Source organism: Sturnus vulgaris, chromosome 6, assembly GCF_052056855.1.
Source record: "Sturnus vulgaris isolate bStuVul1 chromosome 6, bStuVul1.hap1, whole genome shotgun sequence".
Taxonomy (NCBI): domain Eukaryota; kingdom Metazoa; phylum Chordata; class Aves; order Passeriformes; family Sturnidae; genus Sturnus; species Sturnus vulgaris.
The window spans coordinates 14,961,449-15,458,116 of NC_142248.1; the positions used below are offsets into that span (position 1 = coordinate 14,961,449).

The following is a 496,668-nucleotide window of genomic DNA, read 5'->3' on the forward strand; positions in this document are numbered from 1 at the left end:
TGGTGTGGCCACAGCCTCAGGTACTGAACATGCTGGGGCTGCACGGGGACCGGGGGAAGGGTGGCTGGTGGGGATGCTGGACATGTCTGTCCAGACTCCCTGAATTTCCCTTCCCCGGCCCCTGTACCGGCTCTGTTCTGCCATTGCCATCCTGGCTCGCTGTCCCTGAGCCGCAGGCCCTGCTGCCAGCCCACCCAGCCACCCACCCCCAAGGTGCCCTGAGAGCCCCCTCCCAGTGCCCACCACTCCCAGCAGCGCCCGCCGGCTGCACGGTTTATTTTGGAGGCCCGCAGCCATTCCCTCCGCCCTGTGCCCCTCCAGTTACAGTATCACAGCTGCTCCCAGCCTGCGATAGCGCAGTGGCCGCCAGGTGACCCTGGCTCAGTGTAAATATTTTGCTTTCACTGGAAGGAAATGTGACATACATTTGGGGTGGAAGTTATCCAGAGGCTGTGGCCTCGGGAGCTGAGCTGCTGGGAAGCCCCAGCCGCAACTCTCAAGGTACCAGCGCTGACAAACACACACGTGGGGACTGTGCAGCAGCGAGGGCCAGACAGGTTTGCTTACAGTGGCACAGCAAGGGCAGCCAGGGGTGAGCAAGGAGTGAGGGTGCCCCGTGTGCACCCCGGCAGTGAGCAGTGAGGGTGGGTGCCCAGGCACAGCGCAGGAAGGCGCAGCATGGCATGTCTGCCCTGCCACTCTGAGCACTGCTGTGGAAGAAGGGCACGGCAGAGAGAAGTGAGCAGAGGCACTTCCCAAACATCCATGTGAGTTTGGAGCAAAGAAGCCATTAAAAAAAAAAATCACTACATGATGATTTGTGTTTCTAAAACCATGTGGTCATGGGTAATGTGGCAGGTCCCAGTCTCCTGCCAATGGGCTTTGTCCTGCACTGAGGACAGTCCAGTTCAAGCCAGGATGGGTTTTAAAGGCTGCTCCAGCTGAGGGGTGTTTGCTGTTGATGACCCTTGAGATCACCTGCCTCAGCCTGACAGTCTGTAGATATGCTTAAAAAGGAATAGTAATGCAATGCTTAAAGGCATATTGTACCAAGTAGCTAGTGTCACATTTTTCATCTGATAAATATTAATTAATGATATTTCAAAGTACAAAAGGTGCTGGGAACTCATGCATTGCCTGGACAGAAATAGATCTCCCATATTTAACCATAAGCTTGCTGAATTATGCATTTGACTTGGCACAGTTAGTTACCCTGGAGTGGTGTCTGCTTGTTTGGCATCCCTCCCTGTCATATGGAGGTGCTGGCTTCCCACAGGACAGCCCAGCAGGCTCCCCAGGGAATCAAAGAGCCAGATTATCCAGAATGGGCAAGCTGCACCAAGTCAAGGGTTTAGTTTTGGTAAGTATCCAGAAATTAAGGCTCTAACTTGTTGAGGTTTTAGGCCTTGCCTAGGCCCCATCCTTATCAACTGCTGTGAGCTTAATTACCAACCTTTGTTTCTCCAGACAGTCAAATTTGTTATGGAGAAAATGCATGTGTGTTCGATTCACTTGTGAAAGGCTTGACAGCAGATAATTTAAAATCAAATTACAGTCTGCCATTAAAACAAGCCCAGAAAGTTCCATTTCACAGGACAATGCTTCTCATGCACTAAAATAAAAGCTGAAACAACTGCATGGCAATGCTCAGCTAGTTCACAAAACCGTAGGGAGGTTCATTGACTTTTTAGGAAGATCCCCAGTGAATATTAAACAGACCCTGACATTCCTAGCACCGCTGCCTGAGATCAGCACTTCACTGCCCACTACGTGCAGAGACATTTAAACAGCTCTTGCAGCAAACACTGACACCATCATACTGAATCCTGCCTGGGACTTTAGAAATGACTCATAGAGAGGAATTTTCCTGTTCCTTAAAACACACTGCAAGTGCATTTGGCAGTGGAGAAGTGGAGAAGGAAGGAAATGAAATAAAAATTTTCAGAATTAGGAATTTCATTGTGTCATTTCATAATTAGAAATGAACACATACATACATGTACACATGTGTGTGTATGCATACAACTACCTATACATGCAGGCCAAAGAAAGCACTAGGAAGCTGTTGCAACCAAAGCATGTGCCACACAATCCTAAGTAGGACGTTCTGTTCATAGCAGAACATAATGTAGTTCATGGAAGCTCAAGGATGAAGCAATAAAAGTTGTGTACTAGCCAGTTCAAGGTTACACAAAAACATTAAGCTCCCTCTTGTTTAGAAGACACTGAAATGTGATACATGAGCAAAAAAGAAGTAATGTCCTTAAATCTTAAAAAAGAATAGCTGTTTTACTCTGTAGGAATCTATGGGATCCTCCACTCTGAGGAAGATATAAGACCTTTTTCCCAACTGGAAGGAGGGATTCATTTTAGGTGGAAGCAGTATGCATGTGATATTCCTCATGTGGTAAATTAAAGGTAGGCTGGCAAGTCTATGGGCTGCTCACCATCTCTATTTAAGAATCAGAGCTGTGCTGTGGCACTGAGCCCTGAGGCTGTGGGACATCATGGGGGCCACATCTTAGTGTGGGTCAGGCTGCTCTTACATCTCTATATTCAGACTGAGAACTGAAAGTCGTGCCAGAGCTCTTGCCTCAGGACTTCAGGTGACCTCCTAGCTCTTAGAAATCACCACCAGCAGCAGGTTAGTCACTGCCAGCAGCCTGCAAGGCACTTCTGTGCCTGTGTGAAGCAGGACAGTCATGGAGAGGGATTTTTGGCTGCCGCAGCCTTCAGGTGTGCTGTGCTATGTAGTGCATGTGCTGTGAGCTGCTGCTTCTACAGAGAGCAGCCAGAAGAAAAGGGTCCTGGCATCACAGGCTGAGAGACAGTCTGTGCCAGGCCAGCAAGGTGCCAGTCCATGAACTCACTGCCACTATGGATATGAAATGCTGGGAAAGGGCAAAGGAGCTCCCAGCCATTGCAGACAGGCTCAGTTCCCTGCCTGGACGATTACAGACCAGTCTCCCATCACAGATTCTGTTTAACAACAGATTAACTGAATTCTTTTGAGCTTTTCTTGTGCTGAAAGGACGTTGCCTAAAGCAGCAGAAAAGACAGCCCACTTACCCAATACTAGCAGCTCTTTTTGATCCACTTTTTCTTTGACATTGCTTGGGGTACCCTCCCCCCACAGTCCTGCAATGTAAATTCACTTTTTAATGCAGTTGGCTTGGATTTGTGAGGAGAGTAAAGTGCATACCCAGCCACCTAAAAAGGCCAGTCAGAAGAATTGCCATCGAAAAGACCAGCTGGCAGAGAAGTGATTTAACCTGGCAAAAAAAAAGGTGTTGAGACTAGTTTGATTATTTTGAGGGTGGAGGATGAGGGGAGGTGGTAGTGTTGGCACAAAGAAAGAGCTCTGGACCCAGCAGAAACAGCTAATTCAGCCAAGCACCAAAACTGGTGCCAGCACTAGATAAACTTGGGTGCTCCTCTTGCAGTTTTTATCAAGACTTGTCCCAGTCAGCACCTGGAACTGCCGACGGGTGCATCTCATCAATAAAAGCAGGCTAGAAGAGACTTGTGATATGTTTCCTGTGTGTTTGCCTTGAACAAGGATGTATCTCACACCCAGAGCCCTACTCAGCTGTGCCAGTTCCAAGAGCTGGCTGGGTATTTACACCATCCTAAATGGGAGCAGGGGCAGCCATCAGCCTGAGCAGCAGGAGGAAACCTCTCCCTTGTTCACAAGTGGTCACATCTGGGGTTTTGACTCATTACAGATGGTGCAGTGAGGTGTGTGGGGTGTGTGGGGTATGTGCTGTCCTGCAAATTGCAGCTCTAGGTGCAGCTTTCAGTGGTCACTGCCACCGCTGTGTAAACACCCGTGATTAAGCACATGGTTCACTTTCCAAGCACGAGGCTGTCCCATAGAGAGATCTGCATTTCAGGAAGAGGAGAAAAGATACATACAGCATGTGTTTCTGAGCTAGAAAACACGAAAAGTTATGCCCAACAAGGAAACACATCTGAGAGGTAACTGGGAGGGCCCTGTCCTTTCAGTTTCTGTCTATCAACAGAAGAGGTGTTTGAAAATTGCACCCATCATTTTCTTTTGCAGAGTAATAAGCAAATAGGTTTTAGCCTGTCGCCTGCAGGGAAATGGTTTTGTAATGGAAGGAGCACTCTGAACTAAATCAACAAACAAGAGAATGGCTGTGTTTGTTTTTCCATGTACTGGAGGTGAGGGCTCAACCATGCAGGGGTTTCTTTCACATCCTCTCCACTTGACACAGGGCAGGGGACAGGCACAGACAAACGAAAGCTGCACATCTACGTGGAGGGAGCACTGGAACAACAAAACTTCTGGTCTCTGCCTTCCCCCCACACATGTGCCATACTCTTCCTATCAGTGGAGTGGGAGATGTGGGTCTCTTGGCATGCCTGGTGCTCTCCCGCTGGCTGTATTTTCATTAATGTTTTAAGCCACCACTTGCCACTGACATGGGAGCTGCCGGTGTGTCTCACTGCCCCTGGCTACTTGCTTCCTCCCCTCAGCTCTTGTGCAATCACACTGGAGTGAATCGGTGAGTGCAGCTGGACCACAACCAATCAAGAACTACAAAAATGATGTACTTTTTAATCCAGTGGCTCCCCACTCCAGTTCACTCTCTTGCACTTGTAATGAACCTCGTGTGCCTCTTTTGGCAGTGACATTCATGGCCCTCTGGCCTGGGGCAAGGGATGACCTGGGTGGGGAGAGCCCTGCTGGCCCCAGGGCATCCCTGCCTGCTCGTGTGGGTGGCAGGAGAAAGCAGCAAGTAAACTGAATTAATCAACCAGAAGCTTCGATACTGGTGGAAGTGTCTAGTTCACATGCATACATATACTCATAGAAATGCACTTTACTACAGCCTATTTCACACAAGACAGGTATTTTTGCTTATTGATTATGATTCCAGAGCCAGCAGTGTAGTCTTTTCCATGCTACGTATGCTTTGTTGGTATGTCTGAAGGATGTGTGCCCAGCACAGGCACAGGCTAAGCATTAAGTTGGGAAAAGAGAGTTACCTAGCCAGACAAAGGCATTTTTTCCTCCTTTCAGCTGCATTCCAAAGACAGACAATTATTTGGAAGTATCTTGTGTGCTTAATCAGTGCACTGGAAGCATTTGCAAAGGCAAGGGCAGCAGTGAGTGTATGCTTTAATCCTGTCTCAGACAGAGCATTCCCTTTATTCAGCTATTCCCAGCATTTGAACTGTTAGCTCAAAGGCAGGCCTACAGCTGGAATGAATAACTTAAGATAGCCCTCTCCATGTCTTGGCCACTGGATGCCTATATGGGCTTATGCTTTTACTGTATATTCCCCGTTGTCCCTCTTTTCTGCTAGCAGAAGGAGAGAGAGGTATTTCTGTGTGCTGTGGTGTCTTGTATGTGCCAGGCCAGGCAGTCCTGTGCCTGTACAAGTGCTTGTAAGCACATGCAGGTATAGATGTGCCCATACAAACCCAGTTGTGCTCAGACAGACCCACATTACCAGTCACGTTTACATCTGTCTATATGCATGCCTACTCTGCCTTGCAATCAACATATACACAAGTTTGTTTAAACAAGCCAATTTTTTTTTCCCTCTCCCGAATTGCCAAATGCTGGAAGCCGCAGGCTAGCTATTGTGGTTACCCTGATTCCCAGGTTTCTCCTGCAGTTGGCAAGTAAGCAGCACTGCAAGTTTCCTAACAACTGGGATGAAGTTTTGTGTAAATCACCTTCTAGGCGTTAGACTTTTCCCAGCAAAAGAGGGGGGTGGGTGTTTGGAGGAGGGAGAATTGCTCTCTTTGATGTGGGGATTAGTTCACATGTCAGCATTATCCCCTTTTTTTTAATATGCTGTGATTTATAGAAGGGCAGCTATGAGAGATAGCCAAGGGGACACCCCACGTGGGACTGACAGACACCACCTCCCAGAAAATACCTACAACTAAAGCAGCTGGCATCAACAGAAAGACTCCAACTGCAAAAAAATGAAAGCATCGTAAAAAAGCCCTATTTTGCCTAACAAATGCTTTTTTAAAATTAGGAGGTACTTTACTGCTTATTGAGCAGAAACTGGCTTTTCCAGCAGCAGAGGGGGAGTCTTTCTGCACATCCACAATAAAGAAATTATAAATGCTTTTTTCCTTTTAAAATTTTTTTGTGTTTTCCCCTTAGAGCACACATCACTAGTGAGAATTGAGTGTGGTTTCAAAAATGATTATGCTCGCTTAAAACATATTTGCTCCAGAGTTTCCACATTCTCCTGTATGAATATTTTATCAGTGCTTTAGAAAAACTTCACTTTTTGGTCAAAAGTTATGTGGTTGTTCTGCAATCCAATCTTATGTCTATTAGTGTTGAAGGAAACTTTCCTGGTGTTTTTCATGGGAACTGGATAAGGCTCTGACTTATTAGGCTAGAAGCCATATTCAGAGTAATTTTGCTTAGCATATCTGAATTATTTGGGCTTACTGCTTTGTGGAGTGTATAACTGAGGGGCTGGCAAAGGAGACAGTGATAGATGCAGTAAGAGATTTAACTAACTTCGTTAACTAGTTGATATCAGTATTTTTTCACATTTCTGTCTGTTTTGCCCTTTTCAGTTCCTAGTCTTTTTATTTTTCCAGTTCTCTTTGAATAAAACTTTGAGACATTCTGGTAAAGCAAACTTTTATTTTGTAATTAAAAAACACAGTTTCATTTCCAGACAGATCAGCTCTTTGAGCTGATTCCCTGTGTGGCTGCTCTTGTGTTGAAGGCAGTGGAAGTGACAAGGCTGTGGCAGCCCAGACTTCAGAGTGAGCTGCTGTAAAACTCTACCCTAAATAAGCAGTTTTATCATGTTTTCACCACAGAGATACCATGGGGGCTTCCTTGGGTGTTTCTTTAAGTCCTCTCCCACTCAAACACCCAAAGCCCTGCATTTATTTACCCTTGATGCTGCTTTGCTCGTGCTCCTTCCAGCACAGCAGAGGCAGCTCGGGGACTGCCTGGGCACCTTACCCTGAGGGACAGACAAAAGCCAAACCACTTCTTTGCTGCTATGTTTCCAATGGTCTCCTGCAATTCCCCCCACTATTCTTTCAAGCATAAAGAGGTTATTGTGTCACCCCCCAGCAACCCATGACTGCCAGTGACAACCCAAGTGTGACGCACGACGGGACGCGCCCCACACAGGCAGGCTTTGTACCCGGGGCGCTGCACTCAAGTGGCCACGTTCAAGTGTGGCCTCACAGTGTGACTTCTCCCACCCCAGCTTGGGCTACACCATGTGCTCTGACCCAAATGCTGATCGAACTGCTTAAACCCGCAGTGAAAGCACAGACAAAAGCTCCTCTGGCATCTCCCCAGGCAGCGCCCTGGCCCAGGGCTGCTGTGTGAAGGTGAGCTGCAGCACCTCACACACGGACCTGGCTCTGCAGAGAACGTGGAGAGAGCTGCAGGTTCGGCTCTCAGGTGCCTGTGCGTGCCCCACCTCGGCTTGCTGCTCCCCCTTTGTGCTACTGTGAAGTCACTGCAATCACAACTCTTCTAAAACATGCACAGAATAATGTGTTATGTGCACATGAACCCCCCCCATGAACAGGTAAGAGCAGAGCAATTCAGAGTAATGCTTCCTTTCAGCCCAGCCCAGTGTGGGGTTGGGGATAGTGTGTGGAGAGAGAAGGGTGACTTGGTGGACTGGAAATGATAACTGTTCCCACAGCCTGGGAAACATGCTGCACATGTTTCTGGCAAACCAGGGTATTTAAGAGACATGGCACATGCTGTGTTACTTATTCTTCTTCACAAATGGCCCACTGGAGCCAAAAATCAAAACCATTTCCTGCTTATTTGTTCAAATTGTCAACATATTTGACTGAATAAATGTCAAGCAGTATCCTGAAGACAATACTTCATAGAAGGAAAGACAATTCGGAGATTGCTGTGTTCTCTTATTTCACTGCACTTTCCAGAAATGGAAAATGCTCCTTGCTGGTCGCCTGGCTGTTGTGTGGTAGGATGGACAATGCCAGCTGATTACAGCCACAGACATCACTGACTCACACTTTTTCTACATATCGTACCAGTTGGGTGCTCAGACCTGTCTCCATTGTCATTGGTAGCTACAATCTCTCCTGAAGGGTTAAATAAGGTTTCCTTTTAAAAAAAGAGACAGCACCAGCTGATTAAACCCTGGTATGTATACATGCATGTATTTTGCTAATGATTTTGAGGGAGAAAAGTAATTCCTATATTATTCAGGCATGCTCTCATCTGGGAGAAGCAAGATTTCTCAACTCCTGTTTGGACTGAGTTGGGAATATACAATTTAAGCAAAGTTTGTTAAATGCCATATATACTAAGAAGTTAGACAAACCTTTTCAGTAGTTATGTTTGAGTGTAACCAAGACTAGAACTCAGATTCTGTGATTTTGATGGCTTACAGTTAAGAATGAAACAATGTAATATAAAGCAGTAATCAAACAGCCAGTCAGCCAAGCAGGACAGGCCTACACTTTTGAATACATGAGAAAGCAGAGATTTTGAAATACACTGTCAGTTTCGGGGCTTTTTTTTGTTTGTTTTTGAAAGTTATGTTGATAATGATAGAGCTTAAATCAGAACAATATAAACAGACTGCAACTTAAAACTTTACCTGGTCTTTTCTCTTAAACTCACAAAAATATAAGTATAGGCTGGAATTGATAACAAGCTGGACCCTTCCCCTTAAAAAAAATGAACGAAAATTGAATTAAATGCTCAGTTTGATTATCCAACTGTTTGCCTCAAAGGTGCAACTGGCTTGTGTTTCTGTGGCCTGTATGAAACCCAGAGGAACATTGGGCCCTGACTGCCAGACACAACTCCCATGCTTCCAAAAGCTGAGCATGAATCGTACACCATGTGTGAATTCCTACATGGAAACATCAGGTGGAGAACAAGAACTTTTCCTGCAGCAGATACCTGCCCTCCCTCACGTAACACTGATAGCAGGAAACGACTGTAACTGCTTATATATCAGAAACAGCCCTTGAATATTTCTGCCTTTCATCCACATTTAATAAAAGATCAGTTCCATTCAAGATTCTCCAAAAGCAGATGTTTTTTCTGATATATCATATATAAGTGACACAAAAATAAATATGTTACCACTTTCACGAGATGTGTGATGAAGGAAATATCTGCATCATCTAGAATTTGGTAATGGAGGGGCCGTATTTTCTTTCTGACTCCCTAGTAACAGATACATTGTCAGTGTCCAGTGAAGGTTAAAAGCCTACAGGATCACAGCTGTGTATCTTATATGCAGGCTTTGAGAAGTGATTTCCATACCTGCTGAAGCAATTAACCATTAGTACAGCAATTAGGATAGAGCAAGTGAGCAAGTGAGGTGACTGAAATGTGCTTTTGGTTAGAAAACAGCTCCAGGTGTAAATGGCAGCCTTGGCAGAAGACATTCACCTGGTTCCACTGCTTGTATTTACAGCTCGGGAGAGAGCTCAAAGACTCGAAATGCTGCAGCTAAATAGGCACCTTCTTAGCACCCTGCTCAGTGCAAAGCTTCCCTGGAACCTGATTAGGAAAACACTGCAGGGGATTCACAGGAACAGGGGCTGGGGTCAGGAGCAAGCATTAAACCTTTGTGTGTAACTTTTCATGTGACCAGGCTGGCGGGCCAGTGACTGTGGGCTCTGTTGGCAGGCAGTGGCTTGCGGAGACCTGGGAATTATTATATAGGATTGGGAGAGAATGCCAGCAATGCACACAGAGCCCAGGGGGGAGGATGAAAGGAAAACACCAAGCAATGAATGAATTCAGAAATATGCATGCAATTTCTGAATGACTTCTTTCCCTTCACTGAACCTCCACACCAGTTTCTACAGCCACCAGGGAAAGCCACATGTCCCATGGTCGGGAAGATCCGTGCCAAACCCTTGGCTGCGCCAGCCCACGCCTGCTCCCCAGCACCTGCTGCTGCATGGGCACAGGCCACCTATGCTGTCAGCAACAAGAAGAGCACGGTGCTGGTGTGCCATAAGTGAAGGTCCTTGCCAGGACACCAGTGAACCCCTAAAGGCAGCTGCCCTTAGGAGGAAAGCAGGCTGTGGCTCTTCTGAATGCCGCAGCTCCCACTGGTGGTGGCAGTGCTATGGGGCCGTGGTGAAACCCATAGCCGAGGGCAAGGGGGAAAAATTCAGTGTTGCTGCTCCAGCACTCTGAACCAAGCAGTGCCAGAACAGCCCACTGGCTGAGGGGCAGAGCTCAGCTGGTGCCACCTCCATTGTCACCATGGTGGTTGGGGACCCACCTGTCTTGTGGCTGGCCTTCCCAGGTGGCTGCAGTCAGATGGGGTGTGAGAGCACCGGCTTTGAAAGCACACTTAGGAACAGTAACTTGCTGCTTCCCCACAGTGTATAATTTTGGAAAGATGGGAGGAGGGCCATCTGGAAAGGGTGTCCCTGCAGCTCCTCACTTGGCATGGTAGAACCATCTTTTATTATCCTTTGGGGCTACAGCTGAAAACAGAAAATGCTTTCATTTCAGTTTGGCAGCAGCTCTGGTTGTGTGTGCTCTGGCTGCTTCCTTAATTACAGTGGTTGTTGACAACTTCTGATAGAGACCCTCTCTTTGAGCAGTCCCCCTACTCCCCCACTTTTTTTGCAGTCTGAACACATAACAAACCAGGACAACGTTCTGTAAAAATAAGCTCACTGTAACTCAGTGATTCTCATGCCACAGTTACACTCTCTTCTGTCCTCTCAGTTTGTGCTGCTGCTGTTTATTTCCTCTTTCTGGCTATAAGACGTTTTATTTATTAGTGCTGGATTTCCTGTTGCCTGCAGCTGCCCGTTCTTTACTCTCCCCTGTGCATTTTGCCACTGGAGGCTGTCTGTAAGTTTGTTGTCCCACTGACTGAGGTACTCTCGTCAAGTTTAGTTGGTGGTTGTATTAAACAACACTTAACAAAGAGGGGGCTTGCATGGCAGCCTGGGCATACAAACACACCCCTTCTCTCCTTCCCCTCCCAAAACAAACCAAAGGCTGGCATGGTAAGCTCTCAGAGGCAGGGGAGGGGTCCCTTTTTTATGACTTAGTGATGCTTTTTCAGATGGCAGGAACACTTCTTGTTTTGCTTGCAGACACTGCACCACACAAGAGAAGTCAGCTCTTTGAATGCACATGCCGGCAGGTCAGACTGACAAGGAGTTAGAGGTTTGCAATTATTTGTATTTCAGACTGTGGGCCACATCATGGTAGAAACATCACGCCGACTTTACACACGTGAGGTTCATGAATGAACGTCCCTTATCTTTTGTGGACATTCAACATCCTTGTAGTAAACAGAAAAATTGCTTATACAGAAAGTGAGATCATGAAGTGGAAAAAATGTTTTGCTGCTTTGAACATTATTTCCCTGCTGGAAGGAAGACGGCAGCAAAAACTCTTCATGCTCTGTGTATTACCAGCAAGGCCAGTTGGAAAACCTTATTCATCAACACTGGAGGGAAGTGCTTCATCTAAATTCTCTGTTGTCCAATAGCTATCTGGTGTTATTTCAAATGGCAGAGAAGTTGAAGCAGCACCTAATGGTAATATTCTCTCTCTTGTGTTTTATGTGCAAAGTGCTGCCTTAATTTTATCATCTTCTCTTTCTGTTTGGAAAGGATTTGAGGCCCAAAAACTGAGTAATGAGTGTTAGGGGTGAAGTGAACCCCAAGGCATGGAGGTGCTTTTTACAGCAGTGCAGCCATGGTCCTGTCGGGATGTGATCCTTTCAGCTGTTGTTCATGGTGGGCAGTTGCTGGCAGAGAAGCTCTGCAGGTGCAGCACCATTTAGACACTTCTTCCTTTGTGTCAGATGTTCAAGAGCTGCCCATGACCATTAAATAGGGAACAGTCCATCTTCCAGGTAGAATGGAAATGGGAGATCCTGAGCATTTGAGTTATGAAAGATCCCAGTGTGTTACCTGCAAGCCAGTGTTTTAACCCCAGTGTCCTGGCCAAATTCCAGGTCTGCTAATTACATCCTGCCTATGTGAAAATTCCCCTACATTTGTACACTGCTTTCTTCCTTGCTTGTTTTCAGCAGCTGTGTCAAGTTGCCAGGTGCGGCAAAGTGCTTGCCATGTTCCACCTCAGGCCTGGCTGCCTTTCAGCAGGGAATGAAATGAGCACTGTGCACAGCATTTGCACTGAGTCTGGATCCTCTGCAGGGAAGAGTGCTAGAGAAGCAGCCAACTCAAGGACCAGTGCTGGAGCCTCGTCACAAAAGGTAGCAGCGTTAAGAGGCCAAAGGTTCTAGTGCTGGGGTACGTCGTAAGGTCACAGGAGAGACAGGAGGACTGATTTCCCTCCCAATATCCATCTACAAGGACTGAAATAGCTGGTACATACTGATCTGGTTTTGGTAGCTGACTGACTTCAGGTTTGTTTGCACAGTTGGAGAAGCTCTCAGTCCTGCTTACACTGATCACTGTCAATATACATCCAGCATTGCATGTCTGGTTATCCATCAGTGTGAACAAGGGAAGCTAAGGGGAAAATAATTTAAGAACTTAAAATCTATAGATTTGTTTCCTTCTCTTCCACTTCATAACTCAGGTGCACATTGGTTTTTGCTTGGCCCTGCTGGGAACAACCCTCTTCAACTGACCATTAATCCCTCTGGTAAAATCTCACTCATACTACGGGAGAACTGGCTGATGGATTATCCCTCTCTTCTGAAGAGGTGAAAGAAATGTCTGCAGCTGTAGTTACAGGATGCTAATAATAAGAAGCAGTAAGAAATGCAGGTCACAAACAGAAGGATAATGAAATTACATATATTCAATACAGGAGTGACTTATTGGCTCATCTGTCCAATTTTCTTGTCAGCCAAGCTCTCTTGTTGATTATGGCATTTTTACCACAGTTCTGCCTGAATATTATATGGAAGTACATACAAACGTCTTTGAGGTTGCTCCCAACAGAACACCAATTCCACTGGCAGCAGTGGAGGCAGAACATGCCCACGGCAGACTGAGCAGTGACTTGATTTTTTTTCCCCCACCTCACATTCCTCTTTGATCTTTTCAACATCTTAATTCCACCGGACAGCAGTTGTGAGCAAGGGGGAAAAGCCAAGGTTGTCTCAAGGTGTGATGCCTGCATGTTTTCACTATATCCTAGGAAGGGAAATAGAGCAAGCCTTGGAAAGGGAGGGAATGTGTGTTGTTCACACATTCCAGAAGAATGACAGAAAGCTGGGACTCAAAGATTCAAGTCGTCTTACCATGCTGCCCCTGTGACTTCAGCAAAGCATAACTATTTTGGTCTCAGTAGCCCTGTCTTTAAACTGTACTTGCTTCACGGGGATAAGAAGAAGGAGATTAAGCTCTAATTCACTAATGTTTGTAAAACATTTTAGAACTTGATGGAAATTTCCCAGGTAGTGCAGAGAGCATTAAAAAGCTTATCTCCCTCTCCAACTGCAAATGGCTCTGCAATATGAGAGAAATGAGTGAAAACAGTGCTTGCATTCTGGTGTTTATAATAACGAAACCCTCTAGCTTCCCCTCTCAATCCTTCCATGTTTTTTTTAAACAGGGAGAGACAGAAATGAGAAATTTTAGTCTAAACAGAGTGCAGTTGCTCCCTGGAGACTTGAATGCAGCTCAGTGGAATTTTCCCTGCCTTTAGTCTTTTGTACTTCTTAAAGGTCCTGGAACCAGGCATGTGACTGTAAGAGCAAAAAACACTTCTCTGTCTGAGTGCTCTACCAAATATTTACAAGATACTCAGATAAAATGGCTACAAGCAAGTTCAGCAGGGTTTGAGTAGCCGGTAGTGCAGCACTGTCAAGAAGAAAATCTAAATCTTAGCTAAACAAAATTAAAATTACATGTTACAAAGGTCTCTTCAAAGCACAAAACTGGTAACACTGAAGCTGGAAAATTGCTCTTCCCCAGGGTGAAATGTATTACTTTTAGAAGCAGCTTATTGAAATGCAGTAGCCTCCTTGTTGTGATGGAAACTTCCTTGTTAAAGGAGAGCCCAAAACTGTGTGAGCAGGCGTGCAAGCAGAGAGCTGCAGAGATGCCCTCTCCATGCCATCCTGTCTGGTGGCTGGGAGTGATGCAACATCAGCTTCCACATCTCTGGCACTGCAGTACTTTTAGTAGGGTCCATGTGCTCCCAGGAACTCTCTCTTCACCCCCAGACTGCCTAGCAAACAGCAGATGGCAACCTGCCTGGCTGCCCGAGGTGGCCCCACTGCATCTCATTTCCTTGCTGGGTTACCTACAGCCATTCGGCAGTACACCAGACCTCTCCTATTTCTGTACAGGTTTCTCTGCTTTTCAGGAGGGTGCTCAGGGAGGCTTTCCCTGTGGTGGCAGAGGACAGGACCAGCCTCTCAGACCAATGGTGATGGTGCAGTGGCAGCTGGCACTAACTGAAGCCATGGCATGTAGGCTTGAGAGCCAGGAACAATCCTGATCACGGCACAGCCAGTGATGCTTTTAGTGGCCTTGAGCAAGTCATACATTCTCTAAGTCTGCAAGGTGAGTAGTTCTGTGGTTTGCAGTCATGTTGTGAATACTTCAAAAGTGCTTTGAAGACAGAGAAGGCTGAGCAGCTGTAATACATCTATCTTCCCACTGTTTAGATTGCTACCTGTTCTCCTAACATTCTGAACAGTCAGAGTCCAGCTATTTGTAACTCTTACAGCATCTCTGATGATTTCCAAGTGAGTTACAGGAATACGTATTTACTGTATTATTGCGTCGTAATCAAGCCACTGAGTGGGCTTATCATTCTCTTAAAAAAAAGAACATTTCACTGTGTTTTGGGCTGTGGACACTCCTGTGCTTGGCCATTGGTTCCTCCAAACTGATGAGGTGGTGAGGTGAATTAAGAAGGCACATGGGGCCTACGCTTCTTCAGTACCATGTATATTGTTCAGAGGCTTTTATTATTAAGTCACTTAAATTAACCTAAACAAAAGACAGTTTTTGCATAAGTTCAGAGTTAAGTATGGCCTCACACATACAAAGAACAGCATTTGGTTTTAAAGTTAATCTTTGAAGGGACAAAAGAAGAAGAATGCTCACTCTGCTCCACCAGACTTTTGAAAACCAATGTCCTCATTCATTCAAGTCTTTGGGGAGGTTTCGTTTGTCCTTTCTATAGATTTGATGCATTTCTTGAAGTCTCACCAGTAGTGCTGGGCAAAGCAGCATCATGTAGAGTATCTTTCAAATCAGTGGTCCTCACTCGTATGGGCTGCAGGGCAGGATTGGTTCCTTCCCAAACTAAATTTGTTTGATCCTTTGGGTCTGAAACACACAATGAAAACAAGACACTTCAATCATAGTATTTCTGAATGAGATTGCAAAGTTGCCATTTCCTCCAGCAAACAACCACTTGGAAACCCATTTAATGCACAAAACAAATCAAGGTAATACGTTCACTATGAACTAATCTTACAGATTTGCTGAAAAGGGATTGACATGCATGTAATGATCCTCTTTTTTCTGCCTGTCTAGTTGTCCTTCTAGTTACCAGTGTCCAAACTCTCCTTCTCATTGTGGCTGGCAGATTTTCTGATGTGCTCTAGAGCCAAACTTTAGACGAGTTGAGGGCCCTTTACCATTTTTTGCCAGAACTCTGCAAAGGCCAGTATGCATTTGCTGAGAATACTGTACTTGCTAGGGTACTTTGCACCACCCTAATTTTCCAATAAAACTGATTTTTGGTAACCAGTACCTATGAACAGAGAATGGGATGTGCAAGAAGATGGACATTCAGCTCATACAGCTCATGTACAACATTTTCTAGAGATAAACAGAGCACAGCTTATAGCAATATATTTTCTAACTAATAGCAAATTGCCTTGGATTCAGAGAAAATATTATGGCTTTATATGCTTTATTAGTATCTAGGCTGAGATCAGAGCCTGCTTCCCAACCAGTATAAGCTGCTCCTCTTCTAGTCTTTGTCCTCTGTCAATGCCAGGCTGTAAAGTGCTTTGGGATGAAGCTCTCTATGTAAATAAAGGATATTATATGACTGTGATTAGACACTTTATGAAGAAAACGGACTGTTTGTGGGAGGAAATATTTAAAACCAAAATGAAAGCCTTCCTGAGCAACCTGCAAGCTGATGAACACAAGCTGAAGAAACACACACAGTTACCAGGACCAAAATATCCAAGGTACTAATCATCAGTCAGATCATGTCATGTCCTCAGGTTTGCTGCTATGAACTGTGTTGCAAGGCATCCCAGGCCTATTCAAATACATATTTCTTTTCCAGTCTCTCCAGCTGACCCACTGAAACTCCATCACAGCACAGAGAGCCCTCAGGTGCCTGAAGGACTCTGCAGAACAGCCAGCTCATACCTGGGCTGATTCCTACTGTGCTGTACCAAAGCTTTGTATAAAGTAGACCTGAAAGGAGGAAAGTGAAAGGAAGGATATTTCACAGTAACAAGCCATGATTAACAGAGAGGATATTGTAGAAGAAACCCAAGGCTTATTACACGGGTGGTCAAAGTAAGCTGTGTCTCAGTTTTCCTCTTCCTCTTCAGCCCTGTTTGGTAACTGTACAAAAAGCAACTACACTAGAAAAGAGTTGCTCATATAGCTGTCCTGGTATAACCATACTGACAATGAGGAGAACTCTCATTTCCCATATTCCTTAAGGGAAATATGCTACACTGACAAAACCACCTCTGAGACTGTTTAAAACAGCTTTGGTATTTACTGCAAGGCACCTACAGTATTACCCAACTGTACTTAATGTTAATATAGAGCTGACTTGACAACCCAAGTGAAGTTGTCTATACTCCATCTAGCTTTGGGAGAGGGCTGTCAGGAAATGTATCTGGGAACTTATTTCAATAAAAAGATGGGAAAGAGTAAGCAAGCAATTCTTTCCAAAGAAACAGTGCATAAAGAGCCTCTGAGAAGTCTATATTCTCATCCTATGCAAACAAACAAACAAACAAATCCCCAAGCCTCACTCTCCAAGCAAGAGAACAGAAAATACCATCTGTCTTCAAGAATCCAGGCATTCCATAGTCATGATGTACTAACTTATGAACATTGTCATTCTCAGTGCATAAAAGATAACAAAAAATAGTTTTGTAGTGTCATATTAGCCAACTACATTTTTGAGCTTTAGATAACCCAGTAAACATGCATTTTCAAGATGCTGTCTCTTTTGGTTACTTGTTTCTGTTAAACCATGATGTTTAAAACAAATCACAGGAATCTTGGGAGACTGTTTAACACCACTGCTTTTTGAACAGCATCACTCAGGAATTCCAGGCCAAATGAGTCTCAGGCTTTGTAAAGTGGATGACCATAGTCTTTAACTACAAAAATACCAGAGCTTTTTTCTAGTCTTCAGTAAGGTCCATTTTCTACCAAACACGGTTTGTATAGGAAGCTATGCATGATACCACCCATCCATAATCACAAAATATAAAACATAACACAGGGTTTTTTCCACACTGTTTTTCTAGAATAACTGCTGGTTACTAACAGGTCTTGAACAGTTCCCATTGATTTTGCATGGAGTAGCAATACCCAGTTGTATCTGCACATGAAGCAGGCCTATGTGCTACATAAAACTGCTTAGATTTCTACACAAGCTCTGATTTGATCTTTTCTTATCTTCTCCAAGTGATTCAACTCAGAGAACTGGCCTGATTATAAGTAAGGATATGTAACCCTTTTGTGGCGCTAGAAGCCATTGCAAAGTTATTTGTACTGTATGTATGCAAATCAGCTTTGGTTTGAGGTAGTCTAGGAGAAGTTTGAGGGGGATTTCCCTGCTTTATGTAATCACTGTTGCTTCTTAGCTTCCTCTATTCACATGGCCAGGAGACATAGGCTTGACACTGCTGGTAGTTTCTAAAACTCAATTTGAAAGCAAAGGTAATGTACTCGGTGACCTACAGCAGTCCTGTGGCTTTCAGTAAATCCTCAGATGATGGTTCAGTGATATCTGGAATGAAGGAGGCCTGAAGGAGCAGTAAGAGAACAGTGTTACAGACTTCACTTGCTGCCATATTTTGACAATGGTCAGCAGCCCCTATCTCTTAGCAGCCCACAGTGCTGCTCAGACCACACTGCTTCTGGCAGCCAGCTAAACCTGCTCAGGGCTTGGCTGAGTATGGCTCCCTACCCACTGGATCATGCTGTACACATTGTGGTGTTATTATTCCAAACTGGAAGATTTATAATTCAGCAACTACCCAGATTCTGAGAAACACACTTACTGAAAACCACTGAGCTAAGGGAAATACAGCAGGTGAAGTAAGCATGGTGGCACTGAGGAGGAAGGAAATCTCCCTGCACTGTGCTGATAAGAGTGTGCTTGATATATACTGTGTTCAATCTGCACAATCCACAACTGGGAAAACACAGGCTAGATGAAGGAAATTCAGCTTGGGGGCCCTAGGGACTGGATTAGTCTGTTAAAATGCTTTGTTAGTTTTATTTATCACTACTTAATTAGGATGCTTGACCAACACACTGGAAAGATAGTAACTGTTAAATATTCAACAAGTTGACCTTTCAGTTACAATATTGCAATTCTGAATAAAGTTCATGGAAAGTTTGTCCTTCCTAGGTACTCCAACAAAGCCAAAGGGAACTAGACTGGGCCAAAAAAATAAAAAAGTGAGAAAAAAGTAGGGCAGTACTGCTTAAAAATCCAAGTCTCGCTACAGGCTCATTGAATGATCTCAGGCAAGTTGTTTCCTGCCCTGTGCCTCAATTTTTCCCATCTGTAAAAAGAGTACAACAATGTTGATCTTCCTTGTAAATCGCTGAGATGAATGGCTAAAAATGCAGTAATATATTATTAATGACTTATTATTATTTCTGAGAAAGAAAAAGCAAAGAAAAGAAGTTATCAATCTTTCAAGGTTTTCTCAATCCTCATAAAAAATAAAAAAGTACAACAGAATGTGAATTTCACACAACTTTTGGCAAATTACCTTTAAGAAGAAACAGTGGGTACACAATTAAAAGAAAGTTTAAAGTGAGCAGACACTCAGGAAAACACTCCAGATGGTGAAATGAGTTAGGCTGCAGAGCAGGCTCCCACAGGAAGCGATGAAACCCCCATTGTTTGAGACATTTGAAACTGAATTCCTCAAAGTGCTGGTATATACAATACAAGGAATCAGTCTACACTGTCCCAAAGTATAGTGGCAGTCTGATGACTTGAGAGAACTACACCTTCCATTACTCCAATTTTAAGAGAGAAATAACTCTGACTATGGAGGGCTGTAGATCTTTCATCAATATAGTACCTGAGGAACATCTGCTGGGGAGTAACTGCACTGTTTTTACAGGAGATGGATTTATCAACCCTTAACAGATCTTTCACAATCCTAATTCTGATGTCTTAACTTTGCATGTCGTAGAGGGGAAAGCCCCCCCATTCTCTGATAATTACAGTATGTATCCTACTATTTATTTCCTTTATTACAATCTAAAGAGAAACTGGGTGGCTTGATTTTTACAGGCAATGGTCTGCAGAAGAAATACCATTATTTTAATGGGAACCAAATGAGCAATCATTACATAAATGGCATTATGAGACACAGAACTAAAATGTTAAATGCTTGGGTGAAACTCATCAAGATGGGAACTGACAGCTGTGTGCTGGAACATTGGGGTTTCTCTACACTCAAGATACTACTGCAAACATTTTCCAGTGCTTTTAATGCTAGTTCAGCTCCTCTGGAGGTAGCTCTGGAGGGCATCTGACTGCTTCTGTTGTTATTGGCTTTAAAACCTTAAGACCATCTCTGAAATCCAAATTTAGAGCTTTGGGCCAGTTTTATTGATAGAACTTGGTTAACTGGTTGGAGTGAGTAGAGCAAGAAAGCTTTTTAAAAGAAGCTGGAATTAAGAGTTTTAATACCTTCATTTCCTCTTGGTCTCATACCTGCTGGTACACAAAAACATGCTATGAGTGGATTCAGTTGGCAGATGAGCACTAGGATCCTGTTATACTCTATTCACCAGGGCAGGGCAGCCATGGAGTGCTCCTGATCCCTTCCCAGCTCCTTAGGCAGGAGATCTGGTGGAAGGAGCAGAGGGATGTGCACCCCAGCATGCCTTGCCTGCTGCCTCTGCCGAGGAGGGCTGGCACTGCCTGCACTTCCCCCGTTCCTGGCCAGAGACTCAGCAATTTCCTCAGGAATGAATCACGAACAAAAAACCAAACAACAGCTATTTAAGAAGGTTTCGTCTCCCTCTGGAACTGTCCTGAGCAGTATCATATTCCTGACAGTTTATTCTTCAAGAATTTAGTCATCTAAGGTTACAGTGACTCATGTAATGAACCTTCTGCCCATTTCCTGGAAAGAGTCTTGCGTGGTCCTCTACACCTCCTGCCATTTTCCTTCAGGGTCTCAGCTCTCACTTCATTTTCATATAGTTCAGCTTTCCTTCGATTTTGGGGTGGAGAAAGAAGGCAAAAATATCTTGAGTGCACCCAAATTTACAGTGTAACCAGAAAGCAGTGTGGTGAAAGAAACATTTGGAAAACAAAGACGGATGCTGAACCAGAGAATCTCTTTTGGAAGCAGTTGCCTCTTGGGCTGAAATCTGGTTAGAAGAAAACGAGCTGCTCTATAAAATGCTGTGTGATCCAATATGATCATGAATTTACCAGGGCTGTACCCTGTAAAATGAAAATGTGAAAGATTTGAGGGCTTTCTCAGATCATTGCTTGAGTAGGTGTGACTCACCCTAGGCAAATGCCACTGATGACAAACACCCTGACACAAAATATTGAATGAATTGTGCTGGATGGGAACCAAAGTAATCATTTTACATACTTGGGCCAATCTGAAAGAGACTTCTGTGCAGAAAAAAACTGTTTCCTTTCCCTGATGCAAGTTCAAAAGCTGCTAACAAACAGCTTGAAGGATACTTCAGCAAACTCTGATCTAAGTGGGGTTGTGCTATGCCTAGAGCAGACAGCTGCCTGGACATCAGCAATGCCCAGACCATCCCTTATAACCCACACAGAAATGATGCTGCTGCATGTTTATATTACAGTTAAAACGGGGAGTGGGGGTTTTGTGTTCTTGTTAAAATATCCAGAAACATGTGAGAGCGTGAGCGCAACAACTTCATTTCCAAAGTGTGAAACAGCTCAGCAGCAGTGCTGGGGCACGCTATACATCAACTCCTTCTGCACCTAAGTTGACAGAGTAAGCATCCTGACTTACACTAACTTGCAGCAGACATAGTTAAGGAATTTTCAGATCTGTCTGACAGGACCAACATGTCCAATGTTCTTACAGGATGATTTCAGTGCTCAGCTATACCAGTGTAACTGGCACATATACTGGTGTGTGTGTGTGTATGTATATGTATGTACATATATATGTATATATATATATACACACACACATCAGTACACATACACTGACATGCATCAGAAGTCTGTTCCCTCTAAAGACCAAAGCTGGCCTGACATTCTTCTTTTTTTAAAAGTAAACTTCTACAAGCCCTGATTCCAACAGAAATGTTTCCATGATTTATTTTAAGAAGAGAACATTCCCCTGCAGTGCTCACCGCAACCCAAACATTGCAGCACTGTGCAAGAGCATGAGAATCAGAGAGGAAACTTAAGAATCTATTTTCACTGCTACAGAAGAGAAATAAAAAGAGTAAACAGGAAAAACACTGACAAATTTTATTTCAGTGGTGGCTGTAGTGTTACCTGCAGTATAGCTAAGGAGAGTAGACTTGAAGAGTGCAGACTTTTCCAGTGATTTCTGCAAGACATGATTAAGTGTGTGATGGGCACTTGTGGGAGCCATCTACACTGTAAGAAAGAGATTTATTTTTCTTTGGTTCACCCTTCCTTCTCACACCTTGCCTTTCACATCCGAGAAACGGAACAGCAGACTAGAAGAAACTGCCTCACTGTTTTCAAATCTAGAAAATAATTTGAAGCATGGGCAAACTATGCAGAGAACAAATTCCTCATTGGTGGGAGAGCACTTAGATATTTGAAAGTAATGGGAAGAGTCCTTCCTCTAAATATCTGGAGCCCTCTGTTCTACAGAAAAACGTACCAGCCCTCAGTGCTGCTGTTTGGCAAAAACCAGCAAGCATTAGAAGGAAAAAAAGGGGCATATGTTAAGAGAAAGAACTAATGAGCAAGCACATAGTTTCCTGACATAACTATTGATTGCAAGCACACACACATGCATGCAGACATGCACACACAGCGCACAGTGCCTCAGTCTGCAAGATCTGTGTACTGAAGACAGAAAAAGAAAGGTGAGTGAAGCCTGCCTGAAAGGGACCATAAAGACTGATCTTGTGGCAGATTAGTGATTTCACCAATTTTTGGAAGCCGTAAACAGGAAATGGTTAAGTAAAAGCAGGTGGAGCATGCTGATTGCAGGAACAATGCAGGAAATTGCTGAGCATCTGAATGGATGCAAAATAACTCTCTGTGCTCTTTTGCTCAGGCATTGGCAGTCACTGTATGCCCACTCCACCTTCTCCTGGTCCTCCCTCACTACCTTTATCTCCCCAAGCTACAGTCTCAAGGTCTGCAAACACCTTTGGCTTGAGTAATCTGCTCTCCTCGAATTTTGGAACCAGTTCATGAGAGTTGGGAGGCTCTGCTTGGAAGGCAAGAAACAAGAGGGACTCACCTAGTTCGACAAGAATGAGTCAGTAGTACCCAGGAGTACCCACTGCCTGCCAGGAGTTTCAGGTCTGAGGAGCCAGAACAGCATCTCTGGCTACTATGCCAAGTGCTGATTTCCCAAGTGTATTTAGCAGAATAGTCAATCAGAGAAACATTACTCCTATGGCCCCTTCCATTCAAGGGAGCTCCCAAATTGCTAAGCTGTAGGGATCATTCTCCATCTCCACTGAATCACAGTCCCTTCTGGGAAAGAGCACTGCAGCTGTTTAATAGCTCACAGCAACAGCACACAAGCAGATGGAAAAGAAAGTGAAATATGCAAGAGGCATTTTTTCCACTTTCCTTCTAACCTTTCCTCTCTCCTCTTGTCCACAGCCATTTGTGCCAATTCCAAACTACTCCAGATGTGTCACCAGTCTGCAGGGCTTGGCTCTGAAGATAGGGAACTGCTTGCCAATGTGCAGCCTTCCCAGTGCTTTCAGATCCAAGGGTCAAGTTCCTGCTGCCACACTCTCATCCCTGGCTGTGCTGCCAGATGTGCTGCAGGATGAAGGGCAGACATGCTGGTAAGGAACAATTCTGCTTTCTTCTAGATGAGTATGGTGTTTATATAAAATTGCTTAACAAGACACTCTTGTGACTACTAAAAGTCGCATTAATGCTGTGAGAAAAGTTAAGAAGGAAGTACATAGATTAGTTTGAATAATTTTGATCTTGTCTACATCTTAAGTATTGGACGGTAAAGCTCTGTTGGCAAACTCTTAGATATTTCTCCTCCTCTCTTACACATACTTTAAAAACAAACCCTGTTTCTTCTTATATTCTGAGCAAAGAATGGCAAATGAGCTACCATGGAGTTACAACTGCACAAACAAAAAGTTTTTTCCAGCAGAGAAATCTTGCAAGGAAATCCTGCTCTTTTTTGACATTGTTATTTTGGCAAAACTTACCAGGTGTTACTGGGAGTTCAAACTTTTACTGCCTTTTCTGTATCTTTTAAAACAGAGAGTTACTATATACAACCTAACACTTTTAAAGTTCAAACTCTTAAATCCTAGTCTAGACAGGGCCTTTGGGAGTAAGGTTTAAACTCACCCTGAGCAATCTCCCATATCCCACACTTCTGCACAAGCCATACCCTCCTGGGAATGTCCTGAGAACAGCTGTGATCAGAGACCAGCTCTCTATACTGCTGCCCCCATGGGAGGAAAGAGGTGGCACTGCCAAGGAAAGGCTGGTATGACACCTTCTGCAAGTGCCACCACACTCGTTTGAGATGCCATGGGATGTAAGTGGACAGAGAGGATGTGTGCTATCAGCTTCAGGTGGATGGCAGGCCAACTTCAGGTAGTTAAACCTTGGCACTGACGTCCAGGAAAAAACAGTCTGTGATTCATACAAATCTAAGAAACAGAGAGAAAATAATTGGAATGAGCTGAACAAAAATAAACAGGTGCCTCTTTCCTGCTCCTTTCACAGTTTCATCTTTCCTGCACCCATACTCACTTTTTTTTTGCACTTAAGTTGTTGAGAAAAACAGCAGGAATGAGGTTCCTAGTGTAATTACAGTTTGCTGAGAAAATCACAGCCCGCAGCAGTGATTCCTTTAGTGCTAGAGACAGATGTTGCTGAAGTCTAATCACAGTCTTCCCACTAACCAGGCCCTGAGTCTAATCTGTCATCAGCTGGGAGGCCGCTGGCTCCTGCCATGCGTGTGAACCCAAGCTGCTCGGTTTGTTCCTCTCCCCTCTTCCAGAGCCAGGCAGTGCCAGAAGGAGGGTATGTTTCCATTCACTCCTTGCCCTCAGTTACAGTGATACCACAACTTCAATGTGCTGCTTATCTCTCCTCCATGCCTAATATCAAAGCCTTGCTGGAAAGGGCTCAAGTGGTTGTTTTCAACTTATGGTGCATAGTGACTGCAGTTCAAAAATACCCTTTGAGATAAGCTGAAGGAGAGGCTTAGTAAGAATGGCCTGTAGCTAAGTCGTCCTTCCAAAAACATGGTATCTTATGCCTCCTAAGAGGACAAGGCTGCACTCAGTGATGGGTCATGTAACCTCCAGATGTTAGTAACAACAAGACTCAAAAGTGGATGAGTGCTGATGAGCACAGATGTAGGAGGAAGAGAGCAAAGCAGAACTGGGCATATTGAAAAGTCAGGAAAGAGCATACATGCAAGAGGGGATTGAACAAATCTCTCCTACATGTTACATGCAGATGACATTGCCACTAAATGTTTTGTATCTGGCATTCAAAGAGCATTGGGTCACTAAGAGTACCAGGTCACATATTTGAACTTCTCTGTTCTGGTGAAAGAATCTTGAAAACCAACAGACTCTGTCAGTACCAAGGTGCCCCTGTGCAGGCAGAAGTCACCATGGTACTGGATTAATGCCTTTAGATTGGATTCTGTTCATGGAAGGAAATGGGCTGAAGGGGTCTATTTCAAAGACACATTACTGCAGCATACAGAACCAGTGAGAAGTGGGAAAGTCCTTAAGCTGGGAAGGACTTTCAGCATTTGTAAATTTAACAAGTGCCCTAAAGTAACAGGGGAGGTGCTAGGTAGGCAGGCATAGATTAAACAGCTGTGTTTTGCATAAGGAGCTCTTAAGCAAGGCATAAAGGAACTGAGCTGGTCATCATTTCTGGTCAGAAGCAAAAGTGTATTAAACGAGCTGACTTTCTGAAGCAGTCTGTGACCAACTCAGTTTCTTTAATTTTTTCTGAATCTGCACATGGTAGCTGGGCACATACTACAATACTCATCAGATCTCTGCAGTAAGGTGTGCAGAGCAGCATTTCAGCCACTTACAGATCAACAGAAACAAAGTGTAGAATGGTGTGCCAGACAGGGGGAAGAAGTGACTCATATGGGAAGAAAAACAAAGCAAAGATGAACATGGACCATAAGAGAAGTGGTAGACTGGTGGCTGCAAATCAGTTTTCTTCCACTCAGAAGGGTGGATATTACAGTGAGAGAAGCTGTACTTGACAGAAATGGAAGTCCAAGGAAGTTTGATTAAGATTAAATGGCAGTCACATGCCAAGACAGAAAAGAGGCATTAAGACTAAAATCAAAGACAGGAAGTGACTAAGTAGGTCAGAAGCTGTGGGTAGCGAGCTGTGTAGATTAAGTGGGACTTGGAGCAACTGAGTTAGCTCTGCTAAGTGATAATACAATGTCACCAAGTTTAACAAATCTGACTCTGAGATCACCTTCAAGGCCTTGATAGCAAATCAGAGATTGCTGAGTCCTAGCTGTATCTACATCAGAGCAGATATTGTATGTGTTTTAACAAGAGATCAGTTTTACAGTCACTTTTTGACCCTGCCAAACTTCCTGTAAATACAGTGCTGTTTTGTCTGAACAGGATTTCTTCTTGAGGAGCTGGGAAAAATGAACTAATAGGAACTCTGACACCGAGAAGGGCTGCTACTGCAGGTTGAAAAGACAGATGCAATGGAGAAACTTCTTTCCACTCTGCAATTCAGCAAGTCTTTGATTCGAGAGCTTTGTTCACATCCAGGGCAGCCGGGAAGAGAACAGTCACCTTGTATTTTTGTACCTGATGAGAAAACTCCAGATTGTATGTGTGCATTGGGACAGTTCAATGTGTGTCTATTCCAACTTCAAAGAGGCTTTCAGTGCTCTTTGAGATGTAGGGTGTGAGGAAGGGTGAGAACTGCTAAAGCTAGCCCCTTCCTCATTAAATCTTTGCCCTCTCTGGAGCAAGCATGCAAGTGGAGAGAATAGACGATATGCATGAGCAACTGAGCATCTGTGATCTCATGACCTTTGACTGTTGTATTATGGGAAATGTATTCTCTGGTTGCTATGCTTTTCTAATTCATTTGTATTTTCCTTCAGTGACTCCCTTGTATTTTCTTTGGTGCTCCTGTGTAATGGTTTCAAGGAACCACAGATATCTCCAAGTTAAGCATGCATACAATAGCTTTAATTAAATGTTTGTGGGTATCCCACAGTAAAGCAAGGGAAAGGGAAAGCAAACAGTTCTGTACTTACTCGTACCTATCCCTTCTGAGGCTTGGGTGGAGGCATCTGCACCACTGCCATGTAAGCCTATTTCTAAGCTACTGTGAAATGAAAGGCAGCAGGTCCTGCTGCTCTGCATGCAAGTACTTCAGGCATTTCAGTCTCATTAAAAAGCTACAGGTCACCTGTAAAAGGTACAATGCTAAGATGTTTTAGACTAGGGTAGAAGAAATAAAAAATAAACTAGAGGAGACACATCTTTACTCCACTTACAAAAATTGAAGACTAAGGTTAAAAATATCCTTAGTAATTTCTTAAAATACACTAAGATGTTATTGGAAGAGTAGCATAAAAGCAAAGATTTTGGTCTTCTTCGATATTCTGATATTAATATTTTTTGTTCTCTATGCCATTGGCACAATCTCACTCTTGATACCACCCTCCAGACTGAAATCATTATTATTATTATTGTCATTGTTATTGTTCTTATTTTATATGGGAATCTTTGCTTCTTTTAGAAGTAGTTAACTACATTTCTATTATGTACAGAATAAAGCCGTAAAGAAATCTGTTTCCATTTCAGGCATTTAAAATAAATATACATGAGGCAAATGAAATTCGGAAGGGGAATTTTCATCATGCAAAGATGGAGGAATAAGAGACAGGATACAAAGGCTATTGGTTCTTTCTTTGAGTCAAATACAACACAGTTTTACAGCACATAACGTGTTTAGAGGAAGAATCTTTCTCTTGTATGATATGGAATAGTTAGTGGTATCTGCAATGATTACTAAGAGGCCTAACACTAAGGATTATTGCTAATATTTAGTACTAGTATAAAGTACTTGTCTTGAGACTTTCAATGATTGACATTACTATTATTTCAGAGTTGATACAAAGTAATTTAAAACCACTTTGGCAGAGCTGTACATATTTTATTGCAAATTCATCCATTACTTTTTAGTGGCTCCCTGAGAAGACACAGATCAGAAAATTCAAGAAAAATTGTAAGGCTAGAAAGGAAAAATTAAGGCCAGTTTGATGGAGAATAAAGAACCCATGCTTCTAACACAGATTTTGGTTATTTCCCCACACTGAGACCAGAGGCAGTGCCAGTTTTTGCAGTCTGACGTCCTGGATGAGACGTTGAGTGGAGCAGGGGCTGGGTTAGGTTTGCTGGAGCTAGAGCTGCAGTGACTTTTTAGGAGGGAACAGAAAGCACGGGTTGTTTCCCTCACGTAGCAAGGCACAACAACAACAGGGTTATCTGAGAAGATTGAGAACTGCTGACATTAGAAACAGGAACTGGCATCTGCAAAGAAGAGTAGGAGTGGGATGAAAGCAGTCCTACAAAGCAAAGGAGGAAATGAGAAGGCCAGGGAAGATCTAAAATTGTGAGCAGCAAACAAATGCTGACAAATACTTTTTTCCTCAAGGGTATGATCCTGAGCACATTCACACCAACTTGAAGATTCTTACCAGAGTTTTTGAGATACTCTTAGTAAAGATTTCTACTCTTTGCCTCTCTCTTAAGCTGTAGGCTGTTTCCACTGCATCTTAAGAAATACAAATGCCTCTCAAAAATACATCTAATTTTGATGATGGCTACAAAAGGTTTATTCTGAAAGTTGTGTGAAGAAAGATCTACACTCCTCCCTCCTGCCATGTATGTCTGCTGCCTGTATTCCAGCCTATCAGTTCGGATGGCCAGTGACTGTAGCAAGGATGAAGGACAGTGGTGCACAGAAGGCACACAGCCTGGCCTTTTTTTGGGTTTCCTATTCTGATAATAGAGGGGGTTGATTTTTGTTGTTTGGTATTCTGAATTACTTACTCAAGCTGTTCTGAGCCCTCTACTCCATGTAAAACAAGACCTGGCAGGTTCTCAGGTTTATTAGCTCCGTTGCTAATAAATCAGCCTAATTTTTATTCATTGACTTAGACTTTTCTGTATGCCACTTATATTTTTGCTTGGAACTGTTTATATATCACCTGTCAGTCTTCACTGTTGCTTCTCTGTTTCCTACTATACTGCAGCTGAGAAACTCTCACATCAAAGCCCAAGTTTCTCTCTTGTTTTCCATCCTATCAGGTACTCCAAGGACTACTTCTGCCCTTCTTCTGTAGGAGTAACAGCTTATTTATACCACCAAGGCTAAGGCCAGGAAAATCAATGCCTGATTTTCTTCCAGGGCTGAGTTTTTATGGACAGCAATTAGTTACTGTTATCACCACACAGGTCCCAAAAATACCCACACTATTTAAGGCCCATAGGGATGCTGGTGCAGTAATCTTGGGCAATCATGAGTACATTTAGTCTTCACTGATTCATCAGGTCCCATTTCCCTTTAGAAAGTTGTATTGACGTTAATTCACCAAATAAGTGAAGAACTTGAAGTTAAAGATCAAAGTTCAGTGTAATTCCTCTACTCTGTGCCCTAAATGGTGCAGTTTACTGACAAATGCTCCCTCAAATTATTAGTGATAAGGAGAGGGAATTGAAAGAGAAGAAAATAGTGATCGGTGATTTCTTTACAACTTATTTTTATTAGCTTGTTCTAAAAGTAGTTTGGTTCCCCCAACACAAAAAAAAAATCCTATCCCTGACATAAAAGCAGCTGCAAATGGTGTAGCAGAGCTACCTGTACACAGTGAATGCAGTGCTCACGCTACCTGTCACCCCATCAACACCCCGAACAGATTGGGAAGGAAGAAGAAAGGTTGTAAAATGAGTATAAATACTCTGCATGGAGCCAGTAAGACAGCAAAGTCACAATGGTGGAAAGGAGAATGTCAAAAGTTAATCCCAGGTGTAATACCTCAGAAGTCAGATGCACGTTGTGAGAGGTGTTATTCAGATAATATTTAAGTTTTGTTTTCACTCTGTGAACTTTAGGGCAGGCCTTAGCCAGTGAAAGCTCTGTAGATGCCTTGCACTACCTGTTGCTGTCTTTCCAAGGTTCTTATTCAATGGCACATTTTTCCCCCTTGTTCTCAAATGCTTGCTGGAGTCTTAAGACATTTTAAACCTAACAATAAAACACCTGCATTTTATTAAGACTTAAGTTCCACCTCCCTCAATTTTACTGAAGTGTTGCCATTAGTCAGGTTAACCCTTTCATAGTCAGTTTTGCTGTCAAAATAAGAAGTTACATGTCCGCTACATATAGCCAAATTCCACACTCCTGTACTGTATTTGGAGGAAAGCAGCCCTGAGGCACACCCAGAGAGCTCCAACCTGTGCTTACTGGCAAAGGGTGCAGAACCTCTAAACCACAGCTGCAGAGGCTATGCTCTCCATAGGAGCACAACAGCCCTGGAACAACATGTCTGCTGGTAAAACTTAAAACTAAAATGTTCTTACCAACCATTTCTATTTCACGAGATTTTTGAGTTGTGTCATAGAAGCTTCATTCAACTAAATGGGAAAACTTAGTATTCTCTGTGTCGCTTCCCTTTTCTTATTCCAATGTCTTAAAGGAGAAACAGAGCAGCACTGTACAGTAATTTTTGTGCCTGTATGTCCAAGAATGTTATTATTCCTATATTAAATTAGAAAAATGGCAGCACATGAAGTAATTGCCCAAATTCATGCAGCCATTTAGTAGAAGGGCTGATAAATTCAATTGTCATTGCACTAAGCAACTGCGTTGTTACCCAATTAATTTAACTTTATGATAAGCAGTTATTTCTAAGTCCACACACATCACAGAAGCACTGCCCTGCAAAGGGCAGCGACTACTGGTTATTTTACCAAATATGATCAGTTCACTGAAGACAAGAGAGAGTAACTTAATGCAACAAGACAGGGACTGAGGATCTGTACATCATTCTGATTCCATTTCTGCTGCTGTTTACGTGTTTATGAGCATATAACTTTAGTTCTTTATGACTCAGCTTCCCATCTATGCAAGAAGGAGAGTAATTCTTCACAGCCAGCAGGTGAATCAAGAGGTCATAGACTCCTGAGATGATTCTGACTCACTCATCTTAGGACTTTAGTGGCACACCTATACAGGGCTAATTGTACTAATAGGCATCAGACCTGCATGGAGATAACAGGTACATCACAGATTCAGAGGTTTGGAGATACTCAAATACCATGGCTACAGAGCCATACAAATTCCTAGGATAACCAGGTAAGTAAAGAGAAAAGTTGCTACCCTGTATATTTACCAGTATAATTAATTTAATTGGTGGTTATTATTTACACCAGCTGAAGTATTAGATACTGTTCTGATTGATACCAATACACCCCTACAATACTGGTATAGGAAATATCATCATATACCTTGACAGTGTTAAAAAGAAAAGTACAAAGTTTATGCTGACCTTGTAAACAAATAATTTCAATTAATTCATACCTACCAGTATACGATTTCAAGTCTGTGTAGGTATCAGTAATTGAAAAGTTGAAAATATCCTTTCTCATCATGGCAGAGATAGTTTTAGGACATAAGTCTATTGAATAGAATGTCATATGATGTGGGGATCCAGTAGATTGGCACATGCAGCAGTGTGACGTGAAAGTGAGTGCAGCAGACAGCCCTATGCTCTCATGCTAGCCTTGGCCACAGACCAGGAGTGTACACTTGTGTTCCCATTGAGGAGCACACCCTGCCTTGCCTGCTATTAGAGAAGACAAAGGCTGAGCATAATTTATAAAGGTAATCTAGACTGGAATTTTTCACATTTGAGTCATGGCTCAGAAGATTTATACTTTTCCATTCAGTGTAAACATACATATATAATCATTCTGAATTGCTTTTAAACATAGAGGTAAACAGCCTTTCAAAGTCTCTCTTAAACCAAATTGGTGTAAATCTCACATTTGTTTGAGTTTACACCCTTTAACTAGCATTAGGAAGCTGTGTAAATCACATCTGCTTATAAGCTGTGGTTTGAAAACATTGCACATCTGTGGTACCAAATGTGTGCAAATTAGAGAATTATATGACATTACCAGTCACTTACATGCAAATGTCAGCAATGTAAGCTTCATTTTTTGTGTAGTATTTGAAGTCATGTTATTACGTAGCACAAATTACAATTATCTACTCACTACTTAGACAGCAATCCAAACAGAAATTTACAATCTCTTTGCAATCATTTTCACAGAGCCATATACTCAGGTACCCCATCAAGAATGTAAGTTACAAACTGTTATGTGCCCTAGAACATGCTTATGGCCCTGCTTTATAGGTGGCCTGGTCACCATACTCATTACTTTTGAGTAAATTAAGGGCAGGGTTTCATATTTTGTAGTTATGCTTGTTGATAAAAGAATCAGCAATCTGGGAAAACAGAGGTTTTTCAGCTTTACTTCTGTTGTGTATCTGTGACTTCTTTTAGAAGTTAGTACCAGATTGACCACAGCCAGCACTTCCTAATCCAAGATCTAGAGGCAGGGGTGGGGAGCTGGCATAATCAATCTCTTTCAACATTGTGAAAGGGGCTGTCCCCTGTGTTGTATTTTTCTTCCTCCGAGTGTCTCAAAAGACAGTGTCAGCAAAATTTTCCTCCTTCTATTTCATAGAACTGCTTCTATTTTCGCCTCTTTTTATGTATGTACTTTCAAAATGTTCTGCTTTAAATTACAAATTTATTTCTTCTCAGTCTTGACTGCATTTTTCTTTAGACAAATACTTCTACAAAACTTTCATCAGAGATCCTAACATCACTTATAAGCACCAATAATGAAGTCCAACAAAACAATTATGCAAAAGCTTTTATAATCTTTATGTTTCATAATAAATGATGGATAAATGAATACATGACTCAATCAAGGTCATACCGTGAATCAATGATAGCAGTTGAAAATGTAGCCCAGGAACTTTGACACCCACACTTCTGCTGAAACTATATGCCCTGAAATCACCAGGACTGTCTCAGACCCATTGTGCCCTACCAACATTTCTCTTATATCACTGAAGACCTTTAGGCTGTGAAAATTAAAGAAAAGGAAAAAGAATGCAAATCAGTGTCTGATAGCTCACTGTTTTCCTCTCTGAAACGAAAAGACTTTTTCTTGGTTTATTTTTTTCTTGCAGTAGATATTGGCAGGCTGAAAGTTGAAATAAAATAGGAAAAAATAACAAGCATATTTTGAGTGATTACTCAACTGGGGTCCTTTGTGACAGGAAATGCAGCTGCGTGACTAATGGGCCTGACTTTCTCTTGGCTTCCTTCCCCCTTCAAAGATCTTGTTTATTGCCCCAGCCAATTTTTTTTTTTTATATTGCTAGAAGCTAGAATTTTCCAGGAAAAAAAAAAAAATCCTTGCAAGAGGCAAAGGCAGTAAATCTTAAAAAGATCAAGGGCTGCAGAGCTCTCCCTCATCTACTCCTTTTAGCCTTCCAGGCTCTTGAGTCACGTCATACCTTCCCCTGTTCTGCTCTGAACATGTGTCTAGCAGATCTTTCTGCTTTGGTGAGGGGAGGGAGCATGCGAATCACATTTATAGCATTTAACCCTGGAATTCATAAAGGAAGGACTAATTCCATTAAGGAAACCAGGGGCCTCCTTAGCCTTTTGCATTTTGTCTTTTTTATTATTTTTCCTTGCTCTCTCCTTAGCAGTTGTGTGCCCATACTCCACAATGACATGGCTGTTAAGTGTGAGCTATTGAGATTTGACACAGCACAGTCCCATTAGGAAGGGGCCATGGAGTTTTAAATGTTGTTTGCATTTGGCCTGCTTTGTAAGTCTGCTTTGTTGAGCTTCCTAGGTAACAGCAGATAGGGCAGGACCTGAACCTCCCCTGAACTGGAACTGTGCATCCAAGCTCCATGGCAGGCCCTTAACCCTGAAACTCAGTGCAAAGCAACCTCGAGCTCCCCCTCAGCACTGGATGGTGTTGGGCATATGGTTGGATCGAGTAGCTCTGGGAGCAGGGTCCTGTCATCCTTTGGAGATGCCTACCCTGCAGAACAGTGGTACTGAGCCCTGTGGGGGGGCACAGTGGGCAAACCGAGCTGTCTGAGCTGTGAAGTGCTCCCAGTGTCTCCATAAAGCAAAATGGCATTTACTGGCCTGAGGGTGGGCACTGGTACAGGAGCCTGTGTGCTGGCAGCTGCAGTGCCAGCACCAGCCCTGCCACAGAGGCAACAGGTAAAACTTCAGAATAGCAAGTGGTGGGTTTATTCCTGCAAGGAGGTTAAAACTCAGCCAGACAGGTAAACAATAGCCTCAAAGAACATGACCCAGAAGAAGTGAGAGCCATTCTTTAGCCTTCTCTAAAGGCCCTTTCCTTTGGAAAGCTGGGGTATCAAGTCATTGAAGGAGAGTTTGAAGGCTGCTCTGCAATCTGCAATGCTGGCATGGTTTCCTGTGCCTGTAGCAGAGGCTAAAAAAGGAGGTGAATATACTCATTACCATGAACTGCACAGAGGAACCATCAGAATGGGTATGCTAAAAAAAGAGATGGAGCCTTTGCTTAAGAACAGACCTAAAAGAATTGAATACATGTGTACAGAGAGATCATTTTCCACTACCTACAAGAGGAAAAATCTCTGGGGAAGTGGATGATGCCAAATATTTTCTTATGCTTCATGTGTCAGCAAGGTCTGGCAGAATCCCTTAAAAAACAGAGCATGCATTTTGTGCAAATTGAGAATCACAATCCTAGCGATTTAGATTGCTTCACCAAACTAGAGACATTTCTCCAAAAATACAGCAGATGTTTGATGATGTACCAAGTTTTCAGCATTTACACAGATCAGATGATGTTAAGATCAGCAGAAAAAACCTAACAGAATAATATACTAAAAGTCTTCAGATCTGTCCTGAAAAATCTTAAAATGGGTTAGACAGAAATAAACAGCTCTAAAATCCTGGCCAAGCTACACAGCAAAGTTACAGAGCAGCTAGACTGGGTGCAGAAGTGGTGGTCACCAGGATTCATTGGAATGGGAGATGTGTGTGTAACCTGCTGCATGACCTGGGAACACCAAGGCACTGCTGCAAAAATACTGGCAGTAGACTTTGACTACAAAGTTTAACAATTCCAGAGACTGAAGAATAAAGGAGATGCAGCCCTGAGGTATCTTAAAACTACATGAGACATGTCCCCAAAATAGATCTAGCCTAATCCTCTTGCAGCTACATGGTCAAAACTGGAGATCACTAATTTCTGTGCAATGAATGATAACAAAAGCTGAGTGTCAGTGCATTCTGATAGAAAAGAAGGATTTGGCACTTTTCCATGAATGTAAAAAGTTTCCTGTCCTCTTATTTTGTCTTTTCTGAGAAGACTGTTTTAGAAAACTGACCATAACCCACTAACTGCAATTGCCAAAATGGCCTGGCAAAGCCCCCTCTCCTCATGAATACATGGATTTATTTGCTTCAGTTATAAATTTATGATTTGCAGATTGGGAGGGATTTGGTAGGTTCAAACCTAATCCCTCAAGCATTTGATGAAAAAGCAATGATGCAAAGTCCAGAGCTAGATTTTGTATGTGATGATTTGCTTAAAATTTTTGCTTGTGATGGTGATAAGACCCAGTGGAAAGTACATGAGCCTGTCATAGAATATTCTCAGCCTTGTTGCTAACTTTGGGTGAAGTATGACTACTGTATCCTGGCTAGGAAAAATTATATAACCTCACTTGGTGCTTATTTGTACTTCCCTGAGGTAATCTTACTACAAGGTAGTATAGCTAAACAGGCAGCAGGACATATCAAGCTTATCACTGCTACACATCCTGTACCTGCTAAGGTAAACAAGATCTGACAATACAGCAGGAATAAGTGTGACATGTCTTTAGTAAAATAAGATTTAGCTCTACCAGTCTATTTCTATTACTCCTCATCAGTGAGATAGTAGGAAGTAGTGCCAAAAAAAAATTGTTATTAATCAAAAGAAAGTGTGGAATTAGGCCGTGATCTGATTTTAGGTCTATTAAATCAACATATCAAGGTGGAACATATGAAGTCAGTCAATCACTGACATTTTGCTTGACAAAAAAAAATCCCAAAACAAAAATGAAAACTATTTTCATTCTTGCAGTCTTTCAGTTCCCTGACATTTTCAAGGGTGTCATCCAAAATCATGGGGATCTTGAAGAAAAGTAAAGAAACATCCAAGGCACAAAAAATTGAGAATAACATAACTGGCCTCTCCGACAACTGTAGCTGTGATATTCCAGAGATGTAAGAACAACTGCCCAGTCCTCAGGATTCACTGAGCACAGTTTATGGGATGTTGGTTGCAACAACTTGCAATTGCATATCAGCACAACTTGCCTGAACTGTCTTGGAAGATTCAGTGACTTTAGGACTTCTGACACTAACATCTGCCCCTTCCAGGCTGAGAATCTGACTGAGGTGCTACAAAGTTCTCATTTTATTATGAACAGCTGGATGAAACCAGATGCATAATAAAGCAAATCCTTCATAGCCAGCCTAAGCAATGTGCAATGATGACAACTGCATTTCAGCCCAGAGGTGGCTGCATTTGAGCCATGGGGATATAATCAATTTATAAACAAACTTCTCAAGCACTTTGAGATGAAAACACTACACAGAATCAATTTAATTCACTCTACTTATGTGACAAACTCATGTTATTCATGTTATTGTTTTCCTGGTGTTGCTACGCCAATCACACTGCAATTCCAAATGTCATCACTCTGTGTTGGAACAGCAGTCTGACACGTTCAAAAAAACTTGCAGAATAAAAAAACTTAGGATGGAAATTGCCCCCCTGTGTGCAGCCTGCTCATGCTCAGAAAGTGTTCATGTTCCATTTCTCTTTGTCTAATCAACAAGTCGCATGAGTATGGTTTTGAATTCTGGGTGTACTTTACCCATTATTAGCCTGCCTAGGCACTGTGCTCTGTAGCATGACAGTTCCCTTGCATTCAGGCTCCCAGCTGCCTTCATTTTCTGCTCTGATGCTCTCCTGACTCTGGAAGATCTCACCTCATCAGCAGACACAACCAAACCATTTCTCAACAATTTCAAATTATGGGACAGTTTGGAGATTTTCTCTCCCCTTGTGTTGAATCCTGCAAAAAACAACTAAAAGGAAATGTGTTAACTAGGAGATCAAAAGGATTGGACTGTCTTTGACCTGGGGAGTATTACTGAAACTAGATGTCAGAGGAAGTCTAAATTAGGCATCTGTTAACTGCATGATGTAGCTTCACCCAAAATGTAACTGTTGTTACCTGCTGGCCACATGGCCGCCTGTGCCTTTGTTTCTTCACCTGTAACATGCAGACAGAAGCACTGAGCCAGTGCATCGAGGAGTGTTTAGAGTTCATTGGCATTCCTGAAGACTTTGGAGACTCTTAGATGAACAGTGCAGTATGAACAGAAACCATGTGATTCTGTATCTTTCTCTTGGTGACACCCCCCTGCTGTTCCTATTGCACTCTGGCATTCCTGAGGTAAACTTGCTTGAGGGATTTGATTTTACTTGGGCTTAAAATCTTCATCTTGTTCCTCAGAGATGATGCCGGAATACACAGTAAAGCACAGCAAATCTCACATGTCCAGAAACTCCACTCTCAAGGCCCCTGCTAATCACTTCCACCTGACCTTCCCCACCTTGTTTAATTTATGCAGGCAAGGTTAGTGAGAACAATGTAATACATGCACGTTTTGGACACCCTGCAACCCTGTTCATTTTAAAGGTCAGAGCATTCTCTGCCACAGCAAACAATTTTGTGTAGATGAGAAGCTTCGCTTCATAGAAAAAGCCCTGTTCCTATATGCCCATGTGTTTGCAGATTTACAAGAAAAAGCAGAATTTCTGAGCTCTTGATAGTGAGGTATCCCAAACCTGGATACACATTTTGCTTCAGAAACTGAGCTCTATATCTATGTTCCTTCAAGAGGCCTTTTAAGTACATCATCTTTGTTTCTCTGTCTCTAAAACTGGGATTATAATTCTCTCCCGTAATAGAGGGGCTTAGAAATGTTAATTTCTAGAAGTTTTAACAGATATTAAATATCAGGTGTTTTGATCCTATTCCATTACAAAGAAGCCCTGCAATCCTTCCATCCTCTCCTGTTAAAAAGATTGTCTTCTCTTGCAGAACAACTGACAATTGCACAGAACAACTCACAATTAAAAAGTATCAGCAGGTGTGAAAAGCAAACCCACACAAGTGTCAGGTCCTCAAGCATACTCCATGTAATTGTTGAATTTCCCTCTTTGCAGCAATGATTCAACTTGGTGATGGCATTGTGAATGGCTCAGGAGAAGAATGACAGTAATAGCAGTATTTGTAGCAGCAGACGATTAATGATGACATGAATAAGCATTTGCATTAAGGTAGCATGTTTCAGGTGCAGTCTGTGGTTTTCCATAAGGGTCTCTGTGCTAGAGCACCTCCTACACAGGGCACAGAGGCTGGAGGACGGGGATATTCCTTATGGAGTGGGGACTTACAATGAGGCCAATGTACATCAGGCAGTGTCCAGGAGCTGAAGGCAGCTGGGAAGCTCCACTGGCTGCAGTAGCAAGAACTGGGGTCTGAGCTTGGCTGCAGGCATGGGCTTGTCCTGCCAGCTCTGTCCTTCATCTGTCCCCTTGAAAGTCACACTCGGCCCACACATTACAGCTACTCAGAGAGACAGCAGCTCCCTTCAACACACATGCTCACACATAGCTAATGGAACTGGAATTATGGCAGCAGTTTGGAAAAGGGAAAATGTATAATGCCAGGCTGGATAAGACATTAAGACACTGTCGACTTGATGTGGGCAGAACTCCTGCCAGATGAAGCATTTGCACCTGGAAATCCATGAGGCAGAAGATTGGTGCTGGAGCATTTGTGCTGCCCTCGGCGAGGCAGCAGCTCACTCACACGTACTCAGACTCCCAGGAGGCTGGGGCTCAGGGCTCCTCAAGGAGGTCAGCTTTTTATATAGTAAAGCAAACAGTTGAGCTAATCAGGAATTTTTTTTCTTTTCTTTTCTGAGGCTCTTGGCATCCAGCCCTGTTACTTGCAATCTTTAATTTGTACTGTGGCTTCCTTTTCCCTGCTGCCTTCTCACTCAGTCTAATTTTCCCACACACTTATTTCCTAACTCTACCGAGGTCTTCATTTAGTTTGGACCCAAATTTATCTTAATCCTACGCAAAGTTGATGTTACTTCACCATTTATTCCTGCAAATGACTGTCATCAGAAATTCATAAGCCTGAAAAGTTTATGAAAAAAAACAAAGCCATTTTCTGTGTTGTTACTTATAAAGTAACTTTACTCATATGCATTGAGAGAAATTGATTGTGGATCAACTTAGATCTTCTTTTTGGTTGTACAGCTACCTGAGTCTTAAAATTGGGGTTTTTAAAGGATCTGTGTATGTCAATTGTAGGGGTGGGCTGAAATTTACACACACTGCTCACAAACTGGCCATGAGAAAGCCTCTTTGAGAGGCCATGAAAAAGCTTCCACTATAAGGGAGCAGATTCTGATGAAACAAAGTCATATTTTGGCAGATTCTTCCTCCCACTTCCATAATACTATGAAAAGAATGAAATAGATAAAGGCATTTTTTTCTGTTTACCACAGCAATACGATCCAGAACATGTTATGACATTTGTGTAGAGAGCTGATGAAGGCAATATCAGTGCAAATAAACATCTCAAGTAAAACCATAGCAAAATCCCAGTAAAAATATACAGCCATCTAGTTCTCAATTGTCAACATGGCAGAGGCTAGCTTGCTCAACAGCTGTTGAGAGATGTAGAAACATGAATAAGAAGTGGCCCACCTGATCACTAGGTTCTACCTCATGAAATCACCTTTGAATGGACTGTTCTAAAAAGCTGCACAGAACCCAAAGTGTTCCTTCAGTCTGCACACACTCTAGGAGCTGCAAAAGATCACCATGCTGTAGCAAAAGCACAGCCTGCACCTCACATGTAGATCCAGCTGATCTCACATAATTTGAGGTACTTCTCCTCCTTCCTTGTGGTCATTTTCAAACCCATTTCTACAGAACTCCTCTGCCTCTGAATGGAGCCAAAGTTGGCAGGACAATACTTTCCAAGTCACGATGCAAGCTGCAAACAGCTAACAAATCCTGATGCACATTGCCCGTATTTTCACTGTGACTGTTCCTCACGGAAGGATGGAACATGGGCATGGAAGGATTTTAATGAATTACAGTGAAGAAAAAACTAAAAGCACTGTGAGACACTGAGCTAGCAGGCAGTGGATGGGCTGTGTGGGATGGGATGTGTGTCCATCTTCTGCATGACAGTGGATCACAGGCCAGGGCCAGCAGGCAGGACACAACAGACATCATTACTCATTGGCATCCCTCACAAAGAAGTCTCCTAGGCTGAGCAGAGCCACACATTAGAAAGCAGATGCTGACAAGTTGTGCACTGTGCACAGGCTGTGAGGCAGTTTGTTCAATGCTTCTCATTAATTTCAGAATCCACTACTGAAGAAAACTCTTTATAAGGTGGGACATGTTTTAAAAGAACAGTTGGTGCAGATTCAACTTGCATAAAGCTGCACAGCTCTATTAAATACCAAGGGGTGTTGCTGATTTATACAAGCTGAGAAGTAGGCCAATATCCTTTTGAAGCCATAGACTCTCCTATTGGTAATTGCCAGTAGAAACACTGGGAAATACAAGAAGAAATGAAAAATGGAGCACATTTATGTGAAAAACCTTCGATGCAAAACAAATGTCTGCTCACTGCACAAAAGCTGAAATAATACAGTTGTTATTGGAACTGTGCTACAATAAAACAAGCTGGATGAGTCAACCAGCAGTGCATCTAATCTCCACTGGCTGCCTTTCGGGTCCCCAAGCTCCCCATCTATTTTTATCTCTGCTTTCCTCAATACGATTTTTGGTTTACAAGCAATAAATCTGCAGCTCTTGGGTCCCCTGTGTGTACTCTTTTCGGCAGGCCACTCAGCATTTAGGATTTTACCCAGACCATTTCAGTTATAAGACCACAGAATATGGAGACTACAATTGAGATTCAAAAGACACCATAGCCCAGAGAGCACAGCAGAGGCATGGGGATCACAAAGTTTTCCGCAGTGAAGGAAGTAGGCACCATGCAGGGCCATCTGAGAAGCTTTGGGTTGGACTTGCTTCCAGACTCGATGAAACACACAGACTGGGGCAGTGCTTTATTCAAGCTCCATGATGCAGCATAGAGCACATACAGAGCATGAGATGTGCTCAATGCAATAGCTATGGGAAGAGCTAACAATAGAATGGCACTGGCAATCAGTGTTTGCTCCTGTGCCTATACAAAGGAAATGTCATTTTCTCTTTTTCCATAGGTGGGTGAAATTTTCAGTGAAGCTGTTTGCTCCTTGTCTACCTTAGGACCTTATGCATTATGGATTACAGAGTGTAATGTTTGGAAGCTGAAAAAAGGATAAACCTGATTTCAGAATCATTGGGCAAGTGATGGGAACTGTATTCATGAAGTGAGACTACTGGTTTTTGTTGGCTGGGTGTGGTAGCCCTTTCTTGAGAAAAGTGTAGGTGAAATTTTGGAATCACAATACTCCTGCTTCATTTTTCTCTGGCAACCACATTAGGATCCTAGAAACAGAGCAATTATTTTTCTAATTTTTCTCTGTTCTCTTAAATGGTTTCATTACAAAGACATACAGCTAGTCACCTTGAGCTCATACATGCTGGGAAACATCTGTTAATTGAATATTAAGATAGCCAGAGTGTAATAATGGATAGAAACTACTGGGATATGATGCTAGCCCAAAGCCTTCCCTTTCATTCCAAGAGTACGTGCTTCAGGGAGCAAGGGAGAAGAGTATATAAATTTAATTTCAGACATTCACGTTTTAGGTGGCCCCCAGGGACGTACCCATTTCCTATATAAGGTTTGGTCTGTTTGCAATTAAGCTCTCTTCTTTGCATATTTCCGGAGAGATTAAAAATAGCAATATCAGCTTATTCTTGGACTTCTGGAGATAAACAAAGCCATTGCTTCCAGGGCCTTTAAAGTACTGATCAGACTCGTAGACCTTGAAGGCCAAATTTGTCTGTGAATTTTTTATGCTGGAAAAACTAGCAATTCCAAAGATAAGAGAAAAGGAAGGAGCACATCTCTAGAACTGGAGACCTTTCAAAACAACTTAACTTTTGCAGCCTTTATTTTTAAACAAATCTTAATGTTGATAAAGACTTAAGTTGAATACTCTTTTTACAGAAAGCCCAAGACTGGTTCAAACTTCTCCCACCACTCTCACAACCAATGGATCAATTCCAGAGCTGAGAGGCTTGCTGAGCTCCGATTACAGTTTTCCTCTTACTCTTTTTCTGTTGGGATTACCATCATCAATCCATTTAATCCAAAATGTAAAGCTGTTTTTTGTGATGCAGTCATCCATTCTCAAGGACTTTTGCAGAAACAACTCATTTATAATGGTGCCTAAATTGCTATCAGATGGGATTGATTCCCATACATCCCTAACAGCCTGAGGTTGGACACATGATAGTGATCTGCAACTGATAATTTCTTGCCTGCTGTTTAGGTTTCTCATTTGCAGAAATTACCTGGAACAGGGGCCATTTTCCAAAGAAGTGCCTGATCACCATGTTGTGAATTTAAGTCTCCTGGCAGTGTTTTTGTGGTTTTGTTTATCATTTTCAGACTGCTTAGAAGTCAGTGGACCCTGATGGAACCATGGACAATGGGATTAAAATCACTAATATAGTGGTTTTGACGTTAGTTATTCACACTCTCGTGGGCTGACAACAAAACGAGGATTCAACCACATACAACCAAAATTATTTGTTAGTTTTCCTAAAGACTAGAAAACACTTAGGACTATATTCAACTCAGTACTGGAAATAATTCCCACTGTCTTTTTAGGAATTATGCTAATTTCTTCTTGATTTTAATTTTACTACCAGACTGAATTAAAAACTCAGATCAGGATTGAACTCTTAATCTTGAAAATTCAATCATACATGCACCTAATAATTATAATCTCTAATTCTGGTTGTGTTTGAGTTTCCTTATCCAAATAATCTGAACACTTCCCTACAATCAAATCTTTAGTGACTTTTAGTGCTTCTTACACTGTGAACACACAAGGGTAAAATCCAGTGAGGTCTGTGATTCTGTAACAGTAGATTCTGACCTAAACCGTGGCTGCATCAACTCTTACCTCTAAAGCTCCTGATCACAGTCCTTCATCTCCTTTCCTGTGCTCCACTGGTGCTCATCCAGCCTTGCAAAAAATTAATCCAGGGGATGGTGAAAACTTACTTTTTGCAGTGTTAACTTTCATCCAGTTTAACTCCCTGAATGATGCTATTCCAGGGTCAGATACAAACCATTGCTTGTATTGAGGAAACACTGGAGCATGGCTGGGCAACAGGTTAGCTAGAATGGATATGAAATTGTACTTTAACTACTCTGTGGGCAGTGTTGTTAAAAACATATGGGGTGACTTAACAAAAAGCTGCTTGCAGCAGTTCAATAAAGATTCGATTTCGAAAGCAGAATTTCCAGACCAGTAGTCAGTACAAGTAATTGTCAAATGCAGGGGATGTTTTTAGAGCATCAGGTAAGGGTCTGACTGATGAAAGACTTGGCAGTGTGACAGGGTAAATTGCATGGAGATTCTGGAGGATATTTAGGCCTAGAAACAAGAACTAGGAGGGTGTGTGGAATGGGTACCAGTTTGATAGAGCACAAAGACTGGACAAACAAGTATACTGCAACCCGGGACCAGGGGACATGAGCAGCAAAGCTGAGAACTCCGGACTGTAAGAGCAAGACTAGCTAAGTCTGAGACAAACTGGTAGAACCACATAGTGCATGCTGCACAGACCCTGTCCATGCAATGCCTGGCTCTTACATGCCTTCTAGGCCCTCATTTTCCAAGTGCTGCATTGCCCCAACAAGAATGAAGAATGATATGGAAACTGATTATGCAGGAAGGAGAGAAGATTACAGTGTCACAATAGCCATGTGAACAAGGAACACATTTACTGTTGAGTAGAACATACTTTGGAAAAATCCACATGACCATTAACAGAGGGAAGGAAATAGACATGATTAAGCAACATACTAATGAAGTGGCCCACACCACCAGGCTGCACTTTGTTCCTCTGCTGTGCCCATTCCATGCCTGCTGTGATGGCAGAAGGGCTCTTCCCTACCACACCTGCATTCTAGGGCTGTACAAGGAGAAGTACTCAATGCTATAATCCTTACAGACACAAGCAGTCTTGAAGAAGTCAACAAGACTATTCACGAGGACTGATTATAAGAGCTCATGTTGCAAAATGAGCCCCTCATTTTGGTAAAGAGAAGCACAGTATTAAGTCCTATTGTTCTAGCAACATAAACACTATTCCCGAGGACCTAATAAAGTTTCTGCTGTATGACAAGAGTCACAAACAGACCTTACAAAATAATATGGACTTCTGTAAAAGCAGGGCAAAATGTGTAAAGTTTTATAAACATATTCTTCAAAATGAAAATGCTCTTGATCCACTTTGGCTCCCAGCAATGTTAAGGACATAAGATCTTTCTGGCACCATGGCCTATAAAGAGTCAAATCCCTGAGCTCCTAAATGTGCTCCTGCATATTTCCAGGACATTTGTTGGAAAAGAAAAAAAAAATCCCAAACAACAGAATAACCTTCTGTCCATCAAGCAAGATTTCACAACAATTACAGTACCAGGCACAGAGAACTCTGCCTGTCTGGCCCACAGCCACACCACGGGCAGCAAACTTTCTAGCTCTCACAAACTAATTAGGCTCAGGTCAGGTATGTGACTGAGAGAACTCCAGGGAGAGTGGAGGGTGAAGCAGGAAGCAGTGCTGATGATTCAACCAGGGATCATCTTGAGAACAATTTTAAAGTTGTTTCTTCAGAAATAAGTTTCGGACGTGAAAAAAAAAGTGATTTTATTTCTACGAGTACAGAAAGGGAAAACTTTCTGGTACAAAAATGAAAGTGAGGACTCTTTTCAGTAAGTAAAGAAGCAATGGATTCATTAGTTAAAAATTGTATGGTAACAATTTATGGTGTCTAACAGTGAAGTGGGACAGGTGACAAGAAGGCAAAACCACTTTCAGTTGCTATTATGAGCTCTCAAGACGATCTTTCTTTCTAATAAGAAACTAGAACTGCAAGGGAAATAATTTTGAAGCAAAGCCTTCTGCACGCATAAAGACAGCACAGAAGTCTAATGTTTGCACATGCAATCAGAGGAATAAAAAAGACTCACTGCTGAGTTTAGTACTAGATGCTGCAAACCTTTAGTAGTAGACATAACCTAGGGCTATGCAGGGCTGCTTTGTACCATTCTACACTGTGAAGAGTGGTTGACATTTAACACCTTTCTCCCAAAACCATAAAATTACAAACTAAGATTCACAGCAGCTACAAGCAATGTGATTACTGTTCCATCCAAACCCTGTATATGCCTCCTCAAAAAGGCTGCTGCCAAGTTAAAGTACTGCAATGCCAAAGTACTCTTATATTCTCTATTTCTTAAAATCTTCAAGTCACAGCTTTGTGGGAATTCCCTAGGTCAAGTACAGGACATTATGTTTAAGGCAAAGTGACTAGAGAAGAGTGTGTGGTAAGCATTATACAGGTTCTGTAGTGGGTCTTTTCAATAATGTAATTCTGCCACCAGTAGATGCAAAAAATGTCCAAGTGAACAACCTGCTATCTGGATAGCACTCATCAGCTTACAGGTGCAGTTTTTAGTTGCATGTTTGCTACATGACATATAGCTGTAATGACTGGCGAAAGCAGCAACAGAAGCAACATGGCAGAGCTGTGGTGGTGAGAGATGGATGTGAACTTCAGAGGATCAGGTATTCCACCTGTGGATCTTACAGATATGTCAGTATAAGCATGGAGAATCTCCTACTGTGTTTGCATTGAGCATCAGAAAAAACCTTTTCACTGGGTGAGCAGTACAGTGCTGGAATGGGTTACTCAGAGAAGTTGTGCAATCCCCATCCTTTCATAGTTTCATGACTTGGCTAGACAAAATCACAGCTGACCTGTTAAGTTCTGGCAACAGTTCTACTTTTATCAGGATGTAGGAATAGACACCTCCAGAGGTCCATCCTTAACCTATATTTCTATGATGCTACATCTCTTGGATCCCAGAGCTGAGCTGACAAACCATGTTTTGAAAGAACCATGTAGGGTGAGAGGCCATGGCTGGTAACATCTACCAAGCTGGAATGGTTGGAATGGTTTATGTGGAGCAAACAAAGTGTCTGAGTGGAGGCCTCCCACACCTACATGTAAAGTCTCCTTTTGAACAGAGACTGAATGGCAGAGATATTGTGAAATACTGCTTCTGAGGTGGCAGTAATTATGGAACAGTGATGCTGCTCAATTTCCTTATGCAACCAAGGCTTCAGCCAAGAAAAGATGTTAAGTCTCCTGCAGTGTTCTTGTGCCACTCTTTTGTAGCAGTGGTGAGAGAGCAATTGTGTTAGTGTTTGTTCACTGGCATGCTGAGGTGCTGCTCAGAGAGGGTAGGTTTATGGCTGAGTTACAGGTTGGCATATGCCTTAAATTTTTTTCCTGCTTTCAAGACAATTATATTTAGCTGCTTCAAGCACTAAAGAGACCAGAAGAGTTTGCACTCTTCCACTACACAGGGGGACAGATCCTAGACTGGACTGGCTGCAGGAACATGCTGGAGTCATTGAAAAGCTGATGATTCAGTGGGGACATTTCTATACAGGCTGGCAGACATAGCAGAAATATGCACAGAACAGACAAAATCCTTTCCACAAAAACACCATTTGCACAATTCTGCCCTGCTTCATTTATCCATAGCTCTTTGCTGGTTTGCTCTTGGCACACACATTTCTTCCTCCCAGCTCAGAACCAGCTCACCCACTGCTACAATACCCTGATCTCTGCCATCCCTTTAATTCCTCTCCTAATCTCTGTACATTCCCTGCTTTTAGCACAGAGATGATGGAACCCAAGAAGTGCATGTACTAGTTGGGCATAGGGAGAGCCAGGAGTATGCTGGCCCCAGGCAAGAGCTTCTCCACTAGCAAACACAAGTTGAGATGTCTCTCAACTAATTATGTTCTCTAAAAACTGCCAGAAGAACAGCTGAACTCACAGTGAACAAATGGAGCTTGATCTAAGAATCACAGCATATTACCTGGAGCTACCAGTGTGCTAAAGAAATTCTTTTCCTTGAAAAAAGCCTTAGCCACAGTTTATGTCAGTGTGACATGTACTGATGTGGACTTCCAAATGACTACAAGTAACATTTCGGAGATTATTTTCTCTTGTATATTAGCTTGAATAAATACTGAGCAGCTGAGAAAGAGTCTGAATCGTAACATGAGGCCTTACACAGGCACAGAAAAATATTTCAAGAATGAGATAATTTTGAAAAATGCTGGGATGTTTTTAACAGGGGCTGTTTCTCAGGAACTTTGGCTGATACAGCCCTAACACCAGGACTATAGTGAGTTCTCCATGAAACACGAACCAACTTCATCCCCTTTTAAGCTAGCAGGATGCTTGAGCGTATTTAGAGCACTAGATCTTGGGATCTGCTAAAAACAATAATTATATTTATCTCCAATACGTTTGATAGTCATAAATATATTCATCTCAGTTTTTTCCATAGAAAAAACCTAAATATATTTAGGAGATCTAAACAATGAAACTATGACGGCAGTTAAATCACAGCCACATAAAACAGCAGGATGTATGCTCAAAAGGCCTCTTCATGCCAAGTCAATAGAGAGCAAAAGCTTCTCACACCCTACAAATACAAATAAAGATCTTTATCTACTTCCTAATAATGACATAGGGATAAACTCTGTTCACTCTTGCATACATATGTGTAAGAAACCTTCTCTCCCTGTAGTTCCTATGCAATGGACTAGCTTCAGTTACAGTCTTTTGCATCCCTGTTCTGCTTCCTCCAAAATTGTCCATTCCATATTAATGCCTGCCTGCCAAATCACATTAATTCCATAGTTGTATCCCTGTCATAAGCCATTAGTTCCACAGTCTTACTACACATAATACATACATTCCACATTCTTTTCCTTAATATGCAAACCATGGTCTCCTTTGTTTTGGTGCATCTCAACCCACCAGAATATGCAGGAGGGCTCACAAACTGATCCTCTGGGATATATTCAAACACAACCAATATGTTCTCTGTGATTCATATGTAACAACAGGAGAAGTTTTCAGGTTCCCTCCCAAGCCTTCAATTGCTTAAGTATTGCCCAGATTCCTGATGCCTTTCATCTGCACCAGGTGGTTTACACTGGTCATTATGAATTTCCTTTCAAGGCTGCTAAGAACTAAATTTGTTTACAGTAAGAAACCTTTCCAGTGGCTCAAAGTAGTATTTTGAGTCAACTGCAAGGCTTAGGTGAACAGCCACATTACTGCCACCATCTCCTGCTGTCAGAATCTCATCAGGACCTTACAGGACTCATGGCTATGCATTGCATTCAATCAGTTAGAAATACTTGTTTTAGGAAGAATATCTCCTTGCTTTCATGCAAGTTGTCAGTCCTAACAAATCTTGCCTTTATTTTGTCCAAATCAATTCCCTTCAAAATCTGCAGCAGGAACCTACTAAACAGTCATCTGAACATCTTAATTGGTCAAAAATAGAGCAGAATAGAAAAAGTGACATTGTGCCCCGACAAAATTCAGGATGCTTCAGCAAATTCTCTCACATGATAAGGTTGTGGTACTCAAGACCTATAGTCTGTTTCATTGACATAGCTGTCATGAACACTTGACACTTGGAGCTGGCAAAGTCCATGATAAAACTCTGAATTTCTGGACAATGCTAACATCACAATTTAAACCCTGGGGTGTGAAGCCAGATTTTGCCATTAATTTGGTATAATGCGCAACAAAATTCTTCCCCCAATTTTTCCTATTCTTCTAGTTGTAATGGCTGGCACCATCTCTCTCTGAGCAAGGAGATGGCAGAGGAACAGCTGAGAACTTGGTCTTACCAGCCAGATTTATCACTATTCTTAATTTGCACACATGCTACGGTGACGTGTGCATTACATATGCTTAGGCTGCATGGCTGAATGCTCATGTTATATCAAGCTGTGGATGATTTTAGAGCTGGCTCTGCTCCTTGAGCAGTGGGAGCAGCTCTTGTGCATTTTTGAAAGGCAAACTACAGCCAAGTGGCTGGAGCTGTAATTCTCCAGCCTGATCTCTCCCATCCCAACTACCGTGACTCCCTCATGCCCCGACATTCTTTGCTGCTTTGTTTATGCTGTAGAAAACATCTGTGAGGGTATACGGCCAAGGTGAAAGATTTTGGCAAACAGTTATTTTTCATAGCTCAGCTTAAAGGGAAAATATGAAGACTGCCCCTCCTTCTCAGAGAAGAGGAAGGGTGGGGATGAAAAATGAGATCCGACTGCAGCCAGGCCAAATAGCAGACTTGCTGTCCCACTAGCCCCTTTAAAGGAAAAGGGAACTGTTTTTTCAGTAGAATGAACTATGCTGCAGAAGAGGAAAGGTTTAACTGAAATAAACTGGATTAACTTTTCGAGTAATCATATAGATAAATGTATCAAGAAAACCTTCAAAATGTTGGGATGTGTTAGGCTATGTATAATATTTCCAGAATATGCATAAATCATGCTGCAGAGGTAGTTTGAAACAGGCTGACATAACAATAAAAATCTGTAGTAGAGAACACCCCCACGCTACTAGGAGATGGACTCAATTACACTGCAAGTCTTTTTCAATGTTTAACTTCTATGACTCCTTATAGATTGGGGCCCTGTAAGGGGAAGGAGAAAAAACGCTGGCTTATTACCTTTGTTGATTAACAGATCAACTTTCTCAAGCATTAAAGTACTTTATAGGCCTACAAAGTATAGACTGTAGGTAGAGAATTACAGATTTCCCTGACAAGGTGTAGCTTATTACTGACATTGTGCAGTAGAGCAGAGATGACAGCACATGCCATTTGCATTTATCTGCCTTTCTCAGGTTGGCTTTGGAAGATTGGGAAGAAGAGATGAAAATTCCTGCTGGGAAGTGAAGAACTTGTGGGATGACAAGGAGATTACAGAGTTGCTTTAAGGACCTGTAAACAGGCAGGCATCACTTCATTACTCCCTGAATTGCAGCCACTTCTAGGTGAAACAGCAAACACAGGGATGCTTAGGTTAGGAGGTGGGGAATGGTTTGTTATTGCTTAAAAGGAAGTTGGAACAAAAAGTCAGGAATCACTCCGAAGCACTGTGTGCAATGATAAATGAAAAGGTCTGCCTGGAACTTAAGTCCTGCACTGTCCCCAGTCACACTCAGGACATTCCCCTCTCTTGTCATGAATCAGTCACTGCTCACATACAAGGAAGCTCAGCTACTGCCAGATACACCCACTGGGACGTAGCAGCTACATAACCTCCAGGACAGAGACAAAGAAAGCTATCTCAGAGCTTGGAGCAGGAAGATGACACAGGCTGAGTACTTGGGATCCATCTATGATCTGTCACGAGCAGTTGCACAGCTGACCAGTGAGAGAGGGCACTGCTAGTGGGGGCATGCAGCCATGCAAGCAATCACTGCCTCCTCCACCCACCTCTCCCTCTGTCTGCCCTTCATCCAGATCTACACAGGCTCCAAACTAATTTTACAACCTGGAATGCTGTTACCACAATCAAATTATGAAAGAAAAGCTCATCTTGAGAGAAGGCAAAAATCAGCTCCCTTCTCTGTCTCACAGCTGTCCTCTCCTCCTCACCATGTGTTCCTGAAACTTGGGGCTGTTCCAAGCACTAAATGCACTGGAAAGCATATCCTTGGGCCAGCTGTGATCTGATCATGGCACATTGGCTGCGGGTGAATCAGAAACCAACTGATAGGCCCAGGAACAATGCAGCCCCTTGTTAGGCTGCGAGAACAGCCATCGTCTTCAGCCTCTCCCATCCCTTCCCCAGTCAGTCTTCAGCAGAGCAGGATGCCAGGACAGCTTCTGTAACATGTCCTGCATGATCCTTTCCCACAAGCCCTGTGCTGAACTGCAGCTATTTTCTGGTTTGAATGACATGGTCCTTGTGTTGTGAGAGACTCTGAGTGGGGACTGTTGCAGCCTCTTTGGAAGTGGGTGCACAGCAAGTGACAGGCTGACACTAAGATTTATGTGCAAGCTGCCATGGGGGAGCCCCAGCAGCAGCACCTGGGACCATGGTTCCTCTGGAATCCCAAGGGCTGGAAACCTCCAGGGAAGCTGCTTCTCATCCCCATAGAGCACTCACTGGATTGCACAGATCCCAGGAGCCAGATTTTATCTGGCCTTACAGCTTTGCCGATGTTTTGTAGGCTCTGTATGTTTATGACATTAAGTAAGCATTATGGAAATGAAGCAATGGCACAGAGCCAGAGCCCTCTGTTTTTCCCAACCCTCCTCACAGCTAGGCTGTTGCAATTCTCAGGAGCAGATGCTGCAGGAAAGGGGTTAGTGGTGGGACAGGGCTCAGTCTTCTCCAAGGCAATATTCTGAGGGGGAACAGAGTGCTGTTTGGAGGGAGAATAAGCATGACCAATTTGAGGCAGTTTACAAAAGATTGCAGAGAAATTTAACCCTGGTGCATTACCAAGTCTCATATCTAACAGTTCTTTGCATTTGTATTGAATTACTGTGCCAAAGCACCAACCGGGATTGCCCAATGTTTGGCAGTACAGCCCCATCTTCAGGGTAAATATGCTTTGCCAATCAATTCCCATTGCAATTTTGATTAGACACAATAATTTCCTTGCTTCCTGCCCTAAACACTTGGCATGTTGTACCACAGCTGCATTTCAATAGAGCATAAAAGATCCAAATACATTGGTTCTAGCAAATTTCAGTGTAAATCTGGACCTGAAATTGGGATCCTTCCAATTAAAAAATACTGCACAATGCAAGACATTATTAATTGTTGGTAAATGAAAAGTACAGATTTGTCCTGTGTCTTTTGCTAGTCCAAACTGCTTTATAAGCTAGGAATACTACATACTCTATATGGGAACTATTTGCCATTACCAAAACAGTCACTTGCCTAGCGGGAAGCTCTTACGAGCACAGTAGCACCAGCTCATGAAAGAAATAGAGCAGAAAGTTAATTTTCCTAAAAATTAGTGTTGACTTAGACAGCTGTAATAAGATTCTAATCACATCCAAATTGATTCTGCAACTGTGGCTTAAATTTGTACATACTTTCCCACCCCACTGACTTTTGTTGGGGAACTTCTGCATTTTGGGCCGAAACACCCTTGAATCTGGTCCTGATATTCCAGTGTACTACAGCTCCATCAGAAGTGAAATTTGCCTGGCTAGATCAGACCTAAATAGTTGAAATGCACAGTGAGATGTGTATAGAGATTCAGTCTTTTACGAAATATGTAAGTCAGCAAGAACCATATATTGAGCCATCACAGCAATTAATATGGGGTACAGCAATTGAGTATAAAGCCAGCAAAAATTTAACATGAGTAAATTTTACTAAAGCTTAATCTGAATCCCAGAAAGAAAACTATCAGGATTTTCTTGATACATTGAACTCAATAAACTTGCTTTGAATAGCTGTCTGTGAGTGTGACAGAGAGAGAATTAGTCTGGAATGTTATAAGGACGTCAGCCAAGCTCCCAGCATCTGGAAAGCAGAAAGCAGAACTATATTTAGTGCACAATGACTTGCAATAATTTGGGGAGGGAGCAGAGAGGAACAAAAAAGAACAAGAGAAAAGAACAAAACTTAAATTGGCAGTTTTGGACAATTAAATTAATTATAAAGAGAAAAGAACAATAAGGCTGGGAGAAGGATAAATGAAACCCTGGGGTATATGTTATTATAAGACATTCTACAAGCAGAAATGTTGTATAGAGTTAGCAGACATATTTATAAACACACTATAGATAATGCATACTTCAGTATAAATACCACCTCTAAGAATTTCTGTCACAGAACAGTTAGGGCACTGACCTCTGCTGTACATTCATTTCCTTTATGTGGCTGAAATGGCCTAAATATATTCCTTAGTTAGGCATGGGAAACTTCTTCCATATGGCAACTGCATCTGCAAGAGTACTCTGCAGTGTAACTGTACTCAGTTATGAATGTGTTATGAACTCTTTGCAAAGCATGTAGAGGTTACTGTGTGTTCCCCTACAACTACTTGTGAACAAAACAAGCACCAAGTAAACGGTTGCTGTACATTCAAAACAAAAATGGTGTAACACTTTCTAAGTTCCTTATTGCTATAATAAAAAAGTAGTGAACAGTCACATTCCCCTTCTATCATTTACATAGCTTTTGTTTTATCCTTCACTTGACTTAAACATTCCATACACTAACTCTTCAGTGCCACTCGTTTTCTGCACTTTCTTAGATGGAGATGCTATGATTCCAGAGCCTCCACCTTTAGCACTTTAAAGGAAATCTCAAATAACAAACATGACCTGTTAAAATCGAGGCACACATCTCAGGCACACTGATGCTGTTTAAAGGATAACTAAGATGAATGCAAACAGTATTACTGACAAAACAGTAAAAAGATGATTCTATTAATAAATGTCAAAGTATTTTTCTGGTGTTCAAACTAATCTAGCTTTCAGCTTCTAAGAAGCTGCCAAAAGATGATGTGTGAGATACAAAAAGTGCTGAGCAGAAGAGAGAGCAGAAAGTGTTACCTGTGCACAGGCAGCCATTCCCTAAGCTTGGTGAAAGACAGCAGAGGTCTGGGGCCTGTGAGCTGGGAGGAGAAGCTGGGTCTTGCCTGCAGTGCCAGGCAAAAAGCAGAATATTGCCTTTGAAGCACAGTCCAGAGCAGCAGACATTTTGAGAAGAAGCAAGGAGTGCTTCTGTGATTTGGCTGCTTTAGCCATCAGTCTGTACTTCACTTGTATTTACAAATAACAGCCAAAAAAAGAAAAAAAAGACTTCTTTCTGAAACTGGCAGCTTGGGAGAAAGTCAAAAACCAACAGCCATTTTCCATCTGGCTTCAAGATCAGTTAACATTTGTAGGGACCTGTATAGCCTCTTATTTGTAAACTTCAAGTTGTGTCTCTCTCTACATTAGTGGTCTCATGTGACTTGTGTACAGGTACAGGGTGCTTTGAGAAATACTCCTGCTGGCTCTCCATGTATTAGACAGCTGTATTACTTACTTGTATGTCCTACTGTTCTGTCCCAAAGGATAAAAGGAGGGACCTTGTTCCTTGTTGTACTAAATACAACAGTAGTTTCTAGACTAGACTCTGCTAATTAATGTTCCAGCATTTGTGATATATGTGCATATGAACTGGGGCTAAACCAAACCTACCCACAGGAACTGCAGGGGTGTAACTGAGGTACCCATTCTGCAGTCTCAGATGCTCTTGACCAGTTATACAATATACACACATAATTTAAAACAATGAACAATTTTTCAGTACAGTACAAGGGATGACACCAGCATTGTATCTCTTTTTAGACCCACAGATACCCAGCAACAGAAAGGATGGGGAGTAAGTACTTTTACTGCTGCAGAAGCAGAGTGGAAACAGGATAATATAAGAGATATATGCAATATAAGAGATTCACAAAACAAGGAGACAAGGATGTCGAATAAAAAGAGGTGAGGATTGAGATAACTACAGAGAAACTGTAGCAATGCCCATAATACCATCTGCAAGGGCAATGTTAGAAACAGTCATGTAAATCAGTCCTTCAGTTGATATAGGAATTGGGGAAATAAGGACACTTAACTGGACAATGCAGAGACTGGAGCACAACTCTGTGATGGAATCTGACTTGTCCTACTAGGTGAGATCACAGTGCCTAAGGAAAAAGACAAGAAAGCACTGCTGCTCTCATCCGACATGGCATGGAGCTTTCTTTTCCTCACACTCCTCTCAAGCAGGGCACTCACACATCCTGTTTTCAAGGAAAAACATATGTTTGGAATATTCTAAATGAAAGCTGCTAAAGAAAACTGCTATTACGAATGAGTAGATTTTGATACATGTTTTACATTCTTTGGGGTCTGAGATCCCATTTGAAGCAGAACTGCTGTCTGCAAATACCCTGCTGAAGTCAGCAGAAGATGAGGATTTACTGTAATCACTACAGCACTGAGCAGTGAGCTAGGCTCATTCCTGAACAGTTTCCTAAGAGATGTTAACAGCCTCAGCTGGGTGCTCTTTGTAGCTCTGGCAGAGGTCAGCTCTGTCTCTAAGCACAAATCAGAAAAGTAAATCTAGTCTAAACAATTCTCTGTACTGTTCCAGAAGCAATTAAAGGCACTTTGCTTTGTGTATTTCCCCTAGGTGTGAGCAGACACTTCCCACAGACAGCTTGCACAGCAAAAGCTCAAAAAGCATAAACTCTTTGCAGAGAAAAAGGCAAAAAACCCTCCTGCTTTACGCATGTAAGTCTGAACTGGACAAAACAGTGCAGGATTAGCTTATCCAGGCACTGCCTATGACCTGTACCTGGAGAAAAGTAATGGTAAAACAATTCCAGTTCAACTCTTCCAACTCCATTAGGATCTTTATTAGCAAGGTTAATACCAACAGATTAGGTATTCACTTCTCAGTTTGGTATTATTTAGCTAGGAATGAAAATGTAATGTGCTCCATCAACATGTCACCTACATTCATGACAGATACTAGCACACATGGAGCTAAAAACATCTCTTGTCCATGAGTTTTATAAAACCAGCAATGATATGAAAAGTGTAGAAACAAGTGAGTACAAAGTTAACTCTCACACATTTTGAAATTACTATTATAAATACTTAAATTATTATATAACACTTTGTTAAAGTGCATTTGGCTGTTTCTTTGTTCATGATTCTCCAAAAACAGAACAATAAATACAATTACTAATAAGTATTCATATAATATTACGTATACTCACTATACCTAAAAACTCCCACTGCTAAAAGCTAGGATCAGCAGTCCCAGGAATTCAACACACTGTCTATGAATCTCCTGTGTATTATCACTGGCGTACTGTTATTTTTTCAAAACAGAAATCTACCCATATAACTGGCATCATGATAGAAGGGATGAAACATGAGTAGCTCATGGAGTCAATATTTTTACATTTATTCTTTTATATTCCTTTTAAAAAAATCATAATTTACACATTCACACATGATGTACTTCTCCAGACTTGACGCAGCACAACTCCCTACATCGCTTTTATTCATGATTGTGGCAGTGAAGAAAAGAAACAAACTAATTTATGTAACCTGAAATCCTGGCCTTAGCCTGCGGATACAAACTTTATTTCTGCTTATATTGCCATAGCACCTTCTAACTGCAGAACAGTCCCTGAAACAAACTCCCAAAGCACGTACTCATATACTGACAGTGACTGGCAGAAAGCAGGAGTGGAGTGCCCTTACTCTGGCATAGCTGACACTGTCTGCAGGCCAGGGAGCAAACCTGCTATTGTTAGGGGATGCCAGTAGCATGTGCTGGCACCAGACAGGATTTTGCTGTAGCCTTGCAGATTTCTGCTTCTGGTTTCTAAGCAGTGCCAAACACTGCTTGTCCCAGTCTGCCCCTGAATGGAAAACCTTTTCACCGGTGGCTCATCTACACCCATTGCTAATTTTCACCAGCAGCAGCCAGAGAGTTTCCTAATATGCAGAAGGTGCAGAAGCATAAAAAGAGGACAGTACTTTTATACTTGCAGAGATAACATATTTTTTTACTGCTATTTGACACTGCTGATCACTACCAGCCCCAAAAAGTCCAACTTCATGGAGGAGTACATAACAACTGGCAGCAGAAAGGAGAAACACCTGTTGTACCAAGAGGTTTGCATTAATCACTTCAACTTCTCAGTAAATTCTAAAATAAAAATCTATCTCAGTGGTTTTGCATAGGAAGAAGCAAGACACAGCTAGGGGCCTGGACTTGGTTATATATGTAAGTTGTATTCAGAGAGCTCAAGATACCAATCTAGAATACTTTTAAAAAGCAAAGCAAAACTTTTTTCCTCTATCAGTGTCCCCTAGAACACCAGGCAACTCTCACCTCCATTGTCAGGCAGGTGATTTTACCATTTACCATTAGATTATCTTTATTTAGCATGGGAAACTAAGTGCACCCATTTAATTTTATGCAAACAATCTGCTCTGGGCCGTCTGGAACCTGAAAGAAAGGTGTCACCCTTTCTTTATAGGGTGCTAAAAAAGGAATTTTTGGCACATGAATCCAGACAGTATTCAGATTCTATAAAACAATCCATGCTGCAGCCCAAATTCCTCCCTGTGGATTATACCAGTGAAGAAGAGGGTCCCTAGACTTCTATGACAGCATAATGTCAGATTCTGGATCTATGTGGAACTGGCATGAGCTCTGTAATAACAGAAATTATTCAAATGTTTTTGCTACAGTAAAAATGCCTTCTCCACTCTCTGACAGTGGGCTAGAGGAGAATCTAGGACACACAAGACAATCTATTTGCAGATATTTGCCCCTGAGGTGCCAAGCTATCCTTCATAACATGACTACTGCAAAGTATTAATCCAGCAGAAGACAAAGCATGCCTAGATTTATTTCAAATTGTTTTCTTACATACAACTACAAGGGAGGGAATGGACAGCTGTCTGTTCTCATCAATGAAACCCTAAGCAGGAAGAATTCTTTACTGAGTAGCTGACTGTCCTAAGGCCATTTTATACTTTCACATGGCTTAATAGACCTGAGAATTAGAATTGTTGGGGTTTATTCAGCTAACAAATACTAAGTATTTTGGTTTCATTAACAGTATCCTTTTGAAGCTGTGAAAAGTCATTTACGTATTTATGTATTGATTTCTGTCCAGAATCCCAGCTGAAATGAAAGTCATGAAGGATCATGTTTGCCTTCAGCTGCTATCATAAAATCATTGCAGAACACTGTTTAATTAAGACTGATTTTCAATAGCATTTTAAAACACATTCTGGCCTCACCTCTCTTGACTAAACTTGAGGTGATCCAGCAGTGCTATGTGGGATTACACACTAAAATTATCCAAATGTGTGCAGGCAGACTGAAGGTGCTTTGGTTATGAGATTCAGGACCAAAAGCACAGGCAGGAGCTGCACCTTTGTTGTGAAACAGCAGGAGCAGAGCTGTGAGGAAAAGTTTGCAGTGTACCTGGGAGTGTTACAGCTGCCTGGAGCTGGCACTCCCAGTGTTTCGCTTTTCTGCCCACCAGACATGTCTAAATATCTTGAGAAAACAAGAAACAAAACAATAGGTGACTGTAGTGTGAATTATAAAAGCCTGGCTTCCCTGTTGGAACCTGACTGCTGCTCCTAAACTGCCCCAGCTGTGCTTTCACAGTCCAGGATGTCAGCACAACTCCTCCAGTGAATCACTGCCTTGTGTTCCCTCACGGGCCATCCACAGCACCCTTTTCTAGGCTGTATTGTAAGACTGGGGCAGGTTTCTGAGCCAGAAGGTCAGCACTACTGCCTCTCTGCTCCAGAAAGTTAGGTTCACTATGATACTGTACCAGCAACAGCAAAAAAAACCAACAAACCAACCCAAGATGAAAATAATGCAGCATATGGAATGCACTGAGTTCTCAGTAGTGTAGTGTTTTGTTCCTAGCAGGAACAGGTAGAGCAGACATTTGAACTATTCACTGACAGATCCTGAGGGATTCGCTGGCAGAGCAAAAAGTTTTCTAAATATATGATAGACCGTGTGACTCTACGAGCTGACACAGGGGCAAGGGCCAAATTAGTCCTGGCTGAAATTACATGGATATCAGGCAGCTCCCTAAAATGAATGTGTCCCTACAATGAATGCAGTTTTTCTTTCACTACCAGGAGCCCTCATCTGTCTAAATAATTCCAAGTTAATATTGGACTTCACTTACTGTGTGTTTTGATTTTTTGAGAAAATGAAGAGATACCATGCAACCATCTTAAGTAGTTTCTTTTGTAACTGCAGTCAGTTCTTCAAATGCTGATGTACTGTCCTGTTGCCAACTACAACAGCATAACCTTTCCTCCCCTCCTCTTGTTTCCAGTGACAGAAGAGCAAATCATAAGCCAGGTCTGCTCCAGGCTGTGTCTCAGTAGGTATCGGCTATGTGAAAATGCATGCCCTTCCCTTCGTGTCAGTGCAGTGTCCCCCTGGTTACTACTCATCTTGGTTTTGGAACAGAAGAGTGAAATCACTCCAGTACTTTTCATCAAATCTATTTAAAAATAGATACAAAAGGAAAAAGAAAATATATATTCTTTGTTGATTTATCTATGAGCACTGGAGAGCAGTTGTATCACTGATGTTTTGGAGAAGGATCAGACACCTTCATAGTCAAATAGCACCATCCAACATATGGCAGTAGATGAAGGCTGCATTTTGCCTCTCATATTCACTCTGAATCCTTCTAAATCACCCCTGCCAATACAATACAGTCCTTGAAGATCATTAACAATCGTCAGAAGAGCAAATTCTCATTTATGTAATAGGTTAGGTTGCACCAAACAGCAGGTATGAAAAGTTCCCTGGGGGAAGACACCTGCAGAGTCTGTTCCTTGACCTTCAGCTCCACTTCTCCTACAGATGAATGATGTTTGATTCAGCACTGCATTAGCAGTACATATGCAAAGTATGTCTCAGGAACGAGACATCAGCTCTTCTGAAAAAGATCAGTCTTATAGTTTCATTTGTCGGGTGATGCTTCCTTCCAATTTTGATCAAATGGAAAGCACTCCTGGTTAAAGTAAGAAACAATTGAATACATTCTCCAACTCATTCTCTTTGTGAAAATACACATCTTGGAGAGCAAAACATTTAAACACAGATTGTTGTTGGAAGAATTTTTCTGTAAGAGGTCCTCAAACATTAAAAACACATAAAATATTCTATTAATGAGCTGAGGTCCCCTTAGCAGGGTCTGGAGCACACTGTCTGTAACTCAGATGTCACTGGTAAAACTCTTATTTTTTCTGACAGCAGTATATATTTCAGGTAAATGTAAACAGAATCAATGTAAAACTTACACCTAAATTTCTCTCTAATTTCCCAAGCAAACAAAAATGGGACTTCCCAAGGGAATATATATATATGGACTTTCCCACAAGCACAGAAAGATATTTAGAAGTTTTTTAAAGAGAAATATGAAGGAAGGAGCAGATGAGGAATTTCTAGTCTATGTCAGGTAAAATGCTTGCCTGCTATGGAAGGAAAAAGTATGTTATTGATCCCAGTATAGTAGCTTTCCTCACATCCTTCAAGGCCCATCTGCTCAGTGCATCAGGCACTCCTGTTATCCTTGGAGATACAGGGGCTGACTTGCCAACAAAGTGGAGAAAAGCCACTTGAAATCTTCTTCTTCCTCAGTGCAGTACAGTCATACTGTCAAAGAAAACAAATCTTCACACAGTACATCTCCCAAGTATGCATTTTACACTGGAAAGAAGCTAAAGATCTTTTAACTTTAAATAATGCAGTGAAATTTTTCTTCTGCAGGCTCTTTGTTGGGATGTACTTTGTTGGATCACTGAGGTGCTATTTCATTACATGTACATATTAGGAATTTTTAATTCATTTGCTCTTCTTCCAATCAGTTCATTTTTAACCAGTTCATAAAAGATCTGCTCTTGGTATTTGGAGAAAAGACAAGAGAGAGCCTGGCTGTGCTCACACTATGCACTGACTGATTTAAGGGGGAACTCATGGGACTGAAGGATTTGGCCCAAATATCCAGTAGCTTACAAGAAAATCCAAGATGTTAGGTGCCAGAAGATTTGGAATGTGAGATGTGTAGTTACTAGAGCATCTGCTGCTGTGGCAGGTGAAGTCTGAAAGCAAAGAGGGAGGAAGTTTGGAAGGAAGCAGATGACACAACATTATCAGTACAAGACCAGACAGATACAGCTGGATTTCATCAGGATTGCATCTTTCTACGAATGGCAACAAGAAGCTGTTTACAGACACAGCCACATCAGACAGGGAAGCAAAACCCACATTATATTCAACTGGCCTGAGAGTAAATGGGACCTGTACTCTTGCTGTGGGAAAGCAGAGTTCTCTAGGACTCTTCTACATGTAGTGATAACCCCTTGCTCAGCTCAAATCATCTTGAGTCAAGAATCCCTCTTGACCTTCCTGGTTGCTCTGCCTCTGCATTCATTGCTGAACTCATTACTCTTGAGTTAAGGCCCAAATGTATTTTGTGAGTGAGCACATATATTTAATCTCTCCCAAATGTTCCATCTCAAAGTAATGGCATAATACCTGGCTCATTCTTTCAGCTCCACCAAACAATAACTGCCAGGAAAACAGCTTACTTCAGCCATTTCTAACAAAATACAGTTAGGTCTTTAACACACAGCCTTCTTTTTACTTGGGCTGCTGCTTTTTTGGTGCAGTTCTTTGTAGATTCCCTTAGTTAATGCCAGCTCCATTCCTCCTCCAGAGAGCAACTTGCTTCTTGTAGAAACAAATACATTTACATTTGGAGAATTTTACAGCTGGAGCATTTCCTGTCCTTCCACTTCTGACATTACCTTTTTTCCTGACAGCCTGCACAGGCAGCACCTGAAGGCATGGTACCGGTCTTAGCTTTGTCTCTCAAAACTTTGACTTTTTGTGATCTCTTCCAGTGAATGTTAAAGTTGGAAAAGCCATATAACTCTCCCTGTGGTAAAATGGTGAAAGTTGCCATACAAGCACACTTAAAATGGATTTAGAAACCAAATGACAGTAAATTACAGAGTTTGTACCTCCCTGCCAGATGCGCTAGAGCACCACTATGGAAACAGCCCAGTGGGCACTATGTACATGCAAGGGCTTTGAAGCAGGAGGCTGAGGAGAAGCAGTTAGTGACATGTAGAGATGTGGAAAGAGGGAGGAAAAGGTCTGAAAAATCCTGAAAAAAGAAATCTAGTGCACAAAGGAGAAGATTTCTCTAGTGCCAATCCCTCTTGGACCTTTTGCTCATTCAGCTGTGGTGAACTGACCAAGACCCAGTGGATGGCTACACACTGCCCAAGGACTATCTCTGCAATGTGACAGCAGATAGGCCACAGCAAGGAAAGGAAGCAGGAATCCCTTGGAGGTATCATAAAAGGCTAACTGATTCCCCTTCATATACTAGTTTCCACCAGACATATTCGTTCCTGTTTGTACTCAACCCTGTGCTAGTGAAGCAAACATGGCAAAGACAAGAATGTCTGCACCTGCACAGCCTCAGCAGACATCGCAAGTCCCCTGAAGAATTCTGATATGCAGCCCATTATACAATTATGCAATTGCTTTAGTGGCAAATACAGCCTTGCAAGGCTTCTGCAGGGTTGCAAACCTTACTTTCAATGATCTTAGCTTTCATAGATTTTAAGTGATTAATAAAAGTGTTATAATGCACCTTCAAGTGGCCCTTAATAAATAGGTTTTGCTTTAGAAAGGGTTTCTTACTGAGTCTACCATGAAATATTTGCATGTGAAATTAAGAAATTTGAATTAAAACAGGTTTGTTTATTTTAGAACACACTAGAGCCACCCACTGCACAGCTGAGTTTCCAGCACACCACTGCTGGATGCCAAGGAGCTTCAGGGAAACAAGTAACAGAATGGGAAACTGAGCAGCTTAGCTTCTTTTCACATTGCCAAAAGTGGGCAGCACCACTGAAATAATATTGTATAAAATATCATCTTAACTCAAGAAACTTACTGTTTATGTCCTATCCAGTGTCTATGCATAGAAAACCCAAAATATTGGTAACACTAACACTAATTGCTAACATTGCTAACACAGGAAACAATAATAACTTTACATTTATCCAGCAAACCAGGGGTATTCTTCATGAAAAGAATTGGTAGGTTTAGGATCAAGAAGAAGATGCATATTATTATTGTACATCTTCATGTACTCAAGAAACATTTTTTCTTGGAAAGAAAAAGCAGCTCTTGAACAGCATGAGCATCGATATAGCAGTTAATACCATGTATATGTCTTGTACGGAAAGCTAGAACATCACCTTTTTACCTAAAATATAAGTAAAAGTCTTATGAAAAGCATCCTTAACAAGCATGAGGAGAGGAGGCCCTGGCTTAACACATCATCTGATGCAAGAGGCTGAGATGTGTGCTGCTGTGTTAACATCCTTCCAGGGAAGTGCTTTAATTCCAAATCAAGAAGGAACAGCACCATCTCTTGAGTCATCAGCATCACTTCCTGCCTTTCTGTGTGCATGTTCATAGGAAATCTTTCATCTAATTTTTTTCAAAGCCAAATCCCACTTGGCTAGCAAGCTCAGGCAAGATCCAGCCAAAAACAGTATAGGCACAACAAGTTTCAACAAAAATATTTGTTGCAAGAACACTCTTTGATTCATTTGCTCTTCCTTGGCTGAACCTCGACTACACCCATCCTGATGCACATTTGCGGAGTGCCGCTGCCATGTCAGAAGATCCAAGTTCAATTTCTGCATACCCTAGTGATTTCTTCTGGCTTTGAACACTATCCAGGTGGCTGCACAAGGGGCTACAGAAATTACAGGGAGACTGCAGAGTTGGTGAGAGTACTTGCCTAAGAAGCAAAGAAAGGGGAGATACCCACATTCTACCAGCCTGTCCCCATCCAATCTGCCCACAATATGCTGCTATAAAGAGTTTGCAGTGAAGCTGGGGATTTGGCACTAACATGGTGTGGAATAGTCATCAGATATTTAAAACAGAGCTGAGAGAACAAAGAAGGGCTTTGTAATGCAAGGCAGCACTGAAAACCCTGAACCTCTGCCAGCCGGCTTGCATGGAGTGTTTGCTAATGTACACAGTGGAATGCATTCCTCGCATTTGATTACATGACAGTTTTATATACCAGGTATATGCAGAGGGTTTTTCTTAACTCTTTAAGTTCTCCCTCATTTATAAATCCTAAAGGGACTCACAGTTGTTTTACTTCTGCTGTATTGTGCAGGCACGCAACTGTAGTCCTGAAAGGCTGAGCATGTGCTGTGGGCAACTGCTTGTCAATGTGTAACTACACTTAGTTCTGTTGCTATAAAGAGTAGAAGTTATTAAGCATGAAAGAATTAGAAAACTCATTCTCTCCTTACTCATGCTATAGTCTTCTGCATCTCTCTTGATTTAAGCAGTAAGTATAAGGGTGCTTGCTTAAAGGACCATTACCATTGCCTGTCCATATGGTAAAATGGAGGATGCAGGAACTGCTATTAAAGCTCCCCCTTGTTAGACCAGGGAGAAGGGAGCCAGGAACCCCTGGCTGGCTAATGCTACATTCCACTATATACTGTATTACACGGTGTCTACCATACAACGAGGATCATTGTATGTGCTCTTCTTGGTGAAGTTCTTCGAGAGCTCTGGCTAAAATGTGTTGCCTGTAACCAGGCAATGTTCCATGCATTCAGGCAAAAGATCCTCTCATTCATATGATGTGAGGAATGCAGATAGAGTAAAGGACCAAGGCCTAAATGCAAGCTTGGATGCTTTATTGCCAAGTGGTTGAGAAGGGCAAAGTATTCTTACTTTCCTGTTCTGCTAATGCACAAAGTAAATTTTTTGTAATTTTAATAATACACAATTGTATTTTCAGAAGATCCATCGTGGTGTCTTTCATAAACACTAAGCTGTAGAACTATTAAGCTATAAAGTTAGAACATTAACGTCTCTTAATTAAGTTAAAAGAAAAAGAAAGGTACTGAAAGAGATATTTGTGGTTAAACTTTCCAGCACCCATACTGTTGCCTGTATTTTTAATGTTAGTAGCTCATAGATCAACATCTAATTAAACCCACATTTAACCAGAAATTATTTTTTCTGCTTAGTCACCTAGGGAAATAATCAAGAGACAAAGCACCTTGACCAATATTGGGGTGTCAGGCTTATTACTCATGAAATTCCTACTCCCATACTCCAACTACTTAAAAAAGCAGAATTTGCCTTGTAGGTAGAGAGAAAGTGCTTGGTGTCTGGAATTAGATGGGCAGAGAGAAAGGAAAGTAAAAGAAGGTGAAGGTTATTGCAATGGTGGGGAAAGTGTACACAATGGCAGATAAGGCTGGGACAAGATGAGGGAGAATTAGGCCAGAATAAAGGCAAACTAAGCCACAGACCTAAGTCTCCATAAGTCATTTAAAGATTCTTACCATAGTGAGAGTGATTCCAAAATAGATCCCAAAACAGATGGGTGTAAATAAAGGACTCAGGAGAACAGCAATGGGAGTACTGCATTTTGTACACATGAGCAGGCAGACTCTTGCTGGAAAATTTGTATGTGCTTGAATTTGTAAAGAAGAGGGAGAATCATTTCCCAAAACAAAAATTGCATGATTAGATGCCACAAGCACAGAGACGCAGGCAAGGTATCCTGTTTCCAAGCTACAGAATTCACTAAAGAATTACAGTAAAATTGCCACATTGGCAGAACTAGCTTACAAAAAAGCACTTTTTGAAGTTTCCACTTAAAAACTGATAGGTTTTTAAAATTATTATTAGCTGTGAGATCCTCCTTTGGACAGCAGAAGAAAATGTTACATTTTTAAGGGTAAAAGGGAACTGGAAATATCACAGAGGTTCTTACGGGAAAGTCAATGTTTCATAAAGTATTCTGCAGATGATACATTCAGACAAATATCTGCATCCTATTTCTGAAACAGGACTGTTTCTGTGTCATTCATAATTACTCTTTCCTACTGTTAGATTGTGCAACTTGGAATAAATGTGACACTTCTGAAAGAGAAATATTTTTTAATATGGAAATTTATTTTTTACTATGAGGAAAGGGGTGGAAAGCACCCAGATAATAGCATTTCTCAGCAATCCTTAGCTGTAATGATCACAAAATGCTGCTGCCTCTCTTTAACACTTAGCTGCATGTGAATGTAAAAGACCAAGACTCATCTCACATTCCTTCTCCTCCCAAAGGGTCATGATACACTAACATACTTCTGCAACCACAGAGGCCCACATGGCTCAATTATCTTTCCCATACCATGAGACATGTATAAATGTGTGAGAGATGGCACCATTGGATGCCAGGAGAGTATTCATGACACCTAACTACATATTGCCTTCATTTTACAACAGATAGCACCATATCCCAGACATCTGAATTCCTCAGCTCAGAAAAAAAAGAGTCAAAGAAAAACCCTGCTGCTTAGTCAACCACGGAAAAAGAGAGGTGATGCTGCTAGAAGAGGTGAAATTTAGCCACACCAGCAATTATCATGCTGTGCCCAAAGAATAGACTTCTGTTACATGGCACAGAGCATCAAGATCTCATGATACAGGATATGGAAACAACCATGACAGTCAAAAAAAGCTGGTCAACACAGTGACTTAAGAAACGTGGCCCCATTCTAGTCAAGACTGTTGACACGTGAGTGTACAACGCTGAGGACTGGAATCACAGTGTGATGGGCACTTTTATAGCCTCAAGCTTTACTTGCAGTAGGTACTGCACTTGGGATGATGTGAAGAGTTTTGATTTCACTTACTATGCAGCATCTTGGTTAGTTAATCACAAGCCACCTCTCTTGGCACAAGCGACCTGTTCAGCTAAAGGCCTTCAGATTTTTTCAGGGAGATAAATGTAACAAATTTGACACATAAAAGGGATGAATCTTCAAAACTCCCTCAGGAAAAGAGCTAACAGTGGCCATAAATTTCAGTAGTTTCAGGAAACTCCTTTGCAATCCTCTACAATGCTTTTTAAACAATAATAATGCAGAAAATACAGAGCTGTACCATTATCTCAAGGGAGAAAGAAGAAATTTGAATGAAAAATCAAGATGATTATTAAAAAGTGTGCTTTATATTGAGTCCAGAAAGAGAGACAGAACAGAGAAAATGACCCTTGTGTAACATAATATTACTTTGTCAAGTTCACAGAGAATTAATAAGGGAATATAATGATTTCTCATACATAGTCTACAGTTAAATATTAAACCTCCCATGCACAGACCCATCCCGTGCATGGCTGCAATTAACATACACAGCCTTCCTATATAATAGCTTTCCTCTAATGTAACATGTGGCTTACACAACACTGAATCCTGCCAAAACATCCCTGGTTAAGCATCAATAAAGTCATGAATGCACAACTCTGGGAATGGTGTTGGTTATGTTCTACATGAGAATCAGTAGAGGGAACAAATAACACTGTGGCTTTTTGAGTTCCACGAAATAATGGAAATGGCATCTTTTTTTCCTTCTCTCAGTGGAGTAATGGAACAGTAGATAAACTGTGGAAAACCACAGCTAAATATTTAGAACCCACAAGGAGAAAGTCCTTTGAACAAATCAAGCTATTTCACTTACAGACTGGGAAGGAAAAGAGAGAGAGAAGGTTTGTTATTGTTATTTCTGTTTTTAAATATGTATGAGATGTTCAGATACTACTATTTTGATAAGGGCTACATAAGCACCGAAAGAAAGAAGGAGAAGATTTTTTCCATGATGTTCTTATATTTTTACAGTGGTGATCCAAGCTTCAGCCTTTAGCAGCACCTTTTCTAATCAAGACATCTGGAAACGTCTCAAAACCATTTCAAAAATCAGTGGAAATGCTGCAATATAAAACACGACCTTCAGGCCATTTGGAGTTATGACGGGTACTTGGAATTTCCAGGGATTTCCTCCAAAAGGACTAAGTTCACTATCTGCGCCTTGCCCACAATCACACAGTTGATGTTCTTCATTTAAAGAATGCTCAAAGGCTGACAAGAAAAGTTTCTTAGACGTTTTGAAGCATGTTTGAGTTAATTATTTCTTTTTTAATATTCTGTACCTCACTTTTCCCACCTTGAGAAGATTCTACTGTTAAAAGACATCTACTTATCTAAGAGGATTATTAAGAAGCTAATGAGTATTTAAAAATATTTAGAGAAGGCTAAAGAAAAGCATGGAAAATTTGTGATTTGAAACAAAGAATAAAAAGGACAATGAGAAACGTACAGGAAAGGAGTTGAAGGTTATCTCTATATAACAGGACAGAAACTGGCAACATAGTATATACACAAATCCTGGATCCTATTCTTCATTATGCTTTGAAGTAAAACCCCCACAGATGAAGTGCACCTATAGTGAGAATGAGTACTTTCAATTAAGAGTGTTGCTCTTGATTTCATACTGATCAAGCCACTTGTGTAAGAAATTTAGTGTCCCTCTCCTACGAAGAAAAAACTGTTTCTCAGAGTTCCCAGGAGTTAAAGTGATAATCTAAACCATATTAAAAAAAAAAGCATCTTTAAAAACCCTGAGAAAGAAAGCAAAGATAATCAAGTCAGACATAAATGAAGATAAATCCCCTCAGTTCAGTGCCTGTGAGGACTAGACAGGTTGTCTTCATGCCTCAATGACAAGTCTATTAACTAGTGAGCATATAATCAGGTTTGCAGCTGAAAAATAATAAAATATTTCCTAAATATTAATTAATTTACATGTCACAGTCCACCAATAAGATTTAATCAGTACATTCTCCAGAAAAACTTGCATTGCTGACTTCCTCCAGTCAGACCTCACTACAAATGCTTCAGTAGTGAGACAAGACACCTTGAAGTCTTCATCTGTTTTGGATCCAACCAACTGTCTAGAAGATAAGTTAAATTTCTGTAAAACATGAGGAAGATGAATAAAAAAATAAAGAGACATTTTAAAGATACTCGCTCCTGCATCTGGAAGCAGCTTTGCTCAGAAATGAGATTTGAGTCCCACCACTTTGTTTTTAAGTATCTTTCACTATGAGGTCTTTTTTACTTCCTTAGCTAACTGAGCTTTTAAACAACACTTGGGATTGTATCACTGATCCTGTTTCATGCCCAGATATGTTCAGACAGAATGTACAATGAGTTAGCTGATTTTTTGGGGTTTATATAAAAAACCACAGAGCTGTGCTGGGATGAGGATTCAGGAGCCCTGCCTCCCACCCTGGCACCACTGTGTGCACCACTAGCCAGCCACCATTCAGGGCTCCGGTGCTAGCTTAGCTTGTCTGGCCCAGTAATAATGAAAGGAAGAAAGGATTTTTCACTAGGAATTTGGAGTATTTTCTCATTATAACCAACCAGCATGACCAGAAAAAAGACTCCTGATGCAATCCGTGGGCCTAGTTCTCACTCCCCCGCTGGCAGGGCCTAAAAGACTGCTGGGGCCACAAGCCCCACTCCTCCAGGAGAGGGGAGGGAGAATGGGCTAAAACCAGATCCTGTCCATCAGGTCTTGTATCCTGCCTTCAGCACTACCCAGAGCTTCACGGTTCAGGGAAAAGCAAACAAACAAACAAAAAATCCCCCCTGCTTGCCCCTTCCAGCACCGTGGCCTGTGGTGCAGTAACCAAGGAAGCGGCTCGTCCCATTACTGGCAGCCTGCCCTTCGAGAGATGAGGACTGGGCAAGAATAAACTCCAGCTAAAATCTCAATTCCAGTCTTGTTCTTCAGACCAAAACTAGAAAACAGGGCAGGATGGTCAGAATTTGGTATCATAAGGGTCCTCGTGGCTGGAAAGAAGGGCGGCTGAGCATGCTCTGGGGATAAAATAGTGGCCTGGGGAGGACAGTGCACAGAGGGATAACAGTGCTTTTCCAATGGCACTTCAGCAGGGTGCCCAGGGTGTTGATTTCTGCCCACTACAACAGCAAGTCATTGGAGGGGGATTTTCTTCTTTCCTCTCCCACAGTCACCCTCGACACTACAGCAGCAGCTGAGGGGCTTTCTCCTGGAGAAGGCACAGCAGGAATAATCCCACAGGTCGAGAGGCAAGGGCAGAGGCCGGAGGGCAGAGAAGGTCAGCACTAGGCAGGCACGATGTGGAGCTGCCGAAGCAGGCAGCAGGTCTGTTTCTGGGTCCTCCAAGCCCGGCTGCTAGAAACTTAAGATGCACTTTGGGAGAGCCAGGGCCAAGGCTCTTGGTAACCAGCAGTAACAGACAGCTGATGGCGTCTGTCCTGGGAGCGAGAGCAGGAGCAGGGGGAGGAAAGGGCTCTGCATTTTGTCCTTGCTGGTGTGACTGTGCATTGTCCTGTTTGCAGCAGTGCAGCCTCAACGCGCTTGAGGTTTCTCATGCAATGAGAATGTGTGCCCAGAGAGAGCGAGAGGAGGTGCCAGCTGACACAGTGCAAGGGAGGTCAGAACACTGCAAAGCATGGCTGCACCTTTTTCAATACAAATGAAAGAAACAATGCAATGCCACAAGACGAATTTGCACCAGGCCATTGGAAGTCCTCAGCTGTGTGCTCTGCTCTGCTATGGACCTCCTTGGCTTAACACCTCTTTCACACACAGTCACAAATCAGAGTGAATCTTTTGCTGTTGATGGAGTCACAGCCCTGTACAATAGTCACAAGAGACAACCAGACCCACAGTGTGACTCTGAGTCTCAGGTCTTGCTATTCCTGTAACAGGAATAAAGACCACCATGCTTGTCCACTCAGGCTGAAGGTGCACTTCTGGCACTCCTTGAGGGTTGCTGTACCCTGACAAGGTGCTGGAGGAACTAGTGGGGTCTGAGTGGTTTGTACCACCCCATACACAAACCGAGGCCTCAGACAGAAATCATCTATATACTGCTTTCTACTCCAGTCCAACATATGGAAACTTTCTCGTCTCTGTCACCAGATTTTCTCTTTCCTTTTCACTGAAACACAAATAACTGGAATTTAATTTTCCCACATAGAATTTTGTGATTACATGAGGTGCTGCAGAATAAGCACAGAGTAGATCACTCCCTCTCCTCTGCTACCTATTCCTTCCATTCTTTGGCCTTGTCATCATCCTGTCATACAATCGGCTTTTCACAATCTTGTGAGACTTTGGTCACAGTGAGACTCGAGGCCTTCCTAACAGCTCCTACACAAGCCCATCATTGCTAGTAACTGAGCACAAGACAGTGGAGGCAGGCAGCATTTTTGCTGAAAGCCATGTAGGATCCGCCCAGTAAGAGAGGCCAGGCAGACAATAACACAGGCTTCTTGTACCAGATCATGCCAGTAGCCTGTTTCCTCCAAAAGTCAACTCATTCAGAAGGAAACAAAATAAGTTAGTGTACCTAGCCAGTTGCAAAGCAGAGTGGAAAGAAATATTCCCTTCTTTCCTTCCCTGGCAGGGCAGCCAAAGAAACATTGTTACATTGAGAATTTTTCTGCCTCCTTTTTCCCCCCATATGATTTCATTTAGCTCACCATGGTTTCTGGCTAGTAGCAGAAACAAGAATTTAATTTAAATATGTTTGAATCTGGAACCAAACTTTCGTAAAAACCAGAAATGTTTTGGTGTGTGTGCTTTGATTTAATCCATTATTTTGCTGCATTAATCCAATTAGAAATCTGAATGCGTCTGACACTCCCAAAAGTCAAAGCTCTGAATCTGTTGCTTCATCTTTAGTAGAAAGAAAAACAGAAACAAAATAAAAATAAGGATATGGGAATTAAAATGAAATTGACAAAACACTTTTCATAGGGCAACTGCTAAATTTCACAAAAATGTGCTACTGCAGATTTGGAATATCACCTTTCCGCTTGAGATACTACAGGTCCTGATTGCCAGAGTGCTAATTTTCAGGATGCAAAGCAGGGACTTAAAAACTTCATTCCAAATATTGCCAAGCACACTGGGATTTGGCCTTATAATTTTTATCATCCAAAGAGAGAAAAATTCTCCTTCTTCCTGAAATTAACTCTTTGCCTCTCTCAAGGAAGTCCAAAGAAGCAAGTTGGCTATAGAGGACTCAGAGGCTGCACAGACTGAAAGAAAAAACCATGAAGCATTATCTTTTACTCCAAATGGACACAGGCACTGCTTTTTTGGGGCATGGCTGACTTAAGATTGGAAGCTATTTGCTTGCATGTATTTAATCACCATGGTTTTTACTAATTTCTCTGCATAATGGATGAGGGTTTTTTGTTGAAATGAGGTCACTATGTTTTACCTTTTCCTCCCATGCTGGCACTTTTTGCTGTGTCAATTCACGTAGATTAGAAAAATAGATGCACATCCTCTGAGCTGCATCCTGGCACCATAAAGCAAAGCCAGTTTTGGCTTCCTTCACTTGGCAGTAGTGAAAGCTGGGAGCCCTTGGGTGCACAGACTGCCCTCCACTGTGCATGCAACTCTCCCAGGTCACAGGGGACACTGGACAACTTTGGCCTTGAAAGTATGGGGTAATCATGTGCCTCACCAGAACTGACCTCTCAGATAGCCATCCCTCACTGGGGAGTAAGAAGGAGCCTGGGCTCATCTCTCCTGTGCAATTTCAGGGAGAGGCTCTGCCCTCGGCCTCTTATCAGCACCTCATGAAAAACCCACTGCTCTTGTCATTTCTGTCATTCCTGCCAACCTCCATGGAGGAGTTCTGCATGTGTGCTCAAAGCTGCACTTATTGACCTCCTCTTTCTTTCCAGTTCTCCTCATCCTCTGCACAAATAACTCTACTGTTTCAACAGCAGTTCAAGTAAAACTAAGAATTTCAAGAGAGGGTGGACACCGTTGATATGCACCCAGCCCAAAACATATCTGCCAAACTCTAGAGCCATGAGCCAGATGGCCTGGGCAGGGTGGAGAGGGAAGGAGTCCTATGCCAGTACACTGCCCAAATTTGATTCAGGAGAAAAAAGCCTTTAGTGTGACAACACACACAGGGCACCACTTCCCACTTGCACACATCCAATGTCCCTAGACAGCTTTGATCCATACGCCATCTGGAATGTGTAAGGTTCAGTATACAGTGACTTCAGTCACAGCCTACCAAGTCAGCCATGGAAGAAAAGGAGAAAACAAATACAGCCATTTGCTTTCCCCAATTTGAACTTGCAACAATTTATGGCCTTCCCCAAAGATGGGCTGCTCTTTTGTCCCTGACCTTTGCTGTAAACTCTAGTATTGTCATTACCTCTATTAGAGCCTTCTGAGTCTGTTCTATTGCCCTCTGAGCCTGGCACTGGCTAAGGACACATCAGACAGCACTCTGTTTACATGCAGGCTCTGTTCACATGGCAGGGACCCAACAACTCATCAACCTCCTTAAAAGCCATGAGAAGATATGGGAAGCAAGCAGAACAGTGTTTATTCTGACCCCTAACCACTCTGGCTCCACAACAGCAACATGGTGAAGACATTTGATAAAAAAGTGGACTTCAGTAAAGTAACTCATGTCCTTGCCAAACACTAAGCTCAGTCCCTTTGGAAGGCTCTCCCTGGAGTCCATAGTCATACCAGGACAAGTTGGGTGTTCCACAGCTGAGTATTCTCTGTGCCTTGTCCTTGTGTTCCCTGCTTTTTGGGAATTAGAGCCTGGGGAGATCAGAAGCCTCAATCACATCAAATGAAGCTGTGGCAGACAGCCCTAAATTATTAATGTCTTTAAATACTAAGTGCACTTGGGAACCAATTCAGCCTCCAGCACACAGGCTGTGCACCAGCATGGCCCCAAAGGGGTCAGAGAAAAAAAACTCACTAAGGATTGTGAAGCAGCAGTTCTGTTTGCATTGAGACATTTGTCTCTCCCCTGGACAGAAGATAACACAGTCATGAATCACTCCATTTGTACCGATGTCCACTCTTCTCTTGCTATTTCAGCCACTTCTTGTCCCTGGGAGACACACAGCAGTCCTAACCAAAGCACCATTTTATTTACATCCAAGAAGGTAGTCTTGCAAGCTGCCATATAGCTGTTATATAGCAAGAGAATCATACCTCCACATCTACAGTTTTACTTGATTCTGTCACTGGAAAGACAGCAAGTCATTAACAAATCTCTGCTATGCACAGTTTGATATTTCTCTTTAACCATATCCCTTTAAAACTAACCTTATTGACAATTTACTTCTGTAAATTTCCATTTTGTTTTTGATTTAGCTTAATCCCCTTATGACATCCTACCTCTGACTACTCACTACTATCACAACTGGCCTGCAGATAACTCTGACTTGGATGTTGTATTTTATTAACAGTTTGCTGTTTTCATGCAACTTTAATTGTGTTTCAAGAGGAACTGATGCTGATTTTTGCTCCTGTTTCAACATTTGGTAAATGCATGAAATTCTGCATGTTGTAGGAAACGGGAAGAAAGCTTTAACTTCAACTCTTTAGAATGTACATGCACAAACAACACAATCAAAGTACATGCTCCTCCTGTTTACCTCCTCCACACCTCAATATTTCTCTTCTCTTTCTCAGCCCTTCTGGGAATGTATCTCTTTCACTTCTGCTCATCTCTCTCCCACACCCACAGGCATGCACTGATTTGTTATTGCTAGGTCACTTGTGATTAAAGCTCTGGATACACAAGTTTATTGCAGGGCTGTCCCTGGCTTCACAGGCTGTTTGCTGTTTTGTTATTATAGTGCTGAAGCCTCATTCTTTCAGTTTGCTGCCTTTCACACACACACACTCCCCACCACCACAACTTACTTAGTCTGAAATGGCCAGTGCAAAAATTGATTCGGGGTTTGCAAGCAATTTGAAAGGAAATGAGGGAAAAGGGGGTTACAGATTCTGGAAATGCAGCCTCCCTGCCCCGCCTGGCTCCTCTGAGTGTTTGCCATTTTTTTTCTGTGGTACTGGAATAAAAAGCTTCAAGTGCCACAAAAGCTGCATGACTGTTTGCTTTGCTTGGCTGCAGAAACTCAGGCACAGCATATTCATCTGGGAAGCTGCTAGTTGGGGTTGGGGAAAATCGCTGGCCCTTTTGGCTATACAGACTTTGACAATAGCTTTAACAAGTTGGATTTGGCTTCCTGAGCAACAGGCAACAAACACAAAGAACTGTAAACCCCTAAAAAATATTATGGGTGTATTTACACTTATCAAATATTTGACCAAGCCTCAACTCCTGAAATGCATTTCAGGTCCCTTTGAAAACATTAAGAGGGATTTCAAAAGCAAAGCTCACAGCAGACAGAATCGCCATTCTGTTTTGAAAAGTCCTGGGTATACCCCTACTACATTCCTCTTCTTCCACCTCCCACCAAAAAAAAAAAAAAAAAAAAAAAAAGAAAGGCAAACTTCTGGGCATAGCTTAAAAGCCACAAAACCTCCTCCATGTGTGTATTCTCCAGCTCCACTGCAGATACTTGGAGTTACATAAAACTCGGCAGTTAGTGATTCTGGCAGCTGAAAAATTACAAAGTTCAGGGGCTGAGGAGGGCGTGGGCCAAGCTGAAGTTTTCCAGAGAGCTGTACCAGTTGGAGCAGAGAAAAAATACTTCTCTTTTGACTCAGGAAGGTAGAGTTTAAAGCTCTGAGCCTTAAACAAATTTCAGGGAAATTCTCCAATCCCTGTTCCCTATGAACACTAGTATTGGTAGTGCTGGTTATCAAGGACGATTTGGACCTTAAAAAGCAATGAATGCCTTTCTGCATGTGGCAATGCAATGCCTGTACAGTGACACAGCAGAGAATGATGTGCTCCAGTTACCCCTGTTAGCCAGAGCTGTGCAAGCCTTCTCCCTTATGAACCAGCAGCATGTTTCCAACTGGATGGTTGATGCATAAAGATGAAATTGAAGTACATCAAGTAATAAACTGGACTAGCTACCTAATGGGTTCCAAGTCAGCACATATATACTAGAATATGGTTTTATTTTAGAATATATGTTTACTGGGATGACGCTAAATTTAACTTTTATATTTAAATTATAATAACTCCTCAGATTTGGACTCAAAACTGTCCAGGTAGGAAGAGTCACACTTCTTATCTAAGTGCTAAATAGTGTGTTAGTTAGCACATGTTGTAAGATGTTGGAATTTCTCAGTGTAAGTAGTCCCAACTGTGTTTTAAAACAGCCTGGTTAGTCAGGCTTAATATTCTACCTCTGGATACGGTTTTAAAATATGCTTTCAAGTGTGACCAGCTGTGATCACACTAAGGGCAAAATAGCCTTTAACCGTGTGTTAGTCAACAAAGACTGGGATATTGTGTCCAGCTCACTGCATACACTGCAAGAAAGACATTTGCAAGCTGGAGTCCAGTGGGAGAACCCTAAAATGGTTAGGGGCTGGCAGATAAGAAAGGCTGGAAGAGCTCAAATTCTTCATTCAAGAGAGGGCTAAGGCAAGAGAGTTTGTATAAGAAAATAGAGTATTTGAACTTTATTATTTTAATGAAAATGATGATTAAGAAGCAAAATTCAGATGCTTTTCAGAAGACAATTTGTCCACTAGGATCTGGAATAACTCACTGCATATTGAATGAAAATCAGTCATTTGATTTTTGCTTCTTTTTTCTTATACAGAAACCAGCTCTGGTTTCCGTATTAGAAAATGACCTGGAGAGGAGATGCTGTATGTAACACATCACCAACTACTACAAGGAGCTGGTTCATATAGTATTAACAATGGAAATTTGTTTTAAAGACTGAATTTTCTGCTTGGTGTCATCAGTTCTCAGTGAAATAGGTATGGCAAGGTCGATTCTGTTTACCTATTAACTATGAACTCAAAAGACAAACTTCTCTAACTCAGCATGGAATCAGTCAGCTAACTAAATAAAGTAACTGCTTATGTGCAATGTGGTCTTGGTCAAGTCACTCAAAAGCTTACCACTGGAGATTATGGTTCTGCTGCAGTCGAAATTAAAATAGCAGTTGGCTTATGTGGTACAGCTCTGGCTATGCATTCCCATTCTTCCCTTACACCCAACACTACACCTTTTACCAAGCTGTTGCCCCTGATCTAGTTCAACCTAAAGCTCAGCTAACAAAAATTAGCATGGTCTTTGGTACTAAACAGGATCATAATAATAGCTAAATCTATAGGCAAGAAATAATACTTAATTTCAATTTCCCATTTTATTTTAGATAGCTGCAATTTTCCTCAGATTTGAGAGTTGGAGGGATTGTGACGTTTTGGAAGATTCAATAAAGTGATCATTCTTATATGCAAAAGAAAATTTCAACTTGCTTTCTCTGTTACTGCCAGTTCACATTCCTTAGAAAAAGCTGAAGTGAAAATTAATGCAATTCAGTGAATGTTTGCTGGAAAATGTTTTCTTTATAATGAAAATATAGGCATGCCATAACGATACTTAGAATGGAATACAGAAAGCATTTCAGCTATTTTTTATAGTCTTAGAGAACATTATGTAATTTGTTACTTAGATGCCATTAAGCTAAAAGAAGAAAAAAAAAATACTAGACATACCAAATAAAAATTATTAAAAAGCCCCTTCCCCCCGCCCCCCGCCGCCTTGTAGGATCCAGGGCTCTGACCCTGCTAAGACCCTCAGTCTGGCAAGTAACTATTTCAAGTTCCAGCTGCATCAAAGCTCTCTCCCTCTATGCTGGAGTCCCCTTGCGGGCTACAGAGATCTGCACAAGCCAATTTTTTCCTCTCTGTCTTGGATTTGGCAATGGCCCCCTGCAACTTCACTGCTCTCGCCACCAGCCTTTTCTCCAGGCTGTGTGTTGACCTGGCAAATGCTTCTAGCTGTAAGGAGATGAAAAGAAGGTAAGGAAAAAATGGGAAAAAAAGTGCAAGCCCTGCAGATGAAAGTCTGAGGCAGTGTTTTCCTTTCCAAAGTGCTGCTACATTCCCATAAGCTTGTGGTTTCCTGCATTCTGTTAGAGGGCTTTTTTTCTTTTTCTTTTTCCTTTTTTTCAAATCCTTCTGGTGATATCTGAAGAGGGAAAATGTCCAGCACTAACAGGAGGCCTTTTGTTCTATTCGTTTCTAAGTGGACTTTAACCCAGTTACTACAGACTGAGTCACTGTAGAAACAAATAAAATAAAAGCTCTCTGTTTTGTCCCTCTGGACAGGTCAGGGACATGTTAAGTTCTGTTCTCCCTTTCCTACTTTTTGGAAGCAGTACTAGACCTGGCATTGCACTGCAATAATAATGAACATAGTTTATGGCTGCTCTTTTTTATATGTCCTGGCAACCCCTACAGAGCTGATATTCCAATAAAGCTAGCATTCCATTAACATAAACGCACAAGGGGCATATCTTTGGGTAATGAGATGAAATTAAACAAGAGAAAGGCTGGCTACCAGGAACTGGTAAGATATGAATAAGTGTGACACATATAGGTGCATATCTGAGCGATTTCGGTACCTTGTCAGATCTCAAATTTTTAATGACTCACAGCAAATAACTGCTTGTTTCTGAGTATGACTGTAAGATTCACTTACTCTCAGGCTAAATTTCAGGCAGAATCTGAGGGTTGAATTTCAGTCATTTGTTGCATTTCTGATTGCTATGACAAGTTATATCCTGTCACCATACATCAGTTTTAGGGTAAATCATTATCTATTTAGATTACAACCACCTAAATTAAAACATCTAAAAGAAAAGCATCCTGGGGCTTACTGATCTCTGGAGGCTCTGGAAAATCTGTGCACAAGAGGATTGCTCCTCCTCTTTTCCCCTTCTCTCATCAGCTGGCTTTCCCTGAAAATCTTTTTAACTCTTTAGTATCCTCTTATTTATGAGCTCTCAGCTCTGGCAAAACTCCTGCCTGCTGTGGCTGGCAAGTGCAGAAGCTGGGTATAAGCTTGCTTTCACCCCTCCTTTGTGCCCTTGCTACAGCTGGTTACACAGTTGCTTATCTAAAACCACTGTTTTTTTCCAACAGCCCTCTTCCTGGTCCAGTTTCTTTTTAAGGTAGTTTTATGCTGGGGAGAAGTCAGTAGGAGGAAGAAGTACTAGTAGGAAGTACTTAGTAGCAGTGGAAATATGTTTTTCAGATGGGCAATGGGTTGTTATGCAAAGCTAGGACAGAGAGAAACTGCAGCACTTAAGAGAGAGGATTTTGTACAAGAACATGATCATGCAGTGCTGCATGGAGAACCAAACACAGGTAAAACCAAGACAGTTCTGGGCCAGGGGTGTGAGTCAGTAGTTTCACATGTGGCTGGTATTGTACTGGGCATGGGAGGACAGGGAGGACATCCAGAGGACTGTACTGATGTCAGAGCTAGGGTGCAGAGTCAGGACTGAGCTCAATACCATGCCAGGCTTCCTGCTGTCCCCTTTTCTCTCTTTTATTTCCCAGCAAAACTGTCACCTTACAGTCACAGAACTCTACCTGGCACAAATGGCATCTGTTCCCACACCTGCTCAGACCTGTGTGGAAATACTGCCCTAGGTGCTGAGGTTTGCTGGAGACATACTTTGGTCATGCCTCTTTCTCCTGGTTTGATTTCTTGTGCCAGTTTTGATGTTCCTCAACTCTGAAACACTCCAGAAATGGTTGGCGAACCTCTTATGCTGTGCCAGAAGAGAGCTTCTTTTAACTTTTCACTCTTATTAAAAGAGTAAAATACACAGCAAACGAAAATTGAATTATGAAATGTTATGCTATTGACTTCTTAACACACTGCATTCTGTCTGCAGGAACTTATGAGTCTACATAAGCCACAGCAAGAGCTCAGCAAAGGCTCCATGATCATGGTGCTACTTAATATCATTATTCTTACCTAACTTACTTTTTGGTATAATTTTCAATAGCCATAAGAGACCAGAATATGGTCCAGGTTTAGTATAATTTGGGAGTGTAGGTTGCTGCATTAGTCTTTCCTTGTTAGAGTAAGAGCAAGGGAAACACAGACAGACTCTTCCTTTACCTTTTTTCTTCCTACTACACTATCAGCGTTTCACTGGGATGGTCCTCACATCACTTGGGCCGATATTAAAAATGCAGAAGAGATTCCAACCCAACTACAGATCTGGATGGGTTTCAGAGCTTGTCAAGAGCAAGTAGAGCAGCAAAACATTCTAAAGTTCACATAGCAGATTCTTTGGAATAGTTTCCAAGCAAATTTATGTTCATTTCTTGGCTAAATACTCCTTGAAACAGAACTTAGAATGGTGAACATGGGAAGAAATTTGTGATCAGCAGAAGTGAAACATCTGTTTTACCGGAGACAACTGAGCTCCAGATGTTGTCAAAATCACATAATTCTAGAAGTACCAATCTCTTTGTGGGTTGCTCTGAGAAAGGTCATGTCACTGAACTCTTGGTGACTGAATGGCTTTTGTCCTGGAAAATTCACTCCCAGATGTGCAGTGGATGCTGGAGTTTGATGCAATTTGCTTTGTTAACTTAGGCAGAGGGAAGAAAGATATCACAAAGAGATACTCTATGAAAGCAAGCTAGTCTCATAGATCCTGCATGACTTGTGCTTGTTTTCATTCCTGTTGAAACCTGTTGGACATGCTCACTGCTATAGGATGTTGCCTCAAGTGTCAGTAAGATAATCAAACACCTTTACCTCAGCCTGGTAGGTTCACAGGAATGGCACTCTTCAATATAGGTCCAGGTTAGAAAGCAGGGTAAATGCTGACACTGTCTTTATGTTCCTCTGGAGGACATCATGCTGAGAGAAGTACTGACCTAGGTTGGTGTTAGAGCATTATTCCTTGCCAGCAAATAGCATAGACAGATGGAAAACATTTGAATCTCTTTTCAGTACAGAGTTCTTTCCCAGTTCTGGGCAGGAACAACGAGGCTCCTCAGTCATTCTATTGCCTCAACCTTTGAGTCCCTGACACCAATAAAATGCTGACCATCAGTGTTAGAAGCACTGTAATGCTCTCATCACGTGTCTTCTGTTTCCCTTCCTTCTCTGTTTCACACATAGAGTCTGTAGGCCGTGTTTGTGCATGTGACAGAGGGAGGAGAAATAAATGACACATGATCCAGGGGTTACAGTGAGTTACTACGTGCATCTGCTTTGGGACACAACAGCATGGCACAAACGAGTGCAGTGTGCTTGTATGACATGAAGGCACACGACTGTGCATACCACCAGGCAGCTCTGTGAAGATATCAGTGGAACTGATTTTCTTCTCTAAGAGCTGTTCTCCCTGACATCTTCTTCTTTTTGGTCACAACTTTACTATTACTTTAAAACATGATAGAGAGTGAAATCTCAGTGAAATCTCTTGTATTGACACTATAGATACTAGGAAAGCCTAAGAATTTTCTGATGCAGAGTCAAAATGCACAGCAGTGACATGCAGCACATTATATATAAATTGATTAGAAAATGTGTTTAAGCAATAGAATAATATAACTTGCATCCATCTGTCATTCAAGAAGGGATGCACAAAAGAGTCTGTCACTTAATTCAGTAGGGTGATCAGTGGGTCTGCCTGGGAACTACCTATTTACAAAAGGACACATTATGGCTTTAGAACTTGCTGGAGTGAAGCAGGCTTAAATGTGAGTGTGCATATGAATTGTTCTATTTTATAACTTGTAAATTCCTCTTTCTGATGTACTCCACCCTCCAGTGACCTTTTGCTCAGAAATTAACCTAATCCTCACAGAAACTGAGCTTCCCTGATTCATCGCTATCAAAACAGCTGTTTCTACTTATGTGTCCTGAGCATAAAACTTCGTTTACCCTTTTATTTTTATAACTACTGAAGTCAGTTTATGATGAGTTTTACCACTTGCTTACAGCAGGATGCACTGCTTACATTTAGTAGGTAGTATGGTCAGCAATGAAGTCTAAAAAAATTTTGCATCGACCAACAAAATAATAAAAAAGTACAGAGAGCAATTTGAGCAGAAGACTGAATTTCTGCTAAGACCTTTGACAGTAGATTCATTGGTTTCCAGCTGATAAGACAGACTTTCAGCTCCTTGCTGGCTTTATTCTCGCGTGATCTGAAGGCATTTGGATAGTACATTTGAAACCAATTGGTTGTTTTCTCAGAGTCCACACAGAGGTCGGGGAGAAAGGAGAGTATCTTTCTTGCTAATGTTAGCCAGACAATGGCAGCTTAACTGTAAAGCCCCCTAAAAGAGAATAAGCCTATTGTGTCCCCAGTGTGTTTCCCACATTTCAAAGGCCACTAAGTAGCACCAGCATCTTTGCCTCTGGGTTACTGAGAAGACAGACTCCTATGCTTATTAAATGATGTCTTTCCCTAATGATTTGAAACAAAAAAGGCACACACATACAAAACCAGAGATGTGCACATTTAAGGCTTCTCCGGCCATAAGGTCAAACACATGAAAAGACACAAAAAAGAGTTTGGCCCCAAGATATCAGAGTAGATCCACTTGCCCATTTCTCCCACACTGGCCCTTACTCTATTTTCTGCTGAGAGAGCCCCCAATTCCTGCACAATTAAGCGCGGCACCAATGGCATTTCTGCTGCTGCTCCTTCCACTTGGCTTCACTGCTGAGAAAGGAGCTTGTTCGGCGGGGAGGCGGGCACTGCTGCCTGAATAGTCTCTGATGCATTCATTATCTCCTGCCTAATTACATGGCCGGCATAGTGGTGGTGTTGTGGGAACATTGCATCACATTAATCAGCAAGGGGATGTGCCAAGATGAAAGGGTCCCCTTGTGTCTGCTCTCTGCTGTGGAAAATGGGCAGGAGGGTGGGGGAAGGAGCGGGGTATTTATCAAGTGGCAAGTAGGGAAGGCACAGCGGGTGCACCCCAGCTTGGCCTGACCGAGCCGCCATCTTCCCAGGTCAGTGCTTTTGTAGCAAATACACCTTTTGTGTTCATGTATGTTGATGGATCAATAGCCCCAGAAGCTAAAATCGTTCACCACAGCACAAGTATGAGCAAGAGCTGTAAGGCAACACACCACTTAGTTGCTCCAGGAGGGAGAGAGAGCTGATCCTCCATAGCCTGTCCTGCCCTTAGCTCACTCTGATTAAAATTGGATCACCTGTTTGAACAAGCTCAGATTCAGCTGCGCTCTGGCCACAAGGCTTCACAGAAAGTCACTGTTCCTCAAAACACTCTCCAAATGCATTCGTCTCCAACAGTCTCCAAATCAAATTTTAAATAGTAGCTGTGATGGGGCTCCTGAATTAAAGTCAAGCTGGTACACAAAAGCAAAAATTTCGTTTCCCAAAGCCTGCTGGTGAGAACCCCAGTTTACCCACATAGTATAAAATTTAAATGGACTCTTGAAATCTGAGAAGAGATCTCATTTCCTCCTATCTTTGTCCCACTTGCAGGACATTTGAAAGGCTTTGTAAGGCTTTGCATAGATGCTCCTCTGTGTGTTGGGACTAGGGGGGAGGGTTGAGGCATCCACACTGTGGTTGTTTGGCACCCTGCAAAATACTGGGTCAGACTAGAATACAAAATGACAATCCTTGGCTGAGCTGCTTATTGCTGTGAGATGGAATAGCAGCGCTCTAAAGAGAATAAGGAAAGGTAATGGAAAAATGAAGACATTACAAATGCAGTTCTTTGCATTCGTTAACCTCTCTCATTCACTTTTGATTCGATCAGTTCAACCCTCTTTAAAATCCTCCAAGGACAGGCAGCGGTTCATGCTCTACTCTCTTCCCATTTGGCTTCCTGCAGGCCTTCTGTCCATCACAGCTTTTCTGCACTTGAACTGTGCTTCAGGTTGAATTCAATTGCTTGGAATGGAAGTGACTTGCCACCAAACACCATTGTTTTTGCAATGCATCTGGCTTATTAGCACAGGCTATTAAAGCCACTTTGGAAGCAGATTTACTGAGATGCAGATAAGTTTATCTGCCACAAAGTAGGTGTGAATGCCAGCTACTCCTGCAGTGACTGTTGCCAAGTCCTCCCACTGGTATCCCATGCTGTTTTGTGGACAATTGGGGCAGCCTGCTTATCTGTGTGCCACCTGTTGTGCTGGAGTCACCCTGACCCAGTGCCACCTTTCTATTCAAATACTATTGCCTAGTCAGGTGGTGTTCTTGGGTTTCAGCACACAGGGGGCATCGCTTATGTAATGCCAGACAGACCTATACCAACAGATTTGACTTCATTGCCCTCTGGTGAGAGGAGTATATACAACAGGGCCTATCAAATTTTTTGGAAAAGTTTTTTTTTTAAAAGGAGAACAAATGGGACCTGCCTTGGTTACAAGTGACAATCAAACTGAGGGAAGGGAAACTTCTCGTTATCTTGTCACATCAGCTGAGTTTATGGAGCAGGAGGGAACAATTAATATAGCTCAGATCCAGGTATCATCTCTCCGTCTTGGCCTTTTAATAATTACAGCATTGTTCTAGTTTCCCTCTGCTTCTTGATCTTTGGGCACAAGAAGAAAACAATGTCCACTGTGATACTTTAAATCCAGCATGGGGACTCCATGATCAAGGAACACTTAGTCTCAGTGCCACAATTCCTGTTTCACTCTGGTTTCAGTGCTGGAGATCCGCAGTAGCTAAGAGCATCTCAGCATAGTTTTTTACATTTGCTAGGTTTGAACAGAATCCTTCCTCTGCCATTTGGGCACAACATTCTTTAAACAAATTAAATTAGTGTATATCGACTTTATAGCTTCTCTGCTCTGTTAAGTCTTTGTTTGACCACCCTGCTTTGAACACAAGACTCTTGATACTTAATCTTTCCCTCAATCACCAGGACAGTTGTGCTCTAGCCATCTCCTTCCCAACAGAGACACAGAAATTCCATAAAATGGAGAACATTTTTCCAGGCCCATACTCATTAAAGATTGATAAAAACCATGGCACTGGAATTCCAACCTCAAGACAAAGCACAGTTTTACCCCCAAGGGTATTAAGGTTACTATCTGAACAACAACTAGCCATCCCTTTCATCTCACATTTGCCTGACAAAAGTGAGATACTAAACTTTGATCACTGCAATGTATCCTGCACTAAAACTGGCCAGTTTACATTGGAGGAAAAAGCTTGAGAGATAACATAGTGAAAAACTCTGGTCTCTAATCCAACAGACAGATAAAAAGACAGAGGCAGGGGAAGAAATCCTATGACATGATACAAGGGAGATAATGACAGAGAAATGTGTCAGACTTTATAATTACTGTTAATGAGGTTAATCTAAGGGCAACTAATCCTGTGGGAGAATATGGTGGCTTTGTGATCAAGGCCTTTTCTGAAATACAAGAGTCTTCTGCAGTCCTCAATCCTAATGCCTTTCCCCTTCTGGGACATCCACTGTCCCCCAGCACAGAAACGTCTCCTTTTCTCATGGAATCACCCCAGCAGTGTGCAGTTGTCATGCCTACCCACAAAGGCAGCAGTTTATCACTGGTAACTTGCACCCCAAGCAAGGAACAGGTTTGTCTCCTGCTTGCATTAGCTCCTGACTGCACAGGCACGAGCTTGTGTGTGCACTGCAGTTTCATTTGAAAAGTGCCTTTTGACTCGTGTTTTACCACCACTGCCAGTTATTCCAGGACTTGAGTCAAACCACAGGGAAGACCAAATGCAGATGCAGCAGGTGAAGAGCTCTAGAAGAGGCCTAGAGTAAAAGCCAATTCAGTTTCCATCTCCTCCTCTTTTTCATGTGCCCCACTCACTGCCATATTTATGTTGGCTATGCAGGACATTCCTACAGCAACTTCCGTGTAGTAAACACTGTGCAAATCAAGTGTTTCTACCACTTTTGGGAATGTAACTTTGAAACCACTCCTTTTTCTAGAGGCAGCAGAAAGTTGACGGTACAAAACAACCTTTGACATAAAATTTCATTGCTTCTGAAGAGGAAAGTTAACATCACAACCATTCCCCCTTCCACCACAGCGAAGAAAAATGGGGCAAGTGGCTGCTCCACACAAAGCTGTGCAGCCCTGAAATGTAAGTCTGTCCAAAGGTCTACAGGCCACTGGGGCATATCTGCAAAGCCACAACAAATTCCAACACAGTTAAGTTCTGTTTCACGGTTTTACATCCACTCTTCACGTGACAGCTCTCTTTACAATTCCACAGTACCTCTTTCTCACCTGCAAATATCATCTCTGGCTGTTGGTTTTCCTTGTCTTGGTGTCTGGTTTCCAATGGACTATTAACTGAGAACCTCTTTTCTCCCTTGTATCTATGTTCCTTGTATCTATGTTAACCCTGCTTTGCATATTCTATGACAAAAAATAAAATCCAACTTCAACTGCATGAAAAAAGGACTCAAGCAATTTGATGGTCACTGCAGCATTCGTGCCTATCTCTCACTGGTGCCAAAGGTGATTCAAATTTTAGTAATTCAATAGAAAGATAAGATATGTGAGGTTATTTTATTAAGTATTTGGCTGTACCATGTCTCTAAAATACTCTGCAGCTAAAAAATGTAAAGATCACATAATATGTTTCTTTAGGGTAAATGAAACAACTTCTTCCAAAGTAACATGCTCATTGCAGGTGTAATTATCGTATTTTTTGCTGTAAGTTCCATTTAAAGGAAGCTCCTATCCAACAGCTCTGCGGTGATTTTTAAGTAATTCTCCTCCCTCCACATGCCCACACTAATACCAACAGGGCTTACAAGGAAATCCCAACAGGCAGACTGTTATTCAGTGTATTTCTGCATTTCTAAGGTTCATCGACCTTTCTTTTGTCAGATAAAAGCTTCCCATCTCTTTAAGCCCTTCATTCTTGCAATAGTCCCACAGAAAAGTTGACATCCTTGGCAAGGAGAGTGAAAAGCAGATTGTCCGCCCTCCCCAATAGGCCAGGCTGGAGTTGTTTTAGCCTGTTTAAATCTCTCCCCTATTTATATGCTAATGGTCTGGTATCAGCAGAAAGTATAAACAGTGTTGTTTACAGTTCCCTATAGCCTGTGAGCTGCCAGGAGAATACTGTGTACTGGGCAAAGAGATATATTTGTTGAAATTAAAATGGTCACTTCTAAGACCATGAGAAATAAAACTGTAAAAATGCAGCGTCAGCCAACAATATAACATACAAAACAGGACTGGCAAAAAGCCATTAGCCAGGGGGTTGGCCATAGGCTCTGGGGAGCTAAAAGATTTCATATTTAACAGGGAGAGATCTGAGGAGAACTTCAGCACAGAGACCTCTGAGAAAAGAGAGCATCAAGTTCCTTGGCAAGGCAGCTTACATGCTCCATTTGCTATTACTGCAGATTTTTGTTAGTGGATAATGGCTCAAAGTTTGGCTCATAGGTCTCCTAGATCCTGAAGTGAATTAAACACTCCGAAGGAAAACAGCATGGTCTAAAGGAGCAAGCACAGGAATTCTTGAGTTTAGATCTTTTCTCTTCAGTTTGTGGTGACTCTTCACCAGTAGAGCCCTAGGTATTAACAGTAACAGCAAAACCAGGCAGCAGTAAGGATGTATAACAAAGATATTTGTGCAATGTCAAGCTGTCTGAACATTAGTGCACAGAGCTTTTGTCTTACTTACATTAGTCAACAAAATGTTGACAATTGCAATGGCACTCCCTGTTAAAATCCAGGGAAATACCTGCTCCCATTAGCAATTCTTTATCTTCCATTAAATAAATACTTGAATGCTTTAAAAAAAATCCTTGTTTCCCATAATGCCTGCTATATGCAATTCTCACACAAATGCAGTTACTGAAAAAAAGACGCCAAACTGGTTGACTTCACAGTCCTTATTGTATGGTTCTCTACTGAAAGTCAGAAAAAGATGGAGCAATTTAATTCACATTCTCCTGTATACATTTCAGTTCTCACCATGTGAGATTCAGCACTCTACCTTCAGCAGGAAAAATGCAGGGTACTTCAGTGAGGGCTTTTGTGAGCCCAGGGCACATGGGCCAGCTGAGGCACATCCAGTGTGTGCTCTCTTTAGAGCGGGACTCCAGTGGCTGCACAACCAGTCCTCCTTGTCTCCATGACCCAAAGCCATATCACATCCACCAGTACCACTGACTCTCTTGCTGGGCCATCTCTGACAAGGTACCAAGACATGACTGAGTCTTTTTTTAGCCCTCACAGTCCTGGAAAACCAGTGCAGAGGCACTTGGGTAGGACAACATGTAACTGCTTGGCTGTTACTCGAGAACTATACATATACTGCAAATAAAAGGGTAAAATGCCAAGAGCACCACTCGCAATGGCATTGTGCCTTGTCAGAGCAGCATCATCACAGAAAGAGTTTGAGGTGGTGAACAATGAGAGTATTACACTGGAAAAGATGTGCTTTTCTTCCAGTGGGAATTCAGTTGCTAAGTGCATCAAGAGGATTTACAGCAACTCTTTGCTGTAATAACTAAACATAGGCCTGTATGAAAATCCCACATTTGGCTGTGGCACACTGGCTAAACTACTCTGTCTCCTTCTAGTTGTGTGTTCCCAAAGAAGGAAAGAGTTCATTTCTGCTACTATAGTACATCTGAAATTAAGTAGTAGTCTGCCAAATTTTCCAATGCAGAAAATTTCTGTCTTCTGAGTTAAAGTAATCTCCATGTGGTCTTGCACATATTACTTACATCATCTTTTAAAGAAACTTAATCTAGCCAGTTTTGAGCTTTGAAGTTTTGCTGTACAATGGTAAAGGGTTAAGACTACCCAGACTGCATCAGTTGCCCTGCACACAATTACATCATGAATTTTGCAGGATTGCAAGTGCTTATCAACAGTGCAAGTAACCAGCTCAGTGCTTTTATTCTACTCAAGACTGTCTGAAATGTGTTCATTCCTAATAACCAAGAGCTAAACCACTAAACCAAGTAGGATGATGCTTGTTGGAGCCATTTTGAGCTCCAGCAGCAGTTTCTAAATTTCCTTCCATTACTCATTATTAATTACTGTTCATTAAGTACCAGCAGTAAGAGTCAAATACAGGCAGCTCCATTGCAAGGGGTTAACTTTTAACTAAAAGGAATACTGATTAAAACCACAGTATGAACAGTGAGAGACGAATTAAATCGGAAGCCACAAGCTGGGATTGTATTTTTGGCATCTGTGTCTGAAAGATGACGAAAAGGCACATAAGTGTTTTTAAGAGTAGCTGGGTGTTTCGGTCAAAGAAAAAGCTGACACATCTAAAATTAGGTAGAAAGAACTGTAAATGTACTTCTTAGAGATGCATCTACAGAAATAATAATAAAGAAGAGGCTAGAACGTAGTCTTACATAATTCATTGCTGCTTGGACATGGGCCGGGAGGGAAGAATGGAAAAAACAGTCCATAAAGATGCCAATAGTTTCTAAGCAGAAACATCTGTTGAGCTCTTAAAAACGGTCAGGCCTGCAGCAAGCTCAGCAACAGGAAAGTCTGCAGTTGATCACTCCTACCCTCATCAGTCCCATGAGCTCCCACCCCTGGGACTGGATCGGAGCTTGGAAGATAGCTGACACCATGAATCAAACACAGCTCCTTTCTTCAAGGGGAAAAGGGGAGGAACAGAGAACCAGGATGGGCATCTGGGGAAAACAAATTATTATTTGGAATGAAGAGTTACAAAAGAGTAAGTGAACGTGCAAAGGGAGACCCAGTGGCTTATCTACTCTGTCCCATGGGGTGCTCATACACTGAATTTCCATTGCTCTGTTCAGTCTAATTTTAAATGTCTCAAGCAAAAGGCCTTGCTCCCCTTGGGAGGTTATTGCAAAATCTCACAAATCATCTTTGCCTTTTACATGACTGCCTCTTCCTTTGTATAGTTCATTTAACTTTGTTTTCTCTTGATATTCAACAGTGCCTCTAGACATACCAGTTACAAATGGCAATTTCTTCCTGAAAGCATTTGTTCCCCTTCGCAGTCTTCTCTCAAGAAAGAAGTTATCTTAAAAGTATCTGTGGAGACTGTATTTTGTTCATTTCTGTAGGATCAGGATCTGCATCTGCCAACAGGAAGGGAGCATGGTTCTGCTGGATCTTACAAGGATCAATAATTAGGGCCCTCAATATTACAGGAGATGTATACATTGGCAAAAGTTCTTATAAAGCAGGGTTTGGAGCATTCTCTTTCCCATCTCTAATAATTTCAGGTGTCAATTTTGACTAATTGTTCATGTTAAAGCTTCTTACAGAATGTGAACATTTTTTGACCAAAAAGGCCAAACTTCAATCAATGACAATACAAGTTTTAACTGCTGGTCCTTAGGTGGAGGTTCCATTTCTGCTGCAAATGCAAAAAACCCAGCAGCCTACCATATCCATGGAAGTGAGCAGTAACCTAGCAGTGAATTTCTGAGTTTGCAAAGGATTCTACTTCAGAGTTAGTGGTGACTGAAATACCATGTATTCTATACTTCATTTCTCAAAAAAGAGCAGTATTTGAGTGCTTAGTACTTTGGAAGTATTTACCCTGCACTTTTGAAAATCTAAGCAAAATCCTTTTGCCCCCTTAAACAAATCTCTAACATTTTCCTAGCAATAGCCGTTGTATATAAATTTAGACTGAAGGATCAACATATGGCTTACACTGGAACTCTTGCTGTGAAATTACCCATGCAGTCCACAACCAGCACCTCCATAACAATAACAGAAATGAGCAGAGTAGTGGTTGAAGTGTTCAGACGTTCAAAAACAAACTCTGCAGTTCTCAGTATTCATCACTTTTCAGATTTTGACCTGCTCTAGACCTGCACTCCAAAATGGCACAGTGTGATTTGTTTCCCGGTGCAAAAGTTCCCAAGTTCTCACCACTGAACATCAAAAAAAGCTTGCTGCTCAAGGAATCTCTTCCAGCCTACCTGGCTCCCTGCTCTTTTTTCCCACCTTTTGCTTTTTTTTCCATTAGATTAGCAGCTTTGAACAAGAAACTATGGCACTATCTAAAGCTCCAAGGATCCATTTATCAGTCCATAACATATTCTCCACCTTCATACTTGCTTTCTGGCTATGTAAATAAACATTGTATCAGGGGAGGACTTAGCGAACTCAGTCATATTTCTAGTTGTGAAGTCAGCTGGATAACTTATGTTAATGGTGGGACAAATAACATGACTAGAAGTGGTGGTATTACAGTTTTTCATGTCATGCAGCTCAAAATTACTGATCAAAACACCTTATCAGTAGCTTGGCTTTCCTTTCAGGTGTGGAGCAAAGTTGTCACACTGCATGTGAGGCACTGGATGACTTTGAAGACTGTGAGAAACAAAAAGGCTTAGAAAGCGTCTTGCATCCCGCTATTGCTCCTGCAGATTTCTAACCAGTCTCAACCAGCTGCCTACATCCAATCTGGTCTCATGAAGCCCCAGTTCCCTGCAGGTCCTCTGGCAGCACACAAGAAGGGAATGGTCTCCAACAATGCAGGAGTAAAGGGAACTTTTAACTCAATGTTAAGCCTCTTAAAAAATGAGCTGAGGTTCTTCTGAGATTTTATTAAATCTGCCAGCCTGTGAAATACTGCCCATTGGATCAAAGACACAATACACCCTTTCTTAGCTTGTGTTGAGCTCTTCATGGATCTCCAAAGGGCAGTAGGGCTGTAATGTCTCGTTAGGTCAGTCATTAAATACAAGGAACTGAAAAATTCACCAGAGACCAAGAGTCAGGATGGGACTCTGCCATCCCTTCAGGAGCACAACGTCTGACCCTTTTAATTCATCTTCCCTCCCTTCTCCCCCAGTACACTGGGAACTTCTCACTGTTGCTGATGTATAAAACCCTGCCACGACAACTACTGAAAAGGGCAGCTCCATGCTGGCATTGATCCTGCCTTCATCTCACTGCATTCTTTGTCTAAGAGAACAGAGGCAGGATTAGAAGGCGGTTTAGAGTGCAACCAGGCAGTAAGATTAATAACTGCTCTTAGTTTCATTCATGATCAATTGAGTGTATGTGAATCTGCAGAGGACCTTCTCCAAACAATCAGTAGGGATGGTAGTGGCAGTCATAGACCAGAAATCCAAAGCAAATTTCGGTGACATAGCATTTCTTTAGAGAATAATTTTTTGCTGTCTCTCGATCAGCAAACACTACTCTGCTTGTGTAGGTCTGCTGGTACTTACCCTCAAATCTGTTATGCACCCTATCTTACTTCCAAGAAAGTCCACTGACTCCAGTGGGCATACAGGCAAGTCTTCTGTGAGGGAAAGTTTGCTATCAGGAGTGCTTTCAGCCACACATTTGAAATCTGTCAGCTACTCTTTAAACAAATCAAACACCTTGAAGCCTAAAGGATAAAACGTTTGACCTGATTTATCACAACTTGATCTCCCACAAGTAATGCAGATAAATCACATGGTCTGGTTCCTTTTTCTTGAAGGGGTTAACACTTTCTTTATTAATATGTGAATAAAAAATATAGCATGCACAGTGGTCAGAGAGGTGACCATCAAATGTGTTCCTTAATGGCCAACATGTGGTCAAAATTCATAGTTACTAGTATAAAAGTAAAAAATAAAGTCATGTGTGACTGAAAGGTGGCCATCTTTTACATCTATTATGTAATTCCATTAACATTAATAAACAAAGTATTTTTGTAGCACTTTGATCACTTGCTAAGACATGCAGTATATGGAGTGACTCCAGACAGTGTGTGCATGCAAGGCACCGTGTGTGCTCCCACCACTCTGGTGGGAGCAAAACCCTGTGGGAAAGGCACATGCAGCAGTTTGATTTCAGAGTACAGAACAACAGATAATTCTTTTTTTTTTTCAGAGATGCCCCTATTTTCAATCTGTATATTACTTTTTAATCAAGAAAATATCAAAGTAGAGAGGACCAAGCTACACAAAGGAATGCCTATATCCACAACTGAAATGGAGCTGGGGGCAGCAGTTAGCCACATGGACAGCACTACACAACAGCTTAGGAAAAACATGAAAGTAAGTTTGCCTTTCTAATGGCCAACAATACCTTGCAGGCATGTCTGCACAGACTTGGAATGCCTGGAGCCAGGTGTCAAAAATGCAGTACTGTCTAGGCATTTTGCTTGGCCTGACAAAGGAAAGGAAGGAGAGTACATGGTAGTTTTGCTCTTACTACACTTCCTAACATATCCTATAACATGTCCTGCAGGGCCAAAATTCTTACTTCAAATAATGGAGAGTTACCTGAATAGTCATCCCACAGTCTGCACACAACAGCTGGCTGTATTCCCAAGCATTTAGAAATTTGCCATCCTTATTTAATTGAAACAGCGGGAGAATTTATGGAAGCAGAATTGAATTCCCCTAACTGATAACTGAAAGATTAACTTCTGGAGGTAGTGCCTTGAGATTTTCAATGACCACATCTGATTAGGACATTGGCTTAATATATCATCTATCCACACTGTATTGACTGAAACAGGGTTGTGGTAGAAAAAAAGAAGAAAATGGAAATGAAAGAACATATAGGCTGCTGCCATCTGAAATACTGCATAAAGAGGTCACTGCAGCAGCCCCATAAAATCTGTCTGCCCAAGGAATTTCTTATTGATTAACAGTTCATACTGGAATCACTGAGAAAGAGTCCAGGCAAAACAAAGCTGCTCCAGCGTGTTTTAACACAAAACAAAACAAAAAAATTCCACATCCCCCCCAAAGGCCCTTGTTTTCACTAGGCTAAGTGCCACTGACTTCTGTAGACCTCAACCAAGATCATTAACTGTCAAACTTGGACTATATGGGACCACCATATGAGCCTTGTATTCACTCTGCACAGGAATTTTAAATTTTGTTTCTGATTCACGCTAACCTCTTACCTCCCCAGAAGCATTCATGAAAAATAAACACTGGCATTGAAGAGAGACTTTACATCCAATGTGATATACTGCAACAGGGGATGGGTGACATCTCAAAATGGGCAGCATAGTGAGGCTCTGCCTCTGCAGGTTCCACTGCCCAATCTACAGGCCTAAGATAGCTCAGTAACTTTGAAATGTTGCTTTTTCATGACAGGACTATATTACTCCATTGGATTATTTACTCACTTAAAAAAAACAGTTGGGAGAGACAGATGGTAAGATATCTAAGAACGCTGATACTTCTGAGAAGGGGAGCAAGACATGGGTCATTTGTAAAAATAGCAGAAACCCTGTCTGTAACTTCAGCAACGTTCAGTTTCTGTATTTAAAAGAGTCCTCTGAGGCTGCAGCTTTCACGCACATACCCCGGCTTTCACAGGGAGCATGGGAAAATAAGCTCATTGTGTCAGAAGGCCTTGAAAGGGAAAGGAGGCTTTCAGCAGGATGGGAGGAGGGGAAGAGCTAGGGCACAGCTTGAAAACGCATGGAGAGAAATCAAAAACAAACATGTACCTACCCCCAACACGCACACACATGCAAGCCCTAAACTCTGACTGAACTCTGAAATCGGAGACCGAGCTGCTTTGCAAGCCACTGCTAACTTTTCTTCTCTCCTTTTTTTCGTTTGCTTTATTTTTGGGTTTGGTTTGGGGGTGGGGTTTTGTTTTTTTACCTTTCTAAGTAGGAAAAGAAAATCAGCAAAAGAAAATCAGCAAATATGTGTGTGTGTGTCCTGGGTAGCTCAGGAAGAGCGAGTTGTCAAAAGCCCAGTTCAGCATCTATCTTTCTTGTTCCTGGTGAGGGTTTCATAAATATTTGGGAGGTTGCATGGGGCGGGGGGGATAGCTGGGGGGAGTGGAGGCTGCAGGAGGGAGGCTAGATAACTTTTGGGCCCACACGGCACAGAAGTTTTGAAAGCCTGCTTTTCATTAGCATTGCCTAGCAACCAACTCATCTGCTGCAAATCTCATCACGCCCCTGCAAAGCATCCACGGCATGCTAATCTTTTCATTTAATAGAAAAGCTGCTGTAATCTTTCTTCCTTTTCCTTTCTAAAAAAGCAGACAATAATAAAAAAAATAATAATAATGATAAAAAAAGATTCTGTCCCTGGTCCTCCTGCTGCCCTGCACCCCCACCAGGGCTCTTGTTGATCTAACACTTTGCTGAGTTCCCATGGATGACCTACATGTGTGTGTTCTGGCTGATAAGTCCCAGCTGCAGAGGCAAGCTTGGGTCGGTTTTTGCTTTCTGTGCTGTGTGTGCTGGAAGGGGAGGGCGGCGAGGGGGAGGATTTTTTCTGGCTGGAAGCTGAGAGAGGAAGGAGGCAGGCAAGGCTACAGCACTCAAGAGTCCGAACGGGTCCAAATGGCTTAAATGAAATCTCTGGCTTCAGATACTGTAACTGAAGCCTCCCCAGCAGACAGGGAAGAACTGGTTTGTTCTGGTGTGTGCGTGCACAAATCCAAGTTCTCCTCATATCCGCAGGAGAAGAGCGAGTCTTGCTTTGTTGCTGATGAATTCCATGTCCAGCCAGCTGCAAACAAGCCATGCTCTGGAATCTCCCTGGGCTTTGCCTGTCCTTTCACTCTGAAAATATCGCGCCTAAGGGTAGGGGAAGTGGTTTGGACAAAACAAGACTTGACCTGAGCATCTGCCCAGAACTGAAACCAAACGTCTGTCTCCCTGAATTTTTGGCTTTTCATAAATCTCAGATAATTTCTCTTGCCACCTGCCCATCTTCAAGCATGTCTGCACTTTATGGTTCCACACGGAAACACTAATCTATGATGAAACAGGCCATGCATGCAGCTTCTGAGCTGGTGAGAAGCAGGAACCTGAAAACCTGCAGACCAGCACATTCTCAAATACCCAGCCCTATCTTTACTGACACATACCCCCATGAGCAAGATGTGTGCTACCTTTCTGTTTGCTCTTTCCGCAGTCTCCTTCCCATCTTTCTAACTCTGTATTTCCTCTACCTTATTTTTACTTTTAAGTGCTCCTGAGGATGTCTTGTCCTCCCCACTCAAGAAGTAGTCAACTCCTCCAGGATGCAACCCTGGGGTCATTTCACATTCTGCTTAACAACTTATCCTCTTTCCTGGTCCTCTAACCTGTGAACCTTGAACATGATACACCTCACTTCTACCCACATGTGATGACTGAGAGCAGACTCCTTTACAAAGATGTTTCCTCTTCTCCTCTATACATCCTGCTGGAAGCTGCTGGGGAAATGCTATAAAGAGACTGCAAGATCACAAGGCCCTAAAGCAAGTTAAGTCACTCTAGCTAATAACATTATAGTACCTAAGGAAATGACAGTGTGGCCATTGTGCAATGGATCAGGTAGTGATAAGATACTATGAATTTCCTAAGAAATCCATGCTAAAACTAGAGCAATATGGGGCCTGGAAAGCAGTAAATCTTACGTAAAGTTGGAAAGGATACCATGATTGTGGAAGACATTTGAATGCCACACTGCTTTGCATTTTTAAGCAATACATGGTGAATAATCATCTTCAGACCTACCCTTGCTAAGTCCTAAAGGTTAGATAGGCCCAGTAACAAAACTTTACAGTGTACCTGAAGGAATGGCTGTAAGGCCAGTGATCACGACAGCAAGAAAGTTCAACCAATCTCAGCCTCAACCTCTGGTCACCATTTCAAAGGGTTTCATGGAGCAGAGTGTCCACAAACTGCACTTGACTGGGAAGAATTTCCAGCTTTTGAAAAACACATCCATCTCCTCTCTCTTATCTTCTAAACAACTCCAGTGCTACCAGCTTCAGCACTCTGTGCTGCAAGCACTTCCAGAGTCATCAATCAGGTGAAAACCCTTTCCCCTATGCACACACTGGGCTTGAAACCATTATGGGCTGGCTCCGCTCCCACAGCCAGCTGGAGACAGAGGTGCTTCAAATGCATTCGACAGGAAAGGAAATAAAACCGCCACCTTTGCTGGCTTTTAATTAAAAAAAAATCTCAAGCTTCATTGGTTCTCAGGAAAACATAGAGTTGGCTCATGTTTAAAGTGATAGCATGGAAATAAAATTAGTATTTTAACAAATTCCATTCCCTATGTTAACGAGACCTTTAACAAAAAGGCTGTTCAGGCTGTTCAAGACCTTTAAGCAAAAAGGCTGACCATAAAAATCAGACTTTTTGGTCACTGGAAGGCAGGTACTTTAGACTCAAAGGAAGACTACCGAAAGAAGCTACAAATTGCCTCCTCTTTGGAATTTATACTTGTCTTTTCACAGACCTGCATTTCTTTGAAATCAATTCTAGGCCATTCCAGGGATGGTGAGCTCTGTTAGGCTGGATGAGAAGTAACAGATAGCAAAGCAATATCACCAGATGGCAGAAGGAAGCAAGTGAGGAACTGAATGCCACTTACCCACATGGCAGATCATTTGCTGTGAACCACCATCATTGTTGTTATGGAAAAGAATAGATTCTTATGAGTAGAAAATGAACTGGAATGGAGATAAGATTCCTTGGTTCAGGTACAAACAGCAATTTTTTCTGTAGTGTCCCAGAGAGTAGAAATTAAATATGTGACAAGTCTCAGGCCTCTCTTGCCTTTGGTGAACTTATATACACGTTTCAATATACCCCAGCCTAACTAGCATTCTCATTGTCAGAATGAGCTGAGAAGCTAAAAACTGAATGAACATCCTTCAGGTCCCCAGATGATGGGGAAGGACTTAAAGGTTGGGGGTTTTTTGATCAACCTAAAGGTAAGGAAACATTATTTCAAGCTCCTCTTGTTAACACTGAATTCGAGTCTATGAATATATGATTCTCATAGCCTCTGCTGGAGAAAAAAAATCTTAATCAAAGAGCAGCAGCAAATTATCTGGAATGATCCACTCTTGGGAAAGACACAGGCCTAAGCAAACAGCATCAATTTTTTTCCCTTTTTTTTTTAATTTTAGCAAGTTGTAACAGCTCCTTTCTAAGATATACTCACTCTTGTTGTAGAGCAGTCATGTTCCTACAGCATTAATAAAATGACAGCTCCCAGTGAACAGTGCATAGAAGACTTACAGTATTGGACAAGGCTGGGAAATGCTGGCTTTCATGGTGTTCTGCAGTTCAAAGTGAGGAAAGTTTGTCACTTTGGCAGAATATTAGCTGAGGGAAAGAAAAATGTGTGAAGGCAGTTAAAAAAGGTTACACAGGTGCTGCTACTTCAGACTGTGGAAAAAAAATAAATTATAATACATGTGAAAGAAAATAATCTCTCTAACATTTGAGTCTTCTTACTGCAGGGATAAAACCACAAGTCTGCTTTAGGAGTGCTGCCCTCCTTTAACTCGCCAAACATCACACTGACATTCTTTAGTGACTTGTGGTTTGGAGAGACAGCCATATGTAAAACCGAGGTCTATACACTTCTTAGAACTAGAAACTATTTGAGTATGTTCTGTTAAACTTTGAGATGCAATCAAGCCAAAGACAATTTTACATACTAACAGAACTCAATCTCATGATAAATGTTATAGTCTTTTAAGACAATTTTATCGTTTAGGCAACTCCTTACCCCTCACAAATCAAGAGAAAGTTTCCAGTTTTGGGGAGGAAATGAGAAGGGCTTAAATCCTGTCAATATCAAAACAGAGCATGTTCAGAACAGCCAGAGTTTGGAAGAAAGCTCCGTGATTGCTAGAAATAGGTCAAACTCAAATTACATTCACAAGCACTCCAAAAGTCTAAAGAAACTTAGGGAAAGAAAGTAAAAAATATGTCCTTACCATGAACTCATTTGTACTGAAGAAATAGATAAAATTTTACCAAAGAGATAGTTAAAAATTTAAATTCTTATTTAGATAACTTAGAACTCTTTAGAGTTCTTTTAGATATTTAGAGCTCTTGCCTCATAGTTCAGCAAAAGTCCCCCTTGCTCTGGACAGAACTATTGAACTCCTTTCTTCAGAGGATTCATAAATGAGATGCCCTTAATGTTTTCACAGAATATATATCAATGTTTGGACTTGTTGCCATACGTGGCATTTTGCCCCAAAATTTACTGAATTTCAGTTGTATTAGACATCAAATCCTAGAGCAAAAATATCAGGTTTTAGTTTAGTGTCGTCAAACACTTATTAATTTAAAATGCCAAATTACATTCCATTAGAGAAAAATGCTGGTATTTCCAGGGTTTGGGTAGCTTTAGATCTAAGGTGTGTACTATTAACTGCAAGCACAAATAGGAAGCACACTGTTCTTTCTATAGGTAAGAGAGAAATGAAGCAAATATCTTGTCAGCCAATTGCTGTGCAACAGTGAAATACAACAAGATTCCAAAACCTCAGCATATATTTAAGGTCTGGAGAGTTCCTTTAAGCTGTACCTTCTTACATGGATGTCCTCTTATGCCACACCAATTTTAAACCTCATCATGGCTGTTACTTCCATGATCTTCTGCTTCAACAGGCTCCCAGCTCATCACTGCCATGATTCTGATGCTCACTGCTTTCCATTCTGGTTCCTTCGAGATGCCCCAATGGGTACAGTGAAACTGGGGACACATCTTGATTTCCTGTGTCCTAATACTGCCTTACAGTGACTCAAGAGTTCTTAAAGGTTAGAACAAGGAATTTCAAAAGAAAATGGACTCAGCCTTGTGCTGGAGCATGCCTAGAATATGACTATTTGTGGTAAATTTTCATGTGAAAATAAAGCTCCTTCCCTTTTTTCATCCTAATACCCCATTCATGCATCAATAATGTGCTATCCATGCCCAAAAATGGAGGCCAGAGAGCTTCCTAGGAAAGAAGAATTGCTTTCAATCACTTGTAAAACAACCACTTTCTTCATAACTCAATACAAACTTTTGGAAGAAACTTTCTATCAAAACCATTCAGAAACAAGTCCCTTATATTAGCCTTTTTGGCTCAAATGTTATGGTAAATTATAATTAGATGAAAACAGGATTTTATAATGGAAGGTCTAAGACAACTGCAACAATCATGGAGTGACTAGCTCTGCCTGTCCATCAACAATAAGGTGACAGCAATTCCAAATGTCCACATGGCCAAACATTCAAAAATGAGCTTAAACTCCTTAACAGATCACTTAGGACACATTGATACACCCAGATGCTTCCTGCTCCCTAGGTAACAGGGGCAATTCCATGCCTAGCTCTGCAATAGTCTTAATCCATGTACTTCCTTTGTAGGTCATTGCCTGTGCTTCTATGTATCTGCAACTTTGTTGTAGATGCTTTCTGGTATTGCAGGTGTAGTGGTGTGTGCTTCTGTGCTCACAAGCACAGCCATTCATTAACTCCTTATCACCCTCCTGTGCCAGAGATCACTCTCTGAAAAACAGATACAGAAAACATAGTGAAAACAACCCAGGATTTCATGATCAAAGTTTATTATTCTGTTCTGCCTGCAAATTAGTGTTTCTCAAAAAAATAAAAATCCCAAAGAATGCTGGGCTCTAACTACAAAACATGTGAGAGGGATGAGCAGCAGCACAAGCTTCCTCACTATCTGATTCTGCATGGTCACTCAGGCAGAAGACGACTAAGGACAGGAAAGATGTATTGCCTCTGACCATTCACTCTGGGACTCCTCTGCTGACATCAGTGACAAAGGTCTCAGGTAGTCTTCCCTAGTTAACCTCACCTTGGACCACTGACCCTCATTGGAAAGACCAAAGATGAGGAGGAGTATAGTCTAGGTGCCATCCTAGATGTGCATGCTCCTCTGCAGTCCTGTATGTCAACATGAAGCAAGGATCCCCTATGGAGGGAGTCAAGTGACCAACTGCTGTCTCCTGGGAGGGAAAAGAAAAAGACTACAGCACTGAGAATTCTAACCCCTACTCTTGCTAGAGACTTCTGAAAGGCAAATGCCTTCAAACTGTTAGCTTACTGTTAGTGACAGTTAGAGACAAAGTAGGCCCAATCTTACAAAATACCTGAAATAAGTTTGGAGATTTACAATATCCTACTGAAACTGAACTCTTCATGATGTTAAAGAGCCTATACAACAATTAACTTAGGACTATCTTTTCAGTGGTTTTAAGAATACATATTAGTACATTTTTATGGAAGGTCCTGGCTGCATGAGGAATTACATTTGTAAATCAGCTGTGGAACACAGGCCACCAAATTCAGAAACTGTCCTGGAAATAGCACCAGCCAGTGCTGTCTTATGTAACTGGAAAGCTTAGAGGAACTGATGAACGATTATCTAAAGATGCCATTCCATGGCACCTTCAACTAGTCTCAGCTGAGTGGCCTAAAAAAATCCCCCGGATTGTTTTTCAGCCAGTTTAAGGCAGTTCGAGCAACTATTCAGGCCAGGAAAGTGACAGAGCAAGAGAAGGAGAGGGAGCTGGGAACTGAATGAGTAGGAGCACAGCAGGTTGAGCAGTTTAAACTGCTATGGAGCTGAACCATTAAACTCTTTGATCCACTTTTCAGTCACTACTGAACGTAGCACCTGAGCTCCTACATATTCACCTCTTAATGCTAAAGCGCTTTTTCCGATATTTATAAAAGACCTTTCCTGATTATCACAGAGGTAACTGGACCCTGCAGCACTTCCACTGAAGGCAGTGGAAAGAAAACAGGCTGCTTTCAGTCAACAATGGCAAACCAAGCAAGGAGTGAAACTGAAAAGCAGCTATGCAAAGATATTCTACAACTAGAATTACAGACAGTAAAGAAACCCTGGAAAGAAATGGCAAGTGAAGCCCCTTTGGATTTTGAACTGAAACCTGCACTCTTGAATATTCTGCACTAACTGGGAAATGGAAACAATTTACAGTAGACAAATCTCCTGATGTCTGACAGCTTGTATGCAGTGGATAGAAGTGGCACAGAAGTGGACAGAAGTCAATGCTCCTTGACACGTAAATTAAATCAACTGTGAAGTCTTTAGTAAAGGGTAAAGTGTGAATAAGCTGGTTGAAGGGACCCTAGCTTGTGTGGAAATTAGCTGATGGGGAGATGCTCACTCTATGTACAGCTGTCCTAGTCTGAGAGACTGCTGCCCTCCAGCTGCCTCTATCTGCCACCCCACTCAGGGCTGCCCAGCAGCTGACAGAGCCACCGGTGTGAGCGCGTCCAGCCAGGATTCATCACACCAATTTAAATGAGTGCCTTGAGCTAATGCACCTTTACCCTACACCCCAAAATCTACTGGGGAGCTTACACACAAACCCTGTCCATGGCTGAGCAGTTGGCAGCGGCCAACAGAGGACTGTGGTAAGTAACTGAGCTCAGCAAAGCCTTCCAGCTGCGTCCGGAGGAAGGGGCTTGTCCATTGGTTTTGACTTCACTCTTGTTTACATAGGGAAATTACACTGCTTTAAGTAAATGCACAGTTTATATCCAATTTACCTAAACTATTGCAAACACTTGTGTAAGCACCTAGTGAAATGCAGCTTAAACAGAGGAGGAACATGGGTGTGGCACAAGTTCCAGTAAACCTATTAAACTTATTTAAATTAAACCAGTGGGAATTCCACACAGAGGAGTTAACAAATCTTTTGCAGCTCCATAAGGGTAAATTCTCCATTATGTCTATATCCATGCAGGAGTAAGCATGTAAGCAAGTAGGACTAAATAATTTCAGAATCTGGCTCACACTAAGCCCAGAGCAAGTTTTAAATTGTAACCAATCCCAAGCACCAAATCATAGCAAAGCTTTTATTCCTTGACAATCACTCTCAGGGCAAACACTCTACCTAAAATGCTGGGAATATGAAGTTTTCCATCCTCATGATCCCTGTACCTGTTTTCCTTAGGCTCAGGCTTTGTAAAGAAATGAGAAAGAGCCATGATCTCCCAGTACATCAAAGACTAGAGGCCATGTAAATCTTAATATCCTGCCTGCTCTGAAGAATGGAGCAGAGCCGGGTTTGAGTATGGGGGAGGAGAAAGGAAGTGCTCATAGGCCTGAATGCAACCAGCACATACAGTAGGCCTAAGTCTTGTCCTATCAGCCTTGACGCAATCTGTCCTTTTCCTTCAGCTACTTTAGATAAACAGGAAAGGAAAAGAAAAAAAAATCAGTGCTGGAAAAAATACAAGTCAGTTTGGAAAGAAAACGTTATTGTCAAATGTTCTAATGGCAATTTCAAACAATAGTGAGTACAGTATGTCATATGAAAAACAGGGCTATTGCTATGATAGTCAATCATACCAGAAACAGAAAAATAGACTTAAAAATAAAATGGTGCTACAATAAGAATAGCTAGTGATTTGGATGATTTAAGCATTACAGCTTATGAGTAACAAAGCCTGAAAAGTCGTAATATTTTTACCTCCATTTTTCTGACAAGGAAGGCTCTTTACAAATAGTTAAAATTGTTTTGCTGTGGTTTGCAAACAATCCCTGAGTGTACCTAGACTATTGCCTGGCAAAACCATGAATAGCACTACCTTCCTCTAACCATTAAACTGTTCCAAGAAGTATTCTTTCATTAATGCCTTCATACACAAAAACAGGTGAAAACTGGTTACACAGTAGGAGTAATCTGGTTTGGCACTCAATACTACTTCCAGAAGTCAAGTCAACTTTCTGGTAGAACTGTGGGACCATTAATACCTCTAAAGGGCTCAGTCTACAACTGAAGACTATAAAACATAGTCACACAATGACTTTCGTACCTCTGGTGCAGAAATCTCTAATGAAAATAGACATAGGATATGACACTAGATCCTCTCACTTGATAAGTTTAGTACTTATAAATTTTTTTAATAAAGACATTGGACCTACTAAGCAAAATCATTACAGATGGGCATAGCTTCATGTCAATCAGTGTAAACGCAATGACATGATGGAAAATTTGATTCAATCAGTTTAATCTGTTATTGGTGGGTTTTTATCATTTGTGCATGGACATGAGGGGATCTGATGAGACATATTTATCTGTTTAGTAAATTTGACAGATCTCTTTTACACCAGGCAGTATGATGCACTGCCACCATAACAGTGCATGGAAATAGGGAAATATGAAATAGGTTATCTTTAAAACATTTTGCTGATGCTTCCTAATTATTCCATGCATTTTCACAAAGCAGTTCAATGTTGCTAACTACTTGCTGAAACTCTTCACCGTTGTTATCCATTGTCCCTCAACAAGTCCAGAGCTGACCAAACATTAGAACGGAGCTCCTAGTTTCCAACAACACCTTCTATCTATTAGACTGTGCTGCTTTCTCACATTCTGAAGGAGTTGGCTGGGAGTAAGAATTGGTGACTATTTTAATCTCAGTTACTGATCAAAACCCCCTTTATTCAGTGAATGGGCTGTATGTTCTATTCCAGTTCTTACAGAATGTCTGTTCATAACACAAAAAACACCCTTGTTAAAATTGCCCTTAAACAAGTCTCTAGAAGTGTTATGGATGGACTGGCCAATGCTGACAATACTCTCCTTTGACCCCATTCTAGTTGTTCTCCTGTAGAAGGGACTGTAACACATTATTAAAGCTAAGAGAAGAAAGATGCTCTGGAAGACATTTCTGGAGGATGCAGAGTTGCTAATGCAGAGTATGCCCTGATCAGGTTCCAGCTCTCCACTCATTCAGTTCCTGCACTCCCTCTGATGCTGTACATGACTCAGTCGTGCTCCGCCATTGCCTGGGGTTGTTTTGTTCATCCATCTGTTCAAAAGTCAGGAGCTGATCAACACTTTCACCTTCCTCATGCTCTACCTTAATACAACTGTTGTTCTTGACTCTCCCCATATAGCAGGGCATGATAGTTGACTTTCTCTACTTGCTGCCTCCTACTGACATTTTTCTCTTGCACTTCTTGCTCTGCTTCTTCTTTCTATTCTTTCTCTTCTTAAACCCAGTTGAACAAGACTACCTGTTTAGGATCTGCCCTTTGACTGCAGTAGTGAACTGTATTCCTAAAAAGAAGCCTCAAACCCTAAAATGCAGGTTGAGTAAGTTAGCACTTCTGTGAACTAAGTATTCTCTTTTTATAATATTTTTAAAAGAGAACTTGTTCACAAAAGAATAAAGTACCAGAAAGGTTTATAACTTTAACAGAAACCATCTGCTTGAACATAAAGCTGAGAATGTATTGGTATTTTCAATTCAGGCTCAGGAGAGATGGGAAAAAGAGCACTTATCTTTCTGCTAATGAAACAGTTTTTGCAAGACAAGTGTTACCGTATCCTTAAAAAAACAAACAAAAAAAAACCTTTCAGAAAACCCCAGCATACTCTTTTATGAAGCTGAATATTTCCCTGTCACACTCCAGAGAAAAAGGACATGCTGCAACTCCATACAAAATACTGCTTGCCATTATAAATCAGAGGGAAGAGAAACTAAGAGCTTAATCTGTAGTTGTTCTTTATTATGAATTTTTAACTTAAGTTATTTATTAAAATATCCAACACTGATGTTCTACAAAACAACAACCCCACAAAACTCAAGCCTGTGAATTTTGACCATTATGGGAATCTTTGCTTCTCGCCTCTTGAAAATAACATGACCCATGGCCTATTTTTCAAGCCAGATTTCAATCCTCTCTAGCCAGCTGTCAGGAAACCACAGAAGGTGCTTGAAAGAGCACAAGAAATGGCTGGTTCTAATCTGAAGGGGAAAAAAAAGTTGAGGAACAAGGCAGCTACTTGTGGCAGAATGTTATTTTTTCTTCAGTCTCTGCCTGCATATTTTCCCAACATATGTACTCTGTTACCCCATCACTTCCATCTTTTCCTTGGGTAAATATCTCTGCTTTGGAATAAAAGAAGGCCCAGGGGTGCTACTTGTAAGGACTGCACTCGCCTTGATATGTTGTTTTTGAACTGAACACATACAACGGACACATTTCAAACTTGGACCTTTGCCATCATACATGTTGCTTTTAGTTTAACCTTCTCAGATGATGGGGGAAGGCTGGAGGTAAGGAAGAGGCTGAGAGCGGGGTCATACACTCTATCCTTCACCAGATGTGGGATCTTGTGGGAGCCAAGTGTAATAGCCCACACAAACCCCTCTAAGCACTCAACATAATGGAGAGAGAGAGAAATGCAAACTGACTCTCTCCAAGTGCCAATTCTTTGTTGCAAAATCAAATACAGTGGGTGACTAGGCCAGATCTTTGCCATCCAGCTGCTTAGATAAAAAAAATCTACTGTGAATAATAATTTATTTTTAAAAAGAAATATCTGTGTACAAGTTCTATGTGAGTAAGAGAATCAACTAAAATGAGATTTCTCCCCATTTTCATCCTATAAACTGCATGCCCTATTAAATGACTGTGTTTCATGTATGTGATTTAACATGCCATTTGAAACCCAACAGATGGACTGAACTAGATTAGACATCTGTTTTGGAGAAGAATTAGGTACAGAACCTAGGACCTAGGAAACTCTGGATTAAACTGGTTCAAAGACTACCCTACACTCAAATACTACCCCAGTTAAGGACACTGGGCAAGACACACTTTCCACCACCATTCTCGTGCATCAAATGACAATGCAGCAACAGGTAGGGCAAGGACAAGAGTTGGCAATGGGCTCACTGTTACATGTGTAACTCATGGCAGGTTACTTCCAAGTGGCATGTGAATGAAGCCTGAAGCCCTGGAAGCTGCCATGTGTACTAAGCAACTTGGAGATGGGAAGAGCTGCTGGGGGGTGAAGGTAGTGCTGAAGCAAAGCTAATTTGGGAACAAAGTATTGAGTAGTTCCTGGAAGGTGCTAGGAAGGTCAGAGTTAATAATTCTTTGTACTACACAGTATTGAGTCCAGCTCTACAAAGCATTCTTGAATATGTATTTTACATGCATGTACTCATTTAATTTGATAATATACCCACCCTAATTTGATCTCAAAGCTGGCAACAGATTACCTGAAGAATCATGTTTAAATGTTTGGTCTGTAAAACCCATCTCTTCCTCCCTGATCTCACCGATTATCTTAATCTGATCCTCTCCTCATGTTCCAAAAATACACCTAGTAAGGCCTTACTTCCCCATCATTACATTGTAACTTCTTCCCCAGAACTTCCCTTCTTAATGAATTCTTTTCTCCTTGATGTCCCTTACATACTTCACTAACCCAACACACAATTTTCCTCAACTACTCATTCACTTACCATGAGTCTCTCCTGTCTTCAGCTCTACAGCTCTGAGGAGTAACCAACTGCTTGTACAGAGCACAGATAAATCAGAAACCTTATGGCTGCACACAAAGGGTACCCTTCCCTTTCTCCCAGCAAGTCCCATTCAAATAATCATTTCTCTCTCTAAACCAGCAAGTAATTTGCCAGCATACAAATGAAAAGACTGGGGAGATATTTAATTTTGTATTTGCATCTTATGGGTGTGCTTCCATAGCCTTGGTATTAATATCTGTAACTTTGATAACCACTAAAGATCCTTGAAAACTATGTTGGCACACAGTGATTCTCATGTCACATTTCCAAACAGTGCACCTTGTCTAGAGCACAGTGACAGTCAAGTGAGAAGGTGTTGTAAGAGAAACTCTATAAATGAGCATACACTGGAGCAATCACTAGCCTGTGATATGTGTACAGAGATTGAGCCAGTCTCTTGAACAGTCCTGAGATGACAGGAATTAAAATCATCTTTATCATTTGCTTTTTAAAGTACAGAGAGATTTAGCAGGCATACTCTAAATCTAGTTTTTGTGTATCAAAACAGAAGTAAAAATAGAAAACTCAGTCACTGTTCAGTTGTTCGAGAAATCATTGTTTTTCTTGCTGCTCTGTCAAAAAAATACAGCAATGAAAATAGTCCATAACTGGGAATCTATCAAGCTCTAAAGCATTTTACAGCCCAGAACCCTGGAAGTCCAAAATAGCTCCACAACAAACAATATTTTCCAGAAGTTGTGGATTTTTTTATATATACCCAACCTATCTGTGAAAACTTCAAGAGAGTTTATTAATACAATAAAATTTCTTTAGCTCCTTTACTAACCAACTGAACTAACTAACTGCATAATTTAAGTTGCATCAGGTTTTCATCTGCTAATATGCATACAAGTGGGGAGCAAAACACCGCAATACTTTGTAGGAGCCATGCAGTGTTACACAGTGGCAAAAAACACATAAACAAATCTAACAACATTACAGGAGGAGAATTTAGGTAAAGGAACTCATAAGGTAAAGAAACATTAGCTACTCTTTGGCATGGAAGGGCTAATGGGGTTTTCACCTACATGTGTGTGTGCTGTCTTGCCAGTGACACAGGAGCCAGCTCTGTGCTGTGACAAATGGCTTTTCTCAGTCTAGTGAAGCACAAGTCTTCTGTCCCACTGCGTACTCTTGGGAAAAGAAAGGAGTTACTATGGAAAGGCAAAGAAAGCTGCCCACAGCGTGGGCAATTCAATCAGTATCCCTGGCACAGTTGCCATCCTCTGGCACACACTGGACAGCTTATCAGGTGAAATGACAGCAGACCCAAAGCTCCATTTCCCATGCTGCTGCTGCTCAGCCCAGAAGTTGGGTAGCAGTCCTCACCAGGCTAACTCTGCAGTGGAAAACTAAATCTAAAAGGATACGTAAGAAATGAAAAGGTGTAAGAATTGCCAAATCAGTAAACCTCGTAACATGATACAGCAATGGTATATGTGCAAGAAAATAGAGCAACACCACAGATAAAAAAATGTGTTGTCATGACCTGGTAACTTCAGATAAAATTTTACAGGCTTTGCTGCTGCATGCCCTGTAATTAAAGAGGAGGCTCACATATGCAACTCTTCACTAGCTCCTTTCTCACTTTTACAGTTTTGACTCGAGTAACGTCACCCTGTGAAGTGGCAGAACTCCAGAGTCATCTAATGAACCTCTGAAATCCACCACTGATTAACAGGGGGCCAAGATTTCAAGACATTAAAGGTAAAATGATTCCCAGTAGGTCTCCTAAGAACATCTTAATGTGTCTGTACTGAGTGGTATTTTCACACTGTTCCCTTCCTCTCTCCTTTGACTGGATAAAGAGCTCAGAGGAGAAAAAAAAATACCTATGAATACCGATGTGCAGGGAACCCTCGTAAATTCACTTCCCGTCAGTCCAACAAATGAGCTCCCCCTGGGAAGTCATGAGAGAGAGCCTTCTCACAACAGCCTGATGATCAAAATCTCTTCTCTCGTGAAATACTCTAACCTCACAGGGACAAGTATCATAATAATATGACAGTGTCATAATAGATTGAGCAGTATAAATTACTTTTGTAACTTGGGACGTTTGGGGCACATTTCCGGCAGGTTGGTTCCCAGTGATGCTGTTTGCCTCTCTGTATCACTTATCACTTGAGAATTAGCCCAAGCATGAAAGATTCATGTGCTGTAAAAATTCAATTTCAGAATAGAAATATATAACATATCAGATTTCAGGCGGTCACTGCATCCATCACAATTTTAGCAAGCTGGCTTTATCACTGCCTTGTTCTCCTCAGAAATATAATGCATATTACCTGCTGCAGTCCTATCCAGTATTTAAAAAACTTTTTAGAAATAAGCTGCTCATTGTCAGGGCTTGCCATAAGTCTACAGTACTTGATTACTGATGGCATTTCTGTCAGTTTCCAGATTTTCTTTTCACAGTTGTCTGTCTTGGAGCTTTTCCATTTTTGCAGTTTTCAGATCCATCCATGTTTTGCAGCTCTCTGGGTGTGAAGGCATCCTACATAATTGAGGAGTTACCTCCTGCTTTTGCTTTATTTCTTTCCAGTCTCCCTAGAGTTTCTGAGGCAGCACTTTTGCATGTCTGTACACAAAGACACCCTCACCTTTATACTTCTCCTAACCCTAAAAAAGAGACTGCTTTTACAGCCACGCTTCATTTCAGTTGTAACGGTAAAACCCCAAATCCTGAGAAACCAGAGTGAACTAGTGCAAATCAAACAGTGCTCTTACCACTTAGACCCGCCCTGCAACCCTTTCCAATCAGGGAATCTAAAATTACCATATTTACAGCATCTGCAGCAGAGCCAAGTACAAAACAAGATGAATAGCTGTGACGCACAAGGCAGAGTGTGGAAGTATGCAGCTGGGCCTGCAAACAATATAGGCACTCGGTGCTGAAGTCCATCTAATGCTTTTCACAGAGCAGAGTGACTAAAAGGGGAAGGAGGGGGAGGGAGGAGAAGAGAAATTCCAGGAAGATGAGTGAAAACACAGCAGAAATCCCAGGCTGCTTCACTAATGGGTAATTGAAATGACTCACAAAAGGTCTAGTAGGGAATTCAATTAATTAGGGACTTGACTGGGCAGAGAGGAGGAGGGAAAGAAAAGAATGCCGGTGATACAAGAAAATCACTCCTCTCCATTCACTTAGGAAAGGGCCTAGAAGAAAACCTCAAGGAAAGAAAAAGCCAAGTTTTCCAAGACAAGGCCTCTACCCCTTCTTATGCACAGAAAAGGACAAATAAGCACATCCCTATTGCTTGTCCTTCTTCCCCCAGATTTCTAATGAAAAGGAAGAAAAAAGAATAAAATTCGATATATTAAATACATCAAGGCAACTGGTAAGAAGAAATTATGAGGACAAGACAGAGGAAAGATGCAGAACAGATCAATTGCAGTGCTGCTAATAGCACCTCCCCCTTTTCATAACACCACTGCTTATTCCATGTGACAATGAGGGGAGGGAGATAGGAAGCAGTAGGAATATGATTAAATTAAAAATACGTGGGGAGGTTTAAAGGAAAAATATAATGCAGGAAAGGGAGAGTAGTAGGAACAGGGGCATGCAAGAGGACTGGAATCGACAAGAGCAGGAGAGAAAAATGGAAAAGGAGTAGAGATGGAGGGAAGGTGGAAGGAAATGGCAAAGGTCATGGGTGAGAGAAACAGCAGGGGGAAAACCTGAAAAAGAGGAAAGAGCAGATGCAGGAAGGGTCAGGGAAAGAATGGTAACTTTCACAATCAGTCAGCAGTTAGGACTTGCCATGATGGGTACCTGAGAACATCCATGGTGATCCAGAGGCCATTTATTGACAAATACTGCTTCTGACCAAGCCTCAGAGACTAAATTTACACTAGTGCTAGTTTAAAAACTTCAAGAATGTGTGATCTAAACTTTCCAGGCCAACAACTGGTCATTCCTGGTAGTCGAACAACAGGGAGAGATACAATGAGCAGGGGCAAGTGCTCATTCACAGGATGGAAAGTGGGATCTGCAGTCTTTCATGATAAAGTTACCATAGCTTGAAACGTAGCTCTTGTTAATTCTGACTCGGAGCTGTTATTGCCAGGCTGGCTGCTCAATAGCTTTACAAAGGAAACTCAGGGTCATTGTTTACCTTCGTGAATGATGAGGAGAGCTAACAAAAAGTACTTCTTAGGCCCTATCAGGTTCAGCACTGAATGCCCTCTGAAGGCTCTCACGCTCAAGGATCAAGATACTATCGCTGGAAAGGTTGGCAAAGTTTGCAATATGCTGCATGTCTGGGCAATTAGCTGAGGATTTCTGTTCCCAGGGCTGTCAATCTGACATCTTAGCAAGACAATATATACATCAAACCATATACCTCTGCCAGTGAACTGACCATTAATATCAGCTTCACTATCAAATAGCTTACAGAAAAGCAAAGGGATTTTCATCAGGTTTTTATTTTCTGTGATAGAGCAAGGAAGATAACACTGCCCAAGAAAACACTTTTTAGACAGTTAAGACATACTGTATCAGAAGGAAAAATGTACTATTTAGGTAACAAGAAGCAGTATGAATGATATTAGTATTTTTAAAGTACTACTTTAAATACACTAGTGTCTAGACACAGAGATTGCACTACTGCAACTAAATCCAGGCTTTCACAATGTTTTAAGTTACATTCATGCAAAAATGAGTATGCAGAAATCCCCAGCTGATTCTGAATTGACCTTCCAACATGACACTGAGGAGTATTATGTTGCTGCAGGAATCATCTTTCAGAAGAGGTATAAAGTGGAAATTCATATTCCAGGGGGCTGGTCTAAAAAAATAACCCCTAGAAATTTTGCAAAGATATTACTCTTGGTGCTCTGGATAAATGTAAACATACTTCAACCGGCTGGGCTGGTATTTTCTATGGAAAAGGACTACAAACTGTGGGCATTCAGTGTCTAGGTGCCTATGCAGCAATGTGATTGTCATAAAAGAATTACAATATAGCTATAAAACATCAGTAAAGTCAGGCAGCCCCAGAAGCAAATTTGAGCCGAGCAGCCAGAGCACTACTTGACACAGTACTTTTTCTGGCTTCAAAGCTCCATTCTTTCTAATCCTCTAACATGTCTGATGAAACAGACAGACAAATGTGCTCTTAAGGTCCTCAGTTTCTAACCAGAGCACCTTCAAAATTTATCAGACCCTCGATTTCACTGCCAATATAATTTTGTCTTTTTACTGAGTCTTCATCAGGTTAAATTCATGAGAACTGCAGCCTCTGTCAACACGTATCTCGGGGCAATCTGGATTCTGTTAAGCCAGGCTGACGCATTTTGTCCAGACCCTCCTCTCCTCAAAACACTAGACAGAAAATAAAATCTAAAAACCCCAAACCCTTATTTTGTACAGAACTAAAATAATTAAAATAAATTCTTTTTATCTCTCTAATTAAGTACCATCCTGTATTTAGTCATTTGACAGCGCCAAAGAATGATTTTTCTGTATTCCACAATGTCATCCCTGCTCCCTGGATCTATTCAAAGCCTCTTGTACATATTTAATCACTCCTAGCCAGGCCTAGCTAATGAAATGCAGGGCCTTGCCCTGCCCTGACCTTGCTATTTCTATTTTGGCTCAGCACATCCTCTGCTAGTTGGGTAAAAAAAAAAAAGTTGTTTCTTTCTCTTGGTCTTAAAGGTCCTGTTACTGGCAGGGGGTATGGTCAAGGACACTGCTGAAAACAGAACAAATGACTGTGAACACTGCTTTGCAAAACTACTGCAAATCAAAAATGGACCACAGCAACCTAAGTGCAAAGTTTTTTCCCTCTTTTTCTTTGGTTGGCAAACACTGGTGGGCACTGTTCATCTACTGGGAATAGCTTATGACTAGATAACTCTGTAAGAAAAATGAACTGCTCAAATTGTTTGCAGCAGCCATAAAGCACTGGTATTTGTTTTGGGCACTTACTGCAACTAAATATGTTGCTCTTGGTTTTCCCTATCTGTCCTTCCTATTTGCCAATATGGCAATTAAAAATATATTTTCCATTTCTGAGAGCTTGTAAAGAAGTGTGATCCCATTTATGAACACTTAGGAATCCTGGATGTTAGGTTTTGTCACATGATGTTGGTTGCAGGAATTTATCAACAGGCCAACAGAAGTCAGAAATGTTTCCAGTGTAAAAGAGGACAACATTTACATGGTGATCCATGTGGACTTTTTAGGCTGCTGTTTCTTTTCAAGTGGTTTGTGAATTTGTTGACCATTAGTTTTGGTGCTCAGTTTGACCCAGTGAGTTGCTGGATAAATCATAAACCATATTTGAAGTCAGCAAGGGCAAGGGCCATCGTTTTCTTCTTTGTGAGTACACGGTGCCTTACATTGTGGAGCTTTGGATGCTGAATAGGGGTCACAGATGCTATCACAAAACAACCAGTAACAGCATAAGGACCTTTAGGTACTCGGACTGTCAGAAGAATTGGGCTGAGCAGCTCAATCCACCATTGTTCCTCAATTACATCTCAATTGAGGCACATCAGAGAAAATTATGCAGAATAGGATGAAGATGCCTCAACTAGCTGCCCCAAATAACACCCTACATCCCATGGAGTACTGTGAGACTTAAAAGCTGCCTAAGGACCACGGATGTAGACCATATTTCTAACGGCCAAAGTCAGTTTAACACTTCCCTATTAGTCCTTCTGCATGTGCTGGAACAGACATAAGAGTTAGACTGGCACTTACAAGCCCAGTCTTTTCTCAGCTCAACTAAAACCAAACAGATTCAGGTTGAACCTTCAGATGAATTGAAGCAGTAGAACATTAGACATTGCTTGAAGAAAGAAATGAGAAAATCAGGTTGCAATCCCTAAAGTCAAACAATACAGTTGTGTCATTTTCCTTCTAATACTGTTTATCAGGTTATTTTTTAGTCTGGTTTTCTACACAGACAATACTTTTGCAATCACATTCTGTACCCCACTAGCTTTTATCCCTATAACTTTTTCAACTAAGTCTGACAAAGGATAGGGGTCCTCAAACATAAGTGAGATTATAGAAATTCAGTGAAAAGTGATGAGTGACTGTAAATACCACTGGCTGGCTCATTAAGTTACCTATTATTAGATTCCATGAAATCCACAAAGAGGACTTCTGAGTACCAACCACAGGAAAGACTTGTAGATACAGTCAACCAACCACAAGGTACAGATCTGTACCAAGCCACATTTTATTAGTTTTTCCTACACTCATAGGTTTGCCACAGTTTACAAAAAAACCTTGAAGTTGCCTATTTGATAGGAAAAAGTGGAAACATACAGCTTTGCTGGGATTCTGCTATTAGTCTCTTTCATCACTGCAATGCAGCACTTGCAGCTGAGGGTAGGCTGTCCTGAAACAAGCAGCTTTACTGCATTGTCCCACATGGTCTGATACTGGAGCCAAATTGCTCTAACTGTGAAAGGTTAACAGAAGACATGGCCCCATCTCTCTCTCCATGTCCTCCATCTCTCTTTCACCCAGACTTACCTGATTCCCTCACACTAGTGCTCATCTTACTCCACAAGAAATGAGTTCAGGCAGCAAAGGTGGCGAAAGGCTAACCCACAAGAACAAAGCAAACAGATTACTTAGCTCCCATAGACGACTCACTGAGGGGTTTGATGAGTACCAGAAGTGATACAGAAGTTGGCCTTGATTTGGACACCTGTTGATGACCAGGAGATGAGAGATCAGCATTACTACGACCTGAAACCTGGCTATGGTCTTAGGTGGGTGGTCACAGTCAAACATCTGCTTCTGGTGACCCTCACTCAGAATGATTCCCTTGGGAAGAGACAGTAGGCAGTGCCACTGAGTGAGAAACAGACCTTTGTGAAACTAAGGGCAAAGGCAACATTCAGCCACTTTTCTTCCCTGTTCCTTCAGGATTCTGACCCACCTTAAGCCCCAGCACCACTGCAGTTGTACAAAACAGAGCCAAACACTGCTGTGTAGAGCAAGAACATTCACACTGACTGTGTATGTCTCTGGTTCCTTTGTGTTACAGTCTTCTGCAGGCATTTTGTTGTAACTTTATACTACAGACATCGAGAGCATTGAGGGCTGAATCTCCCTTGCTTATGCTGTTCCTGATGTTTGGCAGAGCTGGAGAATGCTACCTTGGGGTGCTCCTTCCCTCAGAGATCTGGTGGGATGTTGCAGTTAAGCCACATCCCCACAGTTTAAACCACAGAATGTAAAAACAGCTGTGAAATCCAACTGTCTGAGCTGCCTTGGTTTTTGGCTGGCTTCTGTGGGGCCAATTTTTTTTTGACTCAAAGTAAAAATAAGATTTAGCATAAATCACGAGACTAGGCAAAAACATTTTTGGGAGGTTCGTTCCAACCTACTTGGAACAAACAAATTTGGGCAACCACCTATACATGCCAGAAAAAATGTTTATCCAGCTTAGCCAAAATTGAGCAAAATAGATTTGTTGGCAGCATGGACAAAGCTTTAGGCTTTTTTAAAAGGTCCCTTCCTAATTTCTGTTTTCCATTCCCCACCCTTCAGAGTTTCTCAGATGATTCTTTCTCCTCAATGGCTTTTCAGCTTGGGCACTGCCCTTTAATTTTTTCAGCCTTATGGTTCTTTTCTTTCCTTTAGTCTTCTTTTGCATTTGTTTTCTTTCTGTCTTTTCTCATGGAAACGTATTTAAAAAACCTCCTATCTCTAACATTTCTACCTTTTCTATGCCCAACTATTTTCCCTAGCCAAAGATACATTCTTTGATATCCCTTGATTAAACTTCCAGTTTAATTAAATGATGGGGAAACAGGAATCTTAACAGTTGCCTAGGACCACTATTCCAAAAAAGAGAAGGAATTTATTTGCATGTGTCTAACTAATGCACATATTTATATATAGATACATATATTTTAATATTCTTGCCACTTCCTCAGAAACTAGCAGAGAGAAGATATATGTAAGGAAAAATGGACTAAAGGAGGACTTTTGAGAAAGACAACTTCAGAAAGAGAGGTAAAATAGATAAATTCAATGGCTTAACATGAAAAATTGGAGTCTGTGATTTCCAGGCACATCAGTCTTCCTTCTGATATATATATTTCCCATGGAATGGATCTCAAACTCCCTATTTTTTTAGCATTAACTGCTTGAACCATTTATAAGATGGCCAAAAAACAACAGGAAAATTCTCAGCATTCCAGTTAGAACTTTCTTTAATGTTATTTGAATTTTTAAAATTTAAAGTCAGACTGAGTCTCCGACTGTTCACATTAAGCACCGAATAGTTTTGTGTGCATTCCCAAAGCTACTCAGACTAACCTATAAAAGCCTGAGTATTTTCTGCTGGATATGTTTCCTAAAAATTGTCTATCTCCAGAGACTTGAAATCACAGTGCTAACCAGTTGTCTTGGGCATGACAAGAAGCAATTCTGCACAGGCAGTTGTTCAAGAGAGCCTCCCCAGTGGATTCTTCTGAGAGTTCATATCTTCATGTTTTAGTAAGAGCCTCCAACCATTGCCTCAGACTCACTTTTTGGAAAATATGAGCACTTGAAATTAGCTCATGCTAAACTTTTAAAGGGCTGATTTTATCATTTTCTAATTGAAAGAATCTCACTAAAAAAATAATTGCCCATGCTGAGGATGCAAAAGACTTGGGATGACAAGACTTGGGATATGACAAGTCTTTCAAGCAACATTGAGTGTTCAAATGATGCTTAAAAGCTCAAAATACAATGCTGCCAAGAGGAAGAGAAACTCTACTTAGGCAGCCTTTAAGCATACTTCCCAGTCACGTCAGGACTGGTTCCCAAATACAAAACACGTACACATGCTGTGCTAGTAACCGGTCAGTGTTTATCATTACTCATCACAAGGTTGGAAAATTGAATGAAAAGCCAAATTACAGCTAAAATCTTTTCATTCTCATGATCAATTCATCAGCAGTTCAAGAAAGAGGACTGTTTAATTCTGATTTTTAGGAGTCCCACTGGAATCACTGATAGCATCTTCAGCAGCTGCAAAGGTATTGTGTTGGACATGCATCCATAGTGGCTCTTGGCAGGTTCAGACAAGAAACAGGAAGACTGATAGCACTTTGTTGCTGCATATGTTAGTGTGAGATCCAAGTCCTTGCTGGGTCAGAAATCACATGGTGTATTAAGGGCTTAAGATTAATTGTGGAGATTTAAACTCCTGTTTTGACTGTAAGCCATGAATGGAAATGCATTACAGAAAAAATAAGTTTGATGATTCTGGGCCATGGAGTAATAGAACTTTTTAATCTAGGAAAAAAGAATTAATTAATTTCAGTGGTAGATGTGCTTTTAGCATCCTTGTCAAGTAAGTCACATCATTACCTTGTTTCAGGAATCTGACAAAAAGGACAATATTAAGTATTTTATATTAGGAGAGAGTCTTTGCAGGGCTCTGTGTAATTCCATTCGTGTTGACAACGTCTACATTAACAGGCCAGGAATAATCTGTTCCATTATAGAATGGAATGAAATACCTCTCTTAGGTTGGTTAGCAGTTCTTTTTTCTTCATTCTATTGTAGCTCAGATCTTAATGTAAACCGACTGTTAGGTGAGAACTCTGGTGTCCATTACCAATACCTGAAAACTTCAGCATGTTTTCATCTCTGTATAGCCAATACAAACATTCTTTTCCACTCAGGATAAAAAGTAGTAAATAGAAAAGTAAGGTCCAAACCAATCCTCAGCCTTCAGAAAACTAAACATGCAGATGATCTCCTATAGTCAGGTAATACCTTTTTCTAGTTGATCGATGAGGAGAGATTTCAGATGTAGGGATGTAGGGTTGTAATTTCAACATCAAATACATTCCAACTCCCTTATCTAATCTAACAAGCCATTTAACAGTTTATCTATCAGATCAAGTCTTTGAATCAGTTTTGTACCATGGGAATAAAAGATGCCTAATATTGAAACAACCATCCTTTTTGACAAAGGCGAACTTGATCAGTAATAAAGATTGTTTCCAATCAATGATCTTCAAAAGATCTCTTCCATTTCCTTCCAGATGACTATACCAAACATCACAGTACATAAAATACCTTGGTCTAATCCACTGCCACTTATTTTCCTCTTTGTCATTATTTCTTATGCTTTATGAAGTACTTTTGTGAATGTTTTGGGCCTAGAGAAGGCATGGTCTTGCTTTCATATGGAAACTGTAAGCACTGTCACCCCTCCACTGCCAGAAGACACACATGCACACAGCTGGCACGTTCTTCTAATCACAAAAGTAAAGAAAAAAAAATCCCAGCTGCAATATTAATAGCAAATATATTCTGGTTCATGTCTGGTTACACTCAGGTGAACACTGATAAGTCATGTGTGAGGTTCTCATACATAGCTCTGGCATGGCAAAACCAATCCTAACATGCCTCTAGGCTCTCTTTAACATTGCCATACAACTCAGTCCTGAACAGATTCTTGCTGATCCACTTCTCTCCAGTGGAGATTTATTAGAGTTGGCCATGGTTGTTCTTTGCTTTTTATAGAAAAATAAATATATGGGCCTTCATCTTCCTTCAGAATCTGAGACTTCAGATAGGTAGGTAGGCCAAATACTGCAGCAACACTCCTCCAAATGACAATTTTCAGACATCATGCCTGAATGTTTACAGAATACACGATGAAAAAATCTGTTCTAGTTAAGCTGATTCTTATGTCCTTTCAAATGCTTAAAAAGCACTCCAACAATAAATATAAAAATCAAATTAAAGTACCATGTTAAAAAAAACTGTCTATATCATGCAAATGTGTCCCAGATTAAAGCAGAGAGCTCTGTAAGCACCATCTAGGCCATCTTCGATCATACATAACCTGACTTATTTTTGGCTGATCTCTATTGCATTTATAATGGGCAAATTGCTGTGGAAGGAACCCTGGTGCCATTTTTCAAGAGCAGACAAGGTTTGCCCTTAATGCAATAATGCTGAGGCAAATTCCATTACTTTCCCTTCCAGCAGTCGTAGTACAGCAGTTCTTCACTACTTGCTACACTCAGTGTTTATGGAAAGTCACTGAATACTTTGCAGAAGCAGGTGTCTCACCTACCCACAGCACTCGCCTCCAAGAGCGCAGCATTCCTGGCACAAAACTAAAGCCTGGGGGCTAGCGTGCCATGGCACTCACCGTGTGAGCAGGGCTTCACAGCACACTCACACAGCCCAGCACAACGTACCAAGAGCAAAACAGTTTAGCAAGAAACACTGAAAAACACTGAAGAACCCTGAGTGAATGGTGTGGTATCTTTGGACCGCCACCAAAGCATCAGGTCTTCATAACACAAAGTGATATGTAAAAATAGAGCTTAACATAAACAGTAGGGATGGAAAAGCATTGCCAGACATTAATGAAATGCTAACTTTCCTAGCTTGGGAAAATTCATTCATCACTGGAAAGGCATTGCTTTGTAGCTTGGTTCAACAGCAGAGAAGGATGCCTATAGAATTATTTATAGGTAGTAAGAATTTTATAGGTTCTTTATATAAAAAAAGTAATTTTTTAAACATATCAGGTTCAAGTCTAATGTGCAACCCTATGAATGTCTAATCGGTTTTGCTTTCTTCCTCTTCTCACTTTCAAATTCTGGTCTCCTGGACAACCACACAGCAACAGAAGAAATTTCCAGTAGTTCAAGACATTTTGCAATTACTTAAGTTGGTTTAAATGACATTATGGTAATATTACCACATATAATAATCAGTTACAGGGAAAAAGTTTTGGCCTAAACGATCAATATGCTTTCAAAAAGAATGATGGAGATTGACGTTTTTAAATAACATCGCTGTACAGACCTGTTTTAACTTTCTCCTCCCTGGCCTGAGAGGGACTACTTGAGATAAAGGAGCATGGCACAGCAGAGCTGTGCTGTGAGATCTCATTCTTCCTCTAAGGCAATTAGGCTGCATCATGTCCTGTAACTCAGTACCTGTGTTCAGAGCTTACAAGGGAAATGCACAAAGCAAGAAACAGACAGCAGTGGGAATGCTATGCTATGCAACTCCTGAGACATAAGTCAAATTGAATTATAGAGATAGGATTGCAGACACTCAAAGGTCCCCCAGATCCAGGATTCACTCTTCTTACAGTACATATGAATGACTTAAAAGGAAGCAGCTGCCTTTCCACATGCCACCGTGGGCCAAAATCAGCTGCCCATCCCAACAGGAGCAGCAAAACTCAGGCACTTTGCCTCTGTTCCAGGCCCCCATAACGTGAGCAGTCTGAGGGGATGGGGCACCATGCTGGATGCTGCACTCAAAATGCCTATCCTCTCTTTCTGGCACAGAGAGAACCACTGTTCCTTTTTAAAAATCCCCTGCTCTTAGCAAGGTTTGTTTTTCTAACTGGTTCCCAGAAATCTCCTGGGCGTTCCAAGCCCAGAAAAGTAATTACTGCATTACTTTGGCCACAGACACAATATCAACCTTGTTAGACTTGGCCTGTGGAGAGAGCCAAACACCTGCTGCTGCAACATTTATTTGATAAGCTTCATGGTTCACTAACATAAACCTGATCCTGCTGACCTGCAGGAGGATGAAAAGGAGTTGGGGGGAAAGGGTGGAGCAGGTAGGCAATCTCACGGCCCTCTGGCCCAGCAGCTTACAGCCCTCTCTCTCAAGCAAGCTCCCATTTCTCTTTGCTTTCTTGTTTCCTGGTGAGAGCTTCAGAGAATTGGTTTTCCCCCTGCAGTTATGCAGGCAGATGTGGATAGGGCTAGGATTCCCATGCCTTATGACGGATTAACTGACAAGTGCAGGATCAATACGGGAATTGTTCTAGCTCTGGCTGCATCTGTAGGCTTGCAAAGCAGACAGAATAGCTGCACACACTCTCGTTGGCATGGTGGTGTGGGCACTGAAAGGCTGGCTTAATACCAAAGTCCATTAGTTATCAGCAAGGAGGGTGGAGAACAAGGGCTGCAAATCAGTCAAATCAATAGATAAAAGGTTGGGGAGAAAATCAGATATAGAAATAGAAAATTGATTTTTATTCTTCAAATGACATAGTTTTCCAGTCTAGTATAAAAAAAAGGCGGGAAAAAAAGGGAATGGGGGAATAAATGAGGTTTTATCCCAAACAGAACCATCTCTTCCAGCTGATACTGCCAAGCAATATCTGAGGAAAAAAAAAATGCCAGGGGAGTCAGCAGGAAGAAAAAAACAACCTTCCCGACTATGGTGCTCAATATCAGGATAGAAACTTATTCTTGTCTACTTCTCAGTCTCATATTTTTCTAGGCAGAGGAAATACAAAACAGACAATCTAGAACCAGTAAAGGACATTTCCATGTATTTGCTAGTTGTTACTTACATAAAAAGGTTTGACCTCAGGACAGTATGTTGTCTAGTGTACTTTGTTTATCATTCTTTACCTGAATGACACCTCTGTTAGTGTATGTTGATAGTTAATCTTGGAGATATACAGTGTGATTCACTCTCTTGGGTGGCAGTGGAAGCAGATGAATCACTGAGCCAGACCAAACTTTTCTACGAAACTTGGCAAAAATCTCAAGACTAATCCTCTGAACAAACACGAAGTTGTCAACATGACCATCTTCTATCTTATTTCACCTTCTTCCGCTAGCTCAGAACTTCAGGAAATTTATTTCCTGGTGGATAAAAAGACCCGTAAAAATTCAAATAATATGCCACAAGACATTTTCTGGATAGATCCCACCCCAATCAAAGCAAAAAGCTCAAAAGAAAACTTCTCTTCTGAACCTCAAGCACAGTTTTACAGTTATTTGAAATTCAAGTAATGAATGATAAACAAAGTTTTGGACTAGCACCAACATTCTACTTTTGTATTCACCCTTCACAGGCTGAAGGTACAGGACATACAGCATGAAAGTAAAATGCTAACTAGACTCAGAAAACCAGCATGTCTGGATTCTCAAAGCTCTACTCAAACAGTCAGCTGTTCTTCAATTTCTGCTTTTATTGACTAGACTGTTTCTCTCTGAACAGTATGAGAAAGATTTTTTAGAACTCTTAATTCAGGAAAAGAAACAATCTGATACTATTGGAATACTTTTGTGGAAAGTGCTGCATGAAAGAAGACAGAAAGTGTAAGAGAATTTGAACTACACTGTGAAGTCCATATTGCTTGGAAGTTTGAGTGTACCAAAGATCCACAAAATAAGTGCTGCCCAGCATGAAAATCTTGAAAGCAACGTACAGTTCATCCAATTCATGGCAAATGCACCAGAGCCATATGAGTTTTTTTAAAAACTGATGATGACCAAAGCCAATAACTTCATTCTTCCTCCACCATTTTGCTTTAGGCTGCATGCCAATGTCCCCCAACACACTAAAAGCAAAATGAAAGAACTCCAAGTGCATTGTTTACCCTCAAGGCAGAAGTGATAAAGAAGAACTTGTGGCCTGTTCCTCAACAGCTGCAAGAGAAACCAGCAGCAAAACTCCCAAGCTAAGAACAATTTTATTTCTTGGAGCTCTCTAAACAATAAAGCCATCTCATTTCAAAAACTATTAAAAAGGATCCCAGGCAAAGCATGGCAATGACTATAAATACCCTCCAAATTGAATTTCTATAAAACCCCTATCATATTACAGGATGCTGATGTATATTATTCTGCCTTTTATTCTTAAGTTTAGTTTCAGACTGTGAGCACATGTACACCTTGTATAGCAGCTTATGCCCATAGCTCCTCCAGATTACCACAGATGCAGAAGCTCCCCAAAGAATATCTGTTTCATGGTGAAATACTGGTAGACTGTTACACTAGCACGAATATTTTAATGAAATTTGAACAGTTTGACAGCAGCCAGGGTGAACTACTCCTGGTTATCTGAGAAGTGGAACCTGACACATCAGCAGAGTACTCTGAAACCACACTAAGTTTGGAGCACAGCAGTGCAAATGAGAAACAATGACAGCCACACAGCTCACACAGAGCATCCCCAAGAGAGCAGCTCTATGCTTACAATGAAAGCTGCAGCCAAAAGGAACCAAAATCATACAACAACTTCTTAAAACAAATCTTCCCAGCGGGCCCTGCTTCCTGTCCTGCACCAGCCAGCAGAGCAGAGGAGTGAAACTTAGTCTGAGTCACGTAAGAGCACGGGTGCACAAGAGCAGTGAGCTCTGGGTGCCCTGGCACGTGTGGCTGCCCATGAGCTTGTGCAGCCAGCTACAGGACCATAAGAAGAACATGAAAGCAGGATGTCTCTCTCTCTCTCCATTTGCTTCCTCTAGGCAGAGAACTTTATGTAGTTGAAAACTGAAAAAAAATTGAGATTTTTCTCTCTACAGGTAAAACGTGAGCAAATATTGCAGGCCCTTAACAGTGCACAGGTGACTAGAGCTCAGTCTGGTAATTACACATCATTTCTGCTGTACCAGATCCCTGGGAATCTCCAGAATCAACACCTTACCAACTTTGCATGACAGCAAAGGATCAAATTGGACAGAGTCAGAGTAGAAGCTCAAGATAAAACTTTTTTCATGGTAACTGAATATTGTGCTCTAAAACCTTTTATCTCATTTTCAAAAGTGCATTTCTAGCTTTACAGTTGTGATGACTACTTTTATGTTGGAAACCAAGAGTAAGTAATATAAGTAGCCCAAGTCTGCAAACACACTAAAATCGGTTTCTCAAAATTATGTCGGAGCTTAATGCCTTGAAATGACTGAACCCCATCCTTCTCATAAGTTTTTCGTTTGAACTATCTGGTTTCTTCAAGTTGGAATCAATAAAAAAGACTGGTTTTTGTTATGTCTTGGGTTAAAACCTATTGAAACTGGTCGCTCTAGCACTGCATTTCCTTTCAAGCTAAATAAGGCTACAGTTAAATACTGCTTTGTTTAGTAATTGCTAAAAAGAAAAGATTACAAAAAGACATAGGCTGTGCAGGGTCTGGACCTCACAAGACAAAGGGAATCATGGGAACAGATGCCACAAATGGGGAGATTAGGGCAATGAGAAGTGCAGCTCTGCTTCTTAAAGTGTTGGGGATGAATATGGTATCTTTGTCGACAGAGGAAACATATCCTAACATGTGAAACTTACTGTAAGCCAATGTTACTTACACAATTTTTACTATATCAAACTACTGTAATTATTTCTCTGGTAGTTTTCTAGCTGTCACTCAAAGCATGTGGAATGGTAAAAGCATACAACTGTTTATTTTACTTTTTGTTTTTGTTGGGGGATGTGTGTGTGTGTGTAAAGTATACAAAACCCAGGTTTCTTCTTACAAAAGTCATCCAAAGCCATCCAAAATTAAGTTTACTCTCTCAGAATACTATTAGGTTACTTTGAGCCTTAAATAAATCGGCCAAGTCCTAGATGGCTAATTGCTTCCAGTTATTTCTGAATAAAGTTTTAACCACATCTGTTGGAGTCATCCATATCTAGCAGGTTGGGGTGAGGGGAGAAAGTGATCTGTCTGAGCATTCGACAAATAACAGACTTACTTACAGAATAAAAGAGAAAAATAAAACAAAGTAACCAAAAAGGACAGCAAACCAATTTGCTTCTAGCAGCATTTGAGGAAGGCCAAGGGACAAGGTGCAAAAGTCCAGTACACCTTATAGTATCCAAAAGCCTTTGGGTCACTTTATTTCAGTTACATCACACCTTAAGTTTCGGAAAGAAGAAATACAGGCAGGAAATGCTAAAAAGATTTCCAGTACATCAACTCAAACTTAATTTATCCTTAAAAAACCCAGCCTAAATCCTGAAAGCTTTGCAGCAGCTCTGGCCTGTTCTCAGAGCACTATAGCACGTAGGAGGTGAACTGGGTGCTTATAGAAGAGGTACAGCACGTGCTTGGGAAAAGGAAGGACTACAGGAGAATCCCATGGAAAAACCACATCCTGCTCAATGTAGTCTGCTGATGACCTGTTATACATGTGAGAAATTATTTGTCAAGCAAAGTATAAGGGATTCTCTCTGTATTTAAACCATTGCTTGAACTGATTCCTGCTATGAAGCAGGAAAGCCATGAAAATGCAAAATTCACTTTGGAAAAATATGCCCAGATAAGGACATATAAGGCTTCCTGGACAACTATGCAGTAAGTGGATTATATGTATATAGAATGAAACACTAGAAATGGAGTGTTCTTCATATATGCAGAACATCTCAGCATGTCTGTAAATTAGAAGATTGAAAACAGGACATGGTGAAATTCTTTTGTCCATTATTACACAAAACTGGCAAGAATTAGCAGTTGAAGCCAGATATCCCCAGACTTCAATCTTAAATCTGTATTTTCTTTGATGTTACTCATTCCTAGGGCACATTTAATAGAGCAGTGATAACTGGTGTTGATTGTTGTCCTTATTAGCCAGTGATAGATTTGGGCCAGGCATATACTCATTTCCCATAACAAATATTTGCACATGGGACTGAAGCACTGGGAAGCCATACATGCACAACTATTGTCTCAAGCCAACCCTTCCTTCCAAGGCCCAGTTCCAATCCCTCCTCCATCTCAGTCCCTTCATTAATCTCCCCATTTGCCTTCTAGTTTTGTTTAGATTACAAGTTATTGTCACTAAATACATGAAAACTGTAACCAAAGACAGTCTGGACCTAACATAATTCATCAAGTAATTTCCAGTTTATGATTTACTGTTTGCTTCAATTCTCCACCCACTGTCTGGCTTTTTTAGGGCACAGACATAACTTCTTGCATGTTGCTAGAGGACTACACACAGCAATGGGACTAAGAATGCAATAAAAAAGATTTAATGTCAAAGAGGATGAATAGAATCAATGAGTATTTTCCTTTTAGCAGACAACACTACATTGCTACTTCAGTGGCAAAGGCTTCTATGCCCAGAAGAAGCTCAGAACTGCCTTCTGTGAGTGCCACACCAGTGGAAGCACTTTTGGCTTGACTTGTTTTGGCCCATGTGTCTGCCATTCTGATTCTTCAATGAGACAATTCACTGTCTGTTTCTGGGGACAGAATGAATGGAGGAGTTAGATCAATTATCTGAGAGTCTTCAGGATACACTCTGACAGATGATGAAAGGACTCTAATATGTAATTGAAATACCCTGTACCAAAATACTCACATTAAACCTTGGCCGATTACACACAGGTCTGAGATAGCTCAGACCTTCAGAACAGGAACTGAGTTGTTTATCAGTGAAAGCCAAACTTCTAAAAAGCTGGCTGCCCACTACAGAGCCTTTGTGTTGGGTAAATTAGCTTCAGGAAGAGAATCAAAATGAATTAAAACCACATGGAGATCCTCTCCCTTTACCCCCCTTTTCCCCTTTCCTCTCGCTATATGAATCCCCTCACCAGGAGACAGAGGCCAGTTCAGTATAATTTAGTCCAGTGTTTTTGTTTCCTAAAGTCTCAGTCTTGGGCTGAGTCCATTAATAGGCTGCAGCTGATTTTAATCTAGATGAACTCAAGACTTCTCTCTTCTTTGGTTTTAAAAAGATTACAAATTGTGTGTTATATAAATAGAAGGAAAAGGGAAAAAAGGACTAGAATGAGTAAAAAAATCTGCTCTCCATTAGCTGACCTGCTGAACAAGACTGTGATTCAAATAAAGATGAGAAATGAGAGATGTGGGGAGAAAAATACACAACTAAAAGCTCTAGTGATACTGCACCCAGACACAGTGGTAAGAGAAGATGCAGTAATGTCTGATAGCTACCATTACCATAGTAACAACACAGAAGAGGTATTAATGGGACTCCAAAAGCAACAAACCAGATGCCTCAATGATTGTTCTGATAGTTTGCAGCAACCCCTCCCCATTAAACATAAAATCACTTTGATTAGCAATTATGACCTCTTTGTATCTCAGGTCTCTAGTAGCGAGGGTGGAATAAGTTGGTCTCAGACTAGATCCTTGTAGATCCTTTAGAGTGTGAGGGAATGCCATGATACTCACATGAACTGATTTAGGTGGGATTTCTAAACAGAGATGCTGACTTGAGTTGTCTCAGATTGGTGCTGACATAATTTTGGGTGGGAAGGGGCTGGGCCTTTTTGTTATGCCAACTTGAATTCTCTGTCTGCCTAATGTCACTCTGGAACTCAACACACTGGATGGCTCAAGACTGCACGAATCCATGATTTTAAAAATAATTGCTATAGGCTGCAAATGTGACACTCATTTTTATCAGTGCTCAATCTCAGTGCTGACGTGTTCAAAGTCTCCATTTAGAAGAATCTCATGAACAGCTCATAGACAACTGCTCCATTTAAAAATGGCCACTGCAGCTGAGCAGGGAAGCCAAACATGAAGGCACAATGAACAGCATGGGAGTAGAATGCAACTACTCACAGTATCCTACAGACAGGTGTCTCCTGGTGAAGAGCAAGGATGGCTGCCATTTGGAAAAACAAGAGTTACAGAATTCTCTGTAACAGACTTCTGCTACTTAGGTGAAAAGTAAGGGAAAAAACTGCATTCAATCCACAAGAAAAACAAAATGTTTTTTATAGTCTATGAGCAAGATGTTAAGTGAGCTGTACTCACAAAAGAAAGGTCCCTAAGAAGCTGGAGTCTCAACGTCCTTATGATAACTTAAAATCTAAAAATAGCATTTGATTCCACATATTCCATTTCAGAAGTCCAGAAATGTTTTTCTCTGCTTAATGCTCTCATTTTGGGAATTGCACACATCTATTTAACACAAAGAGAGTTTATACCTGTATAAAGTAAAAATCACAGCTTGCCATAAGAAGGGAACAAAATAATTGCAGTAAAAGTGCTAGTAAATCAATAATAAATAGTAGATATGCAGAGAAACAGATGTCCAGATGACAGCAGTAAGAGGAATCACATGGTTCTATCCGATTTACCTGAATACAACCCCTCCTAATAAGTATCAATTGCAATGATAAACGTGCCTAGATTAAACATAGTAATTTTTCATTCCTTGCTAATGGGGCAAATGTAACTTGGAAGGAGTCTGTATGCAATCACTGGAGGTTTTATTTGTATAACTTTTCTGGAGGTTGACTATGACTATATTTGATTGCATGTGGGTGGCTGTGGGACAGGCAGACAGCTGGGTGAAAAACTATGACAAAAGGAATCTTGTCCCATTTCCTGCCTGTGCTTCATTCACTAATGAGCACTGCTCTGGGTCATTCTCAAGATTTCTTCATCTGTTGTTGTCTCATCTGCAAAAGGGGCACCCCGGCAGTGGAGCTGTTGTCAGCTTGTCTTGAGAGTTTATTCTGCTGCCTCTCACCCTTGCAGCTGTGTGGGATTTTAAGTGCCTGGCTGTAAACAACTCCATATTTTGTGCTTCTTTTTGGATCACTTGAAGGCCAGTCTAAGGCCAGATGTGTTTGCTGGTGTAATCTGTTTCTCATTTCTTCTGATAAATGCATATCTCAACAACTAATAATAAAGTGAAATCAGGATTTATCTGTTGTCTTCTTCAGTTTGATTCTATTGGAAAGAAAATGTTAATAAAAAAATAGCTAAGTCCTCAGTCTCTCTTTTCTTCCTGGAGTGCTTGAAATGTTCACTGAACATATCCCTGCAAATAAACAACCAGGCTGGTGAATCTGATGCCATTAGACTCCTGCTGTAGCAACCAATATCCCCCTTGATAGCTTGTGGAAACAAAACTATTTTGATTCTTTAAAAAACAGTTTTTCACTAACACTGTATTCTTGTTCCTTTTGTCAGACCAGTTCACTTGATTTTTTCCTGGTAACAGGTTTACTCTTTTTAACAGGATTCTTTTATAAATGACTTCCAGTGCACAGGCAGGATTCAGCCTTCTCCTACAGCAAACTGTCCTGTTGTCAAGTCTAGTGCATTGGTGAGAAAACTCATTAGAGGAAGCACATAAGGACTGTACCTCTCTCCTTATGTCTAGGGTTCAGTAAGTCTCTATCCAAGGAAAAGGAAAAAATCACACCTAATTTCATTGTATCAAAGTGTTGTCTTTTGATTTGTGTTGTAAAATAGTATTGTATTAGCCTTCCCCTTGCCATCAGGTATAAAGGTGAGGGGCAGTGGAAAGGGCAATGCTGCAACAGCTTAGCCTACTCCCTTCCACTAATGGCCTGCAAGACATGTACTGCTGCAGTGCAACATAGAACTCTGCTGCCTGTGATTCTCCTCTTCTTTCCAGTTACATCATGGCTTTATCCACTGCCACCCCTCGTATCTATTATAATAGGACCCTCACTCTCAATTAAAACCACTGCTTAAGTCTGTCAAAGACGCTGTTCCAACAAAAAACAATTCCATCAGACATGGATTTGATAGCAGGCTTCCAATCCTCTTGTACCTGCTACATGGTTTTTTACATCCTCTGCAGGTTGAAATTATTATAGATAGATACAGATGGTCATAAAAACAGTTTATATAAAGAAATTCATGGGGGTGTCCTTTACCCAAGAAGTCTTTCAGATAAATGCTCTCGTTTCATCCCAAAGGAGTTTTTGCCAAGCCCTCTAAGATGGAAAGGAAACCCTTTCCACAGTGCTAGGCAGTTCTAATTACAAATGCATCAAACCAGCACCTATTTTATTGAAGATAATTGTTCCCTGACAGTACTCAGAAGCTCATCTATTGTCTTCAACCACACTAAGGAATGTTAGTTACTCACTCAGCCTTGCTAGCTCTGCTCAGCAAAGGGGTCACCAAAAACCTAAGTAAATTCTATTTCTTCCATGCTTCTTCAGATTTATTTTATCACCCAAGTACAAAAACTGTAACTGTATATATATGCCACCATGACTGGCCTAACTGAAGACAACTGTTTAAACTGGCAGAGACACAATTTATTTTATTAAAACCGCTCATGATGATATGTGAGAAGGGAAGAAGTCCTTTTAGCTTTTAAGAAACAATTTCTAGGGTTAGTAATTAGGAAAACAAAACAAACACAAAACATTTGTATTTGTAAACTGAGCATAATTGCTGTGGCTTGACTAAAGTGTGCTAAATCTAATATTGGAATTTTTATCTTCAAAGAACCACCACAGTTCAAGATGCTAGTAATGTAAGAAAACTAAGTACAGGCAGAGTCATTCCCTCACTGGCCTATCTGGATTTTCAGCATTTTACTGAGCTTTCATACCTATTATGAAAAATAAAGACCAATCTGTTTTTAGAAGGCTGCTTTGGTGAGTGGTCTGAATTAATTTTATTTCTTAATTTAATTTCCCAGGATATTCAGAGTTTTTTTCCATTTTCTATGTTGAACTTAGTGCATTACAGAGCCACAATACCAACAATGTAGTATGGTATTTATTTCTTCCTGTATCCAGCATGGTTTTACACACAAATTGATCATATCTCACAAATATCTAATTTGAGCCTGTCCCTAATTCTCCTGCCTTCAATGGTATATACTTGATGTACTATGACACTTTAAAGAATATTTCTTACACTTGACCATCTCAGTAGTTTCATGGGATTCTCCCCATTCTCTTTGCATTCTTACCAAATGCTTTCATTCTGACAAATCACCAAGCCCTCAGATCACCTGCATTAAACAAAACAAGGCTATTTTATCTAATTAATGTTCTTTCTCTGTCTGCAGTAATGTTGGTAGAACTTTCACAAAGCATACTGTTGTGAGAACAATTCGATTTTGGGATAATGGAAAGGTAAATGTGTGGAAGTGTCATTTTGTACATCATGCACCATGGTAACCTTGAATTAACAGGACATCAATGCAGGGATGCACCTTGAATGGGAGACAAAGCTGATATGTATTTGTGGGCGGCTATTATTTTCTGTCCAGAAATTTCAAAGCATCATATGCAAGGAATGAATCAGAATCAAAATACACACCTACATTTTTCAAACATTCCAACACCACAGCATTGCCCCTAATGGGATGCAAATCTGTGTCTCTTGGTATGCAGAGATAGTACACGGACTAGACAAAGCCAGAGTAGGACTAACACACAGGCAAGCTAAGCAGAATTTCATGATAGCAGGGGTATTTTTAAATTGTAACCTGAGGTGAGCTGATGACACAATCATTGCCTGAGTCATCCAAAAATCTGAAACAATGGCTCTGAGCATGATAGACTTTATCACTAATCTGATAGTGTGTCATCCTCATGACTTGAAAGATGGGGAGAGGGACAGCAGGAATTCTGCCACTTCAGCAGACAGATCTGTGGGTGGAGAAGGAGCAGAAAAGTTCAGTAAACCTGACTCAGTGTCTAGCAGACACATTCAGCAACATGACTGAACTTTACACTCAGGACACTGGGTGCCTGTCGCATTCAATAAGGAAATGGCATCTCTTACTGCTCCTATGGTGAGCAACAACACAGGGGAAGAATCAAATGGCAGAGAAGCAGCAAAGCAGAGATACCAGGGCTTAAAACCAGGTTTAACAAACCTCACATGACCTAAATAAATACTAGCACTGAGATACCTGATTTGGGGCTGTCATGAAAGGGAAACCTAGTCTTTAGATAAACAGAGTGTCCGCACTTAACCTCCTGAACTATCAATTTTCCTCATCTAATACTGCAGAAAGGTTATGTTGCAGTGCCCTGCACTTCCTCACATTTAAAGTTAGGGTAGCCAAGGGCAACAAAGACTCCTTCCTCTCCAGCCTGATAGCAGAGCTCTTCCTTCCTTTTGTTCACATGAAGAACAAACACTGAGTTGAACAATAACAGTGGATGCTTCATTATGATGCTCTCTTGGGCACCCAGCCCTGGTTAGCATTATCTTACCCCTTGGTTTTGTTTTAAAGGAAACTGTGAATGGTCTTTTCAATTGCTGGTGTTTCAAGATCAACATTACCTCTACTTCCTTTGTTTTCAAGTTTCCTAATTTTACCAACAATATGTGGCACTATGAAAAGAAAGAAAAAAAAAAAAAGACACACAACAAACTGAGAAAGCTTCCAGTCTGAGGCAAACAGTAACAGAAGGCCAGTTAAATGAGCTTTCCCTGTAAATTAATGCCATGCTGTTGGCTGCAGCCCTCAGTGGGCAAGCTCTGTTACCCCTTCTGCCAGAAGAGGCCTTGAGTTTGCAAATTCAGCTTGTGTATTAAGTTTTCCTGTGCCCTTAAGTGATAGAGCAGTAAATGGTGTCTTTCCTGAGCCCAGGCAGCTGGGATCAGCTTGAGGGACACCTTACTCCCTTTGTGCTCACATGTGACAGTGTAATTTAGTTCATTCTACACTAGAGTAATCAGGGCTTGCTCTGACTTTTATCCATTACTTAGGAACTTTTCCTAGGGCACGACAAATCTTCCAAAAGAAAATCTAACTGTGATTTAGGTGACTGCCCATCCTTGCTGCTGCTACCTGGTACTGCTAAGCCAAATTGGTCCACTTGGCTATGGGTCAGTTGTGTGACCACTCATTCCCCAGTTCAGCCTAACACACATTTGAGAGAAAAAGGGGAAGAAAACCTGTTTCTCAAGGAAAATAAAGTATTCTGGATGAATAAAAATTACCTCTGCTAAACTCTAACAAAGTTCTATCCAGTGTTCCTCAGGTGGAAGGACTGCAGTGATGAAGCAAGGCAACAGAACTGTAGGGGAAGGAAGGCTGAAAGGCAAAGAAGAAACAACATACCTTTGAGCTTTGGTGTGCTCTGCACGAGGCCCTGCCTCTGCATCAAACATGAAGGTGGCCAGGATCACATAACAGAACTATCAAAGTTATGCTTTAACCATCCTGATTTCGTGCTTTTGGCTTTTACTACCACATTAGAATACATTGGCTTGATTTTCAAAGGTAATGAGCGCCTACATGTCCCACTGCCTTTGGTGACAGCTGCAGCTCTAAAGATCAGTTTAAGATCATTTGCATATTGAGAAGAACTGAAGGAAAATAAAAGGCCTATTGTGTAGATATGAAGAGTTTAAACACTGCTGATTGGTGGTCTATGAGTCCCTTCCCTTTTCAAATGAATTTCACTTCATGTTTTGTTTGGTTTTCCTGTTGATGCATCCTGCACCCTCCAGTGCTAAGCTGGTGGGATCTCACATACTTTTCCTGGCATGTGGTGTTTAAAATAAGAGACCTCAGCAATCGGATATCCTCAGCGTTTCCAGCTATTGAACATGATCATGAGTGCTGCGATCCATTTTCAGAGCAGAAGAGGAAAGATATAGAGTAATATTCTCCCTGTGCTGGTATGGGGCAGACAAAAGAAAACTAAGCAAACAGGATGTTCTGCTCCTCTGTGGACTTCAGCAAATGCCACAGCAGACAGGATATGGTCTAGCTCACAGCTAGGACTCACAGCTGCAATGTATGTGCCTGGCTGCCCAATACTTTGTTTTGGGTAATTCACTCACAGCACAAATATAGCATGAAGAAAAGTAAAAAATGTAGCGTGCAGTTCCTACCTGTCATGTCTCAACATAGAAGTCCTTCATCAAGCATATGCAGCCTGAAGGAGGAATGCAATATTTATATTTGCTTCTAAGAAAGACTCTCATCCCATCCCTAAATTCACTCAGAACATCACCAATGCAACACTTGGTGTTCACAACTTTGGATTTCAACCTGCTTATTGTAAGCCTGCTTATCCACTGAATAGTAAGGCATATCTCAGCTGAGATCCCCACAATAGCACACAGCACTCAGTTCAGACTATTCAGACTGGAATATTCCCCAGCATTTTCTAGAAATGTTAGTCCTCACATCTCAGCGTCTGCTTCTGGGAAGTGCACCTTCACAGAGCAATGGATTTTATGGGGGAATATTTCTGTAGTTTGAAAACTAGGAAGTTTACATGAAAATGAGATTCAGTGGACAATAAAATAAAATCTTTTCAACAACACCTTTTGTGGAACTGTTAATTGTAGCATCATTTGCCTTTGCTTCCTCTTCACCCCTGCAGGCTTGTGCTGTCTTGCCTATGTGCTCTAGACCCTCTAGGGTTACTCAGGTGGCAAACCAAGGACCAGCCTGAGCTGATACACCACACTCTAGCAAACTTCTGACTAATCTTGTTGCCTCTCTTATCCCTGTAATGCTTCTTTAACTCAATCTGGCCCTGCAATTTAATCTCAAAAGTTTTTCAGGGGTCTTCATAGAACTGAATGACAAAGGACCAGGTTTCATTACAACATAAACACTGAGGAGCAGTGCTCAAGTTCAAAGGAACTTTGCAGAAAATACTTTACAGTAACAGCTCAATATTATGAATTTTAGAGAATGACTGTAATGAGAAAAAGCATTTGAAGTAAACCACTGTTTGCTGAGAGGGTTTATCACATGTGTCTGTTTCTAAGAAAAGTGCTATATATTCCTATTCCATCTTATCAAGATATATTTAAGATTATATGAGAAGATAATTTAAATCTGTCACAAGGCAAGTCAACACATCAGATGTGGAGATACATGAAGTTGTTTGGGGTGTGTTAATTCTTGAAATATGGAGAAAGTTTCAAAGAAGAACAGCACTAGGGTCAAAGCAGTGGAAACTATTTGGAAAGTGTTATCCCTGTGCTAGTTAGCCTCTCTTCAGGCAAAGTCTCCTAGTTTAGATGAAGTGCTATTCAAGTGTGCTTGCCTACACAGAATTGCACTCTGGAGACTCCCAGAGTTTAAACTGTAGGTAATTCTTGGATCTCTGCAGCAGAGGGAACAATCAAGTCTACAGCATTTCTCTTTGGAAAACAGGCTGTACACTTAGGGATTTTATAAAATTTTAGTAATATATAAATTCCTATAGCTAAAGAAAAGTTGCATGTATTACCAAGGGCAATGACATCAGTGATGGCTTCACCAAACAGGATAGTGGTGAAGCCAGTACAGACATAACCTTTGGTAGCAAAAGAAACTTAGTTGTGCCTACCTGAGAAAAGAAAATATCACAGTGAGACTTAACTGTCTTTTACTTTCCTAAGCTGCACACAAAAGCATGAGACTTTACTCTGGCTGGAAAACATGGTTTTGAACAGACATTTCTTTGGCTTCCTACTCATGAATGTATTCACTTAAGAACATTAAGTGCATTTTAGGTACATTTGACTTTATTTTACAAATCTGTAGCTTGAAAGATGTAACATCTACATTAAATCCAGGCCATTACTAGTAAAGTCTTAGTCTTCCATGACAATGTTCAGTTCCCAGAACAATATATTGTCACAAATCACAGACACTACCTCTAATCAACAGACAATTACACTTCTTATGTTAAAAGCCTTTTGGAAAAAAGGCCATTTGCTTTAGCACTATGCTGAAAACCCAGGGGAGCAGCCCACTTTGATCAGGAATTCATTACAGAGAGGCTGGTAAGGAGAAGATTTCTCTGAAGTGAGATCATTTTGTCCCAGGAAGCCTATGCCAGCCTTGAAAAGAGGGGAACAGACTTACACTCTTCAGCTCATTGTTTTGACAACACTGGATTAAAAGAAATTAGTTTTGATTTGCACTTGTGTAAATGAGAACAGATTTGGCACACCACTTCCACTAAAGCTTTTTTTCTATTACATTTAGTTGAACTTCAGACAAATTAAATGCTGGCACTTCAGTTGAAATCTAGTAAAGCATTTAGGGACATGTTTGGCTTTCAGTGCAAGACAGCACTTGTATCTTTACATGCATCTTTAGAAATAAGCAGGTAATTCAAAACATTGTGCTAAACTGGATTTATCAGCATATCTTCTCACAAGTTAAGTTCACAGGAAAAAATATGGCCAGAAACTTTACCAATCTACTGCCTATCTACTATGCCACTATGTGAAAGGTCATGTTTGCAGAGAGAAATATTTAATTGTATTGAAATGACAGTTTATTTGGTTTCTACTGGATCTAAACCCAAGATACCTCTAGTCTTCCTTCACTATTAAAACGTTTTCTTCCATTTCTCGTCATTAACATTTTTAGTTGGTTTTGCATCTGTGCTCTGTTTCTCTGCCCTCCTTCATTTGACAGTCGTGGAGTTTGGCAACTCCAACAAGGCTTTGGCAGTGCTGCTGCAGAGCAGTAGAGCAATTCCCACAAACCCATCCAATGAGGACACCCTCACCCAAGAAAACACCATTCTTGAGCCAGGTTTAGTAACCCACTCCTCAAAATGCCTGAATTGCCTGAACAAAAGGACATTTTCACCGATGTCAGCTATATCTGTGTGGGTGATGTTGCTGGCACTGGGATGATGGCAGTCTTATTTTTTCTCATGCCTTACTCCCAGGATGGACTTAACCTACAAACTGATAGTGCTTCTTTGCTCTCATTATTACAAACCTGTTAGAAATAGCATGAGACTTTCAGTGTCCTGTGGGGAATACAGCAAAAACGGTTCCACCCCACAGAGATCCTAACAATGATCAGTTCATCTTTATCCCTCCAATGGGGCTGGAAATCACCAGTGGCACTGCAAATCTTTTACCATCTCAATAGCAATGCACAACTCTATTCCCATTAATCTGTCTTCCACCCATTCACACATCAAGTACAACCCTGCTTCATTTTACAGATTATATCCATGTTGCTCCAGACAAAGGTCACTTTATAGTTACAGTTCTTCAATTGAATAAAAGCTTTTGATGCAGTAAATCATTGTCTTTCGCTGTTCAAACCCACACAATACAATACAAATAATGCTGCCCTTTCTTTCAGAATTCCTTTTCTACCTCACTACTTGTTTCTTTACAAAATAAAATGAGGCACTTTTCACTTGCTTCAGCCATAGAAATTAGTTATAGCACTTTGGAGACAGTTTGCCATGCAGCTACAAACCCCGACCCTATGCTATTTTGAGATCAAAATGAGCCTCTTTCATTACCTTAGTGACAAATGAAACGAAATGTACCAAGGCTTCCCCAGATTTAGCTGTTACTAGATCTTTTCCCCTACTGTGAAACTGAAGACACTCATCCAAGTGCCACATTCTTTTGTTTCTACATATATAACTTATATAATAAGTTACCTGCCTCAATAGGACATTTCATGCAAGGTGAGCACGTTTGTGTTCAGACGGGCTGTGTGCAGTGCAAAAGAGGGCAGCAGAAAGGGTGGATTAATCAACTAATTATCCAGCCCTGTGACACAACCCCCAAACTCTTCCCTTTAGCAATACAAGGTATTCTAGTCTTTCTTTGAGTAGTGAGGGGAGCCAGTCAACAGGAGACACAAAATTTTGAGGTTAAATTTACAGCCAGTGATATCTTTCTTTCAAAAAGGAAGAGTAAAAAAATAGCAAGATAAATCATAATGCCAAATACACTCATGAAAAATGGCAACCATTTTACAGCAACAGTGCTTTTTTAAACACTGAAGGTCATGACAAGAACAGAGGTCAAAATCTGAAGGCAGACGAATTCTAATCTGAAATACAGAACGAGGGTTTTTCAGCAAGGTAGCTAAAACTTGAAAACACTGCCAAGGCAAACTAGGAACACAGACATTTCTTTATGTCTGCAAATAATAGTGATTACTTTTCTAGAAGAAATTATTTAGTGCAACAAAGTTATCAGGTACCTGAAGGAACCATGTATGGTATATGGGAGGTTGGTTTGGGTAAACTGATAATTCTATCCATCTTTAAACCCTATGAAACTGAAAATACATCATTAATTAAAAGCACGTCCTAGCTCACTAATATCATTTGTCTTATGTTTTCAGTACTTCTGAGTTTTTTCCATGAAGAGCAATGTTAATCACTTAGTTAAAGCATTCAGTCCCAATAGACTCCTCAGCTGGCAAACAGCCACTGTGTCCCTGTCTCCTTTTGCAGCACCATCCTCTTGGTAACAGAAGGCATTTGCTAAAGTCAGATGGAATGAGACTTCCACAAACAGCTGAGCTGTTGGTAGGTAGCAGCTAGGCTTGCTGCTAGTTTGTATTTATATCCCAGAACACTGCTGATTTTAAAGCTAGACTTGGATGATGGCCTACAGAATACAGCTTCAAATCAGCTTCATTCAGCCTTTTTTGCATAGGTATGCACTAAATAGCATCTTCTAGTTCAGCTGGCCTAACCCAGTACATGCTACATTCAACTTCCATGAAACTAATTAGGCAAGAGCAGCTCAACATTTCTTCTGACTGTTATGCCAGAAGAGAATTATCAGCTAGCAATTTCCAGTCAAAACAGAAATTATATCATAGCCAAGGAGAAAAATCATCTTACAACTTGCAATCTTAATCAAGTAGATCTGGAGCTCTTTTAATTTTACTCCTCTCTTTAACGGTGTGACTTCACTCACTGCAACTGGTATATTGAAACAGGGAAGCAACAGCAAGTTCTTAGAACAGCAAACACAAGCTGACAGTAAACCTTCCAATATTTTGCAGTGCTTAGATCCAGGTTTCTGCCTTTTTGTCTACGATCTCTACAAAATAGAGACTGTCAGACTGGATTCTGCACTCACAATTCATGTTCATCAAAGAATGACACTGTACAGCATGGCAGAACATAACATGACATTGCATTGCAATGTAAAGGCAACTGAGGGTATTTTTGGGGTTGCAGTCCACTCCCTCTATAGCACAAAGCAATCTGAAGCAATGAAAAGAGGAGGCTGAAGACTTTTCTTTCTAAATTTCTGATTGTCCAATCTTGCTTTTCAATCACCACATTTCATTTCTCTAGTCTGAAAGTGGAAATAAAAGAGTGAGTGCATAAATGGATTCTCTTCACCCCTGAACACTTCAAGTTTATAAAAGCAAAGAAGTTTTCTCCAAGGGACCCTTGGGCAGCCTGAAGATCTCCTCTGACAATAAAAGAGAAGCAGTTCTGTCTTCACTAGGGTCTCCTCCAAAAATTTCTGTGCTTGCACTGAGGCCATGAGATGCAAAGATACCAGGGAAACAGAGCAGCAATTTACATTGACAAAGAGGATTTTGATACACTCCTCCAAATGGGGCAGCATTACCATCTTAATAGCCTTTTGCTCTCAGCCCTCTTCCTGAGGACGCTGGAGATTTTTGCAAATGGAGAACAGTTCCGCTTCCCATTTTAACTGCAACAATAGCAGAAGGGCTCCTTAAACTGCATCAAATAGCAGTCTGTGAAATCCCTAACTAGCCACACTGCCTCTCCTGCCGTTTTATTATCCTCCAGCCCACAGAACAAAGCGGGGGGGAGCTCCTCCTTTTTTTTTTTTTTTTTAGCCTATTCCACACATCCTAATCCCTCAGAGGTGGCAATGGAAATTGCTTGTGGAACTGTTAAATCACACTTTCACTTTGTCTTTCATTCCCCATTCACCCTCACTAATCAGGGACCTTCCAGCCACATTTTCCGATATCAATTTGTTTATGGCCTATTGGTTAATGGTCCCGGGATGGGACCCCCTGAGTAAAAAGAAAGAATCCTGGGCACTTCAGCCAGCTGCTGCTTCTCACCAGTTCCCACATCCATCCACTTGTTCCCATCAGCCACCCTGAATGTGCTCACCTCCTGACACCAAGGGAATTAAACAACAAAGCCTGAATGGGAGAGTTGCCTCTGCAATCAGGCTGCAGGACAGATTCCACTTGTTAGCACTATGTGATGTTCCTTGAGCAGTCACTGCCTAGCTGCCTTACTGTCATCTTACCTTGCATCCAGCTTCCCTTCCAAAAGAAGCACCAAGAACAACTCTCAGAAAAACTCTAGCCTCTCTTGAACAAGGCAGCCTGGTGCCACTTTCTGCATCTTATCCAAACCAGACATTTCCTGATGATTTGCTCACTTCCTTTTTCCACAGAAATAATGATCACTAAAATGTGGGATGAGACCATACAATATTTACTTTTACAAATCAGTGAGACAGTTCATCTATAAGTGCTTATAAGTCTGTAAAAGAGTCTGGGGCCCGTTATCAGGGGAACCATGCCCTTCCTTGCTACCCATCCTGGAGAAAAAGATCTAAAATAGAAACATAATCATATAGTCAGAAAGTAATAAAAGGTTCACACAGAGAGGACATTCTAGTTGCCTTTCAAGATGCACAAAGAATGCCTGATATCAAGACATTGATTACTTAAAAGAAGTCCAAACTGATATTTTATCTGTTTGTAGCAAAATGGCAAACAATGTTTTAAATGTACATCCCAGCAACATATGGGTATAGGGAAAAGAGCAATTGCCACACTTTTAATACAGTGATATCCTCCTATCAGAGTGCTGCTCCATCATCATTATGTGTAACCAGGCCCATTTGTTCTTGAAAGGCATGACTCAGTCCTGGGAAAGCTATATTCATGGCTCACAGAAAAGAGCTGAAAAAATTAAGATTGTCTCTAAAAAAATGCTCCCTGTTTCTGAAATGAGAAAGTTTCACTACATTAGTGCCTGAGGACAGAGCAGGAAATTGTCTGCCTTTTTTAATAATGGCCAGAAATATCTATGTAGCTCAAGATATCCAAGATAGAAAAGTAGCTTATCATCTGCCCTATACTGAAATAAAACACGTCAAGACCAACTCCTGCAAGTAACCTCAGTTAAAACTAATAAAGATTGTTTCATAGCTCCTGCAGACTTTTAGAATTACTGGTACTAAATAAAGCAGATCAAGTGCCCAAAATGCTATCTAAGAATATACTGAAAATAGTATCCAAAGGCTTAGGATTGTATTGACACCTCCCCTTTCCCCATTATGATTATGTGGATGTATCAAATGAAAGCAAAAATGCACCATAAAACATTTTCATTTATTTTGTTTTCTGATATTTTGCCTGAGACATAAGCATACTTAGTCACTAGGAAATATAAATCTGTCATTAGTCTGGTACAGGCTGTTTGAATGTGAGAAATGTGCAGTCAGAAGGAGAAGAACTGTTCACATCCCTTAAAATGTCCATAGTGCCTCATGGGATCACTGATTCTCCATCTCTGGAAACTGAGAACCAGCTACACTCACTTGTCTTATTGCCCTGGCTGTGTATCACAGTGTCTTCCCTGAACAGAAAGTGACAGGCACTGACCAGTTTTATTCAGTCTGGTAAACTGATGCAGTGATAAGGAGCTAAGCTGCATAGCAAAAAACTCAACAAAACTGATGTATGAATGTTTGTCAAGAAGCAAGGATGTTTGTTTGGATACATGGGAAAAGAAGGGAAGAGTTGAACTTTCCTCTTTGGTGTGCCTAAAAGTACATGATTCAGGACACAGCCACAAGGAATCCTAGTTCCCTGTCAGCATGGTAAAAGTATCCAACTTTTCAGTGTACCACTTCATCCTAGAATCCTAGGATGAAGGATCCTAGAGAATCTGAGCATAATTTAAGACCATAGGGCATTAGCATTAAAATGATCACAAAAATAGAAAACAGATATTAATTTCCTGTATTTTACTGATGCCAAGCTATTTGCCAAAGAAGAACCATTTATTACAGCAGGTTTTTAATGAAATATGGATATGTTTGTCCTGAAGAAACCTATCCTATAGAACCCCATGTTATCTGAACCATTCCACTTCACCTTGGAGGGAAACAGGGAGCCCTGGTTAATAATTTCAAGGCCCATTTCTAGGCATGGCAATATGCAAAGACCAATTTAGTGTAATCCAAGAAAAAACAGTAAATTCAGCAGAATGCTCCCCTTGTTAACCAGAATATTTAAATGTATCAGGTTTTAATTCTGTATAAACAGCACCATTTCCAACAAGAGTTATCTACATTCAGTCTGCTTAAAATACTAATTGAAAAGGCAAAACAACCAATGCTCTGGTCTTACCCTGAAGAACCAAGCCTGATTTCTCAATGGTGTAGAAAAAAGTGGAGAATGGAGCAACAGGGGATTTAGCAACCAGGAGCTGCAAAGCAAATGTACAATGTAAGTATGAATCTTTATAACATACTGATCAAAGCTCAAACCTGCAAAAAACATCTCACCAGATTTAACTTCCAGAAGTAGTAAAGCATACTTCAGAAATATTATGTAGTTATTGATCTAGCCCTGTCACTTCTAAGTAGTTGAGATATTCTCATACACATACATAGATCATGCTACAATTTTAAAAGGATTTACAAGTCCTAAAAATACACTGTCATGAAAGCAGTAATTTTTGCTTGTCTTACTGGCATCCTGTTAAGCTTAACCATTCCTGCTGGTTCAGGCTTTTGCACTCAGAGATGGTTTTGAACAGAACTTGATATAATACAGGCAATTTTTCATCACCATTAGCCATTCCACAGATATGCCCCCTTGGCTTCTCCAAGAACTCCACCCACACTCTTTATCCAGCCCTCACTGGAAAGCAGCATATCCACTCATGGGTCATCACACTGGGGATGCTAACACACCATTGCAAGTATCTGGATGTTCTCTTCTGCAAAATGGGTAATGACCATGTCAAGCTTTATTCAAGGATCTTGTCCTTGAAATATCAAAATAGGAACTGGAATTCTGTCGGGGTGAGTGTACAGTGCAGTTGAATTTAGCTTGGCATTAGGGTGACACCAGAAATAAACCAAGCTCCCTGGCTCCACTATGGTAGAACCATCCTCTGTGGAAGATGAGCTGCAGCAGAAATGCAGAGACAGAAACGGGCTTGTTAGCAGAGTAGGGAATGTGGGACCTGCAGGTGGCAAACTCACACAAATGTGCCAAGTTTTATTGCTTGCCTGTTTGATTTTTGCTCATTGCTAAGGACTGTTCCTCCACAGCTTGCCTAAAATAACTTTCATTCTGTCACCTGTGTGAAAGTGACATTTTACCGACAAATTTAATATGCTCTGCCCAAAATGTGATCAGCACAAACATTGATTTGATGGTGCCCACGTGGCCCTGCAGACATCACTGACAGCAGTGGCTGAAGCAGAGAGCATGCTGCTGCTCTGCCTCCAGCACGGAGCTGCTGAACAAACCTGAAACATGGCTCTTGCTCACCTCTTCCACAGCTAGCAAAGGCTGGGATCTGGAAACCAGCCCTCCCAGTGGTGGCCCTGTACTCTGGGAGAGATTTCCTGCCTTCCCATTCTCTGGGGACATGGTTTGGGTGGATGGTTTCCCTTCAGCTCCTGCTAAGCTTCAGCAGGGCTGTGCTCCCAGCACACCAGTCTAACAGAGCTTGAGCTGTGAGGGCTGAGGACACAGAGCCACCTTCCTTTCAGTGCACTGATTCCATCCAAGCCTTCTGTGAGGTCTGTTGGGCATGGTGTGGAACCTCACACACCTCAGTGTCCAAATTCCCAAAGTCCTGTCAGATACTGCACCCTCACAGCCCATGATAGGCAGCCTTCTGTCAGATACATCCAAATACAGAAAAAAAATCCCAAGGGCATGCCCTAATTCTGCCAAACGTTTGAGCACTTGTAAGAGTCACTGCATATGAATTCTGGTTGGTGGTGCCTATCAGTCAGTGGGGAAGCAGTGAGCAGATTTTACAAACTCCAAGAGAGACTACAAGGGAAACAAGGAAGTTCATGTTCACCAAAACTGCTCACATTGCCCTGCAAAGTCAGAGAGAGTTGAATAACATATGGATATATAGAACTGGGACATTTATTCCTAAGTGTAAGAATAGCAATATCAAACAGCAGAAGTTTGAGCTCTGCAGTGTCTTTGAGTACCCAAAAGATTTGACAGCAAAATCTGCTGCAGCATAAAGGCTCATGTCATTTTCCTGTCACACTTTAAATGCTAAGGGTGTCTGTAGAGCAGGTAGTTTCATTTGTATTTGTATGTAATCTGCAGACAGGACCATGCTTAGACGCTTAGTCTTGCAACTCTTTCTCATCTGATTCTTATCTGGCTGAATTTAAAATGTCCCTCTATCTGGTTCTCCAAACAAAACCTACAGCTAGCAAACATTTTTATGGGCTTCAGCATTTAAACCAAACATAATCTCCCTTCTTCTTTGAAAGCAAAAAATAAAGGCAGGCACATAAAGATCACAAATACAGTTGGAGAACATCAGACCACTCGAAATGTCAATGTTTTCCTTTCTGTTTCATGAAGCTGGCAAAACCACCTCAGGATATGATACTGTGAATACTTTGCAAATTCTCCAAGTAAGAAAATTGCTGTAGTCGCATTTTCCCCTCTTCCATGTTAATTACCATTCTCTCTGGGATTATCTTCTGGAAAAAAAGAGGGGCAAGTCACACCCCATATGCCCAATGTACTCTAACAAAACCTGAATTCCCTTACCTGTCATTATCACAGAATAAGCTGAGCTGGAAGGGATGCACAAGGATCATCAAATCCAACTCCTAGCTCTGCACAGGACCATCCCCAAGAGTCACACCATGTGCCTGAGGGTATTGTCCTAAACACTTCTTGAACTTGAACAGGCTTGATCTTGTGACCATTGCCCTGGGGAGCCTGTTCCAGTGCCCAGTCATCCTCTGCATGAAGAACCTTATTCCAATAGCTAACCTAAATCTTCCCTGACACAACTTCAGGCCATTTCCTCAGGTCCTGTCACTGTTTACCACAGAGACAGCAGGAGAAAGACTGCCAGGAGGAAAGCAGAGTGAAGAGGAGTTGCCTCCAGGTGCTTCATACTCTCCCTCAGCTCTGAAAACATAAGGGAGACAATGGGGTGGAAAAACTGTACAAACACTCAGGTAGAGTCTCCCACAACAGCTGGCTGTTGTACTGGAAGGGCCTGAAGTGAAACAGTTACAGTTCTGACATCTAAGGTCAAATTTTTGGGATTCCATGCACTGCTATGCACATAAATACTAACCTATATATGCATGTGCACTAGACACAGTTATACGTGCACATGGATAGACATTCAAATAACTCTATGTACATTCTGTTACTGCATTTTTATTCAGTTACAATATGTGCATAGCTATGTATAGCAATGAAAAAATATAATAAATCACATCCTTTCAGCAGCACATCACAAGGCCCCTCTGAAAGGCGGATGCTGCCCAGCTACATCTGAGATTCCGAATTGGTTTCCTTTTCAGTGAAATGGAAACAGCTCGGAATATTCAAAGGTATTGCTTCATCTTGAATGTTTGCCCACTGAGAAAAAGGACCTTTAAAGTACAACTGCATATTTCACAACCAGACAGACTATGTAGAATTCATTTTTATAACATCAAACTATTGTATTTAACATAACATTTTAAAAAAAAGTAAATACGTATTTAGATTTGTTTTTCAAGCAAAACCAAAAGTGCTCATCTGAGATGGCACTAGAAAAACGTTAGCTCAGTGAATCTGCCAAAAATGAAGGCTGACAGGGTCTGTGTGTGTAAGAATGGGGAGAGAGGAAATGAGAGGATGAAGCAGGAAGAAAAAGAAGAACTTATCAAACTGACAACACTGGTAGAAGAACAGATTTGCAGCCATGAAGACATTTTGGCTGGGTATTTTAAAGTTCGTAACTATCGATAAAGTCAGACTCTGGAAGAGCCTTCAGCTCAAAGAGGCAAAGTCAAAAAGTTAATCTTTGTTTTTAGGATTCAGATTTAAATATTTATGAAAGGGACATGAAGCAGTGCCTAGGGAGCACTTCATGACCTATTAAGTCTCTTCAAGTCCTATGGGCTTTAAGGCACCATCGAAGCCCTGCCAACCCATATTTTATGCTGATAGAGCTGACAGAGTTGGAACAATGCATACCGACAATGTCCTTTGATGGCCGACATGCAACTAAGGATCTTTGTGGTGAATAAATCAAGAAAAGGTTGCTGGTTTTCAAATACAGAATCTGTAATTTAAAGTCTTCCCATCTCTATCTTCTGGTGAGCATCTGCTCCTCTCCATAAGATTCCTAACAGCCACCTGAAGATGTGGAGAACACATGGGATCTTCCAGAATAACTTAGAAGCAGACAGCATAGGCAGAATAGGAATTTCTAAAACTCACATATATTCAAGTACATGTCTTGTTGCAAATCTAAATCACGCCTGGCTGAAGACTGGGGACAGTACAGAGAGATGTATTATCTGAACCTGAATCTGAATTCAGAATTATTTCATAACAAGCTGAAACACAGACCTCTTTCCAGAATCTCTCTTTATAAAACTCAAGATCATGAACCCAAATTTTCAGTCCAACATAAAAAGTCTCCTCAGTTCCTTTTTCATTTCAGGACAAGAAAGGAAAATAGAACTCCACTAATGTTCCTTATTTATATAAAGAAATTTATTGCACTGTTTCCGAGCCAGATAAGTGAAAGACACACCTTTGGTGATAAGCACTATTTAATCGTTGAATCAAAAATTAATCCAGGCCCTGTTATTTTTTTTTTCCTATTAGCATTTCAGTGCAGTTTAAGTTGCACCAAAAGCAGTACACATTTTGAGATGAGTAAACAGTAGTGGTAAGTAATAGGCACTTTGATTACAAACATTATTTTTAAAATATTGAAACTAATAGAAAACAGACATAGGAAAATTATGAAACAGTACTGAGTCTTTCTAATTCAGCCTATGATACTTCTAAAATGCTCTCCATGAGCTACCCATAAGCTTCTGGAATGGAATATAAAATCCATCTGTAGTTATTCTTATGCTGCTGTCCCTATAAAGTTCAAATGATAGAGATAGATGAGGGAAGTAAAAATGAAAGCAATTTCGAGTTTTGCCAAGTCTAACCTCTATAAAATGGTCAAATCTTAGTTTCCTTTCTTTTCTCTCTAGCATTACATTTCCCTGTCAAGAGGTTTGTAATAAATATTTATTATTTGACAACAATGTAGAATAAATATTAAATGACTGAAAAATCATTTCAGCCATGAGGCATGCTAAGAACACAAACATACTATGTAAGAGGAAATATATCACCTTGATGAAAAATGAATAAAATTGGATAGATGCCATTAGATTACATAAAGGAAGATAAATATGAGACAAGCAGAGCAGTTGAGAAACAAAAGGCTTAGAAAGAATTGATGATGACGGCAGAAATATTGTACATTAACATTTTTTTTAGTTAAGGAAAGCATTTTTAATACTACATTTTATTGTTTATAAGCTTTATGGAAGAGATGAATCACAGAATTGATTGCAGAAGCCCAGCAGAAAATAGTAATTGTTGGGAAAACACCTCCTGTCAATAGCAAAGAAGTGATGAATTGGAAAAATGTATTGAATGAACTTTCAGAAGGATTCTGACAACCAGAAATCAAGCCAATGTCCTGACAAAAAAGAAGTAAAGATTATGAAGGAGACAGTCTCATATCAAATTAGTTATCAAAATGCCAGGATGATAAACTACCAAACAGTGGAATTACAAGATTATTTTGGCTGAGCTATCAGTTCTCATATGATTGAAAATTCTGATTTTATAATGGAAAACTAATTATTTTCACAAAACTAATGCACTATGATATTTCAGTTAAACACTTGGGAAAATCAGCTGTATTAACATTTAATACATCATTTCCATTTAGACTGGAAAGACAACCATTTTTGTCTCTATTTTTATGGAAACTATTACAAGAAATTGGTTTTTAGCAATGACTGAGGAACACAAATAAAACTATTTGAAGCCTCCTTTAAAGTATGTCAGTTTCTTATCAATGAGCAAATTCTTCTCTTTTTATTTTATTCTATGTCAAGCTTTTTCTTACACTACCTTTTCTCATAGACTCATATTATTCCTGTCTATTGTACTGACAAAATGCATATGCCTGCACTAGGGACTGAATGAAAAGCAAATCCACATTTACAGTCAATAAATATTTTGGAATTCAAGTCTACTGACTGAATACCAGAGACCTGTGAAAGGAATCTGGCTGTCATTACACTTGTGGCCCTTACTGAAACAATGCTGGCTTGCTGGGACATTTTGCTAATTCATGTTGCTGTCCTATTGCAGTGAACAAGCTCTGCTAATAGCTGCTGCATTTCAGGAGAACTCTTCAGTAACACCACATTCACTTGAAAGAGCATGAGAATTGAGAAGGCAGCCTACACCACTGACAGGGTCACTCAACAGGGAGAACACTATCTCTCAAGGTTTGATTAGACTCATGCACTAATACAATCAATGCTAAGCTAAATAAATCTTTCCCATAATTGTGCCAAATTGACTGGGTGGACAATCTTCACTCCAGAATTTCCCTTCTTATTGTAAATCAGAAGGGTTGTTTTTTCAGCTGCAATAGAGCCCAGGAAAAAGCCAGTAAGGAAAACAACAAAGTTGATTTTGCATCAGATATCCCAGCAGACTTCGTAACTGTTTTTTCTGCCCTCCCTTCTGCTTCTTCTTAGGCCCAGTGTGCCGGAATTTGATATATTCTAGAAATGAAAGCAGCAGTCCTTATTCTGCAGATGGTTTACTTTTGAGCAGGAGCTGCAGCCAGTTCCCAGGGCCAGCTCTGTTTCTCAGTCTCCCAGCTCCCACTGCCTCCAGCCCACCAGAAACGTACCCAAGGAGAACACCAAGAGTTCCCTAAAGGGCACCAACACCGTGGTGGCATTAAGGCTTCATAGAGTTGTTCCCCACTCCCCCTTTACATTGAAGCATCCTTCAGGGCAATGGGATGACTTTTTACAACTTAAGAGAAAAAACTGTTGTGTTTCCTGCCAGGCCTTACTAAACACCAATGCTCGTTGGACATGGAGCTCCCTGAGGCTTCAGTCCCGCCATGGGTTCCAATTTGACTTGGGAGATAACTGCCCCTTGTTGCAGAAACAAAGAGTGACCCTAACGCCTTTCCAGTGTTATGGTGCAAAAAAAAAGTAGTTTAGGTCTCCTGTAATCATTTACTAAGCTCATGAGATATACCTATAAACAATAAACTGATCTCTGATGGCAAATGATTCTTCAGATAACAACATTTTGTGCTTATATGGTACTTAATCTATAGATTTTTAGAAAGGTCTTAGAAGGGTGGGGAAAAAATAACCCCATTATGCACTTGGGTAAATTGAAGCTCAGAAATTAAATACAGTCCTAAAGATTTTATAGCTGATATCAGTACCAAAATCTGAATAATGTTATTAAATCCTATTGCCTTCCTAATTTGACTTTATCAGGATCTTGTGTTTTCTTACAGAAACAATTATGCCTTGCTTTGTATCTTCCTCCAAACCACGCTGCCAGCAAAAGCTCTCTATGCTCAAATTTTCCCCTTTCAAGCAGAAGAAAGTTCAGCCACTCCATCTGTACTGTCTGCACCTGTACACATGTCAGTAAGAAAGGCTACAGGCTGGGCAGGCCGTGCAATTATTGGGAATAAGGATGTAAACCAGACAGGCTGAGGAAAAAGAGATATGCAGTCATTCTTCAGTCTTCCCAAACATCTAGACCCTACACTTGTATTCTCCCTGTCTTAAAAAAAAAAAAAAAAAAAAAAAAGAAAAAAAAATTAAAACCAATCATCATTTGGATTAAAAAGATTTCTTATGAAACAGTAATTTAATTAGTGCCACACATAGCACCTGGGAGATGTGGTTCTTTGAAGTCCAGCTGTTTGAAAAAGCTTTCATCAAGGCCAGGCTAATGGGCCACAATTCAGTAAAATTCTTTATAGAGCAGTTTAAATGGATTTTATCTCCTCTTTCTCCACAAGAAAATCCCACCCAGAGGAAACTGTTTAGGAACAAGTTTCCTTTCTAGTACTTTATGGAAAAGTAACGATGGCAGCTAGAGACAATTTATGAGAGGCATTCCATAAATCCAAACCAATTAGTGCAGAAAAGTAGGCAAACAGAGTTTGTGTATATCCTAACAATGTCCATTAGCACACATCTGGAAAAAACAGCAGAGTGAATGGACTCAAAAGGCAACTGACCAGCCTGTTGTCATCTCAATCCCTCAAAATGCAGCAGAACATCTGTTTATTTACTTTTATTACAATGCATACAAATTTAATATATTAAAAACATTGCTAAGAGTGCAAAGCCAAGAATTCCCTGTTTATCATCTTGAGAAAAAGTAAGGGAGGGAGAAATGCAGATTCTCTTCAGACATTTTTACAGGTAAAGCAGCAACCATGGGTGCTGATTTGAGTAAGAAAATTAATGAAGATAAAGTCTTCAAAAGCTCAAGGGAAAACATGAAATGGATTCAGCATGGAAGAAAGAATTCAAAGAAATCTTTATCCTGAAATTTCAGCATAACACATTAACAAATGTAAATTAATATCAAAGAGATCAAACTTTCTCAGCCAAATTCCAACAGATTACATTTTATTATAAGAGTCATTGGTAGTGCTAGTGTGAAGCAGAGCTTTTGAAATATTTAAAACAAATCTCTAGAAATTATGAAGCTATGTAAGAACAGATAAATCACTTCTTGTCTTTTTGTTTCATCCTGGCAATAACTTCTAGGACATGATCATATATTCTTTTGTGTAAGTCTAGGCAGACCACTTCACTTTCCTCTCTGTGCTCCACTCTCAGAAGTGGTTAATTAATAAAAATTAATTCTACTCCTCTTTATTTCCTATGTGAAATTATTTAGGCTGCTTATATACCCGAGTCCCAGCTTACATTTATGTTAAGCATATGTTCCTAATTCAATTCCCAATAGTTTTATTATTTATGCTAGATGTTCATCTTAAAGAAGTACCAGGAATTCCGGGACATCATAGTCCTGCCCATTGTAACACAAATATGTGATAATGAAAAAAAAGTGAGGATTACTTATCCAGTGTGAAGGCTAGAAGTGCAAGTGAGAGAGAAGCATTTTATAGCACTTTTTATTTGCCTTTTCTGAATCAGCATTTCACCTCAGGCAGATCTAGATTGGTGATGTTCTTGCTGTACATTCTATTATCCTATGAGTACATAATACTAGCCAGTGACTGTGCTTGCACTTTGTGCAACCACAAATTCGTCCCCAAGCAGAGGTCAATTGGGTTGCTTAGGTGGCACAGAGGTGGACAGATGGTTGAAAAGCTGACCTGAGGAGACACTATGCAAAGAAGCTGAGGTGCTGAGATTCTGCTTTGCAACACCAGACACAACAGGACATTCAGGAGGCAGTACTACTGTCTGAGCTCTCAACTCTCAATGTCTTAATGATGGCAGTAGATACTCTCAATAGCTGTGGACAAGACACGACCTTTTACAAAAGAAAAAAAAGCTCTCAGAGCAGTTTGTTAGTGCAGTTCTTCCTATAGTAATGAATAACAGTCACAGGCAATGACTCCAATAAAAATAAACCATCATTGCATGCACATGTGGCTGAGCTTACTCCCACAGGAGACATTCAATACTTGCAAAGGAAAGAAATGAAAGGAAAACAAACAAAAGGAGGAGAGAGAAATGAAAACCAAGAATCTTTTAAGAATAGAGGGGAAACAGAGAGGACAAGTCCAGGAAATAGGACACTGCAAATCTCAAACCTGTTATACCTGCCTGGATTCAGGTGTTCCTTATAAAAATATATGTATAGAGCACTTACTCACAGTGCACAATGTCAGGAACTGGGAATCAGGATTCAGGAATATTCTTCCTAACTTTGCCACTGCTTTTTGAGCAACTATGGAAAATCGTATATGGACATAAGACATCTGTAGCAACTTTACTGTATTAATTTTCTGCCAGGTATGCACAGCTCCAGAGGTACCCTACTTTCCTGTAACCAGAGGTTACAATCCAGAAGGATCAATAAGCAACAGCTCTGCAATCTCTTTTCAGTGGGGTCAATTCCTCCCCGTCTCATAAAACCAGAACAAAAGTATGTGTTTTGGCTGAGCCTATCCAGGCAGTTGCTAGCAACAGATGACCAGTCTGCAAATTGTTTCAGTTTTTGTGGTGTGCCAAACATTGGACTGCAAGTGAGAGAGGTCAGCATGAAATATGTAGTGCCATTTAGGCATGGTTTTAGCATCAGGCACTATAATGAGGAGCTGTGAGTATCCTTGGACTGAGTAAACGTAGCTCCAATGGAAGAAAGTAATCAAAACCTCAAATGAGTATCAAAGACAAACAGAGACAACAAAACCAAAACTTGCCAAGGTGAGCTGTCCCGATGTGCTCCAGAGCAACAACTGTCATGAATGTAATAGGCCAAAGCTAACAAAATGCTGCTTTTACTTAGCTGTCCTTTCCCAGACTGCCAGCACATTCCTGAGCCTTATATCCAGAGAGCCTTTTCTTGCCTGATGTACTTAACAATAACTTCAGTGGCAGGGAACTGCACTACCCAGGCAAACAGCAAGTTTTAATTGGAAAAGAAAATGAAATCTCACATGTGTATTCAGATGGTGTCTGAACTGCAGCAGCATGGCCAGGGAACTGCACAAAAACAGGCTGCCTCCAGTTCACTTTGCTGAAGTCAGACTTCTGGTGAAAGTTCCCCAGAGTGAAATACAGGGAGGGTATGCAGGGTAGTCAGCTCCCTTCAGCTCATGAAATCCTATGAAATTCCTTTCCCCAGAAGCATTTTCTGTCTCCCTGCCACATGCCTTATTCCCTATTTTGTAAAATGGACTTTGTCACCTTTTCTGTTTCCGAGTGTCTCCTAATTTTCCCAGTGGAGAGTCCTCTATAGGCCAGGAAACTTCACAAGAACTTGGCCTTGATGATATCCCATGCTATAATACTTTTGAGGCTCAAAGCCCTGATAGTCGTCCAATATGAGGGGTAATTCAGGAGAAAATGCTTGTTGCTTTCATTAGGCAGGAAAACAGCCAGCCAGCAAGAGTGTCCTGCTTACCACAATAAAACAGTGCCAAGAAAAGGGGTCCGAGAATGGTGCTGTGACTGGATAAAGTAGCTGGGCAACATAAACACAGACTCCTTTGGGAATTCTCTTATGTGGCAATTTGTGGTCACTCATGAGATTTACAATATACCAGTGGTGAGAAGAACAGAAAATACTTTGTGTAGCTTTTCAGAGCCTTGCATACTGTCCCATTTCACTCTAGTTCTGCCAATAAGAAAAAAAGCTGAAGGACACAACACTTACTTATGACACATACTGGAGCACTGCTTTATCCCAGAGATCTTGTGTCCCAAATTGTGAAGGACCCCTAAGGGAGTACCAGTACAATAGCACCAGAGCAGCTCTTCTCAGAATACATGGCTGCTTCCACCCAGCCTGCCAGACATGACTGGATGAGATGGGACCAGCAGGGAGCACAGCTCAGAAGCCCAGGAGCTGCTTACTTTCTTCTCCAGAGAGCCACATGTTCAGACAGAGATGCCCCTGGCTCCTCTGCCCATATCACTGCATGGAGTAAATCAGCTTGGTGTAATTCACCAGCACAACGTGAACAATGTGCATTTTAAAGTATGTAATTAGCATGTGCATTGCCATCATGATTTATAACTTCTATTATTCTTCTAATATCTATAATAATTTTAGCAACACACTTATCTTCTACAGATAAAAAGTATCCACGGTAAATTCAACTTCAATACCTGTTTCTACTGTGTCTCATATCTTTATCAAAACAATACTCATTCCTTCTTTAAATTTCTTTTGGTTTTCTAATTGATGAAAAACACCATTATTATATATAAATTGAAAGAAAATGAATCCATTATAAAATAACATCAGAAGTTGGCTCTTCCTGTTCTCCACTCATAGGTTCTGAACATCAGTAAAAACAAGTGTCCTTCCTTGAGGTAAAGGCATAATCCTAAAATCCCAGACCTGGGCCAAAAAGCTTGGGATTCAACCAAGTTAAAGTCCTAGATCATAGCATAAATATTTTTTACTCTCACTAGTGACTGCAAAATGCCTTTGACATGAAACAAACAAAACCCCTTTCCAACTCTTTTTGTGTGTTCACTTTGTTCCATTCCTAAAAGCAAAGTCCCTGGAGACAAGCTAACATAACACTGCTGATTTCACACGTAAGAGGCAGCAATATTATCTAATGCAAAGGCTCAGCAGAGTGTATTTTAGAGTCCACTGGGCATCACACAACAAGGACAAGAAAAAAAGTTATGCTAACAGACCTGTGAGCTAATATATACAGATGCAATATGTGTGCTTTTGTAGTACTGTCACGCTCTATTAATGTTAAAAAAAAGGTGCTAGTGCTAATTTAAAATTTAATTTCAATCTTTCTACAAGAGTCAGACTTTCTCTAGCAAAAACATTATTGGGAGAGAATTTACTAATGAATGGGAAACCATTGGCCTTGTAAACATCATCTGTATTGCTGAATATACAACAACTGAATAACAAAATTCTAGAAAAACTTTTCTCTAACAAACATGAACTGTTCTAGAAGGCTTCATTTACATATCTACAGGGCAGTGGGTACCCAAGAAGGCCCAGCAGGAAAAGGCAAACATTCTTGTTCCAGTGCATGGCACAGACACACTAAAGACTGGTCAGCCCTTTAAGACCTGAAATATTGCTTTATAACCTATCAGGTCTGAAATTTTTGATGACAACATGCCACAAACAATGATCAGTAGGTTAAGAAATCTTTTCATGTTTGGAGAAGAAACAGAAGCAAAGATCATGTGTAATGATCATTGTTTTCACCAAATTGCTGGGAGCAGCATTTATAGCTCTTAGATATTCTCTTGCATGGGGATTATGCTTAAGAAATTCAGACTTCAGGGATCCTAACTACATGTGAACTTTAGTAAGTTTAGTCATGTACAAAGGACAAAAACGTAGCTGTTACAAAGAAAATGCAAAACTGTAGGGAAAAAATCTCAACCTACTCTTTCCTGCAGTGGCACCCAAATGGCAACTTTTAGTACATGCCTTACAGTAAGTTTTTACCTTTCTTTTTTATATTTAATACCAATTAAGTATATCTGGTATTATCTTAGTAAGATTAGTAAGAAACTCTTTGATTTTTTGTGCTTATTTACACTTTTCTCTTTTCCTCTTGCTCAGTTATTTCAAATAAGATGGCCATTATAAGATCACAAGCAGGAAGCAAGACAAAAACGTATGAAAAAAGGAGAAAAAAGTAGTTTCCTCTTGTTTTTGATATGAAATGTACCACATCCAGCTGTAAATATCAACACAAGAGAAGATTAGGTGATTTTTTTATCTGCAGCTTGAGATGACTGTGGGTACAGAGTTTTATATTACTATTAGATAGATAAATAAAGACTGATGCTAAAAAAACAAGTTCAGTGACGTACAGTGAAAAACAAACATATCACTTGGACTAGAAGCATCAATGTGCTGAAAAAAAAAGTCAGTGCTGGCTCAGACATAAGGTTTCACTGGCTCAGACTCCAAACCAAACCTCATTGACCACTGTCAGCTCTGCACAAGGCCAGCCCAAGTGTCCTGAAGTCCATAACTTCCACTTCAATGCCATGCAGCATGTAAACACCCTGAACTGCAGAAGATATCTGCACAGATAAATTAAACCCAATGGCAGAAAAAAATTAGACCGGTTGTTCACTCAGGACTAGTGCAAGAACTTCTGCCAGAGATTCTGGACTGGCTTGTAGGAAATGACTGATAAGAGAGACCATGAACCATCCCTGTTACGCAAATGTGAAAGGGCCTTGCAAACCCAAGATAAGCCTAATGAGCTCTTTCCAGTGGAGACCTTCAGCAGTGACTCACACACCACTCTGCAACATAAGTTTATCACTTTCTTTGATGAGATGGGGATTTATTGACAAGAGGCCTCATTAGTCATTTCCAAGTTGGTGTTGCTCCAATATGAATACTTAATGAAGAAATAATTCATTAACTCAGCTGTACTTTACAGTACTTCTTACCAGTATTCTAAAAGTTGAAGCCACTCATCAATGACAAGTCTGTCAGAAACACTGAACTTCAACATGGATTGAGGAATTTATGGCTTTCTGTTAACATGCAGCCAAAGGACATATCTCCCTAATCAAAGTACCTGTGAGAGGTGGAAGCAGGATGGCTCAGGTAGCTATTTGTAATGTCTTTCACCTTTTAGTTTCAAGTATCTTCCAGTGCTTCTACCACATGGGTAGAATACACTACCACCTTCTGCATACATCCCTTTCATTCCTGATTGAGCAGATATCCTAAAATCCATGGTATTTTTCCAACAGTTACAACAATCAGTCCAAGGGAAGGCAATATTGTGAAAATTATATATTTTATTACCTTCTTGATGCATTATGATGGGTAGATATGATAGAGTTGGCCAGGCAGCTCCCATTAAGTCTGCAACATTGGAGATAACCAAAACCCCCTGTGTTTTAAAGTGCAGTCCATCTCAGGCAGCAGTGTGTCAAAATGGGTTTTATCCCTTAAAGTGGGTCAGTAGTCTGCATTCAGTTCCTAAGCAGTTAAAAAAGGTTTTGTTCTTTTTCAGCCTGTTTTTACATCACAGCTAAAGGCACAGGAATTAGAGAGATCAAAGATTAAAAAGTCTAGTAGAGCAAACTCCTCTAGATTAATTGATCCTACCCAGAGTAGATATTCTATCTAGCACAGACCTTGGCTGGGAAGAAATTAGATAGAGAAGAAAACAGAAAGAAGCTTGAACAAACATTTCCAGACCATATACAGTATTCCAGAGATGCAACTGATGCCTTTCCACAAGAGTACAAATACTTTTCATTTGAAAACACCTTGCCTGATCTTTTCTAGATAGCCCACACCCTTTTCATGGTTACATTACAGTGTTGAATTAGTCTGTGATAAACGAAACCACTCTAGTATTAGCTTCACTTTGAACTTGTCTGCTCCTTAAGTAAAACAGAAACTCATTTGTAATCCCAATATTATTTTGCAAATTATTTATATTAGCAATCTTATATTCCACTATATTTCCATTACCTGAGGTTGTCCAGTTCACTCACAATGATTTTCTGATATTTTTCACTATTAAGAATGTCTTTAAGTATACTTTATTCCAAGATAGACTCAGCAGAACTTTTCTCAATAATTAACACTTAAAGTTGAGCTAGGCATTGCTTCCCTCTGTTTTCAAATTTAAAACGAAAAAAAAAATAAATTAAAACAGAAAAGAAAAAAGGAGAATCTGGCAGAAGACAGGAGGCAAAGGGATTTGCCACGTCATTCCAAGAATAAACAACTTTGGTCATTGCCACTCTTTAGGAGTGATGACATTTCAGTTATTGATGAGAGAATCTGCCCAAGGTTAACTCCTCTCTGTTTTGAGGGGAAAACTCACACAGAAGTCAAATCAAAATCAGAAAAGTGATTCTGTATAAACAGGATGGGAGTTTGCATTAATTCCCTCTGTGCAAAGGGACTTAAGCTTTCAAACAGAACATTCTTCAGACAATTCAGAACAGAGCCTAAAAGCCTGATCTTGTTCTTTCTCTTTCCTGTTTTTATGCCGTTTTACTTAACTGTAAGTACAATGTTTGTAAAGGGTGTTGGATTAATAGTATCACAGACAGAAGTTCTCTTTGGTATTCAGAATAGATTTTGTTACAGTAATCTTATCCCTCCCATCCTGACCTTTAAGAACAGGAGGTATAGCCCAAATTTCTGAAAATTTCTGATTAACATGAAGGTGCACAGTTAGCAATGAGACCAAGGCAAAAGGCCATTTCCTCAGTTACAGAACTGAGAAAATATGTAAAAATTAAAACAAGAGCACCTCTGTGACTAAATAGGTCTCATCAAGGTAACGATTCTATCTTCTGTGATGTGTTTGAAAGAGGGGAAAAAAAAGTATTGATAATACTAGAAATGTTGCATTAACCACTATTGGAGATAAGAGGCCAGACAAGAATTTTAATAATTTAAAAATTTATGTGCTAGCTACCATCTTTGCTGTATACTTGCAGTTTAGAATAGTTTTAATGTCTGCAAAGAGGAGAAACAGAGGAATGCAAGGTGACTTCTAGAGCTGAGGCTTAGAAAAATCACCTCTGGTATCAATAGAAACTGGAAACAAGGAATTAGAGAAAAAGTTCCACCATAAAGCTCCAGTCACAGTCACAGTTTCATTAACCTTTACTTATGAACTAAACTTTATGGCATGCTGAGGAGAGAGGTTCAAGACTGAACTCAGTGACCCTACTGAACATCAGTTCAGCAGGTGAGTTAATCTACTGAGCAAGCTGGAGCAGGAAGCAGGAGTACCTTCACTACATAGCACCAGGAGATGCAAAGACTCGTAAGTGCCTGAAACAAAGGCAATAAATGTTGAGCAAGATCAAACTTATTGGCACTCAATGGCAGTGAAGAGGTTCCAGCTCAGTTATGATTCAGTTTCCTTGGTTATGAGCACCTGGCAAGGGCACTGCAGAGACCAGTCTGCAAACGCTTTTGCACAGTAATTTGAAAATATAACATAATAGGAGATGGGTAACTTGTAACTGGTGTAGGTTAGCAGCAACCAAGGAGCAGCCTCTTCTGAGAGTGGGCTTGTCTGTCAGGCAAAGATAGCTACCAGAAAGAACCTACCTGTGCCACCAGCCTCAGCTGGTGTAGTGAGTGAAGGCTCAGTGTAACCTAATGACTGAATTTGCCTCTTTGCCTCAGAGATGTCTCTGCTTCTCTGTTTAGGATGCTTTGAACTATAGGTAAATGAGTTTGAAGCTTATACAGCTGCTCCTACATTTTGTCTGACATTAGAATAATCCTCATTAGGAAAACTTGCATTAGTTATCAAAGAAATGGCAGAGAAGAGAACAAGATGAACTATTTCAAGGTTTCTTCTGGTCTTTTCATTTGACCTAGAGCCTTTTCATTTCTATTTAGATTCCTAGATAACAAATTGATTAGTGCTTTATAAGCACCTGAGTAAATGAATTCTTGTTCAAGAACGATGGAAAGATTTCTCTCCAAAAATGTCCTGTTAAGAGGAGAGGGCCATAAATCCAGACCCATTTAATGTAGACAGGGCTCCAGGGATGGCTAGATTGTATGACCACCCCCCAAAAGTTCATTAAGAGGGAGGCTTGCTGCAAAGAGAGACATGAACAAACACTCAAGTCAGGCAAATAAGTCACCTGGTGATGGCTGAGCTCCAAACACTTGTTAATGAACCATCACTATTTTTCTGGCATCTTTTCATTTGGCACTTTGCTGGATTAAGTCAGTATCATACTATGTTGATAACTACCAGTTTATGCTACTGTTGTGCCTTGTGTCCAATTTCATACTGTTCTCATTCTCTTCAGGATTATATTTCTGCTTATGCTTGTATATGATCTGTGGATAAGCAAAATACTTCTGTCATAAGGGTTATCAGTCGACAGCATTTTAATCAGAAAAAAACCCCATAAACTTATTTGTTTATTTTTAAGGATGTGGTTTGTAAACATGCATGGAAATGTCAAGCCATAACAACATTACGTCCTGATTCAAAATACTCAAACAATAGTTGAGGTGAGGCAAAAGTCTCTGCTATGCATCCTAGGGAAAAAACCATTTCTTTAAATGGAAGGGATTGCAGAATTTGAATATGTGCTTCTGCAGTCTTTCCATGGCTATTTTTTTTCAAAAGAAACATAATGGAGAACCATAAAAAATGAATCTGACCTGAAAAAAATCTACTTTCCTGTAAAATTTCCTATTATTTTTCTTCCTTGCATGACTCCACACTATCACTTTTATAAAAAAAAATTATAAAAATATCTCTTTGTGTTTTTACAGAATTGACTATCCATATGATAAGCATATTATATAAGAAGATGACTCAGAACAGATACACACTTTACAACACTTCCAATAGCCATCTCCAGGTGAAGTTACAGCCAAATATCTGTACATTGTGAAAGAGCTGCTTTACTAATATGATAAAAAATGTAAGATAAATAATTGCAAATCTCATAAATGTAAAACATTGTCCTCACTTCCCTTGGCTCTCTTCCAGCCCTTCCCCCATCCAGCAAGTACCAGGGTTACTTCACCATCATAATTTTGGAATGCTTATTCAGGGCTTATTCATATGATAGTAAGCAGAGCAAGATGAAACAGCTGGTCTGTAACCAAGGACACAACAAAAGTTATGTCTGGCATTAGTCTGAACAAGATAAGGGTGTTTTGTTCTGCTTTGTTTTATTGAGAATGAGTCACCACGTACTTATGCACTTGAAACATTTTACCTGCACACTTTACCATTTTACCAGGAAAATTCCTGCCCAACAGCTCACTTAGCACAGCTTGAAAGCTTCAGCCCATATTGCTATCCTAAAACCAGTTTTTCTCCAAGCAGCCAGCCCTTTGATCTGGAAGACATGGGTGAGGAGCAGAATGAAGCCCCCATAACCCAAGGGGAAATGCCCAGTGATCTGCTTTGCCACACTTAGACACACACAGGTCTGCAGAACCAGGTGGGATCCACCCGAGGGTACTGAGGGAGCCATCAGAAAAGCTCCCTGAGCCACTGCCCATCAGCGACCTGCAGCCCAGGGAGGTCCCAGGTGACAGGAATTGGCAAACGTGGCACCACCTGCAAGGGCCAGAGGGGGATCTGGGAGCTACAGGCCTGTCACCCTGACCTTGGTGCTGGGGAAGCTCATGGAGCAGACCATGCTGATGCCATCACACAACACATGCAGCACAACCAGGGGACCAGGCCCCACGGGTTTGTGAAAGGCAGGTCCTGCTTGACCAGCCTCATTTCCTTCTATGACAAAGTGACCCACTTTGTGCATGAAGGAAGGCCTGTGGATGTCATCTACCCAGACTTTAGTGAGCTTTTGACACTGTTTCCCACAGCATTCTGATGGAGAAATTGGCTTCCCATGGTGCAGATGGGTGTACTGGTTGCTAGGTGAAACACTGTCTGGAAGGCCAGTGGTGGTGAATGGCGCTGTGTCCAGTTGGTGACCAGCCACCAGTGGTGCTCCCCAGGGCTCAGTATTAGGGCCAGACCTACTCAATGTCTTCATCAATTGTCTGGACAAGAGGATCAAGTGCACCACCAGTCAATTTGCAGGGGACAGCAAGTTGGGCAGGAGTGTTGATCTGCTGGAAGGCAGGAATGCTCTGCATAGGGACCTGGAAGCTGGATCAATGGGCCACTTAAATGGCATTCAATAAGGTGAAGTGCTGGGTTCTGCACTTGCATCACAACAACACCAGGCAATGTTACAGGCTGGGGGAAGAGTGGCTGAGCATGCTGGTTGACAACTAGCTGAATATGATCCAGCAGTCCAGGTGGCCAAGAAGGCTAGTGACATCCTGGCCTCTATCAGGAACAGCATGGCCAGCAGGACCAGGGAAGTGACTGTCTCCCTGTACTCAGCACTAGTGAGGTTACACCTCAAATCCTGTGTCCACTTCTGGGCTCCTCCATACAAGAAGGACATTGAGGTGCTGACACGTGTCCAGAGAAGGGCAACAAGGCTGTGAAGGGTCTGGAGCACACGTCTGATGAAGAGTGTCTGAGGGAGCTGCACTTGTTCAGCCTGGAGAAAAGCAGATTCAGAGCAGACCTCATTGCTCTCTTGAACTCCCTGAAAGAAGGTTATAGGTGGGTAAAGGTTGGCCTCTTCTCCCAGGTAACGTGACAGAGCAAGAGGAAATGGCCTCAAGTTGTGCCAAGGGAGGTTTAGATTGGATATTAGGAAAAATGTCTTCACTGAAAGGGTTGTCAAGCATTGGGACAGGCTGCTCAGGGAAGTGATGGAGAGTCCATCCCTGGAGGTATTTAAAAGACATGTAGATGCAGCCCTTGGGGACATGGTTTAGTGGCGGACTTGGCAGTGCTGGGTTAACAGTTGCACTTGATGATCTTAAAGGTTCCAACCTGTATGATTCTGTGATTCTAAATGGTCTTTCTTGAAAATACCACGGGAAAACACTGACTTGTTATAAAATAACACTTCTACATGCATTTTTCCTCTGAGAATTTTAAAACATGTTAGAGAGATTAACACAATACTACAAGTCCCACAAATCCCTTGAAAATTATAAAATAAACCAGGCCCACAGAAGTTGCCATAGCAGATCTGGGCAATGTCTCATTTAATCCAGCACCCTGCCTCCAATGGACAAGAACAGAACATTAAATATAGCATGGCAGTGTATTTAACCCTACCAAAGACAGCTGAGAACACATAAAAAACAGTAACCTTAAAGCCTGCTGACTCCGGTTCAGGAAAGAAGGATAATTATAAACATAGGGGTAACTGAGGAGTCTGATAGTTTCTAGTGCAGCCTCACTGATTTGGCCCAAACTCAAAGAGACTGCATATTTATGTATGCATTTCAGGAAAATAATAGTTAACCATGGTTAACTACTTATAAGAGTGCTAAGGGAGAATAAAGATAATTCCCTTAATGAAGGTATTTGTGTGAAACAATTAACTTTTCCCATGTTCTCATGCCACTGTGCTGATGTTGAAACTGTACAGCTCAGTCCCACCTCAGGAGCTAAAAGACTCCTGCTGCTGTCCATGCTTGTGGGTTTTGGTGACATAATGAATTAAAATGCAGACTGGAAATCTCTTTTGGCCCTCCCCTCAGTGGTGTTGCTTCTGTCCTGGAGGAAACAAAAACCAGAGCCCTGGCTTCTAGAAGGAAGCAAAAGAGCAAAGTTCATCTGTTTGTTCAGAAAGCTGCTCCTATCCTAGCAATAAAGCAAACCTAACTGATTTTCAGGCAGGCATAACATCCCAGAAATTTCATTACTTTGCTGAACTGGCTGCTGTCTTATTAATGTTCACCAGACATAGGAAGGGTGGGGTGGAAAAAGGGATAGTTGGCTGGAAAATATCTACTGGACAAACAAAATAGTTTTTTTATTTAATAAATAAAAAATCCCAACTGTGTAGGAATTTTACATTCAGTTTCCTAAGGTTTGTTATGTACTTGCTCTGCCATCTGCTGCCCTGGCATTCCCCAAGGTTTCAGAATAGGAACTATGTCAGTGAGTTTTCCCAGAAACAAATACTGCATGACTAAGAACAAGCATCTTAGCAGCCCAGTGGGCTGTCCAGGAGATACCATAGCTCTGGAAAACTGCTTGCTTGAATCTTCCTGAACAATCACACTATCACTCCGTATTTTGAAGGATACTACCCTTGGCCCAGTGCTTCTCAAGGGTGCTTTTTCTCTTGATGGGTCTTTCAGACTGTCACCACCACTCCAGCTTCCCCAGGGAAAGAAAGCAGATCCAGAGGCAGAATGTTCTGGAGAACAAGTGACTGACTAAAAACTGAATTCTACCTTTTGAAAAAACAAAATGTATCCACTGTGGAAGGAAAAGGGAGGCGTATGTCTGGTGAAAGCAAGGTCGAGTGCATGGGAATAACACAGAAATGCTGTTGGCCATGGCAGGGGGAAAATTTGTGTGGTCATAGCTCAATTGGAGATTAAGCAAGCCAGAACTGTGGGGGACAATAAAAAGAGTTTTTTTCAAATATATTAATGGCAAAATGCAGAGTAGAAATAACATCATCCCATTACAGGGTGAGGATTGCCAGCCTCACAAACAGGGACATGGACAAGGCAGAGGTGTTTCAATGCATTCTTTGCCTCTGTCTTCAACATGGATGATTGCCCATGGGGGCCCCTAGCCCTGAGCTAGAAGACTATGACTGCCAGAATGATCAATTCCCAGCTGATCCTGAAATTGTCTTGCTTGAATCTGCTGCTTCAGCTGGATCCCTACAGACCTATGGGGCCTGATGGGACTTACCTGAGGAGCTAGCTGATGTCACCACAATGCCTCTCAATGATTTTCAGCAGTCTTGGGAATCCTGAGAGGTCCCACCTGACAGGAAGCTGGAAAACATTATCCTGATTTTCAAGAAGGCCAAGGAGGACCTCAGAAACTACAGGCCTATCAGTCTCTATTCAGTGTCTGGTAAAATCAGAGAAAAGATTATTCTGGGAAGTATTAAAAAATACCTGGAAGACAATACAGTCATTGATCACAGCCAGCGTGGCTCCTTAAGGGGAAAGTCCTGTTTGTTGAACCTGATTTCCCTCTACAACAGGGTAACCCTAGGTTAACCACCTAAAAGACCTAGGAAAGCCTGCAGATGTGATCTTCTTGGACTTCTGCAAAGCTTTCAGTATCATTTTGGACAAATTGTCCAGGTGACAGATGGATAAACACATCATGTGCTGGGTGAGCAACTGGCTCACAGGTCAGGCACACAGAGTTGTAGTGAATGGAGTAACATCAGAGTGGGGACCTGTCACTAGTGGGGTTCTGCAGGGCTCCACCCTTGGCCCTGAGCTCTTCAACATCCTCATTAATGACTGGGACACAGGATTCGAATGGATACTGAGTAAGTTTTGCCAATGGCACTAAATTGGGAGGACTCCCAGTTGACTCCCTCAAAGGCAGGGAGGCTCTGCAGAGAGACTGTGACAAATTAGAGATGGGCAATCACCAGCCATATGAAGTGTCTATGATTTTATGGAAACACAGTTTATTCGTAATACAGTATTGATTCTGCAAGGTTATAAACGTGAAAAAGCAGGAAAAACTTGGTTTTGAAACTACTTTTCACCCAAATCTCTGGACCAACTGTGTGCTTTCAGTAATTTCCTGGGGCATAATTTCACTTTGAAACCAAGACTACAGATAATCACAGGTTTTTGGGGTTTTTTGTTGTTGGTTTTTGGTGTTTTTTTGGCCCTCCCCTCAGTGGTGTTGCTTCTGTCCTGGAGGAAACAAAAAAACAAAAACCAAAGCCCTTTTTTTGCTTTTTGTTTGTTTGGGTTTTTTTTTTGTTTGGCTTTTTTGGTTGGTTGGTTGGGTTTTTTTGGTTGATTTTGTTGTTTTTTTTTTTTTAAATACAGTATAGGAATTTGTAAATGTGATTACTGACTTGGTAATTTTTGAATCTTCATGTTAAGCTTCCTTAAAAAGTGCTGGCTTTCAAAGCACTGATATCTAATACCTCCTGGCAGAGCCACTTTATGATGACTGAAATGGCATCCCAAGAACTGAGGCACCTTTATTCACAGTTCATTTCTGAAAGTGGGTATAAAGCAATTATAAAGGATCATTTGTGTAAAATGATAGTAATTTGATCAATACAGTGCTGTGACAGGGAGGGTAACTCTAGAAGCCTTCCTCTAACTGGAAACTGCATGTCTAGCTGAAAGATTTCTATGGGTTTAAGAAATGAGAACTTATCTGAAAAAAGGACACAGATATCAGCAACAGGAAAATACCTACAGGAACATCATGGACATCCCACTTCAGTCATGGACATCACAGGCTCATCACTATTTATATTATACTTCTGTTTCAAATTACTCTGGTTTTAATAATATATACTAACATTTACTTTAATGTTGTTTTTCTTCACTGTAGCTTTAGTTCCTTTGCTTAATTAAAACAGAATGAACACATAAATTCACTTGTAAGCAAGGTGGTGCACCTGATAAATCCAGTCAGGAAGAGAGGAAAACTCTACTAAGTAGACTGAAATTTCAAAGGCTTGAACATAACTTTTCATACATTTTCCATCTATTCCTTCTCAAACAAAATCAGGAAAAACTATATGTAATATCTGAATGTTCTTTAGAAAAGCTGTCTCCGTTTTTCCACTACCAGAGGAATGTTCTTAATCTGTTTTAGCTGACTTTGTGCATCATGAAGTAGCACAGAGCCCAGTTTCTGCCCTTTACCCTCTGCCAACTCCACCTCTCATGTAACTCTGAAGTGATCCAGGAACTTTATGAACAGCTTTGTATTTTTCAGAACTTAGTATATTTGTAAAAAAGGAGAACCCATTACAGACCAGAATAAGAAGCAGTACATAACAAAATTTCCAAGACCAACAGCAGTTAAAGTATATTTCTATGCAAAGCCTTTAGAAGTGACTACAGAAGATGCCTTTTCTACCTGCATTTGACACACTTGACCTTTTACCTCAAAGTCCAGAGGACTACTGCAGCTTTGTGCCCACTACTTGAAGAAACAGGAGTGCAATCATTATAATTTTATTTCTAATAAATAATTTTCTAATAAAACTGGATGGCTTCCTCTCTTCTGGCTCTAAAGCCTGCAATCTAAAAGCGAGAAACTTTGTGTTGTGACAGTAAATTGAGGAGCACCAATTTGAACACGCATGGGTAGTAATGGTATAGGAGTAAGATGGTAAAAATATCACGTAGCAATTTTTCTGACAGCTCTCTACTTTAACTGGCAGAAAATCAATAACATTAAGACTAAGGGTCACAGCCTTTGGAAAGAGTTACATCAATGCAAAAACAGAAAAGACAAAGCCAAAAGAGATTATAACCACAGATATCCCAAGGGACAGATGAAATCATGCATTATGATGTTTCTAAAAACAAAAAAAAAGAGTAATTCCCTCATACCCCAAATGTCTTGTCTCCTAGTTTTCCACAGTTTTTTGAATTAAGAGGTGAAGATTGCAGTAAAAGATGCTACTGTATTCCACTTAAAAGCATAAAGTATCTCAGTGAAAAGTGTAACTATTCTCCTACTTGCAGGTAGACTTCTGGGAAATTGGAACCATACTTACTGCTCAACATTAACCTTGCTGTTGCAGGCAGCAAGCTTCTACTCACAAACAGCAGTCACAGGAAACAGAGTGCTCCCTGTCCTAACAGTCACAGCTGAAATCGGGCACAAAGAGTGGACAATATGACACCAAAACAATCATGGCAGTGAAGAGACTAGGTTTCTATTCCTGTCCTAAAATTCCTGTGCAGGAAAGCATTTCAAGGATTACCTTTCATCTCCACAATGTAGAATGCACTAAAGGCTCAAGAAACGTGCACGTCTGTACCAACTGTGACCCAGAAAGGCCCATCCTAACACATGGAGGCACTGGAGTGTGGTCATCCCTTAAAAACAAAGGACACTGACTGATCCCACCCCCCCTCCATCCCCCAAACAAGCAATTGGGCTCTTGAGTGTCAAGTTCTCAACACATGTAGTATAAACAGAGAGGCTGAAGAACACAGCCCATCTGAACAAACACTGCTGGTGTAGCTTTATTTAAATTCTCTTTGCTGTTAAGTTCTCACCTGTCTTGTTGGCGAGTCATGGTATTGTAGTATGAGCCTGGTGTTGATGCTGTGACTCCACGTGTTGCCAAGGGCTGCTGTCACACAACCAGAATCCCTCTTCCCACTCACAGAAGATCCTGAAGATAAATATGAGAAACTGCATCAGGACTGTGGAACAGAAAAGGGTTCAGCATTGAAACTTTGTCAGTCATCTCAGATTATTATCTAGGCTAGGTAATTACAAACAGCACTTAAGAGATGGCATTGCTGTATTACTTTCCTTCCTTTCTGATTTATTTATACAACTGAAGTGTGTTCTCCATCTCACCCTCTGATATCAATAAAAAGTGCCAAGAATTAAGGAGATGTTGCAAAGTATTACCTACTTTCTCAGAGAGACCAGTATATTTTCTAAATATCTAGGGGTGCACCATACCTGTGGGACACTTGCCTATTCCTCTTTAGCTACTCTATCCCCATGCAAACCAGCTTTCTCTGGGCATAGAGGAGAGGGAAGCAGGCCAGCTGAGTCACAGTGTATAATGACTTAACAAAAAGGGAATCTAAAGGAGCAGAATGAGCGACCACAATACTGTGACCTAACATTCAGAATACTGATTCATGCCATCAGACATCCACGCTTTTTCTAGGATTTGCAAAGAAGAGAGTCCCTTAGCTGTAATTACCATTCTGCTGTCTCTGAAATAATTTGAACTTTATATAACCTTGAAGGAAAATGGACTTTGCTGGAATCAGCAATGACAAAATAAAGAAGTGTTTCCAATAATGCCACATGATGCAGCTTGCTTAACTGCCATTGCACACAAGCTTGCTCAGACTGAAACCAGAGACCCACACATGCACATATACAAATATACAGGAGGGTAGATGCCCCAGACCTTCATCTTTACTCCTCCCAAGTTCTGTGTAAGGTGAACAAATTGATGGGTGACTTGTTTGCACTTCAAATGACACTTCAAGAACAGAACAAGACAGACTAACCCCTGAAATTCAGAAACAAAATCCTAGTTGTTATGTGGGTATAAATGAGCATATGCAATTTGAAAATTGAACTGTTTGAGGTTGACAGTCCATACTGTTAAAAAGCCATGAGTGAATGAGACATAGTTTTGAAGTCAGGTAACTTCCTGTTATCTATCAGGCAACAAACAAAATGGCTTCCCCAGGACAGTTGTAAAATCCTTGTGAAATAAGTCAATGAAAATTAGCTTTATTCCAGTGTCTGTTCTATCTTACATTTCTGTCAAAATGATCTGTAATGCAAGAGTTAATGTTGAAATCTAAACTATAACTACTAGTAAAACTGTACTGAGATGACATCTTGTAGCCCAGCAGAGCTTCTGGAAGATTCAGGTTCAAAACACTTCACTACTTTCACATTTGCAAGGAAGTGGGCTTTGTTACTTGCCCCCCACCTGCCCTTCTAACTATTCAGAGCAAAAGCATAGTTTCTTAATTCACTAAAGCTTTTATTTTGGAAAAATACTCAGTAAAGAATAAGACTAAAAGTGTTAGCATGTAATGATAATCATTGTTTATATTACTGCTGGTAGTTGCAAGCAATGAGAAGGACACTATTAGACTGCATTAGAAGAGAGCAGCAGGCAGGAGGGAAATGCCTGGAATGATTGCAGTGTACTACAGAATTCATCTGAAGGCCTCAAACCTTCCTCAATAATAAAAGGTTCAATTAACATCAACTGGATTTGGATTAGGTCTTTAAAAGTTTAAGATCTACAAAAGGAAGGAGTGAAGCACCAGCTCCAAGCCAATACTTTGACAAGAGTCTAGACTCTGTACTTGTCTGAATTACTTCCCACATCACAGGAGCTCACTGGGGCTTGCACACCTGCTTCTCCAGAGCACCTGTTCTAGTCTCATCAGTTGCACCATCCAGCAAAGATGGCTGCTTTTTTGTACTTAAAATATCTTGATAAGCAGCAAACTTCCACCTGAATAACTCACCAGAGAAGCATCTAACTGGAACCTTCAGTATTAGGAATGCTATTCTGCTAATTAGTCTAGCCCATCTCTGCTGGGAAGGTGGATGTGCTAACAAGAATAATTTATTCATCTGTGTTTTGGATTGAATTTTCCAGCTGAAGGAATGAACATGCTCAAGTGTTAAAACAGAGTGCTGGGAGGTCTGTGTTCCATTCCCTTAAAATGACTCAAAGCAAGTTACTTAATTAAGTTCATTAAGTTCTACAAATTTCTGGGTTTGTGCTAACACCACAAAAGTAAAATGCCATTACTGTACAAACAGGATAATGGAGAATATAAGACACTGAAGCAGCTTCAAAGTTTTGCAAACCTTTCATGTGGAATAAGCTGCAATCAACGCAGTCCTTCTTTCCCTACCTTGTTAGAAACGGGTTAAGAATCACAAAATGCAAGTAAGACCACTAAATGTGAGTTTTGGTAGGTGTGGCGGTGTCCGCCTCACAGCTGATGTAACTGTACCCCTGTTTAGAGCTGGGAGCCACCATTCCAGACCACCAAGAAGCAATTCATGCACCTCTGCTTGTGCCCCCTCACTACAAAGGGCCCAGACATTCCAGAAGTAGCTAGTGTTGGCATAAAACAGCCACAAAATTCACACCTACAATTCCCTCAAATCATGTATCTGCTATTAGGTAACAGAAGGAGTAACATCTTGCTGTTGCAATCCTGAGCCAGGCATTTAAATGGTTAAATATCTGGAACCTGCTGCTATTACACTGTGGAGATATCACTTCACAGCAGTTCCTAATTCTGCATTCTTTCAGGCCTAAAACCTGTCCCAAAGTGAACAGAAATGCTGTATGTGTAAGGTTTGTGGCAGAACAAGCTAGTTACTGTAATTTATTTTATTTTCTCATACAGGAAAAAGCACACTGTACCATACTGTGTCAGCTCCTATCTGAAGAGGGCAAAGCCTCTTCTGTGAAGTTACTAAAATTTATGACTTTGGTGCAAAGTAGTTAGTAAACCTGAAGCAAATTTACAGCAAAGACTTTTTGAACGGTGGAAGGTAATGCCTCACTGGAAAGGTTTTCATTTTATAAGGGATCCTCCTGTGAACTGATGCATTAGGCAGATAGAGAGGTAAAACAAGTGAAGCAAACAGGAGGAAGTAGTGCCAGCTTTCCAAAGAAGTTCAAGGGCAGTGTCAACTTATGCTGCATTCCTTCTTCTTGCTCTAAACACAAAAAGATAGTAAATGTCTCAGAGGAAGGAAAGAGGATATGTTAAGAAAACAGATTTATGTTGAAACATGGCCTTAAAAAAACCTTGGACTTATCTTTTCTGTTATTTCAACCACTACTTAGACATTAATGAACTGGACAAAGGAAGTAGATAAATAACACTGTTCAGAGAGAGCAATTTTTTTCCAGCATGCATTGCCTTGTGCTTCCAAACCCTGATATTTTCATACTTAGAGATGGGAGTATCACACCAACACTAGCCCAAGAAGAAAATATAATTATAAGACTTTGGCCTCTGCTCAGAGGTTCCCAAACTCTCCAACCTGAACCACTGCAGAGTGGTATGGAGTGCTAACTCATGTTGTGGGGTGGATGCTTCCACAGCACCTGCAATGTGCAGACACCTGATGGGCAGCAGTTCTAGTGTCTCCAGTGCCCTTAAAGCCAGCTCTTACTCCAGTCACTGCTGGCATCATGGTTTCTGTTCAAGACACAGGTGATGCAGGGAATGCAGGGATTAGGGAAAGTAAGAAAATAGAGCTGACATACCAATGAGAGAAAGTTGACATCTCAGTATATGTATGCAGTAAGGGAGTGGGTGTTCAGAAGCACAGAGGTGGGATCCTAGCATGGGGAGGTGAAGGTGAATGGTAGAAGGCTGGAAGATGTCTGAACGACTCCCTGCTTTCTGTATCAGGTCCACCTCTAGTAAAATGGGTGATTTCAATTCCTGTAAACACTCCCTCCTTCCTCACACACAAAAAATAGCATGAAACTAATCTTCAAAGCACACAGAACAAGGACTGTATGAGATGCCTGTTCCACTGTCTCTGTGAAACTGAACTTTTGAGAGCACTGGCAGAGACACTAGCAGACACCGTATCTGTTCTGGACTGCAAATACAGAGGAGGAACTGGCTGCTTCACTCTCACTGAACAGCTGCCACAAGTGAAAATAAAGCTGCTTGTGGTCTGAGTCAAATGCAAAGTAAATGCTTCTCCACAACCAAGGGAAAAACAAAGAAGAACGGATGACTTCAGCTGAGTCCCACAATGCTGCTTCCAAGCAGAAGAGGATTGTTTGCAATGGGCTCCAATGCCCTGGAAGGAGCTGTCAGTAAACCTTGGCCACAACACTTGACCCTACTTATACATGAGAACTAGATTAGTTTTGTTTCTCCCTGTCAATGCAATCAAAACAAACTTTCTATAAGTAACTTCCCTGTCACTGAGAGGAATGACACATATAGGCAGGACAGAGAAAGTGGTTTTATTTCGCCTTCCATTTTTCACTGGCGGGAAGAGCATGATTAAAGCTATTCAGCTCAATACTGCTTCTGGAATTATTCTGTTATGTCCAACCAGAGTATTGCAAGTACAGATCCAGTCTCCAAGACTTTCTTGTCTTCTGTATATGAGGTGGTACATTTTAGACACTAAACCCTCATGTAAACAAGTCCCAATTGTTGCAAGTATGTTGGAAGGTGATTTAATATTAAAGACACCAGTTCCATTAGTTTCTTATCCTATGAAAGTTTTGATAACTAGACCAGTATCTTGAATCAAATGAAACAAACTTCTTAAAAGAGTATTTTTTAAATGCAAGAAGTCCTTGCCAGCAGCAGCTATACTCTTGATTAAAAAACCCCAACATTTTCCTTGGTATAACTGCACAGAATAATTAGTTCCACCTTGTCCATATTCTCACATACTGATTTTTTTTTTCCCCAGATAGTCGTATCATTGCCTTTGGGCAGGTTTATCCCCAACACTGGGCCCTTTACAATCTCTATCAATTGGTAATTTGAAAATATTTTCTCATCAAATGTTAAAAATGGATTGATGAACTAAATGACAGTGAAATAACAAAATAGTGAAGCAATAAGTCCCCAAATCTTTCAAATCTTAACATCAAACCATCTTGATAAAAGCCTGGTATATCAAAAAGAAGGAAAAAAGCTCTCTGAAAGTACAAAGAAAATATTTATAAAGAATTAAACTACTCAGCTCAACAAAAACAGCACACCATGCAATAAGAATGAAAGTACTTTGCCTCTCACTCAGGCTGTGCAGCTTTCCGGTTCACTGGCAGAGCTCAAAGACCACTACTTTTCACCTGCATTGCATTTAGTCTGTATTTTTGGTGCAGATCTCTACCAATGAGACTAAAAGAAGAAAAAAATCCCCTTCAACCCCTAATCTATTTTTCCATCGTCACCTACTCAGAAAGTACAAGTATAAAAATATGCAATGGTGGAAAAACCCATCACACAACAAAAAAGAACCCACAGGACAAACTCATCTGTAAAGTAACTAACCACAGTGCTCTTCAAACTCCCACTGCTGGCTTCTGCCATTTTCAGCCCTTCTCCACAGCCTTTTCTTAACTCAAAATTCTCTTACCCTACAGTGGTGACCATCTCATTCTCTGCACTGCCCAGCTAAGGTATGTTTCAAAGCACATTATTAACTTCATGCAGTCTTCTATTATTTAGGACATATGGGAGGAAAAACAGTTGGTGCTGTAAGAAATGAAGCTTGGCTACAAAACTAGCCACGTGAAAATTCTAAGTTTTAAAATACTAATGCTCTCTCTTTTATTATGAGAGGGAATCTGGTAGTTTTCCTTCTAAAAACCTCCTAGTTCTAAATCTTTACAAACTACAGCCCCCCCCCCCCCCCCCCCCGATTATTCCATATTACTTCAAATTTTAATTAACTAGAAACATTTTATCTGGAAATTGGAGTTGTTCAGTAATCAATAACATGTAGTTTAGTTTTCCTTTTTTTCATAGCACAGTTCATTAAAATCTACTTAGCAAACAAAGCAATTAAGCATAAACTCCTACAAATTCTCAGTTTAAAAATGTGCCCACTTGAGATTACACTAAACAGGCTGTTTGATTCAGTTATCATTGGGAGACCAAACACGGCCAGTTATAGACTCCAGGTGCAAAGTTCTCATGGAGTCAGCAGTGAAGATGATAGAAAGGGAATGAGCTCACTTCTCATTTTGGACAACAGTTTATTTATTTCATATGCCCCAAACAGGTGAGTTTTCACACTTCTTTGTTTATCATATTTATGTCTTTATGTGTACACACTCTGGGTGATTTTTACATGGTTAATCTGGTATCAAGATTAAGGTCCTTTTTGCTGTCTTTTTTTCCAGTCATTCATTATTTCCACTGCAACAACTCCTACAGCTCTCATCTTCAAGATGCAAATCACTAGAGAAATAGAGAACAAAAAGATAGTTCCTGACCTAAAGATCTTCTTTTCATGAGAGTTGCAGATTACTAGTCTCTTAGCTGCTGCTGATTATTCCCAACTCACAAAGAATCTTCCCTAAAGGATGAGAGAAGATGCACCAAAATATGTGACAGGCCAGAAAAACCATATATAAATAAGGACTTTGAGTATTCTCCATGAAATATTAGAAGCTTTTTCAAATAAGTAATGTTAACCATTATTCTACCCCCAAAAAATAAGCAAGGCCCTTTATACAGCTCAAAATTTAGGAAGGGTCCACCACAGAACTGGAGAGATGCTGGTTTACTTTTAATCCCTCACCAGCATGCCTACTGTTACCAGTGTGTTTTACCCCACAAGATCTCATTCCCTGATTGAAATCATTGATGAATTCATGTCAATTCTCTTCTGAGTTGAAAAAGAGAAACACACATATGCTAGTACTGAGACTCCTGCCTGATGACCTAAAAAAGGAACTGACATTAAGAAATGAAAAAATCCAGCTGGTCTGATTTCTTGCCAGATAATCTACCAGCCATGACCAAAACAATCAGGTCTCAGGAGATCTGTGGAGGTGGGAAGACAGCTGGTGGTTTACAGCACCTGAAACAGGGCCCAAATCAGGGAATTCTGAAGTTGAGAGCCTTGGGAACAGATATTTCTTTTTACTGGTGAAAATGTTCTGCCTCTGCCACCGGACACCACATCACAAAGTGATGAGTTTTCAGCTCTCTATCATTGCTGCAGTGCTACTGCAAATGACAGAACAAGTAATGATTTGGTGGGAGGGATGGTAAAGAACAAGTAGAAAAAAGCAGTTAAGTCAATTCCTTTCTGCGACTGAGGACAAATTTTTTACCCCTCAGCTAAACCTCCTTCCCCCAATAACAGTCTGAGAAATTCCCTCCTTTTCTAAAATCTAAAATTACACTAATTCACACCACTCTCTTGGTATCCAGACTTCTTTCCCACATTGCTCGTCATTAAAATTTAAAGCAGTTTCTTCTTTTCAACCTCTCCTATGCAGCCACTTCTTCCTGTCTCTCCAAGACTAGAAAATAAAATCACAAACCATTGAGCTAAGGAAGGAAAAAAACCACCTGAACAACCCAGATCTGAAATTTTGCCTGCCTGCTGATAGAAAGAAAGGATGCATAGGTTGAAAAACAAAGCTTGCCCAGTCATGGCATCTGGCAATGCTAGGGCCCTGTGATCCAGAAAACGCTTTTAATTATCACCTCACCAATCATGCTACAAGTTATTGCTGTAATTTTTTTGCTTAAGTTCCCTCAGGGAATTAAACTGATCATGATATTAATCAGAAGGTATGTAGGAGGGAGGAGGTAGAATGCTAGAATTACATGTATGTAGGTCCCTTAAGGCTTTAATAAAGAAATGAGATTTAGAATCCCACTGTCAGAACAACTGAAGCCTTGCATACTGCAAGCCTCAACCCTCTGACCTACACAGCCACGGCATTATCATATCTGATTTTCCCAGGATGGTTAATCTCAGCTGTTGAACTTTGTCAGTCTCTGCTAGTGTTTACCCATCATCTGGAATTGCCACTTCGGAACTTTCCAGACTGGAATTGAATAAGCCCACTGTCACACTCACCCCTCCAACATAACAGCCTGAAGTCTGGAAGCCTAAATGGCTGAAAACCAGAAAGGCAGAACAAAAGCTAATACAGCTGAGGGGAGGAGAGTGAGATACAGCTCTGAAACTGCAGTGAGTTTCAGAAGGCAGTTCACAGCAATATGGTTGTGTTAGGATGCTATGGTCTGAGAGGAAGATTATTCCCACAGCCTACATTTTTTTTTCCATAAAAAATGTCTCAGTAAAGAAACAGTGTCATGGCAATTTAGCTTTCATATCCAGGAAACTGTCACAGTGCAGGCAAAAAAAGCAACACTTCAGTCTGCAAATGAACCTTAAATTGAGAGTAAGGGTGCAGAAGGATGATGGGGGTAGGAGGGAGGAAGAGTTTCTGTTGCACAATGAGTTCTCCAGCAAAGTGGCCAATAAAAGCACCAATTAGTACTAACTTACCCAGGGTGTTTCTCACACGGCTGGCTGCCCATCTCCCGAGGAGTGGGCTGATGGTATGTGCCTACATGGCAGACAGAAAAGGACAGTAGGTGTATGCAAGCTAGTTTTCAATAGCATTAACCTCTTCCTTGGTAAATCTATTCTGCTAAGAAGCCACAGAGAACATTGTGCTGTTACAGTCGCTGCTAGCACCTGAGTTTGCTCAATTAACACTAGTGCTCACTGTCAGCCTACACTGGGGTGGATTTTCTCAGTATACTCAGCATAAAATATCTAAGTGAATAACAATTTCTGATCACAGCCTAGTAACATGGTGAATTAAGTTATAGGTTCTTTTCACTCCTGAGCACAGGAGTATTTTAGTAGTATCTTTTACTTTTAGCAGTAGCCTTCAAAATAATTTTCAAATTTAGTGAGTGACAATTCCTTAACACAGAAGGTTGAAAAATGCAATAATTAAAACTCCACAGTGTGGCTGATAACCACAAGGACTATGTTTAAAAATCAGTGTTAAATAGTACTTCAGGTTGAGATTGCAATTCAAACTGAGCAAACTGCTTTACTTTCCATGATGACCATCATCATTTCTTTGAAAATTTAACCTTCAGCGTTCTTAACACTGGTCCCATACATTACAGTTGCAAGAATTCCCTCTAAATAAAAACAACAATCTTAGAGCTGTAAAGCTTGGATCATGAGCCAGAGTTATCAAAACTGAAATTCCAGAAGGAAGCAATCCTCCTTCAGCCTGCAACATGGAAACAGAGGTCAGCCAAACATTTGGGGGCTAGAGATGACTGTTTGCAAATTACAGCTGTTCACATCTGGAGTTCAAATTTGGCCAAATGCTTAATACTATCAATCACAAAAGCAGAACTGGAAGAATGTTTTGGTTGTATGACTAAAAACATAAAAGTTAGAAAATATTAAATGTAAAAAACCACTATGTGCAATTTCAACTCTGGCTTTCAAACACAGAACAATGGACTTAATTATTTCTCACAATGAGTATCATCACGGTTGACTGTGGTATTTCTTAACTGGTATTTAACCACAAGGCTGCTCTTGCCAATATAAATTTCTCTGGCTGTATCTATTTCTAAGTACAAATTGGCTCGTGACACAAGACGAAGGATGCAACCTCTTCTTTGAGAAATTATCTTTTGGGCTGGCCCAGCAAACCCTACATATAGACCTAGCAGATGCATCTGAGTAGTCAGAGCACCTTCAAAACACAGCTTGGAGTAGCTTCTGAACATAAATTAATTGGGCACTTTCACTTTTTTTATTGCACAGCCAATATACCCATGTATAGAAAATGTGTTCCATCTCACTGTAAGATGTATGACAAAACATTTTAGTACATGCAGACACCACAGCGCTCACTGTTCAAAACTGACTCATCTCCAAAGCTGAAAATACACATATATATTTATGTACTCAGGCACACACACAGAGGCAGTATAAAACAGGCAGGATGTTAAAATGAGTGACGATCACAGGGGTCTGGCTTCACTCTCTAACTGATGCAGACTCTCCAGGAGTTTCCCAGCTAGTCAGTCCTTCTATTCAAGCACGGTTGCTCATCCTGAAGCAGAGGAGGTATATGCTTTTTTTCTTCATCTCATTCTCAAAAATCATTTATATGAATTAAGCAAATAAATTCCATTTTGGACAACAACCAAGACTGGAAAATTTCATCCTGATAAGCTTTTCTGACTGAAGACAGGGGGTCAGAAGGGAAACAGTTATACAGCCTTAACTATAGGAGGTTCCTTCCGTTCCTGCTATAATGCAAAATATTGCAAGATGTGCCAAATTTTCACGGTAGTCTGCATCAGGCAGCGACAAGACACTGAAGTGCTCTGTGGAGACTAATGCATAAATCCAAAATGATCTTTTGACTGCAGTGACTCTTCTCTCCTGAGATGTATTACATTTTTTAAAGTCAGTGAAAAATAAAAAATTGCAAAATACCACTTTCAATCTTTGGACTACAAAATGGTTGAATCCTCCAGAGGCCAGTCAGGGCCAGAAACATTTTTTTTCCCAGATCTGGGGGGCAGGGGGAGGGCAAAGGGAAAGGGAGAGAGCAAAGAGTGGTTCGTTTCAAATAGCAACATTGTCCAAAAGGGTGAAAGGGAACAGATGGCCATGGAGAATGCAGCCTCAAAGCCCTAAAGAAAAGGGCTATTTTGACAGATCTCGCTGTTTCCTATTCAAGCATGAACACTCTGGCATGGAGAGTTAAGACGATACAAGGAACAACCTCTGTTCCCAGCAACTGACTATGGGCAACTGGCCTCTGAAGCTCTCTGAGAAAAACAACATGAGACAGACAAACAGATATGGCAGCAAGCCCAGATCCCAGCCACCAGGATAGGGGGGGAAAAAAAACAAAAACAAAAACCAAAAAACAACCCCCAAACATCAGAAAGGCTAGAAACAGCTGCCTTTTCCTGGCTCCAGTGCAGAGCATTAGAAAGAGATTGTCCAGCCTTTCTCATCTTCCTTTTCGGTAAAAACTTCTTGAAGGGGTCACCCTCAAGCTGTTGGTCTTTGCCCTGAGGGGAGGTGAAAAAGAGGACAGACCAGAGCTCAAGTCTGACTCAATGAAACCTGCTTCCTTTAATCACAAAGACCTCCCTCCAGCAAACTCTGAAGAACTACAAATATAAAAACGCATAATTAATGCTGGATTTTTGCATGCAAAAAGGCTGAGAAATTTAAAGTTGTGGCTCTCACAGTATCTGTAATTTGTTTGCACAGAATACAGCAGAAAGCCATTATATTTGAGGGCAGGGAAAATTGTACCTGCTGTGGGAATCACTGCTAATGTGTTTCCTGACTTTTCTATTCATCTTACCAAGACAGTGCATTGACAGCTGTTTCATTCACCAGCTCTGGATATGTGCTATCACACGGACATTTCAGTTTTGAAGGACAGCTTCACACCCACACCCAAAATTTAAAGAGGAACCTGAACCATTAGCCAGACTTCACCGTTTCCAAAGTCATAGAAAATGGGATGAATCTCAGTTTGTGAATTTCTCTCTGATTTTCTGTACAATTTCTATGCTTGAGGCAGAGCTTGAGGTAGTGCCTGTTTCCCAGCCAGAGCTCACCTACGGGCAGGAGGACCAAGCCATACCTTCCCCTTTGATTGCAGTGGGGACCAGAGCAATGGCAGTTTCATGCTACAGTTCCAGGGAGTGAAAGAGGGGGTATATAGTATAAACATTAACTATCTTCACAATCCTTCCCTGAGGCAGGGAAGTGGCTATCATCTCCATTTTAATATTCTCCTTTTAAAAAATCATTGAAGGAAGAAGATAATAAGGAACTGTGAGTGCTCACATGCCAGAACTCCAAATGAAGAAATGCAAATGCTACATACTGATCCTATCTGTGCCTTTGTTCCCTCATCTGTGAAATAGCATTTGTTTACTTTAGTCAATAAGTAGTAAAAGTGTAGAAAAATAGACACCAGGAACAAACCACCTCAGCATCCTTAGCAATCCAATTATTATTAAAACCATAGTTTTATACAACACATAAATAATTTGTGGGGTTTTGTTGGTTTCACAAAGGATAGCCAATGCAGTCGTTACTAGTTGTAATCGTTAATTAGTAACTGAATAGATAGGATCTGACTAGTGGAAGTAGTCAAATAATAAATAAAATACCTTATTTTAGGCTAAATCAGATAAATTCTGTTTCTTTTCTTCTTAACCATGAGCTTCCTAAGACTGAGTAACTGCTCCAGGCTATACTTATTAAGGGAAACTGAAATGAGGATTATTGGCTAAGTATTAAGTATTTAACTTGTGGATTCTACTTTCTTCCCCATATTTCCTTGAGTAAAGTCAACCTAGTACCCCATAGTTTCCATTCTGCTTTACTTTTAATACGAGTCCTTCTGTTCGCTGCAGGAGTAACCAATAATGCTCACAAACCAATTCTGCCTTTCACATTGCAGGACAGGTGGTGCCTCAGTATATTCCCACACATTCCAAATATTTTAAGTGTTCCACATCTGTTGTCTAAAACATTTTTAGTTCCCTGCAAGAACAGTAGGAGATGAAAACAAGAAGTTATATATAACATAGCAACTGACCTTGTATGCCACATAAGCTCTCTGTCATTTCAACAAGATTTTAAATTTCAAAAAAGAGCTCAATCTTAATTCGTTATACTATACAGCTATCTTGCAGAGAAGACAACTTTAGAATTAACTTTTGACAGCTGTAATAGCCCAGATGATAAAACTGAATCTAGAGATGACCTTTTTTCCCCCCCAAGAATCTGCTGATCTACAGGAAATTTTTAAAAATTAAAGAATTAAGGTGATTCACACATTTTCTCACCATACAAATCCCTCTATCTGCTTAAAAATTCATCAAAACATCTCCCATGTATGTATAAGCAATCTTGGTGGGATTTTTATAGGAGTTTACTGTTGGCCTACAGCAGGTATGGAAACACTAGATGCTTTTTTTTTCCCCCTACAAGAATTAATCTAATCAATGTCCTTTAAAAACATATGGCTGCAAGCATTTCTTCTCGCTAAACAGAGCCACTGGTCAACATTCGAGGCCAGGAAATTCGAAGCACTAACTGCAACCAGTAGGCTACTCTTGGAAGGCAGAAAATAACTGCCTGAGCCGTGCTTGGGAGAGGTGGTGAGGGTTGGCATTTCTGCTCCTGCTCAAAGCACTGGGAGATGGCAGCAGCTGCGAGTCTGGTTTGCATCTCGGGCAGAAACTGGCACAGCTCACTGAACCAGCACTGCAGCTTCACTGGGCACTGGCCCATTACAGACTGTAACAGGAGACTGGCCCCTGCTGCATGGCCAATGCCATTTCCAACAAGGTAATGACATTCCTTCAAGTGCTTTGCCAGCACAGTCACACACATCAGTTAGGAAACCTAATGTCTCATCATATGAGATCCTAGCAGTACAAACATGATCTCCAAAACCCCACAACAGAAACAAATGCACAGTCTTTTGTTGCTGCTGTTTTACTTTTTCAGTTAAAAAGAAACCTCCTAGTCTGAGCTACACTAAAATGTTATAGGAGATCCCTGTGGGACAGACCCCAAGACCATGCCTCATGGCAAAAGATGCCACTTTGCAACCATCTTCAAATACTAGAACACAGAGTAGATGTCTTAGAACTTCCCATGGAGTCAGGACTGAAAGTCATGAATTTAACCAAACTAGTCCCAATTAGCTTTGGAAGAGAGGCTGCCTTTCTCCAGCCCACTGACTGCAAGGCAGAGTTTCTCAACAGTGCATAATGGCAACATGGTGCTGGTTATGAATGAGGATATAGACACCTTCACCAAAAACACAACCGGATATATAGTAACTGAGACACACCCATAAAGAAGAGGATTTTAGGGGTTTTTGTAAGAGCAAAAAAATCTCAGACTCACTCATTATAAGCTCCACACAGGCTCTGACATTCTCTTACCACCACAAGAACTGGAAAGACAAGATAAAAGAAAGAGGGACAAGCATGCTGAGGATCATCACTGGGTACCACAGCAGAAGCCAGAGAGATGAGAACTGTGGGAGTTCCACTTAACTTTTAAATCCTACCTTTTGAAAAACATTTCTGAAGCAGAGATGTTAGCATGCTTAACTCTGCAAAACAAGAGGCTGCCAATGGCTGAAAGACCACTGAGAAGTTAGAGTAAACTTGCATTCAAAAGCTGTTGTGTACATGTAAATGAAAGGTGATAAGAAAGATTTGCAGGAAGTACTGTGTCATACCATCCTAGCCCGGAAATAAACAGTCCCATTAAACACATAAAAATAGACCATATGCCACATGAGAAAAACAATAACCTGGTTTTTTACTTTCACCAAGGAACGGCTGATGACTATGCCAGTAGCTCCCTGCAAGGACAGTTTCCTATGCTGTGACACATTTCTAACCTTTCTATACTACTATTGCTCTGAACTGCTGAAGATTCAGCCACAGAATTAGGGGTGAACTGCTAAACTGCACATCTAGTGATACGAAGTATGTGTCTGTTTTCCAGCATAACCTAATTGCCAGAAAGTAAAGCAACTTTAGTCATTGACCAATTAGGTAATTCCAGGCATTTCTACTTCGTACCTTTAATCCATCCTCTCCAAAAAGCAGCACTGGGATTTCACTATCTGTCTTGGAATCAATGAATCCAACTGACTTCTGCTTCTAGAAAGCAAGTTCATTCAGCCAGATGTGACAAATGGGAAGACAATCTACTCCACATAGCAAAACCAAGCAACTGCTGTTTTCCTCTCTGTTCTGGAGCTGTCTATCCTACCTTAGGCATAAACTCCATGTTTTGATTACATTACACTTTGAAACAATTCAAATTTCTTCACACTTAGGCTAGGAGTATGTAAAACAAATAACTTGAGTGCTATGGTGGAATACAATCCCTGGGGAACGCCACATGTGTTTCTCAAGCAGAACTCGTACCACGGAGCCCTTGACTTTGAAAAGCAAATGAACAAGAACAGCAATTAAAACGCAAATGAACAAGAACAGTAATTAAAAAGTAGAATAATTATGAGATCAACTTTGTTGCCAAGTAACAACACGATTAAAGATCATGTACTTGTCATACACAAGAAAGGACTAAATACAGACTAAGTAGTGTGTTAGTGAATGTAGTTAAACAACTTGACCTTCTTGTGAAGCCAACTTTGAATTTTGCCCTTACATAAGCTCCCATAAAAGCTCTGCACTGGTAGAAAGTTTCTGTAACTGACAGAAGGCTACAGGTGGCCTAGGTGAATGGAATGTGAGATTCAGAGCTAACCCACAAGAGCACAGGGTCATCTCACAGAGTCTTACATTCAAACTCATGCATGAAGTAAAATGTCAACAAAAAGCCTGAGACCCTAATAATGTGGAAAGACTGATTTCCTCGCTAAAATAGGGTTTGGGATGTGGATAAATTTATTATAACCTGCACATTTTCAAGACAGGAGAAAAGGACAAAAGTGTATGCAGAATTGCTCTTTGAGAATGCTGCATGACAAAATACAACTAGTTTGCCATCAAGGCACAGGAGACATGGAAAGTACAGTGACCCTGACACTGGATTTTCTTAGAAGAAAGAATTTTGTAGATGCTGGATGGATGCAAGTTTGTGACAGTTTAGGGAGCCTAGTGTGGTATCACTCAGATATGACATGAGTGTGCTCTACTTATTCATTTGCCCTATATATTACATAGTCAAAAATTCTAAATGGAACAAGATTGTTCATTTAATTATCATGCTATAATCACAATAAAAAGAAAACTGTTTAGAAAGTAGCAGTTAGGAAAGTGCCTCGTGGATACTGCTGATCATCACAACACTCTATAACCCCCTCTACTGTCAATGGGGGTGCACATGATGTGAGGCATCTTGCATGTTACTATCTACTTAGACAGGCAAAGCTTTAGCCAGAAATAAGTAATGTCTAGATATTTGGTACCTACTGGAGACCAGCAATTCTTGAAAGTCTTTTATGTTGGTTCTAACAAATGTGCCTCAGTTCTTCCAGCAAAGTAATTACTGGAAGAGATTTACAATTGCTCAAACTAGGTAACCAAACTAAACTGTTCTTTCTCTTACTTCTAACTTTTTCTTCCAGTAAGAAAAACTAATCCTCAAAACAACTTGTAAAAAATCCTGAATGAAAATGAATCATATGAAATTAAATAATTGGTTCTGTAAAAGAGTAATAGGATTTCCATAATTTATTTTGGAACAATATGCAGGTGTAAATGTTGATCTTGCTAGTATCAACTTAGGTAAAATAAAGCTTATAGTATGCAGTCAGTTCAAAACTGAGGCCATGTAACTATATCATCATGTAGTTCTGAAGTCAGTCAATATCAAGCTACTTTGGAAATACAGAAGAATTTGATAAGAGGTTTGCCTTTAAGATATTCACCTTTCCAACTTAGTGAAGCATGGTTTGTTGTTAAAATGACAGCTCATGCACCAAAAGTCAGAAAATGGAAGTACTCTCCTTTACTTGCTTACATTATAAATGGGAGGTACTTGGATTCAAAACTTTGTTACTAACTGTAGACTTAAATTGCAGCTTTCTAGTTTCCCCCTGTGGATAGCTACATGCACTCAGCTGCTCCTGCAGGCAGCAGAACTTGCAGGAACACCTTTGGTGGCAAATTTAGGCCTAGTTTTCTACCTGTAATTTCCAGCCTTTGCTGGTGAACAGAAGCATATCAACAGCTTGCAGCCATGGCTAGCCTACATTCATGCCCACTGGATCAAATGAGCAGCTAGTATATTCTACACTCCATCACTGACTATGCTGGCAATATTTCCTGACCAGAGCCAGTAAAAAAAAAAATTAACACCCCCACTCCGATTTTTAAAATCAATCTGCTAAAGAATAAATGTTTTGTGAAAACCTGTACATGCCAGTAAATCTTCTGATAGACACAGGCCATGCTGATACCTGACAAGCAGATTTCCTGCTGAACCTTGCTGCTTTCCAGCCCACTCTCTGGCAGCCTATCCAAACAACAACTTTGGACCAAAAAGGGACTAGGACTTCCAAGGAAACAGCTTAGGCAGTGCAAGAATAGGAGAGAACATCCACATTCACAACTTTTTCAAAAATATGTTCCAGCTCTGAGTAGACACTTAAATACTTGTCTTTCAAATTAAAAGTATGCTCTGAAAACTCAGGAATTATTGCACAACAAGGAATATCATTTACCAGCCACTCCTATTATAAATAACAACAGTCTTAATCCTTTAATGGAAAGCAGATCAACAGCCTTTCAATTGCCCTTCCCTTTTCCCTTCTCTTCACTCTGCTATGAAATTTTCATTCTTACCTGGAGCTGTACTGTAATCCAGGTGATCTGGCAGTCTCCTGCTCTAACATCCTGGTCATTGGTGGCTGGGACAGTGCACAAAGACTGGTTCAGACTATAACCAAATGACTTTCAAGAAGGAAGAGGCAATTTGCAAGATCAATTTACATTATCAAAGGTCTGACAGAAATTAGGGAACAGAGGTTCATCTCTGATAAATCATCAACCCTTACCTTTGTTTATACGCAGACAGAAGGTACCCCTAGAGTTCTTAGAAAGAACTGGTAATTACTACTGATGAACTGGTACCAACTTCCATGATATTTAACCCTAAATGTGAACATATTTTGTACATGATATATGGGGGCAGCTATGGCTCAAACACATTTGTTGCCATTCAGAGGTTACAGTGGCAGAAACAGCATAAAGCTTAGGAAGAAGTACCCTAACTCATAGGGATACTAATAAACTTTACCACTTTTCCTAGCATGTCTCTAGTCAATGTTAATATAATCCTTCTTTTAAAGGCAAGCATTGCCAAAGAAAAACAAATTACTTGGCTGGGTTTGCATGATCAGGTTTTTATATTTAGCCAAGACATGTTATATCCTATCTCTTGTAAGAAGTGCCACAGGAATTTCAATGAGTTCAAACGGTGAAAATAACAGACTTGTGCTTCATGTGAAACACAGTGTTTCAGCAAAAAGAGTGCCTCTATGTCACTCCAGGTGACTATCTCAATGCTAATCAAGGAGAAAACAGGATGCTTACTGAACAGCCAGCATTATTATTCTGTGCCCAACAAAAGCTTATCATGATCATTTCAGCCCAATCCTACTTTATTTACAAGACACAGCAAGATAAGAGCTAGAGGCAGCACAGTCATTTGTCAGTTAACACTCACAGCTGGCTATAGGAAGAACACATTCATGAAAAATTGAAATTAGTCATTCTCCATTGGCTTCTCTAGACTTGCTCTTCGGATGTAGTGACTTATTTAAGCAATAACCATTGCACCTTTGGTGAAATTACAGAAGGTACAGAAACACCAGTAACACTTATTTGTATTAGTATGCTCTCCAAAGGCTGTGGGGTTAAACCTACAATGATACAAATTTTTTTGAGTTTATTAGTGGCAGTCTCTTCACAGAATGGAGGCTGGAACTGAAGGCTGTGGTCAGTGGCAGGAGGCTGCCATCAGTGCAACACACTCCAGCTTTAGTTTTCCCCTTAACAACCAACACACAGCACTAGTGCTGAGTTTGCCTAACACAGCTGGGTGGTATCTTGTCAGTTCAAACAGAGAGGGAAGAGTAAATAAGGCACCGTAAAGGAATTTGTAACACCATAGGTGTCTTGTCATATCCAAAGCAAAATGCATGTAGTATATGAATCAATTTGGAATATAATATTAAAAACTAAGGTATGTATTGGCTGCAGAAGAGCCAAATTGTTCTCATTCTAGTCATTATACTGTCTGAGCTCTTTTCCCTAGATAAAAAAATCCATGGAAAAAAGAAAGAAAACAAAGAGGCAGAGTGTTTCTAGCACTACCCTCGTGCTCTTGGGCCATCGTTTCATTGTCTACAACTTCAAGTTCATCACGTTCAGGAACAGGCAAGGAGAAATGAACTCAGGTTCACTTACTGCACAGAACTCTGCAGTGAAATATATATGTAGAAATTTACCCATTCTCTTGTAAAACTGAGTGCTTTCCAGGCCAAACACAAACATATCAAAGTTAGAACACATCAAACAGTTAGTGCTAATATTTATATCAGTGTTGATAATGACTTCAGAATGGAAGAATTCAGTTCCTTTCCATCCTAAATTTGGTGTTGGCTTAAAAACCATATACATAAATTAGGTACATCAATGGAAAATATCAACTCTTTGCTCCCACAACATAGCACTGGTATTTCCATCAGTGTTCTTGAATCTTAGTAATTATTTTCTAAAAAAAAAAATCAGCCAAAAAATATGTTTGTCTGTAAATGTGTTAATGTTTTACTGCTTTAAACATTAAGGTTTTTTTCAAATCAATGTCTTTCACAGCTCCATCTTTAATCTCATCTGTAAGCAGATAAGTATTTCAGATTTTTATGTACTCTGACTCAAACTTTATTTAAGAAAAAGAATGATGAGCATAAAGCAAGTCTGACTATATTTGCTGGAACAGTCTATGCACAAAGTTCCTTTACACTCTCTACAGCACACAAGTCTCTTCTTTTAATTGCTGTACTTGAGGCTGTAATTCAATACCTGCTTAGCAGCTCCACAGCTGTACTGTTTAGCAGCTTGGGCTAAGAAGTGAATTAAACTGTATTCAACAACTCATGTCTACAAGCCAGAAAAAAACCCAGAATATATAGATGTGCAGAACAATGCAGTGAACTCTGTCCCAAGGGTGACTCATTCCATTGAGTACCTATCCTAAAAATCAGCAAACACTTTGTTATAGCAAGACACTTATAACAATATAGTGTGATTATGAGACATCTGCTGTAACAGTCAGAAATTTGGAGGGTTTGGGGGGTGAGTTAGATTTGGTTTGGTCTTTCTGGGGGTTTTTTGAGGGGTTTTTTTTTGTTTGTTTGTTTGGTTTTTTATTAAGTGTTTGACTACAAGGCAATGTACTTGCCCTACAATGCTGCTGTTTTCTGGATTTTGCTTTTAAAATTACAGATGCAAAACCATCCTGGAAAGCCTAAACCAAAGTTCTTTTCAAAAGTCCAAATAGTTTCATCCAAATAGAACCATACCAAATAAAGCCATAAAGTCAGAGACTGCTCTAAGTACACTGTAATGAGCCCTCAGATTAACTGAGTTTGCACTGAATTTTAACACACAAGTAAATTCCGTGTACCTTTTGGGGTTTCTGGCAACCACATCGCACAGTCTTGGATATTACCCATATGGGAGTTTTGCCACATTAATGGAATTAACATGATGCTTTTCTTTTGCTAGCATGAGTTCTTAAATGATTTTTTTGTATCTCAGTTCTGCTTTTCATGTTAAAGCTGGTGTATCTAGCAGCAGTGGCTCACTGTGGAGGACATGCACCATTTCAGCATTGGCTCAGAAGAATGTATTGCTTGGGATGTACAAATTTGAGCAACCACCAGAATGAGTAAAACTGAAATAAATATTTATCAACTCAGCTATAACTATTTCCCTTTCATACTGGACAGTACTGGACTACAGATTGAATGTTAATTACCTGACTATTCGTTCTTTTTATATGCCTCATTTAATTGATTAAAATCACATCAAGCATATGTGTGTGGGACTTGTAAAGTCCCACCTGCTCCAGTACAGTAAGGAAATCGGTTGCATGTGTTAACCTTCCCAGAAGAACATTACATCCCACCCTCTCTGAAAGATAAAGATCTACATTTCTTTCAAAAATTATGATTTAGATTCTTCTTCTGCAGCTGATTCCCAGAGGTAAAGAAATTGCAGTCTCAAGGGATCTGAAGCATGACTCTGAATTTTCTGACATTTGTAGTAGTACCTTTCCTTTTTTCCCCCCCTTTTCTGCATTTCTCCCATTTCCACCCAGTCTAGTTTTGTTAGCTTCAGTAAGATTCCACAATAAGGTAACACTTCTCAGCATCTACTTGAGCCCTCTGCTTTGTCCAATCAAACTTCTAATAAATTGTCTTCACTGTTACACAACAGCACAAGTTCTCTATGACATGGAAAGAAATAATGCGGTGGATATTGCCCTTAAAAGATTTTATCAGTGATGCAGTTTACTAGTACAAAACTGCTTCAGACATCTGGGGGGGAAGAGGGGAGGGCGGGGTGCAAGGGGAGATAAATTGTCTGAGGTCAGCACCAAACCTTGCCTCATCTCCCAAGGGTGATGAATCATGCACCCTGCCCAGAATAAACAAGTCCTCATCGAAGGGATGGATTAAATGGAAAACACCCTAACGGGAGGATTTTGTTTGTCTGTAGATGCCACTCCAATGCACAAAGAGAAAAGACAAGTTGCTGTCCCAAGTCTATCTCAGGCCATCTCACTAAAAGCAGGTTCATTTTTCCCCCTTTGTAATCCACTTTTAAAAATATTCAGATTACCATTCAACTTTGCACTGTGAACATCTCATTGCTCTCTAAGGTATAGCTAATAGCCAGTTACTACCTGGGAATGAGTATTTTGCATAATATTCCTCTTAATTTACTTTTGGATGGCTTAAGGAAGAAGATACGCCAGTGGAAAGGGAAGGCAGGAGAGAGAACAAAAATGAGAGTGAGGAGCCAAGACTGAAACAGGGTCAGTGGCAGGAAATGGAGCAGGGTGGGGATGGCTGAGCCTGTGGCAGCAGGGAATGGTTAACTGGCTGGAGCTGGCAAAGCAGCATGAGGAGGACACAGGGCAGCATAAAGCAATGAGCATACTGCACTCCAGGGCATGTGAGGAAGCCATGGGAAAGACTTCCTAGTGCTATTAAAGCAGTGTATTTTAAATATGTGAAAACTGGACTCAGATTGAATAATAACACTATTGCAAATAATGAACCGAGTACTGATCCACAAGGCATCACAGCTCTTACCTCTCCTCTGCTCAAAGTCAATTTATAGGCAGCTCTAAGCAAGTCTAATGGGTGTCCTTATGCTTGAATGTTAGCTGAAAAGCACAAGTAAAGACTCCACAAGACTTTTTCAAGGCTCCTTGGAACTTCACAGAGCAAAGATGTGTTTATATACTGCACCCGTATTCCACGAACTACACTAATTTTTAATGTTTCTAATATTTATTACACTGTGTTGATCATATTCTGTAAAATTCACTGTGGAAGTTTATGTAGTCTTCCCTTATCAGCTCTGACTTCTTTAGGAGGATATTTTCATGCTTTAACAGGGCCGTGGAGATCAACTGGAAACGTTACTAAATATCTCTTCATATTCTCAGAAATACATCTTCATACTCACAGGCAACCCTCAAGTGTCAAGACTTTTCTCCACTTCACCTTAAAGGCAAACAATAAAACCTTTCTTCTCTGACACAGTGCACAAGACCTCACTGAAAGATAGTTTAGCCATATATAGTTTAGCCATAGCAATTTGAAATCCCTACTAGCTGAGCTCTGTAAGTCCAGCTAGAAATTAATTTAAAATAATTGTGGTTTTTTGCCCTTTTTTTCCATTTCTCTTAACTTCTGCTAGAGAGGTATGTGCTTCATGTTCACAAGCAGTTTAATTAATTCACATTTTAATTTATTTCAAAAGTAGTGAAAGAACTTGATCCTTGCCGTGGCAGCATCACTTAATGAAGCTACTGCATTTCCATCATATGAAAAAAAGTGCATTTGGTGCTCTTCTGCTCAGGCAAGCAAAAAGGTTAAGTGATATATTCCAAAAGACAATACCTGTTGCAAGAAGTTATGCAGCAGCATTTCAGCAGAAGAAAGAGACATGTCTACAGATACCATGGTGAAATTAGACAAGTTCAATTCCATGACTGTGGCATCTTCCTTGTGAGTCCAGGGAAGATGAAAATATGAATGTTTGAAGAACTCAGAAAAATGTTATTTATCTTAGAGATACTACCTCTCCTCCAGATCAAACATTCAACTGTTGCACATCATCTACCAAAACTGAAGACACACAAACACGTTTATGCTTAATGCTGCATGCTAACTTCATGTAACCATCAGTGTTCTGTACCTGTCTGAGAGTAACTAATGGTGGACACTCATTTTTATGAGACAGCAGGAAGACATGCTTTTTCCAAAGACTGTCCATTTCTTCCTGTACAACAAAGTTTAACCTGTATTTTTCCCTAAATTCCCTGTATCTCAGAGACCAAACTGTGTATTACTGTGGAGCATCTGCCATTTGCCAAAGCAATGCATTGGCCAATAAATAAACTATTGTTCTGAAGGCAATTTAACACTTGCCCTATCTCATGTATTTGAAAGTTCCTAAAAAAGTGGTTCATTTTTATCTGGATAGTGATAGAAAATGTGTTTGTATATTGACCCCTCAGCTGTCCAGCTTATAAATGCCAAGTAGTCTAAAAATACAGTTGCCTTGCCCGGAATTATCTGATTTACTGTTTCTTTGTCCCACATTTTTGAGAAATTGGTCTCAAACTTCACTGAAAATTGTTCAGAGTCAGACTCTCAGTGAAATACCTGCTGTATAAGATATATGTATAAGATACTTGTTCTGTGGAAAAAAGCATGCAGTAGTGTATAGCTGAAATCTGAGTTTTGCATAACTATTTCTTAGTGTGTACTTCAATGTCCTTCCCAGGCTGTGCTATGTTAAACAGATAACCTGAGCAAGCTGAGGAAAGAAAGGCCAGGTCTCAGGGTTAAGCAGAAAGCTCACACTAGGACCATTACAACAGGGGATGCTGGGGTGAAACATGAGGCTGCGTTATATGAAGTAACTGCAACAGCCAACCAGACAAGTGAAAGATGGACTTGCTTTCCCTTGGCTGAAGTAATACTGTAGAAGAAATACACAAAGCCTTAGCAGACCTGGACTACCAAAGCTATTTCCTAAGATAAGCCTGCACTGAATTGGAAGAGGGCCTCACAGAGAGCCCTTTGAAACAACTGTAGCAAGAAGCTGTCCAGGCTAAGCAAGGGGATGGAGCGTAGGAAAAACTTCAAGACCAGCATGAACCTATCTTCCTAATCCAAGAACACAAGGCTTAGACAAGAGAGAACCACTGAAGCACAAACTTTCTGCTGCACAGAAGGTAGCTAAAAAATTCCTATTTCATATAGCAGGAAAGCTGTCCAGACTGAGGAGAATGGCTCAAAGAATGGGATCTTAAAGGATAAGGCAGATAACATGGTAAAAACGGTATCTCAGACTAGAAGGGCCACTGCTCCTGCTCCTTAAAATTTCATCATATTGTTTGTTCCCTTTTCTTTTCTACTCATTATAGCAGGATAATAGAGAAGAAAAAGGTCTCAAATTGCCCCTCTGCCTGCAGATTCTGTGATGGGAGAGTCCATTGCTTTGCCAAGGTGGTTGTTCTCACAGAGCTCTTGTGACATGCTCAGTCAGCAACCATGCCCAAGCACAGCACAGGCAGAGCTTGTGTTCAGCATAGGGGAGCTAAAGACAGCTGCCTCCCCCTTTCCTTGCTCTCTGGGTTTGGTCTTTCTGACAACTGATGTTGACCAGATGGGCCCTAGATTTTAAAAGCTATGTGAAAAGAAGAAGGGATGTCTCCTGATGTGCTTGCACTGAACAGAAAACCCACCTCAGGATGTAACATGCCAAGAGTTGTCCATTCGAGAAACAAAACAAAAAACCTGGTTGCTTTATATTAGTGGAAGCTGCAGAGTAGTTCACACTGGAACTGTGCACGCACACAAACACACAACAGGCCTCACAGTGCAAATGAAGGGGCTTATTAGAGATGAAAGAAGGCCTCACATCATCCCTTGTAAGGGACCATTGTCTCCCTTTCTGCTACAGTGGTCTGTGAAGCTGTGGGAAACAAATGACCTCCGAGCCACAGCGCTGTGTGCAACTGCAAAAGAAAAGGAAGGGGGAGAGGGAGGGGGTTCCATGGGAGGGCCAGGCCAGCATCCTCACTCTTCAGTCTTCCAACAACATCCTCACCATGCTATCCCAGTGCACAGCATGAAGGTGTTTCACATGCCTCCATGCCCAGTCAGCAATAAAACTGAAATCTCAGCAGAGAGAGCAAGACACCCTTCCCCACCAGCACAAAGGGTTTTCCATCTGGCTGCCCAACTGGTTACTCAAGCTTAATGGTTGAAGGTGTGCTTCAGACCTTCTGATTTTCATTTGTACTTTTTCATACCATTAATAAGAAACAAAATAAGTCGTGCTTCACTTGGAGAAAGGGTAGACAGGAACAAACAAAAGAGAAACAAACAAGTGAATGAAGCACTGGAAAAAGGGACAGAAAGGACTGTGTAGAAGACAAGTATCTATAGCCAATGCTTATCCCATGTCTTTTACTGAGTTTTTTGTTATGAGAGATACTGGGAGATGCAAAGGTGAGTTATCAGTGCACGAGCACCTGCACTCCCCATACTATTGAAAACACACTAATTTATTCTTTCTGGTCTCTTCTTTTTTTCTTTGCTTGCTCTTCATAACCTTCCTTCCAGTCACTTGATCAATCTTTAGTCTTTTATATCTAATCAGAACACCATCCTCTATCATCCTGTATCATATTCAACTCTGCTCTAAAGGACAAAACTATTATTTTCGATCAGGCTAAATTCTACCAAGATGTGAAGTCCAGCACCTTTGGGAAGTCCATTGGTTCAGGAATCTAAATTTTTCCTAACTCAGTTTTCCATTCAGCATCTGATTCAAGATTTCTGCCTTGATATTTGGATATCAGTCCACACTATGGGAGTAATCATCTCTGCAGAGCCAAAAGTCAGACCAGGCTGCCAGAGCTAAAGAGGACTCTCCTGGCTGCATCATGGAGGAAACTATCTCTTGGACAAAGAAATAATAGCACGGATATAACTCTGTTCAGAACTAAAGATAACATTCAACTTAGCTTTCACGGAATTTCTTCAAAACCTCTAACCACAATACCAGAAAGTTCATGCAGTAAATGACCTTTGAAATAACTGTCTTCTCTACAGGCTGAAAAAGAAAAGAGTATTATCACTAACCTTATTTCTGTATTTAAAGATTTAGGAGATGTTCACACATTTGGGTAGTGCATGGAGAAAAATGCTTATGCAAGGGGTTTCTTTCATAGACATCTATAAAATACACAATATTTGTAATTTAAAAGTATACAGCTGCTTTACTGACAGCAACACTAACTGTAACATACTTTAAAAAAATGTTAATATACTTTTCCATGAAAAATTCTCTTTGGCTATTTTTGTTTAATACAACTCAAGCTGAAGACAGACTATTAAGCCCAGCACTACACTGTCTGACTTGCAAAGGCATTCAGGAAATACCCAGGGCTAAACAAAACTGTTCTTAATTATTTTAAATTCATAAAACCAGCTCTGTATAAGGTTCTGAATCCCTTTTTAGTTAATAGAAGTACCCCTACAGCTGGAACCCGGACTACAGCTCTAGCCACCTCTCTTTCCAATGTCAACAAAATTTTCCGCTTCTGTCACAAGATTTTGACAGTTCTTACAACATCAATGAATCAAGTCTTGTGGTCTCTCTAGAAAAGCTGCATTATCCACAGTGCACATAAAAGGGGAATCAGCAGAAAGACAGCTTTGGGGTAGTTATAACCCACAGGTTTCACTGCAGAGAGAAAAACAGAGATGGGATAGAAGCGCTGCCCTAATAACAGGTCAACAGCTAAACACATTCAAACCAACAAAACGAATTAAAAGTAGTAAAATGTATCCAGAGTCATGTAGCAAGGAAAGTGAAAAGCTGGAAGAGCCCTCAACAGCCCTAGCTCACAATCCACCAGGGGAGAGCAGAATCCACAAAGCAGCACAGATTTGCACTGACATTTGTTATTCCCCAGAACAGGATTATGCACTGTCCAATTGTGTAAAAAAGCCACACTTTCAAACTTTGCTTAAGTCCTTCAGGAAGTTGATGGTAAAGCCATGTACAGAAGCCAGGTCTCCAGATGCCTAGTCCTGTGACTTCAGAATACTTCTGAAGAGACCAGTGTGCATTTGAAAGCAATGCCTGGCTAAGTGTCACTACGTACATGGACTGCATCTGAGAATTAGGAACCTAACCACAGTACAGAGGTATGAGTTAGCATCTGAGAAATAAGAAGTCAAACCTCTGTAATAAAACGGGGCTTTACATAATGCTTTTCATGTCCTTTTTTCTTGACAAACAACAATTACACGAGTGGTTTTCACTATCCGTTCAGAATGAAAGGAAAAAAATCAAATGAACAAAAATAGTAACTAGTAGTAGTAAACTAGTAAATAGGATTAAAAACAGCCTTTAGTAGTCTCAGGGAATTGTCTAATGTTTTCTGTTTATCTTGCTGATGGTCATTTCAATAAGCACCTATACACAACAAAGTTAATTAAAATGATTGCACAATCTATGGAATAATATTTGCTAAGCACAGTAGCTACACAATGACATGGGAAAGACAGTCCATAACCTTCAGATTAACTAGTGCCAAAGAACACTAAAACAGATTAAATATAAACATTGAAACACAGGAGACCACATCCCTGAGTACACTTATACACTACTTATGTACTCTGCAGGTAGAAAAGCATGATCATAAAAATCAACAAAACCAGTCTAAGGAGAATCATTTAAGTGAAGTGAGGCCAGCATAAGGTCCCCAATAATGTCTTCCTATTTCCCCAGCCTAAAGCAAACAAAGTCACTACAAAATGGAAAATAGGCAGTATTGACTGATTCTGTAAGGTTTTTCTTTTTAATTGTATTTTCAAGTCCTATGAAACAGACTAAGACACTTCTGTTTTGCTCTAAGACTGATGGATCAGTTGCAGCAAAAATAATCAGGGCAGGGTGAAGGTGAGCTAAATACATACACATTATATTCAGCATTTATTAACATCCATCCCCATTATTTTCCCAAAGAAAATATTCCCAGATAGCCAGTAGGTTGTTTAAAATTCTGTCCTACAGCAGAAGTACCAATCTGGCTCTCATTTTTGTGTTCCAGGAAACAGCCGTTTATGTTTACAGTTACCAGCAAACAATTCAGTTTTTAATCAAACAAGAGCTGTTTGGGTGCCTTTGCCCATGGCTATAGGAATCAAATCACTCTGGAAAACAGATCTTTTACGACATTACTAGGAGGCCCTCAGCGGATGCAGGGGATTTGAGAGGCATGCTTTTTGAGGAAACCAGATTTATAGTTTGCAGCATTCTCCATCCTAGGTCAATATACTGAGCTCAGTAACAAACTTCAAACTCAAAATGGCCCCAGGGTCAGTTTTCTTTCTTCTTCTCTCTCCAAATTTTGTTCTCTCTCATGTGCCTACATCCTCTAGCTCTTTTCTCCACTGTATTTGCAGAAACATAATAAAATATTAGTTCAGCTCTACTGTAAAACAAAGTTGGGCAATCCAGAGAGGATGATGTTTTTCCAGCAATAGACTACATTTTTCCAGTATGCACATATAGGATCATTTTTCCTGTATGAACACTTGTATGATGGCACTTGCTTAGAGTTTGAAGAGTATATGTGAGTTCCTTTCCATATTTCACTTTAGCTTTGTAGCAACCTTTCCCTACTGTTGACCTGCTTGGAGCTGTTCCTCACAACTACGGGTCACGTACATGAGCAATACATGCAATTGTTAGTTTGTCAAGACAGGACCAGTTCCTCATTTATCTAGGAGTGAGTTAAACACAAGTATATCAGTGGTGTGCCCTATAAAGAGTAAAAATGAAATGTATACTGGCCAAGATTTCAGTTTCTTGCACTGCTATATACATCAGCTTTTAAAGGAGAAGCAGATGAGTTTAAATGCTGCAGCTCTAGACTTTGCAAAAACATGTATCTTAGTGAGAATCAACCACCAAGTAGTTCCTCCTCTTGATCATTGCCTAGCAGCATACTCACCTGCTCTATCTTGAAACAGAAACCTCTGAGCCAGTTCAGCTCAGAGTTCCTTCAGTTCAGTTCCTTCACAGAAAGAAACACTTACGATACATTGTGCAATCTTTCCCATTCCTGTCCATAAAGCTTCCCTAAGAAATGACTATGTTATCTATGAAAACAGAATTCTGCCAGAAAGTTTTTTGTCTTCTAGGAAAGACCAGCACTTAAAAGAGCTAATACACTAGAAAAACCCACTGGAAGTGATACAGCAGCAGGCACTGGAGGCTTTTAGTTGACTTGAAAGGAGCAAAGGCTTTTCTCTAGAAGACAGGCAACATGAGGCAGTTTAGTTAATGAAGTCTTCCTCATTCCACCAGGAATTCCAGGGAAAATCTGAATATTTATGTCTTCAGAAAAATTTTATATAGTCTCACAGGCACTTCGCCAAACAAAAAAATTGTGAAGGCCACAAAGGGATTGTAAACAAACTTGCTCTGGTCTACAGATTGATAGAGGTCATCAATGCAACAAACAAAAAAATTGTATGACCATGAGCAGCTGAGTGCCAGACTCAAAGATTCCCTATGATTGTCCCACTAACAGGAATAGGGGTTTTCCATGTTCTGTCATTGTAAGTGGTGTTGCAGATATCAAGAACCACTAGAACTTGCAAGGTAACTTCAAGTAGATAACTGCTAAAAGACTCAGCAAGTGGTAACCTGGAGATATTGTGTTTTCATTTTATATGATATCTGCTTCCTCTGGGATTCCCTAGCCAAGGTTCTGCATAATCCTTTTCAATAAAGCAACACTGTTCAAGCAATTCCCAAGACAGCAGCTAAAGGAAAAAATAATAACCCTTAGCAAAAAAATACACAAACAACTACCTACAATATAAAAGAAAAATCCACTTAGATACAAACTAAACAGGAAACCAAAGTGTCTTGAGTTTAAATGAGGGGAAGTTGCAAATGAGTTCTGGCTCTCTAGAGAATAAAAGCATTTCAACCTTATGGCCACTATGAGCAAAATATCTTTTTTATTCTATCTCCTCAAAACCTCAAGTCTATGATCCCCATCGAGTGAGCATGAGGGAAGATTAATTCCCTCTTCATTAACTTTTTGGGTCTTTTGCCTTGAACAGAAGTTCAAAATTGCACCCAGCACCCTTATACAACAAGCAGTCCCTGGGTTTCATAATCTAGGTTATCCTTCCCAGGCAAATTCAGTTTATTATATGGAGGAACGCCAAAAGTTAAGTGTGCAAGTTTATACAGACATACCACACTATTTGTATTGGATTGATTAAAAGCCCAGCAAATGAAAACAATAAAGAAAAGAATCTAAGAACAGAGCATTCTTTATATATTTGTAATTTTGGTTTCTAAATAGACACACTTTCAGGAGTTGAATTTATAATTATTTTCAAAACTTACAAATGAGCAGCAATGAGTAAGACAATTGGATCAAACATCCCAGCTGAACTTTATGTGCAACTTATTTTCCATTTTAAATACCTGTCTCCCATTAATTTTTCAAATTTCTCTTACAGGAAAGTATCACGGTGATACCGATGTCTATATTTTGTGTAATCCAACTCATAAAGGTTCAATATACAACTGAAATAACTAAAATAACGCCAGTTCTGTTGAAATGAATGTTGCAATTGTTATTGATGTAGAATGAGGAACACATGACAATGTCTCCTGATCAGGTCCCAGTACATTCAACACTGAACTTTACTGTCCAAATTGCCTTCACCTTCAAAAAAATTAAGAAATCCATGCAACACGAAGTAAATTTAATCACACAGTAATTATAAAAGCAAAAGAAATTAACCAAAAGAGAATTGATTAATAAAACACTGAAACAGTTTCTCCTGTGAATGTCAGTTATCCGTTCAAAATTAAAAAGATGCAAATTCAAGAATTTTGTTCAGTGTCATTAACCAACAACTACAAACAAGAAACACAAACCTAGCATAGCTGAGATAAAGTTAGCCCTCCTCTGAATGTTATTGAAAGGATATGCTCAAAATCAGAAGGATTAAACCACAGAATTAATACATAACACAGATCTTTGAAGGATTTCCAGATATTTCAACGAATAATTTCTGCCTTATGACACAAAGGCCTAGATAATACCTGCACTGTGCAAGTGTTTTATCCCACTGAGCAGCTGAGGAAACTGAGACTCATGATCACAGTTCCTAACCAGTATTCTCCTTGTTCTGATGGAGACATATGTGACTTCTTTATCACTTTAATCTCTTCTTTATCATATGTGAGTTCTTTATCTCATCAAGTGCTTGTGGCTGACAGCTAGACATGTACCTGCCTTTATGATTCCTGGTCCTCTTCATACACATGCCCCCTGTGACACCCTGCAGCTGCCTCACTGGAGCTGTGCTAACTTTGGAGCAGCTCCTCTTTCTCCTGTGGACATTCAGATGAAGGTTAGGACAGAGCTCTCTGAGGTGAAAGAGAACCCCACAGCAAACCCAAATGTGTAGTGAAAAAGAGCATTTAGTAAAGAGCCAACACCCATATCGGGCTGTTAAAAATAAGTTCCCCATTACCAGTGGTAATCACTGACTTAGCACTGATTGGAAATTGGTAGATTTCTTTTTCCCCATCATTCTGACAAAAAAGCTTGTCATGCACATGAAACCCTTCATGTCTATAACCCTTCTTCTTCCATATTGTACTTCATCTACAGGATACAGGACCAGGTATTACATGCTCTACTCACAGATAATCTCTCTGAAAGAGCCAAGAAACTTCTGACCTCTATTTGGGTAAGTTGAAATTGAAGCACCTTAAAACCAATGTAAACTCATAAAACTTCCATAATTATTCAAGTACTGATTATTCATAAAAAGCTAAAACTCTTGGTCAGAGAGAGAATGAGGAGCAGATAAATGATGAATGCACTGATTCTTGGCTCCGAGACAAAATTCATTAAACTATAGTCTGAAATGATGAAAAAGATGGTAATTCATAGCTAAAATAAGCCAATGTTACACTGTTACATGATCATTCTCTTGTCCAAGCAGAGAAGAAAGAAAAATTTCAGCTTAGTGATGTGCCTCCAGCTTTCAGTGCTCTCTGCAGCCACTTCTCAAGAACAGTATACAACTTGTCCTCTGCTTAGGGCTGTTCTTGAACATGTAATTATGCAAAATAACTTGATGCTAGGTCTAGAATTACAAAGCCCACGACCCATGTTTTCTCCAAGGTTGTCCAGCAAGAGCTTCTAACCGAGAAACTTGAACCTACATTGGCTATCATCAGACTTGAACTTTAAAAACAGCCTTCAGAAAGTGAAGTTAGAGGCACATCTGCACATAATTGATCATCAGCACAACATTGATATTAGCTGCATTATAAAATTATGCTAGTTCTGGCTCCTGTGGTTCCTTATTCTGGTAATATCAGCATGCAATTTGTTGGACAGATTCTGTAATCCACAGATGAAGGCAGTTGTAGGTTTTGATTTTATCCAGCATTAACAGCCCCTAATAGCCTAGTTCAGCATAGACATAACAAATGGAAATGGCTTTAAATTATCCTTCCCTTGAGACGTAATTTCATAAGAGAACAAACTCTATATGCACAAAGAGAGATTTCCAACGTAAACATGTGGTGGAAGCTAAAAGCTCCAGTTAGATTTAGGGCAAAGCAAGGGATTAAATTTCAAAGACACCCATTTCTTTCCAGTTCACAATATATATATTCTTTTCTGCTGACTTTTCTGCCCTTTGTGCTCAGAAGATCATGTCTATTAAAGAAATCACTTTTTGAGACCTTACTGAGCTTTGTTTCATTTTTCCCCTCACACAACAACTCTGGCTGGAATAGGGATCTACAGTTGTTATAACGGGTAAATCATAAGCAGAACCAGAATAATTACCAGCAGGTGTCTGTGAGCATTTTAAATTATCCTTTACAGTCTCAGGAGATGGACTGTAGAATTTTTACTAACTTATTAGCTAAATTGAAGTTCTTAGACTGTGAGGAAAAAAAGAAGAGATTTGTAGTATTTCCAGTATCGAAGATTCTTCAGGTTTTTCTTTCTCAGGATTAATGTAATATAAACCCTTATTTTGTATTTGACAAGATGCCAAGCAGAGTCAGAATAAAAAGTGCTTTAAAGAGAGAAATCCAATGCTAGTACTAGAAAAAAACCCTGTATTTATGAACATAATATTCTTTCCCTCTGACAAAAATACCTATGAAGACATTATATGGCAACCATTACTATTTGAAGGTTTGACCTTATCACCTCTCATAAAATACAAGACCAGATTTACATGCAACAGAAAACTTCCAGTCATTTTGCACTGGTATTAACTTATTTCAAAACTGAAGTTTAGATCCCTAAAGGTCAGTCACTTTTGTTGGTTTGTCTTTATTTTAAAGACACTGTTTCTAAACATTGTTAACATTTAGTGCTGAAACAGCACATGAAACAGTGCTGAAACAGAATACATTCATTATCTATTTGAAGATGTCATGATATGGTATTTTTTGTGATTGGACACACTAAATCTGTTATAATCATACAGAATAAAATTTCTTTCCATCATCTGAGATCTATGGTTTCAGACAATTGTGTTTCAATAGAAAAAATCCATATTAAAATAGTCCCCGCAATAAACAAACTTAAGGATACAAAATTAAACAAAAAAGCAGGCAGGGGAAAAAAAAAAAGGATGAAAATGGCAAATCTGGGAAGAACAGAGGAGTGCTTATACAAGCTAGCATTTGTATGCAAGCTTTAGGCAGTGTAAAGTGGCACCAGGGTTATTATTACCCATGTTTACAATCCAAGAGAGCAAAAGAGTACCCTGCATGTACAAAGGACTAATTTTGTGAGTGATAAAGGTTTGTATGGGATGCAGCTTTACATCCCTTGAACAGTTTTGTGCTAATGTAATTCTAGCTTTGTCATTAGTCCTGAGACTATACAGGGTAGTAAAAAACCAGACCTAATCATAGCAGAATGTTCCTTTAGAAGGTTTATTTTGATTGGCCTATCATTTAATATTATTTCTTTTTTTAAAGAGAAGGCTTCATAAAATAAGGGAAATGATCCACCTTCCTCGTATTCCTTAGGGTACACAAGTCACTCCTCCAGCAACATTTACCACATATAATTTACCACCAACCACAGTCTTGATCTTTTACTGTGTTATGTCTTAGGAGGACACTGTTCCTGACACTTAATCCATATAAATAAATTTCAAAGTTATCATGTTTTTGAGAACCAGGGCCTAGGAAGTTTTCTTACGATCTCAATAGAAAGTTATATGTTTTAATGCTAGAATTGCAAATATCACAAGAGGCAAGATGTGAAGTGTATGATGTGTTCAGCTAAAGAATTGATAATGACTGAAATCTCCTAATTGACAACATTTACATAAGGAAAATTTTTTACATGTATTCTCTCAGAATTATGACTAGTGTCTCCATTTTCAAATTCTATCTTGGACAAATGCACCTGAAGCTACTAGTGCTTAGCTTTTGGCTCTTAAGACCATTTTGGGGTTTTCTGTGGTTTTGTTTTGTTATTGTTGTTTTAAATCAATGAGTGGTTGACCACAGACTAGTCTGCAATTTCCCAGAGTAAAGTATTTCACTATTAGATGGAAAAAGATTTGATATTCATAACAACTCCAAAGAAAAACATAACAGGAAAGACCATTCATCCAAATTGCCCCAATAGATCAATTGTAAAGGACTTCGTTTGCAGACTTCTGTGTGGTTATCAATGAATATATCTACACATGCACAGGCACACAGATATCTATCTCTTCTATTATATACTAAACCAGTTTTCTGTTTATTTAGAAGAGGTTGGTGGAATGTGAAAGTCACAGCTGGTTCAGACATTCATCTCCTGAAAAATACGTACTCTGAAAGGAAACTACACAGTAGTTTCTACTGTTTCTACACACAATTCTAACTATAACTAGAATTTGATACTCCTGTCTTTTGAAGAACCCTAGCTTGAGCAAATACGGAAATATGAATATGGGATTTAAAATGTTTTTAGATCAGCTGAGGCAGCTAAATAAAAGGGCTTTACAAATGTAAGCTAAGAATTTTCTTTAATTTTACTAAATAACTTCCCTATTCTTTTTTTTTCATTTTTCAACAGCCCCAGAACAATAACAAAAAAAAAATAAAATCATATTTGGAGAAACTATCTCTACTAAGCATTTTCTCTGAAAGTATATTAAAATATCATTCTGTGCTGCACAGCTTTATGTTCTGCAACTTCATCTCCTTCATTCCTGAAAAGATCCCTCAGGACAAAGATGATTATTAATTTCTATATGGAATTGTTTACAGCAGGATCAGGCATAAACAAAGGTGAAATAATAATAGAACTGGACAGCACTTGCATTGCAATCTGTAACCCAGTCAAGCTAGTAACTGAGCATTTTAAACTATCCTTGCAGACATGGAGGAGACCACTGCATACATTGGGAAATAATTCAGCAATTTCAGTAATAATTGTGAAGATGAGCATGGAGTGCAGCAACCAAATAGAACAGAAAGATCCATTATCCTTTAAGTTGGAACTCAGTCAAAAGGAGGTTGAAACCACCACTTTACCATGAGATACTCAGGAGAAACAGTTATTTCTGAGGAAGTGAAGTTACACAAGAGTTCTGACAGATAGCAGGAAGCCAATCGAAAAATGAGATGTTAATTCACAGTAAGACACAAGCAACAGCCTCTGTTTGCTGACTCTCCTGCTTTCTTGCCAGATGTAGCAAGAACATGCCATTTGCAAGAAAGATAACTTCTTTCTGATCACACAAACATCACAAAGCAAGGTCACTTTTAATCTAAATCCCATTTCCAAACATAGCAGGCCTTGGGTATGTTGGGGAAAGAAGTGCTGAGAAAGAAGTACCCAGTTCCTCTTCAGTGGACAGAGGAGAACTGCTTCACCTCATTTGTGATCCTTCAGTTCCTCCTACTGAGCAGGCTTAATCTGGACTATGAAGTACTTTTTGGGAAAAAAAGAACAACCTACAATACCATAAGGCTTGATAAATAAGAAACTCGCCTCCTCAAAATCTTCATCCACTGTACATTTTAAAGGTTACAATACTGTAGCTGGTTTTTGATCCAGAAAGTAAAAATATGCTCATGCAGAAAGTTGTTCTTAGACAAGTCAGAATGTATAAACACTTGCACAGAGACCATAGGGTCTGAGTTGTGCTTTCTTACTAAACTGAATAAAGCAGCTTCAAAAATTTCCAGTCCCTTTTAGTACTTTCCATTAGGCTTCATCTCATTAATCCAAACACATGAAATTTGGTCATCCAAACAAAAGACAAATCCAGAGGGTCTCTCCTTTGGTTTATCCTTGCCATCTTTTAATTTAGGGACTTCAGCGCTTCATTTGAAAGTTTCCCTTCTGTAAATAGTCTTAGCTAAAGATTTTATGAGCCATGGATTGTCAAGTGAGATCCTGAATACTTCTTCAGCTAACAAACCAGGATTCAAGGCTCATTCCTGATGCTTTCAATAGTTCCATAATAAAAACTTTCCTTGTCCTAACTGACATAATATGGGAGAACACACAGATTCCTATTAGATACTTCCAAATTCCTTCAAATGTCTTCATCCAGAAACCAACCTAACGTTCTACTTTCAAACAATCAGAGCCAAGTCCTAAATGCAGACTTCAAAGAATAGGCCAATTTGTGACATGTATCACAACACATTCATCCATAGATGCAAACCAGAGTTTTCCTGTTCTGAGAGAAGTTTGAGCATTTGGGCTGTGTTCTTTGACTAGAAGGGCTTCACCTAGAACTAATGATCTTCACCTTAAGCTGGGAACCTACAGTCTTTTGAGTACATACTGCTCAAGTTACTTCCCTTTCTTTACTAGTTTACAGTGTAGTTACTCTCTAGCCCACTGAGAGAATTTGGCCTACATAGCCATTTCCACAAACCACCATTCCTGGCATCAATAGGTCTTCAATCTATCCTCTGTCCATAACATATGAAAGTAACCGGATGTTACTTTACTATGTTAATTTTTTTCCCCCTGAATATCAACTTCCAGGCTGCCATCCCAGTCCTGGTGTTTCTAGGCTGCCAGCTGACCATGCTAGGGCACTGGGGACTCACATATCAGTAAATATTTCAAGAGCCACGGCTACAACAGCTGTTTTCATCATCACTGCTTTTATTGTCAAGGTATTTACAGTGACAACAATTTCTGCAAAGAAAAATTTTCTATAGGGAAACCCAGACTATACATTCTTTGTCCTCCTGCTCCTGTAACTGATCAAGTTCTTGAGACTGATGAGGGATGCTGGGCCATGCTCATTATTCACAAAATATCTACTGATGTATTTTAACAGTTCTGTGATATGCAAAGTAATAGAAAAGAATAAAATCACACTTTATGTAAGTGCCTAATCTCATCAATACCTGTTTCTGTACTGGATCATCACTTTTCACACCAATAATCTACATCTGCTTATAGAGAAAACTATACAGAACCAGACAGCAAAGGGAAACTCACTTATACAGAAATCCCACTTGGTTAGAGGCAGGTATTATTTTGGACATGTTTTTCATGCCTATAGATCACAAATGAGCAACTTTTATAATGGCAGTGACAGCAATCAACCACTTGAATATTCCCCTTAAAACAGGGCAGCAGTCACACCTTTACCACACATCTTGCAAATCTGACCTGTGGTTTTCATCTGAGCCCTTTGCATCCAGCACACTGGCAAACATGCAGAGCTTCCTGAGCCATCCAGCATCTCTGTGAATGATTGTTTGTTTTGTAAATACTACTGGCCACAGCTCAAAGGAGCTTTTCTATGCTTTTGATCTCCACTACAAACACAAAGGACTGAGCAGCATGTGGCCAGGAAAAGCTGCATCCAGCAAGAGGCTATGAAAACTTCTGCCTGGAGAGTCAGTAAAAAAGGAAGGGAAGCTCTTCCACAGCAACTATTTATACAAAATTTCTACTTTATATATTCAGAAACTGTAATTTGCACCTATCCATTCTTTCTCAGAAACCCAGAAGCTCCATGAATGCATATTTCAGAAGAACACATGGTTTGTGCACCTCACCAAGCTCACATGTCACTGCAAGCAGAAACTAACAGTATACACACATGCTATCAGTGAGAAGGAGTAAGTTACATCTTAGGCATAATGCCTAGAAAAATGAAAGAAGAGTTTTCCATGAAAATATTTCATAAAAACTTCTAGAAAAACATATAAATATTCTTAGCGAAGTGCAGAGTATGCACTTTACTTCATGCCTTAGGACGATTTCAGAGCTTCATTTCTTCCACAGATGCATTTCTTTGCCAGGTTCTGACAAAAATGTTCAGAAACTCAATGATTACACTGCAAAAAAAGTTTTATGCTTTTGTCTATAAAACATAACAAATAGACTGCATTCAGTTGGTCTTTCATTTTCCAGTCTCATTTTCCCTTCCCCTTTCATGGCTGCACGTACAGTCAGCAGAGTTTCCTGAGAGCATCTACCCTAGTCTAAACCTCAAGGAGATGGGTTGAGGACTCTCTCTATCCAGACATTCCATATGGTCTCAAACATATCAATAACTTGCATATCAGCTTCACAGGTGAGCTGCTCCAAAGTTGTCACCCATACTGCTAGGAAGCTGTATCTTTTTAAGGCTGAAGTTTTGCCACTTGTTCCAGCCACTGCACTCATACACATTTGCTCACACAAGCAAGAAGACTGAACTGCCAAATAACAATTCCAAGCATAAGTACCACTGTAGTCTCATACTGCCACCAGACTCCTAAAGCCTTTTATGGAAAAGACTTCTACAATTGCCTTGGGTTGGAAAAGACTTCTGCAATGGCCTGGGTTTTGTGGTCTCCTGCAGTATCTCTATATCCTGCTTGAATTCTGAGAATCAAAATTGAACACAAATTCCAGCAGAATTCTACCAGTCCTGGGTACAGAAATAAACAGCATTCCTCCTTTCTATATGGAAATCCTGTTAAAGCATATCAGGATCCCATCAAGGGGCTCTTGGCCAGAGCTGATTAGAAAGACAGCTTCTGCTGAGGAAGTTTAAACTACTTTCCCACTCTGGGATAATCTCTGAATCATGGCTTAAGACTGTTTCTTATGTTGTATGCACAAGCTTGCATTCTTTCCCCTGATTTACATTGCCTTTACTTGGCTATAGTAGAACTACACAGAATGATGGCTAATCTTGAAAAAGGAGGCAAAAACCAGACAAGGAGAGAAACTGAATAACCTATTAAATCATGAGCATGTCCTATAAAAGTTGTGTGCAAATATGCTGTGAGTCAAAAAGGGGAAAGCCTTCTGTCCCATTGTCCATCTTAGAAATTGCCTGGGAAATCATCACATTGATGGAATGGATTTGGCAGCATTCCACAGAATTAAATTCACAACTAAAAATTAATCTTCAAAATAGCTACTAGTTGCTGCTGGCATTTAGAAGGAAATTGTCCCTTCATTCTAACATCCCAGTGTTCTTGTATGCACTATTACTTCAAATAATTTGGACATTTTGGGGAATATGGACACCCATTTTATTAACTGGTTTTACTCATTTGTGTTTACAGTTGTCTTCATTACAGATTGAAACTTTCATTTTAGGGCAACACTCAAGAGGAGAAATGAAATGAAAATACTCAAGAGGAGTGTAACACATGGACCTACCCTGTCCCCCTATGGTCTATCAGGTATTTATTTATCTGTAAAGCCCAAGGGCCAAAGGCCAAACTTTAAGAACTATGTTACATTATCTTTTATTTGTTTCATTTTGCAACATTTGTTGCACAAGCATGAAGGTATAAACAGCATGATGCTTCCTTATCAGTGACCTGTCTCCTCCAAGATTTATCCAGAGGCCAGAAGTAGGTTCCCCAGCATCCTCACTGACTTCACAGACACTGGATTACCCTATCAGTAAGCCTTTTGGGAGAACAGTCTGGACAAGGAGCAAAAGCCTTTGCTTACATATACATTCCTTCTTCACTACCAAGGAAATAACTCAAACTAATAGAAGTATCAAGATTGCCTGCTACAAACACATCCATGCATACACATATATACCTATACATACACACACACATATCAGACACAAGCCTAGATCCACAAGGAACCTGCTGGTGCAAACTGTTAGTAAGAGACAGTCAGAAAATCAGGTCTATCTGCCAACTTAGGGCTGCAACTTATCCAAGCTTTTTGTGCCCAAGTGCTTGAAGTTGATAAAACTGTGGTCTGTCAACTGTAGTTACTTAGAATTTCTGACTCCATCTTTGGCCATGGAGTGAAATACAGGTCTCACTGTTGGGTCATTAGTTTGGCCTAAGTCAAGAAAATGACTGGCTGTAGGAGAAACGTTTCACCTTCAGGTCACAGGTTTGCATCCAGTACAGGTCAGTACCATCAGACAGTTGTTTACAGCCTGATGCAAAATGAATTTGCCAACTTACCAGTTTAACTGCATACTGCAAGATCTATATCATCAATGACCCTCACAACAACTCTAGACATTCAGCAAAGGACTAAATGAGAGCTTGAGCTTCCATGCTGAGTGATGGGATGTGGAATCTCCAGATCAAAGCTGAAATACACTGACAAGCCAGTAAAACAGCTTATGTCACCACTGCTTGTGTTCAACAGTCAAAGGACAAGAGGAAAGAGACTACGGTTTGCAGAGAGCTCAGCTTAGTGCTTTACAGTAATACTAAAATCTATTAAAAAGTACAGTCTGTTTTTAGCAAATATTTTCCTAACTACAGATGTAAGTAGAAGGCACAGTTGTTTCTGTCAATACCCTGAAAGCACCAAAATTCTTTTCATCTAGCCTATATTAGGTGCTAGGAAAATGTTAATGTTGACCATGAGGTGTGATTTAAAAGAGTCTCTTTAAACACACCTTGGTTACATCTGGTTAGTTACAGTAAGTCCATCGCTGATGTTACACCCAGTTACTTTTTCAAGGAATGTCAACATTTGAGGGCTGTAACTTACTGGCAGTTTAGTGTTATCCTGGGATTAATATGAGAGGAGAGAAGTGGGCTGTGAGTTACAAGAGGATGTGTACTGCAAGAGATTTGGCAGGCCACAGCTCTCATTAGACCAAAATTAGGGATGTCCTAGGTCTATATGTATGCTATTTATCACTACCTGGGGCTTACCAACAAAAGTAGTTTTTCCATTTAAAAATTCATTGCTCATTTCAAGAGGAAAAGAATTGTCCTATCTGCAGAGTTCAGATGTGGGGAAAAAAACTACCAGAATTTCTTCAAGTTCTCTTAAAAATATTCTAAAATCAGACAGAAGGCTTCAAAAGAGAAAATATTTTTCTGCTCCTGTTTTCAAGCAGCACTATTCCATCTCAAAATTTACTAAGTATTTACTAACCTGAGTTGACAGAAAAGATAATCTTCAAACCATCAGCACATTTAACAGCATCAAAGTAAGTAGATTCAGAATTAAGGAATTAGCTATTAGGAGAATTAAGATCCCTGTCTTTTGAAAGAGTCCCAGTTAATAGATCCAGTACATATCAGAGATTCATCAAAATGTGTAACCTGGTATATAAATTGATAAATAGGTATAACAAACATAGCACAACAAAGAAGAGCACATATAGAAAATGAAAGTAATAAAGAAAAGTACAGAGCAGACAAAAATGTCACATCATAAGCTCCAAGAATATTTCCAGCAGATGGGACCTCAGGTCTCTCATCCTACCTCCTGTATCTGGGACAGCTATCTCACACCAGCTTACTCAGGTCTTTACCCATCCAGATTTTGAAAACCACTGATGATACAGACAGTACGACTGCTCTGTGCAGTCTGTAGTGTTCAGAGTATAAATGGAAAGAAAGAAACAGGCAGTCCAAAAAATGCAGAAGGAAACACAAAAGAACCTCAAAGTCATACTAGAACTGCCACAGAAAGAAAAAAGAAGAGTAAGGAAAGAAAGCACAATTATTTTAAAAATAAGAAAACAAGTACAGGAAAACATTTCTGGTGCTTCCAGAAGCTTAATGTGAAGGGTCTGATGCTTTAATCTTTGATTCTGCAAAATAAACAGCAATCCAAAACAGAAAATCTTTATGCCCTTTAAGCAATCTCAGCATAGACTCCAGAACCTGAGATACTTCAAATCTCCAGCTGCTTTCAAACAGGTAGGCTGCAGCAATCCTACTGAGCTGGGTTTGACACATTTCTGCTGAAACTTTGAGGATAAACAAAGAATGACACTATTTTGTCTGTCGAACTTTGTAGTTCCATCAGATACGAAGCTGGTTGCAAGCCCTCCAACTAAACACATCTACAATATGGCTGGTTTAATGTTTCCCATTTCAAGGAACTGGGAAATGGTAGAAAAGCATGGCAGGGCCATTTTTAGGGCTGGTGAATTGAGAGATTTGGATAAATATTTTAAGTTTTGTTTCCTGGCCTACTTGTTCTGTTATTACAATTCTGATTGCAGACACTTCAAGCACAAGACAGGTTTAATGTTGCTGGAAATAGGCAAGAGGAAGAATACTTGCTATCAACTCTGTCGCCACTATGTGGTCAAGCCAGATGAAGACAAAAATGGAACAACTAAATTCTCACCACCTGGTTTATTAACTGATAGTAACGAGACACTCAGGGCTATTACAGCTCAGACACTGAAGGCACAAGGCCCTGGCTGGAAGAGTTCATACTGACCACAACCAGTCAGGGCATCACAGGATTCTGTGAGACTAAGGCATAAAAAATATTTTGTGTTCAGACTCTCCTACCTTTTATTTACTGACATGACTCAGTATCACTAGGCCTTGATGTCTTGATTCAGTGTTTGAAAGATCTGTGTGTCAACAAGAGTGTGACTGCCTCAATAATTGAATCAATATGGAATTGTGTCCCTGAAGATGGAAAAGAGACTGGAAAGGCAGCAGAGGCAGCCAATGAGGCAAATAAGGGGCTTTCTTCTGAGGTTAACTGTGAGGGAGTGTGTGCCATGTAATGTTTTGATGATCACCATGCTCACTCCACAACAGACAGCACACCAAGATAACGTTAAAATCTATGCCTGTCCTCTTCTTAAGGTTCAGACAATAATACCAAAGGCAGCAAGATTATTTTAGCATTCAAAGTAAGTAATCAGGTGATGACAGGAAGCCACATCTGAGGGTCTGAACTAAGAAAACCCCACAGAGCTTCAAGTGCCCATGACGCAGTCTTTTCCAATTGAGTGTAAATAGGACATGTCACCTCACCCAACACCCTGGACCACAATGTTTTGAAGGTAGCAAAGGAGGAAACCACACTGCAAAGAGGAAGCAACAAATGCAGTTCTAAAAAGCCTGCAGGTTTAAACCAACTCTATCATAACCAGAAACAGCTATTAAATTCTGAAGTAATAACACATCATTAGCAATTAAACTGCTGGAACTGGAGAGCAATCTCTCAAACATTTTCAATGGCACCATTGAGTGTAGGAATTGCTCACCACTATATGCAAGGCAACCACTGGCAAGGTATTGTTGATCAGAGTGATTAGAATATGGCACACCACTACCACAGGTTCCTGTGCAAAATGCAAGACAAACACCACGTAATTTCATATGGAACTAAGAAGCGAGGCCAACCAGGAAACAGGTTTGGTTTTGTTTTATTCTTCACTGGTTTAGCTAAAGTAAAACCTTGCAAAACAATATATTTTTAGTTTGAAGGGTGCAAGAATGGCGAGAGAGAGAAAAAAAGGAATATCCAGACAATAACCCAGATGTTATTTTGTGTAACATGTCTCTAGTTATGATCAAGAACCTCTGATTTGTCTCCTTTTTGTGTTAAAAATTTTTATTTTACCAGCAAAACCACATTTCCACAGAACAGGCTACTTCTGATAAAACACATTTTTGTTTTCATTCATATCACAGTTGTCACAAAAGTTTTCAGCACAAAGTAAGTACTTTATTGTGTTGAAATCTGCTGAAAATCCACTGTTTTACAGACACAGAAAGTTGCAATCATTATTTATTTGTTTAAAATGCTTTTGATTCAAACTGCACTACACTACACCAAAATGCAGGTGACCTTCTACCACCAAATGCTGGGGTGAAGCTATAATAAAGTCAAAGTTACCCTATATTGCATGGGCACATATTGCACACCACCTAACTTGCCCTCAACTACCATTCAGCCTAGAGGATGCAAATACCTTGTTAGAACAAGAGAGGAAAACAAGGTACCCCAAAGGAAAATCCACAGCTCATTAAAGTAAGTTTTCCAAGTCCTTTACTCTGTCAGAATTGGCATTAAGGTGATAGAACCTCCTCTCACCCATAGGATCTTTTCATCCAGGCATTTCATTTTAACAGAAGGCAGGTTCATCTCAGGCTATATCTACACTGTGTGTGGTAAATACTAGAAAGATTATGCTGTGCTGACCTCTCTGCCTCTGTGACTCATCTGCTGCTGGAACCCTCTGGATCCCAACAGCTCATTTCATGCTAGCTCACATGACCACCACAGAGCTGACTAAGAAGCAGATGCACCCTCAGGAAAAGCAGAACTGGGCAGTTTTGGACAGTAAGCCAAGACAAGGACTTGGCCAAAAACCATTAAGGACTTGACAGGGTGATCTCACGCTGTTCAGAGTTACCTCATACTAACCTGGAGGAAAATAATGTCACCAGTCTGCTAGTTTGCATGATTCTGGTGCACAGTCAAAAGAACAAACTAAAGGCTCCATGAGGTTTTTGGCATTTTTAGCTGAACCCAATGTGAACTTTTCCTCTTGAGATTCAGATTCGGTCACTGACAGGCACTCTATTAGCTTGAAGGCACTAAAGTTTGTCCTAAACTTCATTCCCACCAAACATTAACAAGAAAATATTTACAGACTTCTAAAGCTCAAAAAACCCCTGTAGGCCCATCTTCTTAGTCAGTTGTCCTTCAGTGGGTAGTATAACTCTCAAACATGACAGGCCTTGTTTCAAGTCTTAAAACAAAACATCAGCATTATCAGTTTGAAATTAAAACAGAGGGGACAGCAAGGGAAAAGCAAGTTAGATGGTATTTATGAAAGATCATTCAGCAGCAGACGCTGATGATGACTGGACACAGGAATTTGCTACTTGAGGCAAATGTTTACTGCCAGTGAGATGTGACTGTAGGCCAAAGGGAGACAAAATGTCGTATTTCATAGCATAAACAACAGTAAATGAAAGACATGGCAGCTCGGGCTTCAGCACAAATGAGCTTGTCAAAACCCATCAGCTAGGATTTTAACTGTTACACTGCTGAAATGCCTACTGTTGTTTCTCATGACTAAGTATTACCTGAGCTCAGTAACCACAAGTCAGGCAACAAGCAATGCAGCTTATTATTAACACTTCCCACTGATCTTTGGAAGTGGTCAGTATTGCCTAACTCACACAAAAACACACAAGAGAAAACTTTTCATATTTTTGTTTAAGCAGCAAGTCCCCATTAGTGAATAACTGGTCACAGCAGTGTCAGACACCCAAAAGAGTTGGTGTTGATCTCCCTTTAACTACCCCATGAGCGCATCACTGTTCTATTCCAAACTCGTCTGCTCTGGTCCCCTGTGACAATGTCCCTGCTCTGGCTGTGGCTTGATGACCAGCAATTGGCTTAGATTCTTCTGCCTTCAGGATGGCTTTGAGCACTACTGGACAGCACAGAGCTAGCTAGCACCAAAATTTCTGGTTTAATTTCTTATAAAAGTTGTCCAGTTGGTGCACATCAAAACCACCCCAAGTAATGAACAAACATCAGCAAGGAAAGATCATTGAGGACCTGTTTCAAAATCTTAGTGAAAAGCTCACTGCAGATGCAGGCTGGAAGAAATTTGAGGTACAAAATTAATCTTACTGGAGGAGCTGGTAAAACATGGGAGTTTTCATGCTTTCAGTTTACTTGAAAAAATATAGGACCTCCTATACAGTATACATTGCCAGAATGTCTTAGAGCCAAAAGCTTCAAACACTTGAAATAGAATTCTGTATTCAGATTGCTTATAATAAATTTTAATTATGCACCATCCTGCATAATTTACAGTTTTTGCTTCGACTCAAATTACAAAATCCAGTCTTCTGTTTAGCTAAGCAAAACCAATAAACAACGAAATTTGACAAGTCAAAAATCTACTATTTAAAAAAAAATAATGAAAATTGAAAGATAAGCAAGGGAATAAAAAAAAAATGATGGAATCAGATATTTTAACAACTCGAGAATTTATTTATTTTTTATGTAAGACATCAAAAAATTTTCCCCATTCCTTCAAAGCTACAGAAGTATAGCTGTTAAAGCCTGAAATTGTAGTTCTATACCCCTTTGCTTTTAAATTAAACAAATGATCTCAGTTTTTGGAGCAGTTTTTGACTCCAGGGAAACTATGCCATAAAGAGAGTGCCAGAAACACATCTAATTGATGCGTGTCCCAAGAACAGCTCAAAAGAGGGTAGACATACCACATATAGATTTCAAGGAAATTACTGAAAAGCCACAGAGCTTCAACAGAATGTGATATGTGAAACATAGCATATGAAAGACTCACTATCAAAAGGGTAAATTCAGTTCGGGAGATATTAATCTGATTACCTAAGAGGTACTATGAATTGGATATGCTCTTTTGTGCACCAAATCCAACCAGATGGAGGAGACTTTATGCTCCATTTTCTGACATGTAATTAGTGTTTAAGGGATGATCAAGTTACAGACACAAAGTTTCAAACAATTTTTTCTTTTTTACAGTACATGTACAGTGACCAGTAACATGAGATTTTATGACCTTTTACTTGAGTGGCTTACACAGTCCACAACTTGATTTTGCTGTTCTCATTTTCAGTGTAATGCTTTCTATGCACCCGCCTAACGGAAAATCAGTCCAGCAACATCCTTAAAACACTCCATACAGAGCTCTGAAACTAGACTTGTGCAGACTGAATTCTGGGCTAATTTTATGCAATGCATGTTTTAATCCAAATGACAGGCAATTTTCATATTTTTCTGCACCATATCCTCCTCTTCCCTTCTTGCCATCATTGGCAACTTTCAGGATCTGTTGACAAAACTGTAAGTAAAAATAAATCACCTGTTGCAGGCTGCTCCCCTTGTTGGATTTACAGAACAATGCCACTGTCAAACTTCCATGCCTGTAAATTATCAAGTCACTGGCCTGGGACTATCAGTTAGCTATTAAAGTGTTACTATTTTCCACTATGGTAACGAATGCTTTCAATAAAACAAATCTGAAATCTATTTTTGATTTTGTTTATAAACATCACTTAAAATTGCAGCAGAACATGGCTTAAAAATGAGATATCTAATTAGGACATCTGTAACTTGCCATTTTATGCTAAAAAGGCTGTTTGCATGGCTTATTAATCACTTAGCCTTTGCAGGCTACACCAGCCATCACACAAGGCTCCCTTCTGTTTATTTCTCCATCAGCATCCTACATCCATAACACTGTGCTCATATGCACAGGTATATGAATAACAATTATTTTTACAAAATACAGGAGAAGGCTTATCCCATCTCCACTAGCACTGGCCTATATAGTTTTTCATTACTTTTAACTTTGAATTATTTCAGCAGAGAGAGACAGACACCAATCCTTCTGTTAAGGCAAGGAGTATTCAGGGAGAATGGTTTTGGAAAGGGTGGCTGTGGCAGAAGTTGCAGCTGGTACCCATCCAGCAGCCATGGCTGAGTCAGCCGCGCCACGAGGGCGCCGGGGCTCGCTGCCAGCCAACTGACGGGGAAGTAAGATGGAGAGGAGAGCTCATGAAGAAAGACTGTGGCAGCGTGGGAGGACTATGACCTTTTGATCTCCGAGATGTTCCTGATGTACCAAAGTGACATGTCAGCTCTAATAAGCTGCACTCTCAGACTGGTGGCAGGAGCCTACAAATTACTGTGAGATCTGAAGGCATTTGTTGTGATGATCCTGGCCTGGATGGGGCATCTCAGTGCTCCCCCAGCAGGAATATGTGACAGTCGACCCCAACAATTCCCAACCCGGGGGTTGTAACCTCCAGCAGGGTCACAGCCGCACAGAGTGGGGTCGCAAGGCTGACAGAGATGTGATTGTTTATGTTAGTCTTTAGGGTTGCAAGCTTGGCTGGGGTGAGTTCACTACCAAAAACAGAGGCACAAACCCAAACCATTTGGGAACAGCTGGCCTAACAGATTTTGCGCTCAGAAACAACTTCCGGATATTCAGCTACAACGTGCCCGAACTACTGCCTTGCATATCCATGTGCCAGCCTGAAACAAGAACTCCCCTGTCAGGTATCAGACTGGCTCAAATTACTCCTAAAGAATCATGGCTGCATACTCAGTAGTAGCATCTGGTTTGCTTTCTTTGTGACAAATTTTCCATTGTTAACAGTGCTGCTATTCATACTTGAGCCATTGTCTTTTCTACCCTTCCTGGTGCTAGTTAGGCATCAGCTCATGCAGGAATATTCTGTAGGTTGTCTGAGGGACTGGAGCAACAGCAACAGCAGAAATTAGAAATTAGGAGAGCAGAAATTAATAAGAAATTAATAAAAACATAGCCTTCCTTTAGTCAAGCTCCGGGCATTTCCTCTTTCTACCATTTCTTCACCCATCTTCCTGTACTGCACTGTGCCCACTTGGGTTGCTCTCTTCTGAATGCTTCTTTTTTTATTTATTAGTGTAACTGATATTATGAGAAGACTAGTAGGGTCCTGACTAAAGTGATTGTGTTCATTCAACAAAATCTGCTCATGCTCTCTATTTTAATTAAATTAAGAAGTAATGCACCAACTGTATACTGTCTTTTATTGTTGTGTTATGTTTGGGTTTCAATGTAACATTTTAGGAGCAGACTGTCACTGTGAAGAAGTTCATTCACATGACAGAGCACCCAGCTTCAACCTCCAAAAAAGGCTAACAGGTTATAAACTTCCATTATTTAAGACAATAAATCATTATTGCAATAATAAAGCAGGAAATAGACACAAATTAAGCAGAAACATCAATGTGCTCTTTTTACGATTAAGGGGAAGCATCAATCATAGAAACTGCCTGAGATTAACAAGCAGCCACTTTTTTCAAACATCCTGCAGTAAACCCAGAGGAAACCCAGCTGGAACTGCAACTAGAATATAAGCATGAGACTCTAAAATATCTTCTGTCCCCTCAACCTCGCCTTCCTTTTCGGTACAGCATTTGCACCTCAGGTCACTCTTAACTGCTTCAAGTTCTGCAGGTGAGCCATATGTTTCATGTAATGCCACAAGCCAAATGTAATTCCCATAGTGACATTTTCTCATGTATCAAAATCCTTCTGGTCCCTTCTAGTTCCATCAGAAGAAAGATCCAGTGATGGCACTATAAAAGTACAGAAGAAAGGGGACTGAATGCTGCTGATTGCTGAATATTTTTTCTCCAGTCTCTGTACAGATTTAAGGATGACTCACAGTGAGTTAAGACAGAATTTAATTGGACATTGTGCACAGGGGCAAGTGGTGCTTAGCTCTTTCTTACCCTTGAATTAATTTTCTTACAATGAATTTGAAAGAGAGTTCCACCAACACTGAGGTGCAACGTGTAGAGCTGCAGAAGGAACTTGAACCAAGCTAGGCCTCATGTTTCTGATTTAAACCACTGATTTGCAGGACCAGTAAAAAGTTCTATATTCACCCACACTGAAATATGAGTTTATCTTACTTTTAAACATTTTTAGGGCATAAGGAAATGACCAATTGCAAATTCTTACAATCCTTTACAGCTACATGCCATCAACTGAAACTCAGTGACTGACCCGCACATGCTCTCAAGCTTAATGCAGTTACATGAGCACAGGAGTAAGCTGATGTGTGCAGCAGGATTCATGGAAACCCATTCCACTTTGCACTGGAAGGTGTAGCATGTACTCAGTTGCACTTTTCCTCAGTGAAGGTAAGAAACTGAGAAGTACCTGTGCAGCTGAGAGGCAGCAACTTCTAACCACTCAACTATGACTGTAATAACTTCTGTTATTGTGCTTCTCATTATATAGATGAATGATTCCCAGCAAACGTACCTGAAGGGTTTTTGGATTACAAATTGTTGATTAATAATTGTAAGTCACATCATGTCTTCAGAAAGAAACCACAAAAAAGCAGAAAAACTTTGTATGCTCTCATCGTGGCAATTAGGATATGAAGAATGGAGATTCTCTTAAGCTGATATATAGAGGTCTTTGAAAGCTCCTGCTGATAGTTTTCAACCTTTCTGTAGTCTAGATCAAGTAATTATGCTTAGGTCATTCAGCTTGGAACTTCCACAGACACATACAGTCCTGCAACACTGTTTTACCAAGAGATTTATCTTTTGATTAAAAAGCCGTTAAAATTCGGCTGGATGTTATTATGTCACTACTTCCCACTTGGTGAAATATAGCATCAAAATTAGTGCAGGAGAACATGACAACTGTTATCATGAAATCTAACCGCTCCAAACACCACCACAACCCTGCCTCCTGCAGAAACAATCATGGTATCATTTCCCCTAATGGTTACTATCATTTGTTCCAGGCCTCGTTATGATGGTGCCCTTCCTTGTGCTGTTCTCTACAATCAGAAGGGCTTTTTTGCTTTGACTGAAGCACAGGAGTGCAGACTCCACTACTGTTAAGAGCACAGAGTTACAAGAAATGTGAATATGGAGCAAACACAAGAATGAAACCCTATTTTGAGAAGGCTTGTTTTTCCCTACAACAGGTATTAATGAGTTTTATCAAGGTTGTTCCTCTTTTTGGTGCCCTCTGTTTACCTATCCTGAAGTGGATGTACTATGCTGTCTTCCAGCAGGTTAAGGAACATGAGCTCCTTCTCACCTTTGAGAGTGTAAGGCTAACGATCTTTTTCATGAGAACTGGAGAAGTAACTCAAAGACTGAACAGACTGAAGGAATAAGAAGCTTCCCACAAAATTGTTATCTGGTGAAGAGGATTACAGGGTTTCTGCCGGAGCAGATTCTTAAAATGCAGCTGAGACATGAAGTCCAGCAGCAAAATAAAGAATTAAAAAGAAACAACTCCAGCTGTTTCATTATTGATCTCACATGAACCAGTGACTTAAGCAACTCTATCAACCCTGAGACTGAAGTCAGAGATGCCCAAGGCTCAGACCTGGAGGCAAAATCCTGTGGCTCACTGAGCTCTCTTGTCCCACAACAGAAAGGTTCCTGATGTTGGGCCTAAATGCTGATTAAACCATCAGATGAGAATAGTAATTCATATCAAAGCAAACACACAGGCAAATCTCACTATGTTTCCCTATTATCATCATGACTGTAGCAAAAACATGCAGCAAAAGCTATATTGCATTAGAGAACGGCATTAGAGATTCACAGAATCACAGAATGGGTAAGGCTGGAAGAGTCCACAGTGGATTGTCTGGTCCAACTCCCTGCTCAAGTAGGGTCATCCCAGAGCACCTGGCACAGGATTGCTTCCAGGTGTTTCTTGAATATCTCCAGTGAGGGAGACTCTATAATCTCTCCAGGCAATTTGTTCCAGTGCATGCTCACTCACACAGTAAAGAAGTTCTTCCTCATGTCCCGGATGAACTTTCTGTGAATCATTTTCTGCCCATTGCCTCTTTTCCTGTTACTTGGCACCACCGAGAAGAGCCTAGCTCCATCCTCTTGGTATTCTCCTTTCAGATATTTGTATACACTGACACGGCCCTCCCTCTTTACCTTTAGAGGAACAAACTTTAATTGTTAGGGTTCACACTTGCATACTAGTCTCAGCTGGGAAATTTACTCTTCATTATGCATAGACATGGCCTAATTGCTGGAATACACCTTCCAAACAATCTGGAAATAACCTCTGTGTTATTTGTATTCATTGCCTCTTTGGTACTTAAAATTTATTAAGTTCCACAGGGTCCATGTAAGGAGTCACAATTATAAGACCTTTCTTACACCATGCCAGAAGGTTCTTGTGTTTCAACATGCTAATAACCTCCATATAGATTATACTACAATGGTAAAAAAATAAAGGGGGTTTAGTAACTATTCCCAAATACTTGGGTCTCAGAAAATCAGAGTGAATTCATATTAAAATGATATTATATTAATTTATGAACTGTTCTATTAAAAATGTATTATAATTAACTAACATACTGCTTCTATGATCCAATACAAAATAGTTCCTCTTCCAATCAAAATGGTGTAAACCAGACTACAATCAGTTTACAGAGCATTCAGTTAAAATACTAAAGGCCTAAAACAGGCCAAACTGTTATGATATTTTCCAATGCATTTAAATTCCTATCATTCTGGAGAACTTCACAAAGACATGAAGTATTCTCCATGAGCTTTAAAATTACACAGAGGAAGTGTTTTTAGAAACTTGTCTAACAGCTGCTTGATTCATAAGCTCATGATTCCTGCAAAACAGGTATGTTTATGCTTCACAGAATATACTTTTTTATTTTAATTAAGTTACTTGTGGGTCCAACCCAAAGCATTATGTATACACATAAATCAATAAATAAATAAACCCTAACCAACCAACAGCCTCTGATCTCTGGGGCCTCCTTGACAATTCCTTCAGTGTTTTTACTCCATTTGGCATCAGGACTGAAAAAAGGAGATTTGAAGGGAGAGAAGTAATAAACTACATAACTGATCTTACTGAGGTGAAGAGAAGGTCAATCCATTATTCTCCCCATAGGAATACCTCGAAATATTAAGCAAAAGATGTTGCAGAATAAAATAAAGCCCCGAATTTTAAGAAAAGGTAAACTGAGGCTGGAAGAATAAAACAATTTAACCACAATATGTCAAGGGATCAAGGGCAAAGCAGGGAAGGGAAGGTGAAGATTCCAGCTTCAAACCTTCTGCTCCTGAACTTAAGTAGGAAAATCCTGAGGATGGGAGATATGGTAGCTTAGTGTTCTCCAGTCCCCACAACACAAAAGCCTACTTCTGCTCAACAGCTTAAAAGAATTCAAGATCAGAGCAACAAAGATGAAAAGGTCAGACTAAACTCATTGCTCACACTGTGCACTAAAAATATACAATGCTATGACAAACCACTTGATGAATACAAATGGCAGAAGACTGAACACTGGCCTCCCCAGAACTAGTGCAAGTTTAGAGACAATTTTAAACACAAAATAATTCTGACTTTTTCAAACAAATACTTGAAAGTACTAGCTGAGACTGAAGAAGCCCAAGACAGCATTCCTTTTCTTTGCTTGACACTTTGTGCAGGGTGGGAGGAAGATACTGTTCTTGTTCATACCAACACACCCCTGAACTTTTTCCAAGAATGATGGAGTTTGGCTTTGATGTCTGTGAGAGGAAGTTAGAGCTTGCACCTGGCAAATACATTAATAGCATAGGCACTGGTGGACTAGAAAGGACCTCAAGTAGGTCATCTTGTCCTGTCTCTTTGCAGCACACAAATGAAATACAAATTTCCCTGTTTACCTAGTGCTAAAATACACAGGCTTAGAATTAGTTTCTAAAGACTTTTTATCTTAGGTAAAATTTAGTCATGTGAACTTCACAAAAATAGTACAGACACTTGTTTTAAAAAAACATTAACAGTCATACAAAATATTTCTACTGTTCATGAAGCCTAATGAAGCTTGAACCTTCTTTTTTTTTCCAAATAAGATATTATTTTAATTGGGTAAGAGCTATTTTTTTATATTTCAATGATAAAGCACTAGTTCTTAGGGTACCCCCGGGCTTGTCTGACCACCCCTGCAATGTAAAATAACTTTAGGTTTCTCCAAGTTGTCATTGACTGAAGAACTAAAAAGAGGCTATTCCACAAAGCAAGGATGGGAGTGAAACAGCAATGTCCACCATCATGCTCCAGATTATCCCCTCTGATGACACAGTTTGAGAGATGGCTGTGTAAAAATGGTGAGGTTACAAGTAAAAACTGAGTTTGGTTCCTAAGGAAGAAGTGACAGCATTACATGTCTGAGGATTTTAGAGCTAGAGAAAAATATTATTAGTCCTAACTCCTTCAGCTGGTAATCTGACAAGTATTAAAAGGCCAAATGAATACAAAGGCTCAGACTATAAGTAGAGAAACTTTGATATTTTATTCATCACTTTAATTTGTATCAAACTATGCAATTTTTTGTCTATCTGGAAGCAGAAGTATGCACAGATCTGGGAATTCAGCTGGACATAACAATTTCCTACAAGAAATACCAACAAACAGTTCATGAATTCTTACATTGCTACATAAGTGGTGGGATTTTACAGCCAGCATTGCTTTTATAAATCCATTAATGTTCTCATAAAAATCTAACATATTTTAGGACACAAGTTTTCATGCACTAGATCACAACTTCACAGAAGACAAGCTCTGAGCCTGAAACAGCTTGACAATGTCCTTTCAGCTTGTTCATCAGATTAACTTTCTGTCACACATCAGATGAACAGCTTCCTTGGTTTCTTGCCTAATCTAACACATAACCCAAGCAATTCTCAAGCACAATCAGAAGCAAAAACAAAGGACACTATAACATTCCACTTCTTTCTAATAGCACATTTAGTTTGAAATTTTCATTTCTGCCTCTATCTAAGAAAGATTACCCTTTTAGCAAACCATTTATAGTGAAGGGACTCTGATTTCAGATAGGATTAAAACAACATATTAGACATATACAAACCCAGCAGTCTGAGTTGCTTACAGGACTAATAATGTGTTATGGGTCCTTTCACATCTAGGTCACTGGTTCAAATTCAGCTTTAGTTGGTGATGAGTGACAAGGAACAATGAAGTAAGAACCCAGTCACAAATCTGGCCTCTTATCCCTGACTCTGCAACATATACTCTTTGTGCACATGGACTACTCACCTAACTACTCTTTCCTGTAAATTCTACAACTGTAAAAGAGTAGTAAGTATTATTACTATCATACTAACTCTAGAAGACCAATTGATTTAGGATTCTGGAAGTACAAAAGATTATCACAAGTTTACTGCTACTTTCAGGCTGTTCAAGAGCTAACATCCAAATACATTGAGGGGGAACTTTGTCACGACCAGTCAACACCATGACATTAATAAGAACACACTGGCCACACCTGTGTCTTTTGATAGGAAGATAAACATAGAAATCAGATGTTGAAAGACCTGAAATTCCACATTTGCTCACACATAGACAGCAGGAGTTAAAAGTGATGAAAAATGGAAACAGCCATTTTACAAATAAGAAAGACATAGGGAGACAAGTATGTAGTGTGGAGATGCACAGTTATGTGTTCTTCCATTACACAATACAGTAAGTAAATGCCATATCAATGTTAGTCAAGAAAGGAGGGAAGGGAGAGAAGGAAAGGAGTTTATCAGCCCTACATCCCTTGGTAAAACTTGAATTTCCAAAGTAGCCTGCACTGCTGATGTCTGTACTGTTCTTGTCCTGTGGCAAGACAAACGTTTCCATTTTCAACAAGTGTGAGGTTGGCACATTTTACTACTTCAGATCCTTAGTTAAAAATCAAGGAATGAGAACAATAAAGGAATAAAACACAGAGCACCAATACATTTTAACTGATTCTTAAATTAAAGGGTGAAAAGCAGTGGTGGTAGTTTAGGCACAACATGATAGATTCATTAATAATCTGTAACTGCTAGAAAAATCATGCTATCTCTTGTGTAGCCCTGATTCTAGAATATTCTTGAACTACAGCTCGTACACAGCACTGAGAAACTTTTATTCATAGGAAAAATGCTAGGAAATTTAGAAACATTTCAACTATTCCATGTGTTTTTCCTAAATATCTTCAAATATTTTAACCACAGGACAAAAATGTGTTTTACTGAAAACATATTTTGTTATTACTCCCACTTTAGAGTCAACTGTGCCTTTCTTTCCAGAGGAAGCTCATCCATGGCAATTCTAAAGGACAAAGAGAAGCACAAGTACTGTGATGAAGACAATGCACAACAACTTTGGGCCAAGAAGGAAATTATAAAGGTGAAAAATTAAGCCTTTATCTTCCAAATCTAATTACCAAATTTCAAATCTTTCTGCCAGAGGTAGCGAGCAGCATTCAAACCATATACTTCAGAGATACTTTGGCAATGAGTGGAGCCAATAAAAGCCACAAGCACAATTCCAAAATTATTTAATGGGCCATGCTTTGCCAGACTCCTATTGACAAAATTACGAAGTAAACACATCAACCAGTGTTAAGGCATTGCACTAAAGTTACTTGCTACTCCCTGACATTCTGTTTAAATCTACCTTCAACCTCTTTCTCTTATCCACTGAAATGAGTTGCAGAAATAATGTCAGTGTTAACCACTGCTTAGTTATTTTACCACCGAGCTGTACTTGTGTTAAGTCAGGCAAGCTTGAGACAACTGTATGTGATCAACCAGAACACAGAGAAGCTGATCAGAACCACCAGAAAGTGCAGCAAGGAGACAAAGAGGGAAATATCCATGTTATGCAAAATGGAAAGTCTACATGCAATTATCATGCCTTTGCAAGAAAGATGAGCATTGCTTTGCATCACACATTTGGGTCTAAGCATGAACTGAACACTAAATAACAAAGTTTTCTGTGTCTGTCCCTCACGAGGGTACTCTGACTATCCTTTGCAAGTGGGGAAAACCAAAATTATTATATTACTTTGCAAACCTTGATTCAGAATTATCTTTTCTTCTTAACACACTAAGTCCTCACTATTACTCAAAAAAGTGCTTTTCTCTAATTTTGTGTAGAAAACAGAAGCACGATGTAAAGTAATATATGGCATCACAAAAATCCCCATATTACATTCACACAACAGAGAGATGCAGTCTGAGGTACTGTACCTGAAAACCAAACAAGTGTAATTCAAGGAACAGGACTGAGGATCTGCTTTCCTTCCTTTGTGACCAGTTGTTTCCCTTTGGAATCACTGATAACCATTAGATAAGATGAAATTTGCAGACTAGCCTGTGTATTTACTCTTGCAGCAGCTTTAGATGACTGACAAAATAATGCTTTAAATGCATGTGAGTGACAGTACAATGCTGAGAAACAGACGTGGCTCAAAAATTCATTCCCAGCCTTTAGAATGTGTCTGATCCTTTTAGCTACTCCAAATACTTTTTTTAAAATTATAAATGGATTTTCAGAGAAACTGGAAGATCATTTTGTTTCAAGACTGTGTTAGGTTAAACTTGATAATTTGACTCTCCCAGCCCCCTATATTTCAACAGAAGACTGCAAGTTACAGTGTGGATTTGTGTCCGTGTAGAGTTTCAGTTGTGATGGAAGGGATTTCATACCTTCAGACAGGGACAAATCATCAGCTGGAGACACCAGGTCTGCCTGGATCCCAGGGCTGCTCAGCGATGTGGTAATCTGATTCGTCAAGATAACCTGCAAACAGACAAGGGGAGGGGGATGGGAAATGAATTTTTATAGCTACTATAGGCAGAGAGAAGCCCAGGACTGGAACCCTCCAGGCACAGCATTGAGGTGACCCTCCATTCTGATCTTGAGCAAATTCAACACTCAGAACATTTTGAACTACCTGCAGAAACTGAAAGAGTCAATTGCAAGAAGTGGAGGAAAAGGGATATTGTTAAAAAGATTAAATACTGAACAACAGTACGTTGATACATACAGACACCTTAGAAGAAAATACTGTTCTGAAGAGCTTCATCTTTTGCTCATCTTCCATGAACAATTTGATGCTCCTTACAAAAACCTATCATTTTCTTCATAGGCAAATAGGAAATCTATTTTCCAAGTAATTTGCACACAATTGACACACTTTCTTCCTTTGGCTGAAACACAGTGCCATGGAGGAAGGTGTGGTAGGGGTACATCCCCATTGATCTGAAGCACAAAAGTACTAAATGTTACAGGGCTATCTTTACAAAACAGGATTTTTGAGTCATTTTCAGGATCACAAGATTCTGATAAACAAGACTACAGTACCCACAGTGCTCTCCTCTGACAGCATGAGCAATAGTCATGCTTACAAGAGATGAACACATACTGGTTTTTAGTAACAGAAAACATTAAGCAAAAACTGCAAACACCAAAGAGAGAAGAACATAGCTATAGCCACAGTTATCTCATAATGCTTTGGATCTCTAAGCAGCTGCATTTTTTGCAAAAACAGCTGGTCTCCACTTTGCTGACTGACGTAAACTTCAAAAATTACTTTTTTTTCTTAAAGAACCAAAATTATTATTCTTCTTGCACTGAGAATAGACAAACTCCAAAAAAAACTCTTTCAAAGCAATGGCCTGTCTTCAGCTGTATTCGACACAGAAGAAAGGGAGAAAGAAATCCTACAAAATACTTGGTGAATGCAGTTTCATGATGCCACTGGAATAAATTAACAGATTATCATTGCTAAAAGGAAGAGGAATGTGCTCTTCCCTCCACTGCTTGTCCCTCCCTTTCATCATGGTTTCCTCCTGCTTTCTAACACTTTCAGCAGTAAGATGTGACACGCTCTCTCCTTTCTTTTCCCATTGTGGGACCCCACATAAGCTGTGTCACATCAACGAGCTGTAACCAGAGTGGTGGTGCTGCAGGGTATTGTGTCTTCTTCAGGCAGCATGACATGAGGAGCCAGCAGTGGCATGGAGTATGCGACCTTGACAAGACTCAACCTCCCTGTTCATGCCAGCCCACCCATCTCTGTGCTTGCAAACAGGCATGATGGTGCTTGAGAGCTTTTTGGACTGTATCAACAAGAATAAACTGAGACGTGTGTAAGTCAAATCTTCACTTACTCAACAGGAGCTCAAAACTCCATAGGGATGCCCCTCATGCTCACTTGCTATTGACTACAAGCTCTGAACAAACTTGAGCCAGCTGTGATCACTCTGCACAGTTTAACCACAGGATGCACCTTTTGGGACTGGGTATTTATGACTGCGGTGAACATGGACATGGTAGGTAACAGCCTTGCTGGGTCACCTCTTGGAATACTTGCAATACTGCTAACAGAAACATATTACAGCCCTCCATTGTTTCTCCCAGAGCTGCTATGTGCACCTATAAGCACCCAAAAACACACAGCAAAGGGTCTGGTATACACAACTCCTTGCCACCACTGATGGCTGACTTGTTCATAAGATTAACTCAATTTATTAACAAAGAAAAACGTCACTTTTCCCTTTTTTCTTGCTAGGATACTTATCTTCCATTTTAGTGAGCTAGTTCATCCTTGTGATAGGATAGGCATTAAAACTGGTTCAAGGCAAACAAAAGGAGTAGGTAGCCAAGAGGCAGTAGGGATAAGGAAGGATGTGAGACCTTTCCTTCTTGAAACCATTCTCACTTTGTTTCCACTGTGTCACAAAAGCCACAGACTCACGTATCCATGGTATCCAGTACCAGAAAATGTGCTGAAAAAGAACACACTAACAAACTTATACTCACACGTACTGGTGAGGTATGAAGTTTTCATTGGCACACTTTGCAATGATCACATTATTAACAAGTATCAAGCTCTCTAAGTGATTCGGTCACCCCAGACTCGTGCCAAGATAATCTTTGTGCCGTGCTGTGTATTTTATTATTTATGCTTAAGGAACGTTTTTAATAGAAAAATATACCTAAGCATACTATATTTCATATTGCTTTCCTTCAAAGGAAACTAACTTTGAAAGCTTTAAAAAAAAATTAGCAAGAAGAATAATGAAACTGCTTTTTAAAATAATCTTCCAGATTCCTCCTTAACCAGGAACTCCACAGTACTGTTAGTTGTGGGACTGATAATCATCTTCACCTTTTATGTTTAACTCAAGCTATGCCCCTGAACCTAGATTTCAATTTCTGATGTATGCTTCAGTAACTGTTCAATACTAATATCCTAGATTCCCTTCTTTACTGTTAAAAATATCAGTTAAAAAAAAGCAGAGTCCTACCCAAGTGAATATTCCTCTCTGAACTGCTTTGAGGATGGGAATTAAGCATATTCTGAGTTCCATGACTCCACTGACAGTTACACATTTGCTTAAATACATGTCTAAACACTGTCTTGAATAAGCACACTTCCTCTGAGATGAAACCATATGCACATAAAGAATGCTTATTTTGGAATTAATTGAAAATTATTCCCCATTTCTACAAGCCTGCAGAACCAACATAGATGCAGCTCTCCCATAAGACGAGTTCAGTCACAAGATGAGGCTGTTAGCTGAGCACTAAATTTGGCATCAAATTCCCTGCCACACTTCTGCAGCCTCGCCTACTGCAAAATTTTCATCAGGTATAGGTATTCCTATTATATATACACACAGATATACGTATTTTCATGTATCTTTGTGCAGCTCTCATAATACAGTTTGAACCTCACTCAGAGTGTGCAGAGTACTCCAAACTCTCACTAGCTCAAGCAAGCTGTGAGTCACTAAAAAAAGAAAAGAGCTGGTCCTTTGCTACAATTATAAAAAAAAAAAAGGCACCCAGATTCAGCAAACTCCTCTGGATAGATACACCTATCTTCAAAACTTCAACCATATGCCCTTGCTGGAAAGTGCCAAGTTTTATTTTTCCATGAGTAAAACTTTGTTCACTAATACTTTGGCAGTGAAAAGTGTCGTTTAAATGAGACCATTTTGAGCAGTCACCAGTCCTTACAGACATTCAACTTGAAGCCCTTAATACTGGTATCACATGACTCCAGTAGCACATTTAAAGAATTTATTAATTTTTCCCCAAAGTCTCCTTCATGAATCTGAATGACATGCCTACCTTCCATTCTATTGTCCTTTGAAATGGTTCAACATATTCAGAGAGTTGCAAATAGGTGTTTGAGGGAATGGTAAAAATTGTGTATGATATGGAGAGAACACACAGGCAGCCAAAGGAGATCTGGTGCAAAACAGCTCTGTGACTTTCTGGTGAGGAATCACATTAGTGCATGGACAGCATCAGCTGAGTCTCACCCATTGCTTCATACACAAGTGCACAGAACATAATGCTATTTTTGATGTTAATTATGTTGTTTCTTACAAACCACCAAAAAGGAGGTTTGGACTGGTCTGATAGGTGCCACACTTGAAAGAAACTGTCTGCTAAAAAGTGCTTGGATGAACAAGTTGGGCTGTCAGTCCAAGCAGACTTACTAGAGAGTGCTTTGCCTCAAACTAGCAATAACACTTCTTCAACTTTTCATTGTAGATCTGCCATCAAGTTAACCTGTTTAGTACAGGAGACCTGCCAAGTTGTCAGGCTAAGTAGGTAAGGAAATTTTGCCACTGTTGGGGTTCCTTTGGACAGATACTGGACATCATTACCATCCAAGCACAGCTTCAAATCCAGTCATACATTTATTAACTTCCAGCAGAACACTCAACAGTGAGAATATTGCTACATGATATGTTGATGTTATCATACTGAAATACACAGTATTTTAAAATATATTGTATTTTAAGAGGAGCTGCTATTTCCAACATCAACTAACGGAACAAAATACTTTCACTGGCACTAAGAGTCACAAAAAGCCATCATAACTTTCCATACACAACTGTGTCCTGACATGTGCAACAAGTAAGGAAGTTTTGCTATTGCTTTTCTGTTCCTTCTTCATGATGAACAAAGGGTGTAGGGGCTTCTTCAGTCAGCAACTGTGCCTGAATGGAAAACACACTCTACTGCTAAAAGAGGGAAAAAAGAGTCAGCTAGACAGTAACAATAGAAACATGCCTCAATGCAATCTCCCATGGAGCTCAATGAACCCCTTCCTTTTAGTCTTCAGCCTATTCCTTTGCCATTGGTTAAGAGAGCTATTAAGTGAAAATTTACAGTCCTCAGCCTTCCAATTCCAACAAAATTACTAACTCTTTGGAAATTCACTCAGATTCAGATTTCAAAATCCTTTCTGGGAAAAAGTCTACTACTGAAAATACCACACAAATGAAGGACTACACAATTTCCAAATCTTTTACTTCAATTTTTACTGCAGCATAGCTACCTGAGATTGTAAAATAACCCCATCTAACCATCAGAAGTGTTATGAAACAAGAAGAATTAGAAAACCCAGATATAAACACAAGAAGATAGTAGGAAGACTTTTTCAACTTCCTAATTTCAGACATGTTTAAAAAACTGCACAACTTACTCCTCTGATTACTTTCTCACTTTTTATAGGTGTCAATACCTGGAAAAAAACGGACACAAGGATTTCTCAAGGAAAACAGCACTCAAGTTCCAGACAGATCATTGTTACTTCTATGACTTAATCCAGAAGTCAACAACAGTTTTAATATCCTATTAAAATATTTATATGTTGTTGTGAAAACAGAGTCACCTTCCATTGATGCGATTTCAGCACATGCTAGTTTTTTGGAAGCATATTAGAAAAGTAAAAATACCCCTTATTTATTGTGCCTAAACTCACAACATCCCCATTTATTGGGAATAGCAAAGTTCCTGCATATGCAGAAAATCCCTGCAGGTCCTGGAAGAGAGTTGGCCTAAGAACTTTACACAGAAGAATAAGCAAACTATTTTTTGTTTGGTTATTTATACAGTACAACTTTTCAAGTACTCCTCCTGCCCTTCCTAGACCACACTGAAACTACTAAATCTGACTTTGTCATCCTTGTAAATCCAGTTGAGTAAATAAGCCATTTTTTGTAAGCTTGTGGTCTCAGCCTCCTTATTAGTTTATTGCAAAATTAAAGGGAGCTCAGCACAGAACTATCAATCAGTAACCAGCAAAGGTATAAAGTCTTCTGGAATGTACCAAAAGGCAGAAAACCACACTGTTTCATGAATGGCTGTTTGTTAAAAGAATGAAGCAGAAATCCCCATTTCGCATGCAACACTATTTAGGAAAATTCTTATTAAAGGCTTCCTGTTGCACTGGGAGAGCAACACCACCAGAACACTTGCAATAATCCCAAATTACTCCACCCTTATTAGTCCATTAATTTAGTGGTTTTCACTGTGCTCAAGAAACGTCACTAGAGAGCACCAAGTACAAGTCAGTGGGGCTGGGATGATGACTCTGCATGCTGGAGGAGAAGGAAAGAAGTTTTACTGAGCCCCAGCCAATCTTACTTCCAATCCCTGAGAAGGCACCTCTCTCCCTTTCCCTGAAGAACAGAGATCTTAATGAGGCATTCAAGTAATGGCTCAAAACAATAAAGGACAGTGCACCAAGCAATACCACAGCCAGATGGGGCTGGCAGCAACACTGAAAACAGAAAAAGGGACCAGGGAGAAAAACAGGGTGAAAAACTGATCTTCAAACTGCTGTGAGAACTGCAGCCTTCTCCTTGAAAACCTGTTAAAGAGCCTCAAGACTGGCATCAGTCTGCTCAAGGAAGATTCCTAAATTACCACCATCTGTGATAGTAACAGGGTATTTCTGATCATCTATGCTACACACTGAATTGGCTTTTTCTTCAACTTCTGTTTCTTTGAGGAGATTTTCTTCAGCGTCAGTGGCCATTTGCCACAAAAGCTATCAAAAGTTGTGAAAGACCTCAGCAGAACTTCTACTTAATATTCACAAGGAATGTTTAAAACTGAGCAATTTTGGTGAAATCATGGAGTTACAAACAGAAAAAGGAAAGGTCTGGATGCAATACCGAGAGCCCCGAAGCGAAATACAAGTTTTCAAGAGAGAATGTCAAGTGCCCACAGCTACAGCAGCCCTTGAAGCCAGTTACTGCTCCAGAGGGCCTCACCTCGCAGGAGACTGGCTCTTAGTGAGAAAAGCCTCTGCACAGTCGAGACAGCTCTGGGCTCCAGGACCAAATTAAACATATTTATATCACAACTATTATAATGACAGGAGATTAAATATATATATATATATATATATACATATCTTCATTCTTAGAAAATGAAAACTATTTTGGCTTACACAAACCAAATACAAAAGAAAAAACTCAACAGTTTATCATCTCAAATCCAAGCAAATCACCACACCCACCCAATGCTCATACCACTAGGTGTCTTGTATTCCCAAACTGAGCAGCCACCGGCCCCAGCAGCTCAGTTTTCTGTGGGGAAGAATGTAAATACTGTCAAATACACTATAAAGCCCAGACATCACAAGTAAAAAGATTTCTAATACATGAAATTCCCATGTCCAAAGTCAAACACCACTCTTGATGTTTAATCAAGGCCTGAGACACTCCAAAGTATCTTTACATGTTTTACTAAAATGGTTGTAGCACAAAGCTGCTTCACTGCAGGCATGAGCAATAGACAAATGCCCACATTTATCAGCTGTTGCTAATCCAAATCAGTTGAAAGATGAAGTACCCATTACAGCCATCTTGCCTATAACATGGCAGAGGAACAGGCTGGTAACAGTGATACACAGGCTAGAGGGAAACAGACTCATATTTTCAGACCTAGCATAGCAGCTACCCTGGCTGAAGGCAAAGCCATGAGCTGTTAGAATTCACATCTCAACCAACATTACCAGAATTTGGCATAATTCCCTAAATAACAGATATACACACATAAACCACTGGAAGCCTATTGAGAACCACTTCCTAATCCCATATGCAATGTATACTCCTACAAATGCTGGCCTTGCCTCAGAGGAATTTCAACTGCACCTATTTTCATCAGAATCCAGAAGAAAAAAAAAAGGCAATTAAACAGCACAGAAACAAGAAAGGACAATTCTCTGGAAGGCTCACTAACACCTTTTAAAAGATTAGAGATCTGTTGACCAAGACACATTGTTGGCTAGCTGCAACCTTATTAGAGGTCTTAGGAGAGAGAGAACTTCCAGCTCTTGTTTTGCCAAGGTATCTCAACCCAATACTATCTGTGGGTATCTCCCTCAGTAAGACAATTCATAGCAGCAGAGGTGATTTTATAGTTGTTGGATTTCACGGGGTATAAACAGGACTTGGAAGAAGCCAAAGTATCTTTCAGAGACTATCCACTGTATTTACATCGAACTTATACTGCTTTGCATAGGAAAAGTACAAAGTTATGCAAGTCTATTCCATAAGCCTTTTGAAGAAGTGTCTATTCACATCTCTGCCAACTGCTTAAAAAGCATCACAATGAATTAAAACTTTCACCAGAAGAAAAAAAACAAAGCACAACAAAAGCATGCTGTTCTCAGGCAGCTACACGCCTTCAAGTTGAAATAGCTACCACCCAGCAATAGCCTTTCCTACTCCGAGCAAGGAATGCAGCCAACACAAACGTAACCTTCAAAATGCACACCGCAGCACCCTTGTGCTGTGCTGCCTGGAGAAGGGTCTGTGTGCCTGCAAGGCTTTCACAGGCAGCAGCCAGCACAGACCTGTTTGCACAGATGTGTGTCCCCCGAGAGGGATGGCCACCCGCCTTCAAATCCTGCCAGGCGCCCAGAGCTCCCTGCTACGATTCCAGCACATCTTCCTCTGCTCCACCCGCCCCTCCAGCCCCTGCTCAACGATGGCTTTATCAGCTGAGCTTTCTCATGTGTGTAGCTACTGATGTACCACAGTAAGAAACTGCTCTGACACTGGCCAATGCACCACAAAGTACCTCACAGGAAATCACTGTAATCCACAGGCAACTTTTACAGCCAAAACCTGCCACACTCTAAAAGAAGCAAATTTTCTAATGAATGCCAATGTCTTGTAAAAGAATAAATAAAATAAAATTACAAACTCACAACTCACTCTTAGACTCCTGCTGTTCTCTGCAACAGTGCTTTTGGTTGGTTGAATTTGTTTCATTTTGAAGGACGAGAAGGAAACCGGGTTGCCTGGAACACCAGCAAAGTAGTACAGAAGTTCAGTTCTGCACCAGCATGCTCCAGAATGAGAGGAGAGACATCTTCTATGCTTTCATAAGACTACAAGGAAGTAAAAATTTATGCTCACTTTTTCCCAACGAAAAGTCTAGTTTAGTTTATTGGCACTAGTTACTTGTCATTAGCAGATCAAAACAGACTGAAGGCTCTTTCCTCTCACTTGCTTCATTCCGACCTTCTACCATGCATCTACCCTGCTCCATTCAGCACTTCAAATTTACCCAAGGCCTACACAAATTCTTTGACATTAAATCTCACTACCTTCTAGTGGAATAAATGTATTGTTACCTCCATTGCAGAGACAGATGCACAGACACTAAGCAGACTGACTAAAGATAACACAAATGTTTACTACCATTCCTAAACCCTGTTTTCAAGAACAGAGTTAGAAGTTGGAGAGGCTCATACTCCCCCAAGCACTCTAGAACACCTCAGGACTATCTGCTATGTACTCAGTAAATTACATATTTATAATTCTTTCCATATTTTGGGTTTATTTCATTAGGCTTTTTTATACCTGTCTATACTTAACTTTTTCCTAACAACTCAATAGGAATACAAAGTAATTGAATAAGTGTCTATTACTCATTACTAAACTAATGAAATAATCCTAACAAGTTCTACTTAGGACTCATGGCCTATTCCAAATTGATAATTTGTGTACCAGCATTTTTATTTGATTTTGATGTTTTGACAAGTCCATCAGAAAGACCAGTTATAATAACATACACATGCAGGTCCAGAGAGATGTAGCATATGAAGCACAACTTCATGTCATTAATTCCATTAATTCCTCAGATCCTTTCCAATTAGTTTCTTCAAGCTTTCAAGGCAGTGGGTCACAGGAGACTCACTGAATCTTGAATACAAACTGAAACAGCTCAATGGGCTACTGTAATTTACAGCTTTGCTGAACAGTTTTAAAAACACTTTCCCTAGCTCCACTTTATCCCACATCATGTCCCTATGCCAACATTCTTGAAAGGACAGAGTTAGTTTAGACTGCTCCTTGGTATCTTGTGGAAGCAGCAGAAAGCACTTCTAGGATGTGCTGGAATGTTTGTTCCCCTAGTCCATTCATTAAACTTTACATGCAGGTAACTACTAGCACCATTGCATGACTTACTTTTTTTTATACACAACATACTGTATCAGCATCACAGAAATACAGCAAATATTTTCTAGTCTCTGGTTACATTAGAGAACACAGAATGTTTTACACCACACCTGTTAGAAAAGTTTTCTTATTGTGTTATGGCCTTTCACTGAACACATTTCAAGACATAGGATTTTTATACTTGTCTAATAGCTATGCTTAGATCATCACATAGCTTTATTTCAGTGTATGTAACAGTCAGTAGGTTTGAAGTACAGGGTAAAAGGGAATTTGGATATACAACTCCATCCTCCCATTTGCCTAAGCTATTTGGCAGATCTGTAGAATATTAAGGTAGTAACTGATACTGCACAGAAGCCTGGCAACCAATATATTGATAATTTTTACAAAGCAAACTAGACACTTAGAGCAGGATTTAGTGCAACTATGGCTGATTTAGTGAATGCTGTGTTCCTGCTGATTTTAAAGTTCAGTTGTCAACCTCTAAAGCTGTAATGGCTGCAAAAAAGTGGAGGTCATGCAGAAAACAAAATATGCAGATGCTGACACAGCCTCTCAAGTTGCCATCACTTTCCCTTCCAATTGGGCTGAAAGTCAAAGTTTTATCACCTAGCTTATTGAGCTTCATAATATACCAACATACCTCTAAAATGCAGTGCAATATTTTTATGCAAAGATTACTTGGGTACATTTTGACAGTCTCCTAAACCTGCAGGCTGAGACAGTTAAGAGCTTTAACCTTTGACATTCTTCTTCTTATAAGGTTCAACATATTATCTAAACTAAGATATTCTGAAGAAAATCTAAAAAAATAAATAAATGCACCCTATACAAAAGGCACGGTGGTGGACTGTATTACAAAGTTTTACTAGCACTCTCTGAAGACTGCTATAGCATTTTAGGAAGTCTTATTACACAGTAGCAAGATCATCCTAACTGCTTCTTTCACAAAAAAAGCACATTAAAATAAAAAGCCTACTAGTTATAGATAAATAGTTCATAATGAGATGGGAAAAAATTCATGCCCAAAGATGTATGTGTGTGATTTTTTTCCAAACATGTCAAGATCTGGTATCACCCAGAGGAAAGGAAAGGGGACATAAATCATCCAAGTTTCTTCTCATCAATATTCGAGGGAAAAGAAATAAAATTTTGTGGCTTAAAACATTCTCGAATTTCAATGGCATTGTCTTCACCTCTAACCTATTTTTTCTAAATCCTTTCACTAGGAAATATAGTTGGCCTGTATTTCTCCAATAAAATCAGCCTTTTATGTCACATTTTACATTTTCTATTAAGCTACCCAACTTACTTGAGTTAGAGTGTATTTTTCTTGGAAGTATGAATAATTAGAAACCTCTTTGAAAGTTAGGATAGAAAAGGAACTCTGAAAAATGCAAGGAATCGTTTTTGTGCTGAGACTGCAGTGTCACACACACCCCCTTTAGCTTGGAAATCACTGAGAATAGGTCTGCTGGCTCCACTAGAAAATACCTTGGGTCTACCAGTATCACTGTTCTGTATTGTTGGCACATCACTTTTTATGTAAATATTTGTAAACACTTAATAAAACAACCCCAAATATCTTTATTCAGCTATTTGGGTATCTAGAATATTTACAGCTGTTACGAGAACAACAGAAATTTTGAGAATTGATGTAAGGTGAATAAAAACAGGCTGTGGCACCTTCAGTGATTTTAAAACTCTCAGAAAACCTTGGGAATGGTACAAGATTTCAATTTCTTTTTCACAATGAGATAGCATCTGCTCTTTAGGAATAAAGCTTAAATAATTTTTGCATCTGATTGAAACAACCTAAGTGCAACAAAGATTTGTTGTCCATCCTATAAACTACACACACAGGCATCAGAGAAAAGCAGCTGAGGTCTTCTGGACAGCCAACTGAAATGTTGCAGCAGCTCTAGATTAATTGTTCACTGCAGATAGGGGTTTTTAAATATAATTTCCTAGAATTGCAATTAAAATTCACAGGATCATGAATTTTCCTTGGACTCCACTGAAACTGCTTCATCTAAGGTCTTTCTTAAAAAAAACCCACATCCGTCTCCATTGTGGAGTTCCACAAAAATTGCAACGATAGTAATGTAAAAAATTAGTTATGATTTAATTTAATTTAGAGAAGAACTCAAGAGGAGCAAATTATGCTTTAGTCAACAGATTTTGTTGTCCCAGTAGGTTTTATGCAGCCCCACGACTGGAACAGCTTCTTCCAGTGAGGAGTGAGATACTTGGGCAAACACATAGGAAACCTGGCCTAGATTAGAAATGCATTTCTGGATAGGACTGAAGTGTATGAGGAAACATTGCAGGAAATCAGGAGCAAAAAGACCAGTAAGATGTTCCTGGTCAGGCAGGAAGTGCATCTTCAAATGCACTAGGTGTGGGTCAGGAGGTAGCAGCTACAGATGCTAGGACACTGGGATTGGTGCTGACAGTGGAACAATAGCCTAGCAGACTTTCTCAGGAAAGGACAGGATGTCCTTGTAGAGTTTCTAAAACAAAAAAAAAAAATTAAATGCAAGATACTTGAGCTTCAAAGCAAGGTGCAGTAGCAGAGCAGTGTGTGTGACAGATTAAAGCTAACTGCTCAATTACATCTGAATCTCGGTGAAAATTCTTTCATGTTTAGCTGGATACTAAGTTACAAAATATCTAGTGTGGTGTGGAGATGCACGGCTTCTGGGGACAGAAGGGCATTTATGGCATACACCTCTCCAGTTATGCTGACTGATTCCTGTGATCATCAAAACCTATAGACTAGAAAAGTGTTTTCAGTAGTAGTGCTATCAATTTCATAAAGTTATTTTTTCACTGGCTATTTCTTGGGTCTAATTAAAGATAACTATAGCTTGTTTTGCAATAAATTTCTCCTTAAAAAGTTACTTATTGTTTTGCTATTTAAAACAATCCCTATCTGCTGTTACCAAGCCTTAAAATTCCATGCATGAAAGGAACATCATGTAATGGATAGATCATACTCGATTTGCCTCTTAGCCTTATCTCCTCCTCCAGAACATTGGCTATACACTTCATTGTAGAAACTAGCCTGACAAGGTAATTCTCATTTTGAATTTTATTAATACCACTCGGTTTTTATTCCAGACTACATAAGATTTATTGCAAGTCTAGTTTTATTGATCCCAAAGGAGTTACACCAAAGTGAAACATGATCAGGGACTTGTCTCTGCCCAACCTCATCCTTATGTGCATAAATACATTCTCAGAGACACAGCCAGTACAGACTTTTTATCTTCTTCTTAACTCTTCACCTCGATTAATATTCAAAGGAGAACAGGAGGGAGCAGAAGTCCAATCGCATGCTTTCTAATCCCAGTTCTGAGGCTAAGTAGCTGCAACTGCTTACAGATACAATAAATTCTTTGTGCCCTATTTTCAAAGCAGGCCTAATGCCTACCCCATAAGAGTATTGTGGGATTCAGTATTTTGCTTTCCTAATGCTTTGAACTCACTGTATGAAGTGTGATTAAGATCACAGTGCACCAACACAAACCGCCCTGTGTTCCCAGAGTCTTTCAATGTATATCTGGGCAACATCTAAATACAATTTAGCAGTAATAGTTGACCTCTGTAGGTTCTATGTATGGGCTTGTTGGTCTTGTAACAAAACTCTTAAAACTTCCCTCCAGAAAACCCACTGCCTTTTTCCTTTCCTTTTGGCATTTTTAAAATCCTTTGCCTTTGCTTGAGTTGGGAGTGAAAGCATCACTGGTTTGCACTGCAAGTTTGGGAAGGGTAAATCTGAAAATTCCTCATGGCTCAACTCCTGGTATGTTGTACAACATTCTGTAAAGTATTAGCACTGTATCTAAAACAGATGGAAAGAAACAAATAGATGCCAGCTTATTATTTAAATGTTAGCTGCAAACTAAGTGTTCTTGGAAACAACTTTTGGTCTCTCTTGAGCTTACCGAGAGTGTTTTAAAGAGCTGTTTAATAGAGCAGGGAGTACTGAATAGTTCCAGAACAGCAAAGACAACAAAATAACAGCAATGCAGAATAGCTTCAAAACAGCCCTGTACTAATTTATTTTCTGAACTGGATAATTCAGATCATTCTTGTGCCAGTAAAAGGCAAATAAACAGTTACTCTTTAGGGTGTTACAAGATCAACAAGTACAGACTTTGGACTACTTTTAAAACATGAGACTCAATAAGGAGCTGTATGTATCAGAATAAGCCATGAAAAAATATTCTGTTCCTCTCTGCAGAAGCACAGGGTAAAACACACACAGAGAAAGATCAGGTCAGTGCTGAAATAAGATCCTCCATCTCAGATGTAAAAGCTGACTTTTTAACAGGCTGGAGAAAACATCAGTGATTACCTAGATTTCAGTCCAATCTCCACCTCAACAGCCAAGAAAGAATTGAGGAAACTGCAGCCTGCAACAGCTCATCTGAGAGCTGTGTCTGCACTGAATTTTCAGAGAGAAAGGGGAAGAGGCACAAATAATTAAAGAGAAGGCATGATTTATGGCAAATGAATACAAACTTCCTCCAGGAATGAACACTGCCTGGAATACCAGCAACAAATATAAATGGGAGGAACAGAACTGGCACATCTAGAACATGGCGGGACACAGAGTCCTGACAACTGCTGCTTTGGAGGCAAAGTGCTGCTTCAAAGACACTTCAAAGAATGAGGCCATGAATAGAAAAGCCATTCTCACCAAGCAAAAAGCCATCCACTCTTGGCAGTACAGACTGAGAACTGTACTTGCAATGACCATCACAAGACTCACCATTCATTTGGCCACAGTTTCTATCCTGACTACAAATAGCAAGAGCCAGCCTCAAGAATAAATGCAGACCCACTGCAAGCCAACAAATCTAAATGCTTCTCAATTTGATAAAAATAACCAATGCCTAGATGGGTCACAGTAGGCCAAATTCCACAGATAGTACTAAACTACAAGCTTTGCAACACATATTTCTGAAATTCTGTGCAGATAGCATCAGATTTAGGTGATTAAAAGATAATCTAGATACAGATAGTTGCCAACTCCACCTTGCCAATGTGCAGCATTATTTTGGAGGCACCAGAAAACCAGGAAAATGTTTTAGGCAAACGAATTGGACTGAACCAAGTTTAAGTTAAACACTGCCAGGAAAACTCTTGATCAGGAAATTGTAATAAATGCTCCAAGAGCTATAATCCAAAAGGGATGTATTTGTCTTCCTTTCCTTCTCCCAGTTGAACTGGACTTTGGACTTTATGGACTTTGTTTCCCATCAATCATTCTTTTTACTTCACTTGTTTTGAGAGATTTTATTGAAACCAAGAAAGAACACTTTAGAACACATAACCAAGACTGGAAGGATTCTTTTAATTACCATTGAGAAGTCAGTAAAGCATCTGCAAATCTCTCTAAACTAGACACAGCCTACCTCCCTTCAAAAACATAGACAGTCTTTCTGTTTTGAAAGAGAAAGTTGGGAAGTTCACTAAAAGCAGCAGAAGACTGTAAGGGAAGTGTCTAATAAACTCTTCTAAAATTTCTTCTCACTTCATTGGAGATATTATAAAATGTTGGGCCCAGAAAGAGTTAATAGTATAGTATTCACATATATTTCTAGAAAACAAAACATCAGAAAGAAGAGAGAAAAGAACCAAAGAACAATCTGAACAAGTATTCCTACTCAAGGCAGCACTTAAGCACGTGCTCAATTTAAAGTATATACTTAAAACACTAATTAAAATATGCTTAAGTGCTTTCCTGAGTTGATATCAAAGAATTCAATCAGACATTGATGCAAAAATTTGGCAGTATTTGTAGAATTTTATGTAATATTGGAATGCAAAAAAGTAATTCAAAGAAATTACTGTATGAGGCAGAGGCTGTGTGTTCTTGCAAGTGTAAGTTGCAGCCAGTCTGGCCACTACACTCTGGAATTGCAGTCATAAGAATTAGTACTTCAAAGGAAAAAAGCATTACAGCAGAAATGGAAGATGGACAGAGATCACATTAACAAGGCATTTTCAAGAAAGTTTTACCAAGTAAATACTTGAAATAAACACTTTTTAGAAATACATATACCACCATTAAGGGCTTAAAGGAAATGGCATCAAATAAGAGAATGGAGCAACAGACCAGGATTTAGGCAAACTATATATGCTAAAAAAAGAAAATAGAGTTTATAGAACAAAAATCAGTATCAGGCCACAGAGGAGGAACTAGGTTTCGAGTAGATCACAGTAATATTATACTGAAAGAACAGCAGAGAATGTACTTTATTGTTGAATCTTCCTTAAGACAAACCCAAGCCACAAAAATATAATGAGGCTACACAGAGTTATATTTCTCTTCCATATGTCAGGAGAAGGACAACAAGCATAAAAGTTGAGACTAATGACACCAATACTCCTACTAACAATTATGACAAAGAAGTCTATTAAGGTGATTGCTTTTAATTGCTTCATTTACAAGCTGTAATCAATGGTCAGCCCTGAGCATTTCTGAGATACCTGGCATTACCAGGAAATATCACAAATGATCTGACACTAGTACCCTCAGAACTGAAAACTTCAGATCCTAGCCTAGAAATTATAAATTCAGAAAAGAGATGAAGTTAAAAGCATTTCAACTCAAAAGTAATTTTAAAAACTCACAGTTTTACAGAAGGACTACATCTCAGAAAACACAGACAGCCCTAATAATAGACAGAGGGAAAGATTTAAACATCATTTTTCATAAACAACTAGATCTCAGAAAATGAATATTCAGACGAATACAGCTGATTGAGAGGAAAATAAACTATAGCAGTCAATACACAATAATAAGATCTAGGGAGCTGTGATGAATTGAAAAAGCAAATAAATGAAGACATAAAATCAAACAAATTCCTGAAGTATGTCTAAAGCTAGTAAACAAAGAATCTGTTGGTAAGAAAAAAAGAGAAAGGGGGTAAGGCTCACTTACAGAAGCAATATGATTGTGTTAAATAAGTTCTCAATGAAAAACCTTACACAAATACTTATCCTGGTCCCATAGCTATTTTCAAGTAACTGAGATGAGGCATTTCCAGGAACCAGGGGATCAAAAGAGACACTAAAGAGAAATGCATCAACAGGGTAGCCTTGAGGGGAAAAAAAATGTGGCAAAGCTCATATTGAAGTGGATGCACTCCTTAAAATTCCACTGCAAAACAGCAGCATCACAACACACACAAACACACCCAACTTCCTCTTTTCACTCCATATAGGTATCACATTTTTGTCTATTTTTACACATAAGCTCAGTACCATTACTTTTCTCACAAAATAAAATTCTCTCATAAGCATTGGCATAAAGCCCCCCTCTGTATCTCCCTTGTTCTCAGGCCTCCCTGGACCTCCACAAACTCACCATGTGATGCACCAAATGTGCAACGTGAGGTCATTTGGGCTGAGATGCCTGGGAGTTGTTTTCCTTGTCCTTCAAAATACTTATTTGTATAATGTATTATTACAGGAGAACATCTTGCATTTCAATACATGCACTGTATAATAAAGATCATTGATGTAAGTTCGTGATCTCTCTATTTTTGAGGTTTTGATATCTGTGTATAGGCTATTTTCTGCCATTGAAGATAATATCCAATGCAATCGGAATAGAATTTTTTTTTTTAATAAAACCCTTTTAGACATGTTTTTAAAATAAGAACACATTCTATTGGCACAACTACTGCTCCTGTGTTCCCTTGGGAACATCTTTACTGGTATCCATTACAGGAAAACCCCCCCCAACTCTAATTTCTATGACTTCTGGTATCTTTTCTACACAGAACAATCACTGTATGAGACTGTATTTTCACATATGTTTACATATGTTTTAAATGGAGTAAGATGAGACTGAAATGAGAAGCTACTCTGCTCTCTCCTGTATGTCATTTCCATCCCTGAACTGCAGCCCATTCCATGCAGGAAGATGTTTCTGTGGACTTACACTGAACAGGCCTAACCTTATGCAGTTGCCCAGCCTGGATGGAAGGAGAATGGGATGACTCCTTTCAGCTGCCATGCTGGGTTACTCTGTGCATAGAAGGTTTGTAGAATTACAGGATAAGAGTCTGCCCTAAGGCAGAGGTCACGTCAGGGCCAAAAAGAAGAGAGTAATATCCCACCACCACTATGACTTCAGACTTTCAAAAAAGAACAAAAATCGTAATTGCCTTTATGAAAGGCTCTTTTCCATTGCTACAATGTGGGAAAATACCATTTCATTACATCCTTGTTTCTGGTCCTGGTAGTTCTCAAAAGTTTAGACCAGCTAGCTATGACTGAAGAACTGGCTGTAGCCCAATGCATACCCCTAACTATCATCCTGTTAGAGAAAGGTGAAGGAACTGTTACCTAATAGGCTGTCTATTTGTCCTATTTATTTTAAATGGTATTGTCTGGAGGTGTTCAGATTTTTGAACGCTGTAACTTTTTCCCAGGGAGATGCAGATGAGAAAGCCAAGGAGCTGCCAAACAGACCATGAGATATTAAATGCACTTCACAGCTGCACCCTTCACAAGATACATCTTTCACAGAGTCTCAGGCTTTGACTGCTGAACAACTCTCGTCAAGATTTACTAGTAATGTCCCAGGGAGCTTATTTCTTCAAAGATGACAGCAAAACTGCTCATCAGAACAATGCATTTCATGGCAATATGCCTACATAGATGCTTTTCTCTAAAAGGAAAGGATTATATCTACGTAATATTTACACAGATCCACTTCTGCTGAAAATAGCATTTGCTACACTTCGATGGTGACTAACACACTGCCTGTGCACCACTTACAATCTCTTCAGAAACTCTGTTTAATAAGCATTTAACTATCCTACAGAAATAAGAAGCAAACAGATTAAAAACTGAAGAAAACCTTGTAGCACACAATTCCATGTGTTTGGGAATTGCCTGTTACATTCTGTTAAGACAGCTATTTATAATAGCAATTGGTCACATCTCACATAGAGGCATCTGTTTTTCTCTCTAAATTCTTGAAAGAAAGTTGAGCATGCCAAGAAATCAACTTCTAGTGAAGTTATTCTGCCACCTGCTGTTGCATTTATGGACATACTAGATATTTAAATCCAAATATTTTCAATTAAAAAAAAAACTAATAAAAAAGGGAGATATTTCCTCACTGGTTAAAAACTGATTATTAGTTATGAATCATTATTATATTAGACTCCTTTCCTCTTTTTATTTCTCAAGCCTGTGACCCAAAATATGCTTATCACCAAGACAGAGGGGGTCAGGGGACAGGAGGAGAGCCTAGTACAAGGGAAAAGCCCATGGTTTGGTTTTTTTTAAAAAAAGGAGAGAAAACAAACATAAGGAAGGAAAGAATTATAAAACCTCATAAAACAAAGTACTTTCATGACTGTCATAAAATTCACACAGGAATAATTGTCTAAAAGCCTTCTAGTCCAAAAACTGCAATCCCAAACACTGCTGGATTACTGTATCAAATCAAAGAACACATTAAATGAAATACTGAAATTCACCAGTTCACACTCACTGTCTGAGTGGGGGAGAAACTAGAGTAAGTGGTATTGAAAAGGTAACTCCTCTTACACCTTCAGTTCTATCAGTAATACAGCTGATGGTTTAGCAAACTTGGCAAAGTCCTGTTCCAAAAGGCAAGTGACAAGAAGGTGGCCATCCCAGCCAGCAGCACCCACCACTTCCTTTGGGACATCAATGACAAGTGCCACCCCCTCATGTTTGGCCATGCACAACAACTTTCCACAGAAATGGAGTGGCTACATCATATGCTGTCCTTTTGTTGCCCACTGCTTTGCACATGCTTAAATACTTGTCCACAGTGCATGCAGACAGCAGTAGTATAGGAAGAGTTTGGGGAAAGGATGGAAAAAAGATGGGACACCCAAAAGAACTGCAGAGAGAAGTCAAGGAAAGCAGTTACTTGCTAAAAGATGACCCACTCACTTGAAAAATGCCTTTGGATTTTTAATTATTGTAATCAATGAAAGATAAAACTCTAGATGTAACCTAAACTGCAGGACAAAAAAAAAAAAAAAAAAAGAAAAAAATCCACAAAACAAATATCCATGCAATACATCCCTACTGTCCTACAAAGGGCTCCTCATAGTAACGGGACAAGAGAGTTGCCTCTCATCCAAACGGATTGGACTAAACTTGCTCAGCTCATGAGACTGGAGGGGGATCACAAGACAGCAGGGTTAACCACTCTTTGTATTAAACATAACTGCTTGGTCTACGCTTCATTTGGAGCACTACTAAAAGCTTGCTCTGCCTTGGCAGATGCTCACTGCCATTTACAATGAATATTCAGCTGCTCCTTCAGGCTCTTAATCCCTTTGATATCCCATTGCCTGTTACACATTACACAGGAGTACAACCCCTGTTTGCAAGCAGTACCTGCGTGGCAGCCTCACACTCTTCCAAATGAAAGCCTCCCAGCAATTTTTGTTTTGCCCCCTGGTCAAGTACAGGAATTAGTTCTCCAGACAGCAGCTCTGCATTCCACCGCTGATTCTTCTCAGGGAAGTGCTCCAGCAGCCCCTGAATGAAAGAGCATCTCACCTGCTGCAGGGAACCCCACACAGCTGTGCTCTCTCCACTGTGGTGGGAAAGGGAGTAAGGATTTGTTGGCCAAGTTAGATGAGCTCAGCAGTGGTTTTGCCTCTTGCTTACCTGATTTCTAGTGCATTTGTCTCTTTGCTCAGCCCAGCGAGCAGAGTTGCAAAATTAATTACTGCTTCTCATTTCCAAGTGAAATTATGTTTATAATTTGCATATCATGGGAAGGAGACTTTAACCAGATCTTGAGGTATTTATATAAACCCATCCACTTTCACCTCCCTATGTGTCAAATAATTTATATATGCTAAGTATTATTAGCTCTATTTTTTGAAGTAGAATGGCAAAAAAGATTAAGAGATAAGCAACAAAAACATGTAGCAGATCTTGTTCCTAATACAGATCTTGGCCTGTTTTTCCCTTGCAATGAACACTAAATAAACCTGCAAAATAGTACATTCATGCATAAAAATTGAGCTTTTTTTAAAAGTGTTTTTACTAGCTCTGGTTTCAGAGTTCTGTTTTCTGTACTAAAATGGAAGGTCATCCTGTACAAACTCAACTCAGTATTTTTTTCTGCTCCTGAATTTTGTTATCCTTTGCTGCATGTGTATATGCAGTTGTTACATTAAGGATTTATGCAGATATTTTACCTTTTACAGTAAGCTAATTCCCCTGTTTGTGCCATAGATAGAAGCCAACTAGCATTTCTTCCAGCCATTGCATTCTAACAAGATGAATTCCATTTTTCCCCCCATAAGGTATTTTCTCATAGGAACTTCCATAAGGAATGTTATTCCTTGAAGTGCCCTGTTCATATAATTCTTGTCCCTTTCAACAAGGTAGATAATTAAGTACTTTTCCCCTGAAGCCAGATTATCTATTGATGAAACGAGATGTACTACTAAGGCCACACCCTATGATTTGATTAATTTGTTCTCTGACCTCTTTTAAATCACACTTGGGACTTCAGTTTAGTAGGGAAACACACCTGGACAATGCACAAAAGAAGAGGTCAAGCAGATGACATCTCGAGCTGTACTGTGGCTGGACTGCACATCCCCCCTACAGCGACTTAAAATGTTTATTTTCTTGCATTTGATATTGCAGAAGTTACACATGACAGACTCTTATCAGAGCAAAGGCATTTTTGACACAGTCCTCATTCAACTGCATGTTAATAAATGACCATTAGAAGAAAGACGAAAGAAAATCCAATCCAACTGTCCATTACTGAGTCAAACAAAATAATCCATAGCACAGCCTCAGCAGGAAGAAAATCACGATTCTCCACCTTCCCTTTGATTTAGCTTCAAAGTTCAGAAGAAATGCTTCTCTTAAGATCTCTTACCCATTAGTTTAATTCTTTTATGTATACACTAAGACATTCTACTGAAGATGGAGCAGCAGAAGTGCTGTTGTCCAGTGCATTAAAAACTACCCAAAGAACACACAAAAACTACAGAATAATTTCTCATACACTGAAAAATTGCATTATGCTGTATCAGCTACCATTCACTGTCAAGAAATTATTTACACCACTGCTGAACTTCATGCATTGCTGTGACTAAGAATGAGTCATTAAACTACAATTAGTGTAATACATATGAAAGGAAAATCAAAAGTCCTTCTGTCAAGTCAAATCTGAAGATTATTTTAGGAAAGAAAACAGGGATGCTCTTTCAGGATTTATTTGGAACACCTAAGTCTCTATGCAAAGAACACCGGGTACTTTGGTGAGCACAAGATGTTGAAACCATGGGATTGCATCTCATTGATCAGGGACCCTTTCCAGCAGTAATCTTTTACTCCAGGACATGGGCTCAGACCTGACTGAGAGGGAAGAACACTTCTAACCAAAAGCTGCCAGCAACAGCCCCCAACTACAGGTTTGTTACCCAAACACCCACCCTTCAACAGGGCAGCAGTCGCCCATCCAACTACTGTCCAGACTCAACCTTGCTTCATTTACAAATTGTGACAAAAATCACAGCCTGAGGTGGTGTAGCTACATATTCTGTGCATTATGCACCTTTCATTAAAGAAAGTGTAAGTGCAGTAACCTATTAATAAATACATCTTGCAGGGCCTGAAAAATTTGAAAACAAACATTTCATAATACATATAAAAGGGCTTTCCAATTAACATCCTGTTTTGAATATGTGGCTGATCCACAGTAGCCCCTGGCAACAGTCTGCCAGCATCTCAGCCCAGCATGCTTAGGTACTTCTGGCAGTGCTTTCATTCCTCTACACATCAACAACAAGCCAGCTTATCCAGCTTAGCTTATACATAGTGCAAGGCAGCCAGGACCACAAGCTATTTCCTTGAGATTTAATAAGTCAAGACATGAAAATTATTAACCGAAATGAAGAGGTTTAAAAGCTGCAAGAAAATTGCCATAAGTAAATCCTCTGTAAAGAAAGGATTGCATCATTTGTAGAGCTGGGGCTCTTCACAGACTGATAATATTGGGATGCTTTGCTGTTTCTTTCTCAGCATTGTAGTAAGAACAGTAGGCAGATAGACCAGGGCTATTTATCTCTGATGCTACATTCAGCCCAATAGCTCTACAGGACACAGCTGTATGACCTTTTGTAGGCAAACACAATCGTGCTGTGCCTGTGGTCCATGCAGAATGGAAAGCAAGTTAGTGCAATGCCAAGACCAAGCTAACAAACAGCATATCTCGTCAGGTTTCAAAGCAAATCCACATCTACCAGCAATCCCAAATACTGACATGGTATGGAGGAAAATAGGTAAACGCTGTAAATGAGACAGAGTTATATTTGCTTCAATAGAGAGGCACTTTGCACCAGACTCTATTGCCCAGCTAAAAAGAAAATATAAGCAGCCAGGGAAGGTGCTGGTATCTGACTCCTGTGTCTACTGGAGCCTCAAGGTAACTAAAGCATGGACTTAGCCAGTATCAGAAAAAAAATGATGCTAGTCACCATTCTAGTGCTCATCCATGCAAATTATATGGCAGCATTCTAAGTATAAATGCTCTAAGAGAGATGTGGCGATCAAATGATGACAGATTTTACACTTAGTTTCTGTGTCTTCAACTGCAAAGATGCTATGGAGCATTGTATTATTTAAAGGGAAGAGAGAGACAAAGTCAACAGCGTTGAGGACTGGCACTCAGCTACTCTTCTGTGAAAACATATGAAACAAAGCAACACACTTAGGCACAAGTAAATAAAACACAAAAGAATTTGTTTCCCCTCAAAAAAACATCCTCTTTGCTACAACAATAAGCATGCAGTGCTCAGAACTTTTATTTAAAATTCCCCTCATTCTATCTTTTGCATATTTATCTATTTTTAAATATACATATTAAAGTTAAAAATCATTTTGATATGTATAAACACATATATAATTTATATATGGAATTTCTTCCAATTATAGATGAAATGTATTATTTCCAAATGCTCGCACTGTTATATTATAGTCTTAGACAACAAGAACTTCACCACAGAGATTAATTACAGCAGGGACAGGGCATAATCATTTTTTTCCATGCTACCTTATCAAATTGCTGCTAAACTACCTCTGGCCCAATTCCTCCTCTGCAAATATTAAATCCTCAAGTGCTGAATAAATGATGTTATTTGTAACTTTTGCCAAAGATGTGCAACAAATTTCACACACACGAAAGAACAACTAGATTACCATAATTTCTGGGCACCTATCACCTGGCAATAACCACAGGAGTCTAGTTTACTATGTTTTGGCTGAGTGAACAGTCACTGATAAGACTCTTGATTCAAACTTGGGAAAATGGCATGTTTTTCTTGCCCACTTTGTTTCCTCCTTGTGTCCTTCCAATTAGCTAGAGTTACAGTAGTCCTGTTTACTTAGCAAATCTCCTTACAATTACATTTGAAATGGCCAGGGAAATCCAAAACAGTACCTCCTAAAGACATTACAGGCTAAAAAAGAGACTCAGAGAGACTCAGACTTAAAAGTAGATTGGGAATATCAGTATATGTTTTGGAGTATGGAACCTACCACCCATAACTGTGGACACTGTGATCACTCCTAAAGAAAGGGATACTCAGTGACTTTATGAAGTCACCCACTAACAGGAAAAAATCAGTTGTGGTCATTTTACTTAAACTGGGCCTTAAATCTTTCTGTTTAACAGCTGACCCTAAAGAAAGAGTCTTAGAGACTTCAAGAAAGGCTGAATTTATAATGTAGGAGCTCCTGGCAGTTTTCATCACCTCAAATCACACAGTGATTTCGAGCAGTGCAGAGAACCTTCTGCCCTGCTTTATTGACTCTGACTTCCCTCAAGCTCCTGACACAGAACCAGTGAGAAAATTCTCTTCTTCCAACATGACTTTAAATACAGCAAGGCACAATCCCATCTCCTCTCCTCATTAATGCTTGGATCCAAGCACACACATACATGACTTATATCCTGTATTTGGGAGAGCAGGGTGATATGAATCCCTGTAGTCCCCTTCAAAGTTTTCTCTACAAACACACACAACACACACAGGAATAGTTGCAAGGTGTCCTGCATATCTTGCAACTTGGGTTTAGTTTCATGCAACCCTTCCAGACACAAATGAAAGCCAGCTTTAGATCATGTTAGATGATCTTAGCAAAAGCAACACTCACAAGAACAGCAGCTAGTCAACAGTCTGATGTCACCTTTTACCAGGGGTTCCTTCCCCCAAAGCAGAGGATTGCATCCAAACTTGGCTGGATTCAACACCAATTACTGGTTTATTAACTGCAATGTTACTCTTAACTAATTAAAGGCAACTTCTACTGTAACTATTCCTATGAGGCAAAGTTATTTCAAAATTTATCTGCATTTTAAACAGCTCCAGAGGACATCATTCAAGATCCCTCTATGTAGAAGTGATGATGAAACTAGCACAGCAGCTATAATTATCAAATGGCCTCTTTGTAAGGCAAGTTAGACTAGCAAAACTCACCATGAGAATGTGCCACACACTACACCTCCTCCTTTGGGGAGCATTTCAGGGCTTTGCCTTCAAGTTCATAACACTCTACATTATCACTAGGACACTCCACAGTGTTAGAAATTATGAAGCTTCCACACAGGTAAGGAAAAAGGACAATGTTCTTTACAGAGGGCCTCCAGACAAAAATTTCAGGTCTGTGTGAGCTTATCACATGCACTGCTCTTTCCTTCCATTTCTCCAAAAAATTAAAATCGTTCATTTACAACAGTTATAGTTGAACAGTAATAGTAGAAAAAATGATTCTTTGAAATAATTTCAAAATTTCCCTTATTTTCATCTATTTTTGGCAAGCATCTCAACTCTCCCCTAAGAAATGCAAACTGCAAAAATTAGGGTGACAGAAATGTATAAGGTTTACAGTGCACCAGGTTTGTGTTAACTCTGATTCTCTATATTTTCTAGATGCAAAGCAAAAATACAAAGGTCTTGCCAGACAGCATGATTTAAATAGACCTAAAGCATGGACTTTAACGACATGTTAAGATAACTGAATTCAAAATGTGAGTCTTCCTGGATCAGCATTATCATTTACTGAAATGATCTTATCCAGTAAGATTTTAGTCCTACTTTAGGCATTTTGTTCACCTTGGACAGAAGTAGTACTTTGATGAACTTGTATATATTTGTGGTCAATTCACATTCATATATTATCACTAAAAAAGTGAGATATGTGTGGCAAACTCTCAAAATGCATTACTCAAACCCTCCTTTTTCAATACATTTTTTATACAGCAACAGAAATATATTCTTTCACTGGAGGCCTGAGAAGGTTTTTGGGGGGGATTTTGATTTGCTAGAACTCAGCCTGGGACAACATTATAATGTAACATTATAATGCACTGTTCCTTTAGGAAAGGGATGATTAACCAAAACTAACACCGTATTTATGCAAACTTAGATAAGGACAACGAAATCTCATACCTCAGAATATAAACAGTTGCCATGGGAGTATTTGTCTACTCAACCCTTGACTGCAAGGACAGGGTGAGTAAGGCAAGAGAGTGCATTACTCTGAGCTAAACAGAATAAATAAGAGACAGATCTGCTGTATTAAATCTTATGTTCCTTAGTCCTTGCCATCTGGCAAGTGATCCATGGCTCATGTGAAATGAGTGGGTGGTCATGGTCTGGTTTGTACTAGACATTTCTTGGGATCACAGAAAAAGAAAACAAAACACTGCAATTGGCACCAACCACTGCTCTTGTTAGTGGCTTTCAGCAGGCGAAGGACCAAACAAAACTGAAGACTAAACCTCGCCCTCCTACAGAACTGGTCACTATTTCAAAAGTTGATAAAAGCAAGTTTGTATAAGGGAGAGGGAAAGTTTGCAATGCCTCTGAGTCTGTCGTTCTGTTACAGGTCAAGAAAGCAGAGATTCAGCCCTTGGGACAATCAGTAACTTTACCATCCCCACTCTGATAACTCATCCTCCTGTGAATATCAGCTCTGGAGCCTCAAAGGGTACATGAAACTTACAGCACTGATTTCTTTTTTCTGGTAGATCTGATCTTAAAATCTTAAACTGACATTATATGAAGTTATTAGCCAAAAAAAAAAAAAATTTCATCTTAGCATAACAGAGGGGTGAGTGAACAACTACATGCAGGACCCAAGCTAAGACACAGTAACCAGCCTTAAATTAGTTCTAATAAAAGCTGTGAAAAGTGAAAGGGTATTTAAAAAAAAGATTTTAATAGATGAACAACAATGCTTAACAGCAGGTTTTCTACATTGAGGAATTATTTTCCAAAGGTTACCGTGCTGAAAAAGAGCCAAACACTACAGCATATACACTGTTTCACATTTAGTATGTGCAGACTTTTCAAGCACAAATACCTTTAAAGGAAGCCATAAGGTGAAGGCAGACTTGCTTTTCCCTAACAATCCGGAATGTTTTCATTCTGAACTCTAAGTGAAAAAAGGGGTCAGGACTGGATAGTAGAATGATAGAATATCCTGAGCTGGAAGGAACCCACAAGGATCATCAAAGTCCAGTTTTTGGAGCTACACAGGACAGCCCAACAATCACACCCTGTGCCCAAGAGCATTGTCCAAACGCTTCCTGAACTCTGTCAAGAGTGGTGCTATGACCACTTCCCAAGGGAGCCTGTTCCAGAGCCCAACACCCTCTGGGTGAAGAATCTTTTCCTAAACCTCCCCTGACACAACTCCAAGTCATTTTATAAAGTCCTGTCACTGGTCACAAGCGTGACGAGATCAGTACCTGACACTTCCCCTCGTGAGGATGCTGAAGACCACAGTGATGTCCCCCCCTCAGTGTCCTGCAGGCTGAACAGACCAAGTGACCTCAGCTACTCCTCACTTGGCTTCCCTCCAGACCCTTCCCCATCCCTGTGGCCCTCCCTTGGACATTCTCTAATAGCTTAATGCCTTTTTTATACTGCGGTGCCCAAAACTGCCCCCAGCACTGGAGGTGAGGCTGCCCCAGCTCAGAGCAGAGCAGGACAATCCCCTCCCTTGCCCAGCTGGTGATGCTGTGCCTGATGAACCCCAGGACAGGATTGGCCCTCCTGGCTGCCAGGGCACTGCTGACTCATTTTAATTTGCCACCAGCCAGGACCCCCCATGTACATTTTCATGGTGCCACCATATATTCCATTTATTTCAAGGAACACTCATTTAGCACAGAGTCATATCGTGAAATGACACCATTAGATATTTTTAATTCGATATACCAACTCACTGAGCAACTTTTAATCATATTTCAGCTGTGGCTGAACAACAAAAGCAAAGCTAACTCCTGTCTGCACAAAGAGCATCAAAGCAATTACAGAAAGGCAAGCTGGAAAGTACTCTGTTTCCCATTTCAGGGAATGTATATTAAAATAACATTTATTTATTTAGTTTTAGGAACTTGCTTAGTATCTTATAATTTTGCAATAAAGAATTTAGACAAAGAATTTTGTGAGTTCTCCATAGCTTTCCTTTCACAAATCAAAATTTACACAGGAACACTAAGCATCCAGGCAAAGATACTAATCTAACTTCATCTATATGATATTAATAAAAGAAAGAAAACTCATCAGAAAAATCAGTCTGTTAGGGTCACAGGCTTTAAAAGTAGCAGTTTTTCCTTTGAAGCTATCAATTCCAAAGGAGAGGTGAAAAATATATTGCTAATGTCCTGAGAGGTAATACATTTGTCTGATTTTGTTAAAGAAAAATAGCATTCACATCTGCACTGAGTTTTTTTCTAGTAGCAAAAATAGTTTACAGTTTCTCCAAATCTCACTGGGCAAGATTAGAAGATTTAATGACTGATCAGTCAGTCGTGAGCCTCAACATTTTAAAAAGCAACTTATACAGGAATACTACACAACTCAGTTTGTTATGATACATCCAGCTTTTCTGAAGTCAGACTTAGCTGCTATACAATTTTGGAACAGTGGACATAGCAACATAGATATCATAAAACTTGGCAGAGTTCTAAAGAACAAGGTAAAAAAAACCCCACCAAAACAACCGAGAAAACTCTCACTAAAAACAAAACCCCAGCAAGACCAAGATGTTGAATCTCTGCCAATACACACATCCAGCAGTGCTCTGTGAACGAAGGGTAGAGGAAGGTTACTGAACTGTTCTCTGCTGTCTGCCCTGCTCTGTGGGGCTTGTATATCCCTTAAAGCATATGTGCATAAATTAAGGATGGGTATTTCCTGATTTTAACAAACCACACATGTTATCTGTGGTTGTTACAAACAGGGTAAGTCCAGGGTAATCATTGTCACCAGCTGGAAAGAGAGAGCATTTTCAAAAACTATTTTGATATCTGAAGTTGCTCAAGTAGTAGTTAAGGGAACTGCTTCGGATTAAAACACATGGCATGCCAAGAGCTGTTATACTGATGTCTTAACTTCTAAAAGTCTTTCATTCCAAAAAAAACCCAAAAAACCTATACAACCTAGTTCCATAGGCTTCCTGTAGGCTGGATTTCCACTAACATTTTACATGAGTGTAATGTGATGCTGATGTCAAATGGAAGATCAACAGCACTATTCTCTTGAAGGCAGAGAAAACGAGCACCTTGTGAAGAGAGAGAATGGCACTGATTTTTCCAGTAAAGCTGCTCAATGAAGGACATCGTGGCATGTCAACCTAAAATAGATATTTTGTATTTTTTAACACCTGGATGTTATAAGATGACTCTTGAGTGTAAACATAGGTTCTATAATGTCACTGAAGAACAGCAACACCTGATGTCAGAAGAAAGCTGCTTTTCAAGAACATACATTTCCCAACTGCTTGTCACAAAACACCAAAAGCCATATCTTGTACAGCAAGAACAATATAAGGAAACAAAATTCAGCAATTTTAACAACAATCTGTGTAGAAAACCCCTAAAATAAATACTTTAACCATTGCAACTAGTCTGGGCCATGGCTTCACCCTTCTTCATAAAAACTGACTTTAAACCATGTAGAGTACTCTCTAAAACTCTATTCCAAAACCTATTGTCCCACTATACTTTCCTACAAATATTTCTGTGGAGACTGCTCTTCCAAACAGTGTCCCAGTCCCATTTATTCTCTCCTGGATTATTTGGCAAATTCATAACCTGATACCCAGCAATGCTGGCACTTCAGGATGACTGTAGCACAAAGGAAGCTGTCTTCAAACAGAGCACATCCAGCCCCCACGTATACTGAAAAGCATAGTGACAACTTGTTAAGAAAAAGTCCTAAAAGAAAGAAAAAAGTTTTAATGACTGAAGAGATTGAGGAAAGATTTAAAGAAGTAATTGCAGAACTTCTTTCAATGACAAAGCCTAGGAGGATGGGCAATAGACAGTAAAAGAGTGTAAAAAACCAAAATTATCAACAGAGAAATTATTTATTCTTCTACAATGAACTGTACTTTGGAGATTTATTTTATTATTTATATTTACCTCAGAAAAAAATGCCCAAAACCAACCGAGTAAAGTTTACCAGCTGGCTTTTATGAATAAAAATATACAATATAACAACAATGGTAGCAGAGCATCAAGGTAAAGAAAAGCACTGATGAAAAGTAAACAGTGGAGAGAGACCAGCAGATATTTAGGGCACTGGGCAACTCCTGTCTCTTATGGAAGGAGGATTAAGTTAACCCTGCCAGAATTTGAGTCTGGAGAGTGGTTTTGAGTAATTTGAGTAGTTCTAGAGAAACAGGATTTAAAATGTAATGCATACAGTGTTACACTGGGCATGCTGACATACTCTTCTCAACAGCTTCTCAAAGCTAATCACATCACATTATAGAAATGTTTGATTGGAATTTTGGAAACCAATAGGGAGAAGAAATATTTAGTAGCAGTTGAAATGTTTTCCTTGTCACTTTTTAATCACACTTTCTGTGAGGCACTAAAAAAAATAAACTGATAGTTGCTTCTAGATTTTAGATCTTTCTATTTTGAAAAGAAAAATTTTCTAAGCATCTAGTTCACATAAATTATGACATCCTTTCTACTTAACATATTAAGGCTGTAGCTCAACACCAACCTGTACACATATCTATTTCCTAGGAAATGTCTGCATTTTCCTGGTACAGCTGGAGAAACTTAAAACCAACTGCTATGAGAACTACCAAATCCGAAAAATCACTGAAACAACCAGGAAAAATTTGGATAAGATCACCTGTATAGCAGTACTTCAGTTCATATCCATAGCTGTCTTGTAACACAATATAGGATTAGATACAATTTTTAAATAACTGCTTGTGCAATACATAAATGTAGAAAGAACACTGTGCTAAATCAAACAAATTTTTTGAACATTTGTTCTTACATAAACTCCCCAAAAATACACTAATATACTAAGACTTAAAATCTAAGATATTGTCTTGGAAATGTTTTCCTCAGCCAGCACCACAGAGAACTCCAGTGGTCAACAGTTCAGACCTTGAATTCCTTTCCTTCTAGAACACTTAATTCAATGCTATCAAGCAAAAGAAAGCAGCTTCAACTACAGGACAAACTTCCTAGGAGATTTAATTGGATTAAATAAATTTCTACATCAAAGTTGCATGACTTGTATCCGCCATTTCTGAGGCTGAATGAAGAAATATATAAATGAAGGAAAAACCCTTCTAGCTCCAGAGTTGAACAAAACCAGTGGCTCCAAATGCCACATGTGCACACAGAGCTCTGGAGAAGGACTTTCAGCAAGCTCTCAGCCTGAGGGCCCCAAAGCACAAATATCCACAAATATTCAGGTACCACCCTGAGTTAATCACAGTTGTGCCCATCTGCATCACTGCCATGCATCTGACCCAAGTCTGCTTGAAACCCTTGGTGAGACGAGGCCAGGCTCCCAGTTCCTCCACAGCCAGACACCCTCTCAGCCACCCTTGCTGCCCGAGGATGTCCCAGAAACCCAAGCTGGAGAGGAGCAGGTTACAAAGCTGCAGCTGGAAGAAAGCACCAGCCATAAGCCCTAGGTGTGTGTTTCAATGACTGTGTGGCACTGTGTGCACCAGTGCTGACAGACACTGCTGATGGGGCACTGCAGCAGCTTTGCCCAGCTGATGGCCAGCCTCAGCAGTGCTAATTCACCTCCTGTACACAAGACACCTTGGATAGCTGGAAAACCAGTGACATTGCAAGTGTGGGAAAGCCACATTCCATTGCCTTCTGTGAAAGTCAGTCTACACTCCACAGCCTAAAAACAACATTTAGTCAACAGCACACAGCATTCATCTAGTGCCCCAGTGTTCTCAGGGTTGCACAGCCAAACGCTGGAGTTACACAATCAAGATAACTTTTCAATTCCACCCTACTGTCAGATGCTTGCAACTTTTCATCTGGGAAAAAAAAAACCAAACGTTATTTTCTTAGCTACACCCTTGGAAGTCTCACTCTGCACTTAACAAGAGAAACTAAACAAGGAAATGTCAATCACTATTCTCACTGGCATGAGACTGAGGGCTTCAGTCGTACTGTAGTCCACATCCAACAAAATGGACAAAATGAAGGCAAATTAGAATAACTATAATTTACAACTTCACCAGCTGTACACAGAGAGGCCTACAGGAAAAAACAGCCTATTTTTCTACTGATAAAGCACTGTCTTCTCTGCAGTATGTTTTCCAGTATACCAGCCTAGTCGTTTTTAAAAGTTCCAAATACAGGAACTTTTGCCAGCTCCAAGGAAAATTTACCACATCCTTTCACTAGTACTTGGATCTCCAGCCAGTTACAGTCACACACACTGAAGTGAGCCAGTAGGTCTTATGCTACATATGCTTCATCCAATACAGTTTATTTCTAGACCTAATGGCATAAATCCATTTGCAAAGTGTTAAGTTAGAAGAAAATATTTAAAGAAAATTATTTCCATACATAAACATCTTTCTAAGGATCTCAAAGTCAGTCTTCATTAACTTCAAATAAAAATGAAAATCAGGAGATATTAAGGTAGCCATATGTCTTGTTTCAGAAAGTAGGAAACCTGCAGATAGACTGACCACTGCTATTATTTAATTTACACAGAAAACTTAGGGCAAAGTCAGGAACAAGGTCAAGCCTGTACTTATCTACTGATTACACTGAGGATTTTCAAACTCAAAGGTGGAAAAGTTTCAAGAGGCAATGGCCAATCTTTCTTTAGGATATATCAAGTGGGAAAGGAAGGAAAGGGAAAGGGAACACCATATGGAAAAATCTGAAAGAACCATTCAATTAAACTGGGTCTGGAGGAAGTGGTAAACAGCATGAAAATATTTCCTAGGAAGATCAAGTGAATCATCAGCAATTTAAGCAAAATTTTTTTCTATACAAGCATCACATTGGTATTGTTTTATGCTTGGAAACTCTTCCCAGAACAAAGAGATTTTGTCACTGGTCTTTTTCCCCTTCTTAGTGGAAGCTTCTTGCAGAGGAAAAGAGAAAGAAGACATGAAAGTATACACAGAAGCGAAACATCTGCCCCTTTTTTTTTGTTCTCACCAGTTTAAAAAAAAATATAAGAAGAAGGCAGCTATTTCTTTCAGAAATCCCAACGTGAAAGACTTTTGAATCGACACAACATACAGCTGTGCAGAATTAACTGGATTTTAAGGACTCTACCAATAAAAAAAAAGTTAATCACTTCTGAAGTCGCAGTTGAGACAATATTCTGCTTTTGTCCACACTTAAACAGTCTCGATGGTTTCAAAAAAATGGAAGTTTTACTTCTTTCTTTAAAGGTTTGCTGACTTTGCCCCTCTCTGTGAAGACTGATGTGTAACTAGGCTGATCCTCTTTCCCACCCAGAAATCACGGGTGCAGTGGAAGTCAGAACATCTCTTCAAGCATAAAACTTAATTTCAAAGTTCTCAGTCTTTACCACAAGTCTCTCAGTTGCAGTAAAGCCACAAGTGTTTTACCAGATCTAGCTACAGTGAAAACAACTCAATGGATATAAATATCATCACACATTTGCAGACACTGGGCAGAACCCACAAATCTTTCTTTCTGGACAGCAGCCAGTGGGAGTTTCAGAGTCTGTAAGGCTTTGCAAAAGGAAACAATTTAGCCTCCTATAACAAATGTGCTGTCCCTAAAGAATAGTGTCATGGAAATCGGAGCACATAGAAACAGTATTTTAAAAAAATAATATGCTACAGTCCTAACCAGCTTTCCAAACAATCCCTTAAATGTAATTTTATACTGGGAAGTTATATTAAATGTAGAGAATTATTCCTCTCTTCACATCATTAAGTAAAGTAGGTGTACTTCTCAGAATCTAAAAGCTACTTCTTGGAAAAGATGGCTTGTCCTTCTTGAGCCTAGCTGTATCTTAAAACTACTGTTTCTACAAGAAAACCAAAGGGATAAGTGACTAGAGACGGTTCCATCATTTTTTTTCCTTTATGATTCCTGCCTAACACACCCAATTTACAAATCCATGTGTCAGGCAGCCTTTTTAATACTATCAAGTGTAAATTTTACATGGAGTCACATCTCTGACATCATACCAGTAATGAAACAATTTTTCACTTGAAAATGAAACATTCATTCATGAAAGAGAAATAGTCTCAATTCATTGCTTTCTTAAAGGTGTCCTCGTCCCCCTGAACCAACCAACACAAAAGTTTATTTCTGTAAGTAGAACAAACATATCTGATTTCCAAAATTATATATAAACTAATATAAGTTTTAGTCAAATTTCTGGCCAAACCAACATTTTAAACACATCCACTTCCAAAAAGAAAAGGGCAGGGGGGAGGATAAAAAGAAAAAAAGGAATCGATGCTGTTAGTTGAGTTAAATGGTTCTAATGAAGCTCCTATCCATGGTGCAGTCATATGTATCAGGTAAAATTTTATTTATCTATTTCCCACATTGTCATTGGCTGAAGAGGTTCGCTCTGGCACATATATTCACTGAACAAGCTGAAGGGGTGTTACAAACAACAAAGAACAAACTGAAGTACCACCCACCTCATGTATTTCCAGGCAGAGCATTTAGTACTGGACAAGCAAAGACATCAAATCCATTTACTGCCTTGTCATGCTTATCCATCACTAACAGTTACAGGCACAAGTCTGAGTGCTGTCATTCTTCTCCTCCAACACCAGCAGACCCAATTTCACAGTCCTGAGGAGTATTTTGCATGCCAAACAGTTCTATTACACAGAAGCATATGGAGAGTTCCCACAGTTAGTTTTAGCACTTGAATAAAGCACTACAAAAGGGGCAAAATCAGATTCTAAATAAGCTAAAAATTAATAGAAGAAAGAATTCATCTCCTGTGAACATCTGTTTAATTGCACAGGTTTGAAGCAAGGCTGAGACCAATCCTCTAGATAAAGCTGGACTCTGGTTTTCTACTTCATCTTCTATCTTATGGAACAACTTCAAATAAATGAATAGCCTATAAATATTGTTTTAACTTTCCCTTCTGTAACACAACACCTGCTTTTGCTTCTGTTCACACTTCCATTCACGCGTGGAGTATATGTACAAAGAGGGTTATTGTGTCATTGAGTAAATGAGCACTGAAATCAAAACAAAACTTGTAACCTCCAATATGAGTTTTCTATTCCCCGTGCAAAGGCAATGAGTTCTTTCTAGCAAACTACACACACATCTTAGTACTCAATTGCAAAATAATAGTTATTTGCAAATCATTACTTCCCCTAGTATGAAAACTCTACCACCTAAAGGCAAGAAACACTGAACACATGGACTGCATTAAAGAGATCTGCTATTTGAGAAGCCAAACAGACAGAATTTCACTTGTTGGCCTGCTCCACCTCTCTGCTCCCACTGCTCTCTTATTTAAGAGACAATGTACAGGACAATGTTCTTCTAAGTTAATTACAATGAATATCTTCCAAAAAGCACAAGCCAGACCTTCTATTTATAAAGATAAAGCTTTTGTCTTTACTATCTCCAACAGTGAAGGCTGTGCTTGATTTGGTTATGGGAGGCTCAATGAAAACTTATAATCTGCATTACCTCACTTCAATGCAGATTTCCTTCCCAGAAATATCTGCTCAACACTGCAAATATATTATGCTAATGGACTGGGACAGATGGCATTAGGCACTTCTGCACCAGCACTGTACCACAGCCTCTTGCCTGGCTGACACTCTGGTCTCTTTGGGCCCTGCTGAGTGAAAAAGCATGTTTATACAGTGGTAACTTCTATCCTGATGTGTTCCCACTTCTCTCTATTGTTCCTTACTGTCCATTTATTGTGGAAGTGACAAGGCCATGAGAGCCATTGTATGGTTACAGCTCTTATGACAATTTGTTTTACAATTTCAGGCTTAGGAATGTCTGCTGATTTCAGCTGGATTAGAGTTTATTTTCTTCACAGTGGCTAGTACAGGACTACGTTTCAGATTTGTGCTGAACAGAGTTAATAACATAGAGATGTTTCTGTTATTGCTGAGCTGGGCTTACACAGAGCCAAGACCTTTTCTGCTTTCCATACAGCCACACTAGTGAGGAAGCTGGGGCTGCATGGGAGGTGACACAGCCAGGGCAGGTGACCCCAGCTGACCAGAGGGACATTTCAGACCATGTGACATCATGCTCAGTATATAAAGTTGGGGGAAGAAGGAAGGGACGTTTGAAGTGATGGTGTTTGTCTTCCCATTCACCATTACAGATGACGGGGCCCTGCTCTCCTGGAGATGGCTGAACACCTGCCTGCCCATGGGAAGCACTGAATTCATTCCTTGTTTTGCTTTGCTGGTGTGCACAGCTTCTGCTTTCCCTATTAAACTGCCTTTATCTCAATACAGGGGTTTTCTGGCTTTTACCCTTCCAGTTCTCTCCCTGATCTGCTGGTGGGTGGGTGAGTGAGCAGCTGTGTGAGGCTTGGCTGCTGGCTGAGGTTAAACCACAACACTGTCTTACACAGATGTATAAAGAGTACTTCCTAGACATCTGCTAATACAAATGGTATTACTCCCAAATAGATAATTTCTTAAAAAAGAACCCTCACCTTACATACAGAACGGAGTAAGTCACATGAAACAGGTGCTGGTAACAGCATTCAGTAGCTTACTGACATTAGCATTATTTAATGCTCAGATATCACAAGGATAAAAAAAGTGTAAGTATAAAGCAGGAGAGCATAATAATGTAGCTGTTCCTCATGCCAGAAGCAACTTGTGGATGCAGCTCCAATGTCAACTACTACTGTATTTGATTGCCATCATGTTCTAAATTGAAAGCGTCATGTTTATTCTTCTAAACTACAAGCATGATAAAACCATAGTTTTATTGCCATACTTAATACAGTAGAGAGCTACTGAGCTAATATATTCATGACACACTACAATGTACTGTTTCACTAGACCTCAATACTGCTCGTTAGACTGTATCTTAGAGATCCTGAATATGTTTTGGATTGAGGTCATGGAGTGAGTGACAGCATAAGTAAAGGAGAGTAGAGGACACCCACCCCATGACAAGAAAACATAAGTTCAGGAAAGTTACCTAAAGGAAATAAAAACCTGTTCACAAAACTATTACTCCCTTTCAGAGACAATGAAACTTAGGCAAGAGTACCACAAACCTGTAGAAGAAAACAAAGAGCTGGAAGCAACTAAGGCGGTATCAATGAATTTCTTAAGCTCTTCTTTGCTGGCAAAACAGAAAGCAAAACTAATAAAACCAAAATATACACTCTTTGTAAATTTGAAACAGCCTAAGTGGGATTATTGCAACTCACAAGTACCAGGAGAAACCAGCTCTCCTTTTTGCTTTTAAAAAGAAACAAGTTCTTCTTCATACTCAAATTGGTAACAGTAAGAGAAGATGCTAATAGCTTTTTCACCAGTAAGTTTTGTAATTGTGCAACTAATGGTTTTGGTTTTAAATGCAAGAAACATCAGTCAGGAAACTTCTTTGCTTTCAAAATATCTTCTCCAACATATTACTGCCAGAAACTGTGCTGGTTTCCTCAGACAGACTGCATCATGCTCACATTAATTTGAGTACATATGAAAAGCACTGCTCTCAGACATTTCTTGAAGGATCACTTTAATAACTTCCTTTAATTCAAATACATTATTTGTGGTTTTTCCCATAACTGCAGCCTAACCCTCTCTACATCGTATGCAGTACTTTTTTTCTTTTTCTTTTTTTTTTTGTCTGCCTACCATCATAAAAACAGTGTCAGGATTAAAACCACAATCAAACTCTGTCTACGTGCCACAGGAGAAAAGCAGCATGGCCACCTGATCAAGATTGGAAAGATTACACACATGAAAGTAGTTAGAGTGGTTAATCTGCTACTACACCTACAGTAACTGGGTGTAGCTGTGCCCTTTCTAACAGTGTCAAGGTTGTACTGATTAAGCCACAACACATGCAAAGACAAACAGTTTCTGGGACTGAAACCTACCTCAGCCTATTTAGACCATGTGAGTTCTCAACAATGATTCAGAGCAGGAGAAGGCTGAGGTCACCCCGCAGCCAGACGTGACGACTTAGGACTAAAATATTTTAACTCCCTGTGAGTTGGGTTGCTTTTGTTTTGAAGCAGTGCCTCTGGCAAGCAGAAAGCAGCAATTCATTTAGTGTAATGGAAAAGAATTTGATTTCTAACCTTAACAGACCTTTATCTTCAAGAGACAGTTACTCAGAACAAATGTATATCACAGCTGATTCAATTGGACCCAGAATAGTAATAAAGGCAATACTATCAAAAAAGCTCAACTTCTGGAGGCTTAAGGTATTTTTACTTGCTATTTCAATTAAAGGACGCAATTTGCCACATACTTATTCACAGATGTCTCTAAAAATTGATCTGCATAAAATTAATTTTGGGTTCTAAGAGACATGCAAGGCACTTAACTGCAAGAGAGGCTCCTACACTGACAATCCCACCATGTGCTTATCTAAACTAGATGTAGAAGGCTGATGTGAGAGTGGAAAGCAATAGAAAAAGCAATACAATTTGCAATTAATATTAAATCGATGTTTCCATTTTATGTATTCTATGAATATCAATGGGGCACTTTCACATTAACCTATAGAAATGAAATATTAAGCACAGGTATTTAGTGACACACACTGACTCCAGAATCTGATACACACAAAATATTAATAATTCTTATACAGAAAATACTAGAAAACAGAAATACTGAAAGCTTACGAGCAGGTGACAATTCTGATGCACAGCTTTATCCCATTTTAACACTATTAACTTTTATTAAATTCCGTATACAGAGATAGAAACAGTTTTTTCTATTAAAAAAAGGAAGCTTTTCTCAGGATTGCATTTCCCCTGTATTGTTTCTTTTCTTCTAGCACTGCTAGCAAATATTATGTGCATTGCTGAACAGCTGTATTTTGTATTTCAGCAAACCTGAGAGAAAAAAAGTAAGTGCTCTCCAAGTGTGCTTTGGTTTCCTCATGATGTAACAGCCTATAGACTGTTAATAATTTTCAGAGTAATATGTTGAGTCAATCTTGACTATTTTAAACAAATCCATAGAAACGGTCACAAAACAAAGCTGAAGCCAATGCACTGCATGTTTACAGTCACAAACATCACAGCACAGTTTGGGGCAGAAATTAGAATGCTACAAGCACATGAAATTCTGAGAAAACATAGTAGGGAATGTCACTGAGATGTGGATAAAACACAATTTACACCCGTGCTCATGGGAAATGCTACTTTTGCCAAGTGCAGAATTTGGACACAGAATAATTACAGCACTTAAGGAAACATGATTTTTTAATTTAAAAAGCAATTCAAAATAATTACTTTTCAAATGTGAAAGAGTTTTTAGTGAAAGTCTCTTTTTCCGGCCTAACAACTGAAATACTGAATTTCTTTCAGCTGTTTTTTAATTTCTGATCTGCTGGAGCAAATCTTGTAGCACCTTTCAGTACCTAAAGGGGGCTACAAGAGAGCTGGAAAGAGACTTTTTATAAGTATGTAGTGACAGGACGAGGGGGAATGGCTTTAAACTGAGAGAGGGTAGGTTTAGATTGGATGTAAGGAAGAAACTCTTTACTGTGAGGATGGTGAGGCACTGGCACAGGTTGCCCTGTCCTTGCTCCATTCCTGGAAATGCTCAAGGCCAAGCTGGGTGGGGCTTTAACCTACCTGGTCCACAGGAAGGTGTCCCTGTCCATAACAGGGGAGTTGGAACAAGATAATCTTTAAGGTCCCTTGCAACCCAGATCTGCAAATTTCACTGCTCCTTTTCCTGTGTCCAGTACACCCAAAGTCTGATGTCAAATGATTATCCACATCAAATGGGGACATAAAACATGAGAACCTGAGCTGCACATTACAGATTAAGATGTGGCTTGCTCAGCACTTTGCAGTTCCTCCATGTCCACATCATCATGCTAAAACATTCTTTAACAGAAAGCTTATGGTGGACCTAGGTAAAACTGGGTGTACAGCATTTTGGCTGCCAGAAAAAATTTTATATATTACAGGCAGTAAATGGCAAAAATACAGTCAAATATACCAGTTTTACATGTATGCTTTTAATACTTCCAAGTTTTAACATATGCTTTCAGCAATTTAGGATCTTCTCATTTATCAAAGACCCCCAGAGGCTCAGGCAATGCTTCCACAGATGCTTCCCTGTACAGCACTGACAACCTGAGCAGGTTACATCAGTACTTCTTCTGCAGTATCCCATGTCAAGCTGGAACAGTGGTCAGAATTTAAATTAACCCCATCTTTTCTCCTTTCTACACAGGCTTTTAAGATTCATTATGTTTCTTGACCAAAATCACAGGTGGCCTCAGAGAGCTACACCCATCAAACTGAACCCACAAGGGGAGAAGTGCATCACAGAAGTGGCCTTTTGGATGATACCAGTAAGGAGTGGGTAAAGACACCACAGGGATTGCCACAGCCCTTTTGGCATTTATGGATGGGAATGATGGGAATGATCACTGTCAGGGCAGTTACATAATGCTTCTGTTTCAGCAGCAAAGCAGGCTGAAAAAATCACCAGCCTTACTTACCTTCAGCTACTCTTTATTGTCTCATGCCAAGTCTTTCAGAAGGTTATTTTTAGCCTTGATTATTTCAGTGAACTATTTTACTGCATGACATCATAAGCCCTTAGGCTGGCATTGAAGGGGCTGTGAAGCACAGCACAGGGAAGGGAGCTAATATCCAGCTTTTTAATTAGCTCCACAATAAATACCAGAACTACTTGTAGTTATTCATCTCTTAGGTTACCACTACAAGTCATCCAAATTCTCAGATGGTGTCTGCAAAATGCCACCAGTAATGAAATTAAGATAATATTATGCAAGATAACAAAAAGACACCATCTGGAAGATTATGCATTTCAAAATAGGACAGGAATTCTGGATTGCAGTTTCAGTAAGTCCACTAAACTCACACAGGATAATGAAATCTCAAAATAGCATTTTTGATAGCAGCATCAGGAGGCACATCAGGAATCAATTTCAACTTTCAGGGCTTTCTAAATGCTGGAGATCTTCTTCCCATAATCCCTACTCAAATGTTTCCACTTGCTCATATTAACTTCTCTGCTCACTGAACCCTGCACTAAGCCACTTCAGCATGCAAACCCTACATAAAATTAAATTATTGTTTTGCTGCACATACTTTCTTCTTGTGCTAGTGCATACAATGGCTCAGCAGAACACCAGATAAGTACTAAAGCCAGTGCATAGGGGACAAGATGAGAAAACTGTCCAGGAATTTTTTTTTCTAGGTAGAGTGAACATAGAAGCTCCAGAAAGGTACATCAGAGGAGCAGAGCACTGGGTGAAAGGATTAGTACATTATCGCCCTCTGCTCCTTGGAACTGCAGCCTAGCTACAACCAAGTTCTCTTAAAACATCATTATGGAAAATTTTAGAGAAGAAATTCACTGCACATGCAGAAGTAGATAAGGAGAACTTGACTGAAAAGTCAAGTCAATTTGGAGTGCTTCAACACAGACCCAAATCCTGCTTCCGATATAGTCTCCAAGGCAAAACAGGCACAAAAAAACATTCTTGTGTACACAAGAGACATGTAAATATACATATATTCCACCAGAAAATATTTTTTTCAAAGATCAAGCCTCACTCTCATATGATTAAGTATCCCACAACAGCTGTGAATTGTTTTTTTTTTATCAGTTGTCAAGCATTGCTTTGTTAAGCAGGCAGCAGTGTGTTGCAAAGCACTGTGTGTACACAAAAAAGACAAAGCAAGAGGCCCTAGTTTAAAGTCACCTTGGAAAAGAATCTCTTTTTAATAAAGATTAAAATGATTGAGAGAATTTGTGCATTCAAGATGATGGCTTTCACCATTTTCTGTCAGGGAGCACAACACAAATAGTCAGGCTTGTTGTTCTTGGGTTTCTTTGTCCTGACATGTCAGTATTGGCAAGAGGAGATACCAGTTACCTTTCTGCAGGGCTCAGCACACATTACACAAAGAGCAGAGCAATTCACTCAGTCCTCCTCACCCTGCTCAGGGCAAGAAGGTTATCAGTCTGGAAGACAGGATTAGGGGTTTCTCAAGCAGGCTCTTAGCAAGAAACACTACACAAAAGCTGTTTATTATGTTTCTAAGACACTAGCATTACCAGTGAGCTCCACTGAGAAAAGAAGAGGAAGAGCAGAGGAAGAGCAGAGAGAAGAGGACTCCTCTGCATCCATGCCTTATGATTTAATTCTGCACTTGTTCCGATTCATAAAAGCCTGATAAAATGCCAAAAAGAATTTCCTTAGAAGTGAGCAAACAAAGGACAATAAATGCATGACAAAGACGTACAAACAAGCCACAGGAGTTAATTTTTGCCAAGGCTAAGTGTCTAATTTCTCTTTCACAATACTGGTCTGGCTGCCTGTGAACACACCCAGGTGAGCTTGAAGGTTCAAACACAGCTGAAAGGAAATTATACAACAGGAAAAGAATCCAGGAAGCATCCAGGAGGTCTCAAATCTCCCAAGCCCTTTGTCTTAGCCTGAGGCCAGCTCTACACAAGGGTAGGTGTATTTGTAATTCTGCTCACCCTCTCTCCTTCTCTCCCACTTTTCTGAGAGCAGACAGCTACAAATAGAAAGGTTCAATGTGCAAAGCCAACCCAACCTGAGAAGCACCAGGCATTTTTTAGAAAAGGCTGAGAGGAGAAAGTTTCTTATATCTGATTCTGAAATAATGACCTGCAAGAAAAAAATCCCCCAGAAGCATTAACCTAGAGATGGCAGTGCAGGAAGTGACCATTTTTGACACTCCCACTTGGTCTCTACCAAAGGATCCAACTTCATTCCAAAAGAGAACAAAAGGACTGGGTGTTTCAGAGCTGTCCTTGGGCACAGAGAAACAGATCAGCTAACCTGTGTAGAGGGAACTTACTACTTATATAACACAGCTGTCAAATTTGCAAGACAGAGGCCGCATTCAGATCACAGAGCAGATGGGGGCTGAGGCATCTGGCCATGTAGGAGCTCCCATGGTCTTTGATGACACAGAATCTCTCTCTAGGTCAAATGCATCCTACAGACTTGGGCTCACTATCTTCCTAGCATTTTCTCCATGACTCTCTATAGCCCCGATTCTCAAACCGTGGTCTGGAATTGGGCAGCATTTGGCAAATAGCATCAGGAGCCACCATGTAGAGCAAATACCAAATTTGTTTCTTTTGGATAGCCTGTAAGAAAGTCTGAGAGCTCTGAGAGTTCTTGTGGTAGAAACCATTGCTTTTGCTATTGTTTAATACACATTAAAACAAACTATCACAGGAAGTGATCAGCTTCCAGCACGCAATATCTGTGGTTAGTCTTTGAACATTAGCTGTAAGGTTGTCTTAAAAACTGCCTGGTGAAAAAACAGACTTCTCTCCTTTACATGCTTTATTGCAATGACATTGCCTATACTGACTACAAACAACTGGAGGAGCCAGTCCTCACATGTAGATCAAATATTCTCTAAATTATTCTTTTCCCAGTTGATCAGGAATCATGCCTGCAATCTTAGGCACTGTCTGCAACAACGCAGCAAACCTCCAGCAGATTCTTCCAGAGAGCATAAATGCAAGGGTGAAATACACAGTTGTACATTGTATAAACTAGTCTCTGCCTGCTGAAAGGTACTGGAGAAAGAAGGCTATACCAGAAGACTGTATCCTTCAGCAGTAATTATCTAAACAGAGAATGGGAAAGACTCTAGTGCTTAAGTGATATCCATTACTTTTGCTTGTATCTTCATAGAAGCAGCTCTGTGTTTGACACAAGTGTTTCCATATGGCTGTAGTCTTTAAGTTGGCTTCAACTGATTAGGTCACACCATGGTCAAAAGGAGCAGCCCCTTGCTGCCTCTGCCATTTGCATTGCCATGTCTTCCTCTGTGTCACTAGCTCACCATTGATAGGGATGACAACAACACTATGAAAAGAGATTTGCAACAAATGGCAGACTGAAAAATCCTCTCCAGTGAAAGACTACAAATCCAAAAACTTGTAAGGTCTCTACTTAACCTGATGACCAAAGACTGGCACACAAGCCAGGAGCGACACCTCTAATCCATAATCACACTGCAGAAAAAGCATTCATGAGGCATATACTCAACAGGGCAGACTAGACTATCCCAAGACCACTACTGAAAATTTCAAATCCACAAGCAAGGAGTCATCATGGATAAATGAGTGCTGGAAACGTCAATACTAATATCAAACTAATATCCAAGTTACTACATTGATCTCCTAACGCATGTTTTGGACCAGTATTGCAAGAAGAGGTATTTAACAAAGCAGAAATAAACTGAGGCTCACCGGCAGAGCAAAGAACCCAGGACTGAAACACAGAGAGGTTTTACACATGTAAACTCTGTTGTGCTGTCACAATTCAGCCAGAAAAACTTTCCTTGTTAATATAAATTCCCATACAAAATACTTTGTACTGGCCACTTGTCACTGATACACCACATATCTTGGGTTTTTTTCAGTCAATCTAAGTACATTTGAGCAAGTACATAAAAGATTGCTCAAGTGGGTATGACACCTCAAAAATAATTTCTAAATTTTTTTGCAATTATTAGTATTATAGCTTTTTTTACTGTGTGCTTTTTGAACAGCCTGGTGTAAAGACTGATTTTAAAATGCATACTGACTGATAAGAAATTTGGCCCACATCAGTCTATTTATAGCTTAATGTTTGGATGACGCAGGAAGTTTGGCATTGGACTAGATGATCTCAAGAAATCCTTTCCAGCCTAAATAATTCTCTGTGAGAATGAATGTTGTTTAATGTGAATTCCTCTGCTGCTAGGTAGTAATGTTCCATTCAGTCCCCAGCAAACAACTTAGGAAAAGGAAACTAAACTTGAAATATACTTGCTCTGGGTTTTAAAAAGAAGTAAAACCCTTGAGAAATTAAAATCTGCTACCTTGCATCATCTAAATTCCAGATTTCAAATGGCATACAGAAGGCAGAACTGATGCTCAAGAAGACAAACAAATACAGCTGCATACCAAAATCTACCCTGTAAAGCAGTGAAAACTCTTGGCTTTCTTAAATAATATTTCTTCCTGACCCTTGGCGCCACAGAAACAGGATAACCCAGGCCATTGACCACCTAATCTGTGATCTTGCTTCTAGCAATGACCAGCACCTGAACTTTCACTGGCAGGACAGAAAGTTCACAGTGCCTCTTATGTAGCACTGTATGCACAGACATTGAGTTTGGCAGTCTAATGCTCAGTACCTTTGAAACCTGCTGGTGATGAGAGTTGTCACCCAGTCACCTTCATTCCTTTCTTAGGACTCACAGTCAAATGAAGAAATGGGCCACTTCCTCTTTTCCCCTCTCTTCCCCAGCTAACACAATACAATAGCCTCATTTAAACCAGTCTGCTACAGTTAGTCAATGTAAATCACGCATTTAAAACAGTAGTTTCCTACCACAATTCCTTATTTAAAAGATCTTACACTTTTGGTAAAATCTTTTCAGAAGAGATTGGTACATGTCTTGAGCACTGTCCTCTCTGCTTGAGATTTGAGGCATAATTCCCTATCACCAGCATACAGATCAGTGATATATCTATACATGTTTCCAGAAATGCCCAATAGTCTCCAGATAAAATCTCACTAGATATTTAAGCCAGATAAGGAAACACTTGTTCATGCATTTTAAACTCAGAAAGCATTATTTGGAAAATGTACAGGGTTGGAAGTCTAAAGCAATCTCCTATCAGTTACTCAGGTTTATGAGGCACTGAAGCAGTGCTTCTGCCTGTAGTCACGTTCACAAAACTGTCATTAGCAGTACACTCACTGCTAGTAAGCAAAACATTAATAGCCCCGGGAACAGGGGAAAATGACAAATCTACTCAGAACTATTGTGCAGAGAAGTTAATTCAAGTGACAAAACAAGCATGCATTTCAGTCTTACCTAGTTTGGCACAGGTTTGCAAGAGGAAACCAACATATTTTTGGACAAAAAATGAGAGTCTTTTATTAAAACTGCCAAAGAGGTATAAATCTAGACTTCAGGCAGGGCACACTGACCTCTGTCTGACCTAACATAAATTTCAGAGAAGCATTCTAGTGATAAACACCAAAGACTTCAAAGGAGTGTGTGGATGGCACCTCCATGAGTCAGAAAAACTCAGAACAGGGTGAAATATTCTTTATTTGCAGTGTGCTTTACACAGCTCCCCAACACCACACACACACAAGCTCACACTCAGGGGTGCTGGGGCAAAACAGGCACAGCAGCACCAGTGAGAGTGTCAGCTTCCTTCACACTGCACTACACAAGAGTTACCTGCAGAACTGCTCCCTTCTATTTAGCACTGCACACAGTGCTGTTAGACAAAGACAATATAATGCCTGATTTGAAGAGCAAGTGAAATGATTTGGATAATATGTTCTGGGAAGCAGTGGAAATGTCCTGTTTTGCTTTTGCTTTGACATGTACATTGAACGATGTGGACAACTACTGAAGCTATGCTCTCTTTGAGCTTTATACTTTTAGTCTGGAATTACATATAGAATCTTGTGACCTACAATATCCCCCAAATTCTTGGTTAAAATTAACAAGGTCATACTTAAAACGGTGTATTGTAACTACTAAATACCTGCATTTAAGTGAAATCCACCATTAAAAAATGCACAGGACCTTATTTTCTGTATCTTCTGGCCCTACCATTTTCTAAAATAATTAAAAAATATTATTTCAGATAATATTTAGGAAGCAGAAGGCAATTCTTCTGTATAAAGGCAAGTAGGAGGAAAAATTCGGGACAAGCAATGTCAGTCCTAGTTCCAAAGACATTGTCTGGCTGGGAAGTAACTAAAAACATCAAACTGACAAACTCCATGTTTTAATTGCTGTTCTCCCATGATTTACAGGATCTATTATTTTTTTTAAAAGCGTGACTGGAAGAGATAAGACTACTCAATACAACTTGCTGGTATCTAGGCAGCAAGACCACAGAGCAAAAAAGAAATAACCAGCAGAATTAAAATAGAATTTTTTTGTTTGGCAAGTATGTCAAACACTAAGTCGGAGGGGGGAAAAAAGTAAATATTTCTGAAAGGAGTGATAAAAAATTATGCTGGAACTCGAGAGAATAAAAATGCTAGAAGATAATAACAAAATATGGTCTATATATAAACACCTGTAAGAAACTGAAACACAGTTTAATTAAGAAAAGAAATAATTAACTTATAAATCATCATGACAGTTCTTCTCATTTGATGTTGAACCTTTGATGCTTGGCACTTTTCTTGATATGTGGATCCTGTTTGGATCGTAACATTCATAACAGTTTTTCACCTTAAATGCACAAGTCAAATGTGGGAAATACAAATGTCTAAAAACGTACAAAAAGGTGGCAATATAAAAAAACCTGAGAATAGAGTAATTTTTAAAATTGTTTTTAAACAACTACTATTTTTAAGCCTTCTGCCTCAGTTTCTAAATGCTTAAGGCTTGCAATCTTTTTTTGTATTTAAAAGTATAGCAAAGATCTGAGATGATTTACAGTAAAGGGTAATGTAAATGTACTGCCAAGAAAAATCCCACAACCATTAAGTTCATTACTTAGCTTATTTAATACTGGGGAAAGGAAATGGCAGTGGCAGACAGTGCTTTACCATCCGTATCATCCTTCCAAGGACCAATTTAGTGGACAACTGTAATTTGTGGATAGGTATCTCCCCTTTTAGAAGAAAGAAACTGACAACAACCTTAACACCTAAACTGAAGAATAAAACATATACAGTATCTAATGGTCAATTTGGTCACAAAATATGTACTAGGAGCTATATTGGTGCTCTCAAAAAACAATGTATCACTGTATGTTAGGCTGCTCAGACTTCTCCTTTTACTGTCTGTTTATACAGGAAGGTGAAGCTTTATATAGCAAGGTGACAGTGGTGGGGCTTTCACAGGTGTGGTGTTGGTATTTCTATCAACAGAAGAAAAAAAAAAGAAAACATACAAATCACATAAAGGAATGAATTACCCGTGGACGACAAACATCTAAATTATCTTGGAAGTCACGAGTAACCCCATGAAAGCAAAGCAGTATGCACAGCTTGAAGCTGAGAATGAACCTTTAAAAACCAAACTAAATTGAAAAAATATTTGAACAGTTCTACATTTCTACAAAACTCTACAAGAAAAAAATCAGTTCACTCATTTAATTAGATGGAAAATATACCTCGGAAAAACCCTATGTTTTGCAAATCATGAAAATTACAGTGCTATTTCCCTTGTAACTAGCATAGCATCACTGATTTCTGATGTGAAAGACCATAAAACTGTTAGGTGGTGGAAAGAACAGTAAATTCTGGGTATTTTAGGATTTAAACAGAACTATTTCTGGTTTTATTAGGCATATCAAAATCATGGCTAAACCTCAGCAGTAGGCTTGTGCTTTTAGGAAAAACGTCGTTAAATCAGCAAAAGTTTATATTTCTTGGCACACAGGCACCATCCTAACAAGTCTCTTTAAAAGAGAGTATCTCAGTGGAGGTAATATTTACTGTTTACTGTACTTCTGGTTGTTAGGGGTTACCAAAAAGGTCCTGTTTTTCCATGACATCAGCTGCATTCCAATAGAAATGTGTGCCCAGGAGTTTTAGTAATGACTGTAACCTCCAACAGTTGAAACCTTGGCTGAAATCCTTTACACCTGCAGACCAGCTGAGTAAAATGAAAAAAAAACACGAAGAATTTAACTGGAATTTTTCTGACTTAGCTCCTAGGAAAGAGAAATTATTATTTTTGTTCCTCAAATTTGTTTTTGAAAGTTGTTTGGACCAAATTTTGAGTACTGCTAGTTGTTGTTTCTTGTTCAATTAATTTCTTGGCTCAAGACCTCAATTCAGCCTGTCAGAAGTGTAAGACATTCCACACCAAATCTAACAGGTCAAAGGGATTTCAAAAAAGGGTGCTCACATTTTTCAAAATTAATATGTCTTACACGCTTTACATATCTCTCAGCTGTTTATTTTTCTAAAATGCTGCTGATAATATGCCATTGCCATTGAAATACCATGAAAAGCCAACTATTGTGAAACATACAGATCCTCTAGTCTTGGGTAAAATCCCATGAAGACAGGAAGATGTCAAGAACAGGCAAGACACTGAATGAAAAGAAGTACAGAGCTACACTCTGAACACAGGAAAAGCCAGAACACCATAGCAGTGGTGGATATTGTCCTCTCTGTGGACAGCATTGAATGTGTAAATGTTCTAAAGTGTAAATGACAACCATGGCCTCATTGAGCAAAGCGTGTCTACCAACAGCAAAGCAGTTTTGGACTTTTTCAAGTTCTGTGTATGCTACAGATCTAACAATTAGCTGTCTGACAAGTGGACAGCCCCAGTATCTACTCTACTCTGCCCCTGCAGCTCACCCAGCTACCAGAAGCTTGCTGTGTAAACCCAACACAGCCACACAAACCTGTTATACAACCAGCAGTATCCAAGCGGGTTTATTGAACCTGAAGCCCAAAATAAAAAACAGCATAATGACACGAGATTGAAGACTACAAAATGGAACTAAGGATTCAAACTCACATTTTCATGAATATCATGTTATCACATTATTAGGGCAGGCAAAAGGTGTGGGAGTGTTCATATTGTAATATGTGCCAATTCCTGACACTACTTCACACATGGCTATTTCAAGCTCTTGTTAAGCATCACCACAAGAGAAAACTGTTTTACAAGGTAACTTATAAAATCATAGTTTTGTTAACAATATGGAAAGAATTTGAAATCAAACAGCTCAGCTCTGTTCAGAATTGAGACCAGTTTCCTTTATTGAATTTTCTTTGCTGATAGAAGCCTACTACAATTAGTAACTTAGTAACATGCAAACAATCTCAAAGGCCCATACTATATTCTCTATAGAGCCTAATATTAATTTTGAGGAGAAAAAGGCCCTATTGACAAAATGATTTATAGCAGACACTTGTAGGCTAAAGAATTGTGCCAAGATTTGCTATGTACTTACTATAAACCAGTGTTCTCCAGTCAGAAATGATTCTCTCATTGACAACACATTCACCTGTTATGTTTCTCTGATTTTGGTTTTCAGGCAGCATATGCTTTAAACGAACACTGTTCTTTCCATCTTTGATTCCTTAAGTGTATTTTTTTTTAAGAATTCCAGTCTTTACTATTGAAAATTTCTATCACCTTAATTTTATATTATTGCATATAGTTGTGTTTGCAGAACCTTAGGTGGAGCTGCACTTATTTCCTAAAGGAAGTATGCTCACTCCAACCAAAATACAACGAATGTGGAAACTGTAAGTGGTTCCAATTTTGCCAGTTAGCACATCAGAAAGAAGAACAATTACACTTAAGAGCTATCATTTTGCCCTTGCACTTAAGGTCTGCCAGACCTGTGCTAATAAAAAGCAAGTTTCACTCTAGTTGTTCAGAAAGACATTTGTGAAAAATCTTAAGGAGACAGGCTTTGTCTTCACTTTAACTACTTTAACAATTAAGGATAAAAGCTGTTTTAACTACATAAACAGGAGGCTTGGAGGTGTCAGCAATCCTTTAACTTTTGGCAAGTTCCACCTTTGCACTCTCTTGTACTGCTCAAAATTTAACTGATGTCTGCAGGGCAGGTTCCTCTGAGGGAACTAAAAATCACAAACCAGCCCCCACAAAGGTGTGCTCCGGGTTCCCAGACCACTACACACAGATCTCTGCACCACAGCCACCAGGGATGATGAAAGCTATTTTGGCCATGAATTGCCAGCAAATTTAGATTTGTGATGTTGAAGGAAATAGCACCAATGATTAAACACAGCCTTTTGCAAGACCGTGTGTGGGAGACAAATGAAAATCCAGTATCATTGTGTACAAAGAATTCCATGAACGGCTGGCAGAAACAAAAGTGTTGTCACCATTTGTGTTAAATTCCAGGGATATTTGGCTTCAGCTTATCTCAAAGTCTTGTGAAGCTTTAACTGTACAGTGGATATTTGATGCTAGACATCCCACAGGTTTATGCAATGCGGCTGTGCTCGCTCAAATGGCAGCTTTACTGCCTCCAGCAACTGGCTGCATAGCACATTTTAAAAAAGACAAGCAAAGCTTTTGCCACAAATCTGCAGGCCAATGACCTAAAATGTCCTGCAAGACCAAGGCAGCTCCCAGGCTGGCCTCTTCCTGCACTCACAGGGCTCAGGCTTGATGCACAGGAAAAGGCAGAAAAGAATCAGCTTATATATTCATAAAGTGGGAATGCTGAATAACACATCAGTCACAAGATGTGGCAGATATGGACTACTAGGAGAGAAGCTAAGATCTGAGGCTTTTTGAACAAGTCATTCTATAATTAGGATAGGATACAATTTAACAAAACTCAGAGGAACTCCTGAGCATTGATGGATGATATCCTATAGTCAGTCATACATTTAGCAAGTATACTTGTACAGTGAACTGTGATGTTAATTCAGTCACTATTTTATATGTCAGGTAAGCAAAACTTTTATGGCAGAAAAATGACAGAAAATATACATGAAAGTCTGTATACTTATTACTAAGTTTAAAGGAGCCAAGATGAGTTCGCACAGACAGCGTTGTCATTACTTTTAAAATTAAACAGGAAAAATTCTGGCGTGTAACAACCTACCAATGTTCAGATCTTAGTGCTTAGGACTCTTAGACCCTATCACAGTACACAAAGAAACTACTGTATGAGCCATAAAGTGTATAATTAGTCACTTCCTATGTTTTTTCACACTTCAGGATGTAAGCTCCATCAGCTCTGCTTCACCTCTGAAATATAACACTACCTGGGAAAGTAATTCTTTAGGAACTTAATGTAAAACATGATAAAATTAAGGAACTCTTTTGTTGTTCCTCATATTACCAATTTATGTTGATGGATAAAAGATGTACATTTTTGAAAGAACAAACCTTTAGGTCTGAAAAACAAACATGACCATGGTCATATGCACTGAGAGTCTAGCAGCAATGACTCCTCATTCATTATTTCCTTCAGAAACATCCTCAACACAGTATCTAAGACTATTAATGAGACACTTATACTGTAGTATTTCTTCACTGGAAATTTTGATTAGCTGGTCATCTTCTCTGCTGTATATTCAGAAACCAACTGTTCAGACTGTATCTGCTTTATTTTGCTTACAGTGTGTATTTAGAGAGTTATAACTTTGTTTTAAACTGGAACTAGGACCAGTTTGCATATACTTCAGATCTTCCACCAGATGATTTATTCACCATATACACTCACCAAAGAACTCCATCCTTTGTCTGAAACAGAAGAGAGTGACAGGAAGCTAAAAGAAAAATACTGTCTGAATATCTAGATCCCTACCTACTGCATTATTCATTACTGGTTTTGGTGTCTCAGCTACTAGGATGCTGAAACCAAAAACACTTAACCTGACAAAAAAGCATTAACCACTGGAGCACCTTTTAAACATTATTGTACAAACATAGAGCTCCATTCTGTTGCCTAGATAATGGAAAACAACACTTATGTCTAAGCTTCAACAAGGATGAATTAATGACATCAGATAAATGAAAAGATCTGTCATCTAACCAAAAATTTCCACAAAGGTTGTCCATTCTTTTAGAAATAATGATAAATAACCAGGCAGAAAACAAAGAAAATCTTGGGTTCACAGAGACCACTTGGGTTCACAATTAGACCACTGACAGCAGTTTATTCATCACTATGCACAGCAATTTTTCCTCTATGGAGCACAAGTAAAAGCCATATACTTTACACACAGTTCTTTGATAAAATTACCTGTATTCACAGCCCACCTCAGCACAACTCAAACAAGCTGGATTACAGAGTGGATCTTAGTGTTGGCTATCACTATCTTGTTGCACTAATTGATAAGGAAATAAGACCCATGAACCAAAATGTAGAAGTTAGTTTACCAGTACTTGAGTATTTTGGATTTCAGATTTTAACTCTCCTTCAAATGTCCAAGCCCGTTCACTTAAAAGTGAATTTTAGATCACCCTTTCCCACCTAGTCTGAGGAAACTCAAATTTGAATCAGATTCCAGATCCAATTTGGACAAATTCAACCTTATAGATGAAATGACACTCAAGAAATGTGACTTAACTTTCTTATCTTCTCTGTTTTTCTCCCTTCCTCTCCTCTCCAGGTTGCACACTAATTGGCTCAAGCCAACAACATTTCTGGGGATTGGGTTAAGTACTCAGAAATTCAGAACTTCCCAGATCACAATAAATCCATGCATTATTGCATTTGCAGCCGTACAGAATAAATGTCGATTAATTTTAAATTTAATATTTATAGACATCCTTCATCATATATTACTGGTCTCAAGATCAGAAAGAAAATAAGCACACTAATGTGAGAGGGAAAAGGAGAAGGGACTTAAGCCAAACTAAAGCTGAGCTAGTGCCTTTCCATGCAGTTACGACAGAAGCTGTCAAGCCCAGCTGAACAAACAACTAACAGACAGAAATTCTGAATAGCAGCAGCAGCAGCTTATTTTAAAGTATAACACATTCATTTCAATCCCCATGGAAAAAGTAATCACCAATTGGCTTGAAACAGCACCAAGACTAGTTCAGCAGAACCATTTCCTTCAACAAACACACAGCTTGCTCTCAAGCACAGGAGGATAGAATGCCACACAGTTCATTTGCTTTTGCTCTGCTCCCTCCACCTTCAAATATTTGTGTTTGGGGTAATGTTGACCAGTGGGACAACGGTTCCTGTGCCTCAGATTCTGTCGAGCTGAAACTGTGTTCTTATCTTGCTCTACTTCCCTAAAGAGAAATTAATTATACAGAGGGTAAAAGTAAGAAGAGCAACTTTTGTTTCTGCCATGTCTTTCATGTCCAATGATCTGAAAACACACAGTACATCTGGAATTGAATACAGCAGCTCTTCTGCAGCTCACAGTAACAGCATACAACAGACTGGGTAGAAAGTAAATGAATGCAACTACTTCTTGGTCCATCCTATAGTTATGGTAATTCAAGGTTCAGCCTCTGGCTGTTTTTCCCCATTCATTGCTTTGCTCCTGACTTACTCCTGACCTAGATGTTAGGAAAATCCCATTCTTAAATCCTGCCAGAAGTCATAAATCTCAGAGTTGGAGCAATACAAGCTTTGCAGTGGTTTAGATCAACACTAAACAAAGCAGAAATGGGTTGGAAGAATAAGTAAAACAAAGTAGAATGAAGGAAAATCAGGCAAAGAAAAGAATGAATTCAGATATGGTCCTAGCAAAACATAAGTTACTGAGGTACTGTGTATAACTTTTTAGTGAATGTGCACAGAAGTAGGAAAGGAACAGACCAAATAATAACTGAATTCCAGATATAAAATTGCTGAGAGGGAAGATCACACACTCAGGTACAAGAAGGGCCTAAAAATCTTACCAAAACCTGTCATGTCCATGTATTCTGTAGTATAAACAACCATAACAGTTGACAAGGAAAAACTGTTATAATTTTGGCTTTTAACAGCAGAACATGATAATATAATACTCTCAAGGGCAAGCTTACGGAGAAGAGCACATGAAGCCTTGACATGGCCAGCAGGTAATTACTTATTATACCCATTTTCCCCTGAGACTTGAAAGAAAAGATACAAAGAAAAGACTTTTTGAAGGTTCCCTGGCAGACAAAACGCTTGTAAGTCACTTTCTGAAACACAAGTCGTTGCAGTCAAACTGGACAACAATATAGGTCTTTTCAGGAGTTAAACATAACTCTAAGCATTGCTCTGAACTATATTTTGTGGTAGCACGTCTTACAACTTTCAGAAATACACGCTTCTGGTTGGAATGAAGGAATGAAAGATATTATAGAATCTCATATGGGAAGAAGCATCTGAAGACAACCAAGAGCTACACCACATTGAGGAGCAGAGGATTCTCCAGACATCAGATCAGCTCTACAGCCCTGGACTTCAGATCAAGAATTAGAGATTAGCTCTTTTCCAGCTATTTGGTTTCCCAGAGTAATTCAGGTCTCTTTTAGAGGTGTCACATCAGCACATCTGTAATGCCGGGGAGGAGCCAGGTCAGATTTGTAAAGGATTTCAACACTGAACTGAGTCTGAGCTGTGCTACAAGGTCCAGGAACAGTTTCAGATTCGAGATAAAACAGAACAGGACAGATATAAAAGCTTCCAATCTGGAGAGAGCAGTTAAATTCAAAAGGGAGGATACAACAGGAACAAAAAAAAGGACAGTGGAAAGGGTAGAGCCTTCAAGCATATGAGTACATAATAAAAGAAGCTAGAACAAGCCCCACCCATAAAAAGGAAAAAAACCCAAAACCTCATGCAGATGGTCCATAACAGCATTTATTCCAGGTGTCATTTAAATACATAGAAGGAAGTATATTTTAAAGTTAACACGAAAACTGAATGCTTAAAATTCCTCAAATTGTAGCTTCTTTGTATTGCAAGCTCTAAAAGAATTCCTTTTTACCAGCTAAGAAACGACCACTTTGTTTTCCATTGCATCCTTCCTTCCAAGTGAAAGAAATTTTGCAAAGTTGGCTATCCTTTCAGCATGAGAAAGGATCACTAGCAAGGAGGAGAAAAATTAAAACAAGATTAAAAGAGGCAAACCAGTAATAGGCTACTATTATTGCCAAGCCAGTGCCGAACACAAAAGAGTGGAAAATAATTTGGATTCTTTAAATGCAATTTTAATTTTACACTTCAGAAGAAGCAGTCAAAGGAAAACCACTTGTTACCAAACAATAAAGTAACATAGAGGCTTTATTAATTTGAGAAAGAAAACTACACCACACAATGTACCAAAGAACAAAGCATATGTCAATTTAAAAAAAATTTTTATATTTCCTTACAAGCTGTCAAATCTGTCTATTACATGGATTGGAAGACATTGTGAATACTCCCAAACACAGCAGAAATCACTAACATTAATGATTAGCACAGTAGTGCTTATCCTGAGAAACAAACTGAGGTCACTCCTGTCTCTTTTTACAAAATCCCATTAAATCTTTGGTTTGTACCCAAATTCTCCCTAGGGAACATCACAGTTTAACTTCAGCTGCATAAACAACAGTCCTTCTTCCAAATAACCTAAAAATAAATGAACTGTGCCTTTTAAATATTAGTGATCTATTAAAAACTGTCAGTAATTAAAAATATAATCTGGTTTTCAGTGCTCAAGCTAAACTCTTATCTGGGAATTATTTCTAAGCTATTTTATTATAAAATGGGTTGTCCACAACTGGGAAAATAGCTCCTGTATAGGATGGGGCCACTCAACAGGGTACAGAGCAATGAATGAGAGCAGAATTAGCTTTCACAGTGGTGCTTTACACTGTTCACAAATCAGATATAGCTGAGGAAGCATAGGTCAGTGTTGGATTAGGACAAAGACAAGTCCTATCTTTTGGAAAAAGGAAAGTGGTTTCACCTCTGTCAGTGGCTGCTACACCTCAAGCATTGATTTAACAGATCAAGTGATGCAAGTGCCCTGCATCTGCTTCAGTGCAACCTCTCATTTAAGCCAGCCCAGATGACTTTCAGATGAATGGCCCAAAGAGTATTTATGCAATCTGTTTGCCAACTTGGTGATAACAAGAAACACCAGGGGTAATTTCTTGCACTGGTACAGCTAAACATGCAGCTTGACCACTTAAACTACATTTTCTTTTGATGTGAGGGCTTATTCATTCAAAATGTAAAACGATCCCAATCTTCAGGCTTCAATTCCATGGAACAAATATAAGAACTATCTTGTCACGTGATAAGAAGGACCAATCTTTTAAATAACTGTTTTTCCTGGCTGACATTTTGGTTTTTGAAGATAGAATTTCACACTCCATCTTTTATACATGCTGATACCAAAAAACAGTTTTTGAGGCCTTGTTGTATGTTCAGATAAAATGGAAAAGGCTATTGGGAACTTAGGTGATCTGGAAAGCAGAATGCAATATCTCTGCACACGAGTGAAAGGATTTGACAAAGAACAAGACTGCTTTATTCTGTTATATAAGAATCTAGATAAACAAGGAGTCACCTACAATGAGTCATCTACATTGAGTCTACAGTCTAATCAGAAATAAAATATAGCAAATGAGCATAACAGACAACAGGTAGCAAGACAAAAACATAGGGTAAAGCATGTTGACAAGATTACGTGAGTATTTCCTTCTATTGTGCAGAGATTTTACTCAGAGGTGCTGCAATAGTCAATAGACAGACAAAAATATTGTCAGCATTTTCATTGACTGACTTGATCATCACACATTTCTCCCAAGCTGCAACAAAATCCTGATGAACTGCAATAGTCACAAGAAACTATATCTTCCTCCACAGGAGCTGTCCTGTCACAGCTGAGCTAAACAAACTTAATGAACTTTCCACCTTTGTCATACTGCAATTTTTTCTATTAAGCTTCACAGATAAACTTATCTGCTTGGTATGAGAGCACACAGTTTGGTGGTTTTAAAAATAATTCTTCCTGCTCAACAGACCCTGGTAATTTTCCTCTCGAGGGCAACAGCTGGAGAATGTTCTGCAATGTATTCATTAAAATCCCAACACAACAAGTGTTCTTTCAGGTCAGGCAGGCTGCTCCTGCTTTTCAGCTAACCTACCATGAAATATGCACAAACCTTCAAAAGGAGAAACCGCCATAGATGACGAAAGGTTCAAAGAAACATCCATTGACTATAAACTTCAGTCAGAAGGTTGAAAAGTCCAGTATTAGTTTGTCACTAATAGACTGTCATAAGACTGGATCCTGTACTTGAAAGACTTAGCCTAAGTTGCCAGGTTTTTCTGTACAGACTTCTTGGAGGTTACAGATTGATGTTGTTCTACTCAGCCACACAAGGCCATAAATGGCTGAAGAATTCAGCTCTCTTAAGAAGTGGCCAAGGTATTTAATTTGCAACATCCCTCTGACTTAAAAGATTTGGGGTTTCTGACCTAAATCACTTTTGAAAATTATATCTAGGCCATGAGCATCCAATTACCTTATGAAATCTGCAGCTATCCCTTTTGGTATTTTTCCATAGCATGTAGGGAGTCTTCCATCCAAGTATGCATTCTGCCTCCACCCAAATGCCCTGGCTCTAACCTTTCAACTACAACCCTTTTGTTTCACTTCTGAAATCTGTCCTTTGCAGAAAGCTTCCTAAAATGGCTGCAATGTTACATAAGAGTCCATTGTAATCTGCAAAAAGGTTTGATTTGTTATTTTGATTTGCAGCATATTGGGAGTTGTCTTGGTCTGACTGGGTTTGGAAAGGTAACATCTAGAACTGATTGAAGCCTTATAGTCTTTTCCCACCAAAGTTTTTTGTTTTCACATGTTTTTATGGAAGTGGAAACTTTATCCCATTGGTATATGTACACTCTACACAGAAAGCCATGTGCGTGCTCTTTAGTTCTTCAATTTGATGGGAACAATCCCCTCTATTACTTTTCTAATCATTAGCTCCCCCTCCTCTCCCTGAATGATGTTCAAAAGACAGTTTGTAAAGAGGAACAGGCATGGCATCGCTCCCAGACACAAACCACTGCTGTTTTCTTGCAGTACAACAGCTGTTACTAAAACATATAAATAAATAAATCCCCCCAAGTGAAATATTTGTCAACATAGAACTAAATTTGTTTTTGTTGAAATAAACAAACTAGATTTCAGAATGATGATGTCTACCATACATAATTAGTCTTTTAGGCAGGAAAGAATGAGCATGAGAAAGATTTGTGATTGACTTGTCTAACTCAGAAGACGGGATCGCTTCTCTTACTTGACTAGAGATGTTGATCAGAGAAATAGTTACAACTTCTTTAATATGAAACATACTGCAGAAGAACTCTAGGACTTAAATGAAGAAAAGACAATTGTGATTCATTGTAATAAGATTCATGGTAACACTTCCAGCTACAAAATATGAAAAATTGCAGCAATTCCCAAAAAAGGGAGCTTTGTGTACTGTGGAACCAGTCAGTTTAAATACTGTGAAAAGTGGTTTTACTTAATTTTTTTCATTTAAACAGTCAAGTTTCAAACATGCCACATTTTTCTGTGTTAATAGGCATATGTTAGAACTGCTTAACAAGAAAATGAAAGGGCTAACTTAAGCTATGCCTCTTTTTCTCCCCACTCATTAGCATCCCTGTATAAGCATCTTGCAAGCTCCAGCAAAGAAAGACACAGAGGCAGCCATTCAGTTGCCAAGAGCCCCAGTCATATTAATGTACATACTACTTATGGCCATTATTCATCAACCTCACTCAAAGTTGCTCAAGTGTCAATTATATGCTTCCAATCATGTGGTCCCTGTGCTCCCTAACCTCATACCATTACTCCTGGCTTTCTTTAAAGTCCTGCATTCACACCACACAGCAGCACGGCAGTTAAAGATGGCACTAGAAGATGACTAGAAGATTTATTATCTCTTTATTTGATTCATTCATTAATATTCTGCAGTTCTGAAGATAAATTACAGGATACCAAGAAGAAAAAGAGATGCACAATCATTCATAAGCCATTTTTCCAAAGCTATCCACCGTGCTTTTTTCTTTTTCTGGACTGCTTGCCACTCCAAGGAACAGCATCTTTATTTTTTCTAAAAAACAGATTATTTTTGCACTGGAGAGAAAATTGAGTAGCAGCAGTTCTTTAGCATCACCTCATCAGTTCTTCAACTTGCAATTCTGAAAACATCTGACACTTTCCTCTCAAATATCCAACTCACAAAGTTTTCATCCAGACATCAAAGAAACAGAGATTTCAACTGTACCATGTGCATGAATTCAGACTGGAGTGGTGGGCTGAGAGAACACAACCACTGGGGGTTTTCTTCAGTTAAAACAAAAAAATACTGAGAGATATTTAAGAACCTAAATAAAAATACGCCAAAACAAACCAGAGAATATTAGAAAACTTTGCATCAAAATAATTACATACTACAGAATATTGCCTTAACATCAGTAGCTCTGGAATCAGTTGACAGCTTCTGAAAAATATCACCCCTATGAAAATCAAATACTTCTAAATGGAAGAAAAAAGTTCCATTTTAGAATGGAAGCCCAGATTGTCAGTATACCTCAGCTTTCATCTGCAGAGCACGTACATTTTGCATTTCTACAGAGCAATCAGTTATAGTAGCAATTAATGATTTAAGTTATGCTGTTCTTTTACAAAAATTACAGCCTATTACAACTCTTAATTGTTTTCTATATATCAGATCGATGAGAGCTTTTAATAAGAAGTGACAGGAAAGTTACTGAATGTATCCTGAGCTTGGTTTACTTAAGGGAACTGACCCCTCTCGTACTGATCCACCCTACACAAAAGTCTGGCAGGAATTAATAGCTGAGCTCTCAAAATTCAGCAGAGCCAAGTGCACATACATATGTTTGTGTGTTAAGTCTACTAACTTTCAATCTTTCCATCTATTTACTGAACCTTCTTTTCCTGTTTTATTTACTTAGGCTCCAAAGACACATGGTAAATATTTCACAGGGCAACCAGATAAGGCAACTTCACCAAGCTCAGCAATGATGGAAAAAACTGTAAAGCTGCTGCTGCTTCTCTGTTCTGTTTTCTTTTTAATGGAGTACAGCTGAAATGCAGCTGGAAAACATCTGTCAGCTTTAATTTCCCAAATCTGCACTAAAATAACTACAGCTTGATCATATGATAATTACCTCTGAATTAGAGCCCTGGGTTTGAGACATTACACACAAGCAGAAATTAGCCAAGAACCTGAGGATGACAATAAACACAAGGCTGAAAAGCTTGGGGTTTTGGACATACTCCTCTTCAGTATTTGTTAGTTCAGTGCATTCTTCTATTAGGTAAACATCTGAGGAACAACATTAATGCTTTGCTCTTCCTCGGTGTTTTTGAAATACTGTCCTCAAAAAAACCCCTCTACAAATAGCAGAGTACTTCAATGTGAAGTAGGTATGTACATGAAAAGTGATCATCTGAAGCTAAAGAGAAGCTCAGGGCTCATTGTAAAAGGCAGTGAAATTCAGTTTCTAGTGGCTGGTTGTTTCACCTCTAGACACTAAGTTTTTTTCAAGTAACTTATGAACAGAAAGCAGCTAACTTCCCCCCATTTTTCCACTTAATAAACTGCCTTGATGCAAAACATAATAAATATGTTTGAGACAGACAAAAATAAAGATTTACTTTAAAATATTTTAAGAAATGAAACAGTTTGTTAATTTTATGAAGTCTTTCTGCTCAGAGATATGAATTTATCAACTAGACTCAGGAGATCAAAAATAATTCCAAATTATCTAAATTAATTGTTTCACAAAAGATTAATTTGGTCAATCCATACAAGCTGACTATTGCAAAGTATACCTTCAAAAGAAGGGAGATCTGCAACTCACACTGAACTGAACATTTCTTCACATTCTTTGTAACCTTTTCCTGTAACCACGTAATCTAGCATTACTTGCCACTTTATAACATATAAACATGACTAACTCCAGAAATCAGAGACAAGGAAAAAAATACACCAAAAAATATACTGTTTGCTGACCCAGTCTGACCATGACATCCACTAAACATCCCCAGCAAGCAATTTTTAAATTTTAAATATGAATAGGCAGAGCAGAAATGAGGTGACAATAACAAATTTACACATTAGTATAAGTCACCACTTCATAAAAAATTTAGAAAAATAATTTTGAAATAATATTTTTTTAATTAACCACATTTTTGGCAGTTAAAATCTCAGAAGAATTATTTTCCCATTGATATGCAAAAAAGCAATAGAAGTTTGATGACTTCATAGCAAATGCATTCTTGTATTATGAACTACATTTAGCTATTTATATCTAATAGCTATTTAATAGAGCAGTTTAAGAGGACACCAGTGTCCCATTTTACCCAAGATTAAAAAAAAAAAACCTCAAAGAAGGCATTTTGCACATGGTCCTCTAACATGTAAACAAAACTTTTGGGGGAGAGTGTAAGCTCAGGGGCATGAGCTAATATAGTTTTCATGTGGCAGTCAGCTCTTATTCAAATACCCAATACACTGAGGTATCTTTTTATACATCAGAATACTTAAAAGATCATTATACTAATCCTGAATATGTCTCCTTTTAAAACAGGTGAGGTTACAAAGAAAAAAAAACTAACTGTTTCAGAGATTGAGGAAAGCATTATTTAAAAAAAGGTTTCTTTTTAACATAGAAAATCAAATATATTTGGGGTCTGTTCATTTCAATGATACTACTGTTTTCAATTTAATTTCAATTTACATTTCAAATTATTTGCCATTGTAAAATGAAATTATTTCAGATAACTATGTCTAATTTCAACAGTTTCTCTTTAACATTCATATCTATGATGTTATTCTACAACGTCAAAACAGATTTCTCAAGCATCACACTTGTTCCTGCCCAACATAATACCAGATTTATTACTGCCAGCCTCCAGCCAGCCCTTCTCCAATAGCTATGCTGCACTTAGTTATGCAACACTGAAAATAATTCCAAATTTTCTGTGAGAATGATTGTGAAGAACTAATTTTCTCTGGATTTAGAGTCAAGATTTAATGCGAGTATGTCAAGCAACAATCTGAAACCAGTCACCTTTTTCACACCAACCTCCTAAGTGAAAGCTAAAAAAGCAAAAACCAAGTTTAAAAAAAGAGGTAATTTACAGTAGCAGTTTAAACTGAACAAAGGCCAGAGGAGAAACTTAAGAGTAGAGGGCAAAAATAATTTTTTGCAGAATCAAGCAGTACCTAGAGGCAAACAGTACAATAAAGAGAAAATTATTACCCTAACACCTTTTGTACATTTTCCAAGAAATACAAAAGCAAAGCCATTCATACACATACACCTGGACTGCAAGGCTCTGACAGAAGAAAAATAGGATTTGGGGGGGGTTGGGTCTCTATGCAGATATGGCATGAAGTTCTTCAATGAGCAAGTTTATGACTTGGAAATCTCATTAACAAGCAACTCCAGCAAAATGTCGAAATCCGCCACAAAAGCAGTGTAAGCAAGAATAAAACCAAGAAATTAAATAGTAGGAGTCCCTGAATTTGTTTTCTATGCTTAGGCAAAACAAAGCCAAGTGGCAAAACCATACAGGTCAAAAGGAGTTTGAAAGACTGTTAAGAGGAATTTCAACGTCTGCCTGAGTTGATGAAGAACTCAGCAACTTAGACAATCAAGCAAATTTAAAGTGTCTCCTAAGCAGAATAAAAAAAAATCCCATACCTTTATACAATTTTTAATAGTTTAAAAGATTGGAAGATGTTAGAAACTAAGATTATTGACCTGAAGCTCTGCAAGGTGTATGTTTTCATGCTCATGAGATTCAGCTAGACCACAAGAGCAACGTCTGCTGAAACTCCCCAACCCTGAACACAAGGCAGCAAGGGAGGTGGAAAGGATGGTGTAAGTTTGCCAAACCAGCTGCACTCCCTTCTACACCCCAAGTCCACAACTAAAATTAGCATTCAGGAGAGGAAATACAGATCTAATCCTGAATGTGACCTTTACTTCGCTCTGAGGCCCATTGTTTAGACCCCATTAAACACTACTGTTCCTCGAGGATTACCTGACAAAAGCAACGAACAGTCATAACATTACATTTTGCATAAAGCAACAACTTTTATTCTTAGACTTAAAGAAGACAACAACGTTTTTGTAAACGACACAAACTGTCACTGATAATTGAATGTGCTGATAGCAGAGTCAGGCCAGCAGAGAAGCCAAAACCTACCCTGGGAAATGTGTGTGTTTTATGAACGCTCTGCAGAGTCCACCTTTACATCAGGTCGTGTATCTTTGAAAATCAGGAAGTCAAGAGTTGCCATCTGATCTGTTTGGGCTCAGTATTGAGACAAATGTATTCTGGTTCAGTTAGGAATCAAGTGTAGGAAAAGTTAAGCCCTACTCTTCCCATGCACGAACTTTAAGTCTTGATCAATATGTGGTAAATGTTTCTTCCTTGAAAGAACATGTAAATGAAATATATATATATATATATGCAATGCTCTAATAATATAGTAGAAAACAACACAGTCCCAGATAGAGCCCTACCAAGTTCCTTTCACATGAGTAATCCCACACTAATTACCAAAAGATGAGATTAGTGAGCCTTAATTCATTTGTTTTGATGTTCTCTCTCTCAATTCATATGAATCAATATAAAACCCAACAACATTTACTAAGCAGGAAGTTCAAAAGCAAACAGTCTAATGATCCTTAAGGATCACCAGAGATAGTAAAACAAGGCTGCAGGAAGAGCTCTAGTTTACTCATTCTAAATGCACAGCTCATACTTTTTTCTTGGCCTTTTGATACATTGCTCTGACACATTTTGTGCAACAGCAGGACTCAAACATGGATCAAGTTTAAAATTCACATCTCTGACGGCAGCTCTTCCATGCCTGATGAATATCATGGAACTTCACATCTCATCATCACAAAAATGGCAGTTTCCCACATTTACACAGCTGTTTAATTCATAGAGCAGACCTGACATGTTTTTGAACACTATTCTGAAGTTTTCTTGACTTCTGTGTTCTAATTAAATAAGTTTTTCTACAGGCATCAAAAGACATGGTTAAAAGTCACAGCAATTTTCTTAAACATACTCCAAGAGCTATTGCTTCCCATTACACAAGGCCAAGGGCCAGACATGTGGTTCCATTACAAGCACCCTACAGAAACATATAAAAACACTCACAAAAATGCATTTGTTTATATGGCAAAGAGATATGAATGAATGAATACTCTACATAGAAACTACCACAATATTATTAGAGTTTATTCAACCTGCAAGAATTTTATCAAATCTTAAATCATGTTCCCTTCCTTCTTTCCTCCCCACATGCATCAATGGACTCTTGTGTTATGGTTTGCAAATATTTAAAGTGGTGTGTCAAGTCCTGCTGCAGAAGCCTGATGGTCATGCTATGCTATGAATAACAGACTGAAAGCAGGGAAAACAGTTCCTAAATCAAATTACAACTCTTGGGGATAAACACATTTCCAAATGATGTAATTATAACAATATGTCACACTCTGTTGAAGACCTCATATAACATTAAAATAAAGAATGAGTGGGTAGGAAATATAAGCAAAGGATGACATAATATTGGTCTGTGCCAGTTTCTGCCTGTTTTCAATCAGGCCAGACGTCAGAAAGTAACTTGGGAGAGGAGGGAAAAAAGTCTCACTAACAATCAAAGGAATTTCTGTTTAAGTCGAAGGCCTGTGCACCAAGATCACATTTGACCTTGTAATATAAATAAAGTAACCTTAATGAAGTGTGTACAGAGCCTCGGAAAGACAAGTCCCCCTGCCTACCCCCTCATATGAGTCCCAAATAAACACACCAATATGACTTAAGACATGCTTGCAGAAAAGTTTATTATTTCATTTTCACCTCTGTAGATATCCCATGCCAGTAAAAACTGCTGTATCACAAGCTCTTAATTTAGTCCCTTTTAGACATAAGAGGAACTTGGATAGTTGATCCTAAACATGCCTGCACCATATAACTCATAAATGAGCCGACAGAAAACACGTATCTCAAACTCAGTTAAATGCTTTGTGTGCACAAGTGAAACAAGTTGTATCTGGTTCAGACCTGAATCCTTGGTATGGTAGTAAATCACATTATCAGCCTACAAAGTGAAGTCACTCGATTCTATCAAAACTGAATAAACTCCTGTGTGGCTTTGCTGTAATCCCCTTATGAGAACTGTGTGCATCATTATTTACCCAACTGTTATGTGGGTGGAAACAGGAGACATTCACCTCTGGCAAATATCTGTGTGACTTCTCTCAAGTCAGTACAGTTGCACCTGCTCAAACCAGCAATGAAGCTTGTCTCTGATGACAGAGATATGATCTAGAGGTAAAACAGTTCCTGTTTTGTCTGAAAAATTAAATACTTCCAAAGATGTCAAGTCACTTGCAAATGCCCATAAAGGAAAGAGGAAAAAATTTGGAAGTATTAATTCCATAAAACATGGAACTTCTGGAGCCGGAAATCTTGAGATTCACACCCTCCCCTGCACTCCCCCTCTGCTGGTAATCTTCCATGACAGCTCCAGAGCCTGACATGACATGGCTCTTGCTTGGACAACAGCAGCATCCTCATTGGGAGCCCAGAAAAGCCCAGTGCTAAAGACAAGTGCCAGAGAAAAAGTAGGCAGCTCTCTGCCTATTCACCTGCATCTTTCCAGGTGCTGTGAGGGAGCAGCAAGACAGAAGGAAAAGAACTGCTGACTAGAAAAGGAAGAGGAAAAGGGAGGGAAAGCAATGACAAACCAGCCAAGCACATTTCCTCTGCCAGACCTCCTTACAGAAACAGCCATTTACATACATGTCTTCTCTCAAGCTCCCTTCTCTATCACTCTTAGCCTCATTAAAAAAAAAAAAATAAAAATCCTTTTTCTCTAACAAGCCTAAGGTTTATCCCAAATCTGGCCATTTTCATATACAAATAGAAATAAAATAATAAAAAAAGGCCCCAGAAAAACCAAAACAAAAACCCAAACCCAAGAAAATCATAAAAGTCATTTCACCTCATGCCATTACCTGCTTAACTGCTATGATCACACTTGCTACATATTTTCTCTTCCTTTCACGTTGGAGTTATTTTTCATAGTACAGACTTCAAAACACCTAACACACTTGGGAACACAATGATGTAATTATGTGTTTTAAGGATGACTACAGTCAGGATTATAAAGACACCATAAAACCAAATTTCCCTTGAGTGAAATTCCTTCCTTCGATCCAGTTTATCAAAGGAATGTGGTTCAAAGCTCCCACTGTCTACTAATAAAGACAGCTGATCTACCAGAACTTCCATTCATACAGAAATAGAAGTTGCCCTTTAAACGGGATCTGGCAAGAAATACTGGAATTTCTACACTTTTTCTTCTTAAAAATACCAACTAAAAATTGAGTGAACTCATTCCGCTGGCATCATTGGCCTGTATTTCTGGGACTTGTCTCAATTTTAATGGAACACATACCCCAGTTTTAATGAACTGGTTGTCCAATTAGTATATGATGGGCCAGGTAGTCTGAAAGCCTTGCCCAGCTCATTCTGATTAGACACAGGGTGGGCGAGTGCCAGCAGCATGAAACAACACACAGTGAAATCTGCATGTAACATTTTCAGAAATATATGGTAAATTTTTACTATTTTTATATGATAAATTACAATAGCCACAAGCAGGAATCACTTTCCCTCTGGATCTGCAGAGAAATACAGCCAACTGCAACATGTAATTCCCAGTTATAATGGGGGCCAGGCACAAGTGCTTGTTTAATTAGTTAATTTGTTTAATTAGTTGCTGATATTGGAGCACAGATGTTTGGAGATAACCACTCATGGAAATTTTGCCAAGATTGATGTTTTTATACATTGTGTAGAGGAGGAGGATGAATGCAATCTCTTCTTTGTGGTGACCAGTGATAGGATCAGCAACAGAACCCAAGGGAGTGGCATGAAGCTGAGTATGGGGAGGTTTAGGTTGGATATTAGGAAAAGGTTCTTCACCCAGAGGGTGTTTGGGCACTGGAACAAGATCCCAAGGGAAGTGGTCACAGCACTAAATGTGACAGAGTTCAAATACTGTTTGGTCAACACTCTCAGGCACAGGATGTGACTCTTGGAGTACCCTCTGCAGGGCCAGGAGTTGGACTCTATGATCCTTGTGGGTCCCTTCCAACTCATCTTATTCAGTGATTCTGTAATATATCTAATAAATTAAACACCTACAATAAACACAGTGAATACAAATTCACTGTATCCTATGAAATTGGGCACAAGCACTGAAAACAAGTCCCTGAAGATTAGTGACTGACTGAGAGCAGTCGATTAACATCAGCTGGTCCTTAACCCTCAAAATTTCTTACAGTCAAGTGAAGGCTGCTGAAATTAACAATAAACTTAGATTATAAAATTCTCATGCTTTCTTCCATTTTCTACACTAAATCTAGTTAGCATTCATGAAAAGTAGTGAAATTTACTTATAGCTGTATTCAACATCAGCCAAGCACTTGCTTTTTAGTAGTCTAAACCAAACAACACTACCTTTAATTCCATAATATTTTTCATGCCAATTCCTCACAAAGCTCTTTGTTTACAAGAAGCTCTGCCCTGTACTTTAGGATACACAGTTTCATATTACATCTAATTAGGCTGAAAAGAAAATCCTGTACAAACTACGAATATTTTAAACACTTTTGATTCTACATAAATATTGCCGGGTTCTTTATTTCCTCTTAAATGGTAAATATGCCACACATACCATAGAAGTAAACAGAAAAATTGTGCTTGTATGACTTAGAGAGGAGTACTTAATGTTACCCAGCAGCAATGAATCTTCAAAAGCTACAAACTGGTATCTCTATGTGAATTTCTACAACCTAAATGTAAAGTAGTGGACCCCCTCATATCCAAGTTTTACTTAACACCACTTCCTTTTTCATTTTGCTTTAAGCCTCTGGCCCAACAAACTCAAAGTAATTGACACAAGTCCAGCGAACAGTTCTAATTTGCTCTAAGTTCTAAGAAACCCAAATTTTGAAAAGCAGTTCAATGTCAAGGTATTTTGTCACTCAAGTCAATTGAAGTAGCTAACTCTCCTGATTTTGTGAGTGAATTAACACACTTGGTATCTATCTGGCATACACATGAGTAAAAGATCTGGTAAAAGGAACAATGAAAAATTTCTGAAACAGAATAAAACTCCTTTTGTATTCCATGAAATGTAGTTGATCCATACTAACTGCTCATCCTTTCTATTAATATTCTAAATGAAATGCTGTAGTACCTCTCTACATTAATTTAATCATTTTTTTGAAAGAAATAGGCTTTTCTCTATGTATATAAAATCTGCAAGCTCCAAAACTGTGTTTCTCACTTGTGACTTCTAGTTCAAGTTTCTCCCCTGCAAAGGGCAATTCGTTGATACTTCATTCCTTCAGACACTTGTTGAGTAAGCTGTCATACTTGGATTCAATGAGTTCTTCTCATTTGCTTGGCAGCTAATAGTGCAGGAAACCAAAAACTCTTCCAGTTGATTGAGTTCCCTCAATAGGAGAGTTGGCATGAACTCACACAACTCCATACAACAGCAGTATCAGGTTATCTTCTAACAATAGCTCCAGTGTTACTTGGCATTGCTGTCAAATGTCTCAAGACAAAGACAAACATGCAAATTCATAGAGATCTCCCAAGAATATTTTCCCATCCAGAAAAAAAAAAATCCAAGAATAATAACAGTGGTGGGTTTGGTTTTTTAAATTATTTGGTATTCCTAAAAAATAAAGGATTCTTACAAACACTCCTACCTTTAGAATTATTACCTTTCTACTATCACACACTTAAGAATTGAGTGTTATCAACATTATCATTTCATAGTTGAAGATACAAAATCTAAAAGGATATAAACTTCAATGAAATTTGAATAACTACTAAACTACAAGGAAGACACAACTTGAGAACTCAGTTTTCAGATCCTTGCCACTGCACAGACTGTTGTAGGCATCTGACCTAGTTACAACTACTGCAGGGTGTTCTTGTCTTCTGATGCTCAAGGGAGGAAAAGTGTAGTGTCAGTGAAGGGGGAAGATGATGTCTGAGCATCACAATCACTTTTTAGCAAGAGGCCTAAGAAAGCTGCAGTATCACACACTGAGGAAGCAAAAAAACCCCAAAACCTGCCTTGGCAACATAAGGGCAACTGAAAATCACCCTCCCCATGAAACCTTTTCTTCCTCTGAATTCCACTCATTTTAACTGTAAGATCTGGACTTAGATGGAAAACACATAATGTCTTTTGTTAGCTTATGATGAATTCTTAAAAACCACTGCAAGAGGGAAACAAAATATTTATGTATTATTTCATTGTTCTGTATTATTTCATTTTACCTCACTGATGTGTACCAAGTTCCTCACAACTGCCAGTATTTATATTTGTCTCTTCACATCTAAAAGCCTTGTGAAATTTTTATTAGTTTTCACTCCTTAGCAGTTGTTACTCAGCATTGCTCCATTTCCTTCAAGCAAGTTAGAGTGATTTATACTAATATACCAACAAAGGAGGCAAGAAACAAGCAAGGATAAACAAGGCTCTTAGAAGCAGGTTCAAAATTTGTTTTTAACACTTGCTAACTCCCATTTCTAAATGCAGACACAGCCAAGATCTAGGAATACTTTGTAAGATCAAGAGCAACAAGCTTAGCTCAAAAATGAATACATAATAGGACAGGCTGCTTACAGCACAGTTCATTGCTCTTCCCATACCTATACACTACACAAATGCTGAAGAAAACACCACCTCCTTTAGCCAAATCACACACTTCCAGGCTGAGAAACATCAGCCAAAAGCATAGTTTTTAGCAAATACTAGCAGCATGGGCTGTTGTAAAAAAACAGTAACTAAAACACATGGGCTCGGATACAACTCAGCCACACAAATGTGGCTTCTAACACAGTGTCACCCACAGTACTAGTCAGCAGATGTTTCCAACAGTCACCATTTGAACCAGAAAAACAATCTTGGATGGATGTTTGTTATTTTAAACTCCTACCAGGCACCCCAAGCTACAAAAAAGGAACAACTGGTATTTTTTTATATTTATGTAATTTGCTAATCTGCCTGTTACTGCAGAAACAGGTAACTTATCAAGATAGTCCAAAGAAAGAAGAAAAAATAAAGCATAAGGAGCAGACTTCCAGCAATTTACTAACACTGCGTAAAGGTGCCCAAACATATTTGTTCCATCAAGAGGCCGTTTGAAGCCTTGTTAATTGCTTTATCTGTTAATCTCCAAGTATGACGTTTTAAGACTTCAATGCAAGGAAGGACGTCTGGTAAAAATAGGTAGTGGCACCCACAGGAAGGTGCTCACATTCAAGCCAGGCCATTATAAATACAAAAGGCTAAAACAAAACACATGAAAAGACGATAGAGGGGTCCTCCTCCTCAGCCTAGGAGGAGTAACCTCTTCCAGAAAGGTGCTAATGAGTTATAAAAGATGAGTTGTGAAGAACACTGTGTGCTACGTGTTTTGAGAGACAAAGCTACAACCAACACTTTCATAGTGTGACCACTTGAGGACTTCTTGTCCTCACTTCCTGACTTTCCTGATACAGAGAGAGAAGCGAACCATTAAAATTAAAACAGAGGTTGGGTTGGAAAGTTTATAAAAGCCAAACCAAGGATACAACAGTAAAAAAATACCTGGTAGCTTCAAAATTTTTATACCAACAGCAAAAATTATATAAAGTAACCAAAAGATTCTAATCCATAAAGCTCAAAGGTTATCACTGAAGAGGAATAACAGGACAAAAGTGGCACTAACATCTATCTCTCTCATTTTTATAATTTAATAAGGAACAACAAAAAGCCAGATGCCAGTAGTTGAATGGTTCTTGGTTTTAGTTGCCCCATGACTTCTAATGCTGCACACACAGAGCAGCCAAGGCTCAACTCTGAAGAAATTAAGGCATATCAGACACAGGAAAAAATTTCTATTAGAGAAAATTTCAAAAGTACCAGTAAGCAAACAGCTTATTGACATAACTGACAGATACAGATGCAGCAACATCAGAACACTCTCAAAACATGCAAGAAAGAAGAAAGAAAACTGGAAACTGTGTATGGAAATGCCTTTCCCAGGTGTAGTACTTTGGATCCAAAGGGGCCTGAGATAATAAAAGAAATACTCATTTTCCTTCACACTGAAGATCCAGAGTCCAAATTAAATGCAACCAGAGTTGAAATGGAACTTTGCAGTTCTTTTACAACCTTCTTTCTTTAGAGAGGGTAGTAAACTTAAAAACTAAGTAGACAGGTATAATCCCTATTTCACAACAGAGATGTGCTGAAACTTGTCTATATTAAGAACTAAGTCTAGGAAAAAGGCAGGAACAGATTTCTGACCTTGTGATTCCTCCTCTTAGACTGTTATCACAAAGCTTCCTCTATGTCAATACAGCTATTACCTGTGAAATCCCCACAAAACTGTTGTTCTGGGACAATATCTGAACCTGCCTCTAATCAAAGATTCAAGAAAGTGAGACAAACTTCACAGGGTGTTTGTTTGTGGGACATGTGTAAGGAGAAACACAGTCTGAAAGAAAAGCTTTAGCAAACTGCAGTTACTCCAATGAAAAGCAAGGAAGAATCATGCCTGAGTATCAACAAGATGGCCACTGCAGGAAGAGTTAACACTGCACTGCTGACATGCACAATTAACATTACATTGCTCATTGCTGGTCATGTTCTGAGGCATTTGAACAAACCTGTAACTTCTGTGAGCTCTTTAAAGACAGCTTTTACTGGAAGTCACACACAAAGGTTTATCTCATGTGCTTATGTTCATAATCACATAAACCTTTTAAGTTTAAATACTCACCCTAAAAGACTATTTACCAGGTCTTGTCATTTGTGTAAATGCTTAGGAAAAAAACACATAAGTAAAGTAGGGATGTTCTCTATACTTTGACATACAAGAAAACGAGTATTGTGATAATGAAAAGACAGGGTCTCAGCAGCAAGGCTACAATCTATTATAATGCAGGCATAGCACTTGAACTATAAAGGTGGAGGAATATGTTAAAATCCTGTTTAAGATCGTGAAAGGCATTTTTGCAACTTTAAAATGGAAATATGCAACTTCTTGCCTGTCTACAGACAATTAGGAGGTCAGTAAAAGGGAGACTCTTGTGATACTTTTGTATCCTGCCATTGTAACAAGAAAAAAAAAATCTAAAATTTAAAATAGGAAAAAAACCACTAAACCTTGTCAGCACGAGCTCCTCTTCTGGCACACTGTGCAGAGGCCATCAACAGCACTGAGAATACCTGTTATTCAGATGCACTAAGAAACAGCAAGCCTCTGAGGCTTTCTGCACATTTTACTTCCAGCTCAAGTGCTTAAAGATAAATGCAATGTACCCAACAGTACATTGTAAATTAGTTTAAATATGTGCATTTTTTCTGAAAAGAGTCTATGCCTGCAGATGATTAAAGAATTCTGGATAAGGAGACAGGCGTCAAACTTAATTGGTACAGTAAGAGCACGTGTAGCAGAACTCTGCTCTTGATCCCAGTCCAATAAGAACTGGGGCATGAATGACTCTGCAAGGGCCAGTGCCCCTACACCTACACTGTGTTTCTGCTGCAACACAACATGCACAGTATCTCTGACTGAAACAATTGAATTAATTTCATAAATTGGTAGAATACTAGTAAATGAGAAACAATATATACATATATGTAAATACACAAAGTATATAAACACTTTGAAAGTAAAAGGTTTTTCCTGTCTACCATCACAACTTGCAAAAAGTTAAAGTCATTCATCATACCAGTAGAAAGTCTATATTCCCAGTGTACATAGCAATTAAATGTTAGTAGCACTGAAATATTCTCTAGCCATTATTCTTCTGAGGTATCCCCACCTCTCTGAAGATACTGATAATTTTACAGACTGACATTCTGAAAGCTAGACCAATTTAAAGCAGTCAGATAAGGTGCAGTAAGAGGAACCCAGCTGAGTAGATGTGAGATTAACTGCTGCAGGAGAGAGGTCCCATACTCCCTACTCCTCTTAGTATTCCCCTTTCCAGCCACATATTCCTGATGCCTCCTTATACAACCTATGATTCATGTAATCCTTTAGTAAGCCAATTCACTGGCAGAAGTTAATTTATCCTGAATGAGCCTTCTGCAAGTTGATAACCTCAATCAACTTACCAAGGGATCAGATGAACATCAGAACAAGCAAGGGAGGAAAAAGATGGACTGCTCCCAGCAGCAACAAAATGCCAAGTCTGCTTGGCTGTCCTCAAACCTGATCTTTAATCTCTCATGAATACAAGAGAGCAAAACAGAACTTTCGTAATGAGTTAAGTTATCAATGCCTAGAAGGATCCCACCCTATATTGGAACTCAGCTAGAGATTCTTGCAGCTATTTGGTTCAGTCCGTGTTAGAAGAATGCCACATATTTACAGTCTGTTATTCTTGCATATGTTAAGCAGTAATTTTTTTTCTCCAAGTAGCACCAGTGAAGATAGTAGAACTTTTCAGAACATGATATGATTTTACAGAAAGGTATTAGAATCTGGTGGCATTATAAAATGTGAATTCAATAATGATCTCTCGCTAATATAACTGCTATTTAGTCTGTTCTACAAAAGACAAAACTGTAGAGTCATAATGTTCTCATATAGAGAATGCACAGGACACAGAAGAGCTCCTTGGTAATCTACTGGCAAAAATCTAGCTACTGAGTATCATTCTTCCTGCAGCGTCTGTAATTCAATTATGATGAATTTGTCTTTAAGATAATCACTGTTCATCACATCTCATGTTGCCTCACCACTCAGTTTGGTTAACAACACATTATTTAAATTAATTCCCTGATTTGCTGCATACTTTCATCAACATTACTTTTCCCATGAGAAATTGATTTGCCTCTTTATGTGTACCTTAAGAACAATGTGGTAAGAAGTAATTCTTGCCAAGAAACGTTTATGCTTATGTATGCAAACACATAACTCCCATTAATTAAAAAAAGTTATCAGTAATGTAGTAAGATTTGGAAGAGCTCTTTGCATGCTCTTATTTAATATCAGGGAAACTTTAAAAAAATAGCAAAAAGGTGTGTTATTTAGAGAGAATTTGTATAATTATTCCTACCATAATGAACTTAGACTATACAAAAATATTATCCTCACTAACATCATTATCTTTTCTTAGTTTTGGTATATGAAAAATGCCATATTACTTTTTTTGAGATTCATGTAACATAAAAACATGAATTCTGCCTTTCTGTAAGGCAGATCTCTGAACAGAGGTGTACTCAGTCTCCTGAATGGTCTCCCCAAAACTTCAAAGAAACAGGATGAAGTTTTACAAGCTAAGAGTCTCTTTCTGAAGTCCACATATGGCATCTCCCTCCAGGGGGCTTGACACAGCATCTTAGTTCTGTTCACTGTACCAGGGTGCCACCACAGGGTTTTGCAAGCACATGCATCAAAGCAAATTGCTAAGGAGTCAGGGAAGCACCTTTTGGTTTAAGCCACTAAAAGGTTCATTTCAAACATAAGCAAAGATGCTCGAAGGAACACCAACTGCTTTGAGTGCCACTGCACACTTCAGTGCCACAGTGAGTTTTGCGTGGTCAGCAGCATGCTTTTCACACTGGAAGTTCAGAGGCAAGAGCCACAGGCACACTAATTCATTACATATAAATTGTAATTACACTTAGCCCTCTATAGCTCATAAATTACATGCATACAGTTCCAAGAGTATGCCATTCTTCAGTAGAGACAGCATTATCAGTAACATCAGTACTCTAAGAATAAGATTTGAGTTCACAAGACAACTAAAAGCAACCAAAAGGGGGTAATCTACAGACAAAATGCCAGTCCATTCTTCCACAAAGATAAAGAAATTATCAGAAAAAAACAAACATTAAAATTTCAGGATCAATGAGACCTTCAGTTATAAAAAAACCAAACATCACCATCAAACAAAAACACCCCAAACAAAGAACCAACAAAAAACATTCATGCATGCACATGCAGTGCCTCAAATAAAGCAATCCTCTGAGTTAGGGGAAGATCAAACTACTGTTTGTTTAATCTAGAGACTGTTCTCAAAGCAGGACTCAAATCAACAATGTCAAAACTTCCACCTATTTACAGGAATACACAACCATTCCCCACACTTTCGCCATAGCCTGCCTTCTTAAATAAGCATTACTTGATTCAGCAAAGGAGCTCTGCTCCTCTTCTGCAGCAAGCCTGTGAAATACTGTACAATGAAGTACGAGCTGCAACCGAGATCTGAAAGTTCAATCCTCAACTTTTCATGGTCTTCCGTAAATGCATCTTAATCAGATGCAATATCAGATGCAACAACATGCATCAGTACAGACCAACTGCATGCTGATGGCAGGAAATGTGGAACTAGGTCTCAGGTTTCAATTTAGGTACTTTGTGGTACTAGGCAAGACACTTCCCATTATTTATTTATAAGTTACATCTAATTATCTAGGAAGCCTAATTAGCTCATCTAGAAAGTGATTTGAAATGCACAGATGAAAGATAATGTGCATTTCTCAATGCTTGTCATCTGTGCCAATAAAATACTTATTTCACAATAATTAGCTCTCACTGTATTTTTGATAGCTACTGCCTCATCCCTAGAAATTCCAGCTCTGGAAGTCACAAGTAGAAAGACTCATTGGGATGCAATGCTAGTGAAGTGGTACCTGAAACAGCTATAGATAAGCTTAATATTCTAAAGGACTTTTTGCAATCACTCAGCTTGCAAGGAAACTTTCTTCCCAGTTAGGTTTCCCTCAAATGAAAACCAGGATATTTATTTTTAAATTATCTTCTGTATCACCATAAGCATTTCCAGTACAGGTCTGTGTCTGTCTGAAAAAAAAAAAAAAAAAACTGACCTAGGAAACTAAATCTAATCTTAAGATTGATTAAAATGTTCTAGAAAGCTTCAGTAAATGTGGCTTCATGTTGAGGCCCTACATTCAATTTGGAAAGTTTGTAAAGCATTAATAGGACCCTCAGAACAGGCAAAAAGCTTAACCTTAGGGCAGGGGCTGGCTGAGATGGGCTGAAGTAAAATGGGGACAGAGTAGGCAGTCTGAAGCTCTATGGGGGTTACACCTCCCACACTCTGCCATGCACCAACCCCAAGGAGGGATTCCAACAACCCACAAACAGGAGAGAGGCTCACTAAACCCTACTACTCTTTCCAACCAAGCATAGTGTCCCGTCTCTACAATAGCTGGCATGGGATGTTTCAGCCAAAACCCTAAAAAATTATGTGGGAAACAGTTACGAAGTAATCAATTCAGCATGTAAATCTCTAGTTAAAGAAATCAGAGTACATGTCCTAAAACACATATCCATTTGTTAAGGTTTTTTACATTCTAATCCTATTTTTAACCAAGAATTTTTCTCCTTCTCTGCATGAACTGGGATTTCCAAACAAGCCTGTGTTTCAATGTTCATTTTGACTGTAAGCATTCTGCAGCCCAAGGCACCTTATCTTGTGCATGTGTACATACATTAACCTAATGAGCTCTCAGCCTTATTCACATTCTACATACCACTAGAGTAAAGAAATTTCAATATAAAACTATGTAGGGTCAGTCTACTTGGCAGGACATTTTTTAAAGACAAATTATTTTCAAACACATACATCATTTTAAACAACACAAAACACTATTTTAAATAAGAAAATGGTGCAACTTTTAATACATCATAACCAAGACAAAATCACACGTTTTACAATTTCCTCTACAGGAGGTCCAATCTCAATACTTCATTCACTCCATCAGCAAAAGAAGAAAAATAATTTCTTCTATTTACTCTAGTCCCTTGTTGCTGCTGGTAAACATATCTGCTGTCAGCTTCCTGGAAAGATGATCTCCCATACAATCAGGGAGGTGGCTGCTGCTGCTAACAGGACTCCAAGGTAACAGAGAAATGTGGCTCTATCAGCATATGAAGGAGGTAAGCCAGGGGAACCTGTGACTGACTTGATTGCACAAGTGACCACAAGCACAGTCAAACCAGCTCACCATCTACTTGATGTATTTCTCACCAGTGATGGGTAATGAGTAGTTCTTTGAAACACAGGTATTAGGTATATTTTATTCCCTGAATTTCTCATAAGATGTGGTAGAAATCAATTTACAAAGAAAATTAAAATTAAATTTAGCAATATGCATGAAATCTTCTGTATGGAAGGGACACAGAGTGGTGACAGGGGTGCTAAAGTGAATTTGAAAAGTTTGGTTACTTCTGGGACCCACTTGGTTATGCCTGCACACTATCAGCTAGCTGCATTCTCTTTGTGTTCTATCCACAAGATTCAGCTTCTGTCCCCAACTCACCACAATCTCCAAATATCAGCAGCATACCCCAAATTTATTAAAGTGATGCAAATTCTATATACCCCCACTTTTAAACTGACCATAAATAGGAGAAATAAGGAGTTGAAAATATGTCTGACATTCAACAGTGACTATACCTAAGTCTTTCAAGTTATGTAATAAAGTCATGAATAAACGTTGACTCAGTGGGCAGAGGAGACCAGAGGACACTTGGTGCCTCTTACCTTCAGGACCCAGGAACACAGACCATAACAGAGTATCCAACTCATTCTTATATCTCACTAGCATCTCTACTGTCCCACTGACATGATGCTCAGCTACCCCAGTGGTCAGGGAAACAATGAGGTCATCAGATCATTCCATGTCCCTTACTGCCACACAACCCTACTAGGAGCATGTGCACCTTTTATTTCTTTCATGCTGTAGCACATGCCTGAAGGTTATGATCTAATGAAGACACACAAAAATATCTTTTTTTATCTGCTACCTTAATTATATCTACCAAAGGACATTTTCAAAGAAAAACTTCTGTCATCTTATCAAGTACTTGAGATCCTAGCCAAAGGGCAAAAATAGAATACAGTGTTTCCATGTGATGTGCATGATGTACGAGTAAAGTTTATCCATACAGTACAGGAACAATCATGAAACAGGTTGCTGGTGATTCTGCATTATTTCCTTTGTGACTGTAGCACCCTTTTGCCTGGGCCAAATATAAAAGATATCATTCTTCCCTGCTGCAAGAGCAAACAAAAGTATTCTGCTTCACTGCATTTCTAATTACTAGATCAACTGGGAATAAACTACTTACATTACAATCACCAAATAGACAATGGTTAAATAAAACACCATATAATTTTGCAAACTTCAAAATACTTTCCAAAAAAGTTTTTCCTCCCTCATACTACAACATGACTATTTTTCATGAATATACTTTTCTGCAACTGAAAAAAAAATGAGAAACATCACTATGTGTCTGTTTCTGCATTTATATTCAGGCATTTAAAAGGTACATTCCCTGCAAAGCACTTCCCTGACATATAAACTATACTTGAGTTATTATTTGACTAATTTAACATCAGTAACAGTTAAAATATAAACAGCTCACTTCGTTCAAAACAGCTGGCATTGTTGTGACAAGTGGACTGGGTGAAAGATAACTGATTAGGTTTCCTCATTCTGAAAATTATTTTTTCAACAGCTTTAAGCTGTTTCAAGCTGCCCTGTCTCTGGCAGAGTACCCTGACAGGTACTCTGTCTCAGCTAGGTATTCCTGCCACCAAAGCATTTTGGAATATCAGCAGCCCTTTGTCTGTTTCTCCACAATCACATTTCTACACTGCAACACAGAATGGCAAAGCCAGATGTTAAACTCTCAGAGCAAATGCAAGCTTGTGACAACAACCTTCCTACAGCTCTCAAAGACACCAGGCAGCAGCTCAGTGACCCAGAAAGGGCTGAAAGTCACATGCACAGTCCCAGCAAACCACACTGCTTGTGCTTCTCAGCTATCTGAAAATGTATGTTAAGGCTACTGGGGCAAGGTAAACACACGACAGAAATTAAATTGACTGGAGGAGCTGTATTAAAATAAGTAGCAATGCAGTTTGAGAAATTAGCCTCATGGTACTTCACAGTTTCCAAATATTCTTCAGTATTTATGGAACATTTATACTAATAAAATTAATGCACAAGAATACTTAAGACCTCATGTCTAGTGTCCAACTCTGAGCTGCAACAAAATACAGTACTTTCCTCTGGCTGATAAAAGGGCATTCAAAAGTCACTACAGTGGGTAGATTTATTTATTAATATATTTTAGAATGCAAAGCCCAAGACCAGCCTCAAATATGTTTGAGATTTTGCATTTCCCCGATTAAAACATGCAAGACTCCTAACTGTTGTTCCCACATGTAGCAGTAGTCATCCAGGTATTTAAGATTAAACATGAGAACAGTGCAGAAAATTAAGTACCTGCAGAAGCATTTACCAGATCTAAGTCTAAAGGAAGAAAAGTGGGGTGTTATTTGTGGTTATTCACAAGAGCTCACCTTGCAATGTTTTATACTGGATTGAGTTATGCTTCTCCCATCTGTAAACAAGGGAACAGAATCAATCAATAAAAGAGGTACACTTGAAAGCTTAATTAAGTGGCATTAAAGTGCTTTGAATTCTTCAGATCCAAAAGATGCTAGATAAGAGAAATAGCATTATCGCTGTTTAGTAGCAAATATTTCTGTCATCCTCATGTCCTGCATACATGAGAGTTGTCTTGGCAAGGACCATACATAGCTACACATTGGGCTCTGGAGATACTAAAATATTTAGCCAGTACAGACAGACTTCACTGTATGAGAGCTGTTTTTTTCTTTTAAAAATCAATGCTATTGGCAGATGTGCTAAGCTAGAATCATCTGTAACATGCTTAAATTCTCTTTCATACCTTAATTTGGAAAGTTACATTAGCACCTTCTGGATATTAATAAATATTAAATCATATTTGACGATTTCATTAATAGTCTCAATGATGAACAATATTGACCAAATTTGTTCTCTTTTGAAACTGCTAAAGCCAAACAAAAAACAAACAAAACCCAGTCCAAACAACTGGGTTTTATCAAGCGTCCAAACAGTATTTTAACACTTAACATCCACACATTTTATCCAGCTTTGTAGATGAAAATTTAAACACAAAATACTTCTTTCTCTAGTTAAGCTTACCCAACCTTGCTACAAAGCAAGCAGCTGAAAGAGCAAAGCCAAATGCACAACCAGAAGGTGCACATCCACCTAATGCTTATGCACTGACATTCAGGTGACTCAGGCTGCAACTGCTGCCCACATGCAGGAATCACCATGGATTGCAACTATAGCCTTCATATGTGGTCATTTCTCCCTCAAGAAAAATAAAGCAGAATACAAAGTTTCTCATGGATTTAGCCCATGAACTACCAACTGCAACACAAATGTATGAACGCAAGTGTTTGAAAAAAAAAATAAAAAAATCACACCTTCAAAATGCCAAAATAATAAGAAAAAGATGACAAGGAAAAAAGTTAAATATTTCATCACAAACCTATAGTAAAAAAACATGACTGGGTTTTTAACTGCTGTGAATAAAAACAAGATGCAATCATTTTCTACAATCACTAACATCAAAAGGAGTCTTTCTATATTTGATCAATATTCCTACATTAATTACAAAGGCTCCAGCTATTCCACAGGTTTTTTCCCTGAAGCATAAAATCAGGTCTTCAAACAGAACTCATAATTGTTTTCCCAAAGGTTTTAGAGCCAGAATATGCCATTACTACACTTGGACTATTTTTCTCATTTATTTGCAATAGGTTAAGAGTTTTGAGGACCTGGTGAATGTTATCTCATGATGACAGGCACATACAGTTTTTCATCACCTTCTTACACTGATCATCTACTTTCACCACATTTGTAGGAACTTCTTGACCAAATCTTCTGACAAATCTGGCTGAAACTGGCCAGAAATTCAAAGGTAATTTTGCATACCTATTCACAAGCACATGCACAAACATATATGTGATCCAGTATCTTTGGCTACAGGAATAAACTATGAAGTTTGGCAAATGCAACCCTTGGAAATAAAAAAAATACCAAAATAACAAAAACTTTTCCACCCATTCCAATGCTTACCTATATTTTTTCATCCTCAGAGAGTCAAGATACAATTTTCAATTCACTTACCATCATTCTGTTCATACAAAAAAAGTACACAGCATCACTACATGGGATAGAACAATCTACTAAAAAATTCCTACAGTCAAGTTTCAGCAAGCTACTCATGAAATCAAACTCATTTTGCAGACAGACTTGTCTACAGGTGTCTCTCTTATGTGGTTGGGTTTCTTCATGTCTTGTTCTCTTTTTATGTTTAGCTCACTATTGGTAGGAAGAGACCATGTCCATTCCAATTTTCAAAATCTTGTGCTCATCACTAAGCCAGTGCATTCAAAATGCTTTGATAACATTTGCAAGCCTAAAGAGATTGACCTCACTGCTCAGAGCCCACGTATGTTTGCAAGTATTAACGATGAGCTGATCTACAGAAGTATATTTACAGGCTCTGCAGAAAATTCATTCCAGTCTTTTGGTCATGGGAAACGTGCCAAAAGACTACACATCTCCAAAGCCTGAGTCCCCATCAGCTGCAGGGTGTGAACACACATCCAGAGAACTCTGCCTGCCATTCAGAACAGATCTCAAAGCTCAGTCAGGCATTCTCCACATTCACAGATACAAAAGCATTGCTGCACATTGCAAACTTGGCTTTTGGCACAGTTTTAAAAACAATTAAAAACAATCAAAATGCTAAAGCACTTAATCCCTGGAAGGCCTTGTGATCACATTCCTTGACATGTTTGATAAATATGGAAATAGTGAAAATGTTCTGACTTGCTAAACTTGCAGTCTCTTTAATGCATTCCTTGGCCCCAGCATGTACAGACTGCTGACTTGGCACACTCAGAGGACCTTTGCTCACCTTCCTCAACAGACCCACACTGATAAGTCTGAGTCTCCTCAAGAGCAGAACGAAGCAATGCTTACTAAAATGTTTCCTGAATTCATAAAAGTAGAGCAGTGCTCTCATGAAAACAAGCATGTCAAAGCAAATCTCCATAGGCCCATGTATGCAACTGTAGACTATAAAAAATTAAATTGGAATTTCAATGACTCTCATGCTTTAAAAACAGACTAGGCAAAAACATCTTTAAGGTTTTATGGAACACTGACCTCTAAATAGCATCACCTGCTTATGCACATTAATGAAAGAGAGAGCAACAAAGAAGACAGACTGAATAAAATTTAACTTATAGCTCTAATTTTTACCCTACTGTATAATTCACTAGTCATGGGTTCAAACAACAAAAACACATCCAGGTAATTAAAAAAGATAGATGAATATATCTATCAGACTTAAGAATATTAAAGTATGCATGAGTTCTATAGTACCTTTTAACTTGTTATACCAATTTACCAATTACTCAGCACAGTAGATTGTTTCAGCCACAGGAATAAAAGAACATAATACAAAAGGAATGGGGGAGAAGACTCTAATGCCTACATACTACTGCCTACTAATTATTTAAAAAAAAAAAAGAAACTATCATCCATAGATTATTGCAATTTGTGCTCATTAAGCTGTTTTCCAAGGGAGGTGTCAAGATGGTTGATTGTGTCAGTCCAGCTTTCAGCTGTTCTATTTGAAAACCAAAACATTTTTGACACTTATAAATTAGGTGCTTTTAAAAGGTATAGGGCATATTCACAAGCACTTCGAAATGGAAAACTGTTTCCATCAGATAATGTTAAAGGATTATGCCCAATCAAATCCCTTTTCCAGTCAATGTCTGAAAAATAGGTTTTTAAGAAACTGAATTTGCACAGTTATGTGTGTTCTCTCATTTACAAAATAAGAAAAAACTCTGCATATCATCCTAGAACCTAGATATCTGTCAATCATTGTAGCTGAGATTATGAGAGTAAAAAAATTAGTAATATCTTATTTACAGTCTGAATTATATCTTTAGACAAGTGGTGGTGGGGTAAGAAACCAGTCAAACTCTACTTAAGGCATCTTCTCAAGATATAGCAAACACTAACATTCAGCCTTGCCCTCCTAGGGGTACAAACTTCCCTCTTATTCAGCATATTTGGATTAAATTGTTAAATGCTATTGAAGCACAAAAAAATCATTTTATCTTAAGCATTAATACAGTTATACCCATTATTAACTAATGATACTGGCACAAAGTTTTGTATTAAAACAAAGATTTATAGTAGAAAAATTGAAAACAGCAAGAAATTGCTAGGAGAATAAAAAACAAGACAATAGCCTGGGTCTGGTTTAGAGATGATAAAAAAGTCAGCATTCCATTTTGCATAATTTTCCACAACTACTGCCACTAATTTTAGGACAGCTTAAGTAATCACTGTAACACAGATAGTTTAAACTTTAAGTAGGTTGCACAGATAGATACAAGTAAAGCCAAAGTCAATAGAAAAACTGCCCTGCAGATAGTGCCTGATGGTGCACAAAACCAAAGCAAGGACAGTGCAGTCCATGTTACTGGGGTGAAAAGAGGAGAACTGTGAATTTAAAAAAAAACCTTGGTTATATTAAATTCCTAGAAGTACATTCTACTTATGAATCAGATGCCAGTGAATCTGATTATACTATTAACTTGAATACTAAGAAAAAGATATGTGAACAAATATTCAGCAATGCATCAGTAGGGCACAGGTAAATGCAAACACAAAAAGCTCTGAGAGCAAACACTGAATACCAGCACAGTTAAGTAAAATAAACACAGAAAGAATAAACACAAAAGGAATAAGGAAGTAAGTTTAAAGACCAAGGACAAAACAAAAAAAATCCCACCAAGGCATACCCAATATAAATATAGAAAGCATCCAGAACTCAAGCAAAGATACAGGACACCATAAAAGAACAACAGAATTATACATTATTACATATATATTTCATTTAAAAATGAGAAAGAAGAAACCTTTTTTATGCATACACTTCACAATTCACAGAGTATCCAGTATTTATGAATGGTCTATGGGCAAATAAAAAAAAGCATATATCTAAGTGAAAAATAGAACTAAAAGTAAATGAAGGAAAATACAGAGCATGGATGGACGGAGAGGAGATCAAAAAACCTCCAGATAACTGATTTTGAGACTGAGCTAAAAAAATCAAAGAAAAACTTTTGCCCTAAAAAATCCAAAAACTTTAGACTTCACTTTACACATATTATAATACTTGGAAGTCGAGATACACAAGTGGGTATCAACTGGTTCATTGCCTTTTTTCAGATATAGTTATGAAGGAGTTTTTCTTGAGGACACAGACTGTAAGGCGACTGCAACAGGATAGTCTCTTCAAAGCCCACCAAAATCAAGCTAGATTACTTGCAGGAATTGAGCAAATCCAAATAGATACGGAATCTCTGAAGCAGCCCAAAATCTCTGCTTTACCTTCTCTTAGAAATATCTCTAACCTGAAAGCCAATTCTGCAAGCGAAAAACCCTACCACAGTGCAAACTTATGAAGACTGATGAAGGGTGTGGAGAGCAAAAGTTGAAAGATTTGTAGCTTTTGCTAACATTCAGAGTGCTAACATTCACCCAGAAAACACATTTTTTTCTAAAGGCTTCAAATGAAGAGCCAAAAGCTGTTTGGATATGAAGTTGAGACTGAGTTACAATCTGAATTGTTTCTTAGAAGTGCAATTAGACTGGCTGGAAAAAATACACGTAAATAAAAAACCACAACATTGTAAACTAGGCTCAAAATACACACCTTTTTTCTTTTTTCTTGATTTTCTCTGTAAGTGTAACTTCAAAGCACAGACCATAAACTTTGTCAAGGACCAGAGTACAGCCTTGAACACTCTCCCCAAGGAAATAAATCATTGTATCAAGAAGTACATCTAGTGAATTCAAAACCCTACAGATTGATAGATGACACAGTACAGTGTATGGTTCACATTCCTAAAAATGAGATTAGTTGGTTTAAAAAGCACAGCTGTTCAGAAGAAATAATATTATGTTACATATTATCAAATTACCATAGCTCCATGAGCACAAGCAGGATTAAGAGCAAGATGAAAAGTAATAGTAAAAAGAAGTCATGAATGGTATTTGAAGTTATTAACTGGTATTAAGACCACAATAGGAACAACTAAAAGCTCTGAACTTTGGTAAAGACTCCACTGCAGATTAAAATGCACATGATCATAAGTAATATCACTTCATATATATTCCAAATTATAAAAGGTAGATGTTAACAAATAGACAGTTTAGCAATTAGCTGTAGAATCGTGAGAAGTTATCTGAAAAAATGCCTAAGAACAGAAAGAGACAGCTAGATGCCAAAAACCAACAACAATGAAATGAAACGACCCCTCAAAAAATGCAAACAAAAAACCAAACCAAAGAACAAAAACCAAACTGAAGCTTAAGTATTGTCATCAAATTAATGACATTTTTCTAGCTAGCATAATTCCAAAACTTAATTTCTCATAAAATGTCTGTGACAAATAGAAGGGCCTTCTGTCACAGGACTAGTGCATGTTTAAACCTCTTCCAGTTTGTAAAGTTAAAGTCTTTCAATTCCCTGACTGCCTAATAGAACAAGAAGATAACCAAAATAAAAGATCCATATATCTTGTCCTACCCAACCCTGTTACACCCTGAGGATCTAAAAAGATAACAAACACGGTAAATAGAATACAATAAACAAAGTAATTAGAACTCTCTTTGGTGGCCAGGTAATTTGAGACTTTTTAAGACAGACAACATAGAAACAGAACATAGCTGCACAAAGAGGAAAAATATGCAAATTTTCCCTTTGCTGTAATACGGAACGTTAAGTTTTCTTTGTTTTGAGTAAAAAATGATCTTCCATTGCATGGCATGTCTTCATGAGATAGGGAGGGGCCAAGGAGTGCAACTTATTAAAGGGCACATAGAAAGACAAGTGTACTAGTGACCTCCTGATGTGATAAAGAAGAGTAGAGGAGTAGATGAATTGCTGAGTGTTCTGCAGAAACACTATTAGATCAACAGGATCAAAATTAACTGCTCCAGCAAGTACTTAAGATGGATGGACAAAAGGCAGCACATCCCAGCACCTGCAGTCTCAGGTGGACTTCCCTCTACATAGCTCACACTTCTGTAGTGCAAAGATGATCAAACAGATTGAACAACATAATGCTACACTATGCACTCAGAGGGAAAGAAGAATACAGATGGTACACGATTCCACTTCCTGTGACACTACACTGATTGGTTTTACTGTGAAATCTATTTATACAGCTGATTATAAATTCCTAGTGTGCTTTGATTAATGCAATAGCAGCTGGACTACTTCCTTTCTATTAGCACTTAGCTGCATTCTTGATTAGTGAGTGGTATATGAAAGCTTGTGAAACAAGTACAGGAAGATCAAACAAAAGCCATGATTTCCTTTTAGACCACTTCATGGCATTAAACCCGCCAACACTAGACCAGCTAGTCTGACCTGCAGCAGCTGGTAGTAGCCAGATTCCAGGTGGCCCTAGAAAGCTGCTTTTGTATGGTCTTTGTCTGATTTGTACCAACCTAACATGGAAAGAAAAAAATTCAGAGCAAGCTGTTTGGGTCCTCTATTACAGAGTCACATCTCCAAACAGCAAGTTTCCAGTCATCCAGTATGTATATATGTACAAGATCTATCAGATCCATCCCTACAGGACTACCATCACTACTGAAATTCAAATCTACTTCCACTAGACTAAAGCATGCCACTGGCATCTCAAGATAACAAACCACTACAAAATCCTGTCACATATCTCCTATCTTGGATCTTCAGCTTTCCAAAGAAAGAGGAAAGACAAGAGGATTCAAGTCATTTCTCTGAAGCTTACATGTGCACACCATAGTATATAAGATTTGCAGTGCTAACCAGAAGAGTGAGCACAGACTGAAGTAAGCACACACCTCACTCAATACGCTTTCAAACTTGACAGATTGGTGAACTTCTATATAAAGCTCAGAATTATCTGAAATGTCTACGTGTGTGTCCCCTTTTATACTGCAAAACAATTCAGAGCTAAAATCTTGAGTTCTCCCGAAAACAGTGTTCTCAAACGCAAAGCAAGCACAGGAGTTAAGGTGCAACTGCATTTGGCCTTGGCTAATTCAGGTACCAATACATGCAGTGAAGGATACATCAGGAGGAGTTCAGGATAAATCAAAATACATGGACAAATTCAGTAATAAATTTTAATTTGACAGCAGCATAATTTATAAGTTTTTCCTGGTTTTACCACAAAGAACCTACACTATTTTAATTTCACTATCATCTGGGGGTAAAAACGTAATTCGTAAAAGTGTTCAATAAATCAACTTATTGTAAAAATTATTTTCTTAGACATGCACTTCAATTCTCATCTTTAAGAACATAAAATTCTTGCTTTAAGTACATGGTAAGTCTTGGCTTTAAGTTACATATGTGACTGGTGACATGTTCTCAAAATGGATTCTTTTTTCCTTATTGTACAGTTTCTTTCCTGTCATACAATTGTTAGCAAAATTAAAAGCTGCTGTGTTCCAAAACAGAACAAAGTAAAAGAATTCAAATCTAATCAGAAAGCTGTTTTGAGACATCTCTCCATTGTTTTTCCCCTCAGCTGAAGATGAACAGTGGATAATTAAAAATAAAGCTATTGTAGGGTATTCTTATTTTTATTCTATATTGAGGTAAGGAATAACCTGCAAAAGGAAAAATTCTTGCCTAGGAACATGCAGAGTTTCAAGTCATTCTTTCTAGAGGCAAGAACAACTATTCCATCTCTTTGCAATTTCCATTCACCTTATGATATCTCCCTCTACCTCCTAAATAAAAGAGAATCACAAGCTTTGGGAAATCATGAGTATTTTAAATAAGTTTTAAGGATTCAAGCACAAGAGAACCAAATTTATCTTGACACCAGCTTTCACAAGTGCCACAGCACAGAACTGAAAAATACAACTCATCAGAAAAGATGTTAAGCAGCAAATTAATTTCTTCTGCAATCCTAAATACAGTTTGCCCTATGTGCTGCAGAAGGTAGAGGCACAGTAATTCAAGCTGCATTTCAATGGCATTTTAATCTAAACCAAGTTCTCCTCCCTCTAGCATTACAGTGCTTAGTCCATCTTAGGTAGCTTAGTACAAGTTGATAACTCTACCTAGAAACCTCATCCTAGCAATAACCATTATTAGAAAACACCACTGCATTACACTTGATGCAATAGGAGGCTGCTAAAAAAGGAGTTCTATCCAACTTCTGTCATAAAGTTCATAACATGTGTAACATTTTCAGAAAGGGAAAGCTTACTTTCCTTTTTTTTTTTTTTTACATTCAAGCAATAGGCCTGAATTACAAGACCACTTTATGCCACAAGGCTTCTGCTTAGGAAAATTCCATCTCAGTGACCATATGAAAATATTGCAGATGGTATCAGCCCCCTTTGGTAACTAGCACTTTCCATTATAATTCACTTTTAGTGCCATAGAACTTTATTAGACTTGGCATACTTTGTTTTAACTTTCCAGCACGAGACCTAAAACAAGGCAACAAAAAGAACTACAAGCATGGAGGATGGCTCTCAACAAAAACTTACTCGTTTTGTTTTCTCCCCATTCTGAAGCCTCCAAGCCCTCACTTACTGCACACCAATAAAGTTCAGTTCTGAAAACCAAATTACTCTCTTCTTTAGCAACTGGATCCTACACTGGGTACTTCACAGCTGCTTTGCCTTCACAATACCTCCATCCTGAGAGATAGATGTGAAGAGCTTTGACTACCTGTTTTGAGGCACTCAGGACTCAATTGTTCCATTTAATACGGCATGGTGTAACAATTTACTAAAAGAACAGCCTCTGCTGAATGTAGTTGTAGAAGTGATCACTTCAATTTTCATCTCACAAACCAAGTACCCACAAAATGAGATGTACTATTAACGTTCAGCCATGAAAAGCCTGCTTAGAATGGTTTAGTCATCCCCAAATATGCTTATATATGCTTATATTACTAAAGGCATATCTGATTCTCTAAGGAAGAGTTGAGCTGTCTTGTTTAGGTCTTTTTCACTTCAGAAAAAAAAAAAAAAATCAACCTTTGCAACACCAAAGATGCAATAACCTGAAAATAGTTTCCTTCACTGCAAACAGACTTATTCCCTGAACAGACTGAGGCAGAAATACCATGTAAAATACAAAGTGAGATCAGATTTTCTCATAATACCAAAAAGAAAAGACTGCATAGAAAAATTTAATCCTCAATTCTTGACTTGCAGTCCTACTGCCTTCAATATTGTCTTGATATTTTAAAATACAGTTCTATATTTCTTTTTGCATGGGTTATAGTAAGATGACTAATATTTATGCATTATTCTAATCCATTTGAGCTCATAGCCTAGATACAAATAGCTGACTTTGGGGTGAAAAATTCAGTATTTCCTAACCAGCAGCCAGCATACTTCTTAATGTCTGCAAGCTCTTTTATCCATAGTGCTCTCTAATACTTAATTTTTCTCCTTTAAAAATCTGTTGTTCAACAAATACAGTTTGCAACAGTTAGATTATTCTCCACTTTAAAACAAACAAAAAACAATCAACCAACAATAAAAAACCCCAGTCTTTTTGCTATCTAAAGTAACTGGGAAAAAAAGGAAAATAAGTGTTATGTGTGTGTATATATCTCTACTGAAATATATTAGGCAAAAACACAAGCAGAAAAAGAAATAGCCTGTTCCTTGTGAAGCATACTTCATGTAATGCACACTGAAAAACAAATTCCATCCATAATTCACAGACAAGAATATTTATGTAAGAACTACATTTGTTTGACTCTAGACTGTATTTAACTCTAGATTTCATTACCTTGGCTTCACCATAGGCTTGTTCCTTATATGTAGGGACATAGTTACCTATTACTACATACATCAGTAAATTCTTGATAGTATGAAATTTTTTAGCTTCTATGTATATAATCCCAACCCCGGAAAGAGAAACTTCAATCTATAAAAATTTGTTTCCATTTGTATACCACTGTACTTCAACAGAAATTCATCCTGTAGGTTGATTTATGAGTTCAAGCCAGCAATTGCTATAGTTGAATTAATCACTTATGAGCCTTGCAAAGACATTTCACACATTCAAGCAGATTAAAGCTCCTACAGCAATTCAAGAAAGTATTATATATTTGTATTTTAACTAGAAACCAATAATGACAGATGATTAGAGACACTTAGCAAAAGTGAAAATGTTGGTCTTGTTTTAAACATTGCATATGACACTATCACTTCATATTGCATTTGGTCTCACTGCTAACCTGAGATCACAATCTTCTGACATTCCCAACTATTTCATCAATGCTGGGTCTGCCACTGACTCAAGTAATCTTTGAAGCAGTACTTTATGCTTTTCATGCTTTACTCGCCTAGCTCTGTATTATTTTTTTTATACCAAACATTTTTAGAGGAACACTTATTTGCAATGTGCTCTGAGAATGCAGTATAAAACACCTTAAACTTTCAAAACTTAAAGTCCTGCTTGGTCAGGACTTATATGGTATTCCTGTCAAAACGAGCTATAAATATAATCCCTAAATTTCACTAAACTCTGTGAGGAACAAAAATTAGGTTCCAGAGTCCTGCAATTTGCATTACCTTTTAGTGCATCTCAGCAGATGTTGCAAACAAACTTTGCTCTGGCCACTCAAGTATTCGAAAGCTTGCTTAAAAACAATGTGGTGTCCAATAGCTAAGAGTATCTCCAGGTGTCTGCAGGGACAGACATGTTTGTTTACAGAGAATCAAGACTACTCAAAACAATTGCTAAAACGTTTAGCTTTTAAAACCTTCAGTGTCAATGCTTCGCAAGAAACTTTGTATTATTCTTGGCAAGAAGCTGCAGAAACTGGTAAGAAAATAGTCAAGATACCTTTGTATGTAAGTGAACTGGAATTCTTCACAGAACAGTTTCTCTTGTAAATTTGTCTACACCTAGCTTAATCAACAAAATTTGCAGCTGTTCACAGGTTGTGCTTCCATATGCTACCCGTTATAAGTCCATTTCTTAAGACAGAAGCCTGTTTGGAGTCCAATTGTTTTAATTGGACTTGGTACCCAAAAAAAAGCACAAATAATAAAGCTAATCATCAAAAGAAGTACAATAACAAGCAACAAGTAGTTTACAGGAAAACTGCTTTTCTCTGACTTATCAATGTGTAAGCACAAGGGCGGTGGAGGTTATTTAGCTTTGCTCACATATAGACACAGCATAGACAACAGCTGCAGTCTAGGCTTCCTGATCCCAGGAGAAATAAACTTCCCCTCATCTAGTGCCAACTAATTGTGCCTGCAGTGGATAGAGCACAGTTAAGATACTTTCAGAAAAACTAGAGGTAATTACTTCATCTTACTGGAATACACTACACATACACTGTACATAAAACATCTCCGTAGAAGCTGCTATTTCAGCAAGTTGCTACTGATTATTTTAGAGGCTAAACTTCATTATTTGAGTTTCTCATTGCCCGCAACCTCTACCCCGTCTCTCAAAACCAGGAAGGGAAACAAACTTGCCTGTACAAATTTCTTAACTTTTTAAGAAGGTACATTTGTTTGAAGCCTGAATCATTCATCCAATTAGTTCCACCTTGTTGTCTCACACTAATTAGATAGAGGGTGGATGCACGGGAGTGTACATTGCATTATTGTTCGCTTTCTACATTGCATTCATTATTAAATTTACTGTCCATTGTTTATTTTTAAGCAAAAGCAAGTTGTTCATCAGACATACTCAGATTTCAAATATTCTACCATTAAGAATTTTGCATGTTGGCCATACCCATTCCTTGGCCACGCTCTTACTCACACTGACAATTTGGTAAATTTTTGTTTCTGTAAGCTCCAAGGAAATTGTGTGTCCTAAGTCCAAACCCGCATTCATAGCTTGGCTGCAATCATCAGAACTATTACAATCTAATCCTCTTTAGTTTGGATTTTGTAGTACCTTATGCCTATCAGGATAAAAGAAGTGAAAGACCGTAGAGATTAGTTTATCTCTATAATAGCCTTTCCTCATCAGGAACTTGGCAGTTTACAAACACAACGTATCCCAGCAATTTAAGATCTCCAGGAGTAGTAGCCTTATATATTTTGCCCATGCTTGATTGGCATAGTTCATAACAAGAGGGACACACACCAAAACTGAATAAAAAAGGCCTGACCAAATGACCAGCAGTGAAAATGAAGCCTCTGTTGGCTTTTAACAGTCACATAGTCCAAGACAAAGAAATCTAAATTCTTCTCATGACACAACCAAAACAAACCCTCAAGGAGATAAGGACATTTGTGTAAGAAACAACTGGAGATTTTAAAAACAAAGGGGAGAAATAGAACAGGTTTTAGATTGTTAGCAATTGTTAACCAAACAAATTAGAGCACTCTGCAGAAAGTCATGAATTAGAATTTGAATCCTGAATTAAGGAAGTAAAGATAAGATGGGGAGTGTGAAGAATTGGCTGCCCTTAGGTCACCCATGCAAATCAAAGAAGATAAGGACCATGAACACTGTCTAGGTGAGAAAAGTCTCCATGCTTAAATTGTTGATGGGCAGGTTTACTTAGAACCAAGCAATATAGTCACACAATCAGCAACCTAATTTATAATTTACAAAAGAGTCTCAGTGCTGTCACCACCCCACTGTATTATCAATGTGCCAAGAAAAGGAGTAGTTAGAGAGCCCACTTAAAATGCAAGGTCTTCCTTTAATTTAACTACAGCCAATGTTTTTAAAGTATTTTCATGACCCAGTAACTTCGGCACTTTTTTTTTTCCCTTTCACTTTTTTTGCATAGTGTTGAGGAGAAATGAATGCCTTTTTATAGTAGTATTACATTTAACAAATGCTTTGCAGAGGTAATTCTTCACTACAGGTTTGCATATGCTCATTTTAAAAAATTATTACTTTCAAAATCCATTATTTGGAAGAAAAGGCCTATGTATCTGGGAAAAAACCCCTTATTTCCCTTTCGGCAGTTAAAGTTAGCTGAAGTTTCTCTAGAGTACACTAGCAGGATGTAACAAGATTGGTGCTTGATGATGCACTTCTTCCAAAACTCCAGCGCTAGGGGCTTCCAAGCTACCATTTTAAAATCTATGCTAAACTATTTCAGTAGAGAAATGAGGTACTACACAGAGATCAAACCATTAAATTGTATCTGTGCATATATTTGTTCTTTCTGCAGATCAAGGATGAATCTCCCAGAACATCTGCACTGCTCCCAGTTTGAGGCAAGCAGACACTCAGCACAGCATCACCAAAAAAACCCTTCCCACAAGATCTGGAGTACACGAGTAACCTTAATGTCTGCTGTACTTTTCTGTAAATGTCTTTAGCACACAGTAAGTACAACAATTGCAGTAACAGATATTTTTCTTCCACTTACAGCTTTAAAGGACATCACAGATGTGCTGAGCTTATTCAAACCTATGGAGTCAGCAGTTTTGAAACAATGCCACAAGTGATACAATGGTACTAGACACAATGACTACACCCATTAGGTGTTGCAAATGAAAAAGGAGATATTAAAGAAAACCAAAAAGGACAGGTCTACATGCTAGTTGCAAGTTCGACAGGGATAGAGAGTACAGTTGTGTTCGACTTTTTGATTTTTTTTAAAGGGAGCAACCATAAATTTGTCTATACAAAGATGTTCAGAGTAGAGCTGGCAACAGCTCAACAGTAAAACCAGGCCCCTCTGACACCATTCACTTAATTATTTTCTTTATTGTAATTCTTTCAACTTTTAAACAGCTTGAACTTGGAGAGCTCCTGTTGTCTGTCATTTCACAACTCATAACCTGGAGGGCTGTTCCATTTAGAATAAAATGTTAGAAAAGTGACCAACAGTAAATCACTACACTCTGCACTTAAAAGTCTCAAAGTGAAGAGCTGGAAAGCACAGACAATTCACATAAAAACAGAGGGGAGGAGATAATTTGCTGCTTATGGCACAGGACTGTAACTTAATACATCTGGGTTCCATTCCATGCATTAAATGTGAATAACACCATGTGCTTTGTAGAAGTGAAAGGAGGTTTTATTCATCAGCATTTATAAAGCATTTTGAGATCCCAAGATAAAATATTTTAGCAAAGCAGAAATTACTGTGTGTTATTTTGCTTTGGAAATTATTTTACAGAGCAAAAAAAACCAGTTTAATAAAAATACAGTACCTACTCTCTCAAAAACTCTGAAAACTGGCAAGTATTTTCAAATATTCATCTTAAAAGTCAGGTTACCAAGAAAAATCAAAACAATGGAGTACATACATAAATGTCATCATCTGGATTTTTTAGCAGAGATCACACATGTTCAAGTCATGCACTCATTCTCTTAATTCAATCACTGCCATTAAGTATTGACACTCCTAAATTATGTTTTACAAAAGCAAAACACATACTTCAGGTGGCCCACTAACATAACTCAGACACCCATGAGAAGTCAACTTTGCCTCAGATAATCAAGCTTTTCTTCTCATGAAAGCCAAAAATATTCCATGGCATGAATGCCAACCACAAAGAAACCAGTCTGAAATTCACCCAAAATATTGTAATGACTCAACATTCAAATAGCAAAACACATTCATCTTTCTACCTATAATATCTTTTTAAAATTAATGGTCTAAAAGCCAATCCCTCTCCATTTCACCCTTTCAACTTTGGCACTAGAATCCTGTCCCAAAGCCCTCCCACCAAAGTCCCATACAGATAAAATTTAAAGCTTAGCAGTACAGTAATACTAATAAGATATCAAATTACATCCAACACCATATCTTAGCCTGACTAATCTTAGCTCTCATTATTTGCACACACTCACCAGAAAGGTGAGCTATCCTTCCCAACATCCCAGTACAGCCATTTGGAGCTTCAGTATGTCTGTCCCTTCAGTATGTTTACTGTTGCTTGGATGCTGACTGAGCAGTGGTGACTGACTGCTTTTGCATCACTTTTCATTTTCTTTTCACCTCCCTTCACTCATTAAACTCTCTTCATCTCAACCCATACAATTTTCATGGTTTTGCTCTTCCAATTCTCTTCCCCATCCCTCTGAGAGGAAGGAAGCAAGTAATTGGTAGGTGTGATGGGCTGGATCAACTCACTAGAGAACATCAAGAAAAGGCACAACAAGACATTTCAGTGGTAAATTGGTGTCTGAGGAATATCCCATTTTGACTTCAACTGCTTTTACAAAACTAAGAAACACGTCTTTCTGATATTTTTGAAAGCATTAAATAATTATATACAAAGATTTCTGCCCTCATCACATTGCTTCCAAGCTTGACTCAAAGCTTTTTAATCTGAATGGAAATATCAAAAGATTACACACCAGGTCCTCAAGAACCTGATGTTTACAGAACAGAAGTTCTTGTGCATGGAAAACTTTTGGGTAGCATTGAATACTCCTACTAAAAAAAAAAAAAAAAAAAAAAAAAGTCTTAGTTTTATGGAGCATTTAACTGCTTATATTTTCTAAGCAGATCTTTTTTTACAACACTTTTCCTGCTTTTCCAGCAAACTACCCAAGCAGAATGTAAATTCTGAACAATACAGATATCAAAAGGGATCCTGACAATAGGATTGTTTCAAATGTCATTCATGTTCGGCTTTATAGTCTGTGTTTAAGCTTTTAAAAAACCATAGGTATCATGAAAAGAAAGTCTAAAACCAATTACAGGCTTATAAATGGTGCTCAAAATTAAAAGGTTTAGGAGAATCTAGGAAGGAATTCAAATGCCTTGCTGATAGTTGTTTCAAACAGGCACATATATGTATTCATGTGGAAGAAAATAACAGAAATAAATTGAAAAGGACGTTTCAGAAAATAATACTGCCAGAGAAAGAATTTTTGGGTTAAGTATTGACTGATTATAATTCTGAAATTTTAGCTAAGAAATTATTTGTCCGATTCTGCTGGCACTCAGGCAGGAAAACAACAAAAATAAGCAGCTGAACATAAAAAGTGTCTCAGTTTCTCCTCACATGTGTATCAACCTGCAAGAACCCATGGTTTTGGCCAAAAGAATTATATCTTTCTCTATAAACTTGAACACATTCTAACTCTGTGTTACAAGGATACAATCTACTCTCAGACAACATCAGGCAGTATGTTACTTATCTGTGACCTAGAAATTGCTCCTCAAATCAACACTATTAATACCATCATCCTTGAACTTCTGCAGAGATTTGGAATGTAGGGAGAAGACATGGGTGCAATTCAGAATAGGAAACACAGCACAGTGTGACAGATAAAGACCTGGCCTAGGACAGTGCCTCCAAAGTTTCAGGTCCATTACAATGGGCCAGTATCCAAAGAGGTGGGATACATACACATTAACCAGTTTCTTAGGGACTGAGCATTTTCCTTCTGAGTTTTGACTATGTGACAAATAGCAGCTGCCATCTTTTCATTACATAAATAACCAAACATCACAATTAAGAAGCCAAAACACTTTACTTCCCGAGTATGAAGTAGTATTTAAAATACCTCCTGTAACTCCCCCTTTATTAAAATACAACTTATATATCAAACAAGATCAATTTAATTGCCATTAAGGCTGTGAAACAAGTTTACAATGGTCCAGGAAATACAGAATCAAACATGCAATTTCACCCCAAGTCACTATTTTTGGAACCTAATTTTTCTTTCCAGACACAGGAATTCAGTGGTGCCAGTGGTTCCTTTTCCCTCTTGGTTTGCATCCATTAAAAAAAACAAGAAATAAACACACTTAAGAGCATGAAAGTACACAACTCTAAACAGTCCAGAAAAAACAAGAAGTGGCCAAAAAGACAGAGGAGAATAATACACCACACTGCATCCTTCAAAGGAGGAAAGCCAGAACTTAGCTGTAAGATGGTTTTAACTTAAATAGCTACAGGTATTTCAATACATACTGAATGCTTAGCCCTGGCCATGTGATGCATTTGTAACATTAGGTACTATCAGGTGAAATTACTGTCCATTAAAAAGGTTTCTGAGGTGCTATTTTGAAGTGTAGGAAAGTCACTTATTAGATATTAGGAAGAAATTTTTTACTGTGAGGGTGGTGAGACACTGGAACAGGTTGTCCAGGGAAGTTGTGGATACCCCATCCCTGGAAGTGTTCAAGGCCAGGTTGGTTGGGGCTTTGAGCAACCTGACCTAGTGGAAAGTGTTCCTGCTCACAAGCAGGGTGGTTGGAACTAGATGACTTTTCAAAATCACGTTTCTATCATTCTGATCAGTCACCACCCTCTATACACAGCCAGGCAGAAAAGAGAGATACTACACTCAGGTCTGGATATTTGGCACCACAACTCAGTGAGTTGCATGTCTTCTGCTCCAAGTTACTGTCCGTGTCACACATGCTCCTGTGAGAGGCTCTAAGATAATCACCACCTAATTTGAAATTAGACATTAAAGAATTTTTTAAAAATAAATTTAAAGCATTTTCTGAAAGCCCCTAGAACTGCATAATGTAACCTTGGGAGCATGCAAGGAGTTCTAGGCAGCTGTGTTACAGATGTTCAGGACATTCCCAGTGTTTGAACTTAGTGTGTGGGCAGGGGAGCGGGATACTGGGGAAAGCACCTTAAAAGGAACAGATACACACAGCACAGTAGTAAAACACAGCTGTCTTAATTCACACTCATGCCACTGCAGCCTGGTTCAAAAAGCCTTTGCTGAGAGATTACCAGAGCCTTCTCTTCACCCACTGTACCTGTGACAAGCCAAGATTGAGATGCTAATTATTTAGCTATTTTACAAGGAAAACAAAACAGAACATGCCTTCAGCAAAGACATGTGAAGTTTCAGGTGAACAAAGTCTTGCTTAAGACGAGATTTGGTTCATAGAAATTCCATTTCTGTACTTGAGACACCTGGAGTATATTATTAAAGGATATATTCAATATATTCAAGGTGGAAAAAGCCTAAAGGGAAGTCTGCTATCAGAGCTGGAATCTTTCCCATCCACCTTACCTGTGGTGACAACAGTGAAGAGCACACTCACTGATGCCTGCAGAAAACAACATACAGTAACATTTACTCAGGAAGATAACCATGTGTTACCAGGCAATAAGACCCAAGCAGATATCCCATCTACATAAATATATTATTACTGGATTAATTGCTCAAAGGCATAAAGATCAGCAGAGCAAGACAGTGGATATTGCAGAGGACCTCCTTAAAGGGAAGCCTTGGCCCTAAATTTTTTCCTGGCTTTTACTGTGAACAGTATTTTATTCCATGAGTTTACTGGCACTAAACGTCTGAGAGAAGGCACTCACTTTCTTTGTGGGAAATTACGAGAGGTATTAAGTAGGGTCACTTCATGGATTAAGAACTTGCAGACTTCTTCCTTGGATATTAAGTTATCCAACATGTCAGGGGATCCAAGAGTCTCATCATTTCCTGAAACAGCCGTATACTTGTGAGGTAATACTTGAATCCCAGTGAACTTGGAATGCAATTTTAGGACAAAGAATATCTTTCAGGCAGGCTGCTAGCATGAAACAGAATAAGCTGTACTGGACCAAGTCAGCACATGTCCATATAACCTTCTGCAGGCAGATGACAAAGCCGTGCCCTTAACAGAGGTTTGTTCTATCAGCCACCCCAAGCTGATCACTACACAGCACCACATCCAAGCTAACAAATGGTCCTAAGTTGCCTAAAAAATAAATATATCAAAAATGTTTCCTAACTGCCTGAAAACTCAAAGCACTTGAAGTAGAAAATGTTACTTTCTTACAGTTCTACTGGGCTACATATTTGCCAAATAAATGTAAAAATTAAATATATTTGAATAGATTTGTTGGACTTGTTTTGGGAAAAAAAAATGATTAAGTTTAAATAAGTGAAACCAATAGAGTGTTTTAACCTTTGACTAAGCTAAAAATAACCATATTTTGCTCAACCTAGTGGTTGGTTAATGGAACACCCATAAAACCAAGTTTTTCTTAACCTGTTTGTTAAATTTACTCTCTCATTAGACACTCACTGATCTCTAGAAGTGAAATTCTTTCAGAATTGCTTCTATATCCTCTAAACAAAGTACATCACTATCTAAGAGATTTCTTTTTACTAACTTTTAGACCAGGGATCTTCTATCTCAGGGCTACATTGTAAATACCAAGCATTTTTCTGAAAATGTAGGCAGATGTCACATTCTAGTTTGATTTTGAATATTTAAATGAATGAAAGGTACTAAAAAAATCTTGAAAATAAGCTCTCATTTCTGAGACTGTCAGTATTAAAAGAAAATATGACAACTAAGGCTCCCCAAGCTCCAAAACCTACCAGATTTATCAACTTTATATTAACAAGGAAGTCTGAAAAGTTTCAATGTTTTTTGATAAAAAGATTGTGTTTCATTACTTATTTGGCATTGCACTTAGATTAGTACATCCTCTGGCAGAACATGACCAGAAATTTCAAACCAACAAAAATCTCCAGTAAATTGTTGGCACGCTTAAGCATAACAAATAGCACCATAATGTCAAAACATGATCAGATGCTGCTGACGTGGTCTGACAAAAATGTTGGGGTCACTTAAAAATTGACATTTTTTGTACTCCCATCTCATTAGCTCCAAATTTTTGCTCATCTTTTAGTTTCCATTTCAGTGGAAAGCAAATGATTTTTTGGTATGTATAATCTTACGGTTCAAATAAAAATACTAATATGGATTTTGAACAATTACAAAATATTTGCATTGACTCATTAGTTGTTCTCCAAATTTAAAAGAAAAATAAACATGCAAAGTCATTATTTACAATTACATCTCATGTCTATTGCAATGTCCTGTGATCTTATGTATTTTTACAATGGGTACAAATTCTGTATCATAATGCTTCACTAATGAGGTGAGGTGCATCTACCTGAGAAGTTCCAAAACTCAGCCAGACCAGACATCAACAACAATGACCATTATTTTGACTGCACCCCTTTAACAAGAGGTGACGAGGTGACCAAAATGCATTTACCTCAGAGAAATTTTTGATGGAAAGAGCAACAGAATATTCTTTAATTTGTATTTAATACAATAGCAGTGTAATTTTTGGAAAGTGACACCTGAGAGGCACATAAGGGCCACAAAAGCCAGACATTTGTCCATTCAACTGTTCAAGTGCATCAAATAATCCAAGCAAGAAACAAAGCATTTATTATTTTTCCTTTACTGGAATCCTTTTTCTTTGGCAAAGATTTTGACAGATGTCCTTATTTTTCTCAGAAGTTAAGATATTATCTAAGAAAATACCATGAATTTATATATATATTCTAAAAAACTGAAAGGAACCTTGTATTCACTAATGAAGTAATCACTTTATTAGCAGAAAATATTCAAGAGCACTACTACTTATTGCCTAAGGAAGGGGACTAAAGACTATATCACAGCCAAAAGCTTCCAGCTATCAAGCATTGGAACAGGCTGCTTAGGGAACCTGTTGAGTCACCATCCCTGAAGGAATTGGAAAGCCATGCAGTTGTGCTGCTTAGGGACTTGTTTAGTGCTGGACTTGGCAGTGCTGTGTTGGACTCAATGCCATTTCCAGCCTCAATGATTCTACAATTAATACAGCAGAAATTATAATCTGCCCCTATATTTTATTTGTGCATGCATGTGTGATTTTCCAGGAAAAAAAAAATCTCTGCTTAGTGTGATATGCAGTTCAAAAATATAAAATACATAACTCTTAAAAGTTAATCAAAACTGTAAGCTATGAGTACTCTATTGGAATGTATTTCCCTGTGTTCATTTTCAAAACAGTTAATTAAGGCAGTTGTACTTTTACATATACTGAGATCTTGAACCCTGCAAAGATATGAAGTCTGCTAAACTCTTCATTTATAGAAAATATAGACATACCTCTCATATCCTTCTGGTTTTGCCAAACTGGCTACAAGTTGAAATGTGCAGTACTGTAGGGATCACACTAAATGAACTGCTCATTATTTAATACCTGTACTGCTCTGAGACTGATACTGTCTGCTTTCTAAGCTACAGGCTTAGAGCCAGTCCTGCAAAGCCACTAGGGGGAAGATTTCTGGAATAAATCATTTCATATGGCAATACTCCTCACTGAGACAATAAAATACAGCTCCCAGATTTGCTCTGAGCACTTTTGTGATCATGGGAAAAGTGCACATCTGTAAAGGTTTAATACTACATACACTTCATTTACATGAAGGCTTTTTAACAAAGATGCTCTTAAGTGCTTTGTCTACCAGACTGTAACATTTTTCTTTTACTAGGTCACTATCATCTATTTACCTACAAATCTTGTTGAATAACTGCAAAAAAAAAAAAAATACAGTTTTAGCATGTATGACGTTTTATATACCAATGAAAAAGGACAATAGTAACGTCAGAACCATTAATTTGATGTACTATGGGTGAGTAAGGCCAAAAAACAAATGCATTTACATTCCTACACCAACCTTGACAAATAGAAACGTTTTATTACATTTCTTACCAAAGAAACTGGTAAATTTGTTACAAACACCCAATTACACGTATTTGTTTAATAACAACAAAACATTTGACATGCCTGTAATCTACCAAAACAACAGAACAAAGCAGATTTTCCAGAAAATACAAAATCAAGGTAGGCAACTTCTCTGTCCAAAAATAGAGTGTTAAGAAATATCTCTCTCGACAGACATGAAGCTGGTAACTTATGGAAAAAATTAGCACCCAAACTAGTTCATGTACACCACAATCAGAACATGCTAAACCACAGTGTAGCAGCTGGCCAAGCAAGATGCAGTTCCTTCTCCAATATAATACTTGAGAAAAGCAAGCATTCATCTCCCATACACAATATTAAGGTGGTTGTAAATTGATTCCTTATGAGATGTTTCTTTAAGGTTTAGCAATTATCCTTAAGAAATGCAGACAGACTTGAATCTTAGTTATTTCTTTTTGTATATCATGACTGTTTGCCAATTGCATCATGCCCATTTCAACTCCATCCACACTACATACATCCCACCTCACTCTTTTCAGTGAGAGGCTTATGCCAGTTTTACAGACAAAAGATAACTGTCCAGAAGGATGCTACCACTGAACTGTGGGCTGGGGGGGCAGAATGGAGTAGAGGGAAAGGTAGGAAAAAGTAACACTAAAAAGACTTCTGACAGTGATGTTACTGTATGTTGTTTTTCAGCAGAATGAAAGAACATAAGCATCTCAGGTGTCCTGAAGATATTTGCAACCAGAACTTTAATCTTCCTTCTGTAGAAACAAATCCAAGAAAAGAAAAGCTATGTACAAACAAGTGATGCTGAAAGCCTCAAGACAAAAGTGCAAAGGTTTTATATAAGAAAACAACTCGAAAAAACAAAATTTAAGAATTGTGAGTGAAAGAAAGCCAGCTAAGGTAAAAGCATACTTGAAGCAAACAAATATAAATCTTATAGCAGCTCCTAACTTCTTAATACTGAATAATAAATGACAGACATAATAGTTCAGTAGAATTTAGAGACACTTGGAACAACATCGAAATTCCACATAGGAATAGTAAGTCTTCAAAATTTTCCTTAAAAGATAATGACTTCGTGTAAGAGATTGACTTAGCTTCTTTAACATGGCTGCATTTAAGAAGTGAGATTATGCCCTATACACCTTGCAGCAGGTGTGCATTTTGCTCCTTTATTATATCTTATACATAAGTACTTTACACAAAAGTATAGCTAAGTAAGTGAGCTGCTATTAACATTTGAAAATTAAGTACTCTCTCAAATTATATTACTTTCCAACTATGCTAATGACATTCAGAAAATAAAACTACTGGTATCTATTTGGTGTACCATTTCAGATTCTTTTATAGGAATACACATTTTCAACATGACAAAGTAGTCAAATCTTAGATTACCTTAATCCACAATAAAGAAATAAACACAGCAAATAATATAGAGATAGAAAGACTTCCCTCATTTGATGGGAACATAGAGGACAGGACTATGGTAAGAAAGAAGTCCATTTCTCCCTGTGAGATGGACCTGATGCTACGTGTTCATTTTTCTCTAGCACTACTTGACAACAACGTAACTTTTTACTTCTGTTTATTCCTCTACAAGCTGCAAAGACTACAAACTGGAGAATGATGCTCAGCTTCTTCATTATAACTGGGATGCCTGCCAAGATCCTTCATCTATCAAAATATGTTTATGGATACATTTATTCTGCATTCGTTTTCATCCCTCTAATTTAATCCAAGGCATCCACCAATTTACTTTAGTTCACACGTTTATGTATATTGAACACAGATAAATCAAAATCAGAGGGAGCTCCTGCCTAACCAGCATCTCTATAAATCCCCTGAAATATATTTAACACAATATGCAGCTTTCATCTGTATGAAACAAAATAACGGTCTGCTGAGGTGGGAACCAGAAGCCAAATTCATAGTTCATAAAGATAGTTCATATTCTGTCTGTAATTGCCTGTCCACAGTATTTTGCATGCAAGAGTCAAGAGGAAAATCTTAGCACCACAGTGAGGCAGAGTGTATTGTGCAGATCTGTTTATCCCCAGCCATCTAAGACTAAGCTACAGTTCCTAGTAACACTGATAATACCTGTTTCACTAGCAGTTCAGGCTAATAATCTCCAAATAAAAATGAGACAAACTTCAGAATCAAGGAAACACCCTTCCTTCTATACAGGTACATAAAACTGCTGTTACATACTGCACATCACACCCTACATGGCACGGTGTAGACACAAATGCCCAAGGGCTAACAGTGCTGCACAGCACCACACAATCATTTTGTTGCTTCAAGCCCTAAACAAGCCCAATAAGTTTTGTGCAGTTGGTAAATTCTTCCTTGTAGCAGGAGTGTGTGTGTGCACATGGACATGCAAAACTTGCTTTCAAAGTAAATTCTAGCAAACTCATATGTGGAAACTACTGACACCATTCTTCTGGTCTTCCCATTCTACTTGATCAGTTGCCTGGTCTATTTTAACATTTCCATATTAAAAAAATTAAAAGAAACTCACATTTCTAATTCTCCACTAGGTACCTTATTCTAGTTTTACTTGAGTCCTGGCAGGAAAGCACTACCCTAATGTCTTTTATAAATACATGCAGCACATACAGAAGGATGAAAGCAAACAGCCACTCACCAGCAGCAGAGTTTAAAACAGACAGGTATCTGAACTGGCAAAATGCAGCACAATCCCTTAATAACAGAAGGGCTCTCTATCATATTGCTGTTCTAGCTGACAGGCTTTGGGGTTTTTTTACTGCAAAGGGAAACACCTCGAAAAAACAATTTACAGCCATAATTACAACAGATGGAGAAGTAACATTTGGAGCCTACTCACAGTACTGTCAGACTTGACCCTACGGTGCTGAGGGGGTCAACAACACACTTGCTATTTTTACAGTCTCAGGACTGATGTGTACCTTGCAACCAGTCTAGCCACAATAGATTTTAGAGTTTGAAAATAGCCTTCCATTACTTGAGCACTTAATTATAGCAATGACAGCTGAATATATGCTTGTTGCAATAAATAAAAAGCCTCAAACAGATAATGACCAAGCAAGTATTGAAATTAAAAGAATAGTCACTACAAACTAAGCTTTAGAGTCAAGTTATCAGGTGATGCCACTTGAGCAAAGGAAGATGAATAACTTTCAACAGCTGAATGGTTAAAGGACCTGGTACCACCTACAGAAAAACCTTAATCTTGCCTTTTTGCTTTGTTGCTAAAAGGAAATTACATTGCCATCTAACTTCAGAAGAAACTATACTTAAACAGAAGCTATACTTAAACAACAGCACAGTGATTTTATTTCTGAATATCCTATATTTAAATAAACTAATAGCCACACATTTGTCTTGTACATACTTTTCCTCCCCCATTCCTACAATCTTCCAACTATTTTGGATTTTAAAAAAGAAACAATCTACAAGGGCCATCTCACAAACAGAACAATATTTTTAAGAGATTAAACACTAACTGTAAGCATTCAAAGACAGATTTTAAAGAGACTTTGTTTCCTTGCACAGTGAGCACTTACAACCATTTTGCAACTTACACAGCCAAGAAAGCTATGTTAAAGGAAATCTGGCTGGACAGACCACCGTTTCACTCAAGTATTATTCTCTGTGAAATACATCTTGCTGCTTGAAATTCCCAAACTCACAACACCCATTAGTCAAACATAGGAAAGTACCACTTAAGCATTCAGGAAACCCATGATGTTTACTTTGAGGTTCACCTTCAAATGAATAAAGAACCCATATACCATTTATACTCGTTATCTTTGTTATGAAACATTTTCAGGTTTAGCCCACTGGGCATGTTGAAACAATAAATCATGTTCGGTTGTACAAAAAAAGCCTCACTCAGATTCAAATGCCCACAGGGAAAATAGCATCTACCTAAAGCAGCACAACATTTTAGCCATTCCTTTAGGTTTCAGTCCTAGGCCGATTCTGCTTTAATATCTGCAAATTCCACATCTTTGACAAGTAAATACACACACCCCCCTTTGTTTCCCACTCCTTTATTTATTCTTCTCAAACCTTGCACTCAGCCAGTCTATCTCGAACATGAAAGACTAAGGGCACTTGACAAAAATATTAAAAGATCTGCATTGTAATGAAAAAAGTGGCAGGGTGAGGGATAATATGTAATACTATTTTGTTATTGCTTTAAAATCTCCCACTGGTGTTTGCATTTCAAAACAAGAATATATGATACTTCAAAATTAAAAAAGCATTCCCATTGTTTTTCATTCCTTCTCCATTTAGTAGCTGATATCCAACTACATTTACAAGCAAGATGTCATTCCATTAAATACTACAGAGGAATGACCTGCATCTCTCTGCCTCAAGTTGCAAATACTTAGACTCTGTGGAACCACCATTTCAATCTGTGTCAGGATACAAAAGAAAGCAAGTAGAGTTTACTGTATGAAGATCTTTCAGATGAGGCTTTAAAAACTTTCCTCTACTGCCTGGACAATCTCACAGCATTTCTAATGAAATCAACAGATGTGTCCAAATCATTGGTTGTATTTTTGTGTGCACTATTTGACTGCCATCTCACCTCAGAGATCTGACTGCACTACTGTAGCTGGACAGTATGTGTATAAGCTAGCCCATATATATGCAGCTAAGATCAAATGAGTGGAGAAATCCACTTTTACCACTTAGCTTGAACAAGTTATTAGCATTCATAACCTAGTGAAGACAAGCACCTATTCAACTGCATCTTTCATTAGTAGAAAAGTTGCTCTTTTAATGACACTGAGGTACCTATGGCAGGCCTGATAAAGCCAACACAACAGAAACAAGCATAGCCTGTTTGACACAGACAGTAGTTCTACTGCTGTAGCTCAGTGCAAATACATCCAAGGACACTGTACTTCTCAAGGGAAAAAAGCAGGACTCACTTTCCATTAGTAAAAAAAAAAAGTCACACAGACAATTGCTCCCCACCAAAATAACATCACTAGTGATAAATACCAGCTTACAAAGTGAAAGTGCATCCCAGGACCTAAGCTAACACATTGTGTTGCATGGCACAGGATTCACTCCCCAGTGGCCAGACCAAGCAAAAGCCAAGAATAGGAATGCATGTTAACAGCATGGCTATAGACACAACCAGGGCTGGGAAAGAGCACAAGGACAAGGCAAAAACCAATCCTTCCAGAAAAACACACCAAAACCCACAACACCACCACATCTTTTGTGCCATGAAAAGGGAAACACTGAGTAATTTCTGATTCTTCACATAAACTCTCACAACATTGCTGCAAAAGAGGCTCTCTTTTCCATACATTCAATCTTATAATTATACCTTTCATATGGGTTTAAAGCTGTTTAAGATTTTGCTCATCTTAATTATGATTATGTCCTCCTCATTCCCCCAAACCTGCTGGAGTTCCCTACATTAAACAAGCCTTGCACTTAATTTTCATGATGCTAGGAGAACCTGTGAAAGCTATATTAAGCTGAGCATTGGTTCCAAAACAGAATGCTTTAAAAGTTATTGATCTCATATGAATTGTCTTCAAATGATTTAAAAACATGTTTTGCTGACAAAATTTTCAAAATTCCATGTTGCATTACTAAAAAACTCCCATGTCTTTTTCTTACCCATTTGCTCTTGCCCATGGAATTCTACACTGCAGCCTATTAATGAAACACACTAATAGCTCTCCAAGACTGGACAACAACAGGCAAATTGCTGGGGAAACAGCTCATTCCTTAAAATAGTTTACATTTTCTTTTGTATTTTTAATTTTTTTCCCCACAATGGACCCAACAGAGGCAACAGAACATTACATATGCCATGCAAGAGAGTTCAATCACTTTATCCAAACAATCTAAATTTCCCCTGTATTTGGAAAAATAATCCATTTTTTTTTTTTTCAATCTCCATAATCACTCTGAATTCAGTCTAGACTTTGGGTTACATTAAAGCAATTTCTGGTCAAGGCATAGGAAAAGACCAACACAACCATTCCTTAATCTTGCTTTTTCAAAATCTAGAATGAAATCGACTCAGGTGCAATACTATGAATTTTAAAGATTACCAGAAAAATATTATCCTGCAAGGTCTGTAAAAACAAAAAAAAAAAATCAAGTAATCAAGATAACTTAACAATGCAGTGCTTCATAAACCTCCTCAGATCTAAAACAGCAGCAGTGTTTTCTTGCCTTTCCCATTTCCAATGTGCCAATAAAATTAACTTTATTTACGAGGTTGTGGGCTTTTTTAACATTTAGCATATAGAGCTGTACATTCAATAAAGACCTTAGAAAAGCCGAGCGGTCAAAAGGAATTTTGCATGTCTATCTTTATGAAATAATTGTTTTACCATTCTTATTTTTCTCAGAAATTAAAGCCTTTGGTAAAGCTCCTGTTTAAGCCTCAACATTCTGCTTGCAAGCCTCTTCTCTCAGTGCTTTCTTCTAGAAAGCCTGTGAGACAGTCAGAACTATACTCCGAGAAACTGTAGGTCCTTGAAGTACCCGAGGTCAAACCTGTGGCAAACTGCAAGATCAAAAGAGAAACAGTGAATAGAAATCTTATAGACTGCCAACTTTTGTGGTTATATGCCTAAAAAATTCACACTATTACAGTCACCCATCCCTGTAGTAAGCAAGAGCAGAATCAATAGATTGGTGAGTATATGGAACAACTTTCTGCATGGAGGTTTTTTTAAAGCTCCCACTGTGATGGAATAGATAGTAGCACAAAACACTTAGTCCTTTATCAAGGCTGAACCTGGTCATATGACTATTATCCTTACTTCTTGATTTTAAGTCATAATAGAGAGAATACAAGGCAAGTATGCTTTATTCTCTTCTTCAGCACTGTGTTCAAAGATCTCTGGCCTAAAGGGCTGCATTTCTATGCAGTTTTCTGAGAAAGGTGGGCACACATATGAACAGTTTTATTTGAACTATAAGATGCAAGGCAAGGCACAGTAGAAACTTCTTGCACTGTGAAAAACTGGGAGGACTCCCAGTCTTCATCCCATCTTAAACTGTACCCCTTTCAACTCTTGGGCATTCATACGAGCATATACTCAACACTCACACTATCATTTTTATTTCAAATTATCAGAGATACTGAAAAAACCTGAGCCCAGCAAGATTATTTATTTCCTTCTAAGTCATCCTACAACCTGCAGGACTGAAATCTTCAAATGCAATAGCAAAGCATCACTTGCAGTACTAGGTAGGGATTATGAGATTCCTTTAGCAAGCAAACAATCTAAAGTAGTCTATGATAAACAGTTATTTTCATATGCAAGATGGGAAAAGATATCATTTTACACTTGTCTTGGAGCTTTTCAATCATGATTTTATTTGATTTGGAACCACATTCAAGAACTCCACCTCAGTGTCAGCTGTTGGGAGCCACTACATAAGAATAGCCTCCATGTGAATGACAAACCCACTTTAAGCAGTTAGGAGTAATCAGAACTGTTAGAATAAATGCATGTTACATCAGAACAGTTTAGTGGCATACTGAATGCAGCCTAGCATTTGTGAAAAATACAATAGGGTATGCATTCTAAAAAAAGCCAAGACAATATTCTTGCTAGTTATCACCTATTTAATTGCTGCTCTTCAAAATCTCAAGAAAGATCAGTTTTACTGGAAACGGTCTAACCACAACAAGAAAAAAAAAAAAAAATCTCTCTCAAAGGAATTTCCCACCACCTGAATCAAAGACAAGGAGCATATAAAGGTTTTGCATTTAAGGTGCATGATCATATTTTTAAAATACTGAATATTTGGTTGTCTCTACTTGTTCCTTAGGTTCTGTTTGCTTGCTGAAAGGCTACAAAGACTTGCAGTTTCATTATTTAAAGGACAAAAACCTACCTGATGTATTTCAATATACTCTACTACACCATGCAATCACCTAAGACTTGAACTGGTTTGGCTTTTCATTGCCATTATCTAAGATGTATAATATCAGAGAGTAAATACAGAATTGCACAAGCTAGATTCCACCACATTTGAGAAGGAATCCTACACAACTCCTAAATATTTCATTAATGCAAAATGCAACAGATGCAAGTAGATCACCAAACTAAAGAAACTCACAAAAGGTATTTTTGTAATGCTGCTAGTAAAGCAAACAGCAGCTAGCTAAAATTCACCAATAAGGCAAAGCACTAAATGAGATCTCCTTCCATCCACCTACTAGTAATTCCAGTGGCCACAAGGCAGCTGCATTGGGGATTCCCAAGGACAGGAAAAAAACAGGAAATACAAAACAGGCAAAATATAAGAGCTAGCAGGAATACTTATCATGGTAGAAATTTAAAAATCAGGTAGCTGTATCATTGATCAGGCAAATTATCATGGAAAAATCAGAAAACTATCTCCTTCACTTGAAGAAAAAAAAGAAAAGAATGATCGCTTGCCAAGTAGAGATCACAAGTACAGCAGGTATGCATTAGCATTTTTGTACACTGAACTGTATCAGAAGCTCCAAAAGTTTTCTGCTTGTTTATAAAACATAAAAGGGCACATATCCACTCAGAGACAAGAAAAGCTTAATAGCAACATAGCTTAGAAGAATTTTAAAATATCCAGCTTCTAGAAGCAAAGTTCAAGTCTTGGTAATGTCAATATATAGTTGTATTTTTCTAAAGCAGATAGACCAGGCTCCTATACCATTTTCCATATTTGCCCAGCAGCTTTTTGGCAGGAAATTTTTTTGGATAAGACTTCAAAAACTTGAAGTCTTATTTGGTTTATGCTAATATTAATGCTTTCATTACTTTTCTTCAAGTAACGAAGGTTGGCCTGATGCCTCTGACTTAAATTGCCATTCTCTTCCTAAAGTTTGTAGTTTCTTTCCATCAAAGAGGACCTTCACAACAACCATAGACTATACTATAATCAAAATCATAGACTAGACTATAATCAAAACCTGCTGGAAAAATAAAGAATATTCATCAGTAATACAGTCTCAGTAGACTTCTAGCATGCTTCAGGATCCAAGCTGCAGCTACAATGCGAAAAATGTATGTGCAAATTCTCTTGTGCTTAATCACGAAAACAACATGATAAACTGAGGCATAGAACATATTTACATAGGAAAGGAGAATTCAGATGCCAAGATAGGAATAAAAAAATAGTAGTTTTCAAATAAGAAGTAAAATTGGCTAGTTCATCCAGCAAGGCAGAGAAGTGCAAGAAGCAGCTGGCAACAGTGACAAAGACAGCTCTTCCAATAAATCAGAGTCACATGGAAAGAGTGGGACTAATTCACAGTGAAGGAGAATCTATGAAGATGCCCGAGGCAGATTTCTAAAACAATTCTCAACCACATCCTAAAATGAATGTGAAGCTAGTGAAGATATTTGAGGATAAAGCAAGTGATTGGGAGGAAAGAGGGAAGAATGGAAGAAAAAAAGAGGATGGGCAAGATGGAAAACACTCCCAGTAGAAAACAGGAAGTAGGAGTGACAGCCAAAACCTTTCCCAACAAAAGAAAACAAAAAAAAAACCCCATAAACTATATTCTACATCAGTCTACAGGCTGAGGAGGAGAAGAATTAAGCAATATACTACGGCAGGTTGTTGATTCAAATCTTAAAATTTAAATTGAGTTACTAGATCAAAGGAAGACTAATTAAAACAAAAATTAGGTACAGGGTATGCAATTCCTCTCCTTAATTACTCCAACCGTAAACCTCAGGGCTTCACTAAGTACTTCACATTAGCTCACTTCTTCCACAGCTGAGCTGTTCCAAAGGCAGCAGCAAAGGGATGGTTGCCTGGAATTAAAATGAAATGCCTCTAAGTTCCAGTATAGTCTTTGTAAGTGGATGTGGGTTTTCTCCAACTGGCAAAGCAAAAAGGCACCTCCTGCTGGGAAGACTCACTCAAAGAGGAAAAAGCTGGCTTCTTGGAAGGAAAAAAACATGACTAGCTGCTAAAAGGATTTTACTTTCTAACTTTAATGGAGCATCCTGAATTAGGGACAGATGAAGCTACAACATCAGAGGACTTGTCCTAATCATAAAATGAAGACACCATGCTAGTAGACAGCTATAATAATTTTCACCCTCAAATAAAATTCCCTACACTTTTCTATTTGATTTTGTTTCTGTCCAGTACACATCGACAAAACCTGTCAGAAAAAGCAGTACAGAGAGATGAAACCCACTGACAAATATTCAAGGCAAAATAAACCAAGATGTAAGCTCTTTGCAAAGTCACACTGTTCAAACCCAGTGCCAGGTAACATCTACTTAACACACCATGTTTTTTCCAAATGTAGTGACAATCACAAACATTGGTAGAGCATACATAAATGTCTATACCAAGTGCACTCAGGTTCTTGTGCAAAAGCAAACCCATGGAGGCAGGAATAACCCAGACTGTTTTTGCCAGCATGTTTTTAACAAGCATTACAGGAGTTTTATCTGTTTCTACAGATTTTGATTAGGCAGGCCAGCCTGACTGGTAGTTCATCTGGTGTTGACTAACCAAGGGGCTTTGGTTAAATGTGTTATCCCAGTGTTTGAAGGCTACACCACCCACTGTTCTTAGAGTAATCTTTAACAGTCCATTACATTGTTCCAGCTTTCAGAGGCTGCTGCACAATAGGGACTGTGTTATACCCACTCAATGCCATGTTCTTTGGCCCAAGTGTCTATGAAGTACTTTTGGGGTTCATTGTCTGGTTCAACTCTTTCAGGAGCACTGTGTTGCCTTAACACTTGCTTTTCAAGGCCCAATATTGTGTCCCACGTCGTGGTATGGGACACCAGATATGTCCCTAGCCAACCTGTGGTTGCTTCCACCATTGTCAGCCCATGGTACCTGCCATGACCAGTTTGGAAGAGTATGACAAATCAATCTGCCAGGCGTCCCCATACTTATGTTTCAGCCATTCCAAAAACAGTGATGCTTTACCCACTTGATCTGCATTCCCAAGCAACTCAACTCCAAGAAGCCACAGGCCCAGAGCACCAAGGGGCTGCTACAAGCCTCACACTATCCAAGGGCTGCAACCTTGGTCACAAGGTCTTGGGTCCTGTGAGAGCATCACCAGGGAGGGGCGATCCTGCACTCCACATGTCTCATGTCCCACCATGGGGCAGGGATTTGGCACTGGGCTCACAGAGACACGGCATGGTGCAACTTCTGGAAGCCTTGGAGGCACCACTGGGATCTCTATGTGTTTTAAATGTATCAGTTAAATAAAATAAAAGTTAGAACTCTGTCCTTTAGTAAACAAACATCCATTTCTGGCTTTCAGTTTCATGAACCCTAAAACCTGGAATTGGGAGAGTGATAAAACAACATAGGAACACAACACAAATGAATCTTATTTCTAGGTCAAGACTGACAGCATTTTCATTAAAATAAGTATTATAGGAGCATCAGCAGCAAGGCCAAAGAATGAATCATTGACTGAGTCTGACTAAACCTTCTTAACTCAGCAATAAACCTTAGTGCTGAATCATAGTGACAGGATATTACTGGAGAAGTCCATACTGCCACGCAAATTCTGAGGACATTACCTAATTCTACTACTGAAAATGCTGAAAATCAACAAATGACCAAACAGTACTGTCTAAGGGTACATCACCAAACACAGCATAAGGTTACCACTTTGGAATACCCTAAATCATATGTTTACACTACTACCAGCATATTCTTAGCCTTGGTTATCAAACTTAGCCACAGTAAGAAACATGGTATTCAGACTGTTCTGATAAGACAATATTGTAAGACATCCACTTTGTTAGCAGATTTTTATCTTTCACTTGCTATCAGAGGTTACATCACAAACATTCTGTGGGAATAAACAAGACTAGAAAAAAACCTAAAGTACTTCTATTAGAGAATAAGCTGTAAACAACAGCTTATGAAACCAAACACTGGCAACATGATTGAAGGGAACCTGGCACTATATATATATTTATGACTCAGATTGCTTATGATTCCTGCCCGGTTTTCTTTATAAAAACTTCAACAAACTCAAGGACTTGGAGATGGCCTGCTTGTACTGAAAATGAAATTAGGAAAAAAAGGGAAATATGCACAAGACCATTTAACTGACAGCAAATCTTCAAAGCTGTTTTTTCAATGAAATGTGCCTATTGCTACAAACAGCTAACTCTGTAACTGAGTCTGGCTTTCTTTCCTACATCATAAAATTAGTGACTCAAGTGCCATCTACTGTGTCTGCACTCAAGTGAAATGGAACACAGTGCCAAAAACATCATACAGAAATAACTCATCAATTTTATGCCAAATTGGATCTCATCTCTTCAAGCATTGTCTTCCATGCAGATTAACATACAAACTATGCTCAGAAGACTAGACAGTCACCTTTGAGGTATGAAATTCAATATAATGGTCTAAAGCAGATCTTGATATTTTCAATTAAATTAAGAACAGAACAAAGGAAAAAAACCCACAAGAATTAGTCTGGTTTTCCTCTCATCTTGATTATGCTCTTAAAACTTCCTGTTTTCTTTCACAAGATCAAGAAACTCAGATATGGGGGGAGAAAAAACTTACAGCAAACATCAGAGAAACAGCATTTGTTCAGAGTACCTGTCACAAACACAACTCTGCATTTTGCTACACAAGGGCTTTAAACAGAAAACACATTACCTCAAAAATTCCTGGATTATCAAGTCTTTTAAGTGTACTGCTTTATTTGGGGAGAATTCCAATACTTGTCTTTAAAAAAAGCTTCTTATAGAAGGAAAACACAAGTAAAATATTACAGAAAAATACAGCTTGGAGTTAGTCACACAAGACAGCTTTAACTATCTCACACAATGTCTTCTATCTCACAATGTATAGAACTTTGCATCAAAATGGCTTTGCTTCAACAGTCAAAATACTCAAGGCAGATGTCCTTATAATGCTACATTAAAGTTTGCTGCAGGATTACTCTCAGCTTGCAGTTATCTTCTTTTTCATTACATTCTATTAAAAGAGGGCTCATGGAAACTCACTCCTTTTTCTCCCCAAGCCCCTCAGCATGCAAAGTTAAGATTTGGGGCTAGAATTACTCCCATGTGTATTATCAACTGCAGACCATGGGAGTTCTGCTGGCATGTTAGGGGTAGATGCTAGGCTGGGAGGAGCAGCAAATCCTGATCTTATACTTGCTTATTCTGCTGCAAATGCAGGCGTGTGGGAAGCAAACAAAATAAGGTCAGGGCTTCAGAGCTATCAACCTCCTTCTCCAAACACAGCTCTCTTCACTTGTAGTAGATGGAAGAAAGCAGCATAAAAAGACTTTCCTCTAATGTTGCTCTTTCCAAAAAAGCTCCCTCTCCAGCTTCATTGGCATGTAGATACACAATCCTTTAAAAACAAAATAGCCACTCTGTCACTGTCACCACAGTGAACCACAAACACCCAAGTTTAGGTGTCCAATGGAATCCATCCCCAGAATGGATGAGAGGTTGCATTCAAATGCCATCTGTGTTCCAGCATTCCTTTAAATATCAACTTTAAAAAGTTCAAACATATACGTGGTTATCAAGTAACAGGGAAAATTCATCCAGACCAATAAAATATGAAAGGTTGCCTCCTACTTCTTGGTTCCAAAATAAACACGACAATCAGCATGTGTGATTAAACTTTGCTTCCAAACTAAACACTGTGTCATGCACACAATTCAGGGTTTAAAATACCACAAATATTCTGAAGGGGTCACAAGGTAAATAAAGGCAAACATAAGACGAATTTACAGCAGGAAATTTGGCAGAGAGGTACAAAGGGAGTGGTTGGGGGGAAGGGGTTGAAGGCTTGCTGTTCTGCAAGGAAAGTACAATATGGTGCACACCTGGTTCTCCTTCAGCCCTGATTACCACTGCAACTGGAAGCACACACAGCTAGAAGGAGGACCCTGCACAGATCTCAAAACCAAATTATTCTGATGTACTCTAGTGTCTGTTTGTCAAAGCACCATGCTATGAATACTCAAGTGTTCAGTCTGAGCTGACAACAGCCCTTTTCCCTATCAGCTGTGTTTTGGATTTCACGCTCATTGCCAGAGGGTTCACAGCTGGGAATTACATATAGGTCATGTGAAAAACTCCCTTACAGTAGTTCTGTTCAAGTCTTATTCTGCAATAGAGGGCAGTATTTAAGAAGATACTCCAGCTACCTCATCTTCAACTGGATTCACCTTACAAAGATAAACTACATACAAGAGAATGGCCAAGGCTATGCCAGTTCCCCTTTGCCCATTCCCTAAACCAAAGCACTGCACATTCTTCCCTTTTCAGGCTGCTGCATAGTTCCAACAAGGTGACCTGAGTCTCGCAAAAAAATTGTTGCAATTCTAGGTGTGATTTTACTCTGGCAGCATATATCCTCCCTGATCTGTACAACTTGAGTATTTCAGTGAGAATCTTTTCATTATTCAGCCAAAATGGGTCAATTTTGATTTCCAAGCCATTACCTTTCTGTTCTCTGAACTTCTGAGCATCACGGTCAGTTTGCAACCACAAAGGCTAGAAAGAACAGAATGATAGGGTTCACTTCATACTAAGAGAGAAAAGGATACACTCAGTTCAGTATCTAAACTTCATATTTCTGCCAAGCAACAGGCAGAAAGCCAACACAACTTTGTAGAGAGAAGTTCCTCTCCCTTTTGGGTGATGAAAAGGCACCACCTTGTGGATGTTGCTCTGTGTGAAAAGCTTCACCAACTGCTAGAAAGATTCCAGTATAGGCAATCCCCAATTCCATCAATAGGAGCAAAGAACAACTTCCAGTTCAATGTCTAGCTACTAGAATACATGTTTCCCTATCAAGAGGCCATAAACATCTTCCAAAAAGTGATCAATAGAACACAAAACTAAATACAATAGGCTGGTGGAACACAAAATGAGTAACAGAATGAAACTTAGAATACCTATATATTTGGTATTCAGAAAATACAGAAAACAAAAAATGCCTCTGATTCATCTTTTAAAAGGTTGTTGGCTCTCTTCTACATTATCTCTATATTCTACCAACACTGCCAGAGCAGTTATACCATTTACATAGAATAATCAACCAAAAAATCCACACGAATAAAAAAACCTGCTTGTAGTTCTTGAAAATGCTTCTATGATTAGTATTTTCATGTAAATGCTAATATTTCAATGTCCAAAAACTTGAAGAAAATATGGATTGCAATGACTTCTAGAACAGGACATTAATTCTAAGTTTGGGTGTCTCAAAAACCAGTACCTGTAGTTTCAGTATAATTAAAGAACATTATTGAAATTATTTCTTACAAATCTGCCAATACCTATATTTTATCAATAGAGAAATCACCTGAGACTAATGAGCCCATTTAAGTTTAATCTTAACCCATGTAGCTGAAAAGCACATCTGTTGTGTAAACAGTGCTCTAACTGAAGTGAGAAGAATAAATAAACCACAGCACAACATCCAATAGTACCAAAAATCCCCTGTACTGTTCCTACAAAACACTTGTGCATCAGCACCACAAATGGAAGGAACCTAAGCAGGGCAGGTTTAGAATTCAAGAAGGTGTGAAAAGACTGGAAAAATACTTGAAAAGATAAAAAAGGGCTGGGGGAGATGGATTCAGGAAAGCAGAAGTTGATACAAGGATAACTAAGTTAAAAAAAAGACTACTTAGCAACACAGCTGTTCCTTTCAAAAGGATGTAGGAACTATAGCAGAATACAAGTGAACAAGTCAAAAAGCAAGGATACTGCATCCTGTCATCCTGGTGAAAAAATCATTCAGGAAGAAAAATTAAATACCTCATAAGACAAAGTGCATATTTATGTATGATTACATATTTACACATATACAAAAGTCCACAGCATTGTCAGAAAATTGAGTGTTATTTCACCTTCAACCACATGCATAAAAGATGAGCGAGTCTAAATCTAATGAGTACAACCTGAATTTTTCAGCCACACACATTTTCATCCTAACTGGCCAGGACAATATGGTTTTGCTTATTTAAGAAAACTAAAAAAAAATCCAAGAAATTCAACCATGACTAAACAGGCACAAAACCAACAGCTGTTACAAAGCATGTGGGGAACATCTCTTCAGCCTTGAAGAGATAAAATGAAGAATGTAAAGAAGGGAGTGGAAAACAAACTAGCAAGAAAAAAAAAAAATCACACAAAGGAGTTTAACTTTAATTTAGGCTGCCACTTTCTTCATCGTTTCCAAGAAAAGCTCACTCGATCAAAATTAGATTGAATTTTGAGACTTGTATAACAAGGTGGTAGATTTAAAGGTGTCTAAAGATACCTAAATTAGAGGGGATGAGAGGAAGAATAAACAATAGAAGACATTCACCTGCAAAACAGGAGAGGTACGTATGAAGGAAGGGAAAAAGAAAATCTTTAAGAGAAAGACAGATGTTTTCAGCTGCTGTATACAATAGATGAAGCTCCACAGTGATGACAGCAAAAACTCAAGAGAAGTCTCAATGTCAGTTTTCACTTCCAATTGCTTTAAAATTTGTTGCAGGAAGGGGGAGGAGGGTCAGCTTTCTGCTTCCATTTCAGTATAATGAAAAACTTGAAACTGCTTGCTCTACAAAATAACTTACAAGTATTTGAATTTAACAAAAACTCTGCTGTCTATTCTTCTGAAAAAATCTTCACATGCCTACACTAGGAGAATGGATCCAAATAGGAATTTATTAATACCAAATGATTAAGCATATCAATAGTTTGCTAGATCACTCACATGCAAAGGGATGCAAATGATCACAAGCATTTGGTGTCCTACAGTGTATTAAAAATCTGCAATTTAAACATAAATGGAATCTGATTAAAAGTCACAGCAAAAGTAGGAAAGCTTAATGCCTCTGCTCATCAGTAACTCCACAGAGTCTAAACTAGACAAAGGAATGTTTACAGGCAGAAATACTCTTCTTTACTACACCAACTGACAGGCAGGTTTCCCCAAGTTCCTCTTCAGATTTCTAGTGAGCTCTCCCTTTTCCTGACTGCATCAATTGAGCTAATTTTAAAAAAAACCCCAAACTTTCACACACTACCTATTGGTATTTCTTTGCTTTACCTCACCAGTTACAACTCTGAATTGGGAAGGAGATTTATTGAAGCTGAGAAAAAATCTGTAATAGTAGAAATAGTCTGAAGTCACAGATTGTGTTAGTACATAGATTACTGAAAAAAACTCTAGCATTGATAAGATTTTAACGCTAGAATCCCATTTTTGTTTCTAACAAGCACATGACAGTAATTAAGTCTGTGTCTATTTTTTAGATTTCAAGAATACAACCTGTATGACTTCTCTAATACCACAGCATCATGAACCAGGCATCTTTGTCTAGTACCACAGAAATTTAGTTTTCCTTAAGTTTCTCTTCACATCTAGCAAAATGTACAGACCAAATTCAAATTATGCTCTGCCTCAAAAAAAAAGAAAAACCAAATTACTTATATCATTTCTTACACAACAGAATGGTCAATGTCAGTTACTGAGCTGCTAGAAAGAAGGCAGTTTGCTATGCCACAAGAGCCAATGTTGTCTATCCTTCAGATGAAAAGTGACTGATCATTCTTAATTACCAGCATTTATTTGGACATGATCAGTATTTGAGGAACATCACTTACAGAAATCCAAACTTACATAAATAATACAGTTAGAATTCATAGAAACAGTTGCAGCATCTGCATGACATGAATAGGCTTTGGGCCTAGCTACAAGTTTTTAGGTTCTCTGCATCAAATTCCAGAAGGCTCTACAAGTGTAGCAGGGCTAGGTTCATATTTTTAAGCAGCCTCTACCACCCAGGCTGCCTTCCAAACAAGATTCCAGGATTCCAAACCTGTTGGTGACATGTACAGAGTTGCAGTAGTTTACTGCACGCCAGTACCAGCAAATTAAGTAGTGTGATTGCTGTACAGCTCTCATTTCCTGGCTATTTGTAGATCTCCTCATGTTTGGAGGGCTCTGTGGAAAAAAAGGCAGTAGCTATGTCATTACACCAATAATCCATGACACAACACCAGTATGCAGACCTTACCTCTACCATCCAAAGACTCAGCTGCAGGGACTAAAAAGAAAGAGTGCAGGCTTCTGCACAGATTGTTCAGCCTTGAGAGGAGAAACAACTATTCCCTGTCAATCATTCCTTCAGAAGGACTGCAAAGACAACTGCAAAACAGCAGTGCTTTAGGGCAAATAGAGCTCAAAGTAAAAAATGAGCATTAAAATAACCAAAAAGATTACATTCTTCCAAAATAATCCTATTGACTCCAAAACCAGGAAAAAAAACAAAATGTGAAAGCCACTGAAATACAATCCTAGCAGCAGACCAGTCTACTACCACTTAATGGCTGGTAATAAGTGGCTCTAGTCAGGAAAATAGCTTTAAGGCTTTGGGAATTAATGGACACTTAACTTGTTGGGTTGTATTTCAACAGCCACCATCTTAGACTGGCAAGAGAGCCAGTCAGAGGTAAATGACTGGACCAAATGCAGGTGGAACAGTCATGTATACACAATGAAATTTTTTCCCTACCATTTTTCTTAAAAAGATGAAAAATATTTCATTACATCCTATAAGCAAAAATTATGTGATTCTACAAGAAAAAAAATTTACATATACACAAGTGTTATTACCTTATAATTGAAGAAACTACACATTTAAACTGACTGATTTTAGCTAGCACCAAAAATTGTAAAAAGTTTGTATCTATTACGATTTACAAATTGTGGTACCTGGAATTTGATAGCACTGGAACTTTAAAAAAAAAGCACACGCACACACAGAGGACCACACAAATACTTCTGGAACTTCGCATTGCCAAGTAACTACCATGAAACTATTTTGCTTCAGCAATAATCTGAACTGTTATTCTCCAGTAACTTTTCAGTATCAAGCACAAAGTACCTTGGCAATCTACATACACACTGCCTTCAACATCAATAGCTATCTTTGCCACAACCAAACTCATCTTCATCCACCTTTTAATAGAGGGAGTCAAAAAGCTCCACACATACTACCCACAACCCCATTCATTCCAAATCAGACCTCACTACAGGGTCTATCTTCAGATTGAATCAGCAGCTATAGTTTGCACAAAGTGTTCTAAAAATAGCACAACAAGATACAGGACTACAACAACTAGGTACAGAACCTATAATGAGAACCTATAACAGAACCTATTACTTGAAGCAACTGCTGCAACCAATGTAGTCCAAACAAAAGAAGAAAAAAAGTACCACATGCCAAGTACATTAAATCAATATCAGACTTTCACCTGAACTTGAACTTACAGTCTTGGACAATTTACTAAGTTCTCAGTAAAAGTTTCTCTTACTAGTAGACAAAGAACAGGAGCTGGAGATAACTACATTTTATAGACTCTTCAAGCAGCAGCTGCAAAAACTTGGGTAATAGTTTAGCCATAGCATTCTGACAGATGGAAATGAAACTAATAATGAAGGAACACAAGAAATGTTATGAAGCGTACCAGTTATTTTATGGATTGTTATACAGATCATTCTGAATTTTAGCACAGGAAGAAATACTGTGGTTAGAAAATCTACTGTTCAGCATAATTTCTGACCTCAGCTATAATTCATTATGCCTGGATAAATTACAACTCCACATACAGCATATTACCATGCATTTTAAAATCAGAATGTGCAGATTAAAACCAGGACACTGACCTCATAGTGCACAAAAGCCTTAAGAAGCTTAAGGATAAGTTATATACAACCAGGCATTGGTTCACCTTTAGTCCAAGTACAAAGCATTGTAATAATGGTACGTTGTACAGGCCTTCCTAGAACAGTTCCAAGTTTAAAGAATGTTTCAAGCTTTTTCTTTGCTTATTCTGAGTAATAATCCCTTTAGCATTTTTACTCATACTTTTTACTGAAGATGCAGTTTTTATATTCAAAATCTGTGCTGCTGCCAGAAACCACACACTCCTACCCCTCCTTTCTGCCGACATTAGTGCCTGTTCAGCTGTACAATTGCCCACTACAACTTTTCCTCAGTTTGGTTTTTCAGCTGATCTACATCCTTATTCAGGTTTATAAGCAAGCACAAACCAGTTGCAAACTTGACAGTGAAATGAATTACAAAGCAGGTAAGAAAATCTCTGCCACTTGTTTAACACCTCCTGATTTTGGATTACTCACACTTTCTGTAAGCAGGCTCAATTAACATACTACCTGTGTGTCACTTGTGATTCACACAGATAGTTTATTCTGCTCGCAGTTTATACCTGGTATCTTCTTTCCTAGGGAAAACTTTGGAATGGCAGCTGCAGGTCAGTGGATTTCCATATATCTAGTGGTGACTCTTCTGTGACTCCCTTAAGTCAACTGAGAAAGGAGACACAGCAGTAAGTGCTGCTGCCAACCCCAAACAGCATCTCTACAGGAACTATTTCCTTTACTGTTGCAAATCTGCTCCTTGAAAATATGCCAACCAGGAGCATGCTTCACAAAGTGTTTCAGCAGCCTCTGTTTCTAGCAGCTCCATTTTAGGGACATCACAGCAGCAGAACAAAACACATCTGTTCTAACAAACAGCACCCTAGTTCTGTGCACATGTTGTGCACCCAAAGGCTCCTCAAACTTTGTACTCACTGCCCAGGTATGACTGTTTCCATTACAGTTACAGAAAGAGTGTGACAGAGCTCTTCCATGCAACCACAGGAAGTTATACAAGCCCAAAACATGCCAACCTTAGAGGATGCAAAAACTTAAGACTTATAGAGAGACACATCACCCTACACAGGGCTTTCTGTTACCCAGATGCAGCTTGCTAGTATAGTTCATAAGCCTTACAGGAAAATAACTTCAGTTTGGTATTTCAAAGACTGCCAATATCTGAAGCCATTTTGCTTAAATTAATGTTCTTGAAATAAAGTATTTAGAACACCAGCATGTGCCTGCAGTCTTAAGCAAGTCCCCTTCTTCCCTAGGGGAGGTCTTTATGAAGTTACAAAAAGCATCTAAGCAGTAAACACTTCTAAAGCAATTTTTCTCTCAAGAACTAAGTTTCAATTGCATAAAAAAAAAACCAGTTCATGCATTAGAACTAATCTTGCTGATCAGGACATAATGAAAAATACAACACCATGGACTGCCAACAATCCAACCAAGACCTCATTATTGAAAAAGCATTCTTTTCCTAGGCCAAAAGTAGGAGATACAAAAAATACAAAAGGTAGTGTATGGAAAATACTGGAATCTAGAGAAAAAGTAATTTTAATGCTGGGGTGGGCAACACAGCTTATCCAAATTGGAGTATAAAATGTTAGGACTATTGAGATGAAAAGAGATACTGCCATTACTAAAACTCAGATGTAATCGCACCAAGTAAAAACAGTTCATTCATTCTTGTCTTATCAAAGCTTTGCAGAAAACTATTTAGCCCTATTCAATAAAAAAAAACCTTGAAATCTCATTTGTTTACTTACTATATTACAGCAGAAATGCTATATTCTCAAATGAGATATAGCTGTGCATTTTAGAGAGAGGCAGCATGACCATTTTTATGAGGTTGCTAAGATCATGTAGACTCTCAAAGGAATCTGTATTTGAAATGGCTCTGTCCAATTTACACTGAATTTCTGCCAAATGAATTAAAAGGCTATTAAAATGATGGGTTTTCTACTTTCAATAGAAAACTAGGGTGAAAAAAATCAACACATATAGCTGAAACTTCAGAGAATAATGATATGAAACACACTTGTTCTCAATAAAGAAGATGGAGACTTTTTGTAGAAAAGTCAGAATGAAGTTTCTCAGGAGATCTTATGTTATAGCTCATAGATTCCAATTCCAAGCAAAATAGAGTAAGGAAACCAGAGCAAAACAAAGAACTCTTCTAATGCACAAGAGCCTCAAACATCAGTAGAAAAAGTGCAGACTAAAAAGCTTGCCCTACAAATCTAGATACTTCTATTTTCAAGGCAGCACAGGATCATCAACATCTAGCTACAACAGTTTAGTTTGGTTATCTGTTATTACATGTGGGAAGAAGGAAATTTTGCAGACTGGAAAAGGCAGGTTCTGCAGTTAACCGTGGCGAGCAGACTGCATGACAGAGCTTCCAGACCAAACTCGATCAAAACGCAGCCCCAGCAGCACACCTTGTTCCCCATGACTGCAATGCTCCCACAAAGCAGTCCCAGAAACACAAAGAGTGAAGTGGTACCATCATTGCTATATACCCCCAGTTTCCAAGAAAGTAAAATTTTACTTTTGATCTCTGGGCACATTTGTATTATAAGAGACATATGCATTGCCCAGTCTTAATTTTGTTTTGTCCCCATCCCTTTATGCCCCAGAGGGGTGGTGCAATATTACTAAGGGGAAACAATTGCAGAGCTAGTCCTCGTTATTCCCAGAAGTCCTGGGGCTGAGTAACCAAAAAGCAAACTAACACTAGAGAATCTGGAAATCAAATCACTAATTTGTCTACACCAAGCTCATACAGAAGATCAAGACCTATCAAGATTTTTCTAACAACGATTCTTTGCACTGCTATCCTGTCTAAAGACTAGAATCCCTTTCAGATATAAATTATGCAAATGCAGAAATATTCCTAGAGAATTTACAGTTTAAATAAAATCAGAGAACAGGGAAGAAGCACAAGAAAAAATGCAAAAAGCACTGAATACTCAAAACATAAGTATCTCTGCAGAGTCACAAATACATTACTGGCCCAAAGATTCAGGAAGCTTTTCATACAGTCAAAACAGTACATCTTGTCAAACCCTGAAGTCCCAAGACAAGGTCTAAAAAGCACATCAGTACAATTAACTGTTGTTTTTCACAGCACATACAGAATAAAATGTGACTAGGAAGAGGAAAAAAAAAAACCAAAATCAATCCAAACAAAACAACTCCAGTATTTTTATACAACTACTATTTTTATTTTAGCAGCAGAACATCATATATAGGTATGTCATTAAAACTAGAGAACTATAACCTAGATTAATTCATGCAAATTTTATTGTAAAATGACAGACAATAGTAATCAAAGGTGTTTAAAGGTCTCTCATTGATTAAAATGGTACAGTCCACATGAAGTCTGGTTCTATCCAAAGAACACAAAGAATCTGTAACAATTAATGATTTCTTGCAAGAATAGGTAAGCAGGGAGAAGACTGCAAGTAAACCACGAGATTAGAATTCAAAATCATCTTGGCAAGTCAGGAAAAATATTAGAAGCTGAAAGTTAACAATAGTTAACAATTATGAGGGTTAGAAAACACAAGAAACTGTTAGAAACTGTTTATTTACTTTGGAAACAAATCTCTTTCAGAAATTCAAGTCAAGGAAGATAGAGAAAGTGCCTGCCCTATTTTAGAGCAAATATTGTGCATAAACATATAGCAGATCAAAAATCTGATTCCTCTCAACTGCCTCTCCTATATGTTAAATCCTAGTGTGTTCCTTCTACATAGTTTCATATGTGCAATTGTGCAGAATGATAGCTTTTGGCAAAGTCCCTTGCACTGTAAAATGGAAAAAGCAATTAAGGGAATACTGTAAAACAAATTGAATTCAAGTATCATATAACTTTAAACTACATCCTTCATTATAGATCACCACATGAAAACAGGAAACATTGCTCTACCATTTCACTTTCCTTTTCCTCAGCAGTATAAAACATTTTATGGTATAGATGGTTCAAAAGGAAGCGTGTCAGGCCATAAACATATTCTCCAGACACATACATAAACATAAATCTCCAGATTTTAAAAATAACACAAATGGCAGCAGTACTGAAGATAGTTATAATTACATTTTAACCAGTCATTTTAAACTAAAACAAAGCTGTGTGCATTCTGAGGATAATTTTTAAGAACCACACGAGAAGACAAAGCCACCTACTTTTGTCACTCTAGCAACACTAGCAGTCAAATTTACCCTCTTATCAAAACTGGTTTTTGCTCAACACTGTGGAGGAATAATTGAAACAAACAGGTTGCCAGTAAAAAACTGACTTGATGAAGTTTTAGCAAGGGCAAGGAAAGAACACTGTTCTGTAAGTTCCCTTTAACCATCTTAGTTTCCCAAGTAAACAACAACAAAAATTAAAATTCATGCCAAATCACACTTTACAAATAGCACTGTTCATATAAATATGAAATTCTGACTTTTTCTTTTACAGCAGATATTTTAAAAAAACTAAAGGCTAACACTATAATGCTTAAATAAACTCAAAGCTATAGATTCAGTTAAGGGCATGAAAGTACTGCTAAGTATAACAGTAGGAAATCTTAACATCCTAGAATGGTTTGGGTAGGAAGGGACCTTAAAGATCATTTAGCTACAATTCCTCTGCCATGGGCAGGGAACCTTCTGCTAGATAAGGTTGCTCATCCAACCTGGCCTTGAAAACTTCTAGGGATGGTACATTGCAACTTCTCTGGGCAAACTGTTCTAGTGCCTCACCAAACTCATATCACAAACTATTTGTTACTTAAACAGATGAAGCACATTCAACATGGTTGGGTGCTCCTCTTTATACCAAAAAAAAAAAAAAAAAATGTTTCAAACCAAAAGTTCTGATACAGCTAGCACAGATGCTATTTTCTAATGTTGTTCAGTTCACCATTTAATGAGGACATGAACATCAACATGAATTTTGGCACAAGGGAAGTGAAACACCTTGAAGAGAACAAGAACTCATTTTTTTTAGAAGAAAGTTAGTTTTGGAAGTAATCTTCCTGACTTGGGAAACAAATTAACTACTGTTCTCCATGGCTCAAAACAAAAGCAGGTCTACTCAAAGATTCTTTGTTTCATACAGAAGAATAAAGTCAGCAAATTGTGCAATAGCTATATAATTCTAAATATTTATTATTCTGTGGAAAATGTTCACCATATGATTAGCATAAGACACTGGGATCTTTTCATCCTATTGAGTTGATTGAAGGACTACTCAGTTTCTTCAAGAACCTGGTGAATCATCTTAATAAAATTCTGCAGGTTCAAATGCTCTGTGTCTTTTAATCTGTCACATTGTTTTAATTTTCATGCTGCTACCTAGAGAAATACACAAACTTCCTGGAAAACATATGAAAGCTACCCATATGAAGGGAGAGGAAGAACACAAGTAGTAGCCCCAGACTAAAAGGAGAACTACATAAAACTTAAGAAAGCAGATGGCCAGGAGTTCAGTCTCATTATGTAGACATAGGGAGATGCTTCTATTAGCAATTGGAAACAATATTCAAGTTCACATACATACATAAATATGCCAAAATATGTTTAAAACTTGAATGACATAACATACATAAATATTAGCGGCTTAACAAAAAAGGACCCATACCTTCCATGGAATTCTCATCACTAGAAACAGTCTGAACCACATCTGGCCTAAATATGGCTAGTTAAATTCTGGTAACTCAGTTCTAAAATAGTTCCTTCTGATAATCATGTATTTCTTTAATGAAGAGCTAATGTTCAATTTGGTGTAACTTGTAGGAGATTTCTCTTTCTAGAAAACTTCAAAGTGAAACCAGTTTTCTAAGTTTTGCAAGCAAAGTTTCTTTTATTCTGGTTTTAAACAGCCTGTAAAGATAATTAAATTCTAGTTTCCATAACAGTGGTATTAAAAATACTTTTAAGAGCAAAGTATAAAAAACAAGTTTGCATTTCAGCAGCTTTACAGTCCCAATATAGACAAAATAACCTGAAAGTTCTTATCTATCCCCATAATTTAGGACAAGTCATCATATACTGTTGTTACACAATGCAACAACAAATCAACTCTGTATTTTGACCAAACTCTTTACATATTTATTTCCCATGCAAAGGGAACTGGCATCTAAACGACTTTTCCTCAGGAATCTTATTCTGGAATTTGTTTTGCACTCCATAAATTAATATTTTCAAATATCAGAACATCAATAGCTTAAGTGCATAGAAGGTGACAAGCAATCATTTATGTAGAAATAGAATAGAAAGAAGCAAGTATGAGGCCAAATGGGAACACTTGATTATAAACACAAAGAAAACCAACAGCTTAAATATTCCCTCTGTGCCAACAGCAGCGCCTCAGTTTTGAGACACTTTACTGCAGGAAGATGAGACAGTACAAGTAAACACACTTAATGAAAGAGAGCAGAAAAGGCACTGCAGATGTCAACTACTTTCTCCATATGAAGTGATTTTGAGACGAAAAAACTTACTCAAAAGTAAATATACATTTAGCTAAACATTTGGCTTTCTAAAGTAAATGAAAATGTTGGGTAAAAGTTTAAGGAGCACAATGCATAAGTGACTGTGAAGCACTGAAACTAGAATCTATGAGATCAGAGTGTGAAAGGAAAATTGACTGTGACAGATTTGTTGTCGTATTACAAATAACAAATGCATTTTTAGTTTTTAAATGGAGCATGTTGGTTCCAAATGGGGTAATATATTACCTGTGGAACTTGTGGGCTTCTTGAACTACTGTTAATTTATTTAGCATAGAAAATAAAAGCATTGGCGAATAATTACATAAGATTCCTCTTTCATCTGCACTAAAAAAAAAAACAACAAAAAAAACCACAAGAGATTTAAAAGTTTCTCATCCTAAAAGTTACTTCATATTTTCAGAAAGAATAAAAAAAATAACAGACCATGCTATTATACATTTACTGGTAACAATAACCAATATATTGATCATAAATAACAAAGGCTCACTTCAGTGATCTAAGCACATGATCAAAACAAAAAGCATAAAGGACAGCAAATGTTGTAATTTGATTAGCCTTAGGGTTTTGCAAAGCAAAAATCAGACTCAATTTGACATTTAAAAGAATGCTTAAAGCAGTTTGGTTTTATAACTGCTGCTTCTGAAGTACTTTTTCACTGAGATGTCTATGCAGCTTCACATATTTTCTGAACTATTAATGACAAGCAAATCAGTCTATGAACAAATTTTATAAGGTAAATATTGACATCCCAACAACAATTCTAGTCATACTGAGTTTTAGTCTTAGCTCTTTACTGAAAAGGAAACATCTCTCAACCAGCACAAACACTGAATTACTTTAACCAAAGGCCACCTACTAATCATATACAGTTTCCTGTGAATATGGAAGAAGGGAAGAAAGAAAGTCCAAAGAATATTTTACTTTCTTCCTTTTTCAGATAGCTGAAGAAGTCTGGAAGCTCAACAGGAAACATATAGGACTGATTACTATGTAATCTGTTAGTCAGCATCAACACATTGTAACAGAAAACATTCAGATCCAAATGCTCTCAGCTACAAGGTGCTCTATTAACAGATAAGGGTAATGTAAATTTTTCATATTTGCATTATTTACTGGATTTCAAAAATAAAGGGGATTTTGTTTCATTGAGAATCACACTGTCCTTCTCAGTTTCCAAGAATTGCTTTTGATCTGACTGGCTAGTTTGAACCAAAGCTTGGAGAAAAAAAAAAAAGTATGTTTTAGTTACAACTCTGTGCAGGAAAGGGAAAAAGGGACACTGCTACATAGTGCCCCATGGAGGCAAAAGCTTCAGAGACTGTTCAGTCATGAGTATGGCTACAGGTCACCTGTCAATCAGCCATAAGTAATCTAAACCTCGTGCTGCTTCTTGCTCTGGCATCACCTCAAATGCCTAGAATGAACCTGGGCTTACTGTTAAGTTACAAGGAAGAAAAGATCAAAAAAGGCAATCAGGCATCATAGCTCACTTTTTGATAAATTACTTAAGGTTTATCAATATCCAAAAATTTAAAAATCCTTTGCTTTTCTTTGTACTTTACAAACAACAACAGAAAGAAACAAAAAACCTACAACAAAAAATTGTCAAGCAAAAAATGACAATCACAAACCACTTTCACTAGCTTCATTCAGTGGCTAAGATGGTACCACAATTCAATTAATATGTTTATTATTTCTTTCTCATCTCAAGACATGGGTTAAGTTTATTTACTACAACTGCTTCAAATTTTACACTAGAATGGCAAATGCTACTTTCCAAAGAGCATCTATATATTGTCCTTGACTCGGTACAAGTTCCTCATTATTAGTAATGACCCTATTCTCACAACATACTCTCAATGAACAGTTCTGCCCCATTTTACAACCTGAAAATAGAGGTGCAGAGGTTGATGAGCAACCACCATCAGTTTTGGTATTATCGAGGTCAATTTTTTTTCCAGATACTTCATACCATAAAGAGCTACCCTTGAGTTTCATAAAAATTACAGCCACTAGCCACTTTTGCATAACTCAATAACCTGAAAGCATAAACACAATTATAATAGTTAGAGAGTTATAATGCCAACAAACTGCTTTAAAATCCCTTTAACTCTGGCATAACATGGTAGCACAGGGTTTCAACAAACTTAACCCTATTTGAACCCATTTCCCTTTTAGGAAATAGGGGACGAATGCCCACTTAAACATACTCATGATAAACAGCTATTTATGTTTAGTAATGCATTCCCATGATTAATTAGTCCGGTAAGAACACACCCCTTATTTGAAGTCTAACTTGCTTAATTGAGCTTCCAACCACAGAACTCCAGTACACCAGTGTCAGCCAGAGAGCTTTTATCAAATACCTCTTCACCAAGTAGGTACATACTGACTAATGAGGAAATACTTAACATTTCCTCTAGGTAAGCTAAACAAAGTAAGCACCTTATGTCTTCTTTACTAAGACAGCTCTTTTTCCCATTCATTTTCAAGGCTTTTTCACTACCCTCTCTGGACTGTCAACAGCAGATGTACTGCTCTAATAAGAGTTCTAGCTGATACCTCCTAATTTACAATTCCCTTGTTCAACTACTCAAAAGTTTTTCACCTAAGAGTTTTTTAGCTACAGCCAAAAGGATTGACTTTAGGTTCAACTATCAGTCTCAGATTTGAGTCTCCCCAGTTGTTGCCCAATTCAGTTGCACAATTTGTGTCATAAAGCATTACATTCACTTGTCCGATTTTTTTAGTGATCTAAATCACTTTGCAACCTTACTAGTGTCCTTAGTCCCAAATTTATATTTATTTTCTAGGTAAGCAAAAATATCTGAAATAATGCCAATACAGTTATTTACAGTGAGAACCTCAGATACTCTGTAAGGGAAGTTAATGCAACACATGCAACAGCAAACTGATCTTGCAGTATGCACCAACACTTGCAGATGCACAACACTCCAACACTGGATTCTGCATGTTAGCCATGCAGCCTTGCCTAGGAATCCATGTTTCCAAGAACCCAAATCTCTCACCCAAGCCCTGCAGGAATTCTTAATTAATAGGAGTTAATAGAGTTCATTTTATGACATAAATTTTAACAAGTCTTTAAAATAATCTAGAACCAGCCAACAATCAATGCTAGCTAAAGATGATAAATGAAAAGAGTGGGTTTGCATTTAATAAACTGAAAAATCTAATCAATAGCTGCTTTTAAAAAAATCATATAAGCTCTCAGTTTGTGTATTCACATGGATCTTTAAAGACATCTCATGGACCAATTCAAAAAGTCAAAGGCTGTAATCAAGGCACAAGTTCCTCCTAAAAATCCCAGAATTCCTTACTAAATTGTTCAGTGAGAACCAATCTCAACATCAGGTACTGAAAATGTCACAAAGCTTTAACATAATGAAACCTCTAAATGTTAGAGCTTCATATTCTTCTTACATAGGAAGAATTGGGATCACAGTCTTAGAATTGGATAGTATGATGTAGCCTAAGACTTTTGTGCATATCAATACTGCTCTCTGACTAAGCAGGATAGCAGCCTGAAACATCAGGTGCTCAAATCCAGCTCAGCTTCACCATTTCAGTGAAGGTGGAGGGTAGGGAAGGAGAAGAAAATGGAGAAATAGAAAAAATAGTATCTTCTCAAAACTTCATCCCTTTCTCAGAGGACTGTATAATATTTTCCAAAATATCAGTGTCCATGCTTACACACAATTCTTACCTGGCTTTATGAACCATCACTATAAACTTACTGGGTGCACTCACTGGGATGCTATCTTTTGTACATGAACTTGAAAGGCACCTAAGCAAGGTTTAATCTTCTCCATCAGAAGTCTTTAGAAGTCACACAGCAGAAGGAAATCCATTCCTCTTAAGTTACATCAGCCAGTTCCACACTTGTTATTTCTGATGTGATAGTTTCTGTAACCTCAGGAGCATCAGAGTGAAAAAGGCCCCACCAGTCCTACTCACATTCTTACTACAGCTTCTCTTATGCTGGAGTGATGAGTAGGTTACCTATACCAGGAAATACTTTAAAGAGTTGAGTTTCTATGATATATTTTGAAATGACCCTTCATGGATCACATAATAAACACATACACAAACACATATACACAGTTTACATCTTCTAAAGCACTTTTCAATCAGGTCTATCCAGTCCTTGCACTCAGTGTCCATGTCTTCCTTTGTGTCTCATGAGCAAGTCTACAGACAAGGATTTGCTGAGCTGTTAGCTTCCCTTCTGCAGGAATTAGCATACATTATCAGCTACAAAAGGAATTTACACTGTTCCAGAGCATAAGCTTTTGAGATTCTATTAAGTAAAAGAAACAGAGGCAGAAAAAATCTTCACCTACCCAGCATATGCATTAAGTAGAGTGACAATGCAGTACAAAGGAATCATCAGGACAAGCAATGTTTAATGGTAAGAAAATTTAGGATTTAAGGAAAAAAAACCAAAAAGCACTGAGAGACAGTTGGAGACTCTAGTAATTTCTTATTTAACATCCCAAAGCAACAAAAAAATTCTAAGGAATTTTAAAAAAACAAACAAAAACACAGAAGAAACACACCAAGCAGGAACCATTACTGCTCTTTCCCAGCTATATTCCAACTGGTGCCTGCTTAAAGACTCCTGCTAGAATCATTGTCTGGTTTCAGTCTTCCTGTCATTTTCCTTCTTCTCTATTATTTGATACTGTAAGGCAAAGAATTAGAAAAGGAGGAAGAACTTACTGGTATTGAGAACTCCTCTGCCAAATACTTCAACACTGATGCTCCTCTAGTCAAAAAGTTACTTCTCTCTGTCAGATTGCCCTGGAGTTTTGTATCAAACTCCTTTCTGACAACTGAAGCAACAGAGTCAATTATTATAAGTTTAACTTTCTTCAAAATAATTTCTTCTTCCAAAGACATAATCCTAAAAAAAAAAAGTTACTAATAGCATTTTTTACACGGTAGAACCATCTTATAACTTAAAATAAAGATTCCTTTAATAACCTTAAGCAATCCCACTTTTACTGTCTTCATACACCACCTCCATTAACATCTGCATGCATTGAAGAGATTTGGAAAGGAATCTGAGGCTCAGTGGGACCCGGGAAGAGTTTTGGAAGACGTCTAGCTAATATCAATATACTGTACAAGCCCTGAATGGCAGACAGCAAGTAAAGCAGGCATTGAAACTGTGCCTCACTGTGGCCTCCCAGTACTTCAAGGGGATTTATAACCAAGAGGGAGAGTGACTTTTTACATGGGCACATTGTGACAGGACATGGGGAAATGGCTTTAAACTAAAAGAAGAGCAATTTAGATTAAAAGTCAGGAAGAAATATTTACTCAGTGGGTAGTGATGCACTGGCACAGGTGCCCAGAGAAGCTGTGGATGCCCCATTCCTAAAATATTCAATGCCAAGTTGGATGGGACCCTGAACAACCTGACCAAGTGGGTGCCATCCCTGCCCACAACTGGAAGTTTGTAACTAGATGATCTTTAAGCTCTCTTCCAACTCAAGCCTTTCCATGTATCTTTAATACATTACTAGCTGTTCTCTGATAAAGCTGTTATTAGAACAAAAAACTATTCTGATAACTCTCCCAACTAACATCAAATATATAATATGATGTTAAAATATAACTTAATTTTCATTGCAACATATGTTCACTAGTATAAGGTAACAGCATGACAATACTGCTCTCAAGCAGGTGACTGCTAAACAACTCCTCCTTTCCACTGCTGGAAGAATCCCCATCTTCCTGAAAGTAAACTGCTTTGGAGGAAGAAGCTTCATTTCATGGAAAAATATAACTCTTATAACTATGGTCTCTCCACAAAACAAGAGAAGACCTGTCCCATGAACATTCCCCTTTAAAGGCTTACAAGGATCAGATCACATAGAAATTGTCTATCAGAAATTAAAAAGCATCAAGTGGATTAGTCACATTTATGAAATGAAAAGAGCAACGTCAACCTTTCTGTAGCAGTGTTACTTTGCTGGAGACCACGCTGGTATCCACATGAAAAGGCTTCAAATAAATTAATCACTCTTCATAAAACTTGGACATAAAAATATCATTAGACAATCCAGTCAAAATTGTCTTTTCTTAAACTCTGGAAACAAATACCTCTTAAGTACACTGCTACAGGTCAGTTCTCGGTACAGGTGGATGCTACGGGTCATGCAGAGCAGCTTTTCATCTGAGTCAAAATAAGTAGGCAAACTGTTTGCTGCTATCTCAATTAACCTATTAAAAAAAAAAACAAAAAACAAGGCATAATACTGCAAAAAGAATAAAACAAGATAAGACATCAAGTATTCAGAAAGCAAACACAGCAAAGCTCTGAACAATAAGCAGATATCAACTAAGACTAGAAATCTTTTTAAAGGAAAAGCACACTTGATCAGTCAGAGTGAAACAGTGGAAGTCAGAACAGTTACGTTCTCTTTCCAGTGATGCTGAGTCAGTGGTACACTAGGGAAAGACCTCATGTGTCCATATGCAAAGAAAGGGCATATCTCCTCTAGAAGAAAAGTTTACTTACCAAGTACTTCAAGTTTTATACAAGAGATTTCACTCAATGACCAAGCATTTTCCTATTCTAGTTATTTTATCTAAACACTAATTTCATTTAAATAAAACTACTCTCCAACTCTAACCATCTTCCTTTTCACCTTTACCTTGCAGTGAAATCAGAGTGGGCTTTGTCACCACACAAATTTAATAAGTCGGTAAGAAACAAGATCCATTAGATAGAATTTTTTCCATAATAAAGATTTTAATTTTTAGTAACAAAAAATACTTGTTTCTATTTCAAGCAGACATATCCTACCACCTATAGCTTGAGAAGAGTGGCATCTAGTGGATTGTACTTGTGGGCACAACTTACTTGTTAATATCTTTAAATTTAGGCTCCTTTCATTAAAATACAAAGTTAAAGCGATTTTTGGAAAAGATTTTACTAAAAACAAATTTAAAATCAGTTTAGAAAGAACTGCAGAGATTTTGAGGCAGCATCCTGTTCAAAGTAGCACCAGCTATGAAGTTGGAACAAGTTACTTGAGTCTTTATCTACTTCAAAAGCCTTCAAGGATGGAGGCAGCACCACCTCTCTGGGCAAAGCTTTTTCACACAGTTAGGAACTGTAAAGCTTCTCCATATCAGCCCAGAAATGAAGCTCAATGAAGCTCCCAGGACATACCCCTGTGCCATCTCCTTCGGGCCTCCTCACTGGCAAGGGAAAGCTACTGATAGATTGCCCCAACACCTTCTCTCTGCTCAACCAAGCAGGTCCTCTCCAGCTCCCAACCACCTTGGGAAAAGGGGATATGCACCTCCCTGGCCCTGATGGTTCAGCCCCTTACAGGAGGCAACACAAAGTATATGATATTGTCAGTCTGCTGAACTTCTGTTTATCATTTGCAACTGAGCAATACTAAATATGGCTTAATACATAAATAATCCCATCCTTAATATTTTTGCCATGTTTACTTTCTACATCCTACTCTATTTTCAGCAGTTTCATCTGTATCTGCTTTCCTTTTCTTTAGCACTCATTTTTAAGTGACAAGTCTTAATTCACTCTTTAGGTCCACCTTTTTTACTATTTACATTTCAGGGACTTGAAATAAAACTTAAGTGGTGTGTAAGGAGGAAGCACTATACTTTGCAGGGCCATTGCATGAAGCTTTTTTCTTTGATATACTACATTTTATACTTTTGTGACAAAAAGCAGGGTTAGAAATCCCACCTTCTCACCCATGATAACTTGCAATGAATAATCAATGGAAATACATTTACTTTAATACTCCAGATTCACACCATGCCTATAGCAACTAAATTATCTGAAATATATAAATTATTTCGTTGAACCTCTTTCTGCCCATTTTTCTACACAAACAAGAATGAAACTACTGTACTTCTTGTCGTTCCCCAGATCCCTAACTTTTGAACTTGCTCATTCCAAACAACAGGGACAAAGGAATAGAAATCTCAAAAACAAAGCCAAAAAGTTTAGCAAAGTTGGTAACTAAGGAAAATAAATTAGAGCTACATTAAATGAAACACTGCAGAATTATTTCAACAGTTAATCAGACAGTTGACATGGGAAGAGTGGGAACCAACATGTGCAATTCTCAAGCAATCCAGCATAGGATGTCTCCTTGTCCACTCAGAACTCGAACACACTGAAGTGCAGAGCCAAGGCATTTGGGTTGCATGGGCCAAGCAGGAGATATTAGAACAACCAGAGATGTCACAGAAGTCAGGTAATACAGTACTGCATAACTGCTAAGGATATAGGAGATGCAAGCTTACTGCAGAATGGAATCAAATACAGGAGGACACAAGGTCCCATTCAACAGAAATAGGATGGAAATCTGAAGGAAAACTGGCAACATCAGTCCCACTGTTCACTGGAAAACCTCCATTGCCTTTGCAGCCACAATGCTGGGCCTTTGTATCCTGCAATTAACATCCTGTTAAGTCTACAAACCAAATCTTGCAAAGCAAGATTTCAGGTACAGGACTGATAAGACTATTTAAAAATTAAAGATCATACAATCCACCTTGTTATACCAGAACTAGAATCTGCAAACTCATATAAATTAGGAAGGTGAGCAAACCATTTCATTAAATTAATTTCATCGTCCGTGTAATAACTGCATGTACCAGAGGAATGTTTAATAATTACCACCAGTATTTAAAAATGCACAGTTACTGAGCAGAAAATAATTGAGGGTTCCAAGATAAAATGTGCTAAGAAGTTGTGTGCATTTTAGAGTTTTGCATCTTACCTCTCAGCAGAGAATGCAGATTCAGTGTCAATGTATATAACAGCCCCATCCAGTCCTCCCATGCTTACAGGCAGCGTAGCCAGAACACTCAACATAATACAAAACTGAGTTTTGCCACAACCTGGTGGGCTAGTTATCTGGAAGGAAAAAGATTAGCAACATAACATTCATTTCACCATAATTCTACTTTTATCTAAGTCCCATCAGTCAGTGTTCTCCCAATTCTGCTCTTCCAGTTACCAAAGGAGACAACAGCCAGAAAAGACAACACAGTCCACAAAGACCAACTTGCAGTTACTCTTGGACCTGTACCTTGCAGACCAATTCTCCTGAAGAATAAAAAAAGCTTTTCAGACAGAGCATTATGCTTATACTTTATTTCTTTGGCATGATTATTACCTTTCAAATTTGAGGTCCCCTACTCTCTCCCTTACCTCACAAGACCTTCCCTAGAGACACCCAGCTCTCTTCCATCTGTCCCTGTGCTACCTTCTAAAACAGAGTAGAATTAAAAGAGATTCACAGTTGACATTCACATATCAATAGCTTTTAGAGCTGAAAGTCCAGAGCACAAGGGAGCTCAGACAAACATCACCCTATAAATCATCATTACCTTGGTTAAACCAGGTCTCTCCTAGAAATCACAAGGATAATTGCTTATACCTATGAAGACTGAATGTTCAATATGAACCACATGTATACATAAGACAGATTTTATCTGCCCCAGAGATTACACTCTGCACTATTCAGTGTTTTTTCACTGGTGTTAACTCCCTATTACCATATTTCAACACCAATACCATTCAATGATCCAGACCAGTTCCCCAGTTCTAAGTTTCCACCTGTGCTCACTGAAAGCCCCTGCAGTGAGGCAGCATTCAAACAGAGCACACTCAGCTTGTATGAAAAGGTTCCAGTATGATTTTGAAGAGAAAAATCACCAGGATCCTGAGAACACATTGTTTGATGAGATCACCAGTTTCTGAAAGGTGTATTTTTCTACTAGAGATGGCAGATGTTCTTTACTCACTGCAAATCTTCCTGAGATTGTGTCTGAATGCTGGGCTCTGTGTTCAGATAACTGCAAGTTCATTACTACTACAGTGAGTCTTTAAGGACAATATCACAATATCATGTTGTCACTGCTTCTGGAAACGGAGATGATGAAACCCATAAATACCAGGAGGGCCAAAACACAGTAAAAACAAAGTCAAAGTGGTTTTAGGCAGTGGAAACAGAGTGATGGGTTCATTCTCATGCTAGAAGCAAGCCTCTCCAGGGAAGTTGAGCTGTAAAGCAAAGCATGCTGTCTGAAAACACTTCGTACTGCCAGAACAAAGGCCAAAACACAGAGCTATTGTTTTAAATTTAAAAATAAACTGTACAACAGACAGACACTCAAAATCAAACTGATTTTTGAGACTACATGTACAATAGTTTGGTTTCAAGCAGAAACATTTTCACCACAAGATTACAGTATTGCTATGGTTTTGTTTTAAGAAGTAGCAGCATAACTTGAAGCACAGAAAATTTACAGGGAAACACTGAAGGATCACATTAGCTACAGTTAACAGTTAGTAAAAATCCCTTTAATCACCTTTGTCTTTAAAGGCCTGAAAGCTATATCAATCAATGTGCTTGAGGCTTTAATGCAAGAGAAGCATTAAATGATTTTTGTTTAAAAGCACACACTGCATTTAGTGAATTACAGATGAGGAATCAGTCATATTTATGCAATTACCTGTTCCCCAGCCAGTATACTTAGATTACAAACTATCATATCAGCAATATCTGATATAATTTAAAATTAACCCAAAGCACATATAAAAAGTGCAGAGGCAATACACATTCCTTAGTCTGTGATAGCCAATGAATCTCACCAGTTGTTTCTTGTTAAAAAGAAGACTTGAAATGAATGAGGGGAGGGCATCAATCCAGTTTATTAAATGAAGATGTCTGGACAGCTGTCAGGATACTTCAAAAAACACTTGTAGTTTCAGCCTTGCCCAAGAGGTGCATGGGAACCAACATGCATTTCAGTGGCTGACACCAGAGCCAATTCAGCAAAGATGCTATTAAAGTGTCCAAGGATATGAGCATCATATCAGAAAGTGAGGGAACCTTGCAGCACAAGGAAGCAAGCCAATGGAGCAAGAAAGCATTTCTATTCCCAAAAACAACAATATTTCATGTTTAATCTTCATTCCTTTAAAGGGCCTAAACAGGCTTTTAAATAATCCAGTGAACAATTTTACAAAACTACAACATTTTGTTGTTACCATTGGTTCAGCAAGTGTTTAGAACGACAGAACCCTACTTGAAATTCTTCTAATAAATTTAAGTTGAAAGTCCACAAAAAATTTGTTTGGTTTGTTTCACTCTAAAAAACAAAAGTCACCCAGATAGAAATGTGAAAACCACAACACTTTTTTAAAGTATATTTTATTAGGCAGAGATAAATTATTTTTCAATAAGTTACATACTATTTTCTCTGGCACATCTGTAGGGTTTGGATGAAATCACAAGGAGCTAATTCTTCATCTACCAGAAGATTAAACTCTTCAATATTCAAAGAAGGAACTATTTTAATTTTTCCTCATAAAACTTGGCCAAAAGCTCTGACCACAGAATTTTAGCTATGATTTAGTCTCCAGTTTAAAACCTAATAGTGGCTTGGAAAAAAAAAAAAAAAAGGGTCTGAGACAGTGTAATGCAAATCAAATCCCTCTGGTGCTCAAAAAGCAATGACTTGGCTGGAGAAGATACCACCACAAGTCCTAATCCTTCTGATCAGGTACTCAAATTCCAAGTTTCCAGACACCCTCACTGCTGGGTAAAGTAACAGAAAGAAGATTATTTAGCCCCACCAGTCAGGAAGTAAATACTGCACCCAGCATAATTTAGAAGAGAACTTCTCTCAGACTTAAAAGTTTGTCTTATTCAAAAATGCCAAAAAGTCAGTCTGCTTGTCAGCTATGCTCCAGTGATCACAAAAAAAGCAAATTAAGATTGATAAACCCCAAAATCACTCAAATTCAAATAAAAAAAAAAAACCTGAAAGTGTTCACAAGCTGCAGTAGAGCATAAAAGTAGCAGAAGCACAGCATCAAACCAGCAGCAGCAGCAAATTGCTAGCTTTCTACTAAAATTTCATCTAGCAATCCTGATGAACACAGAGTGCTGCCAACCTTTTAAACTACTTCGGATCTCAAGACTCTTGCAAAAATGCTTTTTAAAATCCCTAGAACCAGGCTTTAGAACAAAAGAAAATCAGTTTCTATATTAATGGCTATCTGCCTTGTCATTTGCTGAAAAACTTGTAATAGGTGCCCTAATTGCTTTCCACACTTAGTACCTAATGGGCAAATAAACAATAGACTATTTTATTTTTTCTAGGATACATGTAATCTTTTGAGTTATTCATCACATTTCTGGATCCTACCTAGTTATCTCTAAATTACTTCTGACTAAATAGTTATGTACCAATCATGAGCCAAGCTCAAGGTGCAGGTGGAAGGATGCAGTGCTTGCAGTTTGGTCTCATCCACTACATGTCTTGTACAGATGTCAACATCTCCCTCCCATGGTAGAGAACTGCACCAGGCAGATCTTCTCATTTTAACCAAAATATTTTCGAATACAAAAATATTCACATTCAAAAGGTTTTTTTTTCCAGAAGAAAACTTAAAAGTGCAATATTTCCTTTCATGTGCTTTTCATTTACATTCAGATAAAAGTTTTGCATATCTTTGAATATATTCATTTCCCCTCCAATTAATTTTAAATACAATGATTCATAGGGACTATGACGATTCTTAAAATACAGCTAATCAACAGTTACTCATGTTTTCTTACATTTAAAGGCTAAACATTCTAAGAAAACACTGGGGGAATATTAAACTTGAGTATTGTGATAATTAAGCAGGCTAAGAAGTGCACAAAATACACAGCTCTGGAAAATTAAACACTTAGATTTACTTCCTGCAGACCATTATTTTATATCACCTAAGGAAAATTGTATTTGACATCCATACTTTGAGATCAATTGCTTGCAGAGTTTGCTTTTAAATAAAGTTTAAGACTTATGTTGATTTTGTTTTAAAGGTCATCTAAACTCCCCTAAAACTCCCTGCATGTTAACCATTGCTTTTCCCCAGATCTCCCTCTGGAGCAATGCCAAGAACATGGCAATCAGCAAGCCGGAATTCTATTTCTGCTCTAGAGCCATTCTGCCTGGTCTTCAGGCAAGAACACAGACAGACTGCACTGAATGCTGAATAACAGCTCCATTTAGGATTAAGAACAAAGAAATGTTAATGGCACTGTTATCAGCAGCCTTGTAAACTAACCATGTAGCTCTTAGGACCCAAAAGGATCACATCCACTTGGTTTTTTTTAAGCAGAAGAAAATTAAAAAATCCAATATTTGGGCACCCTCCTGAGCCAGTGACAAGCTCAAGGACAAATCATCCTATCATGGAAAAGACATTTCTATCCTACTTCTTCCTCCTGCCTCTGCAGCAGTATTCCTACTATATAGGAACAGCCCTTTCTTAAAGAAACAGAATTTAGCAAGTTGTTTCTCCCAGAATTTAAAGACTTGCAGTATTCACATTAAGTTCTTCTGAGCTAAATTTTTAAAGTAAATCAGCAACCAAGCTAAGCCTAGATATGAAGAAAATCAATCTGTCAGAATGAATGTCTAAGTTCATGGATACATTCTTAAACAATTTTATAGTGACCTGCATGGTGTATATTCCATTGTCTATAAAAAGAAATACTCTGAATCTTTAAATACTAATAGCCCCTCATTATATAAGAGATGCTAGAGCAGAAACTGTTTAGTCTCAACTCAATGTTGCTTGAACTCTAGTATGTTTTAAATCACTGTTAGATTTTGTAAGTTGTTTCTATCAGAGTTCAAAATCAATCCAGCTTGATTATAGGGTGCAAAAACTATATATTTTCTTCATAGTAATATTTTCCTTACTTCTCATTTTTATTCCTCTACTGTGACAATTTGCCATAGTAGACAAAGAAAAGCACTTGGCAAAGACTGTTCTCATCCAAAACTTTTTGTGCATTTTGTGTTTGAAGCACCTGACACAAGACAGTCCAACCTATATGAGCCTTTAGTTGAGCATTCTACCTAGATATCAAAAGTAAAACATATTAAACAAGTTACCTCTGTGAGGGATCCACAAGGCACACCACCATGCAGGACTCTATCCAAACTATGAAGTGTGGTGGATAAAAAGGCTGAAGAAGGATTGACAGACTTCCTTAATTTCATTTCATAAGCCTACAAAAGGAGGAGAAAAACAGCAAAGCAAAACAAGAAAATCAGAAAATGCCTTTTTAAATGGAAATAGCAAAGTTGCATTTGCTTTCAGCAGCATGGTATGACTCAACACTCGGTGAGAGAGGTACTGTCATATTCAGCTATAGTCTCCCCTTAGGTCATCACCCTTCCTTGTATTTATATCCCATTTATAGCTCACAATAAATTTAAGTCTTTTTTCTCTCCCTCACCACAATATTAAATAATAAGCCCTTAATCATGATGTAACAAAAGTTGTCTCTGCTCCTATTCAACAAGGTTTGTTTTCAACCTGTGAAACTGATCAATGTTCATTACCAATTTGCTAGCTTTACTACATTCAGTAAAAGTCATACTAATCGGTCTATTACTAACTTTATTGCAGCACATTAGTGAATTTAAAGTTTCACAGAATTAATGCTATAATTACTATGCCAGTTACACAGAATAAACTTGGACATGGATTATTTTGGTAAGGAATAAAAAGGGGTTTGCATTGATTGAGGTCAGAACTGTCTGTATCCTCTCTGTTCTAAAAGATATCTTTTCATATGAATTCAAAAAAGAAAAGAAAATGCTGCCACTGCATTGCAACTAACATGTTTCCTTCTTGCACCCAGCTAGGCAACTGTAGCCTAAGGCACACTACAACTCATTTCCATGGATGGAAAAGTCCTCAAGAAATTATTTTCAGGATCACTTCAATTCTTGGCATTGCTTTTATATCTAAACCAAATTTATACCAAAATTCTTATTATTTGCTTGTAGTAAATAAAATTTTTATTTTCTTAGCTGCAGGATACAAACCAGAAGCAATTTTTACATGCTGGACTGGCAGAAAGCATGACTTATTTCCCTGCTGTACTCAGAACTGATGCTGCAAGCCTGAGCAATCTCATGGGGCTACAATACCTAATAAATGCAAGTGCATCAGAGACCTACATTTAAAAATAAAAACATTATGTCATTGTGCAGTGAAACAGACACCACAAGCCTCCAAGCTAAAAAGAGGAGCAACAATGTTCAGCTTTTTCCCAGATATTGTATCAAAAACAGTATCAACACAAGCACACTTACCGTCTGCATTTTGGGAGCACAAGCTCGGCTGACTTTACAAAGAAGCTTCTGCACCTCATAGTAGCTCCGTCCTGTCACTTTCATTAGCTCCAAGTGGGAAAGGCATAAGAAGTCCTGAAAGATGACAGAGCAATTCAGAGAGCTCAACCTGGAAATCCAGGCTGGGGACTAAACTGATGCAATCTGTCCAAAATTAGTAAATATTCCAGAGGTTAGCAACTCTCCCTCTAGATACTTTTACACATTGATGACGTCTCCTCTGTTATCTCCTCTTGAGGCTGACCAGGCCCAGCTCCCTCAGCCTTTCCTCATAAGAGAGATGCTTCAATCCCCTGTTCATCTTCATAGCCCTTGGCTGGACTTGCTCCAGGAGCTCCCTGTCCCTCGTTGTCCTGAGGAGCACAGACCTGGACACGGCACTCCAGGTGAGGCCTCACCAGGGCTGAGCAGAGGGGCAGGATCAGCTCCCTGGACCTGCTGGCAGTGCTCTTCCTGATGCAGCTCAGGATCCCATTGTCCTTCTCGGTCACAAGGGCACTGCACACATGGACAGCTTGGTGTCCACCAGAACTGCCAGTCCTTCCCTGCAGAGCTGCTTCTGTGACTTCCCTACCTCCACAGGGACAGTAAGTAGAGAGTAAGCACATAAAAGCTTAAATGTTTTAGTTAGGCATCTGTCATTTTAAATCTGTTTTCATGAGGCAGCAGGCCAGATAGAATCTGAAATTCTCCCTAACTTTACATAAAGTAAAGCTACCTGTTTAATTAAACTGCCAAAAACTAAACTCAACATGTATTAAAACACAGTCACATATCCACACACGAAAACAAGAACAAAACAAACACAAAAAAACAAACCCACATTAAAAAAAAAAAAAGACGACCAAACCACCCCCCACAAACAAAATAATTCTTTCACCTGACAGGTAGTGATCTGATAGCGACTCAGCCTTTCACACATTTCCTGAGACAACTGTGCTCTTCTTAGTTTCTTAGCAGCCATGCTTCCCAATCTACAAAAAGACAAAAAAAAAGTCTGAAAGATTATTTTAATATGACTATGCAGACAATTTCATTAACTCCTTGCTAAAGAACAGGGAGGCATGCACATACACATGATGCAACGTGATATAGATTTCCCATACAGATCTGTCACATAAAATTATATTACCAGTCTAAATACGGCTTTGTTAAATTATATATGATATTTGGCCATGTATGAGAACATACCAGTAAGAACAGAAGTACCGGCAATGTCTATAAGACAGATGTTTCTAGGACATAAGAAAGCTAGAAATTATACATCCAGGAGCTGACAAAGAACTCCTCCTGCTATATTGCACTGGCAAGAAATAATTATCTTTGGATGCCTGAACATGAATTGCAGAGCAATCACAGTAAGCATTCAACCCTAGAATACACACTGCGAGAACACAACACTCAGTTTTGGTGACCCATTGACGCTGAATTCCCAAAACGCCACGGGATGCTGCCCAGCCCAGCACAATCAAAAGCATACACACGTATGCTTGACCAGGTCGCTGTTTCACACATATTATTCAGGCATATATTTTATATAATGATATATACTATTATACAAGGTTCCTAGTATCAATTCACACAGATATTTAGGCAAAACAGATGTTTTTATAACGTAGTAAGTGCAACTATCGCAAGCGTTTGACATAACACAAAACTGCTACAACTTTGCAGACGCACAGGCCTCCACTTCTTCACAAGACGGAAACTTTATTGCCCCCTCTACAAAATTCTCCTTAAGCAGGAAGAAACCCCAAAGTTTCAAGGTGCCTCCGCCGCCCGCTGCAACACACACGTGGAGGCGCCTGCAGCCGGAGACCCAGCCGGGTCCCGTCTCGAAAGGCGCGGGCACCGCAAAGCTCGCTCCTGCCGCAAAGCAGCCTCACCCCGCGGCTGGGGGGGCTCCTGCCGCAAAGCGGCCGCGCCGCGGGGCATGCTGGGGGCTGTAGTTCGCGGGAGGGCGCGCCTGTGATGGCGGCGGCGCTGCCCGGGGTGATGCCCGCCCGTCCCCGCTCAGTCAGGGGACTGGTCTCCTTTGCGGAGACTGCGGGCCCAGGGGAGCGTTCAGTGTGCCTTCCGCCCGTGAACGTGAGCGCCCCCGCGGAGGAGGGAGCCTTGCACGGCGCTCTTGTGCTGTAATGTAGAAATTCCTTCCGTCCTCTGCACAAAGACGTCTACAAAACCCGAAAGTCTCTAGCATGGAGAGTAACATGCACGTGGTCAGTTGTTAGTAAAGAACATTGGAATTATGTCCTTTTCATATTTAGGCCTCCCAGACACCTGGTCTGCTGCCAGCTGTGAGAGAAATGCCCCATAAAATGAATCACTGAATCAATTAGGCTGGAAAAGAGCTCTGGGTTCATCGAGTCCAACTTATGTTATGACCGAACACCACCTTGTCACACCCTAGCTCTAAGTATCACATCCAGTATCTCCTTAGACAACTGCAGGGACAGTAACTCCACCTCCTCCCTGGGCGGCTCATTACAATAGCCACTCTTTCTGTGAGGAAATTCCTCCTAACATCCAGGCTAAACCGCTCCTCATGCAGTTTAACTCTATGTCTGTCGTAATTATGTCAAGACAGACACGACTGGCACCATCGCCAGTCCTTTATTAAAAACGTCTCATGCCTTCTCTCAAGCAACTCTGACTCCTTTCCCCTCAGGCAGCTCCACACAACACTGACTCCTTCTCTCCTCTCTGCAAGTTTCCTTCTCCAAACTTCTGCATGACCAGCTAAACCCCAACCTGTCCCTCACACAGCACCTTCTTACCTTATCTGTCCCTTCTCACAGCACAGCCAGCACACTCCATCCCAAACTGCAGCAGACTCTGGTTCTCAAACTCCAACTGCAAATTTTTTTTGCCCGACTGCCCCACTCTTTTATAACCTCATGCTCATAGGGCAGGCAAGGCTGTGTCCACTTCTCAGCAATCAGTGCAGCTGTAATTCATTGAAGAAAATTGCCTTCTGCACTATCCTTACAAGCCACATATGTCTTCCTGTTGGTTATCGGGGAGAGGAGTCCTCACCTCACCTGGCTACAGCCTCTCTTCACACAGCTGTGGAGAATGATAAGACTCGGAGCCTCCTTTGTGCCAGGCTGAACAACCCCAGCTCCCTCAGCTGCTCCTCATTGAACTCCAGAACTTTCACCGGCTTTCCTGCCTTCTCTGGACACCCTCCAGTACCCCAGTGTACTACCTGAATTGAGGGCTTCAGAACTGGACCCAGTACTCGAGATGTGGTTTCACCAATGCCAAATTCAGGAGAAGAATAATTTCACTAGTTCTGCTGGCCACACTATTCCTGATACAGGGAATTTCAGAATGTAACAGGGAGAAGTGGTCATCAAACATGACTGGCATGAATGTCTATGGGGTGAGTTTTCCAACTCACTCTAGGTTTTACTAGGAAGCATTAAACTTAGTATTGTGTATAAGTTAGCTGCATAATCATTATAGTATTAAAAAATAACCCAACTGAAGAAAAAATGGGCCAAACTAATTGGACACCTAACTGAGAAACTGTGCATTGGGAACTGCATGGCTGGGCTTTTGTCTATTCTGAAAAACAAAACAAATGCCACAATGAAGCTGCAAACTACAGAAAACTTCAGCCACTCTTCCCAATGAGCGAACAGCAGAAGCAGCAAGAAGCTATCATAAAATGCACAACAACTGTAGTGTCAAAAAGGGTCAGGGAATTAATGTTTCTTTCATACGTTGAAGAGAACTTGCATGCTCAAAGAAGTCCAGAAGATTTAAGAAGCTGGGTAGGGTGTAAACAGCCCATACAGAAGCAACTCAGAGCTGTAGTGAAATGTAGCTGAACAGGGAGAGATGGCATGGAGGAAGAGCTCCTCCTAGTGTAGTCGGCCTTTAAAAGTTGACTTGAAAAATGTGAATCACATTTGAGAAAAGCTGTCTAAGGAAAGGGAAAAGAAGTCTGTTGCTGCAGTTTAGTTTCAATGTAAAAAGGAGGACATGACCATAGTATAACTTGTCATTAACTACTGTCTCCTCCTCAGTATAGAGGTAGCAGAAGCCTTACCTTCCCACCAGAGGAAAGGGTACATTGCCTTGATGACTTTTCTTTCCTCCCACAAATGCATCAGGGCTTTCCCTTCACCTCTAGGCCAACAGACTTCCTTTCTACTTTCTACACAAACGAAATACCTGTATTAAACCAGAGAACTGGTTTGGGACATTGAGCGAGGGAAGAAAATCTTACCAGCTAAGTACTTCAGAAAATCTGTGAGCACAATCAATATAGCCGGGTACCTCTCCTGCAAGTTCTTTGAATCTCATTTCTCAGGGGTCTCATGACTGTTCCCCAGTCTGCTTCTCAGATATGCAGATACACCTTTAAACCTACTGTCAAATAATTGTGCATCATCTTCTCCGTGTAACTTGAGGGAGAGAACATTCAGAGGATAACGAGAGATGTGTTCACATATGGTTGGTCACTGTCAATGTTCTCAAGCAGCAACACAGCAGGCAGCATCACAGCTTCCATATGTTTGACTAGGACAGTAATCACTAGGGAATCGGGGCACTCTGCAAACAGCTCTGCTCTGTGACCTTGGTCAAGCCCCTTGACAACAGGGTATCTGTTTTCCATCTTGGCTTTGTTTTTGCCTAGTTAGTCTGCAAACAGAGGAAGGAAGTAGTGCCGGTCCAACAGACTCATGTGTCGGGCATGATACAGCAGAGAACTGTGCTAGTCTAAGCCTTTTGCTGCTTCTGGAACTGATAATAAGAAAGGATAAAGCTAAGAGATGATTACTTTATAAGAACTTAGTTTCACCACATTAACATAAGAAGGTCATTTAAAATGGCAACACTGGAGGAAGAGTCACAGAAAGGCAGAAGTATAACAGCCACAACAAACAAAGTCTGACAAAATCAAAAGGATCTAACATCAAGCACACCAATTAAAATAAAAAAGGGAATGGTGATTAGCTGTCTAAGGGGCAAGAAGAAAGGGATAGGGTCTGATTTGAAGGACATGATGAAATACTTATCAGCTCTTACCCAAATAAATACTCAGTAGTTAATAATTCTGCAAATCCCTAGAATTCAAAAGATAATGGTAAAAATGTTTCCTTTCTGGAACAGATTCCATAGAAAAGTTTCTTCCTCAAACGCAAGACAACCTTTTGTGAGCATTTTCAGATAATAGTTTGCATTCTGGAACATTTCAGATGATTCACATAATTACTTACACAGTGTCAGCTCACTGATACTGACTGCAATCCTCAGGTTTATTACTATTTTGCAACTGTCAATTCTTGCCTTAAAATTGGCAGCGTTCTCCTACTCCTATGAAAATGTCTCCCCAAAAGAGTCTACTCCAGGAGACTACAACAATTCTGACTCATGAGAGTAATTCAGCTATTCAGAGCAATCCCCCACCCTATGCTTACTGACTAGTGTCTAATTAGTCTAATATATTCTTATTCCTTGGGGTTACCTACTTGATGCCTATAACATTCTTTATTAGAAAGAAATGACCCGTGAGCTCTGGAGACTGCAAAACAGTTATAGAACAGCACATGCTTTCCTGGGATTAAGGTCCTAAGGGGTTGCTCAATAACAGTACACAAAGGGACCTCCAATGCATTATTCTGTCTGTGTCAATCTTCCCAAAGGAGTTGGAGATTTAATTCCAATCCTTTGAGGTTTCCCCATCTCACAGAAAAGCAATTCAAAAGATCTCATAAGGAGGTCTGCACCCTGGTTGAAAACACTTTATTTTTCATACTGTCCATACCAGCACAGCTTTAGCAAAGCTACTTCAACTTGAGATTTTGCCAGATGCATCTGCTCCAGGGATGGGGTGAGGGGAAAGGAAAACACCTTTCTGTTGTTTCTAGAAGTTACTCATCACTATTGCCATTGGCTATAATAAACAAATCAATAACAACAGACCTGTGAAAAGGTAACCCGTCTTTTAATTTTGACTTATTCTTCCCCCTGCACCCCAGTCATCTGAACCATCTGTGGGACAGATAAATGCTTCTCCCCAAGCAATTAACCTTTTTCGTCCTGCTCAGGAAGGATTAAACCTAATTAATAATTAATCTTCCTCAAGTATTAGTGAAGACCTGTCTGACCACACACCTTTACACCCAGGAAAAGAAGATTTTTTTATTTCCTCAGGACAGGCAGAAGGCGTCTCTCTGTTTTCTGCCTATTCACACATGCTGTGAATCCACAATTATCCATAACCTCCAAAACTATTCAGAAATATCCAGCAGCAATGTAGAGTTTTTTTGAAAGGGAGTGTCTGTACCTCCTACCCTTTTTACAAAAAAAGCATACTGGCCACATTCACTGCTATTGCAGGCAGAAAGGCAGCCCCACTAGTATGTTACAGCTTTGAAAAACTCATCTGCATTTGCTTTCTGCCCAAACTACAACAAACAAATGGAGAGACTTCAGGGATTATTCCACTTTTAGCCTGTACTCATCTAAGAAGATTACCCACCAAGATCAGCTTCCTACTTCATTTAGCTTTTTCTGGTTAAAGGGACAGGAGGAGTCATTCAAGTCTTTGGAGTTTTTATATTTCCCTGTTAAGTTTCTGTTAGATGAGAAGGCCATGAACTGATAAAGCAGCAGCATAATAGTCTATGTGGAGTTGTTGTTACAGAGCAGATCGTTATCAGCACACCTTTTTTACTGCCTTGTCTTGACCTTCTGTTTACTGAAGTTGCTGTGGTTGTCCCAGTAGTGATGTCTGCAATCACCAGGCCTTGCCACTCTCAATACCGATTTTCCTGCAGCTTTCCCTGAGACGCTGAGATAGACGAAGAAGTGACAAATATCACAGCAGGGGGCCTTTAGGAGCACTGTGATCCTCCACAGCATCCAGCCTCTATTGAGAAGCTGCAATTAGACTAGAAAAATCAAAGTACCTCACGGTGACCAGTAGTGAAAGTGCCTGTGTACCCCTTGTCATCACACTCAGAGTCAGACACCATGAAATTAGCACTGATGGTGCCTGGTTTTAGCAATTAGGGTAGGACATCTGTTGCTTGCAGGTACAGCCCTCGCTCCATCTGGAGAATTCTTCAGTGGAAAAAAGAGACAACAGGAAGCAGTGGACTCAACTGAGAGATGAGTTTTTTTGCTCAGACAGCACCAGCAGAGAAGAGTAGATCTCAAGCACTCATTTCTGTACAGTTGCCAGAAATGGGGGTAAAGGAGTCTTCACTTTGTGATGTTACAGATTGATTGCTCTGATAACCCAGTAGCTGATTGCGACCCAGTAGCTCTTATTTCAAACAACAAACACACAAACCAGAAAGAAAACAAAGCAAGGAACATTTCATTCCTTTTATTGTTTCAGTCTGGGGCCTTTGGCTTTTGCATGGTTTTCATTCTACTTATTTTAAAGCAATGAATGAGATCCCTATGGCTGTAACTAGAAAGGAAACTGCTCCAGACATCCTCACCATTCTCCCCTAGAAAATATTGCTGAAGTGTTTCCAAAAGTGGCTGAGTGGCCTGGAAGACAGAACACACCACCAAACCTGGGCAGAGAAAGCAGAAGAAAGTCTCTACTGTCACAGTATTTGTGCTTTACAGTTTTCTGCTTGCCTGTGAAAGAATGAGACATCTTCATGCCCTGCAATTGGATGTTACTCATGCTCACACACACCTACAAGGAACTCAGCAGTCTCAAACAAGATCAAAACAGACTCAGTGTCTTCTGCCTTAGCAGTGTTGGGGAACAGATGGAAAAGATCTCTTAGTGGATAATTACAGAAGATTTAACCACAGAGGAAAGAAGAGATCAGGTTAATTCTGTGGTGGTTATTTTTTACCTTGAAGCATGGCTCTTCTTATCTGTTTTACTGGGATGAGCACACAGCAATAACACGTGCAAATATCACCCCTGTACTCCAGTACCACAAACTCAATTACTGTAGAGGCTATCCAGGCAAGCATGTTTGTTGCTCAGTGTTTGGGTACAATGTTATAGCTATGATCATATTATCCTCACCCTACACTGACTGCCCATGAAAAATTGATTTTACAGAGCCATAGCTATTTTTTAAATAAATCACTACAGCAAATAATATTAAATTAACTATGCAGCAAATTAAGCCTATACATAATTGAAGTAAAATAGGACATTTGTACAGCAAGAAGCTGAATGCATGATTAGGATCCTATTGTCTAATAACTGAACTTTTGTTTCAGTGGTCTTTAGGATAGAGGCTTATAAATCTGCATGAGGCATCAGAGTCCAATCTAGTTCAGTCACTGAAGGAATATATTCCTGGACGCCAGTTTTCACACCAAAGAGGGAAAGGACATGAAATGAGAACATTCTCAGCCTTGCAAAATAAAATGCACCATAAGGAAAGGTGCCACTGAGCTGACAGAAGATAGAGACATCCTGCATTCATCACTGACTTTCATCAGCTGTGCTGCCATGGCCTCAGTAGGGACAGGTGTATCCTGGGCTGTGTGACTCAACAGCCGTATGGTACCAAAAAGTTTGATTCAACGGGCTCTCATTCAGCTTCCACTGGGAGCTGCGTGTTTCCCTGACCTCACAGTGGGAAATCACCAAGTCACATACAAAGGCCAAATGATTTTTTAAAGCCTCTGATTTGAGCTGCTTCATATTAGGGCTTCCAGCTTGAAATACTTTCATCCCCAGGGGTGCACAGCTGACATACTTCTAACTGGAGCCATCTGAAGAGAATCAGGAGAGAAATGTCCCAGTCTGGTAAAACTTGAGTTACTCTAAATCTATGGTTTCTTTTCAAATATTTAGGCCTGAATGATAAGATCAGGAATATAGACAAGTCATCACAGCTGGGGAATGGGCAGATGAGCTAGATGACTTGTTTGTCTTAACTCTCAGTGTTATGTTTAAAATATGTCAGTATTAAATATATCGCTCAACTTCTTACATTGGTGAGGATTCAGAATGAGGTCTGTGAAGTGAATAAAGTTACAGTAAATCAGGAGGCTAAGAACAGAAGCAGAGGTTTGGGTATTCAAAACACGGACCATAAACACACAGTTTTGATTGTTTCTTTCTCTCTGCCTTTAATCTCACTGGGACAAAAAGAAGCTGGGAGGATGAATGAATGTCAGATGTGAAGGAAATCTTTGAGCTTTCAATTTCCTATTATAAACCAGGACTAGAACAGTAAAAAGCAGCAGAGGTCAGGAATGAGATAAAGTGAAAAAAAGCAGCATTCACCCTCTTATTCCAGGGATAATGGTTTCAATCTGCTATGTATGAAAAGACACTGGGAGAGAAAATCCAGAAAAAGCAGAATGTTTTACAGGGGAAAAGAGGGATACTGTTAATTGTACTAGACCTATATATGGTTCACTCTGAGGTTTTGTAGCTGTAATTCTGCCATCCTACACCACAGTCTTGTACCTAAACCACAGAGTGACTGCCCAGGCCCTGCTTTGCAATCTGGGAAGAGTCAGAAGATGAAGAACAATTCTGGAGCCATCCAGAAGCCAAGACTTCTGTCTCCATCCCAGCATACCCAAGAAGGCCAGATGTTTGGTTTCTGTTAGATTAAGCTTTTGGCTGGAGATTAAGCTTTGCTGTGGGTTAGCTGCTGATTTTAACTGGATAGCTTGCCTTTTTATCTGCCAAAAATGCCTAGAGTAACACACTGGCTCTTTTTGTGCCGTCTGTCAACGATCAAAATAAACACATAATATCAAAACTATGTATTTTTAATTATATATTTTTAAAAATAGGTTGGTATGGGCAGGAATTCTCACAGTCTTTCCTCCTCCCTGCTAATTTCCTCTGCTTATAAGTGCTTCCATTCCTCCTTCTGCCTGTTCAAAACTTGAAGAAAAAAGAAAATTGCTGACACCAATTCAGCCATGAAAGTTTGGATATTGAGGGAATCCAAGAAGAGCAAGGCTTTCTTCTTATACACCAAGGTGGGAATACTGATGACTTGGTAAAATGAAATTTTTTATCTACATACCCCCACAGAAACACTTCCTGACATTTACCATTTCTGGCACCATTAACCTCTGTGCATGAGGGTGCAGGGAACATAGTGGGGCAGTTCATGTTTTTAGGCCAGCCATGCTGCAGAGCCATACTGATGCCCCATATGGCTCTGGAGGTTTTGGAGGGCACTTGCTAAAACCAGTTCCTTTCTCTTGTGCAGATTTCAGCACTTGAGGTAAATCCGGGTTTCCTTGGTTAATGTCATTTCCTTACTAAAATATGGAAATTTGAAGCAGCTCTGTCTGAGGCAAGATTTAGTAATAAGTGAGGTCCATGTTCCCTTTTGTTCTTATCCAATATTGCTGATTCCACCATTCAGTAAGCATAAAACATTCCCTCTGTAATTTAGCAGCATTTTACACAGAGCCTGCAAGCTATGAGCAAGAGCCTGCAAGCATGAGATAGAGAATAACAAAGAAATTAGTCTAGACTTAGGACACCACCTTTTCCTTTTTTCCAGGAGCCAGTTGTAGGAAGGCCCATGTCTGTGCTGGTGCACTCTTTTGTCCTGCAAGCAGCTGGGCTGCACAGGCACTCCTTGTTGGGAGTGTCCAGCTCCAGCACCTGCCACAACCTGGCTGAGTAGCCCTTGCCTGTGCTGGGCCAGGCTGGTCCCAAAGGCTACTGAGCACCCTGGCTATGAGCTGGCACCCTGGAGTGCCTGTGTCTGCATTTGAGTTGTACTGATACTTACAGGTATTTCAGGATTTTAGGGGGGTTGGGGTCAAGGTTTGGATTGCTAAATCTCATGGCATTTCTCATTCTAGGAGGGCTTGCTGAGTCTTAATCCTTCAATATACAAAGCAGATAAATTAACAGTCATGCGGGATTGGGAGTAGGAAGAGGGAGCATTTTTGTAAAACTTCATTAAAACATCTCTGTCTTGTCAGTGTGTACAGTAAGAACCCCATGAGGGCTTTCATTGCATCTTTGGACATAATTATCTCTCTTGCATGGTCTTCTGAGCTGGCCAGCTAATGATTTCCTTGGCCAAGATATCTGCATTTCAAAAACACCATACTGTGACAAAGTGCCCATTTCTGCCTGCCTTTACAGAAGCAGACAGTTTTTGCCACACACAAATAACCTTTTAAGAGTTCCATGACTAATTGCTACTCTTCTGCTCAGGCTCAGCCCCAATACTTGAGCTGCAAGGTGGAGCAGCAATGGGGATATTTGATCAATGCTATTGTTATAATAAAAGCTATCCCTGACAGAGCTGTAGGTAAAATATCTCTTGGGAGCAGCATTTCTTGCTGACGCCATATAGAAGGCTTGGCAGAATGCCCTGTGCTTTTCAGATATTTTTTGCTGGTAGCAGAAAATTCCTCCTGCAGGGCTGTAGAGCCAGCCCCCTAAAGCCCTTGACCCTGAGTGTGTAATCTCCCTGGAGACCTAATGCACATGAAGAAATATAATCTTGAAGCATCTGCTGTCTGTCTTGTGTTAAAGTCTAACTGGGATGCAACTGTCGAATCTACAGCTCACTCATTGCAGAATCCTTTACAGGGCAATAAAAACTGCAATCTCTCTCTATTGCTTTAAGAAGGGGTATTTTGTCATGGCTGCAGCCTGAGAGGTTTCTGTATCCAACAGACATTTCCCATGCTTTAGTGTCCTGGGAAGGTAATAGCACACAACAGATGGGAAACGGAGCTGTTTCGCAAGGTCACGGTCATGGCATCCCATGCAAATCCTTTGCCCACTGGGACCTTGTGGCGCATGAGCTATGCTGGGCAAGCCAGGAAGAGCTTTCCTGCTTGCACAGTGACAATTGGCAGGGAGGCCTGGGAGGACCGTCTTGGCAAATGGATCAGTCTGACAGATCAGCTTTCCTGCTGGGCCTGAAAGGGAAGGAGAGATGTTTCTTTTCAGAGGAGACACAGAGAAGAGGGGTGTCTCCTGTTTTTTAGATTTCTTTGTATGTTTTTCTGAGCCAGTTGAGGACTTGGTCTCTGCTCTGAAGACATAGGTGTAGGGAGCAGGGAAGAGTGCTTTAAATGCAGAACTAGCAAGGAAAGAACAATCAATATGGCTTGCCAACGATACTCAAATCTGCTCTTGTTTCAGTTTTTCTGTATTTTTTTTCTACACTGTAAACTCATCTCCTTGATATCTGCCCTGTCTTTCTCTCAGTCTCGGTCTTCCCTTCCCCCACGTCTCCCTTTAATACTGGTGTCCTCATTTCCCCTTTTGTACGTGTGACCCTTTCACTATGCAGGGATTAGTATCTCACTCATAAATATGTGAAATAGATACGCAGATGATTTAATTTGCTGGGTTTTGTAGGGCTAGTGAGACAGACTGGCATGGGGAAAAGGTCCTAGCAGGTCAGCTGAAGAAAACATCTTGGGCACAGGATGAATAATGTGAAACACCAGCACCAGTCCAGGAGGGACACCTCAAGGGGCAGGGAGAAGGTAGTAAAACATAAAGGCTAGGCAACTATGGAAGAGCAGAAGACAAAGTCAAAGATGCCTCTGTTTCTCCCATTTGTTATATGTATCTTCCAGGGAGAAAGGACAAAAGTGAGGTACATGAGAAAAAAAAATGGGACCAGAAATCTACCCTGCCTGCAGTGGTTCGAGTTATTGGTAACTCATTCAGGAAGAGATGCCAGAGGAGCCAAGAAAAATGCTGGTCTAGTGAGATGGTGGCAAGCTAGGAGGGAGGCAGAGGTCTGGGACATGAGGAGGAGATGGCACTAAAAGTTGTGTAACTGAATGGGGCTGCCCGGACTGGGGACACAGCTGATCTGAACAGGGATTCCTGAGGAGGGGGAGAGTAGCCATAAGGAGGTGACAACAAAGGGCTAGAGATAACAATGCTGTGAAGCTCTGGCCAAGAAAAAATTGTCAAATGGCAAGGATTAAGTTACCAGATCCAAAACAGGAAAAAAAGATCACACTACAGCCTAACAGGCAATAAGACCTTGCCAGGAGGCAGCTAGTGAGGCAGAGAGGAAGGACAGAATGGGCAATGGAAGATAAAGCAGAAAAATAAGGTTTAATGAACCACACATGACAGCAGTCAAGGCCAGGCTTACTGCTGGCTTTGCCAGCAGCCCTAAGGTTGCAGGCAGCCTTGCTGGGACAGTATAACACCACAAGCTTCATGCTGGGTGCATGCCCAGAGGTCAGTGGCCAGCACAACTGCAGCCTGTGCTGTTGTTTGGAGATGTTTGTGCTACTTTCAGCAGTCATGCAGCACAAAGCCCCACCATAAGCACACTGCTGGGGGACATGCTATCCTTACTGTGAGATCAAAGGACAGCTGGGCTTTATCATCATACTTGTCAACCAAAGTATCATTATCATTACTATGCTGACTCAAATCAGCCCCTGCTGAAGAGCCAGTTCACCATCCAGTGATATTAAAAGCTGTTTTGCTAGAGAATCTGACTACCAGCATCTGGCTAAGGTAGACTACTGTGTGCCACCTGGAGTCACAGAGAGGAGGCCCCTAGTGTGCCACAAGCCATGCTCCACTGTCATGGCTTGTTGCTGGCATGCTCAAATCATGATCAGGGATTTGCCTTCCTGCGTGGCAGACAGGGCTGGATGGAAAGGGACAACAGAGGTACCTCTTGGACATTTTAGTCAAGTTCTTTCATTAGTGGAACAGAGCTGGGATGCTTACTCTTATCCTTGAAAATTTCAAGAAACTTTTTTCAACGCTTACTCCCTCTGGTAACTTAGCACTTACAGATCCGGTTAGGGACATGCTTACATCAATGTGACAACAAAAGCATATGGCCTGGCCTGGACAATTTGCAATGTCCAAATCCTATGGCTGAGACTGGAGACAGCAGACAGATCCAGTGGCCAAAAGATAGAGCAGCAGAAGAACAGGAAGTCTAGGATCAACACTGCAGCCTGGGTGGGAGTACTTTTGGTTGCTGCCTTACCTGAGAAAGAGGAGTGGATGGGATGGGTTCGACTTAGCAGGGTGCACACTGCTCTCCTGAACAATAATAGAGTGCATACAGACTGGAAGCCAAACCCTGTCAAAGGAACCAGAACATCCCCAAGTGATAACTCCCCATTTTTAAAAGATGAAGCAGGATAGTATGGTATGTTTGCCTTAATCTGATTTAAACACCATATGTAAAACATGTTTGAAAAACCTAGGCCTAACTTCCCCCTGTGAGCTGACTGCTCATCAATTAGAGGCTTTCATCTCCTGACACATCTAACTGAAGCCATACCAAAGCTCACAAACATGCAGCTTGCAAGAAGGTCAAGAACATCCAACTTAGATCTTAACCTTCTTCATATGTATTTGGGCTTTATTTTGGATATTCTCTGGAGTTCATCTGCTCAAGAAAGTGGCAGTGAATAGGCAGCTAAACAGGATGGCTCTTCTTTGCTGGTAGAAGTTTCATGTATGCCATCAGCTATGTTTGTGCATCTGAACACACTCATTATGTATATACATTTATGTGAAGGATGAGGTGAACTTACGTATTAATCTATATTCACTGAAACTCTAAGAGATTGAGCAGAGAAGCTTTTTGCTGAATTTAGTCTTGAAAGCCTATTGTGTACCATTGTGTGGAAGGTAGAGCAAACACAGTAATTGCATGCTTCCTGCTCTACTTGTGCCTGAAGGCAAGTGTGTAAAATGTTTTCTGCTTTTCAAAGCACTGACAACTGCAACTGTTGTGGGCTTCAATGGAAGGTACAGCTCGTCAGCAAATAATTAACACAGCATTTTTGTTCAACTGCCAAAGATGGGGTCCAGACTTGTTGCAGGGAGGCTTGGGTACCTGTCACTGCAGCATGGGCTTGCAGTGGACATAAAGCATGGAAAAGGACAGGATACCCCAAAGGAGCTGCTGGAGAAAGAGGAGCAGCAGGAAGAGCTGTGGTATCAGATGATTGTTCTAACAGAAACAGCATCACAGATAAGCTCTGCAGTAACTGCAACACAAGCTGATAGAGCAGATGGTCACCTCAGTTTAGCCTTTAACATAGCTTGTTGCCCCTAGCAATATTTACCCAAAAGTACTCTACTGATGGAAATGGGATTACGGAGCAGACAGAGGGAATCAGTCCTATTTTATACAAGATACAGGGCTGCCTATCAGCTGTGACAGTCCCTTCATGTGCTGGCTTTGACTTGGGCAGACAGAGCAATGTCATGAAATGCACAACCATTTCTGGGACAGCTTCACATGGTGGAAACCAGGTAGCACTTCCCCAGTTTCCCAACTTTGTTGAAACGTTATTAACTCACTCCACAAATCCGGAAACTTGGTTAAGAGGTAAAATGTTAAATTCCCTTTTCTCTTTCTGAAATGATCTTTTTGGAACTGTCAAGACATTTTCATCAGCACCTGATCAGTGTTATTTTGGGTTAATTCTGACCCACTTCAGTAATTCTTCAGAAGCAAGATTTCATTAGTTTGTGAAAAGCACCTCAAAGATCCTTCCATGAAATGTGAAAATACTATTATCCTTATTCTCCAAATACTAAAATAAAGAACCACACTGAAATAGCAATACAGAAATGTTGCAAATCTGATTAACTACAATGGGAAACAACATTCTTCACTAGAAAGTGTCCCATATTTGAAAGGCCAGACATATCTAAGCATATGCATATCTCACCTATTTAATAAATGTCTCAACTGCACGTTTATGTATTTTTATTAAAGAGAAAATTGCTTGTATTTCCTTCTCTTTCTTCTGCATTATAGCATTAAGGCAGGACTGTATGCCAAACAACAGTATAAACAAATAGCATCACCAGACACTTAAAGGTCTTCAGCTCCTAAATTGACTAAAGCATAAATACAAACTGACGTCAAACATTTGAGATTACCATTTTAAAATTGCTGTTTTCTGAGACAGTAACGAAGGCCGTTCATATCAGAAAATTCAGTGCCTACAATAGGAGTGAGCTGCCCAGACTCCAGAGTAAGGAGTCAAAGAAATGCTCTGCATCTCTTGGAATATAAAACCTGCCAATTTGCTTTAGACTGATGAGAAGTGCCAGATACAGAGAATATGAAGAGATTCTTTCAACCTAACTCTTGAAGATTTAGGAGTGTCACCACCAGTCCTTGCTCTGTCACCATTATCAGCAGTGTTTTTATCACCCACTCTGCTCATCATGGTCCTTGTGTGCTGGAAGCCCAGGATGCCCATCCAGGCTGTGCACTGGAGCTGCACAGCACACCCCATGCAATGCAGAGAGCAGCTGTGTGATCATACTGACCTGCTCCAGAGCTGTATAAAGTCAGCTTCTACATTTGGTCTTCAGGGTCTCCATTAAACAGTTTAAATCTTAAACAAGTAAGAGCACAACTTATAGGACCTATATTGGCTTAATGAGCATTAGCTTGCACATCCCAAGGTGATGTATTTTTCCACAAAACTGTAAGGTGGGAATCACCTAGAGAGAAAGAAGACTGGAGATTTGAACACACCTAGTTTGGAGTAAGCTCAAGCAATCATACACTTTGGGGCAAGCAAGGCATGTGCATTTTCAGAAGTAGTGAAGATTTCAATGGGAAAGCACAACTTTGTATTTGAAGATGTGGTGCCTTTGGTCACAAACTAACCAGTGCATCCCCAAGAAAACAGCACCTTTTCCTTCCACATCTGTGCTAGTTGCCCAGGGGCCCAAAGCAGAGCAGGTACAGGGGGCATCAACTGCTTCTCTAACTTCCCCTCTTGTTCACAAAGCGGTTTGACCAGTTGTCAAACCCTTGATGGAGCAAACCCTTGCCATCCTAGAAGATGCAAGCTACTCCACATGGTACAAATTCACTATGAGGTCTGTGGAAGCCTTGCTTGTGATGAGCCTGAAGTCCAGAGCCTTACAGCTCTTAAGGAATCAAAGTTCCTGTGCCCAGGTGGAGACAGACCTGTGTTAGCATAAAACCTTGAGTGGTGCCAAGGCCCCTGAGCAGCTGCAGAGCTTGCTCCTTTCTCTGGGACAGAAGGTGGAAGGAAGGGAATGTCCCTTCCCCAGCAGTTGGCTCAGGACACTCCAGGAGGAGTAAGGGAAGACAGGATCAAAGGGAGGCCGTTTGCCAAACATGGACAATGCTGTTTTTGTTCTCACCAGCTCTGTGACTGATAGTGGTTTTTAGCTGCCAAAGCAGCTGTATAAGGTGACACACATTATTAATAGCTTCTGGTTCGGTAAGGGGCCATATGAGAAGAAAAATTTCTGTCTACAACAGGGGAGGGACCGCAGAGGGATTTGGTAGCTGCCAATGTGCAGGAAAGAAGAGGAAAAGAGTATTCTACCCCCTCAGGTGGTTCAGCTGCATTTTGCAGGCAGAAGTGAAGAACAAGAGCTCAGGTCTGCAAGCCTCCCCCTTGAATACAGAGCATATTGCATGTGTTCAGGGCCTAGGATAAACTAAAATAGAAAAACATTTGTTTCAGTTCACATCTTGGTTGTGGCTCATGTTTTGTTTACAGAAAGGGCAGAAGTTTCCATGAGTGAAAAAATTCCCTTTCTTTCTCTGAAGGTTTTAGAAAACCAGTCAGCAGCAGAGCAATGCTACTAAACTCAGGACTTCAGTCACCTGCTTCCTAATTCTCAGAGCAGCTAAAGCCCTGCAGTCTTTTTTTACCTTTTATAGTCACAAGACTAGTCAAGCAAAATCTTGATTGGATTATTCTGCTTTAATTACAAAATGCGCTCAGACCAAAGATGCAATAGTACCTGGTACGTATGTATACATTTCTCTCAATTATAACACAAAAGACCATAATGCCATCTGGTCCTGCTGTAGATCAAACATTCCCCTCTGGCAAGATCTTTGGAGTATGAACAGATACCACAATAATGCTTGAACTGCCTCTTATGTGACGGACACCAGACTCTGTATTTATTTATCACATACTTTGAGATCCTTTAGAGTGGACTTTACATAAGATAAGCAAGAGAACAGAAGCAAAACTGGAACCTTGGGGAGTCCATATCCCACCACCCCCTGGAAAAGAAAGGCAGAGATCAGGGACACTTTCTCTTTGCTGCAGTTAGGACAAGGTAGATAAATCACAAGGTATTTTTATTGCTGGTGAACTCAAAACAGGCAACTTTAATCTACTGAGGAAGATACACATACAAACAAATGTTAGGCCTTGTGCGTTTTTTTTTCTTCTTAATGTAAATGTCTCTTCAACTTCAGTCCAGCTCCCGAGCTCTCACTGAGCTGCCACTGAGGTCCTGGTAACGTGCTCTGGGCAGTTCTGAAAGACGTTATAAGAAGCATCACATGTATTAAAAAGGGAGATTTTGCAGAAAAGACAAAGCTCTGACAGCAGCCATGTTGCTCAGAAAGGAGAAGTCTGGCTAATCCTGCTGCATTAGGTGCGTGGTATTATACATAATTAAATGATTTAAGAATTTGCCAGGTCCTTTTCTGTTTCTGGTGTGCAAGCTGCAAGTAAAGTGCACTTCTGGGTATAAATTACCACTTTATGAAGATGCAATAGCTGGGCAGTACACATCAGACACCAGTGGAAAGCAGACTACAACAGCTGTTTCAATGACACAGGCAATAAGAATAATGCCCTAGGATACTAGATGCTGCTGGGAAACCCTTCCATATTTTGAGAAGTTAAATATAACATCACTCAGCAAAACACACAAAAACGTCTCATTTATGTGGGACCTTCTTAAGTACAGACAATAACAGACACAACTGCTATTGCACACCAGGTTAGCTCTGTGGACAGCCAGTCCTCCACACCACATTGCTAACTCCTTTTAACCTTTCCAAAGAGCTTTGTAACAGCTAGGGAGAAAGCAGGGATCCTAAGGATCTTTCTGTAAAGCTGAGGGTTTTACATGATGTAGGGGTGGTGTAGGAGGCAGCACAACACCACATTTAAGCTATGCTGTGAGAGGACAACCCAGCTTTAAACACTGCATTTGATGATCGTGACATAACCAGGGCCAAATGGTAGGATCCCAACTCTCATCTGCACCTTGCAATTCTTGCTCTGCTTCAGTAGAGCTCATCTACATTATCCCACATACAAAGCTATCTTTTTTTTTTTTTCCTCCATGTACAGTTTCAGGTGACTATTTTGCCTGGGTCTATACTCCTGAGACCAACAAGGCTGACAAACTACATGCTGTTCCTCTGATTTCATAACACTGGCACCATAGCATCAAAAGAACTATCTGTTCAGTGTTTGTTCTCTTTTAATTTAATGAACTATAAAAAGGGAACTCTAAATACCCACCTAAGTATTCTCAGTGATTCAGGATACATTGCATACCCAGAGCAGATTGATTAACCCCTTGCCACCACTGTTTTCATGTGTCCATTGCCAGCAATGGATGCCATGTGAAAAGAGGAAGGGAAGGAATAAATAATTGCTCTCCATGTAATACAAAAAAGGATTAGCACTGCCCTGTAAGAGCAGAACCAAGAAACAATTCTACTCACAGGGTCAGCAGTGCTTTTCTTCTCAGGAATGGCCGTGCAAGGGCAAGGAGCAAGTTCATAGCTGAGCACCCCCTACCAGAGACAAGGGACATACACAGAAATGGCCCAACTATTTCCAAAATAAGAGTGGAATCCTACAACAGATTTGCATTCCAAGCCAAATTATCCCTGGTACAGCTCTGCTGACTGTGGTGGAAGAACAAGAAAAATTAATCTGGCCTTATGGAACAACTCTGGCAAACCTTCCCCATAAATCAGTTCAGGAGTGAGACATCTGACAGCTGGAAGCTCCATGTTCCTTGCTAACTTCAAAGGCCAAGACTTGACAGTGAATTACAAACTTGTGGCTGCCACCACCAAACAGCTTCCCTGCACCACAGCTGTCCTTGTTCTCCATAAGTGTTCCCAACAGGTTAAATTTCAAATTTCAAACTGTCCCTGGTGCAGGTAGGTCTACAGTGAAGCCACAGGAGTCCCTTCTGTTCCACCTCTCTACTGCTGCTCTCACACCCTAACTCAAAGGCTCATTCAGGCAGAGCAGGAAGAAGTGCATGCTTTTCAGAGATGGGTGTTTTGTTTTTGTTTTTTTTGTAAATGTATCAGGCAGCATGGTATATCTCTTGCTGCTTCCAATTACTGTCATGACAATACGCTTGTGGTTATTTAAAGCAGAATTTGAGAAGTAAAAGCAAATCCACTTGATACAGTGAGCAGAACACTAGGCAGAACTGAGCTGAGCCCTGCCAGTGCTGAAGGAACATGGGAGTCAGTGCCAGAGGACCAAATCCTGGATCAGCCACATGAAGGTTTTGACCTTCAAATGGGCTAGACTAAGTCATCAACATCACCAGAAACAGAGGAATCCCTGGAAAGAAAGGCAGAAAAGCCTTGTGGGCTATATAGTCTCTACAAGGTTTGCACAGCTGAGATGGGAGCTGGAATCTGCAGCAGGATCTGCTTTGGGGGGACAAAAGAGATGGGAAGACTTGCACTATTTCTTGTGCCTTTTGCCAAGATTAAGATAGCACAGATTATGGTAAAATTCACTTGGCAAAAAAAAGGCTTTATTAGAAAGAAAAAAAAAAAGAAGAAAAATAAAAGAAGAAAAATAAAAGAAGAAAATTTCTAGTGAGTATCAGGACTGAGATTTCAAAAAGTACAAGATCGGTATAAATTCAGCAAGATGTCCAGCACCAGATTATTTCATGGTGCAACAAAGAACCTGGGGAGAGGCCAATGGGACCTGGTGGGGGGAACACCATCTACCTCCCCAGCAGATTGCCAGTCTTAGGTACTTCTCAACAGCAGATGGATTTTGCTTGTTCCTGCAGCATCTCAGGTCCCACGGGAGGTATTGGTTGAAGCAAGCACCTGAATATTGCCTAATGGAGTAAGCCAATCACTAACTCAGCTGGCGTGTCCATGCCCATCCACTGATGAGGTGGGGTTTTTTTGGATGCATTTCCGCTGTAGCACTTCTTTTTTCTTCTTTCTCCACTTTAAAGTGTAAGCAAAAGGACTGCTTTCATCAGTAATAAGTTAAAATCAGAAACAACCTAACTAACAAGTAACTCATATTGGTCCTTGGAGCCCAAAGAGTAAAATCCATAGAAAATCTATTGGTTCCATTTTTTTCTGGTATATCCCATGCACACCCCCATTAGAAAAATGGGGTTTATGAATCTAATACAGCAAGGAGCAGTACCTCGGAGCCAGAGCTGACTGTCCATGGCAGAGGTCTGGGCTCTCTCAGATTGCTAAGTATGGCTCTAAGTCACTGCTCAATCTGTCTTCACATGGCCATTGGCCAAGGCAACGGGCACGGTGGGGGCCCCGGGCTCGGCAGTCTCATCAAATCGCAAGCGCAGCGTGTTTCTGATCACCAGCTGCTCCATGATGAAAGAAGCACAAAACCACGGGATGGCATACTCCAGGGTGATCAGGCCCATGAAGTCAAAATCAAACTGGGAATAGTCCCATGGGCAGGCATTGAACTGGCGTAGGATGAGGCCAGTGGTGAACTCCCAGAGATATGTCCACAGAGTGTAAATGAAGCAGCGCACTAAAATGTTACACTTGTCTTTGAGATACAGATACATCTTCTCCACAATGAGGATGGAGGTGCCATAGATGAAGAGTGCCCACACACTGGTAACACCTGGGAACTTCCAGTTGAAGTTGACCACAAACTCCCAGGCAGCTGTGAACATCACCTCACAGAAATAGCCGTGGATGGCGTAGAGGTACCATCGTGAGAAAGCGGTCAGAGGTTCTGCCGCAGCCATTCTTCTGCACTCACCCCAGCAGTGCTCTGAAAGGAAGAGGGAAAGAGAGGGAGAGAGGAGTCAACGAGGATGTCACAAGACCTTATCCCCCAGATGGCAACACACAAACCTGGAACAAAGGATAAATCTGAGAAAGAAGTGATGCTCATTTTCACCACAGCAGATTTTAAGTCCCGGGGAAAGGTAGCACCATACAGGGCTCCATGACTCAGGCTGGGCCTGAACAACATACACTGCTCTGCCTGAAAAATGACACGGTGCTGGTATTACATTGGTGATAGGAGGGAGTTGATAAGTACAAGGGCTTTGCCAGGAGCAAGGTTGCCAAAGAATTTACTGGTTGCAAGTCAGCAGAAAAATACAGTCATCCCACAAGGAGCATGCATCACCTGTTTGCTCTTTTCAAGAAACAGCACTATGCCTTACTTTTCTGATTCTTCTGTGGAATACATTAGTTGAACACAGCATAATAAAACTGGGCCTTTCCAGCTGTTGCCTACAGTCTCTATACTCAAAATGTTTACTGTAATTTAAAACTGAACTTTGATGGGAGCAACAGCAAGGGAACTGGAGGAAAAAATTCAGAGATTTTACACTTACAGACACCATACCTTGCACTCATTATTCAGCCGAACTTTCATTTTGCCCATTGAAGAGCTCATCCATTGTATGGCTAGCATTTGTTTATGGTGTCAGACTTCCTGATACCAAGTCAAAAAGCACAAGAGAGCCACTGAAATCCATTCAGATTTGGCTTCAGGACAGCAAAGCACGAAGGAGGATAATAAAAAGGAACAGCTGAGCCTAGAGAGGGGTAAGGTAGTCATGATAAATAAGATATGAGAACAAACTCTAATTGTCTATACAGAGGAAATTGGTGAAGAGTTTTTGAAAAGGCACAATTTGCTTATCACTGAGCTGTTTCAGTACAATTAGCTTTTACACTTTCTGTAGAGATTTCACAAGTCTGCCATGTTACAGTCAATGACATGAGGTGATTACAAGCATAATTTTACTGAAGCCTTGCAGATTTACACCACAGGATAAATTTGACCTCTTTCATTCTTAGAAACTTACTCTTTCAAGTTGAGTTTCTTTGGACTCTTTACCATGCACTATATAACTTCCTCTGCACTTGTCAGTTCCATGGCACAATGTGCTAGGGAGAGGACCACACTAACTTTATGTACAGTCATTCCATGCCATCTGGAAAGAGGCTGTTCCTGCCCTGCCCTGTAAACACAGTGCCTCCCTGAAAAAAAGTATTAACATGCAACTGACATTCTGATAGGAGGTAAGAGAAACTTCTATAAGGAAAAACAGAACTATAACAATAAACATGAAGAAGATATGCACAGGGAAATATTGAAAGTGAAAAGGACAGAGCTGAATCCATGATCGGTTCACACTTCTCTTAACCAGACACACAAATAACCAAAGCCTTGACAGTTCATATGATTTGGGTGCTTGAACAAAGACCTGTTTTCTAACGGCAGAATCCATTTCACACAGGACACTGAGCCATCATTACATGCTACAGAGAAAAGTCAACAGCACATAGTGAGCTTGTAGGTGAAAGAATAAAGAATCACTAAAGATTTCTTCATGTCTCCTAACAATTCAGTCCCAAGAAACTCTGTAAGACAGCAGAGGAGGTGGCACATGAGACACATGCAGGAGGTGTATATCCCCACAGTCCAGAAGAAGCTGATGCATAAGGGCACTGCAAATCAAGGAGAGTTTGTCAATAGAATGTTACTTGGTTAGTTTGCACCCATAGTTGATAAGCTTAGGACTCCAAATCCTCATATCATTATTCCATTCTGACTTAATTTCAAGAACAAGTCAAAAATCAGAGGTACAGAAGTAAGGGAAAGCACTAAGAAAGCATCATGATTTAAACTCAGAGAGCAATTAAGTGCCAGACAGCCACTTTCTCACTGCTCTTCAGAGGGATGGGAAGAGGAATTGGGGGGGAGGGAGGGGGAGGGGAGAGAAAAGTAAAACTCATGGGTTAAGATGAGTTTAATAATTGAAACAAAGTAAAAGGTAATAACAATGTAATTAGCTAGCTGGTTAGAGCATGATGCTAATAATGCCAAGGTTGTGGGTTTGATCCCTGTATGGGCCACTCATGAGTTGGACTTGATGATCCTTCTGGATCCCTTCCAACTCAGAATATTCTGTGATGTTTCTGTAATATGTAATGTCATTATCCAAAGAAGAAAATTATTGTAAAGATTTTACTAAGTTGCCAAGGGATTATATGGTTTTCCTCTCTTTTCTATAGGTGTAACTTTTTCACTTGTGATCCTTAGTCCTTGCACTTCTCTCTACAGCTTTACATGAAATGTGTTTGAACTGTTAGCTGGGAGCACCCTTGTAATTTTGCACATCTATTCACAAAGTTGGATCAAATGCACAGAGGGTCCTTCTCTCTCCCTCTCCATTTTCATTCCAAGGATCCCCTCACCAATTATTTCTGTTGCCTTATACCTCCCTACAAAAGCCAAAGAGTCATAGAAACATCCAACAAGCCATCTCCTGTTCTACCCCACACTATCTCCTCTGTGCAAGGAAAATTTCTCTTTCCTGGTTCTATACCACAAACTTAATAAAAATATATTTACTTTCTGCTTCTTTTTTACTGTTTGCAAAATACTTACTACACTAGAAGTCTAATAACTGAATCTATATCAGGTCTCAGACATCTACAGGTTAACCCATTGCAAAGATCACTGTTGAGTTCTTTTGAATCACATGGCTTTCACCACACCTGCAAAGAGACAAACATCAATGCACTGTTAATGTCTCAATATTTGCCTTCTCTACTGTCCTGTCTCCTCGATGGAAACTTCCTTCTTACAATATGCTTGCAAGAGTTCTCACAGACTTCCTGCTGATTAGGAGCATCCCAAGACAGCAGATGCCAATCTGTGGTAGCCCAAACATAACTGGTTCCACTGTCCTAGGCACTAAGCAAATCCACAAATCACAGCTCCTCCTATAAATGTCAAATATGTCATCAAAATACAACAAAAAGTACATAGTAAGACAGAAAAGGAATGGAGGATACATTTAGGGGAGCTATCACAAGCCACAGCACATCACTGCACAAGCTGGGACTGTACAATGTAATGGTTACAAGTCACTTGAGCAATTAAAACTGCAGAACGATTAAAACTGCAGCTTTTCCCAAGCATCTTATTTCCCAGCCACACCAAATTATTTGGTGTCTGGTAAGCAATACTACACAAGAAGGTCTCAAGAGGGACATAAAGGAGAAAAGTGTTGTTTTATTGGGCAGCAATTAATGATAAAAGAATCAAGCTGAAAAGCATGACAGTAGTGCAAGAAGCATCCAAACAGAAGGCCAAGACTGGATTCATTAAGAAATGCAGATTTGTGAAAAGCCTTAAGTAGATAATTGAACTTGGTGATGCAAAACTTTTAATGGAGTGACAGTAATACTGACCAAAAGGTTCTAAACGTATGGGAGCTATTCAGTCTCCTCAGGAAAAGAAAAAACATTCATCACTGAGGCACTTACAATGGGATGGGCAGCAGCTTCCTGAAAATCAGAAACACAGCTGCCAGCTCTGCAGTTGTCTCAGCAGAGAGCAAACAATGCATAGAGACTGCTCATGGATGACCATGCTTGCACTGAGGCTGCTCAACTGTGCTGTTTTGGGGAAAATAGGGAGCTTCTAAATTCAAAGTTTTAAAAAATGCTTTCCCTCATCAGCAAATTATATTACAAGTAGTTCAAACAGAAGTAGTTCCTCTAATACAAAGTTATTAGGAAGCCTGAGCTAGCCCAGCACAAAATTTTTCCTTTTTTCTCTAAAGACCTTCTTTTCCAGCTTACTGAGAAAAACAAAAAAAAAAAATAAGGCAAGTCTGTGGAAACCACTCATGGATCTCCAAGGAACACTCAGTCTTTCCCTGACTGCCCTACTGCCCTGCCTGTGTGCATAGCTCTGCTGGCAACAAAGGGGCCAAGAGCCCACTCCACCTACAGGAAACAAGCACAGACTTAACAGGGGAAAGTATATGAAGGACTGAGTTTCTCTACAGAAATCTGGTTGCAGCAATAAGTTCACTGAGGACACAAAGCTGGGAGGAGTGGCTTATACCCCCTAGTGCTGTGAAACCTTCAAAAGGATCTCAGCAGGTTGGAGAGATGGGCAGAGAAGAACTGCCTGAAATTCAAGACAAATGCAGGGTCCTGCACCTAAGGAAGAGTAACTCCATGCAAGGACAAGAGCCAACGGGCAGAAACTGATGCAGGAAGTTCCATCTGATTACGAGGAAGAATTTCTTTACTCTGTGGGTAATCAAGCACTGGACAGATTGCCCAGAGAGGCCGTGGAGTCTCCCTCACTTCAGATATTCAAGAACTGTCTGGATGCAATGCTGTGCCATGTGCTCTACGATAGCCCTGCTTGAGAAGGGAGTTTGGACCAGATGACCACTGTGGTCCCTTCCAACCTGACCCATTCTGTGATCAGGGCAGGCCTTTGACTTATGGCTGCAAGAAAGCACCAAGATTACACTTTAATATTTTACAGTTTCAGCTTTGAAATGGATATTAACAATCTTCTAGGTTGAGGTAAGATACAGATAAAACTGATGCACCAGGCCAAGTAAGGAGAAAGGACTTACAGACTCCCCCACTGCATGTGAGACCCCTCTGTGCAAGAGGAACACTTCCATACCCACATTTGCTTTTGCAGCCTTGGCAGGCAAGAGGGAAGTGATCAGAAGATGGACTGATGGTAGACCAAGAAATAATGGTAGATTTGTCTCACACAAGCACTGCAGGGGAGACCTCAGTGGATGTTGTATTCATGCCTGATTAAATTCTTGAGCACTGCCTGGCTCATTTTTTTTTCAAAGCTCTCCTTTGCAGTGGCTTTCTGCCCATTTCCCCGCTACCAAGCCAAGCTGTGCTTAAAAAAAGGCTCTTACAGATTGTCTTTATCCCCTTTAATCCAGCAGAATTATTTAGATGCCCTGGATGAGTGTAGCGAGACCTCCTCAAGAAACTCTGAATTAACTCTGAAGTGCTAATAAAGAAAAACACAAACAAAATCCTCCATGAGACAATGCCCCTAATGAATTCTGAGTCTATTAATTCTGTCAGCTAATTGATCCACTGCAGGTGAACTTGAACTGCTGCAGCATGTTTCATACTCATAGTGCCCAGTTATTTCTGCAAGTTAAAAAGTTACAGCCCAGTATTATTTTACTAATTAATATGTAATGCATGTTCATATTTCTAAGAAATGCCCTAGGGATCGATAATCCTATGTTATCGTAATTACTCTTAAATTTGAAAAAGTTCAAAGGAGACCCATACACAGTGGGATACTTTAGTTTCTCCAAAACACAGCACTGTGAGTAGCAGACCAAACTGAAGTAAAGGGTACTTTCCTCTTCCTGCCCATAAGCTGTACTGAGAATGTCCTCCTTCCTCAGATCCTTATTACCCAAACAGTACTTATGTAAAAATAACTGTTTCTCATTACTTTTTAATTACTTTCATTGGTGTACCATTGTAGCTACTGTAGTCTTTCTTCAGACTGGAAGAATCGGATGTGTGTCTGCTTTTCTGCTTTAGCAAGGATTACAGTAGATACGAGAACATGTTGGTGAAAATTGACATGCATTTTTGGGCAATACCTGCTTAAGAGTAATTCTTCTTATTTTGCATTTTCCCTGTGAGTAAACACCTAACAAGCATACCTTTGCAACCATGGGCAGCATTCAATGAACATGCTGCAAATTTGGCTTCAGCATTTTCACAGAAGTATCACACATCATTAGACATAAAGGTCTACAGAACACTACATGTGTACAGAACACTAGGTACTAGATTTGGCCCCAAGACATTAGTTCATCAGTGTTTAAAGATTTATACAGTAAAGTCTTAATGGTACTTATGTGCTGAAGTCATAACTCCAAGGAGATATTCATCCTTCAGGTAACTGAAAGCCTCAATTAACTTTGGCTCAGAAAATGGGATTTCAACTGTACTGAAGTGTGGAAGAGCTCCAGCAGATCGATTAATCAAGCCCTGCAATGAAGCTAAAAGCATGCCACAGACGTCTCCAAATACAGACTCTCAGTGCTTTCAGGAAGGATCTAGAGTCCTTGGATTTTGGTTAGTTCTGAGTCATCTGCTTTTGCTGCTTCTCTGTCTGGACTCTTGTCCATCAGGATGCACATTGTCTCTCTTCTACATACTGCAGGGTGAGAAAGCACAGTCTATTTCTTATCTGCGTTTTCCCTCATTTTTGTCTCTAGCTCGTTTCCCATAGAAGGCACATCATTTCCCTGCCACTCCATGTTTTCTTGTTCCCTTAGCCAGTTCACTCTGTACCTGCTGGCAGCCTCTGATCCCTGTCTATCTTTCAAATCTGGTCCAAAGAGAATTGGGATACAGTAAAAAAGAATGACGACAAAAGGAGATTAAATGAATCCAATTACCAGACTAACCCAAAGGGAAGTGTAGCTCTTAGCAGTAATGCTGTGTGTGGGCTGCCCAGAAGGTACCATTTCACAACAGAAAGGAGAAAGGTAGGGTTTTCTTGAGAAGGAGTGTAGAGGGAGGTTGGCTTCTCAGAGGACAAAGAGAAAATATGATGACATAGTTTAAAGAAGAGCTTTCTGACTAAGGTGGTCTCATGAATGGTAGCAGAAGTGCAGAAAGTGGAGAATTTCCATATCCTGCCACACATATAGCAGGAAATGTTATGTTACATTAACACACCTTAGCCCACAGTGACCACTCCAACTTGAGAACAGATTAAGGCAGTAGCTCTTTACTTACAGTGACCAAGAGGAATGTTTCCTTTGTAGCTGACAAAAATTAAGACCCCCAAGAGTCATGCAAGCAGCAGACTTGAAAGACATAATGAAAAATGGCTGAATTCAAACTTGACATCTACAAGTATTGAGCCCAAATCTCCCCTGCCTCTCCTTCAGGTAAGGTCATGTTCTTCTCCAAGCCTGTTGCTATTAAGGCTCTTGTGCCCTACCTGCTGCCTTCCCTCTTTGGCAAAGCTGCCCTAAGTTCCAAACATTTGTTGATACTAAAGTTCTCAAAACAAGCAAATGTCCAGCAAGAGCCCAAGTGCCCCTGATGTGGCTCCAGTACAAAGCAGAGACTTGGAAGCCACGACTCTCCTACAGGAGCAGGCAGAGCTTCCCATTAACACTGAGGAGGATGGAGCCAGCATTATGGAAGATCTGTCCCCAAGGAGATGGCATGACCAGGGGGCACAATCTGCTCTGAGAATCTGCATCAGCCATCCTTCAGTTACGAGTGCTTATTTGCTGGATTCACCATTACCTTAACCTGGTCAGTTGACTTCTTTCTCTGCAGAAAGAGCAGACCTGAGTTCCTAGAAGCCAGTTTTCAAAAAGTGACACAGGTTCACACACCATGACTTCAGGCCTAGGTCTGAGTGCTTATAGTTCTCTGATGGGCAATTGCCTGACTTATAAGCTCCTGTGAGCTGGGCCCCTTCATATTAAACCATGCATTCAAGTACATTGGCAATCAACATTTATGTGTATTTTCAAAAGCTTGAGCTTAACACATGATATTAGCTGACTGAAGAAAATCTGACATTCAAAGAACACAATGCACATCGTGCCTTACCAGCAACCCAACCAGAGTGACGAATGGAGGGAGAGAATTTGTCCTGAAACACAAGAGTTTACAAGATTTTATCCTTTCCACTGTCACTACACAGCCAACACATGTAAAGAAAAGACAACATTATGGCAAGACATCATGTGTCACCCATCTTATGTGGTTTCTTACAGCTTTTTGGAAATTCAGACAGTTTGTTTTTGAAAATGTGAAAGTTTTTTCTTCTCAGCAAATGCCTCATCTTTCCAAAGCAAAATGGAAAGCAAATAAACCATTCTGCTTCAACCTACAATAAAAAACTGGTCCACTCACAAAGGTCAGTATCAGTAACAAATAAATATGCTTAGCCCAGCACTTTTGAACAATCTTCAGCAATAAGCCAGAATCAGGATTAAATGGATGAAAGCCAAATTTGGGGGGGGAAAAGACAAAAAAGTTCAGATATTTTTCACATTGAAAATAAAGATTGGCAGAGAAAAATACTTTGATCAAGCTGTTAAAGTATCTAAAATCCTAGCTTGCTAACATACTGACACAATCCAAGTCACTTAAATCTGTATCATTGACAGATTCAAAGTAGTGTCTCACTTGCTACAGGTAAAGGTCAAAGCACCACTTCATAAAAATAGCTGCTTCTTTTATGAACATTTTTGTTGCATACACATAACTGTAAAGAATTGTTTCCCTCTCCTTTTATTACTCTTCACTGGTGCACAGGCCTTTAAAAATTTCCAGAATTCAACTGATAATAGGTAACTGGATAGTTTAAATACCTTCAGTTTTAAATATCTGCAACTAGAAGGAACAAAACTTCTGCAGTTCAAAAAGAAACATAACATCTTGGTCTAAGGTGAGTTAGGTTTAAACCCTGCAAGCAGAAGGTACTGCATAAAGTCAGATGAAATGGGAGGGAGAGCATACTTTTAAGCACCTTCAGGTTCATAGCCCAAGACTGTCATATGAAGAGTTTCCTTCTCTCTTTCCCCTTTTGAAAATCTCTTGGTGGCAATTCTACATCAAATAATTTTTCCTTCTCAATATACAATTTTTTCCTTCCTAACATTAAACTTTTTCTGAGATGTCAAAGAATCAGGTCTCCCAAGTGCTATCTGCTACTCATTAGGCTGTGACTCCAGGTTTCCTCCTAGCACCCCTGCTGTAAAACTTGAGCAGTCTCAGAGCACTAAATTATCCTTTTTCACCAAAGGAATCCCTGTGGAGCCTCCAAGATTATCTCATCTACCTCATCCTCTTAATTTCACACAGGCATCAGAGGTAGAAACATCCTGAAAAGGACGGGTAGATAGAAGAGGAGAAATCTCAGAATTCTACTGAGCACTTCATCATGTCCAGCAAGATCCTCAAGTAGACAACCATGCCAACAACTGGGAAAGGCAGCTCCTCTAAGCAGTTTCCCAGAGTTTTGCCACTAGTGCCCACCAATTACCATACCATGGGTATTAATCATGCTGTCACTGGTTTGCAAAGTACGTAAGCAGCAGTGCAAACATATTGCATGCACAAATAAATTAGTGATGAGTTTTGTACTTTATTATTCAGATTTATTTCAATTTAGCATCACTTAGATAAATTTGTCTTCATAAAATTGTCAAATTTCTCTGTTTTGAATAGCAAGTCAACAAAACCTTGGGGTTTAGGGCCTAGTTCCTACACAGCAAACATATCACCCCCACTGTGTTGGGTACTTCTATTCCTATTGATGTCTTTGCAAAAGAAGGCTGACATTTTTAGCACTGTTATTTCCTAAAGGTATCAGAACGCTTAGCATTCAAGTTACAGTCACAAAGACACCATCATCTTCATGTTTTATGCACACTTGTCATTTTTCTCTTTTGTAAACCTGAAGCATGAGATTCACCATAAACCTCTAATGTTTAGTTGGTTATTACTCTCCTTCAAGTCATTCATTTGATTATATGTCGTGTATCCCAAGAAGGAAGCACAGGAGCTTTCCCACAGGAAAACGTGACTGAAACTCAGTCTTCTGAAAGGTGCCAAGTTGTACACTCAGGAGCTCTTAAAAAAAAATGGATAACTCAACTTTTGTGCCAAAGCAGAACTGGTATTTTATTTCTCCCTGCCATTCAAGGAAGCTCTTATCTCTTCAGCCATCAATTTCTTCACTCAGAATTAGTCCATAAGCTTTTGCAGTTGCATCCTACAGCTTCCTCCTCTTCTAATCAGTCAACTTATGAAGGTACTGTTCCAGTAGTGTTTCTCAGCACTATTCTTCCAAGTGAGACCTGTGCTCCCAGCTGCAGCTTCATGCACTCCAGCTCATGAGCCAGGGAGCTGGGTCATAACAACATTTCTTGTCTCCTCAGACTAGATCTGATGCCACCTTGGTTTTTTTCCTACTGTTTCTGAGTTTCTTATTACCTCTCTCCCAATCACAGAACACTGGACTGTTCTCTAGTTTGGACTGGACCACAGATATCTGCTTTAATGAAGCTAAATCAACCTACACAAATTTGAATTCTATCTAAAGCTGTATAGATAGATAAAGATATAGAGATGTCGTCATATATTGTCCTATTTTATTTGCTGATTTGTCCTCTTTTCCCCTCTACTTGAAGGGGATGGATCTTTTTCCTTACATCTGCCTCTTCTGACTGTGTTCATTTTTGTGCTGAGGTGAGCTTTTGCAAACACTACTACTGGATTTATTGTACCTTCAACCTGCTAATCATTTATCACAGCCTCACAGAGTGTGCTCACTTCAGCCTTTACAGAGCCCCTCTGAAAATAGATCCATTTAATATTATGTTTATACCCTTCTTCCACATTTCCTTTTGTGACTGCAGTGTGTCCAAATGACAGTGTCCTACTGAACAGGCTCCCCAATAAAACCAGCAGATTCATTGCTCCAATACTGGAAAAAAATTTCAAATTTTGTCTGTATTTATCAGTCAAACTAAATGTAACACTTTGGGTTCCTTAAGACAGAAGAATCTGTATGTATGTGCACAGGGCTTCTTCAGAATATTCTAAATGCCTGAAGTCCAGGAATTTACCTTTCATGGAGCCCATTGCAGGCTCCACAAGAAAATGCTCATGCCAGGAAGAATTAGGTACTGCAGATTCAGACTATGTTTTCAGTAACTTTGATCTTACTACTTTGGTCAGATCAGAGACAGAAACACGATACTCAACTTCAAACAACTTCAAGCCCAAAGATGGCCTGAGTGTGTCTAATTTACTGGCCCACTTCCACCTTCCTCTCAATATCAGCTGACTCAGTAAAACCTACCACCTCTCCTTAGAAAAGGGAATATTGAGCTGAACAGACTTCACCTGGTTTCCAGAAGAGGCTTATTTTTGAAGTCTCATGGCAGTAGTAGTTGACTGCTGTGAAACACAGGACACCCTCAGCTAAAACTGGAAGAGCAATGGTAAGACCACAATTTCCCAGCCATGAGGCCCAGTTTGTTCCTGATACCTCCTACACATAGTTTCTCTGTTTGCAAAGTACTGAGCTTCCACCAATTTCTGTCAGCTTGTCAGAGGAAGTTTACTGCACTCTGCACCTGGTTGGAAAGACTCAGTTTCCCCATGGGGCCTGGCAAACAAGCAGAAAAGAAAACAGCTACGGCCGTGTGATCCTCTGCAGCAAGGAGGCAAAACTGCAATCCTGGAGCCTCATCCACAGGCAGTAGAGGCTTTTCAATGGATGGATAATTCAACTGTCTTCCTTCCACTGAGCTGTAACCTAAGGCTTTACCTAGCTACTATGTAATTGTGCTTTTGTATTTAGACCAGAGAGACAAGAATAAGAGAATCTCAGAAAAGTTTGGGTTGGGAGGGACTTAACCAAGGTCCCTCATAAGCTTTGTTTCCCTACAGGCTCCCATTTGTATTTACTAGAGCCTGTGAAGGCAGCTAGAAATGGGCACATTCTGAAGACAAAAGTAGAGTTTGATCATTCCTTATGCTACCTTTCCTGCATCTTTCCAGTACCTACTTAGAGGTGCTTAAAGCATATACAATACTGATTTATTCACCTCTGTGAAATACTTGAGGTTACATAGGATAATATCAGGTCTTATCAAACCAGATTTTTTTTCTTTATCTTGCTTTTCTTCTGGGCAAGAATAGGCATCTCATGCCTCTGGGCAAAATGCCAGTTTAACAAAGATGCCAGTTCTCATCTGTGTGTTGTGAGCTGTCTTGTATTAAGACTGGAAAAAATCTTCAGTTTAAAGTAAAATGGTTTGATTCTGCTCATACTGGACACCAGAAATAAACCTCTTCAAAAGTCCCAAACCTTAAATTCTTTTTAAACAATCTTTAAAATCTGTTCAACAAACAGAGCATCAGTTGACCCACAGCAAATAGAACCAAAGAGGCACCATATGTTTTCTTGTCCATGCTTATGTAAGATGTTTAAGAGTTGTCATTTTCATGCCTGAATTGTGCATCCACTATTGGCAGTCCTGGAGACACACACTCTGGTCAGCTATCCATTCCTTTTTAGATGTACAGAAACCTGCAGCATACTAGGACTTCTATGACAATCACTAGATACTAAGCAATACACAGTTGGTAGAATGAGAAAGAATGTAAGTTTTTGTCTCTTGCTAAAACAACCTAAATATCATTCCATAATACAACTAGTCTTGACACATACAACAACAAACCCATCCAATAGCATATAGACCAAACAGCATTATCTGCTAAACAGTTCATAGCAATGCCAAGGTGTTCAAAGTGTTAACATTTTCAAGTGTGCTTGTTTTGCACAAGCTTGTACTAACTTAGAAGCCAGATTACACTGCAGCTAAGCAACTTGCTTCAATGTATCTTTACTGTCTCTGAGAGCTCCCACAGCTGTCAAGATATGCAAAGTTAACTTATATATTACATATGCAAAGTGAACTTTTAAATGACTGTGCCTCAGCCAAGGCAGTGCTGCATGTGTGGCAAACAGATAAAAGTTTTAGCAGTGTACATCTGTTTCCCTAGTACAGCCATGGCATGTAAAAAGTTCCAAGAGTCTGGCTAAGAGCAGACTGGACATTAGAGGATGCTGAAAAAAAATGAAGCTCTTCTATGGAGTTGCATGAAGGCTCAGCAGTCAAATAGCAGGGGATGTTAGAGATCCACTCCAACTTTCATCTTGGGAGTACTAAAACTAAAATATCCACTACACTACAGTAGCTTTTCCAAAGGCATTGAGACTGATAGATAATACAAAGAATAAAAGATGTTCAGTTCCCCTGAAGTTGCTAGATAGAACTTAAAGACTAACAAAAAAAGATAAAAGAATGCAAAAGTATACACACAGGATTATAAATGTAGCTGGAACCAGTGAATAAACAGAAAATTAGGAATGTACCTAGGAATTTTGGCAAGTTATGTAAAAAGAAGCAACATGCAAGACCAAAGAGAAGTTCAAGGAATGGTCATATTGGGGCACTCAGTAACTACAACCAGAGACTTCTTTAGATGACTCTCCAGGACCATAAAAGGCCTTCCAGTAGGAGGCAGATGAATGCAAGTTCGAGGGAAAGTGATGTTTATGTATTAGTTAGGAAGTACATTGTAATGAATGTGTATAATCATGATGAAATAAATACCCTGTGGTAAAGTTTCACGACATACATTTGATTAGAGAGATCTCTGAAAGTGTCCAGCACTGTAATAAAGAATGCCTGCTTTCTAATATTTCAAATTGTGTTAGAAAGTTTATTTTCTGTCCAATTTTGGTATCACTACAACAAGGAAGTGAAGCAAGCAGAAGACAGGACTCAGATGGAGAAGAAAAAGGACCATCCTAAGTCAGTGCCAAGGTGGCTACAGAAATGGGGCTGTTGAGCAGCTGTGCTGCCTCATGAAGCAATATGCAAAATGATGCAAGTCTTATAATGAGCTATGCTGGCCCTAAGAGGGGCACATGGGGCAAACCGTGCAGTGAACTAACACAGGACTGATAAAACCTCTGCTTTGTTACTAGGTTTGCCATGATCTGCAATGTCACCTTGGACATGTCACTCCATCTCTCTGTGCCTCCGACTGCCATCTGGCTGATTAGGCTAAACTTTTTGGTGTAAGGGCTGCATCTAATTACAGATTGGGCTGGCAGGTAGCACAAATAGTTACCTATACCGACAAAAGTCATTAGGAAAACTGAAATACGAAGAGCAACTGCATCCAGTCACTTGCAGAAGTGCCAAACTGAGGTGCAGTCAAAAAGGCTGCACAACTAGGCAGCTCTTAGCACCAGTCTCATTTGCTCAGTCATCTGTCACATGGATTCCCAAGTTTACCAAAATATTTCTTTCAGGGAGCCTGAAGGTGCATCTTTAAGCCAGATACAAGCATTTGTATTTAACAGCATATTCAATAACCTCCTCTGTACAGCACTTATGAGTGAGTAATTAAAGGAAATATTTCTGCAGTAGAGTTTCTCATTAGCAACCTAATTAGCCTTCTGAAAATAATTAACATTCCTTTCTTTAAAGGGAACAGATGACCCATTACATCCATTAGACAAGCAAAACAAATGCTGAAGGTAAGGCAGATTTGTTCAGGGAGACAGCAAGAAAGCATCCAGCAGCAGCAGCAATACAAGTAAAAAAGAAGATGAGGCACAAATGTCCGTGGACAATGAAAGTGTGTGTGCAGGACTAACGTGCATAATTGCTTGATGTGTGCATACAACATTCACATCGAGCATTTTCCTGCCTCTAGGACCCACTGGTAATCTCATCACTGAGGTGCTGAAAAATTCCACCTCCAACCTGTTTTGAAAGCCAGAATTAATCAACCCTTCACAGTCAGAAACAGCTCTCCCCACATGCAAAAATTCCCCAAGGAGTTTGTTGTATTGCGTGTATTTTGACTATTAAAACACTCCCAAAATGCCCATTAAAATAAAGCATGATTTAATGTCAGATACAGGGACAAGTGAGTTGGTGCCTATGAACAACATGAAGTTTTCACCTGTCAAGTTTCACAGGGTGGTGTTTGGCCAGCTAGTGTGACCCGAAAGAGTTACACATACATTTCCTGACCAATGCATGCTTGAAATCAGTGTGGCTACAGTCACGGGCACCAGTGTTGTAGGATGTGTGTGTATATACAGATGACAGAAATAAAGGACAGAGGTCAATATATCACTGCCTGGTGCAGCAAGAACTGTGGTATCAATATAGTTGGATGCACTGCTCCAATGCAGAACAGATAAAGGAGAAATGAGCTGAGCTTCTAAACATCCACATATTCGGGTAACATAGCAAACATAACAATTCATGAAAATGCAGCTGCATTTTCAGCCAGTTCCATGTTTGATACATACTTACATTTCCCTGGCAGGAAAGCTGAACACTCATAGCTTTCAAGTGTGATTGCAGCGAGGGCAAAGCTCAGCTGCACAAAAGCTTCCATAGCTACATCACTATGGAAACCACAAATCCATTGCATGCTCTGTTTGTCTTTCACTGATAAAAAACAAACAAAAAAAGGTATGTTTCCAGTTTATCGCCTTTTCACTTTGGTCCAGGCCATAGGATGACAAATACATTTTAGTTTCTTCAGAAGCAACCCTTTCTTTCTTGATAGCTCTCTTTGTGAAACCTAGCCAGCCTCTAAACCCAGCAGGGCAGTCATTCCCCTGAGCATGCTTCCACCACTTTTTTTAGTGAGGACTCTTCAAATGCAGTCTGGGATTTTATCTTAGCCTCCACAGTTTCCCTCAGCATCTGGACTAGGACAACTCCAAAGGTGACTCACTCTAGAGCATATCCAGCTGGCTGACATAATAGGAAGCTGAAAACTGTTCTGAACACAAGCTACAGTGTCTTGTTTTGACAGAAGTAACATTCCCTTCCTCTCCAAGAAGCTCTTTAAGAACATTTGAAGTGCTCTCAAAATGCAGTAAGGCACATTACAAGACAGCTATAAATGCAAAGGCTGAACTTCTGCTTTAAGACCATTATTTCTACAACTGTTGCTAGTTACAGGTAGCTTTTTCCACACTAAAAATCAGAATCCATCTCAGCAAAAGCCTGATAGCCAAGAGCAACTCTGAGAGATGCAGAAGGGAAAATGGGGAAAATGCTCAAAAATCTGAAATATGGCATGAACAGTGCAGCCTGGGTATGCAAAATGGCTGAAGGAATCTTCATACTAACCAGTGAGAAGCAAAAAAAAAAAAAAACGTTAAAACCCCTCTGCATCTAAGTATGTACATTTTATGCTGAAGAACAGCCTCTGAACAAACCTTCAGCAATAACTTCTCTCACAGTGGGCACCTCTTACCTGAGCCCACAGCAGTTCAAGAAGAGTTGGAGAAGAATTGAGCCTCTGCAGCTCTGTAAGTCTTCAGTGCCTCTGGAATTCAACTGCCAGCTGACAACCATTGCATAGACAAATGCCTAATAGTAAATGAGCTGAGAAAAACTATGTGTTACAGATGTTCCCAAGCAGCCATTTAAATACATTCATCTTCACTAGAGCACTCTGCATGGACAGAGAAATCCTGCCTGGGCTCAGGGAACTTTTAACAGAGCACATTTTGGCTTCTCAGGGGGCTAGGAACAAACTGACAGTCTAAGTTCTCTTATGAAAAACAAAGCAGTGCTACACAAAAGATGCAGCTCTTCCACCTCCCTTTTGCAAAATGGACCAGAGCAGCCAGGGCTTCCATCTTGCTCCTAACTCACTGCCCCTCACCTCACAGACAGTTCCAGGCTGGTATTAGCAGATGTGTCCCAAGTTCATTGGTGTTACAAGTATTCTTACCAACAGCCCAAGGGATGATAAGAGGTTACTTCTGTGTCCTCAAGGATGTCACAACAATGCCCAAGCCAGTTTAACGAAGGATAAGCTCAAGAGTGGTGATCACAGTCTGCAGGGTCTTGTCCCCACAGCTTTGAAAACAGATCTACCTGCATCTCCAACAGACAGCATCCTGAACAGCCTGAGTGGATGGAACCTACAGGAGGCATTGGAGGAATAAATTATTCATGGTCTTGTTCTGCTGCCAATGGATCTATGTTTTCTTGTGCCCATACGGTGCTCGGTTTTTGTTTTAACAGTAATAGGAGACTTTCCTACATTCGATGGTTCTTGAGGACAGGCAAGAAGCAGCATTTGCTCTACTTGCAGCAATAGTAGCACACACCAGAGCACTTGCCAGACACAGCTTCAGAAATACTCATGGCTGCATCACTGACATAACAGCCGGACTCATACAAAGCTCAGTCCACCACCAGCTGCTTTCTCAGGAAGATGCTGACACTTGCTTTGCTATAACATTCCAGCACTAGTCTGGACTTTGTCACTCAATAGACGACACTTGGTGACCAACTGAAGCCCTGTAATCAGTTACACAATGGGCAGCAAAATCACAGCTGGAGCTCTGGGCAGGAACTGACCCTGCTTATCCACACTGTTAGCATTGCCACAATTAAGTCTACTGCTTTCCTTCAGCATCTGACTGTGTCTGTTCCCCAGTCTCAGAGAAGATCAGGGGTCTATCAGCAAGAATACCCAGAGGAGTGGGACAATAACCCAACATAGGATCTCCTGGGCACTACAACTAGGAAAGGGTAATGAGACAGCGGAGACAGGACAGACTGAGGGATGATGGTGCTACATGTACCTGAAGTTTATACATGGAACATCTACATATTCAAAGTGAGTTCCCAGCTAAAGTACTGTGTGCAACCTACCCATCTACAATAAGGAAAACAATACTGTAGCCTGAACCATGCCACATACTGCAGACACAAAGAGCGTGTCAAAAATGCTGCAGGGTCTGGCAATTGTTCTGGTCCCACAGTGTCCACCCCACTAACCAGAATCAATATAAACTTTTGCTCCGGGATATAAATAACCCTTCCAAATTGATAGCATTTTGCATGCACTCTGTGGAAGTGTAACTGATTGCCACAGCATAAAGGAGTGACAAGATGAGGCTAAGAAGATTAGTAGAGTAACACACTGGTGAATCAGGTGCAGAGACTGCACTGCTTGTTAGGGCCAGGAATAGATTCCTCATCATCCGACTCACACCTGTGCTTTCACAGGAGAGAGCAACTCTCTGCTCTTTACCTACTGCTCTGGTTTAGCTCAGAGATACTGCTCCACTGTCCTGATTGTTTTAACTGCCTAAGGCTATCAGAGTGTGAGGTTTTAAAGAGACAATAACACTGAAAAGTTTGGCTGCATAAAGTACAAGCAATCAGAATGATGTGACTCACAGCAGACAGAAATCAAGGGTGATGTGTGCAAATGGCAATCTTACACCTCCAGAAAACAACTTGAGGTTTAAACCTATGGAAATAACTTTGCACTCTACATATTTAAATTTCAGAGGTCCCATCTACAATGCAGTCAGCTCTGTACTCCAACAACTGCTGTGTTTTTCTGGTCTACAAGTGCAGTCCCACCAGTTTTAACCTCCAGACCTTACCTTTTCCGGGGAGGGATCCTGGAGCTCTCCCACTCTTTGGCCAGCTCCTAATTCACAACATCCGCAGGTAGACTAGGCTGCCTCCAGCAAGTCCAAAGAGTTTCAGATGCCAGTCGTTTTCAGCCCAGGTGTGTGTGAACAACAGCTACTACAGCAACCAGACAGCCTTCCTAAAACAAAAAGTACCTTTTAATCTTAATACAGCACAATGCAAGAGAGGTTTTAAACACTGAATGAGCTATGTGTATGGATAGCTTAGCTCCTGTACATTGGGCCCTGGAAGAACTGACTTCTTCAGAGCCCCCACACAGCAGCTGTACCTGCCCCTTGCCCAGGGCGGCACCCTGACAGCTGCCTCTCCTTGGGTGAGGCTGAGCCTTGCTGCTCTGCACTGTCCTCCTGGATCTCAGCCACAGCAAACACACAGAGCAACTTCACTGGAGTCAGTGACCAAAGGTTCACTGCTACCATCTCAGCCGAGGACTCAGTGAACCCTTGGAGAGTCTACCAGAAATTGCTTTACCTTTATTTTCCCATCAATGTCTCAATTTTTTAAGTAAGCTTCGCTGCTGACACCTTTCCACCTCCATCCTATCTCTCCTAACATTTCCTCCTTATCTTCCTCAACCTCCTCTCGTCCTCACTTCTCCAATCACCACACTTTTCTTCTCTCTTCCCCATTCCAGGACAGCATGTGGCCTTCATGTAAGCAGACCCTTGGCACTGCCACCCACCCATCACCCCAACCTGTTCCTGGGGACACTGGCAGTCCTGCTCCAGTGATCTGACTGCCTTTTACCTCCCTGTTGGGCTCAGGCAGCACAGCTGCATGATCCAAGCAAGTGGAATCCATGAGCTGGGGCTCCCATCTTCGAATGCTGACATTTAGGATGCCTCAAGGTGACAGCTTCAACAGGCAAGTACCCAACACCTTATTTACATCAGCCTCACAGATCTTACAACCCAAGGGATTGTGTATACATAGCATTTTTCTGGATTAATTGCATATGAAGAAATTAAAGCAAGGATATTTATGTGTCATACAGCGTAACAAATAGGTTCTTCACGTTTTCTAATACATCTCAGGACTTCTGAACATCAGAAATCAAGAGGAATTTGAGAGACATGTTTTCCTTAATAAACAGAACAAAACAAACCTACACTGTTTTTATTTAGATGACACTGAACTACAAAAACCACTCCAATTAAAAGTGCATGTTAAATAACTAATCCTCTCCCCAAAAAATCTTCCCAACAAGATTAATGGAGCAGTGAATAGCATAAACCCACTAATTAAATCAATGTAATATGGATATTATTGAGAGACATCTAGCACCTTCTCCCTATGCCCTGAAGCTTGCATCTACTTTGGAGTCTCTCTTATAATGAGAAATAGTTGCTATTTTACTAGCTACATATTTGTATATCAGACTGGGAAAGAATTTGTTTGTTGTCTAGCTTTGGTATAACTTGTTGTCACATCAAGGTTCCTAAAAATTATTTGCATGTAACCCATTTTCTTATATGCAGTTTGCCACAGTTGAATACTTGCCACAGATTTCTACTGAACTATTTATCAGACATATGCAAACTAAATTTCAAAAGGCATTTCCCTAGAATCACAAGAACACTGAGAATGCTTTTTACGTAGTCAGACTTACTTGTCTATTATTTGATATGTAAAAGACCGAGGAACAAAATCATACAAAATAAGCAACTGCAACACACTCCCAACTCCTTAATGCAGAAACATGAACATTACAAAAGGCTTCAAGCCAAACTAACTTTAGGACAACATAGCCTGCTCAGTCCATCCCTCTCCCTGGCACCAGGCTCAGGCCACCCATGGGGCTGCACCTGCAACCAGACCAAGGAACTCACCAGCCCTCTGAATGCCACCCCACGCTACCCTAAAGCCTGCTAGTTTTCAGCTGCATCATCATCCCTCAGATTTTGGCTCACAGCATACAGCTCAGCAGGAAGAAGCTCCTTTTCACAAATACTTCATTACTTTGAACTCAAAGTGCTGGAGAAACTATACCTTTGGTTACAAATGTATCTATGCTTGAAAGAAAACACTCACTGAAGAAAATCTGCATTATACATGTGAGCAGAGCAGTAGAGCTGAAGGTTTGACCTTAAGGATCACACAATTAATACAAAGCTTAAACTGTTCAGAAGAGGGGATTTGGTTTTTGTTTTGTATATAAATGGGCTTTCTGTGTCAAAATACTAATGTTTAAAAATGTGTAGCGTTTGTAGTAAGGGTAAATCAAACAAAAAAAACCAGTTAAGAGTAGTGTGAACATCCACATGCATATACAAAAATAGTTTAAAACTAAAATCTCAGACTTCCCAAAACAGCACTTCCTTCTCTGTTCCTCTGACACATTCCTGGTGTCAGCAGGCTGGGGACTGCACGTGAGCATAATCTAGCAGTACTGCTCATCAAATGAGAATACAAAGAAAAGCAAACAAAAAGGAAAGCAAATTCCTAACTAGAAAGTGGTTAGTTGTGCGTTCCTTCAATTATCTATTTTAGTATTTACATCCCTTCATTATTCCTACAGTTCTCAACAAAGAAAGCTCAGGTCCATGCAACTAAACGGTGATAAGATGTGCAACAGAAAAATCAAGTCACAACATTGCTCCGTGACTTATCTGAGATTCTCCTGGGAAGAAAGTGCCAAATTTGGAAACAGAAAGTGAGTATGTCTTCTCAGAAACTCCCCCTGTTTTGGCAGGACTTTAACAGAGGATGATGCAGATTTCCCTTTTAACTGAAGTCCCACCATGTCTCTTGATGAGGACTTCTGAACCTGTTCCTGCACTAGACTAAAATACTGCAGAGGGACACATAGGACACAGTCCCTCATCTCCTGAAATGAAAATGCCTTCTGCTCCTTCCAGAACAACAAAAAGAATAATTGGAAAACCAACTCTATAAAGAAACAACCTGCAGTTACCTGAGGAAAATAAGTGATTTCAAGGTTATGTACATCCTTTCCCAGATATATCTAGGTGGGTCCCTTATCTCCACTGAAAATCTCTGACAAAGCCCTGAGAAGCACATTAGAGTTCTAGAGTTTCAGATTTCTTCTAAAAGCCGTGCCACCACCCAACAGCTAAAGAGGCTTGGGCAGATGCCTGCATTCCCACACAACTACAGTCTCTGCAAATGCTTCTGTAGCTATTTATTGCCAAAACAAAAAATGCATTTAAATAACTTCCAAGAGTCTTTATTTGTTGTTGTTGTTGTTATCTTGCAGTATCTTTGAAAAAGAAATTAAACTCAGGTTTCAAACACACAACTGAATTCCCTCATGCTCTTTTCCATTATTAGACTATCACTTTTTCATCTGTGTACACTCATCCTTGCTTATGTTCCTTCCATTCTGCTTCTGCTAAGGCAATGAAAATGAACCAGCTGGATTTACATTCCTATTTTCATAAATTACCATGGCTCTCAGTATTTTTGGGCCAAGGGGCCACTGTGAGTGTTTTAATACTTCTCACAGCTTGCCATGTACGCCTGTCATCTACCTTTTAACATAAACCTTTCACCCATTTTCTTAATTTTCATTTCATTTCAAGGATGAGCTCTGACCTACTTGTTGTTAAGCTGTTGAACCATCAAACACTCACAGACCCATTGCAGAGAATGGTTATTTACTCATATAAGCTCACATACCGTTTATTATCTTTGAAAGCTCATCTAACTCCGCTGTTAGTGATTTCAGGTTTGGTGAATACTTTTCTCTAAAACTGGAGTCAAATCTGACCTCACAACATGGCAGATTAAGCAGGAGATGAGTTTAAAAAGAGCAATTCTTACAAAACTCCACCTACACTTTCTTTACGAAGAAGTACAGAACCCATGTTATATCATGAAAGCACACTCACTGGCTTTTTGGTAATTGAAGGCAGGGTACTGTTGCCTGGCAACTTATCTGATTACCATTTTTTCAAGTATCACATGCACACTTAGATATGTTGCATAATAATGTCTGCTTTTATGCAGCCTAACCCAGTGGGGAAAAAAAAAGAGGAGGATGGAAGCAGGAAAGCTACCAAAATTCATATCTTTCTTTTCTGGAAAAAAGTACAAGATAGTAGCTCAAAACCAGGTTGAAATATTAGTATTCCTGAATTTTATTCCTGCTTTTCCTGGCTTGCTGAATGTGCTTATACAAGCATTTTACTTTATCTACTTGTCTGCAAAATGACACTAATAATACCAGCCTCACAGAGACACACTGAAAATTCATTAAGAACAGAGAGATTCTCAAATGAAAGATGCAGTGGAAGTGCTGGTGTTAGCACTTACAGCTTTTTAGTACTCCAAACGTTGCTAAGCCATGGTCCTTAAGAATAGCAAATGTTCATCATTGTCATATCATTGTCCAGTCCTTGTTTCTCAAACCAAGGAAACTACATTTCTCACATCAGAATGGGACATTTTCCCACTTTCTATGCCTAATACGTAGCTGGGCAAATAAAAAATGAAACAAAAAACCTACTCCTACTGGTCCACACACACAGCAGCATACCCCAACTTGGAGGAACTATCTAAGAGAAGGACCTGGATTCTAGAAGTTGACCTTTTGTATAAGACAACATAATATAACAATGAATTGCCTTCTTTCTATATGCACCTTAGTATTCCACTGCACAGGAAATGGCTTAGCTACTCAGTGCACTCCTAATACCATGCTAACCTCTGTCAGCTCAAGTGACTGAGGCTGATGGCTTGGAAAGTATCTCATCTCCATGGTAAAGTATTAAGCAGCAAAGGAAAACTGAAAGAAACAGCAGCCAAGCTCAATATTGCTAAGGAATCATTACATTACCTTTACAGCAGCTCTTCTCTCCCTAGTAAGACATTCAAGCATTTTCATAAACTGTGCCCCGCATCCTGAAGCTCCTGTACAAGTCCACTTCCACTTAAAAGCTTAATTGTGAGGTGTGCCTTGGAAAGAACTGCTGGATCAAAATAAACCAAATCACATGGTATCTACCATACCACTAGGGGAAACTATACATCTTAAAAACGCCAGAAATTACAAAAATAAATAACTCTTCTTCTAGAACTTACCTGAAGCATCCTTACCATAAGCCTCTGCTGACACAAAATACAAAGAAAATACGTGGCTCAAAATGTTCCATGGGTTAAGCAAGTCCAGCCTTGCTAGGTCAGTTAGCAGGAAAGGAAACAGCCAAATATACCACTATTATCAGGAACACTGCTGCAAGCAGAGAGGAATGACTACCTAGAGCCCTGCATAGACACAGCCCCAGCCAAGATTTCTCGGTCCAGATTAGGCTGGTGGAGCCAAATGAATTGGATCATCACCTGTGCATGTATTCTGGATGAAAGAAATAAAAACAAAACAGACTCCCCATCCCCAGAAGGCACTTGGCAGTACACATAGCACTATGCTAGAGCTACCCATACTAAAGAGAGAGCTCCCCCCTTCAGAAGTACTTTGTCATGCTCCCAGTAGAATCATGAAAACAGGACAGAGAGGTGCTCCCCAGAAGTTCTTCATACAGGCTACATCCAATGAATGGCACACCTGAGAGCAAAGATCCAGCAAGGAAGAAGTCAAATAGCAGCTTCACTACACTATGCTATCAACACACCTAGTGACTACTAATGCTTGGATCTTATGCAATGAAAGCAAGACAGCATTTGTGGTAGGGAAGATTCCCTCAGCCATTTAATCCAGCTTTGACAGAAGCATGTGAGGGCGGGGGAGTTTTGAAATAAGGTTGTGGTGAACTCTTGTGCACTGAAACCAACAAAAATCCAGAACAAAACAAAGGGTAACATAAAACACTTCCCTCTTTTATGCAATGATTAGACACCTCTGACCTAGTAACTGATAGGTATGCTCATTCAGATATGCCTACCAACAAATCTCTAAAGCAGTCTAGCTTTTATTTCGCCTCTGAGGACATGATAACGAGCAGCATGCACCTGCAAAGCCTTTTACACTCATTTTAGCTGGATTGCAAGGTGCATAAGCTCTGGCTCACAGTAGACATTATTGGGTGTATCATTTACAACCAGGAATGTAGTGTTCTGACTAACCAGAAAGAGAGCGTTGTTCTGAATTGGCACAGATGTTGGTAATCTGCTCCTGCAGAGCCAAAGCCTTTGCCCAGTTTGGCTTTCTTTCAAGACTTTTTGTTGTCGCCTGCACAGCTACCTTATTGAAGAACTCAAGAACCATCTGGATGCTCCTGCCTCACATATCATAACAGAAATGTGAAAAGCAGACCAGTTCGTTTCTGATGTAATGGCTAACCAGCCCTCTGCTCCCTCACCCAGTCTGTACTGAGCCTGCAGAGCTAAAACAAGCAGCATTGTCAGGTGACAAAGCCACCAGAGAATACTAAAACACATACAGGAAGCAGATCTGAGAAGGGATTGTTCACAAACTTGTACCAAGCAAGCCATAAGCAGGCAATATCTTTTATGTTGGAAAACATTAGCTAACTAGATGATCAAACTTCTCCCAAAAGAAGTAAGGAAATACACCATACTTCTTCACACCTTTCAGATCAAGCAAATTTTGTTTTGAAACAGAACCCCCACTTGTATTGTTCAACCTCATTTCTTTCACTACAGAAACAACCCAAGAACACCACTGGACACTGCCTCATCTGCAGGTACACAGGAACACACAGGACAGAAGTGACCACATATAAGTTTGCTCAGGTGCCATTTTCCCATCTGAAGGACACGGCTCTGGCATCTGAAAGCTTAACGGTACTGCAACTGCTATGGAGGTAGGAAGTGCTTCCCACAAAAGGATGGTGAGGAGTGGGAATAAAGGCTTTTCCTACCTCGGGCTGGCAAACAATTTCTTTAAGTAATTGACCCATTTTCTAGAGAATAATTAGCCCTAAGGAATGAAGCACTGCTGCCCTTTAATTAGCCACGTTGTTACCTCTCCTCTTACCACTTAATAGCAGGCTGTCTGAGACTGAAAAAATAAACAAAACACAACTTAATTTCATTTTCTTAAACATGGCATTTGTTGAAGGCAATCCAGAAACAAAGAATCCTAAGGTACAATTTGCAACCACACAATTTTCCATTACTTCTATGATTTCACCATCAGAACAAGGTCTCCTCCACACTACCATTCTTTAAGCCTCCTCAATATATTTTCTCCTTTTTAAAAAGGAGAAACAGACAGCTTAACAGAAAGGACTCTTTTGCCTAAAACCTAGTCAAATCTCCTGCAGATCATTTTATTAAAATTTCATGCAGTTTCTTGCAACACAGCTCAACAACTTGGATAAAGACAGAAGTTCTTTAGTCTAAGGAGAATAGACATGCATATCATGAACAAGGAGCACAAGAAAGCACACCACAGCCAGCGAGGCAACTCCAAAACTTGTAAAGGACTCTTCAAACAAGACTCACAGAGATGATGCTTAGTACGGGAGGCACCGATCCCATGCTGCAGAAAAACGAGAAACCTACAAAGCCTGGCCCCAGACTCTGTAACAAATACAATTCTGAGGATACCAAAGCATGTGATGATAGCAAAAAGCTGGGGGTTCCCCCAACAATTCAGGAAGAGTGCACAGTCTCCTCCCCTCCCCCGCATTCCCCCTCCAGACCTTCTTCTTCCTGGCATGCTCAGTCCCCAACTGCAGTTCATCTCTAACGGTTTGGAAGGAGGCAGAAATTAAATTCATCTGACTAATTACACCATGAGAACAAACTCCCCTCCTGGACACAATGCAGAGCATGCCAGCAGCCCTGAAACAACCGATCCAAGGACAGTTATTGTCTTAACCAAGCAGACAGGTATTAAAAGCACACTTACAATGCTGGAAAACAACTCCTCTCCCCATTTCTTGATGTGTGGAAATAAGAAAATCCATAAATTAGAAGGCCAAAGGGATCCCTACATCTTCACTCCCTAGAACATCTAAAAGATGCTGAATAAAGAACAGATTGTAAAAAGATATCTTAAAAGACTCCATATGCTGTCGAGTTCATCACCTTATCCAAAAACCTCTTCCTGCCTTACACTCTAAGCCAGAAACCTGCATCTCCCTTCAAGGTTAAATTTGCCTTTCCCTGTTTGGCATCACATCATACTATGACATTGTCAGGAAAACTGCAGAGTCCCCACTACCAGGTACCATTTCCATATGGATGCAGAGATCTAGGTTACCCTCAACTCACACATCTGTGCTATCCATACCTCTTGTTTTAGACCCCCTTTACCACTTTGGTATGCTGCCATGGACTCTTGCCACAAGAACTCCAAGGTTTGAACCCTCCAAGGAAGCAGCTTGTTTTCTGCCTCCACCATCAGCCTTCTGTAGAGTGAGAACAGCAATACTGACCAAGCCTACAAATGCTGCCAGAGCCTCAGCAAGAAGTTATGCAGTAACAAGCAGCCCTACCTCAACTTCTGCTTGTCTCTCCATTTCCTTTCTACCAGGCTTTTCAATACACCTGTGATCAGAACATCTCAGAATGTTTCACATTGAATCAGCTGCTTCTAGCAGCTGAGCTTTGTTTAAGAAGCTGCTATAGCTTTTAGTTAAACCAAACGATTTGAAGTTAAGACTTGTGTTTCAATTTGACCTGTGAAATGCCATGTTCCTGTACCTCAGTTTCCCCTTCTACAAAAGGGAGACACCCATGTTCTTCAGTGGCAGTCTCAACAGAGAAGTATGAAATTCTCAGATATATACAAGGAGAGCGTGTATTCACCTAACACAGGAAAACTGACATTTCTCCATGGAAGAAGTCGCACCTTCTCACTGGGACAAGGTGCTGGGATTCAAGAAGAACCTTCAGGATGAGTCATGGACACAAGAGTATCTTATGGATTTCCTACACAGTTTTCCTCAGTGCTGGCTGAAAGTGCCTACAGGCATTATGGATTCCATGTCAGTAAGTCTTTCTTTTCTGTTTCCTAATAATTTACGGTAATTTTTATTTTCATTACTTCCTATTTACCACCTAACAGTAGCTAGCCCCATCTCTAACTGATGTTGTACATACATTAATGTGTTTGTGCTCCTGGAAACCACAGAATGGAGCTCATTGGGCAATCTGTTCTTCTTGCAAATCCCCAATGCACACAGCTCGGGCAGTCACCGAGATGTTACCACCTTGCCTGTGAAAAAAATCAGCTCCTGCAGGGACTGCTTTTTTCCTCAGAAATAAGAGAAAACAGGAAAAAACCTGTCAAATAAACAATGCCAGAGAACAATACAAAGTACTCCACGTACCACAGTTTTACTGCACCTGCTGTGTAATTATGAGGCTTAACAAGTTTGTACATCCCCCAGTAGTTTTGGACCAGCAATGTTAAATGATCTCTAGGAAGTCACGGTGTAATGGTCCCGCTTAAGATGAACAGGGCAGGGCAGCCTCCCCAGCATCCCTGCTTCTAAGCATCCTAGAAACAATTTGCAAAACCCTAGAGTAAATGAGTGAATGGAGGATAGAAAGAATCAGATTTTCCATTTTGCAAAAATTCAGTTATTCTGAATATTTTTCCATACCAAAAATGGAACAAGAGCAAACATCTTGGGACTAATTTAATTCTTTTAAAAAAAGATAAATTAAAAAACTCTCATTTTCAGCTGACTGTAGTATCTGTATCCCTGACCTCTGGCTTTACACACAGGAGTAATTCACAAGGTTGCAGAAAAGTCACTGAACGGACTAGAGCCAGCCCCCACCTCCCAGTTCTGCTCTGCAAACGCTGGGCTCATTCAGAGCTATTTCCCCTTGCCTGGAATAAAGTTTTACAGGAATCAATACAAAAAATGTTTCGAGACATTTCTCTCCTTTTTTGTGGGGGGGGAAAAGAAAAAAAAAAAAAAAGGGTGGAGGGTGCCCACTGTCCCGTGAAAAGCAGCTCCGATTTCAACAACCCTTCCACCGCGCTTTCCCAGAGCCCCGGAAACTTCGCGGCCGGGGTCGGGAGCTCCCGAGCAGAACGCCCCGGACACGCCGGCGCTGCCGCCCCGAGGAGCCGCGGGGGGCGGCGGGGCCCGGCCCGCGGGGGCTGCGCCGCTCCCCGGGAGGGGGCGACACACCGGTGCCCGGTGTCCCCGCGGGGCCCGCCGCTGGCGGGGAAGCTGCCGCTCTCTCGGCCGCCCGCCTTTGTCTCGCTCCGGCCGGCACCCGCCCGGCGGGGCGGCACGGCCCTCCCGCCGCCAGAAAGCGAAAGCAACGGCGCCGGGCGCCATCCCCGCCCTCCGCCCCGGGCAGCGCATCCCCCGCTCCGCTCGGCTGCGGGGAGGCCGCCGCGGGCCGCGCGCACCCCCGGCGGGGCGGCCGTGAGGGCAGCGGCCGCGGGCAGCTCCCGGTGCCGCCGCTCGGCCCCCCCGCCCTGCCGCGGCTCGTGTCCTCACCGGTGTCCATGGGTGCCCCGCGGCCGGCGGGAGGTGAAGTGTGCCAGTGACACTCGCCCGTAGCATGGATGCGGTTTCAATCTGCACATGCTCGCTCCCGACAGCCAGCCTGCCCCGCCACCTTCCCTTAACTCTTTCCGCACTGCCTCGCACTGCCGGCCCCGCGTCCTCCCGCCGCCCTGCACCGCTTCCCCCGGCCCGCAGGCGGGGGAGCCCTCCCGGGGCCACCGCGGGGCGCGGAGCCGAACGCGGCAGCCCCAGGGAGGGACCTGGTTCCCCCGAGAAGCGGACCGGGCCGGTGAGTGCTCAGGTGAGCGCCGGGAGCACCCTGCCCTACCCAAACGGCCGGAGTGTTGGCTCCGGCCAGGAACACGAAGTGGCACAGTGTGCCTTGGCTGGCGAGCCTGCGGTATGAGTTCTTGGTGTTTACTCTTCCAAAGAAATCCGTAACAAAAACAAATAAACACACACACACCATCAGCTGAGGGATGTAACCCCCATGTGCCTGTTGTTGGATCTGGACGCTGACAGGACATCCCTGCAGTGCAGGAAATCGAACACAGCTATCAAAGGAAGTGTATTTGTCTGCAGCTTCAGTATTAAAATAGGGAAATATAATCTCTGAAAAATGTGTTTTTACACCCAGAAGGATCTGTCCAGATTCAGAAAACTGCCCAAGGAAGAATAGTAAGAAAATAAATTTGAAGCATAGGTAGTAAAAATAAATTAAAATCCATTCTCTGGCTACATTAACTCGTCGGCAGCACAAGAACACAGGAAAACAATGCCTTTCTTTGGCATGAGAAATCAGGAAAGTGCAGTCCTGAACCAGGGCTTGCAAGCAAACAAATGCCCTCTCCGTACCTCTGGCTTCCCCCTGAAGAAACAGAGGTAACAGCAGCTCCCTGCAGTTAGGTGTAGCTGGCTAGTGCCTCTGAAGTGCCTTACAGTCTTCAGAAAAAAAAGTGAGCGAGGTTTTTAGTTCTGTCCCTTTACAGAGAGAGACATTAACATAATCCGGGATAAAATTGTAACCTGAAGTGACACACACGCAGAAATGGCAATTGATCTTGAGCCCAGAGACCTGTCTTTAACCAGCACCTTGCTTTTGCTAATGGGTTACTGACTTAGGGCTCTTGTCTAATCTTCCCAGGCCTCTGATGCATAACACATTTTCTTTCCCACAGGCACAAGGATTCCTGGTCTTTCCTACCCTCTGTAGTACCCGAAATGATGAGCTAATGCTTTTAGCAAAATAAGGATGTTTTTATGACCCCTGTTTAATGACTCAGCATTTCTGGTTTCAATAATAAATAGTCCCAATAATGAGACAACATCGGATCTGTGCAGGCCCTGAAGCAATTATAATGAAGGATTCTCAAGATGTCTGGCAGCAGTGACTCTGTTAAAGGCAGGTGTTCTCTGGAGAGGCTGCTCCTTCATTGCCAGCCCTGCAGGTCCAGCAGACGCTGCACACACCGAAGGCGCCGTGCATGGACAGCTCTGCCTAAACCCGGAGTGCCCGGGCTGCTGCCTGCCGTTCCCTCTGCGCTCGCCCGGGGAGCTCTGTGTACAAACCTCTGTCGCTGCTCCGAGGATGCCACAATGCAGCAAACCAGCCTGTCACCGAGTCACCTGATTGCACAATCTCGCTGAGAGAGATGGAGATGCAGAAAGATGGAGCGTTTTAAAGGGGAAATGGAAAATAATGCACAGCTAGCTGTACCTCGGTAACCGAGCTGTGCAAGCTAGGGCAGCGCTGTGTGTGCTGGTGACCTCAAGCTGGATTAAGAAACCCACAATTGCTTTATATAAATTTCAACAGAGCTGAGAAGGAAAATGGTAAAATAGCTAAGGCATCTTTGATGTTCTAAGATTAAAAAACCATATCCAATTAGGCAGTTTGAGAAGATAGCAGCCTGAAGCAATGCTTATGTATTTATTGTGCAATAGCATTCTTTAGAAAGCACTGAGGACCATGCTAGAGATATAGTCAAGAGAGCATGAGAGAGATCATTTCACAGTTTGAGACAGCATGAATGTTTCACAGCATGAGAAAAGAGAATGCCTTAGAAGGAGCAGAGGAAAGGTCAAAGAGAAAGGAAGAAGAGAGCTGAGAGATACTCACCTACAAGAAGGAGAAATCAACAGCCAAAGATGGATCAGAAAAAATGAGAAGCACGTGTAGAGAATACATAAATCTGTATTTTCCTGTTTAGTCACATCATGCAGAGAGAGGACGGAGGACGTAAGGATAAAGGAGAGGGCTCCCAGAATGAGAAGAAAGGAAGAAGGAGACAACGAAGCAGGGTGAGGGGAATGAAGACACTGTACTGTGTTGAGGGGACAGACAGGAGGGAGAAATGTCAGAGCAAGCACCTGATGGTGGTGCTGTACACCTGGAAGCTTGTTCAGCTTTCCCTAGCTGAATTAGCTGGTCTAGAAGAGCTGTTACTATTCTGTTCAGCCTTGATTCTTTCAGCCTGAACTAGTAAAGGAAGAGAAAAAAAAATAAGTCGAGATTATAATACAGTGAAAGTGGGAGTAGGATGAAGGCTGGGAAAAAGGCAAGACGTTTTCTAGAACTGCCCTTTTGTCAGGCATTCACGATGAAGCTTGAGCTCTCCAAGGCCTGGTGCTGGGAGCAAGCACCATTCTCTGAAGAGCATCCAGCATTGTGCTCAGGAAGCTGGGTTCAAGTTGAAAAGAGTTTGTGGTGACATAAGGGTTCTCTAGTCTCTCTGCAACCACTTGTAAACAGGCACAGGGAATGCAGCTGATCTTATTAATAGTCTCATTATCCCTTCATGTGCATGTTGCCTTTTTTCTGAAATAGCATAGATCATATATAATACCTGATCCAATGTGTGTGCCCCAAAACCAGTTCAGATGTTTCTGCACCAGCCTGTCTGAAGGGTTTCTTCATTTGGGTCCAGAATAACACCTAACTGTATGGAAACATCTTGGAAAGTGGCATAATCATATTCATCTGCTGCTATACTCCTGTATCTGGACATGGTAAGGAGTGCAGTGCAATAATACCCAAGCTGGTTCCTCACTCATCCATTCTGTCATAGGCAGAGCTTAATCCCTCACTATAATTTGTGTTTTATTTGTTGCACATTGTTACACCAAAGGAAAGAAAAGAAAGAATGACTTATGTCTTCAGGAACAATTTAGTGTGGTCGTTACACTGGTATCTGAGTACCTCACAAATATCACTGCCACTGTAGTAATTCCCAGTGAGGTAAGATCTTGCTCTGCAGACTGGGCTTAGAAATTCAGACATATTTCAGTTAAAAAGAATCCTAAATTTGAGATTCATAGCATCTCTTTTCCCCAGAGAATTTAGTTTTATATGGCTCCTTATATTTAAATTCCAATTTAATCCAGTGGATACTCATCCCTGTGTAAATCCAGTCCTGGTCTTCAAAAAGAAGACTGGAAATTAGTCTTACCTGTTTAGTCCAAATGGGTTGTCTGATATTGCTTAGGAACTAATGAGGAATGGGATCCATATTTCCAGAGCAGGGTTTAACCACTGGGCTTATTTAGTCATCTTTAGCCTAATTTCTTGATTCACTTTCTACACGCTAATGGTTTCTGCAGCAAATGAAATTCAAATCTCACCTTATAACACTCCCAATTCTCTACACAGCCCAGCCAGTGCTTTGAAGGAAACATCTATCATGAAAAATTTCATCACAATTGTATAAAACCTATCAAGATGGAGTCTGGGTTTTTCCCTCCCTGGGGAAATGTGGCTTTTTCTCTCCTTTTTTCCTGAGGAGGTCCCCAAATTGGAAATTGGGAATTTCATCTGCCTGTGTGTATAGAATAAAGAGTAGATGCTCTATGTTTATTTAATAACCACCCATGGATGTACATGCAAAACATGGGCTTCTCTGACTGAGGAACAAAGAGTAATCTTTAGGCTTGAAAAGGAAATTAAAGAAGGAACTAATTTTTTTTTTTCTGGCCCCAGCCACTGTGGTGATAAATGTTATTCAAATACTGAAGCAGGAAGTGGATTTTGAAGAATACCACAAGTCATGTACTGTCTCAGATCAGCTTGCATAAGTCTTCATGCAATACCATGGAAATTGCTTGCTTTGTCTCTTTTTCCTTATGGTGCAGGTAGAAAAAATACAAGCCATGGATTTGCTGAGTTTTTTGAAGAAAACATAAAGGAAATTTTCAAACATAGTTCCTCCAAGCTGGAGGAGACTCCCTGGAGTGATGGCTCCTCTCTTTCTTTTGCTTGTGTCAGGGACTTGGGTTTTTTCTATGGCTCACACACTAGCCCCATATTCAGCACTCCTGAGAAAGTACTTGATTCACAAAGGGATAGAGGCAGAAGTTGAGTCCATGAAAGTTCTTAACTTATCTGTGCACAAAATTGAAGCCACTAAAATGTTTGTTCTTCCAGTGGTGCCTGTGCCAGTCTCTGTAGTAAGGTGCTGTCCTTGGGATCAGCTTCAAAACATTGAAGGCTAGACAGCAATCCCTAAGGAAGTCAGAGCTTTTTGAAAACTCTAGGCTTTCTCTCTGGGATTGCTGAAGTAATTTCCTTACTCAGAACATTTTCCTTCCTTTAGATGTAGATGATAATAGTAAAGTTTACATTAGTATCAGCTTTTCTTTCTTTCAAAGCATTTTTCTGTAATAGATACTTGCTATGCTTTTTTTTTTGTAAGAGCTTGGCTCTGAAACTAAGCACTGCAAATAGGAAATTTTTACTTCTAAGAGATGTGACCAAAGTGCCATGCAGCAAAGCATTTCCCTGTTTAGGAAGGCTCTCTCCATGGGTGTTCCTATTCAAGGTATCCGTGGGAAAAGATGTTAGTAACACATTATTTCATAGAGACTGTCAAAGCTTGTGAGTTTCCTCTGGGATGTTCTGGGATCACCTCTTTGAACTGACAGAAAAATTTCTCAGCAGAGAATGTGTCCTCCACTACCTTCTGCCACCTTTGTCTTTGTGTGGATTAGATGCCAGACAGGTCCTTTGGAACAGAGCAGCCTGAGATTTCTAGGACAAGCAGCAGGCAAGGTTTACCTGGGTTGTGACTGATGTCTGACTAAGTTGGCCTGTATTTGCTTGAATTTTTAATGACAATAAGTAAAAAGAATGCTTCATGGTTTCTATTCTAGATTCAAGGGCAGAAGAAAAGCCAATATTATATACATGGAAATTACAGAACCTTAAGGGTTTGGCAGCAGCCCTGTTTTCTCTAATTTTGCCAGGTTCAGCAAAATGCAAACATAGTTTTGGGGAGAGGCAAGCCATTTTACAAACCTGCACATGTCCAGTACAACTTGATCCAATAATCTGTTTGGGGGAGATGTGTTTCCCATTAAAAATGGCAGGAGACTGGAGGCTTGGGTTGTACTCACAGATGTGCTTCAGGCCTTCCCAATGCCCTCAAATTCACCTCTCTGTTTTTCTTATTTCCCCAGCTGTAAAAGAGGGAACACATTTCCTTTGCTAGAAGGCTTTGAGACAAGCCAGTGGAAAACAGGATAAATGAAGAGGTGTTACATTTGAAGAGTTTCTAGAATGGCAAACAACCTGATGCTAGCACTTCACTGACACGTCTTGAAACTCTGAGCTAGCTAAGGAGCTGAGACAGAGAAGAGAGATCACACGTGATTTACCTAAAATGCTTTTGAATGTCAATACCGGAGATGGGATAATTATAATAAATAAATCTTTTTCATAAAGTGTCTCTATTACATATTATACTGCAAAACATAACTGAGACACTGAATATTTTTGGAACAGTAGTTTTTATTTATATGATGCGACATGTGCAAAGTGCTCCAATCAACAGTAAAATGACAAGTGTCTGCTCCAAGTCACTTACAATACATTTCTCAAACATCAGTCAAGTAGTGATAATAAACCAGGGATCAGAGGGGAATGGATAAGGGGAAGCGATGGAAAAAACAAGAGTTACAATGTAAAAACAAAGATAAATGAAGATGGTTGAGAGAAATTACATAATAGGAAGGAAATTGAAAAAGTGTTCCTCTGAGATTTGAAATTATGTGGAGAGTGGATATATCAAAGGAATACATAAATTGATTCATAGATAAAAAGCGTGGTTTAACTCTCTATTTCCATATTTCAAATATCTACAATGAGCTGCCCAAAACATTCCACAGTCCAGGAACTTTTTGAATAATGAAAACTTCTGAGATGAGGCCAGGTTACTTAGGTGCATGTCACAGCCAAGGACATTTCTATACAGAGTAACCAAGAAAGAGAAATAAATTCAAATTTTATTTCCTTTGTATTATGCTAATCCACCTGATAAAGGAACCATATACTGGAATACCTAAAGAGAGAAAATCAGTAATGGACTTTTACAGTCCTCCGGTTTCCATCATCAGTTATCTTGGCAACTTAAATTCATTTTGTCATCATTAAATTATAGCACTTAAAGGTCCAAACAAAGAAAACATTGCATGTTTATCTACTGCTTCTTGACATAATCGTAATAACAAATAAATATTTATATCTTCTACAATCTAAGGGATTTCAGCAATACAATCACCTAGAATGACCTCTTAGCTATTATAGACCATTAATTTTCTTGGTATATTCCAGTATTAAAAGCTACAACTCATTCTTGACAATTTGCAGTCGGCTGTAGGCCAATAAAAAATTTTGATGAAGACATAAGGAGATGAAGAATTCACCACATTATCTTGTTCTAGTGGTTAATCATTTTCTGTGTCTCATTCTTCATTTGAATTTGTCTGACTTAATAGTTCCTCCACTCAGTCCTCAGTATAACTTAGTCTGCTCAGAGCCCTTTCCTGCTAGATTTTTATGCCTCCAACAGTACCAATTCATTAATCAAGCCATAAATCAATTCCTTTTCTGTAAGTCAGATAGGCTGAGCACTGAAAGGTTTCTACAATAAGGCATTTTCTGTAGATCCTGAATAATTACCAAGCTCCCTTTGCATCTTCCCCAGCTTTTCAGCAGCCTTTGAAAATAAATATCCTGCATATGATTAGTCTAATGAGTGCCACAAAGGGGAAGAACAGCAACCTGGTACTGGTACTCACTATTCCCATGTTTATGCATGCAAGGATTGATTTCACCCTTTTTACCACAGTATCTCACTGGAGTGAAACTGCTCCATACTCTGATGATCCTGATCCTTTTCAGAATGCTGTTCTTTCCAGGGTAGAGTTTCTGATTACACATCTCCTAATGTCCTATCTGGTTCCCACTTGCATAATTTTGCATTTGGCTGTAGTAAAAGGCTTTTTGCTTGAACATGAAGATGATCTTTCCTGCCCTATATAAATGTTTTCCCCTCATCATTGCCATTCTACCAGGCTTCCCAATACCTGCATATTTTGTCAGCAGTGAGTTTCTATTTACTTCTAGAGCAACGATGGAAACAATGAATAGCACCAAACCTAAAATTCATCTATTACTCCCATGGCTTTTGCAAAGCACACAAACTTCACTGGACTGTTTTCCCTGTGCTTCAACCATTCTGTGTCCTGTGTATTTCTCAGAAAATGAGAGTCATCCAGTGTTGCTCCTAATCCTGATTAAGTGACAAAACAATTTAAGAAATAAAATCAAGCAGAGTTCACAACCTGTACAAGTATTCAGGTTTTTGGGGGGGTTTTGGAGGGTTTCTTTTGGGTTTTTTGATGTTTGTTTGTTTGTTTGTTTTGTTTTGTTTTGTTTGTTGTTGTTATTGTTTTTGTTTGTTTGGTTGGTTGGTTGGTTGGTTTTTTTTTAAATTCTGTGATTCTGTGATCTTTTTGCTCATGGCAGGGGTGGTTAAATTATTCCCACCTTTTTTTTAATTTACTTTTTAATCAAGATTATTGTGATGCTGGAAAGTACATCTGTATTCTGTTATTCATTGTCAAAGAATTCTCTATCAGTTAATATTTTTTCCATGAACTGCTGTTAGCCTTGCTAGTGCACATCTACTGTGATTATTGACTTTGCCATTTTTTAAAAAATATTGCTATAGAATAGACACTCCTTTAGTATTGTGGTACTTCCTTGCTGTTAGAGGATTTATGAAATATAAGTATCAGCAGGGTTGGAGATGACTTAAATAAGCTCTATTAGTATGCCCATGTAAGCCATCCAGACCTGCTGATTTTAAAATATTTACCTCCAGTACATACTTTACATTCCTCCTGGTCACTAACAGAGTGGAAAATTTTTCATCAACCCATGTGATACAAGTGCATCATCTTTCTTTTCAAATGCAGAACAGAAATATGTCTGGAATATTTGCCTTTTCTGCAACTTTATCATTTCCTCATCTGCATTGAGCAGCAGCATGTACCCTTTTTAAGACTTCTACTGTTCTTAATACAATCTTAACTCATTTTATTGTCTTAAGTCCTGCCAGCCAATGATTTTCCTCTGTTGTCTTTTTATTTTATCTATTTTTATATTATGTAACTTCCAATTTATATTGATTGCTAAATATTTCCCATTTTATCTATTTGCTTTGTAGGCTTTTTATTTTCTTACTATGCCTTCACTTCATACATTGATCCAGGATGGTATTTTAAATAATATTGTTCTCTGTTATGCTTTCAAAATTGGGACTTTTTAAAAATCCAGTGACTGTTACACAGCTTTCGGTTATCTGCCATATTTTTCTGTCTGAGTTTCTCTTTGTCAGCTTTAATGTGTTTTTTCCTATTCTCTAGTCTGATTCAGTGATCTCTGAGAGACTCTTCTTCTACAATGGTATCTTTTGTTTTGTTATTATTTAGTGCATTAAGCCATTATGCATTAAATCTCCTGCAGGTCTGAGTTACTAATAATTCCAAAATACTGGGAAGTTGTATCAAAGAGAGCGCACACCCTCTTTTTGCAATCTCCTTCTCATACTTGCTTTTTACTTTTTCATTGGAAACAAACTAAACCGTCTAATTTTACTGCACAAATGATTGCTGCCATTTTCAGAATACTGGTTAAATTAATTTTCTTCTTAGCAATAATTGCAGGAATTACTTTCTTTAGAATTAACATCAATTAATATTATTCTTAACAATCGATGTATGAGTTATACAACAGTTTCAGTAGCAAGAGTTGTTTTGCAGTCTTCACTGAATACAGTAGCTGATATTTCACTGTTACCTTATTTTTGTTATGTCACTTTCAGAACGCATTACATAGGAATATTTTCCCCATTCAACCAGATAGCCTGAGGCTAAAAGAAGTTTGAAGTTCTTCACACAGGACTGAAGACTATCCAGAAGCCTGGACAAGCAGCCACCTAATCTCATCATGTATTTCAGCTGCCTTATGATGAAGAACACATTAAAGTGATGCTCAGGGAGGTTACTGCACTGTTTTAGAGAGTAGCTCTTTCTTTCCTCTGTTTTCTGATCTTGCTGCTGCCCTGGTAGCAGTCTCACGGTAAACACACGAGCCCAACAAATGTCAGCAGGTCAGGTAGGGTGGGAGCTAAATGGTTCCAAATCTTTTTGATGACTAAGAAGAGTCAAATGAAAAAGATTGTCTCTCTACAGATATGCTAAATAAATAACTACTTCATTAAATATTCATCTATAGATTACACAGCAAAGCTCCCCATCAATAGGTATTGCCCCAGCATAGATTGCATAGGGATGGCCATAATATTGTCTAAAGAGTAAATCTTCATTTCAGAAAGTTATTAAGAAGATTTTTTCATAAAGAATTTAAGGAGATTAAAATAAATACATAATACTGTAGAAGTAAATACATAATACTGTAGAATGTTTAGATCATTATACGTCCAAAAGAAATGAGATTTTCTGTCATATTGTAACTTGCAATTATTGAATATTTTACACTGACTATGAATGCCTACTTAACAATATTCAGTCCAGAGATCTGTAGAATTTTCTGTTTCTGAAGAGACCAGAAATTATGTTCCAGATACCAAATAATCCCAGTCATCCTGCAAAGCTCTCAGTTATAATTAGTAAAACTGATGCTGGTCATTAGAAATTAACCTCAGCAATATAAACGCAGAACCAGATCAAGTGAGCTGAATATGAGCAAAGGCCCTGCTGCACTTTGAGGTCAGCAGTAAAAGTCATCTGCACAATTAGTCATGACTCTTTATCTATGGACTGATTCAGGTCTGAACAGTAAGGCTGCAATTCGCTTCTTAGTCAGTCGTGAGAACTGGACATTTCTGCATGATGATGCACTCCATCCTAAGGAGATTAATCAAGTTTCTCTATCCTCACTGACCGTAAAGACAGATGAGTAGTTCAAGCTTGTTTCTTGACTCCTGGATAGCTGAAGTCAGGCAAAATAATCCCAGACTGATGGTCAAACTAGGTACATCCTGTTTCATAACATCCTGACAAACTGGTCAAATGACAGCCTGAAGGAAGCCCAAATTAGGCTCTGATTTATAAGTAAATCACACTTTCATAGTATGACCTCTATCACACCTGTGCCACTAAATGCTTTCAGAAGTTTTTTCATAGTTGTCTTTGCAAATGGGAACTAAATTACCTCTTTTATATCCTTCCAAAGTTAAAATATAAGTAAATAGAAGGGGAATTTCAGAGTAAAAATGTCAGGACTGAATTTCACTTATTCAGAAAAAAAGATTCCATAGTTGCTTTTTGGTTCAAAGCCATTTTAAATTTTGTTGCAACATTGGGCATGCTATTAAGGAGAAATATTCTATTCTACTTTAACACAGCCAAGGATGATATCAGTTTATAAAATCCATTTGGAGCCAGCTACATTTTCAGTAGGCTTTTTTCTTAAGGGATGTATCTTCTATTACAAGCAATTAAGGGTTCTTTATTAGGCCATCTCAGAGGTACAGACTTCACCATCAATTGACGTTCTTCTCAACTCCCCTAATAAGACTGAGGACGAAGAAATAGTACATCTTCCCCAAATTAGATGTTTCTCTAGCATAATCCCATGCATGAGCCAACACTAGTAAGTGTATTGCACTGATTATAAAACATTTATGTGCTCATAATTCTGTGAATATTTAGCTGCTATTTATTTGCAAATATCACTGTGCCATGAGTAAAACTAGGATAAACTAGGAAATCACAAACCCCACTTCCATAGTCAGACTGTGGTATTCCTTGCTTTTCCCTTACACTTCAACAGGTCTTTACAACCTTGCCCCAGTTTTTACAGTTCTTGTATTCTCACTGCCTTTGCTGCATGATCAGGAAAAAAAGACCAAAGCTCTTTACCAGATGGGCATCTCAGCAGTCAAATTAACACTTTGTGGCAGAGCAACTTCCCTAGACTTGTGCTGATTATCTTTTTTTTAGGGCATTTTTGGCATAGCAGAACACTGTTTTCTGGAATTCCCAAGAAGCTGTGTTTAGAGTTAACCTTAGAAACATCTAAAACTGATGTGCACACAACCAGTGGAAAGATGCAGGTAGATAAGTCACTGTCTAAGCTACTCCCACCTGCTGACAGCAGGCCTGTAACCCCAGCTGGCAACCTCAAGGTGCAGCAGGGCACTGGTGGCTTTCCTGCGTCCCTTTGTCCTGACCCATGAATATCAAACTGTGACATCCAACTCCTTTTTTTCCGAGAGTAAGGAATGGAGCTGTCCTGTTCCCTGAGGCTGGCAGACAGTCGTATGAAAATTAGAGCCACTGGATATGCTCTGCCTTGTGCACAAGCAAATCAGGGAACACTATAACCATTAATCCTATAATTCACTGTTTGTGTTCATCTTCTCCCACCTGCTGGATGTCAGAAGGAGAGAAAATTATCTGCAGAAATTTTAAGTGCCTGAGCAGTTCTGTGTGGTTCTTGTCCATGCTGACATCTAGGTATCCAAAGGTAATAACTTTTAAAAATATGTGTTACCAGCCTGAGTAATAAAAACAAACTCTGTCACTGACATGAACTAATACAGATTTCTCCATGACACTTAATAATTTCCAACACACTTATCTGGAAGCAACCTCTACCAGCTAGCCCTTATTCAGACTCCTTAGCTGGCTAAGCACATGGTCTTTTAGCTGTCATCTGAGGAAAACATAATTATTCTGCAGAGCTGTCTGCATCCCCATGGAGCCGGAGGTCAAGGGACATACTGATGTATGCTTCATAGGGGTACCCATTGAATTTGGAAAACCAAAACATGCTGGAATTACCTCAACAAATTTCAGTCCCTGACTCCAGGGCTTTAGGGACACTGGGATCTGAAAAATGAAGTTTGCTGGACATTATATTACAGGACCAAGCCCAATCCAATTTACAGTGACTCAGACTTGCAGTCTTAGGTTTATCTCAAAGCTTTTCCAAGGTTGCTTTATACTTACCTGCAGTTGTTGGAGTGTGTCATGACAGTGGAGGTTTTCCTTTAAAATAAACACCAAGGCCATTTCAAGAAGGGGTTCTTTTGTTCACTTCAAAAGATAAAATACTTCTTTTAAAGAATGTGAACACATAAGTTGTGCAACTCCACAATGTACAGAAAATTACAGAATTCTACATAACCACAAAATATTAGAATTTAAAGCAAATAGACTTATTTAGGGTCATCATACAGTCTTCATTATTGTGAATAATGCTGTCATCGGGAGTAAGTTTGTGAGATGGAAATTAGGCCAAAGTTTCAAGGATAGTAAGTGAAACAGATTGTAACAAGCTTTCTTGAAAGGCTGAAAAAGAAAATAACTTTGTATCCTGAAACTGCTCCAGGAAAGAGACTTGAAACCAGGGGCTATACTGTAAGTGAGGAAAGTATTTGTAATAGCATTAAAAAGGACCAAGTGTAAACCCACATTTTTGAATGATCATCATTAGTCAATGGCGTTTATGGTGGGCAGAGCTGCATGTGTCATCTGGTATATTTTTTATTCTAGTTAACTACATGAGTTTTGATGCTTTGTACAAGTGATTCTCGAGGCTATGTTTGGTTTAATTTCTTGATTGTCACTTTTACTCATGCAGAGTGGCTCAGGTTCAACATACAGGACTACTTTCCACTTGGAAAAAAAAATTCCACAGAGAGAGTCTTGAACTGCATTGGGCTTGATATGAAATTCAATGCTCCCCTCCTCTGTAGCCCCAGAATAGAAGGAGCTTGGTATTGTTAAACAGTAGCTAATTAGGATGGGATTTCATGTTGCTAAGAGCTAAGTCTTTGGTATGCAACAGAGCCAAACAGCAAGGGCAAAGTGTAACTATTTAAGGCTGAAGTTTGCTATTTAAAGGCCTTGCCCAAATGTTTGTTGCAGTCAGAAAAATGTTTCTGTTGTAATGAGAAGATGATGGACTGTCACGATCCTATCCAGTCAGTCCAGATCAAATGTGCTCAGGATATAAGCCAAGAGATTATTTTTTCCAACCTGCCAGCATCAAAAGCACCATCTGTGATTAATTTTGTGATAATGGTGTAAGCAGCTACTGGAAATTCAGGACACTTCCAGAGATTTTGGTCTCTAGGAGAACCAAATATGAGCTTGTGGGAGTGACACAGCTGCTGCTATCCAAAACATGTTGTCTCTTCTGCAGAGGTGATAAGAAGTGACCCAGTCACAAATCCATGTGAGCATAACCTCTTGCAAGCAGGGGTATGTTGCCTGAACCTGCACAGGAAAACTGGTGGAAGATGTCCTTAATCTTCTCTTCTTTTATGCCTACGTGGCTACAATTCACAGAATACTTTTTATGGCAGCAGGCTTATCTTAAAAATAAAATTAAGCCCAGGCAGAACACTCTGGACACTGATTTCAGACAAGACTGTAGAAATCTGGAGTCAGTGCCCTGCATTTCTGTATGGCCACACACTGCTTTGCAGAGGTAATGTAAAGCTAGCAGTTCAGGCTCTGAAGCTCTTCTAGATTTAAAAGAAAAGCAACCTTGCAGTGGTGGTGGCATTATTTGGCTCATTAGAAGAATGACATTATAATTTTGATCAAGCACAAAAATATTTTGTTAAAATTCTTAGTTTATAAAAGGTTTAATATATGGCTTTAAATTTCTGTGATGTCTTTGGAGAAGCTAAATAATCTTTGGGCAAATATAAACGGTAATGACTCATGTCAATTTGCTCTTATGCAAAAAAAAATTCAAGGCTGAGAGGAGACAAGTGGTTTCTACAAAAACATGAGGCTTGAATTTTGACCTGTTTTAAGAGTTGGAGTGTGTCCAACTTTAATGAATATTAGGGGAAAGGAAGTCTTAAGGGCTTTGCGGATTTGGACCAAAGAGAAAATAGTCAGTTGAACTAATGGCTGAACTGAACATAGTTGATGTATGCAATCGTTGACTTAGGAACACTTTTTCCTATTCCCCTACACAGTCCCATATGTTTATCTGGCAAAACAATCCAATGCTTATGTGCTTTTTAGGAATAATTATCTAAGTGTCCGCTGAGTCAGGATTATATGTTAGCATGTGCATCCAGTGTCTCAGAGACATAGTTTGGGTAAGTCTTAGTACCCGTCCAACAGGAGCCCTTAACAAATTATGGCCATTCATACTCCCTTTCTCCACAGAGAAGACGGTCCCTAGAAATGGCCTGGGTGTTTGCTTGATTCAAGGTTTCTGCTTATTCCAGATGAAAAAAGACCTCTATCATTTTAATTAGCGGAGGTTGTGTTTATGTCAGTGAGAGGGCGATGCCTGACTTTCCCGCTGGGACGTTTGTTTCCCTGGTGAGGCAGAAAGCAGCCAAAAGCGCCGCCCACTGTCAGCACGCTCGGTTTCAGGGGCTTTTGGGCTCGGTAGCCCCAAGGCTGGAATCACAGCGGCCGTGCGGAGCTCCGCCCGCAGCGCCGCCTGCCGTGCCGCCCGCCGCCACGGGGCGGCGCCAGAGCACAGCGGCTGCGGCCGCGGGACAGCGGGATCGAGAGGGATGGAACGGGATAGAGGGGGATAGAACGGGACAGAGCGGGACAGAGAGGGACAGAGCGGGATAGAGAGGGATAGAACGGGATAGAGGGGGATAGAACGGGACAGAGCGGGACAGAGAGGGACAGAGCGGGATAGAGAGGGATAGAACGGGATAGAGGGGGATAGAACGGGACAGAGCGGGACAGAGAGGGACAGAGCGGGATAGAGAGGGATAGAACGGGATAGAGGGGGATAGAACGGGACAGAGCGGGACAGAGAGGGACAGAGCGGGATAGAGAGGGATAGAACGGGATAGAGGGGGATAGAACGGGACAGAGCGGGACAGAGAGGGACAGAGCGGGATAGAGAGGGATAGAACGGGATAGAGGGGGATAGAACGGGACAGAGCGGGATAGAGCGGGACAGAGCGGGATAGAGAGGGATAGAACGGGATAGAGGGGGATAGAACGGGACAGAGCGGGACAGAGAGGGACAGAGCGGGATAGAGAGGGATAGAACGGGATAGAGCGGAACAGAGAGGGACAGAGCGGGACAGAGCGGGATAGAGCGGGATAGAGCGGGACAGAGCGGGATAGAGCGGGACAGAGCGGGATAGAGAGGGATAGAGCGGGACAGAGCGGGATAGAGCGGGACAGAGCGGGATAGAGCGGGATAGAGCGGGACAGAGCGGGATAGAGCGGGACAGAGAGGGACAGAGCGGGATAGAGCGGGACAGAGCGGGATAGAGCGGGATAGAGGGGGACAGAGCGGGGCGGAGCGGGACAGACGCTCCACAGACCGCAGGGAGCCTGAGAGCATGCCGGGCACCTTACTGCACAGAAATGGGAACACGGATACAGAATAGTGGCAGTATATTTTATAATAGCTACAAATGGACAGACACTTCTGACAAAAAGTAAACCCTAAAAGGGGAAAGTTTAGTTGAACACCCCATCCGCCAGTCCCCCCAGTTTAGATACGCAGTGCAAACCCTCGTATGTGGGACGGGGGTGGAGTGCCCATGCCTGCCTCGGGAGGCACCTCCTGTGCAGCCAGGAAGATGTGCCAAGGTCTCTTGTGCAGAGGGGACCCAAGGTGCCCACTAACCCTCTTGGTGGCTCTCTGGATGAGCTTCCTGTACTACTTGTTCTCTTCGTCCTTCTGGTCCAGAAAAAAAAAAAAAATTCCCAGAGTTTCATTCATCTGCTGTGAATGAAACTGACGCTGTGACACAAAATGCAAATCCCCCTCCTTCTCCTGCCCCTTGACTGGAGTTTCTAGAATGGCTGGAGAACTCACACTTCACAGCCAGCTGAACATTTGCAGGCAGAGTTCTGACCTCCTACTGTGTGCAATTAACACTAATTAAACAAATAAGTAAAAATTACTCATGACATCCTTTGCAGAAAGGCCTAACTCAGTTTTGTGTTGTAGCTGCTGGAGCTGTTTTAATCGGCTCTCTGTCTAGTGCTGCATCCTGGCATGGGCTGCTGAGGGAGCAAGGAGACACAGAACGCCTCTACACCTGGACTGAGGTTACAGGGCTGCCCCAGAGCAGGGGAGGCAATCGTGGACAGACGGTGAGGCTGGGCAGCGACCTCGGCTTCAGAAGCTCCCCTGTAGACCCACAGGACTCTGAGCAAGGGAGCACAGCATGAGGAAGTGTGTGGGAGTCTCTAAAATTGCAGCAGTCACAGCAATGAAAGCCAAGTGCCGTCTAAAACTAGAGCTAAGGTGCCTTTTCTCTTACAAGGATTCCTGCTTCAGGCAGTGAACAGAGTGCAAGACAAGTTCTAGATCAATCTCTGAGCCTCCCAAGGAGAGCTCATCAATAGGAAATTACAAAATGAAAAAAAAAATTAAATTAAGGTAACAATTTCAAAATTGGCACCTTTTCCAGGTCACCCTGTTGCAGGCACCCTGGGGCTGGTTTTCAGAGAAACCCAACCCTTGAATTTCCCAGCACCTTTGAAACCAAGCCAAGAACATTTTGCCCAGAGGTGGAGGCACACAAAATTAGGTTTCCTTTTTAAGATGCATGTTGGCTGTGTTTGAAAGCCATATTATCCTTTATAATTTTTACCCCTCCCCTCCAGAATTTTCTGGAATCTTAAGCTGAATCACGAAAATGATGCAGGTCAGAAAACTATCCTTGAATCCATTCCCTCCATATCCTTTCATCCTGCAATTGTTGCTGCATGCAAAGGGGTAGGTGGGTATCAGGTAGGTACCTCCAAATTGCATGGGGAAGAGCTCGCCCAGTAACACTTGCTGCTTCTGTAATCAAGAAGAGGGCAGGGTCAGATCTTGAGAGCAGAGGGTGAAGTCTTGGTGGCATAGTACTGTGGTGATAAGACTGAGTTTGTTCCTTGCCCATGAATAGTCTTCATCTATGACCAAGGATAAAAATTTGAGATTTTGTCCATGTGCTTTCAGACATAGCAGGAGAGAGGGCAGAGTGCAGCTTTTTTCCTTAAATTTATAGGTATGTCCTACCTGTGTATGTGCTTGCATGCTGGACCGCGTTGTGATACATCCTGGGCTCCTCATCAGTGCTTCCCACTAATCTCAAGCAGTCATAGTACTATCAGACACTGCTTGCTTGGGCTGCCTTCTGACATCACTTGCCAGTGTTGTCCACAAAAAACAATTTGCAATACCGTTTGAACCTGCTTATGGCAGCTTGGAACATCTACAAGTGGGAGCTACTGCTTTGAGTCCTTTGGGGGAGGGTACAGAAATGCTTTCCTTACCAGCTCAGGAAGGGAGAGGGGCAAGCCCCAGGACTGACCCTAGAACTCAGGTGACAGTATAAAAGGGGAGTTGTTACCCCATCCCCAGGCACATGCACTATCATGTTCTATTATTTGCCTTCTCAAAGAGATCTGTGCTGGCTTTGTGGATCACCATGGAAACTGCCAGAAACAGTCATGCTGGGGAAGCTCAACAACCACTGTTCTGAAAGTGCTTTGTCTGGGGATCTCATCTGTGTAGGGATGGAGCTCTCCCAACACTGCTCACCCGGGGATGACCCCTCCTGAGAGAAGCAGGCAGAGGGATCTCTGCAGGAGCTCTTGACATTTCCACCCTCCATGTGGAAGTGAAATAATTCCTCCCTTTACACAATGCCTTGACAAGTCTGAAAGATCCCAGAACAAAGATCACAAACATCTGGGAACTGTGTGACTGAGCTCTGGTGTGAGACCAGGAACAAAGCCAAAAACCTCTCCAGCGAACTCCTCCTGCACTCTCATGGAGGACAGCCTCCATGCTGGTTTCAGCAACAAAAGCTCTGCAAGTAGGAGTCCTGCGGCAGTGAATCATGTTCTTCTCCACACCCCATCCTGACATCTGGCAGCTGTAGGCATAACTCCAGTGCAATACTGGGACGGCAGCCAAAACCCTTCCCACAGACTAGCCCCATCTCATACTAGTGTCTTCTCTCCCCCACTGCCAGCCAGTACAGGCCACCCTACTGGTTATGGAAGGGCAGCAATTCTGCATCAGAGCATCTTGTGCAGCATCCCCTGCCTCTGACCACAGAGCTGTCTCAGGTGTGCATTCCAAAGTTCTAAGATCAGGGCCCAAACAGAGGGCAAGCTGGGACCTACTTTGGTCTTTACTAGAAATATTGAATCTGGGAATAATATTTTCCCCCAGCTCTGCCATGGACAAGGACAACACTTTCTCCTAGCCTACCCAAATTTCTCCAATCCAGCAACCCTTTTTACAAGTCTAGCAATGATCAGACATGGGTTCTCTCCCCATGGTCTCTTGTGGTCTGAGTTTTTATGCTGAGAAGCTATTTTCAGTGATGGGTGGGTGCAGAACTGTAATGAACAACAGCAGTAATAGGGGTCTATGTTGAATGGAGCTCCTCTGGCTACCTGCAGCACACACTATTGCCTCCTCAGCACTCACCCCTAATAGACATGCCCCTCAGACAGATGATGTTTAAGAATGGGGCTGAGATGACCAGTCGGTCCATACAGCTGTCACTGCTGCTGCTGCTTGTCAGTGGTTATTTCTGACCAGAAATCTGGTTAACCACTGACCAGTGGTTATTTCTTTTACTTGTCTTGAATTCAAACCAGTAATCTATAAATTAATTGGTTCCCTACTCCCCATATTGTTTAGATCTCTTTCTCTGGTGCAGCTCTTTAAATAGGTATTTTCCCAGTATTTCACAGGGTACCTGGGAAGCAAAATTACCATAGGCTGTTGCCTACTTTGCCCGAGCTTCCCTCCCCCTGGGAGGAAAGACCTGTTCCTGCCATTTAGGGAAGGTCTGAGGGGTATGGACTGTCCCTTGCAGAAGCAGAGGTGGCCCTCTCACAGCACTGGGGCTGCCAGAGCAGCAGGTCCAACTCTCCAGGGCTCTTCCTGAACCCTTCCAGCATCTTGTCATAGCTCCAATACTCTCCTTCTATGCCTCCTTCTCCTTGGCAGGAGCAGCCAGGCCTCTCATCCCAAGGACAGCAAAATTTGTTTTTTTGAGCGCTGTTGAGCCAGCTCTGCAAACTTGTAACATCTGGATTGACACAGTTTACCTGTGACATGCATCACCACTTGCACAGCAGTTACAGCTGTAGCCTGTGGACTCAGAAACAGATTCGAAGTGTGCTGTGCTATGTGGGAACCTTTGGGGCTGCATACCAGCCAATGCCAGACACAAAAAGACCACACAAAACAAATACAGTTGTAAGGACTCTTTTCCTTCTCCACAGCTTGAAGCCTCCCACATGCCATCCTCCTTTCTTCCCTGCTCTGAAAAGGGAGTTGTACAGGCACACACAAGAATGCTGATAGCAATCCCAAACTGACTTTTTCAGATCCTGTTGTCTAATCTATGATCTAGATAAATCTATGGGAATATAAGCATTAGAAAATATTAATTACTGTGAGACATGTTGTATCTGTGTATTTTTATAGAGAAGAAAGTTAAGTTTTTTATCACAAGTTACTTTATTGATAGTTGATGACTTCCTAATCTATTGAAAAAAGACATAGTGAAATCTGGTACTTAGAAGCTGAAATTGGAGATATGCAGAGATGAAACAAGGCAAGAACTATTAATACTCAGAATAATATTTAGTTGCCCCCTTGTCAGTTGCCCTGACTCCCTAAGGAAAATGGGAATTCTCCATTGTTTTGCTCCGTGCCAGTCAAGACTGTATATATAAAACATATGTTCTTGCTCATGTTGTGGCTTGAATAGTACACGATTGTCTGTGCGTGAAGTGTGACGAGATGACCATAACACGATCAAAACCAGCTGACAAAATACTGGAGAGCAATGGTTTCCTGGCCCTCCCACTGGATCCTCCCACAAGCAACTGGTTTATGCAGCAAGGTGATCCACAGCTGCCAGTCTCTTACTTTAGTGCTGCATGAACTTGTCATTGCTGATTAGAAGAAAAGAAAGGCAGGGGGTTGCAACTCTGTGTTGTGTCTGTCAGCACACTGCAAACCCAGGAGAAAGAGAGTAAGGCACAAAGGCCATTTTCAACATTTTTAAGCCTCTAACACAGGTGGAATTTAGAGAACTACAATATGAAGCCTAAGCTGCTTGTGGAGAGCGACAAGTACCTCAAACAGGTGTTTCAAGGTACTGTTTTGTTTTTGTGCAAGTTTTTTCCCCACACAGGATTGAGCCTTCAATGGGGCTCTGACACATGAACTTTTGATCTGGCTGGTGTCCTTGTCCCTTTGGTAAGTTTTCAGTGGCACTGTGTCTGGAGCACAATGCTCTCTCCCACCTGCAGAACTCTGACAACCTTGCTTACTAAGAGAAAAAGTTCATTCTGCTCTCATCTTCTGACCCCTCGCTCACATTTATCTCTTTGTCCTTCTATTTAGGTGTCTTGGATATGGTGCTCTCAACAAAGCAGTCTGTGCTTGTGTTGTGATAAGGATAGTCTGACAGTATAGTCTAACAGTGCCAAGCTAGTTCTCTTGGATCAGCCAGGGAGTTTGTTTTGTCAATAAGGTATTTGCTGTTTATAGTAAATTTTTCTTTTTGCTGAATGATTTGTCTGCAGATTGGAAAGACCTGACATACTGTGCTTGAGCAGTTATATTAAAGATAGCTGCCAAGGGAAACAATTTGGGAACAATGAGATACTACTGGATGTTCTTATTTTCTATTTGCATCATTTAATGAAAACAGTGATTTTTTTAATAATAAATTTTTAAAATACTGTAACAGAAGTGACAGACGATATAAGGAAGCACAGCTTTGAAGAATAATTGCATTAAATACGTGGCAGAACATTGTTATGTGAGTGCTGATGTGGTTCTGGGCCTTCAGGGGTTAAAGCAAGGTGTGCACAGGCAATTCTTAGGGAGGTACTTTGTATAAAGTTCAGTGGCTGAGGAATGTTCTGGCAGTCAAGCTTCGTTGCCTGGGAAAATCACAAGGCCAGATATTGACATTTCAGTGAGTGATATGATCCAGTTGGCTTTGCTGGTGTAAATGAGAGAACTTGACCAGTGCCTTTAAGGGAAGAATAAAAGTACCTTATAAAATTAAGATTGACAAATATTATGCTTGCATGCTGTGGTTGAAAGGAGCAAGAATAGGGTGGGAGAATAAAGGGAATAGCTCCTCTTCTCACTTTGTCTTTGGCCAGCCTCAGTTCAGGAGTAGACTCTGTAAAGCATGAAGCTACATCTTGCCCTCTGAAATACCTATAGGGAGGCACAAATTGTGCTATTTCTGGTTATTTATTACAATTCCTTGATCACTGGGCATAATGATTAATACAGGCACACACAATATACAAACTGGAGGCAACTGGAGTCCCTTCTACTGGGAATTGCTGGAAAAATGTCTTTGGGTGATACTGTTCTAGCAGTCAGCTCGATCTCTGCCTGTATTCCTGCCTGTCCCTGCTCAGCTGTCCAAATGGTAGAGCTCCTCACCAGATGCCTGTTTCTTTTCAGTTCTTTGCCTATCTCCACCTGGCTCTCCAGCCATCCCTGTGTAGTGCTATCCTGCTCTCTGCCTGAACCAGCTCTGTAGCTCATGCTTTGTCTCACAGCTAGGAACAGGCAGCTTCATTCAACCAAATTCCCATGGAACTGGAAGCAGATGAGAAATCTAAAGCAAAACCGTCTTTAGGGAACTGCAGGGTCCTCAGAGTCTTTGGAAATCTGACTACTTATTTGGATAATGAGGTGTAGATTTCAGAGTCTGCCTTTATTCACTCCAGTGTCCAAATCTTGACCTTATGTTTTTAGTTATATTTTTATATTTTAACCACTTAATCACATCAGTCTTTTCATTTTTGCATAGTAAGTGATTTGGTACCCAATGTTTTTCTGCCGAGACATCAGTGAAAGCACAGTATCAATGTGAGGAAAAAGTTTACAATGAAAGTTTAATAAACAGCAGATGTTGAAACAGGCAATATCTGTATCTGTGAGTCAAATAACAATTCTTAAGATCTTGTTTAACCATGTCTAGTGAATAGTGTTGCTTATTGTCCTAGGAGATAATTTTGTTCAGTCCTTCTGCGTGCTTCCTGGGTAGATTGTTGAAGCCTGTTGATTTCAGACTGCCTTGTTTTGCGAGCGTAGTCCCAACAGGTGCCAAAGCACAGTTTCAGAGCATTCATGGATCTCTCATAACCACTCAAGATATCATCATTCTGGTGCAGCCCTTCCCCAACAAGACTCACTTTCTCGAGATGAGACCAACTTTCATGGCAGTGAAGTGACCCATGTGAAAGATCTATGGAAAACGGCTGGAAAGAAACATGTCAGAGTGACTGTTGTTATCCCCACTGAGGGAAGGCTCACACAGACGTTTTAGAAGTATCTCTGATGGAACTAATGTGCCTGATAATGGAATAAGTAACAAGTATTTGCTAAACTTGAACTAGAACAAAGGGCCTTTTGCTTTGAAACACCCTGGTCTGAGGCCCACATCTCTGGGGCTATTTCGTCCTGCCACCCCCATCTGTCTCCAGTCTCTTTCGCTTCCATTTGCATGCTGTGGTCTGCTCAACACAAAGGGAGAGAGTGTGGGCTTGGCCAGCCTGGGGTGTCAGGGAGTGGCCAGGGCACAGGGCAGCAGCCAGCAGCACATGGTGTGTGCACACATTTGCTGCCAGTGCCCAGCCTCCCGAGGCAGTGCAATATCACCAGTTCTTGGTATAGCATAGGCAATATACTCCTATGCATCACCATATATTCATATATAAGGCATTGCTGCATGTAAAGTAGCTCAGTAAGTGATGTCCTGATGCCTGAATAACATATTTTGTGTGCTGGCAGCTATCATTAGAAATGCTTGAGGCTCCAAACCTGTTAGTTTAAGCCATTTTATGTGAGAAATTGCCAAAGTACATGGTGCAGGTTGCTGTCCCTTGATCAGGAGACCATTACACTAGTTTGGTTTCATCTCTATCGTAGCACCAATCCCGTGCCCTGGGGCTGCCTGCAACGAGGGAAGGATGCTCCATCTGGAGCTGCCGACGAACCGCCAGCCCTAAGGGCTGCAGTGGTGGCAAGGGCAGCGTGCTTCTGTGGGTATCAGCTCCTTGCCCGCTGCTCCACGGAAAACGCCGCTGCCCTGGTGCTCTGGGGATGGTTTGGGTAGCATCAGCTCTGAGTGCTGGGAGATGACTGCAAGGCAGATCTCAGGAAACCCGGTGGCAGTCCTTGAAGGTGCAAGGTGGGAGGAGAGGGGGTTGTCCCCGCCCGGGGCAGAGCGCGGCTGCCACTCCTATGCCTCGGGCCGCCCCGGCACCCTGCGCTGCCCGCCCCACCTGCCTGGCGGCCGAGCCCGGGAAGGGGTTAAAAGCTCGGGGCGGCTGATGTCAGTTCCTGCGCTCCTCGGGAGGGCCGGCTCTGATATTTGAGCCGGGCTCTCCCGCCCGAAGGAAACCGGGGAGGGAATGGTAAAGTGCTGAATGGGACAGGAGCCGTGCCGGGCACCTGCCTGCCGCCCGGCACCGCGCAGCCGCCCGCGGCCAGGGCCGGCCCCGCCGCGCCGCGCCTCGGGAGCCCCGGGACGCCGCCGGCCGCGCCCGTCCTGCCCCGCCGGGCAGAGACCCCCGCGCCGGCCAAGGTGAGCGCGGGCGGGACGCGCCCCGGGGCCCCGGCGGCTCTGGAGGGCCGGTCTGCGCCGGGCTGGCTGGCACAGCCTTTCCCCCCGGCTTGTCTTTCTTCGAAGGTGACCGTAAGGAGACTGGCGGGAGCGTTCTGGGGGTGATGTTTTGTCATCTCTGTTAAACTGAGGTTTGCTTTTGGGTCTGGGACTTTGGCCCTCAAGAGGTATGGAAGAAGTGGGGGGAAGGAACGGCCGCACGAAGGGGAAGATGCAGCCCAAGAAATAAATGTGTGCAAGCTCTGCGGTCTCTTCTGCCTTCCTGGTAAGCCTCGGTGTGCGGGGCGAGACTCCGCAGGTAGAATGGCACAACTGGGAGCCCTTCTTCCTGCCTCCCGGCACTTTTACTAACTAAGCCACCTGCGCGGATGTAGAGGGGAAATTATTCCCCGCTCCAGGCCCTCGACAAGCCTTTTCCTTGCCCTTTCCACAGATTTTTGTGATATATTCTCCCCCCACGCCCCTCCCCGCCCATGCTCTGCACATCTCAGGCCGCACTCCCGAGCGGGAATTGATTGCGTGGCTGAACAATTCCAATGGCCTCAGTGCTAAAAAGCTGAGCGCTGAGATGAGCACGAAGTGGAAAGTGAGGTGGCTGGGGACAGGGTGTTGATTAATAGTACAGGATTTCCCCGCTGAGTTTTGCCCATCGCCTCTACTGCTGACCCCCTTGATGCCGATTCAGTGACATGGGACGAATCTCTTCCCTTTCATATGTTACATTTATCACTTTTCTACTGATTACTTTTGTAGTAATATGGTAGCTGAAAGTTAAACCAGTATTCAGCTCCGGTGTTCAGACAGGATCTTGTGCTTTTTATGGGCAGGTGCTAAGAGCTGCAGTCCCCTGTGCTGTGAATCCCCTGTGACAGCCTGCGTAAATCTGTTGCTGAGCTGAGCAGACACTCACATCTGGAGTATTGAAATAGTGTTTCACTTGTCTTTATTGTTTGCACTGCATGAACAAAGCTGCCAACACTTTACTTGCATTTGTATCTGCACCTGAAAGTCCTCACATCGATTGATTGTTTCGGCTTTTCAGGTGGAAATATACAAAGTCTCCTAAGTGTTTTGATTTCTAGTTCTGGATGCGCCTACATCTGCAACATCAGCTGGTTGTAGTCTAAAAACACAAAGAAAAACCCCCAATCACACGACATCTTGATTTAATGTTCATATTTATTTTGAATATGGCATTTAGGGCCAGAACTGTCTCTGACTTTGGTCAAAACTTACAGACACATTCATGAGACTTCTAATTTTGACTCCACTTAGCAGGTGGTTGAGTCATTTTTTCTCCCACTGAGTTTTAAGGACTTTTTATCTGCCATTATTGTCACTGACAGTTGTTGGATACTTAACACGGAAAATCAAGCTGCTCTTTAAGAAGTGGCTGTATTCATTTAAGAATGAAGTCTTGGAAATCTCAGCTTGTTTGAATAGAGTGACTGTCTCCTATGTTCTAAGTCCCTAAAATGAGAGTACTGCCTCTGAAAATATCTGGCTCCCACCTTCTTCATATGTGTAAGGGAAAAAAGAGACAGCTTTTTATAAATGTATCCATATAAATTCTTTATCTAATTTGAAAAGAACTGATACCTGTGAGAGGAAGGGGAATCAAAGAATGTGCTGAAAAATTATGGTTAATACTTACAAAAAAGGACATCTGAAATGGCAGGTCCAATGGAAGTGATTTAAAGTCAGTCTGTCAAAATAAAGTTGATATTGAAATTCAGAGTACGGATGAACTGCTTACCTTCAGAAGAACAGGGGAGGAGGAGTAATGCATTTTAATGGTAAATGAAAATGCAGAATAAATTTTGTAAATGAAGTTATACTCCAGAGGTAAATATTAGCCTTTTTGATACAATATCTAGCTCTGAAAAAGTGTAAGGTTTTTGCTAGGGAATGGAGTTATAATTCTAATCTCTAGCCTTCAGAACTTATTTGGTATGATGACACATGGGGAAGTTATTAGCTTAAGTGGAGGAGATGGGGATTAATAGAAGAATGGTAAGATAGACAAATGACAAAAGAGAATGTGACAACACAGTGCTGAAGAGGGGGTGGTTAGATGGGTAGGTATTTTACTGGTAGACTTGACTACTGACATAGGGGATTGATCTAATGACACAAAACAAAATCACACATTAGAAGTAGTAATGAAGTGGGCACAAGACCTGGGAGAGCAGTCTTTAAAATTAGTAGAGGAGGAAAAGATTCAGTTACATAAACAGTAAGACTTCTTCCAGATACCAAAAAACAAACTGTGCCTTTGAAATACTAGTGATACATAAAAATACTGCCTGTAATTAAAAATATAACATATAATTATACTAATGAATCATAGAGTAACCATGGGCATGTTGAATTTTGCAATCACAGAATGGTTCAGGTTGGAAGGGACCACAGTGGGTTGTCTGGTCCAATGTCCATGTTCAAACAGGGCCATCCGAGAGCACATTGCACAGGACTGAATCCAGATGGTTCTTGAATATCTCCAGTGAGGAAACTCCACAACCTCTCTGGACAACCTGTTCCAATGCTCAGTACCTGCACAATAACAAAGTTCTTCCTTATGTTCAAGTGAAAGCTCCTGTGCATCAGTTTCTGCCTCTCGTCTTACGGTGTGGTACTGCAATGGCCTATAGTACAGAGAATTTGATCTTTCAGAGATCTTGTACAGACCTGAGCTGAATTAATCTGATCCAGTCCATTTGTAATTGCCCTCCTCCTCTCTCACATCTGCCATTTTCAAAGGAAAAGTCAGCTGAGATTCCTCAGTTCCAGTTGTGTCAGTTTGTCTGTGAATGTCAACTGCCAGTGCAATATGTTTGTAAAAAAGGCAAATGCAATCAGATGAGGCATTCCCTAGGAGAGGGGAAAGTTCTAAATGCCTTTACACAATGGTTGTTGCTTTGTTGTGGGTGTATGCTGCCTTTCAGATGCAGTTGTGGTCACCTATGGCTATGAAAGGGAGTGAGAAGACAAGAACCAGCTCTTTTATATGATGTGCACTGAAGCTGGAACAGGTGCAGAGGGAGAGCAGGGAGCTTTTCTTATGAGACTAAAGGAGCCCCTTGTCTCTAGTCTTGCAAATTTAGGTCCTTAAGGAGAACATTCTGATATGTATGAGTATATCAAGGGATAAATATGAGGGAGGAAAAAAGAACCTAGCTAAACTGAAGGGCAATAATCTACAAGAATTAACAGATACAAGCTGGTTATGAATATGTTTATGCTGGTAATTGGAGGGCAGCTCGTTAGAGACATGAGGTTCTAGAATAATAGGAATAGTGGGAGAACTGCCAGTGTGGTTCTAGGGAAGGGTAGTGTTCGTTTATGAAAAGGATTATAAAATGCAGTTGTCTGTAGCAATAAAAAATAAAATGTAATGGTTCACGACACCTGTCCCATACTAGACCCCCTATTTGGAACAAGAGTGTTTTAGTTAAACCAGAAGTTATGGTCAGTGCAGAAAAATTACTTTTGCTTTGGCATAAGTTGTTTGGTACATCAGTTTCTTTTCACTTTGTGTCATTAGATTCTGTCCCATTCATTTGTATGTCCTCTTTGGATTTAAATTTTATGATTAAAGACTAAAAGCTCCTTACACTTGTATGAAAGAGAACAGAATTTCATTTGAGAGCTGAATTATTATTTATGTCCAAAACAGAATTAGCTGTAAATAAACTTAACACTGTTGTAGGATCCTGCTGTGACTTAGTGCACTCTTTTGTCTTGGGAAGGACTGACAGCACTACCTTACAGGGAAACACTACAGTGCTGAAAAGTGTACCAAAGATAACCTGGTTAAATGCTTGGAAAGGAGTTCAGGGTAGAGATTAGAGCAATGTGCTGGATGGGCTGTGGAAAAGGATGGCCTCTATTTCTGTAAAGCAGTAAGTGTGCTGCTTGTAGGAAAGTGGTCTTCTTTCCTATTGTGGAGTGATTTCAGTGCTGCAGTACTACACATGAGCGTTTGTCTCGTTTTACTTAAACCTACCTTCTGGAATAGTATTTCACAAGTCATTGGAAAAGCAGGCAACTTGCTGTCTGGGAAACTTTCTATTATTGAACAAAGCAAGCTGAACATAAAATAACACACAGGTAATGATTATAGCCAAAGGGTATAAAATGCATCTTTCTTAACTCAGAACATCAGACATATGGCTGGATAGAGTGGATTATTGTGTTATGTATACTCACACTATTATGTACACTCATGGTAATTTGAATCTTAAATCTTACATGCAAAACATGAACCAGGTATCCTGACAAGTGGGTACAACTGCAGGGACATCTTAAACTTTTCCTCTCTGCAGAGAAAGGCAGACGTAAGGGCAATGAGGCTGAGTGATTTTGTTGCTTTCTCACAAATCCTGGATTGTTCCTTGGTCTGTCACTGTTTGGGACTTGTGAGGATCTGTGAGCTGGTGAGAAGTTCCTGTAACAAGTAAGGATTTAATTGTTCTGATGAATCTGAGCTAATGGCTGTTCTAGCTTTGTAAACATTTGTTATTGTTTAATAATACAGCTGGCTGCTGGACTACACACACTGAGTTGACCTTTTTGTTCACAAATACCTGAATTTGGTTAAGAACATCTATTACTTATATTTTTTTTTACTATGAGCACAAAGTGTCTGAAATGTCTAAACTGTTACTGAGTAGGAAAATAAAAGATCTTAAAAAAATACAGCTTTCTCCAATTTCTGAGGCCGTATGTATCTTTTGATGTCTACAAGTACTTCAATAGAGCAGCATGTTTTGTCTTTAGCCCTTATTCCTGTATGGATTCTTTGTTTAAACAGAGCAGTTGTTCAGATACTGAGGCACTTCCAGTCTTATTGTCAGATGACTGTGTCAAGTAGTTAGGAATTGGGAACAGTTGCTTAATACACCACATTGTCTTAACACAGACTGTATGAGATAAAGCACTGGTGACCCAAGCTGAAAATGTGTGTCTGATACCTGAAGCAGGAGGTTTTAATGACTTGAGAGTTTACAGCCATACTGGCACAAAGGAGTAAAAAATACAATCTCTGGGTAGAGGCTGAGCAAGACTGTAAGGGTGGCAGTAAGGTTGTTCCTGGAATATATAGTATAATGCATTAGTAAATTATTTACTCATTCTAAAGGTAAACGTTTATCCATTAAGAGTGACCTCTGGCAGAGAGCAAAATCTGACTCAGGGTGGTACCACTTCATCTTCTGCTTGGAGAAGAAATGGCCTTCATTACCAGTTCTGTAAGAGGGACCAAGGAAAATTAGGCACAGAGGTAAGTTTGTCCTTCTAAAATATATACTTTTTTTCCCCTTCAATTCTGTAGGATTTTTAGAGCACGTCAGACGACATCCTAAATGGATGATTAACTTCACAATGGCAGAGCTCACAGTGGAGAATGGCAGCTGTATGGACTGGCAAAAGCGATGCCTTGTGTTGGAGTCCCAGCTCTTCAAATTCCGCTTGCAGGCAAGCAAGATCCGAGAGCTGTTAGCTGAGAAGGTGAGGCAGAGGTGACTTCTTCTACTTTGCAATGAATTATGATACAAAACCAAAAAATCTGTGAATGCTGAGCTACCCAATATATCTGTTACTTGCAGTGAGGATTTCTTCCTTGATTACAGTACATCTTTACTCTCTGCTTATCAGTTGAGATGCAGAGATGTGCCTGTCATAGTGGTGTAAAGTGACATAATAGAAATCAGCCTCATTTACTGTAAAATTGTCAAGTATTTGGACTCTAGTGGAAAACACTGTACCAGCAACATTCTGGATATCTAAAGTGACTGAGACAACTGCAGAGCAAAGATGGATGTTTTGGATAAGAACAGCAGGATCAGGACTTGACTGGCAAAAGAAAAGTTTGGAAGAGTGCAAATTATACTATAATGTTAAAAGCCCAGACAGGGATATGTGCATTGCCGTAGTGTTAGAATAACACTTCACATCCAGTCAAAACATTCTGGGGATACTGAAGAGCAAGGCCAGATATTTTGAGATCTGGATGTTAGAAACTTACATGGTATCTGTGGTTTTAGAGACATCTCCTACTAATCTCTTTCAAGTGCCCTTTGTTTGCATCCCAGAGAAAAGAACTGGTAGAGAGCTGAGGATTTTATTGGCTTTTTTTGTTTGTTTGTTTTTGTCATGTGTGATTTTTTTGTGGTATTCCTTAACCTTAAATTGTGTTGTTTTTCAATAAGAATTAAAGATTTTTGGCTAAATTTGTAAAAGTCCAAATTTGTAGGTTGCTGTGGGGCTCCTTTTTTTCAAAATGTGGCTTACATTATCACAGTTCAGTCAAAGATTGCTCAGATATTCAATTACTATAGGAAAGTACTAATTTACTAATGAAGTTGAAATCTGTACAGCTGACTGCAGTTTACCATACCTGATGACAGATCTGTTCTAAACTCACTTTTGCTCCATTTTGTATTATGTGACTTCTGTGTGTATATTCTTGTTTGTTGATTTTGGATGTAAAAACATCCAGATGACAGCTAGACTGCTAGACTCATCTGGAGCAATTTTCATCCCTGCTTTCACTGTAATTACATTTTCACTATTGTCATATACTGCATGAGACATTTTTTCCACCCTTCGTATTTTAAGGAATTGTGCAATTCTAAGCAGCTTTTTCATCTCTCCAAATTAGCTTCTGAGATGGACCTTAGTGATTACTTACCTTGAAAAACATTGAAAGTGGTTGTAAAGTCCATTTAGATAAAGGCACATTTAAAAAATCACGTATGGATGTGGAACAGGTCTGGTAAAGACAACCAGACTCACATGCAATACTTGTAAGTTTGCTGCATTATGACATGTGTGTCCTTGTGCTTTCTTAATTTCTGCTTTGAGATACTTCCTGACTACCCACACATGAAACAAGCCCACCTACCAGACTTCCTTATTGGAGAATGGACTTGCCAGATATATTTTGACTATCTCTTTAGGGAAGTTTGTGGGTCATGGCAGAGAATTAAATTTTCATCTGCTGACTACCATTTATCCAGCCTTCTAGTCAAAGCGATGTTCCCTTTGTTAAGATGGAGTAGCTTGGTTCAGTGATCAGGTTATTCTGTAACTACTTGTGCAGTGCTGTTGTAGCTTTACTTGAAGGGTCAAAGAGCTAGCAGGCTTGCAATTCCCAACTCCAAATGTCATGTGGGAAGGGGAGAGCCTCAGCAGGGACTGTGGGGCAGCTCCAGCTCTCCTGCTGCAGGTGGACTCAGACACACAGTGCTTATGCTGAGCACTGCTCTTGGGTAGTGTCCTGGTTCTCAGGTTCCCAGCTGGTCTGTAATAACTTACTCAGAGACCTTCCTTCCCTTCTCCTCGGTCACCACAGGACACCCCAACAGTCACAGCAACAGGGGCTCCTGTCTGCACTGCATCCTTCTCACCCTCGGGGGGGTAGTGATGCAGAACTGAAGGAGGTGCTTGATTGATGTCTAATGATGGCAGCTTCAGGGATTTTTGTGATAGATTTTATGGCAACTGTGGGTTTTAAGTTTTTTTTCCTCATTATGAGAATGAAGAGATTCAGACTTACTGGAGAGTCCTGCATTTCAAGAAAGGCTTTTTGGGGCAGTGAGGGGGGGATGATCTTGGAAAAATGTGAAGTCTGCACACTTTGAAGCTGTGTACCAACCAGTGGTAAACATTGTCTTGACATCCTCCCAATATGGTTTGCAGTAACAAGACATTTTTTTTTTAAGTGCTTTTAGATGAAAAGAACACTGGCATTGGTAGTACAATGTGCTCTAACAGTTTAAATACTTGAGATTTAAAAAATCCGCTTAGGTTGAATAATCTAGGTCGCTGTTCAGAACACGAGGAATTTAAAACCCAGTGGTTTAGCTGCCAATGCCCTAGTTCACATGGTGTGAACTTCCACGTTGATAGCCTGGTCTCAGGTATCTAGCAGAGCTGCCCGAGCTGCACAGAGCCTGGCTGGGGGTTGGCACAGCAGAAGAGCCTTGGCCCCTGCCCTTCCACACAAAGCTCTGCCATCCTGCTGGACCCCACTGGGCACAAGACCCTGGAGTCCTACCTTGTTGGCATTAGCAGGAATGGCTTTGAAAGCAGGCAGTTGTTTTGACCCTGATTTTCCTGTACACACACAAGGAAAAGGGATACTCCTCTGTTGGTGAGTGGCATAGCAGGCCATTGCCTCGGCAGCCAGTTGACCCGGTTAGGAGTGAGCTCTGGAACAGAGCAGCAGGAGAAAAATGAAGCTGAGAGGTGTAGGAACTTTTTTTCACTCAATTTTATGTAGCCTCTTCTGAGCCATCAGCAAAGGGAAAGCCTGTATGAATGGTAGATGAGAGGATCTTTTGCAGTTTTTAGAAGGGCCATCTGGGTAACTTAACCTGCTTCTGTCTTATTTCAATAAACAATGAACATTTGGAAAAAGGCTCTTTTGTTTCATACAAGCATGGCTATTCAACTAGTCCTGTTTCTCCCATACAAGCAGTCTGGGCTAGCATTTGAAAGAAGAGTTCCCTGCATTTGGCTTGGTTACTAAGTTTTTTATATGACCTGGGTCACATTGCTTATTAGCATTTGTCAAATTATAAAGCATTTTGAATGAAAGGACCCATGTAAATACCAAGCATTATTATTTATTCATTGAGGGATTTGAAAGAGCCTTACAAGCATGTATGTATTAAATCTGAATGTGCTCCAGTGAGAGTGCTGACACTGGGGATGAGTGAAATAATGATTTCATGTACATGAGGAACACAGCAGTTACTTAACAGTTCATAGCAGGACAACCAACAATGTAGTACAGGATATTAAGAAAAATACAAGTTCATTTAAGGCTACAGAGGGAATTAGGGTGACAAATGTAATTGATTTGGCTGGAACTTAGCCAGGTCACCCTGCTTGCACAAGTTTCATAACTTTTTAGTGATCAGGAATGGTCCCAACATAGATTCTCTGTCCTCATCAAGAACCATAACTTCTAGCAATGCAAAGCAACTGCTGGGCAGCAAAGAGTTCTCCAGTCAGAACAGTGCTGTCTTCTTAAAGTAGCCTGAGTCTTTCATGGAGATTGTTCAGGTTGTGGAGGATTGAATTATTAGTTTAAGAGGATAGCTTGGTAAAAAGGCCCAGAATTTCATCTGTGCTGTGAATGTAGACCCTATCAATTAATCAGAAAACTAGGAGAGACCATTGATTCTGAAGCTACTGTCTTAAACACTCTTTGTTTCACAAAGCATATTATGTCTCCCCAATAGTTACGTTCAGCATCTCTCTTTTGCCAATATGTTTTAGTGCTACCTGTTTGTGGTGATGACTGTCCAGAGATTAATAGGAAAATGCATGGGTACATCAGTGTTCTGAAGAGACACATGGAACACAGATCACTGCTATTCATGTGAGATTGCCTTGAGCTCAGTCTTTGAGAAGGCTCTTTGGTCAGGGCAGCTTTGTGTGGCTGTAGTCCTCTGTGGCATCTCTCTGTTCCTCTGCCCAAGCAGCATCCTTGATTTGAATATTAAGTTACAGAGACTGTTGTATTTGATTGTTCCACTGAAAAAGCAAATGTGAAAGGTATCATGCTAAACATAGCAGGTTTTGATCTTCATGGTTTTAATTTATGTCATTGGTTTTTTAGTTACGTGACTACTGAGGTGTCTGTGTGTATGTGCCTTTCCATATGTTTGCTGGTAGGAGTCAGTCTGCTCCTGTACCAGTGAGCATGTATGGAAAGAAGAGTTGTCTTGTTGCCATTTGAAGGAAAGCAGATGGAAATGGGAATGCTGCTACGTCCATCCTGAGTGATCAATCCAAGAGGAATAAGTCCCATTTTCAGATACACTGTTTTGGTCCTGTTAGTGACCAACCTGAATACTTGGCTCCAGTGCTTTATCAGAAATGCATTGGAGAGAAAAGGAGCTCAGTTCCCTTTATAGTTTTTCTCTTTAAGCATGATTCTTTTAATCTTCTGAAGATTCTTCTATGTCATTCTTTCCATAGTAAAACATAAGTGCTGCAAACTCTGTGAAGCATTCCTCAAATTTTCTTGGTGAATAAAACTTAGTGTCACCAGTTTGAATTACTGGGCATAAATCTGAGACCCATTGAAGCTGGCCAGGTGAAGATGACCTTGGCAAACATTAAATGAGATACTAGGTTGCTATTTAAAGTAAAATCTAAAACAAAAACAAGCAATTAAAAAAAACACCAAAAAATCTCCCAAACCAACCACCACCCACCAAAAAAAAGGGCTTTAGTGGTGAATGATTAGAAGAACCCCAGGTACATCTGAGTTTTATGAGAATGAAGTGACTTAAACATTTAGGATAAAATTCAATTCAGTGTCTTTTAACTTTGATAGCAGCAGTGTTCAGATGTTGAATCACATAATTGTCAGTTTGCAAAGCTCTTTAAAATGAAAACAAGCATAGGAAAATTAAGATCATTGTTAATCTTGTCAGTTATGAGTCTATGATGCTTTTGAAGCCAAAGCAAAGTATTCAGTGGTTATAATGTGGCATCATAGAGAACCTGCTGTGAGCTTTCCAAGATACATTCATTTTTATTTACCATCGTGAATGAATCCTAGCTGAAATAAGATCAGGGAAGAATGGTGCACTGTAGTCAGGCTCCTTGCAACGACAGCCCATGGTGTGTAAATTGTAGAGATGAGGTCAAGACTTTGGCACTGTTCCTTTGACCCATGTAATGAATGATGAAGCTCACTAATGAGAAAATGGTTCCGGTGTATTCAAAGTAGGGCAGAAGACTTGAAGAGGTCAAAAGCTTTTTTTTTTCCTGGTAAAAGCTGTCCAGTTAACTCAAAATGTGCCAAAGATCTGTAGGTTTGCACAAGCCCTGAGTAAAATGTGAATTTCCAGGTGAAATTTTTATTTCTTTTCTGTCTCTGAAGATGCAGGAATTGGAACAGAGAGTGATAGAAGCAGAGCAAAGAGCTGAGGATGCAGAGAAACAGGTAAGAGGTTCTTTAATGGTGGCTCTGGTACAAGTCCAGCAGTTAACTCACTCTAAATTCCTTCCAGTCTATCATACAGACAGCAATCTGCAGTGCTATGCTGTGCTAGGGAAACATTGATTTACAGTGGTGAATGGATTTTCTGGTCTACTTCCCAGTCTGTGAGCCTTAGCTGTAAACAGGTGCCTGAATATGTTGAATCCTAAGTGAAAACAAGCACCTTACATCTTCCTGTCAGCCACATTGCCATTATGCTCTCATCCATGAGGCATGCTTGGTCGTGGAAAAGGAAGGAGATGTTGTACTTCAGGATTAAATTGCAAAGATAAGGCTGCTTGGCAGGTCCTCAGGAAACAAATACTTAAGAGTACTGGTGAGGACTTGTCTGCAAGTAGAGAAGGTTCTGTGAAAGAAGTAGGTTTTGTAGACACACCCTTATCACTTGTTTTGGACTTTTTAATAATTACTGCTCTGGCTCAGGAACCCATGGAGAAAAACAGTAAGAGCTGGATTCATTGTCTATTACTGTAACCATCTAAAAATTGGGCATAATGTCTAAACTATGTCTTCTATGCTTCTTAAATAATGGAGAAAGGGATAGAGGCAAACTTCAGTTTGTGAACAGGCTATAGAGAATAATAGACCTTTGGGAAGCAAACATTTTGCCCTCCGAGGAGAATGATGGAAACAAAAGAGCCAAGATGGACCAGGTGGCCTGAGCTCTTGGATCACTGCAGATCACTGAAGTGAAGTGAATCAGCTCCCTCCAGCTGGACAAGAGCTGCAGGACTCGGCACGAAGTCAGAGGTTGAAGGGCAGAAAGAAAAGCCACGCAGCTAAGAATGACTGCCCAAGATGATTTCAGAAGTGAAGGACTGAATAGGCAGTGTTATAAGCACTGAGAGACTTATCACCTGGGAATCAAGAACGTGGAGTACCTGGAAAGTTATTCTGTCTGCAGAACATATTTTTCCACACCAGTTTGATATTGACATCAAGATTTTTTACTGACCAGCTTAATTCTAGGAAAGATGCTATGTCTTGACCCCGTGCTGTTGGCTTCTATGCTAGACCAGCAACTACCAGTGAAGAACAAGAGTTGTTCTTGAGAATGGTATCAGTAAATCCAAACCCATCCACAAGATAGGCAAAGGTAACACAATAGAGGCAAAAGTAATAGCTGTGACAGCACCAGCAGGAAATAGTTATTGCCACTGGCCAGTGAAAGTTTCGTACTAGCAGACGCCTCAATGACAGGAGCAGAGTACTCAGGATATGATAAATGCAATGACAGCAAGGGACAGGATGGAAGGCAAGTCAAATCCAGGTCCAAGAATGGGCAAGAAAGGGAGAACTTGGCTGGGAAGGTGTAGCAGAAATGAGGGTTGCCTTCACTCACCTGCCACCAGCAGAAATGAGGGTTGCCTTCACTCACCTGCCACCAGCAGTTCTGTAGCCATATGTTGGCAACTCCTAAAGACTCACAACCCTCAATGTTTGCCTTTCCAGCAGCCTTATCCACATCTAGAGGTAAGTGTTCCTAGAGAAATGCTACATTGCTCCTGACAGTCTGAAGAAATGACAGTGTAGGAGTAGGACCATTCCCTTCCACTAATGAGTACATTCACCATGAATGAGAGGCAGCCAGCAAATGAGAGGGCTCCACATCAAGTGCAAAATCCCTTGTTATCTTTCTCTCCAGGAGTCTGAGGGATTGGCTTTGTTAATTCAATGGACTCCCTGTAGCTGCCAACCTCAATTAAGGAAATCACATGTTTGCAGTCCCCTCGCTGAGCCTCTAGTACAGAGTCAGCATTTGGGCATCAGACAGGAAGGAGGGGCCATTTCTTTTTACTATAATCACCCTAAACTCTAATGAAAGCTCATCCGACTCAGCAGGCTTAGTTTTCTGGCTCGGATGTTGGGTGCTTACCTTTCTGATTCAGTGTGAGGAAGAGGCAGTTTGCTTCTCTGCCTAATACAGGCAGACAGGAGGACAAAACACAGCTTCTGCAAGTATGAAGTGTAGGCTGCTCAACAGAGCGTGACTAACCCTCTTGCACTCTCTGTGAAGTGCTCAGATTGCTGCCTGCATTCTGTCTTTCTAGTTCTAAATTCATGCCAAATTTATGGTGTTTGGAGTTGGTTTCTTTGCAGATTGAGCTTCTTTGAGATGTGTTGGAGCCAGAGATTTTCCCATCATCAAATGCTGCAATCAGTACATTTGAGTTAAATTGAAGGGATTCCGTTTATCTTTAGAAATGAAGTCTTATAATCCATTGTAATAGAATGAGGTAATGGTGAAATGGAGTGGCATTATTGAGAGACAAAGGTTTTGAAGAAAGCAAAGAGATTTAAAAAATTTGCTGAAACTTGAAATGCTTCAGTAGCCACTGGATTTTAGTGGGTTGAAACTTTGTCTGTAGTGAAGGAGCACTACATTGATCTTTCTCTTGCTGAGGTGAAGAAGTCTTGGCACTGGCAGGAGCTCAAAGACAAGCAAATCTTTTGTAATATCTAACATTGTAACTCCTTAGCAAGTCTGGAGTAAACACTTGGCAGAAAGACAGGAGTTGCCAAAACACTGTGTTAAGCTGGGGATAGGAGGATGAAGGACCTTCATAGTACATTTTCCTATAGAAATCTTAATCTGAAGCAAATGGCCAGGGGTTTGTGGTATATACCTTGGTAGTGAATGAGGTAAAAAACTGGCCATGATATTGTAAAAGAGAAAGGTGGGATATACCGTGTCCATATGTCTATGTAGACTATGGTGCCTCTGTGGCCTCTTTGATTGATAATTTGATTGTAATATCTCACAGTCCATGATGTGTTTATCTGTTCATGGTTCAGTTTGCATCTGCAACTGCTTCAGTATTACAAATGAATGGACAATGTTCCTTTCACAAATGAGGATATAAAATGTGACCTGAAGGATATTGTGGGTTTTGATGTTTTATTTTTCCTTTTCTGACTTGAAAAATAAGAAACTCACAAATATTCTCATTTATTTTTATTCTCTTACCAATGTATAAGCAGGTCCTTGATTTGCATTGATTTGTTTTGGTGGTTTTTGGGTTTATTCAATTTCTTTCTGATTACCATTACAGGTCAGAGTTATGGAAGAGAAGATAAAACTAGCCAACATGAAAACTGGTGAATCTGGCAGCACCCTGCACAGGAAATACCAGGAGTTGATGTGCACAGTGCAAGGAAAGGAGGATCTGATCAACAAATTGGAGACACAGCTAGCAAAACAGGTAGGGATATTTTCTATGGGGAGGCCTGTAGGTTTCATGAGTTAGAGGGATTCTGTAATGTATATTTCAAAGATGTGGATTATGTCTCATTACCAGTTAGTTTCTCAGTTGCCTCCAGATCAGCTGTAAGATGATGCCCAGCCCAATACGAGATCCTCTCTTTCCTTTTTCAGACAAAACATGCATTCAGCTTCAACAGCCCATGTCTCTTCATTGTTGGAGATCAGTCAATGTGCCTAAAGGACTTCCTTATGTCAGTGCTGAGACCCTACATTGTAATGTTACAGTCTGGTCACAGTGTTTCTCTGGCTTTTTGGCATGTTGACTGCTTTGCAAAACCGTAGTGTAGCCTCGTCTGACTCTGTTCGTGCTGCTTCTTGGGAAGGGTCTTTTCCCAGTCTTCAGCAGTCCTTTAGCATAGTTCAGCTCTTGTCAGATGTCATTATGAAAGAGCAGCTGTTTCTCAGTATGGATAGTTCTTAGTCTCTTTCAGCTGGTGGAAGGGAGGTGCTATATCTACAGCAGATTTCAGTTCTAGTAAAGGTCTTGTCCTGTGGTTTTTATAACATGAGGAATGAGGTATTCTTAGGTGCTGCTGAATAGAAGTAGAATTTTACAAAAAAAAATTATTTATCAGCCATTTGAGTTACATTGAACTAATTACCACCTATTTCAAGGACTGTTAGTAGAAATCTTGTTCCAGCAACAAGAGACAAAATTAGTTTCTAGAAATGAAAGCCAAAGCTTGGCAATTCCAGACAAGAAATACTTGTTGTCAGAGTCACTGGTTTGGTTTCAGAATGGGATGAGATGGTGGCAGGCTAGAAGGTTACTAAGGGTCCCTGTAAGGCATCCTATTTGTTTTCACTGGGATGAGAAGAGCCAGGGAGTTCAGAGCATCATTAAGAGAACACTGAGGTCATGTCTAGACCACACAATAGTGTGGGACACAAAGAATCTCTAATTGCTTTTGGATCTTAAAGCACAATAACTGCATCTATGGCAGCTGTGCATGAGTGAATTGGTTCTGCTTAGAGGCAGGGCTTACTAAGTGTGGTGACAGTGCTGTCATCATGTCACTATTCTGCTTTAGAACCCTAAATAAAATACTGGCATTGCACTTCACCATATAGTGTAATAAACTGAATCTTTTACTTCTTGGACTGTGTTCCAAGACAAGTCCAGGTCATTAGGGATTCAAAGCCAGTTCCCATGTGATGGATATTCAGAGATGGTAGATCTACTATATGTGTCAGATCTTTTCAGACCTGTAAGCACATCTAGTGTTTTATCTCCTGCAGAGATTGAGACCTGATGATTAGGAATGCACACAGTCATATAAAAGGAAAAAAATCTAAATAAATCTTCTTCTTGAAGCATCTGATTTGATTGCTTTTATTTCATTATGCTCAACTGCAGATGTTATGGTTGCCTATAATGTTGCTAGGCCCTATTTTAAAGTCAGCAAGCATACTTAAATAAGGGCCTCTAAATGTGCAGTTGTAGTGATAAATAGCATGTGGTGATTAAAAGTGATGTGAAAATATGGGGAATTTTGTGTGGTCTGTTTATTCTATTTATCAGTATGAAAAATTTAAAGTGGGGGGAAGGACTGACATTTTTTATAATTACAATTACTGGTATAAACAATAAACAGGGAAACCACCAGCTGCCACCAGAAGACATTATCTTTGCTCCTTAATTGGAGAAACCAGGGCTGATGTGCCATGCAGCATATTTTCCTCCTCTCTCCCTCCCTGTGTTGCTCCCAGAACTGATTTCTTCTTGCAGTTGTTTAAATCATTATGTTGATAGGAGAGTTTTCAGTTGCTTCTGATGAAGCCACCCAGAAGATGAAGCAGAAAGCATCAGATGATCATAGTGTTAATTCAGCATCTTTCAAAGGAAATTTCCAGAGAAGTTAAAAACACAGCTGAGAAAACACAGCTGCAAAAACAATGTAGCAATATTACCCAAGCAGATACTTGGGGGAACAATGGTCATTGTGCAAATCAGCAGTATTGCCATGACACCTTTGTGTGGACTAGAACCTGTTCTAATGCATATGTAAACATACAACCACTTACAGCATCTGAAATCCTCCTAGCAGATCTTAGTGTTTTTTCAAGGTCAAATTGTGGAGCTTTTTTTTTTTTTTTTTAATAATTTGCTTTCTCAGTGATAATATTGTGTGCATGTGTTAAATATGTTGTTATTATTTGCATCTTGTGCACCTTGAAAGATTCTGCTCTAGACTTTTGCTTGCAGCAAAAATTGCTTTTGCTTGGATTGATTCATGTTTTTATGAATCAGTTATAGACACTGCTTAATTCTTATAACCTTTGGCCAATAATGTGTGTGTAGGCTGGGGGAACACTGCAGATGCTCAGCAGTAAACAGCAACATTACAAAACCATCTGAAACAGAAAACGCTGCAGACTCTATTCACTGTGGTAGGTGGCCAATTGTTACCTGGCCTGGATTTTGCTATTCCACAACAAACTTTTGAAACAAACCTCTGAATTTAGTTTTAGGGACCATGTAAGACAACTTTCTTGATGTTTTTCAGAGGCCAGCTGAACAATTGTATTCGAGTAGCAGTCTTAAATCTTACGTCTGGAATGGGAGTTTCTGTGTTTCAGTCACTCCTGGTGCAGTAACTCATTGAGAACAGTTAGTTGTGCTCTCCTAATGATCATCTAATGTTGGTTTTGGTTTTTTTGGCACAGAAACAGCTGAGGACTGAGGAAGCCAAAATTGTTCAAGAGAAAGCTGCCAAGATTAAAGAGTGGGTAACGTTTAAGCTCAGGGAGGTAAGTCTCTGGCTTTCTGACAGATTTCAGGGCATGTGAGTAAGTACAGTGGCTGCTCTGCCAGGGGGTTTCTATGTAGGACACAGTCTGGGGACAGTCAGTGTGCCACAGGGACACTCTGCTTGTTTGGCCCTGCACATACTCAGTTGTAGGGCTGGGGTCATCACTCTTACCAAGGGCTGTTTGCTTTGTTGGACAAACTATAAGTGACTCTGAAGTCACCAATGCCCAAAAGCAGTTTCTGAAGATTGACTAGCCACAAGTGGTTTTCACCTAGCTTTCCTTTTACCTCTCCTTTTCTCTGGATGCAGTTTCTATTCCTTTCTGACAGAGCACCTGTTACATAAACATGTCCTTTGCTCTTCTATAATTTGCCATCTCTGACTAATGCTGTTTTCCTACTACCCAGTATTTTTTATCTCTGGCCTCTCTGTTCTATCCATCCTGTGGATTTATGCCTCTATCTGGGCCTACCCTCTAGAAAACAAAGACAGCAATGGGTCAGTATGCAGTTTTAAAGATGGAGTAGTAGTTTTCTTCTGGGAATAGGCTGTCTGATCTTTTATTCCAGGTTAAAAACATGTTTTTCCAAGTTTATGACAGAAAGGGAATTTGTTGGAATTGGGAGAAACAGTCTGTGTGGGCACTGGTTATGTTATGGTGTGACTTTGTAATGTCATTAGATTGCCTAGATGCTGTGCTGCTTCTCTTCCCTGTAAGAAGGGAAGATTTGGTGTGACCTGCTGTGAATCCAGGACCATACACTCACACAGTGTCTTTACTGGCAATGAGCTTTGTGCCAGATGCTGATTCCAGATGCCACAGCATGCACAAGTGGATCACTGCCAGTTAGAGAACTTGGCATCTGTGTTGCCAATGGGTTACTCGAGACAGCACCTCAGGTGATTCCTTCAAGAGGGAAGTCTGTCTGAGTGTCCCACTGCTGTGTTTAAAAATGGGTGCTGAGACTCTTCAATTAAAGGCATAAGGCAAATTTGCAAAGAATGTCTCATGCCCTAATTGGAAATGTAAATGCAGCCTTAATGTTGGTTTGCTTTTTACTTTTGTCCTCTGGATCTTTTACTACATATAGGGTGAGACTGAAAAAATGCTCCTTCTGGGAATGTTTTTTGATTCTCTCTTTCATTAGCATTATTTCTGCAAAGGAGCAAATGATAAGCCATAGCAGGGAAGTAAATTTAAAAATGTATTTGAGAAGTGCCAATAGCTGATACAGAGGCTGTTTGAGAAGGCACAGTAAAATATTTAAAGTGGGTTGTCTAGTGATGCTGCTGATTAGGATTTCAAGGTGACTGGTAGACTCACCCATCGTTTTTTTCCTAGTTAAGAAACTTGAAAGTAATAAAGATTTAAACATGTTCTGTGTAGTGGATCACAAGTGCTCACAATGTTGCATTATTTTTCAGTTTTTGTTATTCTTGTTTCATAGCTTGAGCTAGAAAATTACCACCTGAAAAACTGTAATCAAAGACTGATGGAGCAAATTGAAGCTCTTCAGGATACATTGCAAGGTAAATGAAAGCTGGCACTGCAGTCTAGTAACCACCACAAGAGCAATGGAAGTCAGCATTCCTGGGTTGTATTCTTCATTTTGTCAGAAATTAAAACTTGTGGCAGCAGGCAGTAGAGTTTCTCTGTTACTTAGCCAGGTCAATTTTTAAGATGAGAATAACATGCTTACCTACCTTAACTCTTAATTGTTTTCCCACCAACAATTAAGTATAGACTCAGGTTTTTTTAAGAATCTGCATTTGCCATTAAAATAATCCACTGAGTTCCTGAGGTAGAAGCATTCGTTGAAATACGTTGTAGAACTCTCCATTCACTTCAGTGCTGCAGGGGAGAAATCCCTGATGTATTTCAGTGTACCTCCACATGTGAATTATTCTCATTCCCACAGAACCTCTGCTGGCATGTGAGTAACTGAATCAGCCAAGGCAGCAGCTCTTTGGTCTGCCCTTAGGAGCAGGGTGCCTCTGTGCTATCAGGTTGGGTTGGAGAAAGCTGCTTATGGTGTTCTGGGTTTTTGCACTTCTTTGGTGGCTGGATGGAAAACTTTGGTCTCCAGGCTTGAATGCAACACCTTTTGTCGTAACGTACTTCGAAAAATAAATTATCTTAATTTTTTTTAATGAGCTTGGATTGGTCAGAGTAAGATGAACTAGTTTCCAAAATTTCCCTAGGCATGCGGACAGAGGACATTTCTTTCCTGTAGGAGTCTTTCTGGCATTCCTATTACTCCACAGCAAGGGAATAGGGCAAAATTCCTTCTAAATCCCACCACATTTCTAGTGAAACGCTTTATGACTGGGTTTTTCTCATCCCCTCTGGCTCTGACTATTCACAAAAAGAGAATGCCTGGTAAGCTGCGTTAATAATCTGGTATTAAGTGTTCCCTGGATCCCAGCTCTCTGGGCAGTAAACAGCACTGCCCTCTCTTCTTATCGCTCACTAGTCTCACTATGCCAGGCTGAAATCAGAGGCCTCTGTAGAGAGACAAATCTCGTCTTGCTTGCTGTGCTAACAGTAACAGCTTCTTCTTCATCTCCTGTCACATCTAGGAAGCTGCAAAAATATCAGTAATATTTAAAATGAATGGCTTCTTTTCAATCTACACTAATGATTTACCTTAGGGTCAGGGGAAAATATGTGCTAGGATTTGTGTGTGCCATTGTTATGTGTTAGCTTTGCTAACATTCAGTTCTTTGTAAATCAAGTGCCAAGGTCACGCTCTCATGATTGTCTTTTTCTCAGCTGTTTCCAAGAGCAGGTTTCATCCTCTCCATTGTCAACAGTAATTTATTCTGCTGTTTGCTCTTCCCTCTGTAACTTGGTGTCTTCAGTTTGTTTCTATTTCCTTGTAAATCCCACAGGTGGTTAAGCAATATCCACAGAGTTTGATGTTCAGGCAGTATTTTCAGCAATAGCTGTGCAGAGTCGTGGTCACCCATGTTTTGCAATTTCCAAACCATCTAATGATTTGGTTCTTTTTCAGTCAGGCTGAAATAAATATAAATGCCAAGGTCAATCAAACATCTTCTGCCATTCCAAGTTTTACCTCCACTTTCTCACATTCTAAAGCTGCTCTTTGGTGGAAATGGTACAAACTGAGATAATCTTTAATAATTATGGAAAGGAAGAAAGTATAATAAGTATAAAGTGTAGGTACTAAGTAGACAAAGGACAATGGAGGCAATCTAGGATCTGTCTTTTATGTCATACTCTAACATAGCAACTGACATGGCAGGGAAAGAGCTAAAAAAAGGAATATTTTACCACAAAACTATGTAAGTAACTATTATAAAACTTCGTGACAAAGCACTGTGTGGGTCATATAGCATAAAAGGATGGCAAAAAGCTCTAGGGAAATTCTTAAAAAGTGAGTAAACTCCCCCATTGCTGCGATGTTTAAGAAGGTCTCCATACCTTTGCTGGAAGCCCCATCTAGTCCCTGGGAATGGATGGAACATACCAGATTATTTGATGAGTTAAATCACTGTAGGTCCACTGAAGCCAAAAGCCATGCAAAGCAGTGTTCTGGCCACTTTGATACATTTGACAAAGTGTTGTGGGATAGGTGCACTTCCCTCTCATGTTTTAAGAGAGGTGGCATAATTATATAGGTAAGAATAAAAACTCCTATATTGCATTAGACTGAAAGCTTGCCTAGGCCAGTATCCCATCTCCTGGCTGGCTGTTCACATTCCAGGAAGGACCATACAAAGCAATGCAAGTAAAGCTGTCCTCTCCACATACACTTCCAGCTTCTGCTCTCAGTAGTTTAGGAAGTTCCTAGGCCAGAACTCCTGTACTACTAATACATTAGTTTTTCTGGCCTGTCTGCAGCATTCTGATTCCTTTTTTTGTCTGGGAAAAAACCTTCCTTCTGTAAATTTCAAATGTACTGCCTAATATCATTAGGAACCCCTTAATTTCACTTTTGTCCAAAACAGTGATTAATCATTTCCTATTCATCTCTTCTGTGCTATTCCCAATTATAAATGTATAGTACTTTAGTTATAACTGTGCCCAGCCATCTCTTTTCCATTCTGTATAGTCCTAAGCAGGCTAGAGTGCTACTGAAATACAACTGAATGTACACTAGGAAGCAACATTGAAGATGTCAAAGTGTTTGAATGCCTTAACCATATGTTCTCCTTCTTTGTAGACATGACCAGCATTCCTCCCTTTGAATCTCTTTGGAGCTGTGATTCCCTGAAGCCCCGAGCATCACAGGCCTCTTTTGCTGAGAAGACAGGCCAGAAATCTGTGCTCCTTTCACCTGGTTTCAGAGAGGTGTGTCAGACAGGACCTTCCAAACACGTCCTCTCTTCAGCAAACATAGTCCTTGCCAGTGACACCTTTACTGAAAATGGAGAGGATAAATCTCTGCTTTCCCAGAGCATGCTGAAGCTCATGTCTGACCCATCAAGCTGGAATCTCTCCACAGAGAAAAATGTATTTCCAACCATAAGTTCTGAACACAATTTAGGGTGCTCTGGTCCCTTATCACTGGACCCTCCACCTGAGACCACAAAAATTCTTGAGGCTTTGACTTTCCAGTCATCTTTGGAAGGAAACTGTAGTGCTGTGAGTGCCTTGCAACAAGTGGGTTTGGATGGTACCTGCTTCTCTGATGATCTGAGTGCCAGATTCCATTCCCACCGGCTGGAATCTTCTTCCTCAGGAGAAATAATGAGCCTGCTGGAGAGCCGCCTCCAAACTGCTGAGCCACCTCTGGTTGTGTCAACATCAGCTCTTACAGCACATTCCTTCTTTCCAGGGAGGGAATGCAGCCTTGGGAGTAGCATGACCTTTCCAAAAATACGAACATCCAATACACCAAGAGACAGTATCCAACTAGCCAAGAGACATCACAGCCAGCCACAGTCAGGGGCTAATTCTTTCCATCATGTAATGCACTTAGAGACTAGCACTTTCCAGCCCATAACAGACCCTCCAGTCGGCTGTGGGCACGTGGAGGAGACAGACATTGATGATGATGGAGTAATGATGATGGAGACAGAATGTGGCCTGCTGAGGGGAGAAGCTGGAACGTGTGAGGGAATGTACCACTTACCTGCAGAGCAAAGAAAAGCTGTGAGTTCTGAGGCTGGCACACTTGACCCGGGATGTAAACCTCCCACACCACCGCTGCACCGATTCCCATCATGGGTAAGAAATGCAAGGACAGCAGTAGAGAGGGGCTGCTTATCTTTGTGCCCAGTGGTTAGGCTGCAACACTTCTTGGTCTCAAGGAATTGTTACCTGTGGGTATCACAGGTTACACTCCTGAGCCACCAAGCCAGACAGTTCCAGATCATGGGGCATGCTGGTTCTGTTGACGATATTTTTTTTCTCTTTATAAGGGGAAAAAGATCCATTGGGAAAAACAGTACTTAAGAATCATAGGAATAAAAATGAAAGTCAAAATGTACTGCATTGTGGTTTATCATTATATAGGTCATCAAAAGTTAATCCTTAGTTCTGTTGTCATGTGTTTAAAATAGAAGAAATTAATCATAAATGCAGTGGACCAGACCAAATAGCTCCAGAGTGAGAAAAAGCTGCGGATACTAGAACAGATACATGGATTAGATCTCAGCATTCCTATCTCATGGTATACCTCTGCAGTTAGGAAAATTTTGTGAAAACCTTTGCTGAAGTGAGTATACATGTCTTGTTGTTTTTTCTTACAGTTATTTGTGAGGTCAAATAGATGAATTGTTTTTTAGCCCTAGAATTGTTTAGGATAGAAAAAGCAGCAGGTCACTTTGTCATAGAAGGAAATGAGGCTGGTCAAGCAGGAGCTGCCTTTCACAAACCCGTGGGGCCTGGTCCCCTGGTTGTGCTGCATGTGTTGTGTGATGGCATCAGCATGGTCTGCTCCATGAGCTTCCCCAGCACCAAGGTCAGGGTGACAGGCCTGTAGCTCCCAGATCCCCCTCTGGCCCTTGCAGGTGGTGCCACGTTTGCCAATTCCTGTGACCTGGGACCTCCCTGGGTGCCCAGGGCTGCAGGTCGCTGATGGCCAGTGGCTCAGGGAGCTTTTCTGATGGCTCCCTCAGTACCCTCGGGTAGATCCCACCTGGTTCTGCAGACCTGTGTGTGTCTAAGTGTGGCAAAGCAGATCACTGGGCATTTCCCCTTGGGTTATGGGGGCTTCATTCTGCTCCCCATCCATGTCTTCCAGATCAAAGGGCTGGCTGCTTGGAGAAAAACTGGTTTTACAATCAGACTGAAGCAAAGAAGGCATTGAGTACCTCTGCCTTTTCCTCATCCTTTGTCACTGTTTCCCACTCACATCCAATAAAGGAAGGAGATTCTATTTTTGTTTTTCATGTATTGATAGAAGTCTTTTATTGTCTTTTACTGCAGTAGCCAGGTGAAGGTGTAGTTGGCTTTGCTCCTGCTAATTTTTTCCCTGCATAACTTCATGGTATGCTTGTAGCCGTTCTGAGTCGCCTGTCCCTTCATCCAAAGGTCACAGACTTTGAGTTCAGCCAGAGGCCTCTGATCAGACAGGCTGGTCTTCCTCATTGTCTCATCTTTCAACACATGGGGATGACCTGCTCCTGCACCTTAAAGATTTCCTTCTTGAAGAATGGGACTCTGTCAGCCAGCTTCCTAAACAGGCCAAACTGACAAACCTGGTGGAAATCAATGTAGTATCAAAAGAGAGGATTCTGTTTTCATTTGCTTTTTAAAAGGCTTGGGCAAACAAATGATGTATTGAAACTGCATACTCAAGCACTCATTGTTAATTCTTATGTCTTATATATTGTTTGGTGTACTTGACTTTGCAATCCTAGCTACTTTTATGTATATGTATTACATTTGTTATTTCATAGTGAATTTTGGTTGTATGCTTTAAGGAGCGCCTAGAGGTTTCCTAGCTTTGGGGTTTATCCATTTCACACTGGTTGTTGTCTTAGTCATAACTCTGCATCTAGATACAGAGTTGGGTTTCCCCTCTGTAATTTTTATCAATTCATGAAGCATTTGGAGATCCTTTGAACTGAAAGCACTGTATGTTGTTGTAACTGAGACACAGGCTTACTGAGATCATTCCAGGCATTTCTTTCATTCCCTTATTACAGCATGGGCATCCTTTGCAGCTGATGACTCAATGAATTGTTCTGATATAGGGCTGCTCTTAAGTAATTTTAACGCATGGTTTAAAATTTGGAAAAAAAACCCCATCTGTTTCCAAGCTGTGATACAGTCATTTATTGATCATTGCATGTAGAGGTTTCAGTGTGTGGATGTCACCTCTGTAGCTGGGAATTTGCACACAGTAACACACCTCCATTAATGGTCATTCACGGAACGTGTGGTGGAATTCAGCTATCTTTCTTAGAGAGCCCCTTCTTCCTGCCCAAAGGTGTGACTGTGGTGTGATTCTGTGACATGGGCATTTCTGTCAGTAAGAATTACATTTTTGCCTGATCATGGTTGTTCATGGTGTTACTGTTCCAGGAGAGCCGAATCTATGCTGTGGCCAAGTCTGGCATGAGGCTGTCTGAAGTGGCCATGGTGAACGAGACTTCCAGCTGCTGTAAGTTCTGGACTAGATCCATCCTTAGAGGGAGTTCACAGTGACAGTGTGGGATCTGAGCTTCTGGCTGTTCACATTTCTTCATTTCCTTGCCTGTTTTCAAAGTAAATTTGACTCATAGGTAGCCTCTATAAAGGAAGGGAGGAGGATATATCTGATTTTGGGGATGGTTGATGCTGGGCTATTTGTGCCTCTACATTCAGGGACATCTTCAGGGATTCCATTTTATCCTCCATCAGTTTTGCAGCTAGTCTTCTGCCTCTGCTTGTCTGTGGCCTGTTTTTAGTCTTCTGGGTCACCATCACCTTTGCCTGTTAGGACTTTTTTCTGTTTGTACAGATGATTGCCATTCTGCCATGGGGAGCACAGTGTGGGTAAAGTGTCTTACAGGCTAAATGGAGGGAACATTGTAGCTCTCTCTGAGAATTGTATGGAATTAATAACACATCTCCTGGCCTTTCTGAAGCCAGACTGTCCAGGATGGCAGTTCTCCATGCGCTTTTCCATTAAAACCTCCTTTTCATCAGTTTGTATTATTTGCTCTCTTGCTTTCTCTCTGAATTTCCCCAGTTTCCAATTTCTCGTGTTCAACTTCTGGGCCGTTTACCTATCTCATCTACAGAAATGTCACAGTGCCAGTCTACTCTACGCTGAAGGGGGTAAGGAGTTACCTCCCTTTTCCTGTTGTGGAAAGCATGGTTCAGGGCTGCTAGTAATTTGAGACAGAACAGGATGGAACTGTGCAGTGAAGGAAAGAAAACTGGAGAATGTCAGGAAGTACCAGACATCAAAAGAATGCAGAAATAGTAGCAAATGTTAAATATATTTAAGAACACAGAACATTGCAACAAGTTTTGGTCCGGGAAGTTGCAGTGTGCACTATGAAACCTAGAGGTGATAGTGGGTGTAGCCTAAGGAATGAAATGGAACATAAAACTCGTGGAAGAGTAGGAGGATGTAACCAGTGGAGACCCAAACAGATCAGCTTAGAGAGTCCAGCTTAGAAGTTCTCAGACTAGAAGGGGAGGAACTGAGGAACCTTGGGGCAGAAGTGGGCAAGGCAGTGTGGCAATGAGGGGCATGGGTTGCTCTGCCTCCTGATTGAGGAGGGATTGTCCTGGGGAAACTCTTCTCTCACACATTAACCACACAGGTCTGTTTTCCAGAAAGCCACACAGATCAGCAATGTGCCCTTCTTAGATGAGTCTTCAGGCTCTGATGATGACTGTGGCTCCCATGCCAGCTTCAGGACTTCTACTGCTGGATCTGAGAACAGGAAAGCTAGCATGCCAGGCAGCCCTCGTGCCGTGAAGAGAGGTAAAGTGGGAGTATTGCTACTGAGCAGGATGAGCTCTGTCATCAGTCAGGATGCCCTGAACAGCATCATCAGCAACAGGCAAATGCTCAGCCAGAGTGATGCTAACAAGGAGTTCTCTCAGAATATGTGCAGACATCAACAGCAGAAACAGTAGAAACCTGTTCCTGTAGATGGTTCTTACTGCTGATAGATTTCCTTCAGGCAATTGCTAAACTAAGATTGAGGGCAGGATTGCCCTCCCAAATTCATCACATATCCAGTCATCCATATCTTTGCTGCAACTTCTCCTTGGAAGCAAACTAGTACTGACACAATACAGAAAATATTTTTTCGTCTTTGTCATTGACTGGTAATTTCATGACCAGTAAGTGCATCTCACCTATCTTTGAGACATCAGGTACTTGAGTCCTGATTAGGACTATTTTCCTTGCCTGCTGGGAAGGCTAAACTTGTTGTTGAATGGAATTTTTGTTATAGTTAGTTGTCTCTAAATTTCATATATTTCATGTAGTCTTAACTTCTTTTGTGCTGCGTTGGCAGATGTGCCTGTGCATTGCCATGTACCTGTGGTAAAAGATTCACAGAAAGCAAAGCCCCATTGCTAAGTGAAGAAGCCTTTTCCTTAGTTGAAATCAGAGGGGGTTGAGACTTTGATGGATGTTCCCAGATGAAGCTGTCTCTTCTTCAGATGACAAGTCTGTTGATATATTTATATATATTTTAATCTGGTTTTATTCAGCAATAAATTTATTTCACTGTCAGTATCCAAAACTCACTTTTCACTTGTCTTCTTAGGGAAATAAAAAGAGGACTCAGAAGTCACATTAGTGGGGTTTGATTTTCTAAAGTCTGATCTGATTTGTCCTTGAACCAAAAAAACTCTTAATGGTGAATACAGAAACTTTTTTTGAGTGTACAATATTCAGTGCATGCTTTTGTCTAGCCATAACTCTCATTTCTTCCTTTATTTTGAACAGGTGTATCTGTGTCCTCACTAAGCTCTGAGAGTGACTATGCCATCCCTCCTGATGCCTACTCCTTGGATGGTGACTATTCAGAGCCAGAGCATAAGCTGCAGCGAACATCTTCCTATTCCACTGATGGTGGAATCTGCGCTGTAAGACTTGCACTGTAACTGCTGTGCTACACTTGCAAGGGGTGCAAACAGAGCCTTGGCCTTCAGAGAAAAGTGCAACTACAGTATATTGAGTAAAGCCCCTGCAAAGTGATGCTCTAACAGACTGGGCTATTGGTCCAGCTGATTGATATAAAAAGACATCATCTGGTGCTTCAGATGAAGGTGCAATTTGTGTTAGTTGGTAGGTAAAAGTATAAGCATCAGGGGCTGTCATCTTTCCTGATGACCTGATATTGGTTTCCTGTAGTTGTATTCTACTTTAATGAAGGCCTTACACTTTTGGGACAAAACAAATTTGGAAATTCAGAGGAAGGAAGAAGAAAGGAATGAAACCTCAAAACAGGCAGCATTGAAGTCTGTACTCTTCAATGTAAGGGATCAAACAGACAAGGAACAGGGGTCTAATCATGGTGTAGAGACAGCTTTCACTTTTATTTGAAGAATCAGTGCCTCAGTAGGAAGAGAAATAAGTTTACAGTGCATCAAACAATCAGTGAAATTATCTTTGCTGACTGCTACCAAACAAAGCAGAAAATTATGAGAGATGCAGCAAATGTCTGGGCTTGATTTCAGCACACTTGCGTTTGTATTTTGAGAGGTGCAAGATGACCTCCTCTCCCCATTGCTCTGTCCTTCAGGAACCCATGGAGAAATCAGGCTACTTGCTGAAAATGGGCAGCCAGGTAAAGACGTGGAAAAGACGATGGTTTGTTCTCAGAAACAGACAAATCACATACTACAAGTCCCCGGTAAGTCACTGGGATACATGTCCTCCACTCTAGAGGCACAGAAAAATTTAATACACTGAGAAAACACTTTTGATTAGTCACGTCACTGTTTTGAAAAGCATTATGAACATTAGAAAGATTCACTGTATGCATCAAATGAAGAACGAAGTTATTATTGATAAACTTGTTACTTCTGAAGGTGGAAATGCAGCCACCATCTTTGTACCTATCATGTGTTGTACTGCCTTCCAGTTGGAAAGGGTTTGGTTTGTTGGTGTTTGTTTGGCCTTGCTTTTGTTTTATTAATCATAATGTCCAATCTGAACTCCATAAGACAGCATTTATTGTCACTGCCCTTGCTATATTGTCTGCCACTTCTGAGGAGACTTTTGCAACAGGATCACACAGTCTCATATTTCACCTGGCAACCTTAGGCTGTCCTTTCCAGCTTACAAATGCAGACTCCAGCCTGCACGTGAATATTATCCTGTATTTAAGTAATCCAAGACCCATCTGAGGTTTCCTACTGAGAAAATGGTTTGCTTTTCTTTCCTCAGAGTGATGTTATCCGCAAACCCCAAGGGCAGCTGGAGCTGAATTCTTCATGCCAAATTGTCAGGGGTGAAGGGTCCCAAACATTCCAGGTAGGTGTTGCTTTTTTATCCTGCATATAACCATACACTTAGTAGCTGAGTGAGGGAGCACTTAATTCAGACTCAATGGTACTGTGTGTCTCAATAGATATGAGCAAACTTTATCTGGTCTCTGTTTCCTGGCACAAAACAGACACTTAGTCTAATTAATAGTGAGGAAAGTGCTAATTTGTAACTCAATTACACCCTTTTGAAACCGAAAGAAACTTGTATTTATTTTTCTCCTGTTTTACACTAAACACTTTCCTTTTTCTGCAGGAATTAGAGGTTGAAATCTATGGGGGGAAATGATTCTTATGACAATTAAAACCAGCTAGTACCTGGGATCTTTCTGAGAGACTTCTCTTAAATATCTCAAGCCTGACTTCACATGCCTGGAGGATCTAAAGAAACATCTGAATAGTTTGACTCCTTTTAGAATATGACTTCTAAAGTATTAGAAGTTAGCCTATCACTGCATTTCACTTTTAAGTCATTATTGACTTAATTAGTTTCTTTCAAACTTTGAAAGGTACATGGCCTAGATTGTGAGCTACCTTCTGCTCTTATGGAACTGAAGTTGCTAAGGCCTAATAGTATTAGATTTATAGCATCTTTCCTCTCAATCACAGAGTAATGAAGGCAAAATGTAATACAAAGTGAAGGCAGCAAAACCCCACATTGATGTAGTCACCTTTAAAATGAAAAACTGGCAGCAGCACTGAGAAACAAAGAAGGATGAGAGAAGACACAAAGCCACGGTATCCAACAGAAACAACAAGAAAGCTTATGAAAATTTGATTCATCTGAGTTTTGTTTTTTTCACTTGGGCGTTGAGGATTAGCACCTTTTTTCTTACCCTCAAAAAAGTCTCTCCTAAATGACCAAAAAATCTGTACGGGATAAAGAAACACGGCAACTGAAAAAAAGATTTTTAGGTATGCAGCTTTATACTTTCTCACTTATTTTCCTTCTAGCTTGTGACAGAAAAGAGAACTTACTTCCTGACAGCAGACTCTCCCAACATCCTGGAGGAATGGATTCATGTCCTCCAGAGTATCCTGAGAGTACAAGCAAGCGGTCCTGTTGGTGTTCCTCACAACGATGCTAAACCTACTGTGAAAGGCTGGCTCACCAAGGTAAAATAATATTTCATACTTCATGTTAGCTCAGAATTGACAGTGTACCAGCTTCTTGATTTGCACAGTAAATGTGAGCAATAAATTAGTATTTTAATACTCTCTGTTAGAGTAGGGAAAGAAGGAAAAGTGGCTGTAGATTTCTGTTTTCAGAGTGAAACATTTATATTAGTGATAAGGAATGGGACAAACAAGGCTACTGAAAGGTACCGACTGTCCAGTAGTAAGTAATAACAAAAACCTAGCTTATTATGCATTTCTTCAGCAAAATTCACAGAATATCATAGTAAAAATATTAACAATGTTGAATGTCACATTTAATTGATCTTTGACTTGGTGATATAGGAGAGTTTAAAAAAAGGGTTTGTATTGTTCCAGGTTAGCATTTAGTTCTGTTGTAACAGACTGCAGGTACATCAGTACAAGGTACAATGGGTGAAAATCCTTATTCTTTATATCATTTCCATAGATTAATTTGACATTGCAAGTTACTATGAATATTTTAATATAATTCTTGTCAGATTCTAAGATGGTCAAAGACAACCTGCATCTGAAGGTTATTCATCTGCAATAGGAAGCAGCTGTCTAGACTACAGGTTGATTCATCTTTTCTTGCTGAGATGAACTGATTTGTTTTTATTAATCTTTAAAATGTTATCCTTAATATTGTATTTCAGTATACAGAATTTCTGAGTTACTATGAATGAGTAAAACACTTCATGAAATTTTAGACCCATTCTCTTAAGCACCCATGTACATGGGTGGAATGTACTTGCCTGTTTTTGGAAGGGGTGCCCTGTAGGTTTAGAGAGGAGCTTATATTAGCATAAAACAAATAATAGATGCAAAGTTTTAAGGGAGAGTTTAATTTAAAATTGAATTCCTAGAAAGTCATTCTGGCAATACTTCTGTTATTAAAAACATGAATATGTTTGTCCTTCCTACAGGTCAAGCATGGTCACTCTAAGCTGGTGTGGTGTGCACTGATTGGAAAAACTTTCTACTACTATCGAAATCATGAAGATAAGGTAATTCCTTTCCCTTCTTTTTCCTGGACCCTCCTTTCCCTTTTCTTATGAAGATTTTCTTCACTGTTACTACTTCTGTGTCTCGGGTCTCTTTCTTGGTTGTACTTTTCTAACAGCACCTGTTTCACAAAGAGAATCAATATTTTCCCTGATTTTATTTTTTAAGCTTAAATGACAGCAGACTTAAAAGGCAAGTGATTGCTCTTTCTCAGATGACTCTGTATCTTGTTCCTCATTTCCTCCATTTGTCTTGTGTAGCCTTCTGAGCAGACTTTTATGCAGCACCTGATAGATCCCATATTATCATAATGAAAACAGATAATATCAATATTCTGGGAAGAGGGAGGTAATCAATGTTGTGTGCTTCCATTTCTGGACACCTTACCCAATAGTCCATTACTTTGTCTTGGAGATGTCAAACCTCAAGTTTTAGAATATCAAAAACTATTGTGACTTGTATTTGGAATTGACCTCCAGAGTTAGTACAGCAGGTATCCTCTCTTTTATCTGAATCTAACTACTTACAAAATTTTAAAAGTATTTCTTTTCCAGTTGCAAGCAGAAAGTCTGACCAGGGTCAGAAAACAATGGCTCAAGATACTAAGCAACTGATCCTCATGTGTAATGGGAAGAAGGCAGTATCTTTTGGGAAAAAAAATCTTTTTATTTGCATAGTCTCATTCTGACCTGTAGATGCTCTCCCAAGAAAAATAAAACCAGTGACACACTTTGTAAGTACTTTATGAGAGAAGAGATTCTCTAGAAGTGCAAGATTGCATTAGCTAAACATTGAATTGTTTATTCCATCCATTTTACAGAACTTTCAGCATTTTTACTTGGCTTTTCTTTCCCAGTGTTCCTTGTCCATACTGGGAGATGAGTTACATTTATCTAATGTGCTTCTGTTCCTCACAGTGTCCTTTAGGGCATCTGCCCCTGCGTGAGTCTAAGGTGGAAGAAGTAGACCGTTCCTGTGACTCTGATGAAGATTATGAAGCCACTGGTGGAGGACTTCTCTCATCCCACTGCACATTGGTGATTCACCCACAGGACCAGAGTCCCACCTATTTACTTATCCGCACCAAACAGGAGAAGGTATAAAAAGGAGTCTTTTTCTGGAGAGCAAGAGTCTTTTGGTCAGTGAGCAAATGGGTCACACAAGCTTAACCTGTCTGTAGAAAACAGGTCTGAATTGACCCATCCTGTTCTCATCCTTATGCCTAGAACACCTGGCTGTACCATCTGACTGTTGCAGCTGGTAGCAGTAATGCCACAGTGGGCACGTCATACGAACAGCTCATTGGAAAACTATTGGATGCAGAGGGAGACCCTAGTAAGTAAGCACCACAAACTTTTCCATGGTAGCAAAGCATAAGGAAGAATAATTTCAATTCCCAGCTTAATCCAGTCAAAGGTGAGGGAAGGGGATTCTCAGTAGTACATCATATGGTATAGTGTCTTTCTCCCCTTGTTCTCTGCTGCCTCAGATTCTCCTCTGTGGAAGCATCCTATGTTGTGCTACAGTAAAGATGGGTTACACACATCTCTCACTACTCTGCCATCAGAGGCTCTACAGACTGAAGCCCTGAAACTTTTTAAGGTATTTAAAGGGACATTGTATGGTTTTCAGTTATTCTGCTCTGTAGTTGGGGCAGTAACATTGTTTGGTCATATTGTACATTTACTGTCACTATGGGTTGCTTTAGACAGGTCTGCTGGTTCATTTAGTTACGAGAGAACTGTTGGATTTTAAGTGTCATTCATTCTTTGGAGGTTTAACTTTTCTTGTGCAGAATCTGGGTTTAGGAGTAATGCTCCCCACAGACTTTATGCTTCAAAATCAGCTTTGTCTTCCTCTTTCCTCTCCAATAGTTGGATTGAAGGAAACAGCAACAATTCACTAGCAGACTCAGTTGTGTCAGTAAGACCAGTGGTGAAGCTGCTGGAGATGACATTTTTGTGTTCTCCAAGTGTAAGATCAGGAATGAGACTGGACAGTGTGAACATGGTGAACACAGGCATGGAAGGCAGGAAGCACATTTTCCCCTCAATTCTCTTGCTGACTTGTAACTTCCTTAGACTGGGGGAGGTTCAGTAATTTTTTTAGTTGCCATCACTAAGGAAGGAGGAATAGGAATTAAGTATTGACTCTCTTCCCTCCTCTCAAGGTTATTTATTAACTGTCTGTAAGTTAATAAACATACCTGGTGAACCTGGCCTGCAAAGTACCAGAGAAAAGTTGCTGTATTTGTGGCATTGACTAACTTCTGTCCTTTCACAGTCCTGTCAGCTGTTCATCAACGTTCCTGTGGAGGCATCCTCTATTGATTACCATGTGTCACTTGCCCAGACAGCACTGCAGGTGTGCTTGACACATACCGAGCTGCAGAATGAAATTTACTGTCAGCTTGTTAAACAGACCAGCTGCCGACAACCCCAGAACCACTCAGTCATTCAGGTCAGTTCCTCTTCATTTAGTGCCGCAAAAACTTTCCATTTAATCCCGTTTTTTTAATTAGTAGCTATGGGACTGGTTCTCCTAAAATAATGCTTATGCTGGGGGAAGGAGAATCTCAACACTGATCTTCAAAGAACACTACTAAGAATATAACTTGGAAAATAAATTTTAGTTTAAATGTAGCTGTTTACCACTTGCAAATGGTCTATTCAGATCATATTCAGAATCAAAGTTCATAGCTTGTGTTGTCTTACTGTCATGTGGTATTAATTTTAAATAATCAACAGCATACAAGTCATGAATATTGCTATTAAACATGAAACCTGAATCTTGCACTGTAATTGTTGGGCAAATAAAATTAGTAAGTTACAGCATGAATGTACATAGGCGATTACAATATTCCCAGCTCAAATGAGACGTTAAATTGAGGTTGAATAATAATGGATCTAATTTGAAATAAAGTTTCCCAGTGCTTTTTTGGTTATGATTTTCAGTTACACAGTATTAATTTAAGTCTTAATTGTTGACTCAGTTGTAGTTACACTAAAATTTTCAGAAGTCTAAGTGTTCAGAAGAAGCCAATCATATAGAACTTTTCTCAGAATCCAGATTGAGATACTGAAGAGCAGTCTGCCTGACCATTGCAGCCTTTGAAACATCTTGAACTACACATCCACAAGGGGTCACTCCAAAAAGCACTAGTCACCATCCATCCTTTTGGCTGTATTATTCTGTGAAAGACAACAGGTAAGTAGTACAGCACAAGAGTGATGTCCAGTTTTGTGTTCACAGTGCTGGCAGCTCCTGGCTTTGTGTGCTCCTCTGTTCCTGCCTCAGCATCACTTCCTCTGGTACATCAAGCAGCACTTGCAGCGACATGCAGACCCCAGGTAAGGACTGCAGCAGCATTTCCTGCTGCTCAGCTGACTGCCTCCTGCACCCACTGCAGATAAAGAGGGAAGTTTTTTGCTTATGCAGCTACTTTCTTTTACTGACAGAAAGACAGACCAAAGTAATTATTGGGAATGAATTATTCAGATTTTAGGTGATTTTTGTTAAGACAAAAGTAAAAGAGTAAAAGTAAAAAATCCTTTCAAACAAATACTCATATTCCATTAATAAGCCTAAATCTGTCATGGAACTCAAGACTGCTGGCACTGCAAAGGAAACATGTACTCCTATCAAGTATTTTATTTTCTTAACTGTTGCCTCACATTCGCTATTTCTTCTCAAAAGCAAAAATACAGTTATTGGGCACTCCTCAGTGTTCAGGTTCTCTCTCCATTTGCTAAGACAACATGTTAGGGATCTTTTGTCTAGTAGTAGCAACTATCTCTTCAAACTTGTGCATTACCAGCTCCCAGACAGACCCATTCAACTCACTAGTGGAGACTAGTGTTAGAGACTGTTGAATTTCGTAAGGATTTGCTGGGCCATGTGAAACTTATTTATTACATCAGCTTTAAGCTCTACTATGCTGATGATCTGCCCAAAAGCACCTTGTGAACAAATATACTCCAGGCAGAAACAAATAAGTTTATTTATATGATCCAGCTATGAAACAATTATAAGGGCTAGAAAAAAACCCAGAAATTACATGAAAATGTGCCAGTGTTCACCTAGAGTTTAGCTTAGATTTGGAGCAGTTGCTAAATGGGATTTAGCATGGCTCTTTCTCCCTAGCTCTAGGAATACTTTACTCTCTTTGGATGGAGCACATACAGCTGTTTCTTGACCAGTTAAGTAGATATACTTTCCCCGTTTCTCACAGCAAGCAAGAGACTAGAATGTTTACACTGCATAATGCCTATAGTCTAGATCTATTCTAGGTATTAAAAGATCTTAATTAGAAGAATTATAGATCTCGATTCCAGGTATTGTTTTTTGTGAAAGGTGATCTCAGTGTACATATCCAGTCTCTAAGAGAGGAAGAAAAGTGGGGCAGAGTTCTAAGTGAGAAGTCACAGGGCTCAGGAGCATCTGGAAACCAGACATAACAGCTTCTTGATGAAGCAAGATTATTTATTTGAATATTGTCCAAGGTCATTACTGGAGAGGTGAACAATATATTGCTACAGTGAAAAGCCAGAACTCCTGATTTCCATGTTGCTTGTAGGGATTTAACTGGAGGTTTAATCATGTACTGAGTTCCTGAAGGCATCTTGAATGAAATTATTTTCCCCTGCAAAGTGATAGCAGAGTTATAAATCCATGTAATTCCATTTCAGAGCTTATTGAGTATATACATTCTTAACATTTTTGTGCAAGGTGCAGTTGAGCATTCCTGCTTGACTTTAGAGACACTTACATCTTTTTGATGCTGTTCAGTGGAGCACTGTCTTCAGTAGACAGTAAACTGATCATCCTGATAACTATCCCTATCCTGTAGTGAACTGTAAACAAATCTAACCTTGCTTGGAATCTCTGTCAAATCTCTTGGTGACTGATAAGGTTAATGGAAACTTACCGTTTGTACAACCGTGTAAATTAATAAACGCAGTTTGTAATGCATTAGTCTCACAGGATTACACAGCTCAATATTTACTAGGACTTGACATGATAGTAACTAAATTACACTGGAATGACAGCAAAGTTTGGGGGTGAATTGATCTCGACTTGACAGATACTGTGATGGCAACAGGGTACAAAAGAAGATATGTGTCCAGTCCACCTAGAAGCAGGGAATACTCTTGTATTTCCTAGAGACTGCATTGTCTGCCTTAGTTTTACAGGTCCTTGGAGCCGAGGTCTGTGTTGTAGCTTTTCAGTTGAGCTGTCAGTCTGTTGAGATGAGCAGTGTATCTGCACAGAGACATTTCTTTACTTGAGCAAAAGCCTGAGGGAGGAATGCGTTGTCATAGCATGGGAAGTTGAAGAGGACATGGCATTGGAGCATGTTTGTGGTTCTCTCCCCGTCTTTGCCTAGGAGTGAGACAGGCAAGTATGCCATCTACTGCCAGAGATCAGTAGAGCGCACCGTGCAGGCTGGGGAGCGGGAAGCCAAGCCCTCCCGGATGGAGATCGTGTCCATCCTGCTGAGAAATCCCTACCACCACTCCCTCCCCTTCAGCATCCCAGTGCACTTCATGAATGGAACGTACCAGGTGAGCCACCACAGCTGCCTTTCTTCTGGGCACTAGAGGACTGCACCGTGGCCTGCCTCCTTCATGTGGGCACCATGGTATTACACATATCAGGTATTGGGAGATAAACACTGCTTCTCCTCCTTGGTGTTTTAGCTGATTTTCCAAAAAAGTGAAAGGAATTCATCCCTAGCTCTACAGATTTTAGGAAGGAAAGGTAGCTGAGAGATGTTGGAAGTGTCTCAATATGGGAAAGAATGTGGTATCAAGGGAGACAGTACACAAGTGTTGTCACTGGAGCTGGCAGTTAATCCTGAGATGCTAATCCATAGAAAACCACCTTCATTCGTTTTGATACTTATCAATGGTCACTATTCTTTTATCCTCAGTTAAGTCCTCTTTCATTGCAGGTTGTAGGTTTTGATGGTTCCTCAACAGTTGATGAATTCATCCAGAGACTGAACCAGGAAACAGGAATGAGGAAACCATCCCATATGGGATTTTCTCTGTTCACAGATGATCCTTCTGGCAGGAATTTGGAGCATTGTTTGCCCGGCAATATGAAGGTATTTATTTTTCTCCTCTGCTACCTTTAGTATACGTCTTTGAAGGACTGCTAAAAGGTTAATAAATCTTTCTTAATGAATTAAGATCAAATAAGCATGGATATTGTCTATCTAGATTAATATTCACAGACAAGATATTAATTTCTGCACTTGGGTCACAGCAACCCCATGCAGTCCTACAGAGAAGAGTGCTGGAAAGAGGCTAGAAAGCTGCTCAGAGGAAAAGTATCTGAAGATCTTGGTCGAGAGCCATCTGAACATGATCCAGTAGTTTGCCCAGGTGGCCAAGAAGGCCAGTGACATCCTGGCCTGTGTTAGGAACAGTGTGGCCAGCAGGACCAGGAAAGTGACTGTTTCCCTGTACTCAGCACTGGTTTTGGGCCCCTCACAGTAAGAAAGACATTGAGGTGCTGGAGTGGGTCCAGAGAAAGGCAACAAAGCTGGTGAAGGGTCTGGAGGGTAAGTCTGATGAGGAGCAGCTGAAGGAGCTGAGGTTCTTTAGCCTGGAGAAAAGGAGGCTCAGGGGGACCTCACTGCTCTCCACAACTGCCTGAAGCGAGGCTGCAGCCAGGTGGGGATCAGTGTCTTCTCCCAAGTAACAAATGACAGGACAAGAGGAAGCAGCCCAGAGTTGCTCCAGGGGAGGTTTAGATTGCCTATTAGGCAAAATTATTTCACTGAAAGGGTTTCTCAAGCATTGGAACAGGCTGCCCAGGGAAGTGGTAGAGTCGCTGCCCCTGGAAGTATTTAAAAGATCTGTAGATATGTCACTTGGGGACATGGTTTAGTGGTAGACTTGGCAGTAATGGTTTGATGATTAGGCTTGCTGATCTTAAAGGTCTTTTTCAAATGAAATTATTCTATGATTCTATAATTAGCTAGACTAATCTAATATAGTTCTTAATAGAAAAACCTATTTTAGTAGGTAATTAATTGGTCAATTTTTAGAAAGTCTAACTCAGATTTTAGCACATATTAAAGTTTCATTTGTCTTGACTACAAAATTGAAACATGACTGAGCTAGCCAGCATGATCAGATATCATAACTGACATCAAATGTGATGCTCCTAATTGAGACAAATTTACATTAGGCTGAGAGTCTTTTGGCATGTCTGTATAAATTCCATCTGTTGGATTATGAAGTATCTCCTTGCTATCTCCAGATAACTCAGGCTTTCATTGTTCATAAGTATACTTGGGGGGAAAGCTCTACTGAGTATGGCTCCACTTTAAGAAAGAGTGTAGTGCCTCAGATCAAGGGAAAAAGAAAGCAGATAAAGTGTTACCATCTGTGACTTTCATATGGAGATTTTTACCCATGCTGTAGCTGAATGGCTGCCTTAATTGAGCAGGCTGGCTGCCGTGAATGAGACCCATCAGATTTTGGTACAAATCTGTGAAAATAATTTGTCATACAGCATTAATGGAGGAATAGTTGTAGTGACAACTTTTGAAGAGGCCCTGATACCTGTAGGGAACTTAAACAATCAATTTTACAGTGTAAAATTTCACATTAAGCAACAGAGGGAGAAGATACCAATAACTTTGAAATAGATGGTTTGAAAGGAAACTACCACAGACAGTGCCAAATGATATAGTTTGTATCATGGCCTGATAAAGATCATATAATCTGGAGCTTTGCTGGTAATTGGACCATCTGGAGAGATGAGGCATCAGAGTAAACAAAGGACCTTGAGATAATCAAAGGCATCACTTAGCCTGGGCAAGTAAACAATAACCAGCAAAAGTCGGTTGCTTAAGAGAAGTTTAGAGATCTGATGATGTATTTCATGTGGCTTCTTATGCTCACATTCCTTTCATTGAGATGCCATCAAAAGAGAAGTAGGGGCCTTCATTAGACCACTTGTAAAAGGACTGGAATAACCAAAAAGAGCTGAATGGAACAAAAAATCCACAAAATCCCTTATGTTATTATGAAAAATATGTGTGAGTTACAAAGTTGGAATCTAGGACCAAACATTCCCAAAATTTGGACATTCACATCCAAGGGTTTGGTACAGCCATGCACATTCTGCTGCTGTTCAGAGGATGTCTTAGTGCTTTAGTTTGGCTCAGGAGGGCACTTTTGAAGTAAACCTACCAATCATTCCTCTTGACCATGCTTTGACTCACATTAAGGAGTAACCTGTGAGCATGAAATGGATGATTTTTACATGAAACATGAACTGGAAGTTGTCATCCAGCATAGTAGTGGGCTTTCAGGTCATTTGGTCAGACTACTGGTGTGGGTATGGAGGCTTAGGAATGTGCAGATCAGTTCCTCCTGAGCTTTGCTACTTGCTAATGTAGACATAGCCACGAGAGTTATTACCAGACCAGAATTCAGGTGTCCCCCTGCAGGTTAGAGCTGGAGTTATCAGTTGTAATGCTTTAATTGTTACGTACTGTGCAATAGAAAAAGGAGGTGTTTTGTCACTTTGAACTGTGTTTATGCTGATCCAGTGTTTATTTTCTGTGTTTCACACTATTTTATTCACTTACTTTCCCCTCCAGCCTTGACTATATATTTCATCTCAGTTTGTGTCTCTTCTCTTCTTGATATTTTTTAAAGATCTGTGATGTAATTTCTAAATGGGAACAAGCCTTAAAAGAATTGCATCCTGGGAAATATGAAGGTGGCACAAGAATTGTAAAGTTGACCTATAAGAACAGGTACTGTCCTCTGTTTGGTGGCCTTACTACTGCTGTTAATTAAACATTCTAGACTGCATATATCTGTGTAGATGACCAGTAATTTATAGTATCACTGGTGCCAAAACTATTTTAGCTAAGATTCAGTTAAATCCTATGGATGATACATTTACAAAAGCACATGGCCTAAGGGTAAAACCCAAACCACTTTGGAACAGCAGAATAGACTTAAAATGAGTTAACAACTAGCTGTAGCACAATAAGGCATCCTTGGCACAATTTCACTTGCCTAGATCCTAAAACTTAATTAAAGAATGTGTGTTAGGTGAGAGGAAGTGAGACCTAGAGGAAAAATCACTAGTGAAAACAAGTATGTTGAAACTTGCAATTAAGTGAACAGTCACAATGATGATAAAGATACAAGAACAATGTTCTAAATTATATGAGCTGTAGAAGAGATATCTAGTAGCAGAGCCCAAACTTTATAAAGAAAGAAATGTTAAAAGTTTGATGATGAAAGGTGGTAGAGAAGGGAAGTACAAAGCAAAGATCTAAATCAAAAATTGGAACGAATTAATCACTTATAATACAGATAGGAATTCTGAATTACAGTAAATCAAGAGCTGTACGAGAACAAGGAATGAATTCTCTTTGCAGGCGAAACAAAGGCTGCCCCAAAACTGAACAGAGAGCTCAATATTGAACATACGAAGGTTTTGTTGACTGTAATGGTGGAAACAAATTTCTGTCAACTTTGTCAGTTGGTATAATAGAGGTGAAAGCAGAAGTTATTGCTTTTGACCCAGAAGGCTGTATTTGCTTCAGGAGTGAAACTCTGCAGAATTATTTTGTTGGGCTGGAATGTGCATTGACTAGACAGCAAGGATGCTTTCATAAGGTCTTTCCAAGGCTGGACTGTTCTAACACCAAGGACTCTGATAAGACATTTGTAAGGTCAATACTGTCCTAATAGTGTAGTTAATCTCAAAGTAACATAAAAATAAATAAACCGATCCATGGGAATGAATACTTATGTAGTGGAATTGTGGAATTTGTAGCCATAGAGGCAGCTTGAAATTAATGTGTGAATTAATTGTTGTGGACTGTAAGTATGAGGAATGGTTATGGAAAGCATTCCCCAAGTTGGTGTCTTCAACCTCAACTAGTAATCTTGCTATACCATATTAAAAAAATCCAAGTGTGAGTGGAATAAAAAACAATAGGATGCTTTGATTTACAAGCATGTTTCCTTAAACAAAGTCTGCTGATTTGGTTTCCTATTTCCTGCTGAAGCAAGCTAAATCATTTTTTAGTAAGTCTTCAGTGTAAGAGGTCAAATCCAAGCTGGCAAGTCTACAAGGCTGTACATGTAGAGCAGAGGTAGTTCTCTTTTCTGTGATAAGCAGAGAAGGTCATAATTTAAATATTGCCTGTCTGTGCTTGATGGAGATGAATGGACACTGATTTAGCTGTGTTTAATAAAGGTTCACTGTCTAGAAGTGGTTGGCTTACAGAATCCAAATAGCTTCCAAAGCTGGGAAACATGTTTTGAGCCTCCTTACTCAAATCTTGTTCGTAAGGGAAGCACCTCAGCTTCCAAATCTGTCTGGTACCCCATCAATGGAGAAAAGCCCAAAACAAAACACACTTTTATTTTGCCTCACCTTGAGTTCCCAGCTGTACTTCGAGTTCACAGTATCTTTTTACCTCCACAATCCTCTCTACTTTTAGACTGTACTTTCGGAGCCAAGCCAAAGGTGAGACAGACCGTGAGCGGTTGCTCCTGGCCTTCCAAGTGAGCAATGAAATAGCCAATGGAAGATTTCCTGTTAATAAGGAATTAGCTCTGGAAATGGTGGCTCTAATGGCTCAAGTGAGTATGGCAGAAATCCTCTCTTTTGTCCTCCCTCAGCTGTACCCTGTTTGACTGAGCAGCTCCCTTTTCCATCAAGAGCACATCAAACATACAGTGTGATGTATCTAACAAACACCCATCAGCTGTACTGTAACAAATACACTGAGTAGCATACACGTGTTACAGCACCTTTTGCTGTAGGGAAATTTGCTCTAGCTGTGCCTCTCCTTCTCTTCTCAAGAAAAATACTGGCAAAACCAGAATGAGGCTGGACTATCACCAGACCTGCTCCAATTAGTACCTTAGTACAGATACGGAAATAGTACCACCACTAGAATTCCATTAATAGTAAAAACTTCCCCTCTTGCACTGCCAATACCCTCTTACTCTTCTAAAATCCTCCATTAAGTTGCCAGGCTTGCATTTAGTATTTTACTACATAAAACACACATTGTGGATTGTTGGCATGATAAGCAGAATAATAATAGTTTTTTACTGCCCTGAAACTGCATGTTGTATTTGTTAAAGCAGCGTAAACTGAGGTGAAGAAGCTGGGAGCACGGTTCAAACTATTTACAAATATGCTGTTGTTTTAATTGGCCAATTGAAAAGAAATCCCCAAAGCCTGGCTGTTCATACAGATGTGTCCCCTCACATGGCTGAGATCATGCTCCACTCTTGGATCAGTAGATAATTCCTTGGGTAGTGGTGTCCTCAGTGGTTGCTCCTTTGTATCCATTTACTATGGTTAATGCTGTAGACAGTGTTCCCCAGCCTGTGTCCTTTTGCATGACTAATAAACACAGTAGTTGTCAGTATGGGAATTGATGGAATGTTCGAGTGCATTAAAAACCTCCTACTTCTGTTGCACTATAATGTTGTCTTAGGTAGAATATGGGGATTTGGACCGACCAGGATCTTCAAGTCCTGGGGGAGCATCACAAATGAAAATGCAGCATCTTCTGCACCAGGTTTTAGATAAATTCTACCCCAAACACTACAAGCAAAATATTACTCCTGAACAGCTCAGGTAAACCGTTGGTTCTTCAATACTTTGCACTGAAATCAGCTTTTACTTGCCAAATTGTCTTACATTTAAGAAGTTTCAAGGAGCCCTGTCAAGATTATTTGATGTAGAAACTCAAACAAAAGTGTCAGGAAAAGATTCCCTTAAAAGAAAAAACAATATAAAAAGAGCCAACTCACCAACTAATTTTGCCATAGACAAGAAGTTTAGGACTTTCCCTTCCAAATTAGGCATCTCAGTTTTGATGAACTAACCCAAGCCTAAGATGAATTCTCTGCGTTTTCTACTTCCCCCAAGTGTCAATTGAATCCAGATGCCTAACATGTGCAATGAGCCATAAAGCCAGCTTATATGGGTTGCTGCAGTAATTCTGGTAGGACTTATTTTGGCAGGGGTTTTTTTGTGTTCTGGCTTAGAAATTCTCACACACAATACAGAGATCTCAAGTACAAAATTCAGATGTTGAAACAGATCTCAGATCTATCTAATTTAAAGTGAGAGAATGGTCTTCCTACAGATCCTAAGCCACTTAGGGATGCAGTGGTGAAACTAACACAGTTACCTCCTGGAAGCAAATTCCATCTGCATGTAGCAAGGTAGCTGCCAAACCCTCCCTAGTGAGCCAAATCAAGAGTGAGTTAATATATATTGCCACTCCATATAGAGCATACTATAGGCAAGGTATGAGGAAGGTGAGATCTAAAATAAATTCAGATTGTAGAACTGATAGTGCTAACATCCCTGTCTGTATGTGCTGTGTAGAACAGCCCTTTTGGAATAAAAAGGTGCATTTATTAACTGTTCTAATTTTACATATCTTTCCTTGGAAGACATTAGTATATAATAATGTACTAATAATGTGTCTTGGATTTCTAAAGGCAACTGACAGACAGGCTGGCGACAAAGTGGATGGTGCTGCAGGGATGCTCTCCACCAGAATGCATTCGAATTTATTTGACAGTGGCCCGGAAATGGCCTCTCTTTGGAACCAAAATATTTGCTGCTAAGGTAACTGGAGCACACTTTTTTTCTGTTGCCAAGAGTGAATTATCTGAGCAGAGACATACCTACAGTCTCTGGTAACACGGGTTGAAAATGCTTCTACTTCAGAAAGGGAAAAAATTGAACAACTCTCTTCTGAACGAGCAGCCCTGGTACCAATATAGGCTGAAAAATAAGGCAGAAAAGTATATTCGAACCACTAGGGGCTGCTAGTGTTCAGTAAATAAATACTGAAGGTTCCCTGGCTGTGTCAATTGATCAGGATTATTACCTGTCCTTACAAGCCTTGTCAAAGCTTTCTCAGGCAGGAATTTCCCTGGACATCAAGGCTGCAGTGGTAGGACCTTGAAGGAAGTCTTCATCATGGTTACTTATCTATCTCTTGTTTTGAAGTCAAAGGTGCTCAGTTTACAGAAAAAAAAGTCTAATGATGAAAGGGACCTCACAAGAAGTTTTCAAAAGACAGTTATTTCCACTCTCAGGACTAAAAAAGGTTACTGTCAGAAGAGGTTATTGGTATTTGAGATTACTGACAGAATATGTAATTGAGTATACTGAAGAATCAGAATATAGAATAGGTCCACCCACAGGTGAAATAATGTTGGTACTCCTGATGATTAATGTATTTTATAACTTTTCAGCAGTGAAACAGCAAAGCCTATGGCATTAGCCATGTAATAGCAGATTCCCAGGAAAGATTTAATGTCATTAGCCATAACAAGTCATCTTCAACAGACAATTGATGCACATTTGCTATAACATTCTGTAAGAAACAAAGTAACAAAGTTGCATTGATGTGATGGTGCTGGGTGCACTGATGTAGAAACCAGCAGGTTTCACTGCCTTCCTGACAGATAGGAGCAGTATAGACACATGCTGAGCAAAGTTGCCATGCTGTTGCTCTGTCCTAGCATTTCCTTCAGTTTTAACCACACTTAGATGATGGCATCTAATTAATTTCAAAATGCTTGTATCTTCTGTGCCACTACTCCAAAAAGTGTGTGTAAATCTGAAAATGTTACTCCAAATTTCGGGGAAAACTGTCTTAAAAATCAAACCAGATCACACCAGTAAGCCTTTAGAATCTTTTCTCATCTTCACTTTATCCTTACATCTCAACATTTATATCAGAAACATCATTCTGTGGTGGTCAAGAAATACCTGAATTAATAATTTTCTTTCTCTCTAGCCTATTTTGCCTTCCTCGTTGGAAGACTGTCCAGTCTGGATAGCTGTGAATGAAGATGGTATCAGCATACTGGATTATAACACAATGGTATGTTGAGGAACACTTGTTTAAGAGGAATACCTTACCTAGCACAAAGGACATTCCCCTGAGTCCAGTGAAGGTCACTAGCAGTTTGTCTTTAACTTCTGGATCCATTTCAGGTTAGTTTTTAAAAGTCAGAGATGAGCGAAGTCAGTATCATGTTTGAACACTCCATAGACAAAGGAAAATTACAGCTGTAGTGTAAGATAGGACAGCAAACATGTTCATACATCTTGCAAACTCTCAGTGGTGTGTGCTTTCCTACCACCATCTGGAATAGAACAAAATCTGTACTGTGAAGTCGTGAGGCATGGAGCACACCAGGAGAAACTAAAAATGCAGTTCTTACTTGAGCTTTCTCTGCCAGCTATTACCTATAGAGCCATCTACTGCCCTTCACTGCTGGAGACCTGGTGTTCTTGCAGGCAGTAGCAATATAAACTAATATATTAGTTTGAGGTATTCATTTGGACTTTTTTACAGAACTATGACTTTTTCAAACTCTCTGTCTGCAGCATTTGAAGGTCTCTTATTCATACTCCTCTGTGCTGACCTTTGGAGGCTGTCGAGATGACTTCATGATTGTAGTCAGTCAAATGAAAGAAAGAAGTTCTGGAAAAAATAGCACTGAAAAACTCCTCTTCACAATGGCAGTTCCAAAGGTAATTACAAATGAAAAGTGAGTTTCTTTCCAGCTGGCAGCATCACGGCTGGGTGTTTTGTACAAGCCCTGGGGACTGGTACTTGTGGCTGCTGCACTAGCTATATATATATTCAACAAATCCTTTGTAAGCTGGAACCTTTCAATAAGAGACTTATTCTATTCAACTCTCAAAGACAGAGCTTCATTTTAAAACAGAACAATTCCATGGGAGAAAGCCATTTACAAAAGCTATGAGGTCAATAGATTCTAAAAATCAAAGGGCATCCTTACCTCTAGTTGACCTACAGTTAATAATTTTCTCTTTTCCCCAGATCGTTGAAGCAACACTTCTGATTGCCAGCTACATTAACTACCGTTCAACTCCTTCACTGCTGTCTTCCACACAGCCCTCAAGAAGCAAAACACCTGCTAAGAAGCCCTGGGAGACTGAAAATCGGTGCTTTCTTCCTTCTGTGCCCCGAAGCACAAAGGGGCCCACCCTGCTCTAAGGGCTTGTTCCATATGAACTGATTTGGTTCACAGATTAATGCAGGCTCTGATTCTTTTTCCATAATAATAGACAAAGTTCCTTAGAGGTAGAGGCAGTGGACTTTCTCGTAAAAAAAAAAAAAAACCCAAATAAACCCCACAAAAAACCCCAAACCAAAAAAACTTGATTTGGGCTACTGTGCAGGAGTTTCCTTTCCATGACATTCCATCCGAAATACAATCCTCAGGTCCATTTGCCTGCACAGTGCTCCAGTCATTACATCTGCACTCATTCTTCCATCTCCTACTGTACTGCTTTGCTTTACAAGTACATACATTGTCTTTGACCCTCCCATTTTCAGCTTTCAAAAGACAGGAACTTTTGTGTCCTTGCTCAGACATAAAAGAAAGACATTGCTGAGAAGGAAAAGGAATTAAACTCACAAGAATAATTCTGATGCAAGTCAAGGGTGATTTCAGACCTGAAATAGGGAGTATAGAATTAGAGTTCAGCAGTACTTAAGAGTATTTTCAACTTTAAATAAAGATGGAAGCCTAGGGTCTTTGCATGTTGAGTACTGAGAACAACTGGGTGTGGAACAGTGTCAGAGGATGCCCTGGCACCTACAGGACTGATGCATTTCGGAAACTGACACTGTTCTATGCAACAGATGAACGTTAGATTGCTGCTGCAGGGCAGGGCTCAGTGTGTCACATGCTCCACTGTCAGACAAGCACTTTCTAAGACTTTCTGATGGCCACTGCTGTAGATGTGTTTGGAACTGCACATTGTCTCAGACAAAGGAAGACAAGACAAGCAAATTTTGTACTTTTTCTATCTTTCAGCAACTAGGACAGATCTTCCCAGACAAGCTCTGCCATTCTGACTTGACAGGAGCTGCTTCTTTCAAACTCCTGCTTCCTTCATGTACCCTAAGCAAGGAGGAGGTAGTCAGCAACTGTGTACTCATGCTCTTCTGACTTTGCTAAAGAATGGTGGTAGGTTTGATTTTTTTGATCTGTTTCAAAGGGACTTCATTATGAGGTTATTGAATTTTAAACAAATACAAGAAAAATAGCAATTCTTCATAAAAAATATCTAAATCTACTTAGCTTAAGTTCAGCTATTTTGATAAGCATTCTAAAAAAGCTAAGGAAGAATGCACTTTGAAAAGTGTCATGTCCAACTTCATAATAATTATGCATTCATGGGCAGCTTTCCCAAATTAGAAGTGTGCATCCAACCACTAGATGCAAGTCAGTACTAAGAAGCCAGTTATTTGCAAATAAACAAACCAACCATACCAGTATTTTTATTTTCTAGTACCTGCCACCAACCTTGACACATCCAGCTAATGCACACAGGGGAGCTAATACATCAAGGTTTTCTTTCATGCTTATGATAGGTGCAAAGCCACAAACTAAAAGAGAAGAGCAGGGGGCAGACAAAAATTGTTCTAAGCAATCCCTCATCAGCATCTTTGTAATATAAAACAGAAAAACCCAAACCACCAAACAAAACAAACTCAACCCCAAATCATCCCATAGTGAGTTATAGAAGCAGTATGGCAGACCTAAGACAGGAAAAGATTGTATGAACAGTGACCTGATTTGCACATACTGTAATATACCCACTTGTTATGAATTTAAAGACCATCCCTTGAAGATACAGAAAAGGGTAGAAGCTTTCTGAGCCGAAAAGGACTTTAAGAAGGTATTTAGTAATTTTTTTTCCAGTTTCTAAATATTCCGATTGTAGTTTGTATTTCCCCTCTCTCTCACAATTGTCTTAGTACAGCTATGTCAGTTTGATTACACTGTTAGTCCTCCTCACTCTATGACCTGTGCCTGACAATTTCTCCTGTATCTGAAGTTGTTTGACAGTTTGCTTCTGGTATGCCACCAGTAACAAAGCTGCTTCAGAATGGGCTGGAGTCATCATCAGTGCTGGGGATGCTCAAGGCATAGAAATCTCCAGTTCACAGGCTGTATTTCCTCACAGTGCTAACACTCCTGTCCTCAGAGACTTGAGGAGACTTGTACCAGGGCAAACAGGAAGCCAAGATGTTAAATAAACAGGAGCTCTCCTGAAACTTACTATTTTCTGCCACAATTGCACTTTAAATTGAGAAGCATGATACACAAAACTTTCTTTCTTCCTTATTTCTTAAAAATATTCACCAATACTTGAGTGTTTCAGGGACCACCCCACTCTGATGGATGCACATAGCCCTCCTATTTATGGCTTACCTGTCTTCAAACACCCCACCCTGTGTAGATACCTACTTTGTATAATTCTTTGGTAGAGAAAATAATTTTTTATTTTAATCAATGCTTTTGGCAATGACTGTTAATGCAGCATAGAATAAGATGACAAAAGCCTTTGTGTTCCTAACTGCTGTGTGTAAGTAAAAGGCTGTCTGGAAGATGCTGTGAGATTTCTGTTTGTTCTTAATAAAATGCAGTTCATGAATTAATAACCATTAATTGTGTATTATTCTCAAAATGAAATAAACTATTTTAAAAGCCAAAATATTCTTGATGTAAACAAAAATGAACATAGATTGTGTTTGGCATCCAGACACAAACCATAGCTGGTACAAACCTGCCCTAGACTGATTCCTTGTTTTTCTCTGCTGCTACTCTGTCAGTTTAAGTGGAGGACTACACCAAGAATGTTCACTCTTTCAAAAGATTGCTGAAACAATCTTTCAGACTTCCTGCTGTGACACAGCTTCTTGGTAATTTCTTCAGTGCACATTCTGAGGACTTAAAGGGATTTTTACAGCATAGTAAGCATTCCCAGCAGACTCCTGAGCCCGTGACACTCTACACTCTGTTGAGACATCTTTTCTTTTCTGACACAAAAGGCAATGGCACATCCCCAAGCTGCTGCCTTTCACTTGGACAACCAGAATACTCCTGTGACATGAGCTATCCTCTGTCTTTCAGACCACAAATGCCCTTATCTCTACCTTATTGCATGATGGTATGGTGCCAAGTGTTCATTTATAGATTATGTGGACAAGTAGGGTACAGCGTTTTATGCAAAATAATCATAAAAGCAGGCTCCTGCCAATCTGTGGCTTTAGCTCTTGTTCTGACACTTCAGTCACTTTGTTTATATTACTAAGGAGTCATGGAATATAGAGAGAAAAATACCAGTTTAGTGTTACAGTAACTTTTACTTATCAACAAAGAAGAATTTCCCAACCTTAAGTTACTACCAAGAGCACAGATCAATAAAACTTTATGCACGTTGTCATTACAATAATTTTTAACAACACATGTGCCTCATATTCTCAGAGTAACTGATGTGGCCCTTTAAATGCCACATCTTTTTGGTGCCCTGTGTCAGCAGGTGCCCTGCCCCATTCAGCAATGGGTTCACATTTTCCCTGTGTTCCTTTTGATAGTTAAGCACTTACTGAAACCATTCTTGTTGCCTTTGACATCCTTCTGATTCATCACCAACTGATTCATCTCCAGCTGGGCTTTAGCTTTACTAACTGCATCTCGAACAGTGTTGCTACATTCCTCCCAAATCACCTGTCCCTAATTCCACCTTCTGTTTACTTCTTTTTTGTGTTCAAGCGTTGCCAGGAGCAGCTTGCTCACCCATGCAGGCTTCCTGGCATTTCTGCTTTATCTCCTGCTCATTGGGATGGGCTGTTCTTGATATTAGAAGAAATGATCCTTGACTATCAATCAGCTTTCTTGGATCCCTCTTCCCTCTAGGGCCCCATCCCATGGGACTCTTTCAAGCAGATCACTGAAGAAGTCAGTCTTCAGATCTCTTATGTTTATTTCATTAAACATAACTGAACGTAACAGTTTCATTTTCTGGTTTTGTCCTGAAATTCTCCTGTGATCAGGAAGTTATTATCTGAGCCAACACATCAGCTTTGGTATTTAGAGTGTGTTTTTCAAACAAAGGGTTAAATAAAAACCAAAGAATGCATACTCTTATGGCAGTCCAGCCAAGGTTATTTTATAATATTAGCATAATTTTCAGATACACAAAAGAGTAAAAAAGTGATGCATTTTCTTGTCTCCTTTTGCCCTATTTCCTCATAATTCTTTTCTGGAGATGCAAGAAAAAACCTTTCCTGTACGAGCCTAAAAAGTTCTGCTCATGGGGGAGTTTTGCTTGCTTTTCCATGTGAACCTCTGGCTTCTGCTGAAAGTTTGTTGCCTTTTTTTTCAGCTATTTTATTTCACTTGATTGTGGAGCTGTCTTCCTCTGCTCCAGGATCTCTTGACAACTTTTGTACACTTCTATCAAGCAGTCCAGTCGTGGCTTGGAGCTCTACAAGTCAAACAACAGAGTATCAGGCTCTGAACTGAAACATGGATTAATTTTACCCAAACAGCAAACAGTGGTCAAAGTACAATGATTTTTCATCAATTCTAACCTGGGCCAGATTAAAACCAGAAAGGAAGTGAAAGTTTCACAGTTCCCCAGTCCCTATGATCCTACAACTTTTGAGCTCCCAAAACAGCATTACTGTGTAAAGTCCATCAAATGCCTCCTTGCAAGAGTTGCTTAAGAGAACAAAAGGTCAATTCAGGGCAGTAAGGCTCCTGGGCTGAGTGACACGGGAACTTGTGTTTTTGAAGGCTGATATAACTTAGAGAAACACAATGAAGGAGCCACAATAAAGTTACTAATCATTGCTCCTTCAAAACTAACATACTAACTTGCATGTTAAAATAATTACAGACAGATACTGAATTTCAAAATGGAAGAATTCCGTACCTCCTTTGCTGCTGGAGTCAATTCTACTGGTACTAAGCTATTTCCATGAAAATAAAACTGTTCAGAGTTGAATGGTCAAAAAAAAAAGAAGAGAGAAACAATACAGATGCCAGGCAGACCCTTTGAACCTGGAAAGGAGCATACCTAATTAAAATCAGGTACTTGAATGCAGCTATCTGGAATTTAGTAGCTGTTGATTTCCAGCAAATCTACTTTTCCCCTTGTCGAGAAATATCTAATTTATATTACTGATACTGAACATCTTTACGATTGTGGGACTGAGTTAGCAGCAAGTATCAACGGAATAGACTATTTAGTTTTTAGCTGAAGTGATTACAAAACAGTCACCAGCAGCAGGTGAATTAAGGACAGAGGGCTGTACAGCTCAGCAATCTAAGAAGTGAGGTACATCCATACTGCTTACTAGCCCTCAAGGATAAGGGTATTGTTGTGTTAGGCATGAACACATACAAATCCATTCCAAAAATGAGATTAGGAACAGTCAGAACATGTTAGCAAGAGAAGAGAGAGGGGAGACGAGGTAACGGCAACACAAACAAGTTATTATACATTAAGCAAATTGGTCATGGCTTGTTCTGTGATCCTTGTCAGCAAGTCAGGCAGGGGAAGTCATCCCAATGCCAAGGAGGTTTTATGAATTCTGGTACACAGAGCTGAGAGAAAAATCAACTGCAGCACAGTGCCAGAGTTATGGTGGTAACCCTGAGCACAGGACTGCACAGAAAGCTCTACAAGTCCGCAGCACCCTGTATGAGCCAAAGACTTTTAGTTCATGCAAACTCCTGGCTGGGTTCAGACTGACACAACTCTCTATTGTTTGAATGGAGAGCAAATGAAAAAACCCATCCGTAGTTCTGTGAGACTTCAAAAGCCACCCACCCTGACAGCCCAGCCAGGGAAAGGCAACTGTCAAGGCTACCTGTAGTGGAATTAAAATATGCTTAGACAACTGGTGCACACACACAGACCACAATCTGGATATCTCCACCATTCAGTCAAACTCACCTGAAAGAGTGGCACAACCTCAGATACTCCCTGAGGATCTTCAGGGTCCCGGAGAAGGATACACAGGTAGTAGATGACTTTTTGCTACAAGACAAACAGACAAATATCACTGGAGTTAGCACAGAAATAGGATCTGTTTCAACTCACTGGGCTGAAGGCAAATCCTGCCAGGTCACAGTCAAGTCTACAAATTTTTATCGATAGCTTTCACTCAATACAGGAATAATTTACCTGTTTTTTTCTACTAAGTTTTTAATCTGAGAAGAATATATATATGCTAAAAGGGTAAGATCTGCTTTTCTACAGGAGCTTTGCAGAAAACCCTGGCAGTAGGAAAAACCATCGTTTGTATTGTCTTAGCTTCTCATCTCCATCTTGACTACACAGGAGCTGGGCATCAGGACTTGTAAGAACAGCATAACACAAAGGATTAAACTCACTATCTCAATGCCAGTGGCATTATCCAAGGGATAGGTTTAGCTTTTTGAGGTTATTTGTTTGAGCTCTCCTTTAAATCAGAGAGATGACAGAATAAGGAGAAAAATCTGAACTAAAGCTCCTGATGTCAGTAAAGCTATGGATGGTGCTGTGTTTAATTACTCTGGCAAATCATGCTCATGAAAATGCACTGGATGTGAGTGTGCCCAGACACAAGAAGACAAGACTTTGTATGATTACCATATGGATGGCTTCATTGATAACGACATCCTTCACTTGACCCATTTCAATGAAGGTTGTGCTCTCTTTCCCTGAGGCATAGGATGAAGTCACCTGGATGCCGAGTGAGCCAATGACCAAGAGGGACTCCTGGTCAATCTTCACGAAGTGCAGGTATATGATCAGGCCAATCAGCGTGATGAAGATGGCAGCAGAAAGCACCATGCTGTTCTGTAACACAAGCCAAGAAAAGATAGAGCTCTGGTCTTACTTTCACATAGCTTTAGAGAAAGTACAATTGCACAGTAAATTGTGTGTTTAAGCTACAGGTGCAAAGCATTTTTACTTAGGTGGAGTCCTTTTATTCACCTAGCTGGTTGATATATATGTAATGAGGTTTAAATCAGTTTTTGTAGTACACACTAGAACAATTAGGAGCTGAAACTACAAACAGCAAGAAAATTCTATTCCCTTCCAAGGTCAATGCAGAAATCTCAACCCAAACAAGCCAGTTATATCAATGAGAGTGTATAATACCAACTACTACAAAGATGATGTCACTGACAACGAAGTGTTGTGAAATGTTTACAGGAACCAAGGGTGGATTCTCAGAGCAGAGGAACCATCCTTCAGCATAAACACTGCCCATGGTTTTCTTATTTTGAACTTCCAGTCTGTATTTGTTCAAACCTCACCGTCCTTTTGCCAGAAATGCCAATCCAAAGAAAATCTGCTTTATCCTGTACTTTGTCTAAGGATCAATGTATTTTGCATGCTGCAGTCTTGCGACTGCACTGGGATTGAACTGATGACACTACAGTCACCAGTAAGTCACCTGAAGACCTGGCAATAAATCCTAAAGGTCCATAGCCTACAACCTGTTTCTAGGACATGTTTTAGAGAACTCCAGACCACCTACCCATGAATGAGAATTATAATTGACACTTCCTAAAGAAAGAGAACTGCACAGCCCTACCACTCAAGCTGGGCCTGTACCACCATGTGAGCTAAAGAAGCCATGGCTTCAGAAAGTACACAGGACTCCTCCAAAAGTTTGTTATGACAGGGGAAAAAAGACAGTCATGAACTACAGACACTGAAATCCACAAAAAGAGAGAGACACTTTCAGACCTGATTTCCTGGCAAAAGGAACAACTGCAGTCACTTGCATGCAGACTGCAAGAGCAGGTATAAAGGCAAGCAGGAGGGCAGTGGGTGGTAACCACTAACTCTGGCATATGCTTTCGTAAAAAATGAAACTTGAACACGAATCATCTTTTCCTATCTGACTCCTGACAACTCATAACACAATCTCTATCTTGATTTCTTAGGAAAGACTACTGAAAAAAACTGATGTGTCACAGTCAAAGCATGGGTCACAGTGACCAGCTTCTTTGTTCAAGCTACTGACTTCAGTCTGGACATAACTGGTCTGGGTCCAGTTTTTTATAAATCCAAAAGCATTAGTTTAGAAATCGGCAGCTTTTGAAATCTGTACTGCAAACATCTTTCTGCCTCAGCTGTGAAAAGTGATGACGTCCATGGTGTAATGCTGAGTCACTCAGAAAAATTCCTTTTGGATATTAACAATCATTCACCTTCTTCAATTCCTCCTTAATTCCAGATTCTCACAACCCATCTCTCCAAGCGAGCACGTGTTAGTTGGACTAACAAGCATGTGCCAGGCATCACTCAGCACCCAGACATACATGTACCCTATCTGTCAAGAGGCTACAAACCAACAAAGGCACTCGAGAAGCCACCGGGCCAAGCAGGTGGCAGCCCGCGGCCCTCAGGCTGGCACATCTCTCCCTTTGCCAGCGCACACCCATCAGCTCGGCGTTCGGGGCGCGGGGGATGCCCCGGAGTGGCGCTGAGCGCCTTCCCAGGGGCTCCGGCCGCCCTCCACGCCCCGGGCGCCGCTAGCCAAGGCCGCTCCGGGGACACGCGCGGCCACCCAGCCCGCAGGACTCCCCCGGGGCGAGAGCGGGACACGGGCTGAGGGGCGCAGCCGCGCCGGGCCCGAGCGGCGGAGCGGCCCGAGGGCGGCGGCGGGGCCGGTACCTCGCTGATTGCGAAGAGCCCGTAGGCCGCCAGCCAGACGGCGGAGGTGGCGGCGCTGAGCGAGCGCAGCTGCAGGCGGGGGCCGCGCACCGCCAGCTCCCGGCAGGACGCGCTGTGCTGGCGGCACCGCAGAGCGATCGGCACCCCCGAGGCCGAGCGGAACCGCCGCTCCTCCGCCATGCCGGGCAGGCGGGGCCCGGCCCGACCGGCCTCCCGCGGGAGGGGCCTGTGCCGAGGGGCGGCTCTGCCGGCTCCGCTCGCTCTCGCCGGGCCGCCCGCCGGGCAGTGCCGCCGCTGCGTTGCCTCGCTTGTTCCTCGCCAGGCGTCTTTCCTTAATCCCGATGACGCCAGAGGTGCTGCGGTTTGCACATGTTGATAATTCATTGATTGCTTCCTCTCTTTATGGAGTATGAGTTTTAAAGGGCACGGGTTTTAGTGGTGCTGTGCGTGTCTCTTGCCGTAATGAAGAGACAGGGGTTTTCATGGAATCACAGAATGTTAAGGGGTTGGAATGAACCTTAAAGATCATCTAGTTCTACACTACCCGCCTTGGAAAGGGACACCTCACACTAGACCAAGGTTGCTAAGGCTTTATCCAACCTTGCTTTGAACTCTGCCAGGGTTCCACAACTTCCCTGGGCAACCTGGTCCAGTGTCTCACCACCCTCAAAGGAAAAAATGTCTAATATCTAACCTAAATTTCCCCTCTTCCCCTCAGTCCTTGTCCTATCACTACAATTCCCGATGAAAAGTCTCTCTCTGGCTTCCCAGAAGGCCCCCTTCAGCTACTGGAAGGTCTCTATGAGTTCTTCTTGTAACCTTCTCCAGAAGGTTCTCTTTCCCCCCTTTGTCTTTACCATCTGCAACTACATAAATGTATTTTCTTGTCTGTACCATGCTTAGCTACAAGCTCTTTTGATTTCCCCCCCACCCCGAGATTTAAAGCAGAGTTTTCTGGTCCCTTGCCATCTAAATACATGATAAATTGGAGACTTGGCTTTGCATACAGAGACGTAATGAGTCTTTGATTGTGTTCCCTTTAATGCATTTCAGTTATTACTTCATGTGACTTACGTGGCAGTAATATACAGCTACAGCCCTGTGACTTCCACACTGCCATCCTGATTCCTTTGGCCTTTCTATTTTTTCCTTTCTCCCACAGTTTTTGAGTGAGTGTTAGCTTTAATTGCAGGTGCCGTCTTTCTGTGAGCAATTTACTTCATTCATGGTATCTTCAGAGCTCTTGGATGGATACTATATATTAAAAAAACCTGTTAACTTGTTTTCACAGGGGCAGCAAAGGAGTCTTAAGGGACATGAAAAACCAAGGGGCATCAGAGAATCACAACCGAGGTCCTTCCTTTGCCTAGAGGAGTGGTTGATGGCTGCCATCCGTGGGAAGTCTTGTGCAGTGTGTCCAGGATCTTACTATGACACAAGAGACCAGGTGGAGGGATGGACTGGAGCTCTAAAGAGGAAAGGTGAGCTGGCCTGGAGGGGAAAAAAGTAACAGCAGACAATGAACTGCAGAAGTGAAGAAGAAAATACCGAAGTTCAAAAGAGAATGAAAGAAGTTCGTCGATGAAGTGGAAGTGGAAAAAAACAAAAAAACAAAAAAAAAAGAAAACAGGCTTTTAAAAGAGGAAAGAAAGGTTTGAAATGGCAGGTGAGAAGGACTGAAGTAAATAAGGAGCTCTGACAGCTGGTATGACAGCTTCAGAGATGGGACAGAGAGAAGTGGAAATCAGAGTAGAGGGTAGAAGAGGTAAAAGTACTGAACAGCGAGGTCAGTAACAGGATAGAAAAGAAACATGAGCTCCTGGAGGAGTGGTAACGATAATTCACATTAACAAGACATGGGGAGTTACTGAGATTACAGAGACAGGAGGAGAACTTGGAAATCTTAAGAGGGAAAAGAAAAAGTATGCTTGGATTTTTTTGTGTGTGTCACTGGCAAGTCCCTGTTT

At 40.1% G+C, this 496,668-nt stretch overlaps 4 protein-coding genes and 1 long non-coding RNA gene across 9 annotated transcripts; 2 read left to right on the top strand and 3 right to left on the bottom strand.

Annotated features, from left to right (window-relative positions):
* Positions 1-13,907: 13,907 nt before the first annotated feature.
* On the top strand, positions 13,908-27,262 carry LOC148223324 (uncharacterized). The gene is made up of 3 exons (XR_015804461.1): positions 13,908-14,502; positions 23,021-23,211; positions 26,023-27,262. It is a non-coding gene; the product is annotated as an uncharacterized LOC148223324 (long non-coding RNA).
* Positions 14,880-406,345, bottom strand: RAD51B (RAD51 paralog B). 2 transcript variants are annotated; one of them, XM_088167114.1, is made up of 11 exons: positions 406,180-406,345; positions 367,226-367,319; positions 366,307-366,420; positions 365,095-365,211; positions 359,910-360,046; positions 357,241-357,360; positions 355,852-356,035; positions 222,807-222,900; positions 165,638-165,756; positions 140,633-140,711; positions 14,880-15,276 (listed from the first exon to the last, which is right to left on the bottom strand). In XM_088167114.1, the coding sequence occupies exons 2-11, from the start codon at positions 367,307-367,309 to the stop codon at positions 15,125-15,127; spliced, it is 1,200 nt and encodes a 399-aa protein (XP_088023240.1). In that variant the 5' UTR covers positions 367,310-367,319; positions 406,180-406,345; the 3' UTR covers positions 14,880-15,124. The 2 variants fall into 2 exon arrangements, with proteins under 2 accessions (XP_088023240.1, XP_088023241.1); XM_088167115.1 differs by lacking the exon at positions 406,180-406,345 and adding an exon at positions 368,026-368,197.
* On the bottom strand, positions 384,388-419,028 carry TMEM229B (transmembrane protein 229B). Of its 3 annotated transcripts, XM_088167117.1 has the most exons (4): positions 418,715-419,028; positions 406,180-406,349; positions 388,690-388,882; positions 384,388-388,104 (listed from the first exon to the last, which is right to left on the bottom strand). In XM_088167117.1, the coding sequence occupies exon 4, from the start codon at positions 388,076-388,078 to the stop codon at positions 387,575-387,577; it is 504 nt and encodes a 167-aa protein (XP_088023243.1). In that variant the 5' UTR covers positions 388,079-388,104; positions 388,690-388,882; positions 406,180-406,349; positions 418,715-419,028; the 3' UTR covers positions 384,388-387,574. The 3 variants fall into 3 exon arrangements, with proteins under 3 accessions (XP_088023243.1, XP_014724908.1, XP_088023242.1); XM_014869422.2 differs by lacking the exons at positions 388,690-388,882; positions 418,715-419,028 and adding an exon at positions 416,587-416,637; XM_088167116.1 differs by lacking the exons at positions 388,690-388,882; positions 406,180-406,349; positions 418,715-419,028 and adding an exon at positions 416,587-416,658.
* A 21,413-nt stretch (positions 419,029-440,441) lies between these two features.
* On the top strand, positions 440,442-491,071 carry PLEKHH1 (pleckstrin homology, MyTH4 and FERM domain containing H1). 2 transcript variants are annotated; one of them, XM_014869425.2, is made up of 29 exons: positions 440,442-440,507; positions 445,879-446,054; positions 451,453-451,515; positions 454,626-454,775; positions 457,505-457,588; positions 459,039-459,120; positions 461,778-462,784; positions 465,089-465,167; positions 465,738-465,826; positions 466,334-466,484; positions 467,463-467,602; positions 468,262-468,372; positions 468,909-468,995; positions 469,961-470,122; positions 471,070-471,150; positions 472,066-472,245; positions 472,375-472,483; positions 472,638-472,750; positions 473,432-473,608; positions 474,401-474,498; positions 476,535-476,712; positions 477,102-477,257; positions 479,830-479,930; positions 481,641-481,782; positions 482,652-482,794; positions 483,670-483,799; positions 484,983-485,069; positions 485,579-485,725; positions 486,039-491,071. In XM_014869425.2, the coding sequence occupies exons 2-29, from the start codon at positions 445,914-445,916 to the stop codon at positions 486,213-486,215; spliced, it is 4,365 nt and encodes a 1,454-aa protein (XP_014724911.2). In that variant the 5' UTR covers positions 440,442-440,507; positions 445,879-445,913; the 3' UTR covers positions 486,216-491,071. The 2 variants fall into 2 exon arrangements, 1 of the variants encoding a protein (XP_014724911.2); XR_015804462.1 differs by lacking the exon at positions 486,039-491,071 and having other exon boundaries at positions 484,983-485,182; positions 485,579-485,717.
* PIGH (phosphatidylinositol glycan anchor biosynthesis class H) lies at positions 489,361-494,906 on the bottom strand. Its single transcript, XM_014869427.2, has 4 exons — positions 494,702-494,906; positions 492,659-492,868; positions 491,981-492,064; positions 489,361-490,504 (listed from the first exon to the last, which is right to left on the bottom strand). Exons 1-4 carry the CDS (start codon positions 494,879-494,881, stop codon positions 490,403-490,405), a joined length of 576 nt encoding a protein of 191 aa, XP_014724913.1. The 5' UTR covers positions 494,882-494,906; the 3' UTR covers positions 489,361-490,402.
* Positions 494,907-496,668: the final 1,762 nt, after the last annotated feature.

Coding starts and splice junctions, on each gene's coding strand:
- PLEKHH1 (XM_014869425.2), top strand. CDS start 445,914: ATGATTAACTTCACAATGGCAGAGCTCACAGTGGAGAATGGCAGCTGT. Junction 451,516..454,625: donor CTGAGGATGCAGAGAAACAG/GTAAGAGGTTCT, acceptor TTACCATTACAG/GTCAGAGTTATGGAAGAGAA. Junction 481,783..482,651: donor TGGTGGCTCTAATGGCTCAA/GTGAGTATGGCA, acceptor ATGTTGTCTTAG/GTAGAATATGGGGATTTGGA.
- RAD51B (XM_088167114.1), bottom strand. CDS start 367,309: ATGGCTGCTAAGAAACTAAGAAGAGCACAGTTGTCTCAGGAAATGTGT. Junction 357,361..359,909: donor TCTGCATTCTCTGCTGAGAG/GTAAGATGCAAA, acceptor TTTTTTTAATAG/GTTAATTGAGATAGCAGCAA. Junction 15,277..140,632: donor ATCAGGCTTGGTTCTTCAGG/GTAAGACCAGAG, acceptor TGTGTGTTTCAG/ACCCAAAGGATCAAACAAAT.
- PIGH (XM_014869427.2), bottom strand. CDS start 494,881: ATGGCGGAGGAGCGGCGGTTCCGCTCGGCCTCGGGGGTGCCGATCGCT. Junction 492,869..494,701: donor GGCTCTTCGCAATCAGCGAG/GTACCGGCCCCG, acceptor CTTGTGTTACAG/AACAGCATGGTGCTTTCTGC. Junction 492,065..492,658: donor TCAATGAAGCCATCCATATG/GTAATCATACAA, acceptor TTTGTCTTGTAG/CAAAAAGTCATCTACTACCT.